This window comes from Diceros bicornis, chromosome 5, assembly GCF_020826845.1.
Source record: "Diceros bicornis minor isolate mBicDic1 chromosome 5, mDicBic1.mat.cur, whole genome shotgun sequence".
Taxonomy (NCBI): domain Eukaryota; kingdom Metazoa; phylum Chordata; class Mammalia; order Perissodactyla; family Rhinocerotidae; genus Diceros; species Diceros bicornis.
The window spans coordinates 45,625,569-46,202,284 of NC_080744.1; the positions used below are offsets into that span (position 1 = coordinate 45,625,569).

A 576,716-nucleotide genomic window follows, 5' to 3' on the forward strand; every position below is an offset into this window, starting at 1 on the left:
CATATCAAGGTGCTGGGCAATTGGGTTTGTGGGGAGAAATCCCTTTCTGGCTTGTAGACAACCACCTTTTCACTATGTCCTCACATGGCCTTTCTTCTGTGCTGGTGTGGAGAGAAAGTGCTCAGGTCTCTCTTCCTCTTCTTCTAAGGACAGCAATACTATTGGATTAGGGCCCCACTTTTATGACCTCATTTAATTTTAATTACTTCCTTAAAGGCCCTATCCCCAAAAATAGTCACACTGAGGGTTAGGGCTTCAACATGTGAGATCTGGGGGGATCACAATTCAGTCCACAGCAATGTAGCTCTCAAGTAGAGAATTTTAGGGAGACAAATCTGATATTGGCTACTAGGATGAATTGAAAGAGAAAAGTCTAGGGGACTAATTTAGAAGCTATATTATGAGGATCAAGACAAGAGATGTTACAAGCCTTGACTAGGGCACAAAGAGGTAAGCTAGCTGGGAAGGGAGAGCCTGAGTGGAATTCCCTAGCTCTACTACCACATTTTTGTTATAGAAAAGGAATTTTGCATCCTTACTCCTATTTATTTATCAATCATATTATTAAACATATACCAGAGCATGTATCAGAGAGTATACTAGGCACACAAACACACCATTTACCCATCCATACATATACACACCCAGACACTGGACTATAGCTACTTTCATTCACCCATACCTCTTGCACATAACTGTAGTCATCTATGAAACAGTAATTCAGGGATGCAAATGCAGAAGACAAAGAATGAGCTCACAATATAAGTTTGTGAGAGAAAAAGACTGGGTATGTAGGAGGGAGAATCAAGAGTGTGACAGTTAAGAGAGAGAGTAGAGTCAAGATTCCTGAAGCCCAGGAGAGGATTGAAACGATGTGTTCCTCTTCAACTGATTCTGGAAACCAGGTTACACACATTTTCCACTACTCCATGGATATATGTCATAATAAAAACCAATATTTCATAAACAGGCATATGTGGCACACAGAGTTGATGCACTCTGTGTTTGTTCAGTTTTATGTAAAGAGGCCACCTGGCCAGAGTGATCTCCTGGCTTTTACTTTGATGGGCAGCATCTGCTGGGCTCTCTTCTATTGGAATGGTCTGGACTGAATGAGGACAGGACTTTCCAGAAGGGAGAGTCACAAGAAACAAAGAAAATGGAAAACAGGCAATATACTGTTTAAGCTAACACCATAGGTACGCAGATTGGGGTGCACCAACAGTACAAGGACAACAGTGGGAAGAGAGGGGACAGGTCTTGCATAGGAGTAGAAGTTAGGTAGCCCAAAGGTTAGCTGACAGCCTCTGAAGTCAGACTGACTTAGGTTTAAATCTCAGCTTCCCCACTTGGCAGTGTGACCTTGAACGCTTTATTGAGCCTTCATGTGCCTCTGTTTCATTAACTGAAAGGAACCTGGAAAAGAATAGTACTTATCTCACAGGTTGCTGTGAGGATTAAATGAGATAATGTACATAAAGCATCCAGCATAGTTTGGCACATAGTAGACATTAAAATAATTAACTGGTGGAAGCTGTTTTTTAAAATCCAAAAGAGAAAACATGCACAGTGCTAAAAATAATAAGTGTTAAGCTTTCTGTGGAGCTTATTTTAAAAAATCTAACTAGCTTAAAGGTCTTGAGAACGGTGGGTGTATCTTGGTCAAAAAAATTTTCGTCAAACATCCCACTGGTAAAATAAGTCTTCTCACAATTCCGTTCTTTGTGAGACTGAATACGAAATGCAGTAGAACTAGACAGGAATCCCACTCCAAGTTTGCTGACCACCAGATGCATGATGACATTTTCCCAAGATATTTGCTGGATTTTTTTTTTCTCCAAATAATGAGTCATTATTGCAAGAGATTGTTCATTGTAAAACTCTTGTGTTCCTGCCATACATACCAAAACAAAAGGTCACTTTTCAGGCCTTTATGTTATAGTCAAGAACAAAAGAAAATAATATAATGTGAAATGTCATCCTGTAGCATGGTGGATACTGTCTTGCTGTGCTTTTTTAATATCAGTTTAAAATACACACATTAGGAACAAAGCAAGTAGAAGAACATTTTGTTGGACCCCATTTCTTCAAAAATTATATGCCTTTCTAGGCACAGGTAATTTCTGGAAGGACAGACAATAATCTGTGGATAGTGATTATATCTAAGGTCAGGATTCTTTTACTTTTCATTGTATACCCCTGTGGACTCTTCAACTTAATTTTTAAACAGTGAACATACAGCATTTGCAGAATAATATTCTAAGCCTTATGAAAATACATATAGAAAAAATTTTACACGGCCAGATTAAAAGTGGGTCTCAATGCTCTAGGTATAATTTAGGGAGAAGAGAGAAAAAGTTGTCATCTGAAGTTGTTTCTCTTTTATCTTAAGATAAATAAATGTGTTGTGTGTGCGCACACACACACATAACTCTCGTAATGTGGCCGTTACTTACGGCCTAATTTATGTTAAGAACAGGGAGTTCCAGGTAAGCAGGACCTCCAAGCACTCCCAGGGTTACTCTGTAAATGTAGGGGGTTGAGCTGCAGCCTTTTCACTAAAATGAGGCAACCCAGTGGAGTTCAATCTGGAAGAAACTCTTCTGACTCGCAGGTTCCAGCCACACCTGTTGGTCACAGAGATCACCACTTGGTTGTCCTACCTGGTTGTCCACCTGGATATATCTTTGCTGCTTCACCCAATTCTGCTCAACACTTTTCCTTCACTGAGTCAGAATAACGATTCTATGTGCTGTAGCTGTTATCATAAGGGGAATGGATCCCTTGTTCCTGCATTGGCTAAGTACTTTGCTTTTTATGCTGCACCCTCACCCTAACTTTTGGACATTATGATAGAAAAGCCAAACAGCTTGTTGATAACCAAGTTTCCCTGCATTCTTACACAAAAATGGACATTTAACTAATGAAAATTTAAAATTTCCTGGCTAGAAGTCTCTTGATATGGGGATATAGCAATATGTAACCTAAACTAGAGAATGAAGTCACTAAGAGCCCTCCTGAAAGCCCCCAAACTGTATGGCAAACAAAGTCCAAAATAAGATCAGAATAAGCATTCTAAAGCTTAAGGAAAAATCATCCAAAAAGCAGGAGTCATAGTGAAGACATGACAAAATGCCAGTTTTTTTATAGAATCCTTCCAAAGTAGGCAGATAGATATAATCCTCTCTGCAAACGTCTTCAGTAAATATACAAAATAAAATGATGCAGAAACTTGTGCTCCTCTGCCCACCTGAGAATCATTTTTAACTGCTCTATGGATATTGAGTGAGCCTATATATGGGTAGCGTGAGAAGAGTTTATGGAGCAAGAAGCTTCACTTTGTTCAGGTTGACGGAGAGAGACCACATAGCCAATATGAACTCCCTGCTTTCACTTTACAAGGCAGTGTCTGTTGAACCCTCTCCTATTAGAATGGTTTGGGCTGAATGAGGACAAGACTTTCTGCAAAGGAGATTCAAAAGAAAATAGCAAAAAAATCTCTTTTCTATCACTGTGAATCTATAGGTCTCTTCCGAGCCTCTCTGTATTTTCCCAAACCATCTTATAATCGAATCCTCTATGCCTGATTTCCCAGATATTAGCACTATAAAAACCAAACCCTTAAACGTATTAATTCCAAGTCACCAGAAAGAGGAAACTGGCTGGATTCTGTCCCTGGCACAAGTACAAAATATACATTATCAACAAATACCTGAAGACAAAACAAGAGAGAAGACTCATGGTAAGGTGATTGAACTGTTTGGCTTAGTTTTAATTTTTGACTATTCTGATAATAGGTGTTCCAGCTTTAGTCCAAGACAGATTATTTGCTCAGCTTTTTTTTTTTCCCCCATATTATAAGCAGATGAGCAATAATGGTGGTGGAAATGGCAGATCCCAAGCCTGTGCCACTGGAGAGTCAGGAAACAAAAGAGAGCTGGTGATCTTGCTAAAGAAAAGGATGTAGGATAAGGGAATAATCTACCAGGGAAGGAGAGAAACCAATAGAAAAGAAGAAGGAGATGTCCTTTTACTTGGGTCTGGACAGCATAATGTGGCAGATGAATTACAGTGGGGGCTTTAGGCAGCTGGGACCAGCCAGCTGTGAGGGACCACAGAAAGTTTAGTCAGTTTATTGAGATGTTAGACCATTATCTGCAATGACTAGTATTCCAACCCTATATAGTACTGTAGCTTCATATTTGAAGTTATATAAAATCTCTCCTCACCTTCAGTTCCCTAATGGAAGGTTAAAGAATGCCTGGATTTAGTTCTACAGTCAGTTCTCATTATTTGCAAAGAGTCACCTACTTGCTAAAATTTATTTGTAACTTGAAAATCAATACTCCCAGTGCTTTCATGGTCATTTGTGGACATTCATGTGTGCAGAGTGGCAAAAAATTTGAGTCACTAGGGTGGACGTTTCCAGCTAAGGTTAAACAAGGTGACACTCTGCCTTGTTGTTTTAGCTCTCATACTATAAATAAGTGTCCTTTTCGAGGTCTCTTTAATGCCGTGTTTTTCATATTTTTGTGTTTTTTCTTGGTGACTTCACTGTTTAAAATGGCCCCCAAGCACAGTGTTCCTAAGTGCAAAAAGGCTGTGATGTGCCTTCCAGAGAAAATATGTGTGTTAGGGAGGCTTTGTTCAGGCATGAGTTGTAGTGCTGTTGGCCATGAGTTCAACATTAATGAATCAATAATATGTATTAAATAAGGTGTCTTTAAGCAGAAACACACATAAGACAAGATTATGTATTGATCAGTTGATGAACTGGCTCACAGGAACCTAGCCCTGTATTTCCCCAAGTTATTCTTGGAGAATAATTCAATGGATGGGTATATTAGTTTCTTAGGACTGCCATAACAAATTATCACAAACTTGCTGGCTTACAACAATATAAATTTATTCTCTCAGTTCTAGAGCCTGAAGTCCAAAATCAAGATATGGGCGGGGCCACACTTTCTCCAAAGGCTTTAGGGGAAAATTCTTCCTTGTCTTTCTCCTAGCTTCTGGTGGCTCTTGGCATTCCTTGGCATGTGGCAGCATATTTCCGCTGTCTGCCTCTGTCTTCACATTGTCTTCTTCTTTGTATGCTTCTCTGTGTCCAAATGTCCCTCTCTCTTTTCTCTTATAAAGACACTAGCTATTGGATCTAGGGCCTATCCTTAATCCAAGATGTTTTTATGTTGAGATCATTAACTAATTACATCTGCAAACACCATGTTTCCAAATAGGTCACATTCTGCAGTGTAGACGTACATGAATTTTAGGGTGATACTATTCAACTCACCACAATAGGTTTAATAACAGATGATATACAGCTGCAGAGAGAATAAAAACCTTGGAGAATGGGCAAAAGAATATCCAAATAAAGCACAGATTGGCAAAAAAAAAAAAAAAAAAGGAAAGGAAAAAAATCAAAATTATGGTAAGAGATATAGATGAGAAGGTCTAACATATATTGATTTGGAGTCTCAGAAGGAAAGGAGAGAGAAAACAGGGCAGAAGAAATACTTGAGGAGACAATGGCTGATATTCTGCTAAAACTGGTGAAAGGTATCAATCCACAGATTCAAGAGACCCAACAAATGCCAAGCAGAATAAATTTTCAAAAGTCCACATCTAGAAACATAGTAAAACTGTAGAAAACCAAAGACAAAGAGAACATCATAAAGGCAGCCAAAGAAAAAATGATTGATCATCTTCAAAGGCAAAACAATTAGATTGACAGTTGACTGACAATAAAAACAATAGAAACAATAAAAATGAGTGAAAGTGGTCAAAAGGTACAAACTTCCAGTTATAAGATGACTAAGTTCTGGGGATGTATGTACAGCATGGTGACTATAGTTAATAATATGTATTCTATATTTGAAAGTTGCTAAGAAAGTAGATTTTAAAAGTTCTTATCACAAGAAAAAAAATTTTGTACTATGTGAGGAGATGGATGTTAACTAAATGTATTGTGGTAATCATTTTGCAATATTTACATATGTCAAATAATTATATTGTACACCTTAAACGAATGCAATGTTATGTGTGAATTTTATCTTAATAAGACTGGGAAAAAAAGAAACAATAAAAACCACAAAACAATGAAATATCTTCAATGTACTGAAAGGAAATTAAGGAAATAACAGCAAATCTCGATTTCTATACCCAGGGAAAACATCTTTCAAAGTGAAGGTGAAATAAAGACCTTTGCAGATAAACAAAAACCAGGAGAATTCATCATTAGCAGATCTACACTAAAGAAAATACCAAGAGTGCTATGCAGGCTGAAGGAAAAATTATTTATTTATTATTTATTGCTTACCTCTGATGGAAGGTCAGAGATGCAAGAGAGAATAGAGCAAGACTACTGGTAAATATGTGGGTAACTCAAAATAAATACTGACTATATAAAATGACAACAATAACATCTTATGGGACTACATATGTACACACATGTACGTATACAGTCATGCATCGCGTAACAACGGGGATACATTCTGAGGAATGTGTCATTAGGTGATTTCATCATTGTGTGAACATCATAGAGTGTACTTACACAAACCTAGATGATATAGCCTACTACACACTCAGGCTATATGGTATAGCCTATTGCTCCTAGGCTACAAACCTGTACAGCATGTTACATACTGAATACTGTAGGCAACTGTAACACAACAGTAAGTATTTGTGTGTCTAAACATATCTAAACATAGAAAAGGTACAGTAAAAGTGTGGTATCAAAGATAAAAAGTGGTACAAGACAAGAGTATAAGTGTCAACATGCACTTAACAGCCTTCCAGGAATGAAAGAAAAGAGCAAACGGAAGGAAGAAATTTTTCAAGAAGTAATGACTGATAATTTTCTAGAATTAAATACAGCTATAAGTCCTTATATTGAAAGAATGCCAAATAGGCTAGAAAATAAAAACATAACAAAAAACCCTCACCTAAAAATATTAAAATGAAATAAAATAACATTAAAGAAAGAATTTTATTGGCTTCCAGAAGGTATAAGCAGATTACTTGCAAAGGAACAAGAGTCAGACCAATTCAGATTTCTCTATGGCAATACTAGAAGCAAAAAGACAACAGGATAATGTGTTTAATATTTTGAGGGAAGAAACTGAAACTGGAATTTTATTTTTAGCTAAATTATCATTTATATGTAAAGACGAGTCAAGAAATCCACAGTATATCAAGGACTCAGAATAATTACCACACAAATATCCTCTCTGAATGCACTCAGCAAGAAGAGAAATGATTAAAGACTGTTTTTTGTTGTCTAAATAAGCAATGATCAACATGTCCAAATATATTCACAACATTCTGAAATGAAAACTCTAAAGGATTCCAACATGATGGTTGAGGGGAAGGGGATGATTAAATTCCTCTATTAAGTGGATACAGCAACCAAAAAAACCCCAAAAATATAGAAGATCTGAATAACAACACGCTTGACCAAGTAGATAGTTTGGAGAACGTTACAGAATATACATTAGTTTAAAGCATAAATGGAACCATCACAAAAATTGTCTATACAAAGCTACAAAGCAAATTTCGGTATGTTCCAGAGAATCAGCATCATACAGACTATATTGTCTAAGTAGTAGTATTAAAAGGAAAAATCAATAACGAAAGGGGAGCTGAAAATATTCCATAGGTTTGGAAACCAAAAACAAACCAACCCCACACTGCTGAGTAATTCCTGGCTTAAAAAGGAAATGAATGTCAACTAAAACTTTACATGTTAAACGAATAGTTTTAAGCAAATTATAACAAAGTTTGAAAATGATTCAACTCAAGAAGCTAGAAAAAGAGCCATAGAATATATATTCAAAGAAATGAGAATAAAGGAAATAATACAGATTGGGGCAGAAATCAATGAGAAAACAACAAAAACAATAATAAAGATGAACCAAAAGCTGGTACTTTGGAAAGGCTAATGAGATAGACAAAATAAACAAACACAGAACAAAAATGGAGGAATAAGCATAAATATAATGGGTATTAAAAAGGAAAAGAATATTACTAACTATATCCTAATAAATTTGGAGACCTAGACAAAATAGATATATTTCTGAAAACAAATAAAATGCTAAAATAGTACAAAATGAAGTACAACATTTGAAGAGATGAATAATCATATTTGAAAGAATGAATAATCACTACAGGAATTGAAATAATAATTTAAAAAATCTTACTATTTCTAAAAAATCTCAGTCCAAACAGCATTACAAGTGAGTTCTTCCAAAGAACAGATTATACTCATATTATACATATTGTTCTAAAAGGTAGAAATAGAGTGAAAGGTGCCTGTTCATTTTATAATGTAAAATAACCTTCATAATTAAACTGATTAAAGATAGTCCAAGAAGAGAAAATTATAGGTCAATATCACTTAAGAACATATATGGAAAACCTCTAAATAAAATGTTGGCTACTAAATCCAACATTGTATTGAGAAAGAATATATAACCGTCAGTTTGAGTTTATCCTAGAATTTAGGGATGAGTTAACATTAGATAACCCAGTGTAATTCACTACACGAAAAGACTAAAAGAGAAAAATCACATGTTCATCTTACTAGGTCCAGAAACATTTAATAAAGCTCAAAACCTATTTATGATTTTAAAAAACCGACACACCTCTTAGGAGATTACAAATAGAAAGAAACTTTATATAATGAAAGCTACCTCCCCATAAACCTCATACCTAATGGTGAAACTCAAATGCTTTGTTTGAGACAAGAATGTTGGCTGTTCTCACTACTGTTCCGTGTGTTATTGGAGATCCTGGTCAATGTAGTGAGATAAGACGAAGAAATAAGAGGTATAGAGGTGGAAGGAAATACATAAAAATGTAATTATTTTCTTGATAATATGATTATCTACTTAGAAAATACAGATGAATCAACAGATCAAGTATTGATCGAGTACGGTTCAGCCAAGCTGATAGACAAATCAGTATGCAAATATCAAAATCATTTCTCTACCCTAACAATAACCAACTAGAAATTGTCTTAGGAAATAAGAGAGCAGAAACTATAAAGATTTAGAAATTAATATAACAAAGAATGCTCAAGATCTTTATAGAGAAAAACTAAAAACTCTCTTAAATGACATAAAAAGAGACAAATTAATCTCCAAATTCAATGCAATTGTAATTAAAACTCCACAAGACTTGAAGGGAACCTGACAAACTGATTCCAGAATTGATATAGAAAAATGAAAGACCATGAATACTAAAATAATTTTCAAAATGAGCAGCAAATTGGGTGGGGAGATTCTCTTGTAATTAAGACATTACTTAGCTCAGTAATAAAAACGCAAGGTGGCACTGGTGAAGGGACAAATTAGAACAGTTACACAGATTAGAGAACCCAAGTAGAAACTCGGTACTCAAGTAGAGAACTCAAGTAGAAAACTGGTTGTTGAAAAAGGTGGCATCACAAATCACTAAGGAATAATAACTTAGTAGATGGTACTGAGAAAATTAGCTCATTGCACAGAAAAAATAAAGCTTGATTCCTACCTCAAATCATACACCAAAATAAACTTCAAATAAAGAACTAAATATAAAGGGGGAAACTATAATTAGTATAAGAAAGGACTTAAGATCCAAAAAAGTATGAGTGATGGGGGGAAAAATGGATATTAAATCCATCATCAGAATGAAAGATTTCTGTTCAATGAAGGAAACTAGAGACAGTGCTTCAGAGAATATTTGCAAGTCTAAAATAAAACAGATGAGTTAATTCAAAAAAATACAATGACCTCCCACAAATTATAGGAAGCCCATAACAGATTGTGAAGAGTAGATAGTCCATAGAAAGGGAAACCTGAATGGCTAATGAGTGTATGAAGAGATGTTCAAGCTTATTAGTAATTACAAAAATGTAAGTTCAAATTAATAGGAAATTACTACTTTAGAAAGTCAGATATTATCAAGGGCTGTCAAGGATAGTGAGAAGACGGGAACCCTCATGCACTACCGGTTACAGCATAAATGGTGCAGCCATTTTGATGAGTAATCTGGCAGTACTTGGTAAAATTAAGTATTATGCCCTAAGACCCATTATTTCCAGATAGACACCCCAGAGAATTTTTGCACAAATCCATAAGGAGACAGGTATTCGTCACAGAATTCCTCACAGAATTCTTTACTGTAGTAAGGATTTGGAAGGAACACAGATGTCTATCACTGGAGAATGACTAGGTAAATTGTGGCATGTGTATTAGATGGAAGAGAAAGGCAGGAGTAATGAACCAGATTTAAAAATAACATAGATAAAAATATAGTTTTAAAAGGGAATGAAATGTATATCATTTATAGAAATTAAAAATAGACATGCATATTATTTTTTCAGATACACACATATCTACTAAACACATGCAAGATAGCTGAAAAGACATGGTAGTGTGCCATATGTCAAGGATTATGATTTTCTCAATTCTGAATACCTGAGGTTAAAAAGAGTAATTCAACTAAGGAAACTGAGCCCAGAGAAGTTAAGAGACACGGTCTCTACTTGTGGCCAACTAAAGAATGCAGGTCTCCTGTTACCCAGATCTTTCTACTTTACACACTCCTCTCCCCTGGGAAGCTGCAAAAGGCGTCTTTAAGATGGCAACCTCTGTCCTAGAGTTCACATATTTCGTCCTCAGAAGCACAATCCCACTTGTCGATTGTTTCCTGATTTTTGATTATGGAAAATGACCACTATAATTCTGAGGTATGATTTGTAAATTTAATTATTCTGCTTGTTTCATGGGCATTCAAATATGTAAGCAAGTTTGTACTTGCAGATAAAACATGATGATTTCAGGATAAAGCATATTGTTCTTCCACTGTTGAGGTTACTAAAAATACCAACGCTTAATTATTATAGTATTGTTTATATCTGAACTAGTTCCTTGGAGACAAATCCAAATATTTCAAGAATTCATGATTTTGGTGACATTAACGTCCAGCTCTATTGATACCCTGAGATACAATGAAAGTTGATAAGCCGAAAGCGCTTTGGTTACATTTACAATGAATCCATTCTTCCTAAACACTAGAAAGCGTGACAACTTTTGTAGGAATATAAAAATGTTAAGTAAAGTCATGGCTTTCATGCAATTTCACAGTTAATATGTGTCAAAGAAAAAATTTTAAATTAAATGCTTATAAATAATGTTGGAAAGGGAAAAAATGGGTTTTAAAATATTTTATAGGAGGAAACGCTCTGTAGAAGGGTGTTTGTTATTACATCTAGTTATGGTCTGCTCTATTTCAAAATTTCCCACTTATCCGGCTTAACATTCAGAAGATATAAAAAAAGGATGGGTTTTTTTTAACCTTGAATTTATGAGAAATTAAGGACAGTGACTGTTTAAAGAAGTTCCTCCCAGTCCAATGGAAGAGCTGGAACATCCCTATCACTCCACTGAAAATGCGCGTTAGCGTCTCCAAAGACAGGTATCTTGCTAAATCTTAGGGCCCTGCTATGCTCTCATCTTATTTAACCTCTCAGCAGCATACTCAGTTATTCACTCTATTTTGAAATACCTAGCTTCTGTGATACTACTGTTTATTTCTAAGCTTTTAATCCACTTTTGTTTCTTTTGCTGGCTCTGCCTCTTTTGCCAAAAATATACTTTCTCAGTCTTCCCATTTCATTTAATGATACCACTATCTACCAGTTGCTCAATAACAAACCTAGGAACCATCCTTGTTATCTCTTTCCTTTACAACCCTCAATTCCAATTCGTAAAAATCCTGTTGGCCTATCCCGATTCTGTGCACTTCTTTCCATATCGTAGTCCAAAAGCCTCTATCATCTTTCATCCAGACTTCTGCAATGGGCTCTTGCTGGTCTCCCTGATCACACTACTTGCCCCATATAATCCTTTCTCCTTGACAGCCAGAATCATCTTTTATTTTTTTTTCCTTTTTTTTGTGAGGAAGATAAGTCCTGAGCTAACATCCACACGAATTCTCCTCTTTTTGCTGAGGAAGACTGGCCCTGACCTAACATCCGTGCCCATCTTCCTCCACTTTATGTGGGATGCCGCCACAGCATGGCCTGACAAGTGGTGCATCGGTGCGCGCCCGGTATCTGAACCCGGGCCGCAGCAGCGGAGGGCCGCAGCAGCGGAGGGCGCGCACGTAACTGCTATGCCACGGGGCCAGCCTCCAGAATCATCTTTTCAACTGGCATATCAGAATTTAAATTTCCAATGGCTTCCCATTATATTTAGAATAAAATCTCCACTCATTATTTCAAACTATAAGATTACTCATAATCTAGTCCCTGACCCTCTCCCATCTTGTTTAACATCACACTCTATCTTGCTTGAATTTGATATACCCCTCCCATCTCAGATGGACTTCACCTCTGCCTGGACTGCTCTTGCCCTAGATCTGCATGGTCAGTTCTTTTTCCTCATTTATGTATGAAATCAACTTTCACATCCTCAAAGATGCCTCCCCTACTTGCACATATTGATTGATAGAATTTTTCTGTCTGAAATTATCTTGTTTATCTGCCTCTCCCTACAGAACTAAGCTCTTTGAGCACAGGGATAATTTGTTACTATGGTATCCTTCAACCTTAGGACACAGCACATAGGCACACAATAAATATTTGTTTAATAAACAGATGAAGGGGTTAGAGAAAGGGCATGTCCCTTTTAGTATTCTAGCACTTTTAGATTTCTTTTCCAACTGCTTCTTGGTGGTGAAGACAACAATAATGAGAAAGCGGAAAGACTGAGTTTTAAACATCAACCCTACCCTACTCAATAAAGCACATCAGTTTGTAGTCTATATTCATTCGCAATACAACTCACTTTTAACAGGTCCAAGATAAGTAACCCTTCTTCAGTTGAAGGCCACTAACCTACAGAGGATCAATCATAACACAACAAAACTTAAAATAGGTTTTTAGAAAGAAAACTATAAATTTCCATTCATTACTCTAAAAATTGAGTTGGGACCATAAAACTATTAAGTACAACAAATACACAACTCAAGATATTATACGTATATTACTTATGTGTTTCCTTGCTGGGCTAATGCTATGAGCATACCACCTACCACTGTTTGAAATGTAGCTGAAATAGCAAGTAGCTAATGGGCCTCTCTCCTCTTCTTCCACAACTTCAAAGGCCAAAGGATTTGCAATGTGCAAAGTGACATTGGTTTTATACATTTACACTGGAACTTTGGCCACAAGGCTATTAGTCTGAAAGTTCTTTTGACTTGACTTTCAAAAGCTGTCTGATAGCATTATCATACTTTGAGACTAGGGTTGGCCCATTCCACTACATTGAAGGTTATGCCTGAGAACAATATTATTTTTGGATACATAGTAAATTCACAAGCGGCTTCTTAGATGTTGCAGCCTTTAGAGTTCATTTTAAAGCACCATAACAGGGATTTGGGAGAGTACATTTCTTCCTCCACTTCTTTCCTTGGTTTAATTTCCTGCTAAGAAATGTTTAACTTTATACTGAAGGATAATTCCTGAGACATTTGTTTGCAACATGAATTGTTCCAGGACAGATCATTAAACAGGGTTCAGGAGAGGCCAACTCCTCCATGAATGCTTCAAAGCAGAACAAGAAGGTAATCTTAAAAGTAGAAAATATTTAAACCCGAATTTCCTAACCAAATAAACAAGATTTTCAGTACTGTTTTCTTAGAAACATTCTTAAAACATTCAAAAGCTATTTTACAGAAATACATCATTGAATTACTCAATTATAAAGTGTACTGTTTAAAGCTACTGTGCTGGTCTTGTGCTAGTTGAGACTAATATTTACACAGTAAATATTTAAGAGGTAGATTATGTAATTTTTATTACTGATAAAGAATGTGTACTTCCAGTCAAAAATCCTTGAGTGCCTAAGTCTAAAGGCATCTTGTGACCCATCCTGCACCTATCAGTCGATTCTCAAGTATTAACTTGTGGGACTTCCCATTCCAGGTAGCCATCTTCTGCCACACTCCTAGTCACCTGCTTCCTACCACCTAGTGTGAGCTCAAGGAATTTGTTATTGTTAACACTAACTTAAGAAAAAGACAATTGAGAAAGCTCATAATGCAACCAACTATTAACATGTTGCAAAATCAAACAATTTTGCATTTCCCATATCATCTCGCTCCATTTCTTAGTTGATGCATAACTGAAAATTTATTTTAATTGTCCTCAAAGTGTTACTTAAAATAGATGCATAAAAATTTAGTATTGTAGTAGTGAAATAGTAGGAGATAGGCAAACATTTTAACAAAAATTAAATATTCAATACAGCATTAATATGCTACTAATATGGTTAACTAAGCATGCAAAAACTTTTGACAATTTCATGAGATGATTAAAACTTCTAGATTACTTTTTTAAAATACCTAAACTCACCTAAGATGAATGTCCAATAAAACAAACAACCTTTATCAATTGACTTAAAAATGCCCTACTTCAGAATTTAAAAAATCAACCTATATCGTAAATTTGGACCGTCTTCCAGGTGAAACTTAGTTATAACATAGAAGTCATTGGTACACTGGCAGTTCTTTTCATGGCATATGCCTAAGTCAGAAAGAGGTGATATTAAGTAATGGAAACCAGAAAAAAATTACTGTGGTGGACTGGGGAGTGCATTTTGTACTCCCACAAGTACGTGTACACACACACACATATATGTCCATAACCAGTAGTACTGACCAGCCATTAATGTGGAAATCCTGACCAAGGTTTAAAATGTAAAATCCTGGCCAAGGGGAAACAGAGTTAGCCCCAAATAGTAAGACAAGTATTTAATAAATAACTTTTTCTTGCCTATCACAAGATTTTTAAGGTAGAGTTGGCAACTACCTGTGATGCCGTTAAGATTGACTTTTAATTATTCCAGCAGGTTTTTGAATAACACATGACACTAAAAAAGCAAAAAATAAGAGAACCACACATTGGTTTCTTCTGGGACATTACCTAAGTTAAACAAATCTTTTCAAGATTCAAAAGCAAATTAAGTGATATTAAATTTTAGCTTTGCGGGAAACATTTAGAATCACTGATTGACACAGTTGTTTTGTGGTACTTAGTATCATAAAACATAAATCTTCCAAATGGCATTACTATTCTAACTTGCCTTGAAATTCCAAAAGTTGAAATCTTTTCAAATCTCATCTAGTGATTCAAAGAGAAGTAAACAAAATTTTTGAACCACTGGTTAATCCACACCATTAAGGTTATACACTAGCTAGAAGATACATAGTAAAATTTAACAATCTTGCGTTAAATAGAACCTAATAGGCTTACATTAAAACAGTTAAGAATCTCTGATATGTCGATATTAAGAAAGTTCTTACAAATTATTCCTACTTATAATTGCATCAAAACTAATATAGGATGCTGCCAGTGGGGGGTTGGGGGGGAGGAGGGAGGGAAACCTAATACAAAGACAAGAAAAACAAGTAAAACCTTCAAAAACCAAAAAGGAGAAAAATTTTGATTTTGGTAATGCAAATGAAGAACAAAGTCCCTGAACTTCAAGTTCTGAGACCTGACACCCAGTCTCTTGCTCTAAGTACTGGATAGTATTAACAATTGGAAACAAAATAGTTCAAAGTCAATTCCTTATAATGTTATATGTTAATTATATCTTGAAAAAAATTGAAAAAGTCAATTTCTTCTTTTTGTTACATATCTCAGTTCAAAAGGATGTTTATCTCCTTCGAGATGTTATAAATCCCATATAAAGAATGAAACTCCTAGCTTTACTAGAGTTTTGTATGCTCAAATTTCACTTTAATGACCTGAATCAAATTAAAACCTTTCAGGTTTATTTAAAACAATAGTAAAATGATATTATTTTTAAAAAGCAGCTTTGGTAAATAAATGATTAGAATAACTCTGAGTCCCTTAAAAAAGGTAAGAGGAATCCATAGGCACATACCGTTTTATCCTACAGACTAAACTGACTAGTGTTCTGTACCAACATAATCTGCTTCATATGCTGATTAGACACCCTCACTCCCATCTCCACCCCAAAAGAAAAGTGTACTTACCTGTGTTTACTGCGGAATAATAAAGACTATTGATTAAAAAGGAGAATTTAAAAAAAAATTTTTACCATCAAGAATATTTTAAATAACAATAGCTGTTTTTCAGTCTGTGACAAACTGACACCTTATTATAAGGTAACAAAAAGTACTATACTGCCCACAGCGTAGTCCCTTTAAAACAGACTTCACTAAAACTATACACTATACCCTGGATGTGAAATCAGATTCTCAGTAGTCTTGAAAGATACACTATCAACCTTTAGTTATAAGGGCTCATGTAATGAAAGCAATACTTAATACATACACAATCATCTCATCTTAAAAAGTTATGTTCCATTAAGATGTAGATAAAAAATATTTAATCAACAACTTTAAAATTAATCTAAGAGCTAGAATGAGAAATGGAAATCCAGCTCTTGTGGCAGACAGTATCTATTTGTGGCAGCCAGTTTGCTGTGGAGTGAGTTTATCCAGGTTTAGGGGTAAAAAGAAAAAGGAGATAAACACATTACAATATGATGTAAACTACTTGTTACTACAGTTTTCACAAAAAGAAAGTTAAATTTAATCAGCAATTTAAATGCTAAGAATTTGCCAATTTTTTTTACTTTCATTAAATTTAGTTATGTTTTGAAAAGCAATCTCTAAGACTTCAACTAAGATTTGATAGACAAGAACACAGAAAATGTTTAAAGGGAAAAAAATAAGCTTTACATTAATCAGACTGTTAAAATATAGCAAAAACCTGTGTTCTAAAACAAATATGGCAAATGACTTTAATACAATTACATTAAATTAAAGATTATGGTATAACTTTGGATATTGTTAGACACTTAGCCCAATTTCCCAAAGAATAACGAATGCATGCTTTCCTAGAAACTGGAAGATGCACTCCTGCACACAGCAAAGACAGGACAGGAGAACTGGGCATTGTACGAGTTGGAGGGTAAGGGTTAGATCACATCATTCAAATCCTTGGAATTCTAATTTCATCAACTCAGAGATAAGCATGGCTTTTTCAGTTATCACATGCATACATATTTGAATACAGGCAAAGAAACTTGTCATTTTTATTTGGGTAACAAAGGGTCTCCAAATTATACTGAAAAATAAATCCTAATTATTATCACTCCTGTAAAAAAAATTTAGCACGTTTCACAAATGATTTATGTAAAAGAGAAGAAAATACACATAATTTTATAATATCTTAAACTTTTTTATTCCCTACCAGAGACATTTTGTCTTTCGTTTTCTTTCAGTTTTCTACAATTTCAACTTGCACCTGTATTTAATACTGCTTTAATCTGCTAAAGACATTAACTGATTGCTCTCCTAAATCTAAGGATTATATAGTTTTAGTATAAATATATATGACATATTTTCGTAAAATTTTGACAAAACCGAATAAGCATGCCTTGTTTTAAGTCCATGCTCCTTCCACTGTTTATAAAATCTGATTTAATGATCAAAAATTCTTGGTTGTCATTCTTCAGTTACAACAGTCTTCCTTCTGAACTGCCACTCACTTCTTTTTACACAATAACAAGCAATAGAAAAACCAAAAAAAATTATCTTAATCTTAGTTCTTCCTTTTGACGCTATAAAATAATGTGAACTTTTTAAAATGAAACAAATACATCCAAAACTCAATACATTCAAATGAGCTGTGTCTCCTTTAAGGTAGTCACCTTGGAAGGCCACAGATCATTCTCCTAACTATCCTACCACTGCTCAAAATACCTTTAAAACTCTTTTGGTATCACCTTCAAAGCCAGTTGCATACTTTCTACTATTACCTTAAAGACAGATTTCATTTTTGGAAACTGTCAAAAGTCATTTGGTGCCAAATAATGGTAACTGTAAAACAATCAAGCTTTGTAATACTTTTTTTTTTTTAAAAAAAAAACAATGTGTAATCATAAAGTTAATAGTGTGTGTGACTTAAATTAGCTCTGAATGCAATTCTAAAAGAGCAAAACCCAAGAGGTTTTGAGCAATGGTAGATTGCTGGAATTAGGAAATAATTTTCCAGCATGATCACTATGCAGGGTAACATTCATTTAGCTGTCTATGTTCTGGCATATTTGTTTAAAGTGAACATTCTGAGAGTTAGAATTTATTCTTTTCAAAAGGAATATCATTCTTAAAAAAAAATTTATTCCTTTAAAGCATTAATGTCAAAGTAAGTATAATGCAAGTGTTCTGTTAGAAACTAGTTCTACTTACTTTATCAATAAAGACTTATTTTAAAAACTTGAAAGCAAATAACCAACTTATTTGCTCCCAGGCTTTTTAAAATCATTAACTAAAAATAAAATAATTTGAAATTTCTAAGGTACTAAAAAGCAAAACAAAAACCCCAAATGTAATAAAAACACATCAAGAACCAAACTACAATTTCTGAGCTGCACTGTTTATTTTGCTGCTTGAAACCTAAGTGACAGTATGCCACTGTAATTATGGGGTTTCATCTAAACCTTTACTACACTGCAGGTACAGAAATATACGGACACATTTTTGAAGAATTGACATTTTGCAAAATGCAGCAAACATTTTAATTTATACATGAGAAAAGGAAGTGTTCAAAAGGGTATGCATTTCAAGTTATTGCAGGTTATTTGTGAGAGAATTTCTGCAGGTAAAACATGTTTAAATTTAACCAACAGTAGCGTGTCAGTGTATTTAAAATCATGACAAAAATCTTCTCTCTGGTCATGTTGCCCATGACAAATTACTACGATGTTGTATGTTTAGGGCAAGATGTCAATACAGCATAAATCCCATGGCATTTTGGTTTTCTTCTGGAGATTAAAGCTGTTTTTCTTGGGATAAATGCAGCAGCAAAACACAAACCAGTTGATCAAAAAAAGCACTTCTGCCATAACTCCAATAATTTTCAGGACACATCAACCGACAGTAGTTTTGCCATTCCCAGTTCTTTTAAGGATTACATCGCACTGTTGCCTTAAGTACGTCTGTGAAAGCTTGTTCTCTGTTAAGCCAGTTTACTGACTACAGCCTGGTTGAGAGAATTTAGTTGGTTGGTCCATTTATCTAGTGCAGTATATCGGGCACCACCCCTCTTCTGATGATCCAGTTCAAGGAGTTGGTTGACTTGATCAATTCGGCCATGAATAGTGCTGGAAATAAATAAATAAAAGACGACACGTCTACAAACTGTTTTCACTAAGCATATCTTCTGGACTAATGTTTCATAAAATATTCACAATATCAATAAATGCAAAAAACCCCCAAACGTGTTGCCTACATTAAATGATGGAGTTCGGCATTAATTATAACATTCATTACTTTTTCAAACCCTAGACAGAAACCGGATTTGAGCTACATTTCATCAATTTCACTGAAAGAACTTACCCAATTAATCAAGAGCAAATGTAATTTGTGAAGCTTTAAATAACATACTGCTTTAAGAAAGATATGATTTCAAAACTATTATATACTATACCTAATACATAAAAAAATTCATTAAATAATTTTCTAGATGTATATGGGTCATATACTGAATAAGAAATCCTTCTAAAAAAACATTTAGAACTTTGAGATCATGTGCTTAATATGCTCATTCATTTATCAAAACCCATCACGTATACATATATACCTGTTTCAACAGAGAATCATAGCCAGAGGGGGCTTTTTATAAAAAAATCAAGAATTCAACTGCTACCTTTGCCATTATTATTCAAACTATATGGTCCTAAACATTTTGTGATAAAGAATAGCCAAGTACTTACTTATCCAATATGCACTGCACCAGCAAGCTCTCCACATCAGCTACATCTATGTTTAATTCCTAAGACAAAAGACTCATTATAGCTTTACTAATTAACTTTTTTAAAGACTTTGTGATTTTATATAAATAATTTTTCTGATTTTAAATTCATTTCTACCACTTAAAGGAAAACTACTGAAGAGAAAATTTAAAACAAATTTCATTATCACTCCAAAATATTTGAGAACACAGGTCTGATAAAATTTAACTTTGTAACTTTTAAAGTATATTCCTACCACAATTTTATTGTTATTAGGGTTAACCCTTCATCAATTTATATTTTAGCTACTACTCTCTGTTCTAGAATTTTCTGAATTTCCTTTCTGCTGAAGGAATCTTTAAAAAGAAATTTAATGATTCCTTATCTATCTTTTGTGTTAACTCAATTTATGCCAAGAAAACACAGAAAAATTCACATTAAAAGTAAAGCCCTTAAGTTATGCTGTATTTAAAAAATGTAATATTATAAAATGTTACCCAGTTAGAATTATTGTTTTAAATGGAAGATAAGGATACTGCATTTATAACTACAAATTATAAACATTAAAATCCATGAGTATAAGTACCTTAGAAATAAAAGGAATATGTATTCTTGTATAAGGCTTAATTAATTTTATGAGCACTTGAGTTCTGATGTTTCGCAAAAGCTCTGAAAGATAAAAATTAAAATAATACATTGGTATTTAAGTTTGTATTCTTTATGAATCATTATGCACTTCTAAATCATATTAATTAACTATACCATTTATTTCCTCAAAATACAACTTTCTGTCTGGCAAGGACATAAAGTACTTGGATCTAAAAATATTTGGGTCCAACAGATGTACAGTATGATTCGAGGCTGCCTCTCCCATAATTTTTTCTTGTTTCTACCTCTCTGATTTTATTCATGTTGTCATACTACCTCTATAATTAACATCTTTCAAGAAGCTCTGATTTACACCAGCCAAGTTCCTTATTTTATGCTCTCGTAAAACCTAGAGTATTTTATACAATGATTTTACAATTTTCTCCATACACAATTGTCTTTTTTTAAAAAACTAGATTGGAGTTCATCCACAATGCTTCTACATTTTTTTATATCCACAAAGTGCAGTATCATTCTACGTTCATATATGAACTTTTAAAATGTCTGTTGAATGAAAGAGAAAGGAAAGTGGGGAACAAAAGAACATTACTTTCAAAGTATTCTTCAAATTTTCTTAATAATTTTATTTATTTATTTATTTTCCCCCCAAAGCCCCAGTAGATAGTTGTACGTCATAGCTGCAGGTCCTTCTAGTTGCTGTATGTGGGACGCGGCCTCAGCATGGCCGGAGAAGCAGTGCATTGGTGCGCGCCCCGGATCCGAACCCGGGCCGCCAGCAGCGGAGTGCGCTCACTTAACCGCTAAGCCATGGGGCCGGCCCCAAATTTTCTTGATGCATCTTAAGTATTTGAATGAGTTGTTCCAAATGGTCAATAAAAAATCCTCAAATAGCTCCATAACAGGTGGAACACTGGAGCTATCAAAGCGGTCCCAAAACAAAGGGATGATTTTTGCCTTTATTAATCCAATAGAACTTATTAAAAATATCAAAAACTTAGTGGTATAATGTTAGCCTACCTTTCAAAGTAAATGCATCTCTGTATTATTTATAGCAGGCTATTTTCAAAGCTTTTGTTACTTGTCAAAAATAAATCGTAAAAATTAACTTTGAACCTAAGCATCAGTAATAAACATGCAACAATATCTAAATTAGAATAAAAAGGTAAAAGGGACAGCTATCTTAAATGAAATGGACATCATATAAGAACTTGATTACGTTAATAACATGAAACTGGCTAATGATTTCTTTAAAACAGCTTTATAATTTTGAGTATCCTATTCCATGACAGCATTTAAAAACATTTCTATACTTTGCAATAAACTGAAGAAAAACAGCTTAATTCCATGCAGCTCCATGAAGACACACTGTTGACAGTAGCAAAAAAAGTAACAGAATTCAGTTAGCAAAAAGAATATACCTTCAATGTGTTCCCTTATGAAAGGATCATCCATGATGTTGCTGTGATTTGTTTTCAGAATCTTTTCAAATTCAGTGATGTCATTATTCTGATAGGCACTGACAGAAAAAGAAAAGCATAAATTTTGTCAAACATGAAGAAGTTAGGTATTAAGTCAGATAATCCAAAGAGCCTGTTTCTCAACTTTTATATGCAAAAATCTAAATTATTATAGTTTCTGACATGGAAATCAGAGTTAAGTACACACACATCCTTCTGCAAATAAAATGAATTTCCTTTTTAATGCTTTCAGTTTTATAAAGGAAAGATTAAATAAATATTCTTTTGGGGTTATATTACTATATTAATACGTAGCTAATTAAAATCTTCTCAAAATCTTAGTATTGTTAAGAATTGACAATAGTTTAATAACTGTTTAAAGCTTGATGCTTTCAAATTAAATTGTGCATTTAATCCCTAAGAAACCAGGTTTCATACATACTACTATATGGAGGAGTTGAGCCTTGTCTTTTAAATAAGACAGTATATCCTCTCTAAAGGTTATTCAGAAATGCAGCTTCCTAATTTTTATCTTCTAGAAAGCTACCAGCAACTGCCAAAACTTTTCAAAGGAGATATTTGATTCTTAATTCTCTCTAGCCAAAAAATTTCATGGAGTTATAAAGCAGAAATATCAGTGGTAGATAATAGGATAATAGTGCCAAATGGGACACACTCACAAAGTAAAGAGTGATGGACCCTGCTGCAGAAGGCCAAAGGCTGATTTATGGTCATGCGTCTCTGAGGTGTCTAGTATCTACTCCTGAAATAATTCTGTCAGGCACTATGGGGATTGCTAAAGGTGCTGAGAAGGAAGAAGCCAACCTTCTGGATATGGCACCACTGTGGGCTTTATATGTAAGACATATCATTCTGCACGCCCTCTGCTGTGCTTCCATCTGTTGGGTCGCAATGTAACTTCATGTTAGGGGCAGGTGATTCAAGTGCTTCAACAGGAATTATTTTCCTCTAGTCTCCTGGCAACTGACTAGGAAGATAAAATTAGGAAGCATTACTTTCTTACCTACCCCAAATACATTATCGTAATATACTACAGGAGGAAATATTCAAGTAGTGAAAACACTTGCACACATGTATATTTAAACCAAAAGACATTCTTCCACTATTTAAGTGGCTTTAAAAAAAAATCGTATACAAAATGTGGGAGATCATAGACCAGTTTGGTTTGGGTCAAAAATTACCATTAAAATAAGTTTCCAAGTTCTAACATAGAGGCTTCACTGGAGTAAATTGTAAGATATAATAAATATATAAATACAGCTATTACTTTTTAAAGGTCTGATAAATCAGTCTTTTAATCCATTTTAATGTATCAACCAATTTAATTTAGATAAAATATTAATGTCTAGGGCAAAACTTTCCCTCAATATTTCTTTAAGAGTTTTAAAAGTTTAAACTGCTGCTTAGCAATTTAACTTTATAAATAATTTTTTTTTTTTTTTTTTTGGTGAGGAAGATTAGCCCTGAGCTAACATCCGATGCCAATCCTCCTCTTTTTGCTGAGGAAGATTGGCCCTGGGCTAACATCCATGCCCATCTTTCTCTACTTTATATGGGACGCTGCCACAGCATAGCTTGACAAGCGGTGTGTTGGTGCGCGCCTGGGATCTGAACCTGCGGGCCACTGAAGTGGAGCGTGCTCACTTAACTGTGATACCACTGGGCTGGCCCCTAAATAATTTTTAAGAATTATTATGAAGTTAATCTCTAACCAGGTCATCTCTTAGTTAATGTGGCCAAATGTAGATGGAATAAACTGAAATAAAAATGGAGAAATCTCCTTTCATAACTAAAATCAACTTAATTCAACAAATATATATTAAAATAGACTAAAGAAGTAAACAATAAAAAAGAAATTGATTTTTTAATGTTGCAATTTAGGGTTTTTATCTCCTAATCATTGCTCGTCCCTTTAAAATAAAATCATTCTTATTTTTCACAGCTAAAATTAAGGTTTCCTTAGAACAAAACAACACAAAAACCTAGTAACTTGTAAAAGTCTTAGCCAAATAAAAACCAGGTAAATGAGGGCATTTTACGTAAGAACTTAATTATCATAAAATAAGCTATTTTATCCAAGTACATAAAATTTTTATGTAGGTGACTGATAATTTATAGTCTAACAATACTTTTTTTAAATGAAAAAAGACTATGAAGAGAATGTCTGGTCATCTAAATTATCTACACATATCTGCAAAAAAACCTTGTCCTATGTCCCTAATCACATTCTTCTGGCTTGGTAAACTCAGCTGTACAATCTAAAACAAAGGACCTGAAGAAACCTGGTAAGTTTCTCACACTTTTCTACAAAGAAAGTCCACTAAAGCCTAGGGCTCCATTTATTCCTGGACCAGAGGAAAATTTTTCTTGCTCACTGATTTCTTCTGCAAAAATAGGCTTTCTTTTCTAGGCTTTTTACATGGTTTTATCTTCTATAATTTTGTTTAATATTAATTGATTATGGCAGGTTTTTCAGTTCCTAACCATCGTTAGTCATATCTTTCTCCACAGAAACCATCAATAAATCTTTTGGTTTCTTACCAGTATGACCCCTCTGCTTCTCACCTCAGAAAATCATCTGAGGTAAACTTTTTTAAAATAATCTTTTTATCTTGTCAATTGAGAAAATATACTAGTAAAGAAATTATCTTATTGAAAATTCTTGACTTATGTGGACCAATTCATAATTTCACTTAGGATTAAGGCAGGTAGAAACAGTAAACATTGTGAACTTGTTTTAAACTATCTACAATCAGTTTTCTACTGAAAAAGCACGTGCGCGCGCACACACACACACACACACAAACATGCAGATAATAAGAAAAAAAGCAGCAAAAACCTCATAAAATCTCGTGACTAACAGAAACAGCACAATAAATGACTTCAGAAGATAAAAATCTCACAAACTTTGGTATATTTCAAACCAAAATACAAAAGAGGAAATGTTAAATATTAACTGAATTCTGAGAAGTTCTCTCCTCTCTCTCCTCTTTATTCACTGCTTTAAGGTAATTTACCTTAACTGAAATATAAAGTCTTACCTTACTAAATTCGTCATTGCTAGAATTTCTGGATCATTTTTGTATGGTTTGGCCTAAACACAGTAAAAAAAAAAAAACAAAACAATTAACTATGTATATGTACAAACAAAGAATAACATTTATTTCCACAAAAGATAGCTAATAGAAATTAACAATTAGAGCACACACATACCTCCTGTGAGTCAAATGGATTTATTCCCGATTTCATTAGCATATTTGCTAAGACCAAATATTTTAAGCAAGTGGTTCGTCTTGGACTTCCAGATTCATCATAATTCTTGAAGGCTTCAAAAAAATCAGTGTGTGCCTTTTCAAATTCACCTTCTCTCAAGTGCATTTTACCACCACATTCTGTAAAGAATAAGACCAGAGAAAATAAGACATTTTCAGTTCTGTAATAACAAGACTGATCACCTGATAAAAATCAAATGAAAACTATTTTAGTGGCTTCCAGTCTTTTAATTCTATAACCTGAACAGTACTAGCCCCAAGGTACACACTTGAATTCTCAAAAGCAAGCTCTTCATTAAACATCATCCAAAGAAGCATTTACAAATCTTTAGCCTTGGTTGAAGTAATTATACACACATCATTACAATCCAAGAATAGAACTTCTGATGGTGAACTTTCTATTAATAAATATCTTCACTAATGTAAATTTTACAAGACAAAAGTTCATTCTAATTCCTTTCTAAGACTAGATCATTTCTCTGACTTCACTACTTTGCCATTTATTTTCACTAAACCCAAAAACCTTCAGAGTCATTCAATTATATGCAATGACACCTTGATATCTTTAAATGACACTGCCCACCCTCTCCAAACCAAACTTGCCTCTGATGACTCCCATGATCAGTGGATGAGGGATGGCAGACTTGATGTGAAGTGACTGTTCATAGAGTGCTTTAAGTTTTTTGTTATTTTTCTGTGCCGTGTACATCTGAATTTCCAAAGCATATATTTCTAATAACTGTGTACCTTTTTTCAGGTCATCTTCTCCATCATCAGTCTAGGAAAGCAAATAATGAACTTTAGTCAAGATAGAATTCAGAGTCAATCTAGTTTTTATTTGAGTTAGCCTGAGCACCTTATATTTATAATACTAATTCTGTGTGAAAATGCACTACAAATTTTAATTGGGACCTAAAGTACTAAGAACACTACCTTTAACGGCCAAAAAAGAACCCACACATACTTTCTAGTCATTCGATAAGGAAAAAGTGGCTAGAGGTTTGTTTTCTTTTTTTTTTTTGGTGAGGAAGATTAGCCCTGAGCTAACATTTGCCACCAATCCTCCTCTTTTTGCTGAGGAAGATTGGCCCTGGGCTAACATCCATGCCCATCTTCCTCCACTATTATATGTGGATGCCTGCCACAGCATGGCTTGATAAGTGGTGTGTAGGTCCACATCTGGGATCTGAACCCACGAATCCCAGGTTGCTGAAGCGGAGCGCGCGAACCCAACCACTATGCCACCGGGCCGGTCCCAGAGGTATTTTTTTTTGTGAGGAAGATCAGCCTTGAGCTAACATCCGATGCCAATCCTCCTCTTTTTGCCGAGGAAGATGGGCCCTGGGCCAACATCTGTGCCCCATCTTCCTCCACTTTACATGGGACGCCGCCACAGCATGGCTTGACAAGCAGTGTGTTGGTGCACGCCCGGGATCCGAACCTGTGAACCCTGGGCCGCCGAAGCAGAGCGTGCGCATTTAACCGCTATGCCACCGGGCCGGCCTCTAGAGGTATTTTTTTAATGTATAAAATCTTGTAATATTTGTTTTTATCTAAGAGATTATTTATGGTCTTCCCCAAATCTTCACAACCACTTTAGATCCACTGATTCGGTCAAAAAGCACTTCCCGAGTGCCTTCCTAGTGCCAGGGACCGGGTCTACCTTGAGGAAACATGAAGTTAAATAAGCCAATGTTCCTGGCCTCAAAAAGTTCACAATCTAGAATACTAATCTGTCAACAGATAAATTACAATAAAATTGATAATGATTCTACTTGAAGCATGAACCAAGTGCCTAGAAGAATAGAAGAGAAAGGGATTAATTCTCCTGGGGGATGCCAAAGGAATAACAAAGGTGGTGACATTTGAGTTTGACTTTGAAAGATGACCAACAGCTCACAAAACGCAGGCCATGAAAAACAGCATATGGTCAACAGTCAGATAATCATAAATATCAAGCACTGAAATATACAAAGCCAAAATCTATTATTTATTTGGTCTTCCAATTTAAAGCTTCTGTTTACTTATTCTCTAATGAATCACAATCAGAGTAAAAAATATGATACGCAAGACAATTTGTACATCCAGATTATCATGCATCTCTGCTATACTATAGTGTTATTTACAATCCAGATAGCATTTTCCTTATGCTCCGAAATAATCCAAATGAAAGCTTCTCCAGAGGGCTTTTTCACATTCCTTATGTACACACTGAAAGACCCTCTTCCATTCAGAAATGGCTTCTCTACCATTTCCATTTCACATGGAACTGAACCCACAGTTGTTTAGGCATCAGACTAAGCTTTCCTAAGAATGTATAGATAAGAAACAAGTCATAAATGACTTATCTGCTTTATAAAGCAAAAATCATTATGAAATATAAACATTTTCTTATTTTTAAAAACTAAAAAAAGCAAAACTATTAAATGAAAATATCTGCAAGTCATTAATTCAGAACACTTTCCTGATCAACTTTTCCACCATTCACAGAAATAGCATATACAATTAAAATAATAGTACATGGCATTGGTAGAGCTAAAAATATTTAAAACAGTATTTCTACATAAAATTTAAATTAATATGAAATAACCTACTGATCAAGACAAAAAAGGAAATACAAAATTACAGCCCACAGTTAAAAAGTTACAGAGATGCACTATCCAGACCATGTGGCTATTCAAATTTAAATGAATAAAATAAAAAACTCAGTACCTCTGTCACACTAGCCAAATTTCAAATGTCTGATGACATGTAGCTGGTGTTACTATATTGTAGAGCACAGATACAGAATGTTTCTAGCATCACATGAATTTCTACTGGATGGTGCTGTTATAGAGGATTCATAAACTAGAATATGAAATATCTTTATTATATATTTCTACAATTATCTTTTCCTATTTTCATAAGGTACATAACTAAATAAGAAAGACTTGTTCTTAGTAAGTATTCACGACTAGCCTGTTTCTTTATTGATACCTGTGCTTCATTCCACAAAAACAGGATTGAAATTAGGATTAAAACAGGAAGAAATGTAATACTCAGAAAAAAATCAGCTTTTTGGTAACTTGTTTTCCAAATTTTATTTTCGGGATGATGCTTAACAAAAACATCCCTAAGCAATGTTTCAAATACAATTTTTTTCTTATGCTTTTTTATTATGAAGAAATATTAAGAAAAAAAATAAGGGAATGCTACCTGGCAGGACTGATGCAACTGGCGTAAAATTTTTTGAAGCTTTCCATATTCTTCTCGTTCTAAATATAATTTCCCAAGCTGTAAAAAAACAAACTCATTAACATTAAGATTTCAACAGGAGAAGGTGTGCATCTTTAGGAGAGTTTATTAAGGACACCCGCCCACTCTTCAAAAGAAAAAAATGTTAAGTGATTTTAATTGTTACCTTTGTGTTTGTCTTAAACCACAGTCTATCATTCTTAGCATCTTTCAAAGCTTCCAGTGTTGTTTCATAAAATTCCTGCAGTAAATCCATCTGACATAAAAAATCAGAATTCTATAATTGTAAACAGCAAATTTGTACCTGTTAATAAAGTTAATTTGAGCAAACTAAAAGTGCATCTTTGAACTTTAATACACATAAGACACACTATCTGTATCTTACCAAATGTCTGCGACAGTCCACAAAATTAGCACAACCTTAGCAAAATACAGACCAAATTTACAAAAAAATAAGTGCCAAGATCTTTTTATGTGAGTTTCTAGAAATAAAACCTAGAAAATATCTAATCTTTAATAATATAGGTTTGTCCTTTCCAATCTAATAACTCACTTTACCTTAACGGAAGTAAATGACACGTACATAGAACAGTCGTACTGTTATTAATAGTGTATATCTTATTCCCTCAACTCTTATTTGGTATCCACTATGTGGCAAACACTAAGCAAGCTACTAAAAAAACAAAGAATAATAAGCTTCTTCCCTCAAGATTCTTCTATAAATGTGACTAATCGATTAACTGGGCTACACAGCTTTTAAGTTACTGGCAAACTGTGGAAGGAAGAGTCTAGCAGAATTTCAGCTGTGTCTAACCACCGTCAATTCACCAATCTGAGTGTGACGTTTTTTCATGGAAGTCACTATCTGCTTTGCATTATGACAAGCTTCCCTGCCCACCCTCTTCACCCCACTTGGCTCTGCCTTTGTTTTAATATCTGATTCTCTAGATCTCTACTTAACCGGATCAAGAAGTAAGAGGGCCAGGAGAACAAGAAAGTCTGATACTTTCAGAAAAGGCTGCCCATTTATTCATGACTGCTGATGGCATACTGAGTAAATCAAGTGCCGCCCACCCGATATCTGTTCTTACTTTCAAAAGACAAAAAGCTTATATATATAGCATGAAGCAACATGCAATACTGAAGTTGTAAAATTACTTAATTCCCCCCCACCAACATCTGGTATAACATTTATAAATAGTGTACCAAAAATGCTTTGATGACACTTGTTTGTAGAACCCAGGAAACATTTTCCCACTTAAGAAAATCCCCCTGATACGTAACAACTCTAGAATTAGTGCCATTAAGTGGTAATGTTCTAACAAAACATATAAATTTATCTTCCTCTATTTCTATTACATATATTTTAGATATAAAGAGTAAAACTAATAAACTGCTTCAAGAAATAAAAATGACATGTAGCAGAAAAGATGGAATGAAAGAGGCTGATTCTGAGATGAACATTTTTTACTATGAGTACAAAAAGTATCAAATGTTCTAAGAAATACTAAATGCTATAGAGAATACTTCTTGTGCTCAAATATCATAGTGTAAGACAAGCTGAACTTTAGGACTACAATGCTTAAAAGAATATGAACAAACAATCCAATTAAAAATTATCTTAGTAATAAAATAAAATTAAAATAAAATAAAATAAAATAAAATCATCATTGCTTATCTTAATAACCAAAATCTAGAATAATAAAAGCACTATCACTCCCAATGCCCACTGTAGTTTCTTTATCATCAGCCCTTCCTTTCATCCCCCATCATCCACCCATTCTTAATACAAGCATTTACTGAACACCTAATGAGTAATGCCAAGTACTAATTGATACGAGTACAGGTTCTCCTCTCAAGGATCTTTAATTAAATCTACACAAATCTTCTATGATTTACTGTTACGTATGTAACAGCTCAGGATGGCTAGCTGAAGCTGTGATGAAGTTTATTAGAAGGAACTGCAATAATGACTGTATGGGAGTCTAATATAAACCTGCAAAAGTGGTGTGCAGCTCACGTTAGTATCTCAAGATATTATTTAAAGAGATTAAGCTAGAGTTATTACTTTTTAATATTATATAATTAATACTAAAATCAAGAAAATAGTATACGTTATTTTTAAAGCACACTAATGACTAGCATAACTGCTTAAATAGAACTTCTAGGCCTTTCTTAAAAAAGAACAAAGCCCTTCGTATAAATAAGAAACACACTGATAAGTACCAAGAGGCAAAAACAGAAACTAACCTGTTTAGAAGTAGAGATATAATCAAGAATAGAATTAATGGATTTTTCAGAATAATTTCTTGTGACTGCACTCCGAATATAGGTCAATAGTTGTTTATATCTGTTCATCATTTCTGGAAAGTTTGTCTGTGAGGGAAGAAAAACACATTATTAGATAGAGATTTATGTACCAAAATATGTAAACATGATGAAGATTATAGTACATATTACTACATAATTAAAAAATAATAAAATATTATGACAGAGGAACTATATATGACAGAAACACTACAAAACGTTTTAGCTTAAATTTGAAATTACTAGATTACTCAGATTCATGAACCAAATTTATGAAATTAGCATATGAAAAAGTACAACTTATAGATTTTCCAAATTTTAGACATTGTTCCTCATTGCACAACAAACACATTTATTTAAATTATAAAAACTACCCAAATATTCATAGATCAAAAAATATAACTAAATCCAACTTTTCAAATGCCTTGGGTCTCAGTTATGCAGATATCAGCTATATCCTCTCCTGAAGATTTACCCCTTCATCAGGAAGCTCTCTAACAATAGTTAGGTGTTTCTTTTCTCCCTATTATTGGTTGGCTCTACATTAAAATGTGAAGTGAAAGAATCTCTTAAAGCCCAGCTACTCATCCCACTATCAAGAAAAGTCTTCCCACCTGTCTACTCAATAGTAGATGTGGCTAATGTTGCTATTCCTTGCAAGACTATTTGCACTACTGTGGTTATTCCAGGAAACATCAAAGATCTGAGGAAATAAAAGACTACTAGTGAAATTTCTAGCACTTAAGTATTTTGGCAGAGGGTCTATCATCTCTCAAAGTATATCATGTAAGTCAACGTATGAGTCTAACCTTATAACCTGCATTCACAGTCCCCACAATTTCCAACTGCTATTAATCCCACTTTTTACTGGGTTCTACTCTACTTTTAATCAGGGAGATGGAGTATTGGCAGACATAACATTTTTTTTCTTGACTAATAGAACGTGTATTTTTTAGGGTGAAGTAATAAACTAATGATACTGTAATTTTCTTGCTTATGACTATGTCCTGTCTTGGGATACAGCATGAGGGACCAGAAAAGAAAACATGAGGAGACTCTCTGAAACCTTCTGAGCAAGAATTGAATTATAAAAAAAGAAAACAGTAGTAGGGGTGGGTGGGAAAAAATGGATAGAATAGCAAAAGCTTCAGCAACATATATCAAACTACTTGTCTCCAAGTATGCTGGTACCACGTGGGGGTAAATAGGTAATATCCTATCAGTGAGCTGCTAAACTCTAAGTTATAGAACATATCTTGTGGGAAAAGAAAATCAGAAATATGACTGTCCCAACTTTGAGATAATAACTTGATAATGAAATAGGATTTTGGCAAAAAGTTAGTTTTGAATTCATTTCCTTATGCTATAATAACTTTAAAGCTCATTTTTCAAAAATTATGTTACTGTAATTAAAGAGCAAGGGACAATTAGGTAAATTGGTCTTATCTGCAGTGGTGAACACATAGAGCAATTGATAATGACTCCTTCCAACTTTTTACTGCCCCAAACCACTACACAGCAACAGGAGTCCTCTTCTAATCAAACTAGAAAATGAAAGGGGCAGGAATGGAAGCTAAAACTACTCTTGTAAACCACAACTTATTCACAGATGCTGCTATAGCAAATAAAAGGTAGAGAAGGAAGGAAGGAAGGCAAAATACAAATAATCTTTTCCCTTACCTGCTTCCCATCTTGGTTCAAGGTAAAATGCTAAAATCAAGTCTTATGGGTAAGAATGTTTAAATGGGCTCATAAACTAAACCACTGCTAGTATGTTAAGATAGCAGATTTCTACAGGGTCTCTCGGTATTATTTCAAATCACAGACTCTTGGGAGTTGAACACTGGGTCCCTAAGTCACTATAATTGTTTAATCAAAAACTGTCCCTTGAGACACCTGATGCTTCTTCCACAGCCCTCTAAGTTATTAATTTAAATATAGTAAATACTTGTATTTAATATTTTTACAAACAATAAATGGAAAGAAAGCACAGGGGCTCTGTGCAACACAGAGATACTTTGAGAATATCAGAGCAGTAGAACTAGAAAGGATAAATGCAACATAGATAGTTTTCCTTCTGTAACTATATTCAAATGCAATATACAATATACTTAATAACATTTAACATGTTGTGAATAGTCTTGATATTTTGGAGGGAAGAAATGTGCTAAAACATTTTGTGGACAGTTTCTGTAGGAGATGTCATGGAGGGCCCCTCCTATTGAAGGTGGGTGAGGATGCCAGAGTGAGTACATCAAGAAGGGCTGGATGCAAGATTGGTGGAAGTTAGTGGAAGTTAACTGGATAAGGTACTAGTCAATTCAGGGAGTTCAATTTCAGACAGATGGGCTAGAGAAGCTAATGGGGAGAGGAAGGATGCATGTGGGAAATACAAAGACAGGGGAAAAAGAAAGTGGTAACAGATTATCTGCCATCCTTCCATTTGCCACAGAAGCAAGTGTTTACCTCTGCTAATCTAAGCTCTACTTTATCTTTTTCTTAAAAATTCCTCTACCCTTAGGATCATAAGATTCACCTCTGTACCTAGGCCTCTCATTTACTAACTGCTTCTTTTTCCCTCCGCTTCTACCCTGTACTCTTGAAGACTGGCAATTCTATGAGAGTACAATGTCATGACAATTCCAGCTTATCTATGAGTTCATTCAACAAAATATTTGAGCACCTACTGAATGCCAGCCACTATTACAGGTGCTAGGAATATAAACTGAATAAAACAAAGTCCTGCTCTCATGGAGCGTACCAGCTATGGGGGAGGGGTGGTGGTGGTGGTGGCAGAAAGGCAAGAAGTAAACAGATCAAGAGTGATATATGCAAAGAAGAAAAACAGCAGGGTAAGGTGAAAGTAAGTGATGATGGGAAGGATGCTATTTTATACAGAGTGGTCAGAGGAAGGCCATCTGATACATGGTGACATGTGAACAGAGACATGATCAAATGAGGAAAAGAATCATATTGCTATCTGAGGGGAACATCTAGGGTAGATGAAACAGCAGGTATAAGCATTTACATAGCAGTGTGCTTGGGATGACATGTGGAACAGCAAGAAGCCAGTAACGGAGAGAACAGAAAACAAGATCAGAAAGGCAGCAAAGGGTGAGCTGACCTAGAGCCTTATAGGCCATGGTAAGGATTTGGATTTTACTGAGGGGAGTGGGGATCATTAGAAGATTTGGAGCAATGGAACGACATAATCTGACCTAATATTTTAAAAGGATCACTCTGTTGCTTGTGGAGAACAGACTGTAGTAGGGCAAGGATGCAAGTAAGGAGACCAGTTAGGAGACTACTGAAATAACCCAGGTGAGAGATGATATTGGCTTCCAGAGTAGCAGAGGTAGAAATGATAAGCAGCAGTCAGATACTGGATATATTTTGAAGATATATATAGCCACCTGGATTTACCAATGGACTACTGGGGTAAGAGACAAAGAGAGGAGTCAAGAATAACGCTAAGGTTTTGGCTCTAATCAGTGGAAGAGGAACTCTTTATAATAAAAAGTAGAATTTTAAAACTCCAAACTAAACACTCATAGTTTGTGGAAAAGTCACTCTATTAATAATGCAGCCAAACACTGTCCATGTATCTAAAGGATAAGTTTTCTTAAACAGAAAACTTTGTATCCTATGAAGAATTTTTTTTTACTTAATATTGTAGTCACAAATGAAAAGTAGGCTAAATATGGAAACATATCAATAGAATTATTTTACAGAAGTACATACAATGGCATTTTGTTGCCATGCGGTTTTTACCTACAGAATTTATTTCATTACTAGTTTGATTCCCCTCAAAACAAATCTTACCAATTTGAAGTTAATCTTAATCATTTGTTTCAGTGCTTTAAATCCCCATTCTCCCTTTTCACCTTCAAGTTCCAAAACCTAAAAAAAGAAGAAATTTTTAGTCTAACTTAATTCTAATGTTATTTTCTAATGACACCCAATGTCTATGTTTTAAATTAATTTTACATCATATGCATGCAAAACACTTCCCCAAGAAGTCCACTATTTCTCAATGCCATTTAAAAGGCTTAAAAAAAGAAATGTCTTAAAATGCTTACTTAAGGATAAGTGAGCTTATTCTGAAGTTCCTTCATCAAAAGACTAACTAAGAACTACTTCTTGATTACGATACAGTCCCAGAAATACTTTTTTTTCCCCTGAATAATCCATTGGTAACAATAAACCAAAAGTGTATTAGTAGTCAAGAAATCACACTATCAAATAATGAAACCACACCTGTGTGATCTGGCCCCAAAAGAAGGAAGAAGATTATAGGGATAATACCTGTTGACCATCATGTTGGTTTTCCTTCTGCCAGAACCATACTAGCTTTTCAGGAGAATGGCCCTACACTATAGATAGCGTGATTGCAAAAAACAACAGGATAGCTCTTTTGAAATATTTACTTGTGCTGCATAATGCAGACTTACTCTATAGGTATCCAAAACACATTTCTGAGATAAAATCACTTGGAACTTATTTGATCTAAGACATCATTAAAACAAATAAACTTTAAGACACAGAATCACCCAGAAAAAAATATGAACCTTTTGGAAACTGCTTAATGCTGCTTTTGGGTCATCTTCTTTTAATGCTTTAGAATTATAGTACTGATTTTCCAAATCCACATTTGGCTCGGAGTTACTATCTTCAGAGTATTCCTGTGTTTCAGAAAGCATGAGATATTAAAAAAAAAGAAACCCACATATTGCACTGTAAAAGGTGGATACTGTTAAGACAGAAAAACCACACATTTATACAAAACAAAACAACCTTGAATACAGGGTAAAATGCCATTGATATTTAACTATTATTTAAAAAACAAGGGGAAAAGCCAAAATCAAGTGGATAGTAGAACAGAAAAATCATTTCTTTATTTCAGGTCAAAACTATAATTTTGATAGAATCAACATAAAAGCAAAATGCAAAGAAATAATACTGGTTAATGACCTCCAATTCTGTAGCTGTTAACCTTTTGTTGGTCATGGTACTTGAGAAAAATCAACATAAATGCTAATTATTACATAAATGCTAATTATTCATCTGTAGTTCCATAATCTAATTTTCTCTACTCCCAGTCTAAATTTCATTATTTTAACATGTTCTAACTACCCAGGATGGTAATCTATATATGGCAGAGTAATCTATTGCTAAATATAACATGTTAATAAGAATATTTGCCTTATGTGCATTCCACATTACCTGTTTAGTTACATTAAAGTACTTTAATTAGCTTTATAACTAATCAAAATAAGTAAAACAAATGAATTTATATAATTTTATGTGACTTTTATCACACAAATTCAGTTCCTAGTACTGAAACAATAGAGCATAAAGGACAATTGGAGTAAAACAACTATTGCGTGGAGCAGGATAAACAAGGGTTTAAAACAGTTCCAAGATAGTATTCAACTTGATGAGGATTATAAAATACACATGGATTAGTATAATGAAAATTATTTTTTTAAGAAGACACAAGATTATTTCCTTCAGCTACAAGTCATCACAAAGGGCAAGTTTATGTCAAATTAAGAATAGTACCTGGAAGTAAACACAAAAAGACAAGAATAGTATTATAGAGTTATTTCTAAATCCAAATACAGTTAATAAATTTTTAAAGAGATATTTATGGAAAATTCTGTAATGTCTCATAAAGGTACAAGAATGAAAAAGGTATACTGAGTGTAGTGTTAGAAAGTTCAAAAATACATGAACATAAGATGAATTTTTCCTGTGACCAGTAGATGGAGGGGGAAGCATGATGTGAGTATAAAACCAGTTTTATCTGACCACAGTAGCTTTGTAATGTGCGCCCTCTGGAGGATAATCATTTCCTTGTGTATGGACATGAAGCACTGGCACTCAAGTCTCAGATTTAAGATCGAGAATTCAGTTATGTTTAACATATGAAAATTCTTTGGAATACTTCTCTTAGGGATGAGATCAAATTCTGGGCAGTGAATAAATTTCATAATCACTCATTCACTTCTTAACCCTGTAATCTAGGTTTGACTATGACGAAACTGATCAAACTAAAAAAGCAATTAATAAAGAATGAACAAGCCAACTGTACATCAAACGATGCTGTGACAGTGATGGTTCTGAGCTAGGTTTTGAAAGATAAATGGGATTTTGCCTGCTAGACAAAGTGGGAGAGGGGAAAGAGAACAGCAGATACAAAACAGCATAATGGGAGATAACCAAAGAACTAAAAGCAGTCACATTGCTGGAACATAAAAAGTCCTTATGGATTCTACCCTCAACGTAAATCTCAAATCCATCCATTTCCCCCCCATCTCCCTTGCCACCACCCTAGCCTACCAAGCCACTTTCATCTCTTCACAGACTATAAGAGCCTTCCCATTCTCCTTTTAAACCTTCAATTTCCAATCTTCTCACGGTAAGCAGCCAGAATAATCTTCATAAAATGTAAATTACCTCATTCTTCTTCTAAAAATGGTTTCCCACTGCTGTTAAAATCAAGTTCAAAAATCATCAAAATCTGACTCCTGACTATGCATCCTATCTCCTATTAAGCTCTCCTTCATTCACTTTGAGGCAGCCACCCTGGCCTTACCTCACAAGTGGCCAAACTCTTTCTCACCTTTATATGCCATTCCCTTCTCTTTCCACCTCTCTTCACCTGGTTAACTACTGCATCAGATTACAGTTTAAGTGTCACCTCCCCCGGGAAGACTTGGAGTAAAGAATCATAGCTATAAAACCTACTCTACACATTTGACAATCAGTTCTTCTCTAGTCAAGTGTTCAGAAAATGACTTTTCTGCAACCCAAATCTTCAGAATGCACCCCTGAACCTGGAAATACAATTTTTTTATTTACATCTATCACGGGGTCTAAGAATCTGGACTCTCACTCAAAGCCCATTTATTTTTGGTTTCTTAGCCTATAACAGATTAGAAAAAATACAACTAGTCCAGGATATGAGAAGAAGGAAGTAGAAGCTGAGAGCTACACATGATAGTCGTAGGACGTGGAGGTGCCAGCAAAGGTTAAACTGAAAATATTTTAGGAATTAATAAGGTTAATTTCAATTACCTGAAACTTACTGAACTGATTATAACAGTGTTGAAGACAAGAACCTTTACATTTCCTACCATGTCTAACACAGTACATTGTCATTCAATCACTGAATGCCTCTTAACTTTGTACAAGACTGGCTACCTGCAACTTCTGACTGGCTCCAGATTAATGATATTTCTCAACTTCAGATATTATAACTCCCCAAAATCACAATGATCAAGATAAGACTTACTCTGGCCCTCAACATTTTGTGACTGTAGTCTTTTAGTTTTTCACATTATATGGATTAAGAAGTGGAATGTAAAATATTTTTTGTATAATTGCAATTCAACTCTTTAATGTTATTGCTAAATACATGAGAACTGACACAACTGATATGTTACTTATTGGCTTCTTATAATTAGGCAGTTCCTCTTTATGATCTGCAACACCATGTTCATATGGTTTGAACCAGCCTCCACGACATCACTAACCTGTCATTTGCAGCTCAGTGAATCACATTAACACAAGCTGTGCATTACAGCAAACTATTCTTCAGTTATTACACTAGCATGATTTTTTAAACTGATATTTTGAAAAGTCTTTAGAATAATTCTGTTGTATAGATATCTATTATTTATACTCAATGATAATGATCCTTAGTATATGCTTGCAATTAAGTATTTCTCAAACAAATGCAAATTAAGTCTTTCACCTCAAGCTATTCATGGTCAGAGACAGATATGCAAATGAAACAGCAACATAACACAATAAAAGCAATAATAGAGACACATACTAGTACAGTGGCAACTCAAAAAAGGAGGAATCAACTACTCTTGAGTGAGACAGAGAAAGGAAAAGTTACCTGAACCAGGTCTAAAAGTATGAATAGGAGTTGCCGGGGGTGAGAAATGGCATCTGAAACAAAGCAATTAATGTGTGCAAAGGCATGGAAGCTTGAAATGGCATTGCATATTTGGAAGAACCATGAATAGTTTAATTGGGCTGAAGCACAGGATGTGTATAAAGAGTTGATGAGAGAGAAACTGGTATCAGACAGAGGAACAGAACTACTGAAGCCTAGTAAGGAGTTTAGGTCAAATGGAGAGCCACTAAAAGATTTTATAGGGAAAAAAATCAGATTTGTGTTTTAGGGAGAGCACTCTGGTAGCAATGAAGTAGCCCACTGGATACTCTTACAACAGTCTAGCCTGGAGATGATGGAGGCCTGATTCCAAGTAGTAGAATAAGGAGAAAAGGAAGGGGATAGGATAAATATAGAAGATGTCAAGTGATGTTAAGGATGTAAAATATAAAGCACTCATGACATGGGCACAAGATGAAAGGATATCAAGTTATCTCTAACGACTATAGATGACTTGGTTACACACAGTGCTATCAGTCAGAATAGGGAATATAGGAAAAGTATTAAATAAATATTGCTAAACTGAATTCCCTTATGCCAGATGAATAGGAGGATAATTATAATTTGTAAAAGTTTAAATAAAATGTATTTTAAAAGAGAAACTGAAATTTTAATCAATATATTAACAATGTTCTAAAAAACAAAGAAGAATTTAAGTAATATATGAAAAAGAAGCAAAAGAAGCAAGCATTTTTTTTTTTTTTTGTGAGGAAGATCAGCCCTGAGCTAACATCCATGCCAATCCTCCTCTTTTTGCTGAGGAAGACCGGCTCTGAGCTAACATCTATTGCCAATCCTCCTCCTCTTTTTCCCTGAAGCCCTAGTAGATAGTCGTATGTCATAGTTGCACATCCTTCTAGTTGCTGTAAGTGGGACGCCGCCTCCGCACGGCCGGACAAGTGGTGCGTTGGTGAGTGCCCAGGGTCTGAACTCGGGCCACCAGTAGCGGAGCGTGTGCACTTAACCTCTAAGCCATGGGGCCGGCACCCAGAAGCAAGCACTTTTGAACACTGATAAATGGATTACAAAAAAAAACTGCTAAAGTTCATAACAGTTCCAACCTACTTATATAATAACTCATGTCCTGACCTCTCCCCAAAGCAATCTAATCCATCCACACCACCCAAATCTATTCTTCCTTCCCCAAATATGCCACACAATTTACAATCTCTGCTTTGGCACAAACTTTCTCTCTGCCAGGAATTCTAAATCATCTCCCCTCCTAATAAACTTCCCACTTTTCTCCTATGATGCTCCCCAGCGCTAACACTCCTGGGAAACCTATTCATCAAGGCTTACCTGTTGATTCTTTTTCCAACTCTTCTTAGCAAAATAAATTTTTCCCTGAGTCATGTTTCTACATGACATGCATCTCTTTAACATGGAGCCTTCTGTGTACGTTGTTCCCACCTCCCCTCACCTGCCCCAACATGAGCTTCTCAAAATCAAGAACTTTCTCTTACTCATCTTGGTATCCCCAGAGCCTGGTATATTACAAAATGCTCAGGTGTTTGCTTAATTGAAATGAAAAGTGAGTGAATCTTCCAAAATAACACAACACACGATAGCCAGGGGCAATTTTGACTCTATGCTGGAATGTAGCCACTGCTGAACAGGGTCAGTTCCATAGTTCATCTACAGCCGTACTAGATGCTCGGCATACAGAGAGATAAAGGGCAATGTCTCACTATCCTTAAGGACTAAATATAATCCAAGTCCTAGGCAGCCATTTGTGGTTAGCCATTCATAAAGTTATCCAAACTTTTAAAAATTTCACTAAAGTTAATGGGTCCTAATTTATCTATGGTGTAAATTAGAGCATTCTTTTATTTATTCTAAACTTTCAGTCTTCAAATTAAATTTTCCAAAGAGAGACATCATCAAAGTCATAGACCTGGGCTCTAGTTTGACTCTCTCATTAATCTGTCATGTAAATTGAGGTAAATCACTCACACTGGATGCTTTAGTTCCCCTCCTGTCAAATGTCGGGGTTGAACCCTACAGTAAATTTCTAATTCTAGCTGAGGTCTCTATATATTCATTTTGGGATATAAGATACAAGTACAAATTCACTCTGTTGGATATGCATAGTTTACAAATTTAAGTTAGGGGTGAAAAGCCTTCAATTTATCTTATTCTTAGCACATAAGAGCTGTCTCCCATTACTTATTTTACTTATTGTTGTTTGGACCTCTCTAATTTCATTATACAGATGAATACATCTGTATTCATTCATATATTACACAGTATCCCTATCAGGTAATGCAACTTTCTGAAAATGCACCAAAACTTACATTTCAAACTAATACTTTTATTTGAAGTAGTAACTCTAAGAGGTAGTAAAATTATTCCAATTATACTGCATGGATTATTAAGTAATGTTTCTGAAATTCTCAAGAAAACTAACTTCATTAGTTAGATGTTTCTAACCTAAAACAGCGTCATCCAGTTTGATGGCCCAACTTATTTATCAAAGCTGACTGTGAATACAATTTTGACATCTACCGAAAGGACAAAACCTGGCTATAGCCGAAGTTTTTAAAAAAACTGCACATTGTTTAAAGTAAAAGAAAACAGGCCAAATTATTATCAATAGAGAACTAGTTAAATAAAGTATCGTACGCCCATACAATCAATGCAGCTGTACAAAGAAAAACGTAAGCTCTTTGTATACTTACATGGAATAATTTCTAAGACAAAAAGTGAAGTGTAGGACAATATATATAACATGCTATATCTTGGTTTAAAAAAAAAAGGGAGGGGATAAAAATGCGTATTTGGTTACCTATGGGGAGGAATGGGAACTCAGCAAACGGAGAACAAGAATGGAAAGGAAATTTTATTTTTATATTTTATATTTTTGAACCATGTGCATGTATTATCTATTTTAAAAAGCTAGATGCTTCAGGTTCTGAAGACAATTTTGTAAGAAGGATTCCAAAAAATTTTCAGCAATGACAAAATCACTGTTTGGCCTCCCAAGATTAAAGTAAGATTTTTGTTCATCATTTGTACCCTGTAACCTGCCCCTTCTCCCCCCAGCAATAAAAGTAATATAGGTTCACTGTGAAAGGATTGCAAGAAACAAACTTTAATTTTCCTGACACTTTTCAGATTTTCCGGACACTTTTTATTTTTCCCATCCAACAAAATAAATAAATTTTACTCCAACCCAATAAAATTGTAATACAGATTACATATTTATAATGGATATGTGTTCACTGTGTGCACAGCATTGGTGATAACCCTTCCTCTCCCAAGTAAGGGTTTTCAATCACTGTTCCCCTCCCACAGAGGAGGGCAAGCAACCAATCTCCCTCTCTACAGTGAGTGAGTGGTTCACAGAGACCTATGCTGGGTCAATAAAAGTCCTTCCTAGGGTTTCGTTGTCAGTGCTAGCAAGGAAGACCCTCTTGTCTTTAGGGTTATGATACTAAGAAGACGCTGCATTACATCTTGCGACGTAATGTGAAGGCAATTAAGCCAATACAGTGAGGAAAGCAGCCCAGTAAGAGATAGAAACAGAAAAAGACCCAGCACCATCATCTGAGCCATGAATCCAGCCATACTTATACTTCTGGCGATGTGAGCCAATACCTGCTCTTTTTAGTTAAGCTAGTTTGACATATATTCCTGTCCCTTATATCAAAGAGTCCCGACTAATACAATTTATCAAAAGTTTGTCATATCATCGAATATTCTTTAGAAGCATAGTTTGAAATGCTGACATAGCATTCCATCACATGGATATAGCATAATTTATCTATCAATACCTTATTAGTATTAATAATATTAGTATTACCTTACTATTGATAATTTGGGGTTGTTTCCAATTATTTACAATTAAACATGTTATGTTTCTTTTAAAAGCCTCGACCGTACAATCAAATTTCATCTTTGTGATGACTGCACGCAGAATTCGAATGTGTATACAGCATAAAAAACACTGGTCCAGTGACATGCCTACCCAGACTAGGGAAACTAAAGAAAAAATAAACAAGTGGGACTTTATCAGATTAAAGAGCTTCTACAAGACAAACGAAACCAGAATCAAGATGAACAGACAACCCACCAGCTGGGAGAGAATATGTGCAAAACATACATCTGACAAGGGGTTGATCTCCATAATATATAAAGAACTCACACAACTGAACAACAAAAAAACAAACAACCCAATAAAAAAATGGGCAGAGGAAATGAACAGACGCTTCTCCAAAGAAGATATACAGATGGCCAATAGGCACATGAAAAGATGTTCAACATCATTAATTATCAAGGAAATGCAAATCAAAACAACAGTAAGATATCACCTCATGCCTGTTAGAATGGCTATAATCACCAAGACAAAAAACAACAAATGCTGGAGAGGATGTGGAGAAACAGGAACCCTCATACACAGCTGGTGGGAATGCAAACTGGTGCAGCCTCTATAGAAAACGGTATGGAGATTCCTCAAAGAATTAAAAATAGAGATGCCCTATGATCCAGCCATCCCACTACTGGGAATCTATCCAACGAACCTGAAATCAACAATCCAAAGAGGCTTATGCACCCCTGTGTTCATTGCAGCATTATTCACCATAGCCAAGAAGTGGAAGCAACCTAAGTGTGCCTCGACTGACAACTGGATCAAGAAAATGTGGTATATATACATATACAATGGAATACTACTCAGCCATAAAAAAAGACAAAATCGTCCCATTTGCAACAACATGGATGGGCCTGGAGGGTATTATGTTAAGTGAAGTAAGCCAGAAAGAGAAAGACAAACACTGTATGATCTCACTCATATGTGGAATATAAACCAACACATGGACAGAGAAAACTGTACTGTGGTTACCAGGGGCAATGGGGGTGGGGGGGGTGAGGGGTAGGCACAAGGGGTGAAGGGAGACATATATATGGTGATGGGCACACAAAAATGTACAACCCAAAATTTCACAATGTTAAAAACTATTAAAACATCAAAAAACAAAAAAAAAACAACACTGGTCCAGACTATAAAAAAAGTATATTGTTTGCAAATCTATTCTTAAAGATCCCCAACATTTTGTCAAGCAGTAAGTTACTGGGACAACAGTCTTAGAGGAAAATAACCTATAACCTCCAAGCTTCTTATATGCACAATGAATGACAATTGAGAGCCTTTATACGAAAACACAAATCCCTAAAGCTATTCTTTTGCCCTTGTCCTATATTAATCTACCACTTCTTTTTCAAATTAGATTTAATATTGTATTTGCATCAATTCAAAAATCTTTTTAAAAATTGAAAGTTGGTGTTATTTTTAATTTGCTAATTCATGTTCTAAGGTTCTTGATAACAGGAGAAACTAAAGTTCAAGCCATCATTTGTCTGTTGATCTTGTTAAAATGGTGACAAATAAGAGATTCTGGAAGATATCCTGTAGCTAAGACTCATCATCTCTCTCCCCTTCAAAAAGAAGTAAAACTTTAGGACATTAAAACTGCTATATATTAAGATAAGAAAAACAACACTAGTAAACATTCATTCACTAATCACAACTATAAACTTTACTAGGGGCATTACAGCTTTGTAGCATATTCAACCAAGTGGATTTATTCTACTTTCTTGAACATTTTTTTTCCTTGTAATACATTTACATTCAAATATACAATGCCCTACCTATAACTGGATCTACTAAAGAATAACTTTTGGTATGAAGTCAGTCTGCCTTAAATCCTTTCTAAAAAGATTATAAGGGGCTGGCCCCGTCGCTTATCGGTTAAGTGCACGCATTCCGCTACTGGCGGCCCGGGTTCAGATCCCGGTCGCGCACTGACGCACCACTTCTCCGGCCATGCTGAGGCCGCATCCCACATACAGCAACTAGAAGGATGTGCAGCTATGACATACAACTATCTACTGGGGCTTTGGGGGAAAAAAAAGGAGGAGGATTGGCAATAGATGTTAGCTCAGGGCTGATCTTCCTCACACACACACAAAAGATTATAAGAACTACAAAACAACTTCATGCTAGAATGCCTGGACTGTGAAATTACAATACGGTTAATTTATCAATGGCCCTATTAACTTAATGAATGGCACTGTAGTTATTATTTAGTATTATGAGACCAGAAATAATCTAAAAATCTGTAAAATTAGCATTGAATTAAAAGACACTTACCAGTAACATTTCCTACTTCTCCATCCACTGCTACATAAATTCCTATGCTTAGAAAATGCCTGCTTCTGCCTCTAATAAAAATCAAACAGATCTTAGAAATAAGAGGTCAAGCATACTGAATTTTTTGCACATTTGTTTCTTCTTTTTTTTTTGGTGAGAAAGATTGGCCCTGAGCTAACATCTATTGCCAATCCTCTTTTTTGCTCAAATGCAGCCCTGAGCTAACATCTGTGCCAATCTTCCTCTATTTTGTATGTGGGTCACCACCACAGCATGGCTTGATGAGTGGTGTAGGTCTGTGCCCAAGATCCGAAGCCCTGCTGTCGAAGCAGTGCACGCTGAACTTAACCACTACGCCACCGGGCTGGCCTGTTTCTGCCTTTTTTTTTAACAAAGTTGTTTCTCTTTTCTTTTAGATCCCAGGCACAAACCATTATTTACTTTCTTGGATAAAAACAGTATAGTTTTAGAAACAGATTTTTACTTTTTGCAGTGGTATCCTAACTACCCATTTCCACTAGAATGGGCAAGAACAAAAAGTGATTTAGGGTATTAAAATTTATCAACAGACAACCTATTAAAAATATACTGAATATATCTGTGGTTAGAAATATTCACGGCGGGCCGGCCCCGTGGCTTAGTGGTTACGTGCACACGCTCCGCTACTGGCGGCCCGGGTTCGGATCCCAGGCGCGCACCAACGCACCGCTTGTCCGGCCATGCTGAGGCGGTGTCCCACATACAGCAACTAGAAGGATGTGCAACTATAACATACAACTATCTACTGGGGCTTTGGGGAGAAAAAGGAGGAGGACTGGCAATAGATGTTAGCTCAGAGCCGGTCTTCCTCACACACAAAAAAAGAAATATTCACAGCTCTAGTTAACATTTTTACCAAAATGAAGTGATTGCAAATTTTCCAACAAAGAATACATTTTTAATAAAAAAAAAGAAATTTCCCTAAAACAGCAAGTCAATTCTGTTGACTCTTTCAAATCCTAAGAAACAAACAAAAGACTCAAAAAAAAAAAAAAAGACTCAGGCAAATAACTATTAAAAAAAACCAACAACCTTCTCTTTTGGCAATATGTAAGCATGAAACGGCAACCAGGTCTCTTTAGCTTTCTATATAACATATAACTGTTTAAGGAAATTAAGGAAGAAAAAAAATAAATTACTAAATAAATTTTATGCCACCAAAAGAGTTTAACCATTAATAAACAGAGAATAAAAACGTTCACTACATTACATCTGATTGGAAATCCAGAATGCTATTTATGTGAAAGAGATATGAGGGGGAGAGGAGACTATTTAACAGAATACTGGGGGGAAATTTTTCATTCAATTATGTAGCATAATGTAAAAACTTACTTTTTTTGGGTTAATAAAAAAAGTTAAAACAACTATATATTCAACTTTATATTGTACATGTAGTAGGCCCTAAAAGGCTGGAGAAACATAGCCAAGTTAAACAACGTATGTTTAATTAAAATTTTTGCAAAAATTAATTTATGTGACAATAAGATTCACATTGCCATTCCCACATTACATTCTCAATGATGATCTTCAAGTTTATCATAGTGCTAATACATCATGTATTAAATAAACTATTACTTAGGAAAGAGATAAGCAGGAACATTTAAAAAAACAAACTAAGAATACAGACATATTTAAACGAAACACTTGCATAGTTAGAAAAATACTTGTAATATAAATAAACGTGATAAATAAAAATGCACAAGATAACACAAGTAACACATTCTTAATGAACTGAGGGCACTGCCTAAACTGCCTTGGTTTGCACAAACTACAATCTAAGGCAGAAATCCTAACTTAGCAAAACTCCACATTTAGCTGTAAGAATTATCAAAACCTCCACTATGACTTTCAGGCAATAGCAAGCACTTCCCTTTCTCTTTTGCAAATGTGCCTTCTTTTAAAACGGAAAGATTAATTGGAAATGATTATACAAGTAAGTTTTACACTAATTCAAAACGATATATTAATATCTTGAGAATCTCTAGCACTTAAAATATAAGATGAGCCTGACTTCCTAAGCATCTACTTCATAACTTCACGCTAATGAAGCATCACCATAATATACAAGAACCATGCACAAAAACGCACCCAAAACAAAAAACAAAGTTGACATTAATTCTTGGTCCAGATAATTTTTCTTAGTTCTCACGCAGATGTTTTTGAATAGCAACACGAAATGTTAGTGAGTTTTTTAAAAACCTGTACATCTGTTCATAAATTAAACCTTCATTCCTTAAAAATCACCATTCAGCTCCACAAATTCGTATATTTCTACACTGTTGACATTTTAAACTTTGAATCCTGGGAAATTTCAAAGTCAAGAAAAAAGCCACGAGGTCAATCGCCTTATACCCCCACCCCCAAACAAAAAGTAAAACCTCCTCCCCAGCTTTTCTCTTTAAACTAAACAAGTAGTTTAACTACTTTTTTCCACCTATCTTTGCTCTGAATTCTCCACTGCATCTTTACCTTAAACCAAAACGGACCCTGGACAAGACTAATTAAGCTATGTTTCCAGGAGACTCACAAGCGGCGTTTCGCGGTCAGGCCTGAGAGCAGTAAGGCCCCCATCTTTTAGTCCCTTCTCCCAGCATTTCGCACCCGCTCAGTTCAAGTGTGAAGAAGGGGGGCCCGGAATGCTGGGCCCGAAAGGGCAGAGCCGGGGCCTAGACCGCTGCACGGTCCCCGGAGGCGGCTCGCGCGGTGGGCAGGAGGCACGGAGAAGAGGACGTCGGAGGCCAGGGGTGTCCACGTAAACGGAGACGGCGCTCGGACTTGAAGCGCAGTGCTCGGGACCCTCTTCGCTGCCTCCTTCACCCTCCCCTCCCCCATGCTGGGGAAGCAGAGCCCGGGCCCGGTGCGGGAAAGGGGAGGAGGGAAACCCGTCCTGTCACTGCACCGGGGGAGGCTGGAGGGAGCACATGTTCTATGGGGAGATGCGGCGGTCGCCCCTGCCCCGGCCCCTAAAGCCAGACACCAACTCCAGCCCCAGAGTTCCGTTCCCTGCGCCTCACCAGGTCGTAGTCTTCCTCATCATCGCACATGAAATCATCCTCCATGTCAGACATCTTGGCCGGGAGGGGGAGAGGGGGAGGAGAAATTGGAGACAACCTCCTCCCACAATCCTCCGCGGCTCAGAGGCGTCACTCCCAGCTTCTCCTCGCCTCCCCGTCGCACTCAGAGGAGCTGACAGTGTCTTTCCGGAACAAAGGCACTCGATGTCCAGAGTGTTCACTACGACGCCAAAAGGGAGTGCACCCACTCCCTCTTCCTGTGAGACGGTTGGTGCCTTAGCAACTAAACCTAGCAACTGGGGAATCGTCGAGTGCGGGGGACCTCAGCTGCAGGGCCCTGGAAACCTTACGCTCACATCGAGCAGTTTCCAGTCTCCCGGGCGAGGGAACAGTCCCCTCCCTGGCCTGGGACTCTAGAACCGTTTCATTCTGGTGAAAGTAAGAGGCTGCTTAGGACCGGAAGCCTTTCGCGGAGAAAAGGCTGACATGCCCGTTCTGTATGACAGGTAGTATTCTTTCTGCCGTGATTATCTGTGTGCATGTAACCCACACGTGCGGTGGGCGTACCTGTGATGTGCGGAGACCTTTTCAGCAGCACAGTTTACACGTAATGTTTGTAGTTGGCAAAACGCCTCTGTGGATATCCCCAATTAGTTAAGCATCAGTCAATTGAGGCGCCTAAAGTCTTATTCAGTTGTTCAACGAATTATAAACTGACCTTTAATTGCCTTTGGGATCAAATTAAGGTAACAGTTAACAACTGGTTTTTAAAAAATGCCTTATTGTTAATCATTAGAGTTCGAAATAAAAAAATAAATTGAAATAAAGGGGGAAAAACCTGTTTTCAAACAGCATTTTCTATATAAACTTACAGTTCTGTACACTTGAATCCACAAATTTTATATGGTTATAGCACAGTTATAATTTCGGATTCTTTTTGCACCTAGTTTTGTAACAGCATAGGGCAATGTATGCAATTTATTCTTGACAATGATTATTTTAATGCTTGGGCAATAATCCCTCCGTTGAATGTACCAATGCACCGTAATTTACTTAAGCATGCCATTGTTGTTATACATTTAAAATATTGCAAAAACAACACTATTTTAAACAACTCTGCAGCGAATATCTTTGTCACTTTATTTTTTCTTAGGAAAAAGTCTAAGAAGAGGAATTATAGGCTGGATTTTTTAGTAATCACTTGAATTGCCGTCTTTTAGGTCACAGTTCTTAAAAATCATATTTATAACAATAATACTGTCTACCTATAAACAAAGTTTTTCTCTAATAGTCTTTTCCTCCCAATGTTTTATTAGAGAAATTTCAAACATACAGAAAAATTGAAAGAATAGTCCAGTGAACCATGTATATACCCACTATCAAATTTGTGTGTATGTATTCCCTGAATCAATTGAAAGTAAGATGCAGATATCATGACACCTCACTCTTAAAGGCAGCTATGTGCATTTCCTAAAAATAAAGACATTCTCTTATGTTATCACATCATTATTATGATAAGAAATTAATAATTCCCTGATATCATCTAATATCCAGTCCATATTCAAAATTCCCTTATTAAACAGAATTTTAGAATCAGAAGAGCCTTTGATGATATCACTTTAGAGTCCAAGGCTTCCCAAGCATGGCAGTGCATTCGACTATAACTCCCCAAATCTCACACTAGAGATTCTAATTCAGTAGCTCTGATGTAGAGCTCCGAAATCTGTGCTTGTAACCTTAAAACCAAACAAAATCTCCCTATAACTGGGGTGACTATACTTCCCAGTGTGCCTGGGACAGCCGAGGTTTAGTATTGTTGTCCCAGAATAATAAATATCAGCGTCCATTTGGACAACGTCACGTGGTTACTGTACCTGAAATCCATAATTCTTCAGAAGGGAAAATAGAATCCTAAGGTGGTTAAGAGATTTATTTGCTCAGAATAATCAGAGCTACATGGTTTTGCTTTTTAGTCAATATAGCAATTTCGCAAGTATCTATTAACCATGTGTATACTGATCACATGGATAAAACTGCATGTTGATTTACATTGAATTTGTTTATATAATATGCTGCTGCTTAATGTAATTCCTTATTCCTACAATGGGGAAAGAATTATTCAAGTAAGTTAGTGACTTGGAGCACTAAATTTTGAGCATAATATCCTTGGCCATCTCCACATTTAATAAACCCACTCTGGAAATTTGCTAAGAGCAGTTAAAAAGGTCTTCACAGTGTTTAGCATACTGCTTGGGTACACAAGTGCTAATGAATGTTTGTTAAATAAATAAACACGTTAATTTATCTTTCTGTGCAGGGAACACCCTTATATCTGTTTATATGCATCAGAATCTTTTCTGTTCTTAAAAGTCCATTTAAGTGTCACCTCATTCACATAGCATATCCTGAATACTTTGTGCAATTATGATATTCTCTGTTTCTTGATATCAATTTTATTCACTGATAAATGATAAAACAATTTTATTTTAACAGGGTGCATTGATGTGACATGGTGCCCTTGTAAAAAGTAGATCTTATGTTTTAAAATATATATATATTTTTTAAAAAAGCTTTATTGAGGTATAATTTAGCAGCTTTATTGAGGTACGTTAAACTGCACATACTTAAAGTATACTTCTCTTTTTGAGGTATAATTGAGGTAATTATACCTAAATTCGATGAATTTAGCATATGTATACACCTGTGAAACTGTCACCACAACCAAGATAATGAACATGTTTATCGTGGCAGAAGTTTCGTCATTGGTAATCCATTTTCTTCCTCTCCTTTTACTTTTCCCAGGCAACCACTGATCTACTTTTTGTCACTATATATTAGTTTACATTTTTTGGAATTTTATACAAATGAATCATACAGTATGTACTCTCTTTTGCCTAGCTTCTTTCACTCAGTATAGTTATTTTGAGATTTATCCATGTTGTTGCATATGTCAATTGGTTGTTTCATTTTATTGCTTAGTGTTCCGTTGTATGGATATACCACAAGTTATCCATTCACCTGTTGATGGATGTTTGAGTTTTTTTCAGTTTTTGGCTAATACAAATAAAACTGCTAAGGATATTTGTGTACATGTTTTTGTATGGGCATATGTTTCATTTCTCTTGAGTAATGTGGTAGACAGACTCTAAGGTGGTCTCCTCATTATCCATGCTCTTGGATAACCCTTTCCCCCTTGAGTGTGGGTGGGATCTGTGACTTCGTTTTTTTTTTTTTTTTCAGCTTTATTGAGGTATAATTGACAAATAAATGTGACTTGCTTTTGACCAATGAGATAACAGCAAAGGTGATGTACATGATTATGTGTACGTGATTACATTACACAAGATTGTAAACCCATTTTGCTGGGAGAGATTCTTTCTCCCTTGCTGGCTTTGAGAAAGCAAGTGGCCATGTTGTGAAGGACCAGGTGGCAAGGAGGTGAGGGTGGCATCTGGCCAATAGCCAGCAAGAAACTTTGGCCTTCAGTCTGACAACCCACAAGGAACTGAATGCCGCTAACAGCCATGTGGTCTTGGAAACTGGAGAAATCCTTCCCCAGTAGAGCCTCAGATAAGACTTTGTGAGACCCTAAAGCAGAGAACCCAGCTCAGCTGTGCCCTAACTCCTGAACCACAGAAACAATATGTGTATTGTTTTATACCGCTAAGTTTATGGTAATATTGTTATGCAGCAATAGATATGAATACAAGTAAATAACTAGTAGTGGAATGGTTGGATCATATGATAAGTGTATGTTTAGCTTTTTAAGAAACCTCAAATTGTTTTCCTAAGTGTTTTTGCTATTTTACACATCCATCAGTAGTATATAAGAGTTCTAGTTGTACCACATCCTGGCCAACACTTAGTGTGATCAATTGTTTTAATTTTATCCATTCTAGCAGGAGTGTAGTGGTATAGCATTGTGGTTTTAATTTGCATTTTCTAAATGACTAATGTTGAACATCTTTTCATGTGCTTATTTGTCATCCATGTATCTTCTTTGGTGAATATCTCTTCACTTCTTTTGTCCACTTTTAAATTGGGTTATTTGCCTTATTACCATTGAGTTGTAAGAGTTCACCAACCAACAAGGATGGTGAAACCCCCAGGGATTAGTAACAGACTGGAAATCATTACCACCTCCTGAAGGCTTGAAGGGGCAAAGGGAAGAAATGGTTTTACTAGAGACCAGCAAGAGTGGGAGCCCTGGAAGAGGGACCTCCCAACAGCAGCCATGGTTATAGAGAAACACAGCTGCTGCCACAATTATGGCAAAGGTGTGGTGGAGTGTGTGTGTGTGTGTGTGTGGAGGGTGAGAGAATAAATACCTCAACTTGTCTGTTCCATTGCCCTCTAATATCCTGCCAGTAACCAACCCCAACCAGAAGCCAGAGGGTAAAGGAGCCCAGGTACAGTCCATAGACATCAGCCTCCAGGAGGATAGAGAAGAGTGAAGAATGGATCCAGAAGTCAAATGGTGAATAAACAGCACAACATTGTCTCGTGCAATTCAGCTGTAGCATAAATTATATAATTCACTCAGGGAAGGAATGTTCTCTCCTTCACAGACAAATTGGTGACTATCTATTGTTGTGGGAGCATATCCCTTGATCTTACCAACCAACCTAAGTGGCTTATCAAAATGTTTTTTCGACCTACATTTAATACCCACTTCTTCCCGAGAGGAGTCCTGACAAATACAGTTTGCATGATCTCATTACATTTCCACTTTATAGATTGATGCCCTTGCCTAGTTGGTTCTCCTTTTTTTTTTTTTTTTTTTTTTTCTGAGGAGATCAGCCCTGTGCTAACATCCGCCAATCCTCCTCTTTTTTTGCTGAGGAAGACGGCCCTGGGCTAACATCTGTGCCCATCTTCCTCTACTTTATATGGGACGCCGCCACAGCATGGCTTGCCACGCAGTGCGTTGGTGCGCGCCCGGGATCCGAACCAGCGAACCCCGGGCCGCCGCAGCGGAGCACGCGCACTTAACCGCTTGCGCCACCGGGCCGGCCCCTAGTTGGTTCTCCTTTTAATCCACCTCAATCTCTTCAGATTAAATAAAATGATGTATGTGAATGCGTGGTGCTCACATATGATAAAGTACTCAACAAATGTATCATCTTTAACTCAATCAACTCCTCATACTAACTCTTCAGAATGCTCTATACCACGATTACATCTTTCATCTCTAAAATTACCATACGAGGAATATGCAAATAGAGGATAATTAGACCAGCTAGAGTTTTCTTTCCTTACATTGACTTTGACCTTGTAAAAAGGTCTCTTGTAAAAATGCAATTGCACAATTTTCACAATATTGTTATTTGCCATTTTGGTATCTCTAATGCCCGGTTGTTTTTATTTCCACCAAAATGGTGACCATACTTCCCTACTTTCGTGAAATGAACCCACTTTTCAGTAAGATGTACAGTGTGGAGGCAAAGCAGGGAGCTGACACAATTATACTCTAATTCCAAAATTGTCTTTGTTTCCTTCCTTTACTGAAATCTATAAATTCTTTAAGTATGTTTTGCATTAATCTTCCTGTGATTCCCCTGTGAACTAAAGGAGCACAGACAGTCCTCAACTGACAATTGACAGGAACAATTTGTGCATAGGAATGCTATAGCTGCACGCCCTTTGCTATTTCCCATGCAACCTCCTTTCTATCTTGGAGACCACCAGACTTCTGCTATTTAACAGAATCGCCTTCAAATTCCTGAGACTCCTGTTCCCCTCTTTTTGACTCCTTTTAAGCCAGAGATTTTCTCCATTTCCTCCAGCTTTTGCTTAGTTCTCAGATTCTGTACCTCTCTTTTCTCTACCCCAAAATACTGTTCCCACCCTCATCCCCACCCCCAATTAAAGACTTAGTTTGAGACTTCAGGGTTCTGGATTCTAAATGAGTTATTAGTACTATTACTGGTGCATTATGGCTTAGATTTACTTTTATGGATTGATCTGAGAATCAAAATTTTTTTGAAGATTTTTTTGGCTATAGAATGCGACATGCTTAGATGTTACAGGTTGTTTTGACTATTCCACTTGTTTCCTAGAAAATAAATCCTCAAATTATGCCAGTCACCTGAGATCCCTTGCAAAAGTATTCCAAAAAAAAAGAGAAAAGAATTGCTTAAGATAATAATCATAACTCCTTATTGAGATGGGCAACATTGGATGGTTATGACAAGATGAAGAAAGTATTGTCAAGTTTTATCATCCTTGGTACTATATTTAGTTTCTGGATCAAGAAAATCAAAAGAAAGAACAACATATAGTTTTAAATTGGGGTGATTTATCTGCAATTTGGCCAGTCTAATGTATACTTTAAGCTTGAAATGGAAACTTCTAATTTCAAAATAAGTTAATCTAAATTTTTGTTTATGAGATTTCATTTTCGTGATGGAATATGCAGAATTTGTGCCAATTTTTATAATCAACTCATTTATTTACTTAAATTTTAGTTTGCTGTAATAACAGGACCTTTTTGTTTATGTTTATTGTTGTATCCTCAGTGCCTGGAATAGTGCTTAGAATATAGCAGCACGTGATAAACATTTGTTAAGTGAATGAGTGATGATAGAACAAGGATGAAACACGGGATGTAAATTCTAGTGGTGGAGACATAAATACAAACATCAATAAATAATGTAGTTTCAGATAGCCATAAAGACGACAAACCAGATTTAGGGGATAGAGAATGACTGGAGGCAAGTTGGGATGGTTTTTAAAGTCTTCATAACAACTCTATGAAATTGATATTTTTATCTCCCATTTATGGAAGAAAAATTTCAGACTTGCCTAGGGGCACAAAGTTAGTAAGTGGTTGAACCACTCTAATCTAGGTTTGTTAATGTATTCCTTCATTAAACATTCCTTGAGTGCCTGCTAGACACTGAGCCAGAGTCTGTAAAACCAGAGTAAAACAGTTCCTGCTGTCGGGAGCTTAGAGCTAGATCTGTGCTAATACAGCAGCCGCTTCTTTCTAGTTGGAGTTGAGATGTGCTGTAAGTGTAAAATATACACTGCATTTTGGAGAGTTCTTATGAAAAAGTAAAATATCTGAGTAATTTTTTTATATTGATTATATTTTGAAATGACATTTTGGATATATTAGGTGAGATATATTGTTAAAATTTATTTCACTTATTTCTTTTTTATTCTTTTTAAAATGGCTTATAGAAAATTTAAAATGACATATTTGGCTTATATTGTAGAATCTAATTTAGTGGGTCTGGGCCTAAGAATCTACATTTGTAATAAGCTCCCAGGTGATGCTGATGCTGCTGGTCTGAGGACCACACTTTGAGTAGCAAGGCTCTAGACTAGATAGACAAGAAAACACACAAGTAGTAACAGCACTGATGTGATCATTGCTATGACTGGGGGAGAAGAGGGTGCTTAGAGGCTTAGTTGTTGTTTTTCACTCTGCAAAACAACCTATATTCTGTTAAGGCATTTTTGCACAGCACAGACAATTTCTCTTCCTTTCATATTGATTTATAAAAGATTAGCATGTATATTTAACTACAAAAATATATATTTCTTTGAATCATGAGCTTATCTTTTGCCTTTATTTAAATTATTATATACTAGAGAGATGTATCTATTCTGTACTTATACGGATGAATAAGGAACATGGCATCGTTATAAAGAAGACACTAAAGAAATATATTATTTACCATAATTGGAAAATACCCAAAGTAGGTCACTGAAGTAGATTCTCTCAATTGTGAACAATACTTTTTTATTATAAGTCAAAATAGGAAATATTTTCCACAAGTTGCACAGACTAAACCACAGAAATAACATTATTTCAGATAAATGGTCTGTGGTCTAACAGACTTAGTTTTGAAGGCGGAGGTGGGGCCGGGGAACAGGGAAAATTTTTCAGAGGAAGTGATTTTTAAGCTAAAACCTAAACATGTAGGAGTTTGTCAGGTCTGTGTGACTCTAACACCCATGCTGTTACTTTTACTTTGGATCAAGTTTTTGTTTTGTCTCATTTTAGTGTTTGTTTTGTTTGGTACAATAGTTTATCTGGAGAGAAACTAATATCCTTTGAGGAGAAACAATGTCAAGTTTATTAATTAGGTTTCTGTTTAAGAATCTATCATGGAACACCATGTTAGTTTATAATTTTAGACTCTAAACATTATGGTAAGTGTGCCCATATGCAAAAAATAAAGAACTGAAAAGTTCAAGATTTGTGAAAATAAAAATACTGTAAAATTTAGACATTAAACATTTTCACTATCAGATCTGTCTAATAAGAACCAAAGAAATATCTTAAAATTGACAAAGGAACAATACTTTTCTACTTCATAGGGATTGTTGGGAAGATTTAGAGAGATAATAATGATTTACATAAGGTGCTTACTTAGCAAGAGGCCTGGCATAAGGAGGAGAGTATAAGAAAGTAATGTTAGTTTTGTTTTTTGGTTTTTATTCGGGGGTACTCTAGTAGTTTGAGAACAGGTGATTTGAAGAGAAATGTTTTATAAAAATTATAATGTACACATTTTAATTTGGGGACAAAAATTAGTAATTCAATAATTTGTTTTTAAGTGTACTTTACTGGGGTCTCACCAAAGGTCACACATTCAGAAGTAGGCTGGGCTGGGAGTCTGGAGACCTAAGTTTTAATTCCAGTCCCACTATTCCTTTACTCTTTCACTTTGGGCCAATCATTTCAAAAAAGGGAGTTTTACTAGTTGATCTATAAGGTGCTTTCCAGTCTGTATCAGTTTTGTTGAGACTGCAGTAGGTATGTATCCAAGACCCAAACTAGTGATTTGCCATCAGGTTTCATTTAGCAAAGTTAATATTTGGTCATTAAATACACATTCAATAGGAAACATTCTTTTATTGAAACAGAGTTTCCATAGTCATTGTGTTCATTTTTAAAATATTGTATAAAATGAGCTTTTTGGGGACTATTAAAAAAAATATTTTCAAAGCTTCAAAACTGTTATTTTTTCAGCGCCCATGAAAGGATATATTAGAAACATATCTGAATAAAAAAAATGATCTTTCCTTTTTCATATTAACTGATGTTCCTAAAAATTTTACGTTTTTTTCTCACGTGCTCTTTCCACTCAAACCTATTTACAGAAATGACAGTGATGCCTCCCCTTATTCAAGAGTAAAGCACAATAAGCATCATACTGGGATTTATTGGGGTTCAAAAATAAAAAGCTATAATTGCTTCATTTGAAAGTGGGAAGGAGGGACTGAAATAATAGTGAGAAAGTAGCCCTGATACCAGAGTAACTTTGTTTCCATGATGTTTCATTTACAATAACCCAAGGTGGTGCTGAAGGGCTGCAGCCCTTTAGCTACACTTGGATATTGTCAGTTCACACTTGAGCCTTCATCTATCTCCCCTCTCCTCTTCCGCGTCTTACATGACACACACGTATAGAAATTCTGGAGTGGCAACTTATTGAATCTCTCTGAGTTATGCTACTACATCTAGCGTGCTGGGCATGTTGGCCCAAACTTCCTCAGTTAGGAAACCTTGGGATAGGTGTATTGCTAGCTGGCTTCACTTGGGTTTATCTTAGCATTCTGAGGTACAAAGTGCACTAGAGAGTTAACAGACCTGAAGTTTAATTCAAGCTTTGCTACCAATTAGCAGTGTGACCTTAGGCAAGTCACTTCACCTTTCAGTCATTCATTCAGTTCATCTTACCTATTGATTAAAAACCAATCTGGAGGACACCCCGTGGTGTAGTGGTTAAGTCTGGTGCACTCTGGTGCACTCCACTTGGGCGGCACAGTTTGGGGGGTTGGGATTGCAAACGTGGACCTGCATCACTCGTTAGCCATGCTGTGGCTGCGACCCACATGCAAAATAAAGGAAGACTGGCACAGATGTTAGCTCACGGTGAATCTTCATCAAGCAACAAACAGAGGAAGATTGGCAACAGATGTTAGCTCAGAGCGACTCTTACTTACCAAACAAAACAAAACAACAACAACAAAAAAAAAAACCCCACAAAAACCAATCTGCCAGGTACTGTTTTAGGTCCTGGGGATACCCAGTTCCTATCCCCAAGTTGATTACCTTCTAGTGATAGTGATGGTGGAGGTGATGAGACAGACAAGAAATACATACAAAAATAAATATGCAGAATTTGTGAGAGCTACGAAGGAAAGAAAATAGTAACATAGAGTGAGGGGGTGGGGATGGTGTGCTTCTTGAGATGGGGCATCTGGGATTTCTCTAGGTAACTGAAAAAGGAAGGCGTTGAACTGGATACAAAGAGTTCTTGCAGTTTGAAAGGCAAGTATTTTCTTCTTTTCATTATTAGTTGTGTTCTAGAAAGGCCCACCAATCCCTCTATTCTAAAAATAAATGCAAATATGTTTAAATCAAGTGCTGCATCAATTTTATACTGCCTGATTTTGAAATAATCCACATAAGAAGCAATAACTAAACATTTTAGTGTTATTTACGGGAGTAGCTGCTGGTCATTAAAGAAAAAAACCTCGAACTTAAAAAAAAAAAAAAAAAAGAACCTGAGGCGCCAGGTTATAACTCTGTACCCAGACTTGACCCCGGGGCGCAGAAGGAAAACCTCCCTAGTCGGATTCGCACGTGCTCGGCACAGGGGTTCCCGTGAGTCCCCGGTCCCAGGAGCTCAGAGCAGCACGGTGGCTCTACCTGACAGCTGCCGGGACGGCACGGAGCCCCCGAGCCCGGGGAGGAGGAGCCATAGGCGGGGCCGAGTGGAAGCAGCCACCTCAGCGAAGCGACAGGATTTCCGCAGTGAGGGCCAGTGTCGCCCGGAAGAAGGGGCTCCTGCCGCAGACGTCTCGTGATTACCTCGGAAGTCTTGCTTCGCCAGTTGAAACTGCAGCAGAAAGAAGGATCTAGCGAAATATGGCTACGGAAGGCCCTGCCACGCGTCGAGTCCAGGTGGCAGAACATCCCAGGTGGGGGAGAAGAGACGCCGCGCTTTGGAATCGCCTGGGTTGGCTAAGCGCAGATAGTGTCCGGGGCTTTTGTCTCTTCACTGGGGCGCTGCTTTTGCGCCCGGGAGCGGACAGAATCCTTGGAATGTTATGAGGCCTCGTGGCTGGGCTTGCAAGAAAGACTACGCTGCACACACTTTCCACCTTGACTCCTACCAGGGGTTGTGTTTTGCTTTATTTATGCAGATCCTTCTTTTCCCTTTCTTGCTGAAGGTGGTACTCTCTGCTGGGCTTTAGCAGAAACGCCCAAGTTAACTTTGAACCCCTTCTCTTTTTGTCTTGCCTGCCAGCTGCTTTTTAAAGTCCCTTTCTACAATATTCATTGAAAACGATAAAACGTGCAAAGCAAAAGACAAAACAAAACCCCTTGGTCTCTGCATCCTTTTAAATCATGGAATCTATGAATTGTCACTTAGGGACTTAATCTGCTGCCAGTACCTAGCTACAGAATAGCTAATCGCTTATTGATACCTAGCGGAAGATCATTTCATTTGAGGGCATCTTGCAGATACTTTGTAGAAATACTTAGTTCTGACATAGGACTGAAATCTCAGAATGAAGTCCCTAACCTACCTATTAGCCCTACAGCTTTTCTAAGGTTGGCTTCTCTTCCCTTTTGCTGTTTCTTTCTTTCTTTTTCTTTTCTTTTCTTTTTCTTTTGTTTTTTTTTTGTATCATTTTGAAGCATTTTCTTTTCTTTTTCTTTTTTTTATTGTGGTAACATTGGTTTATAACATTATATAAATTTCCAGTGTACATCACTATATTAAGATTTCTGTGTAGTGCTGTTTCTAATTTTTACATTTTTCCTCCTATTAACTTTTTTCTCTAACATGAAGTCCTCAAGTTCTCCCTAGTTCCTAACTTATGACTATCATGTGACAGTTGACAATATTAGAACTTACTAAAACTTGCAAATGCTTTTTCACCCTTAAGTCAGCAGTGGATCTTCTGTTATCAGAAAGAAACATACGTTTTGATCATGGAGACCAGCACAACTTCAGACTACTTGTGAATGTCTCTGGGTGTCAATATACTCTATGGAGGTCCTTGCATAGTACTGTTGCCCTTATACATTTGAATGAATTACTACACACTGTTGAAGACGTGTTTCAAATAAGATTCATAAGGAATTTGTTAACATGAAAATAATCTGGCCCCTTGTAGTTTAGTCTTTTACATAAAACATATCCATGTATAAATTTCTTCTGTTTCCATTTTGTATGATTTTAATCATAATGCTCAATATTTCTGTAGTTAGAGTGCAGGGGCGGGGGAATGGTGGTAACGTGCACTAAAAGTGAAGAATTGTTTACTAAATCTCATTAGAGTTGTTTCTTGCCTTTTATGACTTTTACAGTATTCATTCATACAGTAAATATTTCTTGTTAATATTTGTTGTTCTGTGCTAGCCACAGGAAAGATCATAATAGTAGTCAGAAAGTGTGTACTCTGCCATTTTCTTGCTTTTCACTTGTGCATGCAATACAATTATTAGCTTCAAGCAGTGTTTCAGCCACTAATTCATTTTAGCAAGGGAGAGTTCAGTTAAATCTAGATAATTTATCTGTAAATCCACCTATGCTGAAAGGGAAAAAATGCATGAAGGCCCTGAGGACAGACTTGTGGAATTCCTGCTCTTTCTCTAGGATGCCTCTTCAACTCCACAGGACCTATGATCCTCTGAGTAAAGGTGCTAGTCAACCACATTATAACATTTTAGTAAAGTTAATTTCTTTTTTATTATTTTTATCTAAAAATAAATTAGAAATAGAAGTTCTAATTTTTTTTTTTCCTCCATCCCAATCTTGCATTCTGCCTATGCTGTTAGACTACTTCAGATTCCACTGTTCTAGCTTTCTTTGCATTCTTAGCAGTGGTGTCTCTTCTCTTTTCCTTCTCTTTGGGATTAAGTTTTAAATTGTTGGATTACTATTATTTTTTGTAACAGCTTTATTCACATACCATACAGTTAACCTGTTTAAAGTTTACAATTAAATGGTTTTTAGTATATTCACAGGATTGTGCAACCGTCGCCATAATCAAAGTTAGAACATTTTCATCACCCCAAAAAGAACCCTGCATCCCTTAAGCTATCACCTCCTGCCCCCACCCCCAGCTCTAAGTAGCCACTAATGTACTTTCTATCTCTATAGATTTGCTTATTCTGGACATTTCAAATAAATGGAATCATTTAATATATGGCTTTTTGTGACTGGCTGCTTTTACTTAATATAATGTTTTCAAGGTTCGTCTGTGTCGTAACATGTTATCAGTGAGTCATTCCTTTTTATGGTGGAATAATATTCCATTATATGGACATACCACATTTTGTTTATCCATTCATCAGTTGATGGACATTTGGGTTGTTTCCATCTGTTGGCTCTATGAATAATGGTGCTGTATGAACACATTCTTAATATGAAAGATTTGGATTATTTAAAAGTATATTCAATAAAGCCTGAAAATCCCAGTTTCTTTCCTCACTGTAGTCTCTGATTCCTATCTTTTGCTGCCAATTCTTAGTTCCCTTCTTAGAAGTTATCCATTTGGTTTTTATCCTTGTAGTATCCTTATAGTATCATTTTATCCTTATAATATCATTGTTACCATTTTTTATAACAACAATATTATATTCATGTTAAGCGGAATCATATTTATTTTTCTGTCACTTACTTTTTTTCACTTAAGAATATTTCTCAGAGATCCTGGCATATCACTCTATACAGATTTATTTCACTGTTTTTAAGGGCTAAAAGTATTTCATAGTATGAATACCATTATTTATTTTACCACTCAACTGTTAGAGTGTACATTTAAGTTTACAGTTTTTCACTTTTACAAACGATGCTGTGGTAAACATCTTTGTACATATTTCTTTAAGCATTTTTGTGAATGTTTCTTTATGCTCATTCATGGAAATGGAATCAGGGTCAAAGGTAATGAAAATTTAAAATTTTGATGCTTCCTGTCAAATGGCCCTGCATGGAAAGATGCTATTAGATTGTCCATTTCTTGTTAGTTTTTAGGAGCTCTTTGTGTATGTGTGTATTTTTTGTATGAATGTTTGTGATTTTGGATATAAACCATTTGTTTTTTAATATATATTATGTATATTGTTCCCAGTCTAGCACTTTTCTTTTAACTTTATGATGTCTTTTGTGTAGGCATTTTATATTTTATGCAATATAGTACAGTGTTGAATGATAGCACCCTTGTCTTGATTCTAATTTTAATAGGAAAGCTTCTAATATTTTGTCACCAAATATGGTGTTTGCTGTTTCTAATATATAGCCTTTATTAAATTAAGGACATTTCCTTCTTTTCTAGTGTGTCAAGAGCTTTTTATTTAATTTTAAATTTTATAAAAAGAATCAAGGAATGGTTATTGAATTTTATAATTTATTTGCATATTTTAAGAGGATCATGGAGTTATACAGTTTTCCCCTTTTATTCTGTTAGAATAATGCATTTTTTGTGTGTGTGTGTGTGAGGAGGACTAGCCCTGACCTAACATTTGATGCCAATCCTCCCCTTTTTCCTTGAGGAAGATTGGCCATGGGCTAACATCCATGCCCATCTTCCTCTACTTTATATGGGACGCCGCCACAGCTTGGCTTAACAAGCAGTGCATCGGTGCGCGCCTGGGATCCGAACCTGTGAACCCCGGGCTGCCACAGCGGAGCACGTGCACTTAACTGCTGCGCCACTAGGCCGGCCCCTAGAATAATGTATTTTAATCAACATATTTCCTGATACTATCTTCATATTTCTGGAATAAACTCTATTTGGTCACATATACTATAAAATAATGTATGTTGGATTAAATTTACCAATATTTCATTTAAAGTTTTTTTTATCTATTTTCACAAGTGAGAGTAGCCTATAGTTTGTGTTTTGGGGCTATTCTTGTTAAGTTTTTTTTTTTCGGTGAGGAAGATCAGCCCTGAGCTAACATCCATGCTAATCCTCCTCTTTTTGCTGAGGAAGACTGGCTCTGAGCTAACATCTATTGCCAATCCTCCTCCTTTTTTTTCCCCAAAGCCCCAGTAGATAGTTGTATGTCATAGTGGCACATCCTTCTAGTTGCTGTATGTGGGACACGGCCTCAGCATGGCCGGAGAAGTGGTGCATCAGTGTGCGCCCGGGATCCGAACCCGGGCTGCCAGTAGCAGAGCGCGCGCATTTAACTGCTAAGCCACGGGGCCGGCCCTATTCTTGTTAAGTTTTGGCATCTGGGTTATACTGGCCTCCTAAAATGAGATGGGAGGGCTTTCCACAGCTTCTGTTGTTAAAACCATTTATAAAAACAAAGGATCATCTTACTTTAAGGTCTGACAGAACTAACTCATAACATTTTATGGGCCTTGTTAAGGGGATTATTTCTGACTACTTTTTCTGTTTTCTGTTTCTCTTCTGTCAATTTTTAGAAATTTGTATTTTCCTAGAAAAATCACCCCTTTTGTCTAGGTTAGAATTTTTAAAAATCTCTTTAGAATCTATAGCTGTGTCTTATTTCTAATATTGATTTTATATAATGAGACTCAGAAAAGTTTTTTTCCATATTATTGTTTTTATCAATGAGCGAGTTTGTAATTTTTTTGGCCAAGTCTGCTATTTTTCCCCTAGTTCATTAAATTCTACTTTTATCTTTTAATTCATTTTTTTCTAATTTCTTTATTGCTTTTTTGCTAGCTTCTTGTGTTTTATGCATACTTCATTTATTTTCATTATTTCTTGTTTTCCTATGTTCCTTGAAGGCTAGAAAATTTTCTCTGAGTACCATTATGATTGCTTCTCATAAGTTTTGACATATAAATCCCTCATTTTTTGGGGAGCGAGGAAGATTGGCCCTGAGCTAACATCTGTTGCCATTCTTCCTGTTTTTTGCTTGAGGAAGATAGTTCCTGAGCTAACACCCGTTTTTTGTATATGGGATGCCAATCTTCCTCTACCTTTTGTATATGGGACGCTGCTGCCACGGCATGGCTTGATGAGTGGTGTGTAGGTCCGTGCCCGGAATCCTAACCTGTGAACCCCAGGCCACCAAAGTGGAGCACGCATACCCAACCACTGCACCACTGGGCCAGCCCCATACCCCTCATTTTTATTTTCCAAATAATTGTAATTTTGGCCTTAATCTCGACTTTTCCTCAGCTTTATCTTCTTGCTCACTAATTTGCTCAACACTTCATTCTACTATTCAGCCCATCTATTATTTTTATTTTCATCATCATGATTTATTTTCCAAGATCTCTAATATAATTATTGTTTCATTTTTACATTTGAATTTCTGATCTAGGAGGAATTTATTGTGATGGAAGGGGCAAAGTAGGGATTAAAATTCCCTCTCCTTCCTCAGTGGCAATTATCCATACTTTGAAATGCCATTTTAATGTACATTAAATTCTCAAATATAACAGTTATAATAACAAAATAATTATTGCATGTTTATAAAATTCTCAAAACAAACCTTGCTGTGAGTTCTATTATCCTCCTCAATTTGTAGCTGAGGAAAGGGAGGCATAGAACGACTTATGTAAATTACCATTGTAAGCGAGGAAAACTTTTCCTCTACCCTCTTAGGTTTAGTGGGGGGGGGAGGGGCTGTGAATTACACTGACGAAAGACAGATTAACAGGAGAAAAGGTTTATTTCACATGCACTTGGTGACTTCACAGAAAAAAAGTGAAAACCCGAAGAAGCAGTTAAGTCTGAGAGTTTGTATAGCATTTTAACAAAGAATGATAAATTGTGAGAAGTGATTAGACAAAGGAAAGGGGTTTGGGCTTCTAGGGGTAGTAAATTGTGGGAAGGTGTCTATATGGGGGAAACTAATGGAAGCTAAGTGTTATTTTAGTAAGGTTTGTTTATGCAGACTCAAGTCAGTGAGGTTTCCAGTAATAAGAGTATCTCTTGATATGGGGGAGGGGAGTGCCTTGTTTTTAGGCAGATAGAGGGAGGGTAGAGAGCTCCTCCTGTGTCTGCTGTTTCTTAATTACCTTCAGCTCAAAATAATCCTTATGCCAAATGGCATATTTTGGAGCAGCATATTCTGATCCCCTTCACTATAAAAATACATATTAACAACCAATTATTCTTAAATTACTATTAAAAATTAATATTTTCTCTAATGCCATGACTGGTTATCCTGATATTGAAGAGGAAACAGAAGCACAGATACGGTAGGAGACTTGCCTAAGATCACAATGGCAAACTAAAGATATGTGTCTTGTCTCCTGAAATTTTAATTCATTTCTCTCTGCAGTTAGCCATATGGTCACTCTGGGGTCCTCTGAGAATCAGTCCTTACAGTAAAAATCCATTTCATTCACTACATTCATAATTTTGTTTCTCAAGTTCTGTTACTAACGCTGCTGTTAAAAAAAAAAATGATCTTAAGTCAAAAGAGCATTCAGAGCACCAGATTCAGCAATTTGGGTGGTGATATTTTGGCCAATTCTGCCTTTAACAATGTGATCTTTGTAGGAGCTCTTATTTTCATACTGGAAATGCTCATTGTACTCTTTTGGGGGAGACTACTTTAAGTGACTACATTTTAAGAGATGGAGTATTGCTTGATCACCCCAAGGTGGTAAAAGTACATCTACTTCCCCTATTATAGCCAGACTGCTTCATTATTAGAGGATTAGGTATAAAGTTTAGAACAACACTGTGCACTTCTGTTCTTTCTATTCTTAGAGAAGAATACTTTCCTTGTTTCCTTTTGTAGCCTCCATGCATTCGAATTTCAAAGGTAGGAATGTTGTCTGGTAAACCTCTTGGTGATGGAGCAGTTATCACAAGACATGAACCGGCTGTTTTCCTGAGGTAGTCTGGGAAAAAGACAGAAAATTTCATAACTCAAAATCATTTTATTAAAACACATTTTAGGAGACTTATTCTAACTCTGCTATTAGCACTTCATCTTGTTTGTGTTTGTGGTGCTTATAAAAGCAAATTAATAAGGATTCAAGTTCAACAGAACTTGAATTTTGTCAGTATATGATTTTCTCAGGCAGAAACATTAGCCCCTATTGAGGCGAATAGAGTTATGTAAGCTGGAAAACTGGGAGTTATTATATGCTTCTGCCTCTTTTGCACATCTGTCTGGTCACCAGTTCCTATGGGTTTGACTTTCTTAATATTACCTTAATTTAATTTTCATCCTTCTTCTCTATCTCCACCACTATTGTACCCTCAGCCTTTCTCTCTAGGTTGACTACAATGGTCTCCTATTGGATTTCTTTGTTTCTGCTTTGCCTTCCTATGACCCACCTTCCATACACTTCCTGGTGAGCATTTTCAAGCATGAAATCCATCCTATCACTCCATCCTTAAACACCTGCTCACATCCATTGCCTGTGTGTTAAAAGCCAGGTTCCTCAACATGGCATATAAGGCCCTTTAAGATCTGGGGCTTGATTACCACCAGCCTCTCTCCCGATTTTCTCTTCGGATGTATTTAAAACCCTAATTGTAATTTTCTGAATGCAGCATGCTGGGCCTTTTCATTTCATCTGCCTAGAATGCTTCGCCCCATCCCACTTGTCTGACATCATCCTTTAAAATTCACTTTAACTGCTGCCTCTTTGGGGTGCCTTCTCTAACTTATTCTCCCTGTTCTGGATTATCTTACCACCTACATTCTCTCCTATAGGGGCTAAATAGCTTTTCTCTGTGCTCCCAAAGGACTGCATTTGTCTGGTTTATCACTCTACTGTCACTCTGTATCGTACTTTTTAGCTTACCTGTCTTTCTGTTCTGCCAGACTTTTATATTCCAAGGCCAAGGATGATTATTAATTTCCTTTTAAGAAGTGTACTTAGTAAAGCATCAGTAAATGTTTCTTTTTTTAAAAAAAATCTTTATTTTGAAATAATTTCAGACTTACAGAAAAGTCAAATTTAGTAAAAATATTACTGTATATTCTTTTCCCAGATTCCTCAAACGTTAACATTTTACCACATTTGCTTTATCATTCTCTCTCTCTCTTTCTGTTATATATTTTTTCCTGAACAGTTTGAGATTAAGTTGAAGACATGATGCTTCTGTAATTTTAAATACTTGAGTGTGTTTTCTAGAAACAAGGACATTTTCTAACATAACCAGAACGCAGTGATCAAAATCAGGAAATTAATGTTGTTACAATATTATCTAATTGACAGACCTCAAGCACCACCAATTATCCCACTAATGTCCTTTATAGCAAAATAATAATTTGTTTTCTTGGTCAGGATCCAATCTAGGACACATGTTGCATTTAGTTGTTGTCTTTTTAATCTTTTTTATTGTGGAACAGTTCCTCAGTCTTTCTTTGTATTTCATGACCAGTTATTTTGTAGAATATCCCTCCATTTGTGTTGTAGGAAAAAATTGTGAAAAATTTTGAAATGGACCAAAAGGTTACAAGATATCTCCAAGGAGAACCAGAAGTTGCCTGGCGTACCTTTCCAGGTTATCTGATTTCTATGTGGCTCTGAACCTTTCATTATATTCAAGCTCTTTTACAGCTCTGTAGATCATAGAAAACTGATAGCCGTGTAAATGGTTCTTGTCCATAGAAATCGCAGATTGTGTTTAGTGGAACGCAGTTGATTGTTGCTCCTTGCTACTACATAGTTCTGCTAGTTGTTGTACCCCTTTGTAAATTCATTCCGGGATTCCTTATCTGACTGTATATGAGTGATGCTTTGGAGTCTCCTACAACAGGCTGTAATATTTTACTGGTTCTGTCATTAATGAGATAAATAAAATCTTTAACACATGTTCCTTTTATATCTGTATAGGAGCCATGATTATACCTTAAAAATTTTCTCCTTTAATAGTTTATCTACTATTTCTTCATGATTAGGTTCACTTTATTCATTTTTAATAGGAATACTACAAAAAAGTAATTTGTTTTCTCAGTACATCATATCAGGAGGCACATGATGTCTATTTGTCCCATTACCAATGCTGTTAACTTGGATCACCTAGTTAAGGAGATGTCTGCCTGGTTTTTCCACTGTCAAGTTATTATTTTGTCTTCTATAATTTGTATCTTTTGGTAAAACTTTTAAGAATAGTTTAGTATTCTGTTTCTTATCAAACTTTCATGTTTGAGCATCCATTGATGATCCTTGCTTGAATCAATTATTATTAAGATGGTCACCAAATGGTGTTTTCTTAGTTGTTTTCATATTTTTTACATTTATTATTTGGCGTTCTAGTGAAGGAAATGTCTTTCCCTTTTTTCCATTTATATATGTCAGTGTGGACTCATCTATTTTTATTTTATTCTATGGGTTATAATATGTTACTTTTATTACTATTTTGATTCTCAAACTGTTCCAGATTTGGGCAGTGGGAACCTCCTTGTGTGGGCTTCTTGTGTCCTTCTGACACGTCACTGTCATTGTTTGAGCACGTCCTTACTTCCTGGTACAGCAAGATGTTCCAGGTTTGCATTGTACTGTCTCTGCCCCAGCTCTGGAATCATTTCTTTAAAGAGCTCTGGTTTCTTTTGAAACCAAGATCCGAACACCACGGCTGTTCATTGCTCTCGGAATGTTAATGCTTCTAGGCCATCTCAGCATCACACTTTGCTTTTTTGTTATAACAAAATATTCTGGAAATCACTCAATAAAAATTTCTAGAACCTGTATTCTTTTTTATAGTTTTTTAAGTACTTCCTTTTGTAAATAGGCCATACTTTATTCAAACACTTTTCTGTGTAAGAGTGTTTAGGTTGTTTCCAGTATTTTGCAATTGTAAACAAGTCTGCAATGAATCATCTCATTCATATGTATTTTCATTTTGTTGGAGGTATAACTTCAGGGTAAATTCTTAGACATAGGATTGTGGGGTAAAAATTAACGCCAATGTATTTTTGTTAGATTTTGCCCAATTCCCTTCCAAATGGGCCGTACCAGTGTGCGTTCCCAACCCACTGTAGAAGAGTGCCTCCTTCCTCAGAACCTCACCGACGGAATGTGTTGTTAACTTTTTAATCTTCACCAATCTTATAGTATCTCAGTGTAGTTTTAACTTGAATTTCTCTAATTTGATATGTTTAAGATCTGTTTATAACCTACCTCTTATTATGAATTTTCTGTTCATATCTTGTGCACATTTTTTCTATCAGGTTTTTTGCTTTTTTCACTCGATTTTTAAGAGTTTTTTTAAAAAAAAATAAGGACTCTATCTGTAACATATATTGTAAGTATTTTCTCTTAGTTTGCTAGTTGTCTTTTGACTTTGATTATGATAGTTTTTGCCATGCAAAAGTTAAAAAATTTTTTTTGGTGAGGAAGACTGTCCCTGAGCTAACATCTCCTGCCAATCTTCCTCTTTTTGCTTGAGGAAGATTGTTCCTGAGCTAACATCTGTGCCTATCTTCCTCTATTTTGTATATGGGATGCCACCACAGCATGGCTTGATGAGCGGTGCATGCCTGGGATCTGAACCAGCGAACCCTGGGCTGCCGAACCACTACACCACTGGGCTGTCCCCTAAGAATTTTTATGTAGTCAAATTTATCAAATTAAAAAAAAATTGCCTCTGAATTTTGTGTCATATTTAAGAAACCTTTCTCCTACGCTTGTGTTGTACTAAAATTCACTTGTGTTTTCTTCTAGCACTGTATGGTTTTCTTTTTTACGTTTAGACTCCTGATCCATTTAAGGTTTATTATTGTGTAAGATATGAACCTAATTTTATCTTTCCCAAACGTTTAACCAATTGTACTAGCACTCTTTATTAAAAAGTTCATCTTTGCCTCATGAAGATGACACATTCATCATACACTAAATTTCTGTATGTAGTTAGTTGCGTCTATTTCTGAACACTTATTCTACTGAAGTCTGCTTGTCTATTTATGTTCTGGTACGTCACTGTTTTCATTACAGAGGCTTTATACCATGTTTTAATGTTTGGTAGGTTGCTCCTCCCTCATAGTTTTTCTTTTTTAATGTTTTCTCCACTATTCCTGCATATTTGTTTTCCACATAATTTTTTATATCAACTTGTTTACCTCTATAAGAAAAGCTTGTTGGTATTTTTTGGGGGGATTGCATTAAATTTATTAATTAACTTGGGGAGAATTTTCTTTATGATGTTGAATCATCTTGTCCAAAAACAAGGGTGTCTTTCCATTTCTTTGAGTCTATTTTATGTCTTTCAAAAGTGTTTTAAAGCTTTCCTCAAAAAATTTTGCACATTTCTTCTTTGGTTTATTCCTAAATATTTAGTCTTTTTTGTTGCTATCACGAATGAGGTTTTCTCTACCTAATTTCTCTTCTGATTGATCATTGTTTTTCACATTAAGGCTATTCATGTTTGTATATTCATTGTATATCCTGTTATCTTAGTGAATTCTTTTATTGTTTAAGTTGGTTTTATCATTGTTTCTCTGGGATTTTCTAGTGTCCTATCATATCATCTCCAAATGGAGATAGTTTTACTTCTTTTGTGGTTCTTAATTGATTTCTTTTGTCTAATTGCATTGGCTAATACTTCTGGTGTAGTGTGGATTAGATGTGGAGATAGTGGAAATGTCGCTAGTATTTCCCCATTATGTAACTATTGGATTTAAGACCAAGATATATATAATCATGTTAAGATCAACATCTTCAGGAATGAATTTTATTGGAGGTTTTTCAGCATCTATTGAGGCAATCCTAGGATTTTTTTTCCCCTTAGATTTAACATGATATATTATTTTTATGGATTTTCTTAATATTGTCAACTTTGCATTCCTGGAATTAATCCCACTTGCTATGAATTATTTTCATAATGTGGTGTTATCTTATGTTTGATAATATTTTAAGTACTCTTGCATCAATATTCGTAAGTGACATTTGTCTGTAGTTGTATTTTCTTGGACTATCTTTATTTAGTTTAGGTGTCAATGTTACACTTGTTTCATAACAAGAATTAGACAGCTTTCCTTTATTTTTCAATGCTCTGGAACAACTTATGGAGCATGTGGGCCATCTGAGGTTCAAGCTTGGGTAGAATTCTTTTGTGAAAACATCTGGGCTCACCACATATTGTGGGGTGGTTCTTTGATACATTTCTTTATTTCTTTTATGGAAATGGGTCTGTTTTTGTAAATTGTATTTTCTTGGGAAATTATCCACTTCCTCTAGGATTTCTGTTGTGGCCATTCCTTAGAAACAGGATGGACCCCCACCCAAAAATTTAGTTTGGCTGTTGAGAGTGGTAATACCTCTCAAACAAGAGGGTATGAAAAGGCTTATTATTCACATAATGAGGCTTTCTGGGGAGGGCGGAGCAAGCCACCCAAGCTGGCCGAAAATGTTTTGAGAGAGAAAGGAACGGAGATTAGCTTGAGGTTTTTATGGTGATTAGGAAGTGGAGCTTGGGTAAGGATTTGTACGTGTGGTGTGGTTTGGCTGGTGCCAAAAGAGAGAGTACCTGGGCTTTTTTATCAACTTGCTTGGTGTGAGGCAGAAGGGGGCAGAGGGAGCATTGAAGCTTAAAAGCCGTCAGCAGTCAAACATCAAACAATGGAGTTGGATTCTTTTTTATAATTTCAAATTTATTTGGATAGAGGTCTACAAAGTAATCTTTTATGATTTTTAAAATCTCTTCTGTTTAATATTATTTCCTTCTTGTTATATCTTATTTTGTATATTTGTGCTTTATCATCCCCCATTTTCTTAACTCATTAGCTAGTGGTTTGTCTATTTTGTTAATTTTTTTCTAAAAACCCAGGATTTTAATTTGTTAATTAGGTCTACTGTTTGCTATTCTCCACATCATTACTTTCTACTTTTATCTTTTTTGTGTCTTTCCTTGTGCTTTCTTTTTGTTTATTTTGTTGGTTTTTTTCCTAGCTTATTGAGCTGAGAATTTAGTTCATTTATTTTCATTCTTTCATTTTCATTGATAAAAGTGTTAGGGCTATAGGTTTTCCTGACTGCTTTAAATGTATCTCATAGATTTTGATATATAGTGCTTTTAATATTACTATTATTATTATTTTAAGAAATTCTATACTTTCAGTTCATTTCCCCTTTCTCTGAACTGGTTTTTTACTTCATTTTGAACCGGTTTTTTAGTTCATTTCCTCCTTCACTGAAGAGCTAAAAGGCACTTTAAAAATTTGCAAGTTGGAGGACTTTTTTGTCGTTTGATCTTTTTAATAATTTCTAGTTTTATCATATTGAGTTTGGAGTGTTGTTTTTAGCACTTTTACCTTATAGAATTTACTGATATTTCTTTATGACCTGATATATGATCAATATTTGTGAATATTTCATGTGCTCTTGGGCAGTTATATTCCCCAGTATCAAGGTATAGTGTCAAATATATGTATATATCCATAAAATCTACTTTATCAATTTTGTTTTTTAATCTTTCTTTGTCCCCCCGATCTGTTTTTATACTGAGAAGATATCTTTTTTTTTTTAAAGATTTTATTTATTTATTTATTTTCCCCCCAAAGCCCCAGTAGATAGTTGTATGTCATAGCTGCACATCCTTCTAGTTGCTGTATGTGGGATGTGGCCTCAGCATGGCCGGAGAAGTGGTGCATCGGTGTGTGCCCGGGATCCAAACCCTGGGCCGCCAGCAGCGGAGCGCACGCACTTAACCGCTAAGACACCGGGCCGGCCCTGAGAAGATATCTTACAGTCTCTTATTATTAATGTATTTCTGTGTATATTTCCTATAGTTTTTGCCTCATAGAAGTGGTTGCAGGGGCTGGCCCCATGGCGTAGTGGTTAAATCCAGTGCGCTCTGCCTCAGTGGCCTGGGTTCCCGGATTTGGTTCCCAGGAGCAGACCTACACCACTCATCAAGCCATGCTGTGGCATTGACCCACATACAAAATAGGGGAAGACTGGCACAGATGTTAGCTCAGGGCTAATATTCCTCAAGCAAAAAAAGAGGAGGATTGGCAACAGATGTTAGCTCAGAGTGAATCTTCCTCACCAAAAAAATAAAAAGTGGTTGCAGTTTCATTTGGGGCATTTGTTAACTCTTATCTTCATTTTGAATTGCTGCTCTCTGCATTAAGAATTTTCCTTCTATGTACTTTAATGCTCTTTGGCTTACATTCTATAATGTCTGATATCAGGATTCCTGCCTCTATTTTCTGATTGTTTCCATTTGCCTGGAATACCTTTGCCTGTTCCTTGATATTTGGTCTTTCTGAATCACTCTGTTTTAGCTGTATTTGTAGACAGCATGTAGTTCAGTCTTGTTTTTGGAGCCAACTGCAAATCTTTTTGTTTTAATAGATGAGGTAGGCCTACTCGCATTTATTGAAGTGACTGGTATGTTTGATTTCAGCCAGTCATTTTATTTTGTAATTATGTGTTATGATATAGTTTCTGTGTTTATCTACCAGTTTCTTAATCTATCTGTTTTCTTTGCTCTTTTATTTTTGTAGTTTCTTTGGTGTTTAGGAAGATTTATATTTTTCTTCTGTTTGTTACCTTGTACTTATATATCTTTTTTAATACCCTGAGAAAGCAGGAGACTTTTCTTATTTAACCTTTTACTATCTGCTTTGTCAGTCAGTTTATTTTTTTTCCATTGAAAAACACGAGCATTTTAAATAATTCTATCTAGAATCTGACAAATAACCTAAGTTGTTTCAACTCTTTCTATAAAATGAAGGCTGCAGGTCAGAGAGCACCAAGGTTTATCAACAGCATCATTAAAATCACCCCAGTGCTCTAACAGCACTTCCAGTCCTGATACTAAACGTTTAATTACCTACCATCTCTCATTGCTTCTAGTGAATTCTTATTTACATGCTGCAAAGTAGAAATGGTACTGAACCCAGGGACAAGGAGATGATAATAACTACCATTTATTAAACAAGTACTTCATGCCAGCCCTAGGCTAGACACTGTTTTTCCACTACCTTATTTAATTTTCCAAACAATTCTATGGGATACATATCTACCCCATATAAAGTTGAATGAGGTTAAGGAATTTCATCTTGTGGTGGAAAAGAGGTTTGAGCCCAGATCTACCTGACTGCACAGGCCATGATCTCTCTAGAGCATTTTTGTTTGTTTGTTTAATGGTTTAATAATATCCTCGTATACGCTTATATCATAACTTTAAAAAAATTGTTGCTTTGTCATGCTTAATGGTATCTTTTAACTTTTGCCTATTGCCAATATAGCAACCAATAAGTTTATTCTATTTTCATCTTTTCTTCTCCCGCTTCTCCCATTTTTAGATGGGTGGACTTTTTCTTTCTGGTGGCGCTTTTAGATTAATCTTAGTTTTGCTGGCTCTCCTCTTTTCTCTTTCACCCAGTTTCTTTTCCAGTGGCTCACAGTGGTTTGTCTTTCTTCCTCCCTTCCTTTCTTTCTTTTTTACTTATAGGTAATTTAAAGTTTGTGCATTCTGTCTTCTAGTTCTACTAAAGATATGGTTTTTGTATCATTTACTTGTTCTTGTTCTAAATTGTTTTGGAGGATATATGGGGAGACAGATTTAGGTAGCCACCGTTATCCACATCTGCCTGGGTGTCCACTAGATGTATCTTGAATGATGTGCTAGAGATGTCAGTTATTGTCTCCCTGCCCATATCTTCTGTTGTCATCCACAGCCTCTGCTGAAGGGGTAGACCCAAATGATCATATTTGTAACTAAAACAAGTGACCTTGTTTGGACCAAATAGCCTTACCCTCTTGGCCAAAAATAATTGGACCAGGATGGATGCAGGACCTGCCAACCAGGTCCAACTTTGCCAACCAGATTATCTTTTTTAAGGATTTTAATTAAGGGACACAGAGGCTTAATCAGATAGTATAGGACACTGGAGCTGTTAAGTCTTGTAGAATTGAGGCCACAGTGTCATGAAGGCTGAAGATGTGGAGGAGCAGAAACTAAGAGGCTCACAGAGGCAACTGGAATGTGAAGGGCACCGAGCAGAGAGAAGTGGTGAGGGTGTATTTGGAGGGATGAGAGAATGAGATGTGAAAAGAGAGAGCCAAAGACACTGATATAAACAGAATTTCTGATGGCTCTCCAATTCCTGGGAATCCATCTTGAATAACTTCCAAGAATATTCAACATATCTTTCTAGCCTGGTAATAAATTTCCTTTTTCTTGAGCTTTTTTTGGTGTGATTTTCTGTTTCTTGCAGCTAATTAATCTTTAAGATCATTTAATTAATTAATGAGTGTCTTGAGTGTGGTAGGCTTTAATAAATATTTACTGTCCTGATGTTGTTAGCCGCAATATGAGGTGAGACTACAAACAGTGGGGGGTATTCATAGAAATGACTTGAGATGATTTAACAGTATAAAATTATTAAATCTATTGTAAGAGTTTTGGATCTGGAAGAGACCTATGAGGAATATCTAATTCAAATTCTCTAATTTGAGAAGAAGAGAGAGAGAAAAGAGAAGAGAGACCAAGAGAAAATGATTTGCCAAACTTTGGCTTTGAATTAGAGGCTCCATTGGAAGTAGAGCTGTGGTCTCCTGATATCCAGTCTAGTTTTCATCTGACTACCTGTACTGGGTTGAATAGTGTCCCCCCTTCCCCAATTCATGTCCACCTGGAACCTCAGAATGTGACCTTATTTGGACTAGCAGCTTTACATGTGTAATCAAGTTAAGATGAGGTCATACTCAATTAGGATGGGCCCTAATCCAATAAGACTGGTGTCCTTATAAGAAGGAAAAATAGAGACACAGATAGAGACACACAGGGAGAATTCCATGGGATGACAGACATAGAGATTGGGAGTGATGTAGTTGCGAGCCGAGGAATGCCAAGGATTGATAGTCACCACCAGAAACTAGAGAGGCAAGGAAGGATTCTCCCCTAGAAGTTTCAGAGGTGCATGGCCCTGCCAACACTCTGATTTTGGTCTTCTAGTTTCCAGAACTGTGAGACAATAAATTTCTGTGGTTTTAAGTCACCAAGTTTGTGGTACTTTATTACAGCAGCGCTAGGAAACTGATACACTACCCCATGCTACTTCTTTTAGTATAAAGAAGTTCTTCCCTGATTGTCATTGAAAAATTATACAGAAAGTTATATTCCTTATAACTGAAGGAAATAGTTTTTTCTGTTGGATACATCAATCTTAAAGTTTTTGCTTTTCTGTGTGCTTAGCTATACTCTTGTGTCACTTAGGGGGTTACAGTATTGTTTCATCCTGGAGTTTTCAAGAAAACATATCAGTCAAAGATTTTGCTTTTATTTTTTTTAGGGTCAATTAATGGTGGTAGGTATATGTAATATGTGTGTGTGTGTATCTTAAGGATTTTTCTATTATACGGATGTTCTGAAATAGTCTACTCTTGTTTTCAGATTGCTGAAGCTAAAGGAGATGTTTCACTCTAAGTTTGGATCCATTCCCAAGTTTTATGTTCGAGCACCAGGAAGAGTTAACATAATAGGTATTTCAGAATTTCTTTCTCTTAATTTTTTCCTCCTTTAGTAAGATCCAAATTTTTTAATACATTTTTTTTTCTGAATTTTTCCCAAGAGAACTGAAAAAATAAAATATTTCACATATATCTACTATAGCAAGATAAGCTTTGCATAAGGAATACAGTATACTTTCATCTTTCCCAATCCATGTTATTAATGTTAATTTTTTCCATTCATCTTTAAAATTTATAAATTTCTTGAAATCCTGTTGTTAATATTGTTTTCATGAGAGATGAAAATCTTTTTCTGTGCTGCAGGTTAAATTGTTAGTTTATGGTGAGTAGATTGACGGTTTTACGTTTGTTCATTGGATTAGAAGAATACTGGGAAACTCTATAATTCCTTGCTTCTAAAAGTGTGGTGACCTGAAGAATGAGTAAGTTTTATCAAGAGAAAATGAGATGGGTAACTGAGAAACATCCAAGAGTCAAAGGAGGATTAAAAAGAAAACTTTCTATAATGGAAAAGGTAAACATACAAAAAAGTAGTTGGAATAAAATAATCAACTCCCATGTGTCCAATATCCAGCTTTAATTATTATCAACTCCGGCAACTTATTTTATTTTGAAGCAAATAATGAAAGACTATAAATATGGGATGTTTGGGCATGGTTAAATGAGGGGGGAAGGGAAAAGGGAGTAAAGCCAGTAGAGAGAGAGAGGTTGAAGATATCTGAGAAGAGAGGAACTGATGGAACAGAATTCCTGAGAAGGCATGAGGGGCTGGTATTCAAAGCACAGGAAGAGGGCAACTTGAACTCTTTGAACAGAAGGCAAGGAAGAAAAGGATGCATGTTGATCTAGGTAAATGTATAATTTTGGTATAGAAGGTTGAGGGAGTTCTTGTAGGGGAGAGTTGGAGGGGTTTGAAGTTTAAGGAGAAGGCAGAGAATTTGAAATAGCCTTGTGAAGGAAGGGAGGGGGAGATGACAGGAAAAACAAAAGGTTTGCTGGGTAGCACTGAGACCTACTTAGAGCTGCAGACCCTAGAACTGGAGCGGTACCAATCTGCAAAGTTGTTCATTTTTTTCCCCCTCAGCTAGTCTAAGTTGCCTGTGTTTGACCTAGGTTTGGGGTTTTGTTTTGGATGACAGTTGCAAGAGAATGACAATGGCATCAGGAAATTGATGATATAGACAAGAGACCAGGTGAAGTAATGAACCCTGGAATCTATGCTGAGTAGAAAAAGAAAGAAAGGTGGGAGGGAGATTATAGGGGAGAAAGGGCAAAGAACTGAGTTCTGAAAAACAAGCAAGTGGGATAAACTGAGTAAGAAAAATGGCAGGATGGGAAGTTTTAGTAAAGTGTATGGTATTTGAAACCAAATTTTCATAGGTAAAAAAGTTCCACGTGATTAGAAGGTCTATGGTCATTACTGGATTTGTCAAGGCCTCGTAAGTAGAAGGCTGAAGCAGAAAAGAGGTCAAGTTCTCTGGAGGTCAAGGGATTAGGAAGCTGGGGCTTTGGACTGGGTTGTTTACCTGGATGTTGTCCAGGTTATTGCAGAATTAAGATGGACAGGGGCTGGAATAAGGTGGTAAGGTCTTCAGTGAGGAGCAGAATGTCTAAGAGAGTCATAGATGAAAATGATGAGGAGGAGAGAATGTGGCTGAGCATCTGAAGAAAAAAGGACAAGGAAAAGGCCTGGAAACAGCAGAGTGGGAGGAGGACATCAAAAACTCCTCACTATTGTAAGACAACTGCAGAGAAGCAGTACCCTCAGAAGAGAGCCAAGTTTCACTTCCTTTCAGGCGTAAGGATTCCAAACTAAGGATTTTCCTGATAAGTAATTTTTATTCTAGTAAATTTATTGACTATTTTCAGACTAAAAAAAGGGGAGATTATGTTCCAATATAGTTAATTTAGTTAGTGCTTGGGATGAAATGAATTTCAATCTTTATTAAAAGCATTATTATATTTTCTATTAAAATATTCGAAAGGTAATCATCTTATTATCCTTACTTGCCAGCAGTTTCTGCTCCCTCCCTGCCCCTCACCTGGGTGTTTCCATAAGTTTTGACAAGGGGAGGAATGTTCATTCTCAGAAGGCTGTCATGCACGCTGCAGCCTTCCCAGCAGAATCTGGGAGTTTTGCTTATTTAAATACGTTTTCTACTTGTGAACCACTGTTTTGTATTATTGTCTTTTGAAGGGATTTGGGGAGAATGACAACTTTGAAAACCACTTCTCCATCTGTCGTTCTCAATCCATAAAAAAACCTCTTTATTATCTCATTTTAAAGGACACATAAACATAGAAACAAAAGACTTGTTACCTGTAATAATACATAGAATAATATTTATTTAAAAATATAATTATGCAGTTGAGTTGTCTTCCATTCATTTTGTGTTTATTAATTGGTTGATGTCTGCCATGGGAACAATCAGATATGAAAACCTGTCCTGGGGAAATATAAATGAGCTTGCTCAGCCCATCTTTCTTAAGTTGTTATTTTGTATTTAAGTCTTATGAATAACAACTTTGAGTTTAAATGGTAATTTGGAGAAAACATTATGGCATAATAGGAAAAAAAATTCCTGCTGGTGATTCATAGAAGAATTAGAATAAAAAGGCTATATTTGCTTATTATATATAAAATACTGCAGATTGAACTTTCTTTTTCTAGCTTCTTTTTCTTTATCTTAGCTATGCCCTAGTGTTCTAGAGGTTAAGATTCGGTGCTCTTACCGCTGTGGCTGCGGTGCGTTTCAGTCAGGGATCCACACCACTCATCTGTTGGGTTGTCATACCACAGCGGCTGCATGTTGCTGTGATGCTGACAGCTACGCATCGGTATTTCAAACACCAGCAGGGTCACATGGTGGACAGATTTCAGTGGAGCTTCCAGACTAGACAGACCAGAAAGAAGGACCTGGCCACCTGCTTCCCAAAAAATTGGCCTTGAAAACCCTGTGAAGAGCAGCTGAGCTGCTCTGCTGTGCATAGAGTCGCTAGGAGTCGGAATCACTGGAGGGCACTAACAACAGTAACAAAGCTATGTCTAGCACGTTCAACACAACTGGTCAGTGCCAGTCTAATTTGTTAGACATTTGGTTAGGCCACAAAGACAAACAAAGCAAAGTCTTCACTTTTACTGAGTTTATTGGCTAGTAAGGAAGAGAGTGGGACTCACATAATGTTAATATAAGGAAAAGTGTGCTGAAGGCTTCGGTTGTTCGTATTTAAAAAGTTAATACAGAAGAGCAACAGAGAAAGGAGTCATTGCCTTTCTTGATGCTCCACATAATTGGTCACAAAATGTAAATATTTGAAGATGATTATTATGAATTAGACAGTAGAAAAAAAACTTGTGAAGATTTAAAGAAGTCCCAAAATTAACAGAAGCTAATAACCAGTATACTTATGCTAGCAGAAGTTCCTGGCTCAGATGTCTGGGAGAAAAAGAAAACTGAATCAATTTCTGACCATAGGATTTTTATTTTCTGTTAAAACCTGGCTCATGGCCAAGTTTTTCCTGCATGTCAACTTACTTGAAATTCTCTTGTTTCATATGTTAGCAATGATAAAAAATGCTTTCTTCTTTTTTCTAGGAGAGCATATAGATTATTGTGGATATTCTGTTCTTCCTATGGCTATAGAACAAGATATGTTAATAGCTGTGGAACCTGTGAAAACACACACTCTCCAACTGGCCAATACAAATCCCTTGTACCCGTGAGTATTTAGGATTGCCACTGTGTGTAATGCTGTGTGTATGTGTATGTGTGTGTGTGTGGTTGTATTTGTACCCAAATGAACTCTTTAGGAGACATCAAATTTATAATAAATCATTTAACTTATTGAAAATTTGTATCTGACTTCCAAAAGAATCTAAGGCTACTATTTGATATTTGTTCATTTGCTCATTCATTCAAGAGACATTTGCGAAGACTCACCATGTGTCTGATGTTGTTTTAGATGCTGGGCCACAGAAAGATGAAAATAACTCTGTCTTGCCCAGAAGGTATTTGTTATCTATGGAGGTAACTATCTCCAGAAAAGTCAGGGCTGGTGCTTTTCTTATGTTCCTAGGGCACCCTTGAATTCTCTTGTCATAGCATCTGACCATGCTGTGTTATAATTATCTGCTTACTTGCCTGTATCCCCCAGTAGATTGTAAGCTCTCTGACTTCAGGTACTGTTGCCTCTCCAATGCTCTGTCTAGCCTCAGTTTCAAACATAGAGTCTGGTGCATAACAGATAAAAAATAATATTATGAATTACACTGATGGATTTTCTAATGTTGAACTCTTTTTGCATTCCCGAGATAAGCTCTATTTGCTTATAATATGATGGATTTGATTTGCTAACTACAAAAAAAGATTTTGGCATATAACTGGCACATTATATTTTTGTCTTATTGTTCATTGGACAGTTTGCCTGCAGTAATGTTCGTTCATTCAGCAAATACTTTATGTGTGCCATTGATAAGGCACTATACCAGTTGTGCAAGATATAGAAATTCCTGACTTTTATATGGAACTTATTGTATAAGATATTTTTTCCATTTATTTTGCATGATTGAGAATATATCTTATGTACATTTTGGACCCTTCAAAGAAAACCTTACATTATTTCAAACACAATTTCTTGTCATTGTTTGTAAACATTTAAAACTCGGTGCGTAATAATTTGTCATATTGATTTACTCAAATTCACTTAACCATTCCCACCATGATGAATACATGGTTTCAGTTTCATTTTTTCACAAAAGCAGAGCCTGAGACAGATTTGGATGAAAGCAGAGTATTTGGGAATTGGTCCCAGGAGCGGTAGTGAAAGAGCATGGAGAATGAGTTAGGGAAGTAGAGGTGAATTATCAAGGCAGGTAGCCCCTGCTGTAGGTAAGGGGCTTCATTCCACCAGGATCCCTAGGAAGTATGCAGCATGCCTCCCAGAATTGTCCACACACTGTGTAACATTCATAGCATGGGAGATACCATAATTTGTTTATCTATTCGCCACTGATGGGCATTTAGATCATTTCCAGGTTTTGGCTATTATGAATAATGCTGCTATGGATATTTGTGTAAAAATCTATTTGTGGACATGTGTTTCATTTTTCTTGGGTAAATACCTAGGAGTAGACAGTCCGGTTTACCTTTTTAAGAACTTGCCTGTTTTCCAAAGTGATTATACCATTTTACCTTCCCTCCACAAGTGTTTGAGAGTTCCAGTTGCTCCATGTCTTTGCTAACATCTCTTTTTAAATTTTAGCCACTCTCATAAGTGTGTAGTAGTATTACATTGTGGCTTTTAATTTTAATTTCTCTAACTAATGATGTTGAGCATCTTTTCATGTACTAATTTGCCATCTAGTTTCTTTTTTGTTGAAGAGTCTGTTCAAATCTTTTGCCCATTTTTAAGTAAGTTTTTCATTTTTCATGATTGCCTTGTAAGTTCCTTATATGTTGTAGATACAAGTTCTTTGTGATGTGTATTTTGCAAGTACTTTCATCCAGCCTGTGGCTTGGATTTTTATTTTCTTTGTTGTGTCTTTTTAAGAAGAGTAGTTTTTAATTTTTATGAAGTCCTATTTATTGATGTTTTCTTCTTTCACAGTTTGTAGTTTTTGACTGTAATTAAGAAACTGGTGCCAAATCCAAGGTCACTAAAATTTTTTCCAGTGTTTTCTTCCAGAAGTTTTATAGTTTTAGCTCTCACATTTAGATCTGTGATACATTTTGAGTTAATTTTTGTATGTGGCGTGAGATAAGAGTTGAGGTTTATTTTTTTGCATATGGCTATCTAATTGTTTCCTACTATTTGTTGGAAATATTATCTTTTCATGATGAATTATCTTGACACCTTTGTTGAAAAGCAATTGGAAGTGTATATATGGGTCTATTTCTGGACTCTATTCTGTTCCATTGATGTATTTGTCTATCTTTATGCCAATACCACACTATCTGAAAACTGTAGCTTTATAAGAAGTCCTGAAATCAGGTAGTGTAAATCCTCTACTATTGTTTCTTTTTCAAATTTGTTTTGGCTATTCTAGATCTTTTGTCTTTCCTTATTAATTTTACAATCAGCTATTCAATTTCTGTGGAAAGCATGATGGGATTTTTACTGGAGTTGCACTGAATGTATAGATCAATTTGGGAAGAATTGACATCTTAACAGTATTTACTCTTCCAATCCCTGAACGTGGTATCTCTCCATTTATTTAGGTCTTCTTCAATTTCCCTCAGAAATATTTTGTTATTTTCAGGGTACATGTCTTGTACATCTTTTGTCAAATTTTTCTCTAAGTATTTATTTTTTGATGATATTGTTATTGTAAATGGTCTAGCCCGGTGCCTGAACACACAGGGTAGACACTGGGCAAATGTTGGTTGGAAGAACCATTGAATGAATGAATAAAATGTGTAAGTGGAAAACTATCAATGTAGTGAGTCATGTCTGCTCATTTTCAGGACTTTTTCTTAGCATTCTGTAATATGGGTACAAGCGTAGAGAAAGCAGATGGGTAATGAAATGCAGGAATGAAGGTTAGTGGGAAAATGAGTGCCTATTTTTGAACCTTAGGAAAGGGCTAGGCAGAGAGGCAAGACAGTGATGCTGGAAAAAGCAAACATGAAATAACTAATCAAAGAGAAGTTTTTTCTATGACAGACTTAAGCTATGTTTCTAATTCTGTAGGAGCTGGTACTTTTCAGCTTCCTTGATGTTTCTCATCTAGCTTCCTACATCTGTGCAGATTTCCTCCTCTACTTTTCCTAATATACCACCACCCCTACCTCCCCACTCCTTCCAGGTTTTCTTTTCTTTGTAGTGACTTTCAAGATCTCTGCTTAGCTAGGAACAGAACCCAGTCAGTTTTGCTAACATAACTTTATCTGTTTTCCAAATTCTCTTGTTGACTGTGGGCAATATATTTTAACTTCTGTGGGTGACAGCAAAGTTCTTGTGAGCTGGAGTCAGACTGTGTGTCCTTGGAGAGTCACTAAACTTCTCTGAACCTCCAGGAAGGCCTCTCCTTTGCACCCTAATATACTGACTATAGAAATGACGCCCTCAAGCATTATGGCAGAGTGAGTTGTTCCCTTTGTCTCTCCCCTCTAAGTTACAACTAAACAGACATCCATTAACCAACAGAGGATTCCCTACACAGCACAACAGGATGGCTGAGAGATCCATGCAGCTATACATCTGAAGGTGAGTGGACTGGAGTCCCAGGAAGCAGTGGAACTAGAGGAGTGGCCCCCTCTGTCTCCCCAGCAGCAGTGACCCAGGACGTGGATTCTCACACAGTGGCCAGCGCTACTGTGAGTGAAGACGGGGGCACCCTGGCCTGTACACAAACGCCTGTGGAGTGGAGATAGCCGAGCCCATGGGAGCGCCCACTGTGCTGCAGTGGCCCCACCCACACAAATGCAGAGCAACCAACAGGCACAACTACAAGCAGATGGGGTGGAAACAGAAAAAACAGCCCTTGTCCGCCCCCCAATGGTGACAGGGGGAATCTGTGACCAGAAGCAACAGGAACCACAGAAGAACTGGTGACCCAGCCCCCAGTGGTGGCAATCCCAACACCAACTCCACCAGCAGTGGGGGCTGCATACAGGTCCTCAGGTCCCCAGGCCCGCACCAGTGACAGTGACACTTGTGAATCCAGCACCCCTACCAGTGGTGCAACCAGTACCCCAAGATAGCCCAGGAACAGCAGTGCAGGTGATGCATGAGACAGCAGCATCTGAGCCCACATAGAGCCAGTAGAGGAACACAAGACCCAAAGGAGACCAGAACCAAAGTAACCAAAGCTGCACCCAAATAAGGAAAGGTGATTACTACCGTAAATGCATCCACAGAGGATCAATTCATAAAACACCATGAAGAGCTACAGTAACATTGCAGAACAGAAGGAAAATGACAACTCTTCAGAAACCAAACCTGAAGTCACAGAAGAATACAATCTAACTGACAAAGAATTCAAAATAGCTGTCGTGAAGAAACTCAATGACACAAGAAAACTCGGAAAGACAGTTCGACAAGCTCAGGAATAAAATTAATGAACAGAAAGAATACTTCACCAAAGAGACTGATGCTCTGAAAAAAAACACCAAACAGAAATTCTGGATGTGAAGAACACAAATAATGAGATTAAAAAATAATGTTGGAGGCTGGCCCAGTGGTGTAGTCATTAAGTTCACGTGCTCTGCTTTGGCGGCCCAGGGTTTGCAGGTTCGAATCCCAGGCGTGGACCGACGCACTGCTCATCAAGCCATGCTGTGGCGGCATCCCACATACAAAATAGAGGAAGATGGGCACAGATGTTAGTGCAGAGCCAATCTTCCTCAGCAAAAAGAGGAAGATTGGCAACAGACATTAGGTAAAGGCCAATATTCCTCACCAAAAAAAAAAAAAAAAAAAAAATAATGTAGAAAGCATAAAAAATAGAATAGATCTTTTTTTTTGTTCAAAGAAATAGCTGAGAACTTCCCAAATCTGGGAAGGAACTGCACATACAAGTACATGAAGCCAATAGAACTCCTAATTACATCAATGCAAAAAGACCTTCTCCAAGGCATATAATATTAAAACTGTCAAAAGTCAATGACAGGGGCCGGCCTGGTGGTGCAAGTGGTTAAGTGCAAGCGCTCCACTGCGGCAGCCCGGGGTTCACCGGTTCGGATCCCGGGTGCGCACCAACGCGCTGCTTGTCAAGCCATGCTGTGGCGGCATCCCATATAAAGCAGAGGAAGATGGACACGAATGTTAGCCCAGGGCCAGTCTTCCTCAGCAAAAAAGAGGAGGATTGGCATTGGATGTTGGCTCAGGGCTGGTTCTCCTCACACACACACACAAAAAAGTCAATGACAAAGAAAAAATATTAAGAGCAGCAAGGGAGAAGAAAATAACTTACAAAGGAACCCCCATCAGGTTTCAGTGGATTTCACAGCAGAAATCTTATAGGCTAGGAGAGAAGGGGATGAAATATTCAAAATACTGAAAGACAAAAACTGTCATCCAAGAATACTCTATCCAGCGAAATTATCCTTCAGATACTATGGAGAAATAAAAGCTTTCCCAGATAAACAAAAGCTGAGGGAGTTCATTGCCACTAGACTTGCCTTGCAAGAAATGATGAAGGATGCCCTCCTACTTGAAACAAAAGTGCAAAGGTTTACAAAGCTTTAAATAATAGATAAATAGACAGACAAAATCAGAAAATTGCAGCTCTCTATCAGAATAGGCTAGCAAACAATTAAATAAATTAAATTATATGAAAGATAAAGGGAAAGACAGCACCAAAAAATAACTATAAACCCTTCAATTTATTTACAAACTCACAACACAAAAAAGAATAATTTGTGACAACAGAAACATGGAAAGGGAAGAGGAAAGGGATGGAACCTGCTTAGGCTAATGTAGATAAGAGGCTATCAGAAAGTAGACTATCTCATCTATGAGATCTTTTATACAAACCTCATGGTAACCACTAAACAAAAAATCAGACCAGAGTCACAAATCATACATAAAGAGAAATTGAGAAAATCATCACAGAAAACCACCAAAGTGAAGTGGCAGTCAGAAATACAAGGAAAAGAAACAATGGAAGTATAGAAGAAATGGAAAACGAGAGATAAATTGACAGAAATGATACCCTCTTGGCCTTGTACACCACTCCATATTACACACCATCACATGACGGTGATGTGTGGTAGTGATTTGTGTTCATGTTTGTCTCAGCTAGATTACAGACGCTTAAAAGATAAGTCCTTTGCCTTTTACCTTTAAATTCCTTTGAATGTCTTAGATACTTAAGTGGTCATTAAATATTTTTCTTAGGCGACGATGTATCCATCTTATTGAGTTAAGATAATGCATGGATGACACCTACTACAATGACTGACACATAGTAGGTATTCAGTAAATCATATGAAAAGCACTCAGTCAATGTGGGGAATGTTGCTTATGTCCTTACTCTTTAATTGATCCCCGCCCCGCCCCCCCCCACCCCCCCCCGCTTTTTATATATTTTGTCCTTTGGCTGATCTAGAAGCCTATCTAGTTTTTATTTTGAAATAATTTCTGACTTACAAAAGAAGTCACAAAAATAGTACAAAGAATTCCCATATATCAACTGATGTGTCTTCAGGGCATTGTATCAAGGAGGCATGTGATGTCCCTTTACTGGTAATGTTAATTTTTTATTGCTTGGTTAAGGTGGTGTCTGCCAGATTTCTTAACCATAAAGTTACTATTGTTTCCCTTTGCAATAAGTATCTGGTGGGGAAATACTTTGAGTCCGTGTAAATATCTTGTTTCTCATCAAATTTTTATTCACTAACTTTAGCATTCCTTGATGATTCTTTCCTGAAACAATTATCATGGAGTTTGCCAAATAGCGATTTTTTGATTTTCATCATTTTTTCCACATCTATTAGCTGGCATTTTACTCTAAGGAAGAGCTTTCCCTTCTCCTTCATTTATCTATTTATTCATTTATTAATTTGTATCAGTGTGGATTCATGGAATCTTATTCAATGAGTTATGATCCATTAGAATCATTATTTGTTTTGTTTCTTCCTTCTTTTTCTTAAACTGTGCAGATGGTGAAATCAGATGGGTGGCAGAGAGTGTGGGGAAAGAAAGCTTTGAGTACTTCTGTTCCGGTTAGAAGTGTGTCCAACAGCAGGCCCAAAGGATAAGCATTTATGTGGTTTACACCAGCTTAACAAAGACCATCATGAAATAAAAAGTGGTGTAGATTATGCTAAAATATATTGGCTCCTCTCTGTTTCAGGAAGTAAAAAGGGTCACTGGGAAGTAGTGTAGTTATTAAGGTCACTATAACTTCTTCTCTTAACTTTTAGCAGCTGGAGATGTTTGTTGTTTTTGGGTAGACTGTGAAGCACATATATTGAAAGTAACTGAAAAATGAAATTTCAGTATCACTGTCTTGGCACAAGATGGCAGCAGCCAGCCATCGATTTTGCAGCACAGGCCTGTAGGCTTAAATTAATGGTGTCTTTTGTTTTTGCAGGGACTTTAGTACTAGTGCTAATAACATTCAGATTGACAAAACCAAGCCTCTGTGGCACAACTATTTCCTATGTGGATTTAAAGGAATTCAGGTAAATCAGTTTATAATGCATCTACAAGCAGTTGAGATTATGATGTGTATTACATCAAGCTTTATTTTATTTACTATGTCATTTTTGTCTCCTTTCAATACTAACTGATGTTTCTGTTCTATTTTGCTAATTTGTGTCTTTCAGGGGATGGAGTAGAAATGATTGTTCATATGGTAGTGTTCACAGGGGGCAGTAGTGGCTGTTCATAAATCAGATGCATCTGATAAACTTCTTTCTGGTTTTTAACTCTTTGTTAAAATTTTCTTTTGAAGGATACATTCTAGTAATATAATTTACTTTTTGTTCTAGGGATATATAGATGTATACGGTAATAGGATTTAGAGTAGGACAGCCCTGGGTTTGAATCTGGGCTCTACCCAGCTGTGTTAATTTAACCTCTTAAGTCTCAGATTTGTTATCTGGAAAATGATGTCATTGCTATCCCGACAAAGAGTTGTTGCAAAGATTACACAGTGCTTGACACATAGTAGGTATTCAATAAATGGTAACTGGTATTGCTATTACTTCTTCAGATGGAGTTGAAAAAAGGATGTAGTGAAATTTATTAGAATAAGTATTTTCCTAGAAACATTGAATAATTACCTTGAACGTCTCTATTGTCATGTACAAGAACAAGAAAACGAAATATTCCCACTTTCTCCCCTAATTAAAAAAATATGAAGGACAAAAAAAATTGATTTGCTAAATCAGTTTGATTTGTTAAAATCCATGTTTTAGATGGATTTAGAGAGCTTGTATTCCTTACTGGCTGGCGAGCCTATCTGAAACTTTGTCATGAGTAGCCTAGGACTCAGTGGCATATCCATTACAGAAGTGCATCACATTTATTTCTGATGTGTAGTCCTGTACTCTAACTATGGTAGTTCTGGTCTTAGAATTCCCGCATTCACTTTTTTCTTTCTTCCCGCCGCCCCCCTAGACACATGGTAATAAGTTATGGGAAAAGCTATTGGCAGGTTTTAAATGTTCAAATCATTTGCCTTATCAAATGCATTAGTGGGAATTACGGTATTTGGAAGCATTTGCTTGGCAAATGCAATTTGATCTTCCTTATAACAGCATGCCTTTTTGTAGCATATGGGTAAAGTGACCTAAATAATGCATGTTACTTTGTGTTGTTTTTGAGAATTTCAGGTCTTAAAGCCTTTCTTTTTTGGTTTGACAACTTATCTGCAAAAGCAGTTTTGTACAATGAATTTTTGGCAGAAAAGTAACTTAAATGTTAGCCTGTTCAGAAACCTTCAAATTCAAATACTAGAAAGTTCCAGAGAATAATCTGTTTATATTAAATTGAACATGTTTTGGGATACAGCTATTACAGAATTTGGCAAAACCCATTTCCGTTCTTGAATCTGTTGTACATTTTAATTTAAACATTGCATGATAAGTTTGTAAGTATGATTCACATTCAAGACACCCTGTGGATCAGTTTATGGTTAAATATATAGCGTTCTCCAAGTATTTTTTTTTAAACAAGCTGTGTGATGTTCTGTATGAAAGGGCATTGGCAGCAGCAGTGTTTCAGTTTATAATTTGTTTGTATTTCTGGAAAGGAAATTTTTAGATGATTTGAAATCAAGAAGAGAAGTTCATCCAACTGAATCTCTTCTTTTGTGGTGCCTGAGTTTTGCCAACTCAGGAAAAAAAGGACAAAAAAATTAAGGAAAAAAAGCAGTCTTTTATTTGCAGAGTTTTTACTTTCGTTATTCTGACTAGTTTATTGAAATTTCTCCCTGGAATAATACATATGATGAAATGCATAATTATGTAATATAATAGTATTTCGTACTTTGGTCTTGAGCTGTTTGAGTAATTTGCAAACATGGTGGTACTTTTTCTTGAGGAAGTGGTGGCCTTGAATTTATTTTTAATGCTAAACCACAAAGGTTATGATATGATATCATCCTAAGTGTCCTCATCTTAGATATTCATCTAAGTATCCTAGAGCTTTCCATCCTTAGATTGGAGTCTGATTATTTCTTTGGGCTTTCTTATTTGTAGAAATGGAGTCTCCCTGCTTTGTTTAGAGTCTGCATTCCCATTTGTGGGTGAATTCTAATTTGGCTGTCTTGAAAGCTACCATATGGTTAAATTGTATCTATAAACTCTAGTAAAAATCTGGATTTCCTCAGATAGCAGACTTACATTAAATCACAGTGACAGGTTGCTGGCCCAGGTTTCTGACTGCAGTGGAGAAGTTCAGAACCAGAAATCAGAGACCTGGATCCTACGTCCAACTCCCTAGATGTGATCTTGGGAAAGTCTCTTAATCTTTTGGTGCCTAGGTTTTTCTGTAAGTAAAACAGAACTGAGGAAATTTGGAACACTTTTTTCTTCAGGGGACCTTCTGAAGAAAGACATGCTGTAGAAATAAGCCACTGCTCGGTGTTAGACTTTTACAAATCACAGAGCGTTAGGATGTGCTACATAGAGATTTAAACTGCCTTCCTAATAATTGTGTATTTCTTGTCTTGCCACTTGAGAAGTTGAATTATAATTGTTTAATATTTTTTCCATATTTGTTCAAATCAATTAATATTCAAGAAAGAGATCATTCAAGGCAATTTTAGGAAATGAATCAGTAGCTTTTTGTTGAACAAAGTAGAAAGTAATCTTCAGATTACTGCATCCTGTGGCCAAGAGCCACTAAATAAAATGTCACGTATAGGCTCAACTAAATTCAGTGGCACAAGCCGCTTCTATAAATAGCATAATGAGTCCATTGATAGACTTTTGCTCTATGGGAAATGAAAGAACGTTTTGCTACTCCTTGAATCCGACACAGAAGTTACTAGTTCTGTTTTCCTCTCTATTCTTAGGAACACTTTGGTCTCAGTGACCTGACTGGAATGAATTGCTTGGTGGATGGAAACATCCCACCAAGTTCTGGCCTCTCTAGCTCCAGTGCTTTGGTCTGTTGTGCTGGCTTGGTGACACTCACGGTGCTGGGAATGAACCTATCCAAGGTAACCGACTTGAATGCGTTAGCCTCACAGAACCCTCTCTTTCTAGAGGCATTAGCATCTGACTCTCCAAATCAGAATGCCTTCCTTTGATTGAAAACTGTCTTATCTGAAAGGACTGTGCATGTGGGCACACATTGTAATCGAACAAGTCCTGCTTGTGATAAATACCATCCAAACAGTAAGCAGATCTGTGAACAAATGTATTAAAAAGCTCTTAGATTAAGTGTGGAGTTTGAATGCATGGATATTTTTTTAGATCACCTCATTAACAAGTTAAGGTTAGGGCAAGAAATTCTAGGCCTCATAGTTGGGCCTGCTTATTTTCACCCCAAACCTTAAATTAAATATTTGACAAGCAGTGGGTAAAAAGAGTAAAGACCAGGCAACAAAGGAACTGAACAGCATGTCTGTTTATGCCAGCAGGTTAGTCACTGAAATAAACTTTTTTTTTTCAATATTGCATTACAAAGAAGAAATGCTTATTTAAACGAAATATAAATCCTACAAGAGGTCAGAAAGCCTCAACTTTACAAGTTCACATAAATCTCTGACTTTGCAGTTCAGAGCAGGTGTGCTCAACTTTAATTAACGTTTTGGAGTTCTGGTTCAAATAAAATGTTATCCTAGGTTCTTTTTTGTCCCATGTACATACTCTACCAAGTTTGGGGATGGTTTGGGAACACAGACTGGGCATCATACAGATCAAGAGAAAGTCAGCCACATGCTTAGTCTTTCTTAAGCCTGTTTAAACTTTCAGTTTGAAAATTTTTTATGTAAGAGGAAAGAGAGAAATGAAGGAGAACACAAAGGCTCAGACAGAATTCTCTGTAGCTGTCATATGGAACTATATATTAATTAGCTCTTTGTAAGCAATGGCTTATTTGGAGAGAATGGTAACTTGTTATTATTTGTTTTTTGAGAGGAGAGAAAGCAAAGGAAAGGAAGTCCACATGTAAAATGTCCTTTCACTGGTACTACATTTAATCCGATGTCTTATTTGTTTATTCATTTGTTCATCATTCAGCCATTCTTTCTTTAGTGGCTGCTTTGTGCCAGGTGATGTTCAAGGCATTGGAAATATAATAGGTGCAGGTTTTTTTTTTGAGGAAGAGTAGCCCTGAGCTAACATCTATTGCCAATCCTCCTCTTTTTGCTGAGGAAGATTGGCCCAGGGCTAACATCCGTGCCCATCTTCCTCTACTTTATACGGGACGCCGCCACAGCATGCCTTGATAAACAGTGCGTTGTTCCGCGCCCGGGATCCAAACCTGTGAACCCTGGGCTGCCTAAGCGGAGTGCGCGAACTTAACTGCTAAACCGCTGGGCCAACCCCAATGGGTACAGTTTTAACACTCACAGTGCTTATGATCGAAAAGAGGACTAGAGACAAGTAAATAGACAACTATAATAGAGTGTGATAAGTGCATAAGTAGTGTGCTATGGGAGCAGAGCTAATCCAGATTTAGAGGGCATAGGACATCTTAGCTGAGACATAAGGATTTGTAGATGTTAGTCAAGACATATTGATAGCATGATAACATTGGGAACATTGGATAGGCATGTATCAGGTGGAGGGAACATCATGTGGAAATATCTAGAGTAAGAGTGATCATGGCTTATTGAAGGAAATAAAAGGGGCTTAATTTGGCTACAGCATATTGTAATTTGGATGACAGAGTAGGAGACCAGATGCTTGGCCTTGTAAACTATGTTGAGGAATTTGGGCTTTATCCTGATAGTAGTGTAAAACCATTGCAGGCTTCTAGGAAGAGGGTAACATGATCATATCTGTATTTTAGAAAGATCACCCTGGCTCTATTATAACATCTCCATTTAAGGGTAACAATATTAGAAGTAGGGAGATGATTTGGTCTAGGGGAGTGGCAGTGAGAATGGAGAGAACTGGATGATAGATTTAAGGTACATCTCAGACAGAATCAATGGGACTTGGTCATTGATTTGGTATGAGATGGGGAACAGGAAAGAGTCAAGGATTATACTCAGGTCTCTGGCATGGTGTGATTCATTGGAATAAGGAATGTAGATGAAAAAATAAGTTTGAGGGGAAGCTGAAATGTTGAGTATGAGGAATCTGTGGGCATACTGATGGAGTTATCTAGTATTAGGTATAAACAATTTCTCTGAAGGTCAGGAGGGAGATCTGGACTTGAGATGGCCCACTCGAGAGTTATTAGTATATAACTGTTTTTTTTTTTTTTTTTTGTGAGGAAGATCAGCCCTGAGCTAACATCTGCCAATCCTCCTCTTTTTGCTGAGGAAGACTGGCCCTGGGCTAACATCCCTGCCCATCTTCCTCCACTTTATATGGGACACCACCACAGCATGGCTTGACAATCAGTGTGTTAGTACGTACCCAGGATCCAAACCGGCGAACCCTGGGCCTCCGCAGCTGCCTGGGCAGGCCCCTATATAACTGGTTTTTGAAGCCACAGAAGTGGAGAACATCTAGTAGAGAAGTGTAGGTAGAAAGATAAGGAAGATTTGGACAGAGCTCCGACAAGCATGAACATATGAGCTATGGGCAGAGGAAGAGATGTCAACTGAAGAGATTGAGAAGTAATCAGATATTAGGAGGAAAAGCAGAAAGGTGAGAGAACAGCAAAGACAAGGAAGAGAGTATTTTGTGAAAGGAGTGGCAGTGGTGTCAAATGCTGCTGAGAGGTCAAGTAAGACAAGGATTAAGAAGTATCCATTGGATTTAGCATCAAAGAAGTTGAACAAAACTTTGGCAAGAGCAGTTTAAAATAGGAATGGGTTGCAGGGTCTATGAGAGGTAAGAAAGTGGAAAAGTTCAGTAGATATAAAAAGTCTGGCTATGCCTGGAAAAAGAAATAATCTGGTGTCTGTAGTGGCGATGAGGTCAAGGAATTCATTTCTTTTTTTAATGAGAGGATTGGTGAAAATTTTTCTTTTTTCATTTTTCTGGACCTTTGATGGAGTGAATATCTAAGGGAAAAGAAGGTAAAGAAAAAGAAATGCTTGAATCTTTGGAATTAATTCTGGCTGTCTCTGTGTTTTCAAAGTCAAAAATAGCAAATATATTGGCATAAAACCGGACACATAGATCAATGGAACAGAATAGAGATCCGAGAAATAAACCCATGCTTATATGATCAATTAACTTATGACAAAGGAACCAAGAATATACAACGGAGAAAGGACAGTCTCTTCAATAAATGATGCTAGGAAAACTGGACAGCCACATGCAAAAGAATGAAACTGGATCACTATCTTACACCATACGCAAAAATTAACTCAAAATGGATTAAAGGCTTGAATGTAAGACCTGAAACCACAAAACTCCTAGAAGAAAACATAGGCAGCAAACTCCTTGACATTGGTCTTGGTAATGATTTTTTGGATTTGACACCAAAAGCAAAGGCAACAAAAGCAAAAATGAACAAGTGGGACTACATCGAACTAAAAAGCTTTTGCACGGCAAAGGAAACCATCAACAAAATGAAAAGGCAACATACTGAATGAGAGAAAATGTTTGCAAATCATATATCTGATAAGGGGTTAATATTCAAAATACATAAAGAACTCATACAACTCAATAGTAAAAACACAACCTAATTAAAAAATGAGCAGAGGGTCTGAATAGACATTTTCCCAAAGAAGACATTCAGATGGCCAACATGCAAAGATGCTCAGCGTCCCTAATCATCAGGGAAATGCAAATCAAAACCACAATGAGATATCACCTCACACCTGATAGAATGGATATTATCAAAAAGACAAGAAATAAGCGTCGACAAGGATGTGGATCAAAGGGAAGCCTTGTGCATTGTTGGTGAGACTGTAAAATGGTCCAGCCACCATGGAAAATGGTATGGAGTTTCCTTAAAAAATTAAATAGAACTACCATATGATCCAGCAATTCCGCTTCTGGGTATTAATCTGAAGAAAACAAAAAAACTAACTTGAAAAGATATATGCACCTACATGTATATTGCAGCATTATTTACAATAGTCAAGATATGGAAACAAGCTAAGTGTGCATCAATGGATGAATGGATAAAGAAAATGTGGTGTAGGGGCTGGCCTGGTGGTGTATTGGTTGGGTTTGTGTACTCTGCTGAGGTGGCCCAGGGTTCACGGGTTTGGATCCTGGGTGCAGACCTACACACTGCTCATCAAGCCATGCTGTGGTGGCGTCCCACATACAGAGTAGAGGAGGATTGGCACAGATCTTAGCTTGGGGACCGTCTTCTTTGGGCAGGGAGAGGAAGATTGGCAATAGATGTTAGCTTAGGGCCAATCTTCTTCACCAAACCAACAACAACACCAACAAAAGAATATATATATATGTATATATATATACATATATATGTATACGTATATATATATACACACACACACACACACACAGACAATGGAATATCATTCAGCCATAAAAAAGAATGAAATCTTGCCGTTTGCAACAACATGAATGGACCTTGAGGGCATTATGCTAAGTGAAATAAGTCAGACAGAGAAAGACAAATACCATATGATCTCACTTATATGTGGAATCTCAAAAAAAAAAAAAACAAAAAAACACCAAGCTCATAGATACATAGAACAGATTGGTGGTTGCCAGAGGTGGGGGTGGGGGTGGGTGAAATGAGTGAAGGGAGTCAAAAGGTACAAACTTACAGTTATAAAATAAATGTCACAGAGATGTAATGCATGTACAGCATGGCGACTATAGTTAATAATACTGTATTGCATATTTGAAAGTTGCTAAGAGAGTAAATCTTACAAGTTCTCATCCCAAGAAAAAAGATTGTAACTATGTATGGTGACAGATGGTAACCAGATTTATTATGGTGACCATTTTGCAATATATACAAATATCGAATCATTATGTCGTACATCTGAAACTAATATAATGTATGTCAATTATACCTCAACTAAAAAAATTGAATAAACAGTAGCAAATGTACTTTTATCAGAACTATCTGACTCCATTACCTAAAGGGAACAATATGTATATTCTAGCTTTCCCTGCTAGTCTAAGTTGTACTGACAATGCTTTTATTTTCTGGGGGCTGAGCATAATTATTTGGAGAGTTTCTTTGCTATGGTGCGATAGAATCTTGATAGAAAGGAAGCCCCTAATATGCTGAGAGTCTTTAGTTAAGTGCCAACTGTATACTTAACTTTTGTAAAAATCATAGAACATAGGAACTTGGGGGACTTTAGAGATGAGCTAGTTAAAAATCTTTTTTTTTTACTGATATATCAGTCAGTGTCCTGATAGGAAACAAATGGCACACAGGGATAGCTGAAGAGAGTTTACTAAAGAGACTATTTACAGAGGTAGGGGCAGGGTCAAGGGAACCAGCCAGGAAGGGTTCCTTTGTGAAGCCTGAAGCCATTATACTTCAGGAGCTGTGGCTGTAGAGTAATGTTGCCAGAAGTGCATCAAGGCACGGGAAGAGTGAGGTGGGTGGAATGGCAGTGAGTAGGGATGGGCAAGGGGAGTCATCCATAGAGGTCAGTCTCCCGGGATACGGAGAAGTGTGAGAATGGAGGGGCAGGAAGGCAAACAGAATAATCAGCCTATCTGATAAGAAAAACAAGTCCCCAAAGAGATTGAGGACTAATGGTCTCCCAATTGATGAATAATCTCCTCCCAATTAAATGTATATTCAGTTCAGTATACCCTATTCAACTGCAGACAACAATTACTGCAAATAGAATATGGTAAGTAGATGTGTAGCTTGTTAATTCATTAATAAACTTAATGTTGCATGTCTGAAACCAGTAAAGCAAGATGGCTAGTCACCCAGAATGTCTGGAAGACAGAAATTATGAACCAGAATAGAACTGACAGAAGAGAGTATAGTGTGATAAATGCCTATGAAATAGAAAAGGCTAGAGACTCCTGGTTTCAATCAGAATCAAGATATCTCTACTCTGTCCCTCATTCATTCTTCTTTTCTCAAAAAAAATCATCCCTGAACAATAGGAAAAACTAGAAAAGGAGGGACAAGCTCTATCTTTGATAAATCAAGGAGACATAAATAACCAAAAACCACAGGATACAAAGATGGAAAGTGGGTGGAAGGATGGTGCACGACTTAGCAGAGTGGAGACAGGTCAGAGCCAAGTGCCTGCAGAGGGAGAAAAGCAAACTGACTCACTGCTCTCTGGAAAGGTTTAGGAATTAGAGGCATCTGGTACCATAGAAAGCAGGGTGACATGGCGAGTTGAAATTTATTTAAAAGTAGTTAGACTCTCACTGCTGAGAAAAAAAGCCCACTCTTACCTGGCTGAGTAAGGAGACTATTTCCCCCCACCTTTGCAGGAGTCTCTGGAAAAACAACCAGAGATCATCTGGACTTGGGGACACTGAGCACCGAGAAAGGCAGGACGAGAATAGAATTGAAAACTGGGGATTAAAGGACATTCTGTGTCTGAACAGTGAAATTCCCAACTCCCTTCCTCTGGTCAGCTCTAGCACACTGGCAGCCTTACCACTCCACACCCCACCAGGAATATTGGAAGAGCCTTCTCAGAGGAAACGGAACCGTCCTAGAGAAAAGACCTAAAGATACTGATATTTGGTGACCCTCTCCCACAAAAATCTTCCAGCTACTCTATGACCCTATTAGAAGCCCATTTTCAAAGCTTCTAGTCAGCTTTTTAGTGACTCACTCTTAAATAGGATAGGGCATCAAAAGAGAATCAGACTTTGGAAGGAAGCCTCCAACATGAAGCAAACAAAGAAACAAAGAGAAAAAAGGAACTTAGAGGAAACAGAGACAATGCTGAGAGGAGAAGAATGCTTCAAAGAAGTCATGATGTCCTCAGAGAGAGAAAAGAAAAGATTAAGGAATAGAACATGATTGCAAAAAAGGGAACAAACAATAAGAAAGAGCTTTTGGATAGTAAAAATATAATAGCTAACACAAAATGTTGAGTAAAAGGATTAGAAAAACTCTCTGATAAAGTAAGAAAAAAAAAGGAGATGGACAGTAAGAGAGAGAAAGATAGGAAAATTTACAGATCAACTCTAGAAATCCAATATCCAGCTAGTAAGGAGAAACAGAACACAGTCATTAGAAAAAATTTTTTAAAATAATATTTCTCCAAAGTGAAGACATGAATTCTCAGATTGAAAGGTGCTCACTAAGTGTACAGCATACTAAATGAAAAAAACCAAACCAAAGAGTAATGTATTAAAAATAGGAATGAATTTTAGCTTAGAGTAAATGAACTGATCAAATGTAAGGATAGAATAAAACATTCTCAAACATGCAAAGTCTAAAAGTCTACAGGATGTAACTCACCAAAATTAGGGAGTAAACCAAGAAAGAAGATGACATGGGAACTAGGAAATGGGAAATGCAACACAGGAGGGAGGAGTTGGGTATTTATAGAACGTTTGTGAAAGGAGCTCCCAACATAACACCCATGACACTCAGCAGCTTAGAAAACACTGAGTGCGAATTAGAACCAGAAGAGGGTGGGAAAAAATCAAATTGATAAATCTTATCAGGAAAAAAAAGAACTGATAAATCTGACTTGTTTGACCATGTGGAAAAATGGATCGAGGGTGATTTTATAGAGTTGTCGTAGGGTATGGGAAGGCTTAGTTGGACATGCAAATAAAACTAAGCAAATGAGGAAATTAGACAATTATTAAATATAGGAAAAACAAAAAAAATTTTTCCCAGTAAGGAAATGAACCATTTTTCATTATTTGGCTCATAAGTGAACAATAGTCTCAATAATTTATTCACTAAATATGGATTTAACCAAAATTTTTGGCATAAATTTATTAAGAAAGATTGGGGGGAAGGGAAAGGTGGGTGTAAGAGAGCTAAAATCCTCATTTACCGTAATAGGAAGGCAGTAGATAAAGTTTAAAATGGAATAACCAGGAGATAGCATTCTACTCAGATTATTTGATAATTTAAAGCAAGAGCTAAGAGTCTACAGTGTTTGACTCTGGGCCTACTGCATTGGGGATGAGGATGAGAGGGTGAGAACTAGGGACTGCTTTTGTTGTTATAAGCCTTAGCTCCTTTGATCTTTTAGATAATGTGCATATATTCCTTCAGTGAAAGTAAAAACTAATTGAAAATAAAGAAAAAGATAGAGAGAAAGGGTGAATGGAATGAAAGGTAAGAGGGGCAGTGGATGACCCGAATGAATGCAGTTGAGGGAACTGGAAGATGAAGAGGCAGGAAGGGATTCAATGAGACTAAGTCAAAGATTGAGAATAGATCAGCTGTTGGACCGTGACCAAATCAGAAAGGCTTAGCGAGAGGCTTATTGATGGGTTTTGGGTGAAAGAATCCAAGACAATACAGGCATCCTTCACTTAATGGCAGAAATTCATTCCAAAAATCAGATGTTCTGCATAAAATCATTAAGTGGGGGCCTATTTCTTATTATTTTAAATAGGAAAAATTATAACACACTACTCCTCAATTCAGAACCTCTAATTTCCTACAATGCTGCAAAAACACAGTAATAATTCCTCTTATAGTAACACACAAATGCAATGAAAAATACTTAAAACAGTCTTCTTGAACATTAAACAATTAATATGGTTGTTAACAAGCAGTTACTTTACATAGTAATACACTGTGTGTCTTCTCTGTCGACACCCGGTGTCCTAGTATTCTGCATGCTATTTTGTTAACCATGTTGAATTTAGGTTTTGGGATCTAAGTATATGTTTTCTTACATAAACATCTTTCAAAAAGTGTTGTATTGAGAGATATATACAGTCTATGAAGTTTAAGTATCAAAAACCAAGAGGTGTTCTATCAGGAAAATGTTAGTTGGTGAGGCATTCTGTAAGGTATGTACTTTGTTAGTGCAGGATTCAGGTTGCTCTAGACTTGTATCCAGTTTCTTTCTGTTCTTTGAGTTGTCCTTAGAGGCCAAGAAGAAAGGACCAAGTTCTTCTTAAGGATCTTAGAGATAGCTGTCTGGCTGGGGAAATAGGTGGCAACTGTAAAGGCTAGCCTTGGATTGTAAGGTGTGTTAGGTTGGCTTCCACCCACAAATTCTTCCCTCTGCTTGGGTGGGCTGGGGTGTAGATTTTGAATTCACGAGATGGTAGACTGAGCAAGTGATGTTCAGAAGACCCACTCTGGAGGATTGGGGGGTATAGTAGAAGAATACAGGGCTGAACCTGCATCCTCCATATTGAAGTCTAAGGAGGAGAAACCCCCTATTACCTTGGTTGATGAAGGCTGAAATGACCAGCAGGGAGCATCGGGATAGGAGGGCATTCTATGTGTGGATATCTTTGGCATTTTGTCAAAAATACAATTCATGTGACTCTGAGTAACCCAGACCATGGACTGAGCATAAAACTTTCCCTTGAGTGTTGCAGTCCACTGCAGAATCTGGCGAAGCTCATGGTTTAGGCATCAAGGATACTGTTTGTTATTGGGAAGCCAGGAATAATAGGAATAACACTGGACTTGTGAAGGAGTGCTTCCCAGAGAAGACAGGCTTTTCAGCCACAGTGTAACTTCCTATCCTAAGTCTTAGAAGTAGCAATCAGTGACATCTATTGAACACTTACTATGTGCCAGGTATTGTTCTAGGCATCCAGGGTGCAACTGTGAATAAAATCAGTGAAGCTCCTGATTTCATAGAACTTACATGCTGGTGGTTGCGGTGACAGTGGGAGATAATGAACAGCTATACAAGTAAATATATACCATAATGCCAGCTAGGGCTATGAAGAAAAGTAGGCTGTAGTAAGGAGAAGCTGCTATTTTAGATAGGGAGTTAGGAGAAGTCCTCTCTTAGGAGGAGACATTTGAACAGAGACTTGAGCGAGTCAGCAGAGAAGGGAGGCAGAAGGAACAGCAAGTGCAAAAGCCCTAAGGGAGAAGCCTGTTTGTCCTGTTCTGGGAATAGCAGAAGCCAGTGTGGCTGGAGTGTGGCGAGTGGGGCAGAGGGCAGAGTGGTGGGAGGTGAGCTGAGACTGGTGGTCAGCGGCCGTTAGAGTATAGAGTCTTCTTTGGATTTCATTCCAAGTGTAATAGAAAGCCTTTGGAGAGCTCTGAACTGAGGACAGAAAGATGTGATTTATGTTGACTTGAGTTCTTTCAGCTGGGAGTACCACCCTGTACCCCATACTGGCAAGGGAGGAAACAATTAAAAAAAAAAGAAAAAGAAAAGAAAAGGAGTGGTCAATGCCCTTAAGGACCGTAAATGCACATAGTGGAATACTAACAGAAAATTTATTAATTGAGCATCTATCTCATACAAGGTATGAAGTATTTTATATATAAATGGGGAATAGGATTTTAAGAATGGTTCCTTGGGGAAGTTAAACGGGGAAGATTTCAAGTAAATGGTGAGTTCTAAAAAAATTTTAAGGGAAAGGAAGGCTGTGTCTTGACTCAAATTACTGGGAGGGGCCCAAGGACATTTCAGGCAGAGTGAACCTATAAGTGTATTATAATAGTTCTCTGAGCCAAACTTGTAAATATGTGTCGGCCAAAGCCTAGAAATTCTTATGCAGCCTCATGAAATTCCTTTTTAAAATTTGCTTGGCTACAGGGATGCTTTCTAGTTGCTTAAGTCCCTGAATAGATTTAGTTAACTTAATTTTGAAGGATGTAAATTATGTTAAAAATTTAATATGTTAACACCTTAAGGGGCAGTTGGGGCGAGTCTTCTATGAATAGAGTCTATCGATCCCAACTGACTCTGTTCGCGGAAGACTCACCCTAAACTGTTCAGAGAAAATTGAGAACAAGGGAGTGCTACAGAGGGATAAGTTTGGGAGGGTCGGGGTGGAGGGGGCCCAGGTGGGGACATGTGTGTGCACCTTGATAGCTGTTTCGCGCCGTAGCAATTTGCGCCATAAAATGTAACTGTCTGAATGTTTTGAATTAACCAATCATGTAAAACCGCGCCAACCTTTTCCCGCTTTATGCTCCCAAATCCTATAAAAGAACTTGCCCCCTAAGGCTCGGGGTCGACCCCTCTGTCTCCTGCGAGAGACACGAGTCGACCCGGAGCTCCGTTCAATAAACCTCTTGCGTTTGCATCAAGTTCGGTCTTCTGTGTCTGTGGGCCCGCGTCATCCCGAGACCTGGTGAGTTGGGATTTCCCTCCCCTTCCTCTTGGGAATCCAACAATTTCAGGGGCAAATTAGTTGTATAGACATGGGTTGATACTCTTTTCAGAGGAGTGTTTTTGAAGTTTGAAATCCATACTGTGCAAGGGAACTTTGAGGTTCAGATGCAGAGTAAGTGGAATGTTCAATGTTCTGTGCCAAATAAGTCTAAGTTTTCACTTTCCTGAGTTTATAAGGACTGTTTCCTTGAGAAAGTTTAAGCATATATGTTTCTTTGCATATAGCTACATTTAAGTTAAATATTTCTTGGACTTCAGAAAGGGACCTTGTGCTTAAAAAGTAAAGACATGGTCTACTTTATAAAATGAAAAGACTCTCACAATTATATAAAGGTTTAAACTATGATTTGAATATTTTAATAGCAGTTTGCTAGATGGTATAAGAAAAATCAGAAAACAGTTTGCACTGTCACTAATTATTATGTTTAGAAGTCCATACAAGGGCGTTGTTTCAGTTTGCTAAGAATAATAAAAACCCCATCCATACAATGGTTAAGGAAAACAGTAGTTTAAAACATTCCAGCCAGACGCTGACTGCTAATGAACTGCAGCAGCACGGCCTCTAAGAAGATGGTAAATCCAGAATGCAATCTTTGAAAAGAATCTCTTAATTAAATGTTGAACGTGGACCGAAGCCACGTGCTCACTGGTACAAAAACCAGGAGGGCTTAGTGTTAGCATTGGGTGGCCTGTGTTTAAAAATGTTAGAAATTTTAAATTTATATTGTTAATATGTAAATATAAAACCATTCACATAGTTTTATCAATAAAAAAGAACCAAATTTCTTTCAGTTATGTGGGATGATGTTTGTATTAGTGGTTATATTCTTTTTTAGGAGTAGAATTGGAGACCGAATCATTTATTTAATGATTTTGAGTAATTTGGATTTACTTGAACGATGTGACTAAGCTATTTGATTGCAGATTAGAAGCCTTGCTTTTCAGAGGTTGTTTAGGTCACTTTTGTTTTTTTTCCATTTCCTTTTCTAAGCTAAATATATGTTTACCTTTAGCATAAACGAAGGCAAACAAGACTAATTAGTGAGCAGCAGATTGGAGGAATATGGGTCACTGTTTCCAAGTGGTTTCAAATGAAACCACTATTGCTGAAAATTCATACGCATACCTTGTTGTGCTTTGAATTTAGTTGTGATCTTTAGATCCTTATCATTATTAAGTCACTGTGTTTCATGGCCTCCAAACTTTGACTTGCACCCAGCAATAAGTTAAATATTATCCAGTATTTAAAGAATTAACTGGCACAGTACAGGTGATATTAAGTACGCCACATATGTGCATAGCCCTTACCTACTACATTTATTATGTGCAGTGAAAATAACTAAAAGATGAAAATACAAGGATAAATAATCCCCCTACCAAATTCAGAGGGGTTTGTCATCTTTTCCCACACATTTATGTTTTGTAGAGGTGATGGTAGCCATTAGATCAAGAGTTACCCTATGCTGACCAAGTTGTGCTTCCAAGTTTTGGCAATGATGAATAAAGCTGCTATAAATGTTGGTGTGAGGTTTTTGTGTGGACATAGGTTTTCAACTCCCTTGGATAAATTCCAAGGAGTGCGATTGCAGGAACGTATGATAATAGTATGTTTAATTTTGACAGAAACCGCCAAACTGTCTTCCAAATTAGCTGTATCGTTTTGCATTCTCACCAGCAATGAGTGAGAGTGCCTGTTGCTCCACATCCTCTCCAGCATTTGTAGCTCTGGATTTTGGCCATTTTAATAAATGTGTACTGGTATCTCACTGTTGTTTTAATTTGCATTTTCCTGATGACATATGATGTGAGCATCTTTTCATATGTTTATTTGCCATCTGTATATCTTCTTTGGTGAGGTGGCTGTTAGGGTCTTGGGCCCATTTCTTAATCAGGTTGTTTGTTTTCATACTGTTGCGTTTTAAGAGTTCTTTGTATATTTTGGATAACCTCCTTTATCAGATATGACTTTTGCAAGTATTTTCTCCCAGTCTATGGCTTTTCTTTTTATTCTCTTGACATTGTCTTTCACGGAGCAGAAATGTTTAATTTTAATGAAGTCAAGCTTATCAATTCTTTATTTCATGCATCATGCCTTTGGTGTTGTATCTAAAAAGTCATTGCCAAACCCTAGGTCCTCTGGTTTTCTCCTATGTCATCTTCTAGGAATATTATAGTTTTACATTTTATATTTAGGTCTGTGATCCAGTTTGAGTTAATTTTTGTAAAGGTGTAAGGTTGGTGTTTTGATTCATTTGTTTTGCATATAGATATTCAGGTGTTCCAGCAATTTTGTTCAAAAGACTATCTTTGCTCCATTGTATTGCTTTTCCTCCTTTGTTGAAGATCAGTTGACCATATTTATGTGGGTCTTTTTTCCGGGCTTTCTATTCTGTTTCGTTGATCTCATTGTCTGCTCTTTTGCCAATACCACACTATCTTGATTACCGTAGCTTTATAGTAAGTCTTGAAGTTGGGTAGTGTCAGTCCTCCAACTTTATTATTCTCCTTCAATATTGTGTTGGCTATTCATATAAACTTTAGAATCTGTTGATAACCACAAAATAACTTGCTTGGATTTTGATTGGGATTCCATTGAATCTATAGATCAAGTTGGGAAGAACTAACATCTTAACAATATTGAGTCTTCCTATAATGAACATGGAATATCTCTCCATTTATTTAGCTCTTTGATTTCATTCATCAGAGTTTTGTAGTTTTCCTTGTATAAATCTTGTACATATTTCATTAGATTTATACTTAAGTATTTCATTTGTGGGGGTGCTAATGTCAAACATATTGTATTTTAAATTTCAAATTCCACTTGTTCATTACTGGTATATAGGAAAATCATTGACTTTTCTGTTAATCTTGTATTCTACAACCTTGTTATAATCACTTGTTCTAGTTTTTTTGTTGATTCTTTTGCATTTTCTACATAGACAATCATGTCATCTGTGAACAAAGTTTTATTTCTTCTTTCCCAATCTGTATACCTTTTATTTCCTTTTTTTGTCTTCCTGAGCTAACTAGGACTTCCAGTACGATGTTGAAAAGCAGTGGTAAGAGGGGACATCCTTGCCTTGTTCCTGATCATTTTAACTTTTGAAATTCATTGTCAAATTGTCATCCAGAAAGATTTTACCAACTAATGTGCAGCAACATTACATGAGAGTCCATTTCCCCACAGCCTTGCTAACACTATATCAATTTTTTAAATTGTTTCCAGTCTGATAGATGTTGTCATCGGCATATCATTGATTTTTAGATAGTTTAAACATCTTTTCCATGTCTTTTATTGGTTACTTGCATTTTTTTGACTTTGTTGTATATCTACTTAGCTCACTTTCTCCTGGGTGTTCACTAATCACCTTCTTATTACTCCATTAGTACTCTATATATTAAGCATTAATATATATATATATATTTTTTTAAAGATTTTATTTATTCATTTTTTTCCCCCCAAAGCCCCAGTAGATAGTTGCATGTCATAGGTTCACGTCCTTCTACTTGCTGTACGTGGGACTCGGCCTCGGGTTGGACGGAGAAGTGGTGGCTCGGGGCGCGCCCGGGATCCGAACCCGGGCTGCCAGCATCAGAGCGCGCGCACTTAACCGCCAAGCCACGGAGCCGGCCCAAGCATTAATATATTATATGTTGCAAATATCTACCCCTTTTCAAACCAATTTTCTATTTGATTTCTTTTAAACTAACAATTCTGAAGCAAAAGTAATTTTAGTTATATTTAAGGAAACACAGGATGGGATCATTGTATGTATGTTCAGTTTTATCTTCCTTGAGTTGAAAATATTCTACACCCTTTCATTTCAATTTGAGGTAAAGTACTTTGACACAAAATAGCCTGACAGACTCAGGGATTTTCTTTTTTAGTATATCTCGGGAATAAGCCACCTGCTTCATTAAATGAACCCCAGGACTCTCTGATCTACCACATGTTTGACCTTGTATCTTTAGAAGCTTACTCAGAGCAACTAAAATTGTGATTGATTTGTATTGTAAGCAGGAATATTTTCTTTAATAGCATTTGTGCAGTAAGATATGTACTTTTGAATCATGAATAATGCAACTTAGCATCTGTTGATAGCACTTGGAGAAATTCAAAGAACTTATAATGATCCATATGCCAGGCCACTTAACTCTATAAAGTAAGGTCCAGACTGCCAGCTTCTTAGACCAGAGTCTTGCCTCTCAGAGACTTCTTGGAGCCTACTGACAGGATTATTTACTTGGCACTCTATGTTATATCACAGAGATATGGTAGATTTCACTTTTATAACATGTGAATGTTGCCTCGACTTCCCCTTAAGGTCTAAAAACACCAGATGCCACCACCACCAAGAGCAACAACACAACAAAACTGTTTGGAGGGCACAGTCATTGGGTGGATGGGCCTAGGTTCATTTAGCTCTTCTAGGGCTTGGTTAAAACACTGGTAATTGACAACCGAGATGCCTTTTTAATCTTGAAGGGCATATAAATCTGTTAAGAAAAAAAGAAGTGTGGCTAGTCTGGCAAATAGTAAATAACCTTAAAATCTTTTCTTTCTGAAGAAAGAGATGACTGTATCACTTTCTTGTGAGCATCTTTACAAGATGGCATAAAGGAGGCAATTAATTTGATTGGATTAAATTAGTGAATTATCACCACCATCATCTGCAAAACAGCCATTTTCCCCTGTTATTAGTATTATATTTGGATGAGTTAAAGAAAAATATAAAATGAATACTTTGTTCCAAAGAAAGTAATATCTTCTCCTAGGGGAATGCATTTATCTTTACTTTGAGAATATGGGACTAAAAAGCAGACCTGGACCTGAATTCTGGCACTGCTACTCTCCAGTTTTATAACTGAGAGGAAGTCTCTGGGTCTCAGTTTCCTCACTAGTAAAATAAGGGAATTTAGACTACTAAGTCTTTGAGGCCCCTTCTAGCACTAAGATTATGTGATCTAAGAGGTAAAGCAATTCTTAAGACTATCATTTTTTGAAGAGTTGCCTAATAATAGTTAGACTCGTGTTTATATGACGTCTAAATCTTCTAGTGGATTTTTCAAGATTCTAGATGTTAGTGACAAAAAAATCATTATTGGGGAATAAAAAACCCACTAGAAAGCTATATCTGAACTTTAGTAATGTTGGAACACTGTGGGTTTAGGTACTTGTTACAGAGTAATGATGTAACACGACTTTCCTGGTATTGCTGATTGACAGTTCCATCCCCAGGAAAATACCTGCTGCCTTTCTTTTTTCCATCTTGATCACAATTACTTTGCTTAATAAATTTGGCAATCAGGAATTCACTGGACAAAATAAACTTTGTAATCTCAATGCCCACTAGATGGAGATACTGGGGTAACCAAGCTCTTGAATTGACCACACATATTTTTACTTCTGGGTAGTGTGCTCTTAGTTTTAATTAAAATAAATGAATAAGTAAAAAAAGAAAAAAAAGAAAAGAAAAGAACAAAAGGAAGTGAGGGTGAGAATTGAGAGTGAAATCCGGCTTCCCATGGCTCCAAGGAAAGATTCAGATACACCATAAATCCTTGTGAAGCTTTTCAAAGCTGCACTGCATACTTCCTGCCATTAAAACTAACTGCATTGATCTAATTTGCAAATGCCCATAACCCTTGAAGTGATTGTGTTTAATTTACTACCTTTGAAAAATCTAATAAAAACTCACAAGAAAGTCTCATTTATCAAGTTTTTCTGTTTCTCAGATTTAATTTTTAGAGTTAGTCTTTATAGACATAATTTTTATTTTCTCTTTTGAGTATTTTTTCCTATTAAATTCTTAGTAGGTCACTCTCTTAAAAGCACATTGAGCAATTTGTAAGTATTAATTTTTCAGAGTTGGGATGCATTTTAGCAAGTATACTGTGACTTTTTCCAACTCAGTTATTCTAAGGTCTTTGATGATTATAAAGCAAGAGACTGGGGTCAAATCCTAGGTGAAAATGCTAGAAGTGTGACTAGAAAAATAATACATTTATGGAAGGTTTTAGGGGAGCCAGTAAGCAGTGATAATATAGGCATATAAAATAATATAATAATATTTTATCCAGGTATCCTCAAATCAATGACCAAGGAAAAGAGTATTTTACAAATCAGATTTTCCTTGGTAACTGAGTATGCTTTAGAAATACTGTTGGAGATTATTTAGAATTTGGATGTATGGATATAATTTCTTGATATCAGTAGTAGCAGAAATGGTAAGGATTCAGATGACAGGAAAGTAACTTGGTCTTATCATAAAGACTGAAGGAAGGAATTAAAAAATGATTTCAGCTCAGCATTCCACAGCACAGTATGGTGGAAAGAGGATGGCCTCTGGAGTCAACCAGACCTTGGACTCCTAGCTCATTCCCTCAAGAGCTGTGTGACCTTGGCACATTACTTAATCTCTCTGAACCTGTTTCTTTGTAATATTGGGATAATAATATTTACCCAGTAAAGTTGTGAGGATTAGAATAATGTATATAAAGTACAGAGCCTAACTCATAATAAATGGTAATGATCATTATTATCATCACCACATTATGATAATGATAATGATGATGATAATAATAGTAATAACAATCTATAATTCTCATTCCAATTAACAAAAGGTAGATTTTCTCTGCAGGTGAGGCATTCTGGGTCACTGGAAAATGATCAGGCTAGTTTCACTGGAAGCCTTTTTATTTTCCTCCTAACTGTGAGATTCAGGGTACCATGAACCCCAAATGGATTAGGATAGTAAAAAGAATCTTACTTTTTGTTCCTTCATTCAACAATGTTTATTGAACCAGGTACTGTTCTAGAATTGGGACAATAAAGTAGACAAGGAGCTTATATTCTAGAAGGGAGAAACACATATAAGAAACAAGCAAATGAGCAAGATACTTTCACATAGGGTTAATTTCTATAAGGAGAATGAAGCCTAGCAATGATGGAGAGTGACTTGGAGAAAGGCTACTTCAGGTTATGTGATTAGTACAAAGAATTAAAGTAAGAGAAATGAGGAAGAGAATAAATTACCAATTAAAACAATTATCTGTTATTGGTAAAATGGAGTATTATTGTGAGTAGCAATAACATGAGGAGGTATGGAGTGACATTTCAGCTGAAGTATATTATTAAACATTTAACTATTAGCTATTTTGAAACTTTCTTCTCTGGATAAAGTCCACTTTGCTGGTTTACAAAACTTTCCTCTTGAGGGGATTGGTAATACTCTTTGGATGCAGTCTTGCCGATTCTGCCAATAAGGAGCCATCTGTGGGTGCAGAGAACCATGATAAAGTGGGATGCTCCAGGGCCCTGGCAGGTGGGCTTCTTTTCCTCTCTGCAGATGTCTAAGGTTAGGTGAAAGGAGAGTCAATTCTGTCCCTCAAGGACAGCCTTTTTTTGTTACTGGATTGGGATCTTCTGGTGGATTTTCAACCTTTGCTTTGTCATGTCTCTTTTTCCATTTTTCATGTGAGTTCCAGTTGGAGCTGAACACGGGGGACAGGAGTACCGTTTACCTCACTCTGTCTAGGGAATCATAGGTGGTCATTATTAGACTACAGCCTTAACATTCAGCGAAAACACAAAATTAAAGAGGAAAAACTGCCTATTGAGTTTTCCAATCAAATTATTGCTTAGTATTTTAAAGATCCTGCCTTGTTATAAACACTGGATTGTGAAGCTACTCTTCTGGAGCTGACCAAAGAAAGTCCCAGACCTTTGACACTGGTTAGAGTTAGGTGCTATAAATACTGCCATTTGCCTCAAGTTACCTAATTCTTATTATCAAGCCCTAATCTGTTGTCCAGTGTGGTATAATTTATGCTTTTTACCCTTATTTCACAACTTCCTCATATTTCTCTAGTTATCATTTCACTATTATATGACAAGAGATCCCACAATGACTAAAATGAGTAATGTAAAAGCCAGAGTTCCTATTTTAAATTTCTTCAAAAATAAATCCTTTAAAGAGTAAAACTTTTCAGAGAAGGAAAGATTTGTTTTCTGCGTGTCTGAATGGCAAAGGTAACATTTATTAAAGTTTCATTTCTCACATTTAGACTATACAACTGTCAGATTGGCAATTCGACATGTTAAAGTAATTTACCCTATAATTAAATTATTTCCCATGGAATATCATAACTTCTTGGGAGCAATAGTGGCAGCAGGAGTGGGGAATCCCATTTCATTTCATTTCTTATGAGGAAGAGGGAAAGTTCTTTAAATTCATCTTTTAAAAACTCAGGTTGTGCTGTTAACACTCAGATGCTCTGCTTTGTGTCAGCACCAGTATGGTCTTACTAAGGACAACATAAGAAGAGGTTGGCTTTTTTTGGTATCACTTTCAAATGGTAGATTTTAATGAGTGCCACCCAGGTTACTCTTAGACCAATATGTTGATTTAATTATTTTAAGCATGCAAATAAAATATAATTGTTTCAAAGTTCTCGGGTAACATCCCACATAAGAAGACATTCTGGGCTATTAACCAGTTGTTAATTTTGACTGTGTTTATTTAAATCACATGGTAGCAGGGCCCTGTGGAACTTTATGTGTGGTCATCAAAGCCCATAATCTCCTATAATTTAAGTAAGTTACGGGGAAGGTAAAATTGGTCATGACTCCTGTGGGTACAAGGGCATCCAGAGACTATCTGATTAATGTTTCTTTTTCTGATAAAATTGTGTTATTCCTTTGTAAAATATATGCAAAAATTCAAGCAATCAGTAAAATTTAAAATTAAAAGATTTTTAAATGTAAATTTATTCTGCGTTGTAAGGAACTATGCTGTAAAGAGATGAAAGTGCTTTTTATTTTTATAATTTAAGTTGTATTTATGTTTATTTTCATGACATAAAATGTTTTAATTGTCAGATTTTACAAATATTTTAATTCTTCAAATAAGGTTGCTATGGTTAGGAAAAGAAAATGTGGTGATAAAGCAAAACATTTGTCAGAAAAATTTTTAAAATGTTAAGTTTCCTCTGGGCATAATTTACAGGAACCCAGGTTTTAATGCAGGATGCCTTTACATTTAGAAGTTTTCATTGATTTGCTTTAATTTTTTTGGATAACGTTGTAGAGTATGATACATTCTTACTTATTGACAACAATGTTAAATATCCCCACATATATAATTAGATGGATTGTTAATGTAGCAATTAAAATTTTTTTCTCAACTTTTTACTGTGATAAAATTTCAAATGTGCAGAAAATGTAAAAGAATAGGCAATTAATGTGCACGTGTCTTTCACCGAGATCCTTGTAAACGTTTTGCCAAATTTGCTTTGTCTTTTTCTCTAATTTTTTTCCTGAACCGTTTGCGAGTTAATTGCAGACATCACCCCTAAGTACTTCAGCTTGCATCTCCTAAGAACAAGGCGTTGTTCAACATAACCGCAGTATAATTATCACACTGGCATAATACTATTATCTAATATACAGTCTATGTTCAGATTTCCCAATTGCCCCCATAATAATGTCCTTTACAGCTTTTTCCCTGTTTTTTTCTTTCTTTGAAAATTTTCTGATCCAGTCATTGCATTCAGTTGTCATTTCTTTAGTTTCCTTTTTTCTGGAACATTTCCCTAGTTTCTTCATCTTTCATGACATTAACATTTTTGAACAGTCTAGACCAATTTTTTTGGGTCAAATTTCCTCAAGTTAGATTTGTCAAGATGCTTGCCTTATTATTAGATTGAGATTAACTTTCTTCCCCCCAGCAATACTACATAGATGATATCCTTCTCAGTGAATCACATCACATGATTTCTGTTTATCCCAATATACTTAAAATTTTTTTGATACATAGAGATAGGTAGAGATCTGCTGCCTAGCCAAAAGAAAGCCTTAGTTTAGGTGGGTGGTATAAATTCCCTTTTTATAAAGGTGAGCTTTTTGTTAATAATAGTTAAAAAATAGTTTAAAAAGTCCTTTAAAAGTGGAAATAGATACTGTAATATATTTAGTTTTCTATTATGTGTTTTATTTTATTTTATTTTATTTTTTGAGAAAGATCAGCCCTGAGCTAACATCCATGCCAATCCTCCTCTTTTTGCTGAGGAAGACCGGCTGTGAGCTAACATCTGTTGCCAATCCTCTTCTCTTTTTTCCCCAAAGCCCCAGCAGATAGTTGTATGTCATAGTTGCACATCCTTCTAGTTGCTGTATGTGGGACGCCGCCTCAGCGTGGCCGGCAAAGCGGTGCGTCGGTGCGCGCCTGGGATCCGAACCCAGACTGCCAGTAGTAGAGCGCGTGCACTTAACCGCTAAGCCATGGGGCCGGCCCCTCTATTATGTGTTTTAATAAATACAATATTCAATGCATTTTTGTTGAATGAATGAAAATAATGATGACTTAAAAATCACAAATTCTCAGCTTTGTCAAGGAATTAAAATCCTTCATTGTTGCCCTGCTATTTAAGTATTTTTATGCTCTCCTTCGTTGTTCTGTTTAGGAAACAAAATGTACTAAGCTTGGAATAAACTGTTTGAGATGTCTAACATAAAAATAACCCAAGCAAATGTAATTTTAAACTGTCATTGTGTATATAGAGTCACATTATTTCACTTGCAGTCACTCAGGGTTTGTATATATCACATTTCAGTGTAATGACATGGGCAGGCTCCAAAGAAAATACCAGGCTACACGAATTTGGTTTGACTAACAAATATTTACATGTCTCTGTATCTCTAATTATTGTAATCTTTTAAGGGGTTTATGCTACATAGACTTAATTCTTTAAAGCTTTATGTTAGATTAAAGGAGGTTCATCAGTAGTATATCTAACTGTAAAAATGATACTGCAGCCCATCTAGATAAATGTCGGATTTAAGCCAGAGCTTCTGCGGGAACAGGTGGATTTAAGAGTGGCTTGCCATGGACAGATGGCTGCCTGTCATGTGCATGCTTTCTTATGTGTATTACATTTTTCTCTTCCCAGGAGGGTGGTATTGATAGAAGTCAGGGTGGTCATTTGATCTCTTAGGTTTCTCCAGTCATCTAGTTGGTACATTATAGGCAAGAAAAGCTAAACAGTGCTGTCCTTTGCTTGTGAGGTTGATGCCTCCTCTACAGGAGGCAGACGGGTAGTTTTATTGTTGGCCACCGAACCATTCACGTGTTTTTTCCCTTAAGTACTATCCATGTCAATTGATATGCTTTTGTGAGACGGCCAACTGGAACTGTGGGTTAAGTCGGTAGTTGTAAAGCTGTTTAATGGGTTCCCCTCCCTTGATTAATGCTCCCTCTGGGACCTCAATATAACCTCAATGTCACTATAGTTTCTTCTCACTTTGTATTGCAAAGATGTTTCCATCTAGACTATGGTGAGGTCTTCAAGCACAGAGACTATCTATGTTTTAATCTTGGTATCTCCAGTGTGCAATCTGGAGCCTAACTGAATTAAGAAAAAAATGTGGGGCCGGCCCCATGGCTTAGTGGTTAGGTGAACGCGCTCTGCTGCTGGCGGCCCTGGTTCGGATCCCAGGCGCGAACCGACGCACCGCTTCTCCGGCCATGCTGAGGCCGCGTCCCACATACAGCAACTAGAAGGATGTGCAGCTATGAAAAACAACTATCTACTGGAGCTTTGGGGGAAATAAATAAATAAATAAATAAATAAATAAATAAATGTGATCTTATTTGCAATATGATAATTTGCTAGTGATAACATAAATAATTATTTGGGCTTTTACTTCTTATAACCACTTGAGAATCTACACATTTTACAATTAGACTTAATCCAGAGGATTTAATAGCTTATCCACATTTATTGGAAAGTTATTATGTCCCAGGTAGGGCTGATCTACCAATATCTCTCTTTCCTTTCCTATGGCTGATGTCTATCCTGAGTAATTGGAGTCTGTGCCACACTGGTTATTTAAAATGTGACAATAATCCCTAGTTCCAGGCATTTGTGCCAGGTGCTGGGTTCCTCCTAGTTGCTAATAGGCTTTGTCTGTCATATATATACTATGTGAAAGCATGTCTCATAAATCCAAGCATGTGCATTAGTAGATTTGTCACAGTAATGGTACTAGTAAAGACTGTACCTCTTGGGCCCCAACTTGAACTTTCTGAATTTTATCCCCTGCCTCTTACCTTCTCAGGTGAAGGAGTTATTACACAGGGAGGTGTTCAAGGAGCAAAAGAGGCAATGAAACTGGACACACTCTCATGACACATAATTGGCTACCAAAAATGGAGGTATTTCTAAAGGTGCAAATGTCTCTTGATGGGTGTGGAAACATCTCTTTTATCCCTAATTGTATTCTTCATACTTGTGTAAAGTCTCATGCTCCGTTAATTTTATTTCCTGCTTTCTAATGTTCTCTCTGCTAGAGAAAGCAGATAGGCATTATACAGCTGTGAAAGTTTCTGCTTGTTGACCAGAAATTTAAGATCAATTAAATAGTTTCTAATTGAAGTGTTATTGTTAAAAGTTATTAGCATTGAGGGGGCAGGCCCTGTGGCGTAGTGGTTAAGTGCACGAGCTCCGCTGCTGGCGGCCGGGGTTTGGATCCCGGGCCCGCACTGACGCACAGCTTGTCAGGCCATGATGTGGTGGAGTCCCACATAAAGTGGAGAAAGATGGGCACAGATGTTAGCTCAGGGCCAGTCTTCCTCAGCAAAAAGAGGAGGATTGGCATGGATGCCAATTTTTTCTTTACACACACAAAAAAGAAATAAAAACAAAACTTATTAGCATGGAGTGAAAGTAGCGGCAGTGAGAATACACAACTTTTTGTTTTGTTTTGTTTCTTTTGTGAGGAAGATCAGCCCTGAGCTAACATCCATGCTAATCCTCCTCTTTTTGCTGAGAAAGACCAGCTCTGAGCTAACATCTATTGCCAATCCTCCTCTTTTTTTTTCCCCAAAGCCCCAGTAGATAGTTGTATGTCATAGTTGCACATCCTTCTAGTTACTGTATGTGGGACGCCGCCTCAGCATGGCTGGAGAAGCAGTGCATCGGTGCGCGCCTGGGATCCGAACCCTGGCTGCCAGCAGTGGAGCTCGTGCACTTAACCGCTAAGCCACGAGGCCGGGGCCAAACAGTTTTCAAGTGGGGGTTTTAGTCTTGAGGGCTAGTTCATTAGCTGTGGGTTCCTAGAGCCCTGTGGGAAATAAAGCATACCGTAGTAGGTGAAAAAATATTTTTAATAACTCCAGGTTTTTCCTGATTTCATCAGGAATGATTATAGATTCCTCAAAAGTTACTTTTCTTATTATAAAAGCAATGTATTCTCATTATAGCTCACTGGGGAATTTGAAAGTATGTTAAAAAAATTAAATTAAAAAATAATCCATAATCTTAACAACCAAAGATTGGATTCATTGTCACCTTGAGTATTGTGATGAAAATAAAATCTTTGTACCTTTTTAAAATATTACAGTTCAAGGAACCTACATTTAGTGCACACATTGATCCAATTAGCAAATTCTTATAGAATATCTACTTTGTTCCAGGCACTATTCTAGGCGCTGGGGATAGAGTCGGGACTAAAACAAAGTGCTTGCTCTTATGAAACTTACATTTGCTCGGGGGAGACAAACAATAAATGAAAAGATAACATAAGATGGTAAAAGCCTTGGAAAAAAACAAAGCAGGGTACGAGATGGAGAGTGGCAGGGGTATTAATGTATTTCAGAGAGGTGAGGGAAAGTGTGTCTGATGAGGTGACATCTGAACAGCGATTTCAGAGTAAGAGCATTCCAGACTGAGGGAATGGTAGGTGGGAAGATCCCGTGGTGTTGTGGGATATTGATTCCTGGCTGGCAAATAATTGTAGCCAATATTTATTGTGCACTAACTACATACTAGGCTTTTAAAATCCTTACGACAACACAATGAAATGAGTAATTATTATAACTCCCATTTTGAAGATGAGGAAACTTCTGTGCTTTAACCACTGTGTTATACTGATAAGTGCTGTGAGAGAGCAGAGAGTTAGAATATGTAACTCAGTTCTAGGAGGCCATGAAACTTTTCCAGAGGAGTTGCTGCTTGAGTTTACTCTCAGTAAAAGAGCAATTAGCCATAGGTATAAAGGTGAGAAGAGTGTAGCACTCTGGCCTCATTTCTCCCCTGCTGTATCCCCAGACCCTATCACAGTGCCTTGCCTACAGTCAGCATACAATAAATGCTTGTTGAATGAATGAAAATGAAACAGCATTTGCAAAGACATTGAGGCATAAAGAATGTGGGATATTCAGAAAACTGAAATTAGTTTAGTTTCTGACAGGAGCATGGACTATGTCATAAAAGCAGCAGGAGCTTATGGTAGAAGAAATAAGCAGGGGTCAGATCATAAATCTGTTTTTATGAAAAGGTAATGGGGTACTTATTTTGGGAGCACATATGTACTAAAAATTGATAAGCTATAGGGGAGGTGATCTTGGAGACTGGGAAAGGATAAAATGCAATTGTATGAATAGTTCCATGTATATTTTTTAACTCAATAGAACAAAATGTTTAAAATTGTTTGAATGTTTGAATATTCTTTGGGCTTCTGTGAAGATAAAATATTTTCAAATGCAAATGTGAATTATTAAGACTTTTGCTTCCAAGGGAAAAAAGCCCACTCAAGGGATGTGGAATCCATATGGAATGCAAAGGTGGGTATGTTGGTTAGCCTTTGCTGTGTAATAAACCCTCCCAAAACTTAGTGGCTTAAAACAACCATTTGGACTGGATTCAGCTTGACAGTGCTTTTGCTTGTCTTGGCTGGGCACAGTCACACATCTGCTTTCAGCTGCTGGTCAGCTAGGTAGTGCTGCTTCTGGATTGGCTGGATTGCTGGCTTCTGGGTTGTTAGCTGGGATGATGGGGGTGACTGGTCCACATGTCCCTCATCATCCACTAGGCTAGCCCAGGCTTGTTCAAATGGAGGTCTCAGGCTTCCAAGAACAGCCAGAGGGCAAGCTCCAATATATGAGCGCTCTTCAAGTCTCTGTTTGTGTCCCACTTGCCACGTATCTCATTGGCCAAAATAAGCTACATCCCAGATTCAGGGAGTGGAGAAATAGATTCTACCTTTTCGTGGGAGGAGCTGCAAAGTCACATCGCAAGGGAACAGAAACAGGGATGGGAAGGACTGTGGCTGTTTTGCAATCGAAGAGTGGTTTATAGCTGGGTTTCAGGAATGGACAGGAACCTAAATGTTGTTAGGTCTGCCTCTGTCACTTGCCTTGCTCTCTTGTTGCTTGCCTGTCTCATTCTTCTCTATCTTCAGAATAGCTTCCTCTACTTCTCTGTTCCCCGTGGTAAAAAACATAATTGCTGACAGCTTCTAAGATCATATGGAACAGACCCAGATACCCCCAAACTGACACTCTTTCCCCACTGGGAAAATCGGAGAAGGGAATGTAGAAGGGACTTTGGTTAGTTTGCATTCAGTAAGGGACCCACCCCTGGATCTATGAACTGGGGTGTGGTGAGTGAGTTGGGTATTTGTATGGGTGGGTTGAGATGGGGGATTGCAGTGTGTGAATCTGGTATTCAAGGGCTATATTGCTATAACCTCGTGAAAGCTGGGTGGAGAGAGTGAGAAGGAGGAGAAAGTAGTGGCAGTGAGAATACAAAGAGTTTTCTTTTTCTTGGTGAGGACGATTATCCCTGAGCTAACATCCGATGCCAACCCACCTTCTCTTTTTGCTGAGGAAGACTGGCCCTGGGCTAACATCCATGCCCATCTTCCTCTACTTTATATGGGACACTGCCACAGCATGGCCTGACAAGCAGTACATCGGTGTGCGCCCAGGATCCAAACCTGCGAACCCTGGGCCGCTGAAGCGCAGCGCGCGCACTTAACTGCTACGCCACTGGGCCGGTCGCTACAAACAGTTTTCAAGTGTGAGTTTTAGTCTTGAGGGCTAATTCATGAGCTGCAGGTTCCTAGAGCCATGTGGGAAATACAGCATACCATTTTTCCCCCAGAAAATGGTAGAAATGGGGAAGGGGTGACTAGACACACATCTCATAAAGGTCCATTACACCGAGTTTTATAAACAATGTAGTAACTTTAGGGGACTGAGAGTAGTGGCTGGGACCTTGGAGGAAGAGGTATAGGAACTATTTTTACTTACAACACTTCTGACACCAAATGAGTGGGCTTTTTCTGACACCAATCAATTCTCCAACTCTCTGGACACCAACTGGATGTCCTACAATTCAATTAAATTCTAACACTACGTGGAGTTAGCGTCAGATGCCACAAATTAAGGACTCAGTTCCACAAGACTGCCTCCACTTCGGATGTCAGTGCAAGTCCCAGTTGTCACCTGTGCTTCTGACCAACCAGCTATAAATTCAGGGGTTCCCACAACTGCCTCCTCAGGTTCAATAATTTGCTAGAATGACTCACAACTCAGGAAAGCTCTTTGCTTAGTATTATCGGTTTACTAGAAACAATACAACTCAGGAACTGCCAAATGGAAGAGCTGCATAGGAGAAGATACGGGGTGGGGGTGCACAGAGCTTCTATGCCTTCTTCAAGTGTGCCACCCTGCCAGCACCTCGATGTGTTCACAAACCTGAAGCTCTGCAGACCCAGTCATTTAAGGGGTTTTATTACTAGGCATGATTGATTAAATCATTGGCCACTGGTGATGAACTCAATCTCTAGCCCTTTTCCCCTTCCTGGAGGTGGGGGTGGGTGAGCCGAAAGTTCCAACTCTCTGATCTCTGCCTTGGTCTCTCTGGGGACCAGCCCCCATCCTGAAGTTATCTGGGAGCCCCTAGCCACCAGTCACCTCCTTAGCATACAAAGGACAACTCTCATCACTCCAGAGAGTCCAAGGATTTTGGGAACTGTGTACCAGGAGCCAGGACAACAATTAAGTATTTACTTTTTGTTATATCACAAAGGATAAGTTGGGGGTGGGGAGAGGGAACCTGAGAGTGAAAGGAAAGAATTAGGATTCAATTAGTTGGAGGAGCTGCAAAGGGTGGCTAGGAAAAAAAGCAAATCCACTTTCCAGATAGGAGCAAATTAAGAGGGGCTTTTTCTGGCAAAGAGAGAGATAAAAGAGGAGCTGGGCAGAATCCAGGAGAGGTTAGAGCCTTCAGACAGTCCTGTAACTGAAGACATGACTCCTTCGGCCTGACTCAGGGGTTAGATTTTTAGCCTCACTAGATAGGACTGGAGAATCCCAACATAGTTTCAAGTTGAAAGTATTAGGAATCAGATTTTCTACGCAGGTTGTAGACCATTTGTTAATATTTAATAAAAGGAGGAAAGCTGGATTCATAAATAAGCATTGACCTATAAATTACCTATCTGTAGATTGCTATCTGAGATTTCCTCTACTGTTAGTTAATTACTCTGTCAGTTTTTCATACTTTTTGACCATGACTCACAGTAAAAAATGTTTTACATTGCAATGTAATAAATAATACACATGGGCAGACACTCTCTGAAAAGTTTCAGAAAGCAATATTTACCCTTTATACTTGCAATGTTTTCCATTCCATTACCTTCTGTTTAAAAAGCTTATTTTGAACCACTAAATTGATTGCATGATCAGCTAATGGGTTACTACCAATTGTTTGAAAACATTGCTCTAAGAGATTTACTAAAATTATGATGAACTAAAAACCAGTATGGAGAAGAGGTTTAGGAGCAAAATAAAGGGGTAAAGATGTTCTGTCCCAGGGTCTCAGTCCAAGATGAGGAAATACCAATCCTTTCAATAATGGCAGCAGGAATTCCCAGTAACATACTGAGAAACCGGTTTGGAAGTGTTTTTGGGTGGTTTTATCACTCAACTCCTTTTTCTTCTACACACAGTGCCATTTATTTGATAACAAGTTATTTCTGTTTGGGAGAATTTTCTAGGTCCTTTATTTCTTCCTCTTCATTTTTACATTGTAGATAGTTTGATAATTGTTGGCACATTTCCCATGAAATAAATCAGAAAAATGGAAAGAAGTGAAACCCTTACCTGTTCCATATTGTTATCAAAGAAGGAGATTGGAAACTATTGACTATAATGAGTTTTCTGGATTTTTTTATTTGTATTTCAGCACACAGAAGTATAAGGAAGAATGAACTTTATTTATTTATTTATTTATTTTTTAATTTTTTGTTTATTGCAGTAACATTGGTTTATAACATTGTAAAAATTTCAGGTGTACATCATTGTACTTCTATTTCTGCATAGATTACATCATGTTCACCACCAAAATACTAATTACAACCCATCACCACACACATGTACCGAATTATCCCTTTCACCCTCCTCCCTCCCCCCTTCCCCTCTGGTAACCACCAATCCAATCTCTGTCCCTATGTGTTTGTTTATTGTTGTTATTATCTACTACTTAATGAAGGAAATCATACGGTATTTGACCTTCTCCCTCTGACTTATTTCACTTTGCATTATACCCTCAATGTCCATCCATGTTGTCACAAATGGCTGGATTTCATCATTTCTTATGGCTGAATAGTATTCCATTGTGTATACATACCACATCTTCTTTATCCATTCGTCCCTTGATGGGCACTTAGGTTGCTTCCAAGTCTTGGCTATTGTGAATAATGCTGCAATGAACACAGGGGTGCATGTACCTTTGCAAATTGGTGTTTTCAAGTTCTTTGGATAAATACCCAACAGTGGAATAGCTGGATCATATGGTAGTTCTATCCTTGCTTTTTTGAGGAATCTCCATACTGTTTTCCATAGTGGCTGCACCAGTTTGCACTCCCACCAGCAGTGTATGAGAGTTCCCTTCTCTCCACATCCTCTCCAACACATGTTGTTTCCTGTCTTGTTAATTATAGCCATTCTGACGGGCATGAGGTGATATCTCATTGTAGTTTTGATTTGCATTTCCCTGATAGTTAGTGATTTTGAACATCTTTTCATGTGTCTGTTGGCCATCTGTATATCTTCTTTGGAGAAATGTCTGTTCAGGTCTTTTGCCCATTTTTTAATTGGGTTGTTAGTTTTTTTGTTGTTGAGATGCATGAGTTCTTTATATATTTTGGAGATTAAGCCCTTATCAGATGTATGGTTTGCAAATATCTTCTCCCAATTGTTAGGTTGTCTTTTTGTTTTGTTGATGGTTTCCTTTGCTGTGCAGAAGCTTTTTAGTTTGATGTAGTCCCATTTGTTTATTTTTTCTATTGTTTCTCTTGCCCGGTCAGACATGGTGTTTGAAAACATGTTGCTAAGACCGATGTAAAAGAGTGTACTGCCTATGTTTTCTTCTAGAAGTTTCATAGTTTCAGGTCTTACATTCACGTCTTTAATCCATTTGGAGTTAATTTTTGTGTATGGTGTAAGGTAAGGGTCTACTTTCATTTTTTTGCACGTGGCTATCCAGTTTTCCCAACACCACTTGTTGAAGAGACTTTCTTTTCCCCATTGTATGTTCTTGGCTCCTTTGTCAAAGATTAGCTGTCCATAGATGTGTGGGTTTATTTCTGGGCTTTCGATTCTATTCCATTGATCTGTGTGTCTGTTTCTGTGCCAGTACCATGCTGTTTTGGTTACTATAGCTTTGTAGTATATTTTGAAATCAGGGAGTGTGATACCTCCAGCTTTGTTCTTTTTTCTCAGGATTCCTTTAGCTATTCGGGGTCTTTTGTTGTTCCATATAAATTTTAGGATTCTTTGTTCTATTTCTGTGAAAAATGTTGTTGGAACTTTGATAGGGATTGCATTGAATCTATAGATGGCTTTAGGAAGTATGGACATCTTAACTATGTTAATTCTTCCAATCCAAGAGCACGGAATATCTTTCCATTTCTTTGTGTCTTCCATTTATTTCAGAAATGTTTTATAGTTTTTGGTGTACAGATCTTTCACCTCTTTGGTTAAGTTTATTCCTAGGTATTTTATTCTTTTTGTTGCAATTGTAAATGGGATGGTATTCTTAATTTCTCTTTCTGCTACTTCGTTGTTAGTGTACAGAAATGCAACTGATTTTTGTATGTTGATTTTGTATCCTGCAACTTGACCGTATTCGTTTATTACTTCTAAAAATTTTCTGGTGGATTCTTTAGGGTTTTCTATATATAAAATCATGTCATCTGCAAATAGTGACAGTTTCACTTCTTTCTTTCCAATTTGGATCCCTTTTATTTCTTTCTCTTGCCTGATTGCTCTGGCTAGGACTTCCAATACTATGTTAAATAGGAGTGGTGACAGTGGGCATCCTTGTCTGGTTCCTGTTCTTAGAGGGATAGCTTTCAGTTTTTCACCATTGAGGATGATATTAGCTGTGGGTTTCTCATATATGGTCTTTATTATGTTGAGGTACTTTCCTTCTATACCCATTTTATTCAGAGTTTTTATCATAAATGGATGCTGTATCTTGTCAAATGCTTTCTCTGCATCTATTGAGATGATCATGTGATTTTTGTTCTTCATTTTATTAATGTGGTGTATTACGTTGATTGATTTGCGAATGTTAAACCATCCCTGCATACCTGGAATAAATCCCACTTGATCATGGTGTATAATCTTTTTAACGTATTGTTGTATGCGATTTGCTAGTATTTTGTTGAGGATTTTCGCATCAATGTTCATCAGTGATATTGGCCTGTAATTTTCTTTTTTTTGTGTTGTCCTTGTCTGGTTTTGGTATCGGGGTAATGTCAGCTTCATAGAATGAGTTAGGGAGCTTCCCCCCCTCCTCAATTTTTTGGAAGAGTTTGAGAAGGATAAGTATTAAGTCTTCTTTGAATGTTTGGTAGAATTCACCAGGGAAGCCGTCTGGTCCTGGACTTTTATTTTTGGGGAGGTTTTTGATTACTGTTTTGATCTCCTTACTGGTGATTGGTCTATTCAAATTCTCTACTTCTTCTTGATCCAGTTTTGGAAGGTTGCATGATTCTAAGAATTTATCCATTTCTTCCAGATTGTCGAATTGGTTGGCATATAGCTTTTCATAGTATTCTCTTATAATCTTTTGTATTTCTGAGGTGTCTGTTGTAACCTCTCCTCTTTCATTTCTGATTTTACTTATTTGTGCCTTCTCTCTTCTTTTCTTGGTGAGTCTAGCTAAAGGTTTGTCAATTTTGTTGATCTTTTCAAAGAACCAGCTCTTGGTTTTATTAATTTTGTCTATTGTTTTTTTGGTCTCTATTTCATTTATTTCTGCTCTGATTTTTATTATTTCCCTTCTTCTACTGATTTTGGGCTTTGTTTGTTCTTCTTTTTCCAGTTCCTTTAGGTGCATTGTTAGATCGTTTATTTGAGATTTTTCTTGTTTGTTGAGATAGGCCTGTATCGCTATAAACTTCCCTCTTAGAACCGCTTTTGCTGTATCCCATAAATTCTGGCATGTTGTATTTTCATTTTCATTTGTCTCCAGGTATTTTTTGATTTCTTCTTTGATTTCTTCGTTAACCCAGTCGTTGTTCAGTAGCATTTTGTTTAATCTCCATGCATTTGTGGCTTTTCTGATTTGCTTCCTATAGTTGATTTCTAGTTTCATAGCGTTGTGATCAGAAAAGATGCTTGGTATTATTTCAATCTTCTTAAATTTATGGAGACTTGTTTTGTGGCCTAATATGTGATCAATGCTGGAGAATGTTCCATGTGCATTTGAAAAGAACGTGTATTCTTCGGTTTTTGGATGGAATCCTCTGTATATATCTACTAGGTCCATCTGTTCTAGTGTGTCGTTTAAGGCCAATGTTTCCTTCTTGATCTTCTGTTTGGATGATCTATCCGTTGGTGTAAGTGGAGTGTTAAAGTCCTCTACTATTATTGTGTTACTGTCTATTTCTGTTTTTACGTCTGTTAATAATTGCTTTATATATTTAGGTGCACCTACATTGGGTGCGTAGATATTTACAAGTGTTATATCCTCTTCTTGGATTGTTCCCTTGATCATTATGTAATGCCCTTCTTTGTCTCTTTTTACAGTTTTTGTTTTAAAGTCTATTTTGTCTGATATGAGTACTGCTACCCCAGCTTTCTTTTCATTGCCATTTGCGTGGAGTATCTTTTTCCATCCCTTCACTTTCAGTTTGTGAGTGTCTTTAGGTCTGAAGTGTGTCTCTTGTATGCAGCATATATATGGGTCTTGTTTTTTTATCCAGTCAGCCACCCTATGCCTTTTAATTGGAGCATGTAGTCCATTGACGTTTAAAGTAGCTATTGATAAGTATGTACTTACTGCCATTTTTTAACTTTTTTTTTTTTTCTCAGTGTTTTAGTAGTCCTTCTCTGTTCCTTACTTCTTCTATACAGAATTGATGGTCACTTTAGTTTGACCTCTGTCTGAAAGCTGTACTCTTTAACTCCCCTCCTCCCTCCTTTTATGTTTTTGATATCAGATCTAACCTCTTTGTTGTGCATTTGTATCCATTACATTCTAATCATGGAAATAGATAATTTTTCCTATTTGTGGTCTTCTCTTTTCCCCTTAAATCAGTCCCTTTAACATTTCTTGTAGCACTGGTTTCTTGGTGACAAACTCCTTTAACTTTTGCTTATCTGGGAAAATTTTGATCTCTCCTTCCATTTTGAATGATAACCTTGCTGGGTAGAGTATTCTTGGCTGTAAGTTTTTTCCTTTTAGCACTTTAAATATATCGTGCCATTCTCTTCTAGCCTGTAAGGTTTCTGCTGAGAAGACAGCTGATAGCCTTATGGGGTTTCCTTTGTATGTAACTTGACATTCTCTTGTGGCTTTTAGGATTCTCTCTTTATCTTTAATTCTGGACATTTTGATTATGATGTGTCTTCGTGTGGGCCTCTTTGGGTTTATCTTGTTTGGGGCTCTCTGTGCTTCCTGTACCTGGATATCTGTTTCCTTCCTTAGGTTAGGGAAGTTTTCATCTATTATTTCTTGAAATAGATTTTCTGCCCCCTTGTCTCGCTCTTCTCCTTCTGGGACACCTGTAACACGGATGTTAGTGTGCTTGATGTTGTCCCAGAGGTCCCTTAGACTGTCCTCACTCTTTTTAATTCTTTTCTCTTTTACCTGTTCACCTTGGGTAATTTCTTCTAGTCTTTCTTCCAGCTCACAGATCCGTTCTTCTGTATCCTCTACTCTGCTTTTGAGTCCCTCTAATGAATTTTTCATTTCCAGTATTGTATTCTTCATTTCTGATTGGTTCTTTTTTATATCTTCCATTTCTTTGTTGACATTCTCACTGAGTTCATCTATTCTTCTCCCCAGATCAGTGAGCATCCCTAACACTCTTAGTTTGAACTCTCTGTCGGGTAGGTTGCTCATTTCTGTTTCATTTAGTTCCTTTTCTGGGGTTTTGTCCTGTTCCCTTACTTGGAATGTATTCTTTTGCCTCCTCATTTTGCCTCTTTCCCTGTGCTTGTGTCTATGTCTTAGGTAGGTCAGCTACGTCTCCTGCTCTTGGATAGGTGACCTTATGTAAGTGATGCCTTAGGAGGCTTCCAGTGTGCTTCCCTCAGTTCTCAATGTTCCAGGGGTGGCCCCTATGTGGGCTACGTGTGTCCTTCTATTGTGGCCTGTTAGCTCTCCCTATAGGCGCCCAGGGAGGCTGAGTTATGCTCCTGGCCAGCTGTTGTAATGCTCAGCTGCTTGTGGTTGTTGTGGGCCCTTCAGTCTCTTTATCAGGTGTGGGGAGCCCCAGCACAGTTGGCTGTAAGTTTTAATACCACATTTGTGTTGCAGTATTTCTTTTAACTGAGTAGTCCCCCAGCGTGGCAGGTTGTTAGGCTCAGGGCCTTATAATTGCTGTAAGCCTCTAGCCTATTAGGTCTCTTGTCAGCTCTCTGAGGATTGCAGCTGGGTGGGGCTGGCCTCAGGCACAGGAGCACCCAATTGTTTCAGGCTTTGGAAGGTGAGGCAAACCTCCTATGTGGGTCTTTGAGAAGCACAAGTCTTCTGCAGCTGACAAGCCCTGTTGCCCACAGGTCCACACACACAGTCAACACAGTCCTGCCCCGTGTGAGCACCCCGACCTCCCCAAGCGGACCCAGTCTCTCCACAGAGGGAGCCCCACACTCTCCACCCACTCCTTGTGCACACCCTGCCCCGCTCAAGTCGGCTCAGTTGCCAGGCTGCAGAGAATCCAGTCACCAATCTATGCAGGCCCACACGTTGCCTGACGGCTTGTTGTTGGGTGGGGCCAGTCTCTAGGGTGGGCTGCCTGCCCTGGCTGAGCTGGATTAAATCGGTGCTCTAGCGGGTGGAGCAGACCCTGGGCTAGCAGACCCCAGGGAGAACTCCAATGGCTTCTGTGTCAGCACGCTCACACCAGGCCACAACAATGGCCGCCGCCAATGTCCCAGTCCCTGGAGAGGTCTCACCCCTCACCAAGATGCACTCAGGGCCTATTAGGTGAGTCTCTTGTCACCAAAGCACTGTGCACCTTTCTTTCTGGTGATTTTAGGATGCTTTCTGGAATGGGTGAGTTTGCACGCGGGCCCTTTAAGAGCAGTTTTAGTTTCTTTGTGAACCGGGTTTTCTGGGGGTGCTCCCCAATGCTTTAGTAGCAGGCAAAGTCACATATTATGCCGCTGGTCTCGATTGTGCTGGGTCCACAAAATGCCCACAGCGGGGGCGCTCCCGGCTCAGGACCCCGCGCCTCCAGGGAGGCTGCGTACCTGTGAGCTGCTCCCGGAGGCCGTGAAGCTGGCGGCTTGTGAAGGCGGCGTTTTTCCTCTCCGGAAGGGAGTCTCTGCCTCTTCTACCCCAGTTAGGATTGTCGGTTGTTGCAGGAGTTCCTCTCATCCAGTTTTCAGTTCTGTCTCAGGGGTAATTTTTCCACGAGTAGTTGTAAATTGGCTGTGTCCACGGGAGGAGGTGAGTTCAGAGTCTGCCTACGCCGCCATCTTGACTCCCTCTCAATCAGGAAGAATGAACTTTAAATGAAGCAAAGGAGAGAAATATTTCATTCTCCAAGATGTGCCAATGTCATGCAATGACTGAGTAGTGAGCAGTTCCAGGGTTTTTATTTGGTGCATATTCATTTATTAGGTACACTTTTTTGTCTCTGAATATGGTGGATTAGCAGGGGAATGAGAAGTTGATATTGTATATATTCATTTAATTTATTCATTCAACATTCATTTATCAACAAATAGGTTAGGTATTAGACATACAGAAGTAAACAGACCCACGTTCCCTCCCCTCATGGAGCTTAGACAAATGGGGGAGACCAATATTAAACAAACATACAAAATATCAATACACAGATTGTGATAAATGCTATAAAGGAAACAGACTATGAGAAAGAAAAATAGGAAGAGCCCAATTTGTATGGGGAGGGGTAGTTTTTAAGGAAGGCCTCGTGGAGTAAGTTAAGTTGTAAAAGCTGAGTAGGAGGTATCAGGCAAAAGTGACTTACTTTTTAAAGTAATTGTCATATTTTACATAAAGCACAGAGTATTCCAGAATGCTTTGAAGAGCTAAAACTTCAGCTGTAGAAAAAATATATCCTCCCAAAATAAGTGGAAGGAAAGATTCATGAGATGAAAAGGGAAAGCGAGCAGAGCTGCCGTCCAAGGCACAGGTGGTCAGCACAGCGGCTGATGTTGCAGGCTGCCGTTCGGTCTAATAGCCGAGAGCCCATTATTCACCTTGTAAAGCAGCCGGGGTCCTTACTGGTATCTCTTGGAAACGATTGTCATCTTTTGCTCCTCTTCTCTCCTACCACCTCCCTTTAGACAATGTTAGTGTCTCATTCCATGTGTTGGCAATGTGTAAAGTGAATGTGTTTTGTAACAAATTACCTTTCCAATTGGGCACATCTCCTGGTCTAGGTCAGTTCCTGTTCCATGAGAAATTATTTGCCCTTCCTTTGAAAGCTCTGCCAATAGTTTGCCAAGCCATTGTCTGACATTTCTATATTTGCATCCAGGAGAGTGTTTATGCAACATCGTTTCCAATATTGTTTCTGTTTTCATCTTAGTCTTTTGTTGAACACAGTATTTATAACATTTATAATTTGGGGGAGTGTAAGGAATGACTACATATAGCTACTCAACAAGGAATGAAAATCTAAAGAAAGAGACTGCAATCAGACGTTTATTTTCCAAAGGACAAGTTTTCTCGGTCAGTTTTTCTGCCTTTTGGATTAGACTGTTCTTGGGCTGTTGATTTGTAATCAGATTGTCCATTCATGAAAGCAGATGTCGGGTCTTGGCACTTCCTTTGGTTCTCCCCCAGTGTGTGGTATAGAGCTCTGAATATATGTTGAAAAATGCTGTGTGAAAGATCACATGAATCTGTCCCTAGCTGCCCTTACATAGGGTATGTGGTGCAGTGCAGAGAGGGGGTCTGGCAGATTGCATGGAGGATGAAAGTAAGCTGTCCTGGTAGCCCCAAGTCAGCATGTGCCTGAAGGAGCCTCGTAAAGATGATGGATGGGGACTAGAGGTGTGCCTGAGAATCCACATTTTGGGAGATAAGGCAAAATGGAAATTCCCTACTGTTTCATGAAGTTCCTTCCTTACTTTTTTCTCCTACCCCACAAAGAGTAGGGAATCTTCTTTTCCCTTGGAAATATTTTTTGAAGGAAGCAGGAGTTTCCTGAGTCAGAGCAGAGTTGTACTGACCTTTCTGTCCCTAGGGCTTCTGTTTTCATCTTCATCTTTTGTTAAGCACAATATTTATAATATTTGCCGTCTTTGGGAAGGTGAGGAAATCTACAGTTTCCCTAGTAGTTGAAGTTGAGAGATTCCTGCGTCTGCACCCCAGACCTCTGGGGCCCTCTCCCTATGTGGATACTTACTGTAGTCACCTCCCAACCCAAGCAAGAGTCTGCTCTTCAACATTCAGAGGAGACGGTTTTCTAGCCTCTGCTGGAACATCTCCAGTAATCTCACTGCTTCACAAATTAGCCCTTTCCATTCTTGGACCACTTTAGTCATTGGGAAGATTTTTCTTGTGTTTAATCACAGCCTACTCTTTCTATCTAAATCCTCAATTTTCTCCTTCTTTTGGTATTAGAGTCTTTCCAAGTTTGAAGGCAGCTCTCCTGGCTCCTCTTACTCTTTCCTTGGGTCACACATCCACTGTTCTTTCTAGAATATGCTCACTAGACCTTCTTGCCATTCTCACTCTCCCTTCTTAGAAGGTACTCTTGCTTATCATTGCACCTCTTAACATGACTATTCCACGTGCTGCCTGTTATGCCTCAATTTCTTCTTTTACTTCTACCAAGTGCCTATTTCTTTTGAAAAATTTCTGGGAATTATTCGACTGAGAATCTTTATTCAATAAGGTTAATAAATTAGAAATAGAAAGCCAGGGCAAAGGAAAGAAGAATGAAAACACAGTAACTGTTATTTATTTAATGTAATTGTTCTGTTTCATTGTATTTACTGAGATTCCTGGAAGCCAAGGTAAAAAGGGAAACATAGGAAGTTATATAGATCTTGTGATCAGAATAGAGAAACCATTCCGGTTCTTCAGAAGAGGCAATGTTTTCTCTGCAGGTACTAAATTCTAAAAAGCGTTTCTCAAATGGACTCTTTACAGCACACAAAACGTAATGATAATGACCTCTCCAGCAATTTAAAAACAAATGCAAAAGTGATTTTCATGTGACTATTTTTTACAATGACCTTCAGCAGATGCTCTTGGCATAAGATTTGAGCAAGATTCAGTAAAATCAATTTATTTCCCTTGTAACAACTCTTTGAACATTCTCCACCATTTCCTGACCCTAGAGATTCCTCCCACTTCATGTCAGAGTCTTTGTGAATTGAAAATTGCACATACAGAACCCTTTCTCCCAGGCAGACATGTCCACTGAGTTATGAATTTGGTTGATTTAGATGACGATTCATGGGAGTTATCTTTTTTTCTTTGGTCTGGGTTCATTTCTGTATAATCAGAGTCATATTAGGAAAATTAACAGGTGTTAAATTTATCAATTATGGTTATACTGGGGGGAAAATATTAATTATCCAATGCCCCCTCTTCTTTACCTTCTCCCAGAGGGTCCAGATGGGTTTCCAATCAGAGTTCCTGTGGTTTGGACCTCGAGGGTGGGACAGGACTGTGCTGCTCAGAACTCGGTATGAAGAAGCCTCCCCCGGGGAGTGGGAGCGTCCTTCTGACCACGGGAAGGGATGTGCAGTTCCAGGACACACTTGCCAAACCACAGAGATTGCAGGCCTACAGCCCATCCATTATTATCATCATTATTTAACGTTTTTCAAAGGTCAGAGCCAAAATAAATGGTCTGCCAGCCAAGGGAGTGACACCAGCCTTTACCACAGGCGTTGGAGGCCCCTCTGGTATTTAGTAGCAGTGACTTGGGTCATATTTTTGTCTGATTCTGTCCATCTGGCCAGGCTTCTGCCTCCTGCTGTCTTGCCACAACAATTTTTTTTTTTGGGCAATTGTCTCTCCCCTCCTCCCCTCTTCCCAGTAATGCATACCCACCTTGGTATGTGTTTGCTGTCCTTTTCTTTCTTTCTTTTTTTAAGAATTTAAACAATGAAAGGGATGAATTCATTGTGCTCGTGAGAGATAAAAGTAGGCAGGGAGGGCTTTGTGGAGCTCCTGAATTTGGGGTTCCTGGTCCACTCCCAAGGTAAAGAATAATATTGTGGTCAAAAGCATAGAGCCAAGACTCGGAGTTCAAATCCAGACTCTGCCACTTACTAGCTGAATGATCTTGGGCAATTTACTTGACCTCTCTGTGCTTCAGTTTCTTCATTACAAAATGCATTTAGTAATAAAAACCTCCCGCATGGATCAGCCTCATATTGAGATCACTCTGGGGTGTGGCTGTTTGAGAGAGCTGTTTGGGATTGTATTTGGAGAAGGATAATGGGAAAATCCCCCAAGGCTCAAACCATCCAACAAGGTGAATTTGTTTTTTAAGCTGAGGATAAAATGCAGTGAAGTCGTGATGACTCAGAAACGCCTGCATCCTAGGGCTCACGGTCAGCTCCATTGCTCATTCTAATGGAATCGATGTTCAGTTCAGGTACACGTAAATTTTGTTCCATCTTCTTAGCAAGGTCTAGCATCGAGGCACAGCGTCTGTTCCTCGAGGGACGGGGGACAAGGTAGCCTGGTGGACTTTGCAGCCAGACTTAGCTGGCTTTGAATCTTAGCTTAGGTTAGCTTATTGACCTTTTTGGGCCTCAATTTCCTTCTCTGTGAAGTTAGTAATTATAATTCTGACATTTCAGGGATGTTTTGGAGACTAAATAAGCACCTATAAAATACCCTGCATAGTGTCCAGCCTTAAGACATTTGACATTTGTTAGCTTCCTTCATTTCTTCTTCTGATTCTTCTCTGTCTGCTTAATTTATTAAGAAAGCCTCAGGGTAGGCAATCATTTAGAAGAGTGCTTTCAAATTTAATGTGCATACAAGTAACCCAGGGCTCATGTTAAGCGACCGATTCTGATTCAGCAGGTCTAGGGTGGGGCCTGAGTTTGCATTTCGAATCAGTCCCAGGTGACACCAATGCTGTGTCTGAAGCCATCACTTAGAGTAGCACACAGCAGACCGTATTCTTTCCTCCCTTTGCATCTCACTATTACCTGTTAGATTCATGTTAGTATTTTAATAGATGTGTGTGTTGCCACACACATCTGCACATCTAGGATCATCATTTGGAGAAATACCAAAGGTTATATGTTATCATGCCCCTAAGAATGTTCCTCCTTATCCAGTACAGGGAGCGATGGTTGAGGTCTAGAAGAAACTTACCATAGACATTTTCTCAGGATCCCTATGGGCCTAGAATCTCAAACTGTTCACGTAAAATACCGTCTTCAGCAAAGCAGACCTTGTTGAAGGCCTCCTCTCAGAATCTGGGTTGTGGGTAGTTAGGTTAGGGAAGTGGTGTTTGTCTCTCTCTTTAGAGTTTGGAGGCAGCTGACTCCAAGACTGTGCTCTGCTCTCACTGAGCACCTCAGATATTCTTAGAGCCACGTGTCCCCACTAGTAGCCTTCTCCAGGTTTGTTATATTATGTTCTCTCTAATGTATAGATGGAGGAGTCCACTTTGTTCTTTTGTTTTTTGTGATACACACTTGTGAGTGCTTAATGCATACTCTTTGATGGTTCTAGATTTTAGCAGGTTTTTCAGATTTACTTCTGAGAATTCTTCTCACTGTTGTGCCTTTGTAGTTTCTGATCTTTTAAATATTTGAACTCCTTCTTTCCTGCATTACTTGCTGGAACATTTCAGCTTGAACCATCAGGGTCAGTTGCATCTGCCATGATCATTTTGGGAACTGGCTGTCATTGTCCTCAGGCAACCTTTTTTGAAGTAAAAAATGTGAAAGTTGCTAATCTCTTTGAGTTACGTCTCTTGGAGTTAGAGATGTGAAGAAGAAATAATAGCCTCCTCTTCTTTTTTTAATTAAAGCAAGCCTACTTTTTTTTGCTTTTAAACACTCCGAAGTCTCTACAAGTTAGAGCTTGGTCATCAGCCATGTTATAAAACAAAGCAAGTCTACATCAGTCTCTTTTAGCCTTACCTTGGTGCTATTTCTTGAAAAGTTTCTCCTACCTGGCTGGGTTCTACTGAATAGGTTTGCCAATTTGGGGAAGAATTTGAAAATAGCCCCAGGTAAGAACCCTGACATTTTGAAAGTTAGGATGGAGAAGGATTACAAGGGGAGAAAATACTTGAGGTAAGGAAAAGTCAGGAAGTCATTAACATTTTCACCTTTTGATATATTGATCAGGGTCATAACAGAAAACAGATGGCACACTCAATAATAAAGGACAATTTATTCCATAGGGACTGTTTACAGAGGTGTAGGTATAGAGGAAGCCCAGGACTAGCTGTAGCTGAGTTGTTACTGCCTTTGGGCCTGAAAGTGACCTTGACAGGGAAGAACCTGACCTCCCAGTCCCCCTACTCCCCCATTCCCCATTTCCTGCCAGAGTTCTCCATTGGAAGAACCCAATGGGAAGCAGAGTGCACAGGAGCCTCTTGCTGTAGTTCATGCTGGGCAGCCTCCTGGGGTAGATAGCAGGATGGAGGTGGATGGACAGCAGATCTAGATGGACAAATCACTGTCTGGCACACTAGTTTTACACTTTCTTTTGAAGGACTTGTTCACCTGAAGACAATATCAATATTGCCAGCTCCTTGAGGAAGACACTGGCCTGTCGTCTTATCTGTAGGACACTATTTAAATGATTGTTGAATGAATGAATGAAAGAATGAGTGGGGCGGTTCATTTCCTTCTTTTCTCTTGACTTACACTTAGGGTGTAAAAACTGGATGATGCCATCTTGGTTAGGGTCAGTGTTCTGAATAGCAAGGCTTCCCATAGGAAGACATGCGTGTCTACATAATTATTCTACTTTTAACAATTTCATTAGTCAAACTGCTAAACAAAGGTAGAGTTTACTATATTAATATATTGAGTCTTTTTGTATTATTATTATTGTTTTTATAAATATCCAGGTTTAACTAGGCAGTGCATTCATGAATCTTTAGTCCTTCTCAGTGAGTATTAAATCTAACCCTGTTATTTCCCCTATTACTGGAGCCCGACTGGCCAGCAGGTGGGTAAGCTGTTGAATTTGGGAGCCCACACGACTTTTAGTTCTTTTCTAGGCTGCTTCAAGAGAAGAACCGCACAAAGGGCTAAATTAACCTCACTAACTATCTTCAGTAGCTTTAAAAGGTCTATGAATAATGTCAGGTTTCTCCTAATTGTCCAGAGGGCAAGAGTCAAAATAGAAATGAGTTTATTGGCTACAAACTTTGCAAAAGTTTCTCATGCAGTCAAATTGTCTTCCCTAATGATTCTCAGACTTTAGTATTTTGCAGGAAGGGAAAGAGCTAAATGCCACTAGCAGTCACTAGTGGTTTGGAGGCACCTGGGGTTCTTGAAGTGCTCAGATGTCAAAGCAGAAGAGAACATGTTGGTGGGGAGGGGGATGAATCTCTTCTAGGTTAGAGCTTTGCTGTTCTTGCCTGAGGGTTCTCAGGTTGTGTGTGTGTGTGTGTGTGTTTGTGGAATGTGGAGACTGGAGAAGTAGGTGAGCCTTAGAATCCCTTAGGCATCAAGGAAAAAGAGGACTTTGTCCTTTGCTAAACAGAATTGGGTCCTGGAATTTGGTTGATCTGTCCTCACATTAACTTCCAATAGGCTTCTTTCCATACACTTTTGTTAATGTGTTTGATGGCTCCTTCTTAGTCTCATGAAATCTATTGATATTTTACATAACTCAAGTATGTAAGGAGCATTGATGTACGGTAAGTCGCTCTACCTGATTATAACTCTTGGAGGACATTTTATGGGTCTATTTCCAGTGTTCCCAAAGACAGAAAAGGCGTGGCAGGCTCACATGTTAAAGTATACAGTTGTTGCCACACATCAGGAGATTTTTAAACACAGCTAATAAGCATGTACTTCTTGATGCTTTAGTTTCTTTCCTCTTAAGAGGAAGAACACGTAAAATTTGGTGATCTCATTTGTTTCACATCCTAGTGAAAAAATAGGTAATATTATCTCCATTTGTCATAGGGGAGTGTTAGGGAGGGGAAGCAATTGAAGTCCAGTGTGAAAAGAACACAGGCTTTGGAGTCGGCCAGATGAGGTTCAAATCCTGGTTCCTCCACTTTCTGGTATATGCCTCCAAGTCCCATTTTCCTCATCTGTATCATGAGGATAAGCGGGGAGGTTGTTGGGAGCCTTAAAGGAGATGCTCACAAAAGAGATAATTCCAGGCACTTAGCATGTAAACATGGCTGTTATTGCTGTTGTGGGGGAGATGACTTTTCATACTGGCCCAGGGTCAGAGTTAGGTGGTAACCCAGGTCTTGTCACTCCTCACTGAAGGCTGCATGGACTTCTTTCCCTGGGTATATTGTTTATTTACATTTTAAAATCCAAGTGTTTTGACCTTCTGGTTACTAATTTATTTTTAATGTGCCTATTATGGACAGGTCACTGGCTCTGTGTGTTCAGCAGGCCACGTGCAATGCCCATTACGTCAAAATTCCAAGTTTACCTCGTGTCACAAGGCAAAGTTAATGTTAGTGAATCCACATGACCAACAAGGAATATGGCACTTACAGAATCTGTCAGATGGTGTTTGGGCCGCTATTCTCAGAAAGTGAAAGCAGCAGGTGTTCATCGAGTATTTACTATGTGCTCAGCATTGTGTGAGGTAGGGGCCACAAAAGAAGCATTTACTTTATCTGTCTCTCACAGGACTGACAATTTTCTGGGGAAAACAGATCTATTCAAAACCTGACATGATTAAATGATAAACACTATGTGACTCAGTCACGTTAGTTAAGTGGGCTCTGGTCTGGACACTGCATGGGCTCTCATAGACTGGTGGATAAAGAGACAAGTAAACCCACACTGAAAGCATGGTTTGACAAATGAGAATAGAGTTATATATTGTAGTGGAGGAAGAAATTTTCCTTTATCCTTCCAGGTTCTTCTGGCTGGTCTAAGAATTAAATTGACATGACACAGAATAACAGAGGAAAATCAAACAAAGTTAAATAACAAGTATACATGGGAGAAACCCGGGAAAACTGAGTAACTCACCAAAATGGCTGAAGTCACCACCTTAAATACTACCTTCAGCTAAAGACAAAAGAGGATGTTGGGGGTAGTGGTTTGGGACTTCAAAGGGGAGGAAGGCAATTCACGTGGAGATGGAAAAGCAAATGTTTGGTAAACAAATGTTTGCCATGCCTTTCAGAGACAATAAGATATGGAGAGGACCTTGATCAAATGGGCCTCGCTAGGTTCCTCCCTGTCTACCACACCTAGTTCATATTATACTATAGTTATATATGGTGATAGCTCCTTCCTGGAACAGGCCTTCTATCATAAATTCTTTTAGGCAGTTAGGGGGAAGGTCAAAGTTTCCTCCTGTGTGTTTGTTCTTAAAAATAACAAACCAAAGAGGCACATTTTGAGGTAGCAAATTCTCCTCCTCTGCAATATACAGGGAGTGCAGAGGAGGAGTTATGTGGTGTGTGTGCATTTGGATGGTGGGGTGGGCTCCAGGGAGAGGTGATGCTTGAATTGATCCTGATGACTGGTAGGGATGGCTAGAGAGAGGAATATGGAGCAAGGAAATCACACTTTTCAAGGCACGGAAAGATGAGAGAGCCTGGGAGTGATGAAGAACAGCATTTGTTCGGTATTCTTGATAGTCTGAGCTTAGGATTTATGGGGGTAGTGGTGGGAGAGCAGACTGTAGAAGTGAGCAAGGGATAAGGCATTAAAGACGCTGTGTACTATGCTGAGAAGTATGAGCATCAAGGTGTTGGCAACCAAGCAGGCAAGAGAGGATTATATCAGTGTTTCAGAATGATTACTCTAGGAGGATCTGGCAAAACAAGTGAGAAATAAGGGCCTGAATCAAGTCTTAGAAGAAAGAAAAAATGAATGAATGAATGAATGAATAGTAGTGTGCATAAATGGATGATACTAACTCGAAGCGTTGTAGTTCAGAGAAAGAGGATGCCATAGTGGGAACAATATTTGAGGAAGTTTTGAGTGGCCAGCCCAGTGACTTGCCCATGGTAGATAGCGAATATGGGCATTGAATGGCAATAGGATTTATATGTGAGAAGACAGGAAGTAATACCACGTTACATAAATGTGTGAGATGGTCAAGGAGACAAATGTAATTGGAAAAAAGTGGTAGATAATATTTCATATGCAAATTGGTTGCACATTTTGGAGGGCTTTGAAATGCTATCTTGGGGAGTTTGAACTTATTAATGAATAGGAAGCCATTGGAGATTCTTAAACAGATATTTTGACATTTTCAGTTTGGATTAGAAATGTGTTTCTGTATTGGGCCTCCTCATTTTGGTTGGAGGAAAATGTCTGGTGAGATGACATTAGTTCTGATTCTTACATTTAATGGAAATGCCACAGAGACAGCATTACTTTTGGACTGGGAAATAAAGTTGGATCACCCCACTTTAGCTGTGGGGAGACTATGAAATAGTCCATTGTCAGGAGACAAAGGAAATTGAGGCAGAAATGAGTGAGTGCCCATATGAGATTTCTGGTGGTACCAGTCTAGAGAGGGATGGAGCAAATAGAAAGATGGGAGAAACTGCTTGCCCTGTGGAGTCTTTTAGGGATAATAAATATATAGCATGCACAGTCAATATCTCATTCCATCCCATATCAGACTTAATTTTGATATGTTTTCCTATTGACCTCAATGAGAGCCTTGGAATCCTTATTAATCCAATCCTCTAGGCAGCTACTATCAATTGATCAGAGTTGGTAGTTGGCATTAGAATTCAAACCTATCTGTCATGTCTGAAGTAAGAAATGAATGAGAAATAGATTATGACTGTACTCACAGTGCAAATCAATTTTTACTTTTCCAGGTGGAACTTGCAGAAATCTGTGCCAAGAGCGAGCGTTATATTGGCACTGAAGGAGGAGGGATGGACCAGTCCATATCATTTCTTGCAGAAGAAGGAACTGTAGGTGGCATGGAGCTATTCGGAAATATCAACTAGGGAAAGTTCACACAGAGAGGAAGGCTTTGAGATCTCCAGCATGCCTGGTTCTGGGCAGCCTGTTCTATTAGCTCTGTTGTAGGACGGTATTTCTCAACTGCTTTCAATTCAAGGCTACCACCAGTTTACTTACTCTGTTTCATGTTGATCACCTCTCCATTAAGCTTCCAGAATCATACCTCAAGTCTGTTTTTCTCTCGTGCCTAGGTTTTTTTCCCACTTCTATTTCTCTTCCTTGTTAAGATGAGATTTCTCAACTCCCTAGTTGTTGGGACCTCCGTTCTTTCTCTTGCCCCAAATCACTTCATCTCATGGCATTTTCATAATCCCTTTTTGGTTTTAAACCCAAACGTTAGTTCTCTTACCACATGTATTCACAACCCTTCTTTTCATAATTTACTCTTTGGTGTCATTTTTCTGTGTCAACATTTTTGGGGCTTCATTGGTGGGGAAAAGAATGTTGACAGGAAGCCAGGCATGCATTCCTTAGCTGGATACCACTTCCCCTTGGCTATCAACTCCCGTAGGCAGAGTAGAGGTTTTGGTTGTTGCCTATAAACTGCCCATTTCCAAAAGAGAAACAGACATTTCTTTAAAATCTCTTCTTAGTTTTTCATCAGATTCCTACACACTTGGCTATTTTCCAAGAATACCTGGATTTCTTCTTATTAAGAATATTTATTGTTGATTCCCCTAAACCAAAGACATGAGGCGTGAGGAAATTTGGTTTAGTGCTAAGAAAATACTCTGGGTGTTTTGGATGAGACCTGACAAGCAGACATGATAGCAATAGTACTGATGTTAATGTAAATTAGCTATAGAGTCTGAACAAAGTCCAGATTCTTTGGGCTTGCAAAGCATTTCATGATCTGGCCCATGCTTTACCCCTCCATCCTACCCTCTCACCACTCCTCACCCCTCAAACTCTGAGTTCCAGGCAAATTTCAATACCCAAAGCTCTATTAACACCCCACGTTGTTCTTAGCCTCTGAACTTGCATATGCTCTTCCCTCGTCTTGACATCCTATTTGGGTAAAAAAAAAACCCTCTGTCTGTCCTACTCTTGCTCTTCCTTTAAGATTCACTGTAGATTTTCTTTTTTTCAAAGAAACCTACATTAGGCTATAACTGATCAGGTGCTTTAACTATGTGTCTATGTAATGTCCTGTGCTTTGCTACTATTGTAACACTTACAACCTGGGAAAGTATTTGTCTTCTTGACTGTCTTTCCCACTAGATTATAAGCTCTGTGAGGGCAAGGACAATGTCTGTCTTTTTCACTGTTGTGTCTCCAGTGCCTAGTACAGTGCCTGGAAGTCAATAAATAGTATTTGAATGAATGAATGCATAAAATGCATAAAAAAATTTTATTAAGGTAAATAAATGCATAAATGATTAAACATTTTCTGAATTCTAATACATTATATCTCACCTGTCACTTTTCTTCCAATAGGCCAAGTTGATAGAATTTAGTCCTCTGAGGGCAACTGATGTGAAACTCCCAAGTGGAGCAGTATTTGTGATTGCCAATAGTTGTGTGGAAATGAATAAGGCAGCAACTTCTCATTTCAATATCAGGGTGATGGAGTGCCGGCTGGCTGCAAAGGTATGAACTTGGACAACTAGTGAAACTTGAAGTAGGCTTTCCTTGTCGTTTTTCTCTTTATACCTCATTACTTTGTCTCTTTCTCTAAAATTTAGAGCAAGATCCTGACTGCAGCAACATTCTAATTGAAAGTCTTCGGGTATAGAGCAATCTGATTCCAAACTCAGTAGATAAATAAATCTATATGTGTGCCCTGCAACCTCTAGTTATTTGGAAGCCAAATGAACTTCACAGTTGAGTCTTCTAGGGTGGCAATGTGGAGAAGAGGAAGGCTTATATCTTTGAAGCACATGCCATGGGTTAGGTCTATGGGTGAGAAAGACAGTTGGAGGCAATTGATGAGAGGTGACCTTGTTTCCTCAACAAAAGTGATGGCAATCTCAACTCTTGGTTCTCTCAGAAGCACCATTTTGTATTAAGCCATCACAGGTCACTCCAAAAATATAGGCTTAGTATAACCCCCCTGTGCCCAGAAGACTTCTATGTACATGTCTACTAGGGAAACACAAACCAGAAGGGAGTCTTGGCAGTTCTCTGTTCCACAGTTTAGAAGACCCTTGCCAGTCAAACTTTAAATCTACTTAGGAAGTATTCGTTGAATACGTGTTGTATACCTAGCAGCATGAAGATATGCAGAAGGATATAGGAGATAAGAATAGAGAGAGTAGGGAGTAGAGTCGAGAGTTAAAGTTAGGGGTATATGAAATAGGAAACGGTTAGTATGTGAATAGATGGTATGTAATCAGGTGCTCTAAAAAGTGACACAGAATTAAATGCTATGGAGGATCCAGAATGGTACACAATCTGACTAGAAAGGTGGAGAGAACTGAGGCTGGGAGCTGGGGAGTGGATTCTGGGTGCTCTACTGTGCTTTCTCTCAGTCATTCTTCAGATAGCGGTTAGAATGATGGTTTAGAAATTTAAATCTAATCAGATAATTCCCCTGCTGAACACCTTTCAAAAGCTTTCCATTTCATTGGAATACAGTAAAAAGTCCTTATTACTACCTGAAGAGCCCAGCTAGATGCAATGCCAGTGCACTTCATCCTCTTCCTCTGTTAGCATCCCCTGCTCCTGTTACACTCCAGCCATGATACTTGTTCTCAACTCAGGGACTTTGCACATATTCAGAACACTCTTCTCCCAGCCCTCTTTGAAGTCTCAGCGTAAATGTCCCTCAGAGAAGCCTTCCTTGACTTCCTTACTCCCAGACTAAGGTAGGGCTCCCTTCATATTTCACAGCACTTGCATTTCTTAGTTATGGTACTTATCACAATTGTTTATTGTCTGTCCTCTCTTTCTGATTGGATTTTACCTGAGAGCCAAGACTATGTCCATCTTGTTAATTCTCACATCCCTAATGCCTGGCATAGTGCTTAGGCCAAAGCAGGCACAGGGTAAACATTTGTTGAGTAAATGAATGACTACTCCATGTGTTACCTGCCCTGTTGTATTTATTTTACTCAGTTTCACAATTATTTACAGTTACGTATTGTGGGCCCAGCACTGCACTAGCTACCATGGAGATGTGTGAGGTGTAGTTACCCCTTGTGACTGACTTTCCCTTACTCCTACTTTCTGAAGTTCTGAAGCTGGGGAGATAAAGATATGATGAGTCAGAAAAATAAAATTTTTTTTTCTGGAAAATTTTGGGGTTAAACATTTTTTTAAATTCATGATTTAAATGTTTTAAATTTGGAACTTAGATAATTTATAAAAATTATGTAAAAGAAATGTTTTAATATTAAACTCTTCACAGTATCTGATCAGCGCATTTATGAGAAGTAGTGGTACAGTAAACTTTTCAATATCAAGGCTTCAGTGAACCTTTTTTTCCTTTAGGACAAACTTCCTTTTTCAGGAGATGGAAGAAATTAGTGTCTTATTTGTTTGAGGGCTTATTTTTGTTGACTTTTTATTTTGAAATCAATGAGTAAGTTCTGCCTTCCTGAGAAGACCTCAAATATACACAACATGTTTTCAAATTCTTATCACGAAATTAGATATCCTCTAAGAGATCCATAGATGAGCTAAAACAAGTCCGAGACGTTTGAAATGGGTTCATGTTGTGCCTACCGACTTCTAAAGATGTGAGAAGAAAGTGAGGAATAAAATTGTGGTGCTGAATCTCTGTAGTGAAAGTTGTCAGGATGGGGGGAGTCTTTTGAGAGTTAACTAGAAAAAGGGCATCTCTTTTGGAAGCAGTAGTAACTGAAAACCTTAATCCACTGCAGACCCTCCTGTACTTCAGAATGTTATCTGAGCTTAGCTGTATAACTCCATGTGTGTTTGAGAGGTGCTTTGGTCAGTGAAATTGGCATCTATCTGAATTCAGCTTTTTGCCACACACTTCTCCCAATTAGTGTAGATAAAACACATTCTTTTAAATACTCTGCATTTGTCTCTCTTGTAAACTATGGAAGAAAGAAAAGTGAAAGACTTTATTAAGATGGCGAATGTTTTCTAAATCATGTTGCTGCAAATCACTAGAATCCAAGGTTCTGTACAAAAGATAAATAAAGATAAAACTGCAATATGGGCTGCACACATAGGTGTTGATGTTAAGAATATGCTTTTGCCTAGGAATATAGGCTGGAATTCTGCTAAGCATGTTTTCCTCATAGTATGGTTCCATTCTTTCATTTTCGGCAACATGTGAAGGAACATAATTTTTGTTTGGAAATGGGCTCATCAAATCAGGAAGTGAAAAGGTAAAGAAGTTTGTTTTAATCTGGACAAACCTTCTGTTTTCAGACAATAAAAATGAAGTATCAGTGGAGAAATGACTCATCAGGATAGTTTTGAAAATGAGACTGATTAGATAGAGCTCCACATGGCAAAATTATAATGAATAACACTTATTTTTCTTCTCCTCCTTTCTCTCCAAGCTCCTTTTTTGAAAATGAGTACCTTTTGTATCTACTTAGCACAGGGAAGTACACTAATCTAATAAAGATGATTTTTCTTTGTTTTGTTTTAATGTTGATAGTTTCTTCTATTCTCAAGTCTCCTTTCTCTCCCTCTCTGTCTCTCCCTTCTCCCTCCTCTCTTTCCGACAGCTTCCAAAAACCTAATTGATACAAATTCATTAAAAGTCAGAGTCCTTTAGTGCCATTTGAACTAAAATGAAAAACATTTAAAAGCAAACTCAATAGAGATTTATAATTATTACTTGGGTAAATGATACTTATAAGTGAAGAAGAACATTTTTATGTTTTTAAGTTAACAAAGTGGCCAGAAATCTTTAATGAGCACAAAATTTTTCATATTTTACACATATTCAGTGGCTTAAACCTTTCCAGAAATGTGTTATCTCTATAAAAGAAATAATAAAAGAGATAATCCCTTAATTATATTGAGGGATAAGATGTGTGATGTTGATAAGTATTACGGGAAGTCAAAAAGGGAAGAGAAATGCTGTTGCTTTTTACAAACCCTGAGCTCCTTTTGGCAACATGTGGAGCAATGAAGGAGAGAGTTTCATGTGGTCTTTTGACACTTCAAGTAAAATTTACAGTATGATTCTTTACAGGGCCTGTCTGGTCGGAGGCCTTTACTCACCCAGTTTTTTAGCTCCCGTCACTTAGTGGACAATATGGAACTTATTTTCAGTCTGGTGATAGAATGTGAGAAGTGGGCATAATATTCTCAGGACTTTGGTGGTTTCCTTGAATTTGAGTGGAGAAAAACCAAATACCCAAGAATGTGGCCAATTTCACTCAGCCTGTTGATTCAGTAGAGCGCGCTCTGCCAAGATCTAGTGTGGGGTATTCCCAGAATGGTGAGACAGACCAAGCTGCAGGGCAGAGGATGCACATATTGGGGAATGGGGTTGATGTGTTTAGTGGAACCACGTTGTGGCAGGGCCTTCAGTGCTGTGCTAAGGATCACTCAGGCTTAGTACTGGAAGCAATGGGGAGCCACTAATGTTGTTAGCAAGATATTTTAGAAATATTTATCTGGCAGCAGGAACTTGTTTGCCTTGGTTGAAGAGAAGTGGGTCTTAGAGTGTCAGTGAGGAAGGGGTAAAAAGGGAAAGAAATGAGACAAGCCATGACTGGACCCAGTAAAGTGTCGGGTATAAGGCTCTCTATGATTGGGTTTCTGTCTACCTTTTGGCATAAACACCGTGACTTTGAGGAAGTTTTCTCTGACTACCCTCCCCACTTCCATTATGTTAAATGTCCTTTTATACGCTCTTACCACATCCTGTATTTTTCCATTATAGCAGTTTATCACAATTGGATTAAGTTCTTCACTGTGTAATTATTATTTAACATCTGTCTCCTTGGGTAGACTATGAGCTCCATGTGGTCAGGAGCCATGCGTGCCTTATTCACTGTTGTCTGCCTAGGGCCTGGGAAGTAGTAGGTACTCAGTAAGCACTCATGGTACACAGATGTGTGTGAATGAAGGCAAAGTGTCGAGTCAATAAGGGCTGCAATTTTAAGCTGAAATAATGGGTGGAAAGCATAGTGCTACTGCTGATAGGTTTGGAGAAGGTAGGATGGAAGGTGGCTGGAAAGTGGGAGGTGATGAGATTTCCCCGTGAAATTGTCTTATAAGTGGTTAGAAATTTGAGCTTGGATTGTATCTCTTGGCTAGGGATATAGCCTTCAGGTGTTTTGAGATAATAGTTGAAACCAAGAGCTAAGTTCAGTTTGCTGAGGGAAAGAATGTGGCCAGAGACGATCAGAAGGACAGGGGTTAAACTTGGGAGATGGATGCAGTTAAATAACGAAAAGAGAAAGTGAGTCATGCATGGAAATGGTGTAAGGACCAGAGAGGTGAGAAAGAAACCAGGCAAATTCAATGCTACAGAAACCAATAAAACAGGGAATTTGAAGAAGGTGGGTATTGAAGAGTGCCAGAAGCCACTGATTCATTAAGGAATAAGAGGACTGAGAAAAATCCAGTGGCTTTGGAAGTTTGGAGATAAGGAAGAACCTTTAGGAGGCCACATTCAATAGTTAGAGTGGCTACTGAGGGCCTGGACGTGGTGACTATGAGCCACTGGTTCTAGCTGTTGGACAGTGAAAGCAAGGAAGATGAGGAGGAATGGCTCTAGGAATAAGGAATTTTAAGCCAGGAAACATTTGTCTACATTTGATGGCATAGGAAAAGGTGTCAGGTGGCAGAGAACTAGCAAGAGAGGCAGAGGAATGTGGGGAGGGAAGGAAACTTGACCCTCACAGAGTGCCTCTTCTGGAACAGGCAGGGTGCTAGGTGTTTTTATTATCATCTATTTAATCTTCACAGTAACTTGTGAAGCAGCCATTAAGTGTCCAATTTTCCATACTGAGAATTTCCAGCCAAGGTAGGTTGTGACTTGTTTTAAGTAAGAGCAAGAGTCCAGGTCTGTCTTTGCCCCTGCTCTTTTTCCTTGTGCCCTTTAGGAGTTAGGTGTGAATGAGGTCCAGAGCATGATGCTTGGGGTGCCTTAGAAAACAGACAGGCTGTGCTGAGCGGGCAGCGAGGATTGTAGTGGGTCCATTCTGCAGAGTTGTGCAGATGTCATCAGATTTCTTCTGTGGTCTGCAAACTAATATGGAGAACACAGACAATTGGGATGACTAACATTGGGGAAGATCAACGTGGTGAATGTGTTCATGATGGTTATGAGTGGAACAGGGACACGGAAGTCGCTGGGGAATAGCTCTATGTAGTTGGAAATGGGTGAGGGAGAGATAAAGCAAAAAATATATATATATATATCCCCAATAAAAACAGCTAGGTATGATCCCATTTATGTCAAACTATATATGTGTTGGTATGTATAAAGAAATCTATAATAAGATGGTTATCAAAATGGTGGCTGGCAGTTATCTCATTGGGGTGATTACAGATGATTTATTTTACTTTGTATTTATTTTTGTACTTCGAACTGTTATGTGCTTTTTGAAATTTTAAAAATAAGCACGTGTGATTTATATAACCAGAAACAGCAGTAACACAGCTGCTTTTGTTGTATGGAAAACAACTTGTTGAATGAATTGTTTTTAGAGGTGGCTCAGAGAAGGAATTAGAAGTTTTACCCTTTGCTGACCTGGTGAGAAGACTTGGTATTTTTCCCATTGATTTGTTAATACTGCTAAGTGCAATGAGAAAGTCAGAGAGAGGCGTATTCTGACAGTCGGGCTCCTGAGTTAGGGTCCGTGTCTTAGCAGTCTCCTACCATCCCCTCTTACTGGAGGCCCCAGTGACGCTCTCAGACTGAGGGCTTTTTCTAGCTGCAGGAGAGTGCTTAGTTTGCACCTGGGCTAACCTGGAAGTGCTAGGGAGCTAATACCCTTAGAAGCAGCCCTCAACCAATGACAGATGAGAGTTCGTGGGTAAATCTCCCAGCCTTCTTGACCACGGATAGGAGACATCTGGGGTTTATACAAAGGTTCCAGAGGGCCCGCAGGCCCAGCCTCACCTGTCACATCAGTGCACCTTGTACTGGCTTTTCTTCCTGTTTCACTTTCTACTCCTTTACCTGTGCTTCTTGGTATCACCCTCCTCTCCAAATTCTTGTCGCAGGGGCTGCTTCTGAGAGAAACCAAGCTAAGACAGGGTTCTAGCACTGTTTATCTGCCTCTTTCCATGACTGTGGACAAGGCACTTGTTGTCTGCATTCTTGTCCACAGGGCATGGAACAGGCTCAGGAACCTTCCAGAAGTGGTATCTGATATGAACACTTAATGTTTCCATTGGTGAAAAGAAAATGGTGAATGTTAACAAAGAATTGCTTTCTCCTATTTCCCCATCCTGCTGCTGTGTGAGGAACTTGTGATGAAATGACCCATAGCCCTGCCTCATGGCCCTGCTTCACAAATGTGAAGCAGGCCGGTCACCAAGGGCTGCAAGGGGCAAATTCCCTCAGGAAGTTCTGTCTCTGAGCAGCAGCTATCTTACCCACCCACTTCCCTCATCTGCAAGTCATCTTGCTGTTTCCTGAGCCAAATTTCAAACGGCTTAAGTGGTTTTCCTATTTTACTCCCATAATGTAGTGCACTGCTCAGTGGCTCATGGCTGTGTAGCTGTTGCTGAATGCCTGTGGGAGATTTCATCCTTAATTGAATACACACCAAATTGGCTGCATGGACTCTCCAGCTGAGGGCTAAATGGACCCAACAGCAAACTGGGATGTTGCTGGAGTGAATGTGAACTTCTGTGTGTTAGTGCCTCTATCTACGGAAGAAAGGCGCAAAGGGAGGCTGCCTTTGAAAACAACCTTGTAGGCGGCAGACTTGCTCCCAACCAATCCCTGGGCCAATTTCCTGGGATCAAGTGCCTGAGGCAATGTGAGTTGTTGAAGTGAGGCCAGGGATGGGACTTGGAGATTGTGGACTGAAAGGTTCTTAGGAAGAGCCCACTCTCATCAATGGGGGCCATTCTTTGATGTTTTTCCTTTTTCTTCTTTTTTAAGAAGGACCTCATCTATCAAAATGTTTTTAAATAACTGGAATGTTTTCTTCTAACACAAATCTTAGTTGGTGCTTAAAAATCCATTTCTAAGACTTGAGTGGTGATTTGAACTAACGTGAGTGGCATGACATAGATATCAGTCATACCTCACTGAATATGGCCTTGGGGAAGCAGGAAAGAATTATAGAACCTGGGTTCAATTTCCACTTCTGTTTCTTACTAGTTATGTGACTTTGGGCAAGTCACTTGCTCTCATCTCTTAAATAGAGTGATAACACCTATCTCACAGAGTTGTCAAAGATTAAAAGAAATAAAAAACACATTTTAAATCATGCAGCAATGGGTGTTAATTATTTCTGTTAGCTTCATTGCTTATCTCAGTTGGATTTGGATCCATGTTTCAAGAAAGCATTATTCCAGGAGATCACTGACATCATCTCTTTTTCTGTATAAAATAAATATAGTGTATTTTTTCTTTTGCTTTATGTATGTCTTTATAAGTTTTCTCAAATTATTTTTGTAATACATTGGAATATAGACCATGAATGAATGCATTAAATGAATGAATGAATCAGGCAATCTGTGGAGGTATCAATCCAGCACCACTAATAAACACTAACTAAATGTGCTAAGCAAACAAGGTCAAAAGAAAGGTCTTAGCTTGTGTTCTTGCTTTAAAAGTGGCACCATGTTTTGTGAAATAATTGAACAGGAAAATAAAATTCTATTGTCTCTTCTCCCAGTTCTACCTTAAAATCATTAACTCCTTTCAAATGTATGAGCCAGAGTTTTAAAAAGAGGATTAATGAATATAAGAACTCCTGTTATTAACATTCTTCAGAAGTGAGTGGCGCTAACCAAAGTACAATGGTATTTTGGTAAACCCTGCTTCCTGTCAAAAAGAAAGAAAATCAAATCATCAGCTTAATAGAAGAGTAAATCAGATGGACATTTCCTTGAGGACTAATTTCCCCTTTTGCTTGCTTCTTTTTGATATTTGCACCATCTACACCTGCTGTCCTCACACCCAGGCACTGAATTGTATAGACCTCAGGATGAAAGATATCTTCATCTTATTTTAATTGTCACCTGATCTACAGGGCTCAGTCAGTGGTTTAGGGAGAATGAGGGAAACGTATTCTGGATTGGTGTTCCCATGAGTGGACCTGGTTACGAAGATTTGGTTTATACTTAACCCTCTCCACCAGATTGAGGAGGTGCCTCAGGATACAACTGGAAGCCAAACTCCTTTCTTGAGGGTAGAGAAACCTACAGCTCTCCTACCACCAGCAACCTAATGAAGTGGTTTTTCATAAGGACACCAATGAGGTTTTCATTTAAAATCTGGGACTTTACTCCAAATGCCCAGATATTTAAATTCATTAGCCATTTCAAAGAGGCATGTGGTAAACAGGAAGAACTCTAATGAAATCGGGCATACAGTGTCCACCTCAGGACCCAGGTCATGTGAGATTTGAGTGGTTCTCTGTAGACTTTATAGAGAGTGGTGTATTAGGGACGAACTGAATAGAGAGAAAAGAACAAAATTATTCAAAGAAATAGCTCTGAGGGAAAGTGGTTACAGGCAAAATAATCAGTGGGGGATTAGTTTTTTAGGAAAGATACTTAACTAGCTTGTGAGTGTCACACAAGCATTTTTAATTCCAAACATCTGAACCCAGTGTGCATTTTCCAGGAATGGTAGAAAATGTGGATAGGTTGAATGGAACAAGAAAAACAGCTTAAAGTTGAATTTGACTAATTAAAACAGTACATATCAATTTCTGAAATGAAAACTGATCATTATCTTGGTTTGAATTTGCAGCTCCTGGCTAAGTACAAAAGCTTGCAATGGGATAAAGTCCTGCGGCTGGAGGAGGTGCAGGCCAAACTCGGGGTCAGTCTGGAAGAAATGCTGTTGATCACAGAGGATGCCCTTCACCCTGAACCCTATAGCCCCGAGGAGGTCTGCAAGTGTCTCGGAATTAGCCTGCAGGATCTCCGGACCCAAATCCTGAGTCCAAACACTCAAGATGGTAAGTCTGCTGGAGAAAGTAAGGGCTTGGGTTGTTCCCCCACTCACGGATAGGAAGTTTCCAACTTCCCCATCTATCTTACTGATTTTGAAGCATGCTTGAGGAATTTGGAGAATGTGTGTGTTTTGGCAAACAATTATCCAGACTCTTAGCTTCATTAAACTCATTCATTCATTTTTCAACAAACATTTCCTAGTCTCCTATATGCCAGGTATTCTATAGGCAAAGGTGAATAATACCTGGTTCCTGACCTCAAAAAGTTCAGAATTCAGGGGTCGGCCCTGTGGCGTAGCAGTTAAGTGCGCGCGCTCCGCTGCTGGCGGGCCCGGGTTGGGATCCCAGGCGTGCTCCGACCCACCACCTGTCAGGCCATGCTGTGGCAGCGTCCCACATAAAGTGGAAGAAGATGGGCACGGATGTTAGCTCAGGGCCAGTCTTCCTCAGCAAAAAGAGGAGGATTGGCATGGATGTTAGCTCAGGGCTGATCTTCCTCACAAAAATAAATAAATAAAATAAAAATTAAAAACAAAAAAAGTTCATGATTCAATAAGCTTCTCATTTTTTCTTCTTTTTTTTCCCTTCCCATTTTTCTGACTATTATGCTACTTATATAAAAGGTCTAGGTTAGAGCAGTGCCCATAACTACTGTGGAACAACACTCGGGAACACCAGGAAGTTTTCACTGCTTAGGTTGAAACTTGTGGCCCACTGTAGTGTGGAAGCTTTTTCTGATTGTCTGCTGCTTTGAAGTAATTTTGTTTTTATACTGGTAACATAAGATACCTGAGAGGAAGGCCAGGTAAAGGTTGGAGGTACAGGGTGGAGCCTCACAGTGGCTGCTCAGAAGTAAAGGTTGTCTATTTGTGGGAAGTCAGTGCTGGGGGCAGGACATCCAGCTAAGATCCAATAGTCTCTTGAGGTAGAGTTGGGGGGTGGGACTTTAGCGCAAACATCAGGCTCAGGGTCCCATTTCCATCCCATTCAGTCCAGTTCTACAACTGGTTATTGAGTGCCTACAGTGGATTTGCCTGCCAAGTAATGTCTTAAAGGCTGCACCTACTTTATGATAAGATAAGGGAATGATTTAAGGGCAGGGAGAAGGTTTTGGTTTCTAACATTGTTAGATCCAATTTAATTTGATGAAGATTTATAGTGTCTCTGGAACTGGAAAGAGCAAACTGGCCTACACACTTAATCAGACTTGCCACCCATTTTTGTAAAATAAACTTTTGCTGGAACATAGCCATATGTTGGCATGGCTGCTTTTGCACTGCAACAGCAGAGTTGAGTAGTTGTGACAGAGACTGAATAGCCCACAAAACCTAAAATGTTTACCATCTGACCCTTTGCAGAAAAAGTTTGCTGACCTCTACTCCAGAAAGGCAGACCAAAGGTTAGCCAGACTGCCTGGATTAGGATCTTGGGCTTCTTCACTTACTAGATTTATGACTAAATTTGTAAATTCTTAACCTTTCTGTTGTCTTAGTTTTAGCATGAAATAGGCATAACAGGAATACCTCCCTTAAAGGAATAATCTATGTAATGTACTAAGAACAATGCTTGGTAGTGGAGGTTCTCATAAATGTCAGCTACTTTTGTTATTTCTCCTTCCCTCTCCTCTCCCCGCTCCTCTAGGCCTTGAGGTTGAGCGTTGGGAACACAGAGATAAACATAACAGGATTGATCCTCAGGGAGTTTACAAAGTAGTGGTGGAAACAGATAAAGAAAAAGTTGATCCAGCATAGAGTAATGAGTGAGGTAATAGAGAAAAGAGGTCAGAGCCAGCTTTACTAAGGAGATAGCAACCAGACAAAAGTTAGAGAATAAATAGGAATTTCCTAGGTAGACAAGCAGTCAGAAAGACTTCCAAGCAGATAAAACTGCAGGTACAGAAGGAGAGAGGAGTGAGAGAGGATTATATGTCCAGAGAACTACAGATAGTTGAGTGTTTCTTGAAAATAATGTACACGGTGGTGAGTGATAGATAAGGCTGAGTTTGTAGGTAGGCCAAGATCACCAACAGCCTTGTCAAATACTTTGTGAGTACGTATTTTATCGATAATGAGGGAGTTAATAAAATGTTTATTGAATGAAGAAGTTGGGTAGGGCATTGAATACGGAGAGCTTCCAGAGAAATAGCCTTTATCCTTTGACTTAAGACATGGTCCAATTTTTGAAATTCAACAAGTATATGTATTGACTTCACTGGGCTGGGTATTATGCTGGAGACTGGGATACAAAGATAAGTAGGACATGACCTCTACGTACAGTGACCTAGTGTCTAATGGAGGAGAGTGCCACACCACAGTCCCTGTAAATAATACCTGCTGTAAAAAAGGTATTTATCAAGAGTCCCGAGAGTGTGAAGGAGAAAGTAACTAATGCCTGTGACTTGAATTTGAGCTGGATCTTAAAAGAAATTTATGGATTTCCCAGGCTGAGAGAGGTGACAGGCCATTCTAGGCAGAGAGTAGAGCCTGAGAGAAGACATAGAGACATAAGAGTTTGAAAACATGTGCCAAGAGATATTGTGTGCAGTATGAGCAGGACGCCAAAAATACTGGCTAAAAGGATGCCAATTAGGGGACTATTGTTCTACTCTCCATCATGTAAGTGCCTGAAATAGGCGATGGTTGGTGGATATCACAATGGGTAGATTCTCAAGGCCGTAAAGGAGAGTTCGGTTGGAATTGATGATTGCCTGTGTCTAGGGAGGGAGGGAGGGAGGAAAAGAAGGGAAGAAGAAAAGAAATAGAAGATAAGGAAGGCAGAGGTATGGATGGGGACAATTAGGGAATTGTAGTATGGGAAATAATTTTGGGGGCAAGAAAATAAGTTTATATATATATATGTATATATATAATTTGAGTATTATATACATGTATATATATAAAATTGAGTTTGTCTGGTGATATGGCAAAGCATCTAAGTAAAGCTGTAGAACACATAAAGATCCAAACTATATAATTAGATTTGGGAACTTTTCATGAAGAGGCAAAGAACCCTTAATAGACATTGGGAATATTTACTGTCAAATGATCTTATTAAAGAGGTCTTTTCTTGGTGTCACTTCTTAGTTCAGAAACCTTTAGAGGCTCACCATTACCTCATTGCCTAAACTCCTTAATATGGATGTTAAGTTTCTCCTCAATTTGGCTTTAACTCTGTTCTGTCCTATCTCCCTTTTGAGCCCATACACACCCATGTGGACAGTGTTGTCTCGGCTGAACCATTCCATTTCCCTATCCTCTTTTCTGAAATGCAGTTCCAACCTATCTTAAATGCTCAATTTAATTCTTCTTTTTAAAAATTATTTTATTGAGGTCATATTGGCTTATAACATTGTGCAAATTTCAGGTGTACATTATTATATTTCAGTTTCTGTATAGATTGCATTGTATTCACCACCAATAGCCTAGTTTTTATCCATCACCATAGATATGTGTCCCTTACCCCTTTCACCCTCCCCCCACCCCCTTCCCCTCTGGTAACCACCAATCTATTCTCCTTATCTATGTGTTTGTTTGTTTATCTTCCAGATATGAGTGAAATCATACAGTATTTGTCTCTGTCTGACTTATTTTGCTTAGCATAATTCCCTCAAGGTCCATCCATGTTGTCATAAATAGCACAATTTTGTCTTTTTTATGGCTAATATTCCATTGTATATATATACCACATCATCGTTATCCATTCATCCATTGATGGGCACTTGGGTTGCTTCCACATCTTGGCTATTGTGACTAATGCGCCGATAAACATAGGAGTACATATATCTTTTTGAATTATTGATTTCATGTTCTTTGAATAAAGACCCAGCAGTGCAATAGATAAAAGCTCAATATAATTCTTATCTTTTCTTACCCTTCTTAATCAACAGCTTGTTCACTTTCTCTGTATCTGTGTTTCTTTTTCTCTGCATCTGCCTCTTTCCTTCTCCTCTTTTTTTAGCATTTTTTTGAATAAGTTAATTTCTCAGAAAAACTTGGAAAACGCAAAGGATAATTTGCTAATCACAGTACATGCATTGGTATTTGTGTATATATTTAAGTTTTTTCTCCCTGAAGAATAATGATTTCATTGTTTTTGTAAAAATGATGCCTGCTAATCTAACATTTTTATCTAAAATAACATCCCTACTGGCCCACTTGCATCACTTTCTACAATTTACTTATGTTTTGTTTGCACTCAATAAATCTATGTTGAATAAATGAATCCATTTTGTAATTCTATTGTCTTCAGGGGTTCCCCCTTTTGCTTTTAGAATACAGTAAATAAGTTTTAAAAAACTATGACTGTAAATCAGTCTGTAGGATTCTAGAGTCTCCTGGGTTAATATCATTTCACTTACTCTCTGAATCCAGCCATCTAGCCTCAGCCAAATTTCCAGCTGAATTCTCTTGGCACTCAGCTTTAACTTTAGGGATCAAAATCCTTTTATTTCTTTGCCTTGTTCCTTCTGAGTTTATGCTTTGATTGGTCTAAAACCCTAAGCAAATGTTTCTCTTAACCCTTTAGAAGATGTGATTTTTATTGAAAGTGGTGCTGTATTAGATTGTGTGAATGGAGGCAAAGATGACACATGCTCCCAGCAGAGGACTCTGGAGGGTGCCACTACCCCTTTATTCCAGGTGCTTATACTTTAACATGCTTAGTTTTGGCTTGAACTAATTTTCCCATCATGGAAATCTATGCCTTTCTCAAAGGGATGTGGAATCCAGTGTTCTCTTTATGCCAAAATTACTTTCTTTCCTTACGTGGCTATGAGTGTGAGTTGGGAGTTGTTGATCTTGAGGTGACGGTGTGGGCGAAAGATGTTTACAATCAAACTATGGCTTACAGCCTCTGCTAAACCAGCCAGACTTCCAAAGGCCCCTGTACCATTGTTATTTTCTCTTTCCAAATTTCTAATAATTAGATTTAGAAATGCTCAGAGGCCATTAAAATTAAACACACAAAGCAAAATCCTCAAATCCTTTAGATGTTGTTTAGAATGGCTACAATCCATTACTAGGAACTGGCTAGGAATAATTTAAGGATTGTTAGGCCTTTCCCACAGGTAGGCATTATCTAAGGATGTGGCATAATGTCTGGGTTTCCACAGTCTCACAGGCCAGGCTGATTTGGGAGGGGTGTTTCCTAAGGTTTGACCCAAGAGGAAAAGGGGAAGCTGTGGTCAGAGCCAGGAGAGATGGGTACATGTATCTAGCACAGGAGATAAATGAAGGACACACACTGGAGGATAAACAGAAGAGTCCGTCAGGAACCAAATGGAAACCGAGGCAGAGAATGTGTCAAGTGGTTTGGGCACTAGTTTGAGAGAGGGGGGATTTATTGGGAGCATTCCTTTTGGGAGTGCCCAGCCTGTCCTCTGACTTGGGGTGGCCCTGCTTCGTAGATGCACTGTGCTGGGCTGAACATGAATCTCTCGCTTGGATTACCAACTTTGCCTGTGATCATATGCTGACAAAGTGCTGGCCAGTTGCTGACTAATTTGTTTGGATCCTGTGATCTCCAAAGTCACGAGTGACAATCATGGTTTTTGAGCAAGCACAGGGCACTGGCATGGACTGCTCTTTAGGAAGACATCTAGAGTAAAAAAACCAAAAAGAGTTGTAATTTACTTTATGGTTTACACATTACTCTTCACTCACATCATCTGATTTGACTCTCACGACAACCCTGGGGCACATGGTTATCCTCATTTCACAGATGAGGAAACTGAGGTCAGAGAGTTACATGTAGTTACGAGACTACAGAGGTAATAAGTGCTAGAGCCAGATCCCCAATTTTTGTCTTCTGATTTAATCCAATACTCTTTCTGCCATTACTTATTATCTCAGCTTCTTAATAAGCTGGCCTTAGCAATCCTGCATCAAGTAAAGGAAATAATTTCGAATTTTGGCTTTGCTTTGGTCTGATTTTTTCTTGAAACGAAAGAAAGGTGATGAAAAGAGGTTACTTTGTGGTTAAAGAGTTTCCTTTTGGCTATTTCCCATTCTGGTGCTTTGGCCTTAGAAGATGTAAAACCATGTGGCACCCAGCAGCTTGCTTAATTTGAGGAGCAAACTCAACTTGGCTAGAATGTGCATGAGCTGTGCTATAGAAGAACTGTGAGAAGTGCTACAGAATTTTCTCGTTTGATAAACATGCGGTCCTCATAGATTATCTCAGTTAAGTATAAGAAGAGTAGTTTTTTTTATTATCTAATGGAGAACTATAAAGATACTTTACAATATAAAACGAGTCAGTCTGTCAGTAATTTCAATTTCCAATTAAGTGTTCTCAGATATCAAGGAAATTGATTCAAAAATAGCTTGTAAGATATCAAGCACTAAATTCTGCAATCTCAACACATTCAATTGTTGTTCTTATAAGAATTCTGGAAGAAAAGTTTTCCATAAAGAGCCTAGAAAAAACCCCAAAGGAAATTATAGACCTTTTTAGAGTTTACAGATGTTGGTTGAGCAGAAATTTTTAAAATCTGTGCAATGGAGTTCTAATTAGGCCAAATAAAAATGAGTCCTTTGGTTTTGTCCATTGTTTTCATTTTTACAAGATAATAGATTCTTATGAAACAAAGTATAAAAGAATAAATCAAATAACTATTTTTGTTATGCACAAAAGATATGCTTTAAGTTGTTTTGGAAGTCAAGTGTGGGGAAAATTTGCTTTCACTTAGTTCTTTTTCCTTTCCCTCTCTGCCTGGTCTCTCTTTTTTGCTCCTCAGCTCCTGTTGACCCTTCAGCAGCCTGGCCACAGAGGGCAGGATCATGCCAGGAGTAAACGTCCTTTATTTTCTAGGAAAAACTGGGCTGAACTGTTATCCCAGATCACTTGGGGATGATGCTTCCTTCCTGGGTTTTCTTCTTCCTCTTTCAGATGTGTGCATCATATATCCCTATTCATTGGTTCACCTTTCCTCTTCAAATATTTAAGGAACTAAAAATGAATGTGAACATACCTTATTAAGTATGATTTTACATGACATCTTCAAACTCTCAACTTCTGTAGGAACAGCCGAGCACCAGTGTGTTGGAATTACAACAGTGCTGTGTGCTGTGTACCGACCGGTTGTTACCTGAGCCACTGATGGGTAGGCTGGAGCTCAGAATCCCTCTCTTATCCCATACAGCTAATAATGGAAAACTTCTTTCCGGCTCCTGAGGCCATTCTGGAGCCACAAAAGCAGGAGAATTCTGGAATTTTCATCCACTTGGGTGAGAGTTTTAAATGAGCTAGAATGAAACAAATTCTGAAGGTACATTTGGAGGAGGAGTTGATCCCTGTAGTAGTTTTAAATACATTGGCCATCTTGGACTGAGGCAGGCCCAGAATGAACCTATGAGCTTAACCACCTCTTCATACTTCGTACCTCAAACCCTTGAGTTCCCCAAGTTTCTCGAGTTAATGTGATTTGGACAGGGCTGGCAGTAGAGGATGTGGTCAAGTTAGACCAATGAGATTAAACATTTACCTCTGTCAGACACTCTGATCCTCTTTCTCAAAGAAGAGTTTTCTTCTCTCTAGGAAGGTCATCCTTGTGTTTTGAGCCTTCAGCTTCAGGGAGACCATACATACTGCAGGGAAGGAGGAAGGGGACATCTACCTTCCTGACAACAGCAGCCCCATAGACTGTGGTGACCTACAGCTATGAAAGTAAGCTGGAAACAACTTTTCCAGCCTCACATGAAATTCCCATACAATAGTTACTACAATGATATTTCCCAGAGATAAACCCTGAAAGAGTGGCAGCAGCTAAATGTGAGCCATGAGGCACCATCTTCCCACAACATTTGTATCCTTGAAAAAGGGTCCTTGTTTTATGCATCTCTGTATTCCTGGCAAATGTTTGCTATATGAATAAATGAATTAAATTAATTTTCTTCTATTCATATGGAGAAGTAATGGGTAGGAGGCCAATTCAAGAATGCACTCAAAGTCTAGCTAAAGAGTGGTTATATCTAGCCCTTAAAAAAATTTGCTCATGTACATTAATAATAATAATATTAACAACAACCACATTCAGCACTTACTATGGGCCAAGCACTGTTCTAAGTATTTTTAAAACATTTGCTATCCTTGTTTATTAATATGGCCCTCCCATTTAGAGTACCTGCATGAAATAGTCTTTCAAGGCTGTAAACTGTATCATAAACGCATTCAGACGGACACATTCAAATATTGATGCATTCACCGCTCCTTCTCCCCACCCTCCCCCACTCTCCTAATCTATTCACACTATTGAGATATGACAGTCAAACCCCCAGAGTTAGGCAGCTCCTAGGAAATAAAGAATTTTTTGGTAGGTGTTGCTTTTGTTTGTTTGAAATACTGTTTAAAAGAGAAAGGCAAATGCATTTGGCCATTACAGCACTAATTAGGTTTGTGTTGGTTGACATAATGATACCAAAGTTTTCCAGCTAACAGAGCAGTCTATCTTGCATCTCAATATTTTTGACAGTTGTCTTTGAAGTCACATATGGATTTTTTCTTAAAACATTTCAAATCTATGAAAGTGAAAATATAGCACAAGTTATATAGATTTAATTTAGAGGAACATAAAGGGTAAAGACTGGCTTTAAGATGGTCTTGCTGCTAGGAACATCCCATAAGTAGGTTGCAATATTTTGCTATTTTGCAGATGAGGAAACTGAGGCACAGAATGCTTAAGCAACTTGCCCAAGGTCACACAGCTAAAAGCAGCAGAGTTGGGATTCAAACCCATGCAGTCTGACTCTAGAGCCCTTCCTCTACAGTCTTAATCACTATGTGATATGAGGCTGTAACAGTCAGAATTCTATCAGAGAAAGGGATTTATTATGTAGATTTGACCATATGCAGTTGTATACGCTGTTTAAATAGTCTGCATAAGGCTATGTCTTTGTATCTGGGGCTGGAGCCTGAAGTCAACAGGAAACCAAGTCAGGAAGTGAGGACAGATGTGAAGTGGGGGAGAACAAGGACAAGCTGGAGCCCATGAGGACGCACTGGAGCCAGTGTCGGACTCTCACCACCTCCAGGCCTCCAACTTTGATGATAGTGGTGTCCTGCAGGTGAAGCTACACGTGTACCGGGCCTAAGAGTCAGAGAAGCTGAAGGAGGGGCCAGTGGGACCCGGGGGCACTGTGCCCTTGGCTGCTGCTCCATGCCAACGAAGTGAGCTAGCACATAAGTCACAATGTACATGAGCCTCAATGGCACCTGATGCCCCTACATAGACCTTTAAAGGGTGCAAAATATATGCCTCCTATCATTCCTAATATATATTTTTTAAGTTGCTTGTTCCCCCTGTCTGTACCTGGTATCCTGACCCTCCCAGCTACCTTCTTCACATCAGCTGCCTCGTTGGCCTTGGTATTGCTGGTCCCCCTGGGCTGCTGAGCCCTGATCACCACCTTGGTTCCAGCCCTGCCAGCCTCCTTGGCCCTGACCCTGTAATTCCCGGCCACCCTCTTAGCCCCAACTGCCTCTTTGTCTCTGGCTTTGCTGGCCCTACCATTCATGGCTGCCTCAAGGGAAGGGAAGAAAAGGAAAGGAAAAGGACAATTTCTAAACTTTTAAGTGTATATTTCTCTTAAGTCCAAGATACATAACTTGACATTACTCAGTATTCCCTTTGCTTGAATTTATCATGGATATATGTCTGCCTTCTGAGAGATGAAATTGTCGAAGGGTCAGCTGTGAATTTATTAGCCACTCTGCTTTGAGTAGAATGAGGCTTCTGCAGATGTGAGGACAGCTCACCTCTCATTGTGTACCCTGTTGCCCCACTGCTGGTTTGGGTTAGGAAAACACCTGCTATAGTCTTCATCTACCTAAGAGGCATGATCTTGCACTCCTATTTTCCTTTTTTGCTGTTTTTGCTTTCATTTTTACTTTTTTAGGTTTCCATATGAGTAAATATTTTCTTTGTATACAAAGCTGCTTTTCTCATAGTTAAATGGGTTTATTTTGGTCAAAGTGATTATCTCCTATATTGGTGTGTTCATGTTGATTGTGCTTCAGTAACAAACAATTCCAAAGTCTCAGTGGCTCGACCCAACAAAAGTTTATTTCTTGCCCACTCTGCATATCCAACACGAGTTAACAAATGGATCTGTTCCTCCAAGACACTCAGGGACCGAGGCTCAGGGGGGCTCCATCTCAATATGTTTGTCCATAATCACTGTGACCAGAGGAAGGAAATGTTGCTAATCGCTCACTGGCACTTAACATCAGCCAGAGAGTGACACAGTCACTTCTAGTCTCATTTCATTGGCTCAAGCAAGTCATGTGGATGTGATGAACTTCAGAGGGTGTGGGGAAGTGCAGTCTGTCTTAACCTGTGTAAGGAGAACTGGAACATTTGGAAACAGCCCTAATGACAACCACACTTCCCTGTGCTGTGTAGCTGTGAGTCTCATCCCATCAAATCTTGGTGATATCAGGGAGAACCAGTTTACTTTCTTATGTTAAAATACAAAGTTGACATTTCTTTCCAGACATCTGGGACAACGAGTATTGTTCTTGATCAAATTTCAAGTTATTTTCACTTAAGAATTAGACATACTGTGATCTCTTTTTATGTCATACATTTCTCTCATACTGGCATTTTTTCTGCATTTTGGTGAGAGCCTTCTTAGTCCTGGTGGCTTGTCACTTTCTTTCTTGTCTTGTAGAGTTCACACAGCCTCTTCTCAGGAGACTGTCATTCTAGAATCTTAAGGCATGGTCCAGGAAAACATCTCCTTCTGTTTGATCTTAGTTGTTCACTTCCTATGCCTTTGTTCTTTTTTGAAGTACCTAGTTTCAGGTGGAAGAAATTTTCCTGATAAGAATTTCTAAGTGGGAAATTATGTACTGTGTGAGTTTGTTTCCATGTGAGTCAGCAGAAGTAAGTAACTATACATGGATCTAGTGACTTTTACCAGGTTATTACCAAATGTCAATAATGACAACAAAAATAATGATCCATTGTATCTGTGTAGACATTCACAGTTTTAACCACATGAGATCTCAATTACTGTCATTCGTGCTGCAGGTTTCCAGACGAAAACATGACAGGATACCCGTCTCTACATTCAGGGTAGAGGCATTGCATAGTTTTTTTGAAAAAAGTTTGGGAAAGATGGTTCCTTGTATTGTCTTTAGGAGGGAATAGGGTGGAAGAGACCGCAAAATGAACACTCTCAGTCCATTAGGACCTCTATAATGTTAGGAAGCCTTTATTCTGGCAAAGGCCATCGATGCAACAGCCAAAAAGACCAGAGACCACCTACATAGGAAAGCAATAGAATTTAGTCTTTTAATGAGAAACTATGAGTAGAAGGGAACACAGCAATTAGCAACTGGAATGTTCTTGGAGAGCTTCATGGAAGAGGTGGCATCTGGGCTGACATTGAAAGAGATTCAGGGATTTCAGAACTAGTCTGGGTAGAATACCGATGCTGGGCCTCCACTCTTGGACAAGCAGTGGTGGGGCAGGGTATCTCAAGCAGGGGGTGGCACAAGCACACTATAAGAGGTAGGAAAGGATCAAGCACATTCAGAGGACTCAGTGCGTCTTGATGGATTGGAATGTGTGGTCCTTCATTTACTGGACAATGGAAAAATATGCCCATGTTTGATGCAATGAAACGTTTAGGAACGCCACAATCAAGATGGTGTTTGTGAAGTTTACTATGGCAGCTGTATAAAGGTTGATTAGAGGTGAGAGGGAGACCAGTTAGAAGGTAGAACAATTGTTCAGACATAGGATGAAAAGAATCCAAACTAGGAAGTTATAGCATGAAAAGGAAGGGAGCAATGGGCTCTGTCTTGTCATTTGAATGGCCCTGGAGTTAACAGGAGCTTAGTGTATTGCCAGAGTGTAAAATGCAGGTGTGGGTGACTACAGCAGAGTGAGGCAAATGTTTAAAGATCAGAGGGTAGAATTTATTATGACATAGACAGTGCCGGCTCTTGCTGCTCTTGGAAATCTTAGCAAGGGAAGTTGTAAACGTGTGGGGAGCTGTTACTCTCCACGGAGAAAATGGCATTATGCTGTGGACTTGAAAATATTCACAAATGCCTTTTGGAATGTAGTTTTCCATGGATTAATGTAGTTTATGTTGAAAGTGCATATATATATATTTTTCATCAGTGGTTTTGCTTTTAAAAGCCAGGTAGTTAAAAATTTTTTTCCTCTTAAATGTAAAATGCTAATTTAATTTAATCTTTGCAGCGTGGGAATGGGATACTAATGTGGCTGAAAACAGCACTTTATTTTTTGTGGGTTTTACTATTTCAGAAACTTCACATTTATGAAAAATATTATTACTAGGAAAAGAAATTTGAAACCACAGTCCAACTTCAATGAGGATTGTATAGTGTTTTTCCATTCTACTGCTTAAATACTCCTAAGATTCTATGCCTCAGAGCAGGGACTTATTATAACTTTGCTGCATAGGAAAACAGAGGACTCCAGAGTGGATTCTGAAGTGGTTTCCCCCATCCACCTCTGGATTGCTGTTCTTGGAAACCAACTCTGTGTTTAGCCCAGTAGAGCTTTCTGTTTTGCAGAGAAACTGGCTAGTAGCGTGCAGCTACATGATTGTGCAAAGACAGTTAAAGCCACAACTGCTTTTAGCCCCTTACCCAAACAGTGGGAAAGTATTTTGGGGTATTAGAGTCTCAGAAAGATTAATTATACACTTATGTGATCAAGATTTCAAATTCTCTCAGACCAGCATATTTATTTCTTTTGTTTTGATTAATTATCCTGAGATGAAGTCTTTATCCAAGTTAAGTCTGATTCCCAAAATGTTTATCACTTTTTAGCTTGTTAGCTGAAAACCAATGCTCTGCCTTCTTCCATCTCCACACAACCTATATGCAGTTTGGTGATAGGAGGCCACTGGAAGAAATTCACTATATTGAGAGTGAGGGAGACGATGGTCCAGTTCTACTTTGAACTCCTCGGACCGACTCCAAGGACAGACGGGGGGATCCACCCTTTAAGAAGGGCATACATAGGGGCCGGCCCTGTGGCACAGTGGTTAAGTTCACGCACTCTGCTTTGGTGGCTCGGAGTTCGCAGGTTCGGATCCTGGGCGCAGACCTGTGCACTGCTCATCAAGCCATGCTGTGGTGGTGTCCCATATACAAATAATGGAGGAAGATGGGCACAGATGTTAGCTCAGGGCTAATCTTCCTCAGCGAAAATAGGAAGATTGGCAATGGATGTTAGCTCAGGACTCGTCTTCCTCACCAAAAAAAAGAAGACCATACACAGACTAATGTGTGTTCAGAGGAATCATCAGTGAAGAAGACTTGATATCCAGTCACCTGAGGGAAGCTGGTGATTGGTCTGGAGAGGAGAAGACTTAAATACTAATAGAGTTGTGGTATTTCACTGCTGCTGGGGGCCAGTGCCATAGTTTTGGCTACCTAGTATCCAGGCCCCTTTCCTAGGGAAATCTCCTGCTGTGTGTATGTTGGTGAGAGGGAGGGTCTTGCCTCCTATGGTGGAAGCGGAGGGGTCAGATTTGCCTCTCATAAGTCACTTGTCCTCTGAGTGTGAACAATGGTTCGAGGTTCATCCTGGTGTCCTGGCATGTGCTTATGTCTGGGGCTTTGAGTCTAATAGGCACAGGGTCCATTGATAAAGTATCTAGTGTCTAGTGTCATCTAGCCTTGTGGAGTGACTTTCGCAGCGTTCCTCATTGCCTGCTTCCCTTGGCTTCTGACCCATTTCCACCTGGTTTTCTCACAGTCTAATAGAGAATAGGAATATGTAATTCTAATAGATTGTGTGAGCTCCCTAATATCTTTAAAATAAATTTATTTTTTATTGTTAGTCCATGTAAGGTTTCAGTTTTTTACAAACAAGAATGCTGACTGATGTAACTACTAAAAACCTGTAATGCTTTCTTATTTCTAGCTGGAATTCTTACCTGGATCCAAGGACAGCTTTATGAAATATGTGTGTATATTGCACTATATGTAGAATTTTGGATATTTGTGCATTCAGATGGGGGAGAGAGTCCACAGCTTTTATTCCATTATGAAAAGGTTCTATAACCCTAAAAAGGCCGAGAACCACTTATTGATAGGATATACCTTACTTAGCGTAACAAACGAAGCTGTTTTGATCTGGCCTCTGCCTATTGTTTCCATTTTCTCTTTCACCATGTTTCTTGTTGCTTCTGTTCTTCATCCTCATTTTATGCTCCAGTCACATCAAAGTTCTTTTGTTTTGCATCAAAGTTCTATGGATTCTCTAAAAGCACCTTGTGGTTTTTAATCTCCATGTCTTTGCTCATGATGTTCTGTCTGCCTTAAGTTCCCAATCCTTTTCTTTCCTCCTTACCCCACCTTTTAATTGGTTTGCTGGACACTACTCATCTTTTAAACTCAGCTGGTTTCACCTCCTCCATGAAGGTCATGATCACTGTGCCCCACCCCCTTGGCCCACCTGATTTCAGCATGGCCAGCAGTCCATGTCCAGCTAGCAGCAGTGTGCATCTCTTCTTGTTGTCTTGGGGCATTCTCCAAAGTCACGGAAGGTAGCTGTGCTGCCCAGACCCATCTTTGTGGAGAAGTTAACCCCTCTGGGGGCAACAATGGGAGTGTCCATGGGTAAATGCCCTAACCTTCCCATCCTCTGGTGGGCCAATTCTGAGGCACGTTCTCTATGGTTCTTCAGAAAGACTCCTGAGCAATTGGGCCCTGGCTGTCCACAGTGGTGACCTGCTCACCAAGCACCCTTTATTGGCTTCTCTCCTTTCCCGTCTCACTTTCCTTACTCCTTTGCCCCTGCTTCCTAGATTTCTGCTAACAGCATCCAAGTCTTTGTCTCAGGTTCTGTTTTCAGGTTAACCCAGATCAGGGAATCCTCTTGAATTTGTGCCTCCACTTCAGCTGTGAGGAGCTGCCTTAGCATCTGTTGTTCTTTATCGTTCTTGTTTAACAAATTCTCTTTAGGAGACTATTACTTTTTTTATTTAAAAATTTTTTTTAATTTATTTTATTTTTTATTGTGGTGAGAACACTTAACATGAGATCTATCCTCTTAACAAATTTTAAGTGTACAATACATTATTGTTGACTGTAGGTACAATGTTGTCCAGCAGATCTCTAGAGTGTATTCATCTTACTTAACTGAAACTTCATGTCTGTTGATTAATAACTCTCCATTTTCCCCACCTCTAGCCCCTGGTAACTACCATTCCAGCCTTTGATTTTTATGAATTTGACAATTTTAGCTACCTCATATAAGTGGAATCATGTTGTACTTGCCTTTCTGTGTCTGGCTTATTTTACTTAGCATGATGTCCTCAAGGTCCATCCATGGTGTTGCATACTGCAGAATTTCCTTCATTTTTAATGCTGAATATTATTCTATTATATGTATATACTACATTTTTTAATCCATTCATCCATCGATGGTCATTTTTTGCTTCCACATCTTAGCTATTGTGAATAGTGCTGCAATGAACATAAGAGTGCTAATATCTCTTTGAGATCCTCATTTCAATTGTTTTGGCTATATACCCAGAAATGAGATTGCTGGATCGTATGGTATTTCTAGTTTTAATTTTTAGAGGAACCTCTGTACTGTTTTCCATAGCGGCTACATCATTTTGCATTCCCACTAACAGTGTGTAAGGGTTCCAGTTTCTCCACATCCTTGCCAACAACACTTGTTGTCTTTTGTTAGACTATTACTTCTTGAGAGTAAAGAGCTTATCATATTCATTGTTGTTCCCTCAGTATTAAAACTGGCACTTAGTGGATTCTCATCCATGTGTAAAAAACAAGACATGAGAGCTTTCTTCAGATCTTTCAAGGGCTATCTTGTGTTTACATATGTCTGGGGAGCAGAACTAAGACTAAAGAGTAGAAGTTACAAGAAGACAGACTTTAGTTCAATACAAAGCTATCAGTGCACCCAAGGGAGGTGACATTTGTTCACAGCAGTAACCGTGACTCATTATGGCATGATGACCCACTTGGTTTGTCCACTCTTCCCTTTCTAGCCAAGAATTCCTGTAATAGAGAGTTTTACGGAACCCGAGTCCCACACACAGATGCCTACAAGGACCAGGCAGGCATGTAAACTAGTGAGGCAGGCTGAGCATCAGATAATTGGGAATGTTGGGAACTGTGTGGAAATAAAGTATGCATGCCCTGTCTAAAAGGGGTAGCTCCTCCTTGGCTCCAGCCAGCAGCTGCTGTGCAAGAATGTAGGTTTAGCACTGCCAGACTTTTCAGTTTTTCAAGGAAAAGCAGAAATCCAGATTCTTATGTAAAATTTTCCCATTTAAAAAACAATATGTGGGTCAAGAAAGCATCACTGTGGCTGGATATAGACCATGGGTTGTTAGTTTGCAACCTTTGTGTAGCATGTGTAGCAGAGGATGTTAAAGCCTCAGACGTGAGGACAGCCTCATGGACAGGCTGCCCCAGGTTCTGGTCAGATTGCTCTCTTCAGGCCCACAAACACACTTTGCCTGTTCCCAGCTCAGGCCTTTGGCCATCCTGTCTTTGCAGCAAGGAAGCTCTGTGGCTCAGGCCCTTCTCCTGGGATACTTGCTACTACTGTTCTTCCCCCGCCAAACCCTGTCTTCTTAGTTCACCTTCAGCGCTGCCAGCACTTGGATATCCACTGCAGTTGGTCACTGTCCAGTGGTCTCATAGTTTGTCTTATCTGTTTAACTGAGTTGTAAGTTCCTCAAAGCAGGGGCTTGTATTTCACAGGTCTTCCCTGTCATTTGGAGCATAGTGAGGGGCACATAGCAGGTGCTCCATAAGAACTCCTGGTTGACTGGTGCTAGATGGCCATCTTACTCAGTGCTTTTGGCATCACTGTTAGTAGAAGATGACTAAAGAGGAGGCAACCAGCCCTTGAGTACAGAATTTAAAATCAAATCAGTAAGGCTCTTTCAGAGATTGAATAGGCATGTCCTCCATCTACTGTTGACTTGCTGCTCTCAGAACTTTTATGAGGAAAATGGGGCCCAATGTGTTTCTTCTGTCACAGGCTTTGTCTCATCTTTTCCCACCAAAGATACAGCAAAATAACCCGTTAGTTGTGCCCTGGTTTGGATTGCTTCATTAGAGACGGGTTTTGATCATAAGCTATGTGTGCCATCTTTTTAAGGTAGAAGCGAGTAGACCCTTTTTTTTTTTTGAGGAAGATTGGCCCTGAGCTAACATCTGTTACCAATCTTCCTCTTTTTCTTTTTTTCTCCCCAAAGCCCCAGTACATAGTTGTATATCCTACTTGTAGGTCCTTCTAGTTCTTCTATGTGGGACACCACCTCAGCGTGGCTTGATGAGCGGTGAGTACATCCGCGCCCAGAATCGGAACCAATGAACCCAGGGCCGCCAAAGCGGAATGCTTGAACTTAACCACTACACCACTGGGCTGGTCTGAGTAGACACCTTTTTGTTACAAAGATTGTCTAAAAGAAAAAAAAAAAACATTTTATTTTAACTGATTATGATTATTCCTTCCCTTTTATTTGAAACACATTTTGTTTGTTTTAGAAATCTCTTTTCTCCCACATCTGTGAAGCAAATTACAATATAAATAATTCCCAGTCATCTGTGACAATGGGTATTAGGTGTACTTTGGACACTGGAGTTTGCTAATTGTCTCCAAACTTTCTTTTAGTAAACTTTTCCCACTTTTTGGTGAAGGTTCTAGTAAGAATAAATTGCCAAAATAGTAGGTCTTCTCCATATTCCCTATGGCATTTGTCTGACAACTATTTATTTAGCGAAGTTTCAATGTGGTTTTGTTACAAAGACAAGAAACTGAACTATTCTTTCAATAAACATTAAATGAGCCCCCACTGTGTGCCAGACCCTGCTTTAGCTGCTGAATGTACAATAGTGAAGAAATTAGACAAGACCCTTGCTCTCTGAAGCTGACCTTCTATTGGTGAGAGAACCACAAACCAATGAACAAATGAACACAGAAGAAAATGGGACAGTGATAAGTGTTGGGAGAATAAAATAGGATGGAGAGAATGAGTATGTGAGGGAATTACTCTAGACTGGAGTTGAGGGAAGGTCTCCTTGAAGCTGTGACGTCTGAGACTGGAATGACAAGGAGGGGCCAGCCATGTCAAGATCAGGGGAAGAGCATTCCAGGCCAACAAAACAGCTACTGCAATGGGCTTAAGGCAGGAGCTCGTGTGGTGTACTGGAGGCACAGCAAAGAAGTCAGAGGGAAAGGAAAGTTAGAGCTATTATACAAGTGAATTTATTGGACAACGATTGCAGTTTAAATGTATATGGCCAGGATCATTTAGATCTCAGAATCTGTGTCATGATTTCAGGATTAGATTCAGTAATTATCTAAGATTCAGGTTGGAGTAAGTCAATGTTCCAAAACCTATGTGACATTTCCTGCTTGGAAGCTCAGATTTCCCATGGATATGATGGGACACTAGTAGTATTTTAGCAAAATGGCATCTGGTGTTATATTCTTAAATTGGATTTGCTTTGGAAGTAATTACACATGCATTGAACATAGTGAGAAACAACTTCCTTCATCCTTTAATATAATAATTGCTCTCAAGGATTATAAGAGCTTAGAGACAGATGGAGCATCCAGTTTTAAAGTTAACTAGACAGGGAAGGAAGCTGTTATGGACAAAGTTTCAGATTTTCTTGGATTTTTTGGTATCTGCAAAACAGAGACCTGATGAATTGCCAGCATATAACAAGCCAGAACCGTGGATCCAGAGAGCATTTGTGATGTCCAGCCAACACAGAATTACTTTCCCTCCCAAAGGTGGTCTCCAAATCTGCTGTAGCCTTTGGCAAGATTTTTATATCACAATTGAAAACAGATGCCCTTTCTGCCCTTTCCCTTGTTGTCTGAGTTACTACTGTTCAGGGAGTGTGAGCCATGGCAATCTCTCATGCACCTTCAGAATGCCCAGCAAGAGTCCTCATTAGACATTCCCATTCAGAAGTCTTGCTGTGAAACACTCTGCAATAGAGAACAGACGTGAGAAGGTGCCAGGCTTGTGAGGTTCTGGTAATCTGCTCAGTGTGTTCTAAAGGTTTCCTGTTACAAATGAAAACACCAGTCCTAAGATTTAATATAAAACACATCTCTCTGGACAGTTTCTACTTTAGAATATTTAATCCTGAAGGAAATTATTTAATCCTAAGGGACTGAGTAATTCTAAAGAAAAACTAAAGCATGTGCTCCCTAATGGACTATATTGAGTTTTATTACAGGATATGGCCCTAAAATGTGCTTATATTTTATATATATGACATTGAGAATCCAGAGAATAAAAAATCACTGCAAATTCTTGATTAAAAGAGACTTATTACACATAACAACTGAATATAAGGTGTAGACTTTCTTTGGATCCTGGTGTAAATCAAGTGAAATTTAAACAACTGAGAAAATTTAAATATGGACTGAATATGAGGCAATATTAAGGAATCATTGGTAATTTTGCTAGATATGATAATGATATGGAGGTTATGTAAGAAAACATCCTTATTTTATAGAGATGCACACTGAAATATGTAGGGAGAAAATGTCACATCTATAATTTTAAAACTTCAGCAAGATATCAATTGAAGCAAATATGGCAAAATGTTAATAATTGTTCAATCTAGGTGATGGGTGTATGGAGTTTACTATAGCATTTTCTCCACTGTCCTGTATATTTGAAAATTTTTTAAATTCCAAGTTAAAAAAAAGTCTTTAAAATCAAAGCATAGTACAGTGATTTGTCAGCTAAATAGCACTATTTTATGATCATAGTGGGTGTTGCTTTCTTTTTATGTGCCTTTTGTGCTGCAGCCGTAAATAGCAGTGGACCTGGAAACTGGATGCTTTCTTCACAAATGGGACATTACGATAAAAATCAACCAATATTCTCCCCTTATTCTCCATCCTCGCTCTGATTTTGTAACTTGGCCTATGATTATGGGAGGTGAAGTAGTTCAAAAATAACACTGATGGAATCCTAAAGCTAGTATTTTTTTTTCTTTCTTTCTTTTTTATCGTGTTAACATTGGTTTATAACATTATATAAATTTTGGGTGTACATGATCATGTTTCGATTTCTGTGTAGATTACATCATGTTCACCATCCAAAGACTAATTACAATCCATCACCATACACATGTGCCTAATCATGTCTTTTGTCCTCCTCCCTCCCCCCTTCCCTTCTGGTAACCACCAATCCAATCTCTGTCTCTATGTGTTTGTTTGTTGTTGTTTTTATCTTCTATTTATTTTATCTTCTATTTATTCATACAGTATTTGACTTTTTCCCTCTGACTTATTTTGCTTAGCATAATACCCTCGAGGTCCATCTGTGTTTTCACAAATGGCAAGATTTCATCCTTTTTTATGAAAAGCTAGTATTTTAAACATTTTGTTTCAACCTCAATTTAAAAAAAGAACAATCTTAAACTATAGTTACCAAGGTCATTTTCTTTCCTTTCAAAATGTATAATCTACAACCTGGATTATATTAACATATATAGAATTATTGGTACCATCTCAGGCACATACATGTCAACCAAATGGTCCATCTTTTTCATTCTCTGTTCAGAGATTTTGAGGAGTTATTATTGTTAAATCTACCTGTGCTGTTTCTTCAGACAGTGTGTTTTTGCCGACAGTTTATGCCAGTATTGGGTATTCGTAAGACTTGGGATATTTTGATACCCAGACCCTAAAATAATGCACATTCCCATTTGCATTGAACTTATTGATGGAAATAAATTCACATTGCAGTGTGGGCTGCTTCACGTGACCTGGCCACTGATGGAACAAAATATGTTTTATTCCTGCCTATATTTAACTTGTAGGTCCTCTTTCTTCTTATTTTTCATCCATACTTGGTGTCAGTAGTTGCAGATTCAATACCAAAGGGAATCTTGCTGTCCACTTTCCTCAGTCTCAACACTTTAGTAAGCTAAAGTAAGTACTGGCACCAAATTTTTTTTTAACAACAATGCCTAAATGGAGGTATCCTGATTTTGAACTGGTGTTAAAAATAAAGTGCTAATTGTATCATCATCAACAGCCAACACCCACTGAGCCCCTGTCATGTAAGGCACTGTTGAAGGTGCTTATGGGTGAAAGGTTGTAGTGGTGGAATGCATGGAACTAGAAGATCTGGTTTCTGTCTTCAGCAGTTGGCAAACTTTGCAGAGATAGGAGAAACAATTACTATGGAAAGTATATGATAAGCACCAAATGAGTGCCATGGACTGCAAGTGTGGTACAAATTCAGAGTCAAGAGATGGTTTCCAGCTGGGACCATCACAGCTTCATGGAGCACATAAAATTTAAGCTGAACTTCAGAAAGGTAAAATTTTGATAGGGAGAGAAAGGACAAGAAACTATTTCCGTGTGGACTAATGAGTATATCCAGAAGCAGTGAGTGTTTGGGTAACTACAAATAGGCCAGTTTGGCTGAAGGGAAGAGTTCCTATCGGGACTGAGCATGCTGAGGGCAGGAATTTGGATTATGGTAAACACTGGGGAAGCAGTGAAGGTTTAGGGTAGTAACATGGCTGTGTGTTGTTAGGAGCTCAATCTGACAGTACTGACCTCAAGGTAGGTTGCAGGGAGGAGAGACTAAGACAGGAATATCAATTTGGAGATCATTGCAAAATAGTTCAACTGGGAAAGGGAATAAAAGTGTGAATTTGGTTAATGACAGTGGGAACAGAAGGGAGGGATGACTACAAGACACACTGTGAAAGCAGACCTGACTAGATTTGATGACTGAATTTAGGTCCTCTTTGAAAGAGAATAGGAAAATTCACATGAATTTGTGTCATTTCATTGATGCAAGCAGTTGACTGTAAGTTTAATATACCTAATATGACTCAGTATACCTAATATGACTCAAGAACTTTTGAAAGGAAACTTTTAATTCTTTATTAATTTATAGGAAAGTTAGCCCCACCCTTGTAATGCTTAACTTTTACACAAATCCTAAGAATGGCTATTCACTTCCTCTAGCCTTTTTACCCATCTCCAAGAGTTAGGAGGACAGTGCTATAGGGGGATGGGGGGGCCGGGGTTAGAGAATGTAACCTGAAACTTTAATAGAATTATTGGTGGAATTTAAAAACACTTCTGAAAAAGTAGTAATAGTCTAAGGGAGAGGAATCTGGAGGCAGACCCTGGAGGACAGAGTCATGTAGAAAAAGCTACCTTGAAAGGAGGCTCAGTGTCCTTCAGTGGAGGGACAGAGCCAGCGCCAGGTAGCTCTGCAAGGAGGGAGGCAGGGAATAAACCCTGTGACCTCACTCTCTTCCCTCTCATCTCTTGCTGATCTTCTCCCTGTCTCCAATCTAGATGGCAAGGGAACACGTTGGTGTAATCCATACAGGTGAGCCTCCTGGGGCAGATAGCAGGGTGGAGAAGGAACGAGAGTAGAGCTGGGGGTGCAAACAGTCACAGTTAGCATCCTCTTTACGAAATATAACAATATGGGGGGGGTTGCTTGGAGGAAGTTCTTCATAGAATCATAAAATGTTAGAGCTGGAAGGATCCTAAGAAGTAATTTTTTTTTTTTTTATAATTTTTATTTATTTATTTATTTTCCCCCCAAAGCCCCAGTAGATAGTTGTATGTCATAGCTGCACATCCTTCTAGTTGCTGTATGTGGGACGCGGCCTCAGCATGGCTGGACAAGCAGTGCATCAGTGCGCACCCGGGATCCAAACCCCGGGCCGCCAGCAGCGGAGCGTGAGCACTTAACCGCTAAGCCACGGGGCTGGCCCCGTAAGAAGTAATTCTCAACCTCATTTTAGAGATGGAGAAATAAAGACCTATAGAGGTAGCAACTTGGGTCAGCCAGTTGTCACAGAGCTGCAGAAATGACAGACCTTTTGATTCTTAGCCCTGGCTCTTTCCAGTAGGCCAGGTACCTTCCATATATTTTCCAAAATTTTCCCAGACCCCACAGCACCAGCTCAGCCACTGTTTAGCATGGGTGAAAATGGTAAGGAGGTCTCAGTTATTATTCAGGGGAATGTGTAAGTATTATAGACACAGCCATTGCAGTAGGACATATTTCTGTAACTGAAGTTAGAGTCATTGTGAATAATGTGGAAAGTAGAGAATTGTGTCAAGGAGAAAATAAAATCACCTATAATGTACCATAGAGATAATGACTGTTAACATTTTGGTGCTTTCTTATAATTTTTAAAAATTAAAATGTACATAAATATGTGTATAGGTGAATGCAAAATTAGTATTAATCGTACATATAGTTTTATGTCTTGATTTTTCAGTTAATAATGAACAATTTCCCATGTAGTAAATTGTCTTAGAATCTGGGTTTTAATAGCAGTAAAATTTTTTTAATGGATGTAGTGTAATTTTAAAAATATTTCCTGTTATTAGACATTTGGATTGTTTCTTATTTTCTGCTATGATAAATAATGGTGCAGTATATATATGTACATACACACACATTCAGTCATTTGTTGCATAACAAAGGGGATATGTTCTGAGAGATGTGTCATTAGGCGGTTTCATTGTGGTGCAAACATCATAGAGTGTACTTACACAAACCTAGATGGTACAGCCTACTACACACCTAGGTTCTATGGTACTAATCTTATGGGACCACCATTATATGTACAGGCCATCCATCATTGACTGAACATCATTATGCAGTGCATGAATGCATATATATGTACATATACGTATATGTGTATACACACATATGTGTATACACACATATACATATATAAATAATTGTGCTTATCTCTAGGATACATTTTTAGAAATGGAAGTGCCAGCATAAGCATTTTAAGTGGTCCTTTCTGGTTGGTAACAGTGGGAAGAATGTGGCTCTGGGGTCAGACATCCCGATCTATTCTGCTTCTGCCACTTTCTAGATGTGTGGTCTTAGCCACGTAACTTCACTCCGCGGAGCCACAGTCTCTTCTCTGTTAAACAGGGATCAAATTGCCCATCCCCCAGTGCTGTGATGAGAACTACGTGAGATGGTGCCTTTAAAGTGCCTGAAATGTAGGGAGTGCTCAGTACATGTTACCTCTCCCATCCTATGTGATGAGTCAGTTTGCACACACATATGTGCATGTGTCTGGGTGTGTCTAACTAAGTGAAGAAAACATACTTACAAGATTATATTCAGTATGAAGAAAAAAGTAAAATTGACTTGAAAAGAGATTTAGACTATAGAGCATTCTTTCAGTGAATGAGAGACCTATTTAAAGCCTAAGGTATTGCTAATGAAGACAGAAATGGAAGTCTTCAATAACTGTATTTCTCTTAGTCCTGGGCTATCTAGTAACTATTTCTAACCCTGCTCCCCATCCCCTTCCTTCCTAAGTGCCCATCTTCAAACTCTACCAGCGGGCCAAGCATGTGTACAGCGAGGCTGCGCGAGTGCTCCAGTTTAAGAAGATATGTGAAGAAGCACCTGACAACATGGTCCAGCTGCTGGGCGAGTTAATGAACCAGAGCCACGTGAGCTGCCGGGACATGTACGAGTGTAGCTGCCCCGAGGTGGACCAGCTGGTGGACGTCTGTCGGTGAGGCTGAGAGCAGCATGGCGGGGGCTGGGGGATGCTGCCGAAGAACCTGTTTAAATTAACGAAAAAAGTGCAACATTTTCATAATCTTCTAAGTGAAAGAAGATCCTTCCCCACTTCCTATAGAAGGGGTTGTCTATGATACAGAGCTGAACTTGTTCTCTCCTGAATATCTGTAGGATGAAAGATTGGAGACCTGACTCCACGGCTTTCTGAGGCTCCAGGTTTGGAGTCAGTTCTTCACAACATCATAAGAAAGACTTTCCCATCTTTGGATGATCAGGCGTTTCAGGGAGCTCTTCTCAGACACGGACCCTGATGTTACTTTCTCATGATATTTTAATCAATGGTGTCCACTACACTGTGGCTGTGCCAGCATCTCCTGTTTGGTGTCCTAAGTTTACTAGTTTTATTCAAAGAAGGGAGAAAATGGAAAGAGAGCCTCCAGCCTTAGAGGAGTGTATGAGGGGAGGTTCTGAAGGAATTACTCAGAAAGCCAGCATTTCCTGCCTTCCAGGTTTAGGTTAGGCGATTTAGGGGAATAAGGACTAAAGAAAGCCCAGTTTATAAATGGTCAGTTGAGACAGAAATGTAAGAGGGAAACTCTTTCACAAAGCCTGAGAATAACTTCCTTATAATTGCTAGAGAATGGGGCTAATAGAGTAGAATGGTCCCTTTACCCAGAATGAATCTCACTGACCCTGGGAGAACTGAAAGAGAAATGGGGGAGCTCTCAAATGGCTACATGTTATTTCCCCTGTAAGAAGGTAATACAGAACTGCCTGCAATTAGTAGTGAAAAGATAATTGACCACTTGGTGCCTGTGGCTCGCCTCACTCATTGCCACACTCCCAGCCTGAAAAGTTTAAACCAAGTAGCTCCAGTGATCACAAATTGCCGTGTGTAACCTAACTTGTCGAAAGACTTGAACACAGCATTGATGAGAATCACTCTGCTGACGTCAGTGTTCGCTCGCTAATTGCCAAAAAGCCTTCCAGAGCTTGTTTCATTATAAGTGCTGTTTTCTGAAAATATAAAGGGCCCAGTGAATGGAAGGGACAAATATTGTTCAGTTCTAGAAATTAGAGGAAGTGGAATGATTTGTGCAGAAATCGGGAAGAAATGGCTTTGCCTAGAAGGTAGTGGAATAGTTTGCCCTCTGAAAAGCAGTGCAGGGGCATTTACCAGCCTCCTGGCATTCTCTAATGAACTCTCTCTTCCTGAGATGGTCAACCAGCTCCTTCTCTTACAGAACTTACATTCTCACGGGGAAAGAGGAAAATGACAATTAAAAATAAAATAAGTGGTAGTGATAAATGCTATGGAAAAAAAATAGAAGAGCTAGAGAGGACCAGGGTTGGGTGGGTAATATTTGTATAGAGTGGTTGAAGAGGGCCTCTCTGAGGAGGTGATATTTGAGCAGAGACTTGAGGGAAGTGAAGAAACGAGAGCAATAAGTGGATAGGCCCAGAGATGGGTACGTGGCTGTCACGTGTGAGGAAAAGCAAGAAGACCAGTGTGGTTGGAGGGCAGTAAAGGAGGGACAGGGTAGTAGGTGAGGAAGTAAGAGAGGTGGTGGAGAGCCATAGCTCATGGGCCTTGTAGGCCATAGGAGGAACTCTGGCTCTGAGTAGAGAAAGGTGGCAATGGAAGTGCTAAATGATTCTATGCTAGATATGCCTTGAACAAGATTCAAGAGAACTGCTGTGTGGGTGAAAGGGAGGAACAAGATGACTCCTGGGTTTTTGGCCTGAGAAAATTTCCTTGTTTCTGTAAAAGCCACATTTTTGGAAGGCAGGCTTCACATTTCTGGGTCAGCATTATCTTATAGTACCATAAGATATGAGAGCAGGAAGGGGCCTTAGAGATCTGAGAAGGCACTAAGAGGTAAGTGATTTCAACAAGTTAATATAATGAGTCAGTAGGAAAGCCTAGCTCTCAATCCAGTGTTTTTTGCCACACCTATCTCTCTCCCCTTGGGCTATACCGAGACGTGATTACATTTGAATGTGGGTCATTTTTTACCCATTTTCCTTCCCTAGCTTTACAGCTTTAATGATGAAGGCGTTGGTTGTCAATAGTTTGCAGTATTTGAACATGGAGCAAAGCCACGTTGAGCAGAGGAGGCAGTGTGTGGAGGAGGATGAAAACTGGGCTGGAAGTGAGCAAGGCTGAGTTCTAGCTCTACCTCTCCGTTCTGAGCTCTGTGACGTGGGACTGTTGCCTTGCTTTATGATCTCCAGGGTCTTTTTCTGTTCTAGAAGTCTATAGGTCTATATATTTTTTTTAAATGTGGTTCTAGTGAAAGATTTAGTGGCTGTGTCTTAAAAGGGTTTGAAAGAACATCTTTTATTTATTTTTTCATTTATTTGGTTTTGGAAACTCCTGTCTTAATGGCAGCTAAGGCGTTTCTGTCCAGCCCATTTTCATCTGCTGTTATTGCTTTTCTGAAGAAAATCCAGTTGTGTCTAGTATAGGGAACTCACTCCCTTTTTTACAGTTGTTTTCGTTTGGAAAGCCAATTGCTAAGTATCAAATTAATTTCTACTTATTCCGTAGCCATATAGGGACCGAGTTTCCCACATTGAAAGATTATCTTTTGGCATGTTGAAAATATTGGCCAGAATAGTTGTCTGGTCCTTAAGCTTCTTATATAATTAATTTTTTCTTTGCTGTCTCTGTGACCAGCATATAATATTCTCCAAATATTCCAGTTAGTTGCTAGTTACTAAAAGGTCCTAAGTGGCAGAGCAACCTCAGAGGGGGATAGCCCAGGGGAATTAGGTAGATGCGTCTTTGATGCCATTCCTTCCTTCAGTCCACAAATGTTTTTCAGTAGGGTATTTGTGTCTCATGTGAAACTGTAGTCTAAACTCCCACTTTCAAAAGCTCCCGCACTTTCTTTTGAGTGGATATATGAGGGAAGAAGGAGGAATGCAGAAGAATACAAAAAGATAGTAGTAATGTGGAATGGCTAAATACCGGGGAGAGAAAGATAAGACAGTGGAATAGTAGTAAATGGTAAATGTGGGGAAAGATTCAAATAAAAAACGGTGACACGTTTAAGCCCTAGTTCCCTCTGAAGCTTTATCATTATCTCAGGGGCCCAGGCAGAGCAAGTGTTGGACGTGCTGGGAAGGGCCCTGGCAAGGCCTGCTGGGCCACTGGCACCATCAGCTCAACTTCTGGTAGGGAATTGTTTTGTTTAAGAATCACTACCACCTCCACACTTCCCTGTCCCCTTTAAAAATATTAGCACCACTAAGGAAGGTATGACTAAGACTGGGCAGCCTGAGAAGACTGGTTGGCTTTGGGAGACAACCCAGAAGAAGAGGGAGGAGGGAAGCTGAAACGGGTTCAGGGAGGAGCACCACCACCAACAATCTTTAGATTACCTTGGTCCTGGTCCACTTCTGGCTCTTTAAAATTCCTTTAGTCTTCGTGAAGGCCTACTTGGAAGCTGTTTGCATGAAAAGCCAACCAACTGATTGAGTGAAGGAAAGATTCCGATGCCAAGAGAATATTCAGGGCACTAGTACCAGCTAAAATCTTAATGTGATCTGAGCTAGACTGTATTCAAAAGGCATCTCTAGGTAGCTAGCGCATAGGACAACGTATAGGAAGCTACTTATGACCCAAGTGGAGGGAAGGGGGGAAAAAGGATAGACGAGATCACCAATGCTTGCTGTTGTCTCAGTCGAGCCTTTTACTGTTCTTTAAGAGAAAATCAGTTTAGAATCCAAAGGAAAGTTTAGGAAGGAGAAGGAAACTACACTTATGCAATTAGGCTGTTTATTTTTTTATGAAGTGAATTTTAGAAAACCTTAATTATGTGAAACAAAGTATAATAATGAAGGAAAAAGAGGAAGCTTGCCCAATTATAAAATAAGTCTTTTAAATGAACAAAATGTAAATTTTAAGAAATGGCTAAATTTTAAAGTAGGATTTACCGAGAACAGAAAACAATTTGAAACCAAGTCAATTGTATGTGAGACAGCTAGCTCATTTGTTATCGGTTTCCCTGGTTATACTTAGGAAAAATAGCAATGCCTTTTATTTCCATTTGACACTTGTTGAAAATAGAGAGGACTCATTGCTGCATTATTGCCCAACCTGTTAAGGAAGATGAACGACATATTTTAACAGCCCAACGAAGGTTACAAAAGTTAATTCGCTGTCTTCGTCGGAAGCCTTCCCACAGTTTTTCTGTGCTGCTCAGCCTCTTGCACCCGTTCGCCTGACGAGGTCAGAATGAGGAAGAATGAAGTGCAAATCAGTGTGTGTGTGTGCTCTTTCCCCATGATCTTCAGTGCTGGTCTGCACACTCTCCCAAGAGGAAGGGAGAGGGCCATTTCTGCTGTCCTTTGTGGCTCACTTCTCTTTGGGCCTGCGTCTTCCACTTATTGCCCCTTCCCCCCCAAAATATACATATGTATGCCATTTGCTGGAACCAAACCCGCTGGGCTTCAATGGCCTTTAGTGGCTTACATTTCTAAAACAGACTTGTAGTCAGTTTCTTATGCTTTCTCATTTGAACATTATTTAAAGTCTATGGTTTCTGGGATCTAAAGCAATCTGAAAGTGTTTCTAACATGGCTGTAAAAATCATAGAAATTGTTCTGGAAGGTCTGTTTTCCTGAGATTCTAGTCAGAAAATTATAGGCTTCAGAGCAGAAGCTAGAAGTTTTTCCAGGTAAAGAATATATTACTGACTGCTTATAGTTATATATAATAGATATGTGTGTGAGCCATCTCACATGTAATTGACTTGGTTTCAAAATTGTTTTATGTTCCTCAGTAAATTCTATTTTAAAATTTAGCCATTTCTTAAAATTTACATTTGGTACATTTAAAAGAGATATTTTATAATTGAGCAAGCTTCATCTTTTTCCTTCGTTATTATACTTTGTTTCACGTAATTGAAGTTTTCTAATATTAATTTCATAAAAAAATAAACAGCTTGAGTATATATTTTGATATTTTAAAACAAATATAATAATCCAGCAGCCATTTATTAGAACCTACCGAATGCCTGGAATTATGCTGGGCTAGGATTAGAGAGAGAGAGAGATAACCTGTCCCTACATTCAAGATTTTCTGCAATAACTAATTTAATATCCATTTGTATAATATAAAAATATTTACTTATTTTAAAATAAATTAAATTGGATTGATACAAGTCACAACTCTTTGCTTTCCCTCTTTGTAGTTTGTAGCAAAATTGGGTCTTACTGGATCCCCCACCCCCTCTACGAGTCATTGTCCTGTACCTTAGTGAGTGCTTTATGGTAAGTCAGTTCATTTAAAAGTAGGAAATTTTAGTCAGCCTCTATTGGGGGCCTGGAAAGTTAGTTACATGAATACACTTTTCAGTGATAAAGGATCGAAGGGAACATTCTACATAATCCTCATCTCTCATCTGCCCTAGCCTTTTCTTGGCAGATCATGCTTTTTAAGGCAGAGGCTGCTTTTGTTGTTTTGATCAACCCTTGCACATTATTCCCATTCCAGTAGCCACAATCATCAAAGTGGTATTTGGGGGACTTTAGGGTTTTGGTTTTCATAACTCTCATATTGCCTCTCTGATGTGCAGTAGCTCAGGAGCTATATTTTTAGTGTCTTACTGTTTTCCCAGGAAAAAAATGCAAACATAAAAAGTTCACTAAACACCCTTGGCTCACCTACTTTTCTTTCTTAATTTAAAGCTTACATTGGTCTCCTAACTTTTGGATCTCTCTTGGAATTTCTGTGGCAGATGCCAAAGGGCATCGTAAGCACCAGTGGGGACCACTATAGACTTGACCCTTCTAGCTTGTGAGTTGTGTAGCTGGGTAGGCTGCTGACCAGCTGCTGGGGCAGCCCCCTGATATGTGATCACAAGTGCCATTGACTCAGGGGCAGAAGGCTATTTATAACAGCACTTAGCATTCTTTATTTGGGAAATTTGAGCCCTGATGGTTTCAGACCCTGTGGTTGATGCAGTCCAGTCCATTTTCATCCACAGCAGGCAGGGTGGTGGCAGAGCAGCTCTGGAGACTCAGAAGGGAATGAATGTATTTACCTAGAAAGACTTCTAGCTTCTGCTCTCTGGAAACTGGCAGGATACTCAGGAAAATAGGCCCTCTGACACAGTTCCTATGGGTTTTGTAACCAGTTAGAAATAACACTCTCAGTTTGCTTTAAGTTGAGTTCTGAAACCACAGCTTTCAAAAATTGTTCAAATGAGAAAGTTTAAGAAAATATGCCTAGAAGTCCACTGAAGACCTTAAAAGACCTGTGACTTTAGTTCAGCAAAATGGCATAGTTTGGTCCTAGAAAATCAAGTAAGAGGGTACACTGTTCTTCTCTAGACCATGCTGTGATTGGCTTTGATACCCAGATTTTAGGGGCTTCCAGAGATGCTTCACTGACACCTCAGTTTTTCTCAGCATTTTCCACGGGGAGAGAGAGTTTGATGTGACTGCATATGACAACTTATCTTTTTCAAATCACCAAATTGCAAAATGTCCCTTTGCCAGCCTAGGAACTCAGAATAATCCTAGAATCCCAGAGTCAAAGAAACTTTTCGCCTGGATGAAAGGAGTTGGGCCCAGTTCAGCTAGAGTTGGGCTCAGTTCAGCTACTGGGCCATAAGCTGAATGTTTTTGGGACAGGAGGAGATGAGTAATCTTTTTTTTCTTTTTAATTGTGAAATCTTTGTTGTACATTATTGTTTGTCAGTCACCATATAAGTGCATCCCTTTACTCCTTGTGCCCACCCCCCACCCCCTAGCCCCTGGTAACCACCAAACAGTTCTATCTGTCCGTGTGTTGGTTTATCTACCACATATGAGTGAAATCATGCACTGTTTGTCTCTCTTTCTGGCTTATTTCACTTAATATAATACCCTCCAGGTCCATCCATGTTGTTGCAAATGGGACGATTTTGTCTTTTTTTTTATGGCTGAGTAGTATTCCATTGTATACATATACCACATCTTCTTTATCCAATCATCAGTCGAGGGACACTTGGGTTGCTTCCATGCCTTGGCTGTAGTGAATAATGCTGCGATGAACATAGGGGTGCATAAACTTCTTTGGATTGTTGATTTCAGGTTCCTTGGGTAGATCCTCAGTAGTGGGATAGCTGGATCATAAAGTATTTCTATTTTTAATTTTTTGAGGAATCTCCATATTGTTTTCCGTAGAGGCTGCACCAGTTTGCATTCCCACCAGCAGTGAATTAGGGTTCCCATTTCTCCACAGCCTCTCCAGCATTTGTTGCTTTTTGCCTTGGTGATTATAGCTATTCTGATGGGTGTAAGATGATATCTTAGTGTGGTTTTGATTTGCATTCCCTGATGATTAGTGATGTTGAGCATCTTTTCATGTGCCTATTGGCCATCTGTATATCTTCTTTGGAGAAGTATCTGTTCATTTCCTCTGCCCACTTTTTGATTGGGTTGTTTGTTTTCTTGTTGTTCAGTTGCATGAGTTCTTTATATACTATGCAGATTAATCCCTTGTTGGATACGTGGTTTGCAAATATTTTTTCCCAGCTGGTGGGCTGCCTATTCATTGTGATCCTGGTTTCATTTGCCTTATAGAAGCTCTTAAATCTGATGAAGCCCCACTTGTTTATTTTTTCTGTTGTTTCCCTTGTCTGAGTAGACATGGAATTCGAAAAGATCCCTTTATGGCTGATGATGAACAGTGTACTACCTATATTTTCCTCCAGGAGTTTTATAGTTTCAGGTCTCACCTTCAGGTCTTTGATCCATTTGGAGTTGATTTTTGTGTATGGTGAAAGAAGATGGTCTACTTTCATTCTTTTGCAAGTGGCTATCTAGTTTTCCCAGCACCATTTATTGAAGAGACTTTCCTTTTTCCATTGTATGTTCTTAGCTCCTTTGTCAAAGATTAGCTGCTCATAGATGTGAGGTTTTATTTCTGGGCTTTCAATTCTGTTCCATTGATCTGTATGTCTGTTTTTGTACCAGTACCATGCTGTTTTAATTACTATAGCTTTGTAGTATGTTTTGAAGTCAGGGATTGTGATGCCTCCAGCTTTGTTCTTTTTTCTCAGGATTGCTTTAGCTGTCTGGGGTCCTTTGTTGCCTCATATGAATTTTAGTATTCTTTGTTCTATTTCCATGAAGAATGTCCTTGGGAATCTGATTGGGATTGCATTGAATCTGTAGATTGCTTTAGGTAGTATGGACATTTTTACTATGTTTATTCTTCCAATCCAAGTGCATGGAATATTTTTCCATTTCTTTATGTCATCAATTTCACTCAGTAACATCTTATACTTTTCATTGTATAAGTCTTTCACTTCCTTGGTTAAATTTATTCCTAGATATTATATTCTTTTTGTTTCAATTGTAAATAGGATTGTCTTCTTGAGTTCTCTTTCTGTTAGTTCATTGTTGGTATATAGAAATGCAACTGATTTCTGTAAGTTGATTTTGTACCCTGAAACTTTGCTGTAGTTGTTGATTATTTCTAATAGTGTTCCAATGGTTTCTTTAGGCTTTTCTGTATATAAGATCATGTCATCTGCAAACAGCAAGAGTTTCACTTCTTCATTGCCTATTTGTATTCCTTTTATTCCTTTTTCTTGCCTAATTGCTCTGGCCAGAAGCTCCAGTACTGTGTTGAATAAGAGCGGCGAGAGTGGGCACCCTTGTCTTGTTCCTGTTTTCAGGGGGATGGCTTTCAGTTTTTCCCAGTTGAGTATGATGTTGGCTGTGGGTTTGTCATATATGGCTTTTATTATGTTAAGGTACTTTCCTTCTATACCCATTTTGTTGAGAGTTTTTAGAGTAATTTTTTTTATTTGCAAGCATTTTTGTTTTCTTCCTTAAACATCTATTTTCATTTGAAAAGCATATTTTAATGAATAAAACAGATGATGAAAGGAAATCAATTGAGAAAATCATTAGGGGGATAATGAATTACTGGTGTGCAATAATTCTGATGTCCTAGAGTAGGAGTAATATTCTATTGATATTTTCCAGGAAGTAAAGTAGCTCATTTAGATGGAAAAAAGGGACAAAATTGTGCTAAATTAATTCTGGAGTTTTTAATCTGCTATGAATTTGGAGTAAATTTCATTAGGAAGAATTGGAAATACATGTTAACTTTCATTGTCAGGATAAATCGCATCTTTTAAAGATGAGTGAACCTTGTACTTTGTAAGGGCCTGACACTTTGGCACAAATCTTAGGTTTGAAACTGTGTCTGGTTGATGGTGACTAAAATTCGCTTTTGCTGTGTGGTGGTTTATATAGTAATTTCCATCCTAATCAGACACGGTTGTCTGATAGTAAATTCTGAGTCCAGTTGTCAGACCAGCTCCCGAAGGTGCAGAGAAGAACCTGTAGAAGCCACCATCCTCTTTGTGGAAAGGTCTGCCTAATTTCCCAGCAGCGATTAAATGGACAAACTGACCTAGAGTTTAATAACATGTTCTTTGTTGATAAATTTATTCAGCATAAATCTAGACTATCTGTTATGGAGACTGATTCTTTCATGTGAAATAGCCATGCCTTGAGAACCCAGCTTACATAGCCACCAGAAGAAGCCCTCGCTTGTATAAGACTGTGCACTTTAAATTCTGATTTGCCCCCATTTGGAGCGACCTTCTGATTCATAATGTTGATCATGTGCCCTGCCTGTTTTCCTTTTACTCCCTCTTCCTGATCACCTGTAGGCTTGCTACACAACTCTGCAAGTGCTGACTTTATGGAATCAACACTGCAGTGGGTTATTGCTAGCCCTCATGAAGCAGGAGTACTGCTAACTTTTACTACTTAGAGCCAAAACCAGGGGCTAGTTTTCAATGCAATTAGATTTCAAATCACCTTCTGAAACCGTATAAATTTCTTAATGTCCTAAAATGTTTGACAACACCAAAAAAAACCCCGAACTGAAAAAAAACACATATTCTCTTATTAGAACTTGGGTAGGTTGTGTGTTCTATAAGGACCAGGCAAATCACTCTCATTTTCATTTGCAGGTTCTAATTTTGATTTTTCTCATTGTTTTAGGAAGTTTGGGGCTCAAGGGTCACGACTTACTGGAGCAGGATGGGGAGGCTGCACAGTATCGATTGTACCTGCAGACCAGCTGCCCAGCTTCCTAGCAAATGTGCACGAAGCTTATTACCAGAGGAGCTACCGGAGCTTAGCGCCGGAGAAGCAGAGTTTGTTTGCTACCAAACCTGGAGGTGGGGCTTTGGTTTTCCTTGAGGCCTAAACAATGTAAAACATCTCAGAGAAACTATTTAGGGCATTTAGGAACTGGCAGGACTTCTTATGCCACAGTAAATTAATCCTCTTTCTGTTTTGTATTATGATGAACGATTGCTATTATCCCATATTTCCAAAGAAAGAGTTAAAAGCCCTCTCTGGTTCAAAATGATTATTTTTCCATCTTAAAATCTGTTTTCTACCAATGACAGCCAAAATTATGCTTGGACAGATATCTTAAGGATGATTTACTGAGATTTATTGATTTTAAGATTTTTAAAGATGAATTGGTAAAAGACACTCAATACTGACTTCATGGATTGGACTTGAATTAAACATACTGATACAATCAAATTGTAAGCAGTGTTCTTAAATACAGTTGATTTCTGGTTTTTCTTGACCTTCTTCTTCCTCAAAGTTGTAGTTTTCTGTTGTTGATGATGATGATGATGATAGTGATGCCAGAAATTCTCTCTCAGTTTGAGCTTCAGAACGCTATTAAAATAATATATTATTAAGGATTCATAGATTTTCCTGGACATCATATACTTAAATGTGAGATTCCCCCAATTATCAAGATGGGAAGGAACACTTAATGGGGGAGGGGGTGTATAAAAAGATGGATTTAGGGAGAAAATCCCAGGATCATTTAATTTTTTTTTTAACCATGTGATATCACATAATCAATCACTTTCAGTTCTTTCGGTCCTGAGCTTCTCTCAATAGAGAAACTTAGAGGAAAGACACTTAAAGTTTTTAATCTCTATTCACATTGAAATAGAGAATTATCTGGATGATAATTCAGATAATTCAATTTGTTCGTGGAATTTACTTTCTTCCCACCCTACCCTACCTTTTCTCAATGCTTTCTAATCCAAGAGGCATGCTTACTGTTTTGGGAAACCTCACCCATGCCTTGCGTCCCTTTATTGTCTGTCTAGCAAGTCTTGTTTGTATATGTGGACCAGTGTAGTGCAGGTGTGCAGGTATGTGGGTAAGAGTATGAAAAGGCTTAGAGGGGGTTCTGGGATTGGGTAGTGGTGTTGGTGGGTGCCTATATGCATTTATCAAAAGCCAGCAGAAATGTTTGGCCATGCGGTGATGGTAAATGAATGGCTTTCTCTCAAGGATAGACTACAGGAGGGCCTTCCTGAATTATATGAACATTTAGACCAAAAGCATTTGACTGCTATAATCAGATAATTGAGACAGCAGTGGTCTTATGGCATGAATTATCCTGAAAATTATCACAATTTTCTATGATTCTATGATTGTTTTTGCTCATTAATGTGCAACTCAAAGATTAGACATCATCATCTTGAATCTCAGTTCCACAGAGTTTCAGGCAAAGCTGCTTGTAATATTTCTCAAAGGACAACTGTTATATATAAAGTACTAGGAAGTCCATTATTCTATTCTAAAACTTCTGGTGCATTTTCATTCATAGCAGAAAAGTAAACGCTTGACAAAGCTTAAGTCAAATTTGGTGAAAGAATTTTGAGTTTTCTAAACCCAATAATCCAAACTCTGAATTGATTTAAAATTATAATTTTTGTTTTTTAATACCTGCCATTTTCCACAGAAGATTTGTAGCCGGTATATAATTTTTTAAAGATACCTGGATCACTGTAAAAAATGGCCCTTCCATGGTTTTCCTATTCTATTTAAATTTTTTACCGTGAGATTCTTTTTTTGCAACAGGTGACTAAAAATTTCCAGTGTGCAGTCCATATTTGTCTTGATATCTGACTTGAAGAAAAAACTATTTTTCAATCAAACCATCACCAAGTGTTATTCTAGAAATTATGAGAGAGATCAAACTTGTCTGGAAAGGATGGAGCTAGGGCCACTGGAACAAGCTTCATGCAGACAATGGAATTTGAGCAGGGGGCCCTGAAGGATAAGTAGAATTTGGAAGCTGGGGAGTAGGATTCCAGATGAGCAAAGTATATGAGTATGAGTAAATGGGTATGGTCAGAAGGCTCAGTGGGAGTTCTGAAGGCTGTGCCTTGGGATATACTGGAGAATAAGATTGGCTATACTGGCTGGAGACAGCTTTTGAAGAGCTCCAAAGCCAGGCAGCATTTAAACCACGGGTTGCAAACCAGCAGCTCATAGGTCTGCAGATATATTTAGTTTGGTCCTCACAGTGTTTAAAAACTTGAGGTCCAAATCAGGAGATTTTACAGAAGAATCTGGATTACTGATGGTGGCAGATCTGATAACACTCTGGCCTCCGTTCCTGCAGGGCAACAAGGACCTGGGGATGAGGGAGGCGCTGCCTGGTTTAGAAGAGGCATGGACTGTCCAGGGTGCTGCTGTGTCCGCAGCTCCGTGTAGTTTCCCTGACACTCGGGCCATTTACCATTTACCAGCTGAGGTCACTTGCCCTTTGCCAGCACGCTTGCACAGTTGTTTTCTTATATGGAATAAATATTTCTCTGTATCCATATCTCTATAAATAGGGAGAAAAAGAGACCAAGAAAAATGGGAGAATTTCTTTTTTTTGTAGAAGTAGTGAATAGTCCTATTTGTTTAATATTAAACACCCAGGTGTTTTACTCCTTGCTATCACCTTTCTGGCTCATATAGGAATTTGATTAGATTGTTTGATCTCTGTTTTTGGCATTTCATCAGCAGCCAATGAGGATTCCTCTAGATTTTTGAGTGGAAGGCTGACATGCTGACAATAAAAAGCTTTCTCCTATTCCTGACCTCAGATTGTCCAACCTCCAGATTTACTGTACACTATTCTCCACATGTTCTAGCCTGTTGGAAGGGAAGAAGGCCTTTCAGATATACAGGACTGCCCATAAGTTAAGGAGGAGCAGAAGAGGAGGGGACAAAAAGAAAAAAACTGGAAAAATGGAGCAGTCTCTTTGCTTTTCTTTCTTTCTCACACTTGAGTCCTGTTTAGAGTCTTATCATTTCTGTCTTGTGTTTCCATTAATTGAGGGCAGGGAACATTCATCTAACACAGTCGTTGGAATCCGATATATTTTTGTTGAATTATTAATGGAAAATAAAACACCAATAATCTTCTATTAGTTTGAAATTCTGATTGCATTTGGAGGTTTTCAGTTGTAGCAAGGGATGGGGATGAGTGGGCACGAGGTGGTCACAATATGTAAAACAGAGATTTTCCTAAATGTGCATGTGGATGATTAAATAACAAGAATGTATGCTATCCTGCCACTGTAACTTGGATGTGAGACCATATATTGCTTATTAAATATTGTCCAGTCTATATAAGAGAAGCTAGTGAGAGAATTCTCAATTATTTTCAAAAAAAGAAACATACCAGTTTATGTAGGAACTTCTCAAAGTCATCCTTAACTTCGTAAGGTTTCTTGGTAGCTTTTGCTTGGAGTCTAAGCATGAAATACAGAAAATTCATAACTAAACTAGTTGTTTTTATACTGACATCAACACAGGGCCAAAATTTACGGAGAGTTGAATATGCTGGGCATTTGCCAGCACTTTACATTTATTAATTCAATTATCCTTACAACAATCTTATGAAGTAGGTACAACTATTATCCTATATTATAAATGAGGAAACAAGCTCGGATAGGTTAAGTAACCTGCCCACAGTCACGCAGCTAGCAAGTAATAGAGGATTCAAACCGAAGCAGTGTGACTCAAGCCCTCAGTTCCAAGCCCCTCGTGGCAGTGCACCCCTGCAGTGAGGCATCCTCTTTAGCGAGATGGTTCATACAGTTTACCCTTAACTGATTCCACTCCCCAGGCTCCAGCGTGGCTTTAAGGAGTGTCAATGGAGTGATAAATGTAAAGGGACTGGCAGGGGAAAGAGCTGGGGGAGAAAGAGAGAGATGGAAAAGGCTAAAGGGGGTGGGTGCTTACTAGACTTTCGTAAGCACGTTGAGGGCAGGAATCCAGGAACCCTGATTTCTGTCACCAATTGCTCATTCAAGAGATATTTATGAAGGAGTTGGATAGTTGAATTCAGGAGGCAGCCGGCCCCTTTCCAGAGATCTACTGATGAGGGGAGAAGAGGGAGGCTGGACAGGAAGGATAGGAACTTGGAACAAGGGAGAAACATTAGCAAAAGAAACACAGACGAGAGAAAGAACAACGAGAAAGGGGACAAGCCTATTAATTTCACTGGCAATTTTCAAGTGAAAATTTTAACATTATTTTTCTTCCATGAAATTTGTAGGAAGTAAAATTTTCTGAAAATTCCAAATCCACTTTGCTGAAGCATAAAGTGTGGATTAGCCAGCCCCTGGCAAGGCCTACGCTGACTTTCTTTAGCATTTAGTCTCTGGTACCCCTGAGGGCACAGAAGCGCTGCATCTTGGAGGTCCCTTGCATTAGTGCTCTGTGACTGACAAATGTCCCCTCACTCATCTCTACTTTATCTCTGCTGACTTTCTCTCCTCAACCTGGCTTTTCTCCTCACTTCTTATTACCCTCCAGGTCTGTCCTTCCCTGCTTTTCTCAAATCTGGCTCTTCCAGTTGGGGTCTCTTCCTCATAGTCCTATTTAAACACACTCTAAAATAGCCCTGGTGCCCTTTCTCGGTCACACCCTCATAGAACCTCCTTGATTCGCAGGTCATTCTGAGACTATGGTTCATCTCACTTTGTTAAAATCAACCTATCTTCCAACTCATCCTTTTAATTCACAGTCCCCTTCTTTCTTTTCTTTAGATTTATTATGTCACATGCCATGAAATTCACCCTTTTAAAGCATACAATTAAGTGGTTTTTAGTATATTCACAAAGCTTTGCAACCATCACTACTACCTAATCGCCCATCTTTCTGATCACCTTTCCTCTCCATGAGTATCTCTTTTTAAAAGATTACAGATAGAAACTTATATGCTGTGCCTATAAATTTAACAGGCACATGGGATTTATATATCCAAATGAGTATTTTCCCTTCACTTTCTCCAACAATGTGCCTTTGCATAAAACATATTGGAGTGCTTCTTGTGAGTTGCTCTGAAAACCATTCTACATTCTTTTGCATATCCTCAGCGGTGAGGAATTCTGTCCTTTGTAGAGTTGATTTCGGGGAACTTGTAAAAGTCACCTGGAATCAGACCTTATAATTTAGGTGTTGCGAAGGGGAAAGCTGGGTGATACATTTTTGGTGAAAAGTGAGGTAAGATTCTAAAGTAATGGGTTAGATTTTCTCATGTGACAGGAGACTAGCTTTATAAGTTCCAAAATAGTAATTAGGAGTATGGCAGCATGGCTGGCCCAAAGCTGTGGTCTCCCACGGGGGCTTGTGTGAAGGGCTGTGCTCATCTGATACTTAAACTTGCGCGTGTGGCTGTGCTAGAAGTGGGTTAGTCTCAACACTTTATACTTTTCCTTTCTACACTCTAATTTATACAAAAAACAAATTAAATGAGCCCAATTTGCCTTTCTTCAGTGGGAAACAATGCTTGTATATGTAGGGGAAGCAGCAGGGCAGAAGGAAGGCAAAGAACTAGCCCAAGAGAGACCAGCGGAATAGGTTGTTTTTCTAGTTAACATCTTCCCTAGGGCAGGGCATGGTGATGGGTTTATTTTTAAAAGGGCTTGAGCTTAAGACCTCTATCTGGTGGAATAAAAGAAGATGATGATAATGTTTAACAACTAATTAAATTAGCAGAGGTGATTATGTGGATAAAGGAGGTTGAAGTGTTCCTCCAGATGGACTGTTGAGTAGAACACGTCTTTGCAGATATTCGAGTTGATGTATTTTTACATAATAAACCCATTGTGGTTTTATGCAACACATTTGTTGAATTAAAATGTCTTAAGCTCTACAAAGTTGAATAAGAAACAAACCTATCAAGCTCCTTGTCAATTCTTTCCTGCTGCTGTCTTAGGAGTTTTATTTCTTCATTAATTCTGTGCTTTTCCCTATAAAAATCCAAGTTTGGAGTTAAATTTTAAAACAAAGCAGGCATTTCTAATTGGGAAAGAATAAATCAACAACTTGCTGACTTCCATGTCAGTGAAAGTCCTTTACAAACCAATTCTTCAGTGTCCCCTCCCTCTGCACTACTGGTGTGAGGAATCCCCCAGCACATCTCCTCCTATAAACACGTGCCAAAGGCATCATCCTTGACACCTGAGGATGGCCTGGACTCCACCTTGCTGCTTCCACAGGGCCCCTCTTACAAGGTGTCCATTCCTGATCTTCCCACTGAGCACAGGAAATCTAAGGGCTCTGTGTGTGTGTGCGCGTGCACGCACTCTTGCATTGGTGAAAAGTGGGTGGGTGGGAGGGGAAGGGGACCCTGGAAAGCAGAGGCTCAGACTTCTGCTCTGCCTGCTGGATAGGACCTAGTTGGCCGCTTTTCCGTTTACCCCTCTTTGATGTGTTTCCTGAAAAGCATCAGATACCCGAAGGGGACGATGCCCATCCTTTCATACCTTTAAAGCAATAAAGCCTTTAGGCAGTAACCTTGATATCAAGGACAGAAGAACTGGACTCGGCCAATTTGTTATCATAATAATTGACAGATATCCTCTCATTAGGCCATTTCTAGCTTTCTGGCACATAAGAATACCATGACTGGCCACGAGTAATCATTCTAAATAAGCACAAAAAGCTGAAAATGTTTCCCCAAGAAAACATTTCAGAAAAGACTTCCCTGCCTTGCTTTCCTCAATACCAGCCCAGCTCCAGGGAGCTCCTTCTACTGCAGACAACCTTTCTGTGCTTCTTCCAGGTCTCATCTTGGTAAACGGACAATACTCCAATCTCTAGTCCCTGGAGCTCTCTCCTGGCCTCTCCATGTTGGGGTGCATCCCCCAACCACACCACAGCAAAGCTTTCTTCCTTCCTTCAACCCCTGACACTTGCCATGGCTCCACGGTTACCACATACCTCCTTGACACTTACCTGAAGGGAATCTTCAAGTCTATAAGATGCTCAGAAGCGACTCTCCTCATCAAAGGAGCTTAGTGTCGATAATTTTTACAATCACTTCCAGCTCTAAAAGAGTCTATGATTTTATATTTAACAATAGTATGGCGTCAACTTACATCCTAAAGTCCTTTTGGATCTTCGCAAATTGTTTTTTTGCCTCCTTTATAATATCATGGTAAGTTGGAGCAGGTGGTGTGATAGGCTTATGGTTAAGGAAAGATTTCCAATTAGGAACATTTGGGAGAGGTAAAAAATATCCCTCACAGGGGGACAGAGGAAGCCATCTGGCCTGGGCTTTCCAGTCATGAAGGGTCTCAAGTGTAAACATGAATATTATGTTTGGAGTGACACTGAGAGGACTGAAAGAAGATGATACCCATCAGACCACTTTAAACTTCCATCCCATTATCTGGACCACACCATCCATAGTGCACTAGGATTTAATAGTTTCATAAATCCTGTAATTACCATTTCTATGGTTTTTTTTTTTTTTTTTTTTTGGTGTGCTTTAAAATCAGCAATTTGTTAAATGCAAATATTAAAAATATACCAAAATTTTTGTAACCCTGTTTAGGCATTTCTTCATTTCTACATATACTGAGAACCTCAAAGTCTCTTGACTTCTGAGAGGCTGTGGAGGTAACTGGCAGCATGTGTTGGTTGCCTCAGTTAGCCTAGCCTATGCTAACTGCATGGAAGAAGGATGGTAAGTAGAGGTGTAATATGTTGTTAATGAGTCTGGGGCTTTTATCCATTTGTTTCTGGTACAGCCTGTGGCTATGTTACTGACCCTGGTCTTAACCCATGTTTGTTATCTGGCAAAGCAGACACCCCTTCTGATGCAGCAGGAGGCAGCCCTCAGCTTGTATTAAAAGAACACCTTAGCCTCACTGATAAACTGGGAGCTCTTAAACCTCTGCAATCACCGAGATACTGGGGATGAGACTGTCCTCCAACAGCCCCACACCCCATCCTCAACCACACTTCAATATTATCTCTATCCTTCTCTGAACGCAATCTGCTCATTTTAAAAACATTTATGTTCTATTTCAAGGCTGTTCTTGATGCTCATTTTAATCTTAACTTATCTGGTTTAAGAATGTTAGGAGAAGCCCATGGATTTGGTCCCTGGGACAGGGCCACCTTAATTTCCTGAGTATTGTATCTCGATTGAAATAACCAGAAGGAAAAACATGAATGGCTCCACAATGAAGATTCTCACAGCAAACTTGAATGAAATTTGTCTTTCCTGTGAAGCTCTAAACTATTCAGGAAGTATCTCTAATCACTTATAATTTGAATATCAAGGTCTTAGAGTCGAGGAAAAGAACAGCTGGTTTTCTGTGCACTCAAGACTACTTTCTCTACAATGCCAGAGTGATAAATTCTCTCTGCTGGCATTACTGGCTGTAGAGGAAAGCAGCGTTGATAGCCGACCATACTTGCATCCTACCCAGCACAGACTTTGAGAGGGTCTGGATGATACGTTATCCCAAACAGGACGGAAATTCTTTGAAATAGACTTTAGAAAGAAGTCTGCTGTTATTTTATTGAGGAATTTTGAGTTTATTTTTCCCCTTAATCATGTCTAGGATTTAGAATATGGCTTTCCTTAAAGAAAGAGATGAGCCTGACTTTACTATTTAATGTCACATGGTATATGGTTCCTGAACTTATAATTCAATGAAAAGTTTATTTGCACTATGTAGGTGAAATCAAATCAGTACATTGACAATATCTGGCATCCCCAGGAGGCAGACCAATAGTGACAACTGCATATACACATGAGGAATGAGAATGCTCTCATTATTGGCTTCAAGGACTCATTTAAGATATGAGGGCCAGCATAAAGTGAAATTGGGACGTCAACAAAGTGTGTGTCTTCAGTGCCCTTTATCATCTTCTCTTTTGGTGCTCTTGTTACTGCCCAATGTGGGGCCTTCTGCTTGCTGCAAGACATGCCAATAGTCAAGAGACAAGGTTGTAGGAGGAAAAGGACTTTATTATTACAGCTTGCTAGCAAGAAGGAAGATGGCCGACTCATGTCCAAAAGAACCATCTTAAGGAGGTATGAAATCTTACAGTGGTTATATAGGCCATTGTGTTATTGGGGAGGGGGTTAGGAATGTTGACCTTCTGGTGTTACAGACTGGGAATGCCACACCAGATCTTTCAGTTTTCACTGATGATGGCTATCAGCATAGAGTCTCTGTTTGGGGGTCATCACGTTCCTAAGGAACTCAAAAAAGCAGTTATCATCTTATCGCAGCTGGGAGGTACATGCACAAGCATGGGTCGTAAAATCTACAGAGCAGTTAGATCTCCTGGAGGGTGCATATCCAGCTGGGTTAGTTTGTCAGAGGTCATTCAAAGTTACAATAGAGTTTTTCTTTTCTACAATATGGCTTCCCTTATGTCAACCTTGTCTTGAGCCAGTATCACTCTTCTTTCAGGATCTTCTCACCTCTTCATTTCTCCTTGTGGCATTAACAGGCCACATTTCCCACAGATTAGAGAGAGAAGGCCACCCTGGAGACTGAGCTCTAGTTCTGGCACTATGGTCAGCACTCATCATCTAGGGCCATGGTAGCCAAGGTAGTTGCGATACTGTGATTTATAAGAAATATATATTTGGTCATTCAGATATATTTGATCTTCATCCATTCCTGGCTCACAGCTCCCAAAACCCTTGGAATTTTCTGAGCATAAGGAATCCATTCCTGGCTCACAGCTCCCAAAACCCTTGGAATTTCCTGATAATTTCCATAGCATCTTTTGTTAAAATATTTGGTCTCTTGTCCTCAGTTCCTGAAAAGGCCTCAGGGCCTTTTGAGTGAAATGGGTGTCTTGTTTATGTTAATGAAGGTCAATTTTGGACCCCATCCAAGGGGGGGCTGGTTGCCAGGAGAAGCAGCCTATGATCAGAGGATTGGATCTGAATTTCAGTCCTACCCCCTGATTTCTGGGGAGGGGAAGGGGGCTTGAGGTTGAATCAATTGCCAATGGCCAATGACTTAGTCAATCATGACTATGTAATGAAGCCTCCATAAAAACCCAAAAGGACAGTTTTCAGCCCTTTTTTGGAGAGCTTCCATGTTGGGGAACCAGAACACTTCCAGGTGTCACTGTGCCGGGCCCCAAGCTCCACAAGGGCAGAAGCTCCTTTGTTTGGGACTTCTCCCTATGTATCTCTTCATCTGGCTGTTGATTTGTTATCCTTTAATATCCTATGTAATAAATTGGTAACCTAGTGAGTAAATGGGTTTTCTTGAGTTCTGTGAGCCATTCTAGCAAATTAATTGAGCCCAAGCAGGGGGTCGTGGGAACCTGATTTGTAGCCAGTTGGTCAGAAGTGCAGGTAACAATCTGGTAATTGGCATCCTGAGTTGGAGGGGGTTGTTGGAACCTCCAGGTGGTAGCTGGTTGGTCAGAAGAAGAGGTAACAACCTGGGCTTGCGACTGGCATCTGAAGTGGAGGGTGGTCTTGTGGGACTGAGCCCTTTACCTGTGGAATCTAATTCTATATCTGGGTAGATAGTGTCAGAATTGAGCTGAAGTCTCAGAAACTCTGCTGGCATCTGAAAACTGCTTGTTGGCGTGGGGAAGCCTCCAAGACACACATTGGAATTGGGTCCAGGAACCCTTTGTAGCAGGTAATCAGGCTGGCCTTCCCTTCCTTATCTGTAAAGTATGGGGGTTGACCTAGATGGTCTTGTAGCTCTCCTCCTGTTCTGATTTTCCATGAAGTAGAATATGAGCCTATTTAAGTTCAGACCCATCAATAGGGTAATGGCAAAAGGCTTAGAGAGTGTGGGATGGAATTTGAGATTCTGCAAAGGAATAAAGGAGAGAGTTTGTTTACTTATTGGATATGGGGGCTGGATGAGAGACGGAGAAGGAGGCATCTAATATGACTAGGAAAATGATGGAATCATTCTATAGAGATTGGGAAGTCTGTCAATTTGAAGGGTGTATTATAGGGCATGAGAAGGTATTTTAATAATGGGCATGTTCAATTAGAATCTCTCTCAATAAATGTAGATAGAGAGCAATGGGGGCAGATATGAATTCAGGGACTCTCTTCAGAGGTGATAATTGAAACAATGAGAATGGATGAGACTCTAAGGGAGAGTGCAGAGAGAAAAGAAGGCCAAGAAAGAACCCTGAGGAAGAATACATTTCAAGGGGTAGCAGTAGAAGGAGGGGAGGAGCCTGTGGTTGGAAAGGTACTGGAATTGGTATAATACAGTGTCACTTAGGCCAAAGGAGAGGAGCTATTTAAGGAGGGGGAGTGTCAATTAAGTCATAAAAGTCAATCTGAAGACCAAGAAAGGGCCACCAAACTGGGTGATACCCGTACTCATCCAACAAGTACTGTCTGAGCTCCTGCTGTGTGCCAGGCACTGTTCTGGACCCTGGAGATTTAACAGTGAACAAGATGTGCAATGTTTCCACTCTCATATGGCTCACATTCTAGAGCATGTGCACGTGTGTTGTGGGGACAGAATATAAGTGAACAAATATGATTATTTTAAACAGTGATATGTACTATAGGGAAGTAAAATAGGATATTGTGAGAAGAGAGCAACTGGGAATGCATATGGGAGGCACAGCATTAGATAGGGAAGGCCTGAATGTCACGGAGCAAGAGGAGCTTGCCACCACATTTGAGTAGGAGAAAGGGCAGTGTAGTTGGGAGCAGAGCGAGTGAGGGCAGAGTGATAGAAGATGAAACCAGAGAGATAGGTGGGGCCGGATCTTCTAAGGGGATTTGTAGCCCACGATAAAGTGCAATACGGAGCTACTGGAAGCCTTTCCATGGGGACTTATTTGAGTTATACCTTGACTCTTGTGTGGTGAATGGCTTGTGGAAAGGGGAGAAAAAGGGAGACTAGTTAGGAGCCTATTTCTATAGTTGAGGCAAGAGTTGGTAGTGGTTCTTGGACTAGGGTGGTAAGAGTGGAAATCGAGACAAGTTTAGAGTTTCAAGCTATGCTTTAAAGGTGGAGTTGAGAGAACTCAGGGCTGTTTTAAAATGGGTGTCCTAAAAACTGCAATAACATTATAGACCCTAAGGAATGTCTAACAGAACAATTTTGGGCACCAAGCCTGGCAGTGAGGGTAACAGTTTGAGTCAAGGTGTCCTGCCTGGCCGCCAGCCTTTAAATCATCCCATGACCAATCAATGCCCGTGCAGAAGGCTGACAGTGCCGTTCTTCTCCCAACAGCTAAAGACTTGGGCCCAGGAAAGCCTTGTACCAGCTTATCAAGTTAGTCTGCTTCTTGAATAGTATATCAAACACTGTAGGGGGCTAAAGTTAAGAAACCTTGAAGATAATGTTTTTGAGTTGGTGGTGAGGGGGTAGGGCAGTAGTTGGGAATGGAGTGGAGATGAAAGGAAATAACATTTGTTGCATATATAACGTATGCCAGGTACTGTGATTGGATCTTTAGACACAACATCTCTAGAATTCTGTTTGAGGCTATAAACAAGATGGAAGGGTTACTGGTGTCTTCATTTACATGAAAATAGCTCTACCCAACACAGTCCTATCTGTTGCCTGGCAGAGGCCATCCCAGGAAGTCTCTTCTTGGTGACGACTAGAGTCCTGTTTTCAGAGTGCGCATGGGGGCAGCTTGTTTTACTCCAGGAGAGAAATTTTATAGTGACATAGGTTAGATTCAAACAGTAGCTGTTATTGAATGAGGCCAATCATCAACTGGAATTTCCTGTTTTCAACTGATTGTTCTGGCAACCTGTGGTCAGAAACACAGTATTGTCTTCAGGAATTACATGACATTCATGGGTTCTGATCATGCTCTACAAATTATCTTGTCTTCAGGGATCTTCTAAATGACATTACTGGAATGTGTCCATATGAACTACAGTTTTCTCTTGATATGAATCAAGTCTGAATGGTAAAATTTCAAAATAAAACTTCCTTAGGCTGGATCCAAGTTTCTTTCAAACTTTGGCTGTGAGATTTCATTCTGCATAAGTATATATTTGACTAGTCAATGAATGACAACATCAGATCTAAAGGGGACATAGTAGAAGCTTCACCTTAAATAATTAAAGCAGAGAAAAACTAAACCTTACAAAATGTATTCATTTTGATGAATGTTTCAGCAAGACTTAGAAAAGACTATTGTACAAAGAATATTTTAGCAGCATTAATGTAATCACAAAGAAAAATTCTCATAATTCCACTTTCCAAAAAATAAAACTATTTTCAATTGTCTGTGTCTCTCCATCTGTCATATGCAAATATGTACTTTAAAAAAATTATTTATAAAGTTAAATTGCTAAGCAACAGTTTAAACTTTTAAAACTCTTAAAGAAATATTGAGAGAAAGTTTTGCCCTAGACATTGATATTTTATCTAAATTAAATTAAATACATTAAAATGGATTAAAGGACTGATTTATCAGATCTTTAAAAAGTAATAGGTATATTTATATACAACGATGGGGATACATTCTGAGAAATGCATCGTTAGGCATTGTGGGAACATTACAGAGTGTACTTACACAAACCTGGATGGTACAGCCTACTACACACCTAGGCTATATGGTACTAATCTTATGAAACCACTGTCATATATATGTGGTCCATTGTTGACTGAAACGTTGTTATGCAGCATGTGACCATAATTATTGTAATGTTTGCAAAAGATTTCACTGGATGTACATACCAGAAGGGCTCTATTGCCCTGATGATAGCATGGTGCAAACATTGCTGGGTTTTCTTATATGAAATCACCGTTTCTCCTCTCTTCTTCAATTGTGTGTTCCAAAATGACATTTTCCCTCCGAGCGTCTAGCAAGGAAGGCCTGTGTCTCTCCTAACTCAGGTCCCTCTGAATTCTGGGAAAAGATAGCCCAGGTCTTGCTTACCTTGGGACTGGTGGGATGCACATGGTTGAAAAAGAGGCAGTGGTCCTGTTCATTACATAAGCAAGAAGCCTGCAATCTCGCTTGTGCCTGATTTCCATCTTTAGTTTTTCCCCCTTTGCCCATCACAGACCGTGAAGAAGTCCAGCAGCTTTAGAAGAGAAGGCTCAGCAATCTTCCTGAAACAAGTGATACCTGAAGCTACCAGGCTACTGTAACGACTGTCTTACACCCCCTGCTACATAAAGTGACTGAAAGTCTAAGATCTCTGAGTAAAAGTCACAGAAAGTTGAGAATCGTTCTCGTAGAATCATTAGCACAACTAATAATACACTTTTCCTAAAGTGTAGATGGTCTTGAGCTACTGAAATTTAATTTGCATGCAGCTATTTCCTGTGAATATTTAATTTTTCCTTCAGCGTGCCTGTTAGAATTTCAAAGCTCTTATCCTTCTACAAAGTTACACTGTGCTCTTGAGTATAGTTTCCATGATGAAATATTTGTGAGGAAGATGATATATTTGTCACTCTGAACTAATTGGATTTTCTTTGCCTTGCACATTCATTATATACTATTGGTATTGAAACAAAGAACTATGTTTTATTTCTTATAAGTTATTAATTTTGAACATATGTCATTATTGAAATGAACGGGGTATACATTCTTTATAAAGTCATTCTCATTGCCCACAATATTTGATCACAGTTGTACATTTGTGTTGTGTAATGAGGTTCTGGGCTGTAGAATGTTGGTGTTGACTAAGACCTCAGCATTTTATTGCAGGATTCAATGAAGACAATTTTCAGTAGACTTCTGTTAATGTCTATTAATGACTATCTTAATTTTTATTCTCTTCAGATACTTAAAGCCATCAATTTTTCCCAACTGCAGAAAAATAGAGTACTTAAAGCTTACAAATTATGAAGAATGGCTATATTCTATTCCTTGGGGATGACTGTGGCAACATGTTTTCCAACTCCAGTGTCTGAACTGACTCCACACTTCATTTTCTCATGCACTGCTACCTGGAGGTTACATGGCAAACCACTAAATGGAGAAGGAGTCACTTGAGTACAAATAAAATGGGCCTATTCTGAGACTTCACAACAGCTATGGTTGGGATGTGACAAACCAACACCTGGAGACATCCTGGAGGCCTCAATTCAGACTCCGGGGTCTTGGATCTCCCTCCCATCTGCCAAAAGTATTGTCCTAGACTCAGGCTGCTGGAGGCTTTACTGTCTACCTCGTATCCCTTAGAGATATTCCCTGGAGCATCCTCACAGTTGCTCATGAGATTACCAGGTTGAAGGCCAAAGTACCCATTCTACACATAATGTTATTGTATAAGAAGTAAAAGGAACCTAGGCAGCAAGTAGTGGCCAAAATCTCCTCCTTTATACACCAGAATTAATTTAATTCTTAATTCTAAAAACTAAATTCTTGAAATAACTTAGTATGTGGCCCAAACTGATTTTAGAGCAGTTATCTTCTGCTAAATGTTTACCTTTGCTTACACTTTGAATATTTTAATGTTAGATTTGTAAGAGTGTCATACATCCACAACATAGCCATATATACAGAAATTTTTTTTAAAAAGTTGTTAACTGAGCTCATATGCCTTATTCTATCAGAGATAGTACCACTGTTGGAATCTCACCAAGATTCTATATGGCCTGGAGTTATGTGTAAAATAGGGTTACCATTTTAGTAAGTTTCATTACTTAATACATCACTAGCAGCAGTTTTGTAGCATAGTCTAGAAAATTGAGGGAATAGGGCTACTGGAAATACTAACACAGATTTAACTAAAAGCATTCAACTTGTCTATAATTAACAAGACAAGAAATAAATGTTAGAGAGGATGTGGAGAAAAGGGGACACTCATACACTGCTAGTGGGAATGTAAACTGGTGCAGCCACTATGGAAAACAGTATGGAGATTTCTCAAAAAATTAAAAATAGAAATACCATATGATCCAGCTATCCCACTACTGGGTATTTATCCAAAGAACATGAAATCAACAATTCAAAGAGATTTATGCATCCCTATGTTCATTGCAGCATTAGTCACAATAGCCAAGACATGGAAGCAACCCAACTGCCCATCAATGGATGAATGGATAAGTAAGATATGGCATATATATACAACGGAATACTACTCAGTCATAAAAAAAGACAAAATCATGCCATTTGTGACAACATAGATGGACTTTGAGGGAATTATGCTAAGCGAAATAAGTCAGAGAAAGACAAACACTGTATGATTTCACTCATATGTGGAGGATAAACAAACACATGGATAAGGAGAACAGATTAGTGGTTACCAGAGGAGGGGGGGGGTGGGCGAAAGGGATAAAGGGGCACAGGTGTATGATGACGGATAAAAACTAGACTATTGGTGGTGAACATGATGCAGTCTATATAGAAACTGATATATAATAATGTACAGCTGAAATTTACACAATGTTATAAGCCAATATGACCTCAATAAAATAATTTAAAAAAAATCCTCCTATATTCCTTCTAAACTATAACCTTTGAAATATAAATTTTAAAGCGGTATTAATTCATTCCTGCAAAATTTCTTTATGTCTCCCATTTTGTTCTTAACTTCCACTGTCTTGGCCTACTTCCAGAATACTATTATGAAAATTGGTCACTCAATAAATCTATTATAGAGCATGAAAAAAAGAGCATTCAACAAACTTGCCAGGACTTTTACTAGGCATTGAAATACAGAGATGAGTAAGACATGGTGTTTGGCTTTAAGGAGTTAGTAGGAATGAGAAGTGACAACTGGCAGTTTTTGAAGTAGGAGACAGAAGAACTATGAAAAATAGACATAAAGACTATAAAAGTCTAACAATCTATTCTCCTTTAGTGCAGGACTGTCTCAAATTGGATGAGGGCGCTCCTCTGTGCTACCACAGCATCCTATGTAGGATTCTGTCACTGATGGCACTTTCCTGTCTCTGCTGTTGGATGGCGTGCCACCTTCATACTAGTACCAGTGCTGAGATGTAATGTGTATTCAGGAAGTGATTACTGTTCTTTGCCTAGTGAACAATCATTCTTATTGATATCTTTGTGCAGTTGAGTCACAGACTTCATCTTGAGAAGCATAGTCATTATCATCAAGTTAATTATTTTGTCCTATATTGTTTAAGTCAGGGAGACATAATATATCTTTAAAGAAAATTTTCATTAAAATGGTTAACATAAAAAGTTTTGGTGCCTTAAATGGTTAGCTCTAGTTTTCCGGGAAATTTAGTTATGGGCAACAGTTCACTCTCTGATAAGGCCGGATAAACAAGTTGTTGATATAGAGATTCCGCCACTTTCATAATTTATGCCCTTGAACGGAGACAGCTCCAAGGGTTTGGAGGGACGTTAGCCATCCGCATTACTTCTATGAACCCCTCCTCCCCCCACAAAACTATTCCAAATAAACATACAAACTTTGGGTTAATACAGGTTCAAGACAAGTTCCCTAGCCCCCTGCTTGTAACTGGATTGAATATCTAAACCCTCCTGTAAAGACAGAAATTCTGAAGCCCCCACTTCTCCAAGACCGACCAAATTGGAATATTAGTAACAAAACAGTGAACAAATATATGTGAGGCAAACACCAAAAGGAGTCAATTTGGCTTTTCCTTAAATACACAGGACTTCAGCTCTAAGCTAGGATAGGGTTTCTGCTTTCTGAAATCCTGGAGCACCTCACAGAATCACTCGGAGCCGTAAGCCGGCAGTGATTTTTATGGGGTGAATGCATAGTAACAGTGTGGGTTTTATTTACTTCCTCCTTTGCCTGCCTACTTCCTGGGAAAAGAAATGGGTTGGGTGAACACAAAATTACAATCTAGTCAATTTTTCATATTTACTTGAGATTGCTTTTTAGTCCTAAATTCTAAGCATTAAAAAAGCTATGGCTTTCCCATCTGATTTTTTTATTAACTAAAAACATATATAGCAAGAATATTTATTTTTTCAATGATCAAGATCATTTCAACTATTTGAAAATGAAGGTTTCTTCTCTTATTTGATACAAATTGGGCTTTACCACATTTATACTAAATTAAAAAAAAACCCCTGAACTCTTTCTAACTCTCAGGGATGAAAATCCCTCCCAGTCTCCCCCTAATTTTTCCTTTGAGCCATGTTTATAATCTGAGGTCCAAACTGTGGCTAAAAAATTGATATAAATCACTCCCTGGAACCTGATTACCTAAGGCAACTAAAGTCTTCTATTCATCTCATTAGTTAGTTTAATAACAAGTTTGCTGAATTGTGGTTTGTGCCTTGTGTATTTCATTAAAAAAAAAAAAGAAAAGAAAAACCCTAACCAGAACTTAAAACTGAGTCTGTAAGAAAAAAGAACCGGATCTTACAAGCAATTTTGTAATTGTCTCTGGCTCAAGGTGGCTGCAAAATGCTTACAACACGCGTGCACATACTTACCCATGTAAAACAAAACCCTTTTGTTCCTCAAGTTCTTAAAAAGAAAAAGTATGATGTTCATTCCCTCCCTCCCCTCTTTTTCTAAGTTGGCCCCACTCTTAACTGGCAGAGTTTGTGAAAGGAAGAAACCTAGCAACCTACTCAGCAAAGTTTAGAATAGCTTCAATTAAAAGTCATCTAAAAATAAAAACAAAACCTCCTTTTCTCTTCTAAGAGCAAAATTTAAATATTTGATGTGTCCTTTATCTTACGATGCCTCCAAGATGTTTTTCTGCTTATAAAGTGCTCTATTAAATGTCTTAAATATATTTTTAAAAATGTAAAATCTAGTCCTTTAAGGAATCCTTGAGAGCCTAGTAGGAGAGTTATTAGGTTATTTTAGGTAAATGACATATATTAGCATCAATGGGAATTAAGTAAAGGGAGTCCATGGATCAGAAATCTGGCTAGAAAAAGGCAATCAGAATTTTATACAGATTTAGGTTACTTACAAAGTTATTGACCTGGGGGCATGTACAGAGAGTGGTAAGCTTTCTTCTATGGATTGAAGCCATGCTGTATGGAGCAAAAGTCTGCATGATGCTGAAAGTAGTTTATCTCTGAGCAAAAATAAAACAAAATCAAATAAAACAAAACCAAGATAAAAGGGGAGAAAAAGTCCAACCAAAAAAAAAGAAAAATGTGAAGGAAAATTTAAGAGTTCAGCTGGGCAATTAACTTTGTTGGTAATTTTGTTGGATGGAAGACTAATGAATGGTTGAATAAGATAATATGTAATCTTAAGCCACTAAACTAAAATTAGAAGGCTATAAATGGCAAAGCAAAAGAAAGTTCTGTATATGTTGGCTGTCTTATATCTCAAGGTGACATCTCAAGTTCTGTGAATAGATTAAACTTTTCTTCTTACCCAAGACAGTGGTGTCCACAGCACTTTTTGTGCTGGTGGAAATGTTCCATATCTGCACTGCCCAATAGTCACATATGGTTAGTGAGCACTTGAAATGTGACTAGTGTAACTGATGAGCTGAATTTTTTCTTACACTTAATTTTATGAATTTAAATATGTTTAAATAACCACACATGGCTAGTGTCTACCATACTGGATCGTGCAGCTCTGAATGATGGAAAACATAATAAATACCTAACTATACGTACATATTTATATTTTAAATCTGGCTCTAAATAGTATATATTGCCATTTTACTTAACATTGTAAAATATCATTGAATGGATCACATACTAATCTTGGTTTTCTAAACCATCTGTCTTTCTAGTCAAAACTGTTAAGGTCTTTTTACTCAGAGAAGCTAGCAAGGTAAAAGAATAGTGAGGAAAAGAAAACTGCCTTTTATGGGATAATTCCACAAAACTGAGGTTACACAGTAAAAACTGATGGTCTACCTCTTAAAATAAATTATGTTCAGAATCTCCCCGAGGGTATTGTGACCTGCCTTTTTCACAGTCCAGTTTTTGACCTTGATGGGTCTTTTTGCACCTTTTGCCTTCTATGAGTTGGCAACTTGGACAACTGCTCTCTTATTTGCTTCAGGGTGAATATGTCTTTTCCTTTCACAACAGTAGCTCTCTGGGGTATGAGAGCCCAAGACAGAGTGGGCTGACCCCTCACTGTAACCTCCAGATGGTTATCAAAATTGACGTTGACAGGTGCCTCTTCTGCTTCAGTCGTTTCTACACTGCTGGCTTATTTCTTTGACTCCAGTTTCCCCAGTTCTACTCCCTCCTCTCTCTGCTTTACCCTTCTGGTGGGATTTCTCCAAGTCTTGGTACTGGATTATGTAGACCAATATAATTACAGAGAATAGTAGCAAGGAAGCAGACTTTCCTTTGGTGCTAGTTCCGTGGAGAAAAGCATCCTGGTGAACCTTCTTTCCATTTCTCTTCCAGACTAAGCCTCTGTTCAAGATACCCTTGTTCAGTACTCTAAGCACTTCATTTATGTTACAATTGTTGCTCTGATTGCTTCTAGAATAAGCAAAAAATTATACCCATTTCTCTAAAGAGTCCATCCACTTCCAGGCAAAGGAAGTGTACTTCCTTAGACCTTTGCAAGTGTCATCTTTCTTTTTTGTGTGCGTGTGAGGAAGATCAGCCCTGAGCTAACATCCATGCCAATCCTCCTCTTTTTGCTGAGCAAGACCGGCCCTGAGCTAACATCTATTGCCAATCCTCCTCCTTTTTTTCCCTTTTTCTCCCCAAGGCCCCAGTAGATAGTTGTATGTCACAATGGAACCTCCTAGTTGCTGCATGTGGGATGCCGCCTCAGCATGGCCGGAGAAACGGTGCGTGGGTGCGCGCCCAGGATCCGAACCCAGGCCGCCAGTAGCAGAGCGCGCACACTTAACCGCTAAGCAACGGGGCCGGCCGCCAAGTGTCATCTTTCTTAAAGGCAACTGAGCTGCAGCATTTAGACATTGAGGAGAGGGGAAGAAGAGAAACTGTTCAGGCAAGCATGGGAGGAAAGCTAGAAGAAGACTGTATCTTGGGTGGAGCCGACAAGCTTGTGGACAAGGTAGTCCATTAGACAATAAGTTACCTGAAGGCAGGGATTATAGTTATATCCTTAGCACATTACCCAGCACATAGTAGGTTTTTTGCAAATGTTTGTTAAATGAGACACAAGAAACAGTCTGAAGTCTGGAACCAGATAATGCAGGCATATTCAGGTAACGGGGCAGAATCAGACACTTACTAAGCAAGATTTGAGTATTTGGAAAATAATAATTAGAGCAGGCAACACATCTAGAATCCAAAATGAGGATTGGGGCAGAAGGGGAGAGCCCAGGCAAGGGCCAAGGGTAGAGATAAATGGGAGTGAACAGATGCAAAGAAGAGATTGCTGATAGACACATCCTAATCCACTGCATGAAACAGGTTTCCCCATATGCATCACATTTCCCCTTAAAAGCATGTTGTCAAGGCCATCATGTACCAGTAAGCACTTATATGCTGCACAATCCTTATAGAGACCACATTGGGCAGTACATTATCTGCCCAAACATATATTGTGGGCCTGCCTATATGGTCAATGAATTTTTTTCAGTCTCTCCTGTCTCTTACTTAGAAATTATCCATTATGTAGATCAATTTTTGTTAGCCTTCTTTGCATCTATTTGAACTCATGAAGTGGAGAAATAAGAACTACATAGGTACAGTGTATTTGTTTAGAACCACTCACCGTGGTTTAAAAAATTACATTTTTTAAAAATGTAATTCCTGTACATTTTTTTCTTTGCTTCCACTTAATTGACTATCAAGGATCCAGAAGAAAAGTAATGAGCAGTCAATGGATTGTTTACTCTGTAATGGTGAGAACAGAAACCAGCATCATTGTCCATGTGTTAAGTAATATTGTGAATAAACATACTTCTCAGGTTGGGTTTTCTGGGAAGCAGACTAAGAAATGGAAATCAATGTGCAGGAGGTTTATTAGGGAGTGCTCTTCGGATCAACATCTGTGGTATGCAAGGGAAGGAAGTAAAATTGGGCAAAGGGAGAACTTGAACTGTGATAACAGTCCCAGTGGAAGTCTAAGCTGACCTACAAGGGAGTTCTGAAGCTGGGATGACCCTTCAGAACTGTCCTGAGTTGGGGCATAGGGGCCCCAACCTTGAGGACCTTTATATATTACATTAGCCAATGGATGTGGGCTGCCCTGGGAAGGGGGCATGGTACAGTTATCTACTGCTGCATAACTAACAACCCCAAACTTAGTGACATAAACATCAACTGTCATTTATTATTATTATCCCTATAGTTCTGGGCGTTGACTGGGCTTAGGTAGATAGTTCTTAGATGGGGTCTCTCATATAGTTGCAGTCAGATGGTGGCTGGGGCTGGAGACATCTCAAAGTCTTCCTCACTCACATGTCTGGTGGCTAATGATGGCTGTGGCTCAACCTCAGCAATGGCTGCTAGCTGGAACATGGCCTCTCCATGTGCTCTGAGCTTCCTCCTCAGATAGCCAATGTTTCTAAGGGCATTCCAAGAGCAAAAGCAGAAGCTGTAAAGCCTTTTATGACCTAGCCTCAGAAGTCCCATTCTATTGGTTGAGAAAGATACAAATACCTGCCCATATTCAAGGGGAGTGGACACAGGTGCTACATCTTGATGGGAGATATCACATTGTAACAAGAGTGTGCAGGAAGGATGATACTGCTGTGACCACTTTTGAAAAACATAATCTGCCATAGGCCATGACCTTAAGCGAGGCCACTATCATCAGCTGAGGCAATCCTTGTAAGGTGTTGGCAACTGAGGGCTTTTTTGCCATCAGGATTCCTTCCCTGAGCAGCTGAAAACCAGAAGTGAATCTAGGCATTCAGAGTACCCACCATATATATTTTCCTGTCCTTGTGTTTGTTTTTTTTGCTTTATCTTTTCCAGCTTTATTGAGATATAATTGACATATAATATTGTGTAAGTTTAAGGTGTACAATACATTGATTTGATACACTTATATATTGCAAAATGATTACCATAGTAGTGTTAGTTATCACCTCCATCACCTCACATAATTACCACTTCTTTTTTGTGGTGAGAACATTTAAGATTTACTCTCCTAGCAACTTTCAAGTATATAATACAGTATGTTAAGTATAATCACCATGCTGTACATTAGATCCCCAGAACTTATTCATCTTATAACTGGAAGTTTGTCCCCTTTAACCAACATCTTCCCATTTTCCCCATCCCCTAGTCCCCGGCAACCTCCATTCTACTCTCTTTTTCTATAAGTTTGGCTTTTTTAGATTCCACATGTAAATGAGATCATACAGTATTTGTCTTTCTCTGTCTGACTTATTTCACTTAGCATAATGCTCTCAAGGTCCCTCCATGTTGTCGCAAATGGCAAGGTTTCCTTCTTTCTCATGGCTGAACAACATTCCGTTGTCTATATATACCAATTTTCTTTATCCATTCATCCATTGACAAACATTCAGGTTGTTTATCTTGGCAATTGTGAATAAGGCTGCAATGAACATGGGAGTGCAGATATCTCTTTGAGATCCTGTTTTCATTTCTTTTGGCTATGTACTCAAAACTGGGCTTGCTGGGTCACATAGCAGCTGTATTTTTAACTTTTTGAGGAACCTCCATACTGTTTTCCATAGTGGCTGTACGAATTTACATTCCCACCAACAGTGTAGAAGGGTTCCTTTCTCTCCACATCTTTGCCAACATTTATCTCTTGTCATTTTGATAATAGCCATTCTAACAGGTATGAGGTGATATCTCCTTGTGGTTTTGATTTGCACTTCACTGATGATTACTGATGGTGAGCACCTTCACATGTACCTGTTGGCCATTTGTGTGTCTTCTTTGAAAAACTGTCATTCAGTTTCTCTGCCCATTTTTTAATCAGATTGTTTGTTCTTTCACTATTGAGTTGTATGCATTCCTTTTATATTTTTCATATTAACCCCTTATCAGATATCTGATTTGCAAATATTTTCTCCCATTCAGTAGGTTGCCTTTTCATTTTGTTGATGGTTTCCTTTGCTGTGCAGAAGCTTTTTAGTTTAATGTAGTCCTGCTTAACTTTTGCTTTTGTTGCTTGTGCTTTTGGTGTCATATCCAAAAAATTGTTACCAAGATCAACATCAAGGAGCTTTTTCCCTATGTTTCCTTCCAGGAGTTTTATAGTTTCAGGTATTATGTTTAAGTCTGTAATCCATTTTGAGTTAATTTTTGTGAGTGGTGTAAAATAGGGGTCCAATTTCATTCTTCTGCATATGATTATCTACTTTTCCCTACATCATTTATTGAAGAGAGTATCCTTTCCCCATTAAGTATTCTTGGATCCCTTGACAAATATTAATTGACCATATATGTGAGGGTTTATTTCTGGGCTCTCCGTTCTGTTCCATTGGTCTATATGTCTATTTTATGCCAGTAAAACACAGTATACAACAAAACATCCAACCAGTATGTTGTATATTTTCATATATTTTCATGTTACTAATTAGCATTCTTTCATTTCAGCTTGAGGAACTCCTTTCAGCATTTCTTATAAGGCAGGACTAGCGGTGATGAACTCCCTCAGCTTTGTTTGTCTGGCAAAGTCCTCATCTTTTCTTCATTTCTGAAGGATAACTTAGCTGATTAGAGTATTCTTGGTTGGCATTTTCTTTCTTTCAGCACTTTGAATATATCATCCCACTCTCTCCTGACATGTAATGTTTCTGCCTAGAAATCCACTGATAGCCTCATGGAGTTTCCCTTGTAATTTTCTTTTCTCTTGCTGCTTTTAAGATTTTTTCTTTATTTTTGATTTATTTATTTTTGCCAAGGAAGATTCACCCTGAGCTAACATCTGTTGCCAATCCTCCTCATTTTTTGCTTGAGGAAGATTAGCCCTGAGCTAACATTTATGCCAATCTGCCTCTATTTTGCATGTGGGACACCAGCACAGCATGGCTGGTGAGTGGAGCAGGTCCACGGCTGGGATCCAAACCTGCGAACCTGGGCTGCTGAAGCGGAGCACATGGAACTTTAATAACCACTCGACCATGGGGCCCAGCCCTATTTTTGATTTTTGACAGTTTTATTATGATGTGTCCTGGAGAAGATCTCTTTAAGTTGAGTTTATTTGGTGACCTATGAGTTTCATGACCTTGGACATTCTAATCTCTCCCTAGATTTGGGAAGTTCTCAGCCACTATTTCTTTAATTAAGTTCTCTGCTTTCCTCTTCTTTTCTTGGATCTCCAATAATTTGCAGATTATTTTTTTTGATGGTATCCCACAAATCAAGTAGACTTTCTTCACTCTTTTTCATTCTTTTTTCTCCTCTGATTGGATAATTTTAAAAGTTTCTGTCTTCTAACTCACAGATTCTTTCTTTGCTTGATCCATTCTGCTGTTGATGCTCTCTATTGCATTTTTTTTTTTTTTTCCATTTTATTCATTGTATTCTTCAGTTCCAGAATTTCTGTTTGGTTCTTTTTAATGATTTATATCTCTTTGTTAAACTTCTCACTTTGTTCATGTATTGTTTTCCTGATTACACTGAATTGTCTTTCTGTGGTTTCTTGTAGCTCATTGAGTTTCCTTAAAACAGCTATGTTGAATTCTTTATTAGGTAAATTGAAATCTCCATGTCTTTGGGATCAGTTACTGGAAGATTATTGTGATCTATTGGTGGTGTCATGTTTCCTTGATTTTCACGTTCCTTGAAGTTTTCTGTTGCTGTCTTTGCATTTGAGGTAGCAGTCACCTCCTTTAGTCTTTGCTAACTGCCTTTGGGAGAGAAATACCTTCCATCTGCCCTGCTAGGGATTCCACAGCTTTCTCAGACTTTCTATGGATACACCTGGTCCACGCTTCTTGCTCCCTCTTGTGGCAGAATTACTAAGCTTATATCCTACTCTTGATCCTGCAACACCAGGCTGAGTGCTGACAGCCTCCCTTTTGTTTTCCCAAAGGTAGCACTAAAGGTCAAGTTTGTGGTCTTACCCTGGCCCACAGATTTGGGCTGGCACAGGCTTTCTGTGTGTACTCACTAGCCATTTGCCAAAGCTTGCTCTTGCCATTGCCATTGGGAGTGTGCACAGGGTGGGAGTGTGTGTAGGTGAGGTACATGGGGCACTGGGGGTGCCCATGGGCCAGTTGGGAGAATCCGTGGATGAGGTGTCTCCAGTGGCTCATGGGCAGTTTTCATGTTGGAGTCTATAACATGGTTTTTAGAATCTGCATCCCTCTAATGCCCTCTGAGAGTCCTATCTACCACTTTCCCAGCCTCTTCCCACTCCCCAAGTCATGCAGCTCACGATTAAGTACTCTAGATGGGGCAAGAGAGAAATGAGCCCCTTTGGCAGCAACCACACTGCTAGGGAAGCCAGGTACTCACTCACATGCTCTCACTTTCCCTCAAGCAAGAAATCATGGGCCAAGAAGATCTCTCTTGGCCCCAAGCTGTGCCACATTGGGGAGGGGTGAAGTCAAACTGTTCCCCTTACTCTCTCCAATGCATCCACACTCATATATTTTTTCTTCAGTGATGTGCTGAAACTTCTCTGCTGGAAACCTGGACTTCTACTTGTCCATAGGTGGAAGGTGATTGTCCGTACGTTGTCTTGTCTGTAGGTGATTCTTTATGACAGTGTCTTTGAGGAGAGCCTGGACTGTGGCCGAGAGGCTAGAGTGGGTTCACAGGCCACTACAGGGTCCATAGCTGGGACTGAAGTCTGTATGCCTGTTACCTGACATATGGGTGGGTGAGAGTCCTCTGGGGTCCCTCGGCAAATGGTGCTGGATCCCAGAGCTCCCACAAAGGCACTTTTATCCATGGATGGATGCCAAATTGCTGTTGTTGAGGCAGGGGACGTGAATGAGGGATGTCTTATTCAGCCATGATGCTGATGTCACTCCTGTCCCTGTGTTAAAAAATTTGGGGACCATGCATAGTTTTCTTGTCCCTATGTTTAACAATGCTGAGAATAAGCTAAAATAACTTAGATACTTGTTCCGGGAAATGCTTTCTCCTAAAAGATAAGACTTTGAACCAGATAAAATAGCTTACTCATCAAAGCTCACTTTAAGACCCTTGCTTCACTGGGCCCACCAATCCAAAATTATAGTATCATTAAACTTTGTCCAATCCTAAGCAGTTCTCTGCCTCAAAATCATACAACTCAGGCCCTAAAACCCCACGAATATTATCCCTGAATTGATCCATTTAAAACAGTACTAAAGCTCTGTTAAATTGGTGTTCCCTCCTACTACAATAAGTCTATTAAACTTAGCTTTACTTGGTTAACGTGCTATTCTGGTGGTCTTTTAGGGGAGCCAACGGCTGAGAATGGGAAAAATGGTGTCTATGCATTTTTTTTTTCTTAGTGTAGCCTCAGAAGAACCTGGTTCTTCAGTGAGTTGCCAAAATGAGAATGCTGTCATTTCAGGGAAAAATTGAGCTATTTATCAATTCAGCCACTGATGGTGTGAAAAGTCAAATTCCTCCAACAGAATCGTAAATCTCAGGATTCAAAGGGACTTGAAATTTATCTAGCCCAATCCATCTGCTTGATAAAGATGGAGAATAGGCTCAAATTAGAGTAAATTTTTTCCCTATAATGCTGAAGAGGCCCCTTCAGAGCAATTGAGGGTCTTAGGTTTCCTCTCTGCTTCCTCACGTCCCCTCTTCCTTCTCTTCCTTTCCCCAGGACCTGTTTTTCCTCTTTGCAGACAACTAGAGGAAATCTCAGCCTCCATCCTGTTTTGGTGGAGGGATTCTGTGTGGCCACAGGGCTTTTAGGGCTGGGTGTTTTCAACAAAAAGTATTTTTAAAAGACCTCCCATTCCAGGAAGCTAACATCTGGTTTCTATTATCTGAAAGGTCTCATTAACAGATAATATTGTGATGTCCACACCCCTATTTTTGTAGTTGAAGGAGGGTTAAATTTTTTTGGTACAATCTCATAACTACAGGAACAAACTTGCTAGCAGTGTAGGCTTTCCTATTCACTTCACCCTGAAAATTTTGGAAGAACTGAGGGAATAAAGTATTTTGTCTTGTCTTTAAGGGAAAAATAACTAGATGGGATGGTTCTGGATTAGAAGTTTTTTTGGACATTTGCCTTTTAGCTAATTTATCCTTTTAAAAATGTGATTACCAGACCCTTAATATGTATTAATTAACTTGAAATGTCACGGACTTGAAATGAAAAATACAACTGATAATAGTAACAACTCACAATTTGCTATTCACATTTTGGTCAGTGAGAAAAAAAAAATCTATGCATGCACATGTGACAAAGATTATTGGAAATCTTTTCATAAATAAAAGTGAAAAGAATTTGCACATGGCTCTAAAGAGTGTCTGCTGGCCTCCTACCATGTGAAGATGGAGTGTTCTGCAGAGCTGGTGACCTTTCCTGAGTCTCAGGGTTTCTTCCTTTTCTTTCTTCACTGTTGACTACTTGCTTCTCCCACATCACAGATAATTCACAACAGATGATTTCTTTGTATAGCTTTTATTTTTATGCTGGGATAAATGTTGACATATCCCACATTATTTTCAACTATAGAGTCTAATAATCCACCTCTGGACAGTTTTTACATGTTAAACAGTCTGCGTCTGTGTGTGTGATGGTGGGAGCACGTATTTATAGAAACACAACGCACTCATTATGACACTGCATCGAGTTCAGATAAATGTGAACATTCTAAACTCAAGTTAGAAATAGAGATACATCCTATAAACTTTTCTTTTTAACAAGACTCACGCAAACCACATCAACATTTTGTTCCTGAGGTTTTTTCTTTTTTAAATAATTTGTGTTTCGCTTGTAAAAAAATTATTAGACTTTTGGGTTTTTCTTTGTTAGTTTACTCTCAACACATAAAGGACTGGAGGCAGTTTACAAAAATACAGACTATATGATAAGCGAAAATTAGGAGCTCCAAATACATTTTGCACAAGATTCTGCACAGTTTAAAGATGCACTACAGCTTCAGCTCTGAGTCCTAGAAGTCAAAGCTTTCTCCTGTTTTATGTGGATGGTCATGAAATCTTAAATGTCTGAAGGAAAAACTGCTAAAGTTATTGAATGCAGGACCAACTGTAGAAATTTCAATTAACTACTTATCCTCAAATTTGAGGGACGTTATCATGTCATCCCTTCTTGTCCTCTGTTGATTTCTCTGCCTCTTACTACCTTTCTCCCAAACCATAATTGTGATTATCCTTAAAAGCCTAGAATATGCTCTTATCTTCTTCTGGGGCTACACATTCCCCAAGTAGACAATTAAGTACCAGAGTGTTCCAGGGCATTGGCTCTGAAACCAGACTGCCAAGGATAGACTGCAAATGCTGTCACTTACTCTAGTGTTCTCAGGCAAGTTACCTAACTTTCCCGTGCCTCAGTTTCCTTATCTGTAAAATAGAGACAATAATAGTACTATCTCAGAAGTTGACATGACAATTAAATGAGTTAATAAATGTAAAGTACTTAGAAACGGTGCTTGGTATACAGTAACTATTCAATAAATTTTTTAAAACATCATTTTGATAATGATGACTTCAATGACTTTATACCAATGACTCCCAAATTTCTATGTCTATGTCTGTCCTCTAATTTTGTTAGTTTTAATGATCATGTCAAATTTCGTTGAAAAATAAAATGAAATTTTGTCTTAGCTTTAGATAAAACCATGCTATACCCATCTATCAGACATTTATTTAACACCTATTGTAGGCTACTTTTTTTTCCAGTGTCAGAAATATAGAGGCAAATAATTCTTTGTTCTCTTTTGGGTGAGAAAAACACAATCAAAGATTGACATTTTTATAATCACAATAAAATTAGTTAAAAATAAAAGTAATCTATTATGAACATTTGTAGATACCTTTCAAATTTCACTTCTAAACATTACACTGCAACGTGATAAGTATTTGGATTGAGGTATGTATCGGCTATAAAAGTATTGAAGAGATTCACCTAAATCAGACTTTTGCTCAAACATTGTGAGTTATCTATTGACGTATAACAAATTATCCCCAAACTTGGCAGCTTAAAACTACAGACACTTATTGTTGCATAGCTTTTGGGGTCAGGAATCGGAGCACAGCTCAGCTGGATCCTTCTGGCTCAGGGTCCCTCACAGGCTGCAATCAGGGTGTGGGCAGGGGCTGCAGTGATCTCAAGGCTCAACTGAAGGAGGATCTGCCTCCAGGCTCACTCATGTGGTTGTTGGCAAGATTCGTTTCCTCACGGGTTGTTGGGACTAAGGGTCTCAGTTTCTTACTGGCTGTCAGCTGGAGGCCTTCCTCACTTCCCTGCCATGTAGGCTTCTCCACAGGGCAGCTCACAACGTGGTAGCTGGTCTCCCCCAGATGGCTCCGAGAGAGCAAGCAAGAAAGGTCAAGCAGGCCTGATGTTGGTCCTTTTGCAACTGAATCTCAGAAGTGACATTCCATTGTTTGCCATAGCCTATCTGTTAGAAGCAAGTCAAAGGCTCAGCTCAGACTCAGTGGAAGGAAATTACACAAGGGCATGAATACCAGAAGGTGGGGTCAATGGGGACCATCTTAGAGCCTGTCTACCTCAAAAACGATGAATTACATTTGTCTTTTTTATTATTTATCTCCTTCTCTGCCTTCTCTACTTTCTCCACTCCCTCCCTCTGTGTAGATGCACTCACTGCAAGATGTTGTCTTTCCACTCAGGAAAGCCATCGGACTCCAATAAGTCCAGAGAAAACTAATAAAAATATTCTATATTCTGGATAGATTCGATGTAAAATTTGAGTCAGAAAGAGATAAATTCAATGATCATACAGTCGTCACAGATAATTATGGGAAATCTGGACACAAATTTCATTAGCAGCTATCAATACGTTGGAGAAAACATTACTGGGCTCTGCCACCATCCACTAGTATCACGCTCAGAGAGAATTCTAGCCTGACTCTCTATGTCAGGAAAGCAGGCATGGCTCAGGAAATAGAAGACTCCGTTGCCAGCTCTACGGCATGAATCACCTGGACAAGCCACTAACCCTCTTTGTGCTTTGGTCTCCTCATCTGTACTGTGGCTGTGATGGGTGCCTGCACTGTCCACTGTCAACAGCACTCTTGACATTTCCCGTGATAATACTTAGGGGGATTTAATACAAGCTTTGAAACATTGCCAAGTGCTGATGAAAGTGAAGCATTGTTATCATTTTCCTCATCATTAGGGCTAGGAACATTTTTTCTTATCAGTGGGTATTACATTTTATGAGCTCAGAAAGCATCATGGAAAGTCCTATTACTTTCCAAAGGGTGATTGCTTTCAAATTTTTACAGAGTGAGACACTCTCCTAAAAGTTTCATGCTTTAGACCTCCACTTCTTCTTTTCCCCACCCCTGCTGCAACCAAGAGCTCCAATTTTATTTATATTAGATTTTACACATTAAGCTTTCTGATATTTTTCATTGGAACAAAGGTTTACACAGCTGAAACGTGATTGAAACTTTCCTCTGGAGAATCCTAGAAGCCCATGACCCACAGTTCTGACACACTTTTGAAACTGAACACTGAACAGTAAAGTTGCCAAGATTGTCTTTTACTACAGAGCTAACTATACCGTTTTTTTTTCTTAATTTTTATTTTTTGTTTATTGTAACTATACCGGTTTTTAAAGTTCCTGAGTTTTATGTTTGTTTTATTCTTATTAACACACAAAATCACAGCCTTAGTTCTAAAAGAGAAGATACTTTATTTAGCCAAACACACTACAAAAGTTTTGAACGTAATCAAATGCTAAATAAAAGCATTGGCTAAAAAATGCCTCAAATTTTTTTTCTTAATTGTGACAGAAAAAGTTTTAAATATTTTAGAAACAAATCATATTAAAGCAAAGCTTAAAAAAGGATATGGTTCTTGTAATATTTCAGTGAGTTTAAACTTGGTTTGTCTAGGGGCTTTGGAAATACCAGGTAGCTCATGCATTTTAAGATAATGTAGAATCAGGGGACTCTGACCTCCAAAATTGAAGAGCACACAGTTAAACTCTGGACCAGTGCTACTATAATGGGACTGTAAGGGGAAGAAAAAAATCAAGTCAGTTATTACTTTTGTGTATTTTTAAAGAACTCTAAATAAAATATAACTGCATTTTAACCATAAATATAATTATTATCTGGTATGATAAAATAAATAAATGAAAATTCTGCAAAGCATCATATTAAAGGAGTTTACAAAAATATGAGTCTATGAGTATGAGCAGTAAGGCTCTTCTCTCTTCTAGCCTTTTTATTAATCAGAAAACTTGAAGACAGGCCAATAGAGATTATTCTATCTGAAGAACTGAAAGAAAAAAGAATGAAGAAAATGAACAGAGCCCCAGAAAAAGGGGGAGAAAAAAAATATATGAAGAAATAATGACTGAAATTTTCCATATATTACAAAAAACACGTCCAAGAAACTTAACTGCAAGTAGGATAAATTCACACCTGGACACATCATAGTCAAAGTGTTGAAAGACAAAGACAAAAAGAAAAATCTCAAAAGCAGCAGGAGAAAAACAACATATAAGAGAACTGTAATAAGATTAACAACTGACTTCTCATCAGAACAAAGGAGACCAGAAAGTATTTCGATAACATAATCAAAGTTCTGATGGAAGATGCCATCAACCATGAATCTTATGTTAAGGAAATGATACCCATAAGTATAACTGCTCCACGATTTTATTATTGACTTCTTGTGGGATACAAGGTCAATATAGCAATTATTCATATGTTAAGTCATTCCTCAATTTTAGTAATGCCTAGATAAGAGATATATGATTGATTCCACTTCCTGTGGTGAAATAAGATTTTATTCTTATTTGCTTTTATTGATACATAAAGTTCTCTTGTTTTTCTCTTGCTTATGGTCACTTTTTCAATGCAATTGTTCATAGCTCCTCCAGAAGTATTTTAAGTATGGGTCTATCACAAACAAAAGCAATTCTTTGATGGTGAAAACAATGTCAATATCAGATGATTTTCTACGATGTAAACCATTTACTTCATCTTAATTTCCTATGACAATTTACATCAGGTTATATCTAGCCTGATCTTTAAACTGTATGCAAAACCAGAACAAGCTCCATCTAGATTAAAAGGAAATCTTTGCCTGTCTAGACAGACGTTCTATGACCCTTTTCCTGGCTTCTGCCTTGGGTATTGTAAGATAGAAAACTCTATCTTACTGAAGTTCTAGAAATAGACATTTCTGTTATTTTTCTGCAGTTATCAGTTTTTAAAATAGAAAAATCACAGTTCATAGCTCCTTCTTCCTCTGTGAGGATCCTTGATTTTTAAAAGATAGTTCAACCAGGTAAGACCAGAACTAGGTATTAAATGCAAACTCAGTGTTTTGCGGAACCTAAGCCATTTTGTCAGATACATTAAAGCAAAAGGTTTCCAGCTGCCCAAAGAACTCCTGCTAGAGACGTTCCAAACAGCCAAAAAATTAACAGCAGCTTCACTGCTTCCATTTACCCCCACAAAAGATAATGGCAGAAAACTGTCAGAGAACTTTAAGATTCCATAAAATAAGTCTTTTACAGCTAAAAGCAACTTATTACTAAATTTGAAGACCCAACCAATCCTACAAACTTTGGAAAGGTCACAAAGGATGAACTAAAAAGTCCAAGGGATGGTTTTGGTGTTCAATTTTTCTGTTAATTTATTAAAAGATAATTTCTGACAATGATTAGAAGGCTAAACTTTGATTTTTGAGGTTTGAATGTGTGTCCTGACAAAGCTCATATGGGTATCAGGAACCCATTGGCACCATTCAACATTTGGACAACCCTGGTGCTTAGAAAATTTTTCTTAATATTGAACTGAAATCTGTCCCCCTACAGTATTCATTTATTGGTAAAAGTAAAAACTTTTTACTTCTTTGTATTGGTAAAAAACTTTTTTGAGCCACACAGAAAAAGTCTAATCCTGCTTTCCTACAGTAGCTCTCTACATATTTGAAAACAGTTATTATGGCCTCCAGAGTCTTTTCTTTTCTAGTGGAAATAACTTTAAATATTTTGGCTATTGCTCAAAAAATATGGTTTCAGAAGATTTCATCATCCTGATTATTTTTGTTCAGAACACTTTGCTTGTCCCTTTTATAATGCAGGGCTCCGAAATGAACATAATATACAATTATTGTCTAAATAGCATAGAGTAGATCTCATATGTCTGTTTGTTTGTTTATTTATTTATTGTGAGGAAGATCAGCCCTGAGCTAACATCCACGCCAATCCTCCTCTTTTTTTTGCTGAGGAAGACCAGCTCTGACCTAACATTTATTGCCAGTCCTCCTCTTTTCTTTCCCCAAAGCCCCAGTAGATAGTTGTATGTCATAGTTTCACATCCTCCTAGCTGCTGTATGTGGGACCCGGCCTCAGCATGTCGGGAAAAGCAGTGCGTCGGTGAGCGCCCAGGATCCGAACCCAGACCGCCAGTAGCAGAGTGCACGCACTTAACCGCTAAGCCATGGGGCCGGGCCCACCTTATGTCTATTTAAATAGCCCAAGAATGTAGTAGATTTGGGGGTCAACAACATTCTACTGTTGACACGCACAGAGCTTACTGTTAAAAACAATTCCCAAATCTTTTCAAATGCCTCTAAGTCAAGGCTTTATGATCCTATACTTATGCAGTTGTAATTTTGGACCTTTATACTTTTTCCACAATAAAAGTTAATTTTTTAAGATCAGGCCTATTACTCTAGCCTGTTGTGAACTTTTGGCCATCCAATGTATCCAGCGTATATCTAATAAAAATGGCAACCACATTTTTATGCAAGTTGTTGATAAAATAGTCTGCACGGGACAGGGCCAGTGATGCAGCAGTATGGTGTGCTACCAAAGACACATCTGCAATTTGCTTCTCAGTTTTTAACAGTCTTCTGAAAAAGGTTATTCAGTCGGTTACAAATCCATCTGTCCATACTTCTTCAACTTGTCAACAAGGTATAAAAGACCATTTTTAGTGCTTGCTGAAGATCAGATACACAATTTCTGTTACATTTCCCTGATTTCGAAATATAGCAATATTTCCCTCCCCACCTCAAATGGTATGATATTGTGATCAATCCCAAATTGACTCCTAGAGATCACCAGTTTCTATCCTAAGTACTTACAAACATCCTCAGCAGCACTGTGAAGGTTGGAAGAGACTCTATATACCTGAATTATGAATACTGACTTTCAGAAAGTGGTTTTTATATAGGCATGATTTAAAATTGAAAATAATGGTCAGACTTGACTAGATAATTCCGACAAAATTTTAGCAATAAAGACTGCAACAGATTTAAAACCTAATTGTCTAACAAGAGATCAAATTCAGAATTTTAAGCCAATAACCTTATCAAATCTTGGCTAAAGCAAAACAAGGTGGCAAGTCCATAGGATCTCTATTTGGGAGACACCTTCAGGAACTACTAACTCCAGGAGAAACTAAGCATTCAAGATTTAAGAGTAACAGTATCTACATGTGGTCAGTTATTTTAGAACCCTGGGTTAAGAGTTGGGGACAGGTCAACCCTTGCTGAAAACTCCTTTGAAGTTTTCCCTGCAATTTTGACTGATGCTTATTGAGATCAGAGCCATGTTTGTATGTCAACCCAAAGAAAAGCAGAGCCAGAAGTGTGAGGAAAAGATAAATGCTATTTTTTTCCAATAGAGATGGGATGTTTTCAGAAAAAAATAAGACTTTTTAATATTAAGATTAACCTCTCCAATAAATCTCTTTTAATTATTAAATTTTTTCTAAAATATATATCAAGAATGTAATAACCAAAATGGCCTATGTGAAGCTGTTCAATTAATTATATCGCAAATTAAAGAAGAACACTTTTTATAATTATTGTACTTCAAACCTTTGTTGTTAGTCTTGATAATCTTGGATCTTTCTTGGATGTGGACACTGTATACGCTCTTGGGTTCTTCAAAATTTTCACCATGTTGAAGTCTATAGTTAAAACAGAAAATAAAATGTTTTCTTAAATTCTGGGCTTTTTTCTTCACACAAAGGCATGATACCCCTTCTTTCTCCTAGAAATGTACCCTAAACACGGAGAGAGGTAAAGATGGATGAAAGACTGTTAGGATATTGTTACAGCTTGCCCCAGGCAGAGGAAATGAATATTCCATCTCATTTTTACTTAATAGGGCTTTAGAGTTTATCAAATTCATTCACTTACATTATCTCATGTCATCCTTATAAACCATTAAGTAACATTTTTTTTTTTTTTTTTTTTTTGTGAGGAGGACTAGCCCTGAGCTAACATCTGATGCCAATCCTCCCCTTTTTTCTTGAGGAAGATTGGCTCTGGGCTAACATGCATGCCCATCCTCCTTTACTTTATATGGGACGCCACCACAGCATGGTTTAGCAAGCGGTGCATCGGTGTGCGCCTGGGATCCGAACCTGCGAACCCCAGGCTGCTGCAGCAGAGCGCGCGCACTTAACCACTGCGCCACCGGGCCGGCCCCAAGCTAAGTAACATTTTCCACAATTTACAGATGAGAAAACTAAAGTGCAGGAAACTCTACGACTTGCTCTAAGCTACCATTTATTAAGAGTAGAGGGAGAGGATGCAGACCTAGGTCTTTTGCTTCTGAGTCCAGAGCTCTTTCCATGACCCTCTAGTTAAATGCAATAGGAGGTTTGAGCCTCTGCATGTTAGAGTCCACCTTTCCATATACTGACAACACACCCAGATAAGGAAAGATGTGGTAATTTTTCCTTGCAACCAGCATGAATATACATGTAGGTACCCAGGAAATCTCACCATGTCTTAAAGGAAAGGAGAACCATATGATTTAATCAGCCATATCAATCAGTCTAAAAGCACAGTTACTTATTACAGATATCTTAACAGAGAGCAGAGAAAACAGTGATCTCAGAAGTTTGTACTAGATTCGGGCACTGATTATTATTACTAGTTACCAGGTAGACTAATCATATCTAGAGGTTGTGATGTCGATGACAAACCTAGAAGAATTGAGGAAAGTCACTTGGATTGATCTTTGACATCAGACATTAAAAGATATTAGATATTAGCCTGAAATACTAGAGGCAAGTAGGCATTTATCTCTGGCTGAGATTAAAAAATTGGTTAGCAAGGAACCTGCATTTTAAATTTCTGAATGGAATCAAGGTTAGATTAAGTTGAAGTTAGAATGGGCAAGAAAGGTAATAAACCATATAATTTCTTCTCTTTAAAACTTGTTCAAAAGCATATAACCCCTTATGGAGGGGAATCTGGCAATATCTACCAAAAATACAGATATATTAAACCATCAACGAAACGAAAAGACAACCTAACAATTGGGAGAAGATATTTGCAAACCATACATCTGATAAGGGCTTAATCTCCAAAATATATAAAGAACTCATGCATCTCAACAACAAAAAAACTAACAACCCAATTAAAAAATGGGCAAAAGACCTGAACAGGCATTTCTCCAAAGAAGATATACAGATGGCCAACAGACACATGAAAAGATGTTCAAAATCACTAACTATCAGGGAAATGCAAATCAAAACTACAATGAGATATCACCTCACGCCCGTCAGAATGGCTATAATTAACAAGACAGGAAACAACATGTGTTGGAGAGGATGTGGAGAGAAGGGAACTCTCATACACTGCTGGTGGGAGTGCAAACTGGTGCAGCCACTATGGAAAACAGTATGGAGATTCCTCAAAAAAGCAAGGATAGAACTACCATATGATCCAGCTATTCCACTGTTGGGTATTTATCCAAAGAACTTGAAAACACCAATTTGCAAAGGTACATGCACCCCTGTGTTCATTGCAGCGTTATTCACAATAGCCAAGACTTGGAAGCAACCTAAGTGCCCATCAAGGGATGAATGGATAAAGAAGATGTGGTATATATACACAATGGAATACTACTCAGCCATAAGAAATGATGAAATCCAGCCATTTGTGACAATGTGGATGGACATTGAGGGTATAATGCAAAGTGAAATAAGTCAGAGGGAGAAGGTCAAATACCGTATGATTTCCTTCATTAAGTAGTAGATAATAACAACAATAAACAAACACATAGGGACAGAGATTGGATTGGTGGTTACCAGAGGGGAAGGGGGGAGGGAGGAGGGTGAAAGGGATAATTCGGTACATGTGTGTGGTGATGGGTTGTAATTAGTATTTTGGTGGTGAACATGATGTAATCTATGCAGAAATAGAAGTACAATGACGTACACCTGAAATTTTTACAATGTTATAAACCAATGTTACTGCAATAAACAAAAAATTAAAAACAAAACAAAACAAAAAAAACACAAAAATACAGATATATTTTCCTTTGACTCAGCAATCCCTCCTCTGAGAATATATCCTACACAATCTCTTACATAAGTATGAAAGAACATATGTACAAGTTTATTGCTTCTGGTATAATTTGTAGAGTTTAGAGATTAAAACAACCAATGTATTTAGCAGTCAAGTACTGGTTGAATAAATTAAGGCACCCCCATTTGATGGGATAATATGTAGTTGTAAAAAGAAATGAGGAAGATCTCCATACTGATGTGAAGATATCTACAGGACATGGCATTAAGTGATGAAAGCAAGGCGCTGAACAGTGAATAGAGCATATTATTTAATTGAATGTATACAGTAGCTACCTTTAGTGTAAAAGGGAGAGAATAAGAATAGCTATTTTATTTGCCTTCACTTGTATAAAGAAATACTGGAAAAATAAACAAGAAACTAATGAAAATATTCTCTTTGGGAGGAATAATTTAAAAAAATAAAACTTGCTCTGTATTGAATCATTCTTAAATACATATTTAGGTGATATTACTTAATTTATAGTCTGTATGAACAGATATTAATAATAAAAGGACCTCACCTTCATGTCCACTGTACCCACAATAAAAACCTGACTTTGCAGATCACTTGACCTTAGCTGTAGAATTATGGCAAACAGGTCATATACATTAATATCAGGCAAAGATTCTGAGCTGAGAGTAATAGTAATAGACACAAAAAGTAAGAAATAAATGAAAAACACGAAGCAAAAAAATTTTAGGGGTAAAAGAGTCAAAGAAAAAAATTGCAAAAAATCCTACAGAAGAGAAAACCCCCAGCCAGCTACAATAAGAGTAATAAGTAGCCATAAAATTACTATATTTACCAGTTTTTTCTCCCTACATTCCTCTAATCCATTCATTTATTTTAGGTAAAAATATTAATTTTCCCCCTGATTATAGTTTTCATATCTCCTTTATTCTCAGAATCTCTGAAAGCTTGGGAAAATCACCAGAAACACCAAAAATAACTCTGAAAAAAAATTATAAGAAAGTGTTTCTCAACTGTTCTTACTAAGTCTTCAGAAATTTCACTAGTGATAAAATATTCCAGTCTTACTCTGCTTGCATTAGGAAAATTTTGTTTCTATAATTATCCGCTATTTATTTTAGGGATGTTATCTCCCTTAAAAGGGAGACACTTACGCAACTAAGTATGGCTATCTCTATCCACTTCTGCAGTTTTTATTCTAATAGGCTTTCTGAGATGCAAATAACTCATATATTTTGGCAAAATTAAAGTTAATGCAGGCCATATATATTAATAAAATTATTGAATAAACTATAAAAACAGAAAAAGCATTACTCAGAGACCTGCTGTAGATACAGATATAGATATCTAACTTAAATTAGAACTACTCTCAGAAAGAGACTTTCATCTAGTACTGAAATGGAAGGGGAAATAAAGAAAAGAGAAAATACAGGGAGTCATTATGCAAAATGTATGTGATCTGAACACATAAGAAATAAATCATAAATGCAATTTTGTTTCAGTAATACAGAAAAATGATAAAATTATTTCAAAGTATTGCACACCCATGAGTCTCTTCTTACTGTTTTATTGTGTATGTTTTCTTACCATGCTTCCCAGATCTTTTCAGATCCTTATACACATACTTCCCCAAGTCCCTTCGATCTCACCATCTGCAGGCCCAGTCACTGGTTGTGTAAATATTAGGCCTCAAACAAGTTACATCTGTCTACATACCTACATACAGAACCATCCTCCCACCTCTCTATATGCAATTCGTGTTTTAAATTGGCAAATTGAAGCATTAAACACTTCTTCACAATGCTCTAAAGTAAAATTAAATTTCTTCTCCTAGTAATGTTAACATAATACATATAATTGTGAATAACCTCATATAGAGGTTATGGAGTTCAAGTGCTTATAAATGCACTTTATTAACTGTGAAATGCTTTGTACATGTAAGGTATCACTAGCATCCTTGGATTTTACCAACTTGGAACTAAATTTAGTATATCCAAGAACACGAAGATTTTATGTATAATAAAATAGTGATTCATATCACATTTGGTTCCCAAGGAAAATACCATATTATTACTGTATTTTAGCATTTTTGGAAGGTTACTTTTTTCTATTACTTCTTACTATGAATTATATCTGTATCTTTAAGGACTAAATCATTGTTCAGACAAGTTATAGATGCAAGACATAAGTGAATGGTTTTTAAAGTACTTCTATGGTTTTTGCATAAAGAGCTAAGGGACAAGTATCTGAAATAAGGAACTGGTGCATTTATGAACTAAGATTCTGTGGAGCCAAACATTACAAACGTATTGTGAAGCAGAATAGCTTTTAACCTTGACTACATCAAAGGTGTTGTTAAAGAAAACTGGACCCATTTTAAGTCTTTCCTGTACAGCAGAAAACATTTAAAAAATCACACACACAAAAAAAAACACTAAATGGGTTCTGGAGCAAAAATTGGAACATATTGTCTGGCAAATTACTTTTTTCCATCATATGTAAATTTATCTACGTAAGAACTTTTAAAAAGATATAAAGATTAAGCCCAATTTCATTGCACATGGTAGTACAAACTATGCTTGTTGAAAATAATAAAATTAAAAGGAATTGAAACTATCTTTATTTTATAACCAAGTCTTGACAGTCTTTTCCGGTGTCATAAAAACCCTTTGCATTCTTCAGATTAGTGATTGTAGGAACTTATTATTATTATCTTTGTTTTTTATTTATTTTTTTTTGTGAGGAAGATCAGCCCTAAGCTAACATCCATACCAATCCTCCTCTTTTTGGTGAGGAAGACTGGCCCTGAGCTAACATCTGTGCCCATCTTCCTCTGCTTTATATGGGACACCACCACCGCATGGCCTGACAAGCAGTGCTTCGGTGTGCGCCCAGGATCTGAACCCAGGCCACCAGCAGTGGAGCGTGCACACTTAACCGCTATGCCACGGGGCCAGCCTCCAAGGAAGTTATTATTGATGGGTTGTATGTTGAAACCATGTTCCCAACTTTCCATATCTAAAAATATCCTATAAAAGAGAAGGCCAGGAGCCAGCCCTGATGGCCTAGTGGTTAAAGTTCCACGCGCTCTGCTTCAGCAGCCGGGGTTCGATTCCCGGGCACAGAATCACACTACTCATCTGTCATTAGCCACGATGTGGCAGCAGCTCACATAGAAGAACTAGAGGGACTTACACTAGAATATACAACTGTGTACCAGGGCTTTGGGGAGGGAAAAAAAGAAAAAAAACTCAGACGTTAGCTCAGGGCAAATCATTCCCAGCAAAAAAAAAAAAGAGGGAGAACTTGATGAAGAGTTCAAAATAACAGTCATTAAGATGCACACTGAGGTCAAGAGAAAAATGCATGAACAAAGTGAGAATTTCAACAAAGAGATAGAAAATACCAAAAAAAAATCACATGGCTGGGGGCCAGCCCTGTGGCTTAGCGGTTAAGTGCACATGCTCCACTGCTGGCGGCCCAGGTTTGGATCCCCGGTGCGCACCGATGTACTGCTTGGCCAGCAATGCTGAGGCTGCGTCCCACATGCAGCAACTACAAGGATGTGCAACTATGACATACAACTATCTACTGGGGCTTTGGGGAGAAAAAGGGGAAAAAAACGAGGAGGATTGGCAATAGATATTAGCTCAGGGCCAGTCTTCCTCAGCAAAAAGAGGAGGATTGGTATGGATGTTAGCTCAGGGCTGATCTTCCTCACAAAAAAAGAAAAAAAATCACATGGCTGAAGAATACAACAACTGAACTGAAAAATACACTAGAGGAGTTTCAACAGCAGACTAGATGAAGAAAGGATCAGCAAATTTGAAAACAAAGCAGTGGAACTCACTCAATCAGAGCAGCAAAAAGAAAAAAAAATAAAAAAGAGTGAAGATAGCTTAAGGGACTTATGTGATAAGATCAAGCAGACCAATATTTACATTATAGGGGTCCCAGAAGGAGCAGAGAGAGAGAAAATTTATTTGAAGAAATAATAGCTGAAAACTTCCCTAATCTGGGGAAGGAAACAGATATCCAGATCCAGGAAGCCCAGAGAGTTCCAAATAAGGTGACTCCAAAGAGACCCACACCAAGACACATTATAATTAAGTTGTTAAAAGTAATAGACAAGGAGAGAATCTTAAAAGCAGCCAAGAGAAAAACAACTTTGTATGTACAAGGAAACCCTCATAAGACTCAGCAGTTTTTTCAGCAGATACTTTGCAGGCCAGAAGGGAGTGGTGTGATATATTTAAAGTACTGAAAGAAAAAAAATTGCCAACCAAGAATACTCTACCAGGCAAAGTTGTCCTTCAGAATTGAAGGAGAGATAAAGAGTTTCCCAGACAAGCAAAAGCTGAAGGAGTCCATCACCACTAGACTGGCCTTACAATAAATGTTAAAGGACCTTCTTTAAACTGAAATGAAAGGGCACTAATTAGTAACAGGGAAACATATGAAGGTATAAGTCTCACCAGTAAAGGTAAATATATAGTAAAATTCAGAATAATCTAATGTTGTAAAGGTGATGAGTTAACCACTTATAAATCTAGTATGAAGGTTAAAAGACAAAAGTGGTAAAAAACTATAACTACAATAATTTGTTAATAGATGCACAAGATAAAAAGAAATTGTGACATCAAAAACATAAAACACAGAGGGAGAAGTAAAAATGTAGACTTTTAGAATGAGTTTGAACTTAAGTTGTTATCAAGTTAAAATAGACCGTTTTAAAGATAAGTTGTCTTATGTAAGCCTCATGGTAACCATGAAGCAAAAACTTATAGTAGATACACAAAAGATAAAGAGAAAGGAATCTAAACATACCACTCAGAAAATCATCAAAGCACAAAAGAAGAGAGCAACAGAAGAAAGGAACAAAACAATTATGAAGCAGTCAGAAAACTATTAACAAAATGGCAGTAAGTACATACATATCAATAATTACTTTAAATGTAAATGAACTAAATTCTCCAGTCAAAAGACACACAGTGCTTAAATGGATTAAAAAAAAAAAGACCTATCTATGTGCTGCCTACAAGAGACTCACTTCACATGTAAGGACACACACAGACTGAAAGTGAAGGATGAAAAACGATATTCCATGCAAATGGAAACCAAAAGAAAGCTTGGGTAGCTATACTTATATCAGACAAAATAGACTTTAAGACAAAGACTGTAATAAGAGACAAAGAAGGCCATTATATAATGATAAAGTGGTCATTCCAACAAGAAGATAAAATATTTGTAAATATTTATGCACTCAACATAGGAGCACCTGAATATATAAAGCAAATATTAACAGACTAAAGGGAGAAATGGACAGCAGTACAATAACAGTAGGAGACTTTAATACTCCACTTGTGTTGATGGATAGATCATCCAGACAGAAAACCAGTAAGGAAGCACTGGCCTTAAACTACATGTTAGACTGGATGGACTTAGACATATATAGAACATTCCATCCAAAAGCAATAGAATACACATTCTTCTCAAGTGCGTATGGAACATTCTCCAGGATACATCATATGTTAGATCATAAAACAAGTACAAAAGACCCCAAATAGCCAAAGCAACCTTGAGAAAAAAGAACAAAGTTGGAGGCATCACACTTCTTGATTTCAAATTATATTACAAAGCTACAGTAATCAAAACAGTATGGTACTGGGATAAAAACAGACACAAAGACTAATGGAACAGAATAGAGTTCAGAAATAAACACAATCATATACAGACAACTAATTTTTGACAAGCACATCAAGAATACACAATAGGGAAAAGATAGTCTTTTCAATAAATCGTGTTGGAAAAGCTGGATTTCTACATGTAAAATAATGAAATTTGACCCTTATCTTACACCATACACAAAAGTCAACTGAAAATGAATTAAAGAGTTAAATGTACAACCTGAAACTGTAAAACTCCTAGAGAAAAACATAAGGAAAAAGCTCCTTGACATTGGCCTTGGAAATAATTTTTTGAATGTGACAATAAAACCTAAGTGACAAAAGCAAAAATAAACAAGTAGGACTACATTAAACTAAAATACTTCTGGACAGCAAAGGAAACAATCGACAAAATGAAAAGGCGATCTATGGATTGGGAGAAAATATTTGCAAACCATATATCTGATAAGGGGTTAGGATACAAGGAACTGCAACAACTCAATAGCAAAAAAACACAAACAACTCAATGGAACAATGGGCAAAGGACCTGAATAGATATTTTTCTAAAGAAGACCTACAAATGGCCAACACGTATATGAAAAGGTGCTCTACATCACTAATCATCAGGAAATGCAAATCAAAACCACAATGAGATATCACCTCATATCTGTTAGGATAGCCATTATCAAAAAGATAACATGTGTTGGTGAGGATGTGGAGAAAAGGGAACTCTTGTACACTGTGTTGGTGGGAATGTAAACTGGTGCAGCCGTTATGGAAAACAGTATGGAGGTTCCTCAAAAAATTAAAAATAGAACTTCCATATGATGCAGCAATCCCTTTTCTGGATATATACACAAAGGAAATGAAATCATTATCTCAAAGAGGTATCTATGCTTCCATGTTCATTGCAGTATTATTCACAGCAGCCAATATATGAAAACAACCTAAGTGTCCATCAATGAATGAAAGCATATAGAAATTGTGGTTTAACAGCCAACATAAAGAAGAACATTCTATTCATCACACTCTTCACAGAGTCCACGAGATAAAAAGGAAGAATTTCTGTGAAGATTTCCAGCTCTTCTTGGCACTCAGGTCAGATGGAGCTCTCTTTTTTATGGAGGCCTTACAAAGAAAGCACTCTATGGAGTAGTTGATAAAGGTTTTGAGAATATCTTTACCAGAAAAATAAGGAGATTCACAACCTTTAAAAAAATAACAATCCTAGGTACATGCTGAGTACAATGAAAGACAAAGCATCATTCAACTCAAGCACTTTGAAGGATTCCATTATTACGTATTCTAAGCACCCCAATGGGAAATAAACTGTTGATGAACTGAGGAGTTAAATGTGGAAAATAAAACAGAACCTAAATGAACAAGAATAAAGTATAGGGACAGGTGGTGGAGAAAGGCTACAAAAGAAGAGATTATGGAGTAAAAAATTAATGAATTTTACTGGGTAAAAATTCAAAACTCATGGTAGCCAAAAAGTACCACAAAAGAAAAACTTGGAAAACTGTTTCTAATAGAATGACAGATGAAACAAAAATCTTAGTAGAAAACTGGGTGAAGAACACAAGAAGTAAGTCATAAAACAGAATAAAATTGGCAGGTAATCATTTGGAAAAAAGTTCAATTTCACCAGTAACCAAAGAAATTAAAACACCAATGATATATCCTTTTTTAATGGAGAAAAAAAAAAGAAAAAGAACGGTAATGTGCAATATTATTGAGACTCATACATAATCTCATGCACTATTGATGGGCCACAGTCTTCCCTACTAGATGTCATACTTCCCCAAATCCAGGGAGACTTGGTTTTGAATGAGGGGGCAGCAACCTCTGTTTCTTGATCTCTTTAACTTCCCAACCTCTTCCTCACTGGGCTAGAGGGAGGAGAAATACTCCAATACTTTCCTCCTAAGGAATTCTCTTGATTCTTCAACATTCCCCTCTCATCATCTTTTATTGGCTGGAGGTGGGCTAATGCCCTGCAAGGTGGTCCAGGACCTTTCTTTAGGATGTACTTATTGATGTCATCAGTCTTTATGACTCAGCGGAAATGAAGACAGAAACAGTATCATTTTAAAGTTCCATTACACAGTTGGAGTGGATTTCTGTTACAACCAAAAGCACTTTGACTAAGACATTGACATTAACTCCTCAGTTTCTCAAAGGTAGTTTACTCTGATTGGGCACTATTGGCAAAAAACTATTATATATTAAAATAATCACTTATCTTACTCATATTCATTCATTTTGCAAATGTCCACTGAGTTTCAACTACATGTTTGATGCCTGGGATACAAAGATGAAGAAGACTGGGCTCACTGTCTGTGCAGGAGAGGAGACGACCAGTCTGAGACATATTCTCACATAATTGCAATGCAATATGATAGTGGTATAGACAAGTGCCACAAGAAAATTGGGAATCCTCTCAGTTGCAGATCAATTGGGAACTGCAAAGAATTGGGAAAAAAATTTTTTTTGTTTCCCTCCTACTGAATTACTTAAAGTCACATTATAATAGATTAGCCTTGTGTTCATTCTACCACTCAAAGTATAAGGAAACTTTGGTATAAAGAAATTATGGTTAGGAGGTGGCACAGTGGTTAAGTTCACGTGCTCCACTTTGGCAGCCTGGGGTTCGCAGGTTCGGATCCTGGGGGTGGACTGATGCACTGCTTGTCAAGCCATGCTGTGGCGGCATCCCATATAAAGTAGAGGAAGAAGGGCACAGATGTTAGTCCAGGGCCAATCTTCCTCAGCAAAAAGAGGAGGATTGGCAATGGATGTTAGCTCAGGGCTAATCTTCCTCACAAAAAAAATAATTGTCATTATAAAGATGCCTTTTAAACTGTTCGGCTATGATTAATAATAGTTTAGGTTTTAGATCCAAGATTTTAAAAAATAAGACAATAATGCACAGTGAAGTGTTCATATTTTTCTTAAATCTTTCTCCTTATTTTATTTTCTTTTAGTGTTTTATACATCCTCTAGAATTAATTTGACAGGATGTTTTTTATTTATTAGAACACCCATTTATGAAGACAATATTTTACATGTATTATTCTATAAATATTATGCTATTTTTCAGACCATGGCTCCTGTTTTTCTTTGAAAAATACCACAGCTTTACCCATGGTGAATGCTGCACCAATGGCAGAGAATTTTAAGACCTTGATCTTCCTCTAAAAATTGTTCTAAAAGTATTTAAGCCCTCTCTGCAGGTAACTCCTAAGAGATCTCCCCTCAGAGTTTGGGAGGCTTCTCATCCAAGCCAGGTCTTCTCCTCTCCTATCCACTAGGAGATTGGATCTAGCTCCCATTTGACTAATAGTTTAAAGCACACACAGGTAAACATAACCTGCATTCCTGAAGCAGAGTAGTGTATTAGTTAAGCACGTAGGCCTTGGAGTCAGATAGACACAGATTAAAATGCCAGCTTTGCTATTTGTAGACAAAGTAACCTTGGGCAAATTAATTTTTTAAGCTTCAGTTTCTTCAAATATAATTCTTATAGACTTGCTAACTGAATAAAAATGAGATCACATATGCAAATCGCAGTGCTTGGCACACTGCAAAGGTTATATAAATGTTAGTCAATATTGTTATTAATTCTATTTCTTAAGGATTATAAATTCAAACTCACTATCACTTCATACTTATAAAAACTTTGTTGAGAGAAAATATTGTGGAGTGATTGAGGTTATCAATAGAAAAACAGAAAATCAGACATATTCTTGAATCAAGGTAGACCAGCAAAGAGCTATGTATTAGAACTGAATTTTCCCGGCTACTTGTAGATCCATTTTTACCAGATTGTGCTTTATCCTTATGTCCTTGGTCAACATAGTGCAATGTTATAGACTCAACTCTGGCTGCATTCACTATGTCAACATAGTTCATTACATTATAAAGAGCTTCTCTAGGGAGAGTGTGGCAATCAGTTGGGCTGTTCAGAAATATTCACATTTTCAACCTTCCAAAGGCACCTGGTAGGACTGAAAGCCCTCTTTGAAGATAAGTATGGCCACACGATGTGCTCTGGGCAATGAAATAATGAAATTTGAGTTGAAATGATGTGTGGTTGTTTCTGAGAGGAAGATTTAAGAGCCCATGCACAGTTCATTGAGTTCTCTTCCCCCTGCTGCAGTGATTATGGTGAATGAGATGAAGTCTTCTTTTGCTTGGATGTCTGAGTTACTACACTAATACAGACCCTAGCCTATATGCAATGGATACACAATGTGAGTGAAAAAGAAACCTTTGTCAGCATAAGCCGCTAAGATTTTGCTGATGTTGTTATATCAGCATAATCTAGCCTATCCTGATTGGCGTAGAGATTCACAGGAAAAAATACTATCTCATTTTAGTTTAAGGAATAGACATGCTTCATGTGTATAAACAGTTTGTTTTTATTTTATGGATATTGCCCAGTTATGTAAATGACATTGTCATTTTCTTCTCGTGACAGATGGAAAGCTTAGAGCCAACCATATTTGTGGGCCAAGACTAGCAAAAAGGAAAAATCTCTTAACAGGATTTTACATTCTAACCTCATTTCAGACTTTTCTTTTTCTATCTCATTTTTCTTTAACCCTCTTTTCCTTATTTGCTTATTTAACATGCTATTTTATGCTGTTGTATTGAACACATTTATGTAAAGCTATCAAAGTTCTTGGAGGAAAAAGATAGCCATATACATAATTAAATATATACATAAGTATATCCCCTATTGTTTTAACAAAAAGGGTTTAAACATGTGATATGCAATATGAACTGACCTGTGTGCTATAGGAGAGCACAATTTGCTACCCCAAAATGTGTCTCTTGGGCTTTATTACCTTTAAGAATGAATGACTCAAGAAGAAACTTTGACCTGCCTAAAAGAATTAGATACCAAGAAGGAGCTATCACCATAGACAGCTATAGTATAATATGAACTAGGTGTGGTAGACAGGGAGGAACCTAGCAAAGCCCCTTTGATGAGTCCTCTTCATGTCTCACTGTCTTTGCAAGGTGTGGCAAACATTTGTTTACTAAACATCTGCTTTCCCATTTCCAGGTGAATTGTCTTCCTCCCCTTTGAAGCCCCAACCCACTACTCCCAACATCCTCCTTTGTCTTTATCTGAAGATAGTATTTAAGGTGGTGGCTTTGGCCATTTTGGCAAGATACTCAGTTTTCCTGGGTTTCTTCTAAGTATATATGTTATTAAACTTGTTTGATTTTCTCCTGTTATTCTGTCTCATGTCAATTTAATTCTTAGATAGCCAGAAGAACCTAGAGGGTAGAGGAATATTTCCTCCTCTCCTACAGTGTTTTACCTTATCTTTCATTTATCCCTTTCTTGAAATAGCCTAATGGCTGAGACAGTACTGTTAACCTGGTATCTCCACTGGAAAGCATTGCCCTTTGGAAAAGCAGAGGATTAGGATGCAGGAATCTAAATTTTAGTTTGAATTTTGCCACAAACTATACGTGTAATCTCCAGCAACCCACTTTCCACTTGAGTCTCAACTTCCTCATTTATAAAAAGTGAGGTCTTTAAAAAATTTTTTTAATTTGCGTTCAAATTAGGTCCCTTATTTTAAATTATATGAATTAAGGTATGACAGGATAGATTAATCTACCTCCATAAAGTGGGGAAAAAAACACAAATGTGATTTCTTGAGCCTTAATCTGCTATTTTCCATTTATTCATTTATTCACACATTCCTTCAAGAAATATTTCTTGTAGACTATGTGAAAAACACTACAAGGGTCAAGAGAAGTAAAGGATACTGTTACTGGCCTCAGTAGTCAGTTATAACCAAATAGGTTGATAAAACATATCCAGGTAATACTTGTGGACAACAACATCTATTACAAAGTTAATATGGGATTAAGAGGCAAAAAGATTGTATCAGAAATAAAATTTAGGATGAGACAGACTGTTTGTGGGATAAGGTCGTCAGAAAAAGCTCACTTAAAAACTGATCAGATTTACAGGAGTTCCAACATGGAAGGAGAATTCAGGCCAATGAAGTGTACATAGCGGTGAGGTTGGGTAACAAGGCCTTTGGGCAGGACCTTGAGAAGACCACCCTGGTTGCAACAAAGGGTTACCTTCAGGGATGTCCTAAGAATATGAAGAAGAAAAAGAGCAAAGGAGATTAAGATAGATAGAGTAGTTATCCTAGTGTAAGCAGATTTTTACTATGTGTCTGTCAGGAAATACTGCATTGAACTCAAATCTTTGAGGATGATTGAAATAATTGGTGGGTAATTACGAGTTCATTTAAATACTATAATTGCTTAACAAATGATGTGAGTGATGCAGTTTTACCCCTTAAGTCATAAAGTTGTTAATGAGACTAATTATTCCAAATTATCTTAAATTTCATTTCCACATGGATTGTTTGTAAAGAAGAAAGATAACATGATAGTCTACTGGAAGTTGAAAGCAATTATGTCTCTTTAACTTATCATCATCTAATAATTTAAAAATGTTTGCCAAGGGCTTCAAACTTTTTGTTAGCTGAGTGTAGTCCTTTGTAATAGAAACAGGGATGGACCAACCCTACCACTAATAAAATGACGGAGAAAAGAGGAGCCAAGGAATGCATAGTCACCTGTTACAGTACAGGAATACAGTGAGTATTGTTAACTGAGACGTTCAAAACCTTGAAATAGTTAAATCAAAGTGGTAAAGAATTCTCATTTTGGCGAGGTCAGTGTTATGTATGACTTATATGAAATACATATGTTTCTTTCAAAATGTGGGTGGAAAGGTCAAATGCAGTGGGGAGAAAACTTTTGCAAGAGCTCATTGTGTTTTCCTCTTAGTGGAAATGTTAAATGGAGAGTGCTGTGGTTCACCCATATCATTTCCTCTTTGTTTGGAGCCATTGTGCTCTAATGGGAAAAATGCTAGCAGAAGTCCTGGTGACGCAGTGTCAGTTCTCCACCCTTTCACCAAAATCTTTCCATCAGAATGCTTACTTTAAGTTAGACTTCTGTACTGAACAAAGAAACTAGCATTTTATTCCATTGTTTTAAAAAATAAATTATAGGCTCTCAAACCTTTTCCATGGGTGGATTCTCGATATTCACCACTAACAATATGTCTTAAAATAAGTCCATATTCTAAGATCAAATTTGCAAAATTTGGCTCTGCTTTTAATTAAACCAAGCTCTTTCTAAGCAAATGAGATATTAATAATTAAAACGACTAATTTGAATAAGAATTGGCTCTTATAAGGCTGGTAATCCCAAATTCTTTGATCTAGAGACCACTAAGCTCCTACTCTGACTGCTGAGACTAACTGAATCCAAACTTAATCAAATCAATCATACCAAGAGAAGGAACACCATCAGAAGTTTCATTTGCAAGACCACAAGACACTAATAGAATTTATGAAAGGTTTGAATTAGTTAGTACCTCGGGGAGACCTGTCTTTCTTAATGACTCTTCCTCAAGGAGAAAGACTGAGTGCTACTATAACAGGATTCTAAGAACCAATTTTATTTTTAAAAGAATTGGTACCCCTATATTGTGGTACGTGTGGAAAGTGCATGGGAAAGAACAGAATGGTATATACAGCAGTGTTCTTCAAACATCAAAGGGCATAAAATACACCCGGGAATCTTTTTAAAATGCAGTTTTGGACTTGCTTATTTGGTCTGAGGCCCAATAATATCACAGGCATTGGTGATGCTACTGGTCTGTGGAGCTGCCTGTTGAGTAACAAGGGGATAGATAACACAGAGCTGCAACAGTTCCTCTCTAACGATGTGACTTTGAACCTGTGCCCTCAGCTGTAAAATGATCCAATCTCATAGGATCACTGGAGGAGTAAGCGAGATTATGTTTGTGAAGTGCTAGGAAACGTTGACCTTAGATAGGAGCATAGAAGAGAAAGCAGAGAATATGGTAGATAATGCTGGTAAGTGGGTAGATGTAGTGGTGAGAGTTTCTGGAAGTTCTCACTGCTTTAATTTTCTCATTGAGGCAGGAAGCAAAATCACTTTCTGAGATGGAGTATAGGGGAAGTGGTGCTGGAGATTTGAAGACAAAAAAGTGGAAATAGTTGCCTTTGTGAGTGGGAGAAATAAAGGAATAAGGAATACAGTGTAATTGCCTGACAGAATGAAGGCCTATATGAGTTATGTAGTTATGAATTAAAAATGAGACTAGTCAGCATGGTTGTACCTTTTCTCTATGTTTATTTAGCTGCACACTTTCAGATGTGGGAAAGGTGGAGAACTATCTTTAATTAGGTTTGTGGCTTTGCCAAGCAACTGTTAAGGGGAAAATAGGAAAAGCAGTTGAAGCTGAATACAAAGGAATAACTGTAACTATTGACCATCGTATTTGATTAGGTAAGAAGGGAAGAGAGGACATCAGTGGGTTTAGGGACAGTGAAAAGGTAATAAGATCTCTATTATGAATTAGTATGTGGAAAATTTTTAAAAACATTCCACGTGTACCTGCACTTGAAAGAAATATATAGTCTTCATTTGTTGAATGCAGTATCTCACACACACACAGACACACACACACGTCAGACTCACTAATGTTTTCCTGATATATGTTCTTTACTAATTATTTTTGTCAAATTTAGATATTATTATCCAAGAGAGGAGGATTAAAATGTTATGGAATTTAAATGAAAAATTATGGGTTTGTCAGTTAATCCTTGAGAGTCTGAACATTTTGCTTTATATATTTCTAGGCAATGTTTTTTTTGCATGCATATTCACACTTATTATGCCTTCTGTCGGACTGTTTATCAGTAGGTAGTCTCTCTATCCATTTAATGCTTTATTCTTTTAATTTTAATTTGTTTGATATGGATATTACTACACCAGCTTTCTTTTGGTGAATATTTACATGGTATTATCTTTTTCCATTGTTTCATTTTTAACTTTTCTAGGAGGTTTTGTTTTGGGTATTTCTTTTTATATATATATTTTTGTAAGAAGAATAAAGATAATTTAAAAAATCTACTTGAGACTTTTGCTCTGAGTAGGATGTAGTAGGTTTTATAGACCAATGTTCCCACTTCAATAACTAGAAAAAACTGGGTAAATTACAAAAATACTATTTTTGAGAACATTGGAAATAATGAAAACAAGACAAATTAAAATTTCAGAGAAGGAAGAGTTCTTCCTTTGTGAGCTAACAATCTCCAGTTATTTTCATCCCTTGAAAGCATTTACTGATTTTGGGTACTGTTGAGGATCAGGCTTGGCATAGGCAGAAGTACTCTACTAGAGAAGAGATGGACCATCAGAGCTTTAGACAGTCATGGAGGCTGGTGTAAAGTCTAGACAAGCCCCACATACATAGCAGCTAATTTTCACCAAGGGATATATGCTGAGTTCTGTGGGGGTACGGAAGTCTGGGGCAGGGCTGGGCCAGAAACTTCTAAAAGGCTGCATGAAATCTCTTACAGTTCTTCAACAGTGACTAGGAGACAAAGTCTTACAAATACCTGGTTGGTCTTCCCCTGAGGACAATATGTCAGGTTTTGAAGATGTGTATCATCGGAGATGATGGGGTTCACGGCTGCCCCAAGATGCGCCACTCTGGTATGCAGATTATTTCGAGCTGAAGACAATAAAGGCTCAGAAGACTCAGGAAGAACATTTGGGCTTCCCCCAAATTGCCTAAAAGAATTTAAGGTGGAAAGCCTATTCCAGGAAGGTGCTAATACCATGAGATAACTATAGCATAATATAAAATAGGTGTGATAAGAAAGGCACCAACAAGCCCACCTTATTGAAATTCTGTCTCTTGGGCCACATTCTCTATAGGTGGCCCAGTAAACAGTTGTCTAACAAACATCTGCTTTTCCATCTCCATGTGACTTGCCTTCCTCCCCTTTGAAGTCCCAAACCACTACCCCCAACATCCTCCTTTGTCTTTACCTGAAGATGCTATTTAAGATAACAACCTCGGCCAGATGGCTGAGTTTTTCAGTTTTTCCTGAGTTTCTCCCATGTATACATGTTATTAAATTTTCTTTTATTTTCTCCTGCTAACACGCCTTTTTAATTATTTGACAAGCCATAAGAACCTTAAGGGAAAGGATGGGGTGGGGGGGGCATTCTCCCTCCTCCCCTACAGAGGTTATAAGTTCAAAACATTCAAAGGACAGAATTAAAGGTCTCTCAGTATTTCATGGTTGAACATACAGAGACTTCTTAAGTTCTTAATTACAAGCCCTCAAAGCCCGTGCCCAAAGAAAAGGGAAGAACCAGAGGTGGGCTAATCTGACTGAAACTGTAATCCAGTTGTGATCCAGCTCAATCACTGATTAAATCATGACTTTTAGTCTCTCATCCTAAAAGGGGAAAGGGAGAACCATCTCTGGTGGAAAATAACACCATCTACAAGCTCTACAGTTTTTTTTTTAAAGAAACCTACAGATTTTATTTATTTATTTTTCCCCCAAAGCCCCAGTAGATAGTTGTCTGTCATAGCTGCACATCCTTCTAGTTGCTGTATGTGGGACGCGGCCTCAGCATGGCCGGAGAAGCGGTGCGTTGGTGCGGGCCCGGGATCCGAACCCGGGCCGCCAGCAGCGGAGCGCATGCACTTAACCGCTGAGCCACGGGGCCGGCCCTACAGTTTTTTTTTTGTACAGAATGCTTAGTGTACAATAAATATTGCAAGACAAGCAAAGGGTATGATAGAAACAGACACACAGATGATCCATATATTGGAGTTAGGAGACAAAGGGCTTTAAAATAATATTATAAATCTGTTCAAGAAATTAAAAGATGAACAAAATGGATGAAAAATGGAAAATTTCACCAATAGTTAAGATCTGTAAAAAAGAATAAAATAGGGCCACCCCTGGTGGCCTAGTGGTTAAGTTCAGGGCCCTCCGCTTTGGCAGCCTGGATTCGGTTCCTAGGTGTGGACCCACACCACTTGCCTGTTAGCGGACATGCTGTGGTAGCGGCTCACATACAAAAAAAAAAAGAGGAAGACTCAAAAATTAAAAATAGAAATACCTTATGATCCAGCTATCCACCCAACGAACCTGAAATCCACAATCCAAAGAGGCTTATGCACCCCTATGTTCATTGCAGCATTATTCACTGTAGCCAAGACATGGAAGCAATCCAAGTGTCCCTTGACTGATGAATGGATAAAGAAGATGTGGTATATATATATATCATGGAATACTACTCAGCCATAAAGAAAGACAAAATTGTCCCATTTGCAACAACATGGATGGACCTGGAGGGTATTATGTTAAGTAAAATAAGCCAGAAAGAGAAAGACAAGTAGGGCATGATTTCACTCATATGTGGAAGATAAACCAACACACACACAGATAGAACTGTTTGTTGGTTACCAGGGGCTAGGGGGGTGGGGGGTGGGCACAAGGGGTGGAGGGATGCACTTATATGGTGACTGATAAACTATAATGTACAACAAAAATTTCACAATAAAAAAAAAAGAGGAAGATTGGCAGTGGATGTTAGCTCAGGGTGAATCTTCCTCAGCAAAAAAAAAAAAAAAAGAATAAAATATACATTCCAGAACTGATAAATACAATGTCTGAAATTAAAAACTCATTGAATGTGTTTAACAGAAGACAGGATTAATGGACTTGAAGGAGGTCCAAAGAAAATATCCAAACTGAAACACATACACACGCACACGCACACACACCGAATGGAAAGAACAAAACAGTATAAGAGACATGGGGTATGAGAGTCATGGGGTTTGGATGTCTTGAAGGAGAGAAGAGAGAGATTGGGGCAGAACAACATTTGAAGAGATAATGATGGATCAGACTGCTAAAAACTAAAGATGCAGGAGAAAATCTTAAATACAACCAGAGAAAAAAGATGTATTACCTTCAAAGGAGGAATGATAACATTTTTTAATAGAAATAATGGAAACTAAATGACAAATGACAAAAACAAAACAAAAACAAAAATAAAACTAGCAACATACAAATACGTGCCCTACAAAAATATCCTTTAAACATGAAAGTGAAATACTGACATTTTGAGACATAAAGTAAAAGAACAGAACATTCAAGGGGCTGGCCCAGTGGCATAGTGGTTAAGTTCAGCATGCTCCGCTTTGGCGGCCTGGGTTCAGCTCCCAGGCATGGACCTACACCACTCATCAAGCCATACTGTGGCGGTGACCCACATATAAAAAATACAGGAAGATTGGCACAGATGTTAGCTCAGGGCCAATCTTCCACACCAAAACAAGAAAAAAAAAAAGAATAGAGCATTTAGTATATTTGAATTTTTTATATTATATCCCAAGTTGCAATACCATTACTTATTAATCATGAGAAATTGACAACTTCTCCTCTTAGAGTCTTTATTTGAAAACAGGGGTAACCATTCTATCAATCTTAAAACATACAACAAAGCTTTAGTGTATTGATGAAAATGCTTAATAAACTGTTTTCTTTTTGTTTTTTTGCTGAGGAAGATTCACCTTGAGGTAACATCTGTTGCCAATCTTCCTCTTTGTGTATGTGGGTCGCCACCACAGCATGGCCACTGACAGATGAGTGGTGTAGGTCTGTGCCCAGGAACCAAACCTGGGCCGCCAAAGTGGAGCACGCCGAACTCAACTACTAGGCCTTTATCTCCACAGAGAGTTAGTCATTATTATGATAACTTGGTTTATAGTCCATTTACTATTTTTGTCCTTATTTAAACACAATGTTCCATGTGTTCTCCAACAAACACAACGAGTGGTTACTTCTTCTGTCCTAGACATGCTGTTCTTGTTAAAACACAGCCTAAGATTTCATTAGCTATTTGGCAATCAAATTACACTGATTCATACTGTGCTTGCAAGTAATGAATTGGATCTTTAAAAAATGTGCACTATGCAGCCATATCTCTTCCAAATTTTATCTTTATAGCTGGACCTTTGCATCCACCTGCCATGCTTCACATTTACTCCTTTACATTTGCATTTCAGCTTGTCTGAGGCAGGTGATTATTGAGATCCTCTCGGTTCCTGAGTCTGTTTTCTATTGTGTTAGCTATATCTTCCAGCTTCATGCTGATGGTTAATCTGTTTTACATATGTGGAGGATCAGAATTTGCCACCCCAAAATGTTTCTCTTTGGCTTGATTATTTTTAAGAACAAAAGACACAAGAAGAAACTTTGATCTTCTCCCTAACTGCCTAAAGAATTTAAGATAGAAGGCCTGTTTCAGGAAGGAGCTAATACCATAGAGAACTATAGTATTATATGAACTAGGTGTGGTAGACAGGGAGGAACCTAGCAAGACCCATTTGATCAAAGTCCTCCCCATGTCCCATTGTCTTTGCAAGGTGTGGCAAACGTGTTTACCAAACATTTGCTTTCCCATCTCCAGGTGAATTGCCTGTCTCTCCTTTGAAGTCCCAAATCACTACCCCCAACATCCTCCTTTGTCCTTAGCTAAAGATGGTATTTAAGGTAGTGGCTTCTGCCATTTTGGCAAGTTACTCAGTTTTCCTGGGTTTCTCCCATGTATACATGTTATTAAATTTGTTTGATTTTCTCCTGTTATTTTGTTTCATGTCAATTTAATTCTTAGACCAGCCGGAAGAACCTAGAGGACAGAGCACTATTTCTTCCTCCCCTACACATACAATCCATATCCTTATTAAAATAATAAATATACAGAACGCAACAGTACCAGGGACATAGACCTGTGGTATGCCACTAGAGAACTGTCTCCAGGTTAACGCTGATATGTTAAATAGCAAACTTTGGATATTGTCACTAAATTGTTACAAATCCATAATTAATCCAGTCCTTATTTCTCTGTTTGTGTATAATATCATGACACATTTTGTCAAATGCTTTACAGCATTCCCCTGATGTACCACTCTAGTAGCCTTATTTAAAAACAGAAGACAATCCTTCTTATAGTGCAAGCTGAAATAGACATTCCTATCAAGCCTCATTGCACATTAGACTCTCTACAAATAAAAGAGAGAGTCTGGAGAAGTTCCATCCTGAGAACTATGTTTAAAAATTATATTTAAAAATAAAATTATATTTTAAAATATTTGTTTCTATTATTTTGGTTTTGATTCTTTGGGGGTTTTAATTTTGTAGGATTTCTTTGCCTATTTTAATATCCATTATATTTCCCTAACATTTAAAACTTTTGATTTCCATTTTTCTCATTTTCCTCTTTTCTTCTATTCTTACTATCTTTTCATTGGTGTCTTATTCTCTCTTGGGTTTCTTCTAATTTTACCTTCACTTCTGTTGATGGGTTTTTTCCCCACATGTTTTCAGTCTGACTCTTCACTGGGTTTTTGCTTATTGCTTTGTGCTTTTCATTCATGGAAGTACATCAAGTTTAAAATGTGTGGTCAAATATTTAGTTAAAATTTTCTTCTACTGCACAGTATCATTTTTCTGGAGAATTTTCTTCATCTGCCATTTTTTTTTCCTGTTCCTTTCCCTTTCCCTCCTTATTTTTTATTGTTTTGGGAACTCCTTCTACCTGTTTTGTGGTATTAAGTTTTGTTTATCTCCCAATTTCACCATTGAAAGAAGAGTTTCAATGGAATTGGTGCTTTGTTCTCTCCTTGTTGCTTTTGGATGCCTTCCATGAAGAGGAGGGGGAAATGCCAACTTTATGCTGCCATCTTCAAACCAGAAGTCATCCAGCATGTTCTCCAACTTTTTATCTTGAAAAAATTGAAATTTAGGAAACATTGTAAAACTATCACAGTGGAATACTCCCATGCCTCTATTTAGATCCATCAAATTTCAACATTTTCCCATATTTCCTTTCTCTGTATTTCTTCGGTTAAATCATTTTGAAAATAAGTTGCAGACTCTGCTAGCATTAAAAAATGAAGCAAATAAAATGCATTTAAATATCTGTAATTATTACTATTTATGCCTACACATAGTTCATGTTCCCCAGAAGCAGACTCTGTGCCAGGGATTCTGGTGCAAACAGGTTATTGGGAAGAGCAAGGAATATGGGTTGGAGAGGGAAAAAGTGATACAGGGAAAGAAAGGTAGCCAACGAAAGAGGCAGTATCAAGCTAGCTACCACAGCGGGGGACTGGATCATAATCCCCTGGGGAAACTCTGGAAAAAAGTGCAAAACACATGCCTCAGAATTATCCCAGCCAAGGATGGGGGTGGGGGGAAGTTGTGGCATTTATTAACTTTCTATCATCAGTCATTGGTTAAGGAATTTCCCTCAGCGGTATTAATTCTGGCTCTCCATGTGTAGGCAAAGTGAGTTCTGGCAGCCCTTCAACTAAGATATAGTTGCTGGCTGATGGAAGGCAAGCTGATCTATAGGGAATACCATTAGTTTTTCAACAGAGAATTTAATACATTTAAACAAGAAGTTAGGAATAAAACTGTTTAGAACAATGTACTTATGAAATTATTGAAATACAAAGACATGTAATAGGCAAAGAGAATCTTGGTAGGAGCAATTATTAGATTGAAATTAGCTGACATCTTTAGCCCTACAGGTGTTATAAATTTTCTCTCTCTCTTTTTTTTTTTTTTAGCTGAGGAAGATTTGCCCTGAGCTAAAATCCATGCCAATCTTCCTCTATTTTTTAGTATGTGGGCCACCAGCACAGCATGGCTGCTAACAGAGTGGTGTACGTCCACACCTGGGAACCGAACCCAGGCCACCAAAGTGGAGCATGCTGAACTTAAGCGCTAGGCCACTGGGGCTAGTCCAAAATGTTCTCTTATCATATTGACTAAAACCTGCAGTAACAAACTCAAATTGAGCAGTGACTCTCTTTTTAGTGTATCACCATTAAGTATGATGTTCTGCAGGTTTGCTGTGTTGCCCTACACCAAATTAATGAAGTTTTCCTATAAATCTTACCAAACAAAATTTATTTCATTTTTGATTAAGAATGAATATTAAATCATGTCAAATATTATATATTTTTTTGTATCTAGCAAGATGCTCATATTGTCTCATGTAATCTTAGGTCTGTCTTTTGCAAATAGCATATAGCTGCATTTTTATTTGTGTACATGTATATTTAATTTTAATCATTTCTTAGAGTCTGTCTTTTTTTATTGAGTTAACATTGGCTTATAACATTATATAAAATTCATGTGTACATCATATTTCGACTTCTGTATAGACTACATTGTATTCCCCACCAAAAGTCTTATTTCCATACTGCAAAGCTATGGTAATCAAAATAGCACAGTACTGGCAGAAAAACAGAGAGAGAGATCAATGGATCAGAATTGAGAGCCCAGAAATAAATCCACACATTTATGGACAGCTAATTTTCAACAAAGGAGCCAAGAATACACAATAGAGAAAGGAAAGTCTCTTTAATAAATGATGGGAAAACTGGATAGCCAAATGCACAAGAATGAAACTGGACCACTACCTTCCACTACACACAAAAATTAACTCAAACTGGATTAAAGACTTGAGGGTAAGCACTGAAACCATAAAACTCCTAGAAGAAAACATATGTAGCATGCTCTTTGACATCAGTCTTAGCAATATCTTTTTGGATATGTCTCTTCAGGTAAGGGTAACAAAAGAAGAAAAAAAAATAAAAGGCTTTGTCTTTTAATATGAAAATTTAACACATTCTTATTTACTACAACTAATGTGTTTGAAATTATTTTTGCCATCTCATTTTAGTTTTTTTTCCTCTTTCAACCAAACTTTTCAGTCATTTCTATTTTACTTTCTTATTAAATTGTTTTCTATTACTGTTTTCTTCAGCTGCTTTGGAAGTTATGAATCCTTCTTTTAGGGGTTAATCTAAAAATATTTAGCATATTTTTATTAACATGTAGAATATATTGATATCTCTATTCTCCCCCAAATAAAGGAATAGTCTCAGGAAGCTTATTTTTCTTCTTCCTAAACTTCTATCTCCCACCACCTCCAATGTTATAAGCCTTTGAAATCTTAGTTCAAAATTGTTTTTAAATTTTTTAACATTGAGATTTAAATATACATTTAACTAGTCTTTTTAGTCTCCATTGTTTTTCCCCCTCATTAGCACTAATTTTTGTATGTATGTATGCATGCCTTTATTTATTTATGAGGTACAATTTATATATTCTATTTTTCACCCTTTTTGGTGTACAGTCCTATGAATTTCAACAAAAGTACGTGGTTGTGTAACCACTACCACAATCAAGATATAGAACAGTTCCATTACCCAAATAATCCTCTTGTGCCCCATTGTAGTCAACCTTTCCCCCTACTGCAGTCCCTGGTAACTGTTGATTTGTTTTCTGTACCTATAGTTTTTGCCTTTTCCAGAATGTCATATAAATGAAACCATACAGTCTGCAGCCTTTTGGGTCTGACTTCTATCACTTAGCATAATGATTTGAGATTCATGCATGTGTTGTACACATCAGTAATTGGTTTCTTATTCTCATTGTTGAGTAGTATTGCATCATTGTTTTTTTGTACCCCACATTTTCCTCTTGGAAATACTTTTTATTTTGCTGCAGTAACTCTTTCAGAGAGGGTGTACAGCTGGTAGACATTTGAAGTTCTTGTTTGTGTGAAGATATTTTTATTTAAACTTGCACCTGAATGATATTTTGATTGGTACGTACATATTTTGGTTTAATATCATTTCACTCCGACTTTTGTAGGTATTTCTGCACTTTCTTCCAGCACCACGTGCTGCCTAATGATATATCTGATGCCAACCTGATTCTAGTCCCTTTATAAGCAATGTGTGTAACTTTTTTTGTGTGTATGTGAGGAAGATTGGCCCTGAGCTAACATCTGTTGACAATCTTCCTCTTTTTTGCTTGAGGAAGATTGTCGCTGAGCTAACATATGTGTCAGTCTTCCTCTGCTTTATATATGGGACACTGCCACAGCAAGGCTTGATGAGCAGTGTGTAGGTTCACGTCCAGGATCCAAACCCGCGAACCCTGGCCACTGAAGTGGAGCACGTGAACTTAACCATTATGCCACTGGGCTGGCTCCCAATTTGTGTAACTTTTATTTTTTGAAACTTTCAGAATTTTCTCTTAATTGTTTGAGTTCAGAGGTTTCACCAAGATGTGGGGGTTTATTCACTCTGCTTGGCCCTTGGTGGGTCATTTCAGTCTGAAGACTTTAATTCTTATTCAACTTGGTGAAGCGTTCTTTGCTCTCTCTTTTCCTTCATATTCTCTTCTGGACCTCCTTTTGCAGTGAAGAACGGACTATCTGAATTCATCTTCCATATTGTTTAACATTTCTCTATTTTCTGCCTCTCTGTATTTTTTTTCTACTTTTGAATGCTATGATATTCCAAATCATTTATTTGTTCTTTAGCCATATTCAGTCTTTAACTATTCTGCTAAGTTATTTACTCAGCCATCATAATTTCTAAGAACTATTTTTTTTTTCTGTTCCATTTTCTTGTCAGATTGTGCTTTTTTAATGATGCAACATAATTTCAAATAAGCTCTATGGAGCAGGTATCATGTGTTTTTTTTGGATGGGAGGAGGTGTTTGATTACCACAGCATTTAGTACACAAAGGAGAGTCTGATACAGAGTAGGTGCTCAGTGAGTATCTGTTAAATAAATGAGTATAAAAATTCTAGTTAGAATTTGAAATAAATATTTTATATTTCCTGGATTATCTTTTCCTCAAGGGTCAGTTTTTGGGTGCCTTCACCTTGATCCTTCTCTTTCATGTTTTCTCCAAGTGTTTGTCATCCCTGGTTCATATACATGAATTCAGGACTAGGTTTAATATTATAGGTGACTAGCATGAATTTCCTCTGGAGCTGGGTAGGTGTTTTCTCTCAGCAAGTTTCTCTCCAGAACTGAAGGGCTTTCTGTGTATTTCCTGCATGTGAACCAGCTATGTCAACTGGCACACTTCCCTCTAAGGTGCTGCATATCTGAAGAAGTGAGGCAGATTAGGGACACCCCAACCCATTATGAAAATAAACCCTATATTGAAGGCAATAGTGATTAAGAGCTCAGGCTCCAGATTAAATATCCCAATTTATTACAAACTTTATTACCTTGGGAAAGTTATTTAAATTCTTTTGTGCATTGTTTCCTCATCTGGAAAATGAGGATAAAATAATACCTATAGTATTTTATTAGCCAGCCCTGGTGGTCTAGTGGTTAAGATTCGGGGCTTTCACCATTGTGGCCTGGGTTGTTTCCTGGTCAGGGAACAACATCACCCATCTGTTGGTTGTCATACTGCGGCGGCTGTATGTTGCTGTGATGCTGAAAGCTATGCCACTGGTATTTCTTTTTTTTAACAGTTTGATTTATTTATTTATTTTTTTGTAAGTAAGATCAGCCCTGAGCTAACATCCATGCTAATCCTCCTCTTTTTGCTGAGGAAGACCGGCTCTGATCTAACATCTATTGCCAATCCTCCTCCTTTTTTTTTTTTTGTTTCCCCAAAGCCCCAGTAGATAGTTGTATGTCATAGTTGCACATCCTTCTAGTTGCTGTATGTGGGACGTGGCCTCAGCATGGCCAGATAAGCGGTGCATCGGTGCACGCCCGGGATCCGAACCCGGGCCGCCAGCAGCGGAGCGCGCGCACTTAACTGCTAAGCCAGGGGGCCAGCCCACTACCGGTATTTCAAATGCCGGCCACCCATGGTGGACAGGTTTCTGCAGAGCTTCCAGACTAAGACAGACTAGGAAGAAGGACCTGGCCACCCACTTCTGAAAAAATTGGCCAAGAAAACCCTATGAAATAGCCTTGGATCATTGTCTGATATAGACTGGAAGGTGAGAGGATGGAGAAAAAAGAGCAGACAGAGGGTTCTCCTGCACACAGGGTCACTAGGAGTCGGAATTGACTCTATGGCACTAACAACAAATACTCTTTTATTACATTACTACCTCTTATTAAGTGAGATTTATAATGAAATGAGATATATATAAAATTTAAAATAGTGCCTGCCACATAATTATTATTGTCATCATTCTTTTCCTCATCTCTTCTTTAACTTTCCTTCAGTGTCTGCTGTGGAGGTCTCAAGTTATCTCAAGTTTCGTTCTACTTCTCTTTCTGTTCTGGCAAATCATACTTAGGACTAGTTTCATCATTTGCAAAATGAGGTGAAGATAGTACCAACTTTATTAGAATACATTATTTAATTTTATAAAATGCTTAGAAAATTGCCTGGCATGTAGTGCTCTGTAAGTATTTGATAAATAAAATAGAGATATATGTCAGCAGATTAGTCTCTTTCTTAGTATATTCATCTCTGCTTTTCTGTTTATTAGGCTCATTCAGACTCTAAACATCCCTTTGCTCTTGTTTTCTTTTAGGCTTACCCGCCCTTAGGAGGTTCCTGCTCAGTCTCACCTATAATGCTGCCACTAGAGTTATCTAATTATCTTCCTCTTTCAAAACTTACTTCAGAGCCTCTAAAACACCCTATGTATTTTTGCATCCAGTCTCTAGCCCTTTAGGCTTCTTCAAAGGGAGATGGACTACTCATTATTGAGCTCCTCCTATGAGCCACGTGCCAGCAGGAGCTCTCAATTTATTCTTACAACAATCTATAAGGTAGGTAGGTATTATTAATATCCTTTTTACGTATGACGGACTCGAAGAGGTTAAGTAACTGGCCTACATCACACAATTATTAAGAAGAACAATAATTCAAATCCAGATATGTTTGACTGCAAATACAACATCTGAATGCTGGAAGCTCTTCACAGGCCAGTTGCTCCATATTACTTCTAACACCATACCTTCTCACATTGCACATAGCTTTTGTAAGTAGTATTCAGTAATTTCTCACTTAATATTTATTTGCTATTTCCAATTTTTTTGTCTTCTTTTTTCAGTATAAAGGCTTTGCTATCTTCTTACTCCCATAGCACTTCGTATGTGTGATTTAACTTGTGAACTCTCAAAAATGAATCGCTAATGAGAAGAGTGAATCATTTTCCATGTTAAGTTTCCAAGATTTCTCATTAAAAAAAATAGGTTTCCAAATATTAACTTGCTTTAAATGAAAGAGAGCTCAAAAAGATAATACCATTTACAATTGCATCAAAAAGAATAAAATACCTAGGAATAAATCTTACCAAGGAGGTGAAGGACCTATACAATGAGAACTACAAGACATTATTGAGGGAAATCTACGATGACATAAAGAAATGGAAAGATATCCCATGCACGTGGATTGGAAGAATAAACATAGTTAAAATGTCTATATTACCTAAAGCAATCTACAGATTCAATGCAATCCCAATCAGAATCCCAATGACATTCTTCACAGAAATAGAAAAAAGAATACTAAAATTTATATGGGGCAACAAAAGACCCCGAATAGCTAAAGAAATCCTAAAGAAAAAGAACAAAGCAGGAGGCATCACAATTCCTGACTTCAAAACATACTACAAAGCAATAGTAATCAAAACAGCATGGTACTGGTACAAAAACAGACACACAGATCAATGGAACAGAATTGAAAGCCCAGAAATAAAACCACACATATACGGACAGCTAATTTTCGACAAAGGTGCTAAGGACATGCAATGGAGAAAGGAAAGTCTCTTCAATAAATGGTGTTGGGAAAACTGGACAGCCACATGCAAAAGAATGAAAGTGGACCATGTGCTATCGCCATTCACAAAAATTAACTCAAAATGGATCAAAGACCTGAAGGTGAGACCTGAAACTATAAAACTCATAGAAGAAAATATAGGCAACACACTATTTGACATTGGGTTTAAAGGAATCTTTTCGGATGACATGCCTACCCAGACTAGGGAAACTAAAGAAAAAATAAACAAGTGGGACTTTATCAGACTAAAGAGCTTTTATAAGACAAATGAAATCAGAATCAAGATGAACAAACAACCAACCAGCTGGGAGAGAATATTTGCAAAACATACATCTGACAAGGGGTTGATCTCCATAATATATAAAGAACTCACACAATTGAACAACAAAAAAACAAACAACCCGATCAAAAAATGGGCAGAGGAAATGAACAGACACTTCTCCAAGGAAGATATACAGATGGCCAATAGGCACATGAAAAGATGCTCAACATCACTAATCATCAGGGAAATGCAAATCAAAACAACACTAAGATACCACCTCACGCCCGTTAGAATGGCTATAATCACCAAGACAAAAAACAACAAATGTTGGAGAGGATGTGGAGAAACAAGAACCCTCATACACAGCTGGTGGGAATGCAAATTGGTGCAGCCTCTATGGAAAACGGTATGGAGATTCCTCAAAGAATTAAAAATAGAGATGCCCTATGATCCAGCCATCCCACTACTGGGAATCTATCCAACGCACCTGAAATCAACAATCCAAAGAGGCTTATGCACCCCTATGTTCATTGCAGCATTATTCACCATAGCCAAGAAGTGGAAGCAACCTAAGTGTCCCTCGACTGACGATTGGATTAAGAAAATGTGGTATATATATACAACGGAATACTACTCAGCCATAAAAAAAGACAAAATCGTCCCATTTGCAACAACATGGATGGGCCTGGAGCGTATTATGTTAAGTGAAATAAGCCAGAAAGAGAAAGACAAACACTGTATGATCTCACTCATATGTGGAATATAAACCAACACATGGACAGAGAAAACTGGACTGTGGTTACCCGGGAAGTGGGGGTGGGGGGTGGGCACAAGGGGTGAAGGGAGTCATATATGGGGTGATGGACAAACAAAAATGTACAACCCAAAATTTCACAATGTTAGAAACCATTAAAATATCAATAAAAATCAAAAAAAAAAAATAGGTTTCCAAATATTAACTTGCTTTAAATGATTACCCATACAAACCCCACCTCCATAAACTTTATCTTAAAAAAAAAAAAAAAGCCTGCCAAGTTAGACTACATGAATAGCTCTTTAAAAATTATTGGATAAAAGTTTAAATTACCAGAGGTTGCATCATTAGGGGTTATTATTTGAGAATTGTTTGTCTTCTATAATATGAAGTTATTCTCAGAAGGATACTGATTAGAATAGAAACCAGATGTATTTTTCAAGACTAGATTGAAAAAAATGATAAACAAGTAGAAAATTAATAGAAGAATGACCTAAGGATGTTTCTAGAAACTTGAAGCATGAGTATGATAGAAAAAGTATGTGGTGTGAGTATGTGTGTGTGTGTGTGTGTGTGTGTGTGTGTGTATGTTTGTGAGAAAGAGAGGGGGAGAGAGAGAGGAAGAGAGGAAGAGAAAGAACAAAGAAACAGTGGAGGAGAAAAATGGGAAGAGAAAGGGAAGGAGGATGAATAGGATAAGAAACAGTTTCAGAATTCAAAACAGAACAAAGGAATTTATAAATCTTTGTAAATATTTGGTATCCGGAAGGAAATAGCATAATTTAATTTTACCTGTGAACCAAGAAAGTAAAAAACAGGGACAAGATGGTCTCTCAGTCTGAAAGGAATAAATTAAGTACTAATGAGATGAGGACCATCGTTGAAAGAAAAAAAAAAAAAATCCCCTTTTAAATTTAAAATATGACATGTTTTGGGTGTGGTAAAATAATCTAGAAATTTTATATTTCTCATCCCTTCTCTTCCCTCTTTTTTGAGGGATAAAAAGAACAATAATGTTTTTGATGCTTTTGAGTCTGCTTCTTGGTTTTATATTTGATTATATTAGAAATAAAGTATATTTATTACCACAATATGTCAACATGCTGAGTGGAATAAAATGGAATGAAAGGCATGAAGAAGGCAATAAAGGGAAGGGAGGAGCACATTATAAATAATTTAATTACTATTTTTTTTTTTTCAGAGAAAAGCACAAACACAGTCCCCCACTACCACAAATTATGCAGTCAAGTTTCCCACATTTGGGGAAATTGCAGGGGTCAGCACATCTGGACTGCAATGGATAAGCCTCGCCCTGGGAAAACCCCCTTCATGATCATGGTATCTCCCCCACCAGGTAAGAATCATTACCATTTTTGAATTAATCTTTAATCACCCCTTTAGTTGTACTAAGAACTAGAATTACCCTCTTTAATTTTATTTATCCAAGGCAAAAATAATAAAATGAATGTTATCCTAATAAACCATCCTATCTTAGAATAATTTAAAACACAGTAAAATTTCATTTATTTGAAGTCCCTTAATTCGGAACTTGTTACCATTCAAATCAAATTTGGATTGTAATTTATCTTTTTGCTATGCGGATATTTCCAAGATAGTGCAAATTAATAGGATAAACCAGTTGTCATGGGAGATTTAAAAATATTTAAGAAAGAAAACTATTTTCAAACATCTTTCAGTACTTCCATATCCACATTTGCAGATAAGCTGATAAGCTATTTCCATATTTTTTTGTTGATTCAATTAAGCCAAATGACAGTTTGATTTATTACACATATAGTAGTTGGCATTAATAAACACTATTTCTTTTAAAATATACTATAATTTTGAATTTTTACTAATTCAGTAACTTTCTAAACTCATGATACAATGCTTCCAACTTTCAAGCTACTTAGACTAGGGAATAAAAACTATAATCATGTGCAGCCAAAAAATCCTATTAGAAATAAATAAGTCAGTCTTGTTTTGTCATTCTTAGGGCCAAATGACTATCAAATGACAGATATGATTGTATTTTTTTTTTCCAAATTAATCAATTTTTCTTGGCATTAGATAGACAAAATTTTAGTTTTTGACATATTCTCTTGAGGATCTGCTGTGGTAGTATATGCTGATATGAACTACTTGTTGAGTAATCTACTGTGGTAGTATATGCTGATATGAACTACTATATACTACAACATCCCTCCTTTAGCACATTTCCTTCTATAGAAGGGAACATGGAATATAGAAGCAATTTTCTTTTAGATAAAATAACCAGAGAGGGTACTAAGTACTGATTTCTTTTTAAAATGCTAACATTGTTGTTAAGAAAGTTCTGTCTGGGCCAGCCCCAGTGGCCTAGTGGTTCAAGTTCGGCGCACTCCAGTTTGGTTGCCCAGATTCAGTTCCCGGGTGCAGAACCACACTACCGTTAGTGGCCATGCTGTGGCGGTGGCTCACATAAAAAAAGAGGAGGAAGATTGGCAACAGATGTTAGCTCAGGATGAATCTTCCTCAAGAGAGAAAGGAAGGAAGGAAGGGAGGGAGGGAGGGAGCGAGGAAGGAAGGAAAAAAGGAAGAAAGGAAGGAACGGAAAGGAAATGAAAGTTCTTCCTCAGTGTTACAAGAGTTGACCAAACACTGTAAATTAACCTATATTTTGACAACTTTGAAACCCATTTATGGCTGAAATCAAAGAATAAAATTGTTTTAGGATTTTACAATAAGGTCCCGCAATATAGCTTGACTTCTGATAACTTCATGTGTTATATTACTGGAGCCTATGATATTCCAGTTGTCAGTCACATTCTTAATTAGAAAAATAAGGAAGGATGGCCCTTAACATTTTTGTTGAAGTACATACTTACTACTGCCATGAGAAAAGCTTTCCTTTTGCACCTGAGGTTCTTAAAAAGAGATTCTGTTTCTACTTCCACACTTTTTTTTTCTGAAGCATAACTGACATACAATATTCTATTAGTTTCAGGTGTACATCACGGTGATTTGATATTTATATACATTATGAAATGATCACCTCAATAAGTGTAGTTATCATCTGTCACCATACAAAGTTATTATAATATTATTGACTATATTCCCTATGGTGTACATATATCCCCACGACTTATTAATTTTATAACTGGAAGTTTCTACCTCTTACTTCTCATCACCTCTTGATTTGAAAGATGCTTACTGGTTCTCATGTCAAGGGAGTAAGAGGTCCAGATCCCTCTGATCCAGAGTGAGTAGGGTTTTGGGTGATAGCATTCCTCTCACCTAAACTTTCCAACTGCCTGATTTTCACCTCCAATGCTGATTCTCTCCCAGCCTTTCTTAGCTCCGCAAATGACACCACTATTTATCCTATTACAAATGTTAGACATCTGGAATTTAATGTGACTCTTCCTTGTCTCTCACATTGAATCTATCATCAAGCTTTGTCTCCAACATTTATCTGCCAACTTCTTTCCATCTTTTCGCCACATCCTAGTCTAAGGTATCATCATCTCCAACCTGGATTAAAGCCAAAGCCCCCTACCTTGCCTCCTTACTTCAACTTTTGCCATCCTCCAAATCATTCTCCATAAAGTTTTCAGAATGATCACATTACTCACTGATTATAACCCATTATATTTAGGATCAAATCCAAAGTCTCTACTGTTGGTATCAAGACCCTACACACATTGGTCTCATATCACCTAACTTTCCTATTGTTCACTATGCTCCAGTTATACTGTCATCTTTTAGTTTCTAGAACACACCAAGCTCATTTTCACCTCAGAACTTTTGTTTTCCCTGTTACCTGTTCCTGGAATGCACTACTTCCACTTCTGATTTCTTATACTTCAGATTTCAGCTTAACTGTCACCTCCTCAGACAGGACTTTTGTGATCAGATTCCAACCACTCCTCTCCCTTCTGTTATTTGCTACCATAGTACCTATTTATCTCCCCCTGCAATATTACCAGAATTCTGTTTCTGTGTTTATTATCTGTCCCCTCCTCCATAATTTAAGCTCCATAAGGTCAGGGACCTTGTTTATCTTATTGAACAATATATCTCTATCATATTGCATACTCCCAAATACATAGTAAGTGTTGATTTGAAGTAATTAGAATTTTTTTTTTTTTGTGAGGAAGATCAGCCCTGTGCTAACATCTGCCAATCCTCCTCTTTTTGCTGAGGAAGACTGGCCCTGGGCTAACATCTGTGCCCATCTTCCTCCACTTTATATGGGACGCCACCTCAGCATGGCTTGACAAGCAGTGTGTCGGTGCGCACCCGGGATCCGAACCTGTGAACCATGGGCCGCCGCAGCGGGACGTGAACACTTAACCGCTTGCGCTACTGGGCCGGCCCCTCGAAGTAATTAGAATTTTATTCAGGAAAAATAGGGGTGTTACTGAGGACTTTTAAGCAGAAAAATAACATGATTGCAACTGTGCTTTAGGAAGATTTAACCTGATAGCAACACATAAAATGGATTGGAGGTTGGAGAGAGGACATTCGAGGAGATGGGTTAGGAATAGAGTTGACATGAGAGATAACAATTTCTTGACTCAGGATGTGAAGGTGATAATTGATAGGAAGAAACAAGTGTGGAAGAAGTTGTGGTAGTAGAATTGCTAATTTTTGGAGTTGATTACAGAAATAAGGAGGGCTCACTATGACTGAGTTAATATTAAATACCATCGAGGGAAAAATATGATTAATATCTAAAGATAGCAAAAATGTTTAGTTTGAAGAGAAGCCTAAGGAGAAGTATAACCCTCCTTTCTCTTATGCATGAGTTATCTTGTTAGCCACCAGTGTTACATGAGTCTGTATTTTACCGGTTACTTCGCTTTTTGTGGATGCATTTTTATATTAAAGATGTTTGGCTCCATAACTTCTTCTCCTTCTTTACTATCATAATTATCTTTATTTTGCCTCCTCCTCCCACTTTTGAAAAGTTCATCTGGTGCTGAAAAATCATGGTTTTAAAGCTAATGAATTAAAAATTAAACCAATTTTGTTATTAACACATTGACATCCATGAAAGATGTTTTCAAAAATTGCCATTGCTAGTTTTACCCCTCATTTTGCTGCCTTGCTATGTAGACAATGAATATGGAACCAAAGAATGACAATTTGAAGCAAAGAATGTAATAACCCTAATTGCACAGGGTCTTTGTTGTTCTTCATGATGTTCTCCTAGAGGTGAAGCAAAGTCTCTCCATACCCATTATAACACTTTTCAACTGTTGGAGTGGCCCTTGGCACTAGTATATAGCACTGAATCAAGAAGTTGATTCTTTGCTAAAGTTAAGCTTTAATTTAAGGAGAGTCAAAGCCATCAAGAGTGAGTTATGTAGTATAACTTCATTATATAGAAATTTCCAGATTAAAAAAAAAACAAACTAGTAACTATAAAGAACTTGCTCCAGGTCTAAAGTTGAACAGTAATTCAGTAAATTAATAATATAATTTGAAGAACTTGAATCTTAGATCAGCATTTCAGAGAAGATTTTATAATATAAAATTAAATAAACCAAATTTTTATAGACTCAGAGACACAAAGAGTCAAGTTACATTTGTAAACTGAGATATTTATACAGTTGAGTCACAGGCACACCACACTTTTGAGCTATGACTCAGACTTTGTATCTTATATACAGTTAGTTTTAAAATGTTAGGGCATTATGCAAAGAGTAAGCACAAAGTTTACATAACTGAGGATTTATAGGGCCCCCAGGCTTGCTCAATTACTTTTGGAATTTTACTCCAGAGTTTAAACTACTCTCTTCGACCAGGTCTATCAGGTTTGAAGTAGACACACCTGCACTCCAGATTCCTATCACACTTACAATAAACCCAGCCTCCTATTACCACGATCTTCAAAGTTCATTATAATCTGGCCCTGCCTACTTTTTTCAGTTTCATTTATCTCTCACTAGTCTCCCCACTACTCATGTACTTCATTCACATTGGCCTTCTTTCAGTTCTTGGAACACACCAAGGTCATTCCTGTTCCAGGAAGCTTAAAATTTACCTCAGATAGGCCTTTCCCTCTACCCATTACCCATCTACCCCTTATCTCCTTGGACCCCTTCTTTGTATCCTAATATCTGCCCCCACCTCTACTCCCACCACAGTTTGACATGTTTATGTTTGTTCTCTCACTGGAATGCATACTCTGTAAGGGCAGAGATCACTTTCAGAATATTCACCATTATATCTTCAAAAGTCTAGGACAACATCTGGCACCAAGTAGCTATTTGATAAATATTTGTTAAGTGGATGAATCAAGGAAGTAAGTAATATTGGTTGTATGGCATGATCCAAAGTTGAGCCTAAATTTACTGAATGGGAATGACAGAAGAAAAGAGGAAGATAAATCCATAGTGTGACGATAGCTGTGGAAATATAGTGGAAATATATCTTGGACCACAATCTCAAATATGCAAGGAATAACATATAAATTTATGTTTATAAATCAACCTATCTTCAACTTGGAGAATTTCACGCCCCCAGTTGGTAGAAAACTTAACCTCAATTATTCTTTGATTTCCCTCGCTGTTTCAAGATGGGATAGGGTTCAAGGGTTTTATTCAGGGCCAAGCCAAGGGCCTCTGGTTGTTGAGGCATTTGTCTCCCCTGGTTACTTCTGGGTATTCACTGACTCTACTCACACAGTTCCTTCAGGTCTAGGCTCCCTGCTCTTCCAAATTTCTTTTAAAACATAGGAAATCTTTATGAGGGTTGCTTATGGGCCCATCTTTTTAGACATACGAGGCAGCTCTTAACTCTCTGGAGCTTTGCTGCTTCTGCTGTGTGCTGTGGTGTTGCCAGAAATATAGGAGCTTGGCTCCCCAAATAGACTTTTTTCTATGCTCCCCAGTTTGCGGACTCTCAGCTCCCCTGGGCTGCTTCTCAAAGGCACTTTTATGCTTCCCCTCTTTTCAGGGCTTCTAACACAACCCTTTGAAAAGGATTTCAGCTTTACCGAAGTCAGGAAGTGTATATGACTTTTTTCTCCTCCATCTTTCCTTTCCAGTTACAAAGTTTGGCTATCTTTTTGAAAATATGAAGAACAGAAAAAATAGTATAAATGAACACAAGTTAGTATTTTATAAACATTCTGTGAACAGGAATTAAGTAAGTTTGGGTCAGAATAGAGGGAGGGAGCATAATTCTGATCATGTCACTCTTCGGCTTAACATACTATAATGGCTTCCTATTGCTCTTAGCATAAAGATAAAACTCCTTGAAATAGTCCACCAGGACCCTGCCTGCCTCTCCAGCCTCTTCACATACCATAGTCCCTCTCATTCTCTATACTAGAGCCACAATGGTGTTTCGTTGTTGAAAAGAACATGCTCTTTTTCGACACAGAGTCTTTGTACATTTGCCGGTAACTCTTCACCTGATTAACTCCCACTCACCCTTCAAATTGGAGCTCTACTGGCTTTATTGCAGGGACGCTTTCCCCACTGCCACCTATTGTAGACATTCAGAGCACCATGTACCTTTTCTTTATAGTACTTGTCTATAATGGTTACGTTCTCTCATAAGATGAGAAATGCAAGAGATAACCAAAATGAAATGCCATTTTCACCTGTCAGATGAGCAAAACCCTAGAATTTGGCAATACACTATATTGAACAAATGGGCACTCCTATGCACTGCTAGTGGGATTGTAAAACTAGTACAACTTCTGTGGAGGGTAAGTTGGCAATATCTATCTAAATAATAAATATATATACCATTTGACCCAGATAAATTCTGGAAATGGATCCTACAGATATATTTGCACAGTAAAAATGACACATTTATAACTTTATTTATTGCAGCATTTTTTTTTTTTGGTAATAGAAAAAGACTGGAAAACAATTAAATCTTCATCAATAGGAGGCTAGTCAAATACACTGTGATATATCCATTCAATGAAGTACTATGCAGCTGTAAAAAAAACTGAGGAAATTTCCTAAATACTGAGATAGAAAGATTTTCTATTTTTATTAAATTAAAAGTGCAACATGCAGAACATTGTGCATAGTATGCTACCTTTTGTATAACAAGAGGAAAAGTAAAAAATGTATATATATATATGTGTGTGTGTGTGTGTATTCAATCTGTCGGTATATGCACAGGAAACTCTGGAAAGATACACAAGAAACTAATAACAATGATTACCTATATTTTGGGGAAAAGTTGGGAACTAGGAGGAAGGGAAGCAGGATAAGATGTAAGAAAGTAAAGTAATAAAAATATTTAATAATGTTCCCTTCTATTGATTAAACTATACACACAAATGTGGCATAGGTTTAAAATTAATTATTGAAATGGAAAATTCATTAAACAAAGTTATTTTCTATCATTTACCTCTTCACGAAATAGCGATATAATGGAGGTTGCTTAAGCAAAACTAGGTGGTTAATCATTACTTTAACAACTGCCTATGTTTTCATGATATTAACTGAAATAGAGTCTCTGTATTCTTTTCATATATTCTGTCCCCAAATCAAACAAGACAACTATTAGGCATTGTTTCTTTTTGAAGAATCCCAGGTGCTAATCTTTACTTTCTAAGGACATTTTTTTAAAAAGTCAATTTTTAGGAATAGATGCAAGAATCCTTTGTGTTATAGATTTAAAGCTCAAGAGATGAAGGTATTCCCAACTAAAAATGAAGTTAACTAAATCTGGAAACAACAAAAGAGACACTTCTTCAAAGTATTTTTGTGCTTAGCCTATCACAAGAGCAATAAATACTTGTCAATGTTATTACCACTAAAGAACTTAAAAGAACCCTGAGGGTTACCCCATCTAGAGATATCTAAGTTACTCCCGGTTCCAGGAGAATCCCTCTTGAAGTGTAAGTATAACAAGAGCATAAGTGAAGTTCTTCATTACAGCTGTGGTCCTAGTGAAACAGGTTGTGGGCCCATCTTGAATTAATTATTCTCCATTAAGGAAACTGATAATCAAAGGATTTAAATATAGTTCCCTTGTTGAGAATAATCTATTCATTAATATTACTGGGATCATATTTTCAAATCACAGAGTACAATGGCATCTAATGAACTTACAGTGCATAGATCACAATTTCATACTCAGTTTCCAGTTTTGCAATTAACCCTATATAGCAGATTTTAAGGAGGCACTAAGCACTCTTTATCAACAACTGTATATTTCTTTTATTTAAGTCTTGAGCACATAATTAGTAAATTTTGACTTCAAATCTGTTGATTTCTTGGTTTAAAATCTGCAGGGTCAGTGTGGAACAGATGGATTTAGTAGCTCTTGAATATCTTTATATGTGAACTGACTGTTAATTTTCATTTCTTTAGAAGGAATATCCAAGTCCTAGGAATTCTGACCCTCCTCATTATTGTTGCCTACGGAACTAATGAGAGTATGATTCAGAACACAGTAGCATCATACTTTGTTTCCTTCTCCTCTCCCTCCTTTTAGAGAAATATCTCATAGACTATTTTACAGCCATCTAGCTTTCAATAGATGCAACTATAGAAGGGCCCACCTTCCTCTGCTCTAATAAACTTAGAAATTTCAATATCTGGTGCCTAAAGAGTAACTGGGTACACTTAAACTATTCTATGCTCTTGATTCTGTTCCCCAAAAGCATAGACACAAAGGGAAATCACATAAACTATAACCCAACTGAAGGGACAATTTCCTTTCCTATTTGGTCTACATGCACCACCTGGTGGTAAAGTAGCGTATTTCAAGTGCTCTGTGTGTGTGTGTGTGTGTGTGTGTGTGTGTGTGTGTGTGCGGCACACGCGCGTTTTGGGGGTATTAACATGGGAAAGAGAATTTTAATATATATTCCTAAATATTGATTTAGATTAATAATTCAATTATTCTACAACAAATATCTAATAAAACACTAGAATACTACTATATATATACACTAGAACAGGAGGTAAAGGAGAGAATAATTCAAGTTGGAAAGTAAAATAGCTCTCTCTTATTTACATTAGCTATATCTCTTATAATTCCATCCATGAATTAACATTTATTCATTGTGCTAATGTTCTATGAGGCAAGAGTCAAACACTGATAACCAATGTAAAACCATTTTCTTTACTTTTAATTTTTAAGAATAATAATTTTTAAAAGTATGTATCCTCTTCCTTATGTTAGTAGTTAGTATAAGTCACAAATCACAGAATTTTAAAACTACAAGGCATCCTAGAATCATCTAGACTAATGCACTAATTTTACAAATGTAGCAGCTAAGACTCAGGCATGTCAAGTGACTTGCCCAAAGTCGTAAGAACCTAGGTCTTTTCACTTTCAGTCTAGGAATATAAGACATAAGAATTATACTCATATACAATGATACAATATCTCTTTATGAAGAGACATACCCTTAACTCAGCTATACAGTGCTTTAGGACACTAAGAAGTGAGTTAATACCTATTATTAGTTTTATTCTAACCTTCTGAGCACAAAGCAGTAACAGTAGAAATGCATGCATCATAAAGCTATGGAAAAGATTTTCTAACAATTAAAAAATCCCTTTTATATATGTTCAAAGGAATATTTTTCAACTTATACACAACTGCTATGCTGTAAAGATGGTCTAAAAAATTTCCTTTCCCCTTCTAACTGCTTCAGAATCAGAGATCTGTTTCTACAAAGTAGGTATCCATTTGAGATTTAAGCATAAACCATGTTCATAGCTCCCTCTCATGACCATCGAATGAATACTGTATGAGCCTCCTTTATTCTTGCTGTTGTATTCAACTAACAGCTCACTGGTTAAGTTTTAATTGCTTCCAATGAGGTCAGCAAAGGTATTTATCTAGAAGCCCTGAATAAAAGGCTCCACACACACACACAAGCACACACGCGCTCACACACACAGAGAAAATCCTCTTGCCTGTTGATTTATGGAAACAATTATGATTCTGCTGGAGAATTTCTCAGCTGAGAAATAGTTTGTAGCTACAGTAGAGAGCTCAAGTTGCACAAGGCAGACAACAGACATGGAATTCTTGTGTATCCAGCTGTTAATCAACAGAACAAGTAAGTTACTGTTATTTGTTTTTAAAAACAATGCTGAATGTTTTCTAGTAGTTTTTCTTTCTCTGGTTTTAGAACTGAGGGGAAAGTAAAGTTACCAGATTTTTGAGCCATGTAGTTATCTATAGTAATTATGCTATAGAACTTACATAAAGATAAGGTTGAAGTTCTCCAGAGCAATCCTGACATTTAACTTGAGAAATCCGGGCAGTTCAGGAAAAAATAATTGATTAACCACAAATGTAAAAGCATAAAATAAAGAAACCTAGGGAAAGCATTTATGCTTTCCTAACAGTAATTTTAGAACTTAATTTAAAACAATAGCTCGAATTGCAGGATGTTTCTTACCAAATAGCAACTGGAATGAATGGTACAATCATTTTCTGATTTGTCTCTACTAATGCATTACTTTTATAAATCTACATATAGAGTGGTAAAGATGTCAACATCCTCCGTGAAAGCTGTTTTAAACGTACCTTCATGGTATAAACTGAATGTTATAATACTATTTAGCCACTGAAATTCATACATGAAATTTTTCATCTTCCTCTCTCCTCCCCTCCCCATTCTTAACCTCTCACTGCAAACAGAAGTCAAGTAGCAAAGAGCATCACAGCAAGTGAGCTTATTACAACCTGTTTTTATAAGGACATACCAACAGCGAGTTACTTAAGGAGGAATCCTGTATTGTTATCAGGAACTAAATGGATAAGGCTAACAATTTGGAAAGAGAAACTACTCTTTCTTAAATCAATCTACAATTCACAGATAGGAAGAGGTCAATGACCTAGGAGCAACAATCAACTCAAGATTTAATTTTCATTATGTTATTCATGAACACCCGGAGCACTACACTATAATGCGCAAATGGATACTGACATGGATCCTGCCAACTTTGCTCTACAGATCATGCTTTCACATTATCTGTCTAGTGGGCACTATCTCTTTAGCTTGCAATGACATGACTCCAGAGCAAATGGCTACAAATGCGAACTGTTCCAGCCCCGAGAGACACACAAGAAGTTATGATTACATGGAAGGAGGGGATATAAGAGTGAGAAGACTCTTCTGTCGAACCCAGTGGTATCTGAGGATTGATAAACGAGGCAAAGTCAAAGGGACCCAAGAGATGAAGAACAATTTCAGTAAGTACTGCCTTTTATTTATAGCACTGCTTAAAACCTTAACAGTCTGTGAAAGCATCAATTTTCAAGTGACATGGTTTCTCAGTTTCCTTCTTTCTTGGAAAAAAAAAGTTAAATGTCATCTTCTAATGTCCCTAAATTGGGATAGTTGACCTATGTTCCTAAAAACACCTCCTGGAACAGGGCAAATCTACTTATATTATAGTTGGAGCTGATAACCCAAGCCAATTTGAAAATATATTCTCATTGTCCTAAGCTCAAAATGCTCATAAGTTAAGCAAAATGTAAATGATATTATTCACAGTGAAATGTGATTTACTGTCTCCTAGCAAAATTCATTAGGAACTCTAATAGAGTACTCAGTAAATGCTCACCAAAAACTACTTATTAGTTTAAGGAACAGAGAATTTATTTTTTAAAAATAACTTGATTTCCTTTGACAGAATATTTCTGTGATGTAAAATATGTAATCTGTGCTCAAAAATGCATTCAGTGACTTGTGCAATTGTGTATAGTTATAAAACAGAAGAGAATCTGTGGTATCCTCATCTGTTCATGTCATAATGAGCTTGTATTAGATTCCTTAATTATTTACCGAGGCAGAAAAATGGGTTCCTCCTATCATTTTCTTTATCTAAATCTTCTATACCATAGTTCTATGTTACCTTAAGAGAAATGTAAATGTGGAGGAAATAAAAGTGAGTTGGAAGAGATGTTACTTCCATGATTTTCAATTAGTGAGCCTTACATTTTCACCAAGAATCAGTTACTCTTTTCATGTTGAAATATCAGGATTGGATTCATCATTTAGCTGTTATGATTAATAACCAATGTCAATAATATTAAATTTAATGGGGTAAAATGTATACCTCAACATATACATCAAGAATTTAAAATTCCTGAGTGAAAATAAATTTTGTTTGTATCACTAGCACTTGAACAACGTTATTGTTATATTATCTTATAATACTATGTGTGCTAAAGTCAACCGAAAAAGAATGCATGGGGATGATGGTATAAATATTTGCCTAGCACAGAGGCAGGCTTGGAGTGAATACTTAAAACTTTTGTTGCTTGTTTAATAAATGGCTTTTAGGCTTCTTAATTAATAAACCAATAAATGGGAATTTGGGAAATTATGTCTCCAATATGAAAATGAGAGGATCTTCTTTTTAACTATAATTGATATAGAATGTTAAGGCCATTTTAATGGAATGTCAACAGTTATGGTTTTATTAATACTGTTATTAATAAATTTATCATGTTAGTCCTAGAATATTGTTCTGATTATATTAAAGTTTAGCTAAGGAAATAACTATTTGGAGGAAAGTTTTGTGGATAGCCACTTCTGTGTGAGCAAAAGAATTTGGCTTATAATCAATTTACTTAAAAGTTATTGAGATTTATCATGGATAACGGAACCTGGAGGAGAGACAGAGCCCAGGTAGAAGTTATGACACATAGGTCCAATCCTTGCCTGTGAAAGACATTGGAACAATTTCTTACTTTTTCTGATTCTCATTTTTTTCATCTGTAAGATGTGGGCTATGTACAGATGATCTCTAATATACCTTCTAGTTCTTACAGTCTATTCTAAACCACAGAATATATAACATAAATGTAAACAAATCTAAATACTCCTTATATAATTATCACACACATTGAATGAGATGAAAGTGAATATTATCTTCATGACAAGATGAGCTGTCAGAACTAATTTCAAATTGTAGTAACAAGGTTGTCAAACCCAAACACTGTAGAATTCTTCTACATGCCAATTAATTCCATTTGAAAGCTTTTATCAAAAAATTAAAAAGTGAAAAATTAGATGTAAAATTTAGTGAAAATGAATAATATGCATAATTATTTGGGATCAAAAATATCTATAATTGGAATGCATTCACATATGTAAGTTTTATTTTGTGTTAAAATTTCTTAAAATCATGCAACTCAGGTACTTGTAAACATATACAAAATGTTAAAGTTATTTGATGCTTTGAAAAAATTTAGCACTAACCTTGAGTAACTATAAAGCCAATTTGGTATACCATTTATCCTCTAACACTAATTCAACGGAAAGAAAGAAGGGAAGGAAGGAAGGAAGTCAGTCATTCTATATCATTACAAATTAGAATGTCACAATATCAATGTACTAAAACACAGGATATATCTTATGCAAATAATCTTCACTTCTATAAGCTTTTTCATAGACTATATATAAAATATACTTTCTTGATATGGTAAATTCCTCTGGAAAGGGAAACTTTCATCAAGATCCTTTAGCTAAACCCTAAAACTGTTGTCAAGTTGCACAGCTATCCTGTTGAAGAAGGAGCTAATCAGACTTCTCCATAGTTAAAAAGAGGCTAATTGACTATAGGAAATCCTAAGATACAGAAGGAAATACTCCATTGAAAAATATATGGAATAATTTGTTAGAAGAGAAAATTCTGATAGTTATTTCCTATTATTTAAGGGTCAGTCTTACTAATTTTAAGAGTGAATGCCCCATACATTAAATGTGCAAATTGACACATGTGAAGTTGAAGCTAGTGTGTCCAGGGACAAAGAAATCCAGGTACAAAGAAAGCGGTCAAGAAAATTTGTTTAAAAAGTCAAAGAAAGTGAGAAATCTGGAATTACAAATATGAAGATTGTTTACATTCCTCAATCGTTAATTGAATGAATGAACAAATGAACAAAAGTTGTTTACTTCCTATTTTCATTAAAATGGGAGTAAAAGGTAATTTAATTGTCTACTAGAGTGAAATGCAGCAGAGTTCAGAAAGTGGTAAAGATCAAACTCAAACTCTGAATTTCATTTTCATTGTTCTGATCCCTTAAATTTGTTAATTGGTTGTTAAACACCCTTCTTTGGAGGTCTTTTAAGATGATATAGATTTAAATGTCTTACATGATAAAGTTTTGCATGAAATGTCAGCTATGTGAAACAAAATTGTTCTCTGAGTTACCACTAGATAGTCCCCAATCCATTCTCACAGCTTTGCTTTGAATGAAAGGGAAAGTGACCTGAGGCTATTAATGGGTCTTGAAGCACTGCTTACTTCAACAGCATAAGAATGTGGTTTATAAGATATTGCTAAGATACTGGATAGGAGTGAGTAGGAGAGGTGAAATATCTGCATGTATAATTCTGCTTCCAGAAGGTGTTAGGCTGGTGTAGATGGACAGAGGGCATGCAGGAAGAGAAGGGGAGTAGTAGGGAGGTGGATATGATAGCTCATGTCTCATATCTTTAGGGAACTTAAAAAATTATTTAAGCTACCCTGGGTTTTAGGACTTCAGTCTTACTTATAGCATTATCTTGTGAAATATTTTAAATTTAGATGAGAGTGAGTAAGTTGCAGAAAAAGTGCACCAAGGAACCCAACAGAAATAAAACTTGTATTAGTAGACATATAAGCAAGACCCAGCTATGTACATGTAGTCATTCGTGAGAGGCCAAGAGATGCTGGACCACATTTCTGACTCTTAGGGAAGAGAAGCTGTTACTGCAGGACTGGTCCTGAGATTGCATACTACTCTTACCAGGAGGCAAGAAAGCCTCCCCTCTCAACTTGTTCTCGCTGGTGGCTCCACATTTAGCCTTACAGTGGATTTCTAAGTCATGAAACTGGAGCCTAATCTGATCTAATAATGAGGGTAATAAAAGCATAAAATGCCCCTCCAAAATGAAATAAATATTCATATTCTCTGCAGAAGGAGAGCATTAATAACATCATAAAGGGACAGGCAATGAATGGTCAATACTTCCACTGCTGTTGTGAGAGCGCTTCCCTTGGGGACAAGGCCAGAGGGTGAATTTAGATAACCATTGGACCAGGAAGCCCATCAGCAGACAGAGGCAATCACTCCACACTTGACAGAAACAACACTGCTGTTTAAGCTGGGAATTGAGGTGCCGAGTGAGAGACAGCAGCAGTGCACTGGGCAACAGACAACTGCCCTGAGAAACAGATGTGGAACAGAGATCTCAGTCCCTCAGGATGGTTTGCTTGCTTTTGGCATCCAATTACTAAAAAGTTTTGCTCTTTCCCACAATGGTCAATATCACCCATTCCTTTTAAGAAGAACTCCTTAATTGTCATAAACCACCGATTCAAGAAAAAGTATGCCTCACTTGTTATAACTAAGCATAGTAGCATAGCAAGAAAAGGGTTAGCCATTCTGAAAATTGGCCAACGATTTGGCAATATTCTCTTTTGGATTGTTAGACTGTGACGGGATATGGCCTAACAATTGGCAAATAGGAAATAAACACAGTGTTGTTGGATTTGACTTTGGCCACAAAATCTTCAGTGGCTCACTTGTCAACAAATCTTTGGATAAGCTCCTACTCAACAATAATCTGTGCTAGTAGCTAGCAAATATACATATCACCTCTAAATACGCAGACAGTAAACTTGCTTATGCTCCAAATCATTCTTAGCAAGTTTTCTGAAAGAACAATAATTCACATTATCAAAATAAAAATAAGAAAACCAGGACAACCCCACCTTTAAAAAAATAGACAATGAGAAACATATCCATGGAGTTGAACCAAAATTCTAGAATTATTGACAAAATGGAATCCTGTAGAACTGGTGACCTGCATTCCCTTAAGTAAGTTGTCAGGGCTTTAAATTAGGGAAGATGGATAAATTGCTGGGGAGCAGATTTGGAAATATGTGCTGTTCTTTGAAAACTCTAATATTAAGGATTATTTTTCATTTTAAAGTCTTCCTTTCTGTTTTTGGCTAATACAAGTGCCTGGCATTTATGAAGCGCTAATAACTTAATTTATTGCCACAGGTGCGTCTCTTATTTATGTTGTAAATCCTCATCTGAACTGACCATCACTTTCATTTCTATATCAACCCAGAGCATCTGATCATGTATTTTCCCTTGTGACTGGGCTGTATTACAACTCTTCAGCCTATAGTTTTCAGAGACCCAACTGAATTGGAGAGAATGCAAGAAGCTAGCTTTTAGATATATGGGAAGGTTTTCTTTGCTAGATTTTCCTGTTTCTCAGCCTTGACTATAACAGCTGCAGAACTTTAAAAAATACTGATGCCAGATTCCACCCACAAAGATTCTCATTAAATTGGTTTGGGGTGCAGCCTGGGCATCAGGAATTTTAAAAGTTCCTCGGATAATTCTGACATGCTGCCAAAGCTGAGAACCACTGGATTAAGGGGATCACATTAAGATTACTGGGGAAACTACCGCTCAATTAAATAAGAATCTCAAGAAGGTGGGGAGGACCCAGGCCTCAGTGTTTGTTAAAGCTCTCCAGTGATTCTAATGTGTAGCTGAGGTTGAAAAACACTCCTTAATGGGACCAAAGGTTCTAATTCAGCCTAGATCTCCTCAAGTGTCCTGGGAACATTTCAGAACCCTTAGAGGGCTGTAGCGCTACCTTGTACCCTGGAGGATTTCAAAACAGACTTATCAGGAATGAATCTCTGAATCATGCATTGAGGAAGTTCTTCTGGGTCCATTTAACCTCTCTGAGAAATCTCAGTGGCTTCAACATTTGGTGAACTGGCCTGGGAATGCACGTGATGACAACTCTGTAGCTATTATTTAAGGAGGCTTCTTTGGGGAGTGAGTTCGTTACAGGGAAGAATAGGTCCTGTGCCACAGTCTCACAACGACAGGCAGGTCTGAATCTCTGCTGACATTTTCAAGGGGTGCTGCAGCAGTGGACCTGGAGCACAGGCATCAATGCCAGCTGACTCAGCACTTAAGTGAGCCACTTATGACTACGTACACAGGTGCCCCCAAATGAGGGTCTCACCTCCTACGGCCACCCCACAGAATTCAAAGGCAGTGATTTAAAGAGACAACCTTCAGTCTAGAAAACCTAGAGGGGAGGAAACCACAGGCCTAGAGGGTCTATCCAGGTTAGTGAAAAGGATATGAAGCTAGAGGTTTGTTCTCTTTGTAAGTTGTGGATTAACGAAAAGCTTTCTTTTCTAAGGATGCTAGCCTTCTTCCTCTGAATGAAATAACTTTCGGTAGCACAGTAACTTCTTTTACATTACTACTGAAATACAATACTTTCTATATTTTAATTTCACATATGGCACATAGAAGAAAAGGCAGGAATTGTTGCATATTTAAGCAATACAGAGAAAAAAGAGCAAATTAAATGAAATGGGCTTCCATATGAATTCCTCCCTTTTCTAAACCATATCAACCGTATCCAATCTTTCTTTTATTTTTTTGAGGAAGATTAGCTCTGAGCTAACATGTGTTGCCAATCCTTCTCTTTTTGCTGAGGAAGATTGGCCCTGGGCTAACATCCGTGCCCATCTTCCTCTACATTACATGGGACACTGCCACAGCATGGCTTTGACATGCGGCGCGTAGGTCCACACCCAGGATCTAAACCTGCGAACCCCAGGCCACCAAAGCAGTGGAGCGCGCGAACTTAACTGCTATGCCACCAGGCTGGCCCCCAATCTTTCTTTTTTTAAAAACCACTTTATTGAGGTATGATTGACATACAAAAAGCTGTACTTATTTAATGTATACAACTTGATGAATTTGGAGATAAGTATGAAACCACCACCACCACAATCTATGCCATAAACATACCCATCACTTCCAAAGGTTTCCTCCTGCCCTTTTTATTTATTATTATTATTATTTGTGATAAGAACACTTAACATAAGATCTATCTTCTTAGCAAATATTTAAGTATACAATACAATATTTTAAACTATAGGTATACGCTGTACAGTAGATCTCTAGGACTTATTCATCTTGCATAAATGAAACTTAGTACGCTTTGAGTAATACCTCCCTGTTTCCCCCCTCCCCCAGCCCCTAGACACTACCATTCTACTCTCTGCTTCTATGAGTTTGACTATTTTAGATTCCTTCTATAAGTGGTATCATGTACTATTTGTCCCTCTGTGTCTGGCTTATTTCACTTAGCATAATGTCCTCCAGCTTCATACCCAATCTTTCTACATGCAAAATAGGTTGGAAAATGAAAATCCTCTGCCTTTCACGTAGTTCTGAAAGTCACATTGAAGAGTCACTGAACATTTAACTGTTTCTTGACCAAGATTCATATCTGCATTTGAGACTATATCTGCAGCTGACTTAGGTAGGGAAGCCATACCAAATTCACTAACAAAGAAAACATCATTCAAGTTATTTAGCTAGTTGTATGCATGGGTTTGTGTAGTAATATACAAAAACAAAGGAATTAGGGTGGGGAAGGAGAGAGGAGAATTATCCAATACCCATGTCCAGGTAAAACTTGCCTTTTAGGGAGACAGCGTCATTCTGAGGGAAGAAGTTTGATGGACATTGGGGAGAATTGGCTCTGAGATGCTCCCGTTGCTCTAGTCAACTTCCCTGCAGAAGAACGTAATCACTGATACAGGAGAGGGCACGAGTACTGGATGGAGCCACCCAGCTAGTGTCCTTCTAAGAATAAATAGGAAGAAAATATCTTTGTCTCTGAATGGGAGAGAAAAAGGTGAGCGAGGGAAGGAAAAAGGACTTTTTACAAAAATTAATGGATTTTGCATTTTAAGTTTAGGGTGAATTTCAATACAAAGGATTCTCATAAAATATAGCTCTACTAACTTTTTGATGCACTTAAGGAATAAGGGCAGTAGAATGCAATAGACTGATAAGATAGTAGTGGGAGGATTTCTGAGATCAAAACATAACAAAAAAAAAATAGTATACAGAGGAGTTGAAAATGATTATCGTGGATGTTGCTCAAACAGGAGGTTTGAATCCATTACTTAAATTTGTGCCTAAAACTGTAATAATATTTGTTTATTTATCACGACTATTCTGAAACTGAGTTTACTTTTATAATTAATGTAAGACAAGAGAAATGAGGCATATTTCAACATCCTTAAATACCATATTTATCATGATCCATTAAAAGCTATTATAATATTTTCCATTTATCTGCTTGTTTGAACTTTAGATGTAATTGTAGATAATGTTGAGAAAATGATTTGAGATCAAATTCAGAATCAACTAAGCCTGAAGATTTTTCTTAAGGCAGCAATTCCAAACTTTTTGCTTCTTAGAACACTAGTGTCCCTTGAGATATTAATGGTGCTTCCTGCAGCATGGTTTCTGTGGCTAACCAATTGGGAAATATTAAGTTAAGTTGAAGAAGTTTTTCACAGCAGAAATTCTCTGAGCCTGTACTACACTAATCTGCATTGCACAACTCTGGGAGAAGACTGTACATGGCTTCCCAAACTTATTTGACAACAGAGTGCATACACTCTCCTCTCATCCCCACCCCACTCTAACCCCTGATTTGGGTAAAACATAATAAATTTCATTAAATTGCAACTTGAGAGCTATTGCCTAGGGATCTCTCTATGGTGTAGTGAAGAGCTAAACCAAGCTTCCACTCAGTTGTTTGTTCCAAATAAAAAGACTATAAAGGGGCCGGCTGGGTGATGTAGTGGTTAGGTCCACACACTGCTTTGTTGGCCAGGGGTTTGCAGGTTCAGATCCCAGGTGCGGACCTACACACCACTCATCAAGCCACGCTGTGGCAGCGTCCCATATACAAAGTAGAGGAACACTGGCTCAGATGTTAGCTCAGGGACCATCGTCCTGAAGCAAAAAGAGGAAGATTGGCAACAGATGCTAGCTCAAGGCCAATCTTCATCACCAAAAAAATCCTGCCCCCTCCCCCAAAAAAAGACTACAAAATTGATCTGAACCAATATTTTAAGATGACCTTGAACCAAAAATTTGTGCCAAAGTCAGGAGCTTGCATATGATTTTGGACTCTGATGGTAGTATTTTGGGTATAGATACTGGGCTGAAATAAAGAGATTTGCAGTGAGATTTAGGCCTAGTCTGAAGCTCTTTCTGAATTCTGAGCAGCTTTATAGGACCATTCTCCTAATTTGAAATGATGCCCAATACCTATTATTTGGGCAAACTAGAAACTGACCAAAAACATTTCCCATGCCGTAACCTAAAAAATGTTTTAGGATTCCAACATGATTGAAAAATTCTTCTCTTATGTACTTGTTTTACTTTTCAAAAAAGCAGTTTGAGCAAAAGTTATTTCAATTATATCAATAAAGAATAAGTTTCATTTACTGGCCACAAACTATTTAGAATTTTGAAATTTAGCTTAACCTGAAGGGAGAACTGCAAGTTTAATGAATTAATTTCAACCTTTGAAGAGGTCACTTATTTGAGATTTTAAGTAGAGTTGCCTTTCTAGCCATCCATAGCACATTCGCCTTGTCTTTTGGTTCTTTCTGTTTGCATTTGGCAATGCCACTAGAATGTCAGTCCTGGAAAGATAGGCATCACGTCTTACTCTTCCTCTTGTCTCCCAATGGTAGAGGAAGCAGCACTTAGCTCAAAAGCAACAGGCAGAAGAAGAGAGAAGAATTGGCAGTCACTTAATATATTTTTCCCTTAAGTGTTTACACATCCAAAATTTAGTTATAGGTGAGAAATAGATTACTAAATTGTCATAAAAATTTAATATGGACAAGAACTAAAAGTCATGCTGGCAGGCTTCTCTCTTACTCTCTCTTCTCTTACTCTTTATCGTTAAAAAAAAACAGTATTGGCCTCTAGAACCTATTTGACTTAATGTTTTTCTAGGTAGTTTCTAGGTAGTTTTCTAGGACTAGTGAAAAAGTTGTTTTATTGTAGAGGCCAACAATCCAGGCAGGCACAGGTATCACTGGTGATTCTGGAAGGGTGATTGGCAGGGCACGACGAAGCCCAATCCTGGAAAAGCCATGGCCCTCTTCAACACCCATTCTTATTCTCATCTGACTGTCCACTAGTCCCTGCATATCAAAAACTACACACAGAAAAAAAAATTCATAGTTGATATTGGCTTAAGGAATACCTGCATTAAAAGGAGACACAGAAAGGAAAAGTCTTTAAGAATTAAATGAGCTGTACTAGTAAAAACAAGCAATGGGCTGATAATTTTGGGGTAGGAATCTGCCTACTTCTTAGTAGCACTTATAAGATTGATCCTGAACTCAGTGACCAGCATTGAAGGGAGGAGAGGACATGTACATAGGGAGAGCTGGGGAGAAATAGAAAGTTGGTGAATACACTCTCAATTTGTTTTAGTACCAGTGGCCTGATCCTCAGACAGTCTTTTGGTGTCATATGGTATCTCCAGCTGTACTTCTGACCACAGGCCTGGTTAGTCTGGTTCATACTGAGGCAGCGCCCATGGGGAGTTCACCTGTAGGCAGTGAACAGTTTCCTCCTTGTTTGCAGGAATAATGAGGACATCATACGAAAATTGGAAAGACTGGTGACTTCTTTTTTCATTCTTTTACTAATTCAACAAATAGTCATTGATACCTTCCCTATGCCAGACTGAGGCTACAGCAGTAAACAAGTCCACGGTCCATGTTTTTATTTATTTTTATTTTTTAAAATTCTAATTTACTTTTATTTTATTTTTTGTGAGGAGATCAGCCCTGTGCTAACATCTGCCAATCCTCCTCTTTTTTTGCTGAGGAAGACTGGCCCTGACTAACATCAGTGCCCGTCTTCCTCCACTTTATATGGGATGCTGCCACAGCATGGCTTGCCAAGCAGTACGTCCGTGCGGGCCCGGGATCCAAACCAGCAAACCCCGGGCCGCCACAGCAGAGCGTGCGCACTTAACCACTTGCGCCACTGGGCCGGCCCATAGTCTGTGTTTTTAGAGAATTAACAGTTTAGTTGGGGTTGGAGGGTGAACTGCAAGTCAGAGGGAGCAAGTTTAGAGAACATCGAGTTAGGGTTGCCTAACTCAACTTGAGGAGAGGGGCATGGAAGTCTTTTTCAGGAGAGAAAATGACCTCAAGGATGAGCAGCATGAAGGAGGGAGAACAGCTGTATTACCTTCAGAGGAAATATTCTTTGTAGATGCTTAGCAGTAAGAGAGTATTGTGAGGTGGGGAAATGGAAAGTGATTTAATATCTTTCCAGGTATCAATGTTAAGGTCACTAAGGTGGACGTTATTTTTTCCTGTTAAAAAATATGAGAAAAACATTTGCCCCTTATCAATTTTCAGACTTTATCTAATTGCTCTGTTTACTAAAAATGGCTATTTCCTTTAAAGGATAACTTTTTTTTTGGTGAGGAAGATTAGCCCTGAGCTAACATCCATTGCCAATCCTCCTCTTTTTGCTGAGGAAGATTGCCCCTGGGCTAACATCTGCGCCTATCTTCCTCCACTTTATATGTGGGACGCCTGCCATAGAATGGCTTGATAAGTGGTGTGTGGGTCCGCACCCGGGATCTGAACCTGCAAACCCTGGGCCCCAGAGCAGAGTGCAGGAACTCAACCGCTCCGCCACCAGGCTGGCCCCTGGGTAACTTTTTGAAGGCATAATTTAAGTTCCACTAATTGGATTAATCTTGTTTTTCTGGATAACTACATTTTTTTCTCTTTTTAATGTCTTTTCAATCTTTGATCATAATTGTAACCTGCTTAAGTCAGCTATTCACAAATGATCACTGGAAAAGCTACATTATCATTATGGAAAATGTTTTTCCCATAATAGTTTCTAAAAAGTGAGAGAAACAATGGTTTTGAGGCATCTGTTTAGCCTTTAAGGACAAAATTATGCAGGTTATCTGCCACATTCTTTAAGATAGAACAAGCTTTATTGCCATTGGAGTTGGATCACCTGTTTCAGCTGTTGAACCAGGACACTCAGGAGTCAAGCAGCTGTGCTTAGTTTTACTCCCTCTAAATCGTGACGTAGGCAATGAGGCGACTGTTTTCCGACTTAGATAAAGCTATTGAGGTGTCTCTGTTTCTGAGAAATTGTGCTCAACTCCCTTCTTGTACAAATAATGCATTATAAAATAATGTTGGATGTTTAATGGACATATGGAGGTGCTGTCTACTTTGAAAAGATTCTGGCCAAATTTAGTCTTCAAATTTTCTCCTAAATGGGTTGAAGTTGATCATATATTGAATAATAATTCACCTTCTAAGAAGTCAAGCATAAATCTATATCATGCTTGTTCATTTGTACTTGGACCTAAAATTTATGATGTTTTAAAATACTATTTAGTAGTTTATGAGATATTCACATTAATATTACTATTAAAATTACTGCACTGTGTAGAAATAAATTTTGTTTCTTATTATTGACATAAATCTTCTAATTTGGTCTATGTAAATTTGCACAATTACAACTGGGAACATTTTTATTGAGTGACTAAATGTAAGTAGATAACTAAAATGATGTTAATTCTTTAAAAATACATAGGCCAATATCGAAATTGGTGCAACTGGACATTTCATTCCATTCTAATTAATTCTCAAAATACCTCTTTGCTGTAAGCTTGCAATCACACTACCAGTCCATTTTACAGAAGGAAAGAAAAACCCTCAGGAAATTGGCCAGCTTGATAAGTTTGCTAATGTACAAGTTCTAGTTTTAAAATTATACGCAGGCCTGTTTTGTCTCCTATTTAGGTATTGTTCATTTTAATAAAGAAGACTGGTGTTCAAAATTAGCTGATGATTGAAATGATCATGTAAAAGCCTCTGTGTGCAATGACTGATTGTTTTGTGGAAATATTTGGGTGGTCGGTTAACTTACAAAGAATAGATATTGAATAGTAGGCCTGATGAGTTCACTCTGTGATTAACATCATTATATAATAAAGAGCAAGAAGTTCATGTTCAGAATATTGCTTTAAATTTTCCAGTTTATAGCCAGCACAAGTTACTAAGAGACTTTGGAGGGGAAGAAACAAGGTATTTTTAAGTAACATTTTTCCCCACCATGAAAACACAGGTCATCAATAACATTTTAAGATAACAAAAATAACTACTACAAGAGGTAAACTCACTGAGTCGTTAGTGTGTGCCTGGCACCGTGTTAAACACTCTATATGTACTATCTAATTTAATCTTCACAGAGCACATATAAGATTGGCAAAGTTATGCTCATCCTGCACTTGGGGCAACTTTGGCTCACAGAATTAAGTAACTTGCTCTAGGTCTCGTAGCTAGTAACTGTCGGAGTTGGGATGTAAACCCAAATAAGTTTAACTCCAAAGCATAGTTTTAATTATCACCACACGTATCACTATACCATCACTCGTGTTATGAAAATGTCACACATTAATTTGCACTATGCAGTGGGATAATTTGCATCTAAAGAACTGTAAACAGCTGAAATTTTCTTCTTTGTAATATGACTTAATGAATACTTGGCATTATGTTCTTATTATTAAATAAAAACTTTACTCCAACTTTCCTTGTACAAAACATCTCTATCTGTCTTCTCCTGAGTTGGTGTAGAAACCTTTAGTTTATTTTGCTTACAAATTGCTAAAGATGCTGCAGAATTTAATTTGGTTGTATTTTAAACACATTTCTGACACATTAAAAATCTTTATACTTCTGTTCATTAGTAAGTGTCTTCATAATTATTATAGAATACATACATATACAACTTAATTTCTGAGAATAAATCAGGCAATTTTAGGAGTAGAGCCAGATAGTTTCCCTCTCTAAAGGCCACTAACTTCAAATAGAACAAACACAAAAACAAATAAAAGAAACACCAGAGAGCTATTCCAGCACGCACTTCTGAAGGATAGTTTGAAAAAGAAATAGTTTACTGGCAAATTGGTTCTTTCTTTTGTCCATGATTACTACGTTGTCAATTTATTTCTAATCCTTTTAGGACTTTACCCAATTAAAAGAAAGAGACAAAAGAAAGGGAATAAAAATGATGAGTTGGTTCAAAGACAGTATACCTGGAATTCTATTTTTTTAACATTTTTTTTGGTGTGATTTTAGGAAATCATATTACATATGTTTCTCAAAGTTTTTCAGAAAACTAGACATGCATTATTTGTCAACTGATTTACTTAGGTTCTTTCAATATCTTAAAAATATCTTAGCAGGCTGGCTCTGTGGCACAGTGGTTAAGTTTGCATGCTCACTCTGGCAGCCTGGGGTTCGCAGGTTCGGATCCCGGCTGCGGACCTACACACTGCTCATCAAGCTATGATGTGGCGGCATCCCACATACAAAATAGAGGAAGATGGGCACAGATGTTAGCTCAGGGCCAATCTTTCTCAGCAAAAAGAGGAAGAGTGGCCACAGATGTTAGCTCAGGGCTAATCTTCCTCACCAAAAAAAAAAAAAAAATCTTAGAATGTTTATATTCTGAAAGTTGCAGTGGCTCTTTCCAGCAACTAGCATACTATTTATCACAATGTTGATTGAGCAAAGACTGTACTATAGATACATAGACATATAGGGTAAAGACCCACTATTTGAAAATTTCAGCCTACTTGGGAGACCAACACCAAAGACTCAGTTTTAATAGAATGTGGTAAGCATGTGATAAAGATACATTCAGGGAGTTAGGGGTCTATAGTGAAGAGCAGGTCACAGAATCAGGGAGAAACTGAGCAAGACTCTTAAAGCACACTATGTTTGATCCATATCTCAAAGAGCTAGTGGGAGTGACTCAGGCTGGAGAAGGAGGTAAGGAAGAAAGGGCATCTCTTCCTGGAAAACAGTACATGAGGAAAGACTGAGTGGTGTGTCAGTAGATATGTATGGGAATTAGTGTTTCAAGGGTATCAAGTTCAAGGTAGGAAGTAAGGAGAGATGAGACTGCAGTGAAGTCTCATGTCTTGGAAAGTTGTTTTCCATTTTAGGGAACATGTACTTTATCCCATAGGTAATAAGGAGCTATTGAAGAAGAATGTAGAAGAAGTTACTAATCAAAAATAGTTATTTGCATTATTCACAAAAATTACCTGGATCATTAAGTGTTCTGTTAATAACCTGACCACTTATTTTATTAAAAAATTTAATCTCTTTTCTTACCAAAGTTTCTTATCAGAACTACCCAGAAGTAGCAAAATTAGTTCATGTTAATTAATATCCATTACTTTGCTCTACTCACTCTTTTTTACAGGGATTTATGAATGGACTAGATTGTCAGTAAGAGAAGAGAAAAGGCAGAAGAAGTAGGCTTGAACAATTCACCTATGATGTATCAGCTGAGTTTATTATACCAATAGTGCTCTTTTTTATTTTTTTGCTGAGGAAGGCTGGCCCTGAGCTAACATCTGTTGCCAATCTTCGTCTTTTTGCTTGATGAAGATCAGTCCTGAGCTAACATCTGTGCCAATCTTCCTCTATTTTATATGTGGGTTGCCACCACAGCTTGGCTGACAAGTGGTGTAAGTCCACGCCCAGGATCCAAACCCATGAACCTGGGCCACTGAAGCAGAGCGTGCCAAACTTAACCACTACACCATGGGGCCAGCCCCACAATAGTGGTCTTTTAGTATAAACATTAATACATATTATTTACCACCTTGGAGTAGATTTAATTGATTAGAAAGTGATAGGCAGCATGGGGACATGGAAATGATACAGTATTAGGTATTATGGGACCTGGGTTTTAATCCTTTTTCTTCCAGTAGTGAATTGAATGACCTTGGGCAAGTACTTAACTATTCTGGGCTTCAGCTGTTTTTTTTTAAAATACAAAATGAAAGAGGTTAGAGCAGAGTGCTTGAATAGAGTTCAATTATAATATGTTACCAACAGTAGTAAGCAACAGAGAGAGGAAAAGAAGGTGTATTAGCTGTCTATTGCTGCATAACAAATTACCCTAAATTTAGCAGCTTAAAACAACATTTCTTCTCTCACAGTGTCAGAAGGTCAGGAATCTGGGAGCAGTGAACTGAGTGGTTCTAGCTCAGGGTCTCTCACAGGGTTGCAGTCAGGCTGCCAGCTGGGGCTGCAGTCTTCTCCAGACTTGACTGGGGCTGAAGGATCTGCTTCCAAGCTCTGTCACATGATAGTCGGCAGCCTCAGTTCCTAGCAGGCTGTCAGCCAGAGATTTCCTGTTTACCATGTGGGCCTCTCCATAGGCTTCCTCAATGTCCTTGTGACATGGTAACTGGCCTCCCCCAGACTGAGCATGAGAGAGAGAGGGAGGGAGGGGGCAAGAGTGTACCTCCAAGATGGAAGATGCAGTATGACATATCACCACTTCTGCCTTACTTTATCAGTCACACAGACTGAGCCTAGTAAAATGTGGAAGGGAACTTCACCAGGGTGTGAATTACTAAGTGGTGGGGATCATTAAAGGCCAAACCAAAGGTTGGCTATCACATATGGTTCTGCACCTGAAGAACTTTTAGTCAAGTTGGGAATCAAAGTATACATCAAGACTAAGTTAAAGCAACAATAGAGGAGGAGCAGAGAAACACAGCGAAATTAGCCTGAGGAATAGATAGCTTTTCTTATAGAAGCTGCTAATTTGGTTTAATTCTCCTTAGGAAGCATGTAGCTCTCTTCTCTTACTACAAATTTAGGAAACCTTATAGTGTGTGTTAATACCCCATTTTGTAGCACTGAGAAAGAAGTTAGATTATTTGCTTACTTGAAAGCACGCTAACGGTTGTATGAGACAAAGACAACTCCATTCTGGAGTTATAGGGCTGGAAGGAACCCTTGAGATCATCTAGTCTGGAGATCTTGACATGGAGTTTGCATATGGCCCTCAAGGAAATTGGTAAGGAAAAATTGTACACAAAATATTGCGGAGTGGATTCAAAGCTTAAACCAGATTTTCAAAAGTACCTGTGTTTCGAAAGAAAGTATAAGAAGAACTGATCCAGTCCATCATGCTCACTTTATTGATGAGGGATCTGAGACACAAAGAAGTTCAAAATTACGTCATAAATTAGTGGCAGTGGTTGTTTGGACTAGAATTGAAGTCTCTGGGTTTTAGTTCTGTATTATTTTACTTACATCCACTGTGTATTCGATATGCATTGTTACTGTGGTTTGTCAAAGCAAACCCTTAGCTGATTTGCCTCCATTTATACACTCTTACTACTAGCATCATTTTCCCTCTTGTTGCCCCCATCAAGTGTTAAAAAGCGGGTATGTTTTTTATAAGTAAAAGAGTCATCACAGAGGGGACAATATTGCTCCAAAGTGTTTAAAATGTGAAAACCTAGTGTTTATATATTAAGAAAAAGAGATCAGAAAATAGATTATAGTTGGTCATCTACAATATAAACTCAGATACTGATCCCATATGTTCATGCATTCATTTGACAGATATTTTTAAGCACTTACTATGTGCCAAGAACTGTGCTAGTTGTTGGGAATGTAATACAATGGGGTTCAAGATAGAAACCACCTCTGCCCTCACACAGTTTCCAACAGTCCTCCCCTATCTGCCTCTGCCACTTCCAATCTCTTTTTCCTAATAAACCTGTTGAGTGGTGCGGGCAGCACACAATTGGTGGACGGCAAGAGCTGAGTAGAGACACAGGTATCACGGGTCGTGTAGAGGCCAAAAGGGGTATCATTTTAAAAAGAAGAAAAACAAATGGTGAGGGTTTTGAATTGTTTGGTATAAATAGCAACAGCTTAGAACTGAGTTTTTTTTGTTGTTGTTGAATGCTTAAGTAACTATGCTAGCGGGTAGCCTTTTATACGCAGCTTTATAATGATAGGCAATTATAAAGGACACTGAACAAGGTAGTTAACAAGGAACTACTCTATGCAAAGCAGTAGCCCAACAGCTGAGGTGGGAGGTGAGGGGTAAGGAAAGGGGAGGTGGTGAGAAAGGAGTTGGAGAAGAGATGATATAATAGATGTAAAGAAGTATAACAGTTTAAACTCCCGGTCCTAAAGTCTAGGAGAAGATAACAAGGTAATGTAGATTTCCCCATATACACTATAATTTTACATGAATTCATGAATTTTTCCCTTACTGGAATAAAGATATTATTTTTAATTTTAATTTTCTTGCACATTAAAACTATAGTATATTTCTAAATACCAGTGTTTTGTTAATTTATCTTATTTACTATTTTTAAAATAAAGATGAAGTATTAGTATATTACAGTTGGGAGTAGGCTGACAACAATTTCACTAAAGATTTCTGACAAAAATGAGAAGATTTTTAAAGTTAAGAACCACTAGTCATGGAAAACTTTAAATGTCACATGGAGTTAAAAGGCAATTTGATCTAGTTTATTAGGATTTAAGTTAAGAATGCAATTTAATTCAATATTTATGGAGCACCTTTAATGTACAAGGTGACATTGTGTAATAAATGCTATGAAGAAAAATAACATAACTTTTGCCTTTAATGTGCTTCTATAGGAAATAATTTGGTAAGTTCTGAAAGTCACTAATAAGTTTCATATGAAGAAAGGAGAGATCAGGAAAATGAAAGTGAACGCTTCCGGATGAGCCTAAAGAGGTGAAGGGGACAGAGTAGAAGACTTAGGAAAGGACAGTTTCTTGGAAAAAGTGCATTTGAACAAAAGAGGGATTGGTTGGAGGATTCTGACAGAGGGTGAAGAGCTTTTCAAATAGAGAACAAAGTGTGCAAAAAGGCATGGATGCAGTAGGGCACTTGTGAAGAATGGTGAGTCCTGTTCTGGTAGGCTGGAGAATATGGTTCAAGGAAAGTGGTAACACAGAGCTAGTAAAAAGACAAAATGCTTCAAAACATATTTTAACTTCATATTATGAAAAGAGAAGACAGGAGAGCCAGTAGAGGGTGACAGGGGGAAGACAGAATTAAAGGAAGGATGTGAGGGAGTAAATGGAGAAAGACACAAGCAGGGGAAGAAGTAGGGACAGTGAACACTGAAGAGAAGAGAAAGGAATACACAGATGCATCAAGAAAGCAGGAGAGGGGCCGGCCCAGTGGCGCAGTGGTTAAGTTTGTGTGTCCTGCTTTGGGGCCTGGGTTCACCAGTTCGGATCCTAGGTGCAGACCTACTCACTGCTCATCAAGCCATGCTGAGGCTGTGTCTCACACAGAAGAACTAGAAGGACCTACAACTAGGCTATATGGCTATGTACTGGGGCTTTGGGGAGAAAAAAAAAAAAGAGGAAGATTGGCAAAGATGTTAGCTCAGGGCCAATCTTCTCAAAAAAAAAAAAAAGCAAGAGAGATGAAAGGCAGAGGAATGCTCTGGAAGTTCTGAAGTCCTCAGAGATTTTGACAGGTATAGCCAGAGTTAGAGGGTTGGGGATTCATCTTCTTGAATAAATGGACTGTGGCCCAACTAACATTACCCTAATCATTGAAGGAAGTCATGCTAAAGGTCAGATATGCAAGCCTGTGGTTTCCTACTCTCATGTAAGTCTTTCACAAACTCATCTTTATAATAATATATGGAGACTACCCACCAGGCCCCTGGTAAATAATTGTAAACAATCTTGCACTGTATTGTTATTTCTTTTGACAGGCGTAAGAACTCAAGAATATTAACTAAGAAATGCTTTTTGTACACTGCTGGCAAAATACTATCTGATTACTTTGAGCTTTCGTCAGGGGCTAAAAACATTTTGAGCTTCCATAAAGTTAAGAAGTAAGCCAAAGTCACAAAGCTAGCTGGTGGGAGGACCAGGATTGGAACCTAGGTTTCTAGATATCCAGAGGTGCACTAAAAAGGTCAAAGAGAGGGCCAGCCCTGGTGGCCTAGTGGTTAAGTTCAGTGCACTCCACTTCGGCGGCCCAGGTTCAGTTCCTGGGCGCAGACCTACACCACTCATTGGTGGCCATGCTGTGGTGGTGGCTCACACACAAAATAGAGGAAGATTGGTAACAGATGTTAGCTCAGGGCAAATCTTCCTCAGCAAAAAAAAAAAAAAAAAAAAAGAAAAGGTCAAAGAGAAAAATACGGCAACTAGTAAAAAAAATGTCTGCTAAAACAAGAGCTTCTCAATCTTCATGTGAACAAATTTTGTTTTGAAGGTTTCACATTCAAGATTATTTTTGAAATACAATTATATTCACTGTAGTAATTAGTATTTAGAAGTAATAGAGAAATTTCTTTGAGATATTCTAAGATTAAAATCTAAGGAGTAAAGCACAACTTCTCAAGAAATCATATCCTCCTATATTTGTGAATTTGAACTCTATGTTTGACATTTGTCTGAAAGAAGAGTTATTCACTTAAAAAAAATTAATCGTAGTAAAAACACATATCACATTCAATTTTACAGATATAAAAGTATATGCAGTTATAGTTTTAAAATAAGAAAAAGTGCTAATTATGCAAATGAAAAAAAATAACGCCTATTGTTAAATAAAGACATTCCCTCCCTACCCCTCAAATCATAGTCTGGTTCATGAGTAAAATATTGTCCAGTCAGGAGAACTGCCCAAGTTTAGAGCAAAGGATGAAACAAATAACAGCTATTTTCCTGGAGTGCATTCAAACAAAATGTATGATATTATACCATAGAAGATCATTTCTCCTCAGATAGCCAAGATTCTAGATTTTGTTATGTTAACATTATCATCAAAAATGTTTTTCTCATCTTATAAATTTGAAGGCTATTATTATAATAAAATTGTTATGAAATTAAAACAAAGGCAATAGTGAGTTGGCCCAGCCTGTCTCAGACAATATCACAGTCTCCTGAGGAAAATGAGTGGCCTTCATTATGTCATCTTCAAGATTAGATCAGCATCTCAGAGTCCCATAATTGTCTTTAATGACCTAGTACAGGTTGGTAGCCTCTGCATCCACTGAAATCTTTCTTGACTGCTATCGTCATTTTGCACCCAGGACAACAAATTTTTCATATTTACTACTCGCTGTAAAAACCAATACTTAGAAATAGCTATCTAATTTCCACCTCAGGCATAGAGCTGTGAAATTTTGCCAGTTCTTTCAAATACACTGGCCATTGAATCTTAATGATTTATTTACACCAAAATATTACAGCCAGATTTACAGTCATGCGCTGCATAACGACGTTTCGGTCAACGACGGACCGCATACATGACAGTGGTCCCACAAGATTCGTACCATATAGCCTTGGTGTGTAGTAGGCTATGCCATCTAGGTTTGTGTAAGTATACTCTACGAAATTCACATAACTACGAAACCACCTAACAACGCATTTCTCAGAACATATCCCATCATTAGGCGATTGCACAACTATTGATGTTTCTTTAAAACTAATTTTTTTAAAAACAGGATTTCGATACATGGTTAACATTAGCATTTGTGTGATCTATATAAAAGTTAATGGAAAATACATTTTTATTTGTAATTAAGTAAATCTTGGAAGCAAATGCATTGATATATTGTTTGTTATGTTTAAAATAAATGGTCATCATCAGTAGTATATTTGCTTGGGGTGGATATTCTGGTAATGGTGACAAGTTTATGCAAACTGAGAGATTTCCAGATAATCACATTCATTTTTGAGGAAGCTGATTCATGTAAAACTGCAGTCTGTCCACGGAAAATTGTTAATGCATAAGAAAATTTTTATGCGGAATAACTTTGTCCTCGTTGCTATTGACTCCAAACTAATTCAGCTAACTTATCACCAACATGTTGAGAAAACATAAAATCAAAGAGTCACAAAACTGGAATAAATTGAATAAACAGCTGGTGTGCCTTTTGCTTTTCATGCAGATTAATATCTAAGGCAGAGGTGAACCCTCAGGCTCCTGTCCGTTAGGGATCTAGCTTTAGCTTCTGCAACCAGAGAAGACTTCCTCACTCACAGGCTGCTCCAGTTATCCTATTGATTTGAATGTTTTAAGTCATTTTAATGCCAAAGAGCAGATAAAGAACTGTAACCAGTAACTAACAAACTAATCTGAAGTTCAAAGGGCAGAAATATGAAACAACACATTATGCTCCTCTTTGTAGCTGTGGTGTTGGAGGGCCAGATGCATGGAGATTATCACAGGAACTCTCTCATATATTACTTACCCTTTTTTTTTCAACCTTCTCCTTGACATCTCACTATTGATGTTCCCCCAACTCTTCTGTTTCTCCCCACATCTTCTTCCTCTTCTTTCCTACTCCCTTTTCCTCCCTCCTCCTTCTCCCTCCTCTTATCTTTTCTCTCTCTTTTCTCCTGTCTAACTTTTAGCCCCTTTTCTCTATTTTTTTGCTTTAATTAGACACAATGTAGAACTGAAGTACATATTAAATATTCATTAAAGTGATTGAGTAAATTCCCTGTACCTCAATTTAAAATCCCTGTACCTCAATTTAAAAAGTGATTAAAAAAATAACATATTTATCACATTAAAAAAAAACCTACTTCTAATTACAACTTTATCAAAATGCACAGGAAAAATGATTGAAAATAAATATATACTAGATTACAACAGTGATATGTTCAGGTGATTCTCTTTACTTCTTTTATTGATCTCCAAATATTCTTTGATGAGCATATACTAATTTTTTGATGAACATGAACATATATATATATTTATATATTTATACATTTAATTATAATAAACTATGCTGCTTTGTACACATGTGGCTCTCATTTTCCTCTTTCATTTATACTCTGTTAGGACAAAAGGCTCCCCCAACCACCAGGAGTCTAAGAAATTCAAGACATATAACTGTCAAACCTTTTCTTACAGCTCTCCAAGAATGGAACTTTTTGTAGTTCATTCCAGTATTACATTTCCCTAACAGGTGGGACACTTTCTCATATTTGGGAAAATTACCCCTGCTTTAATTTAAACTCTTTTCATCATCTTCTTTTTTTCCACACATGAATAATAGATTAACATGACTAATAAAACACTTTAATATACTTAGAAAAATAATATATCTCTTTTCTGTCTACACTCATCCCTTGATGATTTCATCCAGTCTCATGGCTAATGACCACCAGATATATGTCTCTAGCCTAGACCTCTCCCCTAAACTCCAGACTCATAAATTCATCTCTATTTGGATGTTTATGAGGCATCTCAAGCTTAACATGTCCAAGCAAAACTCAAGATTTCCCCCTATTGCTCTTGAAAATGGTAATGACAATGCCAGTCTTCCTGTTTTTTTGGGCCCCAAATTCTGGAATCATCATTGACTTATCTCTTTCTTTCACATTCTACATTCAATCTGTTGATAAATCCTATTGTCTCTATCTCCAAAACACATCCCCACCTCACCACTTCTTGCCACCTCCACTGCTGACACCTTAGTCTAAGCTACTATCATCTGTTGCCTAGATTACTGCAATAGCCTTCTACTTGATCTCCCTGCTTCCACTCTTGCACTCCTAAGTCAACTCTTAATACCGAATCAGAGTGATTCTTTCAAAATATAAATCATGTGACATAAGCAAGTGACAGATCATGTCACTTTCTGCTCATAATCCTCCAATGTTTTCCCAATTTACTCAGAGTAAAATCTAAGATGTTTACTATGGCCTGCAAAGCCCTTGAGGATCTAGACCTCTCACCACCAGCTCTCAGTACGGCTATCTATCTCCCTTGCTCACACTGCTCCATTCACACTGGCCTCTTGCTGCTCCTAGGACGAAGTCAGGCAAGCTCCTGCATCATGGCTGTTGTACCATCTGTTTCTCTGCCTGAAACAGTTCCTTCCCTAAATACTTGGGTGGCTCACTCCCTCACTTCTTCCTAGTCTTTACTGAAATGTCACCTTTTCACTGAGACTTTCTCTGTCCCCTCTCCCCAATAGACATACTTCCTACCTCTCTCTTTCTTTATTTTTCCCTTTAGCATTTATCACTTTCTAATGTACTATATATTGTTTTTACCCATCGTGTGTGTAAACTTTCCCTGACTAGAAGGAGAAGGTGTTTTGTTCACTGTTATATATCCAGTACCTAGAATGGGGCCTCGAACATGGCAAGTGTTCAATAAATACTTGTTGAGGGGATGAATGGATGAATTCCATACATATTTATTGAATACTTGTTGTCAGGCATTGGGCCACACACTAGGGATAGAAAAAAGGGAACAAAGAAAACGTTACTCCTCTTTGACTGCGTATGGAAGGAAAATAACTAAATAAATATAAATGCAGAAATTTGTCAGGGGAAAATTGAATGCAAGAAGGAGGGAATTATGCATAAATGAACTTAAAAAATGGGTCAATATTGAGTTCTATTATAAACGTTGAGGTTAGGTGTGTGCATGTGCCTGAACTCAGGGATGTTAGACGACTTAGAAGACCAGTTGGCCTTTAAGATCTTATCTTAGCACGTTCAAATCACTCTGATCTATAACTACTTTCAGAATCATTCTGGCTTATAAGAGTTGTTGAATAACCTACTTTTAATTATTCTGGAAACATTAAAATGTTTGCAAAAATGTCTCTTTTTTCCTTCTAGAAAAATCTCTAGAATAAAAAGATAGTAATAAAAAAGTTTTCAAATATTACAATGGTGTTTGGGGAATTTAAGATCTGAAACTTTAGAAAACATCCTAATTTGTATTCTCATCTAGACTGACAGAGCTACAACAGTTAAAGAAACTGCAGTACTTTTTTGACAATTGCATATTCTTGGCACAATGACTTACAGGCATTTAATAAATATTAATTGAATAACTGAATGGCTGGATGACTAAATGAATAAAAAACATTTACTCCTAATAACAGTAATAATAATAGGAGATAATATTTATAGAGCCTTTATTATGTGCCAAGAATTCTGCTAAGTGCTTCACAGGTACAGTCATTAATTTAATCCTCAAAACAACTACCATGAGGTAGGTATTATTATCTTCATATTACAGATGAGGAAACGGAGAAACAAAGTGGTTAACCAGCATACCCAAAGTCATAGAGGCAGCAGTTGGCAAGGCCAGGATTCAAACACAAGTTGTCAACCGCAGAGATTACACTAAACCAGTGCTGTTATGGTGCTGCTAATACGCAGGTGTGTGATGGGGGAAGTGAGTGTGCCTCACTTAGAAGGTATACGATATGACTAATACTATAGTGTTGAGGGAAAAGCATGGCTTCCATCTCTAAGGAAACAATAAGAATTCAAACAATTGAAAAGCCTGAGTCAGAGGTAGAGGAAGATATGATAGTTTAGCTCAGATGCAGTAGATGGAATGCTGTCTTGCTCAAGGTCATTGGTGGCAAAGCCAGGACTAGAATCCATCCATTGCTCTGGCATTCCAAGGCAGTGCTCTTTCCACTATAACTGTGTAGAGAATAACACATTCTGAAAAAGTCATATGGGTAAAAGGTGCTTGGAAATAATTCAAAAGATATGCCTGAGAGAGTAGCTTAGAAAATATAAAACACAGCTATAACTTTACAAACTATTATTGTTAACTTTTCACAAGTTTTCTGTTGTTCTGTAACTTAACTCACTTAAACCATGACCAATATATAATTTCCCTGTAATTTTACCATAACAAGATTATCGCCTTAGTTGTGGTTAAATCAATAAAACATATAGCCTATGCATTGTGCAGACGTTTTGTTCCTGAGGTAATATATGGTTCACTGCCATAGCAATAGGAGGTCACCGAGTTTGTATAAAGTATTTTTAGGCTTATGAATGTGTGTATGTATTTGTGGGGAGGGACAGTTGGTAAATATCAAAAAGCTACTGCATGAAACAAGGGACAGGGTGGTGTCAGGATTAAGGTAGACCTGCATCCTTTTTTCCCCTTATTCTATGAGTAGATCTTTGTCGTATTGAGTGCTGAGTGCTAAGACGTTGAGGCTAGAAGGCCTTTCTGCTTCTGGCTTATGGGAGCAAGGATCACTGTCCACTGTTTGGATGGGGTGATAGCTGGCCATGAACTAGTTATAGACCCTCACTTGGTTCTGGACTTTTTAGGAAAAGTCCATTCTTGTTCTCTTGCAGAAGCCAGGAGCACCATGTCACATCTCCCATACCTGACTAGTGAAGAGTAATAATGCCTGACATTTACGTAACACTTCTTTGTGTAAGGCACAAAGCTAAGCAGTTCACATGTGACACCTAATTTAATCTTCAAAATAATCAAATGAAGCAGGCATTATTATTTTTCTTTTATAAATAAGGAAATAAAGGCTCAGAAGGATTAGGTAATTTTGAATAGAATTAACGTCTGAATAAATGACCTGAGTGAGGCGTCCAATACGCATGAAGTTAATGAGTTTAGTATGTAAGTTTTTAGGACTTCTATTTCTGTGCTTTAGACGCCTTTATGCTTACTTTCTGGTGATACTCCCCATAATGGGGTGTTTTGGTAAGTGACTTCAAAATAAGTGAGGAATTTCTATAATTAATATTTCATACAATGAGGACTAAATGATGCCCCTAATATTATTTAAACAATTACTTAGCTAGTATAATGAGCAAACTTGACACTTGAACTGGGAATCATTAGGCCAGAGTTCTGGTTCCTGATCTGCTTGTGATTTGTATTATAAACTACAAATTGTTTAATTTTTCTCAGCCTCAATTCTGATTGAGATTAAACCAGGTGATCACAAGGATCTCTTTCAGCTCTAAAATCTTAGAGTTCCCATAACAATTTTAAGTGGTTTTTGGCTGTTTAAAATGCTGGGTTGGCTGGTAGATAGGGACTGGAACAGATATTTGAATGATACTTCTGGTGTACGGAGAAGTGTTTACCCTTTCTAGCACTCTCTCAGACTATAGTACCAAGTCCAAGCGTTTCCTTCTATTAAAAGTAATCTCCATCTACACAGGCTCCTGTTGAGCTTCTAATACTTACTGCTACTTATTTCTGTGTGGAATATAACTATCCTGAAATCAATCTACCCAAAATGTAAACTAAGACCATGAATTAGTCCATTTTACTCCTATACCTATTAATCATCCTCTGTAGGACAGTGATTTTAGTATATAAAGACAGGTATATTTCTATTTAAACTTATCTTTTCTAGGCCATACAATGTAAATTCCTTCAACCATTACCCTTTTTTTTTTTTTGGTGAGGAAGATCAGCCCTGTGCTAACATCGGCCAATCCTCCTCTTTTTTGCTGAGGAATACTGGCCCTGGGCTAACATCTGAGCCCATCTTCCTTCACTTTATATGGGACGCCGCCACAGCATGGCTTGCCAAGCGGTGTGACGGTGCGCGCCCGGGATCGGAACTGGCCAACCATGGGCTGCCGCAGCGGAGCGCGTGCACTTAACCGCTTGTGCCACCCGGCCGGCGCCACCACCATTACTCTTAAATACAATTTCCTAACCTCTCGCCATCCACCAGTCCTCTATGGATACCATCTGAAATAAGGTACCCAGAACACAATGCTCCAAATTCAGCAGGGTGAGGCCAAGGACGGCAGAATTACTGCTTCTCCAGCAACACTATACTTCTATTAAGGCAGCCCAGCTTGCCACTAAATATATTTTGGAACAGATGTACTATACTGTTGGCTCATCTTAAACTTGTCTACTAAAAGTTCCAGGTCTCTTTCAAATGAACTGTTCCCAAGTCAGGTCTCCTCTGCTTCTGTACCTGTGCAATTGCTGTTTTGAACCTGTATTTATAGCACCTTGACATTATCTTTCTTAAATTTTACCTTGTTGGCTTCATCTCAATATTCTAGTCAATTAAAAAAAAAAGTTACATGTGAAAGAGGTCAGATATTCCTAAGGATTACTTAACTTTAGAGATATTGTCATCCAGTAAATTTTTAACATTATAATTCTTGAGGTAGGAAACAGGCTTTTAGAAACATACAGAAGGAACACTCCACAGACTTACACAAAGAGGACAAAGTCATGCTCAATAACAAACTACACTGTGACATCACACTTTCATACAAATGCAGTTGCATAGACCCATGAGGAGTGGATTAGCAATCATGTACCAAAGTTGTATAAGTCCACAGGACTGAGAAACAAATGAAAGACACTAAAATTATAGAATAAACGTGCCTTCTTAGAGGGCAATTCACTATAGAGAAATTCAACATGATAGAATTAGAATGGCAGAAAGTGAATTTAGTGTATACATCAAGACTCAGAGCTGACAGGAGACATTAACTGAATAACTGATGATGTGTGCATTCATTGCTCTCCTTGTCTTTCAGCGGTTTTCTGTCATTACAAGCTATCCCTTCCCTCCAAATCTTGGAACTTTTACAGTGCTCCTGACTGTCCAGAGCTCCCTGCTCTGGGCCCATTTCTCTAACTATGTTGTTATAGATTTGTTTCTTTACCTTACTCTGATCCTTCAAGACTTGCCCGAATGCTATTTTTTCAGGGCCCTCCTCTCAGTCAGCTACACCACTAGAAATCAGTTTTATAAATTGATGTTATAATGGCTAATAGCTCAATGTGCAAACTTTCTCAGGAATAATCGCTCTTTATTTGTGTGCCCTTGGGATACGATGCTTAATGTAGAGCGATTAGTTTCCAATGGTGCAATTTCAGGGATGCAGCAGGCAAGAGTATGGGTAAAAGATGTATTTTGGAGAAGAAAATCTTTCCTTATGCCTCTTGAGCCCCACACCAGGTTTTCAATTACTTTCTTCATCTTTAAATCCAATTCAACCAAAAGTTAATAAAATTGAACTTGTTATGATAATGCATTTAAAAATAAATCTCATCTTATTTTTCTGTAAAATCTATTAAAGGCAATTGGATAGCTTAGGTTCTCTGAAGCTGCCTTGCTATTCTTTTTCACATGAGGGCTGAGCCTGTTTGGAACATACAACTAATCTAGAGATGTAGTTAGCATACCTGCAGCTGATCAACTTTGAATGGACCAAGAAAATGTATTCCCTGGTCAGTGCCATCTACGTGTGGGGGAAAAATATTCAACCTCTACAAAACTGTTTTTTAAGACACAGTTTAATCCCACCAAAATTTTAAGAATCAGTTATAAATCACATGATCTAGAAAAAGTATATCAGAAAAAAATTTTCTGTAGAATTTACATGTATTTGCTTCCAAAATATTAACTAAGAATGTGGCTGCTTATACATGAAATGAATAATACTGTCATTGAATTCTAACCTATTTAGACTTTGCCAATTTCTACCAAAAAATTGATAACTATTATAATAATTCTAACATTATGTTATAATAATAATTTCTTAATATAATTATGTATCAGAGAACTTATTTTGTAAGAGAAGAAATTATAAAAAATAAAGTTTTATTAGGCACAAAATTAGTATTACAGTAATGAAGCTTTTTTTCTGTAAAGTGTTGAAACAAGTAAATAGTAAATATTTATAATGCAACATTCAAGTTAGAGAGAAATCTATTAATTGCTGGAAATAGTTAAGTTTAATAAAATTTTCAAAGGCCGAACCATTACATAACTATGACTATAACCATTCCTATAACTATATGTCAGATTATGATATCAACAGTGAGATTAAATTCTGAAATCTTAATTTTACTCAAATTTTAGTCTTTATATTGTCATTTTTTTTCCAAATCCTGTTATAATTCTTCCACAATTCACCTTTACCTGTATTGACGATCCAATAGATTCATCTACACTGGTATTTTGAGTAAACGTAAAATGAAACACAATCATAAGCCTAACTTAATTTTGACTTTTAAGTATATCTCAAATCATGAAACACATCTTTTAATTTTGAAGGCTTTCTTGAGGATTGATATTCCTAATTTTTAAAAATCACTTTATTGAGTTATGATTGACATACAAAAAGATGTACATATTTAATATATACAACTTGGTAAGTTTGGAGATAAGTATACATCTGTGAAACCATCATCACAACCTAATCATAAACATATCTATTTAAAATTATTTGCTAAGTTTTTCAAGTCACACTTATATATCAGTCAATAGAAGTTACGTAAGTCCTTTGCCTAGGAGAGCAAAAGGAGACATATTTCGCAATCTTTTATTTTATATGTGCTTCTTCCGATTCCAACTCATGGTTCAAGAGTTCAGGACTCTTTCTGAATTTGAGAGACAGGGTTTAACAATTAGAGAAAAAAGGTATTTGGGGAAACTTTCTATCAATATGATATCCTACTTCACTACTTGACATAGATTCAAACTTTGTTTTAATAATACTAGTCAGAATTTTGAACATTAGTTACCTTACTAATTCTGATTATTCTGAAAATTAAAATGAACCCTGGTTGACATTTATTTCTATACTATCATGAAAAGGGATGTTTGGTAAACAAATTAATAAGTAAAAACAAGCTACTAGGGAAAGGAAAATATTATTTTCTGGCACTAGAGGGAAAAATCTATATAGAATTATCATGCAATTCCAAGTTGTTATTTTTTCATTGAAGCAACTGTCTTAAAGAGAGCTCTCTTGGATATGATCTTTTGGGAAGTATAATAAAGAGACCGTAGTTTGGGTTCAAATCCAAGATTAGACACAAAGATTATTATTCTTGGGCAAATTACTTAATCTCTCTGAATCCTGGTTTCTTCCAAGAGCAACAGAGATAATAATATCTAACATAGGATTATGAGGTTATTAAAATAATGAATATATGTGAAGCACAGCACAGGGTACAGTACATATAAGCACTTAATAAATGTTGGCTGTTATATGCCCTACTATGGTATGGACAAAAAGATAACAAAACTAAATTTCTTTAAATATTTTAAATACTCTAAAGTCAGGCTTTTATCACTTTAACCTTGTTTTCCTTCTAGAGGGCCCAAATTTATAAAATGTCGCTCCAGTTAAAAATTGTGCTGCTAATACAATAATGAGTTTTCTCCTTTCTCTTAAATCTGTAGAAATGTGGTTTTTATAAACAATCTTGGAAAACCATCCTAAAATACTGCAATGAGTTCAATGAAAAGTTATAGTATGTTTCCCCATTTTATATTCTCTATTTTTCTACTCATACAGTTCTGGGTGATTCAATCACGACCCATGACTTCGATTATGACCCATATATTGATTATTCTAAAATCTGAAATTTCATTCCTCTTTCTTTTCTTCAGCTCTTGGTCCATATATCTAATGGCTACTAGATAATTCTCCCGATAGCCTCCAGACATTTCACGTTCAGAATGTTCCCAAATGAACTCACAATCTTCCTCCTCAAACCTGCGCTTGTCCTGTATTCCTTACATGAATTATGCCATCATCCACTCAGTTGACCCAGCTGGAAGCCCTGCATCCCTCCGTCTCCTTTAACCCTTATTGTTAGTCACTGAGTCCTGTTCTATTGCTTAATTATCTCTCTCTCAAATTGGTTCCTCAAATCGCCTAGGAAATTGATATGGCTGGAGAGGCAGCGTGGTTCGATAGAAAAGATGTGTTAGACAGGCCTGGGTTTAAAATTCTGCTTTACCCCTAGTTCATGTATAATTTAGAGCTAGAAATTTAATATTCCTGAGCCTCAATTTCTTCACTTTTAAAATGGGTTATACGAAGTTTAAACTGTATAATGTAGATATAATGAGTGATTATCAGCAAAGGCTAATTCCTTTCCCTTTCCTCTCTTCTTCCACAACCAAGCCATTCCTATTGAAACTGCTTTAGTTAACGTTCTCATCATATCACCCCCCTCCCAGGTCATTGTACTAATGTGTTAAATGATCTACATTTCTCCATTTTCTCAGCTTCCAAGCCATTCCCCAGACTGTCAGTGTGTCTTTCTAAAACCAAAATCTGATTACTGTATTCCTACTTATAATGCTCACAGTTTGATAGTTTTCCAGTGCCTATAGGGTCAAATTCAAATTCCTGGCTCCAATATCACTTGTTATTCCCCTCTTCCTTTTGTTCTAGCTATATATTACTGCCTGCCATGCCTCAAATACACAGGGCTTTTTCACACTTCTGTGTATTTCTACTGGCTGATTTTTCTCCATTTCTTTGTCTAAGTAAGGGGACAAAACATAGATAGGGCACACTTTTACAAAAAAAAAAAAAAGAGTGCATACCATATTGAAGTAGAGTTAGTATGTTATCATCAGAAATAAGGACTAAATAAATTGCCTTGGAATACCTGAAACATATCATGGATCACCCAGAGGTTCATAGAGGGAAGAGTACTTGTTAGGACTCTCCCATGTAGTATTTCCTCCTCTTTTCCCCATTTCCAGTCTAATCTCAGAAAAACAGTATATACAGATAGAGTGGGGGATGAAACACTAATATTACCCTACATAAAAATCCTGGTTATAATAATGATAGCCAATATTTGTTAAGTCCTTACTCTGTATATAGAAAATGTTTACTTATCAGCATATCCTCAAGTAAATTTGGTTCTTCTGTGAAACTCTCCATTAATGACAAAGTATTGGTTCCACTCATCTTATCTGTTCTTTTACTCTAGATGAGCTCTTCAAGATCTAGATATTCCCCACAACAACTGTCCTCCTAAACCGCTCTATACAGGCCTTCAGTCTCACCAGCCTTCATTAGCCAATTCCAGGGATTTTAGTGAGCTGAGATAGAAAACAAGGATGCTGTCCCTACAGATCAGTATTATTTAAAGTGTTGTTTGGGGGTTGCCGTATTAGGATCACCAATTTTACTTGTTAAAAGCATGTTCCCTAAATCTCAATCCACACCCACTGAATGAAAATCTCTGTTAGGCTTCTCAGGTGACTCGTATGCAGGCTGAAGATTAGGCACCTCAGGTCTAGGTAACATTCCTTTTCATCTATGTGTCATCACTGTGCTAGGTGCTGAATACACAGGGTAAACAAGGCAGACATGGTACCCCTAGTGTACAGAGATTACAGTTGTCATGAATTCATCTAGCACGAAAAGCAAGGTCAACCTGTATTTCTACACTGATTTCATTTTTTAAATATCTATTTTTTGATGAACATCATGTGCAAAAAAGTACATCAAAAGCCAGTATTTTTCAAAACAATTTGAGTGTTCTCTTAAGTAATACAAACATAGTAAGGGCATGTTAAAGTAGTAAGTGCTATACTACATAGGTGCTTAAATGCAGTACTCTGAGAAATATAAGACCAATATTTTTTACTGAATTTGAGGTAAGATCCATCAGCAGTTATAAGAAAGAATTTATAGAAAAGTCCTTTAAGAAATATTTTTAACAATTTAATTTCTTATCAAACATCTCACACTTCTAAACATACAAATTTTTAAATGGCAGTGTTTAAAACAAATGAATGCTTTTGGTGTTTTAAGTACATATGCATGCTATTTTCTTGCGCAAAGTAGGGGAAATTAAGAAAATATGCTCTTGAGAAAACTGCTCTACTTTGGGTACAGTCAATAGGAGAAAATTTTCAGTTTGTCTTAAGTATGTCATCTTTTCACTGTTGGTTATTACTGAACCATGGCTTTATTCTTTTTTTTTTTCCTTTGTTACTCAGAAATATGCTCCTTCCAATTTTCACTGTAGAGCTCAAAATGCGCTAGAAACTGCTCCAGAATGGCAACTATGCTGCACAGGAATATCAGAAAAACTCTGGAAGAGCCTTCCATTAACATAACTACGAACTGGCTCAACATGCTGTTACATGCTTTAATGTGTTTCTACCTTTTACAACTACTCTTAAGAGACATTCTAAAATTTTAAAGTAAGTCTAGACTCTGTATTAGAGAATTCTATTTTTGTTAAGCACATTTTATCAAGATTTTTTTCAGTTCTCATTCTAGATACACTATATTTTAGAGTTAATTTTTTCAGAGTTTCATTTTTTACCCTATTTCATTCTGAGACCTGAATTATTACCCAAATTCTCATAATGGTATTTGATGATCATAATAGCACCCTTTGTGAAAGAAGTAAGAAGTGGAGAGTTATATTTAGAAGTTGAAAGAAATAATGGAAAGAGAAAGCAGCTGGATAGTGTACATGACAGGTCATTTCTGCCAATGAAAATTACTTGACAGGGTTAAGAAAGGTTAATGCAAACGGTAATCCTATGTAGGTAACAAATTTGAAGTAAAATTTCTCAAAATTATATTTCCATTCATTCAATAAATATAGCATTTATACCATGGGCAAGCATTCCTCTCTCTCTCTCTATATATACATAAAAGGAAGATACTCAAGGAGTGTATTTTTTGGCCTCTCCCTCCTCAAGAAGTTAATGCTCTGAAAGAAAACATACTATACAAGTAACTATAAAATAAAGTAGGATAAGACAAGTGTTCTTTCTTGAAAGAGTGAAAGATATATTTTGGGAATTCTTGAAAAGGGCAAAATGAGGGAGGATCAGGCACTTGAGTTTAGCTTTGAAAGATGAACAGAATGTTGACAGATGAACCTAGGGTGGGAGGTTACTTTGTAAGCTGAGTGAACAAAAGGTTCGGAGTTGTGAGAATCAGCGGGAGCCTGACTTTGTTGATGAATGATGAGATGGAAAAGGGTAGGTAACTGGTCCCACAATGTGTTTGGCACTGTTTTAAGTGTATTACATACGTAATCTAATCTAATTTAATTTAAAAAAATTGATAGGATCGCTTCCATATTACAGAGAAGGAAACTCAGAATTGGAAAAGTTAGTCACCTTGCCGAAGAGCACAGAGCTGGTGAGTGAGGGAATTTAGATTTAAAGTCATGTCTCAAAGCCAATATTGCTTTTACTACTACACCATGGTGCTAAAATATGAAGACTCTATAGTGCAAGGCAAAGACTTTGCATTTCATTTCATGGACAGTGGGGAACTATTAAAAGCTTATAAACAGTTTCCTAAAGAAACAACTGTTTCTTTAGGAAAGCAGGAAGATGTTTATTGGGTAGATTGGAGTGGGAAGAGAGTAAAGCAAGAGAGAGAGTTCAGTTAATACTGTAACATTCCAAATGCAGTAACAATGGTGTTTCCAGATATGGAAAAAAATGGGCAAACTATCCCATAGATGGAATTCATAGTAAGTAGTAATTAGATGTGGGAGATGAGAAATAAAAATTTATTAAAGGGCATTTAAATTTAACAGCTAAATGATTTGGAAAATTGTGACGCTATTAACTAAAACAGAAAAATCAGAAGGATCAAACTTGAAATTTGGTAAAACACAACTATGTCAATTCTGAAAAATCTACAGTAATAGTTTTTATAAGAATGAATGTATTGTCAAATTCCTCCAACAGAAACTTTTCCATTTCCATTTCTCAAGAGGAGAGAAGCCACAGAGTGCAGACTTGGAAAAAGAGTTTATAAAATGAGTGTGATTTTTTTCTGAATCTTTGAAGTAGTCTCAAGGTACCAACGACAGTAAATTTCCAATGCATTATTAATCCAGTACTTAGAAAACAGAAGGCGGGTGTTGAGGCTTTATTTATTATATTATTTAAAATTAAGAGACTTAATGAATGCAATATATTAAAGAAACCTAGGAGTTTTTGTAGTCCTCAAATGGGGTATTCTGGGAAAGAGTTTATAGTAGGAAAAAAAATATATACCTAACAATTAAAATAACCTACTTTTTGTGCTAATGTTAGCATCAAATGTATTAAACCTATTACTGATGGTATTTTTCTTTGGTTAGGTAGTACTTTCTTGATTGATTTTTTCCATCACAGTATTTACTTCATAACAAAAGTGTTGTTTAGGAGATCAAATGAGATAAAATATGTAAAAATATCTGAAACCTTGGTGAAAGGTGCTGAGATAGGGTTTCAGCTTAATCAGATGGATAAGTCAAGGTATTTATAATTATCAACATAAACTACTGATTCCCTGGGCAAAAAGAACGAAAAAAATAGTACATTTAAATGGTTATAATTCACAAATAAGCTATTATTTGGGTTTGAGTCATCTTTAAAGGTCATTTAAACTCATAAACATGCACTTCCAGTCTAGTTAACTTGTGTTTCTAATTAATTATCATTTAGAGGTTTCAGTTTTATTTGGATTAATTTTCATCCAAGATTTTCTTGTTCCCTCTTTCCCAATTTAAGATTCAACACACTCCATGCATTTTAACATAATAATCACTAGAAGAAACTCCTTAAGAACGCAATGACTAGAAATTGTTTTTTACCATTGCCAAGCTCTTGTCTTTATAGAAATCAGAGTAAACTTTATGCTCCCATATTTTCTGACTTTCATACAAAGTGAAAATGTCATACATCAGACAAACTCAAAATCAACCTTATGATAATGTTTCATAAAAGCTATAGGATTAGTTAGAGTTGTGGATACTTTTGAAGTTCCTAAAATCTTGTCTTTTAGAAATTTATTTTTTAAATTCAATTTATAGACACAAAAATAAGCCTTGAAGATAAATTCAGAGTTTTTTTTTTCCTGCACAAGTATCCTGTCTGTTTTTTTACTAGGCTACCCAACATCTACTCTTTAATTATAAATAATCAATTTGCTTTTTTATTAGACTATTTGATAAAAATTACCAGATCAATAAGACAAGTCCTTTGCTTATCCTTATTTTATGTTTTTTAACAAAAAGATTAGTCTCATACAATTAATACTTATCCATATCCTCTCCTTCTTTGGGGATATGAGTACCAACCTGAGCTAAAATTATATTTCGGCTATGGATTTGTTCGTGGTTTAAGTTTGCTAGACAGAATAATATTAACTTTATAGAATATCTTATGAGTTTAGTGGGAAGTTGCAAAATGCTCCCAGTCTCAGTCAAGGAGAGAGAATGTGTGTATGTATCTGTTTCTCCTACCACATTGCAGTTGGTGTGCAGGTGTGAGTTGTCCTGGAGGAGAGATCTGCACATTTGCCCAATTTCAACCATGGAAGGCAGGCTCCCAACGGGTTTTCTGTGTTACATGCTCTCTGGAGTAACAGCACAACCACTTGATGCCTGCAGCAAACTCAAAAACTCTTAGAATTAGAACATCTATGATCAGTAAATCTATTCAGTGCATTTTCTGAACCGCCTCGTCCAAGTCTTGCACATTCTTGTAGTGCTGTTTTCTTTTCTTTTTTTGAGATAGAAGAGTGGAATGTGATTTAAAAAACAAACCTGCATTTCAGCATCATGCTAAATGCTTTTCCTTTCCCATCTGATAAAGGGACTACAGTTTCCTATATCTTTATCTTAATCAATATATCTTCAAGTCCTCTTGTTTTTTTTTATCTCTTCTATTATTTTGCAAATTTTGCTATTATGTAAATTCATAGAGTTTGGGGCCTAATTATAACTAATATTTGTACAGTGCTGTATATTATTATTTTACACCTTTAAAAAATGATCTTACACATTTTCAGGGGCCAAGGCCGGGCTCTGGTTTAGAGCATGAGCCGTGCTTGAGGCCTTGGGCAGTGGTGTGCTGGAACTGGCTCCTCTTGGCTCCTGAGAGCCGAAAGTGTCCATCTTTTTCCAACTGCACATTCATCTCTCTTTTTTTTTTTTTTGTGAGGAAGATCACCCCTGAGCTAACATCCGTGCTAATCCTCCTCTTTTTTGCTGAGGAAGACCAGCTCTGAGCTAACATCTATTGCCAATCCTCCTTCTTTTTTTTTTTTCTTCCCCAAAGCCCCAGTAGATAGTTGTATGTCATAGTTGCACATCCTTCTAGTTGCTGTATGTGGGACGCAGCCTCAGCATGGCCGGAGAAGCAGTGAGTCGGTGTGTGCCCGGGATCCGAACCCGGCACTTAACTGCTAAGCTACCGGACCGGCCCTCCACATTCATCTCTTAAACCACGTTGGTAGCTTGACAAGGGTATGAAATTGGACACGTGGGAGTATTTACACCATGGAAACTGGCATATACTACAAATCAGAGCCTTTTCTTTTTTTCTGGAGAGTCAGTTGTTAAATATTTACCAGCACACCTACTGCCTGTAGATGAAGTTTCCACAGCTCTCACCTTCCTCCCTTGGTACTATACCTCACCATTGCCTAGTTTGTCTCTATCAAGAATGGACTTCACATCTTTGTTAGTGCTATGGCAGGCAACCTGTGCACGGAAAGTCAGACCAGAAGATCAAGTGTCATGGAAGAGGCAGGCCCTGGACTCTGAAGAGAGGAAGAAAAGTGATATCCTTTCCCTGGCACCTACTGAAATTACTTCTGAAGCTTCCAAAACAAACAAAAAAAAAAACCGTAAAACTCAGTGCCTCTAGAAATAGATAAACTGCACACTTAATTACATCATACATTATCACTAATCCTCAGGCAGAAAACAATAAGCTGGGACACACATATAGTTATGCTTATGGAAAGGTGAAGTTTGACTTTTAGTGGCACAAAATACAATTTACATGTTTTGGGTGAATAGTGGCTGTCCACATATAATCTTTGACTGCACTGAAAAGTCTAGAATACATGTACTCAGATTAGCTCAAATTCTAAGTCTGTAGTACCAGGATTCCTTTGTTTTTATTACTTGTATTTTGACATTTCTTCACAGACCAGGCAGTCATTACAAAATATTCGAGGTGGGAGTATTAGCAAATTCCAAAAATGTTCCAGCAACAGCCAAGTCATAAAACAAATACTTTAACCCACACACATTGTATTCATTATAGTCTGGAAAAAAAAAGAACTCTTGATACCAGTCATGTATATTAATGATTGAACAATCTGAAACCCCTCTGGCACTTGTAAAAACTGCAGCGTCTCTGTCTTGGCAATATGATTTTCTGCACTGAGCAGAGACATATCAGAAGCCAAAGCTGTGTGGTCTTTGTGTGTGAAGGAAATATCAAAGAAGAGACTTGTTTGTTTTTTGTCCTGTTTCCTTTTTCATAATTTGTTTGATTTTGTTTTTAGTTTTTCTTTTTTAAAGGAATACTGCCCAAGCCAAATTCTACTCCATCAAAGTCCAGTATTGATAGCCGGCATCCATGTAGACCCAAAAGGAGGGAGGCTGTTTAATTTAGTGAGGCCTGCCTTCCCCTGCACACACTGCCCCTCACCTCACCTCTGCCATTTTTCTTCTAGTCTGTTTCTCCCTGACTCAAATATTGCCCATCCTGATGGACTTCTTCAAGGCCGTCCTGTCTTTAGAAGTCCTCCCTGATTGGACTAGTGACACTGATCTTTTCTCTTCCTTACTACTTTGCCACTTAGAGTCTTCCTTGTCATATGGGCTAATGGTAGGTCTCTTTATTCCCAAAAAACAATTAGTTTCTCAAAGATAGAGAGCTAGCAACTTATTTTTTTAGCAATCTACTGCACAATGGATCCATGTACAATACTAGACACAGGGCAGGTACACAGCCGAAACTGTAATTGATTCATTTTGTTTAGATTTGAAAACTATTAAATAGCCATATGCCTTGCTCATTATTAAAGTTGTAAAAAGAGCAGCAGCTTATTTGACATCACATCTATCTTTCAATGCAGACTTGAGCCAGTCTGAGAAGCTGCATATTTCACGCTTTGGCACTTCTCCACACTTAACGCTAGATGTCTTGTCCTTCTGGGAAAGAACCATGCACTCCTGTTTAACTTGGTCATATGAGGTTGATCCCTGCAGATACACTGGCTAGAACAGTTTGTATATTATGTATCCAGATAGTGGAGGTACAGTATGCACATTCTCAAGGCATCAAAATAGTAAGGGCAATCCAGATTTTTTTGAGGAAAATTTTTGATACTCAAGACATCATGGAAAATTCAAGTTGAATTTCCTCAAGCTACTTATGGTATTGAATTAATTTAAAATCAAACAGTTGAGAGCTCATCTGGGCATTAGGGCACTCTGATTTATGTAATAGATATAGCTTTGAAAAATTGATTATTGCTTTTTTTTTTTACTTTAATCACATATGAATGCACGAAAAAGGATCCCATTATTTAAAATATCTTGCCGAAAATCCTTTCCCAAAAAAGTATTTTGCAGGATGAAAGTACTGTCCCTAATATACATGTCTACTAAATTTAGGCCAGCCCTGGTGGTCTAGTGGTTAAGATTCAGCACTCTCACCACTGTGGCCAGGGTTCATTTCTCGGTCAGGGAACCATACCACCCATCTGTCAGTTGTCATACTATGGCAGCTGCATGTTGCTGACATGCCATTGGTATTTCAAACACCAGCAGGGTCACCCATGGTGGACAGGTTTCAGTGGAGCTTCCAGACTAAGGCAGACTAGTGGCCACCCACTTCCGAAAAAATTGGCCATGAATGGCAGCAGAGCATTGTCTGATATAGCGCTGGAAGCTGAGAGGCTGATGCAAAAAGCGCAGGGTCACTAGGAGTCAGAATCGGCTTGATGGCACTAACAACAAACTAAATTTAGCTGTTCTCTGATGAGGGTTCTTAATATGGGGTTGTTCTACAATCCTTTCTTTTTTCACCCTGGCTAGAGATCCAGCCTTTGTCCAGAAATAGCTTTAGAGCAGTCCCACAATTTTCTTTTCCAGCATGGGCAAATATAGCTTACAACTCTCTCATCATTCTATTTTAACTTTGTGTCTCCTGATTCCTTGTGCATGATCCACTCTCAATGGCACAGAACTGGAAAGCATAGGGAAGGAAGGTAAGGGCAGGTCACAGGGACTCTTCCCAGGAGGAGGAAAGCTAACTTACCTTTGCTCACAGATTCTATGACTGCTCTCTTTTCCTCCTTCTCCTGTTTAACTTACTTTGCTTTCAATTAAGTTAAAACATAACTTTAAAAGATGAACAAACGAGATATCAGAATATGAAAGTAGCTTAGACTAGTAAAGATGTTGGAATGTACAAAGGGGATGACTGTATTCTGGAAGATTATCGATAAATGATAAACTTGATTTTACATTCAGAATAAATAATAACGTTTTCTTCTCTAGGTCCTAACTTAGGCATTTATACATTTAATTTTGGCATATTGGACCGGTGCTGTGGTAGATAAAGCATTATCATTTTCTCTAACTCTCAACAATACTTCGAGGTCTTTTAAGAGGTTGTGTCTTAAATCACTCAAAACAGGATTGAGGATCTGTATTAACCATTTATGCAAATATAATCTATTTTAGGAAACCAGTACACTCACCTCTAATCCCCAGTCCCCATCACCCTTGCCTTGGAGCAGGCCTTCATCAGCTCTTGCTTGGACCAGAGCTATCATCTCTTCATTGGTCTTGCCTCTTGCCAATCCATCTCCTACACTGCTAATAGAAGCATCTTTCTAAACCTTTCAGTGGCTCCCCTACAGGGTAAAATCCTACAGGATAAAAATACAAACTCAATTAGCCACATAAGGTTCCTCGTGATCTGGCCCCATCAATATTTCTTGTTTCTTCTCCTGGCAGTCTGCCTTCTATATGCTTCAAGCACAGCAAACTAACCCCAAAATGCCACAGTGTTTTATGCTTCTGTGTCCTTCTCATACAGTTCCTTCTGCCTGATTTTCCATCTCACTACCATGTAGCTACAAAGTATTCACAATGTTTATAGAATAGATGTTGAGGAAAAGCAAGACAATTTCTGTAACAGGAAAATCATACCTATTTACTAAAGCTCTTTGAGGAAATAAGCACGTAGACATCATTTTATAACCTTCGAAATTATTTGATGAGGTTCAAGAAACAATTTTTTTCCCTAAAGTCACTATTATGATCCTAGGACAAAGCTGATCTTTTTTATTGGGGAGGTGAGATACTTTTGAAAACCTGGCTTTGAATAGTTTGTGAACTTTTTCCACCCCTAAATACCTGTGTATAGAGAACACTTCTATTAGTATCATTGGCCAATGACTAGAGTGATAAGTCCCACGAGGGATGGGTTGGGCAGGTATGAATTTCCAAGGATGGGGAAGAAATATCAGAATCTCCATGGAGTGTGTGGAGTTTTACAAAGTCCCAGTGATGCTGAAACTTTTTCCCTGATGGATGTTCTTGCCCAACAATGACAGTCCCCAGCCTTTCATCCTGAGAGTCACTGGTTAAAGAAAAAGGAACAAATTCAAAATAAGGAATTAGTTCGAATGAATATTTTGAATGAAAATACGTAACACTGAGATTCCTTAGGGATCAATAAAATGACCCAACTTAGTCAACATTTTCTAACAGTGAGAATATATAGTGAAAACTCCAAAATTGCAGATTATCCTAACATCTTCAAATTAGTGAAATAAGCTAATGATAATAAAATACTAGAAGATAGAACATACATACATACATATATATATAGATATATGTAAGAAGAAAACTGGCAGATGAGTTTAAATGTAATATATTTTGTAATAAAATTTAAATTATATTTATAAGATAAAGGGCTCTGAACAATAACTTCCTCACAAAAAAGGCACCAAGAAATCACTTTGGATGTTTCCCTAAAGACATTATCCCAACGTGAAGTTGTAGCCAAAAGACCAATAAAGTAATGGACATCATCAAGAAGAAAGTAAGACACAAAACAGAACATATTATAATAGTTCTGTGTAAATAACATGATAGATATATCTACATCTGTAACACAGATGTCGTCCTCTTTGCTTAGCATTAATGAAGACTACACAGTACAATGGAAACATCCTGGAATTTGAATAAATGAACGAATGATGTAAGATATATATGACATAGGCTAAAAAATTTGGGCTATCATCTAGAATAATAAATGTTTATTAAAGTGAACATTGAGATGGACTATATTCAATGGCTATAAAATCATAACAATATGGGTAAGAAGAACAGAGACTTGTGAGTCAACTCATGAAATATTAGACCTAGCATGCACTTCTTCAAGTCCTAATGCGCTAGGAGTAGGACAGATAAACAGACATGCTATATTACATAGCAAACAGAAAACATATGGAAGTTGTTATGCATATAAATGTTGCATGCTAAAAATACAAATAGGTTCAAGAGAGGTTTAGCCAAAACCAAAAACTGGTTAGAAAACTAGAGATGTTTGGAGTTCTCTTGACTTTTTTGAGTTGGCATCATGAAATATAATCTAAGGTAAACTATTGTTTGAATTAACTGTGGAATTTTGTGCTTCTCATCTAATTAGATAAATTCCAAAATGTAACGAAAATTAGAAGGAAATTTAACAAACACTTCTGGTTAATCAATCTTTTAACCTTAGTTCTTCTGATGTTTAGTATGATTAGGACACTCATCAATTCTTTAATCCTGGAATGATTACTAACTCTCATTTGTTGATTTATAATATCATATACTAGTTAATATGAGGCTTATATGTCATTCTATCTACTTCAGCATTTAATGAGAGCCTGCCAAGTACAACCCCCTATACTAAGTACTAGGGATTCACAGAAGTATAAGACAGTCTCCTCAAATAGCTTATACTTTAGATGAAAAATAGGCTAAAATTAGAGAAGAATAGATGTGAGTGCTAATTCTTACTATAGCACTGTGTTCTTTAAAAGAGATGATGACAGATTAGAAAACTAGGTAAAACTTTATGGAGAAACTTGAATTTCAGTTTGGTTTTGAAAGAAAAGTGTCACTCAAGCAGATGGAAGCTGTGAGAACACTGGTTCCCAAGCCTCGCCTCAGATCTACTTGATCAGACTTACTGAGGAGCGGGAACTGGGTATTTGAAATATGTTAGAGTTCATTATGTGATTCCATGCAGCCAGCCTGTGAGGCAATGTTTGGGAATTACTGAAATAAAGCTTCTGTGTAATTACGGGAACTGGTGGGCAGAGGCAGGAAATTCTATGGGAGCTGAAGACAATTTCTATGGGAGCTGAAGCCAATGAGTAAATGTTTTTTGTTTGGGGCCAAAAGCTCAAGTAAGTTGTAGAGGTACAATGGGAGAAAACTGTAAAAGTAGGCTGGAGTCAGATTATGGAGGGCTTTGAATTGCAACTAAAAGAGGTTTTATTTTGTTTTGCTTTTTAATAGAGTGTACCAATGAAAGTTTTGGAGAAAATAACCTTTACAACATGTCCTTTATGAATATATAAAGCGTACATATAAAGTCAGAGAGGCTAGGGGCAGGTAGCTAGTTAAGAAACGGTAATAATAGTTGAAGTACAAATAACCAAGGCTTGGGCTAATGTGATGGCAACAGAAACAGAAGAGAAGTGCTAGATACACATTTGGAAATACAGAAAGTACAGGTGTGAGTTTCTGTTAAGAGTTTGGGGTGTCTGGGTCTTTTAAAAAATATTTTAAGTATCTTCCTATGTAAACTAGGATGTTTTTATTTCTTTCTCTTTTTCCTTTCACTTTCATTTCTGTGAAAATGTAACTATTATGCATTAGACCTCCTTGTTTAGACTGCTAGCAAAGAGTGTGTGCCTAAAAATACCTAAAAGAGCCAATGGCCAAAAAGGCTTTAAATCATGCTTTAATTTTTCAATGCTGTTTACCAGCATGGTGTGAAACAAAAGTGTTTAGAATTATCTTATTGCCTGGGTGGCAGAATATTTAAATACAAGTTAAACAACAAAAGTTTACAGGACGTATTAATAGTTAAAATAGAGGGATGAAGTGGACGTGTGGTTTATCTTCTAAGCTAGTATCTCTATGAATTAGATGGGGCCTGAGATCTCCTGACTCCTAGAGCTAGATGTAAGCAAAATGTTAATGAAAGTTTCCATAACTTCTTCCTTTTATGACCATTTTCCCCTTTCAGTTTCATTCTTTGTGCGCTTGTGCTCATTCCCTTCTAGCAAAATCAAATTCTGCTCTTGGAGAAGATATGGTCACTTATACCATAGTATGAATTTATGTCTATGTGTTACCTCTCCCAGGTACATTTGTACTTTGAACCTTATCTCTAATCCCATGTAAGGAAAAGTTTAGTTTCCTTTTGAAGATATTTTAGACTTTAGGGAAATCCAGAAAACAGGAGAGATTTTTCTAGATGGTAGGAAGACATCATTTCCATTTCACATAAAAATCTGATATTTTTTTCACATTTTCTGGGATTATGGTATACGCACCTCTTCTGATAATTTTGGAACCATTCTTAGAACAAAGTAAAGTGTTGTATGTAATAGATGTCCATACTTTACATGATCAGATAAAGACTTCTTACCAAATAAAAGTTTAGAATCTACAGAGATTACAGGACAAAGAGTATTCCTCCTGATTGATTCAGGGAACAGGCTTTCCCTGGCCCAAAGGAGAAAACTGGTCCCCTTGTGTTCCAGAGAGGCCATAAATGATAAGGAAAAGGTCAGTAAATTGGTATAGAAATTTAATTCTGTGCAATACAGTTCAACGATGTTTCCATAACATTCTTCAGTAATATGCCACTGGAATTATCCTATTTGTTGCACAATTGAACAGTTTGCTTCTAATTCTGGCCTAGTTCTAACCCTGCTGAAAGAAGCTGTTGCAACTCAAATTCTTTCAAAAGAAAACATTGCCATCACTGTACCACATGCTAATGTATTTTCTAAAGATTTTCAAGTGTTTTATTAATTTTTTTAATAAATCCCTGAATTACGTGATTCTTTTTACTTAACCTGACTAGTCATTTAAGTGGTTTTTGACATCATTATAGAATAGATATAGGATTGATAAGAACTATAATTGATTTATCCTCTGTTGATGATCATGGAGTGGAATTAATTCTCTTGCTACAGGACATTTCAGTTATATTTGATACCAGCAATTATGCAATCATGAGGAGCTGTTTTGAGTTTCATGCTGGATTGATGGGAATTTTGGGTTTTGGTAATAATTTATCTACTTGTGTTTCTTTCTTGCTGGCTTTGATTTGATTAGTTTTCTAATTTCTTTTAGTGTAGTCGAAGGGTCTGTCTTAGATCTGTTATTTAACATTACAGGGCATGCTTTTTTAGGGTAAAGTGATCCAAAGACAAGATTAGCATTATCAACCATATGTATTAATTGTTATCTTACAATAGTGGAATCTAGGGTTTGTGGGAAAAGTAAGAGAACCTGGAACCTGCTGGAGGACACTATTTCCACAAAGTCCTTTGTGTCACCTACTCCAAGTGAAAGTCATTAAGGAAATGTGGGGAAAATGAATCCACTTCTTTTCTAACTCAAACTTTGCATCATTGCCTCTAGGCAGCAAAGTCAGCATGTGCACAGCATACCCACCTAATGGTCCTAATCTAACACTAGCCTGAAAAAAGAGATTTGTCTTCCATGTTAAGCAGTCACTCTGCTTACCTGATGGAACTAATTTATTTCAACCTAAGATAATTTGGTGTTTGTTTGTTTCAGTATAACTTTTGAGGAAGTCGATTTTGAATAACACACATACATTACTAAAGGTCACCTGCTTATGCTTCAGGTTGACATCTAGAAACAAAATACTGGCAGCTACATGTTCTTAAGTGACTATATCTTATATAACTTTGAAATTTTGATAAAACTTGGTTCATGGTAAAAGTCCAATGCATAAGTCATTTACAAGAAAATAAATGACTCATAAACCATCTTAAAAACAAATTTAAGACTGAAACAAATTTAAAATGGTACATGAGTCATTTATTTTCTTAGAAGCAATTTATCTACAATGGTTAATGTGAGACTTTGTTGCTCTGCTTTCAGACATATTTGCATGAAAGAATTATTTCTCAGTTAGAGGTAAATATAACATTCATTTCACTGAGTATCGTCTACACACAAAACTGCTGTTTCTTCCAGAGATATTCTTAAAATTAAATGTAATTCTATTTCTATTTGAAGGGTATGGAGCATTAAAATTAATCATCAAAATATTTTATAATTGATTCTAATAAATTATATATGATTTATAAGTATTATTTTATTTCATTCTAACATCTTAGACCAACAAATCATTTGGCTTTTAAAGCACAACAACTTTTATTCCCTTTCTTACAGTCAAAACAGAAAAAACAGATTTTTTTTCAATTGAGGCCAAAACAGTGACTTATGGATTAAATTATTTGCTGTCATTAAGAATTCAATAAATAATTTGTTTAAATACTCTGATTTTACTAAAAGGCAGACTAAAAGTAGTTGAGAACCTTATTTACAACAACTACTGGCATTAGTGAATGAACTATTCTTAATTACCAGGATGTAGGTCACAACTAAGCTATGCCTTTAAAAGTGGTTGATAAATAACAATAATATGATTGAGAAGCCACTGGCTAAAATATACTGCCATTACCTTTCAAAATTTTATGACTGTAGGAAGTCATAATAATAAACAAATTCAAAATGAGAAATAATGATAAGGAAAGAGAACTGAGGAACTATCTGTCCACATCAACCAAAGAATTCTCACAGTACAATTAAAGAGTTCTGTGATTCCCTTTTATCAACAGAGGAAGGTATTAAAAAGATATGGTAATTATGTTTCAATGCATGTCTTAACACTAGTAAAATTTAAGCCCTACATACAATTACAGTCAAACTGGGACATTCTGATTTGCTCATCTTTTGAAGACCTCAGTATTGTGATCAGAGCATGAAAAATGATGAAATTCCAGGATGTGATTGTAGATGGTGGATTAAAGAGGGAAGCAGGGGTAGGGGAGCACAGGTGAGGACACTTCAAGTGACACCTACAGATATTCCTCCAACATTGGGAACACTGAGTAAATACTATTAAAAAAATTAACAACACTAATATTATCACCATATTTTTAAAAGTCTGATATCTTCTGAAATGTTTTAGTGCTATGCAAAATTATTGTTTATTGCTAATAAACAATTCTGTTAATATATCACATCTAGTACAGATAGAATTTTATTGTGGATTTAGATCACAAAGTGATTTGCTTATGCCAATTGTAGAAATAAGATACAGAAAACTGCCATCATTTCAAACTCAATATCTTCATAAAACTCAAACACATTATCAGTCCCACCGCAGTAAAAATAGCATCCCCCTAAATTTTCTTATGTACTCATTCTCAAAATGTGCCAGGTTTGAAACTGTCCCTGACTTCTCCAACTTCCTTTCCTTCTGCAACATCCATTGGGCCTAGAAGTCGAGGAAATGGGCATAGCAAGAAGAGTGAGGAAACGGGATAGAAATAATTTGATTCATTGCTGTCAAGCATATGTTATTTGCATTCTATCATATTCGCTGAAAAAAGCTAGGCTTGACATCAAATCACTTATGCTCCACTTCCTAGAAGATTAACAAAGTATGGAAGTAGTGAAAAGGGGATCAGCCAGAAAGAATGAAAAGAAATGCCTCCCGAAACTCAACAGCTTGCCAGGAGAAATTCCAGGATGTAAGGACAGCAATGAAACTACTTGGAGTGACTTGGGATGTATTTATTATGTTTGCCCTTGTGTCTGAGATGGTCACCAATCATGTGTAACACAAATAAAAGCTGTTTTTCTTGGCTAGATGTGAAAGTGAAAAGGCTTGAGATACTCCTTCCTATGCAACAGCTTATTAGAGAAGACAAGTATTTTTAGAGAGGGTAAAAAAACTAATTCAGGAAGGAAGCCAAGAGGAAAAAAATCTAAAGAGGCTAGGGAATCCAAACTATCATAAAGAATATGACAAATGGAATAAATTGATACTGAGAAGAAAGAGAACATACATGCAGAGTGCTGAACATAGTTAAGTACTCAATAAATCGTTTTCTTCACAAATAAGCAATTATACCATTGTAACCAAGAATAGCAAATCTGGTCTTTCTGAAAGGTTCGCAACAGCATCTCATGCTTTATGTAACAATAAGTAGCATTCAGAAAAGCTAGCTGAAATTAGGTCATGCCCTGGCTAGGAAGCAATTGAACACAGGTTTGACACAGCTTACTAGGGGGGCTGGAGTACTCCTGACATGTGTATCAAGATGTAAAGGAGAGCCTGTGAAGATTCATCAAGCTAACGGAATGCTGACACATATGGGAATGAATGACAGCAGCAGAAGAAACTTGGGATCTCCAATGACATTGAAGTTCTGAATAGGAAAATGAAAGACATGAGAGCACAGGTGTTGTTTTGTTTTCTTCCTCTAGTTTAATCTCATGACTTTAGAAATGAAAAAAGCCGTGAAAGTAAACACCTAGCTATTAACAATAGTGTTGAAAACAGGACTTGTCTTTCTCACTGGTGGCTTAGAATAACTGAAAAAAGAGGCTTCTGTATTATTATGTGCATTTTATGAAGAATGTGTCTGATAAGAAAATGAAATTGAGGTGCATTAGTTAAGATTAGGTTTGGCTTAAAAAAATCACTTATTTCTCCATCCAATAAACATCTGAAGAAGTGACAACTCTGCTCCACAAAAATATTTGGGAGTTTCCAGGCTCTACTGAGCTCACTGTTCCACAGTCACTTTGTTCTCATAATCTAAGGTAGAATCCATATTCCATCAGAAAAATGGAATAAAGGAAGATAAAGCAGGAACAGAAGGCTCATGCTGGCTACATCTTACGGAAGATTTCTGAGAGTTGCCATGGGACTCTTTGCTTACATCGCATCAGCTAGAACTTGGTCACATGCCACACTGAGCTGCAAGGAAGACTGGAAATGTAATGTTTATTTTGTGCAGCCAGCTAAACATTCTATTGCTATGGAAGAAGAGGACAATGGAAATTGGGGAACGATGAATAGTCTTTGTTAAGAAAGTTGGGGAGAAAAATGCCTGTATATGATTGAATAAATGAATGACATAATGAATGACATTGTGCTGTCATAAGCTTGAAGACTGAAGGACTGCAGGTATGACAAGGAGAGAACAGAAAGCTCAGTATGCCTCATGAGAAAAGAACCAGGATCAAAATGTATAACTTCAAACGGGTATAAAAAAGCACAGAATGCAGTGATTAATAGTAGATGGAAAAGAACTACATAACATTGTACATTAGAAATGAAGACATCTCTCAGGTTTGCCAATGACAAATAAATGAAAGGAATAGCTAATACGTTGGGTGCAATAATTTTCTCATATACTCACAGATCGTTTATTTATGATTTATTCCTCGTCAATTGATAAACAGGATTTGAGGTGGCTGAGTTAAAACTTAAAAAATTGTGATAAGCAGGAATAGTGAATATTACACAGAAACATAAAGATCTAAACTTTAGTGAAAAAATAAGTTGCATGACGACAAGACACAGAAGATGTGATTGACTCACATGAATAAAATCCTGGGCATTTTGCAAACTCAATACAAGCCATCAGTGTGTCACTGCTTCTAAAATAGTCAACATAATCTTAGGTTGAATTAAGAAATTCAACTCACCATTTCTCAAGAAATTGTATGTGCACCACCTACAGGTTTCCAAGGTACTTGGGGGATTAATTTAACTAAAGGCATAAAACAATCTTTTCCCAACTTCTATATATTTTTTAAAAAATCAATTATATATTTTTCCATTTTAGAAAAGAATGGTTTGAGTGCCTCCACAGACATATCAATATGGATACCTGGCAATTAGAGATGAGATAAATTTGCTCATGACTTAGTTAACGCATCCTTTCATCATTTAATCAAATCATGATGGTTCGCTCTATTATATAAATAGATTCATTCATTGTCATATGTTGTTAAATTTATAACCTTAACAGGCTGTTGCTTAACAGTAGGAAGCAGAAAGGACACACTGCCTTAAAGATAAGTTAATAAGAAGCATAAAAATAACTCCACAATTCACTTTTAGACAATCTTCTCCAGATCAGTAAAGTACTAGTGCCTAGAATAGGGTCTGGCAATAGTCAACACTCAATAAATATTTGTTACATAATTTTGCATATTGCAGAAAATATTGTAATAATCATATTGGAGTTGGCTTCACTTTTGGGGAGTATAATGACTCTCTACATCTTCAATACTTTATTTATGGAGCACTATTTGCAAATAGCAGAATGATACTATTTCTCCTATCTCATAATTTAGAAACTAAAATAAATTGTAAAAATAAGTGAGCTAATTTTTTAAAAGCATAGACTAAAAGGATTCAAATAACCAGATCAGAGTAAGAAAGTGTGTTTTGTCATCTTTAATGCTATGACTTTTATATTTTAATTTACATTTATTTTAATGCATTTCAAGTCTGCACATAACACATAAGGTCATTTTGAAATTTATTTGTTCATGAATCATGCTTTTTTACATAATTAATTAAGAAAAACAAAGAAACATTCATTTGTTAAAAGAGAATAGTTGATATTTGTCTTTATATACAAAATATGATTTATTATAGTGAAATAAACTTGATAAAATAACCTTGAAAAAATACTAATCTGAAATAAAATTTCTTTTTAATAGGCACACTTTTCATTATATCAAATGCCAAAATAGTGAAATGATTAAAAATATTCTTAAGGAAGATGGTGAGATTATATCACTGTGGTTTATAGTCTATATGAAGGAAAATAATAAAAAATATTCTGTCTTAGGCTATCTACATCTATATCGATCTAGTTCTTGCTGAGAAACTGGTTTTAAGTAAATAATACAGCTGATGAAGAGTCCATCTGTATGAGGCAGAGCCGAAGAAATTACAGATGCTTTGCCTGATGGGGGCATAACCAATGTCTTTATCTCTTTGAATGGCTGTTATGTCATATTCTGCATAGCTTCGGAGGCTATATCTAAGGGCATTTAGTAACACCTAGGATCGGAGCTACCTGTAAATGTAATGAGCAACTTCAGAGTCGGTAACTAACAATAAATTAATGTGGGTACACAGCAGACAGACAGAAACACCGAGAGGGCAAAACAAGACAGCCAATATAAGGTAAAAGAGAGGCATTGCATCAGTAAAAAAAGGAACGGAGTATTTAATAAATAATGTTGAAACAACTAACTAGCTATTTGCAGGAATAAAATACCAGTTTAGAGTCTCATCTCACACCCTACCCCCAAATTAATTCCAGATTAATTTAAGAGATATATTTAAAACTCAAACTATAAATGTATTTCAGACAGTGCAATAGAAAAAAGACCTTTAAACTTAAAGAACAATATAAGAAATTATCAAAAAAGGTCTATAGATATGGCAACACAAAAATTAATCATTTTTGAAGAAATTAATACATCAGGGTAGTGCAGGACTAGAGAAACAGCGAGGATTAGGAATAGAACAAGGGATGCCAAGAGTACCAAAAGATGCATAAAACGAATTTATGACTATTGAAAAAAAGTCTTGGATTTGGTACTTAGGCAGTCATTGATGATCTTGAAGACAGAAAGTGAATAAAGACATTAGAAGTTAGAACGCAAGAGCTAAATTGAGGAAAAGTGAGCACATTTAGTCTATGTTCAAGAAATTTGGTGCTAGTGAAAGGGAACCTGGATAGTCTTTTGAAAAGATTTCAGAATTAAGGGCGGGGACATTTTATTTGGCTCATAGGCACAGAGCCTAGAGCCTTTGAAAACCTCCAGGGCTTACAAATATATTTAAAACTTTAAAATTAAGATATTGGCAGTAAATTTGAAAAGAAAATAAAAAATAGAGATTAGCAAATATTTAACATGTGAAACATACCATTATGCCAACTTCATTATTTATTAAATTTATTTTATTAATAATTTTTTCATAACATTTGAAAACAATTTGATCAAGTTTTTTTTACTTTGCAAGAATTCCCAAGAATGTACAATATTTGCAGAAAATGTATATAGCTAATAGTAAATTCAATGAATTACCTTAGGCCAAATAATTTCAAAAGAAAATTTATACAAAACTTTAAAATAATTATAAAATACTGTATTTAATAAGAAATATGGATGTATTTTAATGTTTGATCTGTGTAGGATGGTCTCAGGAAACAACGGTATCTAGAGTCTATGAAGATCTTAAAACAGCCCTGATCGAGAGAAAAATTTGGAAAGCGGATTTCTGTCATCAAAAGGCAAGAAAGGAAGAGAGGGAGTAAAGATGTCCAAGAGAGACAAGAGGAGAGAGAATCAAGGATCTACTGTTCTTTGAGGGCAATTCTTTTGAATTTACAATAGCAAACACGCACACATACACACTTAGTAATAACTGAAGCAATTACATGCAGGATATGTAAAAAATATAACACTGAGATACAGGATTTTAATATGTCAAAAATATGGCACATATTTAGAAAAATTCTTTGCTACCCTTGTAATTGTGACAGTGTACAAAAGTCATGGCAGTATAAACACATAGCCTTACTCTTTAATTAAAGCCATACTAACATTAAACTAGTAACAAAGTTGATGAAACACGAATGTTTTACATAGTTTACTATTTACTTAATTTAATTATAATTTGAACTTTGTGTTTTGAAATCTCATCAAGAAATTCTCCAGACATTTTGGAGCACATTGAGCATTTATGTATGCATGTGCCATGGAGATTCTATGAGTTTATACCCATGTATACAGAGAGTTATATAAAATAGCCAAAGACATTCAACCCCAAATGTAAGGGTACAATATACAAAGTACAGTCAAACTGCAACTGAACAGACCAGGAGAAATAGAATTAACTTAGAAAAGCTGTTTTCAAACTTTTTAGTCTTGAGACCACTTGACACTCTTAAAAATTATTGAGGACGCCAAACAGCTTTTGTTCATATGGGTTATAACTACTGATACTTCTTGTATTAGAAATTTAAACTGAGACATTTGAAAACATTTGTTTATTAACTTATTTAAAAATCACAATAATAACCCATTACAGGTCACTGTGTGATAACATTAGCATAGGAAGAAAGTGAGGTTTACACAGTTCCAGTCATTTTCTCTTCTTATCTACTCTGCACATCCAATTAATTTTCCTAAAACACAATTTATAGCCTGACATTTTTCAAATTTCAAACCTCCACTGACTCCTCATTTTCTACAAATAAAAGTTAAAATTCCTTAAATCAGCAATCAAGGCCCTCAACAATCTGGTAGTAACCATAACTCCTTTTCCACTTCCTCCTATTATTTGGATACACTTCCTATTCCAGACAGATAGCGCTAGTTTCAATCTTCTGAACATGACTTTTGAATCTTTGCCTCTGTGGTCTTATATATACTTGTCTCTCTCAATTAGCCTGATGGTCCCCTTCTATGTTTCCATTCTGTCTATGTCAACCTTACCTATCCTAGGAGATGTAGTTCAAGCTCTATTTGTTTCTCAAACCCTCCCTTGACCACTTAGGATATATGCAACACCTCTTTCTTCTGAATTTCTATTGAATTGATTTTCCATCCCGTTCTTTTTAGCAATTGGCATATACTGCTGGGTATCATTCATTATCTTTTTCTGTAGAAAGAGAAAATCCTAACTAAATTTTGATACATATTTTATTAATATCCAGATATTTTGATGACATCACAATGAAAGTCATCAGATCAGCTTTCTAAAATATTATTGGACCTCAGTTATTTTTCCATCTCAATATACCTGAGAGATATCGCACACTTACAAGTGTAGTAGTGGCCTGTATATAGAATATTTGTATTTCCTACACTTTCAAAAGCGTGTTTGCATTATAACCTTACTCCTCACTACTGTCCATAATTCACAAAGAGAAGTCATCAGCTTGGTAAGCAGATCTTAATCACCAAAGACCTTATTAATAATACTTAATAATAACCCCCAGATGTACTACATATTTGAGAGAAGAATAGTAAAAAATGCTAGCATAGTTTCTTATACACTCAGTCATATATTATTAATTAAAATCCAGACTGCATTTTTTAAATTAATAGACTTTGTTTTTGAGAACAGTTTTAGATTTACAGAAAAATTGAGTAGACAATGAAGTTTCCATATATCACACCCATCCCCTCACTGTTCCTTTATTATGAACATCTTGCATTAATGTGGTACATTGTTATAATTAATGAACCAATAATGATACATATTGTTAACTAAAGTCCACAGTTTACAGTCAGGTTCACTCTTTGCCTTGCATAGTTCTATGTGTTTTGATAAATGCATAATATCATACAGAATAGTTTCACTGCCTTAAAAATCCCATGTTTCACATTTCATCCTTTCTCCTCTCTCCCCAAGCCCCTGGCAACCACTGATATTTTTACTGTCTCTATAGTTTAGCCTTTTCCAGAATGTCATACAGTTGGAATCATACAGTGTGTAGCCTTTCAGAATGACTTCTTTCACTTAGCAATATGAATTTAAGTCTCCTCCATGTCTTTTTGTGGCTTGATAGCTCAATTCCTTTTATTGCTGAATTAATATTCCAATGTATGGATGTACCATAGTTTGCTTATCCATTCATCTATTGAAGGACATTTTGGTTGCTTCCAGTTTTCGTCATTATGAATAAAACTCTGCTGTAAACATTCATGTTCAGGTTTTTGTGTGGATATGTTTTCAACTCAATTGGGTAAATACTTAGGGGCAGGATTGCTGGAGCGTATGGTAAGAGTATGTCTGGTGTACAGTAAGAAACTGCCAAACTCTCTTCCGAAGTGGCTGGCTATTTTTGCATTCCCACTAGAAATGAATGAGAGTTCTGGTTGCTCTGCATCCTTGTCTGCATTTAGTTTTGTCAGTTTTTTTACTTGTAGTCATTCTAATAGTTGTATAGTGGTATCTCATTGTCATTTTAACTTGCAACCCCCAATGACATATGATGATGAGCATATTTTCATATGCTTATTTGCCATCTGTGTATCTTCTTTGGTGAGGCATCTGTTCAGATCTTTTGCCCGCTTTTTAAATGGATTTCTTGTTTTCTTATTGTCTTTATTTTGGATATACTGGATTTATTTTTGGATATATGTATGTATTTGGATGTACTTTTATGGTATAAAATGAATGGAATCTATAGCCTTAAATATAATATAAATATATAATGGTTAAAATTTCCCACTCAACAATCCAGGCTTGACAGAAAATCATAAAAGTTACATTTAACAAAAATTTTTTCTTTGTTCTTGTTCAATTCTTAGTTTTAATGTGTCCAAGAAAGTATATTTGGTCAAGGACAAAATTAAATGTTCTGATTGGACTAATGACCATTAAACCATTGCCTCCACTTATTTTCAACTTTAAAATAATTTTTAGTTATCGTGCTAGCACATTTATAGTTATATATGTCCCCTTAAAACTTTAAATATAAAGCTTAAAAGGTTCAGGGAAAAGAAATATTTAAGGATCTGGGATAGGGGGCAGTTTCTGGGAGACACTAAAATTTTTTTTTCACTATCAACTTGTGAAAAGACATGGAGGAAAATTAAACACATATTACTAAGTGAAAGAAGCCAGTCTACAAGGCTACCTATTGTATGATTCCAACTATGTAACATTCTGGAATCTGGAAAAAGAAAAACTATGGAGACAGTAAAAAGATCAGGGGTTGCCAGGGGATGGGGGTAAGAGAAAAGGATAAATAGACAGAGAACTGAGGATTTTTAGAGCAAGAAAAATACCCTGTATGATACCATAATGATGGATACATGCCCAAACTTATAGAATGTGCAAAACCAAGAGTAAACCATAATGTAAACTATGGACTTTGGGTGTCAATGTAGGTTCATTAGTTGTATCAAATGTACCACTCTGGTGAGGGATGTTGATAACAGGGGAGGTTATGCATGTGTGGGGGCAGGGGGTATATGGGAAATCTCTGTACCTTCCCCTCAATTTTGCTGTGAATCTAAAACTGCTCTAAAAAATATATTCTTAAATTTCTTTTCAAACAGGAAAGTTAAAACACTTTAAAATCATAAATGCTATTGGTAATAAGAACGAAGAATTAGCATTAATTTTTGAAATACATTAGAGGAACACCTAAAATTCTGGAAGTAGATATTGGAGAATTTTTTTTAAAGTAATAGCAATTTATACTAAAGTTCCTCACTTCTCATTGCAAGTATGATTTAGGTTTAAATAATAAATAGGTAAAAAGGTTGACAAATTCATGAATGATTAAACCATAGGAAAAAAAATAGGGAAGCCATTTTGGGCATATTCCCTAGTTTGTAAGAGTGACATCCTAAGTAATGAATTGATGCTGTTGTTGATGATATTGTTGACAGAAATATTGTTAATAAGGCTAAATGGCAAATTTATTTAATATATTGTTTTATTTTTCATGTTCTATTGTGTGAGCTGATCTCTCTCTCTTTTAATTTTTTGAACTCTATCATTATGCTACCACAATCATTATGTTAAAAATTTGATGCGCCCATGCAATATGCCTTACATATTTGGGGACAGATTCACTGTGTTACTTACGCACATAAACTTCTCTTAAACATAAATCCAGATCCACAAAAAGATACACTCTAATATTTGTCTTATATAAGGCAACAGATATACTGTAAACAAAAAGACCATGTACAATTAACTTATTTTGGTAGCTAACTTAATATCTGCACTCTCTATATTTTTATATTATATTTTCTAAGCAACTCCCTGGCTTCTGGTTTGGAGGGCAGGATTTAATAAGCTTACATAGCTAATTCTTCTACAGATCTTTGTGGGAAGATCTGTAGGAACATCACTTCCCAGTCTGCACTTGAACAAAAGAGTGGTAACTTCAGTTTCTTCATTCTTGGGTTTTCTTGAATAGAAGAGGGCACAGCACATGGCGCAAAACAGACTAGAAGGCTGGGGTTGATATGGGATTGGTTCTGCCAACACTACTTAATGCTCTCCCAAGCAATCTACTTTTAGATCTGTTGATTTCCTAGTGTAAGAAATTTTTTACATACATCACTTTAAGAATATTACTGAATCAGGAACCTTGCCTTTTTCAAGTCTATCCTCATCCCAGTTAAAGGTAGAATCTTTAAAGATTAAGCATCTTTTCATATGCTTATTTGCCATCTGTGTATCTACTTTGGTGAGGTATCTGTTCAGATATCTTGCCCACTTTTTAACTGGTTGTTAAAAATCTAAAGATTTTTTGATATCCTTAACCCCTGTATGTGGAGGGATAAGATTAACAATGTTCATCACCTATTGAGTGTCAGGGTGCAGAAAAAATATGGCGGGCAATGGACAGGCAGGGCATAGAGGAAAAGGGCCCGGAAGTGGGACAATATGAACCTATTGTCACGACTGGACTTAAAAGGGAAGGTGTCCACGTCTCATACTTAATAAGACCGCTATCATTCAACAGTTTTATTTTGTGGACGGTTGGCCTATAAAAGAAAAGACAGCAAACATTACAGATCTCATTCCCTAATTACAACTGAGCATGAAAGATACCCTAAACCTGTGCATCAGTATTCTCCTTTCCATCTAACAGAAAGTATAATATTGAATAAAGGGAAGAATAGCAGGAGTAAAGGAACTTGAAGGAAAGGAAAACATTGACTTCATAAATTTTTATAGTGGTAAGATTTTTAGAAACCAACTACTCCATATGTCCTTAAACAGATACATTTACTCAATTTTCAAGGTATTGCAAATATGTTGAATCGATTAATTTTGGCAGTATTCTTTGTTGTATTAGTACAAATTTAACCTCACTGGATTCTGCTGCACAGTGAATTATTTCCCTTTGATCTTCCTTTAATGAAGACGAAGAAGAGTTAGTTACCACACACAGGGCTCCAAGATGGCACGGTTTGTCTCTGAATTGAGCCTAACGTAGAATAGATTCTCAGTGAAGGTCTGTTGAATGTTGCATGAATGCATCAGCATCACATCCTCTATATGCTTGTAAGCATTGTTAAAATTTCCCTTAGCCTCCTCTTCAGGCCCGTGTTTTCCAAAAAGTTTTATTCTCTTTTAATTAAGGTGCATCTATGGATGTGTTTGCTGCTTATATTAGATTTTAACTTTTGGAGTTCAGAAACCAGGGCTGTTTTTCTTAATTTGTATCCTAAAATTACAGTTTGGTTCTATGCACTCTGACAATGCTTCCTAAATACTTAAAAAGATTAATATCCATTCCTTTGCATTTTCTTCATAGACTTCAGTTTCTAGATGAGCAGCTGTAGAACTGTCAACCGGATGAGCTCTGACAAGTGCTAAGCATAGTATACTGGGAAAATGGCTTCTTAATGCAGCACATATGTGAAACAGATGACAAATATTAGCTAGGCTACATTAATCCGAATGAAGTCAGTAACTATTTTATTCTCCAGATAGGAAAACTGAAAGGAAAATAATAAATAAGAGGATGAAGTGAAGTCACGGAATAAAAAATCAGATTTTTCCTTTAATTAAGTGAATATTTTAGAAAACATCTTTTGGAGACTTGATTTATGCAGATAATTTTCACTTGGAATTTTCTTTGCATTGTGTTAGGCACAGGAAAAAGAATGTCCCATGGCTGCACCTTCATGTTGAAAGTATAATTAACAGCAGTTATATAAAAAGGTTTGCTAAACTTTTAATTCCTACTTCAATTTTTTAAACTTTTCGAGATTTTACTGTATTTAGAATGAACCATTAAAATACAGTGCTTAAGGAAAAGATACATAATAAAAGAAAATAGTAAGTTAACATTCTTGTAGTAACTACATGTTTTATAAAAAAATTTCAACAAAGAGTAAAATATTAATTAGAAAGGTATAAAGTTATAAAAATCATACGAGCAGGATTCATAATTTGGTTTTAAATTGTCTTTTCATGTATCAAAAACTTACTATCAGTTAAAATATTTAATCTTTTTTTAAGGCAGTAGGCCCTGTTTACCACCATTTATAGTTACTTTAATCAGAATTTTATTCAATTTCAGTATATTCAAGAGATATTCTGTTAGCAATAATTTTTAAGATAGAGTTTCAATAGAAAAGTAAAGATGTTACCTTATTATATACTTTCATAGTATTATATAATGACTAAAAGCCAGATCATCCGGGTTCAAATTCCATTTCTGCTACTTAACAGCTGAGAGAATATGGGCAAATTACTTCTCTTTGCCTGAGCTTCTTGATCTGTAAACTGGGGATAACGAGAATACTTGCCTCACAGTCTATGGTGATAAGTAGATGAGTTAAAACATAAGAGCACTGGAACAATCCTTAGCATGTGGTATGAGTTCCATAAACATTACCTATTATTGTTATTATATTATAGTAAATTTGAAATGTCGTTCTAGAGAAGAAAAAGCTAAATTCAAATATGTAACTATTTCTTTGAATCTAGATATATTTTTCTACAAAATAAAAAATCAACAGTTTGCACTTTCCATATTTAATAAGAACAACTCTGGTGTTTGTGTGTATGCATTATGGGCAGGGGTTCTCAGACTGAGTAAATAATCACATTAACAATCTTAATAAGTTCCAACTGAAACAGAAATAAGAACAAACGGTCATTCTTGGGTAATTTGAAAAGCTGAGTGAATAATTGACATATCTCTCTATGATTCCTTGCAGATATCATGGAAATCAGGACAGTGGCCGTTGGAATTGTGGCAATCAAAGGGGTAGAAAGTGAATACTATCTTGCAATGAACAAGGAAGGAAAACTCTATGCAAAGGTATTGATAGTTGATAGCTTAGATTTAATTTTTCAAATTTTTGTCAAAAACATCTTGCCTTTCTGAAAAGTAAAAATAGAATTAATTTCTCTCCAACTACATAATTTAATAATTTCATTAAAACATTTTATATTCAAGCATTAAGAAAAATTGTTTTCTGTGTGACCCTGGACAAATTGCTTGAGCTCTCTGAACTTTGGTTTCTTCACCTGTAAAATGATTTGGATTAACTGACTCCAGTGGATCTTGCAAACTCTAAAATTCCATGTGCATTTTAGATACTGAAAATCTAAAATTTCCACTGTCAGTATTAAAGCTCTTTTTGTTAGAGTTCACCCAATTTGCACATTGCTGACATGAAAATTCTTGGGAAAAAAAATCCAGAAGTTCATTTATCAACATCAATCTCACAATCATGGGCTTTGAACTATAAGCATTCCCATTGTTTCCACTTTATCACAATGTGAAATGTGTAACAGTTCATCCCACTATCATAAAGTATAATTGACTTTCCTTTGTAGTCTCACAGCCTAGCATAATACCTGGCACAGGCTACTTACATAAAAATATAGGTTTAATTAAATGAGTGAATGAATGGTTGAATGGATGAACAAATAAATTAACTTTTTATTTTCTATCACTATCACAGGCAGCATTGTAGTAAATTAAGAAAAGTTGTGAAATATGTCCTTTAGTTGAGGGAGGCAGAGGCTCTGCTAATTATATCAAAATCTCAGTGGTTAGGGAATGAGTGTTTTGTGTATAGAAATACAAGAGCTGCTAAACTAGGGGGAAATAGCTCCTAATACTAAAGAATAGTAACAACTGACTGCCAAAAAGCTACATGATTGAAACTATGTTGCATAACTAAATGTGTATCATTTTATTTATTTTTAAAAATTTAAGATGTCTTTTTTTTTGCAAATACTCTAATCTATATCTAATAAACTGCATTATGCTCGCTCAAAAAAAAGTCATACATGTTTTGATTCTACCAAATATTACTGCTTACTCTTTTTTTAATTGAGCCCCTCTAAAAATCATTTGGATAATGTTGTTTGTTTGTTGTTTCAACAGAAAGAATGCAATGAAGATTGCAACTTCAAAGAATTAATTCTGGAAAACCATTACAACACATACGCATCAGCTAAATGGACACACAGTGGAGGAGAAATGTTTGTTGCCTTAAATCAAAAGGGGGTTCCTGTAAGAGGGAAAAAAACAAAGAAAGAACAAAAAACAGCCCACTTTCTTCCTATGGCAGTAACCTAATCATAGATGGTATATAAGAAACCAGTTTCAGCAGGGAGATATCTTTAAGTGGACTGTTTTCTTTCTTTTTTTCTTTTCTTTCTCTTTTTTTTTTTTTTTTTTCAGAGAAACCAAGAAAGGCTGGAAAACTACTGAAAAACTGATCAAGCTGGACTTGCGCATTTATGTTTATTTTAAGAGACTGCATTAAAGAAAGATTTGAAAAATATACACAAAAATCAGATTTAGTAACTAAAAGTTGTAAAAAATTGTAAAACTGGTTGTACAATCATGATGTTAGTAATAGTAATGTTTCTTCTTAAATTAATTTACCCTTAAGAGTATGTTAGATTCGATTATCTGATGATTATTTAAATATTCCTATCTGCTTATAAAATGGCTGCTATAATTATAATAATGCAGATGATGTTATGTAAAATATGTCGGACCTAAAGGCTGCTGGAATGATTTGTCAGATAATCAAGCCAATACTAACTATGGAAAGTGAGCAGTATTTGAAATGCTTTCTAGTGAAAAATTACAGTCCATTGAAACTCTAATCAGAAAAGAAGGAGTATTCTCAAAAATTCTATTAACGGAATTGAATCAAATAGGTAGTTTTACAAAAGTACAGGATTAGAACATGCTTGTACCTATGAATGAGAACAAAATTCCTAATGCTGCTCAAATTGAAAGGATATTGCTAAAGGAATGTTTTCAAAATCTTGTATATAAAATAGCAATAGCAACAGATGATAATACTGTACTTCATCTCACTTGCCACAAAATAACATTTTATAATCCCTAAAGGTAAAATTCAAAAATCTTTAAGTTTTTTTTTCAAGTAACATAACCTATCTTTTGTGTAATTCATATTTGGGAATATGGCTTTTAATAATGTTCTTCCCACAAATAATCATGCTTTTTTTCTGTGGTTACAGCATTAAACTCTATTTTAAGTTGTATTTGAACTTTATTGTTTTGTTATTTAAGTTTATGTTATTTATAAAAAAACAACCTTAGTAAGCTGTATCTGTTTCATATGCTTTTAATTCTAAAGCAATAACAAAACGGTTTGGCTCCACTGCAAGTTCCTCCTCCCCTTTGTGATCAACATCAAGTCTAGCACACAGTGCTTGGGCCAGCAAATCCTGGATCGCAGACAAAAACGACAGCCCGCAGCAATTCTTACAATAGATGTCTCACAGGGAACAATACAAAAATGTGAAATATGTTTTGCCACATACTCTTCTCAGTTAAATTGGATCATATAAGTAAAATCACTGCAGATAAAAGAACTTACAGGATTTCAAAGTTAGAGTATACTTGAGTGAGTAGAAAAGTACCATATTTTAAAAATATGCATATTTAAAGTTAGTAATTTTTCAAATCTCTAGAAATCTCTGCCATTCAAAATATGGCAGCATTGAAAGTTGTTAGATGGCAAGGGCACAATGCCCCAAATAGAATACAGTTGTCCCTCTGTATCTGCTGGGTATTGGTTCCAGGAGCCCCAGCCATACCAAAATCCGCAGATGCTCAAGTCTCTTATATAAAACGGCGTAGTATTTGCACATAACCAATGCACATCCTCCCATATATGTTCAATCATCTCTATATTACTTATAATACCTAATACAATGTAAATGCTATGTAAATAATTGTTATACTCTGTTGTTTACGGAATAATGACAAGAAAAAAGGTTTGCACATGTTCAGTACAGACGGAACCATCGTAGGCCTTTCATCCGTGGTTGGTTGAATCCACATATGTGGAACCATGGATATGGAGGGCTGACTGTATATAGTTAGGGATTTGGGGCCCTGAATATCATGAAGGCTTGAGGTCAGGCTACAGATAATGGGCTTATCAGAAAGATAAATTTCCACTTCTTAATTCTTCCACTGGCAGATCTTGGTAGCACTTTTATGTGCTCAAACATTTATCTAAATTAAACCCTTGGTATGCTAACCATGGCAGTTTTAATTTAAAAGTGTTTGTCATTCAATTCCCTTTATTTTATATAAATACGGTCTGGTAATACATTTATAGGTGAGAGTTACATGAAAAGGCTAAGTCAATAGAAACAACAGTAGATTCATTTCCGATAGATTCATTTGATTTTCTTGTGGCTCACCTATATGACCAGGCTGCAGGAAGATAGAAAGAACTGTCCTTCCTCGGATATACTCTAGGGAGATGCCATGAATGATGTTCTTAAGTGCTCTCTGATTCAAGGGCCTTGCTAACCTAGTTCCTAGATCAGGCTTCTGTGACTGGAGTCTTGTGAACATATCTAGGGCAGAGGAGGATCTGTGTTTTTCATATTTGTTGCCTTACTGCCTAGCAGAGAGTCTGTCTATAGTCAATTTTTTATATGAATTCATTCATATAAAATGTTTGAATATCAAAGAAAATTCATAATGAGACTAATCTTACTTCATTTTTAAAAGTTAGGGTGAAACATTATTATATGGAAATTTAAACAGAAATAGTGTATATACCTACAAGATACAAGCTATGTTAAGACCAAATACACTTTATCTATGGAGTTATAGTTATGATCAAATTACATAGGAATGCTGAATTAAGCAAACCCATATTTAGCAGTAAATCCAATCTGATAGTGTTTCTAGAAACACTTACTTTTAATTCTTTGTTTCCTTCCCCCATTTTTACATTTATTATACAAATTTTAGAAAACAAAATCTGCAGTAGTTACGTATGCTTTGAATTCTAGAATCTTAAAACTCCTATTCATTTGTAGGCCAGGAAATTGAGATTGTGATACATCCAAAGTCTGTAGTTGGTTAGGGATAGAGCCAACACAAGAGTCTAGGTCATTTAGCAGGTGCTTCCTACTCTTAAATTATTAGGATTACTAGCTACTAGTCTCCTTTTTAAAAAATTTCTATTGAGATACGATCTTTACATTTGCATACAAATGTGACTTATGCTTTGGCAATTCACTTCATATACAGTGATTAGTCTATACTGTGATGATTTGACTCAAAAAGAGAAAAGGAATGATGTAATTTCCAATCCTAATTCCTAGTCAACTCTTACATGTACCTCTTTACTTACAAATGGAGAGCACTGCACAAAATATCCATATAAACAAGAGTAACCTTTTCTAAAATGTTCTTTGAAAGAGCAAATTGGTTAAATACATAGGTTGCTAACAATCAGAAGGAAAAAATTAAAGAATATAAAATGTTAATAAAAGAAGTAATAAAAAAGATACTTTCAATGCAATTACTGAACTAAAACATCTTTACATAAAAAAGCCATAATATAAATTCACAATATAAAGTCAGCCTTTGACTTGGCTATAAATTCAACTTAATGACAACAGAGAAAGGATGCTGGAGATAAATTCTTAGTTTCCATCTCTTAGAGTTTGCTCTTCTAGTTCTCTAGAGTGACAAAGAACATAGAGATAGACTATGGGACCAGCTGTCATAAAAGCAATTCTATAACTACAAATACTCTAAATCAGTACCTCTCAAAATTTTCTACTGAGAGACCAATAATAGTAGAGGTAGAGAACAAGAGTCTAAGAAATAATGGAAAGGTGGCCCATCAAAGACAAAATTTCTTGCAAATCTCCTTTCTCTTAGAACTCATGTGATTTTTGCATTTTATTCCATAATACATTTGTGTTTACTTTAATATGAAATTTACACCAGTGAGCAAAAGTGGTGCATCAGAAAGATGCACAAGTTTTATCATGCAGCTTCATTTACACTACTACCCTACTGCCATATACTTGGGCACGAATAAGACACAACAATCCTGTACTTCTCATAGTCCAACTTTACACACAGATGGTACATGGCTAAAGAAAACCAAAACTTTATGTAAAGTTCACTATGAACAGAAGTGATATCAAAAATATTTAATGACCGGTATAAGTGGCTGCTGGTCAGTCAGAATATACCATTGATCTATCAGAATAGATGCACGCCACTGTGACTAACTTGTGGGTACCAGATGATTTTCAGCCCTGACCATTTCTATGATCATCCTAAAACCTAAGAGTTTTTAGAGAATATCTATTAATTGGCATCTCTGGTTTGAGGTCTTAATGGGTATCTTAATATGAAATAGTTCATTAAAACTTCATGTTTAACTGTTACAGTATTATTGTCAGGCTCCTCTTTATTCCACGTCTATATTTATTCAACAAAGATACTGCTTTCAATGAAGGTGATGTTCCTTCAAGCCCACATATGCTCCCACTCATCCTCTAACTTTGAATGATTTGTAAAAGAAATTTACCTTCTCTTGAGTTGAGGAGACTTGACAGGAAGCAAGAAATAATAAAGTCCTAGTCTCTTCCCAACAATCCTGTATTTACTCTCACCTAAGAAGATACCTCTTATATTTTCCTTCTATTTCCTGATTATTATGTGGTTTCAGTTTCCAAATCCTCATCAATGAATTTATGAAAGCCTATACAAATTTGTTTTCTTTCATATCATCAGAACTTTCTCTTGGCCTTTCTCTTGACAAATTCAGCCATGTATTAGTTATCTATTGTTGTGTAACAAATTATCCTAAAACTTAGTGGCTTAAAACAGCAAATATTTATCTCATAGTTTACGTGGTCAGGCATCTCTGCATGGTGTAGTGGGGTGTCTCTAGTTAGAATCTCTCATAAGGCTGCAATCAAGCTGTTGGCCAGGGCTGCAGTCACCTGTTATCTCAATGCTCAACTCAGAGAGGGATCCACCTTAGGTCCTCACCTCCACCTTGTTGGCTTGAAACACCACTTCCTCACCACATGGGCCTCTCCATAGCACTACTTATAACACGGCAGTTTGTTTCCCACAGAGCAAGGAATCAGATAGAGTAAGAGAGAGTGCCCAAAATAGAAGCTGCAGTATTTTTATAACCTAATCTTGAAAGTGATGTCCCATTACTTCTGCTTATACTCAAGGGAAGGGAATTACACAAAAGCATAAATGCCAGAAAGTAGGGATCATTGGGGGCCATCTTAAACACTGCCTAACACAAGTCATAAACCAGATGTTTTCAAGGCCACTGTCACAAGACAGGATTCTTTAGGGCCTAATAAGAGCAATTCATGGGTCTCAGTGGTGAGCCATTCAGCAGAGAAAGATGAAGTAGCTATATTCTCTGTGGCAGCACTCTTGATCCTTCCCTGAGGGATACTCTATGGACCATTCCCACACAGGATAATTGAGAAAAGGTTTGAACCACAGTCTGGATTGCCTATTAGCTTGAGCTGGGCCTCCTTAGAACTCCTAACGTAGCTGGAAAACTAACAATATCACTTTGCCTCCACATGAAGGAAATGACCCTGCCTTCAGATCCAACCTGAAGATAATCCTCCCCTCCACTGTCCTACCTCAAGAGAATAAGATCATAGATGTCCATTGAAATTCTCAAGCCATAGAGTGTTTTGTCCTAGATGGTAGGGGCAATCAGTCACAAGTTGCCCGAGACCATCTGAGGATAAGAAGATATAACAAGATTCAAAACACAATTGATTTTAATGCTAGATGCACATTGGAATCACCTTAGGAATATATATTTTTTTAAATAATGAGGCCTAGGCCCCACCTCAGTTGCATCAGTATATCTGGGATGGGGCCCAGGCAATGGTATTTTTAAATCTCCCAGGAGACTCTAATGTGTCTATGCATTTGAGAACCAATTAGTTAAATGGAGGGGAAAATCTCTTCAGGAACTATACCTGGTTCTTCATCTTTGTTTCTTCCTTAAACACCCTGAAAAGCCTTCTGTTGCTTCCCACCTAATTCCATATTTTCTAATATGATTCTAAAGTCTGCAGTGCTTCTTGGATCCCTGGTTTTCCTAGATGCCTCTATATTTTTGCTATTCACAACCGGGGCTAAAAGGAAAAGCAGACGCTAGAAAGAGAGCTACAATTGTTTTTGCAGGGGGACGATTATGGAGTACCAAGTACACAAAGGGCACTCCCCCAGACACCACAGTCCATTCTCAAATGTAGCAGCCAGAGTGACTCTGTTAAATTATATTTCAGATCATGCAATTCCTCTGTTCAAAACTGCAACTGTTTTCCATATTACTCAGAATAGAAGCCAAAGTTCTTAAGAGTAGCTTATGGAGTGGCAATGGAAAAAGGGGAGTGAATAAAAACTTAGATGTTAAATTAGGTATGGTAAGGCAACAGGAAAAAAGTAATAAAAACTTAGAATTATGCACTCAGATTGCTTGGCAGATATTATTGAATTCTCACTCCATTTTAAAGAAACCCAAATTGGACACTGTAGACACTTTAACTCGCATGATAATTATTAGAATCATACTCAGAGGAAAGGCCATAGCCCCATTTCAAAAATTGACAAATGAATGTACATTGTTATATTTGAAGTAAACAAAATATTTAAGGCATGTATATATCAATTTAATGATTCCTCACTTTAACAAAACTTTTCTATTAATCAACCAATTAGTGGATCTCACTAGGCTAGATGAGAGGGCTTCTACTTTACTCTTCTTTATTTAGCTGATCTCCTATTATTGGTTATTTTGGTTGTTTCAATTTTCCACTAACATAAATATGAAGTTTTTTGTACATTCATTATATTTCTGATTATTTTCTTAATATTATTATAAGAAATAGAATTATTAGACCAAAAATGCAAATTGAAAAGCTGATTTTCAGAAAGCCTTTTCCAAATATATATTCCAACCAACAGTTCATGGGAGCAGATTAACATTCTCTCTAATATTTATGCTCAAAATTTAGTCAACTTTTATTCTTGTCTCTACTTCCCTTAGACTATCTGGTGTCACCAAAACTCAGCTAGCCTCTTCTTAACATCTCAGATGCATCTCTGTCTCGGTCCTTCTACCACCTCATTACCTCATTACTTCACATCTAGAGTTTACCAATGTCTAATCATTTTTCTATCTCAAGTTCCCCCCCCATCTCAGATGCTACCTAATTCCTTAATCCTCCTAAAATACTACTTTGATTAGGTCAGTTGCCAATTGAATAACCCTTGTTAGCTCATTCCTGCCTATTGGGTTTGGTTTAAATTCCTTAAAATAGCATCCAAAGCTGTCAAACAACTGGCTCTATCTTACGTCTCCAATTTTCTCACTGCTCAACATAAACCTTATAATTTCCTTAGTCAATTGTGTTTATCCCATCCTCCGTCTCTCCTCACTAGCTCATAAGTTTTACAAGGAAATGGAACTCATCTACTTGGTCCACTTACGTATCCCAAGCATCTTTAACAGTGTCTGGCACAGGGTAAGCACTCAGTAAATATTCATTGAATGAATGGACAAACCAATTTCAATTCAGTGACAGAATAATGAGCATACCTCAATCACTACAAAGCATTATTTCAATATTCAAGCAAGATACAAATGTAGTTGTTGCAAATGAATAGAAACGTACCACCTTGTTTTGTTCAAACTAGTGACTAAATCTCTCAGAAGTATTTGAATGCTTGTTATTCACTTTTCCTTACCATGATATTTCCATGTCACTCAATAGAGTACATTAATGTATTTCATAATACAATAAAAACCCACTGCTTTTTTATGATATCCAGCAGCTCTGACCACTGCTACCAAGCAACAGACCAACGTATCTAGGGGAGGCATTTGTAGGTCATCTTATGGCAGCCCATGTAAAATTATCTTGGAAGAAATTAGTAATTAGAAAGTTGCTCGGTGAGCATGGCACCAAAGCAAAGGTAGATGAAATGGTTTTGAAAGATATATTGTCCAAATTATTATGAAATCTAATTCACAACAATCAAATCTGGATAGTTCAGTAAAAACACTGCCAGTTTCTGGTTCTCTAGGCTACCTCTATTCTATGCCACATGTTGTTTACCCACTTCTATTCACATAGTCTTTCTCCACATAGTATAAAATACAACCAGTGACAAATTTAAATTACTACCACATTGAGAGTTTATATCTCTGGTCATCTTATTAGAGTTTTAGGGGCTTCCTCACACTTTAGACATGCAAATTTTTTGGTTTTCTTTCAATGATGTATAATGAAAACCATAACGTCGAGATTTTACTGGCTTAAAGAGAGAGACCTACCTTATTTCCAAGTTTTAGGGGTTCTTTTCATATTGTCCCTAAGCACTGCTGACAGCAAAGAGGTAGCAAAATAACAGAGGTGCAAATTAAAGTTCAAATAGCTAATCCATCTGCTATTACTTTAAGTAATTTATGGAACATGTCATTTGCTAAATATCAACTAGTACTTGTGCATGAGTAACTACTATTTTTTTTTTTAATCTCCCCACAGCACTAAGTATAGGAATGCACACATAGGTACTTAAAAGTTACATGTTAACTGAATATAAAGATTTTTTTGCGTGTGGTTTAAACTACAGTTTATAAAAAATCATGAAGTATGTCAATGTTTTAACCTTAAAATCCAGATAAAGAGGAAAAATTGGGTTTATAAATTAGGAGAGAGGTGTAAAAATAGTTTTTTAAAAATGATCTTCATCTGAGTTTAAAAGGTTATATGATGTTGTACTACAACAAAAGAAATGAACATTAAAACCTTAGTCTTGTAAATGATCTAACAATACAATGGTTGAGGGGAGCTGGCTTGTAAATCCTGTCATTCCAGATACTGAAATTCTATAATTGCTTACATTCCAGTCCTAAAAAGGGAAATGTGCCATTTTGTTGGAAGGCAAATTTTAACTATTTGCTGTCTATTTCATTAAAAACAAAATCAGAAAGTTCTTTTAGTTAAAAACTCTGAAGAAAAGTTAAGCCCACATGACAACAAGCATTTTGAATACCAAGAAGAAGAAATTATGTTTTAAATATGTTTTGGAGTAGAAGAAGCAACTCTGAGACAGCAGTGTACATGAAGCACAGATTATTTTATTCTTTGAAAGTTGTATATATAGGCACGCATGTGTATATATACTCATGTTTGACTCCAGTTCTGCTCTTGACCTGCCTCAGCCTTCCTCCAGCACACAAATTAAGGTATTAATACACACACGTATACACACACAGATAGAACTATAGAGGGCAAGAGCTCTAAAACAATAAATCTAAGCCACCAGTCTCTATTGCTAATTCCACCTCAATAGTCAACAACCACTTTGGAAGGTTATTCAGCACCAATGGATAGAAATCAAAGAGTAACAAAATGCCAGAAAAGGGGAATGTAGAAATAATCTATTCTAATCACTTCATTTTTTCAGGTGGAAAAATAAGGCTCAGAGGGGTTATATGACACGCTCAAGGACATTCAAGTCTTTTATGTGCAAGTTCAACATATCAGAGCCAAGGAAACTAAAAACTGCAGAAAAGACTCTATATCAAAACATACTTATGGCCCCAGTAAATAAATTATCTTAGTCTTATGTTTAGTGGATTCTCCATAGTGATGACCAAGTCTAGCTTGGGGACAAGCAACACAGAAACTGTAAAACTACAAGAAGGATATGATAGCACTCAGATGCCATGGACCAAGCCCCTTCACAGCGATTTCCTGTAGGGCAGTGGTCCTCAGACTCTTTGGTCTCAGGGCTTCTTTATACTCTTAAGAATAGTTGAAGACACCAAAGAACTTTTGGTTATATGGGTTTTTGTATTTATTAGTATTTCCTATATTAGAAATTAAAACTGAGAAATCTTAAACATTTATTTAATTCGTTCAAAATAACAGTAATATACCCATTTCATGTTAACATAAACAGCATTTTTTTGAAAAAGATAACTATTTTCAAGAAAAAATTTTGAGAAGAGTAACATTGTTTCATGTTTTAAAAAGTCTCTTTAACATCTGGCTTAGTAGAAGACAGCAGGATTCCAATATTTACTTCTGCATATATTCCATTATGATATATTTTTTGAAGGATATATTTATATATTGAAGTATATTAAGAAAATACAGTATCACACAGATAAATAGTTGGAAAAAGGAGGAGTATTTTAATAGCCTTTTCATATAATTGTGAATATTCTTTAATGCTACACTAAAACTTGACAAGTTGTAGTTTCTTAATGGTGGGTTGCAATGTGGAATCTGAAACCACATCACTGTGCTCTGTGTACTCTGTTATATTAAAATCCATTGGTCTGTCACATTTTTTTTAAAATTCATGTATAATTTTTTTAATGTAATGCATTGGTCACTAGAAAAATATTAGTTCAGGGGCCGGCCTGGGTGGCGTAGCGGTTAAGTCTGCGTGCTCCACTTCGGCGGCCTGGGGTTCACAGGTTCAGATCCCAGGCGTGTACCTACGCACTGCTTATCAAGCCATACTGTGGTAGGCATCCTACATAAAATAGAGAAAGATGGACACAGATGTTAGCTCATGGGCAATGTTCCTCAGCAAAAGGAGGAGAATTGGCAACAGATGTTAGCTCAGGGCTAATCTTCCTCACCAAAAAAAAAAAAAAATTAGTTGAGTGAGTTATGCCGATCTTCTAAATGTTGACACATTTTTTTATACAATATCAAAAAATCACATTCGTTAACTTATCAGGGAAGTCTTTAAGTATTGGAAACTGTCAAGATCATGGTAGTGGATGCAAGTTCTCCAAAATTTCTGTTTGAGAGCCCAAGTTTTATTAGTGGCAATAGCAATAGCACTCCATACATAAGGATTACTGCACTATTCTTTAAATGCCTGTGGCAGAGATACTTAGCTGTCCTCCAAAATGTATGCTCCCTTTTTCATAGCATAGAGTTGTCACTGCATAGCAACTTCCCAGCCAGAGCTTTCACTTGCCAGCCCTCCTTACACCTAGGTATAGCTGTGGCTTGTTCTCACTAATGGTATGTGATTGGCAGTGATGTGGGTAACTTCTGAGCCAAGAGTTTTACGAGTGTATGCCTACTCCTCTTTTATTCCCCTGATGCAGATGAATTCTAATGACTATGGGGTTCTATAGGAGGGTGACCCCAGAAGATGGAAATAGCCTGGATTCTGAATCGCTATGTGGGGGAGAGGCGCTCACTGACCACTAACTAATATAAAAGCTCAGAAGATAGCTTTAAAAGCTATCTAAACTTAGGGCTCTAGACAAATACAAGAGGCTCAAAGTTCAAATAAACACACAGATTTGAACAAGCATCTACCTTAAACGGATTTCCTAATAGTCACAATCTAAGCAGAAATTTACAGAAAAAAATTACTTTACAGGAAAAAAACCCCAAAAACCAAAAAAACCTTTTGAAACAATCTTTGCCTTTTTGAAATGGTACAACTGCCCTTTTAGTTCCTCTACCCAAACCAATAGTGTGTGGCAGGCCTGTGCTTCCCCAATGGAGGCTCGGTTTCTGTCAGAGAATTACAAATTCCAACCCTTTGCTGTCATTGTGTACCTCTGGACCACTCTGGCCCCAGAGTATGGATTTTTCAATTCTCCAAACCACTGCTTGCTATTTCTAGAAGAGTTCATATACAAAATTGGGAAACAAGTGAGTTTTTTCCCCCAGTCTTCTGCTCCCTTTCTGGCCCTTCTCCTAACATCTTTCCTCCTTCCTTCTCACCTATTAAAATTTGATCCCAGGAAAGGATCTAAAAACTTATTCACATTAGTCATGAACGAAGGATTAAGGCTATGGTAATTCTCATAAATTACAACCTTTATCCTATGATGACAATTTTAAGCCTTAATATACTTACAAGCCTGTAAAATTAAATGACTGAGAGGCAGTATGTGAAGTGGTTAAAAGCTCAGACTCTAAGGCCAGAATTTCCTGGACTTGAATTCATCTTCCTCCACTTATCAGTTATGTGACCTTGGGCAAATTATTTAATCTCCTTATGCTTAAGTTTCCTCATTTTATAAGTGATAATAAAAGCAACCTGCCACATAAGAATATTACTAATAAGGCTCTAATAAGTTGACACACTTTATCAAGTACATACTTCAAACTGCAAATTTCCCCAAGTTGAACATAAATTATTAAAATTTAATTTTGAGCAGTTTGCGAAAAGAAACATTCATTAAACCTGCCCCCCAGGCTTAGATGATCTCATCCAGAAAAACAAAAATCTAGTCACATTTTAGAATCAAATATAAAAAGTATGTTTCAAGTATTTATGGGTAAATGAAATATGTGATACAATTTTTCCATTAATATAAAAATCAAGTTGTTTGAAGCAAACACAATTTTTATGTTTTTTTAAATGAAAATGATCATTTCATTAGAAATACAGTATAGAACTTCTTTCAAGCATGGAAGTTCACCACCTAGAGCAATTCTTCGTTTTAGATAGCAAAAAATAGATACTGAAATAATAATAAATTCTGAAAAAACCAGGACTTTTATGAAACAACATATAAATAAGGAATATTTGGAACAAATGTAATTAAGATAAAAGCTCATAAGTAGTATTTCCTAGAAGAACAGAAAAACTTTCTCGACTGCCTCCACAAACTACGGAGTAATTTGATTATGTTCTCTTGGTAGTCAAAAATAATGGCCAATATCTGTTGATTATTTTAAATTATTGAATGTTGGTTATTGTTAAATATTGAAATGCAAAACAATTGCATATATATTATTTATGTAAAATACATAAAAAACAATATTACATATTACAGAAAGAAAGGATGCCCACAAATTTCAGTATCATCATTACCTCTGGGGAGGGAGAGACAGATTTAGGAATGGTACAAAAGATCTGTAAATAAAAGGCTTGAAAAGCAAGTATGACAAAATGCAAATATTTGTTATGTGTGGCAAATATTCTCTATCTTCTCCTGAATGTTTGAATAAAATATAATAATAAAAACAAATCTAGAAGGAAACCCCTGTATAAGGTAGTGGGATAAATGCAGCTCCTTTAATCTATCTCCCAACTCTCCTATAGTTAAATAACTATGAAACATACAAATAGGAAAATCTGTATCAGCACCAGAAATAAATATAAAAATTGATATTATATCTGAAACCTATGAAATGGGACCAAAGTTTTTAAAGTTTTTGATAATATACTTTACCACATGATAGAAAAGCACACAGGAGGAAATCTTGACAGATCCACATCATCACTGACAGAAACTTAGTAAATCAAAAGCTGCATTGAAATGAGATACTGAATTGGGAATCCAATGAGAAGCTTCTCACTCAAGGTCACTTTTGCCTCTACAGTCCAGGGGCATCTGGTATAATGGTAGCCCCCTGAAGGGCTAAAACATGATGTAGAAAACTGTGGTCTTTCCCAGGGACTTGAGTTTTTGCTTTCAGCCTAACTTCCAGGGCCTTCTCAGTTTTTACTTCATAATAGAAAACTGTTCTTAGTTTTACATGACATTTACCAAATGAGTATCTTGCAGTGGCATTTTTCTTATTTCTTTCATTGATCTCTCTCTATATATGTTCAGTTTTTATGCTGCAACAGAAGACAACATTTACTGTCATATCATGTGAAAACAGGATAAGAGGCTTTTCTCTAGAGATTTTATTTCTTCAATGTCAGGGGATACCCTCCAATGGTGGAATGAAACGTTTTGCTTAATTATCTGAAGCACTGGAACTTCCCCTTTCTCTTCAGTCCAGCCGTGTAAGTTTCTGTCTTACTTGAAATATTTGGCTAAGATCTTTACTAGGTTTGTGACGGAGCTTAGAGAAATCCAAGAATTCTAATTAAGTGTCAGCCTTGGGAAAAACTTATGAAAATTGTCATTAAATATCAAGACACATTCTTGTGACATTTTAGAATTTTAAAGACAAATTAAAAAATCTTGGAAACATCTAAACAAAAAAGTGAAAGCAAAAACAAAATTCCATAAGTTAACCATAAAGGAAGAAAAAAATAGGTTGGCTTTAGACTTCTCTACTAGACTAAATAATAGAAGATAATGAAGCAACATCTATAGTTTTATGGGAAAATGTGATTTGAGAAATCAACATTTAAATTGGAAAATAAACTCAATATTTAAATAAAATATTTAATTTACATCAGTCTGACTTTCCCACAGATAAAGGTTATAAATTTTTGAAAATATTTTTTAAAAACACAACCATTTGAAGGCCCAGGGAATGACCAAAAGCAGGCAGAATAAAAGGGGAGTTGAACCTTGTAAGAAGGAATCTGCAGTAGACGCAATTTGTGTTTATGTAGCTGCAGCTTTTTGGCTGATGGTACTCCTTAGTCTATATGGCACATGGGATTTCTATTGAATAATTCCATTCACAAGAATTCCAAACACAAAGTGAAAACATTATTGGTTTGAGGAATCAGAGGATGGAATTTGGGACTGCCAGAGGGTTGAAAAATGAGAGAGTGGTAGAAATCCTGGAAAGGAAAGGGCTGCAGAGGGGCAAGCCCCAAATCTGCATATTATAAGTGCCATCCAAACCTTTGCCTGGTGTCTGAATTGCTCATGGATGGGGTAGAAGGGGGAGCTCTAGGGGCGTACCTGGAAATGAATAGCTCGATGGTTAAAAGTATTGATTGGAGATTTCAGTGGCTGACCACCACAGAGGATATAATATTTAGACTTTTTATCTGGCCAAAGTAACTGCCTGCTTGAAGAAAAATTAATACTGTTCAGTGGAAGGTAACTGAATCCAGAGTCTCCTCAAAGTATTATTCAAAATTCCCAGAATACATAAAAAATTACTAGACATGAAAAAAAAAAAAACCCAAGAAATTGTGACTCATAGTCAAGAAAAAGAAAGCCAATAGGAATCAATATCAAAGTTATCCACATGTTGGAATTACCAGACAAGGACTTAAAAGTAGCTATTTTAAATATGTTTGAGAACTTAAAGGAAAACATGGTCATAATGGAGGAAGAGAACCTCAGAATAAATGGAAACTATAAAAAAGTACCAAATGGAAATTCTTAACTGAAAAGTACAATGTATGAAATAAAATATTCATTTATTGGGCTTAAGAGTAGATTGTAGACCACAGAAGAAAGAGTCAGTGAATTTAAAATGAAATAAATAGAAATTACACAATCTATGGAACATGGAGAGAAAAGATTGAAAAAAATAACAAAGTCCCAGTGAGAGCTGTGGACAATATTAAGAAATATAATACATGTCAAATTGGAGTCCCAGAGGAGAAGAGAGAAATAGAACAGAATGTATTTGAAGAAATAATGACGAAAAATTTCCCGAATTTGGAGAAAAACATCAAACCACAAGTTTAAGAAACTTAACAAGCCCCAAGTAGGATAAACGCAAAGAAAAGTACATCATGGACAAACTGTTGAACACCAGGGATAAAGAGAAAAATCTTAACAGTAGTTAGAGGAAAAAAAGGCACGTTACACAGAGTAGGGATCAGCAAACTACAGTGTGCAGATCCAGCCCAGCACAGGGCCTCTTTTCCACGTAGCTTGCAAGCTAAGAATGTTTTTCATAGTTTGTAAAAATTGTTGTAAAAAAATATTATGTGACAGAGACCACATGTATCCAACAAAGCCTAAAATATTTACTATTTGGCCTTTTACAGGAAAAGTTTCTGACCCTAGACATAGTGGAACAATGATAAGAATAGTGTCTGATTTCTCATTAGAAATAATACAAGCCAGAACACAGTGGAACAATATCTTTCTGAAAGCAAGAGAAAAGTGAACCCAGAATTCCATATCCAGAAAAAATATCCTTCAAAAATAATGGCAAAATGAACATTATTTTTTGATAAATAAACTTGAGAAAATTCACTGCTAGCTTAACCGAACTATAAGAACTACCAAAAGACAGTTTTTTAGGCTGCAGGGAAATTACGCCAGATGGAAACCAAATTTATAGCAAGAAATGAAGAGTCAGGAATTGTAAATATGTGAATAAATATAGAAGTCTATTTTTAATCTTCTCTTAATCTTTTAAAAATATATATAATTACTTCCACTTCTAGCTATGATGGAGTAACAGGGACTGGATTTACTCTTCTTTCCTAAACAACTAAAAACTTGGACAAAGTATATGAAACAGTGGTTTTCATGTGTTGGACAACAGGCAGCACAGGACAGTAATCCCCAAGAGAAGAGAAACAAATGAGGGAGCCCATCAATTGTCTCTTCTTTTTGTCTCTAAAAAGAATTTTCAGGCCACAGTGCAGGGAATAGGAACCCAAACAGAACCCAGTAGTCTCGCTAAGTTGAGAAAATAAAATATAGCACTCAGGAAGGTCAAGGCAAGCCAAAATTCCCAGGTCAGCATAATGTAGAGAAGACAATGTACACAGAGAGACTTCTGGAGATCTTCAGAGGGTTACCCTTGAATCTTTGCCTGAGGCTGGTAAAGAACCCCAGCAAGAAGCAGGCAGCACACTGCCTGGGGCTCACACAAAGCTCATGTTCCAGAAGCTAGATGGAAACCTCCTATGTACAGAGCATGGGATAGATTACTAAGAAGGGGATTGCCTCAGTAAGGAAGCACGTTAGGCCTAGACAAAAGACTTCTCTGGTTCACCTAATGAAGCTTGAAAGCAAGCCTCAAACAGATTAAAATATTTCTAAGTAATTGGATTGCATCCCAGAAAAAAAAATTTAAAATAATAAAATAAAAATTCACACAAAACTACAAAGTTCACTCAAGATGGATTTGATAATTGGAATAGCACTATATCTATTAGAGAAATTGAATTTTTAGTCAAAAACCTTCCCACAGAGAAATATATAGGCCCAGATGGCTTCATTGGTGAATTCTACCAAACACGTAAGGAAGAATAAATACCAATTTTACACTAACTCTTTTAGAAAAGAGAAGCGGAGGGAATGTTACACTTATTACTAAAATGAGACAAGATAGTATAGGAAAAGAAAACAAAATTTTAGCAAGCTGCATCCAGTAGTACACGAAAGGGTAATACATGATGGCCAAATGGGATTTAACCCAGGAATATAAGGTTGGGTTAACATTTGAAAATCAATGTAATTCACTATATTAAAAGACTAAACAAGAAAAACAACATGTTCATTTCAATAGATGCTAAAAAGCATTTGTCAAAATCCTACATCTATTCATGTTAAAAAAAAAAAAAAAAAAACCCCAACCCTCTCAGAAAGCTAGGAAGAGAATGAAACTACCTCAACCTGATAAAAGGCATCTATAAAAACCTGCATCCAAAATCTACTTAAAGGTAAGTAACCTAACATTTTCCCTCTAAGATCAGGAATGAGGCAATGATGTCCACTCTCACTACTTTTTTTTTTTTTTTTTTTTTTTTTTGTGAGGAGATCAGCCCTGAGCTAACATCCGCCAATCCTCCTCTTTTTTTTTTTTTTTTGCTGAGGAAGACAGCCCTGGGCTAACATTGGTGCCCATCTTCCTCCACTTTATATGGGACGCCGCCACAGCATGGCTTACCAAGCAGTGCGTCGGTGCGCGCCCGGGATCCGAACCAGCGAACCCCGGGCCGCCGCAGCGGAGCGCGCGCACCCAACCGCTTGCGCCACCGGGCCGGCCCCCACTCTCACTACTTTTAGTCAACGTTTTCTTGGAGGTCCTAGCTATAGGCAAGTAAAATAAATAAAAGGCATATAGATTGGAAATGAAGGAGTAAAATGCTCTTTCTTCTCAGATGACATAACTGTCCATGCAGAAAACCCTAAGAAATCTAAAAAGGCTACTAGAACTAGTAAGCAAGTCTAGTGAGATTGCAGAACATAAGATCATTATAAAAACATTTTTCTATAGTTTTTTCTATATATTAGCAGTGAAAAATCAGAGATTGAAATAAAAAATATCATATACAATATCACTTGAGAAATATGTGCAAGATCTGTACAGTAAAAATTAGAAAATATTGCTGAGATAAATGAAAGAAGTCCTAAATAAATGTGGAGGTATTCTATTTTTATGGATTGGAAAACCCAATATTGTTAAGATGTCAGTGCTCCCTGAATTGATCTATAGATTCAACATAATTCCAATCAAAATTTTTGATATTTTAAAAACTGACAAGATTTTAAAATTTATATGGAAATGAAAAGAATCTAGAATAGCCAAAATAGCATTTTAAAAGAAGAGCAAAGTCGGAGGACTTATAGTACTTAATTTCAAGATATATTTTAAAATCACAGTTATCAAGGTAGTTTGGTATTGGTATCAGTGGATTAGAATACCGAGTATTGACATATGACCAACTGATTTTTTGACAAAGGTTCTAGGACAATTCAATGGGCAAAGAATAATCTTTTCAACAAATGGTGCTGGACCAATATGCAAAGAAATGGTCTTCAATGCTAACTTCACACAATTTGCAAAAATTACTCAAAATAAATTAGAGACTCATATGTAAGAGCTACAACTATAAACTATAAAATTATACTATACAATTTCTAAAAGAAAATATAGGAGATAATCTTGGTGAAATTAGATTCACAAAAAAATTCTTAACTATGACATAAAAAAGCACAGAGTATATTGGGAAAAAAAGATAAATTGGATTTTGCCAAATTATAAACTTTTGCTCTTCAAAAGACGCTATCATAAAATAAAAAGGCAAGCCACAGATTGGAAGAGAATATTTGTAAAATACGTGTCTGTTAAAGGATTTGTGCCTACAATATACAAAGAACACTTATAACAGAATAACAATAAGACAACCCGAATAAAAATAGCCAAAAGATTTAAACAGACACTTTAGCAAAGAAGATATACAGATGGCAAATAAGCACATGAAAAGAAGCTCATCATGATTAGCTGTTAGAGAAATTAAAATAATACCTAACTAAATACCAGTACATAACCCACAGGAACGGCTAACATCAAAAAGACCATATCAAGTGTTAGTGAGAAAGCGGAATAGCTATAACTTACATACTGGTAGGAACGTAAAATTTCAGATAGGAGTTTGGCAATTTCTTCAAATGTTATACATACACATACCATACTACCCAGCCATTCCATTACTAGATATTTACCAAAGAGAAATGAAATCCATTGTCCATACAAAGACTCGTACATGAACATTCACAGCAGCTTTATTTGTAATAGCTAAATACTGGAAATAATGCAAATGTTCACCAACAGGTGTGTGGATAAACAAATTGTGATATGATCTGTGGTTGGTTGAATCCATGGATGCGGAACTGGTGAATATGTGGGCTGACTAAGGGACTTGAGCATCCAGGGATTTTGGTATCCTTGGGTGTCCTGGAACTAATCCCCCACGGGTACTGAGGGATGATTGTATATCTTCACTATGGACTACTACTCAGCAATACAAGGGAACAAACTATTAATACATGCAACAATATGAATTATTCTCAAAATAATTATGTGGAGTGAAAAATATCAGACAAAAAATATCACATACTCTACGATTCCATTTATATATAATTATAGAAAATGCAAACTACCCTGTAGTGACAAAAATCACATGAGTGATTGCCCGGGGATTGAGTGGGCGGGAGGAATTACAAAGAAGCATGAGGAACTTTGGGGAATGATGGATACGTTTCCTATCTTGAAAGTTGTGATGGTTTTACAGGTTTGTACATATGTCAACTCATCAAATTTTACATTTTAAATATATGTGGTTTATTGTACATCAATTAGAAATAAACTGAAATAAACCATGTAGTTATTTGAAGCAAAAATCATAATACTTTGTTATGAGAGGCTATTATTCATATAGATCTTCTAATATATATGACAACAACAGCACAAAGGACAAAGGGGGAGTACATGTAACTATACTGCTCCAAGTTCCTACATTTTTAGTGAAGTAAGATGCTATTAGCTTTAAGTAGTATTTTGATAATTTAAGGATGCATTTCATAATCATTAAAGCAAATTAAAGAAATAGAGGCAATAGAGGAATTAAAATGGAATACTGAAAATATTTGATTAACCCAAAGAAGACAGGAAAGGGGGACTGAAGAACAAAAAACAGGTGAGATAAAACTGAAAACAAATAGGAACATGGTAGAAATAAAACCAACCAAATCAATACTTACACTGAATGTAATCGAAATAAGCACTCCAATTAAAAGGAAGAAATTGTCAGACTAAATAAAAAAACAAGACAACTTGTTTACAAGAAGTATATTTTAAACATAAAAACACAAAGAGGTTGTAAGTAAAACGATGGGAAAAGATTCACCATGCAAACCACAAGCATAAGAAAGCTGAAGTGGCTATATTAATATCAGACAAAATAGAATTCAAGAGAAGGAGAATTATCATAGATATTAAGGAACATTTCATAATGAGTAAAGAGAAAACATGATAATAATAAACGTTTTTGTGCTCCAAAACTTAAAAATACATAAAGCAAAAATCAACAGAATTAAGGGAAGAAATAGATAAATCTACAATTATAGTTAGAAATTTTAACATCCCCTCTCAGTAATTAGTAGAACAACTAAATAAAATATCAGTAAAGATATAGAACCAGAGTTAGCAGACTTTTTCTACTAAGAGCGAGATAGTCAATATTTTAGGCTTTTGGGCCACATGTGGTCTCTGTGGTATATTTTTTATTTTGTTTTCTTTTGTTTTTTTACAACACTTAAAAAACGTAAAAATCATTCTTAGCTCACAGGACATATACAAACAGGCTACAGGCCAGATTTGGTCCACAGGCTATACTTTGCTGACCCCTGATAAAGATCTGAGTAACATTATCAACCACCTTGATCTGAGATTTACAAAACAACAGTGGAATATACATTCTTCTCAAGTGCACATGGAATGTTCACAAAGATAGACCATATACTGGATCGTAAAACAAAGCCCAATACATTGCAAAAGATTGTACAGAGTATATTCTCAGACCACAATATTTTTAAAATTAGAAATCAGTAACTATAAGATATCTAGAAAAGCCCAAATATTTGGAAATTAAACAATACATCTCTAAATCATCCATGGGTTAGAATAGAAATTATACTAGAATTAGAAAATATTTTGAATTAAATGATAATAAAAATACAGCATATCTAAATTTGTAGAAGGTAGCTAAAGCAGTACTTAGGGAAATTTATAGCTTTAAATGCCTATGTGAAAAAAGAACACAGAATGATAAAACAAATCGGGTAAAATTTAAACAGTTGGTGTTTGAAGGATATATGAGAGTTCCTTATACCATTCTAATAACTTTTATGTAAGTTAAAATTTTAACGAAATAAAAAGCTCCCCCAAAACCCTTAATTTTATATTCAGCCAATTTGTTATTCACACATGAGAGTGAGAAGCAAGATTGGGTCAAGATAGTGGATTACCTCTCTTTCCATTCAAAATAACAAATGCATTTGAAGTTCTGGAAAAACTAAGGGTGACATTAGAAAATAAGAAATTTCATGTAAGTACTAAAAGATAGAAATCAGGTAGGATGATATTTATGGGTGTGAGAGTAGAGAAAATCACAGCACAAATCTGAAGAGCAGTAATTAACTAATTAAATCATTTTAGAATTAGAATTAAGTGAAGAACAGCTTTCAGAAGAGTAGGTTGAGTGGGTTAGTCTCTCTTCCTCCTGGCCTGTATATCAAGGAGCAGGTACTGGAAAAGTATTTCTGTCTACACTAGTGGTTCTTAATTTTGCCTGCATATTGAAGTCATCTGGGCAGCTTTAAAAAACACTGAGCCACAGATTCTGATTTAATTGGTCAGAAATGAGAACTGAGCACTAGACCTATGTTTAGTATTGGAAATATAGTGTAACCAAGCAAGCAAGAAACCTGCTTTATAGTGCTTAGTAATGTAGAGTAACTGACAAATTTGGTCCTGGTGCAGGAATTTGGCATATAGCTCAAGGAACAGAAGAGAATACAAAAATATAGCCAAGTGAATCGATATTTCAAGCAGTCTGCAAGTGTACTATTTAATAAATGAACATTTGGAAAAAACATAATACTGCAATACAACTACCTTCCTTATAACAAAATAAATTCCAAATGGATTAAAGTCTTAAATAAAACATGGAAATAAGAAAGTACTAGAAAAAAACAGGTAGGTATTTTCATAATATTAGATAAGCAAGTCCTGACAAACATGCCACAAAACAGAAACTCTCAAGAAAACATTATTTAAATTTACTGAATAAAAATTTTAAACTTATCTATCTGCAAAACACATTAGTAACCAGTCAGCAATACCACTAAAAAGTAAGAATATTTGTAGTGTACCTGAAAAGTTCCTAAAAATCAATATAAAAATATAATAACAGGCAAATGGGAAAAGGACTTAAGCACGTACTACTTTTACAATGAAAATCTAAAATGTAAAGCAATATTCAAACTACTATAACACTAATCAGAGCAGAAATAAATGATATTGAGACCAAAAAAACAGTAGAAAGGATTAATGAAACAAAGAGTTGGTTCTTCGAGAAGATAAACAAAATAGACAAACCCTTAGCCAGGCTAACTAAGAAAAAAAGAGAAAAGGCTCAAGTAAATAAAATTAGAAATGAAAGAGGAGAAATTACAACGGATACCATGGAAATACAGAGGATTATAAGAGAATACTATGAGAAATTATATGCCAACAAATTGGACAATCTAGAAGAAATGGATAAATTCTTAGACTTATACAAACTCCCAAAATTGAACCAAGAAGAAATGGAGAATCTGAATAGACCAATCACAAGTAAAGAGATTGAAATAGTAATCAAAAACCTCCCAAAAAATAAAAGTCCAGGACCAGATGGCTTCTCCAGTGAATTTTACCAAACATTCAAAGAAGATTTAATACCCATCCTCCTCAAACTATTCCAAAAAATAGAGGAAGATGGAACACTTCCTGAATCATTCTATGAGGCCAACATCACCCTGATACCAAAACCAGACAAAGACAATACAAAGAAAGAAAATAACAGGCCAATATCGCTGATGAACATTGATGCAAAAATCCTCAACAAAATATTGGCAAACGGAATACAACAATATATTAAAAAGATCATACACCATGATCAAGTGGGATTTATACCAGAGACGCAGGGATGGTTCAACATCCGCAAATCAATCAACGTGATACATCACATCAACAAAACAAAGAATAAAAACCACATGATCGTCTCAATAGACGCAGAGAAGGCATTTGACAAGATACAACATCCATTTATGATAAAAACTCTCAATAAAATGGGAATAGAAGGAAAGTACCTCAACATAATAAAGGCCATATATGACAAACCCACAGCTAACATCATACTCAACGGGGAAAGACTGAAAGCCATTCCTCTGAGAACAGGAACGAGGCAGGGCTGCCCACTCTCACCACTCCTGTTCAACATAGTACTGGAGGTTTTGGCCAGAGCAATTAGGCAAGAAAAAGGAATAAAAGGAATCCAAATAGGTAACGAAGAAGTGAAACTCTCACTATTTGCAGATGACATGATTGTATATATAGAAAACCCTAAAGAATCTGTTGGAAAACTGTTAGAAACAATCAACAACTACAGCAAAGTTGCAGGGTACAAAATCAATCTACAAAAATCAGTTGCATTTCTATATGCTAATAATGAACTAACAGAAAGAGAGCTCAAAAAGATAATACCATTTACAATTGCATCAAAAAGAATAAAATACCTAGGAATAAATCTTACCAAGGAGGTGAAGGACCTATACAATGAGAACTACAAGACATTATTGAGGGAAATCTACGATGACATAAAGAAATGGAAAGATATCCCATGCACGTGGATTGGAAGAATAAACATAGTTAAAATGTCTATATTACCTAAAGCAATCTACAGATTCAATGCAATCCCAATCAGAATCCCAATGACATTCTTCACAGAAATAGAAAAAAGAATACTAAAATTTATATGGGGCAACAAAAGACCCCGAATAGCTAAAGAAATCCTAAAGAACAAGAACAAAGCAGGAGGCATCACAATTCCTGACTTCAAAACATACTACAAAGCAATAGTAATCAAAACAGCATGGTACTGGTACAAAAACAGACACACAGATCAATGGAACAGAATTGAAAGCCCAGAAATAAAACCACATATATACGGACAGCTAATTTTCGACAAAGGTGCTAAGGACATGCAATGGAGAAAGGAAAGTCTCTTCAATAAATGGTGTTGGGAAAACTGGACAGCTACATGCAAAAGAATGAAAGTGGACCATGTGCTATCGCCATTCACAAAAATTAACTCAAAATGGATCAAAGACCTGAAGGTGAGACCTGAAACTATAAAACTCATAGAAGAAAATATAGGCAACACACTATTTGACATTGGGTTTAAAGGAATCTTTTCGGATGACATGCCTACCCAGACTAGGGAAACTAAAGAAAAAATAAACAAGTGGGACTTTATCAGACTAAAGAGCTTTTATAAGACAAATGAAACCAGAATCAAGATGAACAAACAACCAACCAGCTGGGAGAGAATATTTGCAAAACATACATCTGACAAGGGGTTGATCTCCATAATATATAAAGAACTCACACAATTGAACAACAAAAAAACAAACAACCCGATCAAAAAATGGGCAGAGGAAATGAACAGACACTTCTCCAAGGAAGATATACAGATGGCCAATAGGCACATGAAAAGATGCTCAACATCACTAATCATCAGGGAAATGCAAATCAAAACAACACTAAGATACCACCTCACGCCCGTTAGAATGGCTATAATCACCAAGACAAAAAACAACAAATGTTGGAGAGGATGTGGAGAAACAGGAACCCTCATACACAGCTGGTGGGAATGCAAACTGGTGCAGCCTCTATGGAAAACGGTATGGAGATTCCTCAAAGAATTAAAAATAGAGATGCCCTATGATCCAGCCATCCCACTACTGGGAATCTATCCAACGCACCTGAAATCAACAATCCAAAGAGGCTTATGCACCCCTATGTTCATTGCAGCATTATTCACCATAGCCAAGAAGTGGAAGCAACCTAAGTGTCCCTCGACTGACGATTGGATTAAGAAAATGTGGTATATATATACAATGGAATACTACTCAGCCATAAAAAAAGACAAAATCGTCCCATTTGCAACAACATGGATGGGCCTGGAGCGTATTATGTTAAGTGAAATAAGCCAGAAAGAGAAAGACAAACACTGTATGATCTCACTCATATGTGGAATATAAACCAACACATGGACAGAGAAAACTGGACTGTGGTTACCCGGGCAGTGGGGGTGGGGGGTGGGCACAAGGGGTGAAGGGAGTCATATATGGGGTGATGGACAAACAAAAATGTACAACCCAAAATTTCACAATGTTAGAAACCATTAAAATATCAATAAATAAAAAAATATATATATAATAACAGGCAAATGGGAAAAGGACTTAAGCACGTACTACTTTTACAATGAAAATCTAAAATGTAAAGCAATATTCAAACTACTATAACACTAATCTATAAATCAACTGTCATTTTAAGACTCTCACTAAAAAATAAATCATTAGGAAATTCTGACAAATAAATAACTTAATATACTTGATCTGCAGTTGACAAACTTACTTACAAGTCGATACGCATTTTTGACTCCTTGCAATACTGTCCTTTACAGAATCTGAAGGTACTTTCTTGCTACCATGTATGGTTGTTGTGGAGAGTTCTTTCAGTTTCCAGCGGGTCCAAAAGCCTTTTCGAGGTTTTAAACCTGTTAATATAAAATGTACATTTAGCCAAAGAAATTAGGATTTTTGAAATTGTCTTTTAATTTGTCAAAGCATTTTTATGAGTATTACACATTTCATCCTCACAACAGTCCTGTGAGGATTGTCAGTCTCAAGTTTCAAATGAGGGAACCTCTATACAGAAATGTTAATATCTTATTACATAAAACAGTGAATTAGAAAAGAGCTAAAACTTGATATCATCTTCTGACTCATAGGCATAAGCTAAGTTCATATACGAACATAAAAGGAGGTAAATTATTGTGAAAACTTGGAAAGGACGTAAATATCCAACAACAGTACATTCATACAGTGGATTATGAAGTCTCCATTAAAAGTTATCTTGTAAATATTTGTTAACATAGAAAGGGATTCATAATATGTTATGTGAAGAACAATTTTACCTTATATAGCCTAAATGTTAACATGATTGCCTCTGAGCATAGCTGACTATCATTCTAAAATTTTCCCTATCTGTATCTCCTATTATTTTTTAAATAATATTTATGAGTCAATTTTAGTACCCAAAAAGTAATAAAAATAAATTTCATTTAAAAAGTTCCACTTTTGTTCCAAAAGCTGTGTAGGGTTGAATAGTTCATTTCACCATGCTAAACATTTGTATCCTTAGCAATAAAAATGAGAACAATATAAATTCCTTTGTGTACTTCATATGGTTGTTATGAGGATTAATTGAGATAATATATGTTCAAGTGTTCAGTAAGTGGGAAATGAGCTAATATTATCATCACTATTACTATACATTGATATAGTCAAAAATGTAGCCAACATTTTCTCAGTAGTGAGTGTTCAATGAGGATTATTTGGCTCTCAAATTAGAATTTTCTAGGTGTTCTTAGATTCAGTTACCACCTATTTTGCATTATTTACCACTAGATAAAATATGCAGAAGCCTTTAGTTTGATTCACTTGACTGCTTCATGATAGACTATGTTTTAAAATATAGCGTATTAATAGAAAATTTGAGGTATAGCAAGGCCAACAGATCAGGAGATGATTGACATTGAAAAGAGTTTATTCCTCACAGTTCCCAAGAGAAGGGGGCATGCCAGCCATGGGGAGCTTTATGGAGAAGCACAGGGGTCGGTCAGGAGGCAGAGGAAGAAGGGGAAACTGTGGGCAAGAGCTTTATTGTGGCTTCCATGGGAAGGAACGGGTGGGACAGGGAAAACAGGCTCAGGGTTGGCTAGTTTGAACAATTTCAGCGGGCTCTGGGGCATAGGCACTGTCCCTAGTTGTCTGGTACCTGATCCTTGGATGATTAGGACAAGAGGATACTGGCCCAGAGTGAGAGCCCAATAAAGGAGGTGGCTGTCGTGTGGGCTCTGGATTGGTTGGTTTGTAGCTGAAAAGCACATTCACAGGTGAGCTGTTTAATATCTCTAGGAATTGGCTGACCCTGGGAGCAGCAGTCCTTCTAGGTTCAGCACGGCCCCAGATGTCAAAGCATCAGAATACAGAAAATAAAAGACGGGGTTGATACAGTCTAGTGTGGAATAATCTTTCCATTTCTGGGATGAACACTACTTGGTCCTGATACATAAAGATGAGATAACATTCAACAAACCCTTTTGAATGCTTACTACATACTAACTGTGTGTTTGGCACAAGGGACGCAAAATTCAACTTAGTCACTGCCTGCCATCAAGGCAGATGTGAAATTATTTGGCACAGTACTTGGTCTGTAGAGTGCACTGAATACAAACTACTTTCTCTGTTGCTTCTTACCCAAATTAACCACCGGTTGAGCTGTGACTACATCCCAAAATTATTTACAAGTAAGAAATTCGAATTGGTCACTAAACATGGACTGTTCCAAGGAATGGCATTAATATAGGGCCACAACATCCAAATGGAGTGTATTCTATATCTTTAGTTTTGATGATTTTTAATTTCAATTTTTTTTACAGCTTTATTGAGATATGATTGATATATAACATTGTGTAAGTTTAAGGTGTACAACTGTGTTGATTTTATACATTTATATATTGCAAAATGATTACCACCATAGTGTCAGCCAACACCTCCATCATGTCACACAATTACCATTTCTTTTTTATGGTGAGAACATTTAAGATCTACTCTGTTAGGATGTGGAGAGAAGGGAACTCTCATACATTGCTGGTGGGAGTGCAAACTGGTGCAGCCACTATGGAAAACAGTATGGAGATTCTTCAAAAAATTAAGGATAGAACTACCATATGATCTAGCTATTCCACTGCTGGGTATTTATCCAAAGAACATGAAAACACCAACGCGTAAAGATACATGCAACCCTGTGTTCATTGCAGCATTATTCACAATAGCCAAGACTTGGAAGCAACCTAAGTGCCCATCAAGGGACGAATGGATGAAGAAGATGTGGTATATATACACAATGGAATACTACTCAGCTATAAGAAACGATGAAATCCAGCCATTTGTGACAACATGGATGGACATTGAGGGTACTATGCTAAGCGAAATAAGTCAGAGGGAGAAGGTCAAATACCATATGATCTCACTCATAAGTAGAAGATAAAAAGAACAACAAACAAACACATAGAGACAGAGATTGGATTGGTGGTTACCAGAGGGGAGGAGGGGAGGGAGGAGGGCAAAAGGGATGATTAGGCACATGTGTGTGGTGATGGATTGTAATTAGTATTTGGGTGGTGAACATGATTTAATCAAGGCAGAAATAGAAGTATAAGGATGTATGCCTGAAATTTATACAATGTTACAAACCAATGTTACTGCAATAAAAAATTAATTAATTAAAAAAAAGATCCACTGTCTTAGCAACTTTCAAGTATAGAATACAGTATTATTAACTATAGTCACCGTGCTGTACATTAGATCTCAGGAACTTATAACCAGAAGTTTGCACCCTTTGACCAACATCTCTTCATTTTCCCGACCCCCCAGCCCCTGGTAACCACCATACTATTCTCTGTTTTTATGAGTTTGGCTTTTTTAGATGCAATATATAAGTGATATCATACAGTATTTGTCTTTCTCTGTCTGACTTATTTCACTTACATAATGCCCTCAACATCCATCCATGTTGTCGCAAATGGCAAGATTTCCTTCTTTCTGTGGTTGAATAATATATCATTGACTATATAAATCCATCTTCTTTATCCATTCATCTATTGACAGATACTTAGATTTTTTTCCATGTCTTGGCCATGGGCATAATGCTGCAATGAACAAGAAAGTGCAGATATCTCTTCGAAATCTGTTTTTATTAGTTTTGGATATATACCCAGAAGTGGGATTGCTGGGTTATATGGTAGCTTATTTTTAATTTTTTGAGGAACCTCTGTACTGTTTTCCATAGTGGCAATACCAATTTACATTCCCATCAACAGTGCACAAGGCTTTCCTTTGCTACATATTCTCACCAACATTTGTTATTTCTTCTCTTGACAATGGCCATTCTAACAGGTGCAAGGTGATAGCTCATTGTGGTCTTGATTTGCATTTCCCTGATGATTAGTGATGATGAGCACCTTTTCATTTACCTGTTGCTCATTTGTATGTCTCTTTTGGAAAAAATGTCTATTCAGTTCCTCTGCTCATTTTTAAATCAGATTTTTTTTTTGCTATTGCATTGTATGATTTCTTTATATATTTGGATATTAGCCCCTTATCAGATAGATAATTTGCAAATATATTCCCTAAGTTTTTCCATTTTGTTGATGGTTTCCTTTGCTATTCAAAAGCTTTTCAGTTTGATGCAGTCCCACTTATTAGTTTTTGCTTTTGTTGCTTGTGCTTTTGGTGTCATATTTAAAAAATCATTGGCAAGAACAATGTCAAGGAATTTTTCCCCTATGTTTCTTATAGGAGTCTTACAGTTCAGTTATTACGTTTTAAGTCTTTAATTAATTTCAAGTTAATTTTTGTGAGTGGTGTAAGATAGGAGTTCAATTTCATTCTTCTACATGGGGTTATCCTGTTTTCCCAACACCATTTATTGAAAAGACTATCTTTTTCCCATTGAGTACTCTTGGCTCCCTTGTCAAATATTAATTGACAGTATTTGCAAGGGTTTTTTCCTGAGATCCCAATTATGTTCCAGTGGTCTATGTGTCTATTTTTTTGCCAGTACCATACTGTTTTGATGATAATAGCTTTGTAATATAATTTGAAATCAGGAAATATGATGCCTCCAGCTTTGTTCTTTCTCAGGGTTGGTTTGGCTATACAGGGTCTTTTGCGGTTCCATAAGAATTTTAGGATTGTTTTTTCTATTTTTGTGAATGCCATTGGAATTTTGATATGGATTGCATTGAATCTATATATGGCTTTGGGTAGTACGGCATTTTAACAATATTAATTCTTCCAATTCATAAACACAGAATATCTTTCCATTTGTTTGTGAGTTCCCTGATTTGTTTCATCAATATCTTGTAGTTTCCAGTGTTCAGATCTTTCATCTCCTTTGCTAAATTTATTCCTAAGTATTTTATTGTTATTAATGCTGTTGTGAATGGGACTGTATTCTTTCTTACTTTTTCAGATATTTCATGGTTAGTGTAAATAAATGCAACTAATTCTGTACAGTAATTCTGTATCCTGCAACTTTACTGAATTCATTGACTAGTTCTAACAATTTTTTGGTGGAGTGTTGAGGATTTTCTGTACATAAGATGATTTAATCTCCAAAGAAAGACTATTTTACTTCTACTTTTCCCATTTGGATCTTTTGCTTCTTTTTCTTGCCTGATTGCTCTGGCTGGACTCCCAATATCATGTTAAATAGGAATGGTAAGAATGGACACCCTGGGCCAGCCCGGTGGCTTAGCGGTTAAGTGCATGCGCTCCGCTAGTGGCGGCCCGGGTTCGGATCCCAGGCGCGCACAGACTCACTGCTTCTCCAGCCATGCTGAGGCCGTGTCCCACATACAGCAACTAGAAGGATGTGCAACTATGACGTACAACTATCTACTGGGGGGCTTTGGGGAAAAAAAGGAGGAGGATTGGCAATAGATGTTAGCTCAGAGCCGGTCTTCCTCAGCAAAAAAAGAGGAGGATTAGCACGGATATTAGCTCAGGGCTGATCTCCCTCACAAAACAAAACAAAACAAAACAAAAAGAATGGACACCCTTATCTTAGAGGAAAACCTTTCAGCCTTTCACCATTGAGTATGTTGGCTGTAGACTTGTCATATATGGCCTTTATTATGTTGAGGTATGTTCCTTCTATATCCAATGTGTTGAGTGTTTTTATCATTAAAGGATGGTATTTTGTCAAATGTTTTTTCTGCATCTATTAAGATGATCACATGATTTTTATCTTTCGTTCTATTAATGTGGTGTATTGTATTTATTGATTTGCATATGTTGAATCATCCTGCATCCCAGGGATAAATCCTGCTCGATCATGGTATATGAACCTTGTAATGTGCTGTTGAATTTTGTTTGCTAATATTTTGCTGAGGATTTTTGCGTCTATATTCATCAAGGATATTGGTCTGCAGTTTTCTTTTCCTGTAGTGTCCTTATCTGGCTTTGGTCTTAGGGTAATGCTGGCCTTGTAAAATGAGTTTGGGAGTACTCCCTCCTCTTCAGTTTTTTTGTAAGAGTTTGAGAAGGATCGACATTAATTCTTCTTTAAATGTTTGGTAGAATCCACCAGTTTATCCATTTCGTCTAGATTTCCAATTTGTTGATGTACAATTGTTCATAGTAGTCTCTTATAATCCTTTGTATTTCTGTAGTATCAGTTGTAATGTCTCCTCTTTCATTTCTAACTTTATTTATTTGAATTTTCTCTTTTTTTTAGTCTAGTTAAAGGTTTATCAATTTTATATTTCCAAAAAACTAGCTCTTAGTTTGATTGATTTTTTTCCTATTGTTTTTCTGGGCTCTATTTCATTTATTTCTGCTCTGATCTTTGCTACGTCCTTCCTTCTGTTAACTTTGGACTTTGTTCTTTTTCTAGTTCCTTGAGGTGTAAAGTTAGGTTGTCTATTTGAGATCTTTCTTTTTTCTTAAATGCAGGTGTTTATTGTTATAAATGTCCCTCTTAGGACTGCTTTTGCAGCATCCCATAGGTTTTGGTACGTTGGGTTTTCATTTTCATTTGTTTCAAGATACTTTTTGATTTTCCTTTTGATTTCTTCTTTGACCCATTGGTTGTTAGGAGTGTGTTGTTTAATTTCCACATATTTGTGATTTTCCAATTTTTCGCCTTTTATTAATTTCTATTTTCATAGCATTTGCAGTCAGAAAAGATACTTGGTATGATTTCAATATTCTTAAATTTAGTAAGACTTGTTTTATGGCCTAACATATGTTCTATCCTAGAAAATGTTCCAAGTGTACTTGAGAAAAATGTGTATTCTGCTATTCTTGGATGGAAAGTTCTATAAATGTCTGTTGGGTCCATTTGGTCTAAAGTATGTTTCAAGTCCAACGTTCCCGTGCTTATTTTCTGTCTGGCTGATTTATCCATTGTTGAAAGTGGGGTATTGAAGTGCCCTACTATTTTTGTATTATTGTCTATTTCTCCCTTCAGATCTATTAATATTTGCTTAATATAGTTAGGTGTTCTGATGTTGTCATATATATTTATGACCGTTATACCTTCTCGATAAATTGACCCCTTCATCATTATATAATCACCTTCTTCATCTCTTGTTACCATTTTTGGTTTACAGTCTATTTTTTTTATTGAGATCATAATGATTTATAACATTGTGAAATTTCAGTTGTACATTATTATTTATCAGTTTCTTACAGTCTATTTTGTGTGATATAAGTATGGCTACCCCTGCTCTCTTTTGGTTTCCACTTGCATGGAATACAGGCATACCTCAGAGACATTGTGGGTTCAGTTCCAGACCACCACAATAAAGCAAATATCACAATAAAGCAAGTCGTACAAATGTTTTGGTTTCCCAGTGCATATAAAAGTTATGTTTACACTATACTGTAGTCTATTAACTATGCAATAGCATTATGTCTAAAAAATGTACATATCTTAAATAAAAAATACTTTATTGCTAAAAAATGCTAACCATCATCTGAGCCTTCAGTGCCAATAGACTTGTTTGATGCAGGGTTGCCACAAACCTTCAATTTCTAAAAGTTGCAACATCTGCAAAGCACAATACAGTGAAGTACAATAAAATGAGGTATGCCTGTATCTTTTTTCATCCCTTCGCTTTGAGCCTATGTATGTCCTTAAAGCTGAAGTAAATCTCCTGTAGGCAGCATAATGTTGGGTGTTGTTTTTCTATCTATCCAACCACTCTATGTGTTTTGATTGGAGAATTCAATCCGTTTGCATTCAGAATGATTATTGATATATGAGGGCTTAATACTGTCATTTTATCTTTTGTTTTCTGGATGGTCTATTTTTCTACTTTTTTCCCTTATACTTCTGTCTGCCCTTTCAATTTTGTGGTTTTCTGTGATGTTTTTCTCAGTTTTCTCCTTATTTATGATTTGTGACTCTGCTCTGATTTTTTCTTTTGTGGTTACCATGAAGTTTGTATAAAAGATCTCATAGATGTCATAGTCCTTTTTTTGATAGCTTCTTTTCTCCATTAGCCTATGCAGGTTCCATTCCTTTCCTCTTCCCCTTCTATGTTTTGTTGTCACAAATTATTCAAAGAAATCAAAAGAGAAATCAAAAAATACCTGGAGATAAATGAAAATGAAAACATGACATACCAAATCTTATGGGATGCAGCAAAAGAGGTATCGAGAGGGAAGTTTATAGCAACACAGGTCTATCTCTAAAAACAAGAAAAATCTCAAATAAACAATCTTACACTATACCTAAAAGAATTAGAAAAAGAAGAACAAAAAAAGTCCAAAGTCAGTAGTAAGAAGGAAATAACAAAATTCAGAGCAGAAACACATGAAACAGAGACTAAAAAACAATAGAAAGGATCAATGAAACTAAGAGCTGGTTCTTTGAGAAGATGAACAAAATTGACAAACCCTAAGCCAGACTCACTAAGAAAAAAAGAGAGAAGACTCAAATAAATAAAATAAAAAATGAAAGAGGAGAAATTACAATGGACACCACAGAAATATAAAGGATTATAAGAGAACACTATGAAAATCTATACACTAACAAACTGGATAACCTAGAAGAAATGGATAAATTCTTAGAATCATACAACGTCCCAAAACTGAATCAAGAAGAAACAGAGAATCTGAATAGACCAATTACAAACAAAGGGATTGAAACAGTAATCAAAAACCTCCCAAAAAACAAAAGTCCAGGACCAGATGGCTTCTCTGGTGAATTCTACCAAATGGTCAAAGATTTAACACCTATCCTTCTCAAACTCTTCCAAAATTTGAAGAGGATAGGATGCTTCCTAACTCATTTTATGCGGCCAAAATTACCCTGATACCAAAACAAGACAAGGACAATACAAAAAAGTAAAATTACAGGCCTATGTTGCTGATGAACATAGATCTAAAAATCCTTAACAAAGTATTAGCAAATCAAATACAAAAGAACATTAAAAGAATCATATATTACGATCAAGTGGGATTTATTCTAGGGATGCGGGGATGGTTCAACATCAACAAATCAATCAATGTGATACATCACATTAATAAAATGAAGAATAAATTTCACATGATCATCTCAATAGAGGCAGAGAAGGCATTTGACAAGATCTGACATCCATTTATGACAAAAAATTTCAATAAAATGGGCATAGGAGGAAAGTACCTTAACATAATAAAGGCCATATACAACAAATCCACAGCCAACATCATACTCAAAGAAGAAAAACTGAAAGCCATTCCCCTGAGAACAGGAACAAGACAAGGGTGCCCATTCTCACCACTCTTATACAACATAGTACTGGAAGGTTTAGCCAGAGCAATTAGGCAAGAGAAAGAAATAAAAGGGATCCAAACTAGAAACGAAGAAATGAAACCCTCACTATTTGTGGATGACTTGAATCTGTATATAGAAGACCCTAAAGAATCCACCAAAAAACTACTAGAAATAATCAACAAATAAAGTTGCAGGATATAAAATCACAAAAATCAGTTGCATCTCTATACACTAATAACAAACTAGCAGAAAGTGAAGTCAAGAATACAATCCCATTTACAATCACAACAAAAAGGATAAAATATCTAGGAATAAATTTAACCAGGGAGGTGAAAGACCTATACACTGAAAACTATAAGACATTATTGAAAGAAATCGATGATGACATAAAGAAATGGAAAGATATTCTGTGCTCATGGATTGGAAGAATAAACATACTTAAAATTTCCATATTACCTAAAGCAATCTACAGATTCATTGCAACCCCAATCAGAATCCCAACGACATTCTTCACGGAAATAGAACAAAGAATCCTAAAATTTATATGCAACAAAAAAAGACCCCGAATGCCAAAGCAATTCTGAGAAAAAAAGAACAAAGTTGAAGGTATCACACTCCCTGACTTCAAAATATATTACAAATCTATAGTAATCAAAAAAGCATGATACTGATAGAAAAACAGACATACAGAACAATGGAACAGAATTGAGAGCCCAGAAATAAAACCACACATCTATGGACAACTAATCTTCAACAAAGGAGCCAAGAACACGGGATGGAGAAAGGAAACTCTTTTCAATAAGTGATGTTGGGAAAACTGGACAACCACATGCAAAAGAATGAAAGTAGACCATTCTCTTACACCATACACAAAAATTAACTCAAACTGGATTCAAGATTGAATGTACGATTTGAAACCATAAAACTCCTAGAAGAAAACATAGGCAGTATGCTCTTTGACATCATTGGTCTTAGCAGTATCTTTTCAAACACCAGGTCTACTCGGGCAAGGGAAACAAAAGAAAAAATAAACAAATAGGACTACATCAGACTAAAAAGCTTCTGCACGGCAAAGGAAACCATCGACAAAATGAAAGACGACCCACCAAGTGGGAGAAAATATTTGCAAATCACTTATCTGACAAGGGATTAATTTCCAAAATATACAAAGAACTCATACAACTCAACAACAAAAAATGAACAACCAGATCAAAAAATGGGCAGGGATATAGACAGACATTTTTTCAAAGAAGAAATACAGAGGGCCAACAGGCACATGAAAAGACGTTCAACATCACTAATCATTAGAGAAATGCAAATCAAAACTACAATGAGCTATCACCTCACATCCATCAGAATGGCTATAATTACCAAGACAAGAAATAACAAGTGTTGGAGAGGATGTGGAGAAAACGGAACCCTCATACACTGCTGGTGGGAATACAAACTGGTGCAGCCACTATGGAAAACAGTATGGAGATTTCTCAAAAAATTAAAAATAGAAATACCATATGATCCAGCTATACCACTACTGGATATTTATCCAAAGAACATGAAATCAACAATACAAAAATATTTATACATCCTTATGCTCATCGGAGCATTATTCACAATAGCCAAGACATGGAAGCAACCCAAGTGCCTAGCAACAGATGAATGGATAAAGAAATGTGGTATATGTATATATATATATATATATATATATATACACAATAGAATACTATCAGCCATAAAAAACATAAAATCATGCCATTTGTGACAACATGGTTGGACCTTGAGGATATTATGCTAAGCAAAATAAGTCAGACAGAGAAAGACAAATACTGTATGATTTCACTCATGTGGAAGATAAACAATATAGATAAGGAGAACAGATGAGTGGTTACTAAAGTCGAAGCGGGTGGGGGTAGGGCAAAAGGGATAAAGGGGCACATGTGTTTGGTGACGGATAATAACTAGACTATTGGTAATGAACACAATGCAGTCTATACAGAAACTGAAATATAATAATGTACACCCGAAATTTATATTTACAAGCCAATATGACCTCAAGAAAATAATCTTTAAAAAAAACAATTTTCTACTAAGCATTTTATTATCTGGATGCTCCTAATACCCTATGAAGATAATTAATACTAGTAATGATCCCTGAGAGTGCCTTTTGAATTGTCAATATCAATTATAAAGTTATATTCAGTATAATACAAGAAAATGAAATGAAATAAAGATTGGAAAGCAAGAAATAGAATTTCTTTGCAGATGACAAGATTTTGTATGCAGAAAACTCAAAAGAATCTACAGATAAACTATGGTTGAATTTTGTCAGTCACTGAATACAAATTAAAATCAAAAAGCAAATTACAATTCAATTAATCAGCAATAATTTGAAAATAAAATTTAAAATATTTTTGATAGCAATCAGACAATATCAAAAACCTGGAGAAAGTAATAAAAGATGTACAAGATCTATATGCTGGAAATAGAAAATGTGCTGAGATAAATCAACAAAATTATAAATAAACAGGAAGATATGCCCTGTTCATGACTTGGATGATTCAATAAAGAGAAGATGACAATGCTCCTAAAACTTATCTATAGATCCTTGCCGTGTCTTGGCAAGAGTAAACGGATTCTTTCTATAAGAATGTTAATTTTTTTTTTAGATAACATTGGGTGGAAGTCAAATCAGTTTGTTTCCCTCTGTAATAACAGAACTATAATTAAAGACTAGAAAATAAATCTAATTTTATGTATCTATAAAATTGATCCAGTGTTAAATTATTAGTAGCTAAAATACCTAAAAATTATTCATTGTAAACAGAAGAGTAAAAAATGTATCTAAACTGCATTAGGTGAACATTCATGTTAGACAAAAAGAATTTTTCTCTCTTTTGTAAACTCATACAATTTTTATAGGAGAAAAGGGGTTTTTCATTGATTAAAGATACAACACATATGGAAACTATTGCGTGAAAAAGGAAATCAAAATTGCAACTACACGCTGCAAATGTTTTGTCTTGATCTATATGGTGATTTCATGTGTGTGTGTGTGTGTGTGTATAGTTGGGTTCTTCCTGTAGTAAGTTCCACAGACTTCCTATGTTTCTAATTTGTATTCTCCCTTTACAACTATGATTGTTTCATTCTTTCTTAGAAATTTTTGTTAAAAGGTTGGATTATAACTTTTATCTGTTTTGTTCGTTTTTTTATTGTTGGATTACAATTTTCATCTGTTTTGGCAACTTTTTTCTGTTGAGTTTTAATTTTTTAATTTTTATTTATTTATTTTTTCCCCCAAAGCCCCAGTAGATAGTTGTATGTCATAGTTGCACAGCCTTCTAGTTGCTGTATGTGGGACGTGGCCTCAGCATAGCCGGAGAAGTGGTGTGTCGGTGCGCGCCCAGGATCCGCGCCCAGGATCCGAACCCGGGCCGCCAGCAGCTGAGCACGCACACTTAACCACTAAGCCACGGGGCCGGCCCCGTCTGTTGAGCTTTAGAATCTGTATTAGTTTGCTAGGGCTGCCATAACAAAATACTACAGACTGGAGGACTTAAACACAGAAATTTATTTTATCACAGCCCTGGGGGCTGGATGTCCAAGATCAGGGTGTCAGCAGGTTTGGTTTCTCCAGAGGCCTCTCTCCTTGGCTTGCAGGTGGTTGACTTCTTGCTGAGTTCTTTGTGCGTGCACATTCCTGGTGTCTCCCTCTCCTCGTATAAGGACACCAGTCATATTAGACTAGGGCTCACTCATATGACCTCATTTAACCTTAATTACCTCTTGAAAGGTCCTATATCCAAAAACAGTCACATTCTGAGATGTACTGAGGTTTAGGACTTCAACGCATGAATTTTGGGGGGACACAATCCAGTCTAGAACAGGTCTGTAGGAAAATTGTTCTGTTCTTTATCACATTTTTCCTTACAGTATTTTTTAATAAATACTGTGCTCATTCACTTTTTGTTTCTTGTATTTGAATTAGTTGGATTTTTCTTTGTGACTCTTATCGGTGTATGTATGGATGAGGGAGTTTCTCTGGGTTGTTTTCCAGTCTTTACCTCTCAAGGGCTCCCTCCCCAAAATATGAAATATTTTCTTACAGAAATGACTTGGGGGGCCGGCCCAGTGGCACAAGCAGTTAAGTGTGTGCGCTCTGCTGCTGGGGCCCGGAGTTCGCCGCTTTGGATCCTGGGCGCGCACTGACGTACCGCTTGTCCAGCCATGCTGTGGCGGCATCCCATATAAAGTGGAGGAAGATGGGCATGGATGTTAGCCCAGGGCCAGTCTTCCTCAGCAAAAAGAGGAGGATTGGCAGATGTTAGCTCAGGGCTGATCTTCCTCACACACACACACACACACAAAGAAATGACTTGGTTACTAAGAATTGACACAAAACAGTTTCAAAAATCAGTCAAAATTTGGGTTGGAAATTTACAAGAATTACTTGAAAACAGTCAATAGCTATCTTTTGGTAATCCATAATAGTATAATAGTTTTAGAAAAAAATGTTGGGGAGGTCATTTCAAGAATATGAAACTATACCTTTAGTTTTCACCCCAAGTATCTAAATCTCTAGCTAAATGCTCTAGGATAGAATTTTCCTTCTCTTCAACCTTTCAGTCCTACCACTCCGACTGGCACATATACTATGATTTGAAAAATAAGTTTTCCTTGATTAATGATTGATTGTACGTTCTATGAGAAATTCAATTAGCTCCAGAATTTACCCAATATTATTTGCTAGAAAAATGTCAGTAGTGTTCCGAAAGCAGATTAAAATATTTATCTTTCAAATATAAAATATATATGATATGACTTCATTTCTGTGGTAATTCAATTTTCTACAAGAATTCCACTGTCCATAAAAGTTATTTGGCTTCTAAAGTTAATAAGCAATTAATTTTGGTATAATAAAATTTTCAGAATAAATGATCATTATTATTTTAAAACATAGGCATCAATATGGTGTTGTAAGGCAAAGAACTACCAATTTTTTTGACTGAAGTAAACAAAATACTGTAATCCAAAATACCAAATCCAATTTGGTTTTAGATACCAAAATAATGATCAATACATGAGTGACATATTCATACCTGACAACCAAAGAAAAATGTTATTCCCTAGATCTTCTTTAAATTCATCATTAAAGAGATTACTGGATTCTGGAAATGCTTCCTGGAATGTTGCATAGATAGCTTGTGCCAAGCAATCAGGATAAATCTACCAAAAATGGAGTCATATTAGAATAATTCCATATTTTATATAACATCGCAACTACCAAAGAAATTATTATTAAGTTCGTGAAATATATGCATCCCTTTTTTCTTATAATTTTCTTTTGGCCATTTATTACTTCTTTGTACCTCTAATTGAGAGTCACAAACAAAGAAAATTTGAAAATAAAGTCAATCAACTTGGCTATTTGTTAACATTTTGGAAAGTTTAATTTGGATAAAGGATGAAGTTAACAATTAAGGTAAGATTTGATGATTACACATTTATTTCATTTAACCTTGCTATTGTTATCCTGTTTTAGAAAGTGACACACACAGGTCATTATAATAAAAAGTATATACATATTTTTTTAATTGAAATATAATTGACATATAACATTGTGCAAGTTTCAGGTGAACACTGTGTTGATTTGATACATTTATATATTACAATGATTACCACTATAGTGTTAGCTAATACCTCTATGCCACATAATTATAATTTTTTGTGGTGAAAATAAAAAGCATATTTTTAAATAATTGAAGCCTGTCTAGGTGAGTTAATATATTCTAACTACTACTGTATTGTTTACATATTAAGACTATGACCAGAAATCAACAAATAGATGGTACTACCAGCATTCTTAGACTTAAAATCCTGAAACTACTAAATTCCTCTCAAAGAGTGACTAAACATGGAAAGATACCATATTTTTATATTAAAGATTTAAAACTTTTTTATTTACTATTTTGGTATTCTGCATTCAGATAAATATTTACAGTCACACAGTTAGCCCTTAATAATGTTTAATAATTAATAATAATATATTTTAATTGAAAGAGTCCTTAGAGGTCCATGTCCTAATTCCTGGGACCTGTAAACATTAATTTATACAGCAAAAGGGCTTTGCAGTTATCATTAAGTTAAGGATCTTGAGATGGGGAGATTATCTTGGATTATCCAGTAGGCCTTAATTGTAATCACAAGTGTCCTTGTATGAGGGAGGCTGCACAAAATTTTACTATAGAACAGGAGAAGGCAATGAGATGGCAGAAACAGAAACTGGAGTGATGAGACCAGAAGCCAAGGAATGCTGGCAGCCACCCGAAGCTGGAAGAGGCAAGGAACGGATTCTTCCCCGGGGGCCTCTTAAAGAAACTAGCCCTGTTGATACCTTGGTTTTAGCCCCATAAGACTCTTTTTGGACTTCTGGCTTCTATAACTGTAAGACAATGAATTTCAGTTATTTTAAGCCACTAAATTTGTGATAAATTGTTATAGCAGCAATAGGAAACTAATACAGTCACCTAATCCAGTAGTGCTCAAATTTGCTGGTACGTGATGGTATTCTTTGAAGAACTCCATGATTTTTTGTGGGGAGGGGTAAGGTGTGCAGAAAATGCTTTAATATATTGATATATTTAATTTTACTGAATGAACCATAAAGATTTTTACTACCAGAAACAATCACATACTATATTTGTAGTATATAAAATCATACTAATGATCAAAATCAAAATGTTGAACAAGGTGAATAAGTAGAACTTCTAAAAGTTTTCTGTGAATATCTCACCCTCAGGAGATTAAAGGAAAAAGAGATCAAGTGTGGTGGGAAAATTTCTGAAGGAATATCATTATATGACATTGGAGGAAAGGGAAGAAAAAGCCATATTAAATATGTTTAGATTCTGTTAATTTGTATTGAACAGCAGGACCTGAAGATAATTTTTTGATTCTTTAATATTAATAAATTTCTCTTCCTTAGGTAAGATAAATCAAATGAGCCAATAGTAACAAAATCCCCACTTATTTGAATGAGCTAAAAATAATGGACATTGGTCAATGAAAGATAAGGTTCTACTTCTACTTAAACAGATCTGGAGGGGATAGACCTGTAGGGAGGTGGCCTGGTTCTCAAGCTTAGAAACAGGGAGTGGGAACATTAAAAGAAGACTGAACACAGGTCAAGGGGTCAAATCACTATGGTGTACATCTTGTTTGTTCTCAAATGAGACTTTGAATCTTGACTAAACAACTTCTAATTTCTCCTGGGAAAAAGCCACTGAAAATAGAGACCCAGAAAAAATCAAGTCATGATTTGTGAAAGGTTATAAATATAATATCTATCAAAAAGCACAACCATTCCAGGGGAGAACGTTCGGACCATAAATGTAGAACTAGAAATTGGAGAAGGGGAGTTATGCAATGGTGCCACTACCTCCTTCTTTGTCCACATTAACTAGGATTCTTATCCTTTTCTCAGGAGCCCTTGAAGCATGTGTTACAGCATGCTTGATTTCATCAAACCACCGAGGAAGGCTAAGCACACTCACCACAAAAGGATAGACTACGTGAAAGATTTTGGATAGGAAAAACAGCAGTTTTTGTCATCTCTAGACAATTTAATCACCAAAAATCCTAACCATTAACTAACTTTTTCCTGCAAAGAAGAAAAAAATGTTAGCAGAGAAAATCCTAGTCTATCTTTCAGAACACCATTATTCTACAAAACGACAATTTATGAATCATGGATCTGACCTCTCATCTGAGACAACCCATCTGTGGAACTGAGAGACTGTCTTGCCAAGATCACCCAGGTAATTAGTAGCAGATTCTGGACATGAAGCCAAGTCTCCTTATTCCCAGTCCACTACTGGTTTCCTTCTACAACATTGTATGGATATGTTTGTGAGTAAGATAGGTCAAGATTGAATATAAATATTTGGCAATTTAGGTTTATGTTTTTATTGTAAAGGACATTTAATTGTTTTATTTTAGGTTTGTTTTACCAATGAAAATATCTACTGACTCCAAAATACTTATATATTCTGATTTACAGATGTCAACACAACAAAGAATTTGAACGTGACTTCTGCTTTGAAATGCTAGATGTTTAAACTTAAAAATACCCAATGAAATTCCTATGCATATTCATTTCACATTTAAGAACATAAATAATTTCAATCAACTCTATTCATTAGTTAGTATAACAGAAGAGTAAAACAAACATTTGATTCATAAATTTGTCGATTGCTCTTTATTGTAACAGGGTGCTTAGTCCTTAGGCATAACAAACTTGTTAAGTCCTCTTAAACAGTTCAAATGATATAAAGTAAAAGAAAAATGATAAATAATTTTGTATATATACAGAAAAAATAAGAATATATATAGGATAAGTCAATAGTTTTCAAATTATTAATATGCAAACAAAATATCTATACCACACTAAGGGGATTCTGTAAGACTTTTAGTCAAGGGAATAGAATATTCTGGTGTGTGAGGTATAACTTTTTAAATATTACCATTATTTACTCTACTTCAGGCAATTTTGCTTTCAAAGTAACAAAAGCTGTTCTCATATGTGTTTAAATAAAGTAACTATTTTCTAATTCAATTGCTCTAAAAATAATTAGCATAATCAGTTAATTTCTATATTTACCTGAAAGAATGCATCCTTTTGACTTACAGGTATGCTCATGAAAAGTGTCACATAACTTTCTGAAATTCTATCAAACAAGAAATCTTGATTTTCTCTGTCAGGCTTAAAAAAATAAAATGTGTATAGAATTAAAATCACTAATATTATAATTTAAAATTGGATTTTGTTTGCATAATTCAGTAATTTTATCTTAAAGGGCAAATCAGTCACTATAATGGAAGGAGCATGGGTTCTGGCATCATGCAGACCTCAATTTGAATGCTGGCTCCATTATTCATTAGCTGCATTACCATGGGCAAGTTAATTAAGTCCTAGTTTCCTCATTTACCAAATGTAGGTAATGTATACATAACTTAAACTAGTATAGTAAAATTAAATAATGACAAGGATCATGTTTTGTTTGACTTTCTATTTCAAGCTCTCAACACAGTGCCTCACACACAGAAAGCACACAAACGTTTGATGAATTAATGCAAGTTCTTGCATAGTTCTTGGCATGCAGAAGGCAATCAATGATTTGGTTACCTTCTATTGTTCTATAACCATTCCAGTTCTTTCATTATTAGTAACTCAGTATGAAATTAAATCAATTACTGGGATGAGACAGCCTTAGACAGAACTAGTAAAGCTGTGACATGATAGCTAAACTGAAAACAAAGTATGTTGTAAAATGAAAGAAATCTATAGATAATAATACTATGGTAAAGTCCTAGTGTAGCACTCTGAATTCTTGCTCTACTAAGCAATGACGAGATGAATTAGTCCAAATCTATGAATTAAGCAATAAATATGAATTAAAGAGTCCAAATTAATTTATAAAGTCAATGCAGAAGTACAAGTTGGCATTAATAAATTTTGGTAATAAACACCAAAAATTATCAAATTTGGTGGTAGTTTTCTATGAAATTAGCAACCCAAATGAGCCAGGATTTATAAATGCATAGGATCTTAGACCTCAAATGGAAGTTAGATATCACCTAGATTAAAGCCCTCTGTCTTAGTGATTATACTAATGCTCAGAAAGATTAAGAGAATTATTTAAGGTTATAAAGTTAAGTAATTGAGAGCTAGACTAGAATCTAGATCTCCTAACTCCCAATACAGCTCTCATACTTGTGTAATAAGTTTAAGGAAGGAGATAACAGTAAAAATAATAATGATAATATTAATATCATTAATATTAATAGTTAGCAATTCTTTATCACTTATGTAATAGGCAGTGCTTCTAAGATATAAGGTTGTGTGAGAATTAAATGAGATTCTCTCTATATAATTTACTAGTCAAAAAGTTAGTATGTTTCAACTATACAATCTACACTTAACATGTATGTTAAGTGTATGTTAAGTAGTATGAAGAAAATAAATTTACCCAAACAGAAAGCTCCAGAATGTCTTTGATTAATACCATTCAACCTAGTGTCCATACTATTTATAACTCCACAGGAGACTGAGTAGCAAAATGATATGGTCATTTTTTGTAAATGTTTTGGTATGCTCGAAAAGAAAATGTATCCTGCAGCTGTTGGGTATTCAAATTACTGATGTATCCATTAGAACAAGCTATTTAACATATGTTAAGTTATACTTGCATTCCAGGAACAAATCCCATTGGTCAGAATGTATAATCCTTTTAATATGCTGCTGAATTTGGTTTGCTAGTATTTTGTTGAGGATTTTTCATCAATATTCATCAAAGAAGATATTAGTCTTTAGATTTTTGTTTCTTATAGTATCTATGGCTTTGGTATTAGGGTAATGTTGGCCACTTAGATTGAGTTAGGAAGTGTTCCCCCCTGTGCAAGTTTTTGAAAGAGTTTGAGAAGGACTCATGTTAATTCTTCTTTAAATGTTGGTAGAATTCATCAGTGAAGCCATCTGGTTCAGGGCTTTCCTTTGTTGGGAGGTTTCTGATTACTGATTCAACCTCCTTACTAGTTATAGGACTATTCAAATTGTCTCTTTTTCCATGATTCAGTCTTGGAAGATTATGTTTCTAGGAATTCGTCCATTTAAAAATACAGGTTATCCAATTTTTTGTCATACATTTGTTCATAGTACTCTTATAATCCTTTTTATTTCTTTCTGTATAGTAATATCCCCACTGTTATTTCTGACTTCAGTAATTTAAGTCCTCTCTCTTTCTTTCTTAGTCAATCCAGCTAGAGGCTTGTCAATTTTGTTGATCTTCTCAAAGAACGAACTTTTGGTTTTGTTGACTTTTTCTATTCTTTTTCTATTCTCCATTTTATTTATCTCCACTCTAATCTTTATTATTTCCTACCTTCTGTTAGCTCGAGGTTCAATTTGTTCTTTTTCTAGTTCCTTAATATGTAAAGTTAGGTTGTTGATTTGAGATATTGTTTTTAATGTGTTTACAGCTATAAATTTCTCTCTTAGCACTGATTTTGCTACATCCCATAAGTTTTGGTATGTTGTGTTTTTGTATTCATTTGTCTCAAGGCATTTTATAATTTCCCTTGTGATTTCTTCTTTGACCCATTGGTTGTTTAGGAACTCTTATAGATTAATGATGGGCGTATAAATTTATATACCCAGTTTGGAAATAATGTGGCATTGTCTTGTTAAGCTGAACATTTTCATACCCAAAAATGCAGCAATTCCATTCCTTCTTTATGCTTCTTGTAATTTCTGTTTGAGAGCTGGACATCTTCAATAGGTCATAAAAATTGAAGTATATAGTATTTATGCTTCAGAATATGCTTGAGTATTTATGCTTCTTTTGTTATCCTTTAAGGGGTTGAATCAATTAAGTTCTGTTAAGCTGTATTTGGGTTTTGTTTTTGCTATGGTTACTCTCAGTGAAATGCAGGCTTTGAATTCTTCTTGCATTATAATGTTTTTAGGATTCTCAAAGAACCAGCCTTTGGCTTCCTTGATTTTCTCTAATCCTTTCTTTGTTTTTCAGTTTTTCTTTTTATTGGTTTCCTCTCTGATCTTAATTATTTCCTTTCTCCTGCTTACTTTGGGTTTCATTTTCCCCTCTTTTTCTAGTTTCTTACGGCAGAAGCTGGGGTCATGGTTTTTGAGAAATTTCATTACTTCTAGTATAGGCATTTTAATGCTCTAAATTTCTAAATACTGCCTGAGTTACATCTCACAATTTTAACCTGTATTTCATTTTCATTAAGTTCAAAATACTTTCCAATTTCCCTATTGACTTCTGGTTTGACCCACAGTTACTAAGAAGTGTGTTATTTAGTTTCCAAATATGTAAGGATTTTCTGAAAAGCTTTCTTTTGTTCTTTTATAATATAATTCCATTTGAGTCTGAAAACATACTTGGTATGACTTGAATTTTTTTAAATTTATTAGGATATTTTCCTAGACCAGAATTACTTGGTAATTGTTTAATATGTATGTGATAAAAATGTGTATTCTGCTGTTGCTGGGAGGAGTGTTTAATAAATGTCAATTAGATCAATCAAGCCGATTGACAGTATTCCTCAAGTCTTCTATATCATTTTATATCATTACTGATTTTCTGTATATTCTACCAGTTATTGAGAATGAGGTGTTGAAATATTTAACTATGCTTATGGATTTGTCTATTTCTCCTTGAAGTTTTAAAAGTTTTCATTAAATGTGTTTCAAAGCATTTTTATTAGGTGCATAAATATTTAGTATTGTTATGTCATATTGATGAATTGACCACTTTATCACTATACAATTACTCTCCTTTTCCCTGGTAACATTCTTTGCTTTGAAATCTGCTCTGTATGATGGGTTCAAAAAAGTTGTGATTTTGTAGGTTAAATGGCTTTTCTTCATTGTTGTATGGGTGGAAATGATGCATTTTCCAGCTTTCAGAATGTTTTTGGGAGCTAAAGTCCTAAGGGCAATTTTTAAAAACGTTAAGGGTACTGCAATATCATTACTGAAATTCTTCTAGTCAAACACTGTCAAGATGGCTTTTATCATTAGCCTATACATTGGTCAGCAATTTTTGGAACACTGTGTTCTCTCTATCAAAATAATAATAATAATAATAATAATAGATGCATCCACTGAACACTTACTATATATCTAGCTCCATGTAAACAAACAACTTTACATGCATTTTCTCATTTAACTCCCTCAAAAAACATATAAGGTAGGTCATTTTTTTATTTCATGAAAGACTTGGAGAGGTGAATAACAATTCAAGGTCACATCATTTACTAAGTGGATAAACTTGTTTTTGAAAGCCAGCTCTCTTAACTCCATTATATTGAATCCCATATTACATTTATATAGTATTTCAGTTTACTAGGTGTCTTCTTATTCATGTCACTTTTAGTACACACAACAATCCTAGGGGAAAAAAACACGTTATATATTATTTTCTACCTGTTTTTTCTTGTTTGTTTTGTTTTTTAGAGATGAGAGAAGTGAGGCATAGAGATATTTTTTGACTAATCCAAAGTCTCACACTAACTACTGGGAAAACCAGATTTAAAATTTTAGTTTTCTGGATTCCAGTCCAGTATTTTTTCTACTAGATCAAGCTACCACTAAATCATAGGGAATAAGTAAAGGAAATTTGCTTTTATATTAATCATATAACAATTACTGAAATAAGTTTTAGAGCCAGATGCTGAAGCATTGCTATACTCTAGAGTATGATTATATATTTTTACATATTATGCTATTGGTAATTAAATTATATAAGTGGCTCAGGGTTTTATTATATTCCAGTTATAAAATCAGTACTATTTGTTCTTCATAAAGTAGACCCTAAAATAGATATAATTTATATGTTTTGTATTCATCTGAAAATGTAGTACAGCAATGTACTGGGTCATTAATATTTCTGTGTCAAATTTGTGCTTGTTCAAAATAATAAAATGCTATTACGGCCTGACAAAAACAGTTACTAGGAATATTGCTAGATTATGTTTCCTTCAAAAACTTGTCATAGGGGCCGGCCCCATGGCTTAGCGGTTAAGTGCGCATGCTCCGCTGCTGGTGGCCCGGGTTCGGATCCCAGGCGCGCACCGACGCACCGCTTCTCTGGCCATGCTGAGGCCGTGTTCCACATACAGCAACTAGAAGGAAGTGTGGCTATGACATACAACTATATACTGGGGCTTTGGGGGAAAAAAATAAATAAATAAAACAAACAAACAAACAAAAACTTGTTATATATAATCCTAACAGATCTAAGTGGGAAAGTAATGCTTCTCTCTGTTATTACGGAAAAACATAAATTCGGGATCCAGATCTAGAGAAAGAAATTTAAGGTAATGAAACTCTCTTGATTTCACAAATTTCCTTAGTTAATTACCTTGTAGAATTGATGTACCACTTCCTATGCCTCATTCAGCTCCTAACAATACCAGAACTACAGGACAGATGCTCTTACCTAGAATTACATTAATTACTCTAACAAAAAGCACTAACTGAATGGTTTGTATGTAAAATTCGTTAACACCCATTCCTTCAAGATATGAAATTTCTATGAGAATCCATAAGCAGTTTTCTACGGGTACTTTGAGCTGGGAAAAATTGGAGAGTTGGGTCATTTTCAGGCTTCCTTGATGCGGCGGCACACCTTCTTAATGCTGACTGTGATCCCCTGGGCTGCTGTATTTTCCATTCTTCCAGATCCAGAGGCCTCACAGCAGTCATTGGTATTCCCCACTTTTTCCAAGCGCACGTATTCTCTAACATAAGACTCCTGTGCTGCTTATTTTCATTCTCTTACTGTTTCCCAGATACCCATGTCTTTCTCTTTTTAACCCTAATCAGAATTTATACCTTTCTGAAACAAATGAAGACTCTCTCTCCATCTGATCTGTAGACTATCTTCCAAATGAAACCTCCTTCAATGTCACTGATTTGCAGTGGGTTTTCAGCACATTATAGTATTAAGTAAAGCTACAGCTTTATTATTCACTGCAATGTTTGATTTCCCTAATCTTTTTCTGATTAATGAAGACCCAGGATCTTTCAAATCCATATTAAAGTCTTAACTCCTTTGAAAGAACTCTAGATTTCAAACAGGATTCCTAACAAGTATAAAATACTAAAAAACCAAGCTCTATGAAAGGATCCAGAAAAACATTTTTTGTTCCACTGCTACCTCTACTGAAAAATTAATTATGCTGCAAATCAACTTAAAATAAGAAGTTTAAAAAATATTATTATACCTTAAATTTATGGAGAAACCACCACCAAAAGCAATCATGCAAAAGAGCAATAGATGCTTCTGAGAGAAAATGAGTCTTCCACATTTTAAAACCTTTTTCCTACGGAAAAAAAAGACACATGGAGATCAAATTAAAATATATTATAAAACATGTTAATGTAAATTGGCTTTATAAAGAGTATGTATTCAATGGTTATAGACTAGCAATGTTCAATAGAAATTTAATGTGAGCCATGTATGTAATATTAAATTTTCTAGTAGTCACTTTAAAAAAGTAAAATGTAAAATTAATTTTGATGACATTTTATTTAAGCAAATATATTTAAAATATTATCATTTCAACATATAATTGTCACAAAAATTATTAATGAAATATTTTACATTCTTTTTTGGTACGGGGTCTTTGAAATATGGTATATATTTTACACTTACCACACATCTTAACTTGAACACTAAATTTTCATCATAAATACTAGATCGGTATTTAGATTTCATAAAATACATAGTTGTAATTTTGTTCCAACCATAACTGAAAGTTTTACAATAACTGAATCAAGAATTAGTTTTTAGATCTATATATGTTAACTAAAAGAAATAAAATAAAAAATTCAGCTTAGTCACACTAGCCACATTTCATGTGCTCAATAATGACATTTGACTAACAGCTATTGAAATGACAGTGTAGGCTAGACCAAGAACAGCAAAAATCCAAGATACATGCTACAATTCCCCCTTTATACTGATGACAGATATCAACAATCATGGAATGCTATCCCATTGAGCTTCATCGTAAGTTTAGACCCTATCTAAACATCATGACTACTGGAGACTATAAGTCCTGGTTTAAATAGGTACATTCAATAGATCATTTTATCTTAGTCACTGAAAGTTTCTAAATGCCAGATTCAGTGGGGTTCAAGATTTCTTTTAACGAAATTCATAGGTATGAATTCCTGTTCCTAAAGTACAAGTCTACAAAAAGGACATTATGCAAACTTTTATACCAAAAGATCATTTATCATGTATTCTGTGGGGGCACTTCTCTTTCATAGGCCACTAAGTATAGTATGGAGGACACTGGTAACAGCTTCAACTTAGATTTAGTACTTCTTAATTACAAAGAACATATGTAAAGTACATAAAGAAAAAATTTGAAAATTGAAATACAGGAGTAAAAGCTGAATACTTTTGTTTAAATTATTTGCAAATTTCAAGCAAAGACGCTCCTTAGTGTAAACTAACAGCATGATTGCTTTTATTCTAAGTTTTGGTTATGTTTAGTATCACTAACCTTGTTTTTCAGGAAAAATATGTTTAAATATATTTTTAAAAATATTTAGTGAATACAACATCAATATTTAGTCAAGACAACCAAAAAATGAAAATTGGCCAAAAAACCCAAATCCAGCTTAAAAACTTAAATGGTTCTCTCCCCTCCCCCTTTGTGATACTTCTTTGATTCAAGTAAATGTAAACATACCTTAAAGCCCAGAGATTATGTGACTTGGAACTTTTTCTCTTACTATTGACTCTAGGTTGGACAAAATCACCTCTAATGTTCTCTTGAATTTCTATTTGTGTATATCAGTATGTTTGTGGCTCAGCTTTCTCCTCTTATATCCATAATAGAGGCCCTTTTAAACTCAATTCAATTAAATAAAATTTTTAGTAAGCACATCCATAGTCAAGGTTCTGCTCTGAGTGGTACAGGAGATAATATACACTTTCTCTCATCAAGAAACTTAATCTACAACTCTATGTGCAGGAACGTGTTTGTACGGAGTTAGGCGAATTCAGTCAATTTCATGGATTCCCACACCTTCAAGCATGAATAGTAGCCCTTTAGCCTTCTCTTTCCAAGTTTCAAATCCGTAAGTTCAGTCTCTTTATATGTTATTATAAGCATTTCTGTGAAATAAACTTCCCTCTGATATTTTTATTTTCCTACACTTATTTTCTCTTCATTTTAACGTCATCATGTATTTATTTTAATGCCATTGCATTGCACATGCTCTAGAAAGCAAATTTAAATTCTTTTTTGAAATCAGGTAGGGGTACTAACAAATAAAACATTGGGTATCTATGCCCCGATATACCATTGGTACACAAACTCAAAATATCCTAAACTCAGCTGCTAGTCATATTCTGCCCCACCCCCACCGTATCTACTTCCACTCCTCATTTTCCTATTTCTTTCAATAATGTCAGCATCCTCCAAGATAACCATACTAAAATTCCTCAAGGCTGTACTTCAATATCTTGTTTATGTGATTGTCTTGTGTTAGGTATACATGCATCCATGGTTAAAATACAATCCCATCTTAGAACACACAATGTTCGAGTTAGAAAGCATATTATACATTATCTAGAATAGTACTTATAAAATTATTTTAACAATAAGATGCATTAATTTTTTTACAAGAATAAAATATTTTCCCTGAGGCAACCTTGGAAAATATAGTCAGAGAAAAGAATAAATATGCTCATGACCCAGGCGTAACTACAATTAGCATCTATAGGTTTTCTCTATGAAAGGGGATCTGGTGATTGTATCAAGACAGCAGACTGAGGCTTTCCTCTCACAAAAATCCCATAAAATATAACAGAGAATTGAAAAACATCTCTATTAGCATGGAAAATAAGAGAGAGAATGTTACTGAAACATTCTAGGTGGAGTTGTCAGCTGAAGTGCTCTGTGGTTCCCTAACGGAGGGGCAAATAGGAGATCCAAATCAGATCAATCAGACTCTACTTCTTGGAACACTGCCTCTTGAAGAGAGTGACAAAAGGGCAGAAAATAATACCTGGAATTCATTCATCCAGGTTTAATCATTGATTATGCTCCTTCTGATGGAGTGTAGAGGACTATAGTAGGAGAGAAAACAACTGGGATTTTGTGTTGAGAAATAAAGAGCCACAGGAAGGCTGAGGGGTGAGGGATGGGGATGAGGGCCTACTGGGGGCCAAGTCCATCTCAGAGAATTGTCCAAAAGGAATCTTCTTGGGTGTACAAGGAGCATTGTTTTAGCCACCAGGAAATAGAAACTTTGTTAGGTGACCACCTAATGTATAAGTATATGGGAAATCAATACTGGTAACCACCCAACCCTCATCCTGCCCCGGCAATCAATGGCCAATGATCTACTTCCCTTCCCATGCTTGTAGTTTTTCATCAATTGGCTACCCTGTAGGGATACTACTCAAAAATTCCCCAGATGTTTGGAGGCTTAAAAGGTGCGGTTATGGGGAAAGGCTCTCATAAGTTATTTTGGGGTCAAAATGAGCCGGCTAAAATATCCTGAACTGATAGAGCAGGAAAAAACACTTGTTATAGTCACATGCCAAGCCAGTGCACACTAGCAACCTCAGACTCCTAAAGCAGTAGCACAAAGTCTAACACATTGTCTTCCGGTGATCAGGGTGTTAAACATCACTGGTCTTTCCTGCCAGACTTAATGCCTAAAGGATTCAATCTTGCTTAACACCTAATTTGTCACAGCTTTAAATAAAGGTCTGATTCATTAAATCATATTCTCAAAATTTATCATACAATAAAAATAAAATAATGTTTACATACATGAAAGTTATGGGCTTTTAAAATGAAAAGATAAATTCGTTCAGCATCCAAATGTCTGGGTAGTTGAGTAAGCTCATTTGTTTTGAATCCTGAGAAGTTGCAACCCTAGAAAGAGGGAAATATCACATAGCAGTAATGACGTCACTCTTTTTGGTATAGTAGCCTCATATCACTACAGAAGACAGCTAAATATTTAACTATCATTCATTAACATAATTATTTTACTTCTTTTTACTAAATTAGATGAAAAATATTTATTCAATCTATGAAAAATCTTCATATTTTCTGCTTCCCTAAAATTAAGAGCCCCGGCATACTCATATGCCAAATACAAAAGCAAAACAAAATCATATTTCAGAAGTAATTTTGACATAACTCAAATGATCAAGAATTTTAGCTAGACTACACATAAAGAAGTGGACTAAGCAGGGCCAGCCCTGTGGCGTAGGGGTTAAGTTCTGTGTGCTCTGCTTCAGGTGGGCCGGGTTCACAGGTTCAGATCCTGGGCACCGACTTATACCATTCGTCAGCCATGCTGAGGCAGAGACCCACATACAAAGTGGAGGAAGACTGGCACAGATGTTAGCTCAGGGCTAATCTTCTTCAAGCAAAAAAAGAGGAAGATTGGCAACAGATGTTAGGTCAGGGCTAATCTTCCTCAGCGGAAAAAAAAAAAAAATAGACTAGGCAGAAACAGGAAGCCTCTATACCTGTTCCCAATTCTCTCTCCTGGGGGCCCTATCTATGTTTCTAGCTACATCTATATTATTGTAAACATTCTTTTATTGCCACATAATACTTCTGATACATAATCTCGTAGAACAGAAATTTTGAATACCTCTATATTCTTCTTTGTCTTCATTTCATCTGAAAGCTGGAAAACATTTAAAATAAAATCTTTAAAATTCTAAATTAAAGAATTTTGTAAATTTGTTCAGTTAACATGTGTGTGTGTCTGTATCTCCTACTGAGGCCTAGATTGCTGTTGCTGTTTTAGATGCTGGGAATACAAATATGGTCCTTGCCCTCAAGCTAGTCATAGCTCAAGAGGGGACTCAGATACATATACAAACAAAACACAAAGAGATAGGACTATAACAGAAATATAAACAAACTACTTATTGCAGTTTGGGTTCCCAGTGAATAACTGTTGACTAATACCCATATCCCAATAATCTCCTATATACCAACCATAATCCATTTAATAGCATGGTGGAAAACCAATCTCATTAATTAGTAATAAAAATTAGTAATAATTAATACTAATTAGTAATAAAAATGTAAGATACCTAGGAATAAATTTAACAAGGAATGTGTAGAACTTATATGTAGAAAATCACACCAATTTACTGGTGGATCTAAAATAAGGTCCTTGGTTTTACTTTCTTACACAAAAATAAACACTAAATGAATTAAAGAATTAAACCACAAAAATATTAATCTGTAGGAACAAAACTAGAGAATAAAGGTGAATATATGTATGATCTTGTGATGAAGAAAGCCTTCTTAAATATTGTGGCACTAAAGGCAGACAATTTACATAGAAAATTATAGATCCATGAAAATATAAAATTCTATATAGCAAAAAAAATACTTTTGGGTTAAAAGGCAACAAAGAAAGTGGTATATGTATAACATATGTTACTGAGAAGGGTTAATATTTTTAAAATGTAAATAGCTCTTAGAAATAAAAAAAGAAAAGTAAAAAAACGGCCAAAGTTCATAAATAGGCGATTCACAATTATAGAAAGACAAAGGCTAATAAAAACCTAAAAAATCAACTTCATTGTAAAATGTCTGCAATTGATTACATTTATACCTAAAACTTTGCAAACATTAAAAAATGTAACATTAAATGTTGACAAGGAAATGAGTACGAGATCAATCACAAACTCTGTTGTTCCAAATATAAATTGGTGCCGCCTTTTTAGAGAATAATTTGGCAATATGTATCTCACATTTCTTTTCCCATGTGGTTCCACTTCTGGAAATCTATCTTAGGAAATAATCATGGGTAAGCACTATCTTTAGCTCCAAATATGTTCACAGCAGCTTTGTAAATAGTAGTGAATAATGAAAACTAACTTAAGTGTCCAACAAGAGGGCTATTACATTAGTTTATTTTTAAAATGGTATAGAAGAATATTTACTGATGAAAATTCCATAAGACATTTAATGAATTAGAAATACATAATTTAATCTGAATTTTCTAAAAAATATTTTAAATAAAAGAAAAATTAAAATGACAATTAAGTAGTGAGATATATGTGATGTATCTATTGGTGATAGAATTAGGATGCTTATCCTTTTAGTGTTATCTATTTTCATTTTCTAAAATGACTAAGTCATAATCAGGAAAAAACAATAAAAGTAATTTTAAAATTTGAAAATAACATTTAATGAGATGTATGGACTAGTGGCACTTAAAGTTTTTATAGCTTTAATATTGTATAATTTTAGAATGCATTTTTGAAAAAGACTAAGTTTCTCAAAGTAATTCAAAAGTCTATTATAATTCTAATCAAACTCTCAAAGAGATTTTTTTTTTAATTTACAAAGTCATTCTAAAGGTAATCAAAAAGAATTGTTAATTTTTTCTAAAGGAAGAGGACTGATATGGAACCTGTACTACTAAGTATAACATGTTATAAACTATTAAACAACCAGAGGATGGAATATATACATTAAAATAAGTCTTCAAGTAACTTGCAGTGATGTGAAAATGCCAACACTCTAATACTAAGTGTGTAAAGTAGAATATGAGTCCAGCTATTTTAAAAACACAGAGATAGACAGACAGATGATAAAAGACTAAAAGAAAATTTCAAAAAATGTTATCAGTGCTTAACTATGGAATTATATTATCTGTGAAAATATAATTTTTCAAGGAAGATGAAAAGAAATACCATACCATTATCTTCTTTTTCTTATGATACTTCCTTAGAAATGCCTTGTGTCTTTCCAATTTTCCTTGAGAACCTTAAAAAAAAATAATTCACAACATACATACATATATATATACACACAGCCTTTAACAGTAAAAAAAAAAAGAAGAAATTATATATGAAACTATTCAATGAGATCAACTAGCTTTTTGGTTAGCATAATGCTAGATACACACATTCTTACTTGAATGAATAAATACCTATCATATCTCCTGTTTCCTTTTGTTTTTTAGAAATGTCAAGTTCCAACTAATAGGTCTTTAGTATTTACTCCTATATCTAAAGTTTTACCTTAATCCCTTCCTACTGAACAAGCCCATGTTTTTCAAATAGCTCAGCCACTTACATTTGGTTGCTTCACGGTTACTTTATATATACTCTCTATATAGACACATACATAAGCTATATATATAGTTTGTATAATTTCAAAAATATTTTTTAAAATTAAAAAAGTAATTAAAAATTCAATAAGAAAATTTAAGGTAAAACAGTAGTGAAGTTAACAGTAGTGTATCTTAACACAGTCTTAGAATTTGAAAAATCAAGGCCCAAAAAAAGATATTAAATATCTAAATAATATAAGTAAATTTATTTAATACATAGAAAATACTTTATAAATACAACCAATATCATCATCATTAAGGCTTATATATGATGTTTACCTATTAAATCAAGACTATGACAAGAATCACCATTACTATCTATTTTGGAAGTGTTAATAAATACAATTAGATAAGAAAAAAGTTACACAAATATTGAAAGAAGTAACAGCTATCATTACTTGCAGATATGCTTTTCATTCCACCTGCAGTTATAGAATATTGAATGCTAAATACTTTCTATGAGCTAACCTAGCTCATGTAGGTCAACTCTCACCCCTTTTACTTTAGGTCTTAGGTACTTCCCTTCTTATATCCTGACCCTTGCTGATTTGTTTGTCTCTAGAACCAATATCAGCTGATGCAACCCTGTTTCCCTGATATTTGGCTACCTCTGCTCCACCATAACAAAGTTGACACTATTTTAGGCTTTGTCCTAGTAACATTTTCTTTGAATCCACATGTTCATGTTCAACTAAAAATCTGTATTGGACTATTTAGAAATGAAAAGGTCTTAAAATAAAATACATGTTTTTAGATATTTTATACCTTAGGATTTCTTTCTTTATGAGAATACTTACACAGAGACAGACAGACACACACATACACACACACACACACACACACACAAACTGACCATTAATTTACTCATATAAAAAATAAGGTTTACTTGTCCTGGAAATTACACTGTCCCACTCAAATATTTTAGAGGCATGGTTTTTCAAAAGAATTGAACATTCTTCTAATCGTGACTCCATGATCATGATTCCATTATCTATTCGTGGGACATTTCCCCACAGATGTGAACAAATTGAACTTAATGAACTATCCTCTTTTATTTTCTTCAGAGTATATAACCATTTATCATTATCTCCAAAGTGGATTTCCCTTGGCCAATAATCCTGCAAAAAATGTGAGAGAATACAACTTAATTTTTAATGAATTTAAATAATATAATTCAAAATCAATGAGATAAAATCGAAATTTTATTCCACAGCATTATTTTTTACTAAATGTATTTTTAAAAATTTTCAAAACAATCATAAACTTTAGAAGTTTCAAATGCTTTACAAATTTTTTTTTCCTGAATCACCTGAAAATAAGTTGCTTACTTAACTGATGCCCCATCATCCTTGAATACTTTAGTGTGTATTGACTAAAAACAAAAACATTCTCCTATATAACCATCAGAATCAGGAAATTGGCACTGATACATTGTTCCTATCTAATCCTCAGACTCTATTCAAGTTTCATCAACTGAACCAATAATGCCCTTTATAGCAAAATGATCTAGCTCAGTATCACACATTACGTTTACACTTATGTGTCCTTAGTCCTCTTTAGTCTACAATGTTCCTCAGTCTTCTCATGACCTCTATGTATTTAAAACCACAAGTTCACACTGATACCCCTAATTTGAATTCCAAACATTCTAGTTTTCTCTCTTTGCATATTACAATTACCATCTCCAACAGTGGAAAACCTAGCTGTCATTATCCTTAACATATGCACTTATTGATCAATCTTTTCAGGCAACCAATCTCTCCTACCTGCTGCCAGCCTCTTTTCTATGTGGATGCCCTTCTCATCCAGCTTAGGCTCTGACACCCTATGCCAGGCTGCCCATTCTGCAGGAACACCCTCAATACCTCTCCTTGGGCTCTGACTTCCCATACCAGGCCACAGCCTACCTCCTCACCTCCCTGAACGGCCGCCCCACCCTGGGCCACATGTGGATACCATTCTCATTCCCTTAGATTCTGACACCTGTGGTGTCACATAGACACCCTCCTCATCGGGTAGAGTTCAGATAGCTTGCTCTGGGCTACCACAGCACATCCCCCTTTCCCCTGCCAATGTGGATACCTGTCTTGTTTTGGCCCCCAAATTGCTTTAGAATTAAATTGTTCAGGAAGGGAAGGAGAGGAAAGAAAGGGAAGAAAAGAAAGGGAAATGAAAGGAAGGGACGGGGAATCACAACATTAATATTTGCAATTCTAAATACAAGATTATCTTTTAATACAATTTATTAATAGCAAAACAAAGTTAACCGACATATTTAAACATTTGTAAGAGAATGTTTTCTGGAATGGTAGGATATTTGCACAAAATGAAACTCTTTATTAGAATTTGGGTAAGATATTCTGGAAATTTAGCTAAATGGGAATACATCTGAAGTCTGCAGATCAGGAACTTTAAACCTGCCTTAGACTATTCCACTTCTCTTTTTCTTCCTTTAAAAGCTTCCTAAACTCAGCATACATATCCTTATTTATGAATTATTCTCTCTGATGATAACAGGTACCTGAATAATACCCAGCTTTTAATGCTAGGAAACTTTCCTAGAGGGATCTAGGTCCCCCTGCCATTTTTGAAAAAAGAATTTTTCTTAGATACATAAGTGCCCTCTCACAAATCCTACAAATGTATACTTAAACAAGACACATAACCACCTGGGGAAGTTTTCCAGCATTAAAATCTGCATATTATCTGTCAAAAAATACAAAGATCTCAGAAGAATAAGATATGATCACAGGATACAATCCCTGAAGACAAACACTGTCAAACTAGAATGACAGCCACATTTGAAAATAATCCTTATGGGCTGTGTGTTGCTATTGTTAGGGGAGCAGGGAGAATGGAGAGAGGCTAAAATGGAAATAAATTTGAAAAAAATTTTACAATATGCGCAAACCTTTATGAAAATGTATCCTTTATGCCAGACTTGAGATTTCACATTCCCTGTTCTGAAGGTACTGAAGTATATTATGAGGTGAAAAAAGCATCCTGAAATCCCACAAGCCTGATTGGACTCTGTCTTCTCTACTTTACCAAGGTAATGAATGGATTGACTGTGGTCCCAAAGCCATTAACATGGAGAAGGTGATGTTTAAATAAGCACTGATTCTTTTACTGGATTCTTGTGGCTGTACAATTAAATAGATACAAGGTGATGATCTTGTAGTAGATCACATCTGCCTTTCCCCTTCATTTCTCTAATTACTTTCCTTCCTCATTCCTTTCTATTTTGCTTTCAATCAGACGCTGCTTGAATAGAATATTATCTGAAAAGTAAATATTGTAGCCAGACCTAGGGAAGGGAAACAGGGGTCAACTAGTAGTCAATAGGCAGACGAGCTGTCAGGCAAAAGTGATGTCATTACTGCCAGAGAGAAAATCCACACTACTAGAGTTGAAGCTTCCGGAGTCCACAGTGATTATATTAATTTAAAAACAAATGCATTCCAATTCCAAAGAGACAAAAGAATTGGACCGGAAATTTCTGTTCCCTGAAAAGTTAAATTCTACATTATAGCACTACAATTCTCAGTGATAACTTCAGGAAAACATTTATCTTATTTAAAACAAGGTCTGTGACGCAAGAATTAGCTATGTACTTGTTATGTTTATTTTAATTACTGCAATTAAACTCTGGCAGTGGCAGAAGCACGAAATATTACATACTGGTACAAAACTAGAGATGGAACCTAGTAGCTAGACAAAAGAGCTCTCCTGAAGTTGGGAGAGAGATTTAGTTACTGAATATATGGTTAGGTCTTCACCCACGTTCTAAGTCCCAAAAGATAAGTGCTGAAATCCAATAAAAGGTAAGAAATAAGAAGCATGATTAGGGTTAGAGGAAGAAGTAACTATGATCAGCTTTTCTTCTCTTATCTTAAGCTTTAATATACAGAGGGATTTAAGTGAATGGATGGATGGATGGATGAATGGATGGATGGATAAATAAACAAACAAATAAATAAAACAAGCTGTTCTCTGAATAAAGAGAATGAGATTGAAATAATTATTCTTTCTATCATAAAGTACCTTTGATTCTATGAGAAAAATTACAGTAGGGATCTGAGTATCCTTCAGGTCTGGATTATAAACCTAGCAGGCCTGTTAACAAAAACTGACACTGATGTGCTAAGAGAAGATGAATTAAAATACTACCAGATAAAAGTCACATGAGAGCAGGATAAAAAGATATAGAATAAGAAATAAATAACAGGGAAGATCAAATGTGATATATAGATAAGGAAGGAATTCAAACCAACTCTTCACTACCTAAAGAACTGAAAAGGAATAAAGAAATGTGACAGTAGAGAGAAATAGGGCAGAAGGGGGAGGTGATGTAAATTCCACAACGGCAGGGATTTTTCTCTGTTTTGTTCATTGTTGTATCTCCAGTGTGCAGAATAAAATCTGGCAAATAGCAGGTAGTGAATAAAAATTATTAAATTAATGAATAAATAGGATAAGTAAGAGAATTGATAATGATACATCACTAGTGGAACAAAAGGATATTACGAAAATAAAATATAAAAATATTTTTATAAAAATAGAAACAGAATAGGACGGAGTGAAGGGGCAGAAGCAGGAAGAGAATGTAGGAATTGATCAATACAGAAATGAGAAGAGAAATGATTGAAGGTAAGAAGGTACAAAGAACAATAACAAGAGATAGGAAGAGGTGAAATATAAGAGGAGAAGATATAAAATATTAAAATTACAAAAGAAAGAAAGAAATCACAGAAATTGGCCAAAATGAGAGGGCTTTAGATGATGTGATAAAAGATAAAGCATACGACATGAGAAACTAATAGCTAACATTAGGTTCCAGGTACTGTTCTAACTGGGATTTGAACACAGGCATTCTGACACCAGAGCCTCTGTTCTTAACCACTACACTACTATGCAGATATATACCTTTGCTTTCATATTTTAGAAGAAAATTAAATAGATAGACTTTCAAAGAAGCTGTAAGCAGTTTAGAATATATTTTTATTTCTCTTCTATTTTATTTGTTTGTTTATAATATGCGTCATTTCTAAAAAAATGACAGCTCCACGAAGGCAGGGATCTTTGTGTGTTTTTCTTCACTGTTATATTCTAATTGTTTATGTGCCTGACACACAGTAGGTGCTCAAAAATATTTCTTAAATGAATTTGAGGAAGTTATTACTTTTTTACCATTGTTTATAAGACAAAAGCCTTGTCTGCAAACAAAATATTAAATGTCTAGTTATTTTATTCCTGAATGTTTTCAAATATCCAATAGTTTGACAATGCATAGACATAGTCAAACATTAAGAAAAATAACTACAGAATACAAGTATTTGGTTGGGAAATCCAGACAATATGAAAAAATTTACAGATAAACCCATAAATGACAAAATGGTAAACTGGGTATGTTGTTTTACAATTGCTGACAAAAATTAAAGGCTATCAACATAGATGCTGTCCTTCACATACCTTGTATGGTACTACTTACAAACCATTAATAAGACACGGCTTCAATTTTGATTTTATTCTATCTTTGATGAAGGGCTGGCTTAGACCTATGATCTTGATTCTGTTAGTATTATTCTTAATATAAACAGAGTAATTATGAATTTTCCACTTCAAATAATTAGAAATAACTGAAATCATGGATCCTCAAACATATATGATGGTGTAGTCCAAATGTCGCCATAATTATTTGCTGAATTTGGCTTAATTTTAATTATAATCCTTTCTCCTTGGCATTAAAAAAACCTCAAACATTGTGATTAGGCTATAGCACATTTCCATCATTATTTAAATAAAAACAGTTGCAAAAAGCTTGTCCTAAAAGTAGTTCGAAATATTTGGCTCTGTAAAAGTGACTGAAAAAACTTTTGTAAACTAGGAATGTTTTCATTTCCTATTTGCCCCTAAAAGGAACTCAATTCTCTTCAAAACATTAAAAAATATATATATATTTAAGCAAATATAAGAAGAGAAAATGGATGTTTAAAAATAGGTATTTTTGAAACTCCATTGTCATAGCAAATTCTGTATATATTGAAGCATAAATAGGTGCAAATTATTTCAAGTCCAATCTACTCAAAATACATACATACCTCCTAAAAAAACCCTCCTTTTTCTCTCTGTCTTCCACACCAACGTCTTTATCTTAGCCCTTGGCACTCCTCAGTGCAAAACAAACCTGACCTTCGGCTCACAAGTGCATAGACCCAAGGGAAAACTCGTAGCAAGCCCAATAAATCCAGAAGTTAGTAGTTATACCTACCAATGGAAACTGGAACTTTCCACGTGAAAACATATTTTGAATATTATACTCTGATTGAACAATCAAGGAATATTGATGCAACACCTCTGCAAATTACCTGTGAGTCTAAGCTGTGGTGCATGGATAAATGAGGTAAGTAAGCATAATTGTCAGATATTCTTTAAGGTATAAATGTGTAAGACAAAAATCTTACATTACCAAAATTATATAGAAATGTCTGTATAATTCTTCTGATAGGATATAGGCCTAGAATTTTTTAAAAGTGAAAAATAGTATAGAATATTGACAAGAGAGAATGACTACAACAAAAAGTTTAGTGAAAGGAGATAAATATTTATAAACGTTTCCCACCATGAAACGTATTTCTTGAATTTCTATTCTTAAAGCCTTTTCCTAAGCCTAAGCCTTCCACATCTCCATAACTGATATTTTCAAAGATGTACTGGCACATAAAACAGGATGCTCTACTTACCCAATTTTGAAGCTTTAAGAATTCTTCAACGTTCTTTGGAGGTTCTTGCATTTGCTAATGAAATAAAATCAATATTTCTCATTAACATAAATTCAGATTGTTTATGACGCTTATACATAATTTACTTAAATAAATTATGATATTGGACTCACGTCATAATTTTCAGAACCATAAGATATTGTAAAATATTCACCTTGTAAAGTTCCTGCACTTTGAAAAAAAGGACAGAGATCAATGTTTAGATTCTGAGTCTCCAAACCAAATTCTGTAAAAAGCTTCCCTCTTATACACTGCTCCTAGAGAAAAGCTCCACACGAATCCTGCTGAGTGTCCTCATTTCAAATTCCTACAAGAGTTCCAAGATATTCTGGGGTATTTTGGATGGTGTCTACAATAAATCCAGAGCCAAAAATATAAGAAGAAGCTCCTCTTGCTCAAGAAGTACTTAAAAAGCCACACTAGTGACATGGTGAAAATAATTTAAATATTTGGATGCTTCAGTGTAATAAGTAATAATCCCATTTTTATTAATAGTTTCTTTGTAAGTTGAAAATATATTCTTTCATTAGACAAATTAATTTTAATTGAGACCACATCTTGCTCTTCCTCGTCTTAGAGACTGTGTATACATTCTTCCCTCCGCTTAGAAGGCCCCCTGTCCCAAACCTTCTCCCTCCAATCCCTTCTTGGCCTATTTAACTCTTATTTCAAATATCAAATTAAAAGTCACTTTTTCTAGGAAAACTTCCTTGGCCCCCAAAAATATTCTCTATGGTAACACACAGCTGATTTGTATCTCTATGAGAACAGAAACAATGGTGTAATCACTGCTGAACTGTCAAAATTTCATACAGGGGCTGGCCCCTGGACAGTGCATAATAAGTACTTGCAGTATGCATAAATTAACGAACAAATGAGTAAATGAATGTCAGAGAAATATGTAGATACTTAAAAAAAATAATAAAACCATTTCTAGAGAATGAAAAAGCAGTGAGAAGACAAAAGCAAGAGGAAATTCAGAATATCCCAATATAATACCCTAATGGTCTGATGATAACATGCACGAAAAAAATTACATTACAGGTGGAGTCAAGATGGCGGCGTAGGCAGACTCTGAACTCACCTCCTCCCGTGGACACAGCCAATTTACAACTACTCGTGGAAAAATTACCCCTGAGACAGAACTTAAAACTGGATAAGAGAAACTCCTGCAACAACGGACAATCCTAACTAGGGTAGAAGAGGCAGAGACTCCCTTCCGGAGAGGAAAAACGCCGCCTTCACAAGCTGCCAGCTTCACGGCCTCCGGGAGCAGCTCACAGGTCCGCAGCCTCCCTGGAGGCGTGGGGTCCTGAGCCGGGGAGCAACCCCGCTGTGGGCATTTTGTGGACCCAGCACAATCGACACCAGCCGCATAATATCTGACTGTGCCTGCTACTAAAACATTGGGGAGCACCCCCAGAAAACCCGGTTCACAAAGAAACTAAAACTGGCTCTTAAAGGGCCCGCGCACAAACTCTCCCATTCCAGAAAGCATCCTAAAATCACCAGAAAGAAAGGTGCACGGTGCTTTGGTGACAAGAGACTCACCTAATAGGCCCTGAGTGCATCTCGGTGAGGGGTGAGACCTCTCCAGGGACTGGGACATTGGCGGCGGCCACTGTTGTGGCCCGGTGTGGGCGTGCTGACACAGACGCCATTGGAGTTCTCCCTGAGGCCTGCTAGCCCAGGGTCTGCTTCACCCGCTAGAGCACCGATTTAATCCAGCTCAGCCAGGGCAGGCAGCCCACCCTAGAGACTGGCCCCACCCAACAACAAGCCCTCAGGCAACGTGTGGGCCTGCATAGATTGGTGACTGGATTCTCTGCAGCCTGGCAACTGAGCCGACTTGAGCGAGGCAGGGTGTGCACAAGGAGTGGGTGGAGAGTGTGGGGCGGTGGCGGAGTGTGTGGGGCTCCCGCCGTGGAGAGACTGGGTCCACTTGGGGAGGTCGGGGCGCTCACACGGGGCAGGACTGTGTCGACTGTGTGTGTGGATCTGTGGGCAACAGGGCTTGTCAGCTGCAGAAGAGTTGTGCTTCTCAAAGACCCACATAGGAGGTTTGCCCCACCTTCCAAAGCCTGAAACAATTGGGTGCTCCTGTGCCTGAGGCCAGCCCCACCCAGCTGCAATCCTCAGAGAGCTGACAAGAGACATAATAGGCTAGAGGCTTGCAGCAATTGTAAGGCCCTGAGCCTAACAACCTGCCACGCTGGGGGCCTACTCAGTTAAAAGAAATACTGCAACACAAATGTGGTATTAGAACTTGCAGCCAACTGTGCTGGGGCTCCCCACACCTGATAAAGAGACTGAAGGGCCCACAACAAATACAAGCAGCTGAGCATTACAACAGCTGGCCAGGAGCATAACTCAGCCTCCCTGGGCGCCTACAGGGAGAGCTAACAGGCCACAATAGAAGGATACACGTAGCCCACATAGGGGCCACCCCTGGAACATTGAGAACTGAGGGAAGCACACTGGAAGCCTCCTATGGCATCACTTACATAAGGTCACCTATCCAAGAGCAGGAGACGTAGCTGACCTACCTAAGACATAGACACAAGCACAGGGAAAGAGGCAAAATGAGGAGGCAAAAGAATACATTCCAAGTAAGGGAACAGGACAAAACCCCAGAAAAGGAACTAAGTGAAACAGAAATGAGCAACCTACCCGACAGTTCAAACTAAGAGTGTTAAGGATGCTCACTGATCTGGGGAGAAGAATAGATGAACTCAGTGAGAATGTCAACAAAGAAATGGAAGATATAAAAAAGAACCAATCAGAAATGAAGAATACAATACTGGAAATGAAAAATTCATTAGAGGGACTCAAAAGCAGAGTAGAGGATACAGAAGAACGGATCTGTGAGCTGGACGAAAGACTAGAAGAAATTACCCAAGGTGAACAGGTAAAAGAGAAAAGAATTAAAAAGAGTGAGGACAGTCTAAGGGACCTCTGGGACAACATCAAGTGCACTAACATCCGTGTTATAGGTGTCCCGGAAGGAGAAGAGCGAGACAAGGGGGGAGAGAATCTATTTCAAGAAATAATAGATGAAAACTTCCCTAACCTAAGGAAGGAAACAGACATCCAGGTACAGGAAGCACAGAGAGCCCCAAACAAGATAAACCCAAAGAGGCCCACACCAAGACACATCATAATCAAAACGTCCAGAATTAAAGATAAAGAGAGAATCCTAAATGCCGCAAGAGAATGTCAAGTTACATACAAAGGAAACCCCATAAGGCTATCAGCTTACTTCTCAGCAGAAACCTTACAGGATAGAAGAGAATGGCACAATATATTTAAAGTGCTAAAAGGAAAAAACTTACAGCCAAGAATACTCTACCCAGCAAGGTTATCATTCAAAATGGAAGGAGAGATCAAAATTTTCCCAGATAAGCAAAAATTAAGGAGTTTGTCACCAAGAAACCAGTGCTACAAGAAATGTTAAAGGGACTGATTTAAGGGGAAAAGAGAAGACCACAAATAGGAAAAATTATCTATTTCCATGAGTAGAACGTAATGGATACAAATGCACAAAAAAGAGGTTAGATCTGATATCAAAAACATAAAAGGAGGGAGGAGGGGAGTTAAAGAGTACAGCTTTCAGACAGAGGTCAAACTAAAGTGACCATCAATTCTGTATAGAAGAAGTAAGGAACAGAGAAGGACTACTAAAACACTGAGAAAAAAAAAAAAAAGTTAAAAAATGGCAGTAAGTACATACTTATCAATAGCTACTTTAAACGTCAATGGACTACATGCTCCAATTAAAAGGCATAGGGTGGCTGACTGGATAAAAAAACAAGACCCATATATATGCTGCATACAAGAGACACACTTCAGACCTAAAGACACTCACAAACTGAAAGTGAAGGGATGGAAAAAGATACTCCACGCAAATGGCAATGAAAAGAAAGCTGGAGTAGCAGTACTCATATCAGACAAAACAGACTTTAAAACAAAAACTGTAAAAAGAGACAAAGAAGGGCATTACATAATGATCAAGGGAACAATCCACCAAGAGGATATAATACTTGTAAATATCTACGCACCCAATGTAGGTGCACCTAAATATATAAAGCAATTATTAACAGACATAAAAACAGAAATAGACAGTAACACAATAATAGTAGGGGACTTTAACACTCCACTTACACCAACGGATAGATCATCCAAACAGAAGATCAATAAGGAAACATTGGCCTTAAACGACACACTAGAACAGATGGACCTAGTAGATATATACAGAGCATTCCATCCAAAAACCGAAGAATACACGTTCTTTTCAAATGCACATGGGACATTCTCCAGGATTGATCACATATTAGGCCACAAAACAAGTCTCCATAAATTTAAGAAGATTGAAATAATACCAAGCATCTTTTCTGACCACAACGGTATGAGACTAGAAATCAACTATAGGAAGAAAATCAGAAAAGCCACAAATACATGGAGATCAAACAAAATGCTACTGAGCAACGACTGGGTTAATGAAGAAATCAAAGAAGAAATCAAAAAATACCTGGAGACAAATGAAAATGAAAATACGACATGCCAGAATTTACGGGATACAGCAAAAGCGGTTCTAAGAGGGAAGTTTATAGCGATACAGGCCTATCTCAACAAACAAGAAAAATCTCAAATAAACAATCTAACAATGCACCTAAAGGAACTGGAAAAAGAAGAACAAACAAAGCCCAAAATCAGTAGAAGAAGGGAAATAATAAAAATCAGAGCAGAAATAAATGAAATAGAGACCAAAAAAACAATAGACAAAATTAATAAAACCAAGAGCTGGTTCTTTGAAAAGATCAACAAAATTGACAAACCTTTAGCTAGACTCACCAAGAAAAAAAGAGAGAAGGCACAAATAAGTAAAATCAGAAATGAAAGAGGAGAGGTTACAACAGACACCTCAGAAATACAAAAGATTATAAGAGAATACTATGAAAAGCTATATGCCAACCAATTCGACAATCTGGAAGAAATGGATAAATTCTTAGAATCATACAACCTTCCAAAACTGGATCAAGAAGAAGTAGAGAATTTGAATAGACCAATCACCAGTAAGGAGATCGAAACAGTAATCACAAACCTCCCCAAAAATAAAACTCCAGGACCAGATGGCTTCCCTGGTGAATTCTACCAAACATTCAAAGAAGACTTAATACCTATCCTTCTCAAACTCTCCCAAAAAATTGAGGAGGGGGGGAAGCTCCCTAACTCATTCTACGAAGCTGACCTTACCCTGATACCAAAACCAGACAAGGACAACACAAAAAAAAAGAAAATTACAGGCCAATATCACTGATGAACATTGATGCGAAAATCCTCAACAAAATACTAACAAATCGCATACAACAATACGTTAAAAAGATTATACACCACGATCCAGTGGGATTTATTCCAGGTATGCAGGGATGGTTTAACATTCGCAAATCAATCAACGTGATACACCACATTAATAAAATGAAGAACAAATATCACATGATCATCTCAATAGATGCAGAGAAAGCATTTGACAAGATACAGCATCCATTTATGATAAAAACTCTGAATAAAATGGGTATAGAAGGAAAGTACCTCAACATAATAAAGACCATCTATGAGAAACCCACAGCTAATATCATCCTCAATGGTGAACAACTGAAAGCTATCCCTCTAAGAACAGGAACCAGACAAGGATGCCCACTGTCACCACTCCTATTTAACATAGTATTGGAAGTCCTAGCCAGAGCAATCAGGCAAGAGAAAGAAATAAAAGGGATCCAAATTGGAAAGGAAGAAGTGAAACTGTCACTATTTGCAGATGACATGATTTTATATATAGAAAACCCTAAAGAATCCACCAGAAAACTTTTAGAAGTAATAAACGAATATGGTCAAGTTGCAGGATACAAAATCAACATACAAAAATCAGTTGCATTTCTGTACACTAACAATGAAGTAGCAGAAAGAGAAATTAAGAATAGCATCCCATTTACAATTGCAACAAAAAGAATAAAATACCTAGGACTAAACTTAACCAAAGAGGTGAAAGATCTGTACACCGAAAACTATAAAACATTGCTGAAAGAAATTGAAGAAGACACAAAGAAATGGAAAGATATTCCGTGCTCTTGGATTGGAAGAATTAACATAGTTAAGATGTCCATACTTCCTAAAGCCATCTATAGATTCAATGCAATCCCTATCAAAGTTCCAACAACATTTTTCACAGAAATAGAACAAAGAATCCTAAAATTTATATGGAACAACAAAAGACCCCGAATAGCTAAAGGAATCCTGAGAAAAAAGAACAAAGCTGGAGGTATCACACTCCCTGATTTCAAAATATACTACAAAGCTATAGTAACCAAAACAGCATGGTACTGGCACAAAAACAGACACACAGATCAATGGAATAGAATCGAAAGCCCAGAAATAAACCCACACATCTATGGACAGCTAATCTTTGACAAAAGAGCCAAGAACATACAATGGGGAAAAGAAAGTCTCTTCAACAAATGGTGTTGGGAAAACTGGATAGCCACATGCAAAAAAATGAAAGTAGACCCTTACCTTACACCATGCACAAAAATTAACTCCAAATGGATTAAAGACTTGAATGTAAGACCTGAAACTATGAAACTTCTAGAAGAAAACATAGGCAGTACGCTCTTCCACATCGGTCTTAGCAACATCTTTTCAAACACCACATCTGACCGGGCAAGAGAAACAATAGAAAAAATAAACAAATGGGACTACATCAAACTAAAATGCTTCTGCACAGCAAAGGAAACCATCAACAAAACGAAAAGACAACCTAACAATTGGGAGAAGATATTTGCAAACCATACATCTGATAAGGGCTTAATCTCCAAAATATATAAAGAACTCATGCATCTCAACAACAAAAAAACTACCAACCCAATTAAAAAATGGGCAAAAGACCTGAACAGACATTTCTCCAAAGAAGATATACAGATGGCCAACAGACACATACATGAAAAGATGTTCAAAATCACTAACTATCAGGGAAATGCAAATCAAAACTACAATGAGATATCACCTCACGCCCGTCAGAATGGCTATAATTAACAAGACAGGAAACAACATGTGTTGGAGAAGATGTGGAGAGAAGGGAACTCTCATACACTGCTGGTGGGAGTGCAAACTGGTCCAGCCACTATGGAAAACAGTATGGAGATTCCTCAAAAAATCAAGGATAGAACTACCATATGATCCAGCTGTTCCACTCTTGGGTATTTATCCAAAGAACTTGAAAACACCAATTTGCAAAGGTACATGCACCCCTGTGTTCATTGCAGGGTTATTCACAATAGCCAAGACTTTGAAGCAACCTAAGTGCCCATCAAGGGACGAATGGATAAAGAAGATGTGGTATATATACACAATGGAATACTACTCAGCCATAAGAAATGATGAAATCCAGCCATTTGTGACAACATGGATGGACATTGAGGGTATAATGCAAAGTGAAATAAGTCAGAGGGAGAAGGTCAAATACCGTATGATTTCCTTCATTAAGTAGTAGATAATAACAACAATAAACAAACACATAGGGACACAAAAAAAAATTACATTACATTTTAATTTACTAAAACACATATTTCACATCAATAGAGAAAATGATCAAGATTACAAAATTACAAAGCCATGTTTTATAAAAATAACTACACATTTGAGGTTGAAGTGACTGTTTCATTCTCTTAATATTTTTTAAAATGTACAATGAATATAAGTAAATGTATAACAGATAATACAGTAACAGAAAATAAAAAATATACATATGTGACAATCATTATAAAAAATAAGTGTTCAGAAGCAAAGATGCATAGAGCTGTCAAGAAAATTTTATGGAAAACAAGGAACTCTAGGCCTGGTCAGATTGAGATGGGTAAGAAATAAGAGATATGGTGTGCACAGAATGCTTAGAGACAAAAGAATGTTCATGATATAATATCTCCTGGGATAGCGAGTATAGCAGTTTGGCTAGAAGGAAACTATTAGTATATTTTGAAATGCACAGAATATGAAGGAGCCTAATTAAAACAATTTAAATGTTGACTTTTTTTTCTTGTAATGGCTGCCAAACAACTTCTAGTACAAAGCACTAAAAATAATACCCACATTTCAATTAAAGGGAATTAGAAAAATGAATTAAGGAAGTGAAACTTGCATAGGAAAGTTTCAGCTAATTTCAACATAAAATTCCAAAGTTCTCTAGGGAGAAATTTAAAAGGAGGTGAAGCATAAATTAAACAGATTTCTGCTCTTGGTAAGAGGTAGAAGGATGCAAAATATCTATGCTTCCATGGTAACAACAAGAAAAACCTGGACCAAATAAAATCTTACTCTTTTATGGAGTTTGTGAAGACTGGTGAATACCAGTAAACAGGACTGGCTACATAATCTGTGACAATGCACAGTCTCTTGTTCAAAAATTATTAAGAATTGTAAGATGGTAACATCAGACCATTAAACCAAGTGTAGGGTCCTTCTAATCACAAGGTCCTGTGCAACTGTGCAAGTTGCAAGCCCATAAAGCCACCCTACCTGGAAGCCTTGATGACCTGAAATCCAGAAAGAAACATTCCCTTTATAAGTAAGCATAAAGCTAGGACAGCTTCCTTACCCGGTGGCGAGCTCTGCGCATCCATTGAGGGAAGAGGTGGCCTGCCATGGTGCAGTAACTTTGCAGAGATGAAGAGAAATCAGCTGGGCCTTAGGCGTCAGCAGCAGCTGGGGAACAAACTGGAGTCTGAAAGACACCTAAATGCAAAAACAAATCACTCAGCCAAACAATCCTTCCCCAGCCCCAACACCTCACTTCTGAATTTCATCAAAAAAGCAGCAGTAGAGCAGGGGCTGGAAAGATAGAGAACTTATATAGGCCAACACATTCTTAAAGAACTTGGGATCCAGGGCTCTGACAGAGTTGACTCTAAAGGTGAACCAAAAATATCTAAAACTTCAGTTCAAACTTGTCCCAACTCACTATTGATAAGATATTAGAGGTGGCTATGAAGGGGCAGGGTGGAGGTTGGATTAGTCACAGATAAACTTAACCTAATTCAAGCTGCTTCCAACTCAAAAGCTCAACTCAAGTTTAGGAGAATTCTAAAATATCAGCCTCTTACTCTAAATGCCAAGGAGGGAAAAAGGCTTGTGTTCTCTGAAAACTAAACTAAACTAAATTAAACGTCAGTCACTACAATTTTTTCTACATAATGTCTAATATACAAAACAACTACAAGACATACAAAGAAGGAAAATGGGATCCATAATCAAGAGAAAACAGTCAATACAAACCAATTCACTGAGAATCCAGTTACTGTAATCAGCAGACAAGGGCTTTAAAACAACTATTATAAATATGTTAAAGATTTTACAATATGGATTGGATTATAGTGCATGAAGAGATGGGGTATTTCAAGAGAAATAGAAATTCTAAAAAGGAAACAAATGGAAATTCTAGAACCATGCAAACACTAACCATAAGAAAACTGGTGTGTCTACATTAACATCATGCAAAGTAGACTTCAAGACAAGGAGTATTACCAGACATAAATAAGGTTATTTCATGTTGATAAAAGGTCAATTCATTAAGAAGGCATACAAATGCTAAATGTGTTTGTATCTAATAAAATAAATATAGCAGAAATTGATAAAACTAAAGGCAAATATAGACAAAACCACAATTATAGTTGGAGATCTTAACACACTTCTCTGAGTAATTGATGAATCAGGTATACACACACAAATCAGTAAGGAGATAAGAGATTTGAACAACATCATCAAGCGATTTAACCTAATTGACATTTATAAAACAACTACACCCCACAGCTGCAGAATACAGAATCTTTTTAAGTAATGGAACATGGGACACTCACCAAGACGGACCTACACTGTACCATAAAACAAGGCTCAAAAATTTCAAACAACTAAAATCATTTAGAGTATGTTCTCTGACCACAATTGAAGTAAAATAGAAAACAGTAACAAAAAAAAATCTAGAAAATCCTTAAATATTAAATAATCCATTTCTAAATAAAATATGGCTCAAAGAAGAAATAATAAGGAAAATTAGAAAAGTTTTCTAACTGAATGTAGTGAAAGATAATGAAAGCACAACATATCAAAATTTGTGGGATGCAGTTAAAGCTATGCTTATTAGAAAACAACTTAAAGTATTTAGGAAGCTAAAAAAATGAAAAGAATTAAAAAATAAATAGAAAAAGGAATAAAAAAGATATGAATAGAAATCAATGAAATAAAAATATGAAAACAGTAGAAAAATCAACAAATCAAAAGTTGTTCTTTTAAAAGATTAAAAAATGGATAAACCCTTAGTAGATGTAAATGTTTAAAAAATGAGAGAAAAATATAAATGACTAACATCAGGAATGATGGAGGCGATATCATTAGAGATTCTACACACATTAAATGACTAAAGGGCATATAATTTAACACTCTGTGTCAATAAATATGACAACCTAAATGAAATGGACACATGTTTAAAAACAACTATCACCAAAACTGAAAGAAGATATAGTAACTTTCAGAAATAGAGAAGGAGGGCACACTTCCTAAATCATTTTACAAAGCCAGTATAACTTCAATAATAAAATCTGACAAGGATATTACAAAAAACATTATAGACCAAATATCCCTCAAGGACACAGATACAAAAATCTTTAATAAATTACTACCAACTTGAGCCCAATTGGGTATAAAAAGGATATGTCATGCTCACACGTGGTTTATCCCAGGATTTCAAAAATGAGTTACAATAATCCTATAATGTCTTTAATATATCATCAGTATTGAGTGGGATTCAAAGCTGTGTGATTTGTAGTAGTCCTTAATGTATGAATTTAAAAATTCTATGTAATTGGTCATTTAAAACTAATTTTTCTTCATAATGACTTTTAAGACACATTATTCTAAAGATTCACAGAAGACTTGAGCATAAATATTTTCCATTTAGGTATTTTCACTTCAGACCTAGTATTTTCAAAACACACTTCATGATCATCCCTTGAAACAGGTCCTTACTCTCTAAATCTTGTTCTTGTTTTTAATGGCAGAGGTTTCATAATCATCCAGGTTTGAAGTCTGAATTATGTTAGGCTCTTCCTTCTCTTTCGTTATCTCCTTTATCCATTCCACCACCATTAAGCCTTTAAAAAAATCTCCTTAATTATGCCTTCCTTTAGAGTCCCAATATTAATATAATAATCAGTTATATCTATGGCTTGTTTCATCCAAGTCACATGTGCAATTTATTTATTTATTTGTGTTTCTTAATCTTTTTATTAAAGTAAAACACACATATAGTAAATTGCACAGATCTTAAGTGTATGGATCGATTACTTTTTTACAAATCTATGCACCCATATAACCAATGGGCAAATCAAGATATAGAACATTACCAGTAACCCAGAGTAACCTCTTGCTCCTTTCCAGTCATTTGCCTCCCGAATGGAAACAGTATTCTAACTTCTACCATTCTAGATGTTTTGCCCATTTTTGAACTTCATTTGAATGGAATAATCAATATGTACACTTTCTCTCTGGCTTCCTTCACTTGATATTATGTCTGTAAGATACATCCAGGTTGCTTCACACAGTAGTAGTTAATGTTTTTTCATTGTTGTGTAATATTCTATTGTACAACATATACCAAAATTTATCCATTCTACTTTTGATGGACATGAGTCATTTCCTGTTTATGTAATACAAATCAAGATATGAACATTCTTGTTAATGTTTTTTGGTATACTTGCTACAGAACTAGGAGTGGGATTGCTGAGTCAGCTTTACTAGATACTGTCAAATAGCTTTCCAAAGCGGTTGTACCTGTTTTCACTCCAAACAGAAGTGTGTGGAAGTTCTAGTAAATCCACATTCTTACTAAAGAATGTAGTATTATTTAGTCCTGTTGTATCTTTAGTATTGTCAATACTTTTAAATTTAGCAGTTCTGATGGGCATGTAGTGGTATCTCGTGATTTTAATTTGCATTTCCTTAGAGAATAATGATGTTGAGCAACTTTTCATATGCCTGTTGGCAATCTGGGTATCTTCTGTGAAGCAAATGTTCAAGTCTTTTGCTCATTTTTTATTAGGGTGTTGGTATTTTTTTTATTGATTCGCAGAGTTATCTCTCTCTGTATATATATGATGTAAATCTTTTGTCAGGACAAAATAGTGTGCATTATTTTAATTTTTTTATTATAGTGCTTTTAATTTTAAGGAAGTCTTTTTATTTATGCATTTTTATCTTATTTAAGAAATTTTTACCTACACCAAAGTAAAAAAGATGGTCTTTTACCTTCTAAATGTCATACTTCTTTACTTTCACATTTAAGTATATAATCTATCTTGAAAAGATTTTTGTGTTTTAGGTGAGGTAACAAATTGAGAGGTTTTTTTTTCCATTTTGATTTCCAGTTGCTCCAGAATCAATTAGTTTAAAAGACTGTATTTCCTGCTGCATTTCAGTGCCACCTAGCTATAAATTCAAGTGACTATAGATGTAGGGATGGAGGTCTGTTTCTGGACACACAGTTCTGTTCCTTTGGTCTAATTTTTTTCCCTTTTTTTGGTGAGGAAGACTGGCCCTGAGCTAACATCTGTCGCCAATCTTCCTCTTTTTGCTTGAGGAAGATTCGCCCTGAGCTAACATCTGTGCCAATCTTCTCCTATTTTGCATGTGGGACACCACCACAGCATGGCTCGATGAGCGGTGTGTAGGTCCATGCCTGGGATCTGAACCCGCAAACTCTGGGCTGCCGAAGCAGAGCGTGTGAACTCAACTACCACGCCACCAGGCTGGCCCTTCCTCTTTTTAATTTTTATTTTTTTATTGAGGTAACTCTGGTTTATAACATTATATAAGTTTCAGGTGTACATCATATTTCAATTTCTGTGTAGATTACATCATGTTCACCACCCAGACTAATTACCACCCATCACCATACACATGTGCTCTATCACCCGCTTTGTCCTCTTCCCTCCCCCTTGGCCCCCTGGTAACCAATCTAATCTCTGTGTCTGTGTGTTTGTTGTTGTTTTTATCTTCTACTTACGAGTGAAATCATACGGTATTTGACTTTCTCCATCTAACTTATTTCACTTAGCATAATACCCTCATGGTCTATGCATGTTGTTGCGAATGGCAAGATTTCATATTTTTAATAGCTGAATAGTATTCTGTTGTGTGTATATGCCACATATTCTTTATCTATTCATCCATTGATGGACACTTAGGCTGTTTCCAAGTCTTGGCTATTGTGAATAATGCTGCACTGAACATAGGGGTGCAAATACCTTTACTCATTCATGTTTTCTTATTCTTTGGATAAATACCCAGGAGTGGAATAGCTGGATCATATGGTAGTTCCATGCTTAATTTTTTGAAGAATCTCCATACCGTTTTCCATAGTGGCTGTACCAGTTTACATTGCCCCCAGCCATGTATGAGAGTTCCCTTTTCTCCACATCCTCTCCAACACTTGTTATTTCTTATCTTGTTAATTATAGCCATTCTGATGGGTATGAAGTGATATCTCATTGTAGTTTTGATTTGCATTTCCCTAATAATTAGTGATGTTGGACATCTTTTCAAGCGCCTGTTGGCCATCTGTATATCTTCTTTGGAAAATTGTCTGTTTCAGATCCTTTGCCCATTTTTTAATTTGGTTGCTTGTTTCTTTGTTGTTGAGTTGTATGAGTTCTTTATATATCTTTGATATTAACCCCTTATCAGATATATGGTTTACAAATATCTTCCCAATTGTTAGGTTATCTTTTCTTTTTCTTGATGATTTCCTTTACTGTGCAGAAGCTTTTTAGTTTGATGTAGTCCCATTTGTTTATTTTTTCTTTTGTTTCCCTTGCCAATAATTTTCTGTCCTTTTGACAATACCATACAATTACTGTACCTTTATAATAAATCTTAGTATGTTATAGGTTACATACTCCTCTTCAAGTTGATCCTCACTATGTTTATCCTTTTACATTTCCCTTTAAATTTTAGAAATCAGATCATCAAATTCTGCAAAAACTTACCGGAATTTTGATTGGGATTAGAGGACGTATATAGAACAACTTAAGTTTCCTCTGTCTCTTTTCATGGCTTGATAAATTTGTTTTTAGTGCTGAATAATATTCCATTGTATGAATGTAACCCAGTTTATCCATTCACCTACTGAAGGACATCTTGGTTGCTTCCATGTTTTAGCAATTATGAATAAAGTTGTTAAAACACCCATGTGCAGGTTTTTGTGTGGACATAAGCTTTAAACTCATTTGGGTAAATACCAAGGAGCATGATTGCTGGTTATGATAAGAACCTGTCAAACTGCCTTTCAAAGAGGCTGTATCGTTTTGCATTCCCACCAGCACTGCATGAGCGTTTCTGTTGCTCTACATCTTTGCCAGCATTTGGTATTGTCAGTGTTTTGGATTTGGGCCATTTAAATAGGTGTGTAGCAGTATCTCATTATTGTTTTAATTTGCAATTCCCTGAAACATGATGTTGAGTATCTTTTCATACACTTATTTGCCATGTGTATATCTTCTTTGGTGAGGTGTCTGTACAAGTCTTTTACCCATTTTTTTACTTAGGTTATTCATTTTCGTACTGTCAAGTTTTAATAGTTCTTTGTACGTTGTAGATAACAGTCTTTTATCAGATATGTCTTTTGAAAATATTTTCTCCCCGTTTGTGGCTTGTCTTCCCATTATCTTGATAGTGTCTTTCACATAGCAAAACTTTTTAATTTTAACAAAGCTTAACTACTCATCAATTTTTTCTTTCAAGGATCATGGCTTTGGTATTATATCTAAAAAGTCATCACCAAAACCAAGCTCATTTAGATTTTCACCTATGTTATCTCCTAGGAATTTTATAGTCTTGTGTTTTACATTTAGGTACATGATCCAATTTGAGTTAGTTTTTGTGAAGAGTATAAGGCCTGTGTCTAGATTCATTTTTGCACGTGGATATCCAGTTGTTCCAACACCATTTGTTGAAACCACTGTCTTTTCTCCATTGTATTGCCTTTACTCCTTTCTCAAAGATCAGTTGATTGTATTTGTGTGGGTCTATTTATTACTGAATAGAAACACAGAATAGGGACCTCTATTCTGTTCCATTGACCTATTTGTCTATTCTTTCGCTAATACCACACTGTCTTGATTACCATAGCTTTATACTAAGTCTTGAAGTCTGATAGTGTCGGTCCCTACAATTTATTTCAAATGTTGAACTTTTATCCAGCAATCTTACTAAATGTGCACATTAATTCTAATAGCTTCTGTAGATTATTTTGGATTTTCTACAAATGGAATCACGTTGTCTGCAAGCAATGATAGTTTTATTTCTTCTGATCTATGTAGCTTTTATGTCATTTTATTGATGGATTGCACTGAATTAGGACCCTTTATATAATGCTGAATAGAAGTGGTACTAATGACCATATTTGTCTTGTTGCCAATCTTTAGAGGAACTTTCAACATTTCAACATTAATTATAATGTTCGCTATAAATGTTTTTGCAGATATCCTTTTTTCATATTAAGAAATTTTTCTTCTAGTCCTAATGTGCTAAGAAGTTTTAATGTGAACTGGGTGTTATCAAATGCTTTTCTACACCTATTGAGATAACCATACTTTACTAACGTGGTGAATTACACTGATAGATTTTTTAAATGTAAAACTAACCTAGAATGCACAGAATACACCCCACTTGGTCATGATGTATTATCTTTTAAAATATATTACTTAATTTGAGATGTACATATTTTATTTAGGGTCTCTGCATCTATTTCTGTATTGATTAGCTAGTGTAAGAAACCACCCTACAACTCAGTGACTTAATAGTTACTTTTTTCCTCACACGTGTCTATGGGTTGGCTTGGTATTTAAATGACCCAGGCTATACCTTCAGCTAGGTGGCTCTGCTTCTTTCTGCAGGTTTCTGAATTTGCTAGGGTAGCTCTGCTTTCAGCTATGGCTCTGCTCAAATCGTCTCTCATTCCTCCTGGGATGAGCAGACTAGTTGGAGCATGTTCTTCTTTTCATGATGACAGCAGAGGCAAAAGAAGGAAGGGCCCACTGTGTAAGCACGTTTCAACTCTTGCTTGCATCTTGTCTACTTTGTCCCATTGGCCACAGTAAGTTACATGGCTAAGTCCAGAGTTAAAGGTAGGGAAATATATTCTGGCCATGGAGGTGGGAGGTACTACAATGTCACATGACAAAGGGCATGGATACAAGAAGAAATGGAGAATTGAGACTAATAAATGCAAGCTGCCAAAATGTTTATGAGAAAAATTGGCCTGAAATATTCTTCATTATAATGTCCCTGTCAAGATTAAGAATGAAGATTATTCTGGCCTCAAAAAAAAAAGAAAAAATAAATTCGGAAATGATTCTGTTTTTTCTATTCTCTGAAAGAATTTGGAAATTTGCAAGATCAGTACTATTTCTTCCTTAAATGTTTGGTAGACCTTGCTGGTGATGCTACCCGAATCTGAAACTATGGAGAAGTTTTAAATTAAGGATACTGTTATAAACTTAATTGTGGGCCCCCCCACCCAAATTCCTACATTGAAGCCCTAACCCTGAATGTGACTGCATCTGGAGACGGGGCCTTTGGGGAGGAAATTAAGGTTAACTGAGGTCATAAGAGTGGGGCCCTAATCCAATAGGAGTGTTGTCCTTGCAAGAAGATGAAAGGACAACAGAGAGATCTTTCTCTCTGTGTACGCACAAAGGCCATGTGAGGACACAGTGAGAAGGCAGCCATCTACAAGCCAGGAAGAGAGTTCTTACCAGAAGCCAACCTGACGGCACCTTGATCTTGGACTTCTAGACTCTACAACTGTGAGAAAATAAATTTCTGTTGTTTAAGCCACTCAGTTTTGGTATTCTATTATGACAGCCAGTGCAGACTAATACAGATACAATTTCTCAAAATCAATATAGGATCATTCAGATAGTCTATTTCTTCTTATATCAGTTTTGGTAAATTGTGTTTTTCACAGAAAATAAAAAATGTCAAATACTTTGACATAAATATTTGTTCTTAATATCCTCTTATTATTTTTGCTATCTGTAGGACGTTTCCTTTTTCATTCCTGATATTTATACTTTGAGTTTTCTCTTTTTTTCCTGGTCAGTCTATCTAAGGGCTTATCAATTTTATTAATCTTTTCAAAGAACCAATTTTGGCCATGTTGCTTTTCTCTAGTGCACATTTGTTTTCAATTTCATTGATTTCTGCTCCTATCTTCATTAGTGGCTTTTCTTCTATAGACATTTGGGAATCTCCCAATAAAAATCTGACCCTATTGTGAAGCTGTTTGCTTGACAATCCCTGAGCTATCACTATTTTAATCCTTATTCTTTAACATGTATAGAAATCCAAGGATTACTAGATATTTAAGGAATAACTGTAAAATTTTGAAAAAGATAAAAACAAAAAGAAATTCAAAGAAACAACTGAAAATAAAATCTGAGAGGATTCAGATGATACAGGGAACAGAAGGAAACTTTTAAAATGTCTTTAAGATTCTTGGAGAGATATGATAAAATATTGCATCCCTGAAACCAAAGCAGCATATTATAAGGTAATAGAGAATTTTAAAAAAGTACAGTACAAATATAATGGTATAAATTGAATATTCCACAAAAATTTGTGGAGGAAAAAAAGTTGAAGAAATCTTCTGGAAACTAGAATAAAAAAGTTAAAAAAAAAAAAGAATCAGAGGAAAAAAGGTAAGAATTTAGAGGATTATTCCAAGAAAATGACTTTCAACACAGAAATTTAAATACAGATAGACCATCAATTAAGTGTGTGGCATTTTTCGGATCTGCATGCTAGTAAAAAAAACACCATTTCCCCTTGTATTACTTTCATATTGCTGCTGTAACAAATCACCACAAACTTAGGTGCTTAAAACACAGGTTTGTTATCTCATAGTTTTGGAGGTCAGAAGTCTGACATGCGTTGGTAGGGCTATGCTCCTTCTGGAGCAGGAGAGAATCCGTTTCCTTGCTTTTTCCAGCTTCTAGGAGTCACCTACATTCCTTGCTCCTTAGCTCCTTCCTCCAACCTCAAAACCGGCAGTGTAGCATCTTCTCTCTCTGATCTCGTCTCCCTCTTATAACGACACTTGTAATCATGGTAGGCCTCCCAGATAACCCAGGGTAATTTCCCCATCTCAAGAACCTTAACTTAATCACATACGCAAGGTTCCTTTTGCCACAGAAGAAAACATATTCATAGGACCTGGAAATTAGGATATGGACATCTTTGGGAGGGGGGGTCATTATGCTGTCTACCACACTCCTATTTACCTTTTCTCAGGAAGATCCTAGAGGACATGCTTCATAAAAACAAAGGATTAAACAAAGAAAAAGGAAACAAGGGATCTAACACAGGAGAGCAGTATTGGATTGGTAAAAGCAACCAACACTGAATGAACTAGAGGTTGTAATGCTCTAGAAGGAATATCTGGAAGGAAAAAAAATAATCTGCCAGATTAATTGATGTGGTTGTGATGCTTTACCACTTTGACAGAGTGTTTGGGGACAGATTGCTAATAAGTACATAAAATATGGCAATTATTAAGACAAAAGAGTAAAAGGTTGTACTAAATGTCAACATGATCACATGTGGCTCAGACTGAGTGATATTTAAAAATGTTTATTTAAACAAAAACTGTGATATTCCTCTATTGAGAGATGAGGGGGTAAGAAGTGTGCGTGGGGGTAGGGAGAGACGGAATGTTCACACACTTGGGGGTGGTGTTATAAAAGAGCTTTATCATTGACTTTCATGGGAGAAAGTCAAAGGATAATGTCTGAAATTGAAAAATCAAGAAATTGCAGTATAACTATATTTTAACATATGGAGTAAATAACAGAAGATATATTGAAAAGACTTGAATTTTCCTTTTGAGAGAAGAATTGAGAATAGAGTGGAGGGGTTGGGGACCAGAGGGCTTTGGTTAAAAACCTGTTAGTGCTCACCAATGTGTATGTTTCTCTACAGTTCCCAGGATCCCTTGCAGTTAAAGCCAGGGCCTAGGTACTAAATTCTGGCCAATGGAATGTAGGCCAAGTATTATAGGCCATATTTAGGGCTAACCTCTGAAACTTTTTGTTTGATTCACCATGCTTTCTTTCATGTCAGATAAGCTATGGACCCCAAGTCCTAGGAGACAGCAGAACCACTAAAAATAAAAAGAAACCCACATCCTTGAGTCTAACATTTCATCTGACTAGTAACATCCACAATGGATTTTTGTGAGAAATAAAAATTTATTGTACTGAAATTTTAGTTTCACTGAAATTTTGGGGTTTTCTGTGACAGCAGTAAATTCACTGTGTTGTTTTTTTTTAAATGGCCACAAATTCTTTGACAATCTTTGAGAAGCAGCATCTATGTCCCATCTCCTAAAATCTGCACAGGCCTTGTGACTCACAACCAAAAGAACGTGAGAGAAGTGACACTACGTTACTTTTTGAGGCGAGGTTAGAAAAGAACAGTAGTTTCTGCCTTGTTCATTGCAACACTTGACTTTGGAGCACTGGGCTTAAGCTAAGAATTATGATTACCCAGCTGCCATATTGTGAGGAAGCCCAGGCCACATGGAGAGGCCACACAACAGGAGCTCTGTTGGTATTCATAGTCTTCCCAGCTGAGTTATCAGAGAACAGCTGTCCCTCTGTGCCCTACTGAACACAATTCATTAACATAATAAAATGGTTGTTTTAAGCCACCATATGTTGGAGTAATTTATCACATAGCAATAGTAACCCAATACTCACTCCAATTAATAAATGGTATCATTTGTTTTTTAATCTGTGCACTTGAAATAAAGTGGTTGAAAAAGAAAAAGGTGTGAATTATTTATTCTTGGCTTGGAGACTTTGCTATTGCTACCTCTCCTACCCAGAAAGTTCACCTTTCTCCCTAAAGCAGTGGCTTTCAAACTTTTTAAAGAGAAACACACAATAAGAAACATTTTATAAACATGGCCTAGTGCACACATACATGCATATATAAATATATAATTTAAAACTCTACAAAGCAATACTTAACTTCATCAAGTGCCACGCACTGATATTTCCACACTATACTATTTTTTTTTAAAGTGTAGTTATGACTAGATTTCCCTGCTTACCAATGGGGCCTCCACCACTGCGTCCCACACAATCCTCTAAACCATAATCATTCTTCAAGGCCTTACGCAAGTCTAACCATAAGCCTTCACTGATCACTCCATTCTGAGCTCTTTTGAAATACCTAAAATTTATTAGTCATACTGTATTTTCCATACTACTCATGCTTAACTGGATATCGTAAACTCCTCCAGGGCAAGGTTCTACCCTTTATCTCTCACTTGCTAAACGCATAGCACTCAATAAATACATTGATCATTATTATCTGGCCATTGCGTTTCTAAATCTCACAATTGTTAACATGCACTCTTTAAGTTTGGATTTTCTCCGGGGTGGGGCAAAGAAAAATTATTTAATAATCTACCCACGTATTATGCTTAATTTCAAGCAGAAAAGGTGCACAAAGTAGTCCCAACTCTACGTGCATGTGTAGTTTTTAAGCAAACCAAATCATGAAGATACAATTTTTGTAATAGCTTACTACGACGCAGCGCACGAAACACTTATTTTGACATAGCCATAAAAAAGTAACAGAACCAAGTTCTCAGGACTACAATATTTTGGGAATTGGTAAAATGGCCAAGTGTTCTGTCGGAGCAGCATTTTTCAAACTCACTGCAGCTACAGCTTGAGAGTATAGTTCAAGAACCGCGTTCCACTCATGTGGGCCAGGCCAGCCTCAGGAGGGAACTCAGCGCAGGGCCGGGGGCCGTGAGGCCGGGCCGCGCCGATGCCCGCCCCGCTCCCGGACCCGGTGCCTCAGAAGGGCGCCACCGCGGCCTGCGGGAGCGGCTGAGGCGGGACTTCCGTCCCAGCTTCCCCGGCGGTCCTCCGCGCCCGTTAGCTCTGCCGCGTGGCCTGCGCTGCGCCCGGCCCTAGCAACGGCCGAGCTCCTCCCTCCGGTGTCGCCTGGAAAGCGCTCCGCGGCGTCCGTGCGCGTCCTCGGCCGGGCGCGCGCCTGGGGCTCGGGCGGAGCGGAGGACGCGTGGAGCTGTGCGAGGACCCGCGGGCTGTGCAGGTCTGAGTCCCACTCCGATCCCTTGTGCCGGGCTCCGCGCCTCTCTGGGGGCCAGAGGTGTGGCGCTCCGAGGCCGGGCCCTAGCGTGCCGGCTGTCGCTGTGAGCGCGACCCTGGTCCCTGCGCGGCCGCTTGCATCTTTAGAAGCTTGCGGGCCCTTTGGGAAGAAGACTTTCAAATTTTTCTTCAAAAATATTTTTTCCCTAACAGTTATTTTCGGTGCTTCCCGCTCCAAGGAAAGGCTGTCCTGCCCTAGGAACCCTATTCTTTATTTTTTAGTGTTTGGAGTGGTTTGTGGGGGATTGGTTATCACGGAAGGAGAAGCTTAGTACAGACAGTATGCCAAGCAGTGCATTTACATATTAAGATTATGGTTACATAATCAGCAAAGGAGTCTGTTCCTTCTGTCAAAATTATTACTAAGGAAGTATATTAACACTTTAAGGTGCCAGTTTCAAGGAACTGGAAGATAAAATCGCTGCTTGACTTAACTCACAACATTTAAGGATTACTTCTGTCTGAACCGCAGTGTACCATGAAAAACTAAGGCAAGCCAGTCTTGCTTCCCACGTCGTGGGTGGTGTGGGAGGGGCCATTAGTCCTGTATGAAAAAGGTGGTACCTTGGATTTAAAAAAATGGATGTTGGACCTGTACACATGTGACCAGGTTCCTAAAAATACCCTAAGAAAAAAAAATTTGAAGCAGATTTTATCTGGTGCTGAATTGGTCCACAGTACAGGACAGGGGGGTTTTATATGATGTTCCACTGGGAGGTAGGTCAACTTGTAGCTAGGAGCCTTTTCCATTATTGTTTTGCCAAAAAATCTGCCAGGCTGCCACTTGTGCCAGGCTGCAGATGGCCCATAAAGGTAGTTTGTCAGGTACTTCAGTAGTGAGATGCATACTGGATGCTTTTTTTTCAGGATGGTTTTGATTTAGTTAACAAGTATTTGTTGAATTCCTCCTCCTGCATAAGAGACAGGGCTAGAGAGGTGAAATCAGTAAAGAATTCTGCTCTTGCAGAGTTGACTGTCTGCTAGGAGGATTGCCTTCACTAAAAGTTAACTCCAAATTAAAGTACATTTTTCCGTGTTAAATGGAACCAATAATAAATGCACAAAAGTAAAGAGTTGAAGAGATTGCCATAGACCCCCTAGAGTCCTGACTTGGAGACTAAAAATAGAGGATTAGGTGCAAGGTAGAACTGATGCGTCTTGGTGAGTTGTTAGTTTTGGGGGAAAAGAGGGTAGAAGGAGGAGTAAAAAATTAATTTGTTTTCAACCTAAGTTGCAGAATGATGGGTGCACCATCAAGGTAAAAATATTTGTTAGTTCCTTAGGAATAAAGTCTTTTTACGTTTTCTGAGTTATTCCCACGACTCCACTTGTATTTCCCTGCACACATTTGATGTTAACAAGTATGTTTTGAAGATTTTAAATAATCATGTTTGCAACAAATGAGTTGTACACGTTTGAGGCAGACTGTTGGCTAGGTCAGGAGAGAGGCCCTGGTCTTATGGTTTCAGAGATCTTTGGAGGGAGCTGCCCATGGCTTACAACTGCAGGCCTCTTCTGTGTAGCTGCTTCAGCCGTAGGTGAGAGTGTGTAGATGAGGCAAGGGAGGGAGCCGTAAACATTTCCCTTTCACTGTCTCACAGGTATTTGTGTTGTTTGATTCTGTAGAGGAAGGACATTTATGTAAGGCTTCACTGATATTCATTTAGTTATATGGACAGAAGCCAAGTGAAATATAGGGGGATATTTCTGAGACATCTCAGGAGTGTATTTTGATGGCCATAGAAAAAGTCATGAGTCGTTTTGCGCTGAATGTCGGGCAACTATGTTGGCTTTCATGATGTCCCTACAAACGGCATACTTTGTGTGCCCATAAAAAACTACTAGAATACCCAGGGAAATAGAATCAGGTTGAATTAGTCCAGTCCAATTTCTTTTTTAGGATGAGCCCCAGGATCTGGATAACTCAAGACTATTATAGCCTAAAAATGTTTCTCTGGGGCCCGGCCCCGTGGCCTAGTGGTTAAGATTGGCAGGCTCTACTTTGGCGTCCCAGGTTTGGTTCCCGGGCACGGACCTACACTACTCGTCAGCAGCCATGCTGTGGTGGTGACCCACATACAAAACAAAGGAAGATGGGCACAGATGTTAGCTCAGGGTGAATCTTCCTCAGCAAAAAATGTTTCTCTGTAAGAACCTCAGGCATTACCAGAACAAACCCAAACCAAGAGGATTTAGGTGACACTTAATTAGCTTCCTGTGTGCAGTGATGAGACCTTTATTGGCTTGTGACAGTTGACCTTTTGTTAGCCAACAGGATTTGTAGCTCCAATTTCTGGAGACTAATAGGCTCTCTTTCCAGACTTTTAAGGCTGTTTCTGTGCTTAGAATGAATTTTTGATCTAAGGATGTCGTTGCCTGGACCTGTGGATGGATTCTAGGGATCTGCAAACCACCTGAAATTGTGTGTAAAATATTCTGTCTGTATATGCATTTCTAGAGATAAGGTCAAAGACTCTCATGTGATCTTAAAAGGATCTGAGACTCAAGTAAAGTTGGCAGCTTAATGTCGTTCACTCTTCTAGTCATTGGGGACATAATTCACAAAGATAGAAGCCATTTTTAGGGAGGTGATTTGGAGTGAGAGTTAGAAGTAGATAATGTTTTCCATTTGTGAGGCTGGAAAAAGGGATGGGACCATCTTTCTCAAATATCGCTTTCACTGAGCAACTCAAAATGTAAACCTGTGTCTAATCAGTACACATCAAAAATATTTATTTTACTTTGGTTTTCCCCTCGGGTAAATTTGGCAAGTACATTTTACTTCTCCTTCAAGGACCAGCACCTTTTTTCTTTGCATCTCTTTATTTGGGCCTCAAGCTCATTGGGATTTACAATCTATAAAAAGCTCCTGATGAGTAATTAAATTAGTATCACTAGCTTCTTGTTAGTAAATTATGTTGTGTCTTATGTTCTACTGGTCTTTTTTGTTCGCTTTCTATTTGGGAGACCACAGAAAGTTTTCTGTTGCAGTCACAGCGTTTCTCCTGTCAGTGTTTGTACTCCAAATGCCTGGAGACTCATAGTTACACACCACAATGCCATAGGGCTTTATAATAAGAGAATCATTTTACAGCTTTGGAATTCGTATCAAATCAAAAGGGCCCCAGTCTCTTCTCCCTCAAAAGATATTGTGCTTACAGAGTAGCTGAATAACAATTTTGGCGGTCACCATCCTTGTTTGAAGAAAATATTTAAGTGGGAAAGTTATTTTACTATTTTATCTCTAGTACTAAAGAATCTGCGTGGTGCATATTTTCAAAAAACAATATGACTTCTTAGAGTGAGTAGACATTAATGTTACTCTATAAAATTTTTAAACATATAAGATCAGGCTTTATTTTTTCTGAACATATATTTCACCTTTTGGGATATCTTACAAATTACACTTGGTAGTAGATGCCTCTTATATTTTAATAGATGTTTAGTTATATATCTTGTGTGTGTTTTAAGTTGGGGAAGAATATATCTTTTAGAACATATCTAACTAAATTTTACTGATTTCACTGGAACCTCGTATTTTCAGTAGAGTTCAGGTTGAGATTTGATGTCGTGTAACATTACTTCAAAGTCAGAGCCTACAAGGTGAATACGTTGCTGGCTGATACTAACATTAAACCATTACATTCCTGACATAAAACAAAATTGCTGTCCCTGGAACAAAAGAGTGACTGAAAAATGGACCATTAGCACCTAAACTTTATGTTTGAAATAATTTTTCTAAGAGATCACCTTTCTATTTTTATTCAGGGAATGGCCCAAAAGGGTAATTTATTGTTTTGAGTTTATTGCTTTTTCATTTTGTATTTTAAAGCATGCTAATTTAATGGTTTTAAAAACTTATTAACGTTTGTTAGTAAATACCAAAACAGCACACAGTTGTGAAATAAATTGAGTAATTTTCTTTGTAGAGAGAGTGAGTAAAATGTTTTCTATTTTTATTTTGCCCCCTACTTTTTTTTTTCCAGTGCACCTATGATATGTGTTTTAGAAATACATGTTAAATTTTGGTTTGAATGAAAAAATGTCTCTCAATCCACCTATATTTCTCAAAGAAAGGGAAGAAAATAATTCAAAATTTGTAGAAATACAACAGTCACAAACTGCTCCCATAGCTTCAGAAGATCCTCTTCAAAACTTATGCTTAGCTTCTCAAGAAGTTCTTCAAAAAGCTCAACAAAGTGGGAGATCAAGGTGTCTCAAATGCGGTGGTTCAAGAATGTTCTACTGCTATACGTGTTATGTCCCAGTTGAAAACGTACCTCTTGAACAGATGCCACTTGTGAAGGTTGGTAAGAGATTTAATTGTTTGAAAGAAGTAAAATAGATTTTAAAAAGATGTCTTATATGCCTGCTTTAATATAATTAATAAGCTTGATAAATAACGTCATTATGAAAATGAATTATATTAATAGAAACTTTAATCCTACAGACTGCTAAACCTATTTGTTTTTTTTGTCTCTGGAGAAAGAGACACAAAAAATGTGGTATAAAGATGAATACTACAAGAAACAAGTTTATAGATTACCTGAAAGAGCTTTAAAAACTACCTCAGGTCCTTAGAACTGCTCTTGGAGGAAATATCCTAAAGGAAAGAGGATTGATTTTCTTTGGCTTTTGTAGAATGGGCTTAGCCCCATGCTATACATGGAGATGGAGTAGATGTCACTGATTAAACTAAACTAAATTTTAAAGGACTAAGACCTATTCATTGAGCTATATTATAATTGTAGTGATTTTAAGCCAGATTTTAAAAATTGGTTTGAATTGATTGCTTACCTTTTACTTTTTGTTGCTTACTAAGACTATTCTTATGTAGTAAAAGGTCCATAGACCATCATGTCTGCATATACAAAGAATAATTTATTATATGTATGTTAACTTATATGTCTAGCACTGATCTGAACTTTAGGAGTAAATCAAATAATGTATAAAATTTGACTGCTGCCTATTAGGACTTGAGAGAGACTAAACTCTACACATGGACTCATTAGAACTTGCCAGTAAGAAAACAAATTGTAACTATATTTAAAATATCTAATGTGGTGATTTTAAGTTTCATTTAAATTTAAAGTAAGAAAAATACTTTAACACTCATATTTTGTTACTTGAATTTTATTTTAGCCTATATGTCATCTTGGCAAGTCTATGGTCTTCTTATAGTTCTAAAATCACACTTAATAGGCTAGTGGAAAGTTTACTAGCCAAGAATAAGGAAGCCTGGAATCTAATATAAGCTTCATAGTTACCTCAGAAAAACCAAGAGCTTGGGGATAATAATTCTTTTTAAGTTTCCCATTATCTTATAAGAACATTACATTTCAAAGTATAGTTTTTGAAGTATACACAGAATTATTCTATGTTCCATTTATATCAAAGCCACATAAAGAAAGTATCCCATTAAAAGTTTTATCTTAAGGGGCCGGCCCGGTGGCGCAAGCGGTTAAGTGCGCGCGCTCCGCTGCGGCGGCCCGGGGTTCGCTGGTTCGGATCCCGGGTGCGCACCGAAGTACTGCTTGGTAAGCCATGCTGTGGCGGCGTCCCATATAAAGTGGAGGAAGATGGGCACCGATGTTAGCCCAGGGCCGTCTTCCTCAGCAAAAAAAGAGGAGGATTGGCGGATGTTAGCTCAGGGCTGATCTCCTCACAAAAAAAAAAAAAAAAAGTTTTATCTTAAAATGTGTTATGTTCAAAAAGGATTGCAGATCAGAATAATCAAAGTCAAAAATATATTGACAGGGCTAATATTTTCATAGAAATTTAGTAATAGAGGATTATTTTCCAAATCAGTGGTCTAATATCCCTTATTTAGTAGAAGTGACTCAAAACGCCATGCCAGGTGTTGATCAACTCTAAATGGCCTACTGGACTGTGCAGAGTTTTCTAAAGTGTTTATATTTTAATGGCTATATATTAAATTTGATGTGTTAATATATTTTAGTAGTAATAAAAACTCTACAAAATTTTCTTTCTAATTTCTACTTTATTTTTATTTTAACAAATCATTCAGCATTAACTTTTTAGATAGCTTGCTTGGGAAGGAAAGATGAATATAATAATGAATAAATACCTCCCAAGCTTTAAATTTTAGTCTAGGGAATAAATTCATAAATATCTGTCTTTTCATGCAGAATATGATTTTTTAATGCCATGAGAAATGCATAAGGAAAGGTAAAAGGTGCTCTTGGGCATTTTTTTAAAAGGGGAGGAAAAAACCATAAGGTAGAAGAAAGCTTCATCTTGATTAGAATTAATAGAATTTACTAGAATTTAAAAGGCTGCCTTTGGAAAAGTTGATAATCATATGGGAAAAAGCTTAGGGCTCCCTGCTAATGGCATTTTGTTAGATTTGAGCAGAAAGTTTTGTGGTAAATCTCTTACAGGAAACATAGGTGTTACAGAACAGATGGATGTTCTTTGTATGTTTGAAAACAGAACATCTCTACTTGAACTGCATCTGGTCGAGACTGCTGGTGTGAACTCTGTACCCTGTCATTATTTAAGATGTAGTTTCCTTTAAAATGTGTGAACTAGAACACAAACATGTATTTCCATGATTTGATGTGTGTCTGTGCTTTCGTTTCATAGTATCAGAAATTTTAGGCTTACTCAGGGAGAACTAAAGATAACCTGGACTGGGACCCAGGAAAACTTCTCGAACACAAATTTTGCATAATTGTCTTATATTTGTAGATTTTAGTCCGTAAACCTTTCTCTTTTTATTGTGTTATTTAAAAAATAGGCTAGGTAAATGATTTCTAAAATACATTAATAACACTCAGTCCTGTGTCCTTGATATAAATGATATCCTTCAAGATAGCCAGCTGATCAGAAATGTTGGTGATTGCCTTTGGAATTTTCAGCTCTCCTCATCAGCCATATAAGAAAGTCAGTTTTATTAGTAATAGAATACTTGGTCATGATCTGCGTTTTTTTTCTTCTTTCCTCTTCGCTACCTTCCCTGGGCTGAGATAATGCTGACCTGGTACTGAGAGACCCTGGGGAAAGGGAATTAGTGTCAGCTGTGACTGAACATCATGAGGGAAGTCTGATGTAGAGTTCAGCCAGAAGTAGAGTGATGTAAAATCATTTGTGAACTGGCTACTTAAATGGTAAATTTTCTATAACTTGAAGTTTGATAATTTGAAACAATTGGCCCTAAGTTAAAAATGATCACTAGGCCTAAGTGGAGAGGGTAGGAGGCATGGGGTTTGAAACTCTAAACTGAAAACTAGTTGGGGTACATATTTATGGGCCTCCTGGAGTATATACTGTCCTCTCTCCACATAATCGTCCAGAAAGATAGAATATATGCAATTGGGATCATTTAGTGGCATGCAGCAACTGCTTCTTTAAAGAATAGTTCTGGAATTAATGATATATACAACAATATGGATGAATTTCAGAATAATATTTTGAGTAAAGAAAGTCAGATGAAAAGAGTACATACTGTATGACTTCATTTATATAAAATTCTAGAAAATATACACTTATCTATAGTGATAGCAGATCAGTGATTGCCTAAAGACTGTGGGTGGTGGTGTTGGGGAAAGGGGAAGGAGGTAGGCACAAGAAGACTTTTGGGGGTGATGGATATGTTCATTATCTTGATTGTGCTGATGAGTTCAAGGGTGTAACACATGTTAAAACTCATTAGATTGTATACTTTAAATATGTGCAATTTATTATATTGATTTTACATCTTTAATAAAGCTGTTTTAAAAAATAAGAAAAATAGTTTTGTTCTCCAGGATAAACTAGCTGTGTGCCCCAGGGTAAATAGCTAGCATCCTGCCTGTTTAGTGTGGGAATTGGGCTGGAAGGCTGCTTATCATAACAAAGAAGTCATTTGAAATCCACAGTAAAGAATCCATCTCAGAGAGAGGTTCTTATGTATAGTGGGGGAGATGTGACTTGGCTTTCATTTTCGTAATCATGGCTGAATGCAGGACATGACCAGGCGTTATATAGTAAACTAAACCAAACAAGTCAGTAAAATAATAGAAAAATCTACGTCAAGAAATGCAAGAGAATATTAGTTTTGTATAGAGGCAGGACATAATCTGTAACAGTAAAATAATGAAACTTTAAGGGAAATAAGCAAAATGATTTTGAAGAGAGTTATTTTTTATATAGTGCACCTCCTAAACCTGTTCTGTTACAGTTTTGCCAATTGATAATTATTTCGTTTGTGCTGTTAAAGGCCACTCCGAGAATCATGATGTTCACAACAAAGGATAGTACCTTTGCTCTTAAAGGATGTATCAGGAACAAAATTTTAACTTGCATTTTAGATCTGAAGCTTTTGCCCAAACTTATGTTTCCTTTTAATATATCATAAAATTAACCAATCTAAAATGTATAGGAATTATAAAAAATGTTCTTGGCACAGATACTGAAATGCAAGGAATTAGACTTAATGCCTGTGTAACTTAAATGCAAATGACATTGGAGCTTTGCTTTAGAGCAGATTCTGTGTTAAATGAGTTGGAAATAGTTGTTCTATTGCATGATTAACAATATTGAGGAAGAAATTTGGGTTTGCTTTGTGACTCCGACCATTCTTAATCTGGTCTAGAAAAGTATGACTTTCAAACCATAAGTATATTTTTAGTAACATTGTGAACTTGCTATTTAAGCTTTAAAAACCATTTTTATTAACATAAAAATCAGAGTTTTGATATTTGTTTTAATTGTCTTTTTTTTAAATTTTAGCTTCCATTGAAGATTGACATCATTAAACATCCAAATGAAACAGATGGCAAAAGTACTGCTATACATGCAAAACTCTTAGCACCTGACTTTGTAAATATCTACACTTATCCTTGTATTCCAGAATATGAAGAAAAGGACCATGAAGTAGGCAGCTTATTTTTTACAACTCTTCACATCGACTCTAAAAATGAATTTTAAACTCTATTGCCTTTCTGAACTTACTTGAACATAATTTAATATTTTTCTTCATGACCTAGTGTTATCCGTATGTAGCACTAAGTAACATACAATTTACTTCATTGGTGGCTTCAAAGCTCAAATGATCCTATTTTGTTAGGCTTTTTTAAGTCTGTCTTTCCACTTTTTATAGTTTTTCTGTGTTATTTCTTCAGGTTTTTACTCTATGCCAATATTCCTATGCCCGCTTTTACTTTCTCCCCTCTTCGTCTCGCTGCCTGTACCACACAGAGGTGGTCTAATTTGATGCAAGCTGGGAAACCAGGTTACAAACATTGCTGGAATTTCTCCAGAAGAAGAAAAGAAAGACTGAGAAAGATTTTCAGTAATTCTCCCTAAATTAAGAGCTTTAGTACATGGTGTTTGTAACATTTCTTTTGACTGCTCAGAGGCCTTCCTTGCTCATTTCTAGATTCTTAACTGGTTTTCGCATAGTTGAAATTGTCACATTGGTGAGATATTACTGGTCTTGTTGAAAAGTAATGTTGCAATAGATCCTGAGAAATTGGGCCTTGGGGGGCTGGCCTGGTGGCACAGCGGTTAAGTGTGCGTGCTCCACTGCGGCGGCCTGGGGATCACAGGTTCAATTCCTGGGTGCCCACCGACGCACCGCTGGTTAAGCCATGCTGTGGTGGCATCCCATATAAATTAAAGGAAGATGGGCACGCATGTTAGCCCAAGGCCAGTCTTCCTCAAGAAAAAAGCGAAGGATTGGTATCGGATGTCCGCTCGGGGTTAGTCCTCCTCACAAAACAAACAAACAAACAAACTAAAAAAAACCAGGCCTTGGGTACTTCTGAAAGAAGACCCCTCTTTTAGGTCTGTTGGGGACCATTTGTTGGTGTGGTTAATCTAGAAATGAAAATACATTCATTTGTTCTAGAAAGACCTTGGTGAGTTTTCCCTTTCCCATCAATATATATATATATTTTTTGGTTGAGTTTATATGGAAAGTTGTGTTTGTAAATAATATCTGAGTTTTGGATTTAGGAATATATTTGTGTTTCCTTCTCTGGTCAGCCAGATATCATTTATGTCAATTAAATAGAACACAGTGCTAGGTTCTGTAAAGAGACATGATAGGCTTATAATCCAAGAAAATTAAGAAGCCCTGGACTTTCTTAGTATGGTATGGGGGAAATACAGGCATGCATTGTGAATGTTTGAAAATGTTTTATAACTTTGAAGTTTATAAATTCTAGATTTTTTGTTTCTTTTCTTTTTATAATGCTTATTTTTTCATATTAAAAATGATACATGCTTGTTAAAGAAAATTTGGGAAATAGAGAAAAGTATGGGGCATAAAATACTCATGATTCTACCGACATCTGTTCATTTAACAAATACTTATTGGGTGCCTGCTTTGTGACAGGAGCCTTGCAGACATTGGAGGATCTGATAGTATATAAGGATCTGATAGTAAAAACATGTAATTTACAGAATTATTCCATGATAGTAGGATTTTTCAGTTTTAATTTTTCACTGTAATAAATATATTTGAACAAATATTCTAGGAATTGTGAGTATGTGTATATTTAGGATATCTTATTAAGATCAGTTCCCATAAGTGAAATTATTTGACCAAAGGATATGAACATTTCAAGACTCTTGATTTAAGTTGCCAAATTGCTTTCATGAAGAGTTATACTGTTTAAACCTGCCATCAGTAATGGCCATAAAGGCCCATTACACCATTTCCTCACCAGCATTGACTATATCATTTGTTTCATCTTTGCTTATTATATAGGTGAAAATGGTATTTAATTATTGAGCACTTTTCAATGGTTCTTTTGCGAAGTATCACATACTTTGCCTTTTATCTTATGAAATATTGTAGAGTTTAGTTTTTTGATTCAAGGTACAGCGAAGTAATACTTTTAGGTAGTATATCGTGATTATAAATTACTAGGGAAGAGCGAAGAACTTTACCATACATATTAAAGAACCTAATGCTTGTTTCTCATATTTTCACCATATTTTTTTTCTTTAAGTTTTAAGTCAGTCAGAATTTACTCATTTTGGAAATCATAAGAGCATACTACTAACTTGAGTTTCTTTGCTTCAGGTTGCACTTGTTTTTCCTGGGCCTAAGTCTGTCTCAATAAAAGACATTTCTTTTCACCTGCAAAAAAGGATTCAAAATAATGTTAGAGGCAAAAATGATGACCCTGACAAGCCATCTACTAAACGCAAGAAAACCGAAGAAGAGGATTTGAATGATAGCAAGTTCAAAGACACAACATTGAAAAAAATTATATTTATAGATAGTACGTGGAACCAAACAAACAAAATATTCACTGACGAGAGACTTCAAGGTAAGAAAAAAAATGTTGTTTTTTTGGATTACTCCTTTCCCCAACTTTCATTTGAAAAAACTTCAAACCTACAGATATATTGGAAGAAGAGTTGCATTGAATACCCATGCATTTTGCCACACTTGCTTTATTTCTTTCTCTGTTATATGTGTGTGTATCCTTAGATGTTATATATATTTTTGGTTGAACCATTTGAAAGTGAGTTGCAAGCTTTACAACATTTCACCCTTAAATACTTAACTGTACATATTTTAAGAATAATTGCATGATTGCAATATTCACTCTAAGAAAATTAACAAATGTTCTATAATATCTAATATATATTCCATATTCACATTTCCCTAATTAACCCAAAAATATCTTTTGTAGCTTTTTTTCCTCTGATGCAGCATGTAAACTCCTGCTGCATTTGGTTATTATGTCTCTTTAGTCTCTGTTAATCTAGAACAGTCCCCTGTTTTTGTCTTTCCATGAGTTAGACCGTCAAGAGGATAGGTCAATTGTCTGAATGTTTCATCATGATTAGATTCAGTTTAAATATTGTTGCAAGGATACTTACAGATAAGGATAAATCCAGGATGGTCCATGACAATTCCAGTTTATATTGTTTTGATATAATCATTAATAGCATCCCCTTTCCCTCTCAGAAATTAACCTGTTTAGCTGATAAATTATATGATACTCTATTCATAGGTGAAACTGTAAACTTATACTTTAATCAAATCAGAAGGCATATAATGTAAGTTGTTCCATTATTGGTGATAACTTTAATTACTTGATTAAAGTAGTGATTGCCAGATCTCTCCATTTTAAAGGTTTATTTTCTTCTTTGAAATTAGTGGTAATCTGTGGCTGATGCTTCGAGACTATAAACTATCTATTTCCCAATTGCTTTTCTCTGAGTGGGTTTAGTATCGTTGATGACTCTTGCTTAAATCAGTAATTACATTGAGGGTTTCAAAATGATGAAATTTTAATTTTATTATTCCTTCTACATTTGTTAGCTGGCATTCTTATGTGAAGAAGAGCTTTTCCTTTTCCCCTTCTTTTTTCCTCTCTTTTCCCTTGCCCCTTTTTGAGATCACTGTAGTCTTATGGATTTCCTTTTAATTCAGTATATTGTAATCTATCGTGATTGTATTCTTTTAGCTTCCCAAATTGTCTCAAATTTTGCTAGTGGGAGCCCTTCAGGTCCTTTGTGACATGGCCTCATTATTCTTTCTGCTACAACAGGATGTCCCAAGTTCACTTGTGCTTTTTTCTACCCCAGACCTAGAATTAATCATTATTCAAAGGAGCTCTGATTCTTTTTGGTGGGGAATATTAGAATCCAAGATCTGGTAAATTTATTACTACTTGGATGTCATTGCTTCAGTGGTTAGAGCCAAGAAAAATAAATGGATACATATCATGAGTTCACATGGATATTTCTAATTCAGATTTAATATTACAGAGGTTTTCTTTCCTTTGTTTTATGTTTGTATCCATTTTTCTCTTAGAATGATAAGCTTACTTCCTAATAATAATGGTTTAAAAGAGTTGCTTTATTTGCCCAAGTAACACAACTAGTAATATGAAGAAGAGGAGCTCATATTACCTGTCTTGTTTCCTTGAACCTTACTCAGTTCTTCAGGCTTTCTCAGTAGTTGCTCTAAAAGCTTTGGGTTTCTTTCCAGCTCTTTGTGTACCATGTATGATTAGAAGGCGAGAGAACTGCTCAGTTGGTATTAAGCAGTTGCCAAAACAGTTTCAACCTGGGAGAGCTTCTCCAGGCTATTGTTAAAAATGTACATCATCTAGAAAGGAAAGTTTAGGACATTTTTTGGAGTCTGACTTGTGTAATTAGTCCCGAGTGAGTGACAATACTAGATTTAATTAGCTTAATTTATATAGTTTGTACCTCTGAGATCAACATACATGTTAGTAAGATTGCTTTGTCCTTCTGATTGTGTGTGCTTGTGTGTATGTGTACAAGAAAGATAGGCAGAGAGATAGAGACACAGAAAGAAATTGTGTGTGTGTGTGTGTGTGTATGAGAGAGGGAGAGAGAGGGAGGGAGAAACAGAGACAGAGACAGAGAGAGAGACTGTAGAGCATAAGATCTGGAAGACTCTTGTTGCTGATGTTTAATAGAGAGATGGAACCCTAAGGCCCTGCTCTTGGGAGTCCTGCCTGCCACATTACCTTGGGTGGTAACAGCAGCAAGTTACTCCTTAGTTTGAAGATTTTTCTGAGTCATTTTTCTTTATAATTACCTTATATGGTAATTGAAAGGATCAGATGAAAGAACATAAGTGAGAACACTTGAAAAAACTATAAAAGGAATTACTGAGGTACAATTCAAAATCTGTTTTCAGAGTGTCCACATTTGTGCTTAAGGCTTAAAATCAGATTTGTACAAAAAATTTCTGTTATTCCTTCTCAGATCAGATAGAAGGTATCACATATTTCTATTCTCTGCTACATCAAAAATTTTAAAAGGGATTTCTTAATTCCTTCAAAATCATGAAATAAACAGATTTGTAGAGTCCGTCTTCTCTGCATGTCCTACTTCAACCCCTGCCCTGCTGGCTCCTCATCACACCACAGGGAATATTTGGGGCTCTGCACATATTTATAGTCTGTGTATGTGAAATACCAGTTTGCAAATAAGCCAAGTTATTTCCACAAGAAACAATGCATGTTTGTTATAAATCATTGCCCTTAGGTTTTAAAACATTTTATCATTCAATGGGATTTAGAGCTGAAACCAGCTCTAAACCTCAGTTTAAACCCTCAAATGGAATGTATTGGAAATTCTGTTTCTGTTCTCTTATTATGAATGCTGAGGTTAAGAATCCCTTTAACAATATAAAAACATACTGTTTTGCCAGACTTTACAGAGAAATAGTTCTAGATGTTTTACCACTGTCAAAATAAAACATTTGAAGGTTGAGTGCCTAATTTAATCATGAAATGTAAACCTACAAAGTGGAGAGGGACATATTCTTGAAGGTTTTCCATGGGGAGCCGTAGGGGGACGTGGTGGGGAAGGATTCCAAGTTATTAAAACTGGTATTATATAGTAATTTGTTTTAAAAAATAGCCAGCTCTGTCCCTTCATTTTGACTGTATTGATACAGTGTTTAAAGTGACAGCTTTTCTCACATTATAAGCATTTCCTAAACTATACTCAGTGTGTCAGTGAGTGTTGTGTCATATACTTACTACCTCATTCCGTCCTCACAGCAACAATATAAGAATCACTCAAGATTTTCATTCTCATTTTCCAGTTGAAGAGATTACGGCAATAATTTTGGAGGGAAAGGCCATTTATAATTACCTGCTTTAAAGTTTTACTGCTAAAAAATTTCACTAATTTTATCTTAAAGTTATTGATTGCCAGAAATACTAGCAAGAGAATTTTTTTAATGTATATGTTGAACTTTTAAAAGTAAATATTAATTTTCTATATAATCTCGTGTATTTGTATATTGGTATGATTTAAAAGGTTCTATATACTTCCAAGCAAATCTTTAAAACAGGATGGATTAGTGGTGATAATCACTAAATCTTGATTTTTATATTTAACATTTTAGAACATATTAGACGTATTATAGAAACCAACACTTTTAATAGTTACTCTTTGTTTTTTTCTAAATTATATTGGTGATGTCAAAATCTTATGTTAAGATTTTAATTGTACTAATCACTTAGAACATTTTCAAATGTCTGCCTTTACTTTTTGGTTATAATTAACATTAATACAAATATTTCAAGAAGGTTTGGTTTTGGTTGTTAAAGTTGTTGTATATCTTTGAATCAAAATTATTCAAATTGAAATATTTTCAAAATACCTAGATAGAATACCTTAAAGGCAGAATGGTTTTGGGATTTGTCCATTCATTCAGTAACATTTGTTGAACACCTGTTTCTGGACAGGCAGTGTCCTAGATTTGAGGGATATGAAGGAGAGTGAGGCAATATCTCTCCCGTCTGATTGATCACAGTGGCTATTAGTTAGGGTTGTGTTTAACTGCAACAGAAACCCAGATAGAATCTTAAAACAAGTAGTGGGTTTACTTTTCACATGTAAAAGTCTAAAGGGGGGTAGTCCAGGGCTGGTATAGGGACATCACAATCTTCTTAAGGACTCAGACTCCTTCTGTTTTCCTCCTGCATCACTTTCATCCTCATGCTTGTAAGATGGCTCCTAGTCCCTGAAGCATCCCATATATATTCCAGGCAAGACAAAGGGCAAAGGGCAATATATGGAATCGCACTGAGCCTGGCTCTTATATTAAAAAAAAAACAATAGCTTTCCTAGAAGTTGCGCTTAGGAGATTTCATTTTTTCTTTCTTTGGCCAGAACTGGTTCACGTGACCACTCTGGCTGTAAGAAGAGCTGAGCAGTTTTTAGTGGACACATGCCACACTGAACAGGATTGAGATTTGTAAATAAGAGGGAAGGTGAAGGTGAATACTTAGAAGACAATGGACATGGTCTGCCACATAATCTATTATGGGAGGCAGGTAAGAAAATTCAGTACATTTTGGGGTGCAGTGGTTGGGTGCAGCATTGAGGAGACACGACCCTGCTCTTCCTGGAGTCCCTGGAAGGATTCACTGTCTCTGTTGAAATCTTGATGTGTAAAGGAGTGAGGGAGGGGTATTTCAGACAAAGGGAATGACGTATGCACAAGGATACTTCCTGTGGTATTCACGAGACTGAAAAGTTGAATATGGTGTAGAGTGCATACATATATGAGAATGGTAGAAGAGACTGAAGAAATTCAAATTATGAATGCCCTTGAATGTTGTGCCTGGGAATTCAGTCTTTTTTCCATGGGTGCTGTGGCATCATTAAAGAATTTAAAGCCTGACACTGACAGGATTAGATTTGTGTTTTAAGTCTAATGGAAAGAACAGGGCTGGGACCTGACTTCCAGGCCCAGTTCTGCCACTAAGTAGGAAAAAATGTTTTTTTGTATTACTTTTTAAACTAAATTATGATATATATGAAAGAATATATATAACATTGCTATAGTGCATAATGATATAATGCATAGTTAGAACCCAAGCACCAGAATTTTATCAATAACTTCCATTGACCTATGTTTTCCTCCCTGATGCCATTCCCCTTCTCCTCTCAACAGAGTTAACTGTTCTCCAGAACTAGTGTTTATAATTTTTTTCCTTTTTTAGATTCAAGTTTTATTATATACATCTGTTTTCATAAACTTTCTATTATTTAGTTTTGCTTTATTTTGACCTGTTTTTTTCTCGGGACTTGTGTTCTAAACTTACATTTTGTTTCTAAGGTATATGCATGTTATATGATTGTAGCTATAGTGTGTTCACGTTTACTGATGTGTAATATCTGACTGAATATACTACAGTTTATCCAGTCTCCTGTTAATGAAACACTTGAGTAATTTCTAGGTTTTGCTGTTACAGATAGTGCTACTGTGAACATCCTCATGCATTTGCAAGCTTCCTCTAGGAAACCTACTAGAAGTGGGATTGCTGGGTTGTTGTGTATGAGAATGTTCAGTTTTACAAGATAATGCCAAATTGTTTTCCAAAGTGTAGGTATACAAATTTATACTCCCATTGTTGATGTATAAGAGTTCCCATTGATCCATAATCCCTCCTATCTTGGTATTGTCAAATATGTGATTTTTGCCAATCTAGTAGGTATAAAGTATCTCATTGTGGTCATAATTTGTCTTTTCTTGATTAGTAATTGGATTGAGCATCATTTTATTTGCTTGTTTGGCCTTGCACATGTCTTGTTCTGTGAAATACCTATGCCTGTTTGCCTAGTGTTTTTTTTTTTTTTTTTTCTTATTGATCTGTAGAAATTCTTTATATATTTTAGAATATAGATAATAATGTTTTGAAATATCTTCTTGCAGTTTATGACTCATCTTTTAAATTTCTTTATGTTATCTTTTGAAGAACAGAAATTCTTAATATAGAATTCATCAATCTTTCATGTTTAGCACTTTTTGTTTCTTGTTGAATCCTCTTTACCCCAAAATACTATATTTCTAATAATTTGTAGATTTTTAAAAATCTTTAAAAATTTTCTCTGTAAATAATGTTAATTGTGTTTGTTTCTTTTCAGTTCTTATGCATCTAGTTATCCTTTATATTTTTGTATTACTGTGTTAACTAAGACCTCCAATGCAATATTAAACAGAAGGCCTGTATCAGCCGTCTTTGTCATGTTTCAAATCTGATAATCTATGTCTTTTAAACGGCAGGTTTAGTCTATTTACATTTGCTGTGAGTATTGCTATATTTGGACTTAACCATCTTAATTGTATTTCTATTTGTCCCATTTTTTACTATTTTTTTTCTTTTCCTGGCTTTTCTTTGATTAATCATGTTTTTATTCTTTCTTACTCCATTTTTTAATATTCCTACTTGTAGAGAATTGTACAATGCACATGTAACTTAAAAAAATTCAAAGTCAAACAATATTTTAATCTCTCCTCAACCCTCTCCTAGTTCACAATGTTATTGTTATTTTCTTCATTATTTTTGTTCTGTCCTTTATTTTCAGCCCACAAATTAGATAGTATTATTGTTTTTGTTTTATACAGGCAGCATTTATTTGGATTTGCATAGGTGGTTACCATTTTCTTTGTTCACCGTTCTTTTAACAAAAGCAGTCTTGGTTGAAATACATTCTTTAGAAATTCCTTTCATTAGGTCTCTTGTTGGCATATGTTCAATTTTTGTTTGTCTCTTTGTGTTTTTCACTCTTGTTCTTGATATATAGTTCTGCTGGGTACAGTTTTAGGTTGCCTGTTATTTTCTCTTGACATTTGGAGATTTTATTCCAGTGTCTTCAATGTTCCAGTGTCTTCAATATTCAGTATTCTGTTCCAGTGTCTTCCATATATAAAAATGAAAGATTACCATCCTCTTGTATAAGATCTGTACCTTCTCAATGGCCACTTTTAAAATCTTCTCTTTATCCTTGCTCTTTTGCAGTTACACTACTATGTGATGGATCTAGGCACTGATTTCTTTGTATTTATTCTGCTTGAGATACATTATTTCATGTATCTGTGGCTTTACATTTTTTAAAATAGTTTCTAAAAAAGTCATAGGCATTGTCTCTTTAAATGCTGTCTCTCCTTCATTCTCTTTATTCTCTTCCCCTGAGACTCCTGTTAGACATTTGATCCTCCATACCTCTTAATATCTTAATTTTTTAAATATTATTTATTTATTGTCATTCTCTGCTATATTTCTGAGGTAGCTTTTAGGTTAAAGTGAAGTGTGATAGTAGGAAATCATTGATGACTCAGAGGTCCCTAACCTGAGTCAGGGGCCAATTTTGATATTACCTTCTCCCTTCTATTTTGCACTTAAAAATAAAATATGCTTTAAAAAAAGTATCACAAAATAAATATAATGTAAATCGGAGGACTGATCTAAGGTGCTAAAAGCATTCTGGGTTTGTATGTTGACATCTGAGTTATAAGAAGTGAGTGCTATTCTGTGATTTCCTGAATCATTTCCTCTTTAAATGTTGGGAGCAAGGCAGTCTAGCACCTGACTATGTCATTGAGGCTCCGTAACACAGATGAGACAGAGCTAGAGAAACAGCTCTAGGTATTCTGTTCATGAAAATATAGCCAAAAAGTGATAATCCAGGAGTAAACAGTATTATGGATCATTAACCTGCCTGTCTCTCTCACTGAGTTTCAGAATAATGTTTTAAATGTCAGTTTATCAAGGAAATGAAACCCTTCTGAAAACTGGTGAATTTAGTCCTGTCACAGGTCAAAATAAAAAAAGACACTGGTAGATAGAAGATGAACATCTTAAATGTTAACTGCTTTTAACACATTGCTACAAGGCCCAAGACTTATAGGTAACTCTTATATATAAGATTTCATTGTGTATTTTATATTGCTTCTGTGTGTGTGTGTATATATATATATATATATACCTTAATGCATTTAAGAAGATATCCTATTTGGCATTGGGATTGAAGGAATTTATCTGCCGTCTTAAAATATATCCTTAACATAATTACAAGAAATCATCATCATTGTACCACACCCTGTGGTCAAGAAGAAATATTTATACTTTTCTTATTTTTTTTTGGCAGGGTTATTACAAGTTGAGTTGAAAACAAGAAAAACTTGCTTTTGGCGCCATCAAAAAGGAAAGCCAGATACCTTCCTTTCCACAATTGAAGCCATTTACTACTTTCTGGTAGACTACCATACTGATATATTAAAAGAGAAATACAAAGGACAATATGACAATCTTTTATTTTTCTACTCTTTTATGTACCAGTTGATAAAGAATGCCAAATGCTCTGGAGACAAGGAAACAAGAAAACTTACCCATTAGTTTTTAAGAAGCCACTTATGTCATTTTATTTTGCTAAAATCAATAAACTTATAATTGTGCTTTGTTTATTCTTAGGAAATATTCATGTGTAATGTCTGTCAGACCACTTGATTAAAGAAGATTTCATTCATTTTACATCGTATTTTTTAGAAGGAAGTTATTTCTAAGGGAATTTTCAGAGATAGTGTTGACTGAAAAACTCATTTCACAAGTTATTTGCTCAAGTTTGGCATATCTCAGTTTTATTACTATATTTTAGTATAATAATGTGTTATATCTGTAATTAGATATAATTAGATATTTGTTTAGAGATATTCCTATCTTTCCGCCTGTACTCACTACACATTTGGAGGTTGATGGGATCAGAATCACGTTGCGGAAAATGAAGTGATAAGTAATTTGCTTGAGGTTAGTGGCAAATGTAGGCAGAACTAGAATTGTTGCTCCGGTCCCTAGGGCCATTTCTTAACGTTCACACTGCCTGTGATGGACATTTGTTACTTTTTATATCTGCCTGGCATCTTTTTTAGGGAGAAATTGCTAGCAATTGTGTGGTCCTGCCGTAGGGGTGGACATATGACCCAGTTTGGCAAGCAGAGTGCCTGGTAGTTGATCCAGGGATGAGCCTGACCCAGCATCCTTTTTGATAAGTGATATGGATGCTGTAGGAGATAGGGTTTATTTTTCACAAAGCACTATGGTGCAGTGGTTAAAAGCACAGACTCTAGGGCTAGACTACCTGAATCTAAATCTCAGCTTTTCCTTTTCCACTTACCAGTCATATGTCATTCTCTTCATCTCTAAAGAGAGGATAATACAGTAGCTACCTTAAAGGATTATTCTGAGGATTAACTGAGTTAATGTATCTAAAAGGGCTTTAAACAGCGTCTGGCATACAGTAAGTGCTATGTATGTGTTTACTCTTTTCATTTTATTTGAAATGGTGAAGTAAGAATGACACAACCCTAGAGCTGCTGGTTGCGTCTGTGCTGCAGATGGCAAGAGCCTGCATTAGAGTGAAGCCAGCAAAGGAAAGCAGAGTGGAGAGACAAAAAAACTGAGTTCTGAAGACATGCTTTAATCGCCTAATCTAGCTGCTTGTGAGTGGAGCCCTACTGTGCTGGATAGCTTCGGTGTATCCCTCTGGATCCACCCTCCACTCTTTTCCACTCTGCTCTCTGTGAGATAGGTCCCCTTGCCCTCTGGTTTTGGTTGGGTTCAACAAATTAGAAGCATTAGCAGGAGATTGGAGATTGAAAGGAAAATGAAACTATTATTTGCTTCTCTGGCTCCTTTCCTGCCAGGTCACCACAGTTTGGCTGTGTCCCTCTTCTGAAGGCCATCTTATCAGGCATCCCTTTCCAAGAAGTGATTTCAGTTACGTCTCTAATTTCAGGTCCCTGCTCCCTCCCTTTACACCTTCCTTCTCACTTAGGGGTAGTAAAGGCTCCCAGGTGTTACCTGCCCCACAGTAGTCCATTACCGCTTATTGGTTTCCCTAAACCCTGCCTATACCTTTGTAAATAGTCATTTTATTATACTCTTCTCAAATATCCCTGTTTCAAGTTGCCCTTTGTTTCTTTCTGGGACCCACACTGATAAATTCACCCATGTGGATGCTAGAAGCAACGGTACATTTCCCAAAGTGTATTCAGTGGGACACATAACATATTTTATGAAAAAACGAGTTATTGGTGAAATTTGTTTGCCGCACATTATATTCCCCTCTCAGAGATTCAAAAGGCACAGCATACAAGTGCTGAAAAGTCCTGAAATAAACTTTTTGAACTTTATTTAAGCTAGTATTTCTTAAACTTATTTGAATAAGTAACACCTACTAACATCCTGTGGAAACAGGGTTTTTGATACATTGTAATTTAGAGCAATCCCTGAATATATGTATGTGGCAACTGAGATCTAAAGAGATTAAGTGACTTGTCCAAAGGTCACACAACTAGTTAGTGGTAGAACCGGGTCTAGAATCTGGGACTTCTGATTTGGTTCAGCAAGGTCACCATTTTATTATGCTATTCATAAAAATGAATGTGTATAAGGTTTGAACATTATTAGCCTCTTAGTCTTAGCCAGGTGAACTAACTGGCTTTTAGCAATTATTTTACAAGAATAGAATTAAAATGGATTTCTTCATGTTTAGAACTTGGCCCTGGGAACAGAGGAAGGGCTGAATTGATTTAAGCAGGGCCAAAGTTGGATTTCTCTGGGCTAAAATTTGGACTTCCCTGAGCCAAAATCAATTGCCATTTAACTGGCTCTACAAACCAACTAAACAACAGTTAAGAAGGAGAGGAAAAAAAAAGAGAACAATCCTGTTACTCATTTGCCCCATCTCACAGCTGGATGACCCACACACTTCATAAGGGCCCAATTTACAACTAAGGCCAGATAAAATCAAGTTCTTCCCAAAAAACAATAATAATACGTGTTAGAACAATGAATTGGCTGTACTTGTTTTTGTTTGCTATGATAGACTGCAAAAATGGCCCTAATTCTTTACTCCTCCCTGTATTCATGGTTCTTTTTCATGCCCCTTTGAAGTACCCTCTCACTCTGATTCTCAGCCATATGTATTTCCAAAGATCTAGTGTATCTCCACTTACTCTTGTGCTTCTGCTGTCACCATACACACATACATGCCAGAGTTAGCCTGCCGGAGGGTGAGACATACATGCAGCAGAGCCAAGTTACTCTGGTTACCCTAGCTGAATCCTGTCTGGATTGGCTGATAGCACCCCAAAATATGTGAACAATCCCAGCCAAGATCACCAGAGCCATGTAACTGACACCTAGCTGATTCCAGATGTGTGAGCAAGGAATATCTATTATGCCACTGAAGATTTATAGCTGTTTATTATACAGCATTATTGTGCCAATAGATATCTCATCTTTGGATACAGTATTAGACATACCTTCCTCAAGGGCCTTCTCAGATTCTTGGTCTCACTGTTTCCAGGCCACCAACCACTTGCTTTGCCGTAGCTACCAGCCCATATAGTGACAGACTACTGGCAGGCTTGTGTGATTCCTCTGCCTGAGGTTAACTAGCCACATGCTCAGAATTCCTGGCCAATCCCAACACTTCTGGACTCCAGGAAGCACCATGCCACAGGGTTTCCCCAGTGACTGTCAAAAAGGCTAGATGATGCAGTCTGGACGAGCAGTGAAGTTAACTATCTGTCTGGAAAACTTGGATCAACTGATGGATTGTTTTGAGGCATAGTTTTTCACCCTCTTGCCCAGAGATGTGCCATGTAGCTAAGCAAGTGTACTTGCCAAATGATTGGCAGTATCTCTTCACGGCTTTTCATGAAACAAGCCAAGTACTATACAGTAATTTATCAATGTGCATTTGCTTCCCATCCTTGCTAGCCCTACTTTCATTCTTCCTCACTCTCACCAGCCTGGATTGCCCCTTCTAATAAAGTAATAGATTTAGTTTTTGCCTCAGTCTCTCTTTTCTAGAGAAGCCAGGTGTTTTAGTCTGGATTTGGTGAGGAAAGCAGACTCATTACAAATATTGCATGACTAAAGAGATTTAATAAAGGAATTAGGATTTACCCAAATTTGGGAGTTGCTGGAGGAGTAAGGGTCTGGAAGACTGCAGCAGAAGAGGATTAGAGGAACAGTCACTAACTAGTTCAGCCTGAGATGCTCAAAGTACTCATGACTTAGTTTGTAGAGACGTGTATGTCTTGAGCACATCAAGCTTCTCATTCGTTTAATCTTTCTAGGAGCACTTTGGTTCAGCTGAAAGGCATCCCCTTAATCCCTTCAGAGGTCTTAAAAAATGAGTGTATAGTTACACCCTTTATTTGGTCTTTTCCTTGAGGCCTACGGTAATGGCAGTACCCTGTATTTGGTCTTTTCCTAAGGCTGTATTTGACGATCACACTTTTGGTGAAAAACAATTTCATTTTCCAGCCTAGGCTATATATTCCCTTTCAATTCCATTTGCAGACCCACCTCCTTATTTTTGAGCTTGTCTCTTTCTCATAGTACTTTATCAATTGCAGCTAATAGTAGCCAGTTTATTCTTTCGAAATTCTGCCTCAAAATCTCACCCAATGCCATGAGTGCATTAGGTACATTTTCTGTCTTCCGTGTTACTGCAGGTGATAATTTGACCAAATTTTTGCCTCTAAATACTGACAATTAAAAGACTAGTGAAAAATTTGGCTAAACTCTTAATGAGCCTACAGTGAAGACCACCAGCCAAAAATCAACACCATATATATGAGCCAAGTACCACTAGACACTTGGTGAAAACCCCCAAATAAAAAAGAGGGGCCCAATTAACAAGGAGGGGCAAAAATACAAAGGAAAGGGACAAGCAGAGAACAAAAAGAAAAAAAGCTAACTATCTTCCAAAAAAGAGTATATCATATCCACAAAGCAAGAGTAGTTTAGTATGAAAAAGAATAAGCACTAAGCAAAAAAGCAGTCCTGTAAATTAAAAATGATTGCTGAAATAAAAATTCAATACAAGGAAGATAAAATATAGCATATGAATAGAAAATTGTAAGTTCCAAATAAAATCCAAACTGAGGCCAACCCAGTGGCATAGTGGTTAAGTTTGCACGCTTTGCTTCAGTGGCCTGGGGTTTGCAGGTTCGAATCCCGGGCACAGACCGACACACTGCTCATCAAACCATGCTGTGGCGGCATCCCACATAGAAAATACAGGAAGATGGGCACAGATGTTAGCTCAGAGCCAATCTTCCTCAGCAAAAAGAGGAAGACTGGCAACAGATGTTAGCTCAAGGCCAATCTTCCTCACCAAAAAAACCAAAAAACAGAGTCCAACATTAGTTTAAAGTTGTAATTGAGATCATAGGCTGCATGTTACTTTGTAAGTAATAATAAACCTGTGGGGAAGTCAAGATGGCAGCGTAGGCAGACTCTGAACTCACCTCCTCCCGCGGACACAGCCAGTTTACAACTACTTGTGGAAAAATTACCCCTGAGACAGAACTGAAAACTGGATAAGAGGAACTTCTGCAACAACGGACAATCCTAACTGAGGTAGAAGAGGCAGAAACTCCCTTCTGGAGAGGAAAAACTCCGCCTTCACAAGCCGCAGTGCCTCATGGCCGCCCGGGATCCACCCACAGGTATGCAGCCTCCCTGGAGGCGTGGGGCCCTGAGCCGGGGAGCACCCCTACTGTGGGCATTTTGTGGACCCAGCACAATTGAGACGAGTGGCATAATATCTGACTTTGCCTGCTACTAAAACACTGGGGAGTACCCCCAGAAAAGCTGGTTCACAAAGACATTAAAACAGGCTCTTAAAGGGCCCACGCGCAAACTCACCCATTTCAGAAAGCAAAATAAAATCACCAGAAAGAAAGGTGCACAGTGCTTTGGTGAAAAGAGACTCACCTAATAGGCCCTGAGTGCATCTCAGTGAGAGGTGAGACCTCTCCAGGGACTGGGACATTGGCAGCGGCCATTGTTGTGGCCTGGTGTGGGCGTGCTGACACAGAAAAGAGAAGACCACAAATAGGAAAAATTATCTATTTCCATGATGAGAGGGCAATGGATACAAATGCACAAAAAAGAGGTTAGATATGATATCAAAAACATAAAAGGAGGGAGGAGAGGAGTTAAGAGTACAGCTTTCAGACAGAGGTCAAACTAGAGAGACCATCAATTCTGTATAGAAGAAGGAAGGAACAGAGAAGGACTACTAAAACACTGAGAAAAAAAAGTTAAAAAATGGCAGTAAGTACATACTTATCAATAGCTACTTTAAACGCCAATGGACTAAAGCTCCAATTAAAAGGCATAGGGTGGCTGATTGGATAAAAAAACAAGACCCATATATATGCTGCATACAAGAGACACACTTCAGACCTAAAGACACTCACAAACTGTAAGTGAAGGGATGGAAAAAGATACTCCATGCAAATGGCAATGAAAAGAAAGCTGGGGTAGCAGTACTCATATCAGACAAAATAGACTTTAAAACAAAAACTGTAAAAAGAGACAAAGAAGGGCATTACATAATGATCAAGAGAACAATCCAACAAGAGGATATAACACTTGTAAATATCTACGCACCCAATATAGGTGCACCTAAATATATAAAGCAATTATTAACAGACATAAAAAAAGAAATAGACAATAACACAATAATAGTAGGGGACTTTAGCACTCCACTTACACCAACGGATAGATCATCCAAACAGAAGATCAATAAGGAAACATTGGCCTTAAATGATACACAAGAACAGATGGACCTAGTAGATATATACAGAGCATTCCATCCAAAAACTGAAGAATACACGTTCTTTTCAAATGCACATGGAACATTCTCCAGGATTGATCACATATTAGGCCACAAAACAAGTCTCCATAAATTTAAGAAGATTGAAATAATACCAAGCATCTTTTCTGACCACAACGGTATGAAACTAGAAATCAACTATAGGAAGAAAATCAGAAAAGCCACAAATACATGGAGATTAAACAAAATGCTACTGAGCAACGACTGGGTCAATGAAGAAATCAAAGAAGAAATCAAAAAATACCTGGAGACAAATGAAAATGAAAATACGACATGCCAGAATTTATGGGATACAGCAAAAGCGGTTCTAAGAGGGAAGTTTATAGCGATACAGGCCTATCTCAACAAACAAGAAAAATCTCAAATAAACAATCTAACAATGCACCTAAAGGAACTGGAAAAAGAAGAACAAACAAAGCCCAAAATCAGTAGAAGAAGGGAAATAATAAAAATCAGAGCAGAATTAAATGAAATAGAGACCAAAAAAAAAATCAAAAAAATTAATAAAACCAAGAGCTGGTTCTTTGAAAAGATCAACAAAATTGACAAACCTTTAGCTAAACTCACCAAGAAAAAAAGAGAGAAGGCACAAATAAGTAAAATCAGAAATGAAAAAGGAGAAATTACAACAGACACCTCAGAAATACAAAAGATTATAAGAGAATACTATGAAAAGCTATATGCCAACCAATTCGACAATCTGGAAGAAATGGATAAATTCTTAGAATCATACAACCTTCCAAAACTGGATCAAGAAGAAGTAGAGAATTTGAATAGACCAATCACCAGTAAGGAGATTGAAACAGTAATCAAAAACCTCCCCAAAAATAGAAGTCCAGGACCAGACGGCTTCCCTGGTGAATTCTACCAAACATTCAAAGAAGACTTAATACCTATCCTTCTCAAACTCTCCCAAAAAATTGAGGAGGGGGGGAAGCTCCCTAACTCTTTCTATGAAGCCGACATTACCCTGATACCAAAAACAGACAAGGACAACAGAAAAAAAGAAAACTACAGGCCAATATCACTGATGAACATCGATGCAAAAATCCTCAACAAAATACTAGCAAATCGCATACAACAATACGTTAAAAAGATTATACACCATGATCCAGTGGGATTTATTCCAGGTATGCAGGGATGGTTTAACATTCGCAAATCAATCAACGTGATACACCACATTAATAAAATGAAGAATAAAAATCACATGATCATCTCAATAGATGCAGAGAAAGCATTTGACAGGATACAGCATCCATTTATGATAAAAACTCTGAATAAAATGGGTATAGAAGGAAAGTACCTCAACATAATAAAGACCATCTATGAGAAACCCACAGCTAATATCATCCTCAATGGTGAAAAACTGAAAGCTATCCCTCTAAGAACAGGAACCAGACAAAGATGCCCACTGTCACCACTCCTAGTTAACATAGTACTGGAAGTCCTAGCCAGAGCAATCAGGCAAGAGAAAGAAATAAAAGGGATCCAAATTGGAAAGGAAGAAGTGAAACTGTCACTATTTGCAGATGACATGATTTTATATATAGAAAACCCTAAAGAATCCTCCAGAAAACTTTTAGAAGTAATAAACGAATATGGTAAATTTGCAGGATACAAAATCAACATACAAAAATCAGTTGCATTTCTATACACTAACAACGAAGTAGCAGAAAGTGAAATTAAGAATACCATCCCATTTATAATTGCAACAAAAAGAATAAAATACCTAGGAATAAACTTAACCAAAGAGGTGAAAGAGCTGTACACGGAAAACTATAAAACATTTCTGAAAGAAATTGAAGAAGACACAAAGAAATGGAAAGATATTCCATGCTCTTGGATTGGAAGAATTAACATAGTTAAGATGTCCATACTTCCTAAAGCCATCTATAGATTCAATGCAATCCCTATCAAAGTTCCAACAACATTTTTCACAGAAATAGAACAAAGAATCCTAAAATTTATTTGGAAAAACAAAAGACCCCGAATAAGTAAAGGAATCCCGAGAAAAAAGAACAAAGCTGGAGGTATCACACTCCCTGATTTCAAAATATACTACAAAGCTATAGTAACCAAAACAGCATGGTACTGGCACAAAAACAGGCACACAGATCAATGGAATAGAATTGAAAGCCCACAAATAAACCCACATATCTATGGACAGCTAATCTTTCACAAAGGAGCCAAGAACATGCAATGGAGAAAAGAAAGTCTCTTTAACAAATGGTGTTGGGAAAACTGGAGAGCCACATGCAAAACAATGAAAGTAGACCCTTACCTTACACCATACACAAAAATTAACTCAAAATGGATTAAAGTCTTGAATGTAAGACCTGAAACTATGAAACTTCTAGAAGAAAACATAGGCAGTACGCTCTTCAACATCAGTCTTAGCAACATATTTTCAAGCACCATGTCTGACCGGGCAAGAGAAACAATAGAAAAAATAAACAAATGGGACTACATCAAACTAAAAAGCTTCCGCACAGCAAAGGAAACCATCAACAAAATGAAAAGACAACCTAACAATTGGGAGAAGATATTTGCAAACCATACATCTGATAAGGGCTTAATCTCCAAAATATACAAAGAACTGATGCATCTCAACAACAAAAAAACTACCAACCCAATTAAAAAATGGGCAAAAGACCTGAACAGACATTTCTCCAAAGAAGATATACAGATGGCCAACAGGCACATGAAAAGATGTTCAAAATCATTAACTATCAGGGAAATGCAAATCAAAACTACAATGAGATATATCACCTCACGCCCGTCAGAATGGCTATAATTAACAAGACAGGAAACAACATGTGTTGGAGAGGATGTGGAGAGAAGGGAACTCTCATACACTGCTGGTGGGAGTGCAAACTGGTGCAGCCACTATGGAAAACAGTATGGAGATTCCTCAAAAAATTAAGGATAGAACTACCATATGATCCAGCTATTCTACTGCTGGGTATTTATCCAAAGAACTTGAAAACACCAATGCATAAAGATACATGCACCCCTGTGTTCACTGCAGCATTATTCACAATAGCCAAGACTTTGAAGCAACCTCAGTGCCCATCAAGGGACGAATAGATAAAGAAGATGTGGTATATATACCCAATGGAATACTACTCAGCCATAAGAAACAATGAAATCCAGCCATTTGTGACAACATGGATGGACATTGAGGGTGTTATGCAGAGTGAAATAGGTCAGAGGGAGAAGGTCAAATACCGTATGATTTCCTTCATTAAGTAGTAGATAATAACAACAATAAACAAACACATAGAGACAGAGATTGGATTGGTGGTTACCAGAGGGGAAGTGGGGAGGGAGGAGGGCGAAAGGCATAATTCAGCACAAGTGTGTGGTGATGGGTTGTAATTAGTATTTGAGTGGGGAACATGATGTAATCTATGCAGAAATAGAAGTATAATGATGTACACCTGAAATTTATACAATGTTATAAACCAGTTAGTGCAATAAACAAAAAATTAAAAATAATAATAATAATAATAAACCTGTGGGGAAAGACATTTACTGGCAATAGTGCTTATACTAGCCATTACCCTTTGTTGTTCAGGAGAAAGTTGGAGATTGTATACCAGTTACCATAAATTCGCAAAACGAGAGAGCGTTGGCAGGGTGGAATGAAAGTCTATTCATAACTGTATATTAATCTATACATAAACTGCATATTATCATCATGAAATTGATTTTGTAGCTGGATTGCTGAGATGGGCCAAAGCACTACTCCCCAAATTATTTTTAATCGTGATGTTTCCATATCATCCCCTTGAGACTCAGACAACTGCACTCTTATTTTATATGTCGGTTATAGTAAACAATATTTATCTCATTACATACTTATTATAGAATTATTGTGTTTGATGGAGAAAATTCACTCAACTGTGCTGTAATGTTCATATCAGCACTTGGCTGATTAATTTTCTCTCTGTGACCTCAGTATCTTTATTCAGTAATTCTGCCACTATAACTGGAGTGAATAGTCAAAAAGCCACTATAACTGGATTTTTTCTAAAGGTCACTTCTAAACTTAGAATGAAGTTTATTTTTTCCACTTGAGGAGATCTCTCAGAAAGTCAGAGAAATGGAAAGTAGGAGGAAAAAAAGTCAAGGTCTGCTCCATGAGGTCCTTCATCTGAATAATAGGAGTTACAGACAGAACAAGAATCGTGGGGAAAAAAATTTTTTTTAATTCCTAAAACTGAACGACACAGGTCTTTAGAATGAAAAAATGACACAAACTAAGGAATTTCAGAATACCACAGATAGAAAATACTCAAAGTTTTCAAAGAGAAGATACAACACATACAAAGACCAAGAATCAGGATGTGAGAGGACTTCTCTAAACATTGGAAACAAAGGAGTGATAACTTCAGAACTCTAAGTGAAAACAGTTTTCTACTTGGATTCTATTTCCAGTCATACAATCAAGTGTAAGTATAGCATAAAGACATACAAGGTCTCAAAAATTTTACCTCCCTTATATCCTTCTTGAGATAAAGATACTTAGGAAGATACTAGAGGATGTTTTCTAGTAAAATGGAGGAAGAAACAAAAGGGAGGAAGAGAACGTCAAGAAAGCGGTAAAGGGAAGTCCCAGGGTTCATCCATTCAACAAAAATTTTGGAGTGCCTACTATGTGCCAGATTCTTGTCTACGTGATGGATATAGCAAGCCAGGTAATAAGTGCCAAAAAGGAAAGTAAAAGAGAGTAAGGGACAGACAGTGACTGGTGCAGGAAAGGGATGCTACTTTAAATAGGGTGGTCGGGGAAAGCCCCTGTGGTAAGGTAAAATTGAGCAGAGACCTGAACGAAGGGAAAGAAAGCGAACCATGCAGATAACTAAGAGAATGGCATTCTAAAGAGAGGGAACAAGTATGTGCAGAGGCCTTGAGGCCGCAACATACTTGGCATGTTTGAGAAATAGCAAGGAAGCCAGTTTCGATCAATACATGGTGGGGTCGGCGGGTGGGAGTCGTAGAAGACAAGATCATAGTGGACTGGGAATAAGGGGACATCTTTAGTGCTTTGGAGACTGTGGTGAGATGTTTGGATTTACTCTAAGCGAAATAAGAAGTTATTGGAGGATTTAAGCAAAGGGGTGACAAGATTTGACTTACACTTTGAAGGGATTATTTTGGCTCCTTTGTGAAAAATAGACTATAACAGGGTTAGGAGTAAAGTAGGAAGATCAATTAGAAACCTATTTCAATAGTCCATAGGAAAGATGATTATTTGCTTGGACAAGAGCCATCATGATAATGGGAGAGTGGTAAGGAATGGTCAGATCCTGGATATATTTTGAAGGTAGAGCCAAATATGATTTTCAAATGAATTAGACACTGTGGTAGACATGATGTGCTGCCTTGATCTCCATTCCAGGAAGGACTTGCTGATTAGCTTCAGGGAACGTGGAGAACAGAAATGCTCCAGCTATCAGTATTTCATCTGCAGCAGCTATAGAAAACATTCCACTTGATGTTACACCCTCCCTAGATCTGAGGACTGAGTACAGTGAGGGTATAAAGGCCTTGCCATTTCAGCCTGAGTCACATTATGTCAGGCAAAACTTGCTCCAGAGCTCCCTACCTTACAGCGTGACTTCTTCCTCTGCCCAATCCTGCTTCCTCCCCTTCCCTTGACAGCTGTTGTTCTCTAATAAACATGTTGTACCCCAAACTCCATCTCAGCATCTCCTTTCAGAGAACTCAACCTGTGACAGTTGGTAAGAAGTCTGAGCTGCCAATGAGGACCCCATCACATGTGGGACATGGACCACAAGGAACCCTTGGCTTAAGGTGGCAGCTTTCACCAGTGGGGAAATGAGAGGGTTTATTTGTGGAAGAGAATGAACTAGTGGGTGCAGTGTATCAGGTATTTGATACTAATGAAGAAACTAGTAGATTTAAGAATAACAGAACTGCATGGCTAAGTGCCACTGATGCTCTGCAGAAAGAGGGCCTCTTTGGTTGCATACAAAGCTCTCCAGAACTGAACAGTCTGCATGGCTGAACTGGTAATTGTCCTGGGAGAAGAAATGTTGGAATATCAGCCACAAGAATTCCGGAATAAAGTCAAGTGAATGCACATATTGGCACCGAGTATGGGCATGAACTGTGAAGGTTTTTGTATCATACATAATGCCCACCAGAGAGCGTCCACTACTGAAGAGGCACTAAACAATAGAGAAGACTGAATAAATTGTCCAAGTGACATCATCCATCCTGCTTTGGTCATTGGCCAACCAGGCTGGCACCATGGGCACACGGAGTGTCCATCGTGGAAAGGATGAAGACTGAGCATGAGTTCAACAGCATGAGGTTTCACTGATCAAGACTGATTTAGCTCCTGCTGCTGCTGAATGCTCAACCTGCCAGCAATAGAGAGCAACATGGAGCCCCCGATATGACACCATTCCTAGAGACCAAGTATCAAGTTGACTACATCAGGCCCCTTCCATCCTGGAGGGACCAGCAGTTCCTTGTCACAGAAATAGACACATATTCTAGGTATGGGTTTGCTTTTCCTACCCACATAGCCTCAGCCAGTACCACCAACTGAGTGCTTATGTAATATTGGATTCACTAGAATGGGATCCTGGGTAACGTCACATTAAACCAGGGAACCTGTTTTACAGAAAAGGAAGTGCAGGAGTGGACCCATATCCACAGGGTCCACTGATAATATCACATATCTTGCCATTCAGAATCTGGCAGCCTGAGAGAGCATTGAAACAACCTGCTGAAGGTACAGCTGAACACCAGTTCAGAGGCCATGCTCTGCAAGGATGGGGTGCCATACTCCAAGATGTATTATATGCATTGGATCAAAGACCTTTATATGGGACTGTGCTCCAGTACAAAAAATACGGGTCTAGGAACCAAGGGATGGAAGCAGAATCCCCACCACCACCCCTTATCATCACTTCTAATGACCATTATGGTACTTTGTGCTTTCTGTCTTCACAACTCTGAACTCTGCATAGTGAGAGGTCTTGGTCCCTAAAGGGGACACACCTTTGCCAAGAAATATAGCAAAAATTTCATTGAAATATAAGCTGCAGCTGCCACCTGGGTGCTCTGGGCTCCTTGTATCCAGAGACCAGCAGGCAAGAAAAGGAGTCACCATCTTGCCAGGGATAATTGACTGATCACCAGGAGGAGGCAGGGATCCTGTTACACAACAGAGGCAGGAAGGATTAAGTGGAGCCCAAGTGATACACTTACCAAATTGTCACTATAACGAGTAAGTATAGCAACCGCGCCCTGAAAAAGGCATGACGGCAGAAACTCAGACCCCCTCAGGGAATAAAGGTCTGGGTTACAACACCAAGTAAGCCACCAAGGGCCCCAGAGGTGGTAGCCAAGTGTGAGGAAATCCAGAATTGATAGTGCAAGTGGGAGATGACGAGTATTGATTGTATTCCTGAGCCTGACTGCAGCAGCAGGGACTGTGTTTTGTCCCATTAACCTTCATCTTCTAAGTCCCCCTCAGAAAAAGAGGCTCCTTCCATCCTGTAGGAGTTACTCCCTAAAAATATCTGGAGAAATAGACCTAAGTGGAACAAGGGGTGGATTGTGGTAAGCAATGAAATATGCTGTCCGGATTCACTTGCAAGAAAGGACTTGCTGCCCAGCTGCAAGGAATGAGGTCAGCACCCTCCAGCTGTCAGCTTCCTCAGAGTCTGCCTCAACAGCAGAGAGTCACTTTGCTTGAGGTCGTGTCCTTCCCACATCTGGTGACTGAGTGAGGTCAGCTGAATGCAGCTGCAGAAGTGACCCTAGCACACATGGGTAGCAAAAAAACTAAGCAATCAAACAGAATCGCATGAAATGATAAATCATTATTGTTTTAAAACACTACATTTTGGAGTGCTTTGTTATTCAGCAATAGATACAGAAATTGGTATCAGGAGTGGGGTGTTATCATAACAAAAAGCTAAAACGTGGTATTGCCTTTAGGATGAGGTGGCAGGTGGAGATTTGAAGAGCGGCAAGAAGACTGTTAATGGATGCAGAAAAGGCAGTGTGGTAGGCCCTCCCAAAGATGTCCACATCCTAATCCCCAGAAACTATGACTATGCTGCCTTACATGGTAAAAGAGACTGCAAATGTGATTAAGGATCTTGAGGTGTGGAGAGAATTCTGGATTACCCAGGTGGGCACAATATAAGCATAAGTGTTTTTAAAGTGAAAGAGGGATACATAGGAGGGGGTCAGAGGGATGCAAAATGAGGACTTGACCCACTGTTGCCGGCTTTGCAGATGGACTTAGGGAACCACAAGCCAAGGAATGTGGGCAGCCTCGGGAAGCTAGAAAAGGCAAGGAAACAGATTCCCTGCTAGAGCCTCCAGAAAGGAATACAGTTCAGCGAACACCTGATTTTACTTCCATGAGATCCGTGTTGGACTTTTAACCTACAGAACTATATAATAATAAATTTGTGTTGGTTCAGCCTGCAAAGTTTGATGATTTGTTACAGAAGCAAGAGAAAAATAAAACAGGTGTTTAGGAGGCTATTAGCCAAGGCTTGAAGCATAGTGAACAAACTCTTAGTAGAGGGCAAAAAGGCAGTAAGGAAATTATTTAACGCTGGAAAATGTAGGAGCTGAGTTATGTGGTAAGAGAATGCTCGGCAATATTTTTGCCTGCCATAACATAGAAGATAGAAAATGAACCTTATGAATTTATAGATTTCTTAAGGAGATATCCAGGCAGAGTTGTAAAAGTACCAATGAACTTTTTATAGCTACTGATGATAATGTACAAGAAGAGAGAAGTGAGCTAAAGAAGGAACTGTTCAATTTTAAAAAAGAATTTAGAGGAAATATTTCCAACCCAGCACTTGTCATTTCTTATGGAAATGGATTGGAGGGCAAGCCAAAATCCTAGAGGGAAGAACCAAGAAACAAGGTGAGCTGAGGATTAGGAAATCACCACCAGAGGGATGAACTGAACCACCACAAGAACTATCCCTTGCCTTTAGTGTAGGGGCCTTGATAACAATTTTAGTTTTGTGTCTCCTAGTTCCCTGACCCCCTTTTTGACTGGGAGTGTCTGTGGTTTTTCTATCCTAGAAAACTTGGACTGGGAGAAGCTACTCCCAAGGAGCTGCCCGTGAGGAACAATACCTGAAGAATTTTATCCATATCTGGATCTGATTTAGACAATAAGATACTGAACTTAAACTTATGCTATAGCAGGATGAGACTTTCAGGGTAGAGGGTGAGCATATTTTTGCATGTGGGTGGGACAAGAATTATGGCCAGATGGTAGACTGTAATAGAAAGTCTTCAAAGATGGCCCCCAAACAGTTCCTCCCCTTGCATGACAAGCATACCACTCTTCCCTTCAAGGGCGAAATCCATTTTCCTTCCCCTTCAATCTGGGCTGGTCTTGTAACTTACTTTGACCAATAAAGTGTGGTGAAAGAGAAGCCTGACAGTTTTCACTTTCTCGCTTTTGGATTCTTGAGCCATCATATTAGAATTCAGGTTATACTGCTGGAGGGAGGGACCATGTGGAGAGTCCCCTGAGATACCACATGGAGAGACAGGCCATATAGGGAAGAACTGAGATACCCTAGTCAATAGCATCAAGGCCCCACACAAGTGAGAGGTCTTCTTGAACCTTCTGGCTCAGCTTAGCCATCATCTGGATGCAGCCACATGGGTGATTCCAGCGGACACCATTTGGAGCAGAAGAACAACCAGTCAATCCAGAGAAACATGAGAAATTTAAAAACAGATTGGTAGTTACCAGAGCGGAAGGGGGTGGGGGGAGGGCGAAAGGGGTAAAGAGGCACTTATGTATGGTGACAGGTGGAAACTAGACTGGTGGTGGTGAACACGATGCAGTCTATACAGAAGTCGAATGTACACCTGAAATGTACACAAAGTTATAAACCAATGTGACCTCAATAAAATTTTTTAAAAAAGTAATACAAATAAAAAATATGCTTCCCAGTGGCATTACATAATGATCAAGGGAACAATCCAGCAAGAGGATATAACACTTGTAAATATCTACGCACCCAATGTAGGTGCACCTAAATATATAAAGCAATTATTAACAGACATAAAAACAGAAATAGACAGTAACACAATAATAGTAGGGGACTTTAACACTCCACTTACACCAACGGATAGATCATCCAAACAGAAGATCAATAAGGAAACATTGGCCTTAAACGACACACTAGAACAGATGGACCTAGTAGATATATACAGAGCATTCCATCCAAAAACCGAAGAATACACGTTCTTTTCAAATGCACATGGAACATTCTCCAGGATTGATCACATATTAGGCCACAAAACAAGTCTCCATAAATTTAAGAAGATTGAAATAATACCAAGCATCTTTTCTGACCACAACGGTATGAAACTAGAAATCAACTATAGGAAGAAAATCAGAAAAGCCACAAATACATGGAGATTAAACAAAATGCTACTGAACAACGACTGGGTTAATGAAGAAATCAAAGAAGAAATCAAAAAATACCTGGAGACAAATGAAAATGAAAATACGACATGCCAGAATTTATGGGATACAGCAAAAGCAGTTCTAAGAGGGAAGTTTATAGTGATACAGGCCTATCTCAACAAACAAGAAAAATCTCAAATAAACAATCTAACAATGCACCTAAAGGAACTGGAAAAAGAAGAACAAACAAAGCCCAAAATCAGTAGAAGAAGGGAAATAATAAAAATCAGAGCAGAAATTAATGAAATAGAGACTAAAAAAACAATAGACAAAATTAATAAAACCAAGAGCTGGTTCTTTGAAAAGATCAACAAAATTGACAAACCTTTAGCTAGACTCACCAAGAAAAAAAGAGAGAAGGCACAAATAAGTAAAATCAGAAATGAAAGAGGAGAAATTACAACAGACACCTCAGAAATACAAAAGATTCTAAGAGAATACTATGAAAAGCTATATGCCAACCAATTCGACAATCTGGAAGAAATGGATAAATTCTTAGAATCATACAACCTTCCAAAACTGGATCAAGAAGAAGTAGAGAATTTGAATAGACCAGTCACCAGTAAGGAGATCGAAACAGTAATCAAAAACCTCCCCAAAAATAGAAGTCCAGGACCAGACGGCTTCCCTGGTGAATTCTACCAAACGTTCAAAGAAGACTTAATACCTATCCTTCTCAAACTCTCCCAAAAAATTGAGGAGGGGGGGAAGCTCCCTAACTCATTCTACAAAGCTGACATTACCCTGATACCAAAACCAGACAAGGACAACAGAAAAAAAGAAAATTACAGGCCAATATCACTGATGAACATCGATGTGAAAATCCTCAACAAAATACTAGCAAATCGCATACAACAATACATTAAAAAATTATACACCATGATCCAGTGGGATTTATTCCAGGTATGCAGGGATGGTTTAACATTCGCAAATCAATCAACGTGATACACCACATTAATAAAATGAAGAACAAAAATCACATGATCATCTCAATAGATGCAGAGAAAGCATTTGACAAGATACAGCATCCATTTATAATAAAAACTCTGAATAAAATGGGTATAGAAGGAAAGTACCTCAACATAATAAAGACCATCTATGAGAAACCCACAGCTAATATCATCCTCAATGGTGAACAACTGAAAGCTATCCCTCTAAGAACAGGAACCAGACAAGGATGCCCACTGTCACCACTCCTATTTAACATAGTATTGGAAGTCCTAGCCAGAGCAATCAGGCAAGAGAAAGAAATAAAAGGGATCCAAATTGGAAAGGAAGAAGTGAAACTGTCACTATTTGCAGATGACATGATTTTATATATAGAAAACCCTAAAGAATCCACCAGAAAACTTTTAGAAGTAATAAACGAATATGGTCAAGTTGCAGGATACAAAATCAACATACAAAAATCAGTTGCATTTCTGTACACTAACAACGAAGTAGCAGAAAGAGAAATTAAGGATACTATCCCATTTACAATTGCAACAAAAAGAATAAAATACCTAGGAATAAACTTAACCAAAGAGGTGAAAGATCTGTACACCGAAAACTATAAAACATTTCTGAAAGAAATTGAAGAAGACACAAAGAAATGGAAAGATATTCCGTGCTCTTGGATTGGAAGAATTAACATAGTTAAGATGTCCATACTTCCTAAAGCCATCTATAGATTCAATGCAATCCCTATCAAAGTTCCAACAACATTTTTCACAGAAATAGAACAAAGAATCCTAAAATTTATTTGGAACAACAAAAGACCCCGAATAGCTAAAGGAATCCCGAGAAAAAAGAACAAAGCTGGAGGTATCACAGTCCCTGATTTCAAAATATACTACAAAGCTATAGTAACCAAAACAGCATGGTACTGGCACAAAAACAGACACACAGATCAATGGAATAGAATCGAAAGCCCAGAAATAAACCCACACATCTATGGACAGCTAATCTTTGACAAAGGAGCCAAGAACATACAATGGGGAAAAGAAAGTCTCTTCAACAAATGGTGTTGGGAAAACTGGAGAGCCACATGCAAAAAAATGAAAGTAGACCCTTACCTTACACCATGCACAAAAATTAACTCAAAATGGATTAAAGACTTGAATGTAAGACCTGAAACTATGAAACTTCTAGAAGAAAACATAGGCAGTACGCTCTTCCACATCGGTCTTAGCAACATCTTTTCAAACATCACATCTGACCGGGCAAGAGAAACAATAGAAAAAATAAACAAATGGGACTACATCAAACTAAAAAGCTTCTGCACAGCAAAGGAAACCATCAACAAAACGAAAAGACAACTTAACAATTGGGAGAAGATATTTGCAAACCATACATCTGATAAGGGCTTAATCTCCAAAATATATAAAGAACTCATGCATCTCAACAACAAAAAAACTACCAACCCAATTAAAAAATGGGCAAAAGACCTGAACAGACATTTCTCCAAAGAAGATATACAGATGGCCAACAGACACATGAAAAGATGTTCAAAATCACTAACTATCAGGGAAATGCAAATCAAAACTACAATGAGATATCACCTCACGCCCGTCAGAATGGCTATAATTAACAAGACAGGAAACAATATGTGTTGGAGAGGATGTGGAGAGAAGGGAACTCTCATACACTGCTGGTGGGAGTGCAAACTGGTCCAGCCACTATGGAAAACAGTATGGAGATTCCTCAGAAAATCAAGGATAGAACTACCATATGATCCAGCTATTCCACTGTTGGGTATTTATCCAAAGAACTTGAAAACACCAATTTGCAAAGGTACATGCACCCCTGTGTTCATTGCAGGGTTATTCACAATAGCCAAGACTTTGAAGCAACCTAAGTGCCCATCAAGGGACGAATGGATAAAGAAGATGTGGTATATATACACAATGGAATACTACTCAGCCATAAGAAATGATGAAATCCAGCCATTTGTGACAACATGGATGGACATTGAGGGTATAATGCAAAGTGAAATAAGTCAGAGGGAGAAGGTCAAATACCGTAGGATTTCCTTCATTAAGTAGTAGATAATAACAACAATAAACAAACACACAGGGACAGAGATTGGATTGGTGGTTACCAGAGGGGAAGGGGGGAGGGAGGAGGGTGAAAGGGATAATTCGGTACATGTGTGTGGTGACGGGTTGTAATTAGTATTTTGGTGGTGAACATGATGTAGTCCATGCAGAAATAGAAGTACAATGATGTACATCTGAAATTTTTACAATGTTATAAACCAATGTTACTGCAATAAACAAAAAATTAAAAAAAAAATATGCTTCCCAGTAAATAAATAAATAAATAAATAAATAAATAAATAAATAAATAAAATAATTGTTTTAAGCCACTAAGTTTTGGGAAGGTTTGTTACATAGCAGTAGATGATTGATGTGGTGATCTTTTTTTTATAGAGGGAAGTTAAGAAAAAGAGATTAGGAAGAAAAGGACTGCAGAGAGTTGGGGGCCTAGATATCTCTTTTTATTTTGAACTGCCTCTGTCTCCTTTAGTTAACTATTTTCTTAAAATCTTTGTGAGACTTCTACAGCAAATTAGTCCACCTCATTAGACAAAGCCTCTTGTATAGACAGGCCCCCTTTACCTTCGGCTGAGAATCAGGGTTCTGTAGAAAAAGCCCATAATACTCTCTAGTCCACAGGGCCTGTGAGATGTTGTTTGACATCATTCTCATGTCTTAAAGGGTCTTACAGCCTCTGATTTATCATAACTCTGAGACCATGTTTTACTGATGGCACATCGGGCCTCTGTCTTTGCCCTGAGACCATTTATGATGTTGAGAATATTTTGCTGGCTGGTAATCTTGGGAATAAAAAATGATGGAGAGTACTTCAGAGACTAACCTAGATGTGCTATGAGTTTATAGGAGGATACGATATCTACAGATTTTATCTTCCTCTCTAGACTCATCATAACAAGCTTTGAAAAGTTAATGTTACCTTTTAAAACTTGAATAAAAGTTAAACTTGGAGATAGTATCTATTTTGTTATTAAAGGTATTATAAACATTTATATTAATGCAATACAGTACAATCATAACAAGCATCCATGAACATTTAACAAACAACTGTTAATTTCTGAAGCAGAAAGAAACATTAGTAAATGTTCTGGTTATACATATATATTTTTTTGGTGAGGAAAATTAGCCCTGAGCTAACACCTGTGCCAGTCTTCCTCTATTTTATATGGGGTTGCCGCGACAGCATGGCTGATGAGTGATGTAGGTCTGCACCCAGGATCTGAACCCGGGCAGCCAAAGCTGAGCGTGCCGAATTTAATCACTAGGTCATGGGACCAGCCGCTGGTTATATTTTTAAAGTGAAAGCTAATTGTTTATTAGCTTAAGAAATTCTTTATGTTTGATTGTCCTATATGAAAGTGTTGATTCCACTTACTTGTCTGTTAGGAATTAAAAAAAAATTCAAATTCTTGTAAAAGACTATTTACCCTATTTATTAATCTTATTAAGGGCAACGATTTCATTTAACAAATATGTATCCTTGGCAATGCTGCAAATAGAATCTAAATTACTGAATCAAATTTTCTAATTGTTGATGACTGCTTTTTCTCTTTTAATTAATTGTATATTTTGGAATTCTATAACTATCGTGAATCTGAGAAATAAATTGCTTTGTTACTTTCAGGGCTTTTTAAATCTAAGTAAAATTGACTGTAAATATCATGGAATAAAAACAATTCTAGATTTCTTCTGTTGTCAGAGATTATCTAATCTTCCTTTTATTGCTTGTTATAGAGGATTTTTTCCCACAGTCATGTATTGTTAAATGTTTACTATTGTAACCTTTTTTCTCCTCCAATTTCTCAAGGAAATATTTCACAAACATTTTAGGAAACTCTAGAGAACTTTTAAACTTTAACACACAATAAGTTCTGATTTTACAGCACTTTGGATGGAAGGAAGGAAAGAAGGAAGGAAGGAAATAGTTACTGACTGAACCAAAGCGGCCTAATGTTTTATAATCTTAGGGGAAAAAAATTCTTTTCCCTCCAAGACATATTTCCCTGAAAACATGTTTTTTGTATTTAAGAAATAGTAATCTTTGTTACTTTTGGAAAATACTTTTATAAAGTTAAAAATGTTTTCCAAATTTAAGTCTGGATACCTCAATTTATTTTAACAATGGGAGTTAAGAAGCTATTCCAAAAGTAAATTAATTTTACTTCTCAGATGAAATCAATGAACAGAGGTATTTAAGACTGAAACCTGGTACCTTTGGAAGTCCAAGCTATCCTGCTGGAGATAGGGCAAGTCCTTGGAGGCACTACATGGAAAGAAGGGCTACACAGGGAATAACTGAAGCACCTCCGTCCGTAGCACCAAAGCCCCAGATAAGTGAGAGAGACCTTCTTGAGCTTTCTAGCTCAGGTTAGCCACCAGCTGAACACAGCCACAACAGCAAACCCAGCTAACATCACTTAAAGCAGCTATAGAAAATAGTTAAACTGGATACCACATAACCTCTATATTAAGCAACCAGGTAGTTGACTGAATTTGTTTCATTATCTAGTCCATCATTCTGTTGTAATATGAAAGTAGCTAGACTTGATAGCCTTTACTATACAAGAAAACTGAAGGTTTACCAATCATTGCTTTTTTCCCCAAGGTTGCTGACATTAGGTCTTTAAACTTAATGTGCACATTAAAAGTAATGAGTAGCATATTGCTCACGGAAGTGGGCTTGCGAATTGCTGAAAATAACCTTTTTATATCTGTTTATTAGTAATATTAAGAAATATTTGGTGTTTCAAATTTCAGCTCCCTAAAAAGCATGGCGCAGTGTATATATCATTCTATATATAAGGTTTTAATTATGGCTTGGTGAATAACTGACAGTAATTATATGATAACCAATCAAAGTCTTTCAGAGGCAGTGAATTTGAATGAAGAGCTGCTCCTTATTCTACCTACCTATATTAAGATCTTTTTTCCAAGTGCAATGGATTGAATGACCCCTCCTCCCCACCCCCATTCATATGTTGAAATACTAATCCTCAGTGTGATGTTATTAGGAAATGGGGCTTCTGAGAGGTGATTAGGTCATGAGAGTGGAGCCCTCATGAATGGGACTTGTGCCCTTATAAGAGAAGAAATCTCTCTTTATATTGGTCAGAACTATATCACATGCACACTCCAAACTACTCATTGGCAAGGGCAGCCCAATCTGTATTTGCCTTTAAACTGGATTGACTTCCTTGAAGGGGTCTGTATCTGAATGAAGTCACATTTTGTTTTTTAAACTAAGAGAGAAGGAGGAAGGGGATGGTTATTGGGTAGACTAATAGTTTTCAAACTTTGGGTCACAACCCATTAGAAGATCATGAGATCAATTTAGTGTAGTGTAATAGATATTTTAAAAAATTAAATAAAAAGGAATAAAATAAGATAGAAATAAGCTCGTCATACTTAGTAGGTGCTAACATGGTTTATGAAACTTATGTTTGAGTTATGTGTGTGTATGTTCAGTCATGAGGTAAAATGAATTTCTTAGTATAAGTCAAAGTGAAAGAGTTTGAAAGCCACTTGAGTAGACAACCAGCTGTGTCTGCTATAGACAGTCCCCACTGGTCTTCTGAAAATTAGTTAAGGGACTATCTGCATTCAATGTTCCTGCCCTACAATACATGATGAGGCTTACCAGAAAAAAGAGATCCAAGAGTAAAAACTATCTAAAATACGTGGGCTTATAATTATTTAAGAACAAACTAGATAATAATAAAATCTAATAATAAAATGCCATCTAATGAGAGATGGTGCACCCAGAATGTTACATATTATCTCTTTTAATTTTCTCAACATCCTAAGGTTCTGTATTATTCTCATTTTAAGATTAGAAAAAACAGCCAAACAAGGCTCAAAGAAGTTAAGTAATTTGATGAAAGTCACATAGCAAGTATGTGAGAGAACTTGGATTTAAACTTAGGTCTTTCTGATTAAAAATAGCTCAAGCTTATTGATTGCATTAATCTATCTCCCTAATGCTCAAATGCTTCCAAACAATTTATCATTATGGCAGCAGTTTTACTCTATGGAACAATGACAGTGTTAATTTAAAGCCATTCTAAAGTTATGCAAATAAAACAATCACATAAAATATTTAATATTTGATAAAGAAAGGAAATTAAAAAACGTAGATTTCAAAGTAACTAAGGCTATTCTGTTGGTGTTTTCAAAGTGAGTCATTGACTATCTTCCTTATTTCTAGTTGAAATTTTCCAATTGGTGCAAGAATAATGACATACTCTGTTTTATTCAGATCTAGGCATTTGATGCAGCCAATTTTCTGATTACAGACCGTTGGCCAAATAAGTATTTGTGGTGATATAAAAAGAAATTTTTCCTTAACTACAAATTTCAGACATAAAGTAGTGGTTTTCTCTATGTCAGGAAATGAGCTGGTTATATATTTAAAACTTTTTAAAGCTCTTCATTTTTTTTTTTTTTCGTTTATAGATTTGGAGCCAGTTTGTCTTCTTGAACAGTTGGATACAAATAGTTTTATTAGAGTGCTTTGAAATGAACAATGTGTCTCTCTTGATGCCTCAAAGAAAGACCTTAATGCTTGCAAGCTTTCCTGCTTCCCTACTAAAATAGACCATGTACCACAGCTATTAGAAATAACTGCAGCTTTATGAATATAATCATACAAAAAACTAAAATCAATCACAAATAACTGATATGTGTTTACTTCACCAAAGATGTAGTCCTGTCTGACTAGAAATCCTGTGGTTTCACATTCTAAAATGAGAGTTGGAATGGATGTATAATGATAATATTTGGGGACCTGATCTCCTGCCATTATCAGCAATGTTAATCTTGAGAATTCTTCCTCCTCATTTGTGTTGAAAGATTTAAAAATTCAGTGTAATTAAGATCACTAAGATTATGCAAATATAATTTTTAATTTTTCTGATACATGTTAATTGACCCAAGTGTACAGAGCATATTACACATAACAACATTACAAGAGGCTAACATTCTACTAGAAGCTTACCTTCCAAGAAGGACACAATGTCCATTCAAATACCACAGCTACAGAGAATTCAATCATTCTTAAAGTAGATTATTTAACATAACGTGTTAAGCCTGTTTGGCTGCTTCTAGCTATCTAGCTTATTCTCAGCTTCTACCGTCCAGGAGTAATTGTTATACTTCTGAGGATATCAGACCATATTAATAACACCCAGAAGAAGAGATTTCAAAATGTAAATTTATTAAAAAACAAAAATAGAATATATTTGAAAGCCAAATCGCACACTTATTCATTCAACAAATATTTGCTGAGCATCCTCTATATACCAGATATATCCACTATGCTTGTGATTGTTTTTCAAAATTTCGATTTCCAAATGCTCGTTGTTAGTATTTAGAAATGTGATTTTATATATTGGCCTTGTATGCCTGAATTTGCTAAACTCACTTATCAGTTATGCGAGTTTTTCTTTTTTTTTTTAGGTGCCTTGGGATTTTCTACATAGACAACCACATCATCTATGAACAGAGAAAGTTTTGTTTCTTCCTTTCCAGTAAGTATGCTTTTTATTTCTTTTTCCTGCCTAATTGAATTGACCAGGACTTCCAATATAATGTTGGATAGACGTGTGAGAGCAGACATCCTTTCCTCATTCCCAATCTTAGGGGAAAGAATTCCAACCTTCACCCTTATATATGATGTTAGCTTCAAGACATGAGCATACGAGCATGTGCCTGTGGGCACATGTGACCCATTATGAGGTTAAGTTCCCTTCTGTTCATAGTTTAAGAATTTTTTTTTAATATTGAATGGAATTTGAACATTATCAAATGCCTTTTTTTCATCTATCAGGTTTTTCTTCTTTAATCTGTTGAAATGGTGAAATCCACTTTTCTCACTGTATTTTCTAATGTTGAACCAGCCTTGGATCAGTCCATTTCTAAGATAGACTCCTCTTGGTTGTGATACATTATCCTTTTTATATATTGCTTAATTTCATTTACTAATATTTTTTGAGAGTTTTTGCATCTCTATTTGTGGGGTATATCAGTCCATAGTTTTTTTTGTTATGTCTTTTTCTAGTTTTGGTATCAGGGTAATACTGGCCTCCTAAAATATGTTGGAAAGTGTTTCCTCCTTTTGTGTTTTATGGAAGAGTTTGTATAGATTTGTATTCTTTCTTTCTTAAATGTTTGGTAGAATTGAGCAATGAAGGCATCTGGGCCTGGAATTTTCCATTTTGGGGAAGTTTGTAAGTAAAATTCAATTTCTTTAATAGATATAGGAAAATTTAGGTTAACTCTTTTTTCTTTTTGGCAGTTTATCTCTTTCAAGAATTGGTCCAACCCATCATACTTGTGGAATTCATGGGCATTGAGTTGTTCATAGGGTTCTCTTATTATTTTTTCATGTCTATAAATCCATGATCTTTTATTCTTGATACATCTAAGTAGAAGTTTATCAATTTTATTTATCTTTCAAAGAATAAACTTTTTGTTACCTTGATTTCCTTTACTTTTTATTTAATAAATTTTATTGATTCATGCTTTTATGTTTATATTTATCATCTTTTTTTGCTTGCTTTGAGTTTAATTTGCTTTTTTCTAGTATTTTAATATTGAAACTTAGATTATTGATTTGAGATCCTTCCTCTTTTCCAATATAAGCATTTAATGCTATAAATTTCCTTCTAAGCACTGCTATAGCTGCATCCCACAAAGTTTTATATGTTGTATTTTCATTTTCAATCAGTTCAAAATAATTTCCAATTTCCTTTGAGACTTCCTTTTTGACTCATGGATTGTTTAGAGATGTGCCATTTAATTTTCAAACATTTGGGGATTTTCCAGAAAGTTATTGTTATTGATTTCTAATTTAACTCCTGATCAGAGAACAAATTATGATTGTTCAATTATTTTTAATTTGTTATGGTTTGCTTTATGGCCCAGGATACGATCTATCATCATGAATTTCCACATGCACTTGCAAAAGTTGTATATTCTGCTGTTGCTGGAGTTTCCTTTAAGTGTCCATTAGGTTAAGCTGGTTGATAGTGTTGTTCAAGTGATCTATAATCAGTGGGAGAGATAGATTATAGTTAGCTTACTCCATCTTGGCCAGCATTGGAAATTTAAGTTGGATTTTGAACCTAGATTTTTCTAACTGCTAAATTGATATTCTTTCCATTATGACATAATGAAGAATTTTAAACTTCTAAAGGCTCTAAAAATGCCTTATGTATTACGCATCATAATTCTTGATTCTAAATTCATCTTTATGAAGCAAGTAAATTTGATTTTGCTTAAAAGGGAAAAGTCAAAACCTACTTAGGAAATGTACAAATTTCCCTTGTTCTTCGCAAACAGACCTTAAACATTTCATTTCATTCCTCATTGTAAACAGGCTTTACACATGTTTCCTAGCATATCCAAATTTTAAAGGCATCGTCTTCTGAGTAACTCTTTTAAAGGATAATAGCTGGATTCACTTCCTTTTGGAGTCAAAGGGTTACTTCTCCTTAGAGGGAAATCTGAGCCATAGTGAAGGAAAGAAATCTATCAAACTACTGCATCAGGTGTTGAATTTGAACTTTTATTTCCTTCCTTGCTCTCTTCCATTCATCGTGAGTTAGAGAGGCAGGTTATAGCAGTGTTTCTCAGTCTTAAAAAACAAAAGAAAAAGTTCCCTTTTCACAAATACAAATTTCCTACACTCTTCTTCTATTACATTTATATTTTCTAAATAAATGAACATTTTGACTTAAAGAAAATTTTTAATAATAATTTTAGATTTTTTTCAAATACCTTATATTCCCCTCTCCTGAGATTCATATACATTCCCTAAGGGTGAGACACCTTATGTTGGAAGTGCAAATTATTTCTCCCCACCAGATTCACTTGTATCTGTCCATCTGGTGATCTTTTGGCAGTCTTCTTATTCTCTTCAAAGTCTTCTTCACCCTAATTGGTCAGACGGTGGCTCAACTGTATATCCAGAAATGGAGCAGGCTCCACCATCATAAATGGTCTCCCCCCCTTTCCCCCTGTAAACCTATGCCTTCCAGAAAGGAGTAGGACACCAAGAAGCCAGCTAGTCCATACAGAAGTATACAGAGGAATCACCTGTGTCACAGCCCTTGAGGGCAGCTAGGGACAGGTCAGAGATTGTTGGCCAAGGGCTGAAGGCCAAGCCAAAGCAAACTCTCTGGAGCAGAGTAGGCATCATCAGCAGGTCACTTGTAATCTGAAACTTTCTTCTTTGCTGTTTGTTATGGTAGTGAAACCATATTTAGCTCTGCTACCAAGTCTGCCATCATTTAAACAGAGCCAGCAGAGACACTACCAGACAAGTCTATTCTTTAACAGGTACCTTCCCCAACATACTTGCTATAATATTGAGCAAAATTAACATAACATGTTATTTCAATGGGTCATATTAACCTCTCTCTTCTTTTTCTAAGTTATTTTGGATCTTGGGTATATTGGCTGTGGGATGATGTGGGATGTTTTTAGAGAGTTTTCCTAAAATTTCTATATTGTTATATAAAATATGAGAGTGTGTGTGAGACTAAAGGCTTGGCATATTTTAAGCCTGAGATCAACATTATTTCTTAATTGATCTTCTTGCCTCCATTTTCATCCTCCTCTGGTTGAGCCTCTTCTATCCAGAGTCAATCCTTAAATTAAAAATCTAACCATATTGGGAGAAACGCAGTGTCCCTGCTTTCTCCCATGTATACATGTTATTAAACTTGGTATTATTTTCTTCCGCTAAAAAAAAAAAAATCTAACCATATTGGTCTTTTGCTTAAAACACTTTAGAGGATGAGATCCCTCCATGATCTGAACCCAACCCTCTGCTTTAGTCTCACCAACTGCCACCCTTCACCTTATGCTTAGACAATTTCCATCTCTTTTGAATTTCTGAAGAACAGTGGGCTCTGTCATTCCTCTGTGCCTTTGCACTTTTTAGTCCTTCTTTCTGGCATGTCTGGTCCTTGTCTTTGCTGGCCAATTATGCTGTAACACATCCTCTGTGACTTCTTCCCAGACTATACATTCTGTGAGGGTTAATAATTTCTTCTTTGGCAAAACATTGTACATAGTACTTTCTTTATAACAAGTAATTGTTATATGATAATTATTGGTTTTGCATTTGTTGTACCACTGATTTGTCAACTCCTTGTGGGCAGAGGCAAAGTCTTCTTTGTCATTTTGTCATCTGTATCTAACACTGTGCCTGGTACACCATAAGCTTTTGAGAATGTTGATCTAAATCAAACAGAGCTGTAACAAGAAGTCACCATATGGTCTTTCACTTTGTACACTCTTATGCTCAAATATGCAGCTATGCTGTGCTATTATGATATATAATTTACCTGCTCTAAAAAAAAAAACCAACAACATTATTTTAGGCGATAGCTGGGTCAATCATGTTTTCTTTTTCCATTGGAATAAGGGTATCCCAAAGGAAAAATATAATGAACAGAAGCCTCTTACATCAATCTTTTATATTTAGGGGGAAAAAGGATTTGCAAATTTTTCCAAAAGTCAGTTAGAAAAATTAAGCCCCTGTGCAATGTGATACTTCTAAAAATAATTCCCAGAGGAACAGCAGTTCTAGAGAGTAATAAATCCAAATGTGGCTAGATTCCATCTTCATTTTGGAAACAGCCACAGCTGTGGCCAGCCCAGTCAGACAAAGGAATGCAGTTGAGGATTCGATATGTGGGGAAACGAAAGGGAACTAGGTTTTCTGCCCTGAGGCAGTTGGCACATAGTCCCTGGTGCCTCTCCTCCCCCTCATCTCCCACCCCCAATCCCACTTCCCATCACCTAGGAAATATACTGGTGATCTGGGCAAGATCTGGCATTTGGATTCTGTTTGTACTCTTGGGAATATTGTGGTAAAAGGGCCTTAAAAAAACTCTAAAATGACAATATTATACTGTACATCTCTAACTCTCTCCAAGTATGGACAAGTACCAAGTTAAGCCACAGAGAAATGCTTTGCTTCTTTTTTAAAATTTTCTATAAATGCTATTTTGCAATTTATCTTAGACAAAAGAAACACAGTAGTTCCAACTTCATTAAGCTTTCCTTTCCCAAAAATATTACAAGATCATATGCCTGCTGGAAATGACATACTGGTCTTAACCAACAGTATTTTATAGAGAAGATAATTTCCAGTCCCAACTTCTGTGTCTGCCTTGTACTCTACCCACCTCTCCCCTGCCCTTTATTAAATCATCTGAAGCTCAGACAGCAGAGATGAGAGAGCTACTGGCAACTACAGATCTTCCTCGACTTACAATGGGGTTACATCCGGATAAACCCATGGTTAAGTTGAAAATATTCCAAGTCGAAAATGCATTTAATACGCCTAATCTACTGAACATCATAGCTTAGACTAGCCTACCTTAAACGTGCTCAGAACACTTAAATTAGCCTACAGTTGGGCAAAATCATCTAACACAAAGCCTGTTTTATAATAAAGTATTGAATATGTTGTGTAATTTATTGAATACTGTACTGAAAGTGAAAAACAGAATGATTGGATGGGTACAGAATGGTTGTCAGTGATCGCGTGGCTGACTGGGAGCAATGGCTCGCTGCTGCTGCCCAGCATCATGGAAGAGGATCGTAGGGTGTATCGCTAGCCCGGGAAAAGATCAAAATTAAAAATTCAAAGTACAGTTTCTACTGAATGCATATTGCTTTCGTATCATTGTAAGGTCAAAAAATTGTAAGTCAAACCATTGCAAGTCAAACCATCTGTACATGGGAGCAGCATATCTGTTCTGATAAAGAGCTACCAGGAAAACTAATCTATGGCTGGGTTAGTCCAGATTGTGATTACCCTTGGGAGGAAGGGTTGATAGTAACTGGAAGGAGGCATGAGGGAGACTTCTGGGGTATTGCTCACGCTCTATTTCTTGATCTGGGTGCTGGTTACATGGAGGTGTTTAGTTTGTGAAAAATAATTGACCTACACTCTTATGATTTATTTACTTTTCTGTATATGTTTTACTTCAATAAAAATAAATAATAACGATAACCAAGGGATCAGGTCTGTGTTGGTTCAAAATGCCACTTAGCACCAAGAAAATAAAGACCAGTAAATCCACGTCTATACGATAATAACAATGAGTTTATAATATAATAATATAACACACAACGAGTATACCTATTAGCAGCATGTGGAATACACCTTTTTGTAAGAAGTCATTTGTTTACCTTGGGAATAGGAGGCCTGGAAGCCCAGCTGAAGAGGTCTGTTTCTCAGTGAGTAATAAGGCAGGAAAGGTTCTGTCTGGCTTCTCTTGCCACTCTGCCCAGCCCTTCTTCAATCATCTTCATGTTGTTATAGAACAACCCTTTGGGAGAGACAGGGCAGATATTATCATCTTATCTTTTCAAAAGAGGACTCTGAGGTACATACTAATTTAATAATATGTTCAAGATAATAGAGAAAGTCAGTGGTGATGCTAGGGTCTGGACTCAGGTCTGCTGGTTGCCAATGTAGAATTTCCACTTCACATAAGTCAATATGATGCATTGAAGTCAACAATCATTGTGTCAGTTCCCTCTTTTTGACATCAAATCAAAAAAATACGATGATTATTGAGAGAAAGACTCATTTGGACTCTGTTGACCTTGATCTGAAAAGCCTTTGCTTAAACTCTTTCCCATGACTAATCCTGCCTAACCTACTACCTAGGAAACAATACCCACCCCTCTCTGGAATCTCCTGCAGGTAGAAAGTATGACATTTGTCAGCTTTCTTCAAATAGCAGACAAAACCGGCAGGTCTATGAGAGGAATTTTTGGGGAAAGAGAATGGTGGAGCTTTATAAGATACCCCCATTGTGAGATCTATGTGAGAACCCAGAAGTGGTTTCCCCAAGGGGAGAGCGCGGAGAGGCTGTGGAAGCAGTCTGCCCTGGGTGCAGGCACTAAGAGGGTGATTTTCTGTAGAGAATTTTATAAAATAATAAAGCCAACTAAAAGATGTTAGTCTTTTTTTTATTACCACAATGTGCCTGAAAATCCTTAGGAGTCCTTGCTAGAGACATTCACCAGAACAGAGAGCAGTGGTGAGGAGTGCAACTGACACTTCCTCCCACCTCCACCCCTGTGCCCATTCTGACATTAAAATGTTAGCTCCTGTAGTTGTAAAATGGATCATAATTGCCCCTGCACTGAGAGGCATGTTCTGTCTGTCTCTAAGGCCAAAAGGAGGAGGGAGTTGTTTGTAACAGGTGTTTTAGGTAGACATTCTGGCTTGTTCTGGGTCTGCACCTATCTTATGTGCACATTCCTGGCATCTCTTCACAGAACTGCAGCCCACAGTATTTGAAGAGATGATTGAGAAAGTGTGCAGGGTTGGGCTTGGAGGCCATTGTGAAGGAGATGCTCTTCTTCCTCTCACCTCTCAAGACCACAGTCTTTCCAAGGTGCTGCTCACTACCTTGAAGAGCTGAATAACTTCTCTCCCCACCCCCCACAAAGACATTTTTGTTTTCTTCACCTACTCAGGCTAAGCCCACTGTCTTTCCTCTTCTATTCCCTACCATTTCACTGCAGAAATGAGTTAAAAGCTCCAAAAGAAAGGAGTACAAATGGTAGCTTGTAACTGTGCTGGTCAGTGACTGAGGAAGAGGAAGGGAGTGGAGGGAAACGATCTCCTCTCAGTCAGACTCCGGATATCTGTATGGAGGTGTCTGCCATCCCCACTTGCGCCCTATGCCAAACTTATTATGCCTTAGTAACTGACTCCAAATGTAGTTCCAAAAGGTTGAAAAATAAGGGATGGACCAAGTTGAACTTAGCAAATGATATCTCAAGTAAAGCAAAAATGGTAATATTAATATCAAAGTAGAATTTTAAAAGATCATTAAATATAACAAAAAATATGTAATAAGCATAAGTGCTTCTGTATCAAACAATATAACCACGCAATATGTATTGCAAAACTCATTGGAAACACAAAGAAATTTATAGAAACTCAATCTTCATAGCAGCCTTTGACATATTCTTTTCAAAAACTGATGGATCAAGCAGACAGAAAAAGTAAAGTTATTGAAGATGTAAATGGAAAAATAAGCAATGATAGACAGATACGTAGAACAGAGAATAGACTGTTCAAACATCTTTGGAACACTTAGAAAATTTGATCATGTAGGTCATAAGGTATATCTCCAAGGAAGAAATCACAGAGTCTACGTTCTCTGACCAAAATATAATAAAACTAGAAATTACAACAACAAGATAGCCCAGAATGTTTATCCTCTTAGAAGTTTCGGTAAAAAATAATCTCCTTGAGCTAAAGAGGAAACCAAACTGTTTATAAATCTACTTAGAAATATAACAATGAATGCATAGTACATCAAAACATATAGAATGCTACCAATACATTTATTTAATTAAAAAAAAAAGATGGAAAATAAATGAACTAAGTTTCAATAGAAAATTTGAAAAAGAAAACAACAAAATAAAACCAAAAGAAAAAAGAAGGAAGGAATTTATAAATATAATATCAGAAATTAATGAAGTAGGAAGAAATTTTAAAAGTAGATGATAAACAGTTTCCCAAAAAGACAAGAAAGTGCTGACAGGCGCGACCAAGAACAAGGAGAATACGTTGCACATTTCCTTTAATGAGTTCCACAATAATCCAGGTATTGTTCTAAGCTCTGGGATATTTGTTAAATTTTTGCTTGTTCAGCATCTTTTCTTTTTGGAATTGATACTCCTTCCATTGTTAAGGTTTTAATCACACAGCCTTGACTTTCCCATACCAAGAGTAAGCAGGTACCCAGACTGGCTAGTTCTCCTGGATACAATGATTGATCCAGGCTTGTGTATGTGACACAGGTAGGCCCGAAGAGAGTCCTCTTTTAGGGGATTCAAATGGGCCCTGGGAGAAACAGAGTCTCTCTTTTTCTAGGATACTAAATTCTAAAGGACAAATAAGCCTGAAGTTCCTGGGGCCCTCTTTCCTGCCTGAGGATGAAGTCAACGCAGGGGATTTTTACCACGAGACAAAGAAAGAGGAAGAAAAAGAGAGCACATACACACACGAGCACCTTGTCACAAGAGTAGCTACAGTTCTGGGGTTCCTAATGTTCCACCTTTGACCTCAAACAAATATACTTTCTTGGTCTTGCAAATGTGAGTCTGACACTTTCTTTTCTGGATGCCACCACTTGCTTTCACCACTGGGAGAACACACGCTGAGAAAGAGAGTATGGAAAGATCTTTATCTATAAGCTGAAAAAGTACTTTACTATTATGATAGTAACGTACTTTTTATGATAGAACTGAATCCTCGCTTTAACACTAACAGATGAGCAGAGACCCGGAGAAATGAGGTAAGGTAATGTCCTGGTCAGTAGACACTCATTCATTAAACAAAAATTAATACACTGCAGACATTATTCTAGGTACTCAGGGTACATATGTGAATAAAACAGACTAAAATTCCTGTCCCCATGGAGCTTATATTCTAGTGGGGGGAAGAGACAATAAACAGTGAACATAACAAATATGTAAATAATATGGCATATTAGAAGGGAACAAATACTATGGGAAAAATAGAGCAGGTTCAGGGGTTTCAGGAACGTGTATCTGTGTTGGGTGGTAGTGTAGGTTGCATATTAAATAGGTTGGTCAGGCCTTGAGAAGGTGTCGTTTGAACAGGGACATAAAGGAGGTGAGGGAATTTCCCAAAAGTACAACTGGAGGAGGGGGAATTCCAAGACTGAAGAAACAATTTTCCAAAACCCTAAAATGGAACCAGCTTTGTTGCTGATCCAAATAGCCTTCGTTTTCCAAAACACTTCACTGCCACTTGACAATGTGTGGTAGTAAATATGCACATCTATAATGGCTGCAAGTGTGAATGGTGCTCTGTACAACTGGGTAGTGTACAACCTGTATAGCTTGCACAGCCATCCATTGCAATCATGGTGCTGGGGAAGAACAAGAAGTGGAGAGACCCAGGGGAAGATGCAGTCAGAGAAGCTAGGCAAGACCTTGAAGGTCATTGTAAAGAACTTGGCTTATACTCAGATGTAATGAGGTGCCATTTGGAGGTTTGCAGCAGACAAATGGCACAACCTGACAGGTTTTAAAAGGATTACTCTGGCTACCCTGTTGAGAATACACCTTAGTGGGCAAGGGTAGAAACAGGGAAGGCGGCTATTGCAAAAATATAGGTGAGAGATGACAGCGTCTTGGAGCAGGGTGTTAACACTGAAGTACTTGGTGAGAAGTGGTTAGATTCTGTATATATTTTACAGATTGAGCCAACAGAATTGTGTAAGAAATGGGATTTGGGATGTGAGAAATGAGAGGTGTCAAGGATGATGCCAAGTTTTTTGGCTCAAGATATTGGCTCTTCACTGATGTTGAAGTCTTTGCCTAAATTACACTTTTTTACAAGGCTGGCCCTGATTATCTTAACTACGTTCAGCCAAAAAAACCAAAACAAACAAAACAAAAAAGTTTGTTGAGATGAGGTGGTTATAAGATAACACACCACATAAGCATAAATGTAAACATGGAGAAACATTTCTTCTCCATTCCTCTCCCTGTGACTGATATCATCTTTTTATCCATCTATTAATCACCACTATCACTATACTACTGTATTATATTTTAAAGCAATACACTGTTTATAAAGCATTTTAGACCATTTCCATGACTGAGTCTCAATAATTAAGTAGGTATATTATCTGTATCATATCGGTGAATAAATTCCAGGAAGGCTTTACGCTCTCCTCTGTAAAGCATCAGACATCCTATTTTTATATATAAAATGTTCATAAGTTGAGTATTTGGTCTGTAGAGCCTATAGACCATATTAGACTTTTTCCCAACTAATTAATTTTCAAGCAAAAATTTTAATAGACAATTATCCTTCCAGGGTAATCATTGTATTTTGAATCGCAGCTTAACAACTTCCACCAGGTTTTAAAGACATCTGCTTCCCAAAGTGAATTTTCTCTTACCCGAAAGGGACAGTCTTTTAGAAACAGTATCATGGAGGGGGATGCTGCTGGCGCCCTGCACAGACGCCCTTCACCGGCCGGGATAGCCATCCTCCAGATGCTAATAACTCAACTCACTGCTACTTCTTTTTCCAGAGAATTGCTCTCAGCCAAACAAAAGCCATCTTTCCCAGGAACCTATGCTTGCTTCACTTAGTTCCTCTGCACTATATGGCTTCTTTCACTCCCCTTCTCTTGAGGGCACTCCTCTAATAAATCACTTGATCAAGAATCCCCATCTCAGGCTCTGCTTCTAGGGAACTTGACTGAAGACACAACATTTGCTCTTTAAATGCATACATGTTCCCAAACATACTCATTACAATTTAGTAGAGAATTTGAGGTGCTTAACATGGTGGATTGCATGTCATGGGAAAGCCAAAAACAAGCATTAGAAGTGTCCTCACTCTTTGTTGTGGGATGGAGAGGATTCGGTGCTCTTACCTACACTCCACTATGGTCACTGTCAGACAACTTGACATTTGAACATAGCCTGAACCATACAGGGTCAGTTCTGGTAAGATCCTCAAAGCACCATCTGCTGCGGGTCAAGGTAGCTTCATGCTGGATCCATTCCTTAGCAACAAGGTGGTGGAATTCTGTTGGCAGAAGGTGGAAATTATAATGCAATTTGACACGTAATCTATTTCTTTGTAATGGTGATTTTATGAATGAAGACAAAGAAGACAAAGGATGAGGGAGATATGTCACCAAGGGAGAAGAAGAAATGAACTATAGCTGTGAAAACCAAACCATATGAATTTGTACAGGTTCTTTATATCCCAGGTTTCTCTGCACAGAAATGGAGTCTAAGGGAAAACTTTGTTACCAAATAAAATAATTTATTTTCTCGTACATCCAAGAGAGTTCGAGATATGTATAAAGATAGAGGCAAGTTTAAAGCTCAGATGATATTGCTCATGTATGTTTTCATCTATATACATAGACATATATTACAAAGCATTGAGAAAATGAGCATGAGATGGCTCAATCCTATCTTGCTTTAATAATACATAATCTTTTACACATCTTTCTTTATATGTCATTTTTATGATATTTATCACATTATGTCTTCCACTACAGCCATTTGTGTTTGTTTTTCATTATGCCTTCCCTATCCCTATCACAATTTTGAGCTCCTTGAGGACAAAACATGGTGTCCCTCACAGACCTGGGCACAATGCTCGGCACATAGCGGGCAATCGGTATTTACCAAAACGAAATGAAGATTGTGGGGATGGCTTTATTCTTATTATTGTCTCCTCTCTGTCTGGAAGAATTTCACTTTGTAATGTAGAGCATGAACTTATAGGACAGTTGTTAGGCAGAAGTTATGGTTATGAAACAGAATTGGGGTAATTAGCCTGCTCTGGGATTGAAACAGGCGATGGAAAATTGTTCCCTTGACTAGAGAGCTGGGAAAGAGTGCTAATCAGCCCCTGCCAGACTGACTTGGTATTCCAGGTACAGACAATAATAATTATTATTATTGTTTCTCATATCTAGGCCCTAATCAATTACTCTTAAAACATTTACTTTGAAATAACTGTTTAAGAAAAACTAAAGCCTTGGTTCCCTTCATTTTTGCCTGACTCAGCTATAAGGACACAGGAGGGACTATTTTCCCCCTCCAGCGCTAACTGTGCAAAAACTCCCATCTTTCTTTATTTTCTTTGTTATCTTTCTTCTTCATCTTCACAAGAAAGATGGCTCCCTGTGTTTTTTTGTGAATAGGAGGATTATAAATTGGCTGTTGATAGTGAATTGACTGGTCATGACTGTTTAAGTAATTAGTTTGACTAATATTTTCACCAAATAGACTTGCTTGACCCAAATAGGCAGGCTGTGTGGCAAGAGGTAGGTCTAGTAAGCTGAAACAAAACGCTTTGCATTTGAATTTCAACTCAGATGTATTCACTATTCTTTCTAGACTTCTTATTTTGTTTTTCTTTCAGTTTCTGTGTAACCTCTTAACATGAGAAAGCAAGACAGTGTACTCCACTGCTAAAACAAAACACAAATAAGTTAAAAACTTTCCCAGAGAGTCCAGATGGGTAACAGATCTTGACTTTACTCTCATGTCACCAATTACCACTTATCTAGCATATACTTTGCATGTGGAAGGATGAGTGACTCATCCTCTCTACTCATTGCCTCCCAGCAGCTCTTTCCATTCTCACCTCTAGGGACTGCCTATGTGGTGTCTCCTCTTCTAGATACCTAGAATCCCCTCTGCTATGAAGAATCTCTCTCTTCTCACTCTCTTGTTTAGACTTCTCAGTTTCTTCTATCTCAAGAATCTTGTTAACTTCCCTCAGCCTCTGGCTTGAGTTCTCTGTTATTTGTTTCCATCAGACTTTCCCCCTGGATGGAACTGAGTAAGCTGAAAGAGACAAAGATTGATTAGGCTGTCTCATTCTTTCATTTCTCCATAGAGTCCATCATAAAGATCAAGCGTCTTCAGAGGTCGGCCCTGTGGCATAGCCGGTAAGTGCGTGCGCCCCGCTGCTGGCAGCCCGGGTTCAAATCCCAGGCGGACACCGAGGCACCGCTTGTCAGGCCATGCTGTGGCGGCGTCCCATATAAAGTGGAGGAATATAGGCACAGATGTTAGACCAGGGCCAGTCTTCCTCAGCAAAAAGAGGAGGATTGGCATGGATGTTAGCTCAGGGCTGATCTTCCTCGCAAAAAAAAATAAATAAATAAGATCAAGTGTCTTCAAAACAATTAGACTTTTCACATTGCCAAAAGTGCCCCTCATCAAGAAGAGCATAACTATTAGGTGCCATTATGCTAATACTTCGTTTTTCCTCTTTGAATTACTTTTTCAAAGACCCATTTCTGTACTCTCAGTTTGGTGAATGCCTGGCCCCAAGGTAGTCAGGGAGCGGGAATGGATTAGCATGTATCATGCGCCAGGAAGGGAATACTGGGAAAGGAAAAACAAACAAAAAACCAAAACTCTGTCAAATGGGAAGTTAGTCTTTGAAATAATGCATATTTAATTCTATTGTTCTGACATTTGATAATGTTAATAAGCCTTTAGATTGGTTGATATTGATCCTCTGTGACTTGAATTAAACTTTAATTCTCACTTGCTTTTTCATAAAAAGAAAAGAATATTTAATCAGCCTGTTGTTCCCAAGTTTCTTTCTACTAACAGCTTTCATATTGCCTTGATCTCAGCTCGCAACAATATGGCTGATTAGAAAGCTATTTCCTGCAAGAGGCCTGATCTAGACATATCTACAGCAAGTCAGAATACATGGGCACCATCCAAAAGGGCAAAAAATAAGTTCTGTGTTATTAAAAATGCTGGGATTGGGGCCGGCCCCGTGGCTTAGCGGTTAAGTGCGCGCGCTCCGCTGCTGGCAGCCCGGGTTCGGATCCCGGGCGCGCACCGCCGCACCGCTTCTCTGGCCACGCTGAGGCTGTGTCCCACATACAGCAACTAGAAGGATGTGCAGCTATGACATACAACTATCCACTGGGGCTTTGGGGGAAAAATAAATAAATAAAAATTTAAAAAAAAATGCTGGGATTGAGGTACAAAGTGGAACACGGTAAGTGAGAGCGTGTTTTATATCTGTGACAGGATTTTCTGACATTAGAGGCTCAGACTAAAATTAAACAAAATGGAGCAGCAGTAGGTCCAGCCCTTGGCTTTGTAAAAATGCCAGGTTGTAATCACATCTTATTTATTTTTCAAGATGACACAGCAACCTAAGAAAATTTAGTCTACAAAAAGGTTCCAGAAACAGTGCATCAACAATTCCCCAAAGTATATGATATTACTATTCAGGTAGTGGAAATAAAAATGGAGGTGAGTGAGAAAGTTATTATGGACCTTGAACAGCACTGAAATATTGATAATGAGGATGAAATAAACTTCCTTGGGACATTGCTGGCTGCTCCATGTTATGCCCATCCCATTAGAGGCTGGTGAATACTTAAGGGCTGTTTTCTGAAGATGTAAAGGGAGTCTACTTGAGCTTCTTGAGACTGAGACTTTCCAGGAGAGGCTGAGTATTTAAAGAAAAACTTATAGGAAAATTTCAACTTGGATTTTCCTGTCGTATTCCAGTTAATTAGAGCAAATATGTTCCAGAGGAGCATTTCACTTCTAGAGCCCTGCAGCACTGCCCCCATGATAATTGGGGATTTACTTGGTGGCTATCAAGTCATAAGTGACCCTGAAGATTAGTTCCACTCACTGTTTGTTATTCAACAAATCCTAGTAATGTACCTTTTGGTATCAGCTTCTTGCCCACGTGCTGCTGTTTCAACTTCTGGGAATGGACATCTGGCCTTGTGAAGACAAGCTGGTTTGTTTGGCTGTTGAAGGAAGGCCTCTAGCCAGCTCTTATGCATGGCTGACTTATTTGATGGCCCCAAGACAAGTGCAATCTTTCTGAGAAGCTTCACGGCATTGCTCTTCTTTTCCCTAATACCACACCACCTCATTCCCAAAGGCCCAGAACTGATCTGCTCATTTATGAGTCTATGATTGTCACTGCTCCTTCACAGAGGGCAGAGGACTTGAAACCTTACAGGGAAGTTAAAATATTCACCAACAGACAGTCAAGGGAAGCTGAGAAGAAATCACAGAAAGGGATAGGCCACCTGACATTCTTCTCTGTGTCTTTCTGTCTCATTTCTTACCTTCTTTCCTTCCAGTCTATGCAACGAGTTGAAGATCCCCCAAAATGGTTAAAATAGAATAAATCTAAAAGGCGTTTTTTTCCTAGTTTTTAAAAATACAGGCGTAGACTTTGTCTGACTATTTTTAAAGTAAAATAAAGTGCAAATGAAAAGCCATATTTATACAAGGATCTCTCAAAAAAGCATTATTTATCCTATGACCCAAACGATTACTGATAAAGCTACAAATAGTGTTCACTTGGGGGAAAACAATGATTTTCAACTATTAATCTCTATTTCTTCAATAAATATTTGTGAAACAGGAACTTCTCACTAAAGTAGATTTATGAGGTAAAAAGTCAGGAGCTCATTGTGAGAACGAATTACTCAGAGAGAAAAAGGGAAAATGGATACCGTGTAGAAAACAGGAAGAAACACAAATGTGAGAGAAAACACCTGCTTTCCTATAAACATTTGACTTAATACAGTTCCCAGAAATGTTCAAAGAAATAGCTATCAACAAGAAATTAACGTGACATTACAATTTCAATGGTCAGGAGAAAAAACTGCCTTTATTCTCTTTTTACTTTTGAGCTTTCTTCTCCCTGTCCAGAATTCTCTGGTGATGTAGCCAACAGATGGAGTTGTTTCTTTTTAAGCTTAAAGAAAGGTCACAAATAGCTTTTAACAGATTACAAACGATTTGACACATGATTTCAGAAGCTGAGAAAATTCCATGGATGCAGGAAAACTTCAAGAATTGATGAAAAGACTTCATAACAGTGCAGGCCAAAATTAACATTGCTAATGCAGGTTCTATTTTAATTAATTAGGTGCAAACCATAGCACAGACCGCTGGATCAATTGTGAGTGTTGTACTATACAATCTTGAGAACTCTTTTTTTGTGTGTGTGTGAGGGAGACTGGCCATGAGCTAACATCCGTTGCCAATCATCCTCTTTTTTGCTGAGGAAGAATGGCCCTGAGCTAACATCTGTGCCCATCTTCCTCTGTTTTATATATGGGACGCTGCCACAGCATGACTTAATGAGTGGTGTGTACGTTTGCTCCCAGGATCTGAATCTAAGAACCCTGGGCGCTCAAACTTAACAACTATGCCACCTGGCTGGCCCCAAGAGAACTCTTTGATATTTAAACTTGATGTTATTGCTTAACAGTGTAAAGACTTTTGTTACTTTAAAGTGAAAAAAACCTCTACTTTCATACCCAGGCCCAGTCCGTGGTGTAATTTGGAGGATTACCAAGGCACTGTCCTGTCCAAAATTATTTTCATTAGACTCAACTGAGACAGTATTCTTATTCTACGCTCCTTACATGGGATAGATATGCTTTTCATTGCTGTGGATGGCAGGGCTTTCATTCTTAAAGATGAATGGATCTTCAGAGATGACTGGTCCCGTATTACCAAAAGATTCCTACATTGGGAGAAATTCTAGGATACCAAGGTTTTACTTCAATTAGGTTGGTTAGGAGTAAAAAAAATGTCTTTTATTGCCTAAAGAAGAACAACTTTGAGATCCCTTGAACTTTGGAAAGTGAATCCTCAAAAGAATGTAGTATTTATTTCTATTTTTTATCTTTTCTAATTGATTTCAAAAAGATTGATGGAGCCACCGTCAGTCTTAAGCTCTTTCTATCTTTAGTTATTAGCCAATGGAGGTCAGTGAATTACAGTAATAAATAGTAAATACAGTCATTTCAGGATCATGATTAATAAGGCAGTACCCTGTACCAACAGGGGTTAGGATGAATTGCCTTTGTGTAGGTACAGCTACACTTGTCCTCTTTCTCACCTCTACCCATATCTAACCTGGTAGTTAGAGTACCACAAGCTTCCTCCCAAGGTAAACAAAGAAGAATTTTTCTTGATTCTTTTTAAAAATAGTCTCTTGTAGGTTTCCTAACAGTATAACTCTAATGAGAGTTTCTTCACCTGTTTCAGTCTCAGTTTCCTCATTTGTAAAATGAAGCATAGTTTAAAAATTCCTTCTAGCTCTAAAATATTATGATCAATGCAGATTTTTTTGATAAATGGTGTGACTCTGTGGTACTCGGGAGTTTGTATGTACCATCCATGTACTCTTCCTCCCAAAATCCTAAAAAATGTGCTCCATCATCATAAGGGATTAAATCAAGAAGAAGGAAGACATAAGATCTAGGATAGAGAAGTCAATACAGGAGATGTGGAGGAAGTGACATGATGACCAAAATCATCAAAAATCCTAGGATAATATCTGGGTAGCAGTACTACACAGTGACTAGTTGAGATCAAAGCAAGAGGACAGAGGGCTTCAGAAAGGCTACCTTTAAGGAAAAAATAAAATGGAATTTATAATTTTCTATTGTGTTTGACATATTGAAAAGGATTTTAGAATTCTCTAGAAGAATTTGGGGATAAATTAGAGTTAGTGCATAGAAAAGTAAGCATTGAAAAAATAAGCTGGTATTAACTCCGGAGAAAACAAATGTTGTATAAGAGAGTAAATGTAATATACACCATGTGATTCTACTGCAAACCATATTTATGTCCTGATAATGATATAAATGTTACTCTTTATTCAACTAAAGACTGAGTTATAATTATATTCAGATAATGGGTGGGAGTTCATAGAAGGAAAGTGTGTGTGTGTGGCGGGAGGAGGTTGGGCTGTGTAAGAGAACTATATCCTCATATTTTATAACCATAAATCAATAGATTTTTGTCTAAAATAGCAACAACAGTTTATGTGTGTAATTTAAAAGTATGGAAATGAACACCAGGAGAAACAAAAAAGTGCGTTGAAAGTGATTGCCTTTGGGAAGTGGGACTCCACAGCAGAGGTGGCAGGACAGGCCATGGCTCTTATCCCTTATATCATCGTACTGCTATTTGATTTGGCAAACTATGTACAATAATTACTTCAATAAAAATTAAAATATTTTAAAAAGAATCTTGTTTATGTTCAGAAGAAAGGCGCCATCATTAGGCAACTGTTTCTACCTAGACAGAATGATTCACTATGTTTCAGAGTGGTGCTTATATTTTTATCCTTCATGTATCTTTTTAAAATGAGATTATCTACACTGATAAAATAAAATGTCATACACCCTCAACATAGATTGGAAATCAGTCACTTAAGGTCTGTCAGCCTTACAAATGAAACAGCCAGTTATTTTACCAGCAAAATGAGTTTACTCAGGAATAGCAGAGAATTGCAATTCGGGACAAGCAAGCTATGGCAAAACCGCAGGCAAGTCTGGCAAACCAAGGAGAGGAACATTACTTAATAGAGAAAAGTTGGGAAGGGCGGATATGAGCAAAAGTCCATTGAAAGAGAGCAGGAATAAGAGGTTGTGACAGTTTCTCAATGACTGAGTTGTGGTGTTTTCCCATTGTCTGGGCTTATTGTTGGGCAAGGAGAAAATCTTCCTTCTTCCTGCCAGGGTAGTAAAGTGGGCCACTTCTTGTTGGAGATGCAAGATATTCTTCCTGTTTGGAGTCTGCAGATGGCAACAAGTGGTGGTATGTGAAAGCTTCTTCTTCTGACCTCTCAACTCCGTTTTAAATGAGGTTTTCTTTTATTAATTTTCACGGGTCTGAGTGCTAAAGATGGTATGTGGGCTGATTTTCAGCTGTCACCCATGATACTGTCCCCTCTTTGCCACTTGTAATGTGTCCTGCTTGCCACTTCCTAGGGTTGCTGGAAAAAATACAGGATGCCTCATTAAATTTGAATTTCAGATCAACAACAAATAAATTTTTTGTATAAGTATGTCCTAAATATTGCATGGGGTAAACTCATACTAAAAAATATTCATTGTTGATCTGAAATTCAAATTTAATACAGTAGCCTGTAATTTTATTTGCTAAATCTGGCAACCCTACTATGCCTAAGTGTTAGTGGGGGTTCCTCTAGTTGCTGGGGTTAATGAGTGGTAAATGCCATTAATGAGTTCCCCAAACTCTGAATTTTTCAGGTTTAGATGAAGTCATTGTCTTCCAATTTCTTCCCCCCTGCTTGCTGAACTCACTAAAGATTCTATTTAGAAGGATGGTAGTGTATAAACAAAATAATAATAACAGCATACACCCCCCCAACAATAAACAAGCAAACAACCCAAAGATGTAAGCTCCTTGACCCTAGAAGATTCCATTCACAAATATCCTGCACTCTCATGTTTTACATACTGAATGAACAAATACAGAAAGCAATCGCTTTATGTTAGTGATTTACTTAGCTTTTTCATTCTTCAACTCAGTGCATTAGAATAAAGAAATATTTGAAGGATTTAAAAAATATTGATTGGTTCTGGATACGGTTTGCCAAGTCACTTCCATCAACTGATATTTATTTGGATAGACAAATTTCCACATATTGTCTCTTTCAGGCATTTTTACTTTAAAGAAACAAAAATACCTGAAGGCTTAATGAGTTTCAAATGTCTGATGAAGACATAGTGGGGTAATCCACAAAATAATCAAGATGAATGAGTAGCATGAAGGATTAAAAACAAATATTCCAATGACTCAAACTTGTTGTGACTAACTCTGTGTCCAAACAGGTAATGAAAAGATGACCCCTCATGTGGCTTTTTGAATCTATAACTCAGTGATACTCTTGATTTGAATAAGAAGCAGAGGTTTCATAATGTGCAGGGAATCCTTATCAGAAGCTATGTTGATGCCTGGGATGGGCACAAACTATTGATGTACGTGCTACAGATGGTCCAATAGCAATGTTTCATAGTTAAGTGGCCTCGAACATTATTTAGGTAAAAGCAAGAAAATTCCCAGCCATGAATGCTTTCCTAGACTGAAAATCAAGTACGGACCCCGAATTGCAAAAACAGATAAACAAACAAACTCAAACTCCATTTCAGGCAGGATTCAAAACCAGACTTAATGTAGATAATCTTTTCTCTTGGTAACTGATGTTCTGTAGCGCTCTATAGTGCTACATTTGGTTGAGCAGTTTGCCTAGCCAAGGATTTCTGGCAATTTGCACAGGAAAACTGCACTAAAATTTTTCCTGAACTGTAAAATATTTGTTTCATGCAAATTTCAAAAGAATCCTGAGACCAAATAGAAGAGGAGGAGAGGAGAATGAAACAAATGTAGCTGTCTTAAATTCTGACCATTAGATATAGTTCCTAATGGCCTCTCACATCTTTCACTGCTGTATTTTTAAAATCTGGAAAAAAAAAAAAAAAAAAAGAAAGTAGTTGAGCATCTGAATATTATTAAAGCAGAAAGACCACACAAACATTAAATGATCCCTAAACGGCATTGTCTCCTTCCATTCATCACTCCTTGGCATGTTTTTGACCCCTTTGTTTTTACTATTAGGGGAAAAACAGGAGGAAAAATATTTTTTAAAAAAGGATTTTTCTGTATCAAGCCTATAATAACCTTCTACAATTACCCTGGCATCTTAGCTTAGCATTTTCAGACCTTGTACATTTGTAGTGATAAAACCATGAATTGGTTTAATTCTGTGCTTTGTTCCATGGAACTAGCTAAAGACAAAAGTCTTTGAGACCCTGGAAAGAACTTGCTTCTTCCTGTTTTTTGTAGACTTTTTGTGACCTTCCTATCTTCCTGCAGCCCAACAACAGGCTTGACTGATTTTCTATGTTGAGTTCGGAAATTAGTTTGCAGTTGAATAAACACAGTCTGAATCATCTCATGGGTGACTTGTAAACAATGAGATGAGAAGGTCCAGCCAATTGTAAGTTTTATTTACACATAGGATACTCATGGGCATAAAGAGCAGTGGGAGAATTGACCACTCACCTCCCACCACAGAAGCAACAAAGGAGTTTCTTCCCCTTCAGTAGATTTGCAGGCTATTGTCAGGCACCATGGAGAAAGTGATGAGAGAGTCTGACTGTTTTTGTTGAGTACAGATCCAAGGGGAATATGTTATTTTAAGTTTTCATAAACCTGAACCCTCAAGATCCTTGTATTAGAAAACTTTGATCTATAAATTAGCATTGATTAAAGATCTTGGAACCTAAAATGTTATTACTTAAGAATGGGGTATAGTAAACTCAGAATTCCTAACTGGTAATGACAATTGTTTGCGAAAAAGAAAAAAGAAAAAGAAATGTGTAAATATACTATTGGAAACTTAAGAGCACAAAATTTTATGCCTTTTTTCATCTGATTTCCCATTTTTCCCTTAAAGGAGGAAAAAAACAGATTTAAAAAATTGTCTTTACAGCTATTTCTTAGGTTGAATATTCTTCTGGATAAGCTTAACCCTGTTGATGACAGAAATTTTGAAAACTAGAGTAAAAGTTATGAAAAAGTGCAGACTCTGTCCCTGTCTGCCTTCCCAGTTGACTAGAGAAAGAATGTACTTAAGATGCTTCTCTGACTTGTTCATTAATCAAATATCTGTACTACTGAAACATGGGGGCATCATTAGCAGAGATAGGAGAATCCATTATTGACAGGGATACAATTATTGGCTTTGGACATAGAATATTGAGTTTAATGTAATGATTGAGAAATCTTTGTGGAAATGTGCAGTAGATAGAAACTCCTAACTGGGGCTTGGGATAGATGCAGGGCTTGAGATACTCCTTTGGTATCATCTGTCCATCCAAGGGAAGCAGAAAGAGGGTAGAGAGAAGGAAGAGCAGAATTCCCAGAATCAAAGCATGTAAAGCATGCACATTTTTAGGCTGAAGAAATAAAAATCAGAAGAGGCAGGTTTTGAAAAATATCAGGATAGCTGAGTATTGTAGAAGCCAAGAGGAAAATTTTTTAAAGAATAAGATGGATTCCAAGAGTGCCAAATAGTGTAAAGAGGTCAAGAAGAATAAAGACTGAGGAAAAAGATGAGGAGACCATCGTTGGTGACAATTGAATGACTATTGAATGATGTGATGAGAGTAGAAAACAAATTTTCAGATCCGTTTCGTTTGGAGAACAGAATCACCATTGGGTAAATCCTCGTATGACTCTCTGAGATTTCAGCTACATAGGAAACCCTGATATTGGGATGTGTTTGTGCAAAGGCACGCTATCTATACATCATGGATCTGAGGTCATTACTTTACCACAGATCAGAGAGCACTTCACCAAATGCAGGCAAGTCATAAGTTTATTGAACAGCTTCATTTCAAGCAGTCCAGTATTTGAATAAATACTTTATTTACTACTGATGATACACAAAGATAATCTGTTCACAAGCATTAATATTCTTTGTCTAATTTTGTTAAAGTTCTCTAAAGGCATTTTGTGAAATTAAGGACCCAGTTACATCAATTCTACCATGTCTGGGGCCATAAGTTTCTAAATGTAGATAATAAGAACTTAAAATTGCAAGAGTGCTGTGGCTAATCCCTAAAATCGTGGCGTGAATGTATCCCCAGCCTTTATATGGCTTTCTATTCCTAGTTAAAAGCATTCTTTCCACCAGTTCTTAGTAAACATTTATTCAGTATCTACTATGTGATGGCAACCCTGAGAGTTAATTTATCCCATTTTTACAGATAGCCACAGCAAACTTAAAGATACTGCCCAAGGTCACACAATAGAGAGTGATAAATGAAATAAAAATTTGTACAAGGTATAGAGCTGCAAATAGCAGGGAATGACTATCTTAATCTGGATAGAAAGGAAAGGCCTCTCAGAGTTGGGGACATTTGAGCTGGGTTTTGAAGGACAGTGAAAGCCATTTGTAATCAGTAGAGGAGGGAGAGGGTGGTGTACGTGTACAAAGGCAGAGACTCATTCCACCCTCTACATGGACCCTTGTTGGCATTTAGTGAAGGGCTTGGGGTAGGATGCAGGGATGGAGTGTCACTTGCCTGTGGACTTTTCCGCTTGGAATAAGAGGGGAGAAAACCAGAAGAAATTAAGGAGAAGCTGAGTCAAGAGTAAATCAAAGAGGGGAAATATGGGTAAAACATGATGACAATCAAGAAACCTGGATAAAAAGCAAACCTGGACAATTCCCTGAGCTAAAGAAGTAGCTGTGAGAGGTTGTTATAGAGGTTTTGGATGTTACCTAAGTAGTAGCCACTGAAGGAACTGACCCATTCTGGGCAGGGATGGAGGCATGGAAAACCTTGGAATGTTCGGAGACCTAAAGAGGTCTCTGAACTGGAGACCTCAATCCTGGAGGATAAAGAAAGATGAGAACATGGTTTGTAGGAGCTGGGCCATGAAGGACCTTAGGTGCTAAACCAGTGAGCTTGGACTTTCTTATGTAAGAATTTAGAAGCCAATGAGGCAGGAGGTGGGGGGGAGAGTTAAGAAGGGAATGATAAGATTGCGATTTAGAAATTTCACTTGCAAGGTTTTGTGGAGGGAGGATAGATAGGATGGGTGAAGAGACTGGAAATAGTTGAGACTAGTTTGGAGGCAATTGCAATTGTCCAGAGGAGAGATGATGTTGTCCTGAAATAAGGCAATGGTTGTGGCAGTGGTGCTGGAAAAGCGAGAATGTACTTGAGAGATGTTTAGAAGATCATACATAAAGCCAGGGCTGTTGATTCCTGTGGAGAACTAGGGAAATGGAGAAGTTGAAAAGTCCTCTTGAATTGCTGGTTTGGGTAACTACTAACTGAAGTAGAAACTCTAAGAGGAAGAACACGTCTTGGAGAGAAGATGTTGGGCATGTTGAGATTGAAGGATCTATGACATCCTGGTGAATATGTCTTGTGTGCAGTCTGGCATATCAGTTATGAGTCCAGAGGAAAAGATGAAACTGGATTTATAGGTTATTTTTTCAATTCTACCAATTTTATTCTACTCATTACTTTCATAGGTAGGATCTAAAGGAAAAGTCACTTCACTCTCTCCAAGGATAATGATATAGTATTTTAATACAAACCCATGTGTTGGTATTGGAAGGACTATTTGGAGTAGTTTGGCATGCCTATCATTCTGTTATGGGTACAGCCCGTACTTGGAGGGAGATACCCCTAATATAATCCACAAACTCAGCCAAAAAGTTTGGAGTGTTTGTCTGCAGTGGTTTTCTGACTTCCTGACTTGTGAACTTCTGGGAGAAATTAAGGGAGAACTCACTGAGCTCTAAGACAATGGGCAAACTATTGAATGAGCCCTTACATCATGGAAATTTAATTAGAGAAAACAGTATGCATCTTGAAAGTTAGGAGTCACAGAATGAATTCAGAGATGTTCCCAGAGGACCCACTACACATGAAAAAACGCTTATTCAAACATAAAACAATTTGTTTTTCCCTGTTCCATCTCCTAGTTGCGTGACAGGACAAAATGTCAGGACTTACCTATTTGTTGAGAAATGTTTTATTTCCCTCCTCTCCTGAGGCAAGAATATTAAGGAATGGAATTCAGCAACCATCAAAGATTTGAAATCTGCTTCAAAAATTTGTTTTATCTTGTACCCATTTTTAAACCTTGGCAAGTGGAAAAAAATAAAACTAACAATAAGCAACAGACAAAAAGCCCTGGCACAATGATGTATTATAGACCTGACTTGCCTCTTTTAAATATTTCAGGATAATTCCAGCTGACAGCAATGAAAGTTGAATCTGAGGGTTTGGGCAGAATTTTGGCTGAGTTTAGTTCTCTTAGGCAGATATTATTTTCATTGCCTTGTCTTAAATGAATTAAAGCAAAACCTTCTACATGTTTATTCTTTGGAAATTTTTATCATAATGACCCTAACTTAGTGAAATTTGGGCTGTGACTGTTGCTCAAAATGTGCTCAATAAAATGCAAAAGATGTTTTATCTTTACAATGGGATTTGAGGAGAGAGAAGAGGAAAGAACTACATATTCCTGAACTTCCGCTAAAAATATACAATAGTACAGCTCTCAGTGACTTGCCCCATGTTGAGATCTGATTTAGGAGGGTTGAGCAGTGGGCAGCAGGAGTGTAAGTACACGTGTCCCACCAACTTTCATGGTATACCACTACTTTCAACCTATGTAGAAACCACCAAGTCCCCAAGAAACTTTCAGACCACCATTGATATTGACAGTTATCCCAGTTTCTAGGGCTCTAGAAACAATTGGCTACGGTCAACAATTGCACAATGTGATCAGGCCTAGAGCAAAGTGTTAAGCAGAAGGATCTCAAGCTCAACATATCTAAAACTGAACTCATTCACTCCACAATTGTTCAAAAGAAATCTGTTCCTCCTTCTGAATTCCTGGTCTCCATAAATGGGCCCACCATCCACCTAGTTACCCAAGCCATGGAATGAACTCCTACTCTGGAATATACAAAGGCAATGTGGTATAATGGTTAAGAGGAGCCAAATTGCCTGGGTTCGAATCCTGGCTTTATCCTGAAGCACAATTCTTGGCCTTTCAGTGCCATGGTCTTCTCAATCAAGTACATGCGTTGATAATAATAGTACTTACCTCATAGGGATGTTATAGTTATAGGAGATGAGTTAATATTTATAAAGTGCTTAGACCAGGGCTTGACACATAAGTACGATGTAAATATTTGTTAAATAAATTCAAATATATGTTATCCTCAGCACTTTATCAATCACCTGGACTCTGTATAACAGGCTTCTAACTGGTTCCTCTATCTTCATCCTTGTTCTTCACAATTTGTCCTTTGTACTGTGACATGAAACGTTTCAATGAGTCTCCTTCAAATGAGCTCTAAGATAAAGTCCCAACTCGCCTCTTCTCTCCTTATTTCTCCTCACATACCTCACGACCTGACATAATTTCACATAAAGTTATTCCCTTTTCTTGGAAGGTGCTCCAGCCATTGTCTACCTACCCAATTTTGATTCAATTTTCAGTACCAAGTTCAAGCATTCATCAGCCCATTAGACCAATCTCCTCATCTAAGCCAGGCAGTTAGATATTCCCTTCTGTGTGATCTCAAGGCACTTGGCACACATTCTGTTAGCAACTGTGCTGCAAATATCTGTCTGTGTTTATCTCCTCGACCAGGCTATAGCTTCCATGGACATCTCCAGTATCAAGTTCAGAGGTTGTCACATATTTGTAGCTAAAACATGGTGGATAAAGCACACAAAATTTTACCTATGTCTCTCCAAGGAGTCTAGGATTCTACTGTTGTACATTTTGGAGACAGAAAGGCAGAAAAGTATGTACAATGCATAATGAAAATATGTAGAAATTTGTTTCATATGTTAAGGCTGAAGTAGAAACTCTTTCTGAGGTTGAGATGAGCTGGTTAAGTACAGATTTGACTAAGGATCAACTAAGAACAAAATGAAATTGGCAGCAATATTATTACAAAATTGACAAATATTTAATTTTTCAATGATCAATGTTGTCACTTCCTAACTAGCAAGTAAAGACCTTAATAGCTATTTTTGTGAAATATTTGAAGTGTAGCTTGCTAAACCTATTTAGCTCTTCCACTGTACCTGGAATGTACTCAGTACCTCATATAAATCTATACAAAGACTCATGTAGATATTCCTATAAAATATAGTATTTGGAGGGGCCAGCCCAGTGGCATAGTGGTTACATTCAGCATGCTCCACTTTGGCACTTGGATTCGTGGGTTCGGATCCCGGGCACAGACCTACACCATTCATCAAGACATGCTGTGGCAGCGACTCACATACAAAATAGAGGAAGATTGGCACAGATGTTAGCTCAGAGCCAATCTTCCTCACCAAAAAAAATATATATAGGTGGCTGGCCTGGTGGCATAGTGGTTAAGCTCACATGCTCCGCTTTGGTGGCCCGGAGTTAGCGGGTCCGGATCCTCGGCGCGGACCTGCTTACCACTCATCAAGCCATGCTGAGGTGGCATCCCACATAGAAGAGCTACAACTCTACAATTATGATACACAACTATGTACTGGGGTTTTGGGGAGAAAAAAGAAAAAGAGGAAGTTTGCAACAGATATTAGTGCAGGGCCAATCTTTCTCAAAAAAAAAAAGAAAAAGAATTTCAGAGCTTAGCACAAAGATAGGCTTCCTGCTAGAAAAAAACAGATTAAAATGTAACCTGATGGTGGGCTGCCAGCATGATTAAAAAAAAAAATTTATATATATGTAGGAACTATATTCCTATATATATATATATAGGAATTATACTATTTATAAAGAGTGAATCCAAGCCTAAAGCTCCTCAAAGAAATGCTCACATATATTATGAGGGAGCAATGAAAATATTAACATAAATAGAAAAAAAGAGTGTCACATACTTTTAAAACTGACTCTGTACTTCCCTGGCTGAAGGTGCTCTTTCCAGGGAGTCAGAATGGCTTATCCCTCTGCCTCAAGGGCAAGAATTAGGATGGATAATACATAAATAACCCATCAAACCTGCCCTCTTGCCACATGACATTGGTAAGAGAAAAGCCACACAGTGCATATGTATTAAGGGACGATGTGTATTTAGAAATGTGAGATTCATTAAGTATTGTATAAGCTACATTTTTAATGTTTTATTAAACAACCTCCCTCCTCCCATTGCAACTCTAGCCCACTGGTATTCAATAATCAGTTGCAACTTCATATTTTCCCTAAATTACCTGTCCTTTGGACAAAGTCTCCCTGCCTTCCTTGCAAAGTCTCTTAGATTAAACTAGACTTTTCAGGAAAGAATGTTCTCTGTGGAAGGTGTTCATAAGTAATTAGAAATTTCTAGTTTTCTTTTGTGGGTGAAAACATACAATTTCCAATATACCTATTTTGAGTTTTTTCTCAGTGTTCTGCTGATTCATCCATGCATTGGCATTTAAATTTGTATACTTTCCAGTCACTTATAGAAACCATTCTGAATAGTTAAGAAAATCTTTAGTCAAAGTATCTCTTTTCCTGCATATAAATATTATCGAAGCATATCTATTCCTCCTCCTATCCTACTGAGATGTTTTTATGTCTTTGGAACTTACTTCAGCTCTAACACTTGTCCATCCCCATTCCTATTTCAAAAACACCAACTCGCCCTTTCTCCTACTCCCAACTCCTCAGAATTAGGACTTTCTTTTGTATCTGTTGATAATTTTCCTAAGTATTACTAATTGTACCCAAATGGAACATTTCCTACTTGTGTACCAATTCCAAACTGAAAATAAAGTACAGAGTCTCCAGTCCAATGAATCTCCCAATTTTTGTCGTCAATTTATTTATTCAGATTTTTCTTGAGTATTAAAATCAAAAGAATAAAAAAGTAATATCTGTATATTTAAGTCAGAAATTGGATATTTCGTTCAGTCAAATATCCTCACTGAGTAGTTACGTCTTTATGTTGTAACTGAGAAGACAAGCACAACTATCATTTCATTCTCATTTTCCGTATAATTGCTTCTCTGATGATCCAATCAAATCTCTTAATCAAACTCAACTTTTGGCTCAAGGTGAAAATAATCTTTGCATGGAGAAATAGTTTTTAATCAATTCAAGATGCAGCTGGAATAAATGCTACTGGCTTGAGTAGCCATTGTCCTTGGCAATTTACTCTAAGCAATAAACAATGAACACCACACCCTCATGGGAAAGGGAGCAAGGGATGGGGATAATCATTGTTCTCATTTTATATTGCTAAATATTATTATGGTCTATTATATGCAGTGGGGACTGACATGTAATATACTTGATACAGAACCATCAGGAGCTGTGAGTTGCTGGAGACAAGTATTCCAACTGTTTAGTTCAACAAGCTCTCCATTCAGTCATGAAACTAATGCTCATTGCAGAATCTATTAAAAAACAGAATACTTTATCAATAAGCCAATAGGAGGAAAATCTTGGAAACTAGTTAAGGATTGAGTATATAGATCCATATAGTGTTTATTTGGAAAAGGAACAAAGTATATGCAAGCTTTGAAAACGTTCATTGCCTATTCAATACCACTTACACATAGAAATGAGTGCCGCATCAATTGTTTTAATTCAATCATTAATTAAGATTTCAATAAGTGATACCTTTTATAATTATATATGTTTGATATTTTTAAAACAGAATTTCACACTCCCTGTCATGTTAAAATTGATATTTGTGGTTCAATGATGGTGGAAAATTTGATTCCACAGGCGCAAACACTACATGGATTTGAACTTTGGAGCCTATGCCTTAAATTCAGAAGATTTTCTCTTAGCATTGATCACTCTTCCTATTAAGTAATTTGGACTTAAATATCTGGGTTGAACATCTTGCCAATTCTTCCTATGGATAGTCAGTGTTTTAGTGTTTTAAGGCATAGAGGTTAAGTGAAAAGGTAGTGTGCTGTGATTGACAGGATAAATCAGCCCTAGATTACACTCATCCTCTAAAGAAGTGACCATTTGGAAACATGGAACATGGCCTTCATCCATTTACCTCTATCCAGGCAAGAAAAGCTCATGGGAAACATCATATTTATGAGGAAAATTCAGCATAATGGCTAAGAACATGGGCTTTGGATTCAGAGACCCCAGGGTAGGACTTTTAGCTCCACTGCTTACAAATTGTGTAACTTTTGGGAATTTCCTTAATCTTAATTTGCACACTATTGTAGAAGTAGTATCTATCTCATAGAGTTGCTCTGAGGATTACATAGGGCAGTACACATAAAGTGCTTGGCACAGAGCCTGAAACATACTTAGTATTTATAGACAGTCAACCCTCACTATTCGTAGATTCTAAACTTATAAATTTGCCTACTTGCTAAAATTCATTTGCAACCACAAAGTTAATACTCAGAGCACTTTCGCAGTCATTCACAGGCATGCATATAGTAGTGAAAAATTTGTCACCCAACCGGCGCATTCCCAGCTGAGGTAGAATAAAGCAATACTCTGCCTTCTTATTTCAGCTCTCATACTGAAAACGTGTGTCCTTTTTGCAGTCTATTTAGTGCCCCGTTTTTCACATTTTTGTGCTTTTTGTTGGCAATTTCTCTATGTAAAATAGCCTCTCTAAGGGATCAGAGAAAGGGTGGGGAGATGATCAGTGCCCTTTTCCCTCTATAATCTCTCTTTACTCACACCAGTGCCATCTAGTAAGAGGGAACATTCCTTTTTATTTTTAGAGACCTTATCCGGAGCATTTTTATTTTATTCTATTGGTTCTCTGTCATGACCTTCAGGCACTCCGTAACCACGTGTGAGCCAGAGCTGTAAATGGACTCAGTTGCTTGTGTCCATACATGATGCTGAGCCCACTCTCCTTATTTGATGATGTTAAATCTGAATTAAGACTGATTTTATTTTACTACAAAACAGAATTGTTTACATTCCATATTTTTCCAGTTTATCATGTTCAGTTAAGATCCTGGGACTTATCACCTCAGCACATTTATACTTGTTCCCTCTGCCTAGAACACTTCCCTCTCTTTCCAGGGAGTTGCACAGTCTTTTAATTTAGGACTCGGCTTTAGTACCATCATCTTAGAGAGGTCTTCCCTAGCTATCCTATCCAAACCTTCAATTTTCTTCTTTGTATTTATCATTGTCTGTAATTGTTTTTTTTCTGACACATGTTTATTGTGTGGCTTCTAGACCAGCACCTAAGTTCCATAAGGGCAGAAACTTGAACTTTTTTACTCATTGTTTTTTCCATATTGTCTAGATCCGGTGAATGAATGAATAAATGAATTCTATTACATTTTGTTGGCTTGAATCTTCATATATATTATTTTCAAATCTAAACAAAATAGTTTTTTATTTGAGATAGATTCCATTCCATTTTCAATTACCATTCTTGGCATCATCCAGCAAAAGATAGGTTGGATCATACTTGCTTGGAGAGAGAGAACAACGGACTTTTACCAACTTCGCTCACTGTGCTCAAGCGTCCATGATGTTAAATGTTGCGTCTCAGATCCTAACGTGATTTCCCAAATTCGTACCATGCGTAAAATTTCAAATAAACTGTCATTTGTTGGTAGGCCAAGTAGTATATGAGTTTCTGCACTGAGGAATCTAAATGCTAGACAAATATAACTTTGATATTTTTATCTGGGATCTAATATGTGACATAGTAAAAAAGAACACTGTTGCAAGAAGCAGAAAACATGGATCATAATCTCTGTTCTGCTACTAACTTGCTGCATGGCTTTGGGCAATGTTTGAAATCCCTGTGGACCTCATTGTGCCCATCTGTAAAAAATATGGATATGGACCAGTAGACACTACAGTTTCTTCCAGCTCTCTATGGCTGTAAAAGCTGGATAGAATCTATGTCTTCTTATTTCACAGAGGGAAGAGGTGGTGGAAGCTCAAGTACAGAGTTAAGACCTGCTAGGCCAAGTCTCTGATTGGAAGCACTACAGCAGACTCCTGCCAGGGTCTGCTATGTATGGCAAGATGCCTCATGGTAAAGATACCTTAATGCAAGTGCCCAGTGACGTCACAAAAAGAAAGGCCTGGCTTTTGAATCTGTATAGCTAGTGCTTTCTATTTAATAGGCTGACCTACATGGGAGGCCAAATTGTAATGAGAATTGCGTAGTGTGCTTGGAATTACAGCAATGGAGCAGGGGAAGGAAAGGAGGAAGAGTTGAATGATAAAGTGTGTTTGCTAAAAGAATTTGAGGCGCCTTTCCCCAGCATGACTGGTAATGTTGTTGATCATAATTTTAAGAGTTGATTGACAAAAATTGCTCTCTTTGGACAGTGCTTTGGTCATCACTGCTATTGTTTGCTTCCGTGACCCTCCTTTTTCTCCCCCCAGCTTTATTGAGGTATGATTGACAAAAATTGTATGTATTTAGATTGTATAACATGATGTTTTGATATATGTATACATTGTGAAATGATTACCACAGTCAAGCTTATTAACATATCTATCACCTCACATAGTTACTCCACTTTATTTTTGTGAACACTTGAGATCTACTCTCTTAGCAAAGTTCAAGTTAGAATACATTATTATTATCTATAGTCACCATGCTGTACACTAGGTGTCCAGAACTTATTCGTCTTATAACTGAAAGTTTGTACCCTTTGACCAAATCCCCCTATTTCTTCCACTCCCCAGCCTCTGGTAACCACTGTACTATTCTCTGTTACTATGAGTTTAACTTTTTTTTTGTTCTTTTTAGAGTCCACATATAAGTAAGATCATGCAGTATTTGTCTTTCTCTGCCTGGCTTATTTCACTGAGCGTAACATCCTCCATGTTCATCCATGTTGTGGCAAATAACAGGATTTCCTTTCCTCATTGTGTCTTCTTGCAACCCTTGTCAAATATTAGTTGGCCATATACGTGTTTGCAGGTTTATTTCTGGACTCTCTATTCTATTGCATTGATCTATGCGTCTGTTTTTATGCCAGTACCATACTGTTTTGATTATTATAGTTTGTAATGTAATTTGAAATCTGGAAATGTGATATCTCCAATTTTGTTCTTCTTGCTCAAGATTGCTTTAGTTATTTGGAGTCTTCTGGCTCCATAAAAATTTTAGTGTTGTTTTTTTGACTCTCCTTTTTTTCCTCCATGGCAGACCCTCTGATATTCCTTCTTTAATTTGTTTTAGTTAGTTAATAAATTTGTCTTAGTCAGGCTCTAAAAGAAACCCAGAAACTGCTCCAAGTATTTACAATGGAGAGGTTTTAATTCAGGGAATTAGTTACACAAAGGATGTCGTAGCTAAAAAGCAAAACAAGGAATTATGGTGGAGCAACCCATAAATGAGCAGTAACAGGAAACCACTCTCACCAGTAGGCTAGAAATGTGCTGTCCAATATTGTAGCCAGCCACACTTGGTTGTTGAGCACTTGAAATGTGGCTAGTCTGAACTGAGATGTGTTCTTAGTGTAAGATACATGCCAGATTTTGAAGAATTAATATGAAAACAAGAATGAAAAATAGCTCATTAATAGTTTTTATGTTGAATACGTGGAGAAATGATATGCTGAATATATTGGGTTAAATAAAATATCATATTTAAATTCATTTCACCTTTTTATTTTGACTTTTTAAATCTGGCTCCTAGAAAATTAAAACTTACATACATGGTTTGCGTTATACTTCTATTTGATATACTTCTGTTTGCATCATACTTTTGTTTGCCCATGCTGGACAAATGTAGGAAGTGATGTTACTAAAACTCAAGGTCCCTGGAAGCTCAATGAGCTGGCCCATTGAGAACTGGAGGCAGGAAGGAAATACAGCTGTTGCTTGAAATAACAGTGAGCCAGACAGAAGGAGAAGAGTACCCTGGGTTTACCTTGCCACTCCAATCTCCTGTCAGTGCTGCTGGACTCAGCAGGAAGTTACCTAGAAAATACAGCCCACAGAGGTCAATCTTCCTGTGATAGAGTTGAGTGGGGCAAAGTCAAGGAATGCATCTGAGGGCAAATTGATTCATTTAGATTATAGTCAGGTCCCAGTGTGTCCTTTTTGTTCATTCATTCATTCAACAAATATTTATTGAGTACCGCTTATTACAGAGACCACATAGAATTATTGCCCTGAATTCCTGACCCTTGCTGTTCAGACTTTTCACTTGATTTGGCTCCAGATTCCTTTACTGCCTAGACTGTAATCTGGATACTTACAACTTCCCTGGTTTTTGATCAAATGAGTTGTCTTATCCTATGTTCTTGACGTTTCTTGACAATGAGTATTTGAACTCATTGTCTTATCCTTGTCTCCTAATTCCTAGTGGCCTGTCTGGGATTTTCACTCAGTTCTGTATTCAATCTCATTTGTAGTGCCAATATAATCCCTAATACCAAACAACCAGCTGCTCCCCACAGAGTGTCAGCTACTGTAAACAGTCTTGCACACCATAAACCTTCTTTCTTCTTTCTTGCTTCCTGCTTCTTCTCTGTAATACACTGCTACACATGGGACCAGTGCTGAAAAAGCTGACCTCATGACCCATGGCATGAAAAGATACCTAACAGGAAATGTGCATATCCTGAATCTAAGAGTGAATCTTCCTGGAAAAGCTAATTGTCACAAAGTATTTACCTTGGAAAGGTTTACTCTTTAGGCCTGATAGTCATCAAGTTCATAGAGAAATATGTGTTTTTCTCATCAATAAACATTTTCCGGGTAACTATAATGTGTCAGGCAATTTTCTAAACAACAGAATACAAAGATGAAAAGATTTAAAAAAAAATCCTGAGCATAGATATAAGAAAACATAAATAATCTAAGGAGTCATGACAACAAGAGGAACAAGTAATGAATGTCCTGGGAGTTTAGGTGAAGAACTCCCTTGTGTCAGGGAGCATTTCAGAGAAGAAGGGAACCTGAGCTGGGCTTTGAAGGAAGGCAAGAATTAGATAAAGTAGAAGGAAAAAGTTTTCCAGGGAGGGAAAATTGTCTACACAGCAGGAACATACAGAAGCAGGAATAAATGTATTGCGTATTGAAGTGGAATATACTATGGTCAGGAAGCTCAAGTCTTTCAAGAACAGTCTTCATCTAAGTGACACCCCAGAGCAGTTTCAACCTGAGTAAAGGACCCTTTAACATTTTCTTATTAAGATTAAAAATGTGGCTGGAAAGTGCAGCTTGTTAGAAGGTAGAATGGGACTCTCATGGTTAGCACCCTTTACACTACAGCATGGCTTGGCTCCCACTTTGAACTGCAAGCTTCCTGAGGAACAATTCTGTCCCATTCACCGGTTAGTCCTAAGGCATGGTCCCGAGTAGATGCTTGGTGCTTCCATGTTAAATAAATGAATAGATGGTGTGATAGTATGTGAGTCCTTGGGCTGAGGAGACCCAAGGCAAACACTGATTCAATATTGATGTATTCTAGAACAGAGGTTAGGGAATTAGAAATGGAGTTAGACATTGTACTCCAATTATTAGGAGAAATCCCTGCAGAGACGTTGGGCAGTGTGTCCCCTGGGCCACAGTTATTGGGGATTCAGAAATCTCAGTGGAGAAAGAATTTGGTCAACCTGGCAAGTTATTAGGAGATGATAAAATTTATAATGTAATTGTCACCACCCATGTCTTTGTACTAGCTTTCTTTATGTTGATACCCATTTAAGGCTGACTCCATTAAGCATATATGGATTGGATTAAAATGTATACTAGATTCATCCCAGAGCCAATAATCCAGAGACCAGGTCTTGCAAGCCAAGACTAGTTCATTAAATTCTGAGCTATCGAAACAGGTAAATTATCATCACAGAACCCAGAGAACCATAAGAATCATTGAAAGTCTCAGGGCAACAGCCTTACACGAGGCAGGTTTTGAGGAGGTCCCACTCTATTCACTTAGATGCTGGAAAGTGGCTGTGTGTCAAATGCTGACTGTATGTTAATCCAACAGTCTACCATATGGAGGCCATATGGCTGTTTAGAGTGGGTGTTTTCTCTAGAATTAGCCAGAGTTGGAGTCAAAGCCTGAATTCAACACATATTACTCTATAAGCTTAAACAAATGATGAGGATAAACACAGTGCTTACATCATAGAATAGTTGCAAGAATTCAATAAAATAATGCAAGTAAAGCCCTTAGCACAGTGCCTATCACAGAGAAAGTGCTCGATAAACATTAGTTCTCTCTCTAAGAACAGTAGAAGTGCACCTAATTCCCGGGAGTCTTTGGTTTTCCAAAGAGGAACCCCTGCACACACACACAGGCTGGGAATTTATCCAGACCAACTGCATACATGCCCTATTTCCTATGCCTTACCCCAAAACATAATCCGTTCTACCCTTTACCCACTTTGATCTTGGTTTTGCCTGTGAATCATTTTTGTGCATGCCCCTTCCGCAAACAAACTCTCCTTGCTCTGATTCTGGCGCAGCCCTTGTCCTGGTGTTGCTTCACTAACGAGGTTTTGGCATGTGGGTCTGGCTGTCCTTAGCATCTGACCTAAGTTTGCCCCCACTTTCTACTTCCATCCTCTTGACAGCTCATGGTGACCTTCACACTACAGCAGAGCTAAAACATATTTCACAGAGAGGAAACAAAGTAAATAGCCTTAAATGTGAGGAACAAGTGACTGATATCAGATTGTTTTCTGAGAGCAGCTTTTGATGAGGGAAGGGGATGACAAGTGAAAAGAATAGAGCGCAAGATGATTGCCTCTTGGTTGGGGGTGGGAGGGCAGAGTTGGAGAGAGAATTTCCCAAGGGGAAAGATACACAGAACACGCTTCTCCTACTTTACGATCCTGTCTGGGGATTGTGACAGTTAATACCGGCCCCTGTGACAGTTAGTAGGACTTAGTCAAGAAATCAACTAATCAGAAAATCTCTTTACCCTTAAAAATACCCTCCGTTTCTCCGCTTTTGGGAATGGAAATAAAAAGCTATTTCTGTGATTTCTCAAATCCCTGAGATCGAGTTTGGGTGCAAATTTTCAAAGTGGTCTCTGCCAGAGTGTTGCTTTTATAAGTCTAGAACCAGGCGTTCAGCTTTAAGGAAGCCAGGGATTTGGAGGTGAGCCATAGTGGGCCCAGTGCCAGCTCCCAGATTTGTGATGTTTTACGGCATTTACAACTCACCAGTCTCCATCAAAACCATTGCCTCAGAAAAAGGGGATAAGAAAAGAGTGTGGCCTTGTGAAGAGCCATCCTAACCAGGGAATTGCCCTAGGCCGTTGGGATACCTACTCTGTTGTAGGAAACACTGCAGTTTGAGCACTGGCATAATTCAACATGGCAAAGACTGGAGGAAACTGATGCTAACAATGATTGAAGTTTCCACCTCTGGCAACTCGTATGCCAAAAATATAAACCTGAAAATTTCTCCCCACCTTTCCACTAACCCCTTTCAGAGTCATTAAGGCAATTTGGCAGCCATGAGAACAGGTTGTCCCGCAGCACCAAGCTCTAGCCACAGAGAGAAAGTTCTTTTCCACAAACCACAATCTTCCCGGTGCCTCCGCCCAGTCCTTCTTATTCCTGCCAGTATCCTGCCTCTTCATTGTTATAATATACCAAGAGATTTTCTCTATGTCCAGTGACACAGTTCAGGGATTCCCTTCTAACACAAAATACAGCATGTTAGATGGTTTTAATGTGACTTATAGGAAGATTAACCATGATTAGTGAGATAGAAAATGAGGTGTTGCTATTTTACATTAGTGTGATCAGGGAAAATTTCTTTGATAAGGTGAAAATTGAGCAGATAATTGAAAAAAAATAAGGGGTAGGACTCGGAAGTATTGGAGAAAGATTATTTTAGGCAGAGGGAACAGCCAGTGCAAAGGCCCCGAGGTGGCTAGGTATGTATTCAAGGAAAAGCAAAAAAGCTGTTATACCTGGAGCACAACAAATAAGAAGAATGACAGAAGAGAGGTCATGAGCTATTGGGGAGCCAGATCACTTAAGGTTTTATAGGCTTTTACTTTGAGAAAGACAAGAAAACATTGGAGAATTTTGAGCAGACGAAGGGCATGATCTGACTTATGTTTTAAAAGGATCATTGGCTGTTATGTTGAGAATAGACTGTAGGGAAACAAGTAAGGAAGAAAGAAAACCAGTTAAGAAATTATTGCAATAATCCAGGTGAGAGATGATAATAGCTTAACCAAGGTCGTAGGAGTGGATGTAGGTGGGAAAATTGGAACAGAAAGAGATGCTGTGAATTGGTAGTATTATGGATATATTTTTAAGGTGGAGCTGACAAAATTTCCTAAAAGATTGCTGGTGAGGTATGAGGAAAAGAGAGGAATCAAAAGTGTGAAGTTTTTGGCCCAGGCAACTGGCTAGATGAGTTGTTACTGGTAGAGATGAGACTGACTGCAGGAGAATTAGAGTCGAGGGGGAAATCAAGAGTTCTGTTTTGAACATATTGACTTTAAATTTATGTTAAACAACCTGTGGAGATTTCGAATAGATACAAAGGACTTTAGGGGCGAGGTCCAGGCTGGACTATGAGTTTGAGTATCAGTGGCATACAGATGGTATTTAAAGCCATGACGCCACATGAAATTGTAGATATATAAAGGTGTCTAAAGATTGAGCCCTGATGCAGGACAGTGTTTAGAGGTCAAGAAGATGTAGAGGAGTTACCAAAGGCAACTGAACAGGAACAGCCAGTGATGTAAGGGGAGAACTAAGGGAAAGTGATGTGCCAAAGCCAAGTAAAGAAAATATTAAAGGAAGAGGAAGTGGTCATCTTTATTGAATGCTACTGTTAGGTCAAGAAAGATGGGGACTGAGAAATGACCAAAGTGGAAAGATGAAAAATAGAGGTTGACCTACAGTTGAACATTTAGTGTATTTTCTCTTAAAGAAAAATTTAAAAGACCCTAATAGAAGCATGTGAGACATAAACATTTATTAATTTTCACCATAAACTTGGTGGCCAAATTTCCCAGACACCAAAATTGATACAGATGGTATAGTAATAGAGCAATATATTTGAAAATAGGATTGTTCTCCAAAACTCAAGCCATGTTTACAATAGACCAAGAAAGAGCCCTCAGCAGAGGGATTGGCTCACTTTTTTCTGGATGCCTTTCCACCCCACTGCGAATCAATGGCTCAATTCATTCATTTATTCCTTCGTTATATAAAGCTCTGATATCCGTAGCTCTCTATTTCTCTATTTTTTTGTCCTTCTGTCTGCCTATCTATCTAACCATCCTCTACCTACCTACCTATCTACAAAAGAAATGCAGCTTTAGTGGAAGGTAGCCTTAACACATAGGTAGAGTTTTTGCCAACAAGACCAGAAGAGTTCATAACACATTATTCTTTAATATCTGCAGAGGCTGTAGAGGTTTATACCATTCTCTGCTGCAAGAACAAGAACCACTTTGAGAAACACAGCCTAAAACTATCATTAGCAGTTTATATCTCTTAGTGTACAGAGATTTGTGTTCTTTATGGGGAAGTTCAAGGGTGAGGTAGTAGTATTTGCAACACTTCTCAAAATGACCATAAATTATAGTGAGGATAATGAAGATATGTCCAGTGGAGTCTGAGGGAATGTCAGGTAGGAAGGGATATACGGTATATGGGTTTGTAGAACAAGAGAGGAGTCTACTCTGGATAAATAGAGTTAAGAGTTTAAGCCGTCGTAAGATGGGCAAGCTTTGGTGTCCATGGGGTCAGAAAGAGATTGCAGAGAATGAAAAGAGAAGAGCTGAATAATTACTCTCTTAAACTGTTCAGAGGGTCTTCCTCTCTCTTTCATACCTATGCCTAATCAACATTACAGCATTGTTTTTCTCATAAAATGCCATTTTTCATTAAATAATTGTAAAATTAAATCATGAGAGAAACCAGTAAAAGCAATCTATCACCAGTCTTCACATGTCATTAAAGGAATATCCTCAGAAGTCTCTTCTACGTCCCAGTGCCTCCTGCCCCCTGCCCAACTATTTTTGTTGGTTGTTCCGCTGGTTGTTCCACTATCTTATGAAAGCTTGGAGTGTTTTCTTGGGGACATTTCTGTGTAGGGATATTCAGAACAGAGTAATCCTTCTCATAAAAACAGCAGAGCATAAAGCCTTCGGAGATGGATTGTGTCTAGATAATATTTCATTTGTTGTTTCATTCTTCTGAACCATCTTGTACTTCATTTCCATTTGTAAGCACTGTAGGAGCAGACATGAAATGGCTCTGAAGAAACACTGCAACTTCGCTTGTATGAGGTTTATTACTTTCTTCTTGATTCAAACAATAGTGACACTATTTGGACTTGCTATGGTAACACTGTTTCTTTTAAAAGTCAGATTTGATTCTACGGACATTTTAAATTCAACACACTACCTAAACATCTTGCTTTAGCATGTAATTCAAATTCCTAATTATAGAACCATCTTTCCTCGCTTTCATTACCTCCTTTGCGATTAGGACTGGTGCCTTCTTGTGTGTGTGTGTGTGTGAAATTTATAGCCCAGCGTCTTGCAAACCAGAAGCTTTTGCATAATAAAACTGACTGACCTGGAAAAAACATTAAAAATCTATGGTCTTGAATTATTACAAATTTGAAAATGTGTATTTTAATACATTGGGGTGTTTAACATGAATTTAATCATGTCAATGAACAGAATTGTAGATGCACCTCGCCATTCAATTTCCTCTTAGCACTTCAATTCAAGACGTTTTCCTATTTCTTCCCCCAAAAAACTTAATTAAAACTTTTGTTATAGTTGAAGCAGGGGTTGTTTTTTGACCAAAATTAAAATCATAAACAAAATTGACAATATGAGTAATATATATGAAAATATGTGTGTGTGCTTTTATTCACATGCTGAGACAGAAGGTGCTGAACAATTATGAACTCAAATTACCAAACTGAGCACCAGAACCGGCTTTGGCGTGAAGCCGTTAAGGCAAAACAAAAGTTGACAAAATGGTGAGAGCTGGGCAGGAGAAGAATGGAGAGGATGAATGGCATTCTGCAGTGGCCCTTTTCAGGTGGCCATTTTGATGTGTGCACTTTTTCACACGATCCCAAAACAAGCCATATTAAAATTTCCTCTCCTTTTAATATCAAGAAATGTGTGACATAATCATCCTCACCCAATCCCTTGGCAAAGAAACTCGTAAGGCACGAGGTAAGGGTCAGGGAGGGATAAGGATGGGGAGACACCCAGACACCGCCTGGCAGACAAACTACAGATAATCAAGAGGCGTGGATTTACCAAACTCATTTCTGAAAAGGCCATCAATCATCTTCACTAGAGCAACTGTCCATTCTCTAAGAATTTACAAGAATGAGTGGTCCAAGTGTCCAAGTCTCATTTCTCTATAAGGCTATACTAGTCATACTAGTTTACATTAAATCAATACATAGAATGCCTGCTTAATAATGATAGCCGGTTTTTCTAATTTGAAAATGAATATAGGCATTATGCTTTTTGTGGGCTTCCTCAGTTTGGGAAACGGAGGATATTTGGACAGTAATTTGATCCACTATCTCCATAGGGAATCCTTAATTATATACTTAATGATTCTCTCAGTACTCAATAAAACACTTATATTAATATCCTTAAAATGAAAGTCTCCTAAAACTGCCTGGGGTTAATGTGTTGCAAATAATTCTTGGTAATTAAAAAAAAGAGGCGGAAGGTTGTACATTAAACGCCAGTTTAATGCATTTTGACTCAGCTGTGCCAAACGGCTACCTCAAGTAAATGTGTCAAAATGCCTCTTAGTCAAAAGAGCCTTGAGAAAGTGACTCCACACAGTTTTTTTGTTTCAAATGAAAACTTAGGGATAGAAATTAATGTGGACTTATATAATGTGGAGAACTTTGTTCTTTTCATTTTGAGAATGATGGATGGAAAATTTTCCTTCCTTCATTGTTTTGAAGGTTGTATGATTGTGCCTTTTGGAAACCTCCAGATCTACTGCAGCAAAATGTCAGATACCCAGAATACTTGAGAAATGGTGAAATCTGGTTAACTTGCTATTTTATTTTTCTGATTTTTAAGAACTTCTCTTTTGTGCATGGTTGTTTAAACAGTCACTTTAGGAGAAATGGGTACAAGGAAAACATTATAAAATGTATTAGTCCCTTCTCCTGCCTCAGTTGAATATTTATTAATTCAATAAATATTTATTGATCATCTTTTTGCTAAGTAATATTAGATGAAGAACTGTATGTTTTTGCCCTCAAAGAGCTCACTGTTTAGTAGGAAGAGACAGGGATATGAATGCAATTATATAGTATATTAGTCAAAATAGGCTAACTGTTATAAAAGACAATGTTAATTTTCAATGGTTTAATGCAACAAAGGTTTATTTCTTGGTTATGTTGCTGTCCACTGGGGGTACGCAGAGAGGATGGGGTGGGGTTTCTGCTCCATGCAGTCATTCAGGCTTCTTCCGTCTAGTGGCTCTGCCATCGTTTTGGTCCTCAGAGAGCTCCGCCAGATTTTCTACATCTGTCTAGCAGGTCAGGGACAAAAAGAACATGGAATATTACAATAAAGGTTTCATGGGCCAGACCTAGAGGAGCCATCTTTACCCTTTCCATTGGTCAGAACTCGGTTATATGGCTACACCAAACTTCAGTGTTCTGATCCAATTCAAAGGGTTTTAAACATATTTAAAGTATATATTTACTTAGACATATATATATATGGGCTTTCTGAGCTTTCTGTTGTGATCCATCGGTCTATTTATTTATCTCCGTATCAATACACACTGTCTGTTTATAAGTCTGTAGCTGGTAGGTGGAGATTCCTTACTTTGTTCTTTTTTTGCAACATAATCCTGGCAATAATTGGCCATTTGCTTTTCCATCAAAATTTTGAACCACCTTATAAAAGTTCTATGAAAGAGCTTCTTCCACAAAATATTTTGATTTAAATTGCATTTGATTATAATTTTATTAGAATTAAATTTTTATCTGAGTCCCCTAGAATTTATTACATTGTGGCTGTTCAATAAACACTTGATGGGCTAAATAAAAGGAAGATGACAATTCTAAGCTTCAAGACATTGTGCTCATTATCAGCTTTCACTATGCTCAGGATTGTAAACTAAGTTTATAATTGAGCAAAATAAAATTTAAAATTTAACTGTTGCAGACTCTCTACTATATAATGTAGTCCATAGATATTATTGGTTTTTCGGGGCACTGGACTTAATCATTCAGATATTTCAACATGATAACATATGTAAAGTGTCTAGCACATCCATTAGTCTTGTTCTACATGGTAACAACAGGTGGTATGGTTGAACACATAGTAATTCCTTTCTGCTAGACCGCTGTTCTACTATGTTAGCAAAGATCATTAAATGCCCATGTGTGATTTTTTTTTAAAAAATGGCCTGGGCAAACAAAGAATAAACGTCGATATTTTATTCATTACTTTAAAAGTATTATATAACATTTATTTATTACTACTCTTTAAAAATCAATTAATTTCAGTGCTAATAGCCCCTAATCAAGCTACCACTACTATTTCTTTACGGCTGTCTGATTGCTTGCTGAAGTGTAACAGTAGCATACACAAATTTAAAAGTTACTCTTACTAAAACATAAGATTATCTTGTGGATCTTATGGATATCTTATGGATCTGTGGTAGTGTGCTTTTTATAAGAGTTAAATGGACTACCAATATGGGCTAATGAGTAAACTTTAGGATTATATGATAAATAGCTGTGACACAAAGGATTTTCCAAGGAAAAGAAACAGACACCAACTGGTATCCTTACCTGTATGGGCATATCCTAATTGAAAGACATAATCTCCGGGTTAGAAGTTGCCTTGATAAGATTCACTACTATTTCCTTCCTCTCTTGGTATCCCCCTTCCTTATAATGTCTCTGTTTCTAATCAGGAAAAATAAAGTTTATGGCTGAAAGGCAGTTTGGAAATCCGGATGGGCAGCAGGAAACCATGGATCTGATTTTCTGTTTACAGGCCTAGGTAGAGAAGTTGACATGGCCTGTTAAATTGATGGGATCATTAATGGTCCATTCTTTCCCTGACCTTGTAGACAGAGGTGAAGGATAAAGAGATTCAGAATAGACCTAATGTGGTACAGTCACATTATAAGTGGTGAGACAGATATAAGAGGTCCCAAGCTCTTGCCAGGAAATAGTAAATACCACATTTCAAGGTCTATGTGAAAAAAAATTCCCAACTTCAACTTCTAACTTCACTTTACCAGCACCCAGTATCAGACTGTTCCAGGGGAGAGAAAATGACCCAGAGCTTGTGCTCATAAGCACACATAGGGCTTCTAGACTCTAAAGCAGGCAATTTGTTTTGTGTAGTCCTATTTGTTTATTTTTTCTTTTGTTTCCCTTGCCTGGGGAGACATGGTATTCAAAAAGATACTACTAAGACTAACGTCGAAGAGCACACTGCCTATGTTCTACTTTATGGTTTCAGGTCTTACATTCAAGTCTTTAATCCATTTTGGGTTAATTTTTGTGCATGGTGTAAGATAAAGGTCTACTTTCATGTTTTTGCATGTGGCTGTCCAGTTTTCTCAACACCATTTATTGAAGAGATTTTCCTTTCTCCATTGTATGTTCTTGGCTCCTTTGTCGAAAATTAGCTGTCCATAGATGTGTGGGTTTATTTCTGGGCTCTCGATTCTGTTCCATTGATCTGTGTTTCTGTTTTTGTGCCAGTGCCATGCTGTTTTGGTTACTATAGCTTTGTAGTATATTTTGAACTCAGGGAGTCTGATACCTCCAGCTTTGTTCTTTTTTCTCAGGATTCCTTTGGCTATTCATGGTCTTTTGTTGTTCCATATAAATTTTAGGATTCTTTGTCTATTTCTGTGAAAAATGTTGTTGGAACTTTGATAGGGATTGCACTGAATCTATAGATTGTTTTAGGAAGTATGGACATCTTAACTATGTTAATTCTTGCAGTCCAAGAGCACGGAATATCTTTCCATTTCTTTGTGTCTTCTTCAATTTCTTTCAGCAATGTTTTATAGTTTTCAGTGTACAGATCTTTCACCTCTTTGGTTAAGTTTATTCTTAGGTATTTTATTCTTTTTGCTGCAATTGTAAATGGGATTGTATTCTTAATTTCTCTTTCTGCTGCTTCCTTGTTAGTGACTATCTTCTATTTCTTCCCTCCTCCTGTAGAATGTAAGCTCCAAGAAGATAGAAACAATGTCTATCTAGTTCACTGCTGTATCCACAGTGGCTGGAACAGCACCTGACAGATGGTGGGTGCTCAATAAATGCACTGGATGAAAAAATGAGCATCCTTTTCATTTGTTAGTCTTCTCTCCACACATTACAAGAAACTCTCTGAGACAACTTACAGACGCACGAATACAAAAGCTCTTATACAAAGAGTTGGCCAGATCCCAAACTACAAGGTCTGGAGAGGTTTGTTTCTATTGTCTGTGTTTATAATGCTGGCTTTGAGGGTTGGTGGGGTGAGGGTGTTTGTAATATGTGAACAGACAAATTGTGAAACCAAGTATTAGGGATGGGAGTCTGGGTGGGGTGGGACTTTCTCTTTGATGCCACATAATGTTGAAATGCAGCGCCTCCAAAGTGACAAACTGATTTTCCTGGAACGGTTCATGTAATGAGGATGAGACTTACGTAAGTCAGTCTTTCTAGCTGGGACTCAGTGTAGAGCAGTCTTTGGAGCATCAGAGAAAGTTCTGGCTGACCAGCTGTGAGCCTAGTGGAGGAATGGCTAGAAGTGACACAGCTGTGTCTGTTCTTGATGTGTGCCTCAGAGACAGGAGAAGGGGGCTCATGCTCTTTTATGGCTTCCTCGTCCCACCAGCCCTACCACACTTTTAAGGTCCCTGTGAAAGTAGCAAGGTGCTTAAACCTGCATGTTATCCACCTAGTGCATATCCCCGCCAGCCTCTGCCAGAGAGCCATAGCATCATCAGAAGATATCTGAGCCAGAAGGAACTTTGGGCTCATCTTCTGTTATGCTTAGTCCTCTGCTTTACCCAGAAGAGCTCTGCTTTTCATGTGTTTTCTATATTTCTCTTGAGGAAGGCAATACACTTCTGAAGAAATTGGAAACTACCAACATCCAAGACCTCTGTGTTAGAGTTGAAGAAACCAAAATCCGAAGAGGTTCTGTGAGGGACTATAGTCCTAAGACAATTAGTGGCAGAATCAAACTGTGACTGTGGGTGCTGTCTTCAACCCCAGCTCCATTTCTCCACCCTGTGCAACACTGCCTGTGCCAATCATTTGATATGGCCTTCTTTGTGGCTTAAATTTCCCCGTATGTTAACATTGTTTTCCCCACCAGTTTTTACAGGCTTTAAACGTCAGAACAGAGCACATCACAGCACCTTTTGTGTCTCCCGGTTCCATAGAGCCCAGCCCAGGACTCCACACCTACTAGATATTCAGATAGTATTGGAGTGATTGCAGCAGCCTGCTCCTGGCTGCCCAGAGCCTGGGAAGCAGAGCCAGCTTCACCCTCTTCACTTGGCACAGTGCTGTCCTCCTGGAGTTCTGGAAAAATGCAGAGCTATGAAAAAAGTGGAAAAAGAAGAATAGCCTCTAGTCGAGTCCCACACTCCTCTGCCCCCTGGTAGGCTATATCCCTTCAGGGTACATCATCTGGTTTTTCAGAGCAGCACTGCTGAGAGCCACTCTGCCTGTCTAGGGTTAGGAATGGGTGAAGATGTGATTGCTCTCAAACCAGCTCCACCAGTCTATAGAGTCTGCTCTTTGGTCCTTGTCTCCTCCCTCTCCTTTTATACTGGGGAAGTGGGGAATTGGTAGTGAAATTACAGAGAAAAGGGGATGTATTAGTTAGCTATCACTGTGTAACAAATTAATGTAAATTTAGCAGCTTAAAACAACATGTATTTATTATCTCATAGTTTCCATGTGTCAGGATTCCAGACAAAGCTTAGCTGGCTCCTCTGCTTAGGATTTCACAAGACTGCATTCAAGAAGCTGAAATCTCATCTGAGACTCAGGGGTCCCCTTGCAAATTCATGTGGATGTTGAAGAATTTATTTTCTCACATCTGTAGAACTCATGATCACTTGCTTCTTCAGGGCCAACAGGAGAAGGAGAATCTCTACTGTCTGAAGTCTCTGAGCTCCGGAAAAGAATAAGCCCTCTTTTAGAGGACTACCTGATTAGGGCAGGCCCATCTAGGATAATCTCCTTTTGATTAACTCAAAGTCAAACGGATTAGAAACCTTACTTTCATCTGCAAAATCCCTTCTATAAAACAATATAATCATGAGAGGGGTATCTCACGACATTGCCATATCCTATTAGTTAGAAGCAAGTTGCAGGTCCTGCCCACCCTCCAGGGAAGAAGGTTTCACAAAGGCGTGGATACCCAGAGGCAAGGATCACAGGGGTCATCTTAGAATGCTGCTACCACAAGGGGATTATTAGAAGAATAATAAAAGCTAATTTAGGTTAATTCAGGCTGAGGAAATGGAGGCTCAAAAGGCTCAATAAGGAATTTGCTCTTCATTACCTCAGGGCAGAACCAGGTTTTTAATTAGGAGTGATTGAAGTTGGGGCTTATTCACTTAACCTCTACTGCCTGACTCATACATTTGAAAAACAAATGAAGACTTTTGTGAGGTTCAATAGCAAGAAACCTGGACAGGCAACCAGAGACCTGTTTTTTTCTTCCAAATTTACCGTCTAACTAGCTGGGTATAACCTTAGGTAGCTCCTTAACTCTGTCTCGTTCTTTTCTCCCAGTAACCCATCTGATTTTTGTGATGATTAGTGAAAAGTACAAAGCATTGCAAATAGTAGGTACCTATAAACTAATATAAAAAGTAGCAGTTTCAAGAAGAAGGAGGTTGACCAATTTAACCTCTTCTTTTACCAAATTTGGTCTAGAATGCCATGAGTGTTGGTGTGAGGAAGGAAGAGGATGAGGAAAAGGGAAAATGAATGTCCCCAAGACATCAGTGCCCCTCCACCCTTTTCCCAAAGGCCAAGGGGACACACTGGAGCAATTCGGAGCAGCACAGTTTTAGGATCAGATTTCTGTTTTAGGAAACCTGCTCTGATAGTGGAGTGACAGAGAAGACCAAATAGGAAGCTGCTATGGAATTCTGGGCAGGAGATAATAGTCACCTGAATCAGGGAGGTGAGAAAGAGGCTTGAGAAGGAAGGGAAAGCCTCTGTAGATATTTAGAATACAGAATCTATAGGATTTTGTGGTCATTTATGTGTGAGGGGCAAGATAAATAAGGAGCCTAAAAACAAGTCTAAAATAATCACTAAATAGAAATAAAAGCAACAAGGTTCCTATGAGAAGATGACAATGCTGATCATTGTCACCATCTTCTCCTCACATGGGTAATAATCTCTCACTGAGTCAGGGCAAAAAGGGGGCTTATCAGAGATGTGGTGGCAGGTAAGGTGAATAGGAGCACATGTAAGGCTGGATCTCAGGAGGCCATTGCTCCCATTAGCCCTGAACCCTGGGACAAGCAGTAATATCACCTGGGAACTTGCTAGAACTTGTTCCATCCCAGACTACTGAATTAGAAATTAAGAATGGGGCGCAGCAATCTGTGATTTAACAAGTCCTCCTGGTAATTTATATGCACATTAAAATTTGGGAAATGCTATAGATAAATCGTTTTGGTTCTGAAAATACACCTATTCATAAAACCTCTGGGCAGTCAGGCAAAATGGATGTCCAACCAGGGACTTCTGAGAGGGGCCAGGACTCAAGCTGAAGAGCAGTTGGCTAGACATGTAAGAATAGCTTACCTCTCTCCCTCACTTGAAAATGCCAATGAAACTTTCCAAATTCTCAAGAGAAAGATGACTCTGATTCATATTATTTTGCCTTTAAGTCCTGCTCAAAATAAAACATTTTCAAAAGGGAAGAAAAAGTGAAGGGGGAAAATGCAAGGGCCATACCACTTAGTGTTGTCCCTGGGAATGCCAAGCCCTCCATCCTCACCTAGCATTTTCAGTTACCATCCCCATAGCTTGCTCAAAGGCCTTACCCAGAATCCCCTGGCATTTTAGAATCTATAGGGCAGGGGTGTGGATGGAGGTGGTGGTAATAACTCTTCCCCTCAGACTCAGTCAAGTAGGCAAGGATTCTAGTGAGACCTATAGAGACATTCACAGTTCCCTGATTACTGCAGCAAGAGGATGAGCAAGACCTGGAATGAGGCCTGTTCCACACTACCTACAGAAGGGGGCCCAGGGTAAGCCCCGGTGTGCACTGCTGTCTCTGAGCTTCAGCTACCTCATCTTCAAAAGGAAAGAGTTGAGCTGAATGGTATACCCAATATTTTAATTTAACCTGTTCTTGCAAGCCCCAGAATTCTTGGCCCTACAGATGATATCAATTTAGTTCCTGTGGTGCTAGAGAGTGCTACTCACCTCAACTTATTATTTGAAGGAAGAGTCTTTAGAATTTTCAGAATTGTGTTGACTTTAAAGCAAGACAAAACCAGCTAAACTCATACTCCCAAATGGTTCTGTGAACATTTTTATTTCTCTATAGCCGGAGCTAGCCTTTTTAGGGGGGTGTTAAATTTCCATGGACAGACAGATTTGAAGTATGCAGAAGAAGGCAGTTTTTCCAATCTTAGAAATGCTCTAGAGAAATGTTTTACGATCTTGCAAAGGTCTGAGACACAGAGAAAAGGGCATCTTTTTGATGGAGTACCTCATTCCCACCATTCTTTGACACCTCACCTTCTTCTTCAAATTAGGACATCGAATAAGTTAGGGTGGTTTTTTTTTTTTCTTCAAATCTTTTCTTTTTTATACAGTCAAAGCCCAGAGATTCCACAGCTGTATTTTCCTTCCACACAAAATCATTCTACCTTTGAAAAAAATATATTTGAAAAAAAAATATTTATATTGAAAGAAAAACAGAATATGAATCAGAGGCATTTTTTTTCTCTAGAATATTTGTAAGGTTTCACTTGGCAGCTTCAGGTGGAAGAGACAGGTGAGCATTTTCCTCGTCGTGTTCTTAGACATCCAGCCAGCTCTACTTCAACTTGAGACCTGGCCCATTTCAGAGGATTGTACATCTGTTTCATCCAACTGCCCAGAGGTTTTGTGAATGGGTGCATTTTCAGAACCAAACATAGTAACAAAAGTAAAAAATTCACACAGAACTTTCCAAAAAAGGAATGAACTGTTTTCTGGATTTCCAACAACTTGGTACCCTTTTATCACAACTTGAACTGAAGTATTAATTCTTGAACTGAAACGCACTTCCTTGTTTATTTCCTGACACAATTGCTTGCCTAATTTTGCCTTGCATGTAATCCTTCTCTGCTATTTTTATGGTAACTGAAAGCAATTTCTAGATTTATTTTGCAAGTCAAATGATTCTTCGCAACATTTCTATGAAGCGTATTTAGAGAGGGGTTGGAATAATGTTTTTCAAACAAAAAGTAAAGGCAAAGAAGGATGAGGTGATGGATTAAGACTACACAGTGAATCACTGTTTGTACTAGATTAGAACTTGGTTCATTTATTCAGTAAATATTCAGTAATATTTCCATTATTAATCTAGTTCTTTATATACTAGGATATATTTCTTTTTTTTTTATAATTTTATTTATTTATTTTGTCCCCCAAAGCCCCAGTAGATAGTTGTATGGCATAGCTGCACATCCTTCTAGTTGCTGTACGTGGGACGCGGCCTCAGTATGGCTGGAGAAGCGGTGCGTCGGTGCACGCCCGGGATCCGAACCCAGGCCGCCAGCAACGGAGCGCGTGCACTTAACCACTAAGCCACGGGGCCTGCCCTAGGACATGTTTCTTGTGTTTTGTCTTACACGCCATGTGCCTTTTATTTTTAAACAAAGAAATGTTATTGTCTTACAGTTCTAGAGCCTAGAAGTCTGAGATCAAGATGTCAGCTGGGTTGGTTACTTCTGAGAGTTGTCAGGAAGACTCTGTTCCAGGCCTCTCCCTAGCTTCTGCTGGTTTGCTGGCAATCTTGAGTGTTCCTTGGCGTGTAGAAGCCTCATCCTGATCTCTGCCTTGATGTTCACATGGCGTTTATCCTGTATATGTATTTGTCTCCAAATTTTCCCTGTTTTACAAGAAGACCAGTTGTATTGGATTAGAGCCCATCCTAATGACCTCATTTTAACGTGATTACCTCTGTAAATACCTTATCTCCAAATAAGATCACAGTCTGAGATACTGGGGTTAGGACTTAAACATATGAATTTTTGTGGGGGACACAATTCAACCCAAACACCATGCAATATAATAATAGCAAAAACATGTGTTCATTTATTATTAATTGATTAATTTAAAAGTATTTGTTGAGCACCCACTACCTGCAAAACACTGTGCTCATTTGCCTTTTAAAGGGATAATTTTACCCCGATATTTTTTTGATTCTTCCCAACATACATCTCAAACTTACACAATCACACACTATCAGGAGGGAACATTCTAATACTCTAATTCCAAAAGCAAAGAAAAGAGGAGAGCTAAGGAAAGTAGAAAAGTTAACAGAAGTCCAAAAAAGGCACACTAGAATGATTTTTATCCTTTAGCTGTAATAGAGCAAAAATGAAAGGTTTCCCAAAACTGGACCAACATTTTCCCCTGCCTCCACTTAAGCAATGACTCTTACACAAGACTCTCTGTGGAATTTCTCTTTATGTAACTCCTGATTCAGAAAATCCTTGGCATTAATGACTGGGTAACTTCAGAAGATCAAAACCTTGTTATAACTGAAATGTCTATTTTAAAGACAGTACAATGCTCTTCTAGTTCATGTAAGAGGTTAACATATTGCTAGAGCTAAAAAGGATGCTAGAGATCATCTGCTTCAAGGGACAAGTAGGTTTCATCCTATGTTGTTTTAATATAGGTTTTATTAATATTTAGATATGGTAAGGCCAACAGATCAAGAGATGACTGCCGTTGAAAAGACAGTTTGTAATATTCACAGATCCCAAGAGAAGGGGACACTTGATGCCCCCTTCTCTGGGGGGGGGGGGCATGGGAAAGCACCAAGGTCAGGCAGGAGGCAGAGGGAGAAATGAGAACTGAAGGCAAGAACTGCAGGAAGGAACAGGCAAGGCAAAGTAAGTGGGTTTAGGATTGGCTAGTCTGGATAATGTCAGCAGATTCTGGAGCATAGGCACTATTCCTAGTTATCTAGTCCCTGACCATGGGGTGATTAGGGCAGATGGATAGTGGCTCAAAGTATGAAAACCTGATAAAAGAGGTGGTTGTGGTGTAGACTCTGGGTCGGTTGGTTTGCATTTGAAAAGTATGTTCCTAGGCAAGTTGTTTCCTATTTCTATGAATTGACTAACCTCGGAAGGGGTAGTACATGCAGGGTCAGCAAGGCTGCAGATATCAAAGCATCAGAACACAGAAAATAAAAGACGTAGTTAACATAGATGTGTCATTTCTAGTTGATTGGTAGAGACTTCCTAGATGGGATGTTGATAATGATCTTGAGATCATATATCATCAATAAAAAAGAATGATGTTTGGTTCTCAATGTCTGCCATGGACACTGGGGTGAGATGTGACCATGTATTTGTCATCACCCATTTAATCCAACTCTTCCTTATAAAGATGATGAAAATAGCATCCAGAGAGGTAGATCAGCTTGCCCAAAGCCACTCTCCTAGTTAGTCATGGGCCTGGAAATACAACCCAGATCTTTTGACTCCCAAATTAACGTTTCCTGCTAAGCATGCTGGTTACAAACTACCCACAAAACAGAGGTACTAAGTATAGACAGCAGCATGATTTCAGCCCAGTCCCTCACAACATCCCCAGCATCACCTGTACTTTTTGGAGGAAGACGTCTTTTGTGCTGGGCCCTATCATTGCTTAATTATTCCCATGCAGTCTGCTGCACGTTCTTCTACAGGCTGTGACATCCTGGTGGGTCTGTTCTTTTTCATGGCCGTCATGCATGCCCTCCCTTGTTGACGAAGCTCTAAGCCTGGTCCAGAGCCCTCTCCAAACCATCCAGAGCAGTTACTATTCTCCCAGCAAACCTGGACAGCATGAGCAGAGTGCTGGAAAGTCCATCCTCCTGTCCTAGTTACTGATTATTTGATTGGACTTTCTTCTGATGTTTAGCTCTTGATGACAGCTTCTCCTCTTGAGCTGCCCTGTCCTGGCTGCAGCATTAATATTAGTCTCCTCCACAGACCAGGTGATCCTGAGATAGATATTTTGTGACTTCTTGAGGGAAAATATTTCTCAGTCCTCTAGAACAACACCCAATGTCCTGAGCTGTAGGAAGGGCAAAATTATGAATATTCAACATTATTTGTTCATTTATTGTCTATCGGGAAAGCATACAGTAGTCAGCATGTACTATATGTAAGGAACTTCTGTAAATATTCTTGGAGTTGTGAAAATGGCTAAGAAATTGTCCTTGCTATTAAAATAATAATCTAAAGAGAGGGATCAAATAAATAGTGGCAGAACTAGGATTATATGGCAAAAACTGTCTAGCTGCTCACCTAACCCATTTTCTTTTCTTCCTTGATACGGTGTTAGATTAAATTTCTCAGTCTCCCATGCAGTTAGAGGTGGCCCAGTTACTGAGTTCTAGTCAAAGGAATGGTAAGCCAAAATGATACACAATCCTTTCAAGTCCAGCTCATAAAAACTCACTTTAAAAACTTAAAAGATTCTTCACTGCTCTTTTTTTTTTCCCATTTCCCTTGATACAGATGAACATAGCAACCTTGGAAGCCACATCTTAAAGATAGCAGAGCCACAAGATGGAATGATCCTGGGTCCCTGAATCCCCACTTGGAAGAGAGCAGCACATCAATCAAGAATACACATTTGGACTTTTCCTGAGTATGGAATAAGCTTCTATTGGATTTAAGCCTATATAGATTTGGGGGTTATTTGTTATAGCAGATAGCATTATCTAGACTAATATAGACTAGAATCCAAGTCCCCCCACTCCTAGTTCAGTTCTATTCTTTGCAAACCACAAATCCACATGAAATAATTTGATAATGCCCAAATTTGAACCCTGATAAACATGTAAATCACATTCTAAGTCATCTAAGAGAATTAATACATCAGCAGTCAAAATAAATTGGTCTTAAGAAGGGACACTTGCAAAGCATGTAGGTCTGTGTGAAACAGTGGAGAAGGATGACTCTGTTGAACAAACCCAGTGTCCAGTTTATAACACAAGGTTAGTGCTTGAGGCACTGATCTGCCATTTCTGGATTCAAAGGTTGGGCAGAGTATTCTGAGGGTTATAACAGGAGGTTTCCCTTGGCCAATCTGGATGTGGCATGATGCAAACTCACATCTCCCAAGGCTCATGGCTTTTGTCGCTTGAACTCCTGGATGAAATTGCTAAGTACTAGTAATTCCCATGGTAGGAACAAACTATGCAGACACATGGCTGACCCTAAGTGCCTCCTCTCTAGTGCGGTTGATGGACACCAAAAAGACCCACACAAATGATAGACCAGAAGCAAAAGCAAACCTATGAAGGAGACATAATTTTTCTTTAATATATCAAAATTTTCCCTTTAGAAACTCTCTCTACCCTCCTCATACTTACTTTCTGGAGCCTCCATACATATACTCTTCCAGCTAGATGCCCAAGGTCCCCAAATTTAGCATTTTACCCTGGTCCTCCCTTTTAAGGTGTCACTACCCACCTCACTTTTTATTCACATATTCAAAAAACCTACCCAAATTATGAGCTAAAGAACAAAAGTGGATGTGGGATGTCTAGTAGGCTATAAATGTTACATTTGCCTGGAAGGGAACCTAGTCCATTAGGCTACATCTGTCTACAATTAGTTGGACAACACCTTGGGTCCAAAAGGAGGAGACATAATTTAGAGAATTGTCAGTAGACTAGGAATAGGACAGTACAGAGCTCTAGGTTACAATGACCCTAGCTGCCTGGGGTAGGTTGCAGGGAAAAGGGCTGGGATAACTTCCTTAGGAGAAGAAAATCTTGCAAAGGAGAAGTGAGAAAGTTTTAGAGAAAATGTTGCCTGTTCTGCTTAAGAACAGTCCTGATTTTATGACATCTTTTTCCTGAGAAAATATGCATGGACAAAAATAGCAAACTGCACACACTCAAGAGAGCTGAACAGATAATATGCAAGTTGCAAAATGCCACGGTTGGCTCTTATGCTGTAATATTCAGCATCAACAGTTAAGAATGCCCTGGGTGAGTTATTTGCCTGACTGAAGAAACAGCATCCTGTTTTTTATAAATGGTTTGAGGGGGTGGAAATAATGGCTTTTGTCATTTTGTCTTATTTTTATAGGATACTTGATTCTGTTTAGGACTAGCTTGTGAATTTGGGCTTGTTCTGATTTATAAGTGACCTTTGGATGAGTCTGAAGTTGTTCCTGGAATTTATACCACAGGGATTCCCTTTCTGTCCTCCCTAGTTAATTACTCAACTTATCACACATAAATGTGATGGGAAGGCAGACAAACATTTAAATTACTTTCAAAAGGAAGCTATGTTGGAAAATATTTGAGCCAAATCCATCTTGTGGGTTTCTTTTGTCTAATTCAAGCATTCTTTCATAATTTGTCCTTCCTGATAAATTATTACTCAAAAGCATTTAAGCTTATTGTTCTCTCTTCAGAGTACTGGTGGTCACCCAATACTCATCCAAGTGTTGCCTCTGACTTCAAGATTTGGTAAACCCACCACATGATTTAACAAAATGCTTCATGTGAAAGGTCACCCCTAAGATCCTAGTTCCTGAGAGGGGGAAATTCCCTACCCTGCTAACATGTTGGTTTCTAAGATCTAGTATGGCATTTCTGTGTTCTTTCTTTTCATGAAACATGTCAGAGATAGGAAATGAAGAGAAGAAGCTGCTTCTAGAAGCTATGGGTGTTTGTCCCCTTGGTGACCTGAATGACAAATGTGGGTAGGACAGGAAATGGGAAAGTGATCTGGCTGCCAGAATATCAGCAGATGTCCTTCTGGATGCATCATCTGTATTGCACTAAAAACACATGGAAGTTGTTTTTCACAGAGGCAGAGCTCTGCCCCAAAGTTGGCACCAGGTCCGTTCCATACTGGGTAATTATTGGGGAATTTTTTTCCTTCAATACCACTGTCATTATGCCACTTCCTTGCTCAAAAATATCCCATGGTGTGGTAGTGCTATTGTCTGAATGTTTGTGCACCCCCGCACCCATTTGTATGTTGAATCTTAACCCTCAAGGTGATGGTATTATGAAGTGAGGCCTTTGTGAAGTGATTAGGTCTTAAGGGAAGAGCCCTCATGAATGGGGTTAGTGTTCTTATAACAGAGGCCTGAAAAAGCTCTCTAACCCCTTCCCACCATGTGAGAATACAGTGAGAAGGCACTGGCTATGAACCAGGAAGTGGGCCATCACCAGAACTTGACCATGCTGGTACCCTAATTTTGGACCTCCCAGCCTTCAGACCTGTGAGAAATAAATGTCTGTTGTTTATAAGCCACCCAATCTATGGTATTTTGTTATAGCAGCATGAACAGACTAAGACAAGTAGGCAGAATAATGGTACCTAAAAGATGTTCATGTTCTAATCCCCAGAACCTGCAAACATGTTACTTTACATGGCACAAGCGCCTTTGTAGAGTGTGATTAAAGTAAAGGACCTTGAGAAGAGGGATTAGTGTGGATTATCCAGGTGGGCCCAATATAATCACATGAGTCATTAAAAGTAGAGAACTTTTGCCTGCTGTGGTCAGGGGCTGGGCTAGGGGACTGGGGGAGTGGGAATGTGATAACAGAAGAAGGGTCAGAGGGGTGAGGTGGAAGAAGGAGCAACTCGAAGCACTCTCACTGCTTAACGCAGCGCTCCAAACCCACCCTGACTATTCCTGCCACCACACCTTTTCTCACTGTTCCTCCTCTGCTTCTCGCATCTGAATATTAGCAACCTGTGGTCCGCATCCCACTCTGCAACAAAGCCAGATCCAACCCATAATGTTTCTTCTACTTTTGCTCTGCTCCACCACTTACTGCTCTACTGCCTTATACACCAGCACAGAGATTCTCAAACTTATTGGTCTAAGGATTTCTTTACATTCTTCAAAATTATTAAGGACTCCAAAGATCTTTTGTTTGTGTGAGTTATATCTATAATATCTCCTGTATTAGGAATTAAAACAAAGAAATGTTTAAAATAATTATTTATCAATTTATTTTAAAATAACAGTAATAACCCCTTTTCATGCTAACGTAAATAACATATTTTAGTAAAGATAGCTGTATTTTCCAAAACAAGATAATTTAACGAGAAGTGTAGCACTTGCTCACAGTTTTGCAGATCTCTTTGATGTCTGGCTTAATAGAAGACAGCTGGCTTCTCCATCTATTGCTGTAAATTGTTTTGCTTAAGATATTTGAAGAAAATTTGGCCTCAGATTACAGTTGTAAAAGAGAAATTATTTTAAGAGCATTTGCAGATAATTCTAGATATTCTTCTTTGATATTACACCAAAACTCAACAAGTGGTAGTTTCTTAAAGGTTAATTGCAACGTATAATATGAAACTATATCAGTGAATCAATTAGTACTCTGTTACGTTAAAACCCATTGATTTCCCTTGCACTTTGAATGGAGTTTTTCCCCACACATGATTTTGTAGCATTTGGTCATTTGGAAAATATTGATTTATTCAGTTATTCAAATCTTACAAGTGTTGACATAATTTATTATGTAATATCAAAAAATCACATTTGTTAAAATCACCACCAGAAAAGTATTTATGTATTGAGAAACTGCCAAATTCATAGTGGTGGATACAAGCTTTCAAAAGTTCTAATTTTCTGTTGAAAGCTTGAATTTTATTGTTAACAAAAACTGTCAGTTATTTCCCTTGATGTGACAGGCTCACTTCATTCATTTTTGAAAAAGAATGCTGGCAAATATCCAAGTCTGAAAACCCAAACTGACCCAGTTTGTCAGTCCTTATTTCAGGAAAAAAGTGGCAAGTCCAGCTTACAATCCAACTGCAATGAGGGAAGGCATTGGTATCCAACATCTTTGCCCTCGGACTTCCAGCAAGACACAGATTTCCCTACAGGTGAGCATCGAAGTTCCAAAGGCTCTGTCCAATGTTCCTTCGATTAGAGCAATTAAGTCCATAGGCATGTGCCAGCCCCAAGAGAAGTGGGGGATGTTTCCATAGAGATCCTGTTTGGCACAACAAGATAGCAGGGAGGCAGAGCTGAAGGCGAAGTCATGCTGACCTTCCAATTTTTTCTACAGCCTCTCCTCCTGAGTGATGGAGATTAGGAGGTAGAGGAGAGCATAGGAGGAAGGGGAAGCTTTCCCATGAGCCACTTCCTCCTCTTGATGGCTAAAACTGAGGTGAGATGGGCCTCAGGAGCAAAGGGAAGATGAGATCTGGAGAGGAGTTTTAGTAGAACAAACTGAACTGAAACTATGGGCTTCCCAAGTTCATTTTCCATCTCTTCCCATTCTGTTCTGTAAGAATACCTGGCCTCAACCAGAGATATAGAATCATCAGAAAAGAATCAACATACAAGACAGGCCAGAGAGAAAGGAGAGAGGAGTGGGGCAAAGGGGGTAGGGGGAAGAAGGGCCTAGGGAGAGGAAAGGAAGGTAAACAAAAGGAAGATAGAGAATTAACTGAAGAAAAAAGGAAATAATTCAAACAAATAGTTATAATTTCAAAGAAATTTAAAACTTAAAAAGGCTCAATAAGAGATAAGAAGAGATTATAAAGCAATGGAGGATGATAAGCAAATTGATGGAACAAGTTGGAAGAGGAAAGAAAAATATTACATAGAGGCAAATCATAAGGAAATAATAAAAATAGAATACATACAATTTAAAATGAAGCTTAGGATATAAGACAGTGTATAGAAAAGTACACAAAGAAAATGAAAAAAACAGAGGTATCTATAATTTATAAAGAAGACAATATATGTATAAAATATACAGAATACTTCATGTTCCTAAAGGATGTGGAAAAAAAAAAAAAGAAACAACAAAAGTATTCAAAAATCTACTACAAGGAACTTTCCTGAAGTAAACATTTGAATCTGTAGACAGAAACCATGCCTAGTGCCAAGAAAAATTAATAAAAAAGATGTTGTGATACATCCTGGGAAAGTTACTGAACTTTAAGGGTAAATAATAATATAGGCATCGAAGCAGAAAAAAGGAAATGTCATGTTAAGAGGAAAATTGGGCTTCCCTCAAACTTGTCCACAGTGACTCTTGATACCAGAAAATAATGGAACAGTCTCTACAAAATCAGAGGGAAGTATGACCAAAGAATTTTATGCCCAGATAAGTTGCTTTTCAAATATAAAGGCAACAGGCATTCTCAAGCATACAAAAACCCACCAGATACAGCACTCATAATTTGTTCTTGAAAAAAAGAAAAACTTCTTGAAAGTGAAACCAGGCCAACTAATATATGAATCAAAATTAAAAACTTAGGAATAAAGAAACTGTGGCTAAAAAAACCAACTGTGGTGCATAGTAAACAGATCTAAATTTAGAATTAAGACTAAACAATTATGAAAATATGGTTACAGAAAAAATGTAACTGTTACAAATCTTTAAATTATAAAAATAATATAACTAACAAAAATCAGAAACTAGAGAGGAGGCGGGTTGGAATAAAATTGAAGTGTGTTAATTTTCTCATCTCTCATAGCAAGGGATCAATAGATGAAGTATGCGTCTGTTTGTTATATTTCCTCCACAGAAGGACAGTGCATCTGATTGCTTTCTGTGGACACCAGCAACAAATCTATTGACCAATAGTGTCTTTGGAGGCAGGAGAAAAACAAGTGACCACCACATCTGCATCTCCAAAGTTAAGAACAAAAAAGACATCTTGAAGAATAGAGTCATAGTTGGGCTTCATCACAGGAAAGTGTCCTGTTTGGAGGCAAATCCACAGTTAATAGGATTTTAATATTTTCTTCATCTAAGAAAGGATGTGTGTGGGTTAAGAAAATGTTTCATATTCTCCTTGTGATTACTGGGTTATACAAGAGCTGTCAGCAAAACAGTTGAAAAATTTTTCTTTCTGATTTTGTTTATGGTTTTATGAAGACTAACCATATTGACTAGGCTAACTTTACCATTGCGGTCATTTTTTCCTGTTTAGCAGTGTTATAATTGGATACATGAGAGTGATTCATATGACCACACTTATATGACAGCAAAAGCAGAAAAATAGTACGTGAGTACATGTGGTATAACTTGGCCAGAGAAATGTATAAATATGAAATTACAATGGAAGATGAAATTTCCAGTGAGTAAACAATTCTGCATAACATGTGCAAGGCCAAGAATGCCGTACCCTGCCATATAGATAACTCAGAGGAAGCACAAATAGAAGTTGGACTTGCGTGTTTGGTTTGATTTCGTTTCAGAAATGTAACAGAACATGGGCACTGGAGTCAAACAAACCAGATTCTAAAACCTGGCGCTGCCTCTTTTCTGTGGAGTATCTTTGGACAAATTAGGCACTTAAAATCTACTAAAGCAATAGTTTCCTCATTTATAAAATAATAACAGTAACAACAATGTCACCTACCATAGGGTTGTTGTGAAGACTGGTGAAATAATATATGTGGTGAACTTGGTACAGTGTGTAGTAGGATAGATTCTCAATAGATGGCAGCTGGATATGGCCAATAAAGAAAAAAGCAACATGAAATGCTTAGATCTAGAATGAAGTTCTGGAAGTATTTTTAAGTAGTTGGAGAAGATAATCATTTGCCTTTCACTTCATATTGCAGAAATTGTAACCAGACAGGAGTCCTGAGTTCTAACCCTAAATCCTCCATGAACATTCTACGTGGCCTTGGACAGACCATTTCTCTTCTTTCAGCCTTAGTTTCTTCGGCTGTATGATAAGGGGATCACTACCTACCAATATGTCGTTAGAGCCAAAAAAAATACAGAAGGTGTAAGAACTCTGAAAAATGTGGTGTTCTATACTAAAGTGAGGAGACAGCTAGTGATGTCAACAATTATGCTTTAATTACTACGTTTTCTCTTCATTTCACTTTGCAATTCTTTCTCTTCAACTAAGGAGCTAAGAAGCTGTGTGCTCTCGGACGGGGGCATTTTCATGTCTCTGTGCCCTTCTAGAGATCTCTCTGAATGGAATATCCTTTCCTCTCGTTGCACAAGTCTCTCTTTTCCTCAAGGCTCAGTTTAAATGTCACTGCTCTTTGAAGCCTTCCTTAACTGTCCCCTTATCTGTGTTCTTGTAGTATGCTGTCTCTTTTGCAGCCCTGATTACATTGTCTGTTGGTTATTTCTTTATAGCTCTGTCTTCCCACTAGCATATAGCAACTAGGACATGAGCTCCTTGTAGCAGAAACCTTTCCTATCACCATCATCTGGCAGAGTGAGTGGCTTCAATAAACATTTGTGGGGATTGTATTGTCATAAACATGCTAGAAAAAGGCTAGAAGTGAAGAGGAAATGACTAGTTGCTGAGTATCTAATAAGTGTCAGGCATGTACCAAACCCTCACGCACATTATCTCATGTAATTGTTGTGTCACTGACACCCTTTCATTGTATTCATTTGTTTAACAGATATTTATTGAGCCCGATACTATGTGCCAGGCACTGTTCTAGATGTTGGAAACACAGCTACTCCTACATGCTTAATTCCAAGTAAGGGGAGACAAACAACAAACTAGCAAAAAAAATATAGAAATATGTCAGTGGTGATATATTCTATGAAAAAAATAAAACTGGATAAGAAAATAAAGAGTTATGGGAGTTGGAATAATGTTCTGTTTTAGATTAAGGGCCAAGGAAGTACTCTGTGGTAAGGTGAACTTTGAGCAAAGAACTGAATGAAGTAAGCTGATGAGCTATAGATATCTGGAAAGAGACTGTTCCAGTTCCTCTGGAAAGAGTGCTAGGCAGTGCAAAGGCCCTGGGGCAGGAGCACATGTGGCATGTTTGAGGGCCAACAGGGAGGCTGGTATGTCTGGAGAGGAGTGATCAAGTAGCCGAATGATCTATGAGATCAGAGAGAGAATAGAAGAGAAACATGTCATGTAAACTCTCATGGGGAGGCCATGGGAAGAGCTTGTGATTTTATTCTCAGTGAGAGAAAAAGGCATGGGAGAATTTTGACCAGAGAAGTGATCTCTTTGAATGCTGTGGGAAATATAGACTCTGGTGGAGCAAGGTGGGTGGAGGGGACCACTTACTCCTTCATAGCAATAGCCGAGGAGAGAGATGATGGAGGATGAGACTAGGATGACAGCGGTGGAGACCAGGTACTGGGTGTAGTTTCAGGTACAGCCAATAAATTTGCTGATGAATTGGAGGTGTGGAGTGAGATAAAGAGGCTTTAGGCCTGAGAAACTGGACAAGTGAGGAGGCTACAGACTGAGGTTGGGAAGGGTCTGGAAAGAATGAGTTTGGGGAAGAAAATGAAGAGTTTGGTTTGTATACATTAGTGTTGGGATGCCTATTATGTATCCAAATGCAGTAGTTGAGTAGGCAATTTGATTTAAGAGTTTAGAATTCAGGGGAAAGGTTATGGCTGGAGATACAGCCTTTTGAGTGTCATCAGCATAAAAATGGTACTTAAAGTTTTAGGATTGGATTAGATTACCTAGGAAGTCAGGGTAAACAGGTGAGAACAGAGGGCTGAGGACTGAGTCCTGGGCGCTCCAATGATTAGAAGCAGGGAATGTAAAAAGAATTCAGCAACAGAGGCTGGGAAAAAATAGCCATAGAAGCAAGAAAGGAATGAAAGGGGCGTAGTGTCCCAGAAGCTAAGCAGAGGATATGGTTCAAGAAAATGGAAATAATCACAAGGGTCAAATGCTCCTCATAGGTCAAATGAGGCCTCAGGCCTTCGTAGGTTTATTATTATCATTAGATCTGGTCATTTTAGTAGACATCTTTAGCCCTCTTTGACATATAATCAAACTGAGGTTCAAAGAAATTAAGCAACTTGCCCAAACTCAGACAGCTAGAAAATGGGAGTTGTGACTGAAGCACAAGTCTACCATCTCCAAAGCCAATACTCTTTTTCCTCCTTTGATCACGGTTGTACAGGTTGTGCCCTACACCAGGTACATGGCCAAGGGGGCAGTTAGGGACTGAAATCTAGTTTGTGCTCTGCTTGCCAAACCAAGTGCCCTGGTGCAAGGAGGAGTCTGACTTGGGGAAGGGGTGTCTCTTCCCACAAAGGCAGGAGAGACTTGGGCAGTGGGAGGGAGAGTGATAAGAAATTGGATAAGTCAAAAGAAAAAGATAAAAATTAACTCAATAAAGTAAATTTGAGCATTGGTGGTGTATCGAGATCACCTGTGGATATTTAAAAACATACAGATGCCTGGGCATCACTCCAGACCTATTAAATTAGAATCTCTAAGAATGGCCACCTGTGAACCCCAGTTTTTGTGGGTAGATTGCATATCCCAACATCAAAAGACCTTAAGATCTTACCACACTTACATAGTATCCAGAAGACTGTGGCTCTTTGAATTTGAGTGGGACATTCCAACGCATGCAACAGCACAGAGCAGAGGAGAGTCTGGAATGGATTTTCTCACTCCATTCTGGACATCCCCACCCCTGTTCCCTCCAATATATTCAGGGTTTTAACTCCGGTGGCCCGCACATGCCACTCCCCTTGTGATCAGCAAAGAAACCTCTTTCCTTTGGGGCCTTCTTTTTCCTTTTTCCCTCTCCCAAGGCCTTTCAGATTATTTACTTTGCCAACCCTCCACTCACCTCGCATCAAATTCAATCATTTATCTTGTCTGGTTGAGCTGGGAGGGCTCTGGATTCTGTGAGAGGAGGGGAGACAGAAAATAAGCTCTAAAGAAGCATTCATTCTCTAGTCTAACTTCAGGGTGATTATTTAAAAGGCTATGAGACTTTCACATTGTCAGGATTAACCTCCAACAAGAACGGCTCCCATATATTATTATTCTAAAAGAGTATATCTCTCCTTTTGTCATCCTAGCTTCAGAATGTGCCAAGCCTCAGAATGGTTGTAGGGTGGTGGGGGCTGGAGGAAGACGCAAAGAGAAACAAACCTGAACCATCATATCCACATTTTTCAAAAGCTGTAAAAGTGAACATGTTGAGCAATTAGATTTGATAATCACTGATATGATCTAGCTCCCTAGCCCACTCCCACCTCCTTGTAGATAAGGAACTTGGAGCCCATGAGAATTAAGTGACTTAGGCAAGGTCATGCAGCAAGTTTAGTGGCAAATCAGAAAACCAAATTCTCAGTCTGGAACAGGACTAGTGGGATTTTAGTACCAGGGGTATCATGTACTAGACAGATAGTACTAGTACTGGACAGAACTAGTCTAGTGGGATTGTAGTACTAGGGGTATCGTGTAATCACCTAGGATACTGAAAACAATCCTGGTACCTGCCCCCACCACAGAGATTCTGATATAGTAGCATAGGATAGAGCCCAGGAACCACAAAACAGTTCTGATGCTCAGACAGGTTCAGGGGCCTAAGACATAAAGGGATCAGCTGTAGTCAATCTGGGGATCTTAGAAGCCTCCAGCTGGCTTTTCCTAGAAAAAAATCACCATAAGCTGAAAGTAAAATGAATGCAAATAGAGATTAAAAAGTGTGAAGGGACAATGAGCAGGGTATAGGTGGTAAAAGAAAACAGTAGATTCCACCCAGACTTCTCCAGCTCAGTCTCATCTTGAGGCTTGGCTGAAGACTTTTGGATTCTATTGCTATCTCTGTCTGAGAAACATCAAGTGGAACTGCAAGGCAGAAAGGAGGTGACTCCAGAGGACAGTGGAAGGACATGGAACCTTTGGCTTCTTGAGTCTCTGGCTTGTGTCTAGCTCAGGCTGGCAGGCACCACAAGTCATTAGCATGAGTTGAATTTCCTGTGGTCATGGTGAGCTCAGCCCTGGACTCTCTCCAGTTCCTGGGAGACCATCTCAACTAGCACTAAGGGCCTTGGAAGGCTTAGCTAAAAGGGCAAATCAAGAGGGAACAGTACTGGACTTCCTGCTCCTGATTTGGAAGAGAAGTATCCCTGGGAGGAATGAAGATTGAAGACCCCTCAACACAGGGTCTCTGCTTTGCCTATCACTCTCCATAGATTATGCAGCTGCTTTTTCAATTATGTTCCAAAAAGCAAGAGGGGATTTAATGTGGCCGGTAATATAAATACACTCTGTTCTCAGGATCCCAAGGAACATTACGTTTTCTTTTCATTTAAGTTAGTTATTGGATCCCCTATCTTCTTATATAGTGGCCACATAAAAGTTGTATGCATAACCTTTTTATGTGGGGGTAACTAAGGCTTAAAACCTGCACAAACCAGTGGGACCCTGAGCCCCGTCTTTGGAGGGCAGTCAAAGGCTGCTAGCAAGCAAAGCAAGAAAAGTAAGCCCATCCTTTAGGACGCCACCCCAGTAGTGAGAGTGTCCCAGCTGGATATGCCACAACCACTGGCCAAAGCACCATTAGGCAGCCTTAACAGATGGAATTCTCTCCCAGTGTTGTCTGGAGCTAATTAGGAGCAACAGCACAGCTGTCCCTGTATTTTCCACGTTGCTATAGTAAGCCAGTCTGGCTTTCCTGAGTGTGATTGGTTGGGGCCCACCTTGTCCATCTGGAAGGTGAGGGTCCGTCCTGCAGATAGAGTAAGTGTTCTTTGCACAGTATGAGTAAGTCTTAAAGAAGGCTGCCCTCAGAGATAATATCCTCACTCCTCCCATCGTCCTCCCTCAACTTTGTATCCTCTTTCAGAATGCAGTTATTCCTGGAAGACTTACACATTAAGTTTATTGAGGATTCAGTTGAAATTTAGTGTAATTTCATTGGTTTATGCTCTACCTACTGGATAGGGCTGAGACTACTGAGTCTGTGTATGTGTGGAAGGTGCTGGGGAAGGCAATAGGAAGGCCTCTCATGGCTATGATGCCAGTCTGGGAAGTCTGGAAAACAGAGAGCACAGGTGACCTTGTGATGGCTGGTGAGTAGGCATTAGGGAAGAAAGCTAGGGAAAGGGAGAGAGTGTGCCTTAAATCAGCATTTCCCAAATGTTTGTACGACTACCTCACAATCACTTGGCGATCTTTTAATAAATACAAATACTAGGACTCCACCCTAAGATACAGTGGCTCGGTGAGCTTGGGGTGGGGCCAACCAAGTTTAAGAACCGTCACCTTCAGGTGTTCTTCATCTACCTCACAATTTTTCACAAGGTCATCCGTCTGAATGGATTTTCCTTACGAACACTTTTCGCTTGGAAGTATAGCCTGGTCTACCTTATTGGTCTTCAAGGCTGAGAACAGAAGAGAACAGGAAAAGCAGATTTGAATGAGAAAGATCTTTCAAATGTGAGGTAAATGAGGCACTCCCTCTCCCAGGCCTGTACCTAAAAGGAAAGTAAGGTTTATTGAAGTGATTCAGTTTCCAGCGGCTGAGACTCTGACTTTTCTTGACCCCTATAGTCCTTTAAGCCTTGGAATTCTGTCAGCCTCTGAAAATTCACAGACAAGTATCCAAGGAAAGACAAATTTCAATCTGGTGCCTTCCAGTGAGACATGCTTATGAAAGCCAATGAATGATGCGGGATCCTATGCGGGATCCTTGTGCCTTGTTAGTGGCGGGTATCCTGGGGAGTGAGCCAGATCAGCCAAAAAACCCAGCTCCAGAGTGTCGTGGAGGCAACACAGCCACGTTGAATGCTTGCGAGAGAAAGGAATGGGAGAAGGGTCAATGGGGAAGATCGGTAAGGGACACCTCTTGTTATTCCCCAAATACTTTGATGATACTTAATGTTTGTACTGAGTTGAACCTGCTCAGTATCTGAAGGGATTCAAATCTGAAACCATTTCAGCATGTAGTTTGTATCAGCCTATAATTGGTCCAATATTTGAACCAGTTTGGATTTTCATTTAATGAGTTCCTTATCCAGATCTAAATGACTCTGGAATCATTTCCAAGCTTGAACTGATTCAAACTGTAACCATTTCTGAATGATGACAGGTTGGGTGGTTGTTTCATGGAGACCTGTGGAGCTATGTGGGAGGGTTGGGACAAGAGCAGAAGTGGGGTCCTTACATATCCAGCTCTCAGCAGTTGAAGGGTTCTGTAGCTGGACAATCCACTGTCCCCAAGCCAGAGAGCATAGAGCCATCACTGGTCCCCTGAGTGGGGCCTGCCCCTGCTTGTGACTCATAGTAAAATATCCTGACTACCCCGAGGAGAAAGTGAGGCCAGTTTGTCTCCAGAGCTCTCCTTCGTTTTCCATTTGTAGAGGAGAGAGCAAGTCCAGTCCTGGGGTAGTGTTTGCATGAGAGGGAATCATGAAAAAGCTGGGTTCTGCATACAGAAAGGCTCAGAACAAGTAGATATCACAGGCTGATGATAATCAATGCTGCTCAAAGAATTCAACCAACAACTCTTACCCTGCATAAAATAGGTTGTTTTCTACAGAAACAATCAACTCTCAATGACAATAGAAACAACTTTGATTTGTTTCTGTAATGTAATCTAACATGATTATTTGGAATCCTGAGACTATGGGCAACTTGGACATACATGAGACATTTAGTTATAACTTTTGTCTGAAGATTAGCTTCCATATCAAAAGATAAAGCCTCCATTCTCATGACTAGGATGTGAGCCACTTAATGGCTCAGTACCACATTAAAAATGTAGAGAGCATAGTTGCCATCTTTAGTTTATAAGCAATATCAAAGTGAGTTGTGTGAACTGCGTAAGCAAAGAGAACCAAATGGGTGTTATGTGTTGCTTTATATCTCTACGCCCTTGCCAGAAGAGCTGAAAAGAGAGAAAATTTGGTAGGATTCTAATTAAAACCGTAGAATCATAGTCAAATAATCTTGTCTTTAATCAAAACTGTGGCCCTGGATGAAGGTCAAAAGTAAACCAGCAATGGTATGTCAAAGTGCTTAACCAACACATAACAATATTCAGTTCTCCGTGTTCAGCTCATTTCCAATAAAAAACAAGACAGAAGTGTACAGATTTAATGATCTGTGTAGGAAAAGTTCCTTCTGATGAGTATCTTATTTAGTTTAAACTTCTATAGACTTTTCTTGGCACTATTTGAAAATTTCTAGGAGTACTGGTCAAATTAAATTACAATCTCCTAATATTTTCCTTTAGTTAATAAACTATCTGAGCCAAGGAAGAAGCTACCTATCATGATTTGTTTATGTTCTTTAGATGATAGGCCTCAAATCTGGTAGGTTTTATTGCTGATCTCTAAATATTTTGTGGGCATCTTCACAAAAATTGAAGGCCAATTACTGGCATCTTTGCTTCATTCCCTTAAAAAATATTAATCTAAATCTCAGATCTCGGGGAGGTCCTACTCAGAATTTAGGTCTGACTTTATAAGGCATAAAGTCAAAAGATGAGAGACTAATTCTGATATCTCTTCATCGTGCTCTAATTCATTCTGAGGATCTGAGCAAAGGACTTTGTTGGGATAGTTTCCAACTTCCTATTGTAATTGCTAGTATCCAAACTAAACGGGTTTCAACACTTGTGGTAGCACCTGAAGCTTTTAAATTCCTTTTTATCACCAGAGTCCTGAGAGAGACTTGACATTTACTTCATTTGGCTGTCAATATTCAACAAATAATAACCACAGCAGATAAAATGCACTGATTTTTTCAAAAGTCACTTTTCTGCCCATCATCCACAGCCACAAGTTTATTTATTTGGAGGAAGACTAAAACTTGAATTCCTACCAATTGTGTGAACTGTAGCAAATCCAAAGTTGTACTTGTGTGAGAACTTTGGAGAAAACACATAGATAGGATGCTTGTCTCATCTGTTCCTTTATATCCTGCTGAATTTATCTTGTAAAGAATGAGATTGGTCCCAGTTCTCCATACCTCAGTAGCAGCATCTGGAAAATATGACTTATCTATCCCCTAAGGTTACTGATTATATAGCATTAAAAAAAAAGGAAAGGAGGAAATTGTTCACTTATGAACAGCATGGGGAATCTTCACTACAAACTAATCCTGCTTTACACTTCATTTATTTATCACAGTTTGGACAACATACAAATTTAAGATATGAAGACAGTAATTTGTTCCATAGATTTCTGTGAGGTGTCCTGGTCTTCTGTCTTTGAGTGGAATAAAAACAAATCCTTAGAGAAACAGAGCTGGAGTCTCAGTAGCTACTTTTTTTTTTTTTTATAATTTTATTTATTTATTTATTTTTCCCCCAAAGCCCCAGTAGATAGTTGTATGTCATAGCTGCACATCCTTCTAGTTGCTGTATGTGGGACGCGGCCTCAGCATGGCCGGAGAAGCGGTGTGTCAGTGCGCACCCGGGATCCGAACCTGGGCCGCCAGTAGCGGAGCACGCGCACTTAACCGCTAAGCCACAGGGCCGGCCCTCAGTATCTTCTTTTAAAGTACTTGTAATAAGTCAGTATCTATAAGGAATTTCCAAAATGATCAAGAATACACACTTAATAGAAGTGAACCCAGGTGATGACTTTTAAAAAAAAAACAAGAATAGTTTCTTCAGCAAGGAAGTAGCAGTGTTTTTAAATACTGGACATTCAGTAATGAATGTTTGAGTCAAATCTAATAAAATCTTCTCCATTTAGATATCCATCCTTTCTCCCAAAATTTGAAGTGGGGTTCAAAACTCAAAACAATCCTACCTATCTAACTATTTCAATATTAAATCCCATAAAGGAAGAATGAAGAGACTCTGAGGAAAGAATTAAGAATCTAATAAAGAAACAGGTAGATAATCTGTGTGAACTCTAAATGTGACTATGAAAATTACACAGATAGTAGTCCATTAGGCTTTGGATTGCATAGGTGAATTAAATGCAGTAGACTATGTTTACTTGATGCTTTCATAGCTATTGAAAAGCAAAGCAATTAGTCAATTAAAAGAAAAACACCAAAGCAATCATTTTATTTACTTGAGTAGATTGAATACATTTTTTGGTTGGACACAGGAGCTGAGAGAAGATTGGGGAAGAGAAAGAGAATAATAAGGAATACAGTCTTAGTTAACACAATAAAATAACAAGAATAAAAAGCATTTTCAAGGATCTCAAGTAGGGAATTTTAATGATTTTAAGTGTATGCAAGTGTTAAAATAAACACAGAGCCCATTAGACTGAGGTGGTTCTGATGCCTTGGTAGCCTAAGTAAGCCAACTGAAACCTAACCCAGAATCAATTCCTGTAATTGCCTCAAGGTTAAGAAATTGAAACTTAAGAACAACCAATCACAGCCAGCTAGGCTTTCCCAAATAAGGCAATAGCTTAAGTTATAGTCAATCAAATAACTTCCTTGCTTTGCTTCTGCATCTGCTCTAGAAAAGCCTTTCCGTTAGCTCCTGCCGCTAGAGAGCTTATGACCATTTTTGGTTTGGTGATGCCTAATTCAAATCTATGTTTGCCCAAATAAACTCTTCAAAATGTTAGTGTACCTCAGTTTATCTTTTAAGATACGGATAACTTTTTCCCCCTGTGGCAACTGATCTCCAGAATTAGAATATATTTCAGTGGACAAATATAATCTGATATACAAATATGTGCTTTATAAACAACATATTTAAAATGTACTCATTCAGTATGTTGGATCCTAGTGGCTAGGAAGAGTTAGTATGTCTCCAAAAGGCTAAGCACATAACCTTTCATGGATTAGAGCAAAGCACTTAAGCATTTATCTCTAAACATTTACATCTTGCTAAGGGAGTACATTAGTGGCAAATGATCACTAGAAGGGGGTATGAGGTTTAGCATCACCTCCAAGGCAAAAATACAGAGTAGTGGTCAGACAAGAGATCAGATAGATATACCCAAAGGCTGATGGTCAAGAAGGACCAGGAAGACTAAAACAAGGTGATGCTTCAACTTCAAAATTCCTTAAGATATTTGCACTGGAAAAACTTAATGAACACAAAAAAATAAAGTAATTAACAAGGCTTCTCAGAGGCTGAATTCAAGGCAAGATAGCTGCTCAAATTAAGTGAAAAAATAAAAACAAAAGTTTATCATTCCAAATACAAGATCAAAGACCATGACAGAAAGCCCTAGAAAAAAGACAGGAAGTAATTACATCACAGGAAAATGTGTCAGTTGGTGGTCTCCATAGTTGAGCAAAAAATCTGGACAGCCAATATGAAGCATCACAATACTGAGAAGAATTTCTATCTCATCTCACTTCCTGCTGTAGCAGTCAGTTCCAGGGCTCAATTAACCCAGAGTTTGCAGGTTGTAGCAGAAAAGTCAACTCAAAAAATGGATATCTTGGCTGAATTGGGGAGTATGAGGGTATTTCAATGGACATGCATACTTCAATTAGTTCATTTATTTATTCACTTATTCGAAAACATGTACTGAGAATGTCAGTAAAAATGGTGGAGCAAGGACCTCCCAAATCCTTCCTTCTTGAAAGTCAAAAGAACATTGGCAAAAAAAAAAATCATCAGAATCAACTTTTTTAGAACTCTGGAAATTAATCAAAGGTTTACAGTAATCTAGGGAGCATTTATTCAAGAAAAAAGCGCCAAATCCTAATAAGAAACTTTGTGGTGATTTAACTTGCCCTATTCTACTCCCTCCCATCACCCCCCCCCCCACCCACCCACTGCTCCAGCTCTGCAATAGCCTTAAAACCCAACGGCCTGCAATCATGGTGAAAACCAGCATTCTGGCAGCTACTGGAAGAGACAGAGTGGGCCTGGAACTCCTATAAAGCCACCTTCCCAGAGAAGTGTCATTATTTGACCTGTCTGGTGATTCTGTGGAAGATCCACAGTACGTTTTTGACCCATTTCAAGACTGTCTTTATTTGACCTGACATAGAACTTACCCAGTGAAAACAGCCTTTTCCTGAGGGGATTTGTTAAAAACAATCACAGGCAGTTGTGGCTGCCTGAGACAGTAGATAGGATTTGGAGCAAACAACAGGCCATTTACAAACCACATATGTGATAAGAATCTAGTATCCACAATATATAAAGAATTCTCACAATGCAACAATAAAAAGACAACCAAATTTAAAAATGGGCAAATTATTTGAATATACATTTCTCTAAAGAAGATATATGACTGGCCAATAAGCACATGAAAAGTTACTCAACATCATTATTCATTAGGTAAGTGCAAATCAAAACCACAATGAGGGGGTGAGGGTGGCAAAATGGGTGAAGAGGGTCAAAAGGACAAACTTCTAGTTATAAAATAAGTCATGGGGATGTAATGTACAGCATGATGACTATAGTTAATAATATTTTATGGCATATTTGAAAGTTGCTAAGAGAATAGATCATAAAAGTTCTCATCATAAGAAAAAATTTTTTTGTAACTGTGTATGGTGATGGATGTTAACTAGACTTATTGCAGTGATTATCTCACAACGCATGCAAATATTGAATCATTAGATTATACACCTGAAACTAATATTACATTATATGTCAATTATACCTTAATAAAAAAAAAACACAGTGAGACCACCTTCACATCCACTAAGATAGCCATAATCAATACGATAAAAAATAACAAGTGCTAGAGAGGATTCTGAGAAATTGAAGCCCTCGTACACTGCAGGTAGGAATGTAAAATGGTGAGGCAACTTTGGAAAACAGTTTGGCAGTTCTTCCAAAAGTTAAACATAGAGTTACCAGAAATTCTACTCTTATATACCCAAGAGAATTGAAAACATATATCCATAAAAAAACTTTTACATGAATGTTCATAGTGATATTAGTGATATTATTCATAATAGCCAAAAAATGGAAACAACCCTAATGTCCATCAACTGATGACTGGATAAGCAAAACATGCTATATCCATACAATGAAATATTACTCACCCATAAAAACAAGTACTCATTCATGCTATAACATGGAAGAACCTTGAAAGTTTGATGATAAGTTAAAGAAACTGGACACAAAAGGCCACATTTATTGAAATATCCAAAATAGGCAAACTCATGGGGATAGAAAACAGTTCAGTGGTTGCTAGGGAGGATAAAAGGGGGAGTGACTGTATGGGGTTTCTTTTTGGAATGATGAAAATATTATGGGATTATATAGTGGTAATGGTTGCACAACTTTGTGAATAAACTAAAACCACTGACGTGTACACTTTAAAAGGGCAAATTTGATATTGTGTGTCTTTTATCTTTTAAAAAAATGTGTTGTGGCTCTGAGAAGTATTAGTTGCTATTTCGGGCACTGAGTTAGTGAGAAGAGTAATGCATACCCTGTGCCCTTGTGAGGGTCTAGTGAGGAAGAAAGACACATAAATAATCCACTGCAATGAAAAGCACTATAGTAGAGTACCAGGAAACAAAGGGAAACTAGAAGAGGAAGCCTGTGATGTTACTGGGATATTAGGAAAAGCTTCACAAAAGGGGTAACATTTTTGAGCATTGAAGCAGTCCATCAGACAAACAAAAGGGAGAAGGACATTCAAGGCATAGGAAAAAATGCTCAAAGATCTAGAAACATGACAGAGAAGGTCCTGACAGTACAAAACACAGTGACTTCCTATTTCTAAGTTTACTCTAAGAGAGATACTTTTAAAAATGAGATCAGGCAATGAACAATCTGGCTATGTCTCAGCAGCTATGTCATGTCCCCAAATAGAAATTCACATGACAAGAACTGTTTATACCAGTCAAGATTAGCTAAGTGTATACAGTGAGATTTTTGTCAAAAATCACTTCTGGGTGACCACCTACATGACAAGCAAATAAATGATTTAGACTAAATAAATGAACTTGTTGACATACCTTTATGTGGACTAAAAATTTGTGAAATTCAACCCCTTGTATCTGACTAAATATAGACCCTGGGAGAGTAACCTCAAGTTATTGTGTACTTTAGACAATTTTTTATTAAAATAGAGGATAAGTTAACAATGAAAGGGAAGAATCAAAGAACTATCTTAACTATTTTTCACATAAGGAAGTAATTTTGTTTATTTATTCATTTATTCATCCTATTGTCAACATTTATTTTGTGTTTATTTTGTGCCAGGTGCTAGGCTAGTTGTTCTCCTGTTGCCTAAAGCTAGATAAGAAGGAGGAAAGCTGAGAAGAAGAGTGAAGATCATACAATTCCTTATATGTAGAAGGGTGGAAACATAAGTATCTTTAAAGGAAAAATAGGGCTGTGACAGAAGGGATTAAGTACATAATTCTCTGATAAATTTAGTATAAAAACCTTTCTCAAAGCTTCAAACGTGAAAGGATAAAAGAAGGGATCTCTTTGTAGGTTTTAAAGAATAGTCCTAGGAATCATTTATGTTGCCATCCAAGTGGAATTCAGACCAGATATCAAGACCAGGTTTTATATAGAAATAATTGGACTTTCTCTCTAAACAAAATACAAAAATTCTAAGTCAATGCTTCCAGAGACAATATGCATTTCCACTTTTAACTATGACAGAGTAATGAGAACAATTATAAAAGCTGGACAAAATACAATAAGACAGTAGTTTGTAAGGGTAAGAGAACAACTAAGGCAGGCAGAGCTTGAGGTGCTAACATCCCAGACAGTAAGTGCATGCATTGAGTCCTATATTTGCCACTGCTTTTTCCCCTAGGGCATTTTCTAGTTCAAATCATGGGGCATGGAAACCCTGAAGAAAGTGGTGGCCTGGTGCCATGGTAGTCTCACTGGGCTGGAGAGACAAACATCCAGGACTTGAGGAGCCAAGTTCCTGAAAAAAAGGGAACCAAAGAAAAGCGAGTCTGACTTTTTGCATGCTATTTTCATTTTGGTGCATTTTATGCCTCCTAAGCTGTGTGTGTGTGAGGTAAGAGACCAAGAATCAAAGCAGAAAGCAGCTACCAAGAGGCTAAAATGCTAAACAGAGATTTTGGTAGTCTATGTTGCTGAGCATATAAAAGCTGGAGTTTAGGATTCTTCAAGTAAAAAAGGCCAATGAAACACCCTAGGTTCTCAGCTGAGATTTCTAAAAGAGCTATACTCTAAAAATAAAGGCAGACTAAAATAGATCAACCTTGAGTAGCTCAAGATGATCTGCCTGTATGTTATCTGCCTGCCAGAAGAAAGTTAAGTCCTCCATGGAAGATGATGAATCGTTCAGAATGCTTATAATATTTCAAATATTAGATGCAACATTCAATTAAACTTTATTAGGCATATCAGAAAACAAAAAAACAAAAACAAAAAAAGTGACTGAAAAAATAATAGAAACAAACCAACAGGTGGCTTAGATATTGGAATTATCAAATATAGACCTTAAAATAATTCTGATTAATATGTTCAACAAAACAAATAAAAAGATGGGATAATTTCACTAAACTGGAATAGGTGAAAAATAATCAAAGGGAAATTTTAGAACAAAAAATACAACAATTGAATTTAGAATTTAAAGAATGGATTTAATAACATATTAGACACAGCAAAAAAAAGGATTAGTGAACCAGAAGATAGGTCAGTAGAAAGTGTCCAGATTAAAGTTGAGAGGGAAAAAATATAAAGAATATTTTTAAAAGAGATATGTGAACTCCATGTAAAGATCTAACATACAGGTAATTGGAGGAGAGATTGTGGAAGAAGCAATACTTGAAGAGCTACTCCCTGAGAATTTTCTAAAACTGACAAGGGGCATCAGGTCATGAATTCAAGAAGTTCTGCAAACCTCAAACAGGATAAACTCAAAGCAAACCATACCAAGGTACATCATAGTAAAACTGCTGAAAACCAAAGAAAAAGAGAAAAATCCCTGACCCTAACCCTAACCCTAACCCTAAATGAAGCAAGGGAGAACACACATTACCTTCAAAGATGCGGCAAGACCGACAGCTGATTTCTCAGTAGAAACAACAGAAACTATGAAACAATGAAATCACATCTTTGAAATAATGAAAGACAATAAATGTAAATTGAGAATTCCATACCTAATGAACATATCCCTCAAAAATGAAGGCAAGATAAATACTTTTTCAGACAAACAAAAACTTAGAATTCATCACCGTTAGATCCACACTAAAAGAAATACTAAAGGTAGTTCTTTTGGCTAAGGAAAATGAGCCTAGAGAGAAGCACAATAATGTGAAAAGGAATAATAACAAAAAGAATAAATGTAGAGGAAAATATAAATAAATATTAATTGTTTAAAACAATAAAACTGTCTGTGAGTTGTAAAATATGTGTAGAATTGAAACACACAGTAGCAAAATACCAAGAGTAAAGAGTTAAATGGGATTAAAGTGTTATAAAGTCCTTGAGGGCATTATGCTAAGTGAAATAAGTCAGACAGAGAAAGGCAAATACCATATGATCTCACCTATATGTGGAATCTAAAAAAACCAAACTCATAAAACAGAGAACAGATTGATGGTTGCCAAAGATGGAGGGGGTGGAGGAAATGGGTGAAGGTAGTCAAAAGGTGCAAACTTTAGGGGCCGGCCTGGTGGTGTAGTGGTTAAGTTTGCGCACTCTGCTTCAGTGGCCTGGAGATTGCAGGTTCAGATGCCGGGTGCGGACCTATGCACCACTTATCAAGCCACGCTGTGGCAGGCATCCCACATATAAAGTAGGAGAAGATGGGCACGGATATTAGCTCAGGGCCAATCTTCCTCAGCAAAAAGAGGAGGATTAGCTCAGGGCTAACCTTCCTCACCAAAAAAAAGGTGCAAACTTTAATTTATAAGATAAATAAGTTCTGGTGATATAATGCACAGCATGGTGTACATGGTGACTATAGCCAACAATGCTATATTGTATATTTGAAAGTTGCTTAGAGAATAAATCTTAAAAGTTCTTATCACATGAAAAAAAATTTGTAAGTATGTGAGGTGATGGATGTTAACTAAACATATTGTGGTAATCATTTCACAGTATATACATATATCAAATCATTATGTTGTACACCTTCAACTAATACAATGTTATATGTCAATTATATCTCAATAAAACTGGAAAAAATATTTTTTAAAGGTGTTATAAGATCCTTTCATTGTCCAGAAAGTTGGTGAAAATATTAATTTAAAGTAAATTCTAATAAATCAAAGATGCATGTTGTAATAATTGGGATACAAAATAGAAGAAAAGTAAAGGAGTACTACAAACTGAGGGAGAAACTGAATAATTAAAAATACTTTATTACATAGTATTACTAGAGATAAAGTAAAACTTTCATATGCAATAATTCTAGAGATAAAAACATTTCATTTTGACAAACTCAAAAGGAAGATTTAATACATCTAAATATTTCAGTATTTAATATTATTATTATTATTTTTTTCTTAGTCATTGAGTCGATTCCTACTCCTAGCACCCCTGTGGACAGCAGAGCAGAACCCCGCTCAGTCTTTTTGCATTATCCTCTCACCTTCTGGCACTATGTCAGATAATTCTCTGCTGCTATTCAGGGTTTTCGTGGCCAATTTTTTCAGAGGTGGGTGGCCAGGTCCTTCTTCCTAGTCTGTCTTAGTCTGGAAGCTCTGCTGAAACCTGTCCACCATAGGTGACCCTGCTGGTATTTGAAATACCGGTGGCATAGCTTTCAGCATCACAGCAACATGCAGCAGCCACAGCATGACAACTGACAGACAGGTGGGGGGGTTCCCTGACCAGGAAATGAACCTGGACTGCAGCGGTGAGAGTGCTGAATCTTAATCGCTAGACTGCCAAGGCTAGCTCAACCACTCAATCACTATTATTAGAGATAAAGAATTACTTTACTATTTTGTATTAATAGCAATAAAGAGGGACATTTCATGGTGATAAAATGATCAATTCAAAAGGAAGATTTAATAACCTAAATTTACATACACCTAATAAAGTAGTCTTAACAATTACAAGACATAAACTAACAATTAAATGGAGAAATAAACAAATCCACAATCACGCATTCAATAACTACAGAATGCACAATATTTTCAAATGCATGTGGAAGATTTACCAAACTTCACCATATGCTGGACAATAAAGCAATTTCCAGTAAATGACAAAGAATTGAAATCAGAAATTTTTCCTGACCACAGGGGAAATAAACTAGTAATATATAAATAGATTATTCCTAGAATAAGTAGAAAATAATTTTTAAGAAGGACGTCTAGCAATAAGTAGACTAGAACATGTTCTTCAGTAACATTGAGAGAACATGCAAAACCTTGGCTCAGTCACCATCTTTTCATTTGAAACTTTTCTTGATTTGTCCGTGTGCTTCGACTAATGCATTTGTCAAGCTTGATTCTTCCAAGGGCTGAGTGATCTCCTGCGCTGAAGAGAGAGAAAGCTCTTTTGACTTGCACTGCAAGTATCCCCATTTTTATGAATTCGTACCTAGAGGAAGTTTTGTGTTTGTAAGTTTTTAGGGTACATTTGCACATAAGTGCAAAGGAAAAAAGTCAGCTGGGCTCTGAAAATAAAATTAAACCAGGCTGTGTTCAATAGTTATGATGGACAAGTCAGCCCCTGTCCTTCTGGAGAATCAGGCTGAACAAACAACAAATTGAGGGGACTGGTGTGACAAATAAGACGTTCTGTGAATAAATGAGCTAGTTAATGAACAAATTCAAGGTAACTGTGACTAGGAAGCCATTTTTCTTGGCTTGTGCCCTGTCTGACTTAGTGAATGACAATGCATAATTAGGATGCAGTGCTCTGGGATGAGAAATCAATGAGTCAAAAACCAAATTTGACTGGATTTTGACTGACTCAACCATTGTGACAGGCAAACAGGTTGGGTGGGTCCCCATTGCCTCAGTTCTTCCACAGTGTGTTCCACCCTTCCCTTCCAGGCCAATTCATCTTCCGCAGTAAACTGGTTGCCAAGCTAAAGAAAAATGTACACCCTGAATCTACTAGATTATTCAACAGGCCTGTTAGGAGTTAATAGGAGTTAACACTTCACAAAGTTCAGAAAGCCCACTATCCCTTCAATTCCATGTGGTTGCACCTCCTCCTGCTTCGTGGTTCTCTGCCTTTTCTCCTGCTGTTTCCTCTCCTAGAACCCTCTTCTCTCACTTCTCAGCCAAGTGAGGTCAAATCGTACTTCCTCCCTGAGCCCCATGAGCCTTTCTGACAAAATGAATGGCTACCTCGTCTGCTTTATTGTACTTACTTTTCTTTTCTGCATGTCAATTATAGCCCTTTTGTCCTAATATAATTATTTGTCTGTTTAAAGGATTGACTTCCCCTATACTATGAACTCCGCAAAATTAGAGTCCATGTTTTATTTTTTAATAATAACACTGGGCTCTTATTATGCGTCAGGCACATACTATAAGCCTCACAACAAACTTTGTTAGATATTGATGTTGATGTCATGTTTATTTTACAGATGAGGAGAGAGTATTAGAGAGGTGAGGTAACTTACCCCCAATCCAGAGCTGTTTAAGTTGGCAGAGCAAAGAGTGAACCCGTTTGTCTGACTCCAGAGCCTAGTTCTTATCCATATTCTCCATCTTACCAATTTCTCCTCAAAGAAAGTCTTTTGGTGCTTAATAAAGGTTTCACATTGAAGGCAAGATTTTTCCTTAACTATACAAGTGCCTAGTAGAACATGTTTATAATAGTGTGTGGGTAGAACTGATGAACATAGAAACCATGTGTCTAATGAAAAGATATCTCTCTATATATTTTTAAACCAATAAGTAAACAAGCAAAGCCTCTGAATTCCCAAGATGTATCTTACTAATGAAGCCACAGGGACAAGGTTACTGAAACCTTGAAGGAGTGTTTGCAAAGATGTTCAGGAGGAGTGGCAATGCTAAGTGCATGGGCAGAAGGAAGGGCCACCAAACTTCATTACTGAACAGCAGACCGTGAGTGGGAAGTCCAATTGACTGAAAAGTGCAGATTGCTCTCCTCCACAACAAAATGCTTTGAGTAGGGCCCAGCCTTACACTGCTAAGGAAAGTCACCACCCTTCTCATCCCGAATGCCGTTTATTCTGACATCTACAGTGAGTTCATGAATTCTTTAGAAATATAAAGAGCCAGAGGTGCCTCAGCAGCCCGGAAACATATGTCCCCATTTAGCCTAATCACTGCCTAATCTCTGGTGGGTTCATGTTGTTACCGAGGAGAGCTGCTGGTACTCTGAGACAATTCTGGATTTGGCCGATAGTCCTGTTTTATGAGGTTTTGTTTTCTTTTTGTGTCATTAGTTGTTTTGTTTTCTATTCTTAGAGGTCTTGCCAATGACAGTGTTGTGGCTGAGATACAGGTACAGTGCCACCTTTCTGTCTGAAGCAAGTCCCAACAGCTCCTGTTAAGAAAGAGATCAGTAGGGGCCGGCGCGGTGGCGCAAGCAGTTAAGTGCGCGCGCTTCCCTGCGGTGGCCCCGGGGTTCGCTGGTTCGGATCCCCAGCGCGCACCGACGCACCGCTTGTAAAGCCATGCCGTGGCAGCGTCCCATATAAAGTGGAGGAAGGTGGGCATGCATGTTAGCGCATGGCCAGTCTCCCTCAGCAAAAAGAGGAGGATTGGCAGATGTTAGCTCAGGGCAGATCTTCCTCACAAAAAAAACAAAAAGAAAGAGATCAGCATCATAACTGGCAGGGCTGTCTCAGATCGACTACTTAATCCCACTCCTGTGGGCCCATTTGGGAAGGATTGGAACAACAACAACAGCTTTTTATGATGTTTGGATGATGATGGAGACTCACTTTAAGCCTACACATGGAGGACAGGAACAGGGCTGCCTTCCTCAGACCAATGTTGCTCTCAGAGCCTAGGGAAACATACGCAAAGGAATTTCAAAGACACTACTGTCCAATTCCTTTTTTTTCCCTCTGCCTTGTCATTTTTTTCTTTCACTTAAAAATTGGCCCATTGCCTGCACTTCCAGGAAAATACATGATTCTTCTCTCTGTAATACCCATCATTTGGCAGGAGAGAGAATTGATGCAGACACATGCAGCTGAAACAAAATTTTTTTGACCACACTTAATTCCCATTCCTTGATCTAGGTTAAAGGATTAAAGAGTGGGAAAATTAGGAGCTTTTTCCTTCACTTTTTATTTTAATCTCCTTTTTTCTGTGCACATTTTATCTCTGCATCAATAATCAAGGTCGCAGATACATGCTTGGAAGGTTCCCCTGCCCCTCCATTAATTCCCTAGTTCCCTGACCTCAGGGACTGTCTTCTACATCCCGTCATGGACAACAGTGTTCTCTTGCTAATTAAAACTCGGACAACAGTGTTCTCTTGCTAATTAAAACTCATGATGTGTATGCAATATTATGAAAATGCAGGCCTTTAGTAGAACGTGGGAGAGTGATGAAATCCAAAGACACTGTCTCTTGGGGCCCATGCCAACAATACAGAGGGAAGGATGCTGTGGGGGAGTGCTGCTTTAAGGCCAAGGGTGTGTCTGGGTCCCAGCAACAGATGCATTAGCTTCCATCCCTCCTTTCGTCCACCCCAATTAGCCTGTCATCTCAACTGTCAAGGCCTCCCCACCCCCCCGCCCCATGATGACTGCCCCTCAGCCTCCAATGGACAGGAATTAAAGAAAAATTAACTTGAAGATATCTTCCTCTCCATCTGTTACAGAGTTACTAGAGTTTGTGAAGTGCCCAGAGTCTGTTTGTTGGTCAATTCTTTGGCTAAAACTGCCTTCCCTCTCTGATTCATCCTTCCTCCAACCCATCCTCTCTCCCACTCCCATCTCCCATCATATTTCGAAAGGTTAATCCTTGGCTGCAATCACTGGCAGGCCTCATTCCTATTAGGCATGGTTCTCATTTCCTTGTTTTTATAAGCTGGTAACCATCCAAGTTTCCTTCTAGGGCTACAATGTGAAATGCAAAAACAAGCCATTTAAATTCTGCTTCTTTGGGTTATGGACCATTCCTAAACACCAGCTAGGTAAAACCAGGTGTTAGCAACAGGTGCTCAACCTAAACTTGGCAGGCCTGGCGGGAGGAACTGAAGGAAAAGATGAATTTATAAAAGATAAGGGTCATCTGATTGGCTGTATAAGTGTCTGGGGGATTCTATATCAAATATGTTCCCTCTACTAGCCTCAAACATTGTCACATTACAGTGGTTAGCAAAGGGAAATAAGAAAGTCTTCATAATGCTGAGGAGTGGTAAAGAATAAAGTAAGACTCTGGGGTTTGTTGTACTTAATTTGAAAGTGTGGACAACTCCATCATTATTATCTCCATCTGTGACCTGAGAAAGATCCTCAACCTCTCTAAGCCTTAGTTTATATTTTTAATCAATGAAATGGGAATCAGATTAGAACCTTCCTTACATGGTTGTTATGAAGATTAAATGAAATAATGCATTGCAAAACATGTAAAGTACTTAGTCCAGGGCAAAGTATATAATTAGAGTTCAATAAATGTTAACTGTGAGATAAAATTATCTTTCCTTGTTAGCTCAGAGCCAGTCTTCCTCAGCAAAAAAAGAGGAGGATTAGCATGGATGTTAGCTCAGGGCTGATCTCCCTCACAAAAAAAAATTATCTTTCCATTGACAAAGTTCACCTGGCTCATTTATACCTGTTTGTGTGTCCAGACACAGGAAGAAGCACATAGATTCAGACACCAATACCTCTGGGGCTCTGGGGTTCTTTGTTCCAACTGCCACCTGTTGAGAAGTGGGCGGTGGCTGCAGAGGGAATCTCTGAACCTTTAACAACACAAGGTGTATCTGAGTGGATGAATTGACTCTCTCTGCCTAACCTCAAGAGGATATTTTCACAGCCTGAGCTCCATTGCACATTCACATTGCCTTTGGGCCTAGTCTCATCTGAGCTTTGGATCTTCCTAGAACAGGCCAGGTACAGCTTTTATTCTGAGTTTAGAGTAATGGAGTGTAGGGGCCTCTGGAAAGTGGTGTAGTGGGGAGAGGTAATGGCAGCAGAGTATGTTCTATGCCACCTCTCTACCACACACACACACACACACACACACACACCCCCAAATGCGACATAAACTCAAAGACTCATTCTTAGGTGATCTGCCATGGAGATGTAGATGTTGGCTTGTTTTTTTTTTTAATCAAACTCTCTAGGCTTGAATCCCAGCTTCATCTACTTGTAGGTCCTCCTTGGAAACTTACTAAACCTCTCACTTTTCTCTTTGTAAAATGGGAACTATAACATTTCCTACGTTGGAAAGTGGTTTAAATTATATGTTGCACGTAGCCTGTTTAGCATGTAGGGTATATAGCCTTTAGTGAATATTAGCTATTGGTTTCATATTTGTTTTTATTTTAAACAAGAAAGATATTACAAACCCAATCTGGAGCCCCAAGGCAAAGATTATTTTGATCAAAGACAAAACAATCGTATTTCATCCAGGAGTTTGTTTCAAAATATCTGTCAGATATTAGCAAAATCCAAATACTCAAAGAGACTGAAAGAAAATAAACCAAAATATCCAGTGACTGTTTTTTAGTGATGAGCTTATGGGAAATTGTTCCACCCCTTTATCTCTTCTCCAGGGGCAGCAATTATTATGAATGTGGAGGGTACCACTTCAGTCCATAGTTTTGTATTTTCACTGCATGCCTATGCTCCATGAACAGTAGATAATACTGCTTTACGTGCTTTCTAGTGTTTACAGATTCTTTCATACTGTATCTATCATCTTGTAACTTGCTTATTTTAATTCAAATTATATTTTCTAGATCAGTGCTGTCCAATAAAAATATAATATGAGCCACATATGTAGTTAAAAATTTTCTGATAGCCACATCAAAAAAAAGCAAAAAGAAACAGGCAAAATTAAATTTAGTACATATTTTACTTAACCCAATATATCCAAAATATCAATATTATTCTAACATATATCTTTAGCCACATTTCAAGTGGTCAATAGCTTTATGTAGCTAGTGGCTTACCATACAGGAGAGCATAATTCTAGATCTATTTGTATTGATGCACATTAACTTAACTGTTGTAGTCTCTCTCTCTCAGTCTCTCTCTCTATATGTATACATATACATACCACAATTGATTTACCCATTTACTTATTGATGGACAGTTAGGTTTTTCTCTATTGCAAATGTTTCACTGAACATTTTTTTTCTCCCCTAAGCCCCAGTACATAGTTATATATCCTGGTTGTAGATCCTTTGAGTTCTTCTATGTGGGATGCTGCCTCAGCATGGCTTGATGAGCAAAGTGTAGGTCTGCACCCAGGATCCAAACCAGTGAACCCCAGGCCTCCGAAGCAGAGCACACAAACTTAATCACTACGCCACCAGGCCGGCCCCTCACTAACATTTTTGTCTATGTCTCCCACTGCATATGTACAAGAGTTTCTTTCAGTGAATACCATGAGTGGAATTTCCAGTTCATAGGAGTGAGCATCAAGTTGTAGGACTGTTGCCAAATTGCTCTCCATAGTGGTTGTACCAATTTACATTCTTAAAAACAAAGGCCGAGAGTATTTGATTCCCGCATCTTCACTACAGACTACCAGGGTGGCATCCCACCGTTACTTGTTATTAACTGAGAGACCTTGGCAAACTATTTAACCTCTATTTCCTTATCTGTGAAATGAGGCTAATAAAAATGTTACCTACTTTGTTGTTTGTATTAGATGAGTTAATACATACAAAGAAAGCACTAAGAACCATGCCTGGAGAATGGTAATTCCTCAATAAATGTAAGCTATTGTTATTGTTGTCATCATCTCATTTGTTCTTCATAACTGTTCTGTGGAGTAAGCAGGATAATTATTATTACCACTAAGATAAGAGATTGGATAAGACCCAATCCAGGTCTGGGGTTCATTAAATGATATTCAATATCGTAGCTACAAAGAGATCATTTCATCCAATCTCCCTCTTGCTTTAGAGAAGAAAAAACTTAGATTTCTTGAGATTTTAACTAACTTCTCTACTTCGTTTAGAGTATTAGAGTCTAGAACTAAGTCTTCTTACTCTTAGATATTACTAATTGTGTAAATCTATCCCTTTCTCAAGAAACATTAGAGGAAACATAGTTTAGGCCATGATCAAATACCAAAGTTCATGGGAAATACTATAGATGTATAATCTCATTTAATTAGAGCAAAGATTTAGAATACTTTCCTCTTACATCCCAATATTCAGTTAGAATTTCAGTTCTGTCTGCTATCACCGCCACCAACAACACTAACACCACACAACCAATACCATTATCCACTCTCTTTCCCATTGAGATCAGACCTACTTCAGCTGGAGTAAGTGATGCTGATCAGTATTAACTGTACCTCCATAATGCCTAGTGAGAGTAAATTAGAGCCTAGTGCTTAGAAGAGATGCCCAAGCCTAGGCAGGTAAGAAAGCCTAGGAAAGCTTTCTTTTTTCTACCTTAACTTCTAGAAAAATTGCCCCCTTCTTTTCATTCATTGTGTGTATATTTTCCCTTAAATTTTTGGACATATTTACCATGGCTGCTTTTTTTTTTTTTTCACTATTAATACCATTTGTTTCTTTGTTTTTGTTTTTGTTTGTATTTATTTATATTTTAATTTTTTGTTTATTGCAGTAACATTGGTTTATAACATTGTATAAATTTCAGGTGTACATCATTATACTTCTATTTCTGCATAGACTACATCATGTTCACCACCCAAATACTAATTACAACTCATCACCACACACATCTGCTGAATTATCCTTTTCACCCTCCTCCCTCCCCCCTTCCCCTCTGGTAACCACCAATCCAATCTCCGTCTCTATGTGTTTGTTTGTTGTTGTTATTATCTACTACTTAATGAGGGAGATCATACAGTATTTGACCTTCTCCCTCTGACTTATTTCACTTTGCATAATACCCTCAATGTCCATCCATGTTGTCACAAATGGCTGGATTTCATCGTTTCTTATGGCTGAGTAGTATTCACCATGGCTGCTTTAAAGTCTTATGTGCAACTTCCATCACCTGGACCCCCTCAGGGTCAGTTTCTATTGAATGCTTTTTTTCTTGAGTAATTTTTTTGTTTCCTTTGTGCATCCAGTGATTTTTTTGTTGGCAACTGGACATTGTGAATTGTACAATGTAGAGTCCCTGGATTCTGTTATGTTCTTCTGAAAAGTATTTCTTATTTTAGAAGGCAATTAATTTGGATGGACTCAAGCTCCCAGTTCTGTCTTTCTTGTGGTGGACAGCAAATGAACTCTCCCCTTAGTTCATTTGGCTCTCAGCTACTCCTATTTTTCAAGACCCCTTGGGGGTCTCCCCTGGGCATGTATAGTCTGGCAGTCAGCCAAGGTTTTAGGCAGAATTTATATGTATACGTTTGGGGTTCTCCCCTTGTGTAGCTCCCTCCATTCCAGGATTATCCTTCTAACTTTCTGCTCTGCCTGCCCCAAACTGTCTGATACCTCAAACCAGTAAGATGGTGGCTTTCTGCTGCTGCAGCTGTGTAGGCAAGAGCCTGCAGAGCTACAAATCGTGGAAACTCTTCTTTCAAGGGTAGACTTTCCTCTAGTTTTGATTTTGTTCACTCTCCAGTTCCTTTATATAATTTTTAAAAATATGTTGTCCAGATTTTATAATTGCCATCTGAGGGAGAGTTAATCTAACCAAGATTCTCCGCTATTACTGAAGCTGCAACGCTCTGTTAAGAATCTTTTAGTCTAAAATGGTTCTACCTTCCCCCATGCTGTTTACTCACTGAAGAAATTGGAGATGAGTTGAAGGTGGGTGAAGACATTTATAGTATTCTCTCTTCTTCTGAAAATGTTTGAATTTTTTCTTAATAAATATTTAAAAATGAAAAGATTACTTCATGAGCGGTGCTGTGTACTTCCTGTTACTTGACAAAAGGAGCATAATGTTTTGTTGTTCTACTTTTAATAATATTAAGACTGATCACTGTACCTGGTTGGAGATTGTCAAGCAGCCCAAGCAGAAGTCAAGTTCTCAAGGGGGCGTTGAAAGCAGAATATCTCTCAATGGGATGAATCACTGCATACACAGATGTGGAGCAACAGGAAAGAAAGTAAGCTTTTTATTTGACTTTTATTTTATTTTATTTTATTTTTATTTGATTTTATTTTTATTTTATTCTCTGCTCTGCTTCTGAGGAACCTGTGAACTCAGGTCAGATGAGAAAAGAAGCACAATGACTCAAGCACTAAGAGAAAGTCTGACAAAGACCCCAGAGAGCCCTCATAGAAGAATTGTCAGTAACATAGAATACTTAGAATCACTGGAGTTTTATAATGGAAAGGGCCTCATAATGCCATGTAGTTCAATGCCAAGAGTTTCCTAAAGGACATGGTTTTACCTTCTGGTGCTGCCTGTTCTTCCCTCACTGGTAGGATGACATCAGTAATCCCAAAAGTCCCATACAGCTCTAATAGTCTGTGATTTTATAATTGCCATTCCCTCCCAACATTATACTAATAAGAAACTGAGGCCACATCTTGAGTTCATGGCAGAACTATAATAAAGCATGGATCCACTCTCTTCCACCCAGTACTCTTTCCACAATAAGAGGAGCTAACATTTATTGCCGTGTGATTTTTTTATTGTGCTGAACATTTTACATATCAGATATCATTTAATCCTTACTATAACTCACTAAAAGGCAGGTACTATTATTATCCCCATTTTTAAAACGATGAAAATAAGACATAGAAAGCTAAGCAGTTTATCAGATGTGCCTCCAAAGCATATCTTGAATCCTTTTATTTTTCTCACCAGCATTGTCACTACCACAGTCCAAGCCTATGGTAGCTCTCACCTAGATTCCTGTAATCTAACTGCTCTACTTGTTTCTATACTTGCCCCCTCCTAGTCCATCCTCTCTCAGCAGCCAAAGTGATCTTTCAAAAATGTACATCAAATTATGTCACCCTTCTGCCTCAACTTGCCAATGGTTTTTCATTGCACTTAGAATACAATGTAGACTCCTTACCATGGTCTTTGAGTCCCTGTGGAACCAGGCCTTCATCTATCTTTCTGATCTCACCTCCCGCCATTCTGTCCTGGAGGATTGCTACTAAAATCTCTTTCTTCATATTCCCCAAACATGCCACTCCTGCTGGGCTCTAACACTTCACACTGCCCAGCCTGCTCCTCCCCAGCATCCTCACATCTCATCATTCAGCTTTCAACTGAATATAACCTCAGAGAAGTCTTCCCTACCCATCTAAGCTAAAGAACAAATTGCCTCCTCCCCACCCCCCGCTCCTGGCAATCAATCAATCTCATCCCCCGCTCCTGGCAATCAATCAATCCCGTAATCTAATTGTTACATTAAACAATTATCACTATCCAAAATTATCTTATTATTTACTTGTTTTTTTTTGTCTCTTCCACCAGAATATATACTCCACATGTTAGTCTAGGTTCCTTAAGAAACAAATGCCAAGATGAGATTTAATGTGTAAGAATTTTTAGTAGGGGAAATGCCTGAGAGAGAAAATAGGGAGAGAACACAAGTTTGAGAGAGCCCTCAGAATGTGATGCAAGTCTGACCCTGAGTGAAGGAGAGGGGGCAGGAAGGTTGAGTTGAAGTGAACTAGACTGCTGTGCAGTCTAAGGACTGTTCAGAAAGACCATCACTGAGTTCTCAAGCCATAATTGACCATCTTTTAAGTCACATGTCTCCCAGGAATGGACTTGCCTTAGGATCTCTGTCACAGTCAGTTGCTGGTGGGGAGCAGCCCATGGGAAGTGTGGTCTGATGCAAATGATACAGTGGATTTCAGAGCACAGAATCTGAGGCCCTTGGTCAATTATTCCACTGTAGTTGAAGATCTATGAGGCACATTCTCTTGACTGCCACAGTCTGTAAGAGCAAGCACAGTGTCCTCCCCCTCTATTCTCAGAGCTTTCCACAATGTCTAACACACAGAAGATGCTCAAGACATACCTGTGGGATGAAAGAATGAATAAACAAAAGAATGAAGAACCTTGCCCAAGATCACATAGGGTAAAATATGGAAACCAGTGTCTCCAATTTTAGATATCTAGTGCTACGACTGCTTTTTGACTATGCCCACTGCATTATACTATCTCTCAGACAGTAAACCAGGAAAAATAAAAGCATTTAGGTACCCTTGATTGGACGTGTATTTATGTCCCTTCTGCAACATATTGTCCAAATGTTCTACCTTTAACACAAATTTTTTTTCTTGGACCTGACAAGAAGAACAGAAAAGCTTACTGCCACCATGCAGAAGAAATAGTGTTAACCACCCTCCCTCCTTCCAAATATATTAGATGTACAAAGTGGACTAATTCTAGAACAATAGGCATGAGGCTGTGATGTGAGCAGCAAATTTGTTTTTCTTGTAGTAAAGAGTAGTTACAAAGGGAAGAGAAAAAACAGAAGCCAATGTTCTTCCAGAAAAATTAAGAGTGGACATCAACTCTGTGATCTCAGTAAATGTCTGTAAAGAAGAACGATGCATTCATGTTACCACTATCTGATATGATAATAAAGTCTGGGATATTTCTGTAAAGAAGTTGTTGAGTTTTATCACAAAGGACAAACATCTAACTTGACCATCTTACAAAAATGCTCAAAAACAGAAGAGACATCTTAAAATAAGCCTCAGTGCACGCAAGGCAGGCAAAATAATAGAGGCCACATAAAATTATTTTTAAATGTTATACTTTGAAGCTGATAGCTTGAGATCAAAGACAGTGGTGAGTTGCTTATCTAAAATATCTTCTTCCAGAAATTTGGATGGCAAAAATAAACAACTTTGCTCTAAGCGTTAATAATTTTCCCTAAAACCAAAACAGGATAGTACTAGTTGTCCGTAGATGGAGTCCAATATAGCGAGCAAGTAAAGAAACACTGGTGGCGCCTAAGAGAACTTACTACAGTGACTCGTGTGATACACACAAGAGCTGATTTTCTGAAAATAAATCTTTGTTTTGAAACCATGGGGCCTTCATTCTGTGTAGTGAGTTGGAGCCCAGACAAAGGAATACCTCTATGATTAGTTTGGGATCTTCGAGTTGTTTTGACTCAAGGATTAGAAGGGCTACAGTGGTTGGAGATAGGTGAGAAGAAATGAAGTGGAGAGAGATGGTTAGTCATAAAAGAAGAGGTGGAATTTGCAACTGGTAGATCACCATGATTTGCATAGGTGGAAATTAGGCAAGTGGGAGAGGATTTAACATGGTGTGAGAGAGAGAGAGGACAGCAGCCTGATGATGGTGGAGGGTTTTAGTGGAGGCAAGGGTGAAATGCTAATTTTGCCTAATGCTAATCTAATCTAATCTAATCTAATCTTGGTTTATATACAAATTCCCTGAGCTCCACCTTAGACTTACCAAATCCGAATCTCTAGGAATGGGGCTGGGAACCTTTTCTTAAGATCAATAAGTGGTTCACTTGCTTATTCAAGTCTGGCTGGCTGGCTCAATTTGAATTCTAGGTCTCCAGTCACTAGTAAGTCAATGTCAGCAAATGCCACTGCTAGTATAGCTATAGGAAATATGCACTTCTGTTTGTCCAACTGAAACCAGTAAGAATACTCTTGAGCATACTGCTTTCCTTCTTTTAAGATGTCTTTCTGGGATTTGACTTCACAATGTTGCATTCACAGCTCCCTTATGTGGTGGAAAGGAGAAAGAGGCTGGATGGAGTCAGACTAGAGATATCACACAGGTGTTTCAAAGGCATAATAAAAAGAATAGAGATGATTTCAAGCCAAAGTTAATGAAACTGACCCACATTAACAGTTTCATTGAGATATAATTGACATACAAACAAATGTATATATGTAAAGTATGCACTTTGTAGGGTTTTGACATATGTATACACCTGTAAAACCATCATCGCAATCCAGATAATGAACATATCTATTACCCTCCAAATTTTCCTTGGATCCTTTGAAATTCCTCCTTCCTTCTTTCTCTGTCTTTCCTCTTTCCTGTCTCCAGGCAACAGCTGATCTGCTTTCTCTCAATTTAGTTTGCATTTTCTAGACTTTTATGAAACTGGAATCGTTGAATGTTCTCTCTTTTGTCTGACGTCTTTCACTAAGCATAATTAATTTTAGATTTATCTATATTCTTATTGTATCAATAGTTTATTCCTTTTGTTTGCTAAGTGGGATTCCATTTGTGGACATAGGTTATCTATTCACCAGGTGATGAACATTTGGATTGTTTCCAGGTTTTGGCTATAAGAAATAAAGCTGCTGTGCACATTCACGATAGGTCTTTAGTGGACATATGCTTTAATTTTTCTGGGGTAAATACCTAGGACTAGAATAGCCAGACTATATAATAATGTATATGCATTACTTTTTAAGAGACTGTCAAACTGTTCCAAAGTGTTATACCATTTTACATACCTGCCAGCAATGTATGAGAGTTCCAGTTTCTCCAGAAGCCAAATAACACTTGGTCATAATGTATTATCAGTTTTATAGATTGCTGGATTTCATTTGTTTAAATTTTGTTTAGGGTTATTACATTTATGCTCAGGAGGGATACTGGTACATAGTTTTCTTTCCTTGTTGTGTCTGTCTGGTTTTGGTGTCCAGATAATGCTGGCCTCATAGGATGAATTGAGAAATATTTTCTCTTATTCAATTCAATTCTCTGTAAGAGTTTTTATAGATTTGGTATTATTTCTCCATTAAATGTTTAGAAGACTCATCAGTGAAGTCATCTGGGTCTGGTATTTTCTTTGTCAGAAGGTTTTGTAACTACAAATTAAATTTCTTTAATAAATATACAGCTTTTCAGGTTATTTATTTCTTCTTGAGTAAACTTTGATAGTTTATGTCTTTCAAGGAATTTGTCAACAGTAAATTTGAAAGTCAGAAAACATTGAAGCAATGCATTAGAAAATCTGAGAGAAAGCTATTTTCTATTCTTGGTCGAACAATTAAGTTTGAGGTAGAATAAAGATATTTCAGTTATGCAAACTCCCATTCTCCAGAAGCTCCACCACAGTAAGAGGTTAAATCAAGGGAGAGGAAGACATGAGAACGAGGAAACAGGGTGTCTAGCACAGAAAAATGCTAGAGTGATGGCTTTACCTACAGAAAGCCAGTCCAAATTAGAACAAAAGGACTCCAGGATGGAGACCTCCAAAAAACAAACATAAAATAATAAAATAAAATAAACTGATGCTTTTTACTATGTGGAAAACAGAATTGAAAGAGTTTTTTGGTATCTATTATTATATCTGGGAAAAATTATAATACATAGAAAACTAAGCAAATAAAAGAATGAGATATCATGAAGAAAAACAAAATTTGTATAAAAAGAAACTATCATACTAATCCGTCTGCCTATCAGTGAACAATGTGTACATAGATAGAATAATGTAAACAATGAATATTCATTTGAAAAAAATAGCGATATTAAGTTGATAGTGTCAATTATTAAATTGAGATATTGAGATAAAGAGATATGAGGTAGGGAAGAGAAGTAGGGAGACAGAAAAATTCTCATCTACCATAACATGAAATCAACAGATAATTTCTAAAATAGGTACATATAAAGAAAAATAGGTAAATTTAATAAAACAGGTACATTTAATATGAAGATAAATTCCAGAAGAGAAAGCTAAGAAACAGTACAGTACTGTAAGTAGATGTATAGCTTGGGACTACATTTTTTTCTTTATAAGCCTTGTAGTACTATTTAACTTTTTAAACTATATGCATTTATTATTTTAATAAAAATTCATTTTAAATAAACTAAAATTATCACTAAATTCCACTACTACAATGGTGACAGGAAACTTCCTAATGAACTTCTTTATTGTATCACAATACTTACTAATAATCCTTACACTACTTATAGGATGAAGATCCCAAGCTTCTTAGCTCGATACTTGTATCAGTTAGCTATTACTGGGTAACAAACTACCTCGAACTTAATGGCTTAAAACAATAAGCATTTCTCACAAGTCTACAGGTCAGCTGAGTGCTTCTTATCTCATTAGGGCCCACTCAGTTGTTTGAGATTAGTTGAGGATCAAGTAGGCAGCTCTTCTGATATAGACAGCTTTGTCTCACATGTTTGGGGATTGCTGGTTCTTGGCTGTTCTAAGATGACTTTGACTGAGACAACTGGGCTTTCTTACACATGGTCTCTTATCCTTCAGCCTATTATCTGGGCTTATTCACATGGCAGCTTGCCAGGGTTCCAAGAGAGTGAACAAGGGTGTAAGGTCTCTTGAGTCCTAGGTTCAAGACTGGCACACAGTTACTTCTGCCTTATTCCATTGGTCAATGCAACTATAAAGCCAGTCTTGAATCAAGGGGTAAGGAAATAGATTTCATCTCCTTATGAGAAGAGCTACAAAGTCACATTGCAAAGGGTGTGGACATGGGGAGGAGCAGAGGATTGTCACCATTTTTGCAGTCAGTCTCCCTCAACACTCAAGCTCCCATTTTTCCTTCCTACATGGGTTTTCCCAAGTCCATATACATTGTCTTAGTCAGTTCAGGCTACTATAACAAAAATACCATAGATTGGGTGGTTTAAACAGCAAACATTTGTTTCTCACAGTCCTGGAAGCTGGGAATTCTAAGATCAAGTTTCCAGCAGGTCCAATGTGTGGTGAGAACCTGCTTCCTGGCTTGTAGACAGCCACCTTCTCATTGTATTCTCACATGGCCAAAAGGGAGATCATCTCTCTCATATATCTCCATATAAGGGCACTAATCCCATTCATGAGGGCTCTATCCTCATGAACTAATTACCTTCCAAAGGCCTCACCTCCAAACACCATCACATTGGGAATTAGGTCTTCAGCATATGAATTTTGGAGGAACACATATATTCAGTCCATGACATACGTTTATGCCTCCATGTTGTTGCCTCACCCAAAAGGCTTTTCCATACCTTCTGCAAGCTATTCAAGATCTTTCTATCCATTCAGATTGTAGATCAAGTCCCTTTTCCCCTTTTAAGCCTTCCCTGGCCTTTCTAAGCCTTTTGTGATCTTCTATATTGTCAGTATCACTCATTTGTCACTTGATAATTTAAGTTTACCATAGAAATATCTTAGCCCCAAACAGGACCATACTTTCCTTGATGACAGAAATTGTATCTTGTGATGTTTTAGAAACACTGCCTTGTACCTGGGAGACTGTCTATAAAGTTTTACTGAATGAATGAATGAATGAATGAATGGAGGATGAATGGACAATCAGGCTGCCTTCTTTGACTTGGGGCAGACAAATGCCTATATAATATTGGATGGGAAGAGAATTAGCTAAGCCTCACTTTGTAAAACCACGACTCTAGGGTGTGTAGGTTGAGCAATTTCCTGGAATACAAGTAAAAGAAAAAAAAAAGGAAAGAAAATAGGAAAGGAGGGAGAGAGGAAGAGAGAGGAGGCAAGTCACCCCCTCTTTTACCCTCAGAAAAATACAAACCACTACATATAGGGTCACTGAATCTCCTTCTGGACTAAGATTACAAATGCTGCTTCAGCCTCGCCTGCTGAGAGCGTCCTCCCTGTCTATGATGTTGGAAAATGCTCTTCTCCTCCCTGGGCTCCCCTCTGTTGGGCCCTGTGGAAAGGGGGCTGGATGGAGGCGTAGCGAGAGGCTTTCTTGCCTTTCTTATACTCCCATCCTGCTGCATGAGTATCTTGCCTAAGGCCCTTTGGACAGTCTCACAAGAACCGGAGACTAGGCTTCCAACATTCCTTTTATTGATTATTATGAGGAGTTGAATGCCAATCTTCAGAGAAATTGGCCCTCCTGCCCTCCTCTGGCTTCCCTTCAGGACAGAAAGAACCTATTACCGTGTCTCCCAAGCTCCCCTGCCCATCTGCTGTTGTTGAAACCTCTCCTCTCGCCCATCTGTATTTGATCTGCAATGTATTTTGTTGCTCATTTTCTGGTAAAATATTTTAAAGCTTAGATATTTGTTTTTTTAGTGGCTTTTCTGTGAGTTCCATTAATTCTTCCTCCAAAGGTACCATTTTTTCTATTACTTTAATTCATGCAGAATATGTTGCTGGTTTGTGCTGTCACCACTAAAGGTTGTGACAATCTTTTCCAATTTAAATGCAGGCTGTCAGCTGCTGAATGGGTTTGAGATTCTTATGACCAGTAATAAGACCATCCAAATCAACCCCACTCTGTAAAATTAGGATTCTCCACAGCCCTGGGCAGTCTGGAGAGTTGGCACCATCTCAGGCCCTTTTTTTTCTATTGCCCGAGTTTAAAAGGGATATCATCAGTTTAGTTTAACCATACATTTTGAGGTATCTAAAAATAGTTGTAAAAAATGTGATGAAAATTAAAATGTTTTCAAAGTTCAAAATGTTCTACGTGTCTCATAAATGTCTCTTAATTCCCGAGTTGAGACATATCATTATTCTGACAGTTAGGAATCATTCAATATAATTAGAAAAAAATAAGAGAGGAGGTGGGTGGCGGATGAATTGTGCGGGTTGTTTGTATTGCCCATGCTGAAGATGTGGATAAATCATAACATAATTAGTAGAAACCAGAAGAGAGAGTAAAAAGTAACTTTAGCCATGAAGCCACTGATCCTTATCTTCCCTTTCAGATTGTGGGTAAGAAAACCACATAGGTGGTCCATGTGGCCCTGGCACCTCCGGGCCTTCTTCTCTTAAAGAAGATCCTGGTGTGTAAAATCATGTACACATACAACCCTCTCTCTGAATACTGCGCACCACCACCTAGTAAACTCCTTGTATTTCCTCTGCATTTTATTGATCTCTCGGTATCTTCTCCGTTTGCATCTCTCTCACTAACTCTTCAGTCTCTCAGTGTAGGATCTCTCAGAGTGGTATATCTATGTTCCCAGCTAGATGGAGAAAAAATTTTAAACTGTCTCAACCATGAAAGAATTTTCTATGAAGCTATTAAAACTTAATCTCAAGATTCCTCACTTGCGTGAGCTTTGTCCAAGGCTAGAGCCTATACCTAGTTTTGTATTCCTATTATTTTTCTTAAAGTGCTCCCCTAAATCATATAAGATTCAGGTCCCACAAAACCCCCAGATATGCCCCTGGTCTCTATTTACTCCTGGATCTTCTCTTACCCATGAATCTATTTAAAATCAAAATAAAATCATAGAAGCACCAAACTTACTCTTTGAGTCTCTCCATCAAATAGACAATTCATCAAAACTTTTTCTAAAAAGGCATCTTTTCTTTCTTCTTGAGTTCTTCCCGCACTTATATGTGCCATATTTTCTTATCAATTGAAAAAATTCTAGCCCCAAGCTAAAAACATTTGGTTTCTCCCTGTCACTTCATTATCTTCAAGGTGGAGGGATAAGTCAAGCCTGGGGACAGCTCTTAACCTTCCGTTATGATTCAGGAGACCTCTAGTCTCTGAATGAAAGACTGCAGCCAGGGGCCATTTAAGATGTATGCCTTTGTAGCCCCGAAATGGCTGGACACTTTGTGCAATGTATCGTTTCTTTTCCTTTCCTTAGGACTGGGGTTTCCAAGTCTTTGGGAATGAAAATGAGGTCATGATCCTAGGGTCAGTCTTTCTACCCAGTAGAGAAGGCCCTGCATGCACAGTTTTTTGATGACTTTTGCCAATGTTTACTCACAAGATGAGTCTTCACCACCTGAATGAATGATACTGGAGCAGGAAACTAGTATAATGGGGCAGGGAGTCCCGACCCTCCACTGCTAACTGTCTATACTGAGTTTGATAATCAGAGAGGCCTGAGCCCGGGGTTAAGCCTGATGCCCCCTGAGTAAGGTGCTCTGGGGATGAAGTAGGGAGACAAGCGAAAGGAGCAGATCCTCAGAGCTGTGTGTGGCCTCCTTCATCTGAGCAGCATCCTTTCTTCCACTAGAAAAAGCTTGTGAAATGTAATTCTCATCTAATCCTCCCCATCTTAGAGCTTTTATTTGGCCTTCTGCATTTCACTCCTAGTTTTGTTTTAGAACTGGGATACAACCACACAAGAATCAGGGTCAAAAGCACAGGTCAAGCAGTCCTGGGATTGTGTATCACATCTGGCTTCTGTCACTCATTCTGACCTTGGATTAATCTCATTAAGCATCATTTTCATTATGGATAGAATGGGGTTAGAATTAATGTGATTGTTAGAAACTAAATGAGATGTCTGTGAAGTCCTCAGCAAATAATAAGCATTCAATAAATATTAGCTGTTGTTGTCACCATGATTATTTTTCAGGAGTCTCCTAAATAAAGTGAATCATCAGTTATTTGACAGGGAAGAGCCAAGTGACGTGATACCAAAGAGGGTGGAAGGACAGGCCTATTGCCCATTCACCTTATCCTTTTCCTAGACCACTAGGAGCCTTTAGATGGAGGAAGGGGCTGGGGGCCAGAAATAGATAGAAATAGAAGGAAATACACAGAAAAGCAAGTGCATTGAGAGAATGTGAATCCTCAAGGGCCAGAAGGGTCTAGGGATAGAGTTTGAATTGCTGATGACCATTAGAAGAGAATCCTTCATCTACACTAAGCATCTTCCTCCAACTCCAGAGGGGTTCTTCCTCCAGATGAGTTTGATGAATCTCAAAGTCTGGGGAGGACAGCAGAGAAAACCGGAGTCTAAAGAATAAGTTCTTCCTGTTGGCGGAAGAGTCCAGATAAAACACACCAACTTATTCAAACTAGCAGGTTTATGACATTTTAAAAGTAGAGATTCTTAGTCTATGTCGTAAGAGAAAATTGTGAAGCTGCTTATTAAACGCAATGTAAGTGCCACAAACTCTTACGGCTAAAAGGCAATTGAAAGAACATTTAGTTCAATCCTGTTGTTTGTCAGATGATGTAACGCAAGTGCAGAAAGGCCAAATGACTTGCTCATGGTCACGTTGCAAGTTTGACCACATAGCCAAAATAAAATCAGCTGGGATAGACAAACAATTGGCTTGGCTTTTAGCTTTTTATTCACTCAAACTTGATCAGTCAAATTGGTTTAGAAATGTAGATACAGATTAAGAAATGCCCGTAAGTAAATGGAAAGAAAATAAAAAGATTTGGATCGTATTTATACTGCTTTTTCTTTGCTAAACGATGTTTATAAAGACTTGTTGATTCACAAACTATAAACTTTAAGAGAAGATAGTTTTACTTTTTCCTCCTCAATTTCTTCTGTTTCTTTAAACATGGGAAAATAACATGATAGAATACAGGTTATTAATGTCCTACTATTCCCAGACCTCCCTTCTCTCCTGTCCATCAAAGAGCAGCCTACCCCTCCCCAGCCCACCTCCAGTCAGCTCCTAAAGACGAAGGACTGTCCTCCAGGAGAGTAGTCAATCTGATAAACAAACAAACAAACACTGAGTGTAGGTAGAAGAGGAAGAAGAGAAAAAGTCTTAGTGGTTTGGAGTGGAGGAGGACAAAATTTTATCAGGGAGTTTGAGAGATATGTTTTAAAGTATGTTTCAGTCTCCTTCAATATCCTCCAATAGAATTCCTTTCTAATTACTTTTTGCTCTTAAACTGAACTGTGCTTCTTCCAGAGGGCAGTGCTGTAAAGCTGAACCTCCCCTAGCAACTCTTCTCCTGGGCCTCGCCATTTAGGAAGGTTACAAGCAGTGGTTTACTGAAGCCAATTTGCACTCACTCACAAGAACAAATTCTGTACATCTCTTCGCAATTCCATTCAGTGGCTTCACATTGGTAGCTTGAAATTGGCCACAGTATTTATGCCACAGAAATTGGCAAACACTACAAATGAGAATTTGTTTCTCCCCTTACAGAGCCAGTTGACCAGCACACTAATGGACAAAAAACACAATGATAAAAGAATCCTCCCCATTCCCATGTCCAGATTTTTTTTTTAACCATGATAGCTGTGTTCTCCTTTGGACTCTCTCCATTTAAAAGAAATGCTTCTAAAAATAGAACATTGGGAACTGGAAGAAAAGCAATGGAAAGCTAACTTTTCATTTCTCTCAAGTAATAACTCCAGTGTCACTTGTTTGAGTTAACTCAGTGTGCTAGAATGTGTCACCAACGTAACTGAAAAGTCATTGCATCAATCCTGACAGTCCAGTCTTCTTCATTCAAAGAGAGAAAATAGCATTCGTGCCAAGGTCACACTCCATTCACTAGAACATAGCAGCTGTTTCATGAACACATGTATAAGTGACGTCAAGGAGGAGAGGTTGAGGGAATGTTTATAGTTCCATTCAAATTCATCCTCCACTGTTAAATAACAGTGCGTCCTACAATAATAGATGAATATCATCTTAGCATATGAAAGATAGCACGGTTTTTATCCCTTAAATATTTAAATTTATTATTAACACAGCACTCTTCTAGGAGCCTTGGCACCCATAAAATATTTTTTTAAAGAACCTTTATCCCCTTTTTGTCATAAATACCTCTGAAGATAATAAAGAAACAGACTCTGTAACTGGAAAAATACACAAGACAAAACACTGCACCCCATCTCAGTTAACTCCAGGTTAAGAACCCTGCATGTAGATAAGGTCCCTGTTCTCAAGGCATTTGCAATCTCCTTGGGGGAACTTTTTTGAGAATTTCTGTTCTGAAATTCCTTTGAGAATGTATAACACTTTTTGTGAATAATCTGAGTAGTAGCATCTTTGTCTTCTTGGGGTAGATTTAACATATAAGTACAAAAAAAAGCCAAAGGTCATTTGGCACCAAACCTGATAAATAAAGTGGGTAATGAAACTGGATATTACCTTTTTTGTTAAAAAGAAGCAGCTAGTAGAGCCCTTTTTCTTTCTGATTCATAAACACTCTTTAGGCAACACCTAAAGAGGATTTCTGGAAAAGATCTGGACAATGTAGCACCATCAGAATAAGTGGGTACCTTCCACTCATTCATACAGCACATTTTTTTGTGGCAGTTGATAAGGGAAATTGCTCATTTGGATGCATAAGTTCTTAATGTCCACTTCTTTAGTTGAAAGAAATAGTCCTATTACCATATATCCTATTACTAATAGTTAACATGTATCAAACTTTTATTCTATAGCAGGCACTGTGTTAAATGCTTTCCGTGCATTTATCCAAGCTCTGTGAGATATATCATGGTTACCTTTAACTTATAAATAAGAAAACCGAAGCTTGGAGTGATTAAGCGGCAGCCTAGAATTTGAAACATGAGTCTTTCTGACTCTCATTGCTGTGCTCTTAAACACTATTAAGAGTGCTTCTTCCTGCCCACATATGAAAATCACACACTGCCTTCCATCGCTAAATGAAAAGCCACTAGAATTGAAATACGAGTTCAGGAGAAGCAGCCATGTGGGCTGTGATGCAAAAGAATTGCGTGGAGGAGGTAAAACTTCAGCTCAACAGGATTAGGACAGAAGAAAGAGGAGTGGTTGCAGGCAGCAGCAACAGCAAGGACAAAGGTTTAAAGGTAAGAACAGCAAGTTGCTCTTGCTAAGGGAGAGCACAAAGGGACAGAGCAGAACAGGCAGAATGGCAGCAGGGCAGACAGGTAAGTGATTGCAAGTAGTGTTGGTAGCCAAGGAAGACAGGGCAGCTGTTACAAAATAAACAAACAAAAACAGCCGTGTTCCTACCTAAACCCAGAGAGGGAAACCAAGAATAGCATCTAGGGCAGAGGTTCTTTGCCCAAAGTTCCCAGGGAACTTTAAAAATCCCAAGCCCAGGTCCAGACTACAGCCCACATCCATGAATCTGGATTTGTGGGAATGGAGACCAGACCTCAGTTTGTTTGATTCATTTTGGTTTAAGCTCCAAGGATGAGAGCCGCTGGTCTAGCACCTTCAGTTAAAGTAGATAAAACGGCAATGGAGTGTGAGTAGGTGAAACACAAGTTGTCAGTCTGAGAACCAGGCCAAGAAGAGGGACACAGGCAGAAAGGTAGTGAGGACACAAACATGGGCTGGTACCAAGAGACCAGATGGGATAGGAGAGCCATGACAGAAGTGGTTCTTATGTGTAAGCAAAGGGTGTTTGGGTTCAAACCAACTCTGCTCACATCAAGCTGATGGAGGACCACATCCAGATGCAGAGAGAGCATAGAGACATGATTAAAAGTATGGACTCTACCTCTTGTTAGCTGTGGGACCCGGCAAGTTACTTAACCTCTGTGAGCCTCAGTGCTCTCATCTGTAAAATGGGAATGTTAATCATGTCCATCTTTCAGGAGTATACGTACATGAGGCATAGGAGAAAGATTATGAGCTGATGTCCTCTAGGAGAGGCCAGTTCTAAAACAGGTTGAAAACTGAAGTGAAAAGTGCACATTCCTGAGAACGAGGAGATGGTAATAGGAAAGCAGATTGGTGCCAGGTGGTAGGAGAGCTCACTCGTTTTTTTTGTAGTAATGAGGGGGAAAGAGAAGCAGAACATTTTTGGAAAGCAATGTGGAAAAATATATCACGAGCCAGAAAGATGTTTATACCATTTTATCCAGTAATCCCACTCTTGGAATTTATCCTAGAGAAATAAATCAACAGAAGAAAAAGAAGCTGTGGTGTATAAAGATCTATAATATAAAAGAATGGAAACAACCTAAACTGCCAAATATAGGTCAATGGCTAAGTAAATTGTTATACGTCTACTCAATGGAGTATTAACTTTGGGATTCAGGAACCTTGTCTTATTTGTCTTTTAATTTTTAAAAGTTCATGCTTAATTACATAAGGAATATTTTAAAACCTTTGAAAATACGGAAAAAGTCCCACTTGACCAGTTTCCTATCTAAAGATGGCTACTATTAACAGTTTAATGTGGAGTCTCTCAGACATTTTTCAGTATATTTACATACAAACATACACACACACACACACACTTACATATGCATATACACACATATATATGTATACATACACGTCTATAGAGCCATGTATTTTGTTTAGAGTCTGTTAAGAAAATGCCATCTTGCTGTGCTTGTTTTTCTGCAACTTTCATTTGTCTCTTCGTTTGTTTTCTTAGCAACAAGCCTTGAAGGTTTCCGTGTCAGTACCGATAGGTAGAACACATTCTTTAAGAGTGCATATGTCAGCTTATTTCACCATTCCTAGTATTGATGAGCAGTTATGTGGTCTTTGGTTTTCATGGTTACAAACATTGTTGCAGTGAACATCCTTTTTCTGTCTCCTGAATCACAGAGCAACATTTCTTGAGGGCAGATATGGAAGAGTGAAATAGTTGGGTTTAGAAGGTCTGAGCATTTCAGGTGTTAATAGTTAAACAGCTGCACTAGTTTACACTTGGCCATCAGGAAAGGGCAGTACTCATTTGTCCTACAGCCTCCTCTGAAGTGGCTATGATCAAACCTTTTAATGTTGCCAATCTGCTAAGTGAAAAGAGTAAACTATCACTTCAATTTGCATTTCGTGACTTCTTGTTAGGGGAAGCCTCTTTTTTGGCCATTTATATTTCTTTTTTGGTGTGTTATCTGTTTGTCACCTTTGCCAATTTTTCTAATTTATCATCATTTTGATATCTTTGTCACATGGCATAGTCAGTTTTAAGGTAAGTTCAAATATTTAGTGAATTTAATTATACTACTAAAAATGATAATTAAAGCCTCCATAGAAACACATAAAGTATTTATGACATAGTATTAAATTAAAAGGAAGAATATAAATTACGTGCAATATAAAATGATATTTATGCATTTGAACATAGGCTGGAATAAAATAAATAAATAAAATGAAACTAGAAATAAAGTTGACATTTGTATAGCACTTAATAAATGCTAAGCATTGATCAAAGTGTTTTACATGTATTAATACCTTTATTCCTCACAACAATCCCTGTTAGATTTCTTTGAACTTGCTAAAATAATCACAATTTGTATAAGTAGCAAAGCCAGGATTTGATAAACCTAGGCAGTCTGATTCCAGAGTTTGAATATTTAACTACTACATTATACGAATATAACTTAAAAAAAAAATTCTTTACATTTTCATGATATTACTTTAACAACAGAAAATACCAGTAGAGAGAGGCCCAGGGGCCTTTTCAGTCCTGGATCTTCACAGGGTATCTTCATCATAGCCCTCTATTTTACAAGTTCATAAATTCCATCTTGACAGTATGTCAGCGTGGCCAGATCCCAGGGAACTGAGCCATGTTAGCCAAACTCACAATAGACTGACTAATTTATAAATCAGAACTATGTCAATTTTGTTCTTTTATACTGAAAGCTTTCATTGCCAAGAGAAATACAATATTTATGGCAGTCCAAACATGTTCTTCTTGCTGGGAAATTCAAAATGGAAACCAAATTAGAGATTAAAAAGTTACTCAGTGAGGGGCCAGCCTCATGGCCTAGTGGTTAAGTTTGGTGCGCTCTGCTTTGGCCATCTGGGTTCAGTTTCCAGGCACGGACCTATACCTCTCATCGGTGGCCATGCTGTGGTGGCCACCCACATACAAGATAGAGGAAGATTGGCACAGATGTTAGCTCAGGGCAAATCTTCCTCAAGCAAAAAGAGGATGATGGGCAAAAAAAATTACTCAGTGAGAGAAGAGTCAAAGCAATGGGAATTGGATGAGCTTGGGAAATATGTTTGGAAGTGTCATCAGAGAGTAATTAGAATGAATCTCAGTCCATAAACAGGTATACAAGAAAAAATGACTCTTTTTTATAATTTAATTTCTTTTCTTTATCTTCCTCCCACCAAGCTACTGGGAAACCTAACTTCATTTTCTTGCTTCCCTCTCCTCCCAGTGATTTATGGAATCCTATGCAAAGCCATGTCTGTTGTGGTGCACGTGGGGGTCACATTGTACGACATGTGGTCCTTTATCTTCCATCATCAGGCCACCCAAGTACCAGTGAGATATCCTCCATCCCTTCCAGCATGCTGCCTGCTGCTTCTGTGCTATTCATGCGGTACAGGAAACTCTCAACTGCCCCCAGATCTCACCCAGGGCCAAGGCTGCCTGTCATCCCATCAGCCTCGTTGCCTGTGTAGCCATTCCTGGGCTGTGGGCTATTTTTGATCAGAGACACACTAGCTTTCTCACTCTCCCTCACTCTCTCACTCACTCTCCCTTCCAAAATCAGGAGAATTGCTTTTCTAGGCTGGGGAAAATCCTGCCTTCATGGTCTAGCCAGACAATTTCTATGCTTTGAGGACATTCCTCTCTCTGGGACTTAAGCTTGTGTACCTAGATCCAAGACAGCTACTAGGATGCTTTCTTCTTTTTGTACTGGCAGATCTCTCTCCTGACATAATGAGCACAGACACAGCTGTTAGCTTGGGGTGGAGGTGGAAAGCTAGAAATACTGTAAAATTAAGTATAGATCTATGCAGATTAGATAGAAGATAGATAGATAGATAGATAGATAGATAGATAGATAGATAGATAGGCAGGTAGATAGTTAGAGGGGAGAGAGAGAGATATAGGACTAATATCTCAAGATATGCTGCCACATAATCTCATTTAGGGATAAGAATATCCAAGGCCCTCTCTCCCCTAGACAATGTTGGCTCTGGGTTGGGTCTTCAGTAGCCAACAGTCCTTTTTCTGAGTTCCATAACAGCTGTACCAGACCTCTGTCCTTCCACTGTTACTCCTGATAAACATACTGCTTTCATTCTCCATCATATTTTCCTTCTGTTGCTGTCCCTGCAGATGTTCCGTGTCAGCCCCAGCCATCTGCCTACATAACAATTGGCGACGCAGAGTGAAGTGTCATTTACTCGCAATGACTCGACAGAAGAGCTGCTGGAAGAGCAGTATTGGGGTCTCGCTGCCCTGAGAACAGGGCTGGCCTCACGGGTGTGCAGCCCACACAGTCACACGGACCCCACGCTTGGTTTAATGTTCTGCTGTCACTATCTTTAATAATTTTATTTATTTATTTATTTTCCCCCAAAGCCCCAGTAGATAGTTGTATGTCATAGTTGCACATCCTTCTAGTTGCTGTATGTGGGACGCGGCCTCAGCATGGCCGGACAAGCGGTGCGTCGGCGCGTGCCCAGGATCCAAACCCGGGCCACCAGCAGCGGAGCGCACGCACTTAACCGCTAAGCCACGGGGCCGGCCCTGTCATTATCTTTAAATTCTTAACAATTTTTTAACAAAGGGCCCTGCACTTTCATTTTGCACTGGGCCCCACAAATTATGTGCTTGGTTCTGCCAAAGGGTCATCTTCTTAAAAGGGGATTTGCGAGGTCTGCGTTTGGAGACCTATCTCCAGGGTTTCTGAGACTGAGAAACTATGAAGAGAAAACAGAGTTCAGTTGCATTTAAGGATTCAGTTAATCGATAATTTTGGTAGGTTTGGTTAAGGAGTAGCCTTTAGGGTCATTTTTTTCAGGTTCAAAACTCTTTGGCTTGTAGAGTGATTTTAGTAATTCTAACAGTCCCATTTGTGAGCTTAATGCGTATACTGTCTTCTTCGTTTATGGCTATATCCATACTTTCATTTATGACTGTAGCCCAACATATGCAAACTGATTAGAATAATAGAATGGTTGCAAATTGTATGTTGGAATTAATTCAAACAACTCTTTTCAGAATGACCAGTGGTTAATTGGATGATGTCTTTCTGCAGCCCAAACGTCTGTAGAAGCCTAACTGGACCAACACCATAAACAACCCTAAGCTAACTAAGTTTCTGTCCCATGCTGACTCACGGATCAATAGACACCATTTGACCATAAGCTTCCCATTAGCTGGGGCATCAGCCTGAGACAGGAGCGTGACACCTAAACTTTAGGCTCCCTGATAAGGTTCAGAGAGATTGCTGAGAAGCAGTTCTATCAGCCAATCCTACCCCATTCCATCCTGGCAGGATTAATAAAACACTCAAGGAGTTGTGTATAAATCGGTAACTTCATGTCTCCAAAGAGTTGCAGTTTTTAAAAACATTTGTATTATTTCCTGTCAAGTGAAAGACAACTCAGGCTTGAAGGCTCCAAATCAGTTATGCTGCCAGCTTGGGAGAGAAGCCACCCTTCGATCTAATCCCTGTATTTATGAGAATCAACAGATGAATCTGTCTTCAGACAAGGATCTGTGCAACCTTCCAGAGAACTCAGAATGTCTCTCCTCACAGAAAGAAGAATGCTGTGGTCTATTTCCGAGATGATCTGTGGCTCTTGGAGATGAGCTTTGAGCACCCAGCTTTTGGCCGGCATCCACTGACTTCCCCAATAAGCAGTGTCATGCATTGGATGTCTCTTGACACTTAACACATTATGTATGTCAAGTGCCTATATTGGTCACCAAACCAGGAAGGCCCCATCTTCTCATTAGCACTGCCCTTTTTTCCTTATTAATATTACTTAAATCTGCCAATCAGGAAATCAGAGAATTTTTGTTTTGAACATTTATATAATCTAGAATAGAGACATACTATGGTCCAATGAATAGTGTCCAATGACAAACTCTGAATTAAGGGAGTTACAAAGTAATGGGAAGAACAGTGGGAGCCACGACCCATGGTTCGAGGATTATCGCTGTCCTTACCAGCTGTCTATCCTAGGACAAGTTACTTAATTTCTCTGAGCTCCATTTTTAAAAATATTCAAATCGAGGCTAATGTACAAATATACAAATAAACTAATATACAAATTCAGACTAACTGATTCATGGGATTGTTTTGAGGTTTAACATAAATCATTTCATTGAAAAGTTTTTATAAAGGGTGGTCTTGAAAACAAACGGTGGTTAAAAATCGAGATAATATGCGAAAATTCTGTGTAGATTTTATTAATTCCTAAGTGATCCTCAATCTCGGCTGCTTTTAGAATTCCCAATGCCCAAGCTGCATCCAGATCAGTTAAAGCACAATCTCTGGGATTGGGATTCAGATGTTGGTATGTTTTTAAAGCTCTCCAGGTGATTCCGATAGACAGTCAACCTTGAGGATGAGTCAGGGAAAAAGAAAACCACTTTCATGGTTTGCTTCCTACGGCTTGACCAAGCAACTTAACAAGTGATTCGATTACAGGTTCCTCAGGCACCTGGGATGCTGCTAGGCATGTTGCAATTGCTCAAGATATATTTATTGATAACCCCTCCAAATGACTAGGAAGAGAGTTGAACACTCTTCACAACAAGTCCATATTATTGCATTTCTTGTTTAGTGAGTTATCTGGGGGGAAAGGACAGCAGTGCCTGTCGAAAAAATCAAAAGGACTTGGTGTGAAAAGTCAGCTGGCATGTTGACGACAACTACATAGCAATGAGGAATGAAAGGAGGCAGGAGAAAGAGGAAGCTGTGCTGGGGCCTCGGCTGGCACGTGTGCATGCAGCTTTCTTTGCCGGCATGTGGTGTGCAGCGGGCTGCCTTTGGTGTCTGGCTGATTGTGGAGGATGCCAGAAAAGTGTGAAAAGCCTTATAAATGTGTCCACTGAACATCGCCGACAAGCAACTGGACTCCACCTCTCCCATCTGTCTCTGGTAGGGTTGCCGTCAGCCTTCCAAGTCTGAGAAAGCAGCTGTGTGATAAATCACTCAAACCTGGAAAAGTCAAGTGTTTTCTCCTGGTGGTGAAGCAGCTGTCCTCCAGGTGGTGGTGTCTGTGGGCGAGGGACAGGTCCCAGTGAGCAGTCCCATGCAAGGAACCAGGTAAAAGCTTAGGAAAGGTCCCCAGAAAACCTAGAGGGACTGCCATTGTTGCACTGGGGTGGAGATTTTATGTATGTGATCACATTTAATGCTTATAGCAACTTTATGAGGTAAGGATTTTTTTGTCTCTGTGATGCAGATTCAGAACTTAAGGCTCTGAAAGAGTAAATCACTCTCTGCAGATCACAGGGCTAGGAAGTGACAGAGTGGGGAACGTAACCAAGTGAGCTGTCTCCAAATTTGTGTCTTCTCTATCATAAGGACCTAAGTCCCCCAAAGGTGATCAATCATCTAAGACCTCACTTAAGCCAAGCAAATCTCTGGGGTCGCTATCCTTGCACATGCCCTGCTCCCACCCTTGAGCCATTGCTTATGTTATTTTCCTCCCAAAGAGGAAATCAATCTACTATGTGACTGTGTCATATCACACAAAACCTTGGTACTTAGACTGTGCTGCAGGAACCAGCAGCATCACCTGGGAGCTTAGTAGTAATGCAGATCAAGCCCTGCTGCATTTTAACAAGATCTCCAAGGGATTCATTAAAGTATACAAAGCACTGGACTACACCATAGAATTCTTTATCAGAAAAGGAATTTAGGTCAGTGATTCTCAAATTTGTGTGCATTAGAATTACTTGGTGGAAGGGGGTTAAAAATGCAGATTCCTAGATCCTCTGCTCAAGGATTTTAATTTGGGAGCTAGGGGGTGGGACCTGGTGAATATGTATAGTTTAACAAGTAGACCAGCTGCTTCAGCTAGAGGTGATCTGACAACACGACTAAGATTAACATTGACTCGGAAAATGCAGCACCTGTCTTCATTTACAGATGAAGAGTCTGAGGTCAAGGAGGGGGAGGGGATGACAAGGTCACGCAGTGGTTGGTGACAGAACCAAGATGAGGACTTCTGTCCTTGAAGCAGACTAACCACACCAGGTTCAGAACTGTAGGCATTAGAGAAAATCACTGCCAAGCTTCTGCCTCTTTATTCATTCTAGAACTTTAGAATTCTTGACCCAATTGCAGTTGATTGACTCCTTACTGAGAAAGGAACATTCTGGATGTGGTGTTGGAGGAAACAATGGGAGAGTCACTGAATCTGACTGAGGTCTTTGCTTTCATAGACCTTAATGTTTTGTGTGTGTGTGTTTTATGAGGAAGATTAGCCCTGAGCTAACATCTGTTGCCAATTCTCCTCTTTTTGCTGAGGAAGATTTGCCCTGGGCTAACATCCTTGCCCATCTTCCTCTACTTTATATGTGGGATGCCTGCCACAGCATGGCTTGATAAGCAGTGTGTACGTCCATGCCCAGGATCCGAACCTGCAAACCCAGGGTCACTGAAGCAGAGCACGCAAATTCAATCACTATGCCACTGGGCCAGCCCCTGTGTGTGTTTTTAATGAGCTAAGGGGTTGCTTTGGCAGGGGGAGCATAGAGAGCCTACTGAAGCGGTAATACTTCCACCTACATCTGTTATATGCTTATATGTACGTTTTCTCGTTTAACCCCTAAAACAACCCTGCAAAGTACCATTTTACAGCCAGTAAACTGCAGAGTCAGGGATGGAACCCAGCTTTCTGGCTTTAGGGATCTGTCCGTTGTACAATTACCACCTTCTGGGGAAAGCTAGGAAATTCCATCTAGAGGCTGTAAGCAGTTGGTGGACGATGATTTGTAAACCCAAGAGACTCAATTAAAATCATGCTTAGATGATGGTTTTCATTTTATCATCTTGACCATGGAAATCCAACATCATCCCTAGCCCTTTACTGCAGCCTTAGGAAGAAAGACAAGAAAAAAGAAATCCCATCTGTGGGTGCTTTTATTCAGAAATCATATTTTTCTTCTTTGGGACATGACATAGTGGAAAAAGCATAATTTGGAGGTAAAATCATGCCTCCTCCAATTATTAGTTGTATGATACTGGGCAAGTTTTTCTAAAATCTCTGAGCCTAGTTTTTCTTATCTGTAAAATGTGTCATTGTGAGAATCATGGAGATAATATATAGTCTGACACAACACTTGGGATCTAGTGAGCATTTAAAGCCTCTAAAATCATTTCAGAAATAGAGCGAAGAACATCTATCATCATTTTTTCCCCAGATAATATGCATGCTTTCTTTCACTCTAGTCCGTCTCCAACATTCTCTCTCTCAGTAAGTGGCCTCACCATCCCTCTAAATGAAACCTAACTAATAATAGCCTCCGCTTATTTTACTTTTCCCCTATCCTTCACTACTTAACTGAATCAGTGTTCAAGCAGGTTTGGTCCTACCTTTGAAACTGTCTCAAATCTGAAGACTAATTCCTATATCTGCATCCCTCTCTAATTCTGTCCCTCATTATCTCTCTCATGGGCTGTGAAAGCTAAAAATCTGGTCTCCTCTGGGTCAAGTATCTCCCATTCCTCTATGCAACTGTTGAGGTTCTCTGGGTAAAGTGTAAATCTTATTATGCTAAACAAAAAAAGCCCTCCTTTTTAAATAGAACATTCCTCATTTGGAGTGTGTCTGATGCTTCCTCGTGACTAGACTCGGCTTGTGTACTCTGGACTAGAGCACTGCATGGGTGATGCAGTCCTCAGAGTATTGCCTCTGGAGGCACAGTGTTCATCTGTCCCTCACTAGTGACACTAATTTTAGTCACCTGGTCAAAGTGGTGTCCAAACGAAAATAATTCAAACTTACAGAAAGTTGCAGTCATCACTACAAAGAATGCCCCCACACCATTGACCTGGAGTCACCTATTGTTAACATTTTATCCCATTTGCTCCATCATTTGTTCTATTTCTCTATGTATATAATTCTTTTTGTTAACTATTTGAGGGTAAGTTGCGTACCTCATGGCCTTTGACCCTTAAATACCTCAGTGTGTATTTTCCAAGTAAAGAAATATTCTCTTATATAACCACAATGCAGTCATCAATACCAGTAAATTTAAAAGTGATATAATATTTCTATCTGATCTACCATTTGTTTTCCAATCTTGTCAGTTGACCAATTCATGTCCTTTATGGCATTTTCCCCTCTAGTACGGGTTCCAGTCTAGGGGCAGGTATTGTGTTTAGTCTCTACAACCTCCAGTTATAGACTGAATGTTTCTGTCTCCCCAAAATTCATATGTTGAAACCCTACCCCTCCATGTGATGGTATTAGGAGGTGGGGCCTTTAGGAGGTGATTAGAATTAGATGAGGTCATGGAGGTTGACCCTTCCTTAATGGGATTAGTGCTCTTATAAGAGTCCTGAAAGAGCTTGCTTCTCTCTGCTCTCTACCATGTGAGGATATAAGGAGAAGACAGCCATCTATGAACCAGGAAGGGGGCCTTCACCAGACACCTAATCTGCCCGCATCTTGATCTTGAACTTCTCAGCTTCCAGAACTGTGAGAAATAAATATTTTTTAAGATACCCAGTCTATGATATTTTTGTTATAGCAGCCCAAAAGAACTAAGACATCTCCTTTAATCTGAAATATTTCCATGGCCTTTCTTTGTCATTTTTTAAGAACACAGTCTCCCTCCTTTTCCTGTTAGTAGAATGTTCCTCAGTTGGGGTTTTTTGATGTTTCCTTATGGTTAGATTCAAGCTGTGTATTCTCAGCCAAATTACTGCATAGTCAATGGTGTGTCCGTCTCCGGGTATCACATGGAGCCACATGGTGTTCATCTACCTCAATAGTCATGTTGATTTTGGTTACTCTCTCAAGTTGTTGTTCAATTTCTCCACTATGTAATTACTGTTTTTTCTTCATCACAATTAATAGGTAATCTGTGGGGAGATAGTTTAATACCATGCAAATATCCTTCTCTTCATCAAAAGTTTCCCCTAGATTTAGCAGTCATTGATGACTCTTGCCTGACGCAGTCTTTACTATGAGGATTGCAAGATGATAAATTTCCAACTCCCATAACCCCTCCTCGTTCACAAGTTGCTTATCAGCATTCTACTCTAAGTAAGGTCCCTCCATTCTCCCTCATTCGTTTATTCACTTATCTATTTATTATCAGTGTAGACTCATGTACCCTAATTTTTTCCAATGGTTTATAATTCATCACTGTACTTAAGTATTTTGGTAGTCAAATTATTCCAGATTTGACCAGCTAGAACCCTTTACAGCTAGCATCCTGGTCCTTGTGATATGACCTCACAATTTATTTAAAGTGCTTTCTTACTTTCCAGAATAACAAGATGTTCCAAGCTCGTTTTTTATCTACCCTGCCCCATCCCTGTAGTCAGCCATGTCTCCAAACAGCCTTGTTTCCTTTTAGAGGATAATGGTATTAGAGACCAAGATTTGGGTTTTAGATACAATCATTGCTACTGGGGTGTCTTTGATTCTTGACTCTTTCAACAGACAGAGCTAAGAGATGGCTATATGTAAATATACCTGTACATATACATATACAAAAATACATACACAAACATAATTTAACATACATACAAACATAGATACACCTGTATGTTTGCATGTGAACATTACATTTGTAGACATAATTTAGAAATCATCAGTTCACACTGATACCTCCAATTGCAGCCCATACTCCATCGGGTTCTTTCTTGCCTTCTCTCATGCTATATTTGTATGTTCCTTCTTCCATAGTGAGAATCCTGACTCCCATCAACATTAACCCATTCACTCATTTGCTCAATCCTATAATACATTTAAAATAATTTCAGAATTACTCTGTCAATATTTCTATAACTGAAAAAAAGGTACTAAAAAGAGTTCAGAATTCGTTTGCTCTTCTCCCTCACCCCACATGCTCAACCTTGGCCAAGACTGGGTATATGGCCAAATATTGTGTTCATAAATTACTTACATTTGTTTCTTTCTTCTCTCCTTCTTTCTTTGCTTTTTTCTTTCTTTCCTTCTTCCTTCCCCCCTCAGTGTGGTTATCATATTTACTTGAGATATAATTAGTTTATTTGTTTCTTTCTGCTTTCAGGTTTAGGTTTTTCTTTCCTTCTCTTTCTTATTGATTTCATTCTAGTTTTTGAACATATAGAACATTCACATGCTTTCCAAAGTCAAAATTATTTTTCCTACTTTCTCACACAAAAAGTAACATACTTTATATCTTCTTTGCTTTTTTCACTTAATATTAATTCTGAAAATTATTTTATATCACTTCACAGAGATCTCCTCATTCTTGCTTCCAGCTGTATACTACTCTATTATGTGAATGGACATTTTAACTAAGTTTCTATGCTTAAATATTTAGGTAGCTCTCTACACTTTGCAATTATAAACAATGCTGTGTTTAATAACTTTGTGTATATGTATTTTTGTATTGTTGGAAGTATATGTTCAGAGTAAATTCTTAGAATTAGTATTACTGGATTAAAGGGGAAATGCATAATGTATTTTATTGCATATATTGAAATTCGTCTCCATGGGATAATACATCATTTTGCATTCCACCAAGAATGTGTGAGAGAGCCTGTGTCCCCACAGCCTTGTCAACAGAGTGAATTGTCAAGCTTTTGAATTTTTGCCAGTTTTACAGATGAGAATATCAGTGTGGTTTTAATTTGCGTTTCACTTATGAGTGAAGTTCAACATCTTTCTACGTGTTTAAGGGCCATTTTTATTTCCCTTTTTTGTAAATTATCTGTCTATGTATTTTGCCCACTTTTCTATAGTATTTTCTGTTTTTCCTCAATTTTTAAAATTTCTTTATATATTAGGTATATTAGTCCATTATCTGTGACATATTTTCTATGATATTTCTTCCCAGTTTGTCCTTTGTCTTTTTACTTGGCTTATGGTGTTTTTTTTCCACTTAAAAGGTTTTTATGTTTATATAATCAAATCTATCAATCTTTTCTTGTATTGCATCTAAATTTTTAATCATAGTTAGAAAGCCTGTCTTACTATGTGATTTTAAGTGTTTGGGAAATATGCACAAAGGAAAACAAAATAAGCACTGTGATAGCAGAAAAGGCAAAATACTTTGGGGCTCTGAGTAGAGTTGCCAGATAAAATACAGGTTGCTGAGCTAAACTTGAATTTCAGATAAACAATGGATAATTTTTTTAATATAAGTATGTCCCAAATATTGCATGGGATATACTTATACTAAAATTTATTTATTGTTTTATCTGAAATTCAAATTTTACTGAGTGACTTGTATTTTTTTAAATCTGGCAACCCTAGTCCTGAGGAAAGAAATCCCCAATTTCAGCAAATCCTCGGTTGTCCATCCAAGTTCTTAGAACTAGACCCGTCCTCCTGACCTAGTCCTCTTGCATTCCAAGGTTCACTAAGGGCTATTAGTTCATCTGTGCAGCCACTGTTCCCTCTTCTGTCAGACGCTTTCAGATCCATCATAAAAATAACAACTTTTAGAGGTAAGTAGGTTGTAGTGCATAGAGCACAGCTTTTAGAATCAGACAGACCTAGCTTTTAATTCTGGTGACATAATCTTGGGAAGTTTATTTATTGCATTTGAGCCTCAAATACTACCTACCTCACAGTGCTTATTTTACATAATTAAATGAATTAAATAGTGTTTACACATTATAATTGCTCCACAGCTTGTTATTTATTATTATTTACTAAGCTCATAATTTTAGCAAATATAGTTAAAGTACGTCTTTTATCAGCAAAAGGGGGATGTAAATTCACATCATCTTAGTCTGTTAGTGAGTATCCTCATTTCTCAGATGAGGAAAATGACACACAAATCATCATGGCGCTGGGGACAGGGTTCTTCAATGACGCTTTCTAGTACAAAGATCAGCCCAGCACAGTGAGATGGGAGGATGGATGATGCCTCTGGGTAACTTGGGATGGGATATAGTATTGGGAAGGAATGAAATGGACACAGGACAGAGTCAGCGAATGGAGGGCAGGAATTGACCAGGAGGTCAAGACAGACAGTAGAAGAGACTGAGGGGTAAAGAGGACAAAGTGTTAATGAGTAAGGGAAATATAGAAGGAACAGAGGAAAAGCACAAAAGCAGGGAAGAATGGTAGAGAAGGAAGGAGTAAAAATTTTTAAAAAGCCAATTAGAGGGTTAGCAGAGCAAGTAAGAATATGAATAAATGGTTGGGCAGGTAAGTGGGTCAATAAAACATTGACGAATGAAGATGATCATGGGGAAAGGTTTTTTGCTCACAGACTGTATTTTATAAAGTGGCTGTACCTATAATGTCATATTTAATCTCTGTGCTAACTCTCTGAGGTGAGCAGGGTAGATCTTTTTCCCATTTTACAGAGTGAGAAATCTGAGGCTCAAAGAGGTAGTTAAATCACTTGGACAGGAGTGCCACATAAATAGATGCAGAGCTGAAATCAGATCCCCGCGCTCCTAGCCACTTCCCCCACGTGGCACCCTGGTCCTGAAGAGCCCCAAGGACTGCAGGAAGGAGATTGAAGGACAAAGATCTAATGAACCCAGGGCATCTGAAGAACCCAGGGGTTTGTTGTGTTCTATCCCGAGAGAGACCCACGGGTCTGCTCTATGGTAGGGACCAGCATTCAGGTTCTGAATTGTTCCAATCCTTGTACAAAATACAAATGGAACTCCTTCAGGCTCAAAAACTAGGAGGCATGCTCCTCCAGACTGTTCTCTTTGATCTAGCCGATCCTCCACTATTTGTGAAGTGAACCATAAATTTGGTCTTACTTCACTTGTTCTCAAAACCTGCAGGCTACCCACTCGTCTCCGAAGCCAGAGTGCAGCCTCCCATCACCAAGATCATCTCCCAGAGTTTAAATCATGTCCTTTGAATGGGGCCCACGTATTAATTGGCAGACAGCAGGAGGAAGCACGATTTTCCTAAGACCATCCTGAATTCCTCCTTTGATGTCCGGTTACAGTTCTCTCCCCCATGCTGCGGTGCATACAATTCCATCTGAATCAGATCCAGCTCTGATAACCCTGAGAAGCCACAATACTGCTAGAGTAGAAAGATTTATACACGCAGTTCTTTTCCACAGCAAGAATAAATCAAAGTATGAAAGATTGTCATCGAAACAGCAGTGCCACTTTCCAATAGCTTTCTGCTACCTGTTTGAGGTGGTCCTATTCAGTCTTGACCCCTCTTCGTTACAGAGAATGTTCAGTAGAGAGTTAATAAAATCAGAGCACATTCAGTAGAGAGTTAATAAAAAAAAACACAGTCTCTAATGACAATAGGAATACTGTCTTGGGGGAGCAACAAAATACCCATATGATCACTGATGTGACTTACACTTCTCTTGATTTTCAAAAGTGGCTGGGGAAGGACGATGGAAATAGTGAGTGTTGGAGTGTGTCAGGAATCTTGTGAGGGCTGGGAATGAGGGACTTTGTTCTAAATGCTTATCCCGGGTCTCAGAGCATGAGTTTGATGAGTGCACCTACCCCAAGATCTTGCCTCTTTTCTCTGTATCCGTTTCTACCTTGATCACGATTTTCTCTCTCTGTCTAGAAGGGACTTCCTAAGACAGGATTCAAGCAGAAAATAATGCTTTATCACAGCAGTTCCCCTTCCACTTGAATTTCTACAAGGTGCAATTTCTACAATGTGAGCTATGTAAGCAAACTTCTCCTGGTTTGCTTTGTTTCTTATGCCTGCTAATTAGCCATAACACAATTCATAACCCTTGAAACATAAACATAATAATCTTCTCTTCTTTCTGGTTCTAACTGGCAATAGCTATCATAAACTGTGGTAGGCAATGTCGTAAATGCCCCCCACACTGGGTGATCTCCGCCTTCTATGTAATCCCCTCATCTGGAGTGCGGTCTGGCTCTAATGGCTCGCTTCTATTTCATAGAATATGGCAACAATGATACATGTAACTTCCAAGATCAGGTTACAAAAGGCTGCGATTTCTGTCTTGCTCTCACTCCCTCACTTGCCCTCTCATTTACCCTCTCATTTGCTCACTCCGATGAAGCCAGTTGCCATGTTGTGAACTACCCTATGAAGAGGCCCACAAGGCAAGGAACCAAAGGAGGCCTTTGGCCATTAGCCAATGAGGAACTGAGGCCCTCAGTCCAACAGCTAACGACAAACTGAATTCCACCAACAACCAGATGAGTGAGCTTGAATGGATACTTTTCCATCTTCAGATGAGACCATAACTCCAGCCTTGTGAGAGACTCAGAGCAGAGGACCCAGCTAAGCCATGCCCACAGAAACTATAAGATAATAAGTGTTGTTTTAAACCACTAAGTTTTGAGGTAATTTGTTATGCAGCAATAGATAACTAATACACAGATTCTTAGTCAACTGTACTGCTAAGTTGACATTGCAACACATCCATTCATCTCACCAACTCCACCTGCATTCCCTCACCCTCATGAGTGAAGCCCATTCCATTCTGTGTACCTTGCTTTATAACATCGTTCAATTTCCATATTTTCTTGGCTTGCTCCTTAGTCCACTCTGCTGCCACTCAACATCATTTCTGCTGTTGGCACATTTATAGCTCATAGCATTTTTCTTTCCCCTTATCTTAAGTAAGCCTCAGCATATTTTCCCACAGTAGATGCTCAGTAAATAATTGTGGACTGATTTAAATGTCAACATTCATTTCAAATCATTCACTTGCAAGATTTATTGACTACCTATTATATTCTGGGTACTAAGGAGGAAGTGATGAATAAAAATATACGCAGGCCCTGCCCTCATGGGGAGCTTCCCATCTGGAGAAGGAGGCTGATAATGACACTGATCAATTACGTAGTAAATGTGTTAGGTATTAAGTTCCCTGAAGGAGAGCTAAAGGTGCTAGAGGAGTATGAGAAATAAAGAGATTTTACCTAGTGAGGAAAATCAGGGGAGACTCTCTGGAAAAGTAACTGAGGTAAGTTCTCAAGGGTGAGTGCGAGTTAACTTGGCAAACGTGAGCAGGGGGTGGAGGTGGAGGAAGGAGGGAAGCGTTCCAGACAAAGGGAACCATATGCATAAAGTAAAGTCTTTGAAGTACTTGAAGAGAGCCAGTGAGTCTTGAGATTAAAGAGCGAGGAGGAGTGTGATATGAGACGCCAAGCGGAGAGGTTGGTGAGGGCCAGACCTGCTCCTGTCTTATTCTAGGCCGAGTTCGAATAATGGGCACTTCAGGAATATCCAGAAAGTTCTGGATATTCTCTTGGTAGCATTAAAGCCAAGCAGATCACAAATATTCTTTGGCTTTGTTTTAGGGAGTTTTTTTTTGAAACTTGCTTTGATGAGACCCTTAAAAGAGATTAGGGGGCCGGTCCTGCAGCCTACTGGTTAAGTTTGGCGTGCTCTGCTTTGGTGGCCCAGGGTCATGGGTTCAGATCCCCGGTATGGAACTACACCACTCAAAAGCCATGTGGTGGCAACACACATATAAAATGGAGGAAGATTGACAGAGATGTTAGCTCAGGGTGAATCTTCCTCAAGCAAAAAGAGGAAGATTGGCAATAGATGTTAGCTCAGGGTGAATCTTCCTCAGCAAAAAAAAAAAAAAAGGAAAGAAAGAAATCAGGATTGTGAAAGAATGAAAAGACACAGCCCCTGACCATAAAGGATGTGTGTTCTAGTTGAGGACTCATCACGGAAAAACCTTAACAACAGTCTCTGACTCACAACAATTCAATGCACGTAAAATAATAGACCAAATCCCTAAATTCTGTAAGAGAACTCAAAAGTAAATAACCCTTTTCATAGAGGGAAAAGGGGAGATGAGTAAGGGGTAATCCCCACTTAGTCTTGGCTCCTCTCCAAGCCCACTTTCATGCCTCTCTTTGGCTAGACAGTGAGTATCAGTCCTCTCAAACATGTCTTGTGGCAGTCTGGTTCATGAGAGGGGAGGAAGAGATCTCAAAAAATAGAAACGGAGGCAAGATCCCATGAAACTAATGGAACATGGCAAGAGAAGAAAGCACCAAGGATACTTCTAGGGAACTCTGTGCTGAATGATTTAAAGCCACTGTTCTCTTAGGGATGCTTCTGCTCATCTTATATGGAAATGATAGAGGATGTCAACCCCTTGCGACTCACGTGCCTGGAACAAGTTGATGCTCAATAGGAACACTGAACAATTTGGGGAAAGGTCATTCATCATACAGGAGATCCTTCACCCACTGTGGAGATAGAGGTTTCCACAGAAGCAATCACATTGTTTATGAACTCAAGGTGTCCTGGAGCCCTGCTGAGAGATTGTCTCTCTTTCCTCTTCTTCCTAGCTTTAAGATGCAGCCAACTTGTGTGGATGGCCCCAGAAGACCTCCTGTAAGGCTAGGCAGTATGGGCAGAAGAGGCAGTGTGTGAGCCCGTCAGTGAAAGCCCTGCTCATTAACTCTACTTGACCATACGTGTACAGGATCCACCTCTTGAACTCACTCCTGGATACTTGGAATTTCAATGGATCTTGGGCAACCCTGACAGTCTACAGAGGTCCTGACTGCAGGATTATAGGCTCCGATGCAACTGTCCGTGAAACAAAAATTTGAGTAGCAAATTCCAAATATGCCATAATCTTGTAAAAAATACCCACATGGAATTTTTAGGAATATACAGATTTTCACTGATTAAAAATGGCCACCATTTTTAAATTACTTACTACATTCCCAGCACACTACTCTATATGGTTTTTTATTTGTTTTTTTATTTATTTTTTATTGGTGTCATAATAGTTTATAACATTGTGAAGGTTGAGTTGTACAGTATTATTGTCAGTCGCCATGCATATGTGCCCCTTTACCCCTTATGCCCATCCCCCCAACTCCCTACGCCTCTGGTAACCACTAATCTGTTCTCTTTGTCCACGTATTTGTTTATCTTCCACATACGAGTGAAATCATATGGTGTTTGTCTCTCCTTGACTGGCTTATCTGACTTAACATAATACCTTCAAGTTCCATCTATGTCGTTGCTAAAGGGACGATTTTGTCTTTTTTATGGCTGAGTAGTATTGTATGGCATATATACACCTCATCCTCTGTATCCATTCATTAGTCGATGGGTGTTTGGGTTGCTTCCACATCTTGGCTATTGTGAACAATGCTGCAGTGAAAATAGAGGTTCTTTGGATAAATACCCAGTAGTGGTATAGGTGGGTCATATGGTATTTCAATTTTTAGTTTTTTTGAGAAATCTCCATACTGTTTTCCATAGTGGCTGTACCAGTTTGCATTCCCACCAACAGTGTATGAGGATTCCTTTTTCTCCACATCATCTCCAACATTTGTTGTTTTTTGTCCCGGTGATTATAGCCATTCTAATAGGAGTAAGGTGATATCTCATTGTAGTTTTGATTTACATTTCCCTGATGATTAGTGATGTTGAACATCTTTTTATGTATCTGTTGGCTATCCATATATCTTCTTTGAGAAAATGTCTGTTCATATCTTCTGCCCATTTTTGAGTGGGTTATTTGTATTTTTGTTACTGAGTTGTATGAGTTCTTTATATATTTTGGAGATTAACCCCTTGTCGGATATATGATTTGCAAATATCTTTCTCCCAGTTGGTGGGTTGTCTTTTCATTTTGTTCAGTTTCTTTTGCCTTGCAGAAGCTCTTTAGTCTGATGAAGTCCCATTTGTTTATTTTTTCTTTTGTCTCCCTTGCTCCAGTAGACATGGCATTCAAAAAGATCCTTCTAAGACCAATGTCAAAGAGTGTACTGCCTATATTTTCTTCTAAGAGTTTTATGATTTCACATCTTACCTTCAAATCTTTAATCCATTTTGAGTTAATTTTTGTGTATGGTGAAAGATAGTGGTCTACCTTCATTCTTTTGCATATGGCTGTCCAGTTTTCCCAACACCATTTATTGAAGAGACTTTCCTTTCTCCATTGTATGTTCTTACCTCCTTTGTCAAAGATTAGTTGTCCGTAGATGTGTGGTTTTATTTCTGGGCTTTCAATTCCGTTCCATTGATCTGTGTGTCTGTTTTTGTACCAGTACAGTGCTGTTTTGATTACTATAGCTTTGTAGCATGTTTTGAAGTCAGGGGTTGTGATACCTCCAGCTTTGTTCTTTTTTTCTCAGGATTGCTTTAGCTATTCGGGGTCTTTTGTTGCCCCAGATGAATTTTAGGATTCTTTGTTCTATATGTTTTATATCACTCAATCCACATACAAAATCCTTAAAGAAGGTGGCATTATCTTCATTTTACAGTCGGAGAGACCAAGACTCAGAAAGGTTAAAAAACTTTCTCCAAGGGGCCGGCCCCATGGCGTAGCGGTTAAGTGTACGCACTCCGCTGCTCACGGCCTGGGTTCGGATCCCGGGTACGCACTGATGCACCACTTGTCAGGCCATGCTGTGGCAGCATCCCACATAAAGTGGAGGAAGATGGGCACGGATGTTAGCTCAGGGGTAGTCTTCCTCAGCAAAAAGAGGAGGATTGGCATAGATGTTAGCTCAGGGCTGATCTTTCTCCCCCCACCAAAAAAAAATTTCTCCAAGATTGCAGAGTAAGTAGCACAGATGGAATTTTAACTCAAGTGGATCTGTTTCTGGGAACCAACAGCTCAACCCCAGCGTCATTTCTTCCATGAAGCCTTGTGTGAGTTCCCTGTCCACTATTCCCCCATCAGACTTTGAACCCACTTTTATTACAAACTGAAAATATTATACAGTAATTTAGGATTTCATGAAATCCTCTTTGAAGGTATTACCTAGCACTGTTCCTGGCACATGGTGGGCCCTCCAAGCTTTATAGAATCAATGAATGGGCATTAAGTTTGTTTCTCTGTAGGAATAAGACATGAGCTAATTTTAGAGAAAAGGATATCAATTATGCTAAAGAGCCAACCAAAGACTGCTTACTCTCCTCTCCTTCTGACCCCAGAAAAGGACTTTCCTCTTTGAAGCAGGTACTAAGCCTCTTCTGTAGCTGCCAGAGGAGCTTGGAAGACCCCAGAGAGCCAGAACACTCTCTCCCCACCCCCAACTCCCAGACAGCCCCATCAGAGCATCCTGGTGGGAGCACAGAGCCTGGGACCCTAGGCACACGTTCTCTAGCTTCTGCAGAAGTATTATTGTCCAAGGGGTGAGACCCAAGGAGCATGATTTAACATGACTCAGCGAGAGCCCAGGGAAAGTGAGGGCTGCTGTGGTTTCTCCTCTTCCTGTGGAAAGGTCAGCTGATCCTGGGCCTGGGCTGCTAGCCTGATGTCCCTGCTCTGTTCTCTTGGCCCCACAGCCCCTCCTTCTCCTCCCTCAGGGCCAGGATGACACCTCAGGGGACTCACATCTGAATCATCCCAGGAGATCTAGAGGGAGGAAATGAGAGGTGAGGACAGATGTTCTTTCCCTGGCTGAGTGGATAATAGTCCCAGTAGTCATAATAACCGGCAGTCATTGGGCATGTCCGGTATGCCAGCCCCCGTGTGGAGGGCTATGATGCTCAATAAATGTTAACTCTTCCTGTTATTGAGTGCTGACTCTGTACCCGCTGCTATTCCTGCAACTTTACTAGTATTAACTCATTGAATCCTCACTACAACATGAGGTAGGCCCTATTATTATCATCACCATTTTACAGGTAAGAAACTGAGGCAGGGAGACAATAATTAACTTGCTCAAGGCCACAGAGCTGGATGTGGTAGAGAGGGGTTTGAACTCAGCCAGCCTGGCTTGAGCCCAGTCACTTAACTACTTCAATATATAAGCTAATCCTTGCAAAAGCCCCTGTAGTGGCTACCCTTCTTCCCATTTGGCAGAAGAGGAAGCTGAGGTTCTAAGGATGTCAAATGACCAGGATTAGATGTAGAAGCAATTAACTGGAGTAGGAAGAATATGACTTCATTCTGGTTCCAGTGCCTGAGCTCATTCCCCGGCATCATGCTGAGCAGAAGCTCAAGTGGGGTCTCTAATAGGAAATATTATTTACAGATCGCCAGAAGGGCTGCATGGTCAGGGACTCTTCTCTGGAGGATTCTAGGGCTGCTGGTTTTGTCCTTGCAGGATGCTCTATTCTCAGAATAGCTGCTGCCATCACCCACCAGCAGGCCAAATGCCCCTCCTCAAAACTCGCACAAACATGAAGCAGGCCAGCCTGCCTTTGAGCTCCGCCCAACGTGGCTCTCTGAAATTCACGTCAGGACCCAGGAAAGAGCTTGGGCGACACAGCACAGGCCCTGTCTGTGCTCCACCTCCTGGCCCGGAGCTCACACCGAGAACCTGGGATTCCCGATAAAATCCTCCACGTAGGCACTACCTTCCTTCTAATTTCCAGCCCCCTCTGTTGTTTATGAAGAGTGAAAGTGGATGGCTGCCTTTTAAGAAGCATCAGGTGGCCTAGTCCAAGTGTACAGTGATTTTCAGGGCTGAAATTTGCAATTACAGTATAGGTTTGGCCAATGCCTGGTCCATGGGAGAGGAGGCGTCCATGACTAAGATGAGAAGGTGCCACTTGCTTACTTTTTGCCTCTGAGGGAACCATATTTGCCTTGATTTCCCTCCAGGCATGTGGTTCGAGTTACCTTGGCCAGAAACAGCAACTGGGGCCCAATTGGCACTGCGTCCACAGGAAACTGCACAGAGGTTTACGTACGGAAAGCATTTGGGGCCGAGTCAGTCTCGGCTGCGGGGACAGGTGGGGCATGCTGGCAGCTCAGCTCTCAGGCGCCAGACAGCAGGGAGAGGCCCTCGCCTCCCTCCACAAGGTGTTTCCAATAAAAAGGGCACATTTCCTTCATTAGAAACAAACAAACACAGATTGACGCTTTCATGCTGTTTTTCGGGAAAAGAGAAAAACAGTTTTCAAATGTTGTTAGTGAGCGCCTCTGATGCACCTCTGGGTGGGTCTGGCGGGGGAGGAGAGAAGTGTATTTATGGAGAAAGCAAGATGAGCACCCCCACAATTCCACCGCCAAGCCTGGCTCCCCAAGCTAGGGGGTGGGGACGACGCTTACTTGGCTACATCATAGACCGTCGGGGCTTGAAGAGACCCAGAATCTGGCCTCCTTCTTGGGCAGGTAAGGACACAGAGCCCAGGGAGGCCGGAGATCAAGCAGCAGGTAGAGCAGAGCTGCAGCCAGAACCTGCGACTCTAAATCCCAGTCCTGTGTGCTTCTGGGCAGACTCCATCCCGCACAGCCATCTCAACAATTGAACATGCAGCTACTCATGCGTGCTTGATGCTTTAAGCCAATGGTTCTTAACCTGGATTCCTGTTATACATGCCTGGGAGGCTTTGAAAAAACACCAGTAATACCCAGGACTCGCACTCTGAGAATCCTAGTTAATGGGTCTGGCATGAGGCCCAGCATGGGTATTTTTAAAAGCTCTCCAGGTGATCTTCATGTTGTTAAGAGCTGCCAGGATTGCAAGTCACTACTTTAAGGAATATAAACATGAAAATGATGTGTTCCCTTTCTTCCAGGAATTCATGGGGGACAGGCAAATATGTAAATAACTCCCAAGCTCCCATGCTCAGTGCTATAGAAGGTCCAAGAAGAATGTAAGCGTGATTCCCACCGAGCTATCATGTCTTCACCCAGAGGACTAATTTGGGTCAACACTACAGTTTATTCCACCTAAGCAAAGCTTACTCGCCTTTCTAGTCCTATCTCAAATCCCACCTCTTCCACAAAGCCTTTTTAACAAAACCCCAAATACAGTTGGCGTACCTCTTCTCTGAACTCCTACACTACCCACGGGCTGTAGGCAAACAACTCAGCACCAAGTTATATATGATTTCTATTCTTATGCTATAGTAATCATGAAATGAAATGAATCCATTTATTCAGTGCATACTATGTACCAGCCACTCTGCTTTATGCTTTCCATACATTGCCACCAATATTCCCAGGAGCTCTGTAATGCTGGTATCAATATACCCATTGTACAGATTAAGAAATTGAAACTTATGGATGTCAAGAAACTTGCCCCAAACCAGACAGCTAGTAAGGACATATGAATCCAAGTCTGTGTGCCTCCAAAGTTCTTTCAAATGCATCTTTTATCAAATATGAACACTATTTCTTTATTATGACGTGTACTCCTGATATATTATTTTGCAAGCTGTAAACTTCTCTGCTGTTCATTCTCTTATTTAATCCTGACTGCAGCTCTGTGACCAGCCCTATTTGATGAGCAAGGGAATGAAGTCTAGAAAAATTAGAGAAAATGCTCAAGCTGCCATTGCCTGACCATGAACCCAGGTGTTCTGATTGCAGGTGCAAGGCTATTTCCACTACTTTCATATGCCATGTGCCAAGCTCTGTTCCTCACTGACCTGAAGTCCTTTGAGGGTCTAGATTGTGCTTTATGCTGCTTCTGTATTCCCTCACAGATCCCAGATATGCAGCCTGTGGCTTTATTAACTGATTTGCCGAGAAGTAGCAAGAATGTCCTCGTGAGGCATCCTGTCCCTAAGGACCTGAAGAACAAAACCGTAGCAATTCTTTTGGGGCTGGAAAGAACTGCTGAGAAGTCATGACTGTAGTTCTTTTCAGTGCCGTGACTGAGTCATGTTCTAAAAAAAAAACCCTTCCGGTCACTATTTTTGAAGGTCTCATTCCCGACTATCTACATCAACTAACAGAAACAAACAGCAATGTGAATTAAGTGACCTGCCCATCATCATGGAATGAACCAGTGGAAGACAGAAAGACGACTTCTATCTGCCTCGCCCAAAAGGCTCTGATTTGAATCCTAGTCACCTACCTATGATCTAGCAGTGTCTTTTTATTTATTTAGTCATATCCCACCTCAAAGTGGTTTACAATATGAATAGACATAAGAAGTCAGGATAAAATATAAACAAGTAAAGACAACCAAGGCTGGGAAAAATTTAAACATAAAAAGTCAAGCCCAAGGAAACTACTTTATTAGCCAGAGAGGAAACACTGCCTAAAGCCCAAAGACTATAGTGCATTTAAAATAGATCTTCTGTGCGTGGGTTTAGTTGGTGAGGTATTTTCAAGGGCTCAGTAACTCCTGTGGGGTTTTTCTCCATGCCGGATATTGACCCAGAAGAATGATTAAAGCAGTGAAACTATAGAATTTATCCCCAGGATGTGGTCAACCCACTGTATTCCTGCATCCGTTGTTAGATGGAAGATATGTTTTCCAAGTCTAATGTTGCCAAAAAGACCATGTCAATGCTTTGTGCAGAACAGAACTTTTATTTCAACAATAAGTCTGAATCATGTCCATTCATTCATTTAGCAAATATTATGACAATAAATTATCTGCCAGGAACTGTGCAACACACTGGAAATTCGAAGGCAAATAAGACATGGATCCTTTCCTATATGACATTTCTGTCTAGAGGAGCAGGCTTATAAATATATAATCAGCACAACTGTAGTAAGTGTGATTCTAGAGGTGTGTATCAGGGGCATGAATGCAGAGATGGGACAACCACTTCACTGAGGTTAGCAGGTGTTCCTTATCTTCTAACCAACACACATCCAGTTAGAAGGATACTGGGGTTCTGGGTTGAGGGAGCCATCCTTAATCAAGTGGTCCTGAGGGAATCATAGAATAAATAACTTACCTTTGTGACTTGCTAAACATCTCCATATTTCTGATTGTGTGGAGAAATTAGGCAGGCAAAACGCAGCAGTGCCAGCTTAACAATGGGGAC

The 576,716-nt window shown here is 37.4% G+C and overlaps 5 protein-coding genes and 1 non-coding gene across 12 annotated transcripts; 3 read left to right on the top strand and 3 right to left on the bottom strand.

Moving 5' to 3' along the window:
- Nucleotides 1–17,090: 17,090 nt before the first annotated feature.
- COPS2 (COP9 signalosome subunit 2) lies at nucleotides 17,091–47,975 on the bottom strand. 3 transcript variants are annotated; one of them, XM_058541543.1, is made up of 13 exons: nucleotides 47,885–47,975; nucleotides 35,283–35,396; nucleotides 34,537–34,614; nucleotides 30,658–30,783; nucleotides 28,574–28,663; nucleotides 28,369–28,446; nucleotides 25,777–25,951; nucleotides 25,115–25,293; nucleotides 24,943–24,995; nucleotides 21,842–21,939; nucleotides 20,401–20,483; nucleotides 19,797–19,855; nucleotides 17,091–19,184 (listed from the first exon to the last, which is right to left on the bottom strand). In XM_058541543.1, the coding sequence occupies exons 1-13, from the start codon at nucleotides 47,936–47,938 to the stop codon at nucleotides 19,040–19,042; spliced, it is 1,332 nt and encodes a 443-aa protein (XP_058397526.1). In that variant the 5' UTR covers nucleotides 47,939–47,975; the 3' UTR covers nucleotides 17,091–19,039. The 3 variants fall into 3 exon arrangements, with proteins under 3 accessions (XP_058397526.1, XP_058397525.1, XP_058397527.1); XM_058541542.1 differs by having other exon boundaries at nucleotides 28,574–28,684; XM_058541544.1 differs by lacking the exon at nucleotides 47,885–47,975 and adding an exon at nucleotides 44,832–44,902 and having other exon boundaries at nucleotides 28,574–28,684.
- A 112-nt stretch (nucleotides 47,976–48,087) lies between these two features.
- Nucleotides 48,088–183,119, top strand: GALK2 (galactokinase 2). Of its 4 annotated transcripts, none has more exons than XM_058541540.1 (10): nucleotides 48,088–48,155; nucleotides 76,166–76,254; nucleotides 79,839–79,962; nucleotides 87,281–87,371; nucleotides 90,212–90,358; nucleotides 136,761–136,859; nucleotides 138,349–138,501; nucleotides 147,737–147,947; nucleotides 172,286–172,487; nucleotides 182,519–183,119. In XM_058541540.1, exons 2-10 carry the CDS (start codon nucleotides 76,185–76,187, stop codon nucleotides 182,724–182,726), a joined length of 1,305 nt encoding a protein of 434 aa, XP_058397523.1. In that variant the 5' UTR covers nucleotides 48,088–48,155; nucleotides 76,166–76,184; the 3' UTR covers nucleotides 182,727–183,119. The 4 variants fall into 4 exon arrangements, with proteins under 4 accessions (XP_058397523.1, XP_058397522.1, XP_058397521.1 ...); XM_058541539.1 differs by lacking the exon at nucleotides 48,088–48,155 and adding an exon at nucleotides 48,184–48,390; XM_058541538.1 differs by lacking the exon at nucleotides 48,088–48,155 and adding an exon at nucleotides 58,664–58,828.
- Nucleotides 183,089–385,159, bottom strand: FAM227B (family with sequence similarity 227 member B). Its single transcript, XM_058541547.1, has 16 exons — nucleotides 385,109–385,159; nucleotides 379,252–379,483; nucleotides 377,949–378,016; nucleotides 375,876–375,911; nucleotides 375,038–375,142; nucleotides 371,462–371,560; nucleotides 365,313–365,414; nucleotides 361,753–361,879; nucleotides 347,682–347,819; nucleotides 345,380–345,385; nucleotides 218,343–218,434; nucleotides 214,348–214,508; nucleotides 189,730–189,807; nucleotides 188,524–188,598; nucleotides 186,021–186,090; nucleotides 183,089–183,214 (listed from the first exon to the last, which is right to left on the bottom strand). Exons 1-16 carry the CDS (start codon nucleotides 385,157–385,159, stop codon nucleotides 183,089–183,091), a joined length of 1,566 nt encoding a protein of 521 aa, XP_058397530.1.
- LOC131406714 (U1 spliceosomal RNA) lies at nucleotides 250,226–250,389 on the bottom strand. The gene has a single exon (XR_009220334.1). It is a non-coding gene; the product is annotated as a U1 spliceosomal RNA (small nuclear RNA).
- Nucleotides 260,838–322,356, top strand: FGF7 (fibroblast growth factor 7). Its single transcript, XM_058541548.1, has 3 exons — nucleotides 260,838–261,207; nucleotides 320,938–321,041; nucleotides 322,119–322,356. Exons 1-3 carry the CDS (start codon nucleotides 260,922–260,924, stop codon nucleotides 322,311–322,313), a joined length of 585 nt encoding a protein of 194 aa, XP_058397531.1. The 5' UTR covers nucleotides 260,838–260,921; the 3' UTR covers nucleotides 322,314–322,356.
- Nucleotides 385,160–406,293: 21,134 nt separating the features above from the next.
- Nucleotides 406,294–426,136, top strand: DTWD1 (DTW domain containing 1). 2 transcript variants are annotated; one of them, XM_058541546.1, is made up of 5 exons: nucleotides 406,294–406,375; nucleotides 410,418–410,737; nucleotides 415,165–415,308; nucleotides 417,467–417,716; nucleotides 425,830–426,136. In XM_058541546.1, the coding sequence occupies exons 2-5, from the start codon at nucleotides 410,447–410,449 to the stop codon at nucleotides 426,075–426,077; spliced, it is 933 nt and encodes a 310-aa protein (XP_058397529.1). In that variant the 5' UTR covers nucleotides 406,294–406,375; nucleotides 410,418–410,446; the 3' UTR covers nucleotides 426,078–426,136. The 2 variants fall into 2 exon arrangements, with proteins under 2 accessions (XP_058397529.1, XP_058397528.1); XM_058541545.1 differs by lacking the exon at nucleotides 406,294–406,375 and having other exon boundaries at nucleotides 406,631–410,737.
- The last annotated feature ends 150,580 nt before the right edge of the window (nucleotides 426,137–576,716 follow it).

Bases quoted from the DNA above. Each gene is read 5' to 3' on its own strand.
- FAM227B (XM_058541547.1), bottom strand. From the start codon at position 385,159: ATGCAAGAACCTCCAAAGAACGTTGAAGAATTCTTAAAGCTTCAAAAT. The intron at 365,415-371,461 runs GTATAATAATAT...TATTTTTTTAAG, and splicing joins GGTTTCTCCATAAATTTAAG to CCTGACAGAGAAAATCAAGA. The intron at 189,808-214,347 runs ATATCCTTTTTT...TAAGCCTATCAC, and splicing joins ACTGAAATATTACAAGAACC to ACCACCTGCTCCAACTTACC.
- COPS2 (XM_058541542.1), bottom strand. From the start codon at position 47,938: ATGTCTGACATGGAGGATGATTTCATGTGCGATGATGAGGAAGACTAC. The intron at 21,940-24,942 runs GTAAGACTTTAT...TTTTTCTGTCAG, and splicing joins GCAATGACGAATTTAGTAAG to TGCCTATCAGAATAATGACA. The intron at 20,484-21,841 runs GTATATTCTTTT...TTTATCTTTCAG, and splicing joins CATAAGGGAACACATTGAAG to AGCTTTTGCGAAACATCAGA.
- DTWD1 (XM_058541546.1), top strand. From the start codon at position 410,447: ATGTTAAATTTTGGTTTGAATGAAAAAATGTCTCTCAATCCACCTATA. The intron at 415,309-417,466 runs GTAGGCAGCTTA...TCTTTGCTTCAG, and splicing joins ATGAAGAAAAGGACCATGAA to GTTGCACTTGTTTTTCCTGG. The intron at 417,717-425,829 runs GTAAGAAAAAAA...TTTTTTTGGCAG, and splicing joins CACTGACGAGAGACTTCAAG to GGTTATTACAAGTTGAGTTG.
- FGF7 (XM_058541548.1), top strand. From the start codon at position 260,922: ATGCGCAAATGGATACTGACATGGATCCTGCCAACTTTGCTCTACAGA. The intron at 261,208-320,937 runs GTAAGTACTGCC...GATTCCTTGCAG, and splicing joins AGAGATGAAGAACAATTTCA to ATATCATGGAAATCAGGACA. The intron at 321,042-322,118 runs GTATTGATAGTT...TTGTTTCAACAG, and splicing joins AAGGAAAACTCTATGCAAAG to AAAGAATGCAATGAAGATTG.
- GALK2 (XM_058541538.1), top strand. From the start codon at position 58,776: ATGGCTACGGAAGGCCCTGCCACGCGTCGAGTCCAGGTGGCAGAACAT. The intron at 79,963-87,280 runs GTGAGTATTTAG...TTGTTTTTGCAG, and splicing joins AATACAAATCCCTTGTACCC to GGACTTTAGTACTAGTGCTA. The intron at 147,948-172,285 runs GTAAGTCTGCTG...TTCCTTCCTAAG, and splicing joins GAGTCCAAACACTCAAGATG to TGCCCATCTTCAAACTCTAC.